Source organism: Sciurus vulgaris (assembly GCF_902686455.1).
Source record: "Sciurus vulgaris genome assembly, chromosome: 1".
Taxonomy (NCBI): Eukaryota; Metazoa; Chordata; class Mammalia; order Rodentia; family Sciuridae; genus Sciurus; species Sciurus vulgaris.
The window spans coordinates 73136208-73712923 of NC_136461.1; the positions used below are offsets into that span (position 1 = coordinate 73136208).

General features: G+C 35.1%; 2 protein-coding genes and 3 pseudogenes across 10 annotated transcripts; 3 read left to right on the top strand and 2 right to left on the bottom strand.

Annotated features, from left to right (window-relative positions):
- The first annotated feature begins 21728 nt into the window (after positions 1-21728).
- On the top strand, positions 21729-23666 carry LOC306664800 (RNA-binding protein FXR1-like; annotated as a pseudogene). Its single transcript has 2 exons — positions 21729-22746; positions 22968-23666. The product of its transcript is annotated as an RNA-binding protein FXR1-like (transcript).
- Positions 23667-35881: 12215 nt separating this feature from the next.
- On the bottom strand, positions 35882-410974 carry COL24A1 (collagen type XXIV alpha 1 chain). 6 transcript variants are annotated; one of them, XM_079139420.1, is made up of 62 exons: positions 410776-410974; positions 410211-410665; positions 403349-403413; positions 391016-391135; positions 389766-390571; positions 370332-370385; positions 367794-367847; positions 364630-364683; positions 361413-361466; positions 319107-319151; positions 314732-314785; positions 313515-313559; positions 307393-307446; positions 305678-305722; positions 287186-287239; positions 285476-285520; positions 279457-279510; positions 279319-279363; positions 278960-279013; positions 278453-278506; positions 273823-273876; positions 233898-233951; positions 224572-224625; positions 223323-223367; positions 218903-218956; positions 213818-213862; positions 172884-172937; positions 171529-171582; positions 170439-170492; positions 168986-169039; positions 154892-154945; positions 154558-154602; positions 154352-154396; positions 147516-147569; positions 134705-134758; positions 123762-123815; positions 123501-123554; positions 122198-122251; positions 121934-122041; positions 114473-114526; positions 112873-112980; positions 107722-107775; positions 107399-107452; positions 106713-106769; positions 104734-104787; positions 101042-101095; positions 100878-100931; positions 94554-94607; positions 93301-93408; positions 81654-81761; positions 80011-80118; positions 79866-79919; positions 79472-79534; positions 76483-76536; positions 70228-70263; positions 60702-60737; positions 60571-60597; positions 48983-49048; positions 48186-48354; positions 43352-43461; positions 40437-40646; positions 35882-37301 (listed from the first exon to the last, which is right to left on the bottom strand). In XM_079139420.1, the coding sequence occupies exons 2-62, from the start codon at positions 410264-410266 to the stop codon at positions 37155-37157; spliced, it is 4695 nt and encodes a 1564-aa protein (XP_078995546.1). In that variant the 5' UTR covers positions 410267-410665; positions 410776-410974; the 3' UTR covers positions 35882-37154. The 6 variants fall into 6 exon arrangements, with proteins under 6 accessions (XP_078995546.1, XP_078995542.1, XP_078995543.1 ...); XM_079139416.1 differs by having other exon boundaries at positions 389766-391135; XM_079139417.1 differs by having other exon boundaries at positions 389766-391135; positions 410211-410341; positions 410772-410974.
- On the top strand, positions 125980-126832 carry LOC306653998 (armadillo repeat-containing protein 1-like; the record flags this gene model as incomplete). The annotated part of the gene is made up of 1 exon (XM_079127202.1): positions 125980-126832. The coding sequence occupies exon 1, from the start codon at positions 126167-126169 to the stop codon at positions 126830-126832; it is 666 nt and encodes a 221-aa protein (XP_078983328.1). The 5' UTR covers positions 125980-126166.
- Positions 126952-128753, top strand: LOC306638314 (AN1-type zinc finger protein 1-like; annotated as a pseudogene). Its single transcript has 2 exons — positions 126952-127425; positions 127497-128753. The product of its transcript is annotated as an AN1-type zinc finger protein 1-like (transcript).
- Positions 410975-418189: 7215 nt separating the features above from the next.
- On the bottom strand, positions 418190-419781 carry LOC306664805 (importin subunit alpha-1-like; annotated as a pseudogene). The gene has a single exon. The product of its transcript is annotated as an importin subunit alpha-1-like (transcript).
- Positions 419782-576716: the final 156935 nt, after the last annotated feature.

Genomic DNA, 576716 nt, shown 5'->3' on the forward strand with positions numbered 1-576716 from the left:
GTAGGAAAGGGGTATTGACTTTCCTTCTTTCAACTCAATAACAGTTTGTATCAGCTTGTTCTCCATTCTCAGCATTCTACAAGACTCTTAGAATATATTCTTAACATATACCTCTATTTAAAGACTGGGGCGGAAGTTCAATGCCCAGGAATAGACCTAAACATACACACACTCTCAAACAAAAAACAAACACTACCCTTGCATCACTTCAAAGACTTTAAAAAATTTAATAATTTGAGCATTAGGCATTTTCACCTAGTTTTCACTTAATGTCTCTCAAGATATATATATATGTACATATATATATATATATACATATACATATATATATATATAAACTGTAAGTAAATTACCAAAAAATCAACAAAGTAGAAGGAGGGGAGCATGAGATGGAAGTGGGGTTTCAAAACTGCTAGGGGCAAATTCCATGCTTCTGTGATTATGTCAAAAAATGTATCCTAATGTTTTATATAACTAAAAAGAATAAAAAATAAATATTTTTCCTCCTCGTGTGAGGAAATTTCAGAGAAATGGCTTCTTATGTGTAGAATGCTTTGTGCTAATCCTTCTGACCCTGTTAATTTGCAGGGCATTCACACATAGGTCAGGGAATGGAATTTTGAATCAATGAGTAGAATGAGGAAGAGAAGTAACTGATGCTGCAGTGTTAGGGAATCAAACCCAGGACCTCACACTTGCTAAGTGTACAACTCTACTACTCTAGCCCTGAAATAATTTTGAAATCTTGAACCGCTACGGATTGAATAGCACTGAAAGAAGCATTAAAGTTTGGTAAATTGAGTAAAATTCCCTTTTGAGTTTTGAAGAGGGAGTTTCCAGAGGAACCATAAGGTCAGTTAGTCTTCTTTTGGGTATACTTAAAGTACCAGTTGCCCTTGGAGTCAAAGAGAACTTGACTGGATTTTTTTTTTTTTTAATACTGAGGATTGAACCCAGGGGCACTTTACCACTGAGCTATGTCCCTGACCTTTGGTGTTTTTATTATTATTATTATTTCAAATTTTCAGATAGGGTCTGTCTAAGCTGCTGAAGCTGACCTCAAACATTCAGTTCTCCTTCTCAAACTCCCAAAGTCTCCGGGATTACAGGCATTCACCATTGTGTAGGTCTTCAAGCTAGACTACTCTTTACTTTAGAAAAAGAGTTTAAATGAAAGAAAGCATTTATGGTGTAGCATATATTAGTAGTTTGTTCCTTTTTATTGATGAATAATATTCCATTATAGGAATATACCACATTTGTTCATTCATGTACTAGTTGATGGGCATTTGGAGTTTCCAGTTTGAGATATCGTGAATAATTAATCCTGTTTCCACACTGATATACAACTTTTTGTCTGGATATTTGTTTTTACTTTCCTTGAATAGATACCTAGGAGTGGTAGTTGGTCATATGATAAGTTTATGTTTAATTTTTAAGAAATGGCCATATTGTTTTTCAAAGCAGCTGTACCATTTTACATTCCACTGGTTGGGAGTTTCAGTTTCTCATATCTTTGTCATTGGTATCTTGGTATCATCATTTTTTTTATTATGGGTATGTAGTGGTATCTCATTGTAAATTCAGTTTGCATTTTCTTAAGCATTGTTGACATCTTTTTGTTTGCTAACTGACCACTTGTGTCTTTCCACTAGTGAAATGTTTATTGAAGTATTTTGCCTATTTTAATTGACTTGTCTCTTTATTATCAAATTATAATAGTCTCCATATATTATGGATACAGATTTGTGGTAGACAGATAACAAGATGTTCCCTAAGATCTCAAGAGGCTAGTCATACCATTGTGTAGAAAGTTTCTACTTTATTCCAGAATTAGTCTGTTACTGATTATTAGATATGGAAAATGAAAAACCCCAAGATAGTGTGGCCTGGGAAAGGGAATGAAAAAGAAAGCCATACATTGATAGCTTTTGTTTCCTTCAAAATAAATCCTTTTCAGATGCTGGCCACAGGTGGGGAGAAAGTGTTTCATCAAACCTAGAATAATAGTCTCTAGGATACACTAATCTCTTCCAAGATAACTCCTTTCCAGGTGCTGGCCACTAACCTGCAACCCAAAAACTCAACTTCTTGAGTGCCCAATGACACACTCACTAAATCACCTCTCAGTATAACCTATATAAGCCTAGTCCCTTTCTTTGTTCAGTGACTTATTTTCCACCAGGAAAATGGGTCCCTCAGAGGCATGTCCCTGCACCCACTCTTTCCTGCATGAAACTTCATACCTGAATAAAAGAGCTGAGCTGATTGATGAAGTTGGTATCCAGCCCCGTCTTTTGTGCTAACACTGATAGTATAGAACAGAACATTATGTCACTTGTGTGTGTTAGCTTTTGGCAACTCTGACCAAAATACCTGACAAAAACAACTTAGAGAAGAAAATTCTTATGGTTTGGACTCATGATTTCAGTGGTCTCAGCACATAGGCAGCTGACTCCATTGCTTTGGGCCAGAGATGAGACAGAACCTCATGAAGGTAAGGTATTGTTAGGTAAGAGTTCAGGGACATCAAGAAGGTGGAGATGGGGTATTAGAAACTGCTTGAGGACAAGACAAGGAGGTGAATTTGTAGTATAAACAAAACAAGGAGATTTGTTTATAATAAATCCCATTACCCTGACACCCCTGAGAACTTATCACCATGACAACTCTTGCCAGAGGTTCAAATTTTAAATGACCAATGGAAGTAAAGTATTCTAATACTGGAATTAATGGAAGTTAGTATTCTAATAACATTTTCTAAAGTAACCAATGGGGGGAAATTAGAAAATATCCTAATCAGGTCTCATAAGATAATCAATGGGAGAAAATGGGATAAGGTCTTCAGTCATATCTGTATAGGGATGAGAACGCAGCACAGTTCAGGATATAAGACCCTAATTTGCAGACATTGGGGCCTCTCTTTCTCGGCCCACTCTGTTTTACCTATTAGAGTGCTATCTTCACCTTCAATAAATCTGTACTCCATCTGTTACTTCTGTGTTTCTCACTCAATTCTTTGTTTGGGACACCAAGGACCTGGACTTCAACTGGATGTCTCAAAGGTAAAAGTATTGCAGAGAAAGCTGCTCAGCTTATGGCAGCTGGGAAGGGGTGAGAGGGAGGTGTGGAGGGAGTAGAGGGGAGGGCAGTGGAGAGGCAGGGACAAGATAAGTTCAAGGACACACCCCAGTGAACTGTTGCCTTCAGCCATGCCCACCTGCCTACAGGTACTACCCAGTAGTCCATTAAAATTATTAATCCATCAAATGGATTAATTCACTGATGTGGTTACAGTTCTCAACATCTAAACATCTCTCTCAGCATTTCTGCGTTGCCTATCACATGAGCTTTTCAGGGGGCATTAAAGATCCAAACCCTAACAGTAAGCTTTCTGTTAATGTAACAAATGCCTGAGATAATCAAGTTAAAAAGAGGAAAGGTTTATTTTGGCTCATTTAAAAATAGAAACTGTTTATTTTAAAGATTTCAGTCCATGGTCAGTTGGCCCATTACTTTTGAGCCTGTGATGAGGCGGCATATCATGGTGAGAGCACATGGCAAAGGAAGTTGCTTAGCTAATGGAGGCTGGGAAGTGAAAGAGAGAGAGAGGAATAGTTCAGTGTCCCACAGTCCCCTTCAAGGACACACCTCTAATGACCTAAAGCCTTCCACTAAACCTCACATCTTAAAGGTTTCCACAACTGTCCAGTAGCACCAAGTTGAGAAAGAAAGGTTTTACCATATGGGCCTTTGGGGGATAATTCAGATTCAAACTATGGCTTTCTGAAATTAGATTTGAGAAAAGGCTATGACTTATGTCTTTCACACTTGCTTATTTATTCTTTCTCTTAGAGCACTCACTCCAGGGGAAGCAAGCTGCCATGTTGTAATCTTCAGAGAGGTCCAAGTGGAGCTGGAGACTGAGTGTTACAGGATCAAAGAATCCCCTAAAATTTATATGTTGAAGCCCTAACCCCCAGTATATGTCAGAATTTGACCCTATTTGGAGATAAGGTCTATAAAGGGATGGCTAAGTTAAAATGAGGCACTTAGAGTGGACCTTAATCCAATCTGACTGATGGCCTTAAAAGAAAAAGAAATTTGGACGTGAAAAAGAGACACCAGTGATGAATGCACATAGAAAAAAAGACTGTGAAGACACAGTGAGAAGGTAGTCATCTACTCGCCAACAATAAAGGCCTCAGGAAGAAACAAATAGGCTGATACCTTGCTCTTGGACTTCTGACTTCTGGAGCTGTGAGACAGTAAATATTTCCTTTGCTTAAGCTATTCAGTCTATGCTATTTTGCTGTAGCAACCCCAGTAACTAATACTACTAGCCAACAATGTGCAGGGAACTGAGGCCTGTCAATAGTCATGAAAGTGACTTTGGAAGAATCTGTAGTCCTAGTCCTGCTTTGACATGATGGCAACTGAGGCTAATGGCTGCACCCAGATTTCAGCTTTAAACTGCTAAGATTCTGGGTCATTGCTACACAGTTATAAATAATTAAGGCCAAGTCATTGTATGGTTTGCAAATATTTTCTCCAAATCAGTGGCATGTGTTTCATTTTCTTGGTTGTGTTTTTCAAAGAACACAAGTATTATATTTCAATCAAATATAACATTGATCTTTTTAGTGAATCGTACTTTTTGTGTCATACTAATAAATTATTTTATGCATAGCATGAGGTTCCAAACATATTACCCTGTATTTCCTACAAGTTTTATCACTTTAGCTTAGTTCATTTTAGCTTATTTAGAACTAGGATTCATTTTGAATTAATTTTTATTAGAGTGTAAAGTAATGTAGTAAGTTCTTTTCTATGTATAGATGTCTTATTGTCCAAGCATCATTTGTTGAAAGGATTATTTTTCCTTTGAATTGCCTTGACATTTTAAAAAATGAGCTGACAACACATACAAGGATTTCTGGAATTTATATTCAGTGTAATTCATCTATATGTCTATGCTTTATACCAGTATACACTCTCTTGATCATTGTAACATTTTTTCTTTTTTTCTTTGCTGTGCTGGGAATTGGACGTAGGGCCCTGTAGATGCCAGACAAACAATCCACCACTGAGCTACACCCTCAGCCCCTACAGTAACTGGGTAATATAAGCCCTTCTTTCCTTTTTTTGTTTTTGTTTTGTTTTGTTTTTTGGCAGAGAGAAGCAAGGGCTATATTCGAAGCATTAAGTGAACCACTGTTACATTTTCCCACTGTCAATTTCTACATTCCATTTCTATGGAAAAATGGGTAATGACCTCTCCAAGCTGTTTCCTGCTGAGAGAGGGTGAAGTTGGGGGAAGTAACCTGAAGTCCTTGGTCACAGGACCTGAGGTCCTGTGTCTGGTGGGTATGGAGTTTAAGGGTATTCAGCACCAGGGCAGTCCAGAGAGCCATGGTGACAGTTGGTGGGTGACTGGGCAAGGCATATGTAGGGAAGGGATCATGCTAAGAAAACAATAAACAAGACAGCAAGGCACTACTTTTTTGTAAACAATTAGCACAAAGGCAATTAGTATTTCAGCCAGTCTCTGAAAACCATGAAGATAGTAACTCATAATCATACCAGTGAAAAACAGATCAAATTTATCTATGTAGGAGGTTAGGACGATTTGTACATCTCTGAGATTAGGTTCAAATTGACTTAGGAAAAACTTGTGACTTTAGAGTCCTTTTTGGTCATTATTATTAGGTAGTCCCACACAAGAACCCTCCCATTATAGCCTCCAGCTTTACTTACTTTTGGTAGGGCTGACACAAATGTACATCTTAGGTTACATTCAAAAACACCATTGTCTTTCCTTTTAAATGGGCTTGTATGACTGTGCTTTAGCCATACTCTCCTGCCAGGTGTTTAAGACCAAGTTGTTCAAAATTGACTTGTTCTTATCGACTTTTAGGGTCATCTGAGACACTTCAGAGATCACGTTTGGGAACACGTGAGAATCTTCTTGACTTCTTTAGCCTTCCTTTACCAGTTGTGCCATCTGCCAGGGTGGGTCAGGGTCTTACTGACCATATGTGGCTTCTCTTGAAAGCATCAGGGATCTATATCTCTTCAGTGACCCTCATGTTTGCAGAATGTGCACTGGTTGGCTCCTGTTCTCTAAGGTCCTTTTGATCCCCCTGATTTGGAGGTTGAGTGACTCAGTGGAGTTGCAGGGCTCAGAGTGGTCCCATCATTTCCTGACTCCTTGTTGACCTTGGAGTACACTCCTTTGCTGTTCTTGGAAACTGTTTTGGCTATTCAAGGCCCTTTACATGTCTACGTAATGTTAAGGTCAGCTTGTCAATTTCTACAAAAGAGCTTGCTGGAATTTTGGTAGGGGTTCTGTGTAGATCAATTTGAGGAGAACTGGAAATTTAACAATATTGTATCAGAATCAATACAAATAGAAGGCAAACTAGTTATTTATATTGTCTTTAATTTCAGTTAAGAATACTTCTCAGTGGTGGGACACATCTGTAATCCCAGCAACTCAGGAGGATGAGGCAGGAGAATTGTAAGTTTGAGGCGAGCCTAAGCAACTTAGTGAAACCCTGTCTCAAAATAGAAAATAAAAAACTCTGGGGATGTAGCTCAGGGGTAAAGTGCACCTGGGTTCAATCTCCAGAACTGGAAAAAAAAAGAGTGAGAGAATATTTTGTAGTTTCAGTGTATAAACTTTCCATGTCTTTTGCTTACGTTCTATTGTATTTTTATTTATTTATTTATGTTGTGGTGTAGGGGATTGAACTGAGGCCTCACACATGCTAGGCAAGTCTCTACCACTGAGCTACATCCCCAGCTCAAGTTTTATTATTTTTGAGGTGATTTTTGAAAGGCTTATTTAATTTCATTTTGAATTTTTCATTGCTTGCATATAGAAGTACAATCGGTTTTTGTATGTTGATTTTTGTGTCCTGCTACCTTACCAAACTCATTTATTTTATAATGTGTACATAATTAGATTCAATGAATTAAAACCTTTTTAGAAGTTTCATCTATATCTATGTTTATTAGAAATATTTGTCTGTATACAAACTGTCTCTGACATGATCATCCAGGTTGGGATTTTTTTACTTGACCATGATGCAAAAGTGATACACATTTAGTGGAAATTGTGTCTTAAATTTTGAATTTTTATCTTTTCCTTGACTATTGATATGTGACGTAACTCTTTTGCCACACTGGGTAGTAGCAGCAAACTATAGCTCCTAGACAACTGTGTGAATGCAAGGGAAAACAACCAGTATTCCACAAAGTGCTATGTTACTAAGCTATGATGCTCTGCAGGCCAAGTGTATTAAATGCATTTCCACTTACAATATTTTCAACTTATGATGGGTTTATCAGTACTTAACCTCATTATAAATTGAGGAACATCTAATTTCTCTTTTCTTTTAAGGTTTTGTTATCAAGGTTCTCGCCATAGCTTTTAAAATTTGTGTTTCCCCTTTCTTTATTGATTCCAGATACTTTCTGGAAGAGTTCCCTAAGTAAGTTTTAACCTCACTATTTTGTATTTCATGGTATACAATCTGTAATCCAGCCACTAATTTCATTTCAATCACAGCATTTTTTTCATAACTAGTATTTCCAGCATATTATTGCTACATATTTCTAATGTATTTTCTTATCTCTCTGGTGATATTTATTCTACTCATTTAAATTCTTCACTTTTTTTGTCCATTAACTCTATTCCCCTGGTATAAATTATCCAGATTTTTAAAAAAGATTCTTATGTAGGATTATACTTCTCAGATGTTGTGATACATCCCCTGTGATCTCATATTCTCTTGGGAAAATCAGTAAGCACAGCTGTAATTCATATTTGTAAGGTAGGATCAGAAGCTTAGGACTCAGACTGTGATTCTTCTGGTGATGGGGAAAATGTGTAACGGGAAAAATGGACAAACCTCAGGGTAGAAACCTGTACTTACAATCAGGGCTCTACTAGGCTCAATTTGCCCTCCAATGAAAAAAACATGCCCTTTAGATCAACTCCCAGGACCCTTGCATTGCTATCCCTTTTCCAAGACCTACTGTCTTCTGTGATAGTCACCTAGACCTTATTTAGAAGGAAGAAATGAGAACAGTTTCAAACCAACCCATATGCATAGCTACCAGCTTGCCAGATGCTATCCAGCCTCCTTGAGCAGATGCTGAGCTGCCCCTGCTGTTTTTATGCCCATCTTGTGGGCCTTGATCCACCCAGAGTAATGTGGGGTATAAAAGGGCACATTCAGAGATTCTATCCTTTCATTCTACTCCCTAACTCTATTAGTGTTCCTCTTTGACTCCAGGCTTTCCTTTTCTCACCACAAGAGATCCAAATTCCTTTCATCTTTTAGTCATTTCTCAGATTTTCTTAATCAGGCTTTATTAGCCACCTCCCCCACTCTCTTAGGTGTCATCCTCGTGATTGGAGGTGGGGACTTTGGGAGGCAATAGTTTTTTGTTAGTTAAAAGCTTCCAGATTGAGTTTTTCAGCTATACTGTATAGTAAGGAATTTCTGAAATTATTTGAGTGGTGTTTCAAATATCTTTCCTTCTAGGCTTTCCATGACATTGCTCAAATTTTTCCAGGATGTCTAAAGGTCTTATATTCACAACTTTGAAGCAATGCTGTAACAGTCAGGTTTGGAAACCACTGGGTGAAGTCATTACAACTATACTGTCCAATATGGTAACCATTAGCCACAATAGCTATTGAGCACTTGAAATACGGTTTTCTGAACTGAGATTTACTCTAACTGTAAAATACACACTGAATCTCAAAGATTTAATACAAAAAAAAAGTAAAGTGACTCAGTAATAGCACTTTTATATTGATTATCTGTTGAAATGATAGAATTTTAGCTATATTAGGTTATGTTTATGTTATTGAAATTCACTTTACCTGTTTTTTTTTTTTTTTTTTTTTTTTTACTTTTTTTAAAAGTAAAGTGCGGCTATTAGAAAATTCGAAAGTACACATATGCCTCATATTAATTTCAACTGGACAGTGCTATGCAAGAATTTGTTATTAAAACTCAAATTTTAATGAAATGGGATTAGTATAAAATGGATTCCCAATAATTAGCTAAGCACAGTAGTTCAATAATTAATTTGTTAATTCAGTCAATAAATATTTGTCTTTCCAGTCCATTCTCCAAACTATGGGATGAGCATCTTTATAGATGAAAGTCTGATAATGTCAGTCACCTCCTTTAAAACCTTCAATGACTGCTGGATGCAGAAGGAGAATCCTTTGTGTCTAGGAGTTTAAGACCAGTCTAGACAACACAGCAAGTCCCTGTCTCAAAAAATAAAAACACCCCAAAACAAAACAAAATATACAAAAAACCTTTAGTGGCTGATCGTTGCTCTTAAGGATAAAGAACTAAGTGCTTATGATAACCCTGCTAAGATCCCTCATATTCTGGCCTTTCTTCCAGCCTCATCTCTCTTTACTTTTCCTTCAGAGGCAAGTCAAGCACTATATTCCTGTAGGGGAACATTCCTTGACCACCTCACCTCCCCTTTGCTCAGCCTGAGTCAAGGATTTTTGGTTTTGTTTTGTTTTTGTTTTCTGTGTGTGTGTGTACAGTGTATGTGTCTGTGTGTCAGTGGAGGTGGTTCATAGCACTTATTTCAAGATATAACTATATATTTATTAAGATTATAACTTGATTAATTTCAGTTTCTCCCCCAAACAGTAAGCATAGGAACCCTACCTTTTTTTTTTTTTTTTAATTTTTTCCTTGATTTGAATTGCCAACTCAGGACATGAAGTACCATCATGCACTGTGCTATGCTATATAATTAATTATAAATGTTAAAATCTACAGTTTGCCTTCAGAGAGTTCACAATTAAATGAAAGGAGACAAATGCATAAACTGCAAAAACACCAAAGGAAGACTATAGACTGTAACCTAAGGTGGAAGTAACTTGTATTCCTTTGTGGGGAAAGCTGGGAAAGGTTTCCTGAGGAACTAACTTGAAGAATGCAAATATGTTGGTCAGAAGGACAAAGCAAGAGAGCTTTCCAGAGAGAGGAATAAAACTACAGAGAATGTTCAGGGAATATCAGATAAGTATAGCTGGAGTATATTAACTTTGATGAGAAAGGAGTTAACACAGGCAATCAAAGGTCAAGTCACCAGGGCCTTGTAGGCCTTTCAGTGGGGCTTGAACTTCTTCATATTGTAGCAGATTAAGAGCCAAGTTCATTTCTTGAACTTGAATTCCACAGTTGGGGCACAAAAGTAAGTGTCAGGGAAGAAACCACAGGTTGGTTCTGGGTATGATTATTCTTAAGCAAAGGATCTTGGCTTATACTGTGATTTGGATGGACATAATTATTACAACACAATAACGGGTTTCAAAGGATTGGCTGGATCTATTACTGGCAAAGAATTACTTGGATCAAACAAATACATCATGATTTAGGCCCAGTCATAATTGATGAGCCTTTAGAAAGGTCCAACAATCAGGGTCACTACTATTAGAGGACTCCAGGACCTGATAAAGAAGGCATGGTATTTGCCATAGAGAAATATGTGAAATAGATTTAAAGAATTTTAGAAAAAACTTTTCTATAAACTTATAAAAGTATTTATTATTATTTAAAAAAAAACTAATCCTTAAAACAGCACATTTTATTAGCCAAAATAGTATTTGGCTATGAAGCCAAGCTAAAGAAATTCCAATTCTTCTAATTTCTCACTTCCAACTATTAAACCAAAAGCTTGCTAGTGTCTACCAGTTACGTTTAGTAGAAAGCTGTGTTTTTTTTTTTTTTACTGTAGGAAGGTTTGAAATAAAGGTATATTGTATTTTCCCATGGAATATGAAATTATGTAGGAAATATTTGGGAGTAATTAAAATTATGTTGCCTGAATGTCTTATACAGTAGCTTGGCATTTATATTAGTAGTTAAATGGCTTAACTTTTATAAATTGAAATTTTTCCAGTGAAAAAAACTTGAATGTAATATCAATAACATTCAAATAAAGTTTTTATTTCCTAATAGCTGAGGGAGATCTTTATTACAGCATGAAGAATGTCCTTTTCATGAAACTGGGTTTCCAGTGTTTGCTTCAAGAAATGAGAAGTTTTCTTGCATTGGCACTGTAATTTTTTCCTGAGCTAGATACTATTAAGTATTTTTTAATGCATGGTTTGATTATTTTTTGAACTTGTGTGTAGTCCTAAAATTCCACTGCTAGGTTCAGCCAAGATGATATCTCAGATTCCCCTTTAGTTGCTCTTCTCTACAGAGGTGCCATTTTTCTAACTTGGCTTTGAACTGTACCAGGGCTCTGAATCCAAAACACACAGATTGCATAATTGTGTACCCAGGCTGAGGTGAAAACGACTTCATCATTGACCATAGCCAATTACTATACAGATCATAAGGAAAAAGTTACACTTTACTAGGCGGAGCACTATACGATGAAGGCTTAGTTTATACTTATTTTTGAAACTATAAAACTGCGAGTCTTGTACAGGAGGGCACAGTCATACACTTTAGTCAGAACACAAGGTCTGCCAAAGTCCCCCTGGTAAACACCATGTTCCTACTGTTCAAGTTTTTTCTGCCACTAGTGGCGGTTGTTCTCTTTATTACAAGCTTATCAAACAAGCAAAGCCGTTTTTCTTCCTATAGAAAGAACTACATTTACGTTCCATTAGAGGTAAAAAAGCAGGGGCAGATCTAGGTTTTGTGAAGCCTGAAGCTCATACAATTTAGGGTCTTCTATATGAAAAAGACCTAAATATTATCATACTTTTGCAAACCTTCCAAACATAGATCCCAATGTGAACACTTTTTTCTCTTTTTTTGGTAGTCCTGAGAATTGAACTCAGGGCCTTCTGTATGTGAGACAAGCACTCTACCAACTAAGCTATATCCTCAGCCCCCATGTAAACATATCAAAAGTCAATTCAGGATGCTAAAGATTAGCTTAAATTTATTAACTCTGCCTCTATAGCCTGAATATTTAACAGGACTTTTAAAAATTGATTTTTCTGTCTGTAGAATTTTGATGATATTGAAAATTGATGATTCTGTCTGTAGAATATTTAATAGAACTTTTAAAAATTAACTTTCTGTACTATTTAGGCTTTAATGTGCTTAAACTACTTTGTCAATGAGGAAATGTGTTTATGGCATACTTTGTGAATTTACAGATTTTACTTTTGACTGATAGTTACCTATCTATGTGTATAAATGTTTTGGTTTGGGTATTTGTGCTACTACTGTTATATTCATAAAACTCAAGAAATTACAGGTGAAAAATGTTATACTGTGATAATCTCAAGCTCAACAAACCCCAAATAGGATAAAATTAACATGTCATAGATAAATTGTGGAAAGTCAGAGAAAGATAAAAAGAAAGCTTGAAAGAAGTAAGAGAAAAATGATGTCTCACGAATGTGGAACAATATGAAACAATGGCCCTTCTCTTCACCAACATTGGGGGCCAGAAGATATCACACTAACATATTGAAACTTCAGGGAAAAAAAAAAAAAAAACACCAAGAATCCTATGTCTAGAGAAAACAATTGTTTTAATCAGCATCACTGTGACCAAAAGACGTGACAAGAACAACATAGAGGAGGAAAAGTTCATTTGGGGATCAGGGTGACTAATTCTTGGCCCAATATGAAACTGCCCATCATGGTGGAAGGGTTTGGTGGTGGAAAGCAGCTCAGGACACAGCTGTGCTCACCAGGGATAAAATATATATTCCAAAGGTATGGCCCTAGTGACCTCCCTCTTCCAGCCACACCTTATGTATCTACAGTTACCACCCGTTAATCCATTCAAATAGATTAATGCACTGATTAGGTTAAGCTCTTGTAACCCAATATTTTCTCTCTAAGCTTTCTTGCATTATCTTACACATAAGATTTTGGGGACACCTTATAGCTAAACCACAACAAATATCCTTCAAAAATAAAAATGAAATAGACAAATAGAATATTCATCACAAGTTCACTAACACCATAAAAAAAGGTAAGGGACATTTTTCACACAAAGGGTAATGACATCAGGTGGTAACTTGGACTTACAGGAAAAAAAGTTATGTATCTTTCATTTTTGTATTATTTAAAGATTAGTGTTTAAAACAAAAATTATATCCCCATGTTGTTGGATTTATAGTATATATAGATATACTATATATGACAACAGTACAAAAGATGAAGGGATCAAGTGGAAGAACTCTATTGCATATACGCAAAATTCAAGTGTACTAGGTTACTTGAAGTTATTTAGTAGTAGCTCTAAGTAAGCTGTGAATAAATTAGAATTTAATACAGTAATCCCTACAGCAACCACTAAAAAATGAAATCAGGAGCAAGAATTTTCCTCCTTTATTATAGACAAGGAAACTTACACTTCTAACAATGATGGAATTGCTTATATCAGACCAAACCTGATACTAAGACCAACTATACAATCTGGATAAATATAATAAATAGACATTAGATACCATATGCAGTGGCACATGCCTGTAATCTCAGCGACTCAGGAGGCTGAGGCAGGAGGATTGCAAGTTCAAAACTAGCCTCAGCAATTTAGTGAGGCTCTAAGCAACTCAGCAAGACCCTGTTTCTAAATAAAATATTAAAAAGGGCTGCGGGGCTCGGGTTGTGGTTTAGTGGTAGAGCGCTTTCCTGGCATGTGTGAGGTACTAGGTTTGATTCTCAGTACCACATATAAATAAGTAAAAAATAAAGGTCCATTGACAACTAAAAATTATTTTGGAAAAAAAAAAGGGGGGGTGCTGGGGATGTGGCCCAGTGGTTAAGCGCCCGTGTGTTCAATCCTCAGTACCAAAAAAAAAAAAAAAAAAAAAAAAAAAAAATAGATGTTTGACAGATTCAAGGATTATTCAAAGCAGCCAGAGGGAGAGGATTAGTAAAGAAGAAGGAAAATGCACTGGAATGAACTGTACCTTCTCCAGTACTTTTTTCCCCCTGAGGGAAATTGCTGATCAGTAAAAAGTGTCCTAGAGCTTTTGGCAGTTTTCAAGACTGGTGAGATGGAGCAGCAATGGCCAGGGAAAAGAAATTTAAAGTTCATGTCTGACAAAGGAAGACAGGGTCTCTGTAACCAATCAAGCCTTTTAGTTGAGACACCTGAAAGACTATCCCTTGAGAGTTAGGAAAACTAGAAAAAGGCCAGCTCGAGGAAGGCCTAAAACCCAGTCTTGAACTACCACTATCACTGACTAGATGCAACTGCCTGCCAAAAGGAAATTAAATCATCTTGGGAGGGAGATATTATTCACAGCTTCTGTAGATTTTTACATATAATGTCTGACATTTAACAAAAAATACTCAAGTGGCCTGGACGCAAGACCAAGTCACTGGAAATTCAAAGAAAAAATAGACAAGGAAAACTTTGTGACATGCGGATATTGGAATAATCAGATATGGACTTTCAGTCAATTATGATTAATATCCTCAATAAATGATAAATGATAACATGGAAGATTTTTCTGCAGGAGTTGGAATCTATAAAAAGTAATGTATATTGGAATTGACAAATTACAACTTATGAAATTAACTCAGAGGTGGGTTTAGCATCACATTAGACACAGCAAATATAGGGCAAATGAACCCTCAGTTTAAAAGAAAACAAAAAGATACATAAGCGTAAAGACAAAAAAGAGGAAAAGGGAGGAACGTAAGAGAGAAATGTAACACAGTATATGTGGCTAAAACATGTCTAACTGAGGTCTCGGAAAGAAAGAACAATAGAATTGACCATAATAGCATTTGACGAAACCATGGACAAACATTTTCCAAAGCTTGTCAGATAGATTAAGTCACAGGTTCCAAAAGCACTTTGAATCCGGAGCAAATAATTACACAGAAATCTATCCTAAGCCATAGTAATAACATTGTGAAGAACCAAAGACAAAAACAATCTTAAAGCAAAGAAAAAAGTCACAATACTCAAATTGAAACAGCTCCTCATACTGAGAAAGTGGAAAAGTACTAGTTTATATAACCTCTATAAAGCCAAGAACACTTACGGTGGTCTCTAGGGTAGCTATTGAAAGAAAATGAAAATAGTTTATAAATAATAGCTAAAAAGTAAAAAAATAGAATAATAAAAGTGTTTCACCAACCCAAAGGAGGACAAGAAAGGGAGAAAAAACAGAGTAACACAAATATAAAGTAGCAGGTTAAAATGAAAACATAACAGTAATTACATTAAGTTGTTGGCTAGTCTAAGTGTAAAAGTATCAAAGTGAAGCAAAAATAAAAGTACAACTACATGCTGCTCACAAGAGATATAACTAAATAAAACTTTGCAGAAGATTAAAAATTATAAACAGAACAGAGGCATATCATGTAGAAAGTAGCCAAAAGGAAGATCGTATAATTTTATTAATAGACAAAATAGACATTAAGACAAGTAGCATTATTAGAGATACAAGAGACATTTCGTACTGATAAACTATCAATATTTGAATGATATTACCAACAGTGTGCTGGAGCTGACTTGGACTAGCTTGTCAGAGCCATAGTGTGCCTTTCTTCCTGTCTTCATGTTCAGTAATATTATATTTATAGTTCAAAATCAACCTTGGTAGGAGTATTTACACCATAAAAATGGGCAAATGCTACAAATTAGGATTGTCTCTTTCTTCCCTCTTCCAGTTGACTTACCAGTGTACCACCAGATTAGTTGACTGCAACTAATTATATGTATAAAGCAAAAAAGAGGGAACCAAAAGGAGAACAGGTAAGTTAGCAATTACAATTTGAGATTTTAACACATCTCTCATGTAATTGATAGACAAACAGATTTTTTTAAAAAACCTTCATAATATAGATAAAGAAATACAGAATTAGTGACTTATGCATGTACCCAAAACAATGAGTGGGAGGGTTGGAACCAAATCTGACTTTTCATATATTTATGGTATGGATTAGTAGGTTTCACTCTGACATTCCCATGTGTATATTATATGTCGTAATTTTGGGGGGTGCTAACCGGAGATTGTACCAAAGGGCACTTAAGCACTGGGGAGGTACATGCCCAATCCTTTTTTACTTTTTAAAATTTTCAAACAGATCTTGCTAAGTTGCTGAGGCTGGTCTAAAAATTGCTCTTGCCTCAGTCTCTAAGTTGCTGAAATTATAGGCAAGTGCCATCATGCCCAGTTTTATTTCATGCTTTGATTATATCCACCCTTCTATTACTCCCCTTTCTTTCCCTCCTTTCTCTCTTTCCCTCCCCACAGTCTCCTTCTCCTTCCCTAATAATTCCTCTCTTACTTCCAAGTAATTTTTATTTTTGTTTTCTCATATAAGAAGATGCAATTCTTGTCTTTCTGTGTCTGACTTATCTCATTTAACATAATGTTTTCTATTTTCATCCATTTTCCTTGATGTCATTCTTACTTATGGCTAAAATTCCATTGTGTGTATATATCAAATTTTACATTTTCCTTCCATTCATGTGTTGATGGGCACCTAGGCTGATTCCATATCTTGGCTATTGTGAATAGTGTCACAATAAACATGGGTATGCAGTTATCTCTTTTTGTATGCTGACTTCATTTCCTTCAGGTAAATACCTAGGTATGGAATAACTGGATCATATGGTAGTTCTCTTTTTAGTTTTGAGGACCCTCCATACTGTTTTCCATAGTGGTATTAATTTTTATTCCTGCCAATAGTGTATAAGGTTTTTATGTTCTCCACATCCTTGGCAGTATTTATTTTATTTATTTGTTGATAATAGACATTTTGACTGGGGTGAGATAGTCTTAATATGGTTTTAATTTGCATATCCTTGAACATTTTTCATATATATAATATACATATATATGTATATATATATATGGGCTATTTGTGCTTATTTGAAGTGTCTGTTAAGATCATATGCCTATTTTTTGATTGGATTACTTGTTCTTTTGTTAAGATTATTTTTGTCTTTATTTAATCTGGATCTTAACAATATTACAGATGAATAGCTGGCAAAGATTTTCTCCCCTTCTGTAGGTTGTTTCTTCACTTGTTTCCTTTGCTGGGCAGAAGTTTTTTAATTTGATGTACTCCTATTTGTCAATTCGTGCTTTTGTACATGAGCTACTAGAATCCTACTCAGGAATTGTTGCCTATGCCAATAGCTTCAAGTATTTCCCCTGTGTTTTCTTCTAGTAGTTTCAAGTTTCAGGTCTTATATTAAGCTTTTTGATCCATTTGAGTTTATTTTTGTACAGGGTGAGAGATAGGGGCCTATCTATGTGTGGATATCCAGTTTTCCTAGCACCATTTATCGAATGCTTCAATCTCATTGCTTTTTTTTTTTTTCAAATCTATTTAGATTTTTTAAAATATCCTCTTGGTTTTATTTCAGTTGGTCATATATCCAGAAATTTGTCCATTTCTTCTAGGTTTTCCAGTTTATTTGCATATAAATATTATCAAAATATTCCTTAATGAGCCAAAGAATTTCACTGGTATCTGCTATAATATATCTCATTTCATCTCTAATTTTGTCTATTTGGGTCTTCTCTCTTTGGTTAGTTAAGCTAAGTACTTTGTCAATTTTATTTATCTTTGAAAGAACTAATTTTTTTTTTGTTTCATTGATCTTTTATGTTGTTCATTTAGTCTCTATTTCATTTACTTCTGCCTTAATCTTTATTGTTTTTTTCTTGTACTGATTTGGGGTTTAGTTTTTTTTCTTATTTTTCTAAGACCCTGAGATGCACCATTAGGTTATTTGAGATCTCTGTTTTTTTTTTTTTTAATTCAATGTAGGTGCTCATAGCTATAAACTTCCATCCTAGTAGTGATTTTGCTATACAGAAAAGTCTTGGTGTGTTGTAATTCCACTTTCATTTGATTCCCCTGATTTCTTCAATGATCCACTGTTTACTCAAAAGTACTGTTCAAACACCATGTGTGTTTATAATATCTAGTTTCTCTTGCTGTTGATTTCTAGTTTCTTGATTATATTGTTGAAAATTGGATATACGAGGGAAAATTGGTATACTAAGAAATTGATTTTTTTGGGGGGTGGGGTTTGTAAGTGGTGTGTCTCCCCAGCTAGTTGGGAGGCTGAAGTAGGAGGATCACAAGTTCAAGACCAGACTTGGAAACTTAGTGAGACCCTGTCTCAAAGTTTAAAATAAAAAGACTGGGAATATAGTTAAATAGTAGAGTATCCCAGGGATTGATGCCCAGAACCCTCCCCACACACACAAAAAGAAATTATTTCAGTTTTTTTTTTTTCACTGTAAGACTTGCTTTATGGCCTGATACATGATCTATGTTGGAAAAACTTCCATGTGCTGGTGAAATGAATATTCTGCAGTTGTTGGAGTGAATATTCTATAGATGTCTGTTAAGCCCATTTGACCTAGAGTGTCATTTAACTCTGATGTTTCTTCATTTAATTTCTGTCTAGATAACCTACCTTTTGATGAGAATGGGATAGCGAAGTCACTCACAATTACTGTATTGGGGCCTATGTTCCCTTTATGTCCAGTAGTCCTGGTCCAATCAAGGTGTAATTCCTCTCAGCTGGAGTGAGTGTGTAGCTTGGCAGCAGAGCATCCTCCCAACATTCTCCATGTGCTGAGCTTGATCCTCAGTACCACAAAGAAAAGAGAAAAGAAAATAATAGTAATTAACAAAAAAGAAATGAATTAAAAACCAAATAAAAACTACCACAGCAATACCATCAACTGAAAAGGTAAAAAATAGTATTAAAAAAGTTAAAAATAATAAAAATAAAATTAATAAAATGTACTTGGAGCAAAGTAAAAAAAATGAGAAAAGGGATTTAAAAAGGGAGAAAAAAGGAAAGGGAAAATTAAATATTAAAAATAGCAAAACAGCAATAACAAAAAAAATTAATAAAAAATAAAAATTTCCCTCTGCCAAGGTGCTCTCAAATGAGTGGGCAAGAGTGGGAACTTGCAGCCGATGCAGATAATAATGTCTAATTTTTCTTAGATTATGCATCCCTTGGACAGAGCAAAGCTGAATTACTCACTCATCCTCTTCTTTCCTTTGCAGTACTAGTCAGGTGACAAGTGGGAGTAATTTGTGGCTAGTCACTTGGAATACCTCTAAGTTAGTATGCATGTTGGAATGAGGGCGGAACTCAGAGATCCCTAGGAACAAACTCTATCTGGAGGTATTTGGGTTATGTACTTTGAGAGCAGGGTAGACACTGACACTGATTTGTGTTAGAATATGCACTCTCCAAACTTCTCTATGGAGCTGTGCATGAGGAGGTTGGGGTAACACCAGTTCTGAGGCATGCTCCTGTATGTTCCTGAGAGTGAAGAGAGGACACAGAGGCACTAGGCTGCATGTCAGTGGGTTCTGTGTGACCCACTGCCCACTGGTTCTGGTGCTCCTAGTCCTTGCTCCCACTTGTGGTATCACATGCAATTGTTTGCTATCCAGAATCTATTAGCTGGCCTAGAAAACTGTTGATTCCAAAGCAAATAGCTTCTATTCCTCCAAGTGCCAATTCCCATAGCAGTGAACTCAGACAATAGGCCCATTCTCAAGATGGCTTCCAGTTATAGTACTGAGTATATGCTGGGAAGTGCAGAGAACTTTTCCAGAGCCTGTTCACTATGCAAATCTTAGGACTGTTGTTTGCTTAGCCTATGTTTCATAGGGTGCTGAATTCAGTGCCTGTGGTGTTTACCAGGGCTCTCCCTTCTTTCTTTTCTATCTTCTCCCCAAAGGAAACTCCCCTCCATTTGTCATTCTTCTGGGTGATTGATGCTAGGTTGTTCTGTTTCACTCTCCATTCTAGTCATTAGCACTTCTGTGTTTTTTCCAAGTCTCTATCCATCCACAGCATTTTCTCACAGTCACCTACCTCAATGAACAACTATATCCCAATTGTTCTAATTCTATCTCATGGAGACACAGACAAGTGTTGGATGCCTCTATCCCTCATCTTGGGAAGCTGTTTTTATATCACAGTAAACTTCTGATGTTACCTAAGTTTCTATATTAATATATAAAATGGGTGAATATCAAAGCACACTTCTTAATTATATACAGATAGAGGGGCACTTTATTTTTAAAAAATCTTTAATATATAAGAACATAAAATCTGTATTTACAAAACAAATTATGGGGTGTGTTCGTCAGGGTTCTCTAGAGATACAGGATCAACAGGAAGTATGGTTATAAAAAAGGGATTTATTAGATTGGCTTACATGACCAGAAGCTGGACAGTTCACAATGGCCGTATGCAGGCTGGAGAGCTGGAAGAACCAGCAGTTGCATAGTCCAAGAGGTGGAAGCCCCAGAACAATAAAGATCAACAGTGCTACCCCAGTCTGAGACCAAGGCTTCTGGAAATTACATGGAGAATCACTGGAAGAGTTTGCTTTGGAAGAGGGAAGAAGTGAGAGTTCGATATCCTCAGACAATCAAAGAGAATCAAGAACCCATTCAAGAAGAGTTGAACTTGCATCTGCATCTGCTTCCATGTTCTTCTGACTTTTGTTCCAGCCAAGTCACCATCCTATTTGTTGGTGCTGCCTACAAAGTGGGAGGGCCTCCACTTTAGTTCACTATCCCACATTCCAATCAGTGCTAGACACATCCTCACTGACACACCCAGAAGCCTCTTAATCATCAGTATCTCTTAATCCACTCAAGCAGACAATTTAAATTAACCATTACATGGGGATAGCATGACTTCAAAACAGATGAACAATTTTGTTAGGAGACTCAGTAGAGCTTTCTTTGGCAATAACTATGAAGAATGATTCAAATCTTTAATGAGGATGGTGAAGAAGGCAGTAGTACCAGCTAATATTTGTAGTGATTACATTGTGCCTGGCATTGTTTTAAGCATTTTCCTATGTAAATTTGTTGAGTTCACTCATCAACCAAGTGACTTGTTATTTTATTTGTTCTTTTTAGATATACGTGAATGTAGAATGTATTTTGGCATATTACACACATGTGGAGTAAAACTTATTTTAATTACAATCCTATTCTTGTGGTTGTACATGGTGCAGAATTACCCTCTCATGTGTTCAAATACAAGAATATGAAAGTTATATCTGATTAATTCTACTGTCCTATTCTCCTCCTCCCTTCCCTTCTTTCCCCTTTGCCTATTCCAATGGACTTCTATTCTTCCCCTCCCCAACTCCCTTGTCATGGGTTAGCATCCACATATTAGAACATTTGACCTTTGATTTTGGGGATTGACTTATTTCACTTAGAATGATATTCTCCAGTTCCATCCATTTATTGACAAATGCCATTTTATTCTTCTTTACAGTTGAGTAATATTCCATTGTGTATCCACACCACATTTTCTTTATCCATTCATCTGTTGAAGGACATCTAGGTTGGGTCCATAGCTTGGCCATTGTGAGTTTAGCTGCTATAAACATTGATGTGGCTGCATCATAGTCTGCTGATTTCAAGACCTTAGGGTATAGATGAGGAGTGGGATAACTGGATCAAATGGTGGTTCCATTCCAAGTTTTCTAAGGTATCTCTATGCTGCTTTCCAGAGGGGTTGCACCCATTTGCAGTCCCACCATCAATGTATGAGAGTACCTTTCTCCCCACATCCTTGCCATAAGTTCTTTTATTATTTCCACTTGTGAATAAACTAATCATCGGAGCACTCAATCACCGTACTCTATTGCCTATGTTTAGTTTGATTTGCCTCAAATTTAATATTTCAAGAACGCCCTTATGGGTTCCAACTTGGTAGAGCTGACAGTGGAGATTTGTGACTCTAATGGGGCTTTCTACAAGGGATTTATCAAAGATGTTCATAAAGACTCCCTCACAGTTGTTTTTGAAAATAATTGGCAACCAGAACACCAGATTCCATTTAATGAAGTTAGATTACCATCTGATATAAAAAAAAGAAATTAGTGAAGGAGATGAAGTAGAGGTATATTCAAGAGAAAATGACCAAGTACCATGTGGATGGTGGTTGGCTACAGTTTGGATGATGAAAGGAGAATTTTATGTCATTGAATATGTTGCTTGTGATGCCACTTATAATGAAATAGTGACATTTGATGACTTCAGCCTGTCAATCAGAATAAAACTGCCAAAAATACATTCTTCAAGTGCACAATTGATGTTCCTGAGGATTTAAGAGAGGCATGTGCTAATGAAAATGCACATAAAGATTTTTAAAAAACAGTAGGAGCATGCAGAATTTTTTTTTTACCGTGCAGCTAATGATTCTGTCTGCCAGTGAAGCAACTGTGAAGAGAATAAATAATTTAAGTGACATTCATTTGGGAAGTAGTCATACAAAATTGATGCTAATGTCTAGAAATGAAGAGACCACTAAGCATTGAAAATGCACGAAACAACTTGCAGCAGAGTTTCATGAGGAATTTGTTGTGAGAGAAGATCTAATGGGACTGGCAATAGGAACACATGGTAGTAATAGACAGCAAGCTAGGAAGACTCCTGAAGTTACTGCCATTGAACTAGATGAAGATATTGGAACATTTAGAATCTATGGAGAAAGTGCTGATACTGTAAAAAAGGTCAGAGGTTTCTTGGAATTTGTGGAGGATTTTATGCAGGAATCTTGTTGGAAAAGTAATTGGAAAAATGGGCAAAGTTATTCAAGAAACAGTGGATAAATCTGGTGTGGTTTGAGTGAGAATCGAAGGAGACAGTGAAAATAAACTACCTCCAGAAGATGGGATGGTTCCATTTGTATTTATTGGCACTAAAGAAAGCATTGGAAATTTTCAAATTCTTTTTTTTTTCCTTTTTCTTTTTTTCTTTTTTTTTTTTTGGTACCAGGTATTGAATTCAGGGGCACTCAACCACTGAGCCACATCTCCAGTCCTATGTTGTATTTTATTTAGAGACAGGGTCTCACTGAGTTGCTTAGTGCCTTGTTTTTGCCAAGGTTGGGTTTGAACTCGCCATCTTCCATCTCAGCCTCCTGAGCTGCTGGGGTTACAGGCATGCGCCACCACACCCAACTTCAAGTTCTTTTAGAGTATCTTATTGTTCATCTCAAGGAAGTGGAACAACTAAGAATGGAATGCCTACCAATTGATGAACAGTTTCTGACGATTGGTTCTAGATCTTATAGTGGAAGAGGCAGAGGTCATTGGGGCCCTAATTATACCTCCAGTTATGGTATAAATTCTGAGCTTTCTAAGCCCTCTGAAACAGAATCTGAACATGAAGATGAGCTGAGCGATTGGTCATCACCCAGAGAAGATGATCTAGAGAGCAGACATCAGGGTGACAACAAGAGATGCCTAGGAGGAAGAGGCAGACATGTTTCAGGGGATTGGGATTGTGGTGGACCACGAAGTGGCAAATCCTCCATCAGTTCTGTGCTCAAAGATCCAGACAGCAATCCATACATCTTACTTGATAATACAGAATCAGATCAGACTACAGACACTGATGCCAGCAAATCTCATCAGTCTCATAAAGGAAGGACTGATGAAGATGCTCCTCTGATGGATGGAATGACTGAATCTGATACAACTTCAGTTAATGAAAATGGGCTAGGCAAAAGATATTATTGAAGAGTATGGTACTTCAAAAAAGGCAATAAATGGTCCAACTAGTGCTTCTGGTGATGAAATTACTAAGCTACATCATACTCCAGGAGAAGAAAAGATTCATATCTTAAAATAAGAGAATACTCGAGAATCAGCAGTCCTGGGCTGGGGTTGTGGCTCAGTGGTAGAGTGCTTCCCTTGCATGCATGGAGCACTGGTTTGATCCTCAGTGCCATATAAATAAATAAAATAGAGGGCAGCCAGGGACTTTCCCAAGTAGCCCGGCTCCTTCTGGTGGGAAGTACCTTTCCAGGCTAGCTTCTCGGAGCAGACCACCCAGTGAGAGCCTTTCTACACAGATCCAGCCACAAGTCCCCAAGCCAGCAGAGACCTCCGACCCGCAAGCAGCCTCTGGGACCAGGGCAGGGCAGCCAGAGACCTCTCCAGATGGCCCTGCCCCCCTCTGGCCGCAGGCTTTTTCAACGGGATGATCCAAGATGGCGGACTAGAGGGTGACTGCATCTCCAGTCACTCCAGAACCCAGGATTCAAGAAGCAGAGGCATTGAGAGACTCGGACTAAAATAGAACCATGGGGTGAGTCTCCCCCACCCGGTGAAGTTCGGCCCGGGCGGCAGGCCCGGATTTGGGTGGCTTATTAGAGTAGGGCAGGGCAGCTAGAGTCTTCTCCAGGCAGCCCTGGGCACTCCAGCGGTGGGCTCCTTCCACACGGCCAGCTTCTTGGAGCAGGGCCCCCAGTGAGAGCCTTTCCACACAGAGCCAGCTCCAAGCCCTGGAACCAGTAGCGGGCTAGGGAAAGCTTTCTTCGGAAGTACTGCATTATCAAGTTACTCCAAGACTTCAGGCTACTGAAGGCTGGGAGGTGATACACTGGAAATCTACAGGGACACTATAAGCAAATAGAGGAAATCTGCAATATCTCAAGTCCCACTGACATCTGACCAATATGAGAAAACAAGGGAAGAAAATGTCCCAAACAAACCTAGATACTATATCAATAAAACACAATGACAGCATAGCAGAAGAAATGTCAGAAAGGGAGTTCAGAATGTACATAATTAAAACAATCAGGGAAGCAAACGAGGAGATGAAAGAGCAAATGCAGGCATTGAAGGAGGAGATGAAAGAGCAAATGCAGGCATTAAATGATGGCATCAATCAACAGTTAAAAGAGCAAATATGGGAAGCAAGAGATCATTTCAATAAAGAGTTAGAGATACTGAAAAAAAACCAAACAGATATCCTTGAAATGAAGGAAACAATAAACCAAGTTAAAAACTCCATAGAAAGCATAACCAATAGGATAGAACACCTGGAAGACAGAACCTCAGATATTGAAGACAAAATATTTAATCTTGAAAACAAAGTTGACCAAACAGAAAAGATGGTAAGAAATCATGAACAGAATCTACAAGAATTATGGGATATCATGAAAAGGCCAAATTTAAGAATTATTGGGATTGAGGAAGGCTTAGAGAAACAAACCAAAGGAATGAACAATCTATTCAATGAAATAATATCAGAAAATTTCCCAAACCTGAAGAATGAAATGGAAAACCAAGTACAAGAGGCTTATAGGACTCCAAATATACAAAATTACAACAGACCCACACCAAGGCACATTGTTATGAAAATACCTAACATACAAAATAAAGACAGAATTTTAAAGGCCGTGAGAGAAAAGAATCAAATTACATTCAGGGGGAAATCAATAAGAATAACAGCAGATTTTTCAATCCAGACCCTAAAAGCTAGAAGGGCCTAGAACAACATTTACCAAGCCCTGAAAGAAAATGGATGCCAACCAAGAATCTTATACCCAGCAAGATTTACTTTCAGACTTGACATGAAATAAGATCCTTCCATGATAAACAAAAGCTAAAGGAATTTACAAAAAGAAAGCTGGCATTACAGAACATTCTCAGCAAAATATTCCATGAGGAAGAGATGAAAAACAATGATGCAAATCAGCAACAGGAGGAACTAGCCTAAAGGAATAGCCAAATAAAGGAGAAACCAAATCATGTCAAAAAACAAAAATGAGTCAAATGACTGAGAATACAAATCATATCACAATAATAACCCTGAATGTTAATGGCCTGAACTTATCAATCAAAAGACATAGACTGGCAGGTTGGATTAAAAAGAAAAATCCAACAATATGCTGCCTGCAAGAGACTCATCTCATAGAAAGAGATACCCATAGACTAAAGGTGAAAGGATCAGAAAAAACATAGCATGCATACGGACACAGCAAAAAAGCTGGAGTATCCATCCTCATTTCAGATAATGTGGACATCAAGCCAAAACTAGTCAGAAGGGATAAGGAAGGACATTACATACTGCTTAAGGGAAGCAAAAATCAGCAAGACATAACAATCATAAATATCTATGCCCCAAACATTGGCTCATCCATGTACGTCAAACAAATCCTTCTCAATTCCAGAAATCAAATAGACCACAACACAATAATACTAGGCGATGTTAACACACCTCTCTCACCACTGGATAGATCATCCAAACAAAAATTGAATAAAGAAACCATAGATCTCAATAACACAATCAACAATTTAGACTTAACCGACTTATATAGAATATACCATCCAACAAAGAATGAATACACTTTCTTCTCAGCAGCACATGGATCCTTCTCTAAAATAGACCATGTTTTTATGCCACAAAGCTACTGTTAGCAAATACAAGAAGATAGAGACACTACCTTGTACTCTATCAGATCATAATGGATTGAAATTAGAAATAAATGACAGAATAAAAAACAGAAACTTCTCCAATACTTGGAGATTAAATAATACACGATTATATGATGAATGGATAACAGAAGACATCAGGAGGGAAATTTAAAAATTCTTAGAAGTAAACGAGAACAAAGACACATCATATCAAAATCTCTGGGACACTATGAAAGCAGTACTTAGAGGAAGATTTATTTCATGGGGCGCATTCAACAAAAAGGCAGAAATGAACAAACAAATGACTTAACACTACAGCTCAAAGCCCTTGAAAAAGAAAAGCAGACCAACACCGAAAGTAGTAGAAGACAGGAAATAGTTAAAATCAGAGCTGAAATCAACGAAATTGAAACAAAAGAAACAATTGAAAAAATTAACAAAATAAATAGCTGGTTCTTTGAAAAAATAAACAAAGTTGATAAACCCTTAGCCACACTAACAAAGAGAAAGAGGGAGAAAACTCAAATTACTAAAATTTGGAATGAACAAGGAAACATCACAACAGACACGAATGAAATACAAAACATAATTAGAAGCTATTTTGAAAATCAATACTCCAACAAAACAGAAAACCTCGAAGACATCAACAAGTTTCTAGAGACATATGAATTACCTAAACTTAATGAGGAGGACATTCACAACTTAAATAAATCAATTTCAAGCAATGAAATAGAAGAGGTCATCAAAAGTCTACCAAAAAAGAAAAGTCCGGACCAGATGGGTTCTCAGCTGAGTTCTACAAAACCTTTAAATAAGAGCTCATTCCAATACTTCTCAAAGTATTCCATGAAATAGAAGAGGAGGGAACCCTCCCAAACTCATTCTATGAAACCAATATCACCCTGATACCTAAACCAGACAGAGATACATCGAGGAAAGAAAATTTCAGACCAATATCCTTAATAAACATTGACTCAAAAATTCTCAACAAAATTTTAGCAAATCGCATACAAAAATATATTAAAAAGATAGGGCACCATCATCAAGTGGGTTTTATCCCAGGGATGCAAGGTTGGTTCAACATCCAGAAATCAATAAATGTCATTCACCTTATCAACAGACTAAAAGTTAAGAATCACATGATTATTTCAATAGATGCAGAAAAAGCATTCGATAAAATACAGCATCCCTTCATGCTCAAAACACTAGAAAAAATTGGGGTAGTGGGAACATTGCTTAACATTGTAAAGGCCATCTATGCTAAGCCCATGGCCAATATCATTCTAAATGGTGAAAAACTGAAAGCATTCCCCCTAAAAACTGGAACAAGGCAGGGATGCCCTCTTTTACCACTTCTATTCAACATCGTTCTTGAGACTCTAGCCAGAGCAATTAGACAAACCAAAGAAATTAAGGGGATACAAATTGGAAAAGAAGAACTCAAACTATCCTTGTTCGCTGATGACATGATTATATATTTAGAGGAACCTGGAAATTCCACCAGAAAACTCTTAGAACTCATAAATGAATTCAGTAAAGTAGCAGGTTACAAGATCAATGCTCATAAATCCAACGCATTTTTATACATAAATGATGAATCTTCAGAAAGAGAAATTAGGAAAACTACCCCATTCACAATAGCCTCGAAAAAAATAAAATACTTGGGAATCAATCTCACAAAAGAGGTGAAAGACTTCTACAATGAGAACTACAGAACACTAAAGAAAGAAATTAAAGAACACCTTAGAAGATGGAAAGATCCCCCATGTTCTTGGATAGGCAGAATTAATATTGTCAAAATGGCCATACTACCAAAAGTGCTATACAGATTCAATGCAATTCCAATTAAAATCCCAATGATGTACCTTACAGAAATAGAGCAAGCAATTATGAAATTCATCTGGAAGAATAAAAAACCCAGAATAGCTAAAGCAATCCTCAGCAGAAAGAGCGAAGCAGGGGGTATTGCGATACCAGATCTTCAACTCTATTACAAAGCAATAGTAACAAAAACGGCACGGTATTGGTACCAAAATAGACAGGTAGATCAATGGTACAGAATAGAGGACATGGACACAAACCCAAATAAATACAATTTTCTCATACTAGACAAAGGGGCCAAAAATATGCAATGGAGAAAAGAGCCTCTTCAACAAATGGTGCTGGGAAAACTGGAAAACCATATGCAACAAAATGAAATTAAACCCCTATCTCTCACCCTGTACAAAACTCAATTCCAAATGGATCAAGGACCTCAGAATCAGACCAGAGACCCTGCATTTTATAGAAGAAAAAGTAGGTCCAAACCTTCAATTTGTTGGCTTAGGATCAGACTTCCTTAACAGGACTCCCATAGCACAAGAAATAAAAGCTAGAATCAACAACTGGGATAGATTCAAACTAAAAAGCTTTCTCTCAGCAAAGGAAACTATCAGTAATGTGAAGAGAGCCTACAGAATGGGAGAATATCTTTGCCACTCATACTTCAGATAGAGCGCTAATTTCCATAATCTATAAAGAACTCAAAAAACTCTACACCAAGAAGACAAATAATCCAATCAACAGATGGGCTAAGGAAATGAACAGACACTTCACAGAAGAAGATGTACAAGCAATCAACAGATATATGAAAAAATGTTAAACATCTCTAGTAATAAGAGAAATGCAAATCAAAACCACTCTAAGATTCCATCTCACCCCAATTAGAATGGCGATTATCAAGAACACAAGCAACAATAAATGTTGGCGAGGATGTGGGGAGAAAGGTACACTCATACATTGCTGGTGGGGTTGCAAATTAGTGCAGCCACTCTGGAAAGCAGTATGGAGATTCCTCAGAAAGCTTGGAATGGAACCACCATTTGACCCAGCTATTCCACTCCGTGGTCTATATCCAAAGGACTTAAAATCAGCATACTACAGAGATACAGCCACATCAATGTTCATAGCTGCTCAATTCCCTATAGCCAGATTGTGGAACCAACCTAGATGCCCTTCAGTTGATGAATGGATAAAGAAACTGTGGCATATATATACAATGGAATATTACTCTGCCATGAAGAATGATAAAATTATGGCATTTGCAGGGAAATGGATGAAATTGGAGGATATCATGCTAAGTGAGATAAGCCAATCTCAAAAAACTAAAGGACGAATGATCTCGCTGATAAGCGGATCAGGACATATAATGGGTGGTAGGATGGGTTAGTGTTAGGTTTAGGGTTAGGGATAAGGAGGGTGGTAAGAATGGAGGAAGGAAGGACTGTATAGAGGGAAAGAGTGGTGGGAGGGGTGTGGGGGAAAGGGAAAAAAAATAACAGAACGAATCAAACAACATTGTTCTATGTAAATTTATGACTTTTAATAAAAAAATAATAAAATAAAATAAAAGACACTGTGTTCATCTAGAACTAAAAAGGAAATCAGCGGTCCTGAATTGTGCTTCATAATTTGAAGAATTTTCCAGTTTATAGTTCTTTTTCATTACTTTTACAATCGTGCTTGTACAAGCTTGGCAAAGATAGAATATGGACCACCAGTCTTTACATTGCACTTTCGGTTCCTCCATTTGGAATTCAGAAAGGGGAAGTATCCTGAAGAAATCATATGTTAAGCATACTTCATTCTGTATTATAATACATCTCATCAGATGCACCGTGAGTATATGTAACATTAAAAAAAAAAACGTTGCTGGCTGTAGGAAATGTTTTGTTTTCAAAATATGGCAGAGATGAATGAAGTAGGCAGGGTTGGAGCCCTAACATAATATTCTTTATGAAAGCATTAACTGCTTTTGTTACGTTTTTAATAATATGCAACTACTACTTCACATGAGGAAACCTAGCATGAAATGCAGTCTAAAATATTTTGTACTGAATTGTAATTTCTTCATTAGTTTAGTCTAGAAACTAGTCTGCTTAATTGTTTTTAAGGATGCTTTATGTAGAGGAAAATCTGCAGGCCACTGGAAGACTTGTTAATGCTCATCTGCAGGGACACTGGGTGATATTGGCAGTGACTATTTCTACATTGACAGTTTCTTTGGTTTATTAAAGTGTATAGTATTTAAAAATCAAACAGCTTTAGTTAAAACACTAAGCTGAATTAGTCATAACTATTCAGACTAATCTGAACTATTGAAAAGTTCAATTTCCAGAAGGTTTATCCTGTACAAATTACATGTTAGTGTTTAGTAGAGTATCTTCTCCCTTTTCCTTTTTCTCTTTTTTAATATTCTTTTTAAAAATTTTGGTTGTTTGATGTGCAATATGTTTTTGTATGCAGGTAGTAAACAAACTTTGATCTTCTAAAAAAAGGAACACACTTAAAACATATAGTAAGATACCTGTTCTATGTTTCTTAAATGGCTTCTAGAGAAATCATTTATGCCTCAGAACAAAGTTGTTGTTATTATTACTTTTGGAATAGAAAGTATAGTACATAGACTGAAACTGTCACCAGAGGAAGGTCCAAGGAGTTACCTTAAATCAGGAAGGGTGGGATTCTTAAAAAATGTTGCAGAAAGAAATTGAGGGAGGGTCATATAGATGCACAATTCCTAAGAGATTTACTTAGGAAAGTAATATTTACAGATGTGAAAGGAAAGAGACAGCATGTAGGCTTTCTTGAGTGAGAAGCTTCCCTTGGTCTGGGGTTTTAATATTTATAGGGACTACTAGAGGTGGAGTCAGAGTGGAGTTATGCAATTTCAAGTCAGTTTTCCTTGTGCTTGCACATTTCCCCCCATTCAGGTTACTTTTTGCAAGCAAGGACATGTGCTGGCTGGATTGCTCATTAGTTGCTTGCTTTATGTTCCAGTGTTTCATGGGCATTTTCTGCATTTCAATTGTTCATGGGCATTTCTCTTTTGATATTCAGTATATCTTTTCTTTTTTCCCATATCCCCAAATTGATTAACATTTGGGTTGCTTCCCTGTTTGGGCTCTTTTGAATAATAATTCTATGAACACTGATGTACTAATATGTTGGAGACCGCTGCCCTGTAGGGCCCGCAGTGGTAGCTGGCTTCGCCCTAAGATGGTGCCGAGAAGCCCAACCGCAAAGAAAAACAACTTTAAGGAAGTGCTTTCTATTGGCTGACTGATCTCCTCCACGTCCATGCTTAGCTCGTGATCAGTACATGTCCTCATTACCCACCATTAAGTCTCCACGAGCCAAACGCCTGACCCATTAGGTGATTGGTTGTTACATCCCATAAAGCCGCCTACTTTTCAAGGTGGAGGCGGGCAGCAGAAGGGGCAGCAGCTGCGGGACGAGAGAAGAAGAAGGGGCAGCAGCTGCGGGACCAGAGAAGAAGAAGAGAGAGTGCTGTGTGGCGAGAAGAAGAAGACGGCGGCCGTGGAGGAGGAGGAAGAACCAGGCACTCGGCTCAGAAACTCTCCCATAAAAATAAAGACCTTAAAACTCCATCTGAGAGCTGAGTCTTCATTGTACTCGCTGGACGAGACAAGTGGTGCTGAAACCCAGGACCCCTCGCACCGCCACAAAAAGAGGTAAGTAATATCCAGGTAAAACAGCTGTTAAAACTAAACAAGTCTAGTAAAATAAGTCAAGAAAGGTCAAAGCAGTATACAGGAAGCTGGGTAAAGTAACCCCCAGGTACAGGGAGCTGGGTAAAGTAACCCACAGCAGACTGGCCAGGTATTAAAATAATAAGATTTTGTGTGTTTGTTGTTTGTCAAGAGCTCATATCTTTGGTTGCATTGTATTGTTGTAGAGCATTATTGTTTTTAGTTATTTTAGTGTGGCTTAGCATTGTAGTGTGGTTAGCATTTAAAGCTTTAGAAAATAGGTGGCGAAACTCACCGATCAGAATGGAGGGTCCGCTTAGAGACTTATTAAAAGCAAATGGAACACCTCTAAAAAAAAAAAAAAAGACTGCGAGGCTTTTCCTCAGAACAGTAGAGGAAGCTGCGCCATGTTTTTTGGATGAGGGACTCTTAAATATACCACAGTGGGATCACTTAGGAGAGGATCTAAGAAAGAGGGAGAAAGTAGAACCATTGCCGGTGGGCACGAGTGCAATTTGGACGTTGATTCGTGGGTGTTTAACCCGAGGCCAACGTTTAAAGATACGCTAGAAAAAGGAGAAGACATTTTAGAGGAGATAAAAGAGGAACACCTGAGAACACCATGGGACTATTATTAGGCAGAAGCTCTAGTGCACTCAAAGGACTCATGATAGTTCCAGGAGTCATAGATCAAGATTATACAGGAGAAATTAAAGTGCTTGCTTCATCACCTCAGGGCATTATTTCCATTTCTCCGGGAGACTGAATAGCTCAGCTTTGTGTACTACCTAGTCTTCATGGCTCATTCCCATCACGACAACGTTTTAGGAGAGATAAGGGTATGGGATCTACAGGTATTGATTTGGCCTGCCTTACTATGGAACTAAAAAACAGACCTATGTTAGAATTAATTGTAAAAGGAAAAATTATAAATGGATTGTTAGACATGGGAGCAGACACAAGTATCATAGCAGAAAAAGACTGGCCAAAGGATTGGCCCACACAAAAGGCAAATCAAACATTGAAAGGATTAGGTACTGCCACAGAACCAAAAAAGAGCTCCATGTGGCTACAATGGAAAAGCCCAGAAGGTCAGTGGAAGGATGTACTCAATGGACAATGGAGAGGCCCGGATCCAGTGTTATTCTGGAGTCGAGGCTCGATATGTGTTTTCCCGCAGGGTAAAAAAACAGCAGTCTGGATCCCAGAGAGATTAACAAGATCCGCATCTAAGATGTCATCATCCTTTACCATTAACTAATACCTCTTCTATTCTTCCACCTATTTTTAGTACCAATGCCTCGACAGGATTGCCTGCAGTTTCCTTTGATTCACAGACCGTTTCTTTTTAATGTTACGTCTTTTTCTTTACCAGGACGATGTTCAGTTAGGAATGAAACGTGTCAATCCCTATGATAACTGGCTTCTGCTTTCTAACACAAAAGGATATACTAATATACAGTCATTTTTCAGCCTTCTGGGAGCGGAACATAAATTGTGCCAGTGGAACTCCTCTAATTGGGACAATTCTTCTTTCCTATCTGCTAGCATAACCTTTCCTCCCACTCCAGTTTGTGTGTCACCCCCTTTCATGTTTCTATTAACTAACCATAGGACTACCATTCTAAATTGTTCTGATGCTAACGTAACTTGTTTCCTTTCACAATGTTGGAATGCCTCCCAGTTTTCTGTTGCAGTGATTATGCGTGAACTCCACTAGAGTTCACATTGAACCTATTTCAGCAATCTTCAAATCACTCAAAAACGTCTTCAGTTTTACTAAAACATGGGCAGGCATCATGGCTCTTGGAATACTTATGGTACTGGGTTTGGACTAATGATCTGATGCCTTATGCACGTAAGACGCCAACAACAGGGAGAACGTCAGACCATCAAAATGGCACTTATGGCGCTTGAAACTGGCACATCTCCCCAGGTGTGGCTAAATATGCTGGGTCGGTAGCCAATGACGGGTAAGCAAACAGAGACATATATCAACCTAAGACAGGTCCTCATCCCAAGAGGGGTGAGATACCAATGACGGGTAAGAATATGTTCTGCTGTTATGCAACTTAAGACAGGCACGATCCCGGGGATCCAGAGTCACAGATAGGCTCATGGGGGCCCATACCAACCTAAGACAGCGTTCTGACGCCTGGAGGTCAGAATTCCGATGACGGGTAAGGATGGTGCTCGCCCACATGAGCTATCATGATGACCTGATCCTAAGCCATTAATAAAACAGAAAGGGGAAGATGTTGGGGGTTGCTGCCCTGTAGGGCCCGCAGTGGTAGCTGGCTTCGCCCTAAGATGGTGCCGAGAAGCCCAACCACAAAGAAAAACAACTTTAAGGAAGTGCTTTCTATTGGCTGACTGATCTCCTCCACGTCCATGCTTAGCTCGTGATCAGTACAGGTCCTCATTACCCACCATTAAGTCTCCATGAGCCAAACGCCTGACCTGTTAGGTGATTGGTTGTTACAGCCCATAAAGCTGCATACTTTTCGCATGGAGGGGGGCAGCAGCTGCGGGACGAGAGAAGAAGAAGAGGGGGCAGCAGCTGCGCGACAAGAGAAGAAGAAGAGAGCTGCGCAGCGAGGAGAATAAGACGGCGGCGGTGGGGGAAGAAGAACCAGGCACTCGGCTCAGAAGCTCTCCCATAAAAATAAAGACCTTAAAACTCCATCTGAGAGCCGAGCCTTCATTGTACTCGCTGGACGAGACACTAATATCTGTTGGAGTTCCTGCTTTCAATATTTTGAGTATATCCCTATAAGTAGAATTACTGGATGACATGGTAATTCAATAATTAACTTTTTGAGGAACCACCAAACTATTTTCCACTGTGACTGCAGCATTTTGCATTCCCACCAGTTATGCATAAAGCTTTCAGTTTCTTCCATCTTTGTGAACACTTATTATTTTCTATTTAGTTAGCAGTGCTGGGGATTGAACCCAGGGATGTTCTGGTGAGACACGTCCCCAGTCCTTTATATTTTTTATTTTGAGCCAGGGTCTTGTTAAGTTGCTGAGACTTCTCAAACTTGTGATCTCCGTCTGCCTCAGCATCCTGAGTCACTGGGATTGTAGATGTGTACCACCATACCTGGATTCCAGCCCTTTAAATTTTGTTTTTGAGATAGGGTCACACTAAGTTGCATAGGTTCTCGCTAAGTGGTTGAGGCTTTTGTAATTCTCCTGCCTCAGCTTCCTGAGTTTCTGGGATTACAGGTGTTGACATCCTGTTGAAAATCATTTGATCATTTTTTTTTTTTTTTTTTCAGTACCAGGGATCCAACCCAGGGCCTCACACTTGCTAAATAAGCACCACCACTGAGCTGCATCCCTGGCCCTTTTTATTTATTTATTTATTTTTGGGACAAGGTCTTGCTATGTTGCTGAGGCTGGCCTCAAACTTGTGTCCTCCTGCCTCAGCCTGAATAGCTGGAATTACAGGTGTGGACTACTGTTCTTAGCTAAAAACATTGTTTATTGAAGAAGAAGGAGGAGGCAGAGAGGAAGAGGAGGAGAAAAGGAGGGACAGTTCTTGTGAACTGTCTGGATGGTGTTTCTATGATTTAGGTCCCAGAGGGAAATATCTGCTAGAAAAGTCCATGAGTGAGATTGCATGATGGGAATCCTGAGAAGAGAGTTAACGGGAAAGAAAAAAAAATTTTTTTTAACAAGATGAGGTTAAAAAAAAAGTCAATAATTTTAAAATTAGATGAAATCCACAAAACACAAAATCAACCATTTTTGAGTGAACAGCTGGATGAGTAGCATTAGGATGCTCACACTGCTAAGTGACCACAACTATCTAGTTCCAAATCAGTTCCATCACCCCAGAGAGAACCTTGAGCCCATTAAGCCGTTACTCCTGCTTCCCCGCAAATTCCAGTCATTTGATCATTTTTGTCAGGGTTTATTTCTGTGCCATGGCCTCATGTAAAAGTAGGAAACAAGCCCAATATTCCTTTTGTAAGTATGTAACATATTTTCTAATAATGTAACTATATAAGGTAAAGAATGGCTATGCCAGAGGGTTATTTTTCTAAATAAAATCATAAGGTAATATAAAAGGAAGACAAATCACCAGATGATTTAAAGCACATTTTTTTTTATTATAGACAAGTAAGTGTGGGTTTGCTATGGCTAAAGACATGTTTATAATAGATGAACAGCTTTTCTATATAGCAAGAGGTATAATATTTTTCTTTTAATACTGAACTAACATCTCTCTGATAACAAGGAAAGACTGAACTGGCTGAACCTACTTTAAGTAGAAAAGACTTTTTTTTTCCTGGATATTGTTTTCAAGATTGGTACAATAAATTCTTTTAAATCCTAACACATTATATTTAAAAACAGTGAAAGAAAATTAATGAACACTACAAAAACATGTAATTTCTACAAAGCAGAAATATAGTTTTATAATTTAAAACAGCAGCAATTTCAAAAGTTTTGCTGAATTAAAACTTTACAAAAAATATATACACAAAGTATCATTCCAGATGATCATGGATTTTTAAAACAGTATATCACAACTCCCAATGTCTAACCCAAATCTACTACTGGATGTAGATGGCCTAAAATATTTTTTACAACAATTTATAAAATAACACAAAAACAAAAGAGACCTCCCAATTCTCTTGTGTGTGAGCTCAGGTTACAATGTGTTGGCTTTGATTCCTTATGCACAAAGAGAATTTTAAAATAAAACAAGGACTTCACATAAATAATTGTTATTAAGTATGTGACCAAACAAATTAAAATACTAACAATTGAAACATATCTTGATGTAACCAGTACATACACTCTCAAAGACAAAGATGAAAAAAGAAATAAAACAGTGTGCATGAAAGCCACAAGCACCATGTTTAGAAAGAGCACCAAGCAACACAAAAAGGCAACACGTAAGAGGTAGTGTACCACTGGCTAAGATGTATACGTCCATTGGGACCTGAATACAGCTTAGTATTTGGAAAAACAAGACATATTAGACTGTGGCTTGTAATTTTTAGACAGAAGCATAGCACATTTGGGAGCATTAGCCAGTATTGCTCCACAGTACTCTGCATCTCCAGCTGTCTAATGGGTACTTTGCTCTCAGTCAAAAAATATAGGATACCCTGAAGAATTCCGTGTTTATAAATTTTCAGTTCTAGGAAATTCTCTAAGAAAGCTCAGATCAATAAAAAGAATTAAATACTTTATCAATCATAGTCCTTTAAAAATGCCTTTTCTCCTTCTTAGGAGGAAGTCTTTTCTTCCTGAGATTCTTTAAGATTTAGCCAATGCCTTTATTCCATGCACTTCGTAATGACAGTATGTTTCTATTTTTCCCTCTGCAGCAATTATGACCAATGGCATGAATTCTGCATTAATCCACTTTAGAGAAAGCACACAAAACTGCTTTCAATGTAATATTTCCGTTCAGTTTTGAGATGAGGAAGTTTGTGAACTTCAATCACTGGAAGTTGATTAGGGTCCTGGGTGTGAAAAAGGAATTTTGCCTTATGCCAACTGCCATCTTGAATCTGTAAAATAAGAACACAAAGCTTTCATGTGTAACTGTTTCATCAGCAGCCATTCTCAGCAGACAATGCCCCCTCAAACAATGAAGATTTGTTTTAAGGATTAGAGATAATGAATAGAAAATATTTAGAACAATGCTTGATAATATAGTAATAATTATTATTAATAATTGGAAATCTAGGCTTACTTCTTTCTTTATAATGGAATTGTGTTCTAATTTTTCATTTCTAGAGGTTAATGCCAGGCTTCTGCTTCTGTTGTCTGAGGATCACTGGACCAGATATGAATTAAAAGGCTGCACAATTCTTAATCTGAGTAATACTCATCTGTTCTGTGTTCCTGTCTTAAGGGTGAGCATTTTTCTTGGGTAAAAGAGAATGAGAGAGCTCAACTCCTGTACTTTTGGCTGGAAATAACAAAACTAAGTCACACTTTAATTAAGTCAGAAGTAGTTAAATTATAATTATGTTGCATCATTGTCTGGGTTTCTTTATTTTTTCATTTTTTGGCTTTCCATTTACATAGTCTCCCCCTTTCCTTTCTTCTTCCAGGCCTATCTGTTGCTCTAATTACTGTATGCTCTTCTGTTTCTGATAAATTCGGTGGAACAAAAACATAACATAAAATGTTCTATGATGAAGAAGATTCAACAAGACAAAATGGAAAACAATTGACTGTTTTTGTGGAGATTTTTATTAAGAAGTTTATTCATTTACTCTTTTTTTTTTCTTTTTTTTTATTGTAAACAAATGGGATACATGTTGTTTCTCTGTTTGCATTTACTCTTTGTGATATTGTCATTTTCGAATTTGAAGAAATTTTGGAGATTAAATTAGAAATTTCATTTTGAAGTTAAGGCCACTGAAGCTTATTGAAGATAAGTTACTTGTCTGTGTCATAACCATAGTGTAATAACTAGATCTAGAATTCTCTGAGTAAGACATCATTGAATTTATTCATTAACTCTTTTGAGAAAAATTTTTTGAACTCTAAGATATTTGGCACTGTTAAATAATACATAATCCTCAATTTTAAACATAAAGATGAATAAATTAATTTAAAAAAATTTTTATTTTATTTTACTTTATTTTAGACAGTGGAGGGTTTACTTTAAGTTAAAATAAGATGAATAAATTAATTCTGGCTTCTGAATTCTAGAACCTTATAAATATAGTTGAAGAGAGAAGAAATATAAACAAGTAACTATAATACAAGATCATAGTACAATATAAATAATGTGAAAAATGAGTGACAAATTCCTCATTTCTAACTGGACTACTCAGGAAATGCTTCAGGAAAAATTTAAAATTTAGATTTGAATGGGTCTTAAATTATTCCTAAAATTTTCACTTGATTAGAGATACAGAGAAAGGTATTTCAGAGAAAAGGAAAGGCATGAGTTAAACAACAATAACCAAGACCCCCAAATAAAAAGAGATGGGAAGTACAGGGTGGTTGTGAAAATCAGCCTAGTGTGTGAGGGTTAAAAACATAGGCTTTGGCTTGGACAGATTTTAATAGAAATCCAGACACTATCACTTTCCTCAAATATAAAACATCCATTGCTAATTTTAATAGGAAAAGTGAGCTACAATTCAAATACTGACTAGTAGAGCCAATCTACAAATATATTTGTATTTAACTATATAATTATATAGACTAGCAAAATAAAATAATACTGACTTGCTTCTATAATTTATATCATGCAGTTTTGAGATACAGAATCATAGCAATGAAATCTCAATGTAGTTTCATTTCTAGAGATGTTAAACATGTTTTCATATATTTGTTGACTGTTAGTATTCCTTCTTTTGAGAAGTATCTGTTTAGTTCCTTTGCCCATATATTGAGGGTTATTGGTTTTTTTGGTGTTAAGTTTTTTGAGTTCTTTGTGTAACCTGAATATTACTCTAGTCAGACTGGCAATTATCAAGAATACAAGTAACAATAAATATTGGTGAGGATGTGGGGAAAAAGGTACATAGCCAGTGGGACTGCAAATAGGTGCAACTACTCTGGAAAGCAGTATGGAGAGTTCTCAAAAAACTAGAAATGGAATTACCATTTGAACCAGTTATCTCACTTCTTGGTATATATTCAAAGGATTTAAAATCAGCTTACAAAGGTGATGCAGCCACATCCATGTTTATAGCAGCACAATTCACAATAGTTAAGCTATGAAGTCAACTTAGGTGCCCTTCAACAGATGAATGGATAAAGAAAATGTAGTATATATACACAATGAAGTATTACTCAGCCATAAAAAAGAATGACTTTATGATATTTGCTGGTAAATGGATGAATCTGGAGACTATTGTGCAAAATAAAATAAGTCAATCCCCACAAAAACAAAGGTTGAATGTTTTCTTTGATATGAGGAAGCTAACCCACAAGAAGGGGTGTGGGGAGGGGTGGAATAAAAGTTCAGTGGAGTAGACAAAGGGAAATGAAGCGAAGGGAGCAGGGATGGGAAAAGACAAGACAATGGAATAAATCTGACAACTTTCCTATGTACATATATGAATGTACCATAGTGAATCTCACCATTGAAATGACAAATTCATCCCCAAGAAATTAACAACAACAACAACAACAACAACAACAACAACAACAACAACATAACTATGGGTAAATGGCAGAAAGATCAATAGAGGGAAGGAGCAAGGGGTGGGGAGAGGAAAGGGGAAGGAGAGGTACTAGGGACTGAATTAGAACGAGATATAGTCCATGCTTTTATAATTATGTCAAAATGGATTCTACTATCATGTATCACTAAAAAGAACTAATAGAAAAAAGAAAGCAGTGAAAACACATGAAAGAAATCTGTTTATGTGCTCCATCTTTCTATTATCTATCTGTATATTTATCCATCCTTTTAAATATATGTATTTCCTATAGGGAATAAAACTTAAGTATTAATACCTGTTTTGCATGTAAAAACCCATGAATAACCAATTTGGTATAACACAAGATTTAAGCAAATGATTGAATTTGAAAAATGTGGGGTTGTAAGACAGGCACTTTGAAAGTTACTGGCTTTCTGTATATTCAGTTTGTAGTTAAAGTCATCTTCCTAACTTTATAGTTTTACCAAGTTTTAGTCATATTGAACAACTTAAAAAGTGTCATTCTCTTACCTTGCAGTCATCTGAAAGCACTTTAGGTTCCAGTAGAGTGTTTTCTTCAAAAATCTGACCATTCCATCCCTTAAAACTAATAGGCAGTCCTGGGCCACTTGTCTGTGCTCCTGTCCATGTGTTTAGACAGTGAATGGTGATGACATGGGTGGCTTCTGAGCTCAGTAAATGAAGGAAGTTCATCTGGACTTTCCCAACTCCGAACTCCAACTAATACCATAGAAACAATATGTAGGTTATGAGATATAGCAGTTTAGAAACTTCTAGTTTGGGGAAACGTGAGGAAAGTCCTTGAAAGGCAGCCTGAGAAAACTTCTTTTCTTGGAATATAAGTGCTAGTTGGTGGTATGCTGATAAATGTTTAACCACAGGTTCTTGGGGGGTTGGGGAAGTGTGTTGTTTTAAAGCATTTTCTCATTTCCTTGTTGAAAATATTGCCAGCATAGTTGATTTCAGACTACCAAGGTTATGTCACTGAACATGGAATTGGGATGAGAAGTTAATAAAGCCTTTCTTGAGCCTATGTGAACTGGATCTAGCATACCATTGAGCTACTATCTATAACATAAAAATGAAGATAATTTTTATATTATTACCTACAATGTAATATAATTCATTTTAGATTAATGCTTTAGTAATTTTTTTCATAGGAACCTGAAATTATTATTATTATTATTATTTTTTTTTTGGTACTAGGGATTAAACCCACAGGTACTTTACCACTGAGCCACATCCCCTCCCCTTTTTGTTTTTATTATGAGACAGGGTTTCATTAAGTTGCTTAGGGCCTCACTAAGTTGTTGGGACTGTTCTTGATCCTCCTGCCTCAGCTTTTGGAGTTGCTGGAATTATAGGAGTGTGCCATTGAACCCAGCTAAGAATCTGAAATTCTGTGGATGCCTTGATTTAAGATTTTTTGTGAGTTCCCAAAGATAAGTTATAAACTCTAATAACTTGGTTGAATGATTTTAACCAAAATAACTTTCATGGACAAGGATAAAATCGTATTCTTTGTGTTGTCAGCTCCTAAAGCAATTCTAGTCACAAGTTATCATTAATGTTTATTGAATGAATGAATGCATGAACAATTATTAACAAATCAAATGAACAACAAAGGGCAAAACTGGCCAGGTGCAGTGGCACACACTTGTAATCCTAGTGGCAGGAGGTTGAGGCAGAGAATCGAAAGTTCAAAGCCTGCCTCAGCAACTTAGCAAGACTCTAAGCAACTTAGTAAGACCCTGTTTTATAATAAAAAATAAAAAGGGTTTGGGCCTATGGTTTAGTGGTTAAGCATCCCTGGGTTCAATCCCTGGTACAAAAAAAAAAAAAAAGCTAAACTGGAGCTTTGAGGTCTGATGGCACATTTTCTAGACCTAGACAGGGAAGCAAATTTTTCTATAGCTCTAGGCATTATTATTATCCTTTTATCATCATTCAAGCAAGGGGGTAGCCATATTGTAAGTGAATGGAAATATCCTTCATGAGGAATTAGTATGAATTTTCAAACCTAAAATTATAAAATATCAATTATGAGGTAATAGGGGGGAAAAAAAAAAAAAACCAGCAGCAACAACAAACCCCTGACAAAGAGAGGAAAGGCAGAAGAAGGGCAGAGGAATCAAAACATAGAAGAATGATCATAAGGAACATTAGGGTTTAAAAAGATAAATTCATTAATTTTACAGATCAGAATCAGAAATGTGTAAAATATTTAACCTGTCTGAGCCTTAGTTTCCTTGCTGGTAAAGTGGGATTAACACCAACCTGATAAGGGTTGTTATGAGGATTAGAAGTGACAAATGCAATTTACCTAGCCTAGTGCTTGCTTGCAGTATGCCCTCTTTGCTGGCTTGCAGTTTCATTGCCTAGGTAGCACTAGAACACAGGTCCCCAATTCCTAGTCTTTCTGTGGTTGAGTTTATGGACAGAAAAAAATGGGAGAACTGATGCAGCTGTGTGAAGAACTGGTACCTCCTTTGCACAAATACAAATCCTGGGTCAACTTCCAAGGGGTTTAGGATGATCATGTAGATATTTTGGATGTAGCACTATCAGGTTGTTCTTTATTAGAGGTACATGATTTTCCTAGGAATGGAAGAATCCTTCCCTCTGTTTCAGGAAGACACTAGTTCCTATTACAAGGAAATGCCCAGTTGTGAAGAAGGTAGTTCAACAATAAGCTGCTGGCGACTATACATTTTAGCTGCTGCCTTTATATGATAATGAAACACACAATAGGTACATTTGTCAGGTCTTTGCCAACGAGAATTAAATCTTGGTAATTTAACAAGCTGGTTTAATCAGAAAAAGAAGTGTAGTTTTGATTGCAACATGTAAGTTAAACGAAGTTTTAGGTTTTATATAGATAGTTGTTATATAACATCTAGTGTTATACTGAATTCATTTGCATTTATTCTAAATAGTTTATAGAATTCTACTTGAAAGAAGGTTTAAATAGTATTCAGTGGATATTTAGGAAGATATTTTGTGTCCAGTCACCAAAAATAGCACACTGTTGGGGCAAAATTTTTCTTTTATTTATGATGATGTAATTTTCAGCAAAACTTTAGGTAACACATTAATAATTACAAACACTGAAGTTCTTTAGGGTTTTTCTAATGCATATCATGTATAAAAACAACCTATGTTGCACAAGTTTTTAAGGAATTTAAAAAACATGATCAATAGATAAGTCAAACTGAGCCAATCATAAAAACGCATGATCAAAATGTCAAATGTCACTGATTCAATATTTAAAAAAAATAACTTATTTTTTGACATGATAGATAATGAAGACTACCTTGACTTCATGCTTAAAATTTATAATTAAGTGAAGTGACAAAATTTTAAAAAATCATTGTTTATAGATACCATGCAGCATACTGACATATGTTCTAAAATTCAGTACATACCTTTGTCACAGAAACAGGAGATAAACATGTCTGGCCACCAGCACTAAAATTACAGAAAACCTCAATGGCATCTGAAGGGCATCCAAGATTTGGATCAATCCAGTATTTTCCTATTAATTTATAGTAAAACACAAAGTTATTTAGGTGTCATGCTAAACTATGATACATATAATAATGTATACTTTATATATTATCATAGTCTTACATGTTAAAATACTTCAAAGATTATAAAGATTTATATTTAGTGAATGAATGAAAACTGCAAGTACTGTGTAAAACTGACACTGAAAACTATTTTTCACACACCTATTTAAGGGTATTTCATAATTAAAATCACAATGACAGAATGACTGAATTTATTATTTCATTCTATAAACAAAAGCTCAACTAAAAGTGAATGTCTAAAGTTACATAATTGAGAAAGTTAATGAGGTATCTGTATATTTCTGTTCTATATTGTTTTAGAGTTTAACAAATATTTTTTTAATATGTGTATATAAACAACTTTAATTTCTCTAAGGAAAGCATGTAATGCTGATAATTAAAATAAAAATAGAATAAAATATTTTTTTGGTTTGTTTCAGAAGGAAAAATATGCAGTTAAATGGCCATCACTTTCTGTACTTTCTTGAGATTTGTAAGTGGGAAAAACAGAAGTAACTATAGTTAGTGTAAGCCTGCCAATCTTTGTGTCCACTGAGTGCCCAGGAGTAAAATGAGGCTTAAAGTCAGACTACAGGATTCACTTAGATTGAAAAGCATTGTGGTAGCATCTTAATTACAGAATAGTAGACTATGAATATTTTTTTTTTGAGGTGCTAGGGATTGAACCCAGGGCCTTGTGCTTCCAAGGCAAGCACTCTTTATCAATAGGCTATATATCCAGCCCATAGACTCTGAATATTGAAATAGCATTGTATTCCAAATATGAAGAATAGGAGTTTTTTTTTTTTTTTTTTTTTTTTTTAAAAGGCAGTCCTGGCGTCTTTCATTCAAAAGGCAAAACAACCAGTTTTTGTGAAATACCACTTTCTATAATAGGTAAGATGCTTTTCCATTCCACCTTTACCACATAGTAAAGATTCCTCTAGTTCATCATGGGCTTCCTCTAACTTTGAAAAACATGCTTTAGGTATATTCCTCTTTCTTATTCTGCTAATCCTCCAAAATGCATACTTGCTGAATAGGTAGCCCAAAGAGTAAGAACTGTCCTCTGATGTAGTGATTTTTAAATTTTAGTGCACATCGGACCATCTGTCAAAGCACGTATAACTGGGCTCCACCACCGGAGTGGCTGATTCATTAAGTCTGGGGTGAGGCTTGAGAATCTGCATTTTGAAAAAAATCTAATTCTGGTCCAGGGAACATATCTGGAGAAACACTAAACTGTTGAAATATGGAAAAATGGGGTAAAGGAGAGCTACCCTTCTTAGTCCCTTTTCCTCAGAATTTTGAATATTTTAAAGTTTGTAGAAATTATTGCTGGATTCTTCACCAGAATCTAATGCAGCCTTCCAGTCTTATCTAAGGGAGTAAACATGGATCTTCACTCACCATCTTTCCTCTTCCTAGACATGCTTTCCTCCTACTATGAGCTAATATAAATTTTATAAAAGATTTTCTATCAAACAAACTCTCATTGTTATATGAGGTGGAATACTTCGAATTTAGGCATTACATTATAAAATTATGAAGTGACAGGGGATCCATAACTTCTTTCAGGTTATGTGGAGCTCTAGATAAGGTCTTATAACAATATATTTTGTGAGCCTAAATGTTCTAACTTAAAACTGGCTTTCCCCTGAGGACACTGCTTCCCTTAGAACCCTTTCAACTTCTGCAGCAGCCCCTACAACACTGTGCCTGGAGGTTGGAAGTTGTCTTTTTTGCTATCTGCAGATCATTCTCCCCATTTTCTCCTTAAACACTCATCATGTTTTATCACCCACTGACCCATCCTGGTGAAACTAATGAATGTTTTTCTTTGATGATTTTAGTTTCTGGCTTGTGGTGGCATTCAGAAAATCTATTTATGACATAATTCCTGAATTGTTGATAACTATAGCTTCTTAAACTATCACTTGCTAATTCTCCTTAATTCCCTGATCTCTAAATATCAGATAGCTGTAGGACACAGTTTTTAGATCTCTTTTTCTTTCTTTCTTTTTCTTTTTTTTTTTTTTTTTTTTTTGTGGTGCTGGGGATTGAACCCAGGGCCTTGTGCTTGCAAGGCAAGCACTCTGCCAATTGAGCTATATCCCCAGCTCTCTTTTCTTTCTTTACCTATAATTTAGTTTATCTTAAATAGTCAAGGTATAAAAATGCCATTTATATTATGAATGTCATTCATAATTTTTACTCCTGGCCAGAATCTCTCTCTTGACTTTTTTATTGGAATAGCCAATTACCCAGTTGACAGTCTTACTTGAAAATCTAATGTCAAACTAAATATCTCAAACTAAATATATCCAAAATTGAACTATTTATCTTTTGTTCACATTTGTTTCTTCTGAAGTCTGATGTCTTCTCCATCTCTGTTAACAACTCCACCCTTCTATAATCCAAAGCCTTGGAGTCATTTTTTACCATTCTGTTTCTCTCATAGCCCACATCTAATCTGTCAACAAAATCTGCTGGTTTCACCTTTAAAGAGATACAAAATTCTGACCATTGCTTACTATAGTTGATCCTATGTGATCAACTCTAGTCCAACTGATCATTATCTCTTCTCGGTTTGTTGGTTCTTTTTTCTTTTCCCCTCCTGAGTTATTTCAATAGCCTCCTCAGTGATTTCCCTGCTTCTACCCTTGTCCTCATTACATGTGCAACACATCAAGTAGAGTAATCTTTTAAAAATCCAAGTCAAATTAGTTCATTCCTTTGCTCAAAAATTTTCAATGATTTCTCAAAAGCTGGATACTTTTGAGTAGTTTAGCAGGTTCTACATAAGCTGGTTTCTTGATATCTTTCTGACTTAGTTTCCTATAAGTCTTCAATTTAGTTCTTCCAGACACACTGGCTGCCTGCTAACCCTAGAACATGCTAACTATACTCCTGGGCTCAGGGCTTTTGTATTTGTGCTTTAAGTCTGGAAAGCTCTTTCCTTAGATTCCTGGAGTTTGCTCTTTTCTCCTTCTGATAGCTCTCAAATGTCACTTACTCAGTGTGGGGAGCCATCCTTATCTAGCAGAATCAGATGAGGCTGAGTCATGGGATGCAGAGGTCTGATTTGTAGGAATTGGCAGCCAGGGAGGTCTGTTCCAGATTGCTGGGGAGTATGTAGCACTGTGTGGGAGTGGTTCTCTGTCTGGTTACATGATAGTTTCTCTGAGCAAATCCGCTCCTCTAACCCCACCTCATCCTGTTCATCACAGAAGCCCCTCCTGGTCAGGGCCCCTTTACCTGTGACTATAAATAAGAGAGTTGGGCTACTCTGTGTTAGAGGCCAGATCTGGTACGGCCCCATTCCGTCACGCCCCCTCTCATTTAAAAAGAGTGTTGACTTTGTGTGTTTATTGATTATATAAGTTTATGGGTAATTGATTGATTTATAGCCAATACCATCCTCTGGCAGTTAACCCTTTTCTCATCCATGTGGAACGTGGCAGAAATGCCCACATCTCAGAGATGCCTTCACTCCACTTTTAATCATATTCCCTTTCCTCTATAACTCTTGTCATCTCTAGTGATGTGAGTATTTGGGGACATAAAGACCTTTCTGATACTACACATTCCACACCACGTAGCTATTTCTACTATAAGAAAGACACAATGTGAATTTTGATTTCATACTGATTTTATCTTTATACTGTTAGAAAGCATAGCAATGTCTTTCTTCCTATCAATTTTATAGAATTTTATGCCCTCAAATATGGGAAAGAATCAAGCTTAGAACTGTTACAGGCAGTTATAATTATAGATATTATTTTAGTTTTTATATTAATATAGGGTAGGAAGTATCTATAAAAGCTAAATATTTTATTAAGATAAATAAAGGGAACATTTCACAGCACTTCTAGAATGAAAGCATGTTTTTTGATATGAATATATAGATGTATGTATGTGATATGTGTATTTGTATATAAACATTAAAATTAAAGACTACTAACTTATGAAATAATCTAGTTTTTTTTCAAATCAGCATACAGTCAATGTATTGAGACTAAAATTTTTAGCAAAAAGTGAAATAATATTCATTATATAGTTAACCTGAGACCAAACAGAAATTAAAATAAAATAACATATTATAGCAGAGTTTCCCCAATGTAAGTGGCATATGCTATACTTGGTTTAAAACCTTTCCTTGATGGCTTTACTCTAAATTCAGTTTTGCATTACTGGTTAATGAACTTGAGGTTATCTATATACAGAATAAGAAACTTTTAACAATGACAAACTATGCTATCTTCATGGTCACTGATTCTAGGTTGGGGAATTTAAATTCTGTTTTGTAAAAAACATACTGTTAGAAAGCATAGTGGAAGTGGCTTTATGATTTCCTTCTTAGTATTGTCAACTTTGGTGGTCCTGAATTACCAAGTTTTACAGGTGCTCCTGTTGGCCAACCCCAAAGGCCAGCTTTATCTATTTTTAACTTTTAATATGAATGTGATACATTCCAAATACAAAGTATATGCAAATGATATAGCGAGGGGTGCAGTGACATCAGAAATATCTCTTCTTCTGAGTATTTGTTTTTGATGTAATTAAAATGGCTTCTGCCAGTGTTTTATCAAAATGACTAAGATTTGGAACGAATGCTTTGTAAATTTCAAATGTACTAAAATGACAGAATTAAGTTAGACATCAGATTCTGAGGAAACCAAGAACTTACCATCTGATACTTTGTGTTCACAGTTGAGCAAATCTTTGCAGATTCGTGCTGGGTTATCTCTTGTGCCAAGCGGATTCTTGATGCTGTGTAGTAAATTGCTAAGGTAGTTCAGGGTTTTGAATATCTCGGCACTGTGGTCGACTAACGTCACTTCAGTATTCTGGTAGCTCTGCCAAGTCATCATAAGAATCATATAAGCAGTAAAACCCTAATGAACAACATGTATCAAGGCAGAAAATAACTGTGTTCCTAGTTGTGTATAAAGATTTGGGGGTAGGATGCAAAGAGTGGTTTACATTTAAGCATAGACATATGCATATGTTTTATTGACCTTGATCCTACAAAAGAGAATAAATTTGCACTTGAAAATTTAGTTTTCAAGCTAACACAGACTTAAAGAATTACTATGTTTACTATATAATGCTTTATATATATATTTATATAATGTTTTTAAAACTACACTTTGAATAAAACAAGTTTAAATAAATGAGAGGTGATGACACATATGTCCCATTTTAAGAAATATGGCTAATTTCATTTAATTGTTTTATTCAATGGCACCAAATTCCTTACATGTAAGTCCTTAACAACATTACATTTTTGTTTTAAATATTTTCCTTACAAAATATCCTATGCATATATTTCTGTTTAATTATAGTTTGTCCTTGAAAATTGTTTCTTGTTTTCAATCTGTTTTAAATACAGTCTTTGAGATAATGCCACATTTTGGCCTCAAAAATTCTTCTGTTTAATTTGTGTATTGAGATTGCCAGTATAAATAAAGCCAGATATATTACCTCCATCTGTAGAGCAGTATTTGATTCAATCAAGGCTTGAATAGCAGCATTGATATCCATTTGTTTCTGTGTAAAACAAAACCATTTGAGATCAGCAATAAGATCAACACTGAATGTTCTCAAGTAAAGGCTGTAAATTTTGAAAGCACTGCTCTTAAAGTATACCAGACTTATGTGAAATGGATTTGTAACTCTTATGGTTAGACAGATTTTGCAAATATTGCCTGATTATCACAAGGACAATATGCTGCCTTCATCCAGATCTCAAAAGTCTCCTAATTAAAATAGGACCAAAATCTAGGGCCCTCAAATGAAAAACTATTTGTCCCTGCTGCAGGAAAACACACATACACTATTACTCAACTGGAAGAAGAATGAAATATGATCTCCTCACTTAATAAATTGTAAAGTGAACAATAAATAACTGTAATAATTTTTAACAGCTACATTCTTGGAAGGAAAGCAGAATAAAATACTACTGTCCTGAGGTAGTCACCACATTAGTTTAATCTGATACTTCTGTGGTCTTAAAAACAATTTCTAAGTTGGAAAATGTACCATTAGTCCCAAAAGAAATAATTCAGCATGAATCCAATCTGCTTCTTCATTTAATAAGAGATATTTTTAGAGAAAAATTCAGCATAACCATAAGTAAAAGTATTTTTGTAATTAAAGAAAATAAGCTCGGAAGCTAAGAAGCACGAGTTGGGAGAAGGTTTTGGGAAATGGCATCTTTGTAGGGGAACCAAGCAAACTAATTTCTTTCTGGATGACTGTACTGCTGAGATACCTTTTTACTAGGAAGTTCACACAACAGAAACTGTTTTGAACAGATAATCTGAAAAACTAGTTAAAATGATGTAACAATCAATAAAATATACTCTTTGCTTCAACATGTGATTTTCATATTGGAAAATAATTGGCTCATTCTGCATATATACTGCCAAACACTGTGACATTGACAGTAAAATGGTAAGCAAAAAAAAAAAAAAAAAAAAGAAAAGAAAAGAAAGTTGTCCTATGGAGCTTAAGTTTAGAGGGGAGACAGGCATTAATCAAACCATCTGAAGATACATCATTATACATTGTGATATATGCTCTGAAGAAAGGTGCATGAACCTATAAGAGAAATTAAGGAGCTGATCAAATATGGAGGATATAAGAGGTTAGAAGGGATAAGTCAGGGAAGGCTTCCCTGAGACAGTGACAGTTGAGTCAAAATCTGAACAACAAATAGGAATTTTTAGGGAAAGTGTAGGAGAGCTTTTTGAACAAAAGCAACAAACATGCACAAAGGCCATGAGACATGACCTACTCAAGAAGCAGCCAAAAAGGTTACCCTAAAATGTTCTCCACAGATAAATAACTATCACCATCGTGCTTGTGCAAATGGGCAGAATTTTTTATATGGGCCACACAAAAATATTGGCACTAAAATGAATGGAAAACTGAGTTGAGTGCTTAGTGAGCCACCTTTATACATCCACTTGATATCCTGTTGGTGATTAAAAGAGCACTCACTAGAAAAACTAGCATAGGGGTTCTCAAACTCCTCAGAATCAGAATTCTTTTGTACTTTTAAAATATTATTAAGCACCTTGAAGAACTTTTGCTTATGTGAGTTTTAACTTGATAATTACCAAGTGCTAATTTACTCATGTGCTAATTGCTTAAAGTAAGTCCATTGTATATTAGTATACATAAAATAGTTTTATGAAAAATAAGTTTTTCAAAACAAAAAAGTAGTGAAAAAGTATTACTGTTTTATGTTTTTATACAGGTCTTTAATGACTAAATGATAGCTAGATTCTTATATTTTCTCCTGTACTAAATCAGTTGTGACGCATTATTTTTTATTTTGTTATTTATTTATTTTTTGGCAGTGCTGGGGATTGAACCCAGGGCCATGTGCATGCTAGGCAAGCACTCTAATATTTATTTTAGTTAAAATATATGAAGAAAGTTTGGCCTCAGAGATATGTAGCTGAAAAAAGAGAAGTCTTGTAGTAGCTTTTTCAGGTATCTTTGATATTATACCAACACTCAACAAGTGGTAGTGTGTGGGGTCCTCCCCTCTCTCTACCAGTCTACCATTCTAACACTGAGCTACTTCTCCAGCCCCCCATGTTTTGAGGAGCAGGCAAAGATTTATTTAGGAATACAAGGAGATTTATTCAAAAAAGCAAACAACAAAGCAGGATACACACACGAAGGAGAGGGAGTATGGGTGCTTGAGTAAAGTGTGCTTTCGGGGTGCTGGGCTCTTCTTTTTTTTTTCTCCCCACATTTTCTTATTGATGCATTATAGTTGTACATAATGATGGGATTTATTCATACACACACACACACACACACACACACACACACACACACACACAATATAACAATATAATTTGGTCAATATCACTCCCTGACACCCCCACCCCCATCTCCTACCCCTTGATCCCTTGTCTTTTACTGATCTCCTTTTGAATTTCAAGAGATTCACTCCACTTTCTTTTCCTTTTTCCTCTCTAGCTTCCACACATGAAAGAAAACATACAACCCTTGACCTTCTCAGTTTGGCTTATTTTGCTTAACATAATGGTCTCTAGTTATCCATTTTCCTGCATATTCCATAATCTCATTTTTCTTTATGCCTAGCCCTTTTATTCTTTATTTTGAGTCAGGGTCTCATAAAGTTGCTGAGGCTGACTTTGAACTGGCAATCTTTCTGCTTTAGCTTCCTGAGTGGCTAGGATTACCATGCCCTGCAGGTGGTAGTTTCTTGAAGGTGGCAATGTGAAAACTGGAACAGTTCAGGAACATCCTGAAATGTTTTACATTAAAATTCATTGGTCTATCTTGAACTTTGACAACAGTTCTCACCTATGCATGGTTTTATTAACACCATGCACTGATCATTCAGAAAACATTGGTTCATGGAATTATGCAGATCTTCCAAACGCTAACACGTTTCAGTATTTAAAAAAAAATTACATTTGTTAATATCATTACCAATCTCACCAGAAAAGCATGCACACTGAAGTTTTCAAATTCTTCATAATAAATAAATATAAGTTTCTCCCAATTCTTTTTTTCTTTTTTCCTTTGGCAATACCAGGGATTGGACCCAGGGTACTCTACCATTAAATTGTATCCCCAACCCTTTTTATTTTTTTAATTTTGAAACAGAGTCTGTCTAAATTTCTGAAGCTGTCCTCAAACTTGTGACCCTCCTGTGTCATCCTCCCAAATCATAGGCTTGACATCACAGGCTCCTTTCATTCTCTCTCTCTCTCTCTCTCTCTCTCAGTGGGGATATTAGAGATTTAACTCAGGCATGTTTTACCACTGAACAATATCCCCAGTCCTTTTTAATTTTTGTGACAGGGTCTCACTAAGTTACTGAGCCTGGCTTTCTTGACCTTGTGATCCTCCTGTCTAAGCCTTCTGAGTTGCTGGGATTACAGGTGTGTACCAATTGTACCTGGTTCTTGTTTCATTCTTTTTCAAGAAAATATCTGCCAAATACTCATGTCTTAATAAAACCGGTCTGTTATGTAAAAATGATCTTTCATGATAAAAGAGGTAAGTTTAGTTTGCTACTCAGACAGTTGTACATTGCTTTTTTTTAAGTCCACAACTCTACTTCCAGTGTACTGTACAAGTGCTTTACATGTTCTTCCATTTCATCACACACAATATTAAAAAGACATGTACTCAAGATTAGAGTTCAGGAACAATCAGAAAAAAATGGCAATGACCTCTTGAGTCTGTCTTCTATAAAAGCAACAAGGAAAATTGCCACCAAGTTTTTCCAGAATTATAGACATTAATGGAATGCGTGAAACAATTTGGGAAATATTTATATAAGAAAAAGTTAAATCTTGATAAAAGCAGTAAGCTTTGTAGAGTTTTAACTTGCCCTATTCCCATGCCCATCTTTCCAGCTCAGCAGTAGCCCCGAAAACCATTAAAGTTTATGGGAGGCCAGTGTTTTGGACTAGCCTTCTGGACTAGGCCCCAGAGGACAGGAACAAACCAGAACAGAATCTGTGATAAGTGCCATGTATAATCAAATTAAATTTTGAAACGGGCCAGTTTTGCACAAAACAGATTCAGTCAACCTGAGTTAGTGTAATAAGGAATTCCCTTATTAACCCTATAAAGAAAGTAACTTTAAAATGATGAATTCATTATTTGTTCTGTTTCTGTTTTTTTCAGCCCGTTCTGCCTAGAAATCCCACCTCTTCTGCTTGGTTCATCAGAATAATAAATCTACTTTATAGAATGAGGTATTATTCAATTCTAGAATCACAAGTGCCAATCAGAACTTTAAACTGTGTTGTAATTATGAATTTTTAAAAAATTAACAGTCTTCATTCACAGTGAAAAACCTACTAGAGAATGGAACTGGATTTGTTTCAAAGCTTCATTTCCAGAAAATTGTTACCATTTGAACTTTCTGGTAGTTCCCTGGAAGACACTACTTGCAACGCTGTCTTTATTTTACCTGTCTTAGAAGTCATACAAGATGAAAAAAATTATTCTACTTATTCAAGAACACCATGAACTTCCCTAGACATATCATAATCTGAGTGTTAAATGCTATGGATAATTTTGAAAGCAGAAAGAGAGGAGTCTCATCATACCCAAGAGACACTTAATCAGATTAATAGCTAATTTCTCAGAAAACCACAGAAGTGAGCAGGCAGTAGGGTACAATATTGACTGCTGAAATAAAAGGATGCCAACCAAGAATTCTATATCCAGTAGAACTATCCTTCAAAAGTGAAAAAAAAAAAAAAATTAAGACATTCTCAGAGAAACAAAAAACAGAATTCATTCATAGCATACTTACTCTACAAAAATACTAATGGGAGTCCTTTAGGCTGATATTAAATAACAGTAGGTGAACACTTAAATTCACATGAAGAAAGGAAGATCCCTGGTAAAAGTAACTATAAATATAAAAGGTAGTGTAGGCTCCAAAAAACCAAAATAGTCTTTAAAAAGAACAAAATTGGAGGCATTATGCTTCCTGATTCCAAAACTTTCTACAAAGGGACTGTAATCAAAAGTTTCCAAATGGCATAAAGAGAGACACATAGACCAAAGAAATAGAATAGTCTGAAACTAAACCCTCACATTTATATTCAAATGATTTTCAATACGATGACAATGAGGAAAGGACAGTCTTTTCAACAAGCATGCTGCAAAAACAGGATATCCATGTGCAAAAGAATGAAATTGGATCATCTATCAGATTCAAAATTAACAAAAATTAACTTGAAGTGGATTGAAAACCTAAACATAAGGGCTTAAACTGTAAAACCCTTAGAAGAAAACAAGGGAAAGGCTTCATGACAGCAAATTTGACAATCATTTCTTGGAATGACAGCAAAATCATAGTTAATGGGAGAAAAAAATAGATAAATTAGACTATTCAAAATATTTTAAAAAGCTTCTGTTTATCAAAGGACAATATCAAGTGTGAAAAAGACAACAAATGGCATGAGAGAAAATATTTGCAAATCATGTATCTGGTAAGAGATTAATATTTAGGAGATATAAAGAATTCTTATGACTCAAACAACAAAATATCATGCACTTAATTTAAAAAACAGGCAGTGTTGAGGGCCGTCTTGGACAAAATGGTGCCTGGCAGTGAGCCAAAGGGCACTGGCTACCAAAATAAGGAAGTACCCAAAAAGGCTGCTTGCTTACTAGTTCCTTGAAGACTTATGACGTGTTAATGCCAAGCTCAAGGATTGGCTATCTAATATCATGCCGCGCGTGGACAGCTTGTGATTTATATAGTGTTATGCTGGCATTCCTCTGCATGCTCTCCTGCGTGAGAGAAAGCTTTGGTATAATTGGCTGATAAGCTAGGAGCCTGGGGGAGGAGAGAGAGAGAGAGAGAAGAAGGAAGATAGGGAAGAACAAAGGAGGCAGAAAAACAGGGAGGATGCAATAAATCTCGTCAAACTAAAGATTAGTGGTGTCTCCTTTTTCCACGCCAGTTCCGCTGGACGGAACAAGGCAGCCTGGTAATGTAGGTTAGTGGTAGAGCACTTGCCTGGTATGAACAAGGCCCTGGGTTTGATCTCCAGCACAACAAAAACTAGAAACCTTCAATAGACATTTCTTCAAAGAAGATATATAAACAGCCAACAAACACATGAAAATAGGCTCAATATCATGAATTGTTAGGGATATGAAATAAAAAAACCACAATGGGATATCACTTCACCACCATTAGGATGATGGATATTAAAATAACAGAAAATAAAAAATGTTGGTGATGATGTAGAAAAATTGGGACCCATGTGCGCTGCTGGTTTGACTGTGAAGTAGTAAGGTGCTACTGAAAAAAGTATGTCAGTTTTTCAAATATTTAAACATAGAATTACTATATGATCCAACAATTTCATTTGTAGGTATATTCCCAAATGAGTTGAAAATGGGGACTCAGATATTTGAATATCCATATTCATAGTAGCAATATGCACAATAGCCAAAAGATGGAAGCAATATTGTGTCCATCTGGATAAAATATATTATATAAATTCAATGGAATATTATTCAGCCTTAAAAAGGAATGAAATTCTAACATATGTGTACAATATGGATGAACTCGAAGACATTATGCTAAGTGAAATCAGTCAGTCACAAAAGAACAAATACTATATGACTTGACTTATATGCAGTACCTGGAGCAGTCAAAGTCATAGAGACAGAAAGTAGAATGATGGTTGCTGGTAGTCTGGGAAGGGGAGAGATTGGGAGTTATTGTTTAATGGGTACAGAGTTTCAATTTTGGAAGATGAAAAAAGTTCTAGAGATGGATGGTGGTGATCACTGCACAATTATGTACATAATGCCACTGAGCTACACTTACAAAAGGTTAAAAAGGTAAATTTTATATTATGTATGCTTTACCACAATTAAAAATAATACATAAATATGCTACCTTATCCCTTGGTCCCAACCATCTCACTTCTGGGAAATGTGCTATAGATATTCTACATATAGAAAATGATATATACATACATAAAGTGATATGAATAAGGACAGGACATTAGTATTTACAAAAGATTAGACACAACTTAAATGCTTATCAATAGGAAAGGATTGAACAGATCACAGGTATTCTTTTTTTTTAAAATGTTTTAGTTGGACACAAAACCTTTATTTTATTTTTATGTGGTGCTGAGTATTGAACCCAGGGCCTCAGGCATGCTAGCAAGCGCTCTACCACTGAGCCACAACCCCAGCCCCACAGGTATTCTTAAGTGACATGACTTGATTTATTTTTTTTGAGTGTGTGGCAGTGAAGAATGTAATGACTATTACTAGATTAGTAGTCTGGTAGTTAATTCAAGGAATTTTAACCACCATTTGTGCAAATTACAAGTTACTAAAAGTAATTTGTTTTCGATAGGCATTAGAAAGAAAAGAAATTTCATAGCACTAGGCCACTTGTGAATTTTCTTAGTGAGTTCCCTATTTCCATAATTCCCACTCTATTCCCAAAGCCTACTTTATGCCTAGCATACAACAGTCACTCTATTGTTGAATAAATTGTTGAATTTATTGATTTTTTTTCTTCAGGGGTATCCTTTAGGGAGGGCAGGTCTGGACATACTGTATTAAGAGGACTTGTCTAGGAAGTCATTCATTAACACCTAAGTGATTAGGTACAGTGAAGGGGTCCATGAAAATAGCTTTCTCCATGTACTCCAGTTAAAGAGAACATATTACTACATGAAAACGTCTTAATGTTTTTTAAAAATACAAGCATGTAAAGTGAAAAATACAGAATAAAGAGTGACCAGATTGTCACTTCACAGTCAGGAATAAGGAGGAGAATTAGATAGGGGGAATCCATTATATTTTGGGGGAAGGTAATCTTCATAATTTTCTCCCAGGTTATTTGAGTAAAACATAGATCTAGTCTTGGCACCTTAGTATTTTGAGTAGTGTTATTTTTCAAACTTCTGAAGTCTCAAGATCACAGGATGGTGAAATGAAAAACTGAAGGGATAGGAACTAATTTCACCTTCTCCATGTGGAGGTGTTGTTGGCTCTAGGGAACCAGGACCATAGCAGCAATTGCCCTCTCTTAAGTCCCAACTGAAGTTCCATATTTGACATTTTAATTGGGATAAAGTTCAGAATTCCTTATCTCATTTACTAATTTTCAATAATTATTATTTCTACCTCATGCACCAAACACAGACATATATACCCACTCTGTTTTTCCCTTTACTCTGCCAATCACTTTTGTTTAACTTTAACATCCTAAAATAGATTTCTTTATTAGTTTAAGTACTTAACCTATATACGCTTAGGTCTGGTCATTACCCTATCCTACATCCAAAATCACCATCAATATATGTTTCCTTTCCTGAAACAGGTCCTTTTAGATCTTCTTCTGCTTTAGGAACTTTAGCAAATCAAGTTAGTTCCAGAAGGGGTTGGACTACACCAGAGGTTTCCAAACTTACCTTGACACACATCTGTTTTGTAAGAAACAGTTTTTTATATTATGACAAGGTTCACACATATATTTAACTGAAACATAGTTTTATACAATATTCTTACTATTGATGATAGACTGATTTTTTTGTTTCTTAATGTCTGCTTTTCTTATTGAGGTAAAATTAACAACATAAAATTTACCACATGGACCATTTAAAAAGTAAAATTCAATCGTTTCTTATAGATACTAATAATAACATGCAACTATTACCAATCTCTACTTTCAGAACATTTTGATCATCCCCAAAAGAAAACCCATACCCATTAAGCAGCTACTACCTATATTTTTTGTATTTTATTCTATCTCATTTCAAAAGAAATGGAACTCACTAAGTTGTTCTCACAGTCCATTGACCAATTAATCACAACTCACAGTCTGAAATATCTGCTAAATAATTGCTGAGGAGGCTCGTAGTTCTAATTATATGATCTTATTCCATTCTAGACACTAGTTCTCTCTAAGTGAAACTTTCAGTTTGGAGGATTCACACTAAAATTTCTACATGTGATGTAGTGTGTGTGTGTGTTTTGAATGCATGCATGCATTCATTCTATAAATACTTATTAAGGCCTTCAATGGAAAAGAAACTTAAAAAATAGTCTCTACCTTGAGAAAGCTCACAATCTAGAGGGGAGACTAACATGAAAACAAACATGTATGAAAGAAATAGTATCAGTTCTACCTTTCAGTGCAATGAGAGGATGGAATTAAAAAGAGTTTCACAGAAGATAGGATCACAAGCATCTTTGGAAACAATATTTTGGTGTTTTGCCATTGTCATGTAGATTTCTGCTCTACAAGTTTTATCCTCAGCAGGGGTACATTGCTACTTTCTCACACAGGGTTCTGCAAGTTCCAGAAAGGTTGTATATAGGAAAGAAGAAGGTAGACAGAAAGAGGAAGACAAAAAGAAGAAGGAGAGAAAGGGAGAAAAGAAGGAAACAAAAAACTAACATTTATGGAATACCTACCATGTGTCAAGCATATGCATTTTCTAATTTAATTCTACTTATAATTCCTCAAAGTATATATTCCTACTCATATTTTTTCTCAGAGAAGAAACTTCCCACATAACTTATTTCATTTTAGGAACACATACATTTTCCAAATAAGACAGAGATATGAGCCCAAGTTTTCCAATATACATCTTTTATTTGCCAATGAAATGTAATTCTTTAAAACTTGGACCTGAAGAAAACTGAAATGAAGAGTGATTATCACATGAGGCAAGTTAATACTGACTGTCTCCTAGATGGCTCCTGCCAGAGTGGGTTAGTGTCATGGATCACAGAACATAGGCATCTGGATTTTAACACTCATTGTAGTACTACTTGGAGATCAGATGAAAAATATGACTTTCCACCTTGCTGCAGCATTATCTTCTTTAGTTCCTCCCTGAACCTACTCAAGGCAGTTCCACCAGGGTCAGCTGCAGAATGAGCTCAACATACTAGTGTGGACAGCTTGGCCAAGTGTAAAGAATATTGACCTGGAAGTTCAAGTCCTTAGTCTTGCTCTGGGTCTTCTCAGCATTCAGTCATGGGGAGTCACTTACCTTCTTTGAATTTGTTTTTCATCAGTATAGTAAGGATAGAATTCCAGGATCTCCTTACTATAGGAGTTTTGATACTTCACATAAAAATGCTGTATAAACTGGAAAAATCTACATTAATGCCAGATGTTATGTTCATGAGAAAAGCTCTTGTAATAAATATCTAATATGACCTAAAAAAAGAACTTGCTACATCCTGAGAAGACAGCTATGATATATCAAAGTCATTTTAAGGTGAGAAGGCCACTGATGAGCATACTCATAACTGATTCAAGGACCAGGGGGCAAGAAAAAAAATCCAAGATAAGTAGAGAATGGACTGAAGATTTGAAGAAAGACATCCTATTAAGGTTCATGCAGGGAATACCTATCAGTCAAATGGTCAGAAAAGGAAAGTGATTTTTAAAAATCATGGAGAAACAGGTCTCCTGTTTCCAAGTAGATAATCATGTTTGTGGCTCCTTGCTTGGAAATTATTTCTTGTCCCAGTGAAAAATTCAGGGAAATGAAGAGTTCCTGACCTGCTGAGAGTAGACCACAGTGAACAACCATCTATAACTCTCAGAGATCTAAATGATCCTATAACAACATGAGAAATTATTATTACTTGGAAGGCATAGAAATGATCATGTTTGGGATAATGTAGTCTACAGTTGATATCCTTTGGACAATAAATGTGACCATGCACTAGTGCATTTGACCAGCAGGCTGGGAAAATGAGGTAAGGATGAGTTTGGGGTTACAAGGAAACCTCTGGAAGGGAGCAGGAAGAGAAAGAAATTGCTGATTATGAGAGAAGATACAAAGCCTAAGAGAAACCAAACTTAGAACACCAGAGGCCGAGGGTATAAAGCTAAAGCAACGGAAGTGTTGCCTGAAAGATAAGGGCTGGGAGCTGAAGAAATAGCTCCTTTTGAGAGTGCTCGCCTAGCATGCGCAAGGGCCGCTGTTCGAATCCCAGGTGTCTCAGAGGAAAAAAAAGGTAAGGGTTGGTTAGATAACGAGAAAATACATGAGAAGTGTGAGATGTTCTACGTTCACCATCAATTAAGAAGAATTCATATACAACCTAAGAAATGGTAATTCTGGCTGGGAAGGGAAACAAAACAAAACAAAACTGAAAAACACAACCAAAAAAACCCTTCCAACAACAGCAATAACAACAACAACAAATCTAAAAAGGAGAGCTATGTTCCAGAAGTAGGAAGAAATGGAGGGTGTTAGCATTTTTTGAAGACTTATTAAATGTCATATACTGTGCTGAATGCTTTACTTTCTATTAAATATTCAAAACCACCCCAAAAGTGGGAGATACTGTTTTCATTTTACAGATAAGACGTCTGAGGCTTGAATTTCAAGTCAGCATACAGTTGGGCCAGCTTTATATCAACTAAGCAAAAAGACCAGAGGGATTCAAGGACAACTAACGGGGTGCTAAAAGAAGGAGCTTAACAAAGTTAATATGACATTCTAAGAGAAACAAAGCAAAACCAAACCAAGAAAACTTACTTTTGGACCTGGTGCTCCAGGTGGTCCCTACAACATAACAAATTTAAAAAATCATTTATTTAGTAGACATCCCAAACAAGGCAAATTTATCTTCATTAATGGTTAACAGATATAAATGTAAATGTACTCACTGGAGGCCCTGGTTGACCTTTTGGGCCTTGGGGACCCTGAAAGAAATAGAGATAAAGCATGATATGTATAAGCTTGGTTTTCGGTTTGGTGTAAGAAGGAGAACTAAGATTGAGCCTCTATACATTGTTTTTACACATGAGGCAAGCCGTATGATTCAAAATTGCTTTAGTATTTCAAAATTCTTCCACTTAACCATCATTCATATTCATGAGCAAACTGGATATGTACTTTCCTGTTTTACTGATATTACCAGAAAATAAATTTACTCATTTTAATAAATTATTACAAATGTTTATATTAAAAATATTAATACGGTCTAAGCATGTTTCTCCTGTTATTTCTACCTATCCCCCACTTAGTCATCAAAGGCAGAAACTTCAGTGTCCTCAGACATCTACTTTTCCTTCATATACCATAAGCTGGATACCATCATTCTTTCAAAATACTTCTCCATCTTCACAGCAACTGTTTTGGATCAGAGCTGATCATGTACTGTGTACTAAATGTTTTTGTCCCCCTTAATTCAAAGGCTGAAGTCCTAAGCCCTGATGTGCTCAAGGTAATTAGGTCATCATTAGGGTGCAGCTATCATAAATGAAATCAGTAGCCTTATAAAAAGAGATGTGAAAGAGGTGATCTGTCTCTCCTCTGTGAGGATACAACAAGGTGGCCTTCCGCAAACCGGGACAAAAGCCCTCACCAGATACGGACTCAGTGGGTATCTTGAGTTTAGACTTCCCAGCCTGTGAGAAGTAAATGCTTTTTATTTAAGCCCCTCTAGCTTATGGTAATATGATATAACTTCTGAACTTACATAAACATAATATTTTGCCTGTACTCCTACTTTTACTTTTTGACTTTATTTTCTCCACTATGCTAACTGCATTCTACTTATAAAATGGAAATCTAATAATGCCCATTATTTAGTTCAGTCATTCAGTGGCTCTGTATTGTTTAGAGAATAAAGTATAAATTTCTTAATAGTTTGAATAGCTACCATTTACTGAGATCTTATTATGTACTAAGTTATATTTCCATTTTACAAAATAATATGGAATGGTTAAGTTATAAGCAAATAAGGGGAAGAGATAGGATTAAAATCCAAGTTAATTAATTATAAAAGTATAGACCAGGTGCAGTGGTGCATGTCTATAATCCCAGCTACTTGGGAGGCTGAGGAAGGAGGTAGGCTAGTCTGGGTAAGTTAATGAGAGCCTATCTCAAAATAAAGGACTTGGGGTGTAATTCAGTGATAAAGCACCCCTGGGTTCAACCACTAGTACCAAAATAAACAAATAACAAACAAACAAACGAATAAGTAAATGTTCTGAGTCACCATGCACCACTACCTCTTCTTAAGGTCTGGTCCTTATTTTCATTTACCATCCCCCTGTACAACATTCATACTCAATTACTTATGCAATCTTTCAAGTTCTTTCATACATGTATGTGCTATTTCCTTGACCTGGAAATACTCTACCTTTTTCATATGTTGAAGACCCATTTCTGTTCTAGTACTACTTAAACATGACATGTCCATTTGCCTATCCACCATGTCACCTCCTTTCTTTTCATCTACTTTGGCATTTTGTGGAACAGATATCCTGGAAAGTCCCTAAGAACACTTAAAGTATCTTAGATAACTTTTCATTTTCTGGAAAAAGAATATCACCTAATAGTAGGTATTTGATAATTGTTATTTAATAATTGAATGAGTGAAATGATGATAAAATTAATTTGTATTGATTCAGAAATTAGAAAAGTTTAAACGTATATAGTAAAATGTCAAACGTTATGCAGGCATTTTAAAAAGTGAAAAAGCAATCATTGTTAAGGTCTTGTACATTTGCTTAAAGTCAACTTGTTAACACTAAATATTGAGACAAACTCAGATTATAGTTATCAGATGGCAAATAAAAATTAATCTCCATCTGAGTTTTGTGTGATCTTGACATTATGGTTGACTTAGTATTCTCTTTTATTGCCAAAGCTGTTGATCCTGAGCACACTGTAACAGCTAGAACAAAAAACACAGAGTAACTAAAAAAGGGTAGAGTAATCCAACATGATGCTTGCTGGATATTTCTTAGTTTGCATGGTTTGTGATTACAATCTTAAGCAAAGAATGTATAAAACTTGTGCCTCAGAAGCTGCGTGTTACTGAAATGTCATAATAGAGAAAGCCTTTTAAATATACAGAGGTTTAGAGTAAACTTTGCTAAATTTCTCCTTTCTGGATCAACATTGTAAAAATGATAAGCAGCTGTAATATTTTACTCTATGTAATATGTTTCTGACATTTGCAATCTCTCTCTGAGGGTTCAATACAAAAATATATATCCATATGTGACTGTGAAAGAGGAAATTATCATAGAAGAATGAAGAAAAGGTTTCTACTACTGATTTTATTGAGTTCATTTTGGTTTAGTACTCAGAAAAGTCAGTTTACCACAAATGTGATCGAACAAAATACTTCAAAACCAACAAGGCAGGGCAGGGCAACCCCAATATAACAACTTCACAAAATAGGTCAAGTAGTAAAATAAAACAAAATATGATTCTAACAAGAAAATTTTTGTTAGTATTTTTTACTCCTCTAGTTAATACACCACTAAGAAGTGATTCAATTTTTATATGTACTACATAAAGCAACCTATAATAGAACTAAGATGATTTCCTAAAGGGGAACCAAATTAACATGAATGCTTATGTTGGTTATTTGGCTGTAATGAAAACACTGCTTTTGAATCACAATAGATTCTCTCCTCTTAATTCCAGAATTTACATATGATCTTCTTCAATTGACAGTTTATCATCAGACTTTAAAAATACCAATAAATGCATATCCTTAAACCTGCATAGATTAGTCTTTTCCTTTATGTAAATCCTTTATGTCATTTCATTATTTAATTTCCTTTATGTAATGCCATCTTGATTTAACTTCATGATCTCTACTTTACCTGGCTCAGTTGCAGAGTTTCCCTTTTCTCATTTATAAACTGGGGAGCTATCCTTGCGGGATGTTTAAGCATCCCCAGTCTCCACCTACTGCATGCTACTGGCAACTCTTTTTTTTCCCAGTCTCAACAACCAAAAATGTTTTGAGACATTGTCAAAGTCTCTTGTAGGTGGCAGGGCAAATGGTTCCTGTTGAGAACCATTGGTTTAGACTTAATTGAGAGCTTAGTAATATTAAATAAGATTCAGTAGGTAGTAATGTAACTAGGATGGAACCAGAGAGCTACAAAGCCTAAGACATGACTAAATCAGGAATCTACTCTTCAGGCTGTCATATGAAGGGCTAGGCTACTCCTGATATTGGTTTTTCACTTAAGTTGTTCTTAATCCTTATTTTTCTGAGAGGCACAATGATTTCTAGAAAAACATAATTGCATGGGAACTGGGAGACCTGGACTCTAGTCTTTTCTTTGTAACTATTTTGTTATATGTCCTAGGATAAGTTGCTATAACACATGGATCTCAGAAATCTTGACAGTAACATAACAAGTTTCGTGAAAATAATTTCCAAAATTCACTTTAGGATTGTGATTTTCAAGTGCTTTCTCAATTTTATTCCTCACACTTTATATCTGGAGAAAGGAGGCATACCTGGGTAAACAGGTTGGAAATTTTAAATTTGAAATTTATATGGATATAGGGAATGTGTACTTGAATTAAAAGAGTAATAGTTTTTCATTTGAATGAATTATACTATGAATTTTAAAAAGAAACATGTACATATTTGCTTTCAAATTCTTCATTTGTTAAGAATTGAAACTAAATTGTTAATTTGTTAATATTTAGGAAATATTTTTTCGTATCTTAGTTTTTCCTCATTTGCTTAAAACATCCTTCTCACATGCAAGTTGGAGGCAAATAAGATTCTTTTGCTAATCAAGGATTATGAAGACATTAATTTACAAGTAATATTTGAGAAATATTGAGAATATTTCAGTGGCCTTCTTCAGCATTTTACTAATTTTCATTAAATAATATGCTTTGAAAATGAAGCAGCTAATCTAAAAATCCATGTAGAGATTATTCTTTTTTCCTACTTCTATGGTGTAAGTTATATGTTTTAAGTTGGGAAATTCTGTCATGGTCCTTTTCAGACAATTGGCAGTGGAATTTTATTTCTGCTGTAGTTAAAAATTTTATTTTTTTTACTAACTGTATTCTACTATTTCTTAAAGTACTCCTTGTATTACTTACCCTCAACATTAATTATGTACTAAAAGTGTTTTGGGATCTCATGGAAGTAGGACATTTTTTAACTTTTCAAGATTAATTTGCCAGCAACACAATAATTTTGGAGTAGCAGGAGAGGAGAGAATTCTACATTCTATCCATTAGGAGGTCTTTGTAAGATGCCACAAAACTCTGGGTCTGTTTAAAGAACATATATGAGTTGAGGGACTTATTTCTAAAATAGCCATGGATAGGCAGAATAAAGTAAACACAGAATAGAAAGAAATTCTATATACAGCAATACAGAAACAGCTCTTTTAGTGTGGAAAGGAACGTTTTGGGAGAAACTAGAATTTATAATGTTAAGTTACAGGAGATATGAAGCTTTCAAACCAAGAAACCCAAATTCATGCTGAAGGATGAACTTTTAATGTGTTATGCAATGAGCTGTGGTCTTTGTATTTTTTAAAGTCACAGAATCATGCTTTGTTCTAGATATAAAACTATAAGAAGAGCATAGCTTTAGCAATTCTTATACTAGCTTCATGGAAAGTTTGAGAAATAGATTAATAAAGCTAATCTCAAGTGACTGTTGTGATTCTGATCTTTGTATGAAGAGTGAAATATCTTATTTGCCTCAATGCAATATTTGCTAATAATTTATTTCCCAAATGCCCCTTTTACTGATTTTTTCTGAGACTAACCTTCATGAGGACATTATATTCTGAAATACAGTAACCAATTTTAGGAATCTTTAGCCATTTATTTAAACTTTCCCCTTAAAGAAAACAAGCCCGTAGAAAGTACTGAAAAATTCAAACAAGAGTGTGAGAACTACCACTAAGCTTTTCCATAGAACCAAAGAAGAAATGGTTTAAGTGTACATCTTATGGAGTAAGATAATTGAAGAATGATCTCTAGATTACTTCTATAAAGCTCCTTAAACTTCAATGGAATCAAAGAAAAAGAGGTGATACAAAGATATTTGGTACCAGTTATTCAACAATAAAGCTAGAATAAACTCATAATTCTAATGTACCAGTTACTCTTTTTTTTTCAGCAGCTAATTTAGTTACCTACATTAAATGTCACTGTGTCTGATACCCTTCTCCCTTGATTGCTGGGAATTTGCACCTTATTAATAAAGACAGGTATGGTAATCTGCATAGCAAAAGATTCATAAGTTATATTAATTTAGAAAATGCTACTTTACCAGGGTAGAATTGGAAATAGCTGTTAAATTTTTAAGTTTAGGGAATAGTATTTTTTCCTTTAGCCATTCATTTATCATGTGTTACCTACTAAATGGCAGGTTCTGTTCTGGACACTGATAACCAGTATACTGTACTATGGTTTGAGTGTGTCCCCAAAGTTTCAATTCTGTAAGCTTGCTCCCCAGTGTGGCAGTGTGAAGAGATGGTGGAACCTGTAAGAGGTGAGGTCTAGCACAAGGTGGTTAGGTCAATGGGGATGCCGTCTTTGGAAGGGGTTACTGTAGTTCATATGGCACCTGGTTGGTTCCTGCAAGAGTAGGGATTATAAAAGAGCAAGCTGTCACTTTTTACTTTTTTAAAGTGAGTAGCAGAAAGATCAGTAGAGTAAAGGGAAGGGGACAGGGGGAGGGAGGAGAAGAGGAAAGGGCTTGGAAGCACGGGGGACTGAATTAGAGGAAATTATATTTATGCTTTTATAATTATGTCAAAATGAGTCCTAATGTTAGGTATAACTAACAAGAACTAATAAAAAGAAAGAAAGAAAAAAGCAAGACTGGCCCCCACAAGATCTCTCCCTCTTACATGTGTTTCTGCCATGATGACATCCTCTATGTTGTAATATAGCCAAAAGGCCCTTACCACAGTCAAGCAGATGTTGGGACCATGTTTTTGAGTTTCTAGAATTGTGATGTAAATAAGCATTTTTTTTAGAAAGTATCTAATACTAGGAATTTTGTTATAGCACACAAAAAATGGACTAACATAACCAAAGTTCCCTGCTATCATGAAGTTTATATTCTAGTGGAGGAAACGGAAAACAATTTTAAACAGTGCTAAGTGTTATGAAGAAAACAAAACAGGGTATTGGTAAAGAGAATGGCCAGAAATAATGAGACAGAAGGCTTCTCTAAGATGATATTTGAGCAGATACCTGAATATTGAGATAAAGTCAGTTATTTAAAGAGCAGGTGAAAGAATTTTCTTGGTAAAAGAAAGCCATATTCCAAAGAACAGAAAGAAGGTCAGTGTAGTTGGCAGGGGCGAAGTTGAACATCATGGGACTGGAGAGGCAAAGAAGGGTTAGTTCATGTAGGACCTTACAAATCAAGGTAAGGAGTTTAGATTTCATTTGAAATACAAGTCATAGGGAGGTTTTAGGAAGAGGAGAGTGAAATAATCTGATTTATGCTTTAATAATTTCACTCTAGTTACTATGTAGAGAATGGATCATGGTGGGGAAAAGTGAAAGCAATGGAAAGAAGTTGAGAGCCTATAGGAGATATTATAGGAATATAGACAATGTAACAATGATGAAAAATGAGAGAAGTCAATGGAGCAATAGTAATAATTCACCTTTACTTCAAAGAACTCTTCTTTATGTTCTACTCTCTTTCTTTTTATAGTTCTTTCGTAGGGGGCTTATTCCTTTCTCTTTCATGTAGAATCATGGACATTAATATCTGGAAGGAACCTTAAAAGGGTCTATTCTACTTCTGAATTTAGTGCAGGAATATTTAATTGTTTCTATAATTCCAAGACAATGTCATTGGCTTTTAGTGATAGGAGCTCACTATCTTGCAAAACTATCCTGTCATGTGGCGCTTTGTTATTATATCAGACTGCTTATTATTCGACTAGCTGAATTCAGCCCAGTACTCTGTTCATTCATTCATTCAATATTTATTGTATACTCATTATGTGCCAGGTGCTATGACAAGTTGGGGAATAGATGGCATCAAAGATAGTAGGTAGGGACTAGGTGGTATCAAACATATTTCATGCCTTCATGGAGTTCATTATCTCCCAGGGGGCTAAGCACAGAAACTGAAAATACTATTTAATAATAAGTTGTTTTAATTTTATCACTCATATTTTATCTATGATCCCTTTCATAAGGCGACATGTTAAATATTTGAATACAACTATTATGTTTCAATACCCCAAAACTTCTCTAATTCTTTTACCAATAATTCATGAAATATTTATTGGATGCCAACTATATTACAACTATATTTAATATCAGCATTAAAATAAATAAGAACACATAAAACATCTGTTGGGAGACTACATTCTAGTTAGGGGAGACAGAACAAAAAAAATACATATGTAATATGCAAGGTTGCAAGGAAATGGATTAAGGAAAGATACGGAGTCTCAGGAAGGTGGGGGCATTGTTATTAGATATAGACTAGTTAGAAAAAGTCTCTCTGATAATAGGACATTTAAGTAAAGGGCTGAGGCACAGGTGCCAGGCATTGGACTAAGTCCAGGGGTGGGAGCAGGGTAGAGCCAAGATATCAGCAATTCCACCCTGAGCAAATAATCTTTAAGTCAAAACTTCAAGGTCAGTAGAAATAAAGAATATAGTAAAGAAATAGAAGGTGCATAAGCCAGGAACTGAGAGAACAGACCAAATAAGAAGGATGTAATTAGGTTGTAGAGTCTGACAGAGGCTAAATACCCCAGACAATTCAACTGGTTTTCCCAGGACATGGCTTCCAGATCCTTTGCCATCCAGGAGAGGCCTTCTCTGAAAGGGTTTTAACTGTCTGTTTTTCTTTGGTAGGGATGGCCTAACTGGTGCCATTACTTGCTTTATTCTGGATGCCTTATTTCTACAATGTAAGATTGCAGTTGTAATATATTGAGTTTGTAAGCCATCATAGCCACTCATTTTTTTTCTTTTTTTTTACATGAAATGCCACAAGTACTTGAGGTATGCTAATCCTCATGGAAGTTATGTTCTAGCCACAGTACTTGCAGAGGTTAAGTCAGGGATGCACGCAGAGGCAGAGAGGTGTGAGAACCGAGCTAATTGTAAGACTTCTGATTTTTCTTTCTCATTTCCAACTGCTCCTAGGGGATATGGCTTCTGTATGTGTGTATGTTCTTGCTTCCTGTTATATTAAGTCTGCTGTGAAAAGGTGGGGGTTCATTTCTACAAATTTAACACATCTACTTTAATGCTCCATTTATAACTTTTAGGTGATCTAAAATCTCATAATTTCCTTTTTCAATTGATTAATATAACTGCGACATAATTATTCTGAGTTCCAAGCATACTCCATGATGAGGAAAGAAAAATCTCTGCAGTCATGATGTAATCTCATCAGCTTTTAATCATGGCTTTCTTGCTATCTTAAAGTTTATTCTTATGGATCTCATGCATTGCAAATGTCCCTATAAGGTCAGTGTGGATCCCATGCCACATGAGTACATTTTAGCTGCTCTGCCACCACCACCACCACCACCAACCCAACAATAACAACAATAAAGAGCAGTTATGTGAGATAGAAAAAAAAAAAAGCAATGGAGTATTCATCAAAATGAAATACACAAATAAATATACTTGTTTATTAACAAAAAATAGATAAGTTAATTTACTTCATTATGATAACCTTCAAACTATATCTATTGCTTATATAATGTTTTATACTCTAAATATATACAATAGATTTTTTATTTAAAAAATAAGCTCAAGATGATCTCTTCTAGGGAAGTAGTCCCTTTACAAATTATCTTCTTTAATTGGAAAATAGGGAAACAGTGAAAGCATAAGCCATTTAGGTCCTGAAAGTACCTTTTGCCCAACCTCATACCATGGTTTCTAGTTGGCTGAAATATACGACTAATGATCTGCTTTGCTATGCAGCCCTGGTCAGTGCTGCCGGGATAAAGTGTGGATGTACCTAAAGCAATTTTGCAGTGCTCCTGAAATGTGTAACTAATGATCTGCTTCTGCTATGCAGCCCTGGTCAGTGCTGTCTGCATATAGTGGGTATGTACCTAAAGCAATTTTGCAGTGCTTCTGTGCTGGCATGGCTGAAGATTGAAGATGACCTACCTCTTCTGATGCCTGACAAAGCAGATAATCACTCCATTTCACACTGTTAATCTGGGGAGAATGTGATTGGTAGGTTCTTGAACACATTTAGGGTTTATCAGATTTCACTGCAATATCCACAAAGGTTAATTCCACTTCTTGACAACTATAATTTTATTTTTATTCCACAAGAATCAGAGATATAATAATGAAGAACCCTAACAAGGTCCTTGCTTTCATAGAGCTGATAGCCTTGTGACAAGGGATATTATAAATAATCACACAGTTGGTTAAACTTACAGTTTCACCTCTAAGGCCCTTTTCACCTCTGGGTCCCTAAGAGAAGGAAAAAAACATACTAGTTCAGTGTTATTGATATCATTAATATCAGTGTTATATCATTAAATATAGCTCAGATTGTACACAAAAACATGACATTCTGTAAACTTGTTTTGTTAGTTTATATACATTCTAGATTTATCTGACTAAAGCAATGCAAAGTAAAAACAAAACAAAATACAAAATAAACAAACAAAAATCCCCCAAACCTCCTGATTCATTATGCCTGTAAATTATCCCTAGTTCTACCTTAAAGTGAGATCGGAATAACAAGTTATTCTCAAGTCACAACAGTGAATCTGACAATCATACAAAACAATTCAGAAGGGAAAATCTTTATAAATTCAGGTTAAGTTCTATTATTTGTTTCTCTCAGCCATTGAAAACCCTATATTTAGGATAGATTACTTCTTCTCTTTCAGTTCCCTCTTTTGAATTTTATCCCACATATTTCGTTGTTGCATATATTTTCATTCAGTTCAAAATATTTTCTAACTTTGAGACTTCATCTTTGATCCATGAATTATTCAGAAATGTGTGGTTTAATTCTCAAGTGTTGCTTCCTATTATCTTTTTCTTTTTGATTTTTACTTTATTTCCATTATGGCCAGAGAACATAACTTGTATGACTTTAGTTCTTTTTAGTAAACTTGTTTTATAATCCAAAAAATCATATATTTTGATGAATGTTCCACATGTACTTTGAAAAGAATGGGTAATCTGGTGGTGTTGAGTGGACTTTCTGCTTTTTCAACTCTTGTTAATATTTTTGTGTTCATTCATGTGGAAATTACATATTTTATGGCAAAATATGAGATAATACTATTTAATATTTTCTGAAACCTGAATTTACACCTTCATAATATAACGTGGATGCTCTTCCATGTCAATCCACATTCTTCTAGATAATTATAATTCTTCGTATTTACCAATTACAGTATGTTATTTAATTTTTATTTATGGGATTTTTCTAATTGTTTTCATTATTAACAGCACTGGGATAAATATCTTTGTGTTCTACAATTTTTGTTAAAAACTATCTTCCTGAAAGTCTGTGTGAAATTGCAAGCAAACCTGCAAAATGTGGGCCAGTGAATCATGTTTCTTCCCATTTGGTCACATTCTTTGCAAGCTAAAAATACTTTTATTATTTATTGGCCATTTATATTACTTCTTTACTTCTTTTGTGTTTCCTGTCTTGTCCTAAATCTGTTTTAAATTAAGGTATTAACTTTTAAAATATCTTTATGGTACTTTTCCCCCCATCCTCTTCCACTCCCAATCCAGTGTTAACAACATGGTACATATCTCTTTAGACTTTTTTCTAATCAAATATTGACAAATATAGTCACATATTCATGGGAGATATTGGTCATATTTTATAACACTGGGATAATATTATATACTCTTTGATACATCATGCTTTCCCACTTAATATGTTGCAAAATAACTGAAAGTCAGCCAAACTAAATAAAACTAATTTTTGAAAAATAATTGCATAATATTCCATGAAATGACTAGATCTCAGTTTCCTCAACCATTGCTTTATAAATGAGCATTCACATGATTTCATTTTTGTTCTTGGTCAATACAATGTTTTAAAAATAGAAGAATCCCACTGGTTGTAATGCATGCCTATAATCCTACAGACTAGGGAGGCTGAGGCAGCAGAATTGCAAGTTCAATGCCAACCTCAGCAACTTAGCAAGGCCCTAAAGAACTTAGTGAGACCCTGTGTCACAAAACTACACCCTCCCCACCCACCCAAAAAAAAAAAAAAAACCAGCTGGGGATATAGCTCAGTGGTTAAGTACCCCTGACACCAAAACAAAACAAAACAAACAAACAAAAAACTGTGTAAAAATTCCCTAGTGTATTGGGTGCTTTTGTAACTTTGGGTCAAATTCCTCAAACAGAACTGCTTGATGAAAGGACAAATGTATCTATATTTAAACAAATATCTGCTGTAATTTACTTTTTCTACCACTGTTCTCCCTATATCTGCTTTTGAGAGGCTAGATAAAATATGTGTCAGATGTAATTAATTTGCATTTTTGACTTAAAATTAGGTGGTTCTCTTTTAAAATAACTACTGACTTTTTCAATTTATTTTTCATTTTTCTATTGAGCTTTCTAACTTTTTTATACCAAATTTAAAAAGCTCTTTATATACTGAAACTGTTTTATGTTGCATGCTTTACAAATATTTTTTCCCACCCTATAATAACTTTTAACTTTATTTAGGAGATATTTTCCCCACACAAAATTTAATATATATTTTTTTAATATTCAAGTAGGCTTTCTGCTTTTTTTAAACTCTTCAGATTTCTTTTCTTGTAAATAAGGTCTCCCAAACACTTAAGTTATATATACTTCAATTTTCTGGATAATTTTTATAAGATTTTTACTCTTTCATTTTTTACATAAAAGTCTTTACGAGTTCATGAAGGATTAAATTTTTTTGTGTGTGAATGTGGTTTTATTTTTTTATTTTTAAATATCTTTACAGACTGCATTTTGATTCATTGCACACAAATGGGGTACAACTTTTCATTTCTATGGTTGCGCATGATGTAGATTCACACCATTCATGTAATCATACATGTACATAGGGTAATGATATTTGTCTCAGTCCACTATCTTTCGGGTTCGATTTCTTTCATCAATTATGACACTCAAAGTAATTCCATCTTCTCTCTTGATCACTGTTTTAATTGTAGGCATGTGCCTGAAGGTTGGTCAACTAGATATGAAGAATTTGCAATGTCTGAATGTGATTCCTAAGAAATTCTAAATTTTCTTGGTATGAGTTTCAAAATGAAAGTAACATTCAGGTTAGAAGAGTAGAGATATGACAACCAGCCCACACACACAGGTTGCTGACCCAGGGGCCTGTGGGCTTATTTACAGTGGTAAATGGGACTGTTAGACAGCCTGGATGTTCTGATCTGAGCCAGCACTTTCTGTCCCCGGAGGAAGGTCTCGCAGAAGTTGACGTTGTGTTCTTCAGGTTGATTGTGGAGTCCAGGGAAAAGGTGGGACTGAGACCATGGTCAGAGTCCCTGAGTGCTGAGTCTCTCAAGGACAGGCCTGCCGAGTGACAATGTCTGCTGGCTCACACAGCCTGGCTTGTCTGAGATTTTTGCCGTGAAACCTAATGGAGACTACTCTGTTTGCTTCCCACTATGAGGACACACCCTTCTATTTCTAGTTTGCTAAGAGTTTTGTTTTCTACATCTACTTGAACTCTCGTCTTTAGCCTGTAAATGTGCTGATTTACATGGATTTAATTTTTAATGTAAAACCAGCCTTGCATTCCAGGAATCAAACCCACTTAGCTAAGCTGTATTATCCTTCCTATTCATTGCTAGAGACAATTTGCTAATATTTCATTAAAGATTTTTACATATATGTTTATGAAGATTGGTCTGTAATTTTCTTGTAATTTCTTTGTCAGGTTTTGGTATGAGTTATAGTGATTCCCAAAAAGTAGATTAGAAAGAATTTCTTCCTCTTCCATTATATTAGTTTGTTTAATATTGGCATTATTTCTTCCTTAAATGTTTGATGAAATATATCAATGAATGGTGAGCACGTGGACAATATAAAAAGGCTTATGAATATGTTTGTTATGAAATATATTAGCGAACGCATTCAGAGATTTGAATAGTGGTTTAATGAGCCATGTTTAAACAATAAATAAACATGAGTCCTCTGTAGTACTTTTTAATGAGATGATTATCAAAATGAAGTTTGAAAAATAGCTAGACTAAGTAGAAATGTTCTGACAAATGTGAAACAGTTGAAAATAAAGGAAATTGGTGGGGGAGGAGAGGGGCAGGTTGATGAGTACCTGTTAAGAAACTAGAATTTTAAAGTCAATTGAAGTTTTGTTGCCAAAATGAGATGAACTCATACCAACAAGGCAGCTGCCATTCAAAGTTCCATATTCAAAAAAATGGATCTCAGACTGTTGAAAGAGGCCCGGTTTTTCAAACCTCCTTCTTTATGACCATCTATCATTTTTATAATTAATCTTTATCAATGTAGTATATTTATAGTTCTCTGTGTGTATGTGTGGTTCAAGGTGTTCCAAACTGTTAAGAGTAAATATTATAATGTATTTACAACTGTATTTTTGTTGCTTAAAGTGTTTACAATAACACATACTACTTTTATAATCAGAATAAAAGATATTCCTGTATTTAAAAAAAAAAGAATTTATCAATGAAGGCCTCTGACTCAGAATCTTCTTTCTTGGAAGATTTTTTTAATTAAGAATTCAATTTATAGTTACTGGACTATTCTGATCTATTACTTCTTTGTCTATTTTGATAAACTGTTTTTTAAAGGAAAAAAAAAAGTAGAGATGTGGAAAGAGCATGGTCTTGGGTAACATAATTGAGTTATTAACTTAACCAAATCTGAAGCCCTTCCTACCACTGGACTTCTTATTATGTGACATAAACTTCCATATTAAACCCAGTTTGATTTAGGGTTTCTATTTCTTCTAGCCAAACCATCCTAATGGATATACTATTTTTGTTATAATACATTCCTGTATATTCGTAGATCTAATTCCTATATATTTTCTAGTCTGTTATACTGATCCAGTTATTTATTTTTACTACAATATAATTTCATTTCGTAGTACTATTATTGTTTTATTTGGAAAAGGAAGCCCCTTACCTCCACCACTATTTTTTCACAATCTTTTTCCATTCTCAAATGCTTATTTTTTCATAATAAACTTTTCTTGTTATAATGGAAAAAATAGAAAATAGAAAAAATTTGATATGCATGCTGGATTTTATAAGGGCCTTTAAAAATTGTCTATAAACAAAGCATACTGAAATATTTTGAGACATTTCTTGATCACATTTTCCTTGACCAATTAATATTACACATTGTTGAGAGAGGAGAACAATCATTCCATAATCAGAACAGTATGTGCTCCTTAGCTAACTAAAGACCCACCCACTGAAATAGAATTTTCCCACTTAAAATCTTATATGGCTCTGAGGGGCAAGTGTTGGAAATCTAGAGATGTTGAGTTACACATTTTCTTTCTTTTGATTAAAAAGCAAATAACTTTGGTGGTGGGTTCTTCAAATTTATCAGAGTAATTGTACTTAAACCTTGAAGAATTCTATTTTTATTTATTTGCATATCTATAAATGATAATTTAAAATGACTCAAAATACTGACTTCCCTGAAGGAATGAATCTTTTCTCTCTAAGTCTTAAGCTGGCCCTTTCTTATGTGCTCCTTCTCTTGTTTGCACTGTTATGTTCATGCAGAACTTTCCCATGACCATCTCTCCAGTCACTATCTTATTTCTTTATTTTACTTCATAGCCATATTTCTTAAAGCCCTGCAATATGTGGTCTGTTCCCTCTCCAGATATAGCTTGAAAAGAGTTTTAAAAAGCACTGGGTCTTGAAGTAAGACACATCAGATATATAATTCACTAGCTCTATTACTTTGAATGACTAAGTGAGCCTCTATATATCTTGTTTCCTCATCAATTAAATAGAAATAGAAATATCTAATCCAAAATTTGCTATAAGCATTTGAGAAAAGTTGTGTGTGGGGGGCAGGGTAGGGGACAAAACAAAACAAAACAAAACAAAAGAAAAAAATCCTGAGTTAAAGACTTTTGAGAAAAGTTACTAAATATTTTATTTAGTAAAAATAAAATCATTTACTACAACTTGGTCTCTCAAAGATCACTGTTGCCCACTCCTTCCTTGAAATTTTCATCTGCCTAACCTGGCCCTATCCTGGTTTTCCTGTTGGTTCCATCATTCTTTATTTCTTTCCTTGATAGTGGGTACTTCCTGAGATCCAAATATTGGCAGTCTGCACTTCTTTGCTATCTTTGTTCTTTCTTTCAGAAAATGAACCCATTTTTATAGCTTCTTTTCTATGCTTATGACACCCCATTTCTAGGCTCTGTTCTATCTTTTTACCCAGCTGCAGTGTTAAGGGTCAGCTTTACTGCTCACACTTTCTTCATTAGAGATAGAATCCCTAGGTTCTCAGAAATGACATTCAGAAAAAGACTGTACATGCATTTTTGTCCCTTGTTTCTCAAATATCCAGGATGATACTCTGTGGACTATTCTAGAAATAGGAATAAAGACAAACAATAACAACAACAACAACAAAAAGAGTATAAAAAGAAAGAAAAGACCTGTATTGTGACAAACTTACAGTTCTACCAGTTGGGCCTATTATACCTTCTCTGCCAAGAGGGCCTGTGTTTCCCTGTTTGGATTAAAGAAAAACAGTCAGTCTCATACTCAGTATAATTCGGAAAAATCCCAAAGAAATTTTTTGTGCAATGGTAAGATAGTCATGTGTGAATAATTATGATTCTTATTATAAAATCTTATAGTATTAGTATAAATCCTAGTGATCTTGATTAACAGTATATGACACAATTGTGCATACTACTATAGTTTCCTTTCAGAACAGCTATATATGTATAATTTCCAATAAATACAAATCGGAATAAAAATCTTTGTGTGGTGATAAGTCAAATGATACATTTTATACATGTGTCATTACCTAACAAATGAAACTATTTTAAAAAGTATAGAATGATGAACAAAATTTTGACAAATTTTGTACAGATGCTGAAGGAATAAATGTTTGAATGACTTGAAGCATTTAATATAGAATACAGGAAAGAACTAGGGGGTATCATATGTGACCAACCAAATTTTAGTTTCTTTATCTGTAAAATAGGGCCACTGGGAAATTAAATATGAAAAGAGCCTTTTAAACTGTAAGATGGTATTTGCTTTTGAAGATAACCTTGAATGAGCTCAAACTCTGGCAAATTCCTTCCATACTAGGTATGAAGCCTCTTGTTTCCCAATGAAAACCATTTCCACTCCAATTTCTACTGCCTAATAAAATTGTCTTTCTTGCTAACACTTAACCTGGAATACATACATGTAGATGTCTAACAGGCTTTATCTTTCCCTGACTCTTGCAGAGGTACGGAGAACAGAATACTATCAATTGAAATAATTATATTATCATTTGGTCTATCGATTGATAGTTTTAATATTAATTAGCTGGGAGTGAAATTACTTGTTGGTCTAAATCTAATGGAATCATTTTTAAACACAAAAATCGACTTTAAGTGATAATTTGTAAATATGGCACTCAAATTTCAAAGATCCAAAATTGAATCAAAAGACTTGATTCCTTAATCCAGTCCAATATGTCTTCTAGACTGGTTTTCACACACAAACAAGAAATGTCAAGAACGTTTTGATAAACACAACTGTTATGTGACTCTTTGAATAAAGGTTTATTAAAAGAATGAGAGGTATACTTGGACTCTAGAAAAAGTGAACCAAAAAAGAATTCTCTATATTTATCTAAATGTATTTAAAAGATGCAGTGCTATGATTTGAATGGTGGGTACTAGTTATCTACAAAAGCACATGTTTAAAATGGAGGACAATTAATTAATCCAGATTTCCTAGTTCAATTTTATTTAATTGTCAAATATTTGTTGATTTGAGGGCAGGAACTAGGTATTAGTCCACTTTACATCTATTCTATATTTCAATTCTGCAGTTAGAAAGCAATCCAATAACATATGATTTCATCTATCCAGTATGAATTCAAATTCTGGCTCCTCTATTACACTAGCCGAATATGGTCTCAAACAAATTATCTTTCAGAGACTTGGTTTCCCCATTTGCAAAGTGGGGATGACAGCATCCCTGCCAGGATTTTTATGAGAATTAAATGATAAAAGGGATACAAACTGAACACCAATTCCTGGTATATAATAGTGTTTTGCTAAAATTAACATATCAAGATGCTTTACTTGTCAATGAATAACTGTGCTTATAAATTAATAGTTGTGAGCTAGTCACCAGAACTTTACTCTTACTTCTAGCCCTGCAAAGCAATATTGGGTCAGATTCTGGCCCACAGAGACTCAGCGCCTCATGAGACCCTGTGTAGGTCAGGTGGGAGGCAGGCAACCACTTTCTTTTTGACAAGACCAAGAAAGGATTTAATTAATTGAGAACTTAGTGAAATGAGAATGAATGGATTTAATCAGTGGAGACACATAATATACATAAGAACTTAAAAGTGGTATTTATTCATACATATAACTGATCTTTTGGATAATCAAGAATTGGATTCTACATAAAAATATTGATTTTTCCCTGTTTTCTCAGAAATCATGAAAATAACCAATAAATCTATACCTGAAGAAATATTGAGCAAGGTCTTTAAATAAACATTCCCACAATAATACTGATGTTTGTATTATTGAAAAGAACTTGGGGAATAGTTAGGGAAGGGGTATAGAATTTAAAAAATCTGACTTTTGGTTTATATTTTATATAAGACAGTGGTTTTCAGTTGTAAAGCTTTTTAAGACTCCTCTCTACTGCATCTGAGCTGCTTCCCATCTTCCTCTCTGTTCTCTCCACACTTGGCCTTGGCAGTTGTAGTTAGCCATATAGATGTTACTACTCCAGTCAAACCCTGGTTTTGAGTTTTTAAGCCTTTTTTAAAATTTCAGTTTTATAAAGTATCTCATCAATTATCAGACTATGATTAATAAAAACAAAATGAAAATAATAACCATTATCTGCTGTTAGTTTACTTATATTCTCTAGAGGTTGAAACTACAGGTGCTAAAATGCTAATCAGAGTTCTTCAGACCCTGAGTCTGAAATTCCTTAAGCAACTCCCATAACTCTCTTGGGATACTTGCCCCTGAGCTGGGAAAACATAGTTATTGGGAAATATTTTTCACAGTGCAGTGTGAAGAGATCTGGTCACAGGCAAGCTTTCTCCACGTGGTTCGTTGGGGGTGGTCTCTGGTCTCCGGTTACGTTAATGCTTATAACATGAAACTGCTTTATGTTTTTGCTACCAGTGTGAGTTAATAAATACATTCTCCAGTCTTCACAGTAATTCTGATGATCCTTTTTTTAAAGTAAGAATTGGGAAATATGGGTGGTCTATGGGGGTATTTTGCTCAAGTGAATTTATGAACTGCAAAAGGTTGAACTCTGTATGTACTCTTATGAGTTTCTATCTGAAAAATCATTTCACTAAACTATTAATTTGGGGTATACTAATTTTTTGAGTTCATAAGTCCTATAGCAAACAAAAAAGCACAATTTCTAGGTAGGTAATATGACTCTACACTTACTCTTTGCCCAACAGGACCTTTAGGACCTGATATTCCAACAATGCCAGCATCCCCCTCAGGACCCTAGACATATAATAAAAAGAAAAGGTCAAAATTTTAGCTCTATGTTAATATTTTACAAATGAAATAATCTTACATCCATCTATCAAGAACCTATTCTTCAAAAATACTCTTAAAAATGGGAACAAAAGGAAATCATACAATAAAATTTCCAGGAAAATGCATAATTACATATGTTTAACAATTAAAATGATGAAAATTTAAATATATGACTGTCACAGTTGAAATTATGCAGATTAAAAAAAGAAAAGTTCAAGTCAGAGACTAAATATTGGTATTTCAACAACTCTTTTTCTAGATAGCTAGAAGATGAAAAGAAAATATGTAAACATACCTTGGGGCCTGGGAATCCTTGGAAACCTGTTAAACCTTGATCACCATGTTCACCCTGCAAGTGAATAGACATGATAATCATTACTGTGCACTGGTGGCTTGGTCTGTAGGATGGGTGCTTGGTGAATTTCTGAGTTGGCACATACAGGCTGCCCTTTCAGACCAGGCTCTCCATGTGGTCCTTGATCACCTTGTGTTCCTCTGCGACCTCTTTTACCTTGAATTCCAGATTGACCAGGTAGCCCTTGTTCACCCTGTGGACAAAACAAAGAAAGGTGATTTTGACCTCAGAACTTGTAAACATATTGACTTTTAAGTGAAACTCAAAGACATATCCATCTTTAAGCATAGTAAAAGCACTGGGAAAATCAAATTCTAAATGATTGCCCTCTCTACCAATATTTTCCAGCAAGTAATATTTGATTTTAATGAACAAGAGGAATAACAGCAGAGAAAGAAAATTCCAGAGATTGTGGTGGTGTGTAAAGTGGAGAGTAGGAGGTACCTGTAAAACTAGAAGGGGATGGATGAAGGTGCAGTGTGTGTGTGTGTGTGTGTGGGGGGGGTTACATGAGATGGAACTTGCGTATTATTTGAATTAACATCATTTTACTGTATTTTTCCTACCGAGATGATTCAGTCATCTGATAGCAGAAACAGAGCAGTCCTCTGAAGTGCAGACCCATGTTTTTGCCATGATTATCATCTCAGTTCCATCATTAAGAAATTTCCATTATCTATTTCCTTAGGTCCCTTTATTCCCTAAAAGCCCACTTTAATGATATACATAATTTCCATTATCATATTTTTGAGTCACTGTTTTCATTTATTTTGATTTTTTTGTTGTTATTGAAATGAGAGTTGGAAAACTTTTTATACCATTTCTAAAGGTAAACTTAGGAATCAGATGAATTTCAGAGATAGATAGGATAACAACAAATGATGCTTGGTAGACTTGCCAAAAATGCTATAAGATTAGCAAATTATCCTTCATTTTCTTGTCACTGTTTTTTTTTTTTTTTTTGCAGTGCTGGGAATTGAACCCAGGGCCTTGTGCTTGTGAGGTAAGCACTCTACCAACTGAGCTATACCCCCAGCCCCATTTTTTTGATAGAACTTATAAGTTTGAGACTTGACAAGTATAGGTCCTTTTTATTGCAGATTTGCACATGAGAGGTAGGAATCTTTCTTATTTCTTTTCCTACTTTTATTATTTGTTCAGCTACTTGGGTTTTAGTGGAAAGGGATAATTATGGTATAAACATTAGCAGAAAGCTAAAACTGTAAGCAGTATGTAACTGGGTCATCATTTTCAATTGACTCATATGGGTCAGGAATCTAAAAATTTTCTAGAAGTAGAACTGAGAAAATCAAATTAAGATGCAATAATGTTTTGGAAAAGATAGATAATAAAGAAGAACCAAAATGAGTCCAAAATAGCTTTTTTTTTTTTTTTTTTTTTTTTTTTTTTTTATTGCTGGGGATTGAACCCAGGGCCTACTAGTCAAGTACTCTCTATCACTGAGCCACACTCAAAAGCTTAGCATTTCTTAAAGCATAACTAGCTCTGGATAATGAGTTGTTTTGCCAAATCACATGCATGATGGCCATCACAGGAAATGGATATATAAATACCATTCATTTTCCCTTTTCCCTAATGTGCTTTTACTATTAACCCATTTTTATTAAAAGCTATTAATCTTACCATCTTGTGATCTAGCCAATGAATCCAGAGCAAGTGTAAGGATGGCCAATACTGCTCAACCATCAGAAAAAAACATTAAAGTACCTTTGGGCCTGGAACTCCGGGGCTTCCTGGAAGGCCTGATGAGCCCTTTATTCCTCGAGGACCTGGAGACCCTGCCAGTCCTATTCTTCCTGGATTGCCTTTGATGCCCTAGAGAACATAGATAGAAAATGAAAACTGGGAAGTTCCTACAAAATTGATGTAGAGCCTCAATAAGTTTAGAAAGGGTTGTGCTCCACAAGACTGCTGTTGTACTGCCCAGGTTTGGCAGTTATACAGGATTTCTTTCCCAAATAAATGAAACAATGAAAAAAATATGTAATTTAATAAAGAATATTAAAGAATATTTGGGAACACCTACCACTTACTTGCAATCTCTAATTACAGTTAATATGATAATCTTGTTTTCCAAATGAAAACACCAAGGTAGTACAAAGTCTGTCAGTACTTTCTGAATTACGTAGCCTAAGTGTGAAGTATGTTATGTGACAGTCTTTTTAAAAAGTCATACAACTCTAATAACTGAATAATGTTTCCATATGAAAAATATTCTTCTCAACTGCATATGATTTGAGAAAATTTACTAAAAATAGTTGGGAATAAAGTTAAGCAAGCAAAGAGTATATCCTTAAAACCAAATCCTAATTGACTTGCAAACCAAATCTTATAATTCATCTGTTTTTGTATAGCTTATGACCTAAGAATAGTAGTTTTTACATTTTTAAATGATGGGAAAGGCCAATAGAAGAACAATACTTAAAGATGTGAAAATGATATGAAATTATAATTTAAATAACTATGAATAAAGTTTTATTGGAACACAGCCATACTCACTCATTTATGTGTTATTTCTGGTTGCTTTTGCACTGCAATAGCAGAGCTGAGTAGTTACAGTGGAGAACTCATGGCATTCTCATTGCTTTGCACTGTTGCTCAGTGCACAAGGAATTGTAGCGAGGCAGTTAAAACTAGTCAGTGTTTCAAGCAGTACATACATTGTCTAAGTGTGTCATTTTATTTTATTTGTTTTATTATCCGTAATACTAACAAGAAATTTGAGCACAGTAGCAGAATGTTCTGTACAACGTTCCAAACAATGTTTCACACAAGTAAAGAACACATACTTCTTATTATGAATACACAGATGGATGATTAATTTTGCTTGCAAGAGAAACAGACACTAATCCCTAGACATTCTTTCCAGTGACTTTTAAATGATTTGTCTAAAACTATCCAGTAAAAGGTAAAGTCATTCTGGGAAATTTTTTAAAAGTAAGAAAAGCCATAATAGTTATTAATTATAGTTAAGAGATGCTGAAATCAATGAACAGTTCATCTGAATCTTATAAAATATGATGAGTACATGATGTTTCATGGCCAAAGAGTTCCATTATTCTCAGACAGAAGCCAGTTTTTCTGTAGAAATCAGGTTGATTTTTTTTGGGGGGGTGGGTATCAGGGATTGAGGGGCACTCAACCACTGAGTCACATCTCCAGCCTTTTTTTGTATTTTATTTAGACAGGGTCTCACTAAGTTGCTTAGTGCCTCACTGTTGCTGAGGTTGGCTTTGAATTCTTGATCCTCTTGCCTCAGTCACCGGAGCTGCTGGGGTTACATGCATATGCCACCATACCTGGCAAGGTTATTTTTCATTGAATGCCTCCTATGTGTCAGAAACTAGCAGCGTTATGGTTATATTACTGTATTTCATTTAATTTCAGTTAAGGAAAGAATAGGGCATTGCCTTTCCATTTGACTTCCCTCTGGGGAACTGAACGGAAAGATTTGGAAAAGAAAATGGGGCCATCTATACACATTTAGAAGAAAGACACAGAGACAGACTCTGCAATGATGATGCTTGGTGTATATATAATATTGAAACATGTTAAAGAGAATGTCTCTTAGTTACTCCCTTGGTTTAGCTGTTATACTCTTATTAGGATTGAAAAAAATATATTAAGAAATAAGTAATACATAAAATTTATGGCAACAATAGAAATCCACATTTTAAGGAGGACTAGCTTGGGAATACTATCTTTAAAATTACACTGAGTGAAATTTTAAATATTTATGATGTTAATTTCATTGATTTCTCAACACTAGAATGATAAAAATTTAAAATGACATCAAAGTTCAAATTAGTTGAAGTTTTTCTTTAAAGAAAACTTTTCTTTAAGGAAAACTTTTTTTTCTTCCTTTGCTTTACCAACAGACCAGGCACCTCTATCCACATAGCATTGTGTTTATACAGTTATTAAATGTGTTAGGAAGATGGTAATTAAAATTAATTTACTTTCTATAGTACCAGAAAATAAGTATGCTGTCCTGAGATTTCTTTGCAATATTAGGCAATGTAAGAACATAAATACTATGATTTCTTTCTTTTTTATTTTTGGTTAAACCAGCAAACCCATGAGTTATAAAAGTAATACTTTGCTTCCTTTACTCTAGCAACTAAAAACACTTCTATTTAAATAGACATTTCTCATTTCATTTGATTTACTAAATATATCCCTTCTAGGAAAGAATTGGCTGTTTAAAAATATGTGGGATAGTAATTATTAGGTGATTATATGTAAGGCTACATTATACATAAATAATGTAGCATTCATAACATTTTCCTACAATGCCAGTCATAAGTAATGTAGCCAACTGCTAGAAATAAGATTTATGAATGAGCTGTATGCTGAAGTTAGGAGGTAATTTTAGTTTTGAACCTCTAACCATATGAAAGCTTAAGGAAAAGAGAGCAGAATTGAGGCAAATCTTAAGGTGGTAAAGATAGATCCGCTTGACTTATGTCCACTCCCAAGAGCAAACTAAGTAACCACTTGTTCAAATGTAGTAAAAACAGGCATTTTGATACTGTTTTGCCTCACATAAAACTAATTATTGCTAATTAATTATTATTAGTAAAAATATTAATTATTTTCATTAGAACAACTGATGGCTTATCAGTCCTGAAAAATGGACAGGGCCAGTGCCACTATAATACTGGACAAAAGAAGTATATTCTATGAAATCTCATTTATCCAGGTGTCAACACACAATCACAGATTACCAGGGTGTGAAAGGGGACTTTTCAGCTATACTGTGGCTCTTAGACATGTTTAGGCTCACACTGCTATGAAGAAATAAATTTACATCCTTTTATTTAAAAAATAACAAAGACTATATACCTCCTTGCTTCCTTATTTGATCCTCCAATAATTCTGTGAACATGCAAAACTTTTCCCTGATTGGGTTGTCATTTTGCAAGTTCTCATAACTAGTTTTGTCTTACCCTCAGTCCTCAGCTCAAGTACAACCTTCTCAGTGAGGCTTCCCTTGGCTATTCCACATAGAACCTGCCTCTCTCATTATTTCGTAGCTCTATTTCTTTCATAACACAATACCATTAACCAGTCATATTCATTACTATGGACAGATATTAACTCAATTAGTGCATGCAGTGTGTATTAAGCACTTTACATACAATATCTCATTTGATTCTTATAAAAATAATTTGAATTAGGTACTGTATTCATTTAATAGATGATACTTAAGATGTTAAGTAGCTAATCCATCTAAATTTTAAACCCAGGTCTCTAAGGTTGTAGTTATTATGCAAAGAACATTTACGCCTCAATGATTCATAGAGCTTTGCCTATGAGCCTCGCACCATACAAGGTGCCAGGGGCACAAACATGAGAAAAACACAATTGTTCTACAAGAGTTTACAACTTCTTGGAAGAGAAAGACATGGAGACATGTAATTAGCACCTATATTATACATTCTCTGATAGAGGAAGTACCGTGATTGTACAGAAGTTCAAAGCAGACATGCTTAATTCTGATTTAGAAGAGTGCATGAAGACAGTACACTTCGAATTAAATACTGAAAGATTAAGAGATTGTTTACCAAAAATTTGAGGGAAAGATGGTAGAGTTTTCTAAACAGAGGGAATAAATTATGTGTACACAGACAAGTCAGTAAAGGAAATACAAAGAATTTGGAGGAAATGTCTAAGTAACTAAGTATACTTTAAAGAGTATGTTAAGAACTGAGGCAAAACTAGACTGCCTGGTTTGAAATTCTGGCTCCATTATTCATTGCCTGTGTGCCTGTGGGCAAGTTAGTCTCTCCGAATCTCAGTTTCCTTTTCTGTAAACTGGAGAAAATCACTCTATCTACTTCATGGAGGGTTTGTGAAGGGTTAAATAATTTAATACATATTCAGCACCTGGAATAGTGCCTGGCACATAGAAAGTATTTAATAATTTTTAGCTGTTATTATGACTGAAATGCATAGCACATGTGAGGAACAAGGTAGCATGTGAGACTGGAAATGTAAACAGAGGCCAGAGCATGAAGGAACATCATTCCAAAAAGAGCATAAACTTCATCTAATTGGGAGCCACTGAAGATTGAACTAGGAAAGTTACATCCTCTCGCAAATCTTTCACTTTGTTGCTAATAAGCAAACAGACTGAGTTTTGTGTGCTCTGGAAGAGGTCCTAATGAGCAGAAAAGGGGCCAAAACAAGCAACAAGGTTTGGAAAAGAGGGAGAAAGTAGTAGTCAGGATGAACCACAACTAGGTTAATCAATGTCTTAGTAATGCAGAGTCAACAGGATTGGCCAAATGGAGATCTGGCCAATATAGGTATGTTTCTTTCTCCAAAATACTGTGAAGAAAGAAATATATCTTTTTGGGAACAGGAGTTTCCTTGGTGTAACCAGCTTATAGACTACAGAACACCGAGAGCAGATGGGCGGTTGGGCCGATGGTGCTCCTGCTTCCATGGTGGTCCTGCTGCTGCATGCTTGGAGTAGGAGGGGGCTGATGAAGTGTGTTTTTCCTTCTTACACAGTACTGGATATGATCCACAAATGGAAAACTCAAGATTTTCAATGTTCTTTTAATACAAGATTCTCATTTTAGACAACATTTAAGCCTGGGTTCACCTGACAGACTACAAATTCAAGAATGAAAGGCCTTGATTTGTCCTGTCAAGTTGTTAGTTTTGTTTCATTCCTTCCTTTCCAACAACCAGTTTTATTAGTTGCAGCAATAAAAAAAGAAAAAGACCAGTAAGTTTTGGTTTTGGTGACAAATGGATTTATGATTTTTGTAAGGAAAAGTTGTTTTCCTTTTTCCTAAATGATTGAGGTACTGTGTTTGTACAGAAGTCCAGCTCAATGAAAGCAGCATGGTAGACTCATTTACTACAGATGTGCTAAGTCGACTGGGCTCTGAACACACATTTGTACAGAGGGAAAGTCACAAAGGCAACTCAAGCCTCCCCAGTACTGTCCTTCAGTTACAGTCACATGACCTTGAAAAAACACTAAAACTGCAGAGTAAATGTGCCAGAGATTCTTTAATTTCTTGGCCACATTGAAAAAAGAAAAAAGAGAAGAAAGAACATTGTTTAGGAAAATCAGGTAGTTGCATAATGCTAAAAATCCCAAAATCCCAGAATAAATATTTTTCTCAGTGGATAAATCCAGAGTCTTTAGAGGTAAGCCAAGAAACACCATGGTGCAATGAAAAAAAAAAAAAAAAAAAAAAAGATGTCCTTATTCTTGGTTGAATATATTCCAGGAAACTTGCTAGTATTTAGAGATGATATTATTTTCTGTTCAGTAGTTTTTCTCTTACCATGATAGTTTTAGAAATAATTCTCTTAGAAATTACTTTTCCTCATGATTAGTCACTGACCAACTAATTTCACTGGACATATTCCTTATAAAGCATTATAATCCTAATTTCACATCAAACATTTGACAGAGCAGGGACATTTATAGGAAACACTTCTATATTCATAAATACTAACAGCACGTGCAATCCTTTGGGTTACAAAGGGGATTCCTCAAGGGAATGTTATTTTGATGGATAAAAAAATACTTCAACATTTTCAACATCCTGATATATTAAGTATGCATGTAAATTTTTTCTACTTATTTTATGAAAATGTTAAAAAGTAGCAGATGACACTTATGATCTGATAGCTAATTGCTTACTGATGGCAATACCAGATGCCATATCAACTTCATAGCCCTGAGAGGTATATTGGAGCAATATTTGTATCACTTAAGTCATGTCAGTTTTTTTTTAAATCATGAAATTCAATAAACATTCTGTTAAGTAGTCATATTTAAAGGGATATATGGCTCAGAATTTTTTAAAAAAGACAGTCCTTGACTAGAAGTAGAGTAACTGAGCAAGTAGAGCTAAAATATGTTCCTTTTGTTGTTTGATTAATTCACCCTCAGACACTTCCTTCCCTTGAAGAGATATGTTCAATCTCTCCATATTCTAGGTCCTTCTAATGAGCATTTAAATATAGTCAGTCTTCTCTCATTTAAAAATAATTGCCAAGGCTGACTATACTAAGCCCATAGCCAACATCATTCTAAACAGAGAAAAACTGAAAGCATTCCCTCTAAAAACTGGAACAAGACAAAGATGACTTCTTTCACCACTTCTATTCAAGATTGTCCTTGAAACACTAGTCAGAGCAATTAGACAGACCAAAGAAATTAAAGGGATGTGAATAGGAAAAGAACTCAAGCTGTCACTATTTGCTGATGACGTGATTCTATATTTAGAGGATTCAAAAAACCCCACTAGAAAACTTCTAGAACTAAGAAATGAATTCAGCAAAGTAGCAAGATATAAAATCAATACCCATAAACCTAAAGCATTTCTAAGCGATGAATCCTCTGAAAGACAAATTAGGAAAACCACTCTATTCACAGTAGCCTCAAAAAAAAAAAAAATTAAATACTTGGGAATCAATCTAAAAAAAGAGGTGAAAGACCTCTACAATGAAAATTACAGAACACTAAAGAAAGAAATTGAAGAAAACCTTAGAAGATGGAAAGATCTCCCATGTTCTTGGATAGGCAGAATTAATATTGTCAAAATGGCCATACTACCAAAAGTGCTATACAGATTCAATGCAATTCCAATTAAGATTCCAATGACATTCCTCAAAGAAATAGAAAAAGCAATCATGAACTTCATTGGGAAGAATAAGAGACCTTGAATAGTCAAAACAATCCTGAGCAGAAAAAAATGAAGCAGGAGGTATCACAATACCAGACGTTAAACTGTACTACAGAGCAATAGTCACAAAAATGACATGGTATTGGCACCAAAATAGAGAGGTTGACCAGTGGTACAGAATAGAAGACACAGAGACAAACTCACATAAATACAGTTACCTGATACTAGACAAAGGAGTCAAAAACATACAATGGAGAAAAGATAGCCTGTTCAACAAATGGTGCTGGGAAAACTGGAAATCCATATGCAGTAAAACAAAATTAAACCTCTCTCTATCACCCTGCACAAAACTCAACTCAAAATGGATCAAGGACTTAGGAATTAGACCAGGGACCCTGCACCAAATAGCAGACAAAATAGGCCTGAATCTTCATCATGTTGGCTTAGGATCAGACTTCTTTAATACAACTCCCAAAGCACAAGAAATCAAAGAAAGAATCAATAAATGGGACAAATTCAAACTAAAAAGCTTTTTCTCAGCAAAGGATACAATCAATAATGTGAAAAAGAGCCCACTGAATGGGATAAAATCTTTTCCACATGCACCACATATAGAGCACTAATCTCCAAAATTTATATAGAACTTACCAAACTTTACACCAAAAATACAAAGAACCCAATCAATAAATGGGTCAAGGAACTGAACACTTTACAGAAGAAGATATACAGGCGATTAATAAATATATGAAAAAGTGTTCAATATCTCTAGTAATTAGAGAAATGCAAATTAAAACAACTCATAAGATTTCATCTTACTCTAATTAGAATGGCTATTATTAAGAACACAAACAATAATAGATGTTGGAGTGGATGTGGGGAGAAAGGCACACTTTTACATTGCTGGTGGAGTTGCAAATTGGTGCAGCCACTCTGGAAGGCAGTGTGGAGAATCCTCAGAAAACTTGGAATGGACTCACCTTTTGACCCACTCCTCAGTTTATACCCAAAGGACTTAAAATTAGCATACTACAGTAATGCAGCCACATCAATGTTTATAGTAGCTCAATTCACAATAGCTAGATTGTGGAACCAACCTAGATGCTCTTCAACAGATGAACAGATAAAGAAAATGGGTATATATACACAATGGAATATTATTCAGCCATAAAGAAGAATAATATTATGGCACTTTCAGATAAATGGATGGAATTGGAGAATATGATACTAAGTGAAATAGGCCAATCCCAAAATACCAAAGGCCGAATGTTTTCCCTGATAGGTGGATGATGATATATAATGGGGGTAGGGGGTTGGGAGTGAGAGAAGAATGGAGGAGCTTTAGATTACATAGAGGGAAATGAGAGGGAGGGTATGAAAAATGGTGGAATGAGACAGACATCATTACCTTAAGCACATGTATGATTACACTAGTGTATGAATCTACATCGTGCACAACCATAGAAATGAAAAGATGTACCCCATTTGTGTACAATGAATCAAATGCAGTCTGTAAAATTTAAAAAAAATAAAAAAAAAATAAGAATAATTGCCCACCTTGAGTTTATTCTTTAATCATTGCCCTGCTTTCTCCCCCAGAACTAAACTTCTCTATTGAGTGGCATGAATATCTTGACTTTCTTATCATCCATTCTCTCTTTAAATGGTTTGATCCTATTAATGTCCCTCATTAATCAAATTTAAATGGCTCTTTTTTAAAGTCACTGGTGATGTCCATATACAAAAATACAGTAGTCATAACTTAACTTTTTCTTTGTTTCGGTATTGGGGGTCGAACCCTGGGTTGTTCTATCATTGAGATACATTCCCTATCCTTTATATTTTGAGACTAACTTGGTCTCAAATTTGTAATCTTCTTGACTTAGCCTCTGAGTAGGTGGAATTATAGGTATACCATTGTACCAACTCTTAACTTCATTTTATTAGATTTTTGTATTATATTGTTTACTTGCAAACACCAGATATCAACCCTGGATAACTGAAGCAAGAAAAAAAAAATGTTAGAATAAAAATAGCCTTTTTAACAAATGGTACTGGGAAAACTGGAAATCTATATGTGGTAGAATGAAATTTAACTCCTCTCTCTCACCCTGCACAAATTCAACTCAAAGTGGATCAAAGACTTAATAGGAATTAGACCAGAAACCCTGTAACTGCTAGAAGAGAAATTAGGCCCCAAAGGCCATCATGTCAGCTTAGGAACTGAATTCCTCAACAAGATTTCCAAAGTGCAAGGAGTAAGATAAAAACTCAGCAAGTGGGATAGAATCAAATTGAAAAGTTTTTTCATACCAAAGGAAACAATTAAGAGTATGAAGAGAGAGCCTACTGAATGGGAAAACATCTTTGCTACCTGCTCCTCAGATAGGACATTAATATCTAGAAAATATAAAGAACTAAAAAATCTTAACACCAGAAAACCAAATAACCTAATTAATAAATGGGAAAATAAACAGACACTTCTCAAAGACTAAAGAGGAATGGTCAACAAATATATGAAAAAATGTTCACTATCTAGCAATTAGAAAAATGTAAATTAAAATCACATTGAAATTTCATCTCATTCTAGTCGGAATGGCAGTTATCGAGAATACAAGTAACAGTAAATGATGGTGCAAACGTGGGGAAAAAGGTATGCTCATACATTGCTGGTGGGACTGTAAATTAGTGCAACCACTCTGGAAAGCAGTATGAAAATTCCTCAAAGATTTAGGAATGGAGCCACTATTTGACCCAGCTATTTCACTCCTTGGTATATATCCAAAAGATTTAAAACATACTATAGTGACCACATCTACATCAATGTTTATAGCAGCATAATTCACAATAGCCAACTATTGAACAAACCTAGATGCCCTTCACCAGATGAATGGACAAAGAAAATGGTGTATATACACAATGGAGTATTAGTCATAAAGAAGAATGACATTATGGTATTTGTTGATAAATAGATGGGACTAGAGACAATCATGCTCAGTGAAATAACCTAGTCCTCAAAGTCAAAGGTCAAATATTTTCTTTCATATGAGGAAGCTAATCTAAAATAAGCACGGTGTGATAAAAAAGAAGAAACATCAATTGGGTAGATGAAGGGTGACTGAAGGAAAGTTAGGAATGATGGGATATGGAAAGAGTGGAATGAATCTGACATAATTTTCCTATGTATATATATGAATATATCATGGTGAATTCCATCATGTATGTCCACAATACGGTAATTAAAAAAACTAAGTAAAAAGCAGAAAAGTCAGTGAAAGACGGAAGTGAACAGGGGGAAAGAAGTGTGGAAGGAAAAGGAAGTTCTGGGGACTGAATTAGAGCAAACTGCATTCCATGCTTTTATAATTATGTCAAAGTGAATCCTAATGTTATGTATAACTTAAAAGAACCAATAAAATAAAAAGTCAAACAAACAAACAAACCCCTAAAAAGCTGGGTTCTTCACATCCACTCACTACTCACTCACCTATTCACCCAGAGCAGCTTCCAGTACTGTAAGCTGTGTTCATGATAAATGCCCTATACTTGTGTACTTTTTTTTTTAAAACAAACTCTTTTATACTACAATTTTACCATACATTTTCTATGTTTAGATTTGTTGCTACATAAATACATTTAACTATTACTGTGTTACAACTGCCTATAGTACTCAGTATAGTAACATACTGTAGAAGTAAGTTTGCAACCTAGGAGCAAGGGCTATAGCATATAACCTAGGTGTGTAGCAGGCTATACCATCCAGGTTTATATAAGTACTCTTTATGATGTTTGCACGATGATGGTGAAGTAACTAAAATCGGTTATATCACAGTTTCATAGTTTTTTATTTGTTGTTGTTTTTAAACAAATGGGTTGATTTACCATAGTGAAAGAAGAATATTACTTTGGGCTTGAGTTTAGGTACAGTACCATGCAAGAGTTGAATACACAACTAGGATTTATTATTTAAGAACAGAAATCAATGGGTAACTATATCCAAACAGTGAGAATGTAAAAGGGTAAATTTTACTGAGTTCTTGAATGTATGTAGTTAACATTCTTCTAAATGTTTCAAGTGAAAACAAAACAAAACAAAACCTGGGATGAAAAACAAAATCTGGATTAGGTTGCCAGTAGGGAAGGACGGAGGGAAAATGGCTAAGTGAAGATGGTTTTAAAACTTCTGATCCAATAAATAAGGCAGAAATTTACATAAAAACAAGGTGAATCTATATCATTATTTTACCCTAGATGAACACAGAGAAAATACTCCCGACAGTTCTTGAAAATACCAGGGTGGTAAAAGTAAAGGGAAAATGATTTTTGGCAGAACCTACCTGGAGTTACTGCCAAGACCTAAATGTTCCAAAGGTGGCTTAAGACATTTGGTGAACTGAAAGCATAGCCAGGTTGTGTAGCCCCCAATTTTATTTTCTTTACAGTTCTTTATTTAAAAAAAAGCTTTCATATACATAAAATGTATACATTATTATTATGAGTAATTATATCTAAAATAACCAAGATAATATATCCATTGACATCCCTGGGAATCATAAATATAATTGCAAAGTAACTATTAAAGAAATGATTGGCTTAATCTAAGCCAATGCCAAAGCCAAGAGAGGGCCCAAATATCTATGGTCTAGTAAGGAGATACACATAAAAGTAAAGAACAAAGAGATATTCATACTACTTACAGGAAGTCCCTGTTTTCCTGGTAGCCCAGCTTTTCCAGGGTTTCCTGAAATGCCATCTGCTCCATGGTATCCTTGCATTCCTTTTGGCCCAGGAAGGCCTGGAAGTCCCTTGATAATGAAAAAATTACTTGTATTATAGAGAGATGCAGGACAGATGTTTAAATGACAAATACTTTTGTACTTATTAGGTTTGGAGTATAAGTTTACACTTCTATACCCTGTGCCAGAACAATTTTTCTTCTGTTTACTGGATTCCTTACTGATTTACAATTTGGACTCAACAGATAGTTGTCTTTAAAAGTCCCCTAAACAAAAATACCAAGATAATCAGCAATTTATTGTGTGACCTTTTGAGCTTTAGTGTAATTCTCTGGAATTTCTCATTCTGCCAGACCATGCTTTATCTAGCTGTCAAGAAAAGGTCAGCTATATGCACCTGTCAGCTTAGGATGCAGGCTGTCATTCACCATCTGCAAAACCTTGTACTGTGTTATTTTCCCAAGAAACAAATTATGGTTCACTCTGTTGTCCTTTAAATCAGATAATTACATGACTGAAGAAAGGTCTGAATGTTTTGTTTCTACTCTTGGGTAACTGGGCTTTCTGAGGGATCTCTAATTTGAATGAGCTTATAATTTATCCTCTTTTTTCCTACTTTTTTTGAACCAACTCAAGCAACCCAAAGCAAGCAGCTGGAAGATAACAGCAAAAAGTCTTTGCTAATAATCCAGTCATCTCATAGCTGCCTGGCCAGAGGAGGAAACTGATGCTAAGGTAAAACTGATTTTTGTTCTGTAATAAAAAAAAAAATTCAGAAAAAAAAAATCCAAAGACTTTCTGTTATATTTGCCAGGAGAATGAGAGGCCAAGTTCTCCAGTTAAAACCTAGCTCATGTCTTTTTAATTATGCTTGAAGATCTCTGACTTTCATTATAATTCATTTATTCATGACTCTAAGTTCTCTGTTTTCTAGTGGCTCAACATGATGCAGGAGCATGAATCCATAGAGAAGGCTCCATAACACAGGAAAAGAACATCCTTCATTTGCAGAGATTTATATTTGAACAGCAAGTTTGGTTTTGAGTTAGTGGTCATATTTTGTTCCCTGTGTGTTCCAGCATGGGTTTAAATTTTTTTTTCCAAGACAATCTGATTTATCCAACATGACATAAATGGCCCCAAACTTTTCTGCTTGCTAAAGTTGTCAATTCTATTTTTAAAAACAGGAGAGATAAAAGAGGCCTATTACTTACAGGAATGCCACGTTTCCCAGAAGGACCAGGAGCTCCTTTTTTCCCCTTAGGACCCTAAAAATGGGAAGCATGATTGTCAATTGCCAGTAATAAACTTACTTAAACTGAAGCTACAGAAAAGAATGCTGAGACCTGGACGCTACAGCAAGTACTGCTACTAACTTGTATGTTACTCATATTGCCACTTAACTTCCTGGGGAGCAACCTTCTTCATTTGAAAATGAGTGAATTTGATCAGATCACCTATGAATTTTCTTCTAACCCCACATTCTATGAACTTAAGAACTAAAATTATAGTTACCGAGGAACTCAAAGTGTAGTTCAAAAAGGGAACTATTATTTAGTAAAAATCCCCACTTCCAGGCAGAGCCTTTATTCTCTTTTCAAAGTAGCTAAATTCAGTAATCATTTCATAAGTATCATGTATCATGGACTCTTTTATGTGTTAGGTATGCAAAGGCAAAGCTCCTGCTAACAAGGCACTTATGGTGTAGTGAGGGGCATGAACCAATAGCCTAAAATGTACTTCTCTGGAAGCCCAAAGAACATACTTGCAAATCAAGGAACAGATATCTGTTTCCCATGGAACTGTTTGTTTTTCCATGTGTGAGCTGTTTTAAATCATAATTGATTCAGCAGTAACTGGTCTGCCAGGATAGTTAGGAACTTTGCCCTTGCAAATCATTCCATTGTTCTGATGATATCCTAGAATAATTTTAAGAAGAAAAATATGGAAAAGAGTGATCCGGTACACAAAAAAGAAAAACAATCATTGTCATTACTAGATACACGTCTCAGAAATCATCAAAAGTTCTCACAAACAGGATAATTCTATCTGGGATGTTAAGTTCTTAAAAGTTAAAGAAAAATTGTGCCAAAGATTCAACTTAACAATTATATGCACATGTAAAAAGAAACAATTTAAGATGTTATAGCTTCTGAAAATGAGCTCAGACATTTTAGAAGAAATAGTACATAACATCACAAAGAAAAAGAGCATTTTCTGTATGAGATTAAAAACCCAAATTTTTAAGAATTTGATATGGGGAGATACATTAATCATGTCTTCTACTTTCAGCCTTGAACAATTTTATTTGCCTTAAAAAAACAGTAATGCAGTCTTTCTAAGAGTAAGAAAACCAGAAAATGGGTTAGTTGGTGACCTGGTTTAGTTGAGTACATAGAGTTTTGGTAAATATGGTACTTAAGAGTAAAATATGTCTCAGAAAACAGTAAAGAAATAATAATAAGCAAATACTTTTAAATATTGAAAAAAGTTCTTATTTCAGTCACATCAAATGGTACTAATGATGATAACCTTTAGATATGTTAACCAGTGTGTTTTTCTTTCACATGAAGCATATCTTTTTATGCAAACAAATGTGTTCTAGACTTTTGATTTTCAAAATAGAATTGTGCTTGGCTGATAAATATTCAAAATAGTCTAGTGAAATCCATGGTTTGGGTAATTAGTTTGATAAAAATATAATTTCAGTTTCAAATTGTGCTTTTAAAATACAAAAGCCTAATTCTTAAATATTAAGTCTAACTTTGTCAAAAAAAAAAGGGCTATATAGGACTCAGGTCATAAAAGTCATGCCATAAGCAACAGACTATGAATAATTATAAAAATATAAGAAAATTTTTCATCTGTAAGAGAATATAAAAATATTCAAGTTTGAAAAAGGGAAGAAGAAAAGTAGAAGAGAACCAAGACTGTTAGACACTGACAGGAGAAGAGCCCTTTGCTCCTGAGAAGAGCCCTCAAGCCTTGGGGTAGGTAGAAACAATAATACTTCCAGATTAGTTTGGGGGTCTAGGCACAAAGATGATACCTTTGGACTACTAAAGTCCTTATTGAGAATTATACATATAGTGCACTAAGTGTTAGCAACACAGAAGACATTTCTGCATGAGATGAGTAAAATAGAGGAATCTCTCTCTGAGAGCCCCAAATACCTAACATCGTGCAGGGAGTAACAGAATGTTATTTCCATGTGGCCAAGAATAGAACAGTATGGCCTGACAACCATATCTGAGGAGGCCTTGCTTTAAACTAAGATGAAAAATAGGTGTGCATGCAGGTGTGAGTCAAGAACTTCTGCCAGGAGGGAGGGTCAAGGTAGCTGCCAACACAGTGGGATGAGGGCAACTGGAGCCCAAAGGGATGATGTACATTTCAGTGGATGCTGGTGTGAATGGATGATGATAGAGGATTAAAATTATTTCTCATTTTTCCCCTACCATTTCAACTCTGAATGTTACTACAGACTTAAGAAGAAAATGAACAAATGCTACATATTTGAGTAGATGGAGTTATCGGCAGTTGATTGATTTGATCTCCACCCAGTCAGATTTCTAATATCAGGTAGGAGAAACGCCCAGAACAGATATTAAGTTCCATTATAAAGAATACAAAATAAATTATCCTTTTAGTATATCATAGGTATATGCATCTTATTGCAAAATTTCAAATAAAAATATAAAAATGTAAATTCACATATTATTATAAATCAATTACATTTTGGCAGGATCCCTATGTTGGAAATTATTTCAGAAGTTGAATATTGTGCTCTGAAATCTACATCTGTGGGTCAGTCATCATAAAAACTAGAATGTTATTCACACCTGGATAGGCACTAGGAAGCAGCTCATAATAGCTAAAGGAACACTGTAAAAAGAAAAAATTTAAAAAGTGCATTTTACTAATGATAGTAGGGCAATTATGGCAACATCTATCCATAAACACTAGGCGTATTTAACCAATAACAAGACTGTGGTCTCAGTTGTTTTTAGCTGTTCCATTCAGGAAGCCTGCCTTGTTACAATTGTCACTATAACAACAAGAAAGTAGGATGGTTGGAAAAACCAGCTTTACAATGGCGGTTTAAATAAAAAATAAAGTCTACAACATTGTTATTGTGATGGGCTAAATGTCTGGCGCCCTGCAAATTCAGGTGTCGAAATCCTAACCCTAATAGCACAGTCTAACGGTGTTAGAAGGTTAGGCCTTTGGGAGGTGATGAGGTCTTGAAGGTGGACCTCTCATAAATGGGATTCGCATCCTTATAAAAGAGACTCCAGAGAGCTCTTTAGACTTCTTTCCACCATGTAATGATATGATGAAAAGTTGGCAGTCTGCAATATGGAGGAGTACTCTCATTGGAACCTGGCACCCTGATCTTGAATTTGTAGTCTCTAATACTGTGAGGATAAATTCCTGTTGTAAATGAGCCACCTAGTCTATGTTACTTTGTTCTAGCAGCTGCACTAACTAAAATGGTGTCTTTTTGAATTTATGCATTTTAAAAAAATGACAAAGCTGGACGTACTAGATAGTTTCATAACTAAATAAGAACTAGACATTACTAGCCACTGATCTCATACTGTGGTTGTCTGTTCAGTAGGAAATTACAGATTGGGCCAAAGGTAAAGAAAATGTGTTGTCACATAAGGTTAGTAGATAATTGAGCTGGTGCCATATGAAGGAAAAATTTACTCTTCAACCAATCCTCTATGTTCAATTACAATAAAAGTAGTAGTATTCTACGCTACCTTCAAACTTATTTAAGTATAAGTACCTCATAAATCAATGAATAGACTTTTTGTTCTCATAACAGGAAAGACAAATGAACTTTATAGGTAATCTCAGAGTGTCATAAAATTGTGATTTCTTTTTTTCCTTTGAGAGGAAAGCTTTATAAAGCAAACATAGATCTAGAGAGTTAGGCAAGAAATATTGTTTTTCTGTTTTTAACCAAGAAATTACAATTCACTAAAATCTGGAATATTTTTTGGAGGGAGGAAAATAAGATTCTGGTTTGAGTCTTAGTTTTGAAGGCCATTATAGGACAGTTTACTTATATTTGCATTACAGAAGTCTTTTTAAAAATGTAGTGGTTTTGACTTGCTCTCACTTTTCTTTATAGTTGTCACATGCCCAGGGAATAAATTAGTTGGTTAAGTAAATGTAATCACGTTTTACTTAAGTTATAGAAGTTTTACAAGTAATAGCTTCTCTATAATAAAAGGAATCAGGAAATAAAGTCTCCAGTGTTGGTTCCGTTGATAATTAGTTTTGTGATCTTAGGTAATTCAAGTTCTCTCTGGGATTTAAATTTCTTCATCTGAAAAATGAAAGAGTTGCCCAGATGATCTTAAGCAGTCATTTCCAAATATAAAATATAAATTTAAAGTTTCCCAAAAAACAAGATGACAGCTATTGGACAGGACCCATCTGGTCATTGCAGGTGTCCTTAATGAATAATACATGGTCAATGGTTATTCTTATATCAATTAATTCGATTTTAAAATTGTAGAGCATTTTTAATGTGCCCTTGGGCTATAAGGCAGTATTGCCTAAAGTAGGAAAGAATTAGTTTCCCTGAGTTACACAGAACTTAAAGTATGGCACCTCAAAACCTTTCAGTTCTAGCAACCAGGGAGAGTTGATCATGCAGACTGGAGAGGCAGTTGTTTAGGAAGGGTATTAGATTTTCATTGGCATAATTCATACTAATAAGAATCAGAGAATTTCTTCATGACATGTAAAAAAGGAAAGGAAAACATTACATACATGAAAGTATTAATTATAAAAGATTAGACATTTTACGATCAAACTATAGAGAACACCTGCATTCTTAAGCACCTATTGCAAATATAAGGAAGTGGCATGACAGAAGGAGCAGTGTTCTAGGTTTAGGTTTTTTTTTTTTTTTTTGTCATGATTTTTTCCATTTTGGAATTTGAAAACTCCAAATAACCTTCTTTGGAGTCTTCTTTTTCTGATTTTTTTTTTTCTTGTTCAGGCTTGCCTTTAATGGAATGTTTTTATTAATTATTTATTCTCATTTTTTAAGGAACTAGACCCAGAGGTACTGGTTAGATGTCAAGTCTATTCAGAAAGGTTTCTAGGTCAGTGAACACCTAATCGATCCATCTAATTCAATCCCATTTTATTACTTTCCCCTACAAGTGAGAAACACAAGTCTAGGTGAAGACTGCTTAACAAATCTGAAGAAAAATAACAAAGAAAAAAAAGAAAATTCCTTATTTTAAATCTGTTCTCAATTTATTATTAAATGACAGTACATTTTTTAAAGAATTTAATTTTAAAACAATTGCATGTGAAGTCAGAATGCCATGAAAATCAGGGAGCAATGAGTTTATGGTGCCAATGAAAAATGCAGTTGCTACAAAATGTTTAGGCAATGTCTATCAGGGCGTAGTGAAAGGGAAGGCTAAATTCAGTTAAACCAACAGATTTTTAATTTGCTTTATTACAAATAATTGATTTGTACCAATTTTATGTTTGTGTTATTTAAACAAACTACTATTTCACCCCTACCCTATGATAAAGATTATTTGACCAATCTTTATTCAGCTCCTAATCCTTCTCCTAGGCCCACCTATTTACTTCCTTAAAAAATCCAGTTTTATCAAAGAAACCTGCTGGTCAGTTTGGCAAGTTCCCCCTCCTACCCTCAACATCTGATCACCCTCTATACATAATCAGGTTCCTCATTCTCCACCGTCCTATAGATGTTGTCTGATCACCGCAGCCTGTCCCCAGCAAGAATGCTATTAGGTTGGTTTAGCCAGAATCCCCCTTCTTTTTTTTTTTTTTTTTTTAATACTTTTTTAGTTGTAGGTGGACACAATACCTTTATTTTATTTTTATGTGGTGCTGAGGATCGAACCCAGGGCCTCACACATGCTAGGCAAGCGCTCTACCACTGAGCCACAACCCCAGCCCAGAAGCCCCTTCTTATGATGCTTCCTCTGACCTTTCACCATGTTCCTTAGCTATAAATTCCTACTTGTCAGTGTTGTATTCAGAGTGGAGCCCAGTCTGTCTATCCCACTGCAAGATCCCATTGCCGTGGCCCTAATACCAAAAGTGACAGTTCTGAATAAAGTCTTCATTAAGATGCTTTCACAAGTATTACTGAATAATTTTTTTTTCCTTAAAACCTTTACAACAACTAAATAGGTTTGACTGATAGTTTTTCACTCCATAATGCAGGTATTTCTGTTTGAAATGTCAAAAAGTCTAGTAATTTCAGACAATCTTAGGCAATTTTCACAGAGCTGGATGAGGCTGCTAGTAAGACAAAATTTGGCTAACAGTCAAAACATAAATCAATCAATAATCATGTTTAGTATAATTATTAACAGACACCCTATTAAAGGCTTACAGTGATCCCAGATCTGGGAAGATGAATGATTATTTGAATTATAATTAAAAGGACCTCCTTGTACCTCTGCTTTCTAAAGCTAACAAATAATAAATGTTACAAATTGTCTTAAGCAATTTCAACTTACTTCAGATCCTCTCTCTCCTTTTGGTCCTTGTTCACCTTGGTCACCTGGCTCGCCCTTTAATGGGAACCAAAACAGAAATTACATATAAAGCAGAGAGTTAATAAGTTATTTTGATATTAATTTTTTAAAATGCCAGAATTACAAAGAATGCCTTCAAAACATACTGGGGGCCCTTGTTGTCCTGTGGCACCTCTTAGTCCTGGTATACCCACATGACCCTAGGAATAGAGAATAATATATTATTAGAGCAATTTTGAGACATGTAACTTAGATAAGAGGGTACAATTAATTTAAAATGGCAGTGAAGTGTTGCAAACTCAATTTAAATATTATAGAGATTATAATTGTTTTTTTTTTGTTTTGTTTTGTTTTGTTTTTTTTTTTTTTTGGTACTGGGGATTGAACTCAAGGACACTGAACCACATCCCCAGCCTTATTTTGTATTTTTATTTAGAGACAGGGTCTCAATGAGTTGCTGAGTGCAAGGCTTTTGCTGAGGCTGGCTTTGAACTCACGATCCTCAGGCCGCTGGGATTACAGGGATGCATCACTGCTCCTGGGAGATTATAATTCTTGAAAATGGGGAAGAATGTAATAGCTGCTAGATATTATGATGAAAATGATATATTATAATGAACAAGTATAGAGTTCTGTTTTTGTTTTTGATTTGAGTTAACGTTCTAGGTTGAATGATAGCCTCCCAAAAGATGTCTATGTCCCATATGTGGGATTACATACGTGGGCCCTACATTCACTAATGAGTAGCCTTGTGACAGACACAGAAGAAGACAGACGACAGGGGAAAAGGTCCAGAGAAGACAAAGGAAGAGACTGCAATGATGCAGCTATAGGAATGCTGACAGCTACCCACAGCTGGAAGAGGCAGAGAGGACTCTCCTAGAGCTTCTGGAAGGCAGGGAGTGTACACTGCCCACACTTCAATTTTGGATTTCTGCTCTCTAGAATTGAGAGAAAAGATTTCTGTTGTTTGAAACCATCCATTTGGTGGTAATTTAGGAAACTAACATGACCATTCCTGGATATTCTATGGGGACTGGTTCCAGGATCCAAAATCTAAGAATGCTCAAATTCCTTATATAAGATGTAGTTTTTACATATAACTTGTGAACATCCTCCCATTAACTTTAAATCATATCTAGATTATTTGTAACTTGTAATGTAATGTAAATACCATGTAAATAGTTGTCAAACTATTAGAATTTTAAGGGAATAATCGCAAGGAAAAAAGTCTATCTGCATCCAGTACAGATGCGAATTTTTTGAAAAAGAATGTTTTCAATCTGTGGTTGGTTGAAACTGTGGAAGTAGAGGCCAATTGTATAGCCAATACCTAAAGAAATAAAAAGCGTAAGAACAAGTTGTTCTTTTCAACCTGTTCTCCCTGTGGAAGTTCATATTGGTCCCCATTTTTATAAACTAGGTTCATAGCCATTTGGACAAGAGACAATGGGCTGAAGACTGGAAGTAGTTACCGTATGTAATACCAAGAAATATCAAATGACTCTGACATTCAGTAATCTGTCATCATTCTATGTTTTCTAAGAAGGAATGCTGACCTATCACATTTTCCTTTTCAACTGTGTAAATATAAACTAGCAACAACCTAGGGACATGTCAAATGAAAGTTATGATTGAAGAATTTGCAGGAAATTTCTTTTATCCCCTTCTTTACCGTCCTCTTCACTGATTCCTTTCTTCCTACTCCCTGTATGTTATAGAAAGAATGCCTTACACAATTAGGAGGCTCATCTCCTCTTTTTGGGCTAGAAGAAGAAAAGGTTGCATACAAAGGATAACAATATTCTCACAGGAAGGTCAATGGAAGCCTTTTTTGTTTGCATTCAGTAAGGCAATTAAATTTTAAGTTTCAACTTCCTGATAAAGAACATGAATCCCATTTAAGAAAGTAACAGTGGCAAGAAACAAATGCTAGTTTAGAAGGTTTACTATCTATTACATGGCCACACTAAAGAGAAAACCATTATTGTACATGACCCTTAGAAGTAAAACATGAGTAGTGTCGGCAAGTAACAGCATCAGGACAGTCAAGTGGGGGACAAGGTACAAATGAATATGAGTCCTTGTGGTGACATCAACAGGATCTGGGTGAGAAGTGGTGTGAAAAGCTGGAGTTTTAATAGGAAGTGAGAATACACATATGAGTAAACCACAAAAACCAGAACTATCATAACTAATTATGACTTTTCTACCACTCTTGTCTGTAGTAGAACAGAGACCTTTTCAGAATGATCCCAGCATAGCCACTTGGTTCTCTTGGCTTTGTGAAGTCTGAACAAATCTCACCAAAACAATCTGTCTGTCTAAGAGCATCACTGTAATCATTCCCATTCATCCCAATAAAAACTGACAATGACCATTTTTATGTTATGGTCAAAATTAACTGTGCTATAGTAAATGTTATAAAATCATGCAAAAGAGCTTATGGGAAATGGTGACTTTTGTCTGGTCATATTAGTGGGAGGATGAGTTACACTGTCAAGGGAAACTTGGAGAGAATTTTATAATGGAACTGATGATAAGCTCAAGCTTGAAGAATGAGTGTTTTGGGTAGTCAAGTGAGAATATTCTGTCAGGGAAAGCATGGAAAATACATAGAGACTCATGTGACAGAACAAATTAAGTGGGGAATGGATTTGAGAAGGCTCAGACTGGGGTCAGAGAATATAGTTAGAAAGTTACTGAAATAATTCAATCAAAAGATGGATTGAGAAAATGAGTTTAATAATGATAGAGTTACAGTTTGTCCATTCAGTCTGGCTAATCTAATTCTGCATTTCAAAAATGATCACAGAAATTTTATATTGAGAAAGGGATGAGCTAGATAATTAACTTATCAATTTATTATTAAGACTACTATGTATGGGGTTCATAACCAAATATTTTACAGGAAAGGAGTCATATCCAAACTAGGGAGCAAATTAAAAAGCAATTAGCAACAATAACAACACAAAAGCAACAGTAAATGGTAAAATACTTGTATTGAATGACACATAAACAATATTGGAGAACTATACAAGAGGGAAAGATTACAGAGTGGGTCAGGGAAAGGAGAGTATCAGGGGAAAGGGGAGTCTCAGGGGAAAGGGGAGTTTGAGCTAAACTACAAAAGTCAGATATGCTTGATAGAGGCAAATACCAATGTGATTCTAAAAAAACATGTTGAATAAGTTCTACACACAGCTAATTTTAGTTGATGAAGTTGGTTTTACAAAATCTTTCTAAGAAGTCGAAGAGGTTAAGAATTGATGTAAGTCTTTAGAGTACAAAGATATTTATCCACCCTTTTGATAATTCTTAACTGAATTCCTAATATATGCCAGGAACTTTGTGTTCTAGAAATTGGGAGTATAATAATGAGAAAAAGACAAGATTCTTACTGTCATAAATCTTATATTTGGGTGGATGAAAATAGATAATAAACAGAGAAACAAATGCACAAGAAAGTGTTAAAATAACAGTACTGCAAGTCAGGGAAGTTACCAGGTAATATGATCAAAAGTGAGCTACAAATCAGTTTTAGGTAGGGATACAAAATGATCATTATGTATCTATTTAAAATAGGGCAGTTAGAGAAGGCCTCTCAGCCAGGGACATTTCAGCTGAGATCTGAATGATGAAAAAAAAAAGCAGCAGAGGGAAGAAACAAGATGATTCTAAGAAAAAGTAACAAAGTTGAAAGAGTTAGATTTCTAGGATTACAAATTTAAGATGCTGATAATCATCTCAAAAGTGCTTATTTTTATTTGAAACTAAGTAGAACTACAGAGAAGCCTATTTAAATTTAGAAACACAGTGTATAACCAAGAATAATTACCTTATATCCCTCTGCTCCAGGCTCTCCTCTCTCTCCTTGTTCCCCCATTGGACCCTACAGTGACCCCACACAAAAATGGTCAATTTCATAGCTGCATCCACGAATGCAGACAATACAATTAGTGTAGTTAATTCCTTTGCCCAAAATATAAACTCCAATGTATAATAATTTGTTTTGTTCCACTAACTAATCAAAAGATTGAATTTCAATGACACCAATAATATTAAAATGTGCTAAGCACCGAATTAGATAAAAAAAATCTTATAAGATTCTGTAAGGAAAAAATATTGAGAAAACAATTCCAATTAAAAATATGATTTTTTAGATAAGTATAGTATTCTATAAATGATGCCAAAATAATTAGCATTTTTGCTTAAGGTTAAACTGATTGAAAAAGATTTAACAGGGCTGTTCAGCCATTTAACTTAATTCCATAGATTACATAAGATTATATTTAAATGATCTTTTAAAAATAGTAAATAATTAATCCCATTTTACCTTCTTCATCAGAAACTCTAGGTTTTATTCTTTAATCTGTGAAGTTTTTAATTCTCAAGGCATCATTTGGCCTAATAATAATTACACTCATAAACTTTAATACTCAAGGCAGAAACTAATGTAATAGACTTAGATTTCTTAACTTTTTCTAAATATTTTTAATGTAAAAATTTTATATAATAAACTATCAAATTATGTCTTCTAAAATACATTAGTTATCACACAGTAGCATTAAATTGAACATATGAACAGAAACTTAAATTGAAATTAGTTGGAAAAGTCATATAATTTATTATGAAGCATTGAGAATTTTAATCTTATTCCTATGTAGATAAAGTTGATAGGCATAATGTAAAGACAGTAATCTCTGATTCTGCTTTAGTTATTTGGTATATTCTTAGTTTAGGTTTATGTCTGTCTCATTTCTGTTAGATAAAACCAACATAGTTGTGTTAGTCTTTTAATACATAAGTTTCTATTATAGAGTGGCTGACATTCTTTGATCCTGGCAAACCTAAATCTGTGTAAAAGAAAGGGTTATGATATTCCATTTGTCATTTTTTCTATTTGCTTTTAAATTTTTGCATCATTTATCTCTTAGTGGTTTAGAGAGACTAAATTATATTTGATAAAGAAAGTTATATATTTGTACAGAGACATTCACCTCTATGTGAGATGGCTTGATTTAATAAAAAATTCTAGAGTATTTCCTTTTTCTAAAACAAAGTGTAACTTTTGTGGTCAAAGAACCAAATTGAAATATCAGGAGTAACCACATATTCTGATATTATGCCTTGGGACTCTTTTATTTTAAGTGACACTATGTGTAAATGAAAATAAAACCAATTATACTTATTTCTAAGCATTTTTATTGTCCCCATTTCTTTTTCATATGTCTATTAGACATTGTTTTAGTCAAACATGAATATAGAGATTTATTCAGGTAATCAAAGCTATAGTAGCTACTTTTCAAAAACTGGTTACAATTAGTTCTTACAATGCTTAATTAGAAGACTATTTATAGATCCATGGTCTTTAAAGATTATTGGCTCTAATAACTGGTTATAAGAATTTGGAACCCACTTAACTATTATCAAAAGTATAGTTTAGATTTTTTAATACTTTAGAAGTCAACATGAATTTGATAATTAAGGAAATATTTACTTTAAAAGTACAGAGAGTATGTAAGTTTTGGACAATTTCTGTATAAAGTTGCCATGCATTCAATGTTGAAAGTTAGGTTTTGGAAGTTACCATCTTAAACCTATATATTGGGAAAAGGTTCTTGACCTGCTTTTTTTTTTTTCATATCTAAGACTTCCACAATATTTAGATTTCATGATAGTTAAGACTGCTCTTCTATTTAAAGCACCTTGCAAAGTTAGCAAAAATAAAACTCTTTGAAAAGATGAGATTGCTATTGTGAATCTACTACTGTATTTCATCTTGAGGTGTCAAGATAATTTTAGAAAAAGACCTACTGGTTCACCTCGAGGCCCAGGTGGTCCTCGAACTGTGCTATCTTCTCCTGGGTAACCCTAAAATGAAAATAATGATTTATTAACCAAGCAAATTAATAAAATTACCTTTATAAATACACAGTCCATAATTTTTTAGTAAGTTAGAAAATATGCAGTTTGATTTTATCTTTTTAAGGTGGAAAATGTAATGTAATCATATAATGTTTCATACACAGTTTTAACTTTTACATGGTTCCTCTTGAAAGTATTAATCTGTTTTAATTACATAAGAAGCATGTTAGGAATTTCCTCAATGTGCCAAATTTTAATGATATCATAAATTAAGAGTACTAATTATTCCCAACTCCTCTAAATTATTTTAATATAAATGTACTATAATAATTCATGTAATCTAGAGTCTCACAATCTCTTTCAATAAGTAATTAATCTTACTTTTATAAGATTATAGCTCACAAAGCATTTCATGTATATTATTTCACTCTAATATTGAAATAACACACAGAAGATATCTTAATAATTTATTTAAATTTTAGCTCCTTGATATTTATGATCTTCTGGAGTTTGCAGAATTTCTAACTTGAAAAGTGGTTCTCCTATCCCTTGAAAATATTTCCATGCATTCTTTCCGAAAATTTAATAAATTCAACATCTTACTTAAGAGTTAAAATATCGGTACGTGAACACACCTTTTCTCCTTTAGGTCCCGGCAGCCCAGAGAGTCCTGGTGGACCTTGCTGGCCCTATAAAAAGACGAGTAAGCAGATATTTTCTATGTCATTTGTATATGCTCTATCTAATGCCACAAGCCCATGCTGTTAGACATTGTGCTATTATAAATATGAAAATAGGATTCACTCCATAGGAGGATTAGAACTAAATCTTAGAAAGGTTTATCAGGAATATTTAATCTTACTTTCCATATTTGGAATGTCATCTTTCATATAAGTGCGTGTGTGTGTGTGTGTGTGTGTGTGTGTGTACATGTATCTTCTTAATGAGAAATGCTTACCCTGTATCCTGGAATTCCTGGCTCTCCATCAGGTCCCATCAGTCCTAAAAGGCCCTAAAAATAAAAGAAAATATTAGTGAGAGAGAAAATAGATGTTTGTTTAAATCATTAAACTTATATTCCTATTATTTCAATTTTTACCTTTAGATTTTCATGATGACAGCCTACCTAGTTTGAAATGGGAAAACACACACACACACACACACACACACCCCAACTTTTGTCTTTTATTTTCATCTGAATCACAGAAGTTCCATAAAAAAATGTTTGCTTCTGGTATGAATGTTCTTAATCATATTAAAAGAAATGCTTCCAGTTATCAGAATACCGATGGTCCCCAGAAAATTCTTGGAAATGTTTGTATCTCTTGAAGTTTGTGGTGATTGTGCATCACTAAATATTGGAAAGTGAAGTCTGAGAGTTTTTACATAATGTTTATGTGTAAGAGAACTCTACATACTTATTGATGGTTTCATATACTTTGATGAATAGGTGTTAGTTTTGATCAAAGTTGTTAAAACAGATAATGATGACTTGGGTGTGATAGTAATCCTATGATTTCTTATTATCAGTATTTTGTAGATGAGAAAACCATACAAATTAAAGACTAATCAATCATTGCCCTTAATGTAGTGAAAAGATAGACATTGAAAAAAGCAAAAATAATGATTCTGAAAATGAGAGAGGTCTATTTATTTATTTTTATTTGTAATAACAATGCCAGAAGATAAGTAAACATCATCTGTGGACCAAAATTTGAGACATGAAAACAGGACTGAAAATAAACAAAGAAAAAAAATTGTTGGAGATGTGCAAATGGTCTCAAGGAAGTTTCAAACTCTGAAATCAAGAGATTAAAGAAGCAGTTTAGGGTCAGGTTTACTAATTGGGGAAAGAAGTCCGAAGGTCTTTTTACTTCCTTGTTTGTGTTGAGTATCTGATGGTAGCCAAATTTTCTAGAGATTAAATGTAAGTGTGAGAACTGTAGCAAGAAAAGCAAGTATTACTAAAGGTTGTTGTAGACTCTAAGTATGGGCAGATAGGAGCCACTACAATGAAAAATAAAATGTGTGACTCAAAGAAAATATGAGGCATATGGTATTTAAGAATATATCTTCGAAATATGCAACCTCTAAAAAAAGTAAGTGGGTGGGAAGACCTCAATAACCTCTTTCAGAAATCAATGAATCAAAAAGTGAGAAAAAAAGTAAGAGAGCTATAAGGAGTTGAGTGATTCAGTAAACAAGCTTCATCTAATGGAAATACAAAGAACACTGTACTTACAAAAAAAAAATGTAGTCCTTACAATAGTATATAAAAGTTATAGTATGTAACAGGCCTCAAAGAAATTAAATAGAATTAAACATTTAATTCCACAAGATACATAAAAGTTCAGAAAAAAGAAAAGATAAAGGACTAGGGTTGTGGCTCAGAGGTAGAGCATTTGCCTACCATGTGTGAGGCACTGGATTCAATTCTCAGCACCACATATAAATAAATGAATGAAATAAAGGCCTATCTACATCTAAAAAGATTTTTAAAAAAAGAGAAGAAAGAAGGTAAAATTAAAGCACAAATTATTATTAAAATAGAAAACTAAACCCTGCAACTGAGGAGGCTGAGACAGGAAGATCACAAGTTCGAGGCCAGTCTTAGCAACTTAGAAAGACCCTGTCTCAAGATAAATATTTTTTAAAAGGGTAGGGAGGGAGCTCAGTGGTAGAGTGCCCCCCTGGAATCAAGTCCCAATACTGCAAAAAAACAAAAACAAAAACAAACAAACCAAAAAAAATAGAAAAAAAGTAGAGTGACAAAGTAGACTCTTTGAACTGACTAATAATTTTAGCAAGTATGATCAAGAAATAAGAGTAGACACAATAAAATGATATCAGGAAAGAAAATAAGGAAATAACCTCAAGAAAAGAAATTTTTTGTATTCTAATTTTTTGCAGTGTTGGGAATCAATCCCAGGGCTCTGCACCTGCTGAGCAAGCACTCTATCACTAAGCTATACCCCCATTTCTAAAATTTTAGATATAAGAAGAAAGCAAACACAAATTTCACCTAAACTTGAAAATATATATAGAAAGAATTTCAAAAAATTTATTCAAGAAGAAAATTTGAAAAGATGGTCAAAGATCTACTAGTAATAAAATAATATCCAGTCCAGATTGTTTTAATGGGAAGTTGGAAGAACAGATGATAGGAAGATGGAAGATAATGAGAAATTGAAAGAGAAGATGGTTTTAAACCATTACAGAACACAGAAAAATGTAGAAAACCATTTTATAAAACTTATTCAACTCTTTAAAGTCAATTAAAGATACTTTTCTTTAAGAAAAAGAAAAAAACCTAAAGGCCTAAATAGCTTACAAATATAGATGCATTTTTTTTTTTTTTTTTTAAAGGTAGTGTTTTGCTATGTTGTCCAAGTTGGTCTGAAACTCCTGGCTCAAGTGATCCTCCTACCTTTGAATCCCTATTAACTGGGAATGCAGGCATATGCCATTTTGCCTGGCTCCTGCAAAATTCTTAAGATAATGAAGTAAATGAAACTAAAACTCTTAAATAAAAATAGAAAATTGGATCCAGTAACAGTAAAAGAATAATACAAACATACCTAAGTAAGATTTATTCTAGGAATCTATGGTTGACTCAACTTTTGGAAATTCACTAATAAATCTCCTTATATTAACAAAGGAAAGAAAGCCTGGATTATCTAAATAAATGTTATAAAAGCATTTAAGAAAACATTTCCTGTGATCAAATCTCTGATTAAGAATAAAAAGGAATTTCTTTAAAGTAATGAGTGTGTTCCAAAAAAAAATTGCAAAGAACACTTGAAAATGAGGCAGTAGAAGTATTTTTACTAAAAACAGGCACTGAGCAAGGTTTTCCTTACAGTGATTTCTATTCACTGCTATTCTAGGAGTTTTTTGCAATGTAATAAGAAAATAAATAAAGGAATGTGATATTATTATTTACCTAAAGAATCCATAAGAATTACCTAAGTTCCTTAAAATGGATATGAGATCAAAATATGAAAATCATTTTTTACCAAATGATAGAAAAAATATATTAACAATGAGAATAAAATTCATTGAAAAACTAAGGAAAAACCTAAAAGAGAGTTGTAAGAACAGAGTAAAGGAAATACAAAATTTTCTCAAAGGATGTATAAGAAGGTATGAGTAAACGAAAAGACGTAGTTTCTTTACAAAAAATTTCAATATCAGAGGAAATTGATTTACTGATTCTAAAGTTCATGTGAAAGAGAAAACCAGTTATGGAGTGTTTACTCTAACAGATCACAAAAGATACTATAATAATATAGTAAATCAAACAATACAGTATAGACCCCAAAACAGACTATCAGTTTGAGAGATGAAAACAAACCAATGACTATTTGAGAGTTGAGTTTATGATAAAGGTAGTATTTCAGAAGTGAGAAATAAGTCAACTGTTCAATTGATAAAATTGTGACTGCTATGTATCAACTTGAAAAGAAGAAAATTTATCATCTACAATTCACATACCAAAAATAAACAAATTCTATGCCTCAAAGACTTAAAATAAAAGATATAAAAGCATTAGGATAACAACATGGAAGAATATTTTTATACACTTCCGGTAGGGAAGAAATAAAACCCCAAAACTGTAGAGGAAGAAGCTTGACAATGTAAAAATTAAAAAGTTTTATTTAAAGATGTCATAAACAAAATTAAAAGATAAATAGCAGAAGTAGATACACTGTAATACATTTTACAGCATACTCAACAAAACTATATTAATATTTAAGGTACATAAGATATATAAAATCAAGGCAACAACCTAATAGAAAACATGTAGAGTATCTATAAACAGACAACTTCCAGGGGGAAAAAGTACAAGTTACTTATTGTAATCAGGAAAATGTAGTTTCTTTTTTTGTTTTGTGGTGCTAGGGTTTGAACCCAGGACCTTATGCATGTGAGGCAGGCACTCTATCAACTGAGCTATATCCCCAACCCAGGGAAATGTAAATAAGAAATAAAAATGAGATATAATTTTTTCATTTATCCAGCTGGCAAAAACCAGATGGGTTAAAGTGAAACACTGTCGTAGAAATGTAAATTTGGTAAAACCTCTTTGGAGGGTAGTTTGGGAATATGTGTCAAAATTATAAAAGTAAATACTTTTACAGAATAATATTAAAAGTAGGAACCTACTTTGAAGGCAATATTCTTTGGATGTATCAGTTTTTATGCTTCTTAAAAATTAATCACATTATATAATGCTTTTAACATATAGGTCAAAGACAGAGAAATATTAAACTAAATAAAAGGAAGAAAGGCCTAGGGTTGTAAGATGTCAGTAAGTAATGGAACACTTAGGATGAGCCAGAGGCTTCCTCAACAACAAATGGATTACATAATGGTCTCCAAAAGGCCTGGGCAGAGTCCAGCACTGATTACATTTAAATGGAGACAAGGAAATACACTCAAATTTTGTAAGTTTATGAAACATCAGGAGACTGAATTTGAACATTTAAAAAGATATTTTGCATCTCTTTCATGCTGTGACTTTGTGAAATAGGTCCAAAATATATCAGCAATATAATTTTGCTATTTTAGGTTCAGAAGTATTGTGCTACACTCATTCCCAACATTGGGCAAAAGATTAAGATAGAGATGTTACAGAGATTTATCACAGCTAGTTAGAAAAATAAGCTGCAGATAAAGCATGAGGAATCCAAGCATAGAAAAAAAAAAGAAACTATTTCAAGTAAACCTAATTTTCAAAGCAATTTGTCAACCACGACAGCATAATTTTATACAGATATTAAATTCTGATTTTAAGTGCTAGTCATATAAACTTTCCTACTTGGGTTAGGAGTTATAATCTAATTTTTTTTTAAAAAAAAACCTCATTTCTTATTTTATTTCCATTTTCAGTTTTTTCCCCTTTCCTTTTTCATGTCCAGAAACCACTAAGCCATTTAAGTACTGTGGAATGCTTACAATTCTCCACATCCCATGGAGATAGATTATTTTCAATGGAACTATTGCCTTCTCTGTAAAGTTAATCAAGGGATGAAGCTTTAAGAGCATGGATACATTTCTTTTCCACCCACAGTTTTGTTTCAGTTCTGGAAACAAATCAAATACTGACCACAGCACCTCTAGTTCCTCTGGCACCCTTAGGACCACTTTCCCCAATTTGTCCAGGAGCACCTCTGCCTCCAACTTCTCCTGTGGGTCCTACTTGTCCTTTATCGCCCTGTGGAAAACATTAGTATGAGAGAATGTAAGAAAAAACAAATTTATACTTAGATTAATTAACTATATCATATAGTTGAAAATCCAGAGGATACTCAATAAAATTCTGTTGCTACTTTGTTTTAACAGTATTCAGACCCTAACAATAATAACATACTACCACCATACAAGTTATTTGAAAAATAAAAGTAATTTTAGAAAAAGAAGATTAAGAGGATAAATCTGACCAACTAATCAGGCAAAATCTGGTGTTCATGTTGAATTCCAAACAACCAACTTTTTTATTTTAAGTTTTGTTGCATATGTCTGTCTGAACACATATGTTCAAAATCTGTATTTTTTTTTAATATCCTTTTTAAATTATTCTGAAAACTGGTTTCCTTCTGTTTCCCATTACACTGACTGGCCCTTTTTTAGCACCAAAATACAACAGCTTTTAAACAATATTAATTATATTTATTCATTTTCTGAACATGGGAACCAACTTGTCCTGTTATTGATATCAGAAAGACACAAAAGAAAAGGTAAAGGTGTGTGTGTGTGTGTGTGTGTGTGTGTGTGTGTGTGTGTGTGTGTGTGTGTGGTGTGCTGGGGCTCAAACCCAGGGCTTTATGCATGCTAGGCAAATGCCCTACTGCTAAGCTACACCATGAGCCTCAATGCTGATTTTAGATATAATATGATGAGAGAGACTTTAATATTGGTATTATTTTCACGGGCATGAATGCAACTAAAACTTCATTCATTTATTTATTTTTTAAAATTATCTCTTCTACTCTTCCAAAATTCTGAGAATAATGGAGTAGGTATATTTCTGCAAGAAAGCAAGAGCTGGACTTTGGGAACTAGAATATGGTGCGATTTGGTTAATTATGAGAAATATATTCTGAGTTGTCACAATCCAATGCAAAAACTCTTGCCATGCTTTGTCAACTTTTGAACAAATTATTGATTTCATACAAAGATGAATTTTTTCATTATAACATACTAAAATTTTACAAATATGTCAACTTTAAAAAAATAAAATACAAAGTAAGCCACTGAAACATATTCTGAATTTGTGGTTCTTATTGCATAAGAAATATAAAATCAATTATTAACTTCAATTTAGAAAAACACGTTAAGAAAAATCACAAAACAATTATGATCGTTTCCCTCAAATATTTTACTAAAGTTGTCATCAAATAGGACAAATGGTATACTAGTTTCATTTTATCTTTTATCTTTCCCACTTATGATCTCTTAGGACTCTTTGGAAAACAGGAGACCAAGGAAAAAGAATTTTTTTTTTACAAATTCCAAACAGGAAAATTGCTTTGAAATAATCAAAGTGACATATACTTCTAAGTGGAATTAAATACTAATTTTTACAAATATGCCTTTAAAAGTCGAATTTATAAATTTTATATGTAGTGCAAATCAAAATACTACAGCATGCTATGGAGCTCTGGGCACTTAAAAAGAAAGAAACATTAAAAATATTTAAACATTACCTTTTTTCCTGGACGACCTCTTTGTCCTGGAGTTCCTATCATTCCTTCTGGTCCCTGAATATTCAATACAGAAAAAGAAATAAATGATTAAAGAAAAGAGTGGAGTGTTTGAATACTCACATCAGATAACCACTGAATTGCACACTAAATAAAAATGAGGGCTACTTTTCGCAGTGATTTAGAGGCACAACTGTGATCAACTCTAAAGTTTATACACAAACTTGCCAAGATAGGAAAAATTAAATTGTTTAGGAAAAAAATTACTTTATTTCTGTACACTCATTTTAATGAGTGGGAACAGAATGAAAAACAAATGAATCCATTTCAACACTTCTATGAGCTACCTTTAGCTCAGAACCTTGAAAGAATAGGATTATAAAATATATTTAATACATGGTTAAGAAAAATCTCAAAAATCTTACAAGAACATGGAAGTTTAAGGAGATATTCTTTGATCTTAGCGAAAAAAGGAAGAGAAAATACAGGGAGAATACTGTTTAAATAATATTTTCATTTTACTTGGTATTTTGTTTAGCCAAAAGTAGATGAAAAATTTCAATATACACTTTTTTTTTAGTAAAAAGTGTTATACCATATGAATTTTCAGATCAACAATGGATAGGCTTAAGTGTGATCCATATTAAGCCAGGTTGGAAGTTCTAAAATGGCAAATAATTAATCACAACATTCCTTTCATTAGTTGGAAATGAAAATGGAAATTTCAAATTTGTGTCCCCAAAGCTTGGCAATCTGCAGAAATGATGTAGAAAGAAATAAATTGTGGTTTACCACTGTGCTATGTAGGCTCTTGATAAATATTTGTTGAACGAATAAACAGATACCTAAGGAAATGACTCATGCCTTGTGCTCCCAAGCAAATGTTCTTCTAGCCTCAGAAAGTCACTGAGTTTAGAGGCCAAAGGAGTTTTGTTCTATTGCTGTAGTTATAGCTGCATCCAGAGGTAGAAAAGATAGTTGCACTATTCTGAGGAGTTCTTTGTAGCTAATAAGGAGTTTTTTAAAAAAAGGTATATTCATCTTCTATAGAGGATAATGGTGGGAGCTTTTAAAAAGTCAGACTACTTAGCAGCTTCATATTCTGACTTGGACACTTAATACCTATAATAGTGATAGGTCATTGGGCAGATTATTTAATGTGAAAGATCTTTGTTTCCTTCCCAAATAAAAGGGTACAATAAAAGCTCTTTGAAGGGTTACTAAGTTTAAATCAGATAATGCATGTGAAACTTGGAAAGGATTAGACTTTTAATGAAGAGCTCAATAAATATTAGTTTTCAAAAACTTCTGTTGTTTTTTAAAGTATATCATGGCAATAGTTAAAATATATCTATAAAGACATTAGAAGATACAATGAAAACTCATGTACTTACCACCCACTTTAAGAAACAGGACCAATATATGTGTATGTAACTGAAGCCAATATGCACATATTACCTTTCCAAACACATTACCTTATTCCCCACTCAGGTACAATCAACATCCTGAATTTGTTTATTAATCCTATGCATTTGTTAACTCCATTTACAGGTATCCCCAAGCAAAATATCATTTTCCACCTTTTAAAATAAGGAATATCATACTTTATGCATTCTTCTAAATCTTTTTTAATACAACATTTTGTTTTTTCAGTTATTCAGGGTGTCTTTAACATCCCCTGCCCTTTTTTACTGCTATAGGATTCCATGTTATCAAACCATAATATAACCACTTTTCTAATGGTTAACTTTTTGGTTATAGATAATATGTTATAGATTATAAGCACCCTAAATATACTCCATGTTCCTATGCTAAGAGTTTTTTGTAGGTATACACCCCAGAGTTGACTTGCTGGGTTGAAGTATATGTACATCTTCAAGTATACTATGCTAAATATTGCCAAATTATTCTCTGAAGTGGTTTTGCCAATTTACTTTCCCACAGCAAATGCATAGGAGTTCCTATTACTCTATATCTTTTGTACTGAACTTATGTCTACCTTATGAGAGTAAAATGATGTTATCCGTGATTTCAATTTGCATTAAGGAGGAATGAGTATTTACTCATAAAGTTACTGCATGTATTTGCATGATTTTCTGGTTCCTAACTTCTGCCCATTATTGTACTGAACTATCCTTTCCTTGAGTTATATGAAAGTTTTTGTACATATTTGTACATATTCTATATATAACAAATCTCTTCTAGCCTTAGCTGACTTTTTCACTATATTTGTAACAGAAGTCTACAATTATAATGTAATCAAATTTATCAATATTTTCTTGTTCATTTTCCTGGTTTCTTATAATTCTTTCTGCTTCCCCTCCCCTCATGAGGTCATAAAATTCTCTTAAATGTTCTCCTAAGAGTTTTAAATTTTTGATTTCCATAATTAGAACTTTAATCAGAACTTAATTCACAGTGTGTGTGCATGCCTGCATGCGTGTGTAAGCATGTGTGGCTTTTGTGTACTGGTCTATCTATTGAATAGTTCATCTTTTCCTTATAGATACACAATGCATTATCAAATTATGAAATATTTCACAATATACTTAGATCTGATTCTAGGTTATCTTCTATTTGCATTAGTTTGTTTGTGAGCAATATGAAATTAAGTTAATTACTCTATTAGGTAGGCCAAATTTTCCCTTTCACCTCTGCCCCTGCTCCCCAACTTGCTCTTTAAAATTGTATTGGTATTTGCTCTTTGGTCTTCAACATTAATTTTAAAAGCACTTTTCATCAATCAAGTTCTATAAACAAAAATTTCCTATAGGGATTTTGATGGAAATCATACTAGATGTACAAACTAATTTTATTACATTAAGTCTTCCAGTCTATAAATCCATTTTTAGATCTTCTTTAATAAACTGATTATTTTTCAAACTATAAGAGTCTTCCATAAAATTTTTGCAAATATTTTGATAGATTTATTATAAGGCACTTAATTTTTTTGCTAATTGTATTTAAAATTGTATGTAAAATAGCTTTTAAAGTACTTGTTGCTGGTAAAAAAGAACAGAATCTATTTTTAAATATTAATTTTATATTGTACATATTCCTGAACTCTCATTAATTCTTCTTTCTTTTTTACTGGAAATCAAACCCAGGTCCTCATATGTTAGGCAAGTGCTCTACCACTGAGCTATATCCCTGTTAGTCTTCATTAATTCTTATAATTTAGAGATTATTTCTTTTGCTTTGCTACACCAGCTGGGACTCTAAGTAAATATTACATAGAAATGGTGAGTAGTGAGTGGTGCTTAGTTAATTTCTTTGATGTTTCCACATTAAGCATGATAGTTGGTATATGGATATTAAATTTTATTAAATTGTTTTGTTTTTATCTCTTGGAATGATTATATTTTTTCCTCAATTTGTAAAATATGTGGCTTACATATATAATATTTTAAAATATTGAACTTTTGTTGTAATATCAACAAAACTCTTGATTATGTCAGTATTCCACATCTGTACTGTGTCAGCTGACATGTGGTGATGCTACCAGCCAACAAACAATTCAGGTTAGGCAACACTGTGTTTACATAAGTATTTAAATATTAACAACTTGTGAATCTGGTGTGTGTAATCAAAATAAAAGTGCTGAACTGACGGAAAACATTTGTCTTATAAATGTGTATAACTGAGGCATTTGTTAGTACTCTCTAAGATCACTTGCACATTCATTTTGTTTTCAAACCTCTATTCCCACTTCATTTTTAAGTTAATAACCTTACTTTCAACTTGTTAAGATATGGTAGCAAGCAGATTAGGAGTTGGAAGCTCCTCTTCCCAAACCTAATACCCCTCTTTATGTACCCACATATTCTGCCTCCCTTCTCTGATAGAGAAAGCAGTGTCCATTCCCTGTGTAAGGCCAACTCCTCACTTGTACTCAGAAGCCCATGGCTGCTCACTTATCAAGGACTTCTCTTCTGAAAACATCCCTTCTCTTACTTGCACTATTGATTTTTCCTCTTTATTGGATCATTTCCAACAACATTCAAATAGGCTTAACATTAATCATTAAATAAAAAACTTTAATCTAATACATCTCCTTTTCTCTACTTCTTTTCATTTATTCATTTCTCCTGTACTTTTCTAGAATAATTTTTTTATTTTTTTCACACAGTAAAACTTTCTTTTCTTTTTTTTAGTTAGAGTTTTGTAGTTATACATAGTAGTTGATTAATACTGACAAACTCTTACATGCATGGAATTCAATTTTGGTTCATATTCCAACTCCATTTCTCCCTTCCCTATTTCCCTCCTGTCCTCCCTTTTCTCCCCAGTTCTTCTCCCTTTACTCTACTAGACTTCCTTTTATTGCCTATTTATATTTGATTGGTTCTTTTTATTTGTACATAAAGGTGAAATTCCCTGAAGTCTATATGCACATAACATGATTTTTAAAGAATTCATTCTACATTGCCTCCCCTTACCCATTCCTCCACTCTGCCTCTACATTACTGATCTTCACTTTATCTTTATGTTGCCCTCTATATCTATCTAAAAAAATTAATTTCTTATTCTTTTCTTACTACTAATGTTCCTCTCACCTTTATGACTTAATTTTTAAGATCTTAGTATAAAAGCTTCTTAGAAAAGAATACTTTATATCTTCTTAAGATATTCAGTTCAATTTAGTATCATACCACCTTAAATAGATCAGAAAAAAGACCTTTCAATATATTCAAGTGAGTTTTGTCCTAAAGGAATAAAATGAGATAATTTCATTTTAATATGTTCTACTTTGGAGTTCATAGCTCCACAGGTGTTTAGATCTTAGGTACCACAGAAGTAGAATTTTTAGAAATGGATGACAGATTAAGTTCAGCAGGTATTTCTTTTCAGATGCTCTTTTCTCATATAGAGTTATGAGTTTGGGAAACTGAACATTTTAGCAGAGAATTCAAGGATAAGATAAATAATTTTTTTTCCTGTTCAAAGAATTCTATAGCTTAAATTTGGAATTTTCTAACTAATGCTTTGTTTTAAAATGATTTTCAATCTTCTAGGAAGTAAGAAGAATGTAAGAAAGATTCTCCTTCCTTGAAAAAACTTTAAAAAGTTTTTTTTTCTTTCTCTCTTCTTTTTCTTTTTTTGTTTATTTTGTAAGAACCTGAGGTAGTATCTTTGTGACATTTCTTAAAGAAGAATTTTAAAAGTGCAAAATAAATCCAACATCAGGCTGTCTGATTAAGCAATAGTTCCTTGGATCAAAAACTTCTTTTGAAAAAATATGCCATGGTATTTTTATTGAGTTTATAAGCTGAAAGGCATTTAAAATTCCAAGGAGAACAACAAAAAGAATAAAAAAGAAACACACATGTGCTGTTACTAAAAAAAGGCACCAAAGATGTGTACTAGGAAGGATTGTTCCTGGGAAAAATTATGAAGCAGATGAAATCTGTGTTTATCATTTTTCCATTCCTTGTTTTGAGCCCCTTCATCTCTGCTCTTCCCATCACCAGCTGTCATGCTGCATCATCTTGAGGGTCCCTGCTTTGTTTGTCTTTCCTTTTTCTTAGTATGTTTGCCTTCCCCACCAACTCTTAGGATTCTGCTAGGGAACTAAGTTAGTTGGCTTAAAAATCCATACTAGAGTATGAATAATTATTATCAGCTTTTTAAATATAAAAATATAAATGTGACAAGAATTATTAGAAAGGTAATCACAATTTCTTGCATTTGTACCTGGCTCTCTGTGGGTCTAGCCTGATACTAATGGAAAAGAAATAAATTCTCTAAAAAGGATTTTAAAAACTATCAAGAAGGGCTGGGGATATAGCTCAGTTGGTAGAGTACTTGCCTCACAAGCACAAGACCCTGGGTTCAAATCCCCAGCACTGCAAAAACATAACAAAAAAAAAAAAAAAAAAAAAAAAAGCTAACAAGAACCCTAGAAAGACAAAAGATAGGACCCAAACTATTATTTAGGTAAGGCTTGGAGATTCAGAAGTCAGAAAATAAAGGAATTAGTGCCAGCTCTGCCATCTGCTGTATTATCTTGTATGAACCAGTGGACGTTCTGTTACAAAGTGGGAAATAGTATCTATATGTTATTAGAATGGTATGAGAGTTTATAAATGAGTGTGCATTGCTCAGTGTCTGGGCCAAACATTTAAGAAAGTTCAGGGGAGGATTCTCTGGGACTTTGTTTATGCTGTTGTGGAATACTCATCCCAGTTGTCCAGGAATGAGTGGAGAAATAGGCACTGCACCATTATGGTAAAAATGGATTCAATTTGCCAATGCTCAAAACCACTTCTGGTTTATCTTCATTCTTCAAATGTCACTTTGAAATATGCTGGTGCAATTATCCATTATTTGGGGAAAGATGTATATATAGCAATTTTTAATTGCTACTATAAAGGAATTATAGCCATGAGTTAGTGTGAATGACGAGATGGCCAGTCTGTGTATCATCTATGGCATCGGTTGAAACACTTTCTTCTTTTGTTTGTAAATCTGATTGAGCTGAATGGGTAGGGACTATCATACATAAGGCACTAATATCTGGAGGTTAGAAGCCAAAGGAAGAGAAGTAGAGGAAAAACACATAAAGATTACCAACTTTGTAAATCACTACTTTGTCTCCCACTCCATCTGCATGATCAGTTCCTCAGTCTTTACTGAGCTCCCATGTAGAAATACTGCAATGAAGATGCACTGAGGTTTATGGGAAGAGTATCTGCTTTAGCAGAGGTATGATCTCCCTGAGAAAACAGACCCATGTGCTTAAAAGTCAACTTTTAATCTTTCAAAGACTGAAGAAGATTGCTAGAGTTCAGAGGAAGGAGAGAATTTTCTGGTAGGGTCACAAGGGATATCTTCCAAAAAAAAAAAAAAAAAAAAAATGATATTTCCAAAAGCAAGAAACCTTTGAGAAATAAAGACAGAATAATCTCTTATGTTTAAAGACAGGAGACAAGAAAGAGGAAACAGGTGAGTAAAGTTATCATACAGCTGTATATGGAAGAATATAACAAATACCATAAGTTGAGTTTTGAAGCTAGAGAGAAGCTGTTTTTGTTATTAATTCACATCTTCCATTTGCCTCAAGGTGAGGGAATTGATTTCACATGACATTTAGAATTTTCTTTAAAATAATACAATGTAGGATCAAAATATTGACAGCTAATATTGTTCTTGCAAAGAATTCCATCCTGGATCTAGGCTATTAATTTATAATAAGAATGTCTGTTCTCTGAATAAAGTTTCAAAATATTCAATCAAACTAAGACAACAAAAAATACTCCCCTAAAAATGCATTATAACAGAAATTCCAGGCCTTTTTGTGTCTTAGGGGTCTGGATAATTAGTCCCTACGTTGTCCCTTTCTCAAAACACAGTTCAACACCTCATATACCCAAGTGTATGTGTGTGGGGGCAGGGGGTGAGTATATGCACACATAGAGGCACTGAGTTTACAGAGCATTTAAAAATGAACCCAGCAGTACTCACCGGAAGGCCCATTTGACCTTGTCTACCAAAGGGCCCTATAGTTCCTAGTAAGCCCATCTCTCCTTTTTCTCCATCTTCTCCAGGAAGTCCCCTTTCTCCTGGGGTCCCCTGGAACCCAATGAAAAAAAATTTCAGAAGTAATGCAATGAAATAATTATGCCATACGATATACTGGTTTGTATTTGGCATATAAAAACAATTGCTTAATATTTTAAAGATTTCACAAAACCCTATTTTATATGTAAAGTTAAAAGTACAATTTACCTTTAATCCATCTTTTCCTTGGAGTCCTTCTTCTCCAGGAGCCCCTGGTTCACCCTATTATGTAGCAGAAATAGTAAGATTAAGTTTTTACCAGGACCATTCATCTTATTCTTTGCCCAGCATGTATAGAAAGTAGCAGGTTTTTTTCATTTACTTCTACTTCTACTTCTACTTTATCTATAAAGAGGATTTGACAGAATACTAAGCATGATTTAATTTGCCTTAAATAGCTCAGGAGAAGATTTAAATAAGTGTTGTAAATTTAAATATTAGATGGTTCCAGAATGTTAATAAATTTTAGGCAATTAAATGTAACATATTCATGTGGTAGCTCTGGAAATTTATATAACTAAACGTGTGCTTTTGAGTTCAAGGAATGTAAATACTGCATCTCATTAAATACAGTAACTTGCTATATTCAATTTACTTGAGTATGATTGTTCTACCAGATTTTTAGGGTTTCTCCTTAAAAGAGAGCAGAGAGGTCATGATACCTTGAGAAGAAGCCCTCTACATATGGAACTTGCAGAAATATAGAGTCAAAGTTTAAGAAGCTGTTAGAGTAGAATTGGCTCTCTTGATGCCTAAAGTATTTTAAAATAAGATAATTAGTTCTTATTAAGAGTTGTTTATCTTTCCCATCATTGGTTCTTCCTTCACCCTCACCTCTCACTTATTCCACCACCCTAGAAAAGAGAAAGTGAAAAGAAACAAACCAGATACAAAAGTATATTTCCCTAGTTTGTCTTTTAATGAATAAGTGCCTCTTAAAATTATCTTGGGTACTATGTTCTTGGGGACAATTCCTTATCACAGCTCCAAACAAAGCTATCCATCTTAGTATAACTTCTCTATGGTACCAAATTACAACTATTTATAATAGTTCTTTGCATACTATTAACTTTGCATGATTCTAGGGTGCTTTTTCAAATATAAATTAGATGTCAATCTTTCATCTTTTTTAGGTCAGGAGATATTCTGAGAACTGATCACTGGTATTCATGAATTCCTGCTTAATGCTACCATAAGTGACAATCACAGTGATGCCACATTTTTGGCAATGTCTCTTCAGAGTACAACTGATTTTGAGCACAGGGTATATGGGATTAGGACTTTAAATGATACTAAATGAGAATGTAAACAGGGTTTAGTTTTCAGTTTTTGAAATTATGAAATAAAGACAAACATTTTCTGAGGGCATCAGAAAGGTTTATTATGCTATATTTGAGATGTTTAAAATGGTAAGTTTGATTTCCTGAAATTAATGAATCAATGCATTAAAAGGTTTCCTGTAAGTACTTACTCGTAATCCTGGTTCACCAGTTCCTCCAACACTGCCCACAGGTCCAACATCTCCCTGAAGAAACAAAGAGAAAAGACTAAACTAAAACTGCATATCTATGACACTCATATCATAAGGGTAAGGATTTCCAAAACACTTCATGTTTTTATCTGCTGACCTTCACCTGCTTTCACGATAGGTGTTTGCAACAAGGAGGCAAATGTAAAGAATTCAGTGGTGATAGTTTAGAGACCCTCTCTTTAACTTTTATAGGAAGTTTACCTTAGTACCCGGTTCTCCTTGTAGACCAGATTCTCCCTCAATGCCTGGAGGGCCCTAAAAGAGAATGATTTGACACATTATAAAGGCAGTAACACCTCATAAGAAAATGATAGTAATTTTTAGCTCAAGGGTAACCAACATCTAGGTTCAGGAGAGGGTTTTTGATGTCTTCTTATAAACCTTATGGGATAAGACCTTAAATACTTACTGGGACACTTTAATAGTACAGATGAAAAACAACTTTACCTGAAATCAGAACCAGTTTCTTAACAACTTTTCTTCTCATCCTTTAAACCTTAGTCAAAGAACGAAAGACAAACTACCTCCTTCTTCAAATTTTCTACCCTCAGAGACAAATGTGTTTTCTCGCCTTTTGCTTTTCTTATTCTTTTCTGTTGTGTCCTCTGGAACCAACTTCTTTAAGAAAAATTTATTTTTACTAAATGGTTTTATAGGAATATCACACAAGTAAGAGATAAATTTATTCACTGTTATGGTTCTGATGTGAAGTGTCCCCCAAAAGCTCATGTGTGAGACAATGCAAGAAGGTTCAGAGGAGAAATGATTGAGTTGTCAGAGTCTTAACCCAGTCAGTAAATTAATCCCTCAATGGGGATTAACTGAGTGGAAACTGAAGGTAGGTAGGGTGTAGCTGGAGGAGGTAGGTCATAGGGGGGTGTATCTTTGGGGTATATATTTTCTATCTGGTGAGTGAAGTCACTCTCTGCTTTCTGATCATCCTGTGAGCTGCTTCCTTCCACCACACTCTTTCACCATGATGTTCTGCCTCACTTCGAGTACCAAGGAATCAAGCCAGCTGTCTATGGACTGAGACCTCTGACACTGTGAGCCCTTAAATACACTTTTCCTTCTATAAAATTGTTCTTGTCAGGTCTTTTGGCCACAGCAGTAAAAAAAAACTGACTAAAACATTCACATTATAAAAGAGACCTACTTTCCCCTCCCTCCTCCTTTTTCTCTTTCTTATATCTTTCAGAGATTCTATGGTATTTCTGACCCAAGGATAGAATTCTTCATTACATTTACAATTATTAGAGATTGAAATATCTTTTATATCAATTCTTAATATTTTAGATGGAGAAAGTTCAGTTTTTCATTTTGACTCAGTTTCTGCACTACAAATTCATTTTTTCTCCAAAATAAGTTACATATGTACATGGGCTTATAATGAAAAGCTTCAGTCCCATTCCTCAGAGGTGATTGCTTTTCAAAATAATTATATATCTATATATATATTAGTTGTATATATACAACTAATAATATAATAATTATATATATATATATTAGTTGTAGGTGAACACAATACCTTTATTTTTTTTTAATGTGGTGCTGAGGATTGAAATTAGTGCCTCATACATGCTAGGTGAGTACCTTAGCCACAACCCCCACCCTCAAAATAATTTTTATTTTTATTTTTCTTAGTAATTACTTCTATAACCTGGCACTTCTCAATGGGTCACCTTCCTAAAAGTTAGGGTCCCATATACTATATTCCTTTTACCATAATATTCCTAATTCTTAATAGTTGTTATTTTAATTCTTCTGCTGGTTATCTTTGTAATTTCTTCACTGTTATGAAAGGTAGTATAGTACAGCACTTAAGAGAAAGAACCCAACAAAGCAAGACAGCCTGTGTTTCCGCTTTGCATCAGAAATTATAGAACTTAATTTATCTCTCTAAGGTTAAAACTTCCTCTTGAGAGAAAATGACAACCCTATTGGGACCCCTTCCATATCAAAACTGCCATTCACCTGAAGATTAAAAAATAAACTTTTGAATGATGACTGGATATCAGAAAGAATGGATAGTAGGGTAGAAAAAAATTATATAAAAATGAGAATAGTGATACAACATATCAAAATCTCTGGGCCAGTGTGAAGGCAGTTCTAGAAGGAAAGTTCATACCACTGCGTTCATACATTGAAAGAATAGAAAGGTACCAAATAAGTAATCTCACATTACACATTACATCCTAAGGCCCTAGAAAAAGAAAACAAATCAACACCAAAATCAGTAGAGAGGAAATAATTAAAATCAGAGCTGAAATCAATAAAATCAAGAATTAAAAAAATACGAAGGATCAACAAAATGAAGAGTTGGGCTTTTTTTGAAATGATAAACAAGATAGTTAAACCCTTAGTCAAATGAACCAAAAGAAAGAGGGACAAAACTCAAATTAAGAAAAAGGAGTCTTTGACTCCTTGAGTTAGTCCGGTTGGTTGCGAGTGCTGAAGCCGAGACTGCGAACCGAGGGGTTCGCTCCGCTCTACCTGGGTATTTCTACCTCATCTGTAGCTGTGACCCTGATGGTGCGGCAGACTCTGGACTCCTAAAGCTCTAGAGCGAATTTAAGGAGATTTTATTCATGTACATGGCATAGAAGATGAATTCTTCCTCCTCCACCATGAATGAAGAACCTGATGCTCTATCAGTAGTTAACCAGCTACGAGATTTGGCAGCAGATCCATTAAATAGAAGAGCCATTGTTCAAGATCAGGGATGTTTGCCTGGCCTTATTTTATTTATGGACCACCCAAACCCCCCTGTTGTTCATTCAGCTTTACTTGCTCTTCGATACTTGGCGGAATGTCGTGCCAACAGAGAAAAGATGAAAGGAGAACTGGGTATGATGTTAAGCTTGCAAAATGTTATACAGAAGACTACAACTCCAGGAGAAACAAAACTTCTGGCCTCTGAAATCTATGACATTCTTCAGTCCTCCAATATGGCAGATGGTGATAGTTTTAATGAAGTGAATTCACGTCGAAGGAAAGCTCAGTTTTTCCTGGGTACTACAAACAAACGTGCCAAAACAGTGGTTTTGCACATAGATGGTCTTGATGATACGTCTCGGAGAAATCTATGTGAAGAGGCTTTGTTAAAAATTAAGGGTGTTATTAGCTTCACTTTCCAAATGGCTGTTCAAAGATGTGTGGTACGAATCCGTTCAGATTTGAAAGCAGAGGCTTTGGCATCAGCAATAGCATCAACCAAGGTTATGAAAGCTCAGCAAGTTGTGAAAAGTGAAAGCGGGGAAGAGGTCTTATAGAGCAGTTAAGGCAACTGTAATGGCATTTTTGAAGTATATTGTAAAATAATAAAAGGTCGCGCGCGAGACCTTGCCCCGCCCCCCTTAGTTTCGCTCATTCCTTTGCGGGCGCTGCAAAGATGGCCGAGTTGGATATTGGTCAGCATTGCCAGGTGGAGCACTGCCCCAGCGAGGTGACCCGGAGTCCCCGTTCCCTGGCCGCGATAGATCCAGGCCTTGAACACAGAAGCAGAGAGTCACATGGTTGTCCAGAGGTAATAATCAATGAGAGACTGAAGACTGATAAACCGAAATCTTACCCATGCTCATTCAAGAACTGTGTTGAAAAAGAACTTGTGGCAGTTATATGTCCTTACTGTGAGAAGAACTTTTGCTTAAGACATCGCCATCAGTCAGATCATGAGTGTGAAAAACTGGAAATTCAGAAGCCCCGAATGGCTAACACTCAGAAACTTGTAAAAGACATTATTGATTCCAAGAAAGGAGAGACAGCAAATAAACGACGGAAAGGTGCCAAAAACAGTGAAACAGCTGCAAAGGTTGCATTGACGAAGTTAAAGATGCATGCTGATGGGGACAAGTCATTGCCACAGGGTGTGTCTTGTAAGCAGCATATAGCTGGAGTTTGTTTTTTTAATCCAGTTTGATAGTATGTCTTTTATAGACTGAAAGAATTTACTTTCAGGTGTTCTTGCCTAAGGGGAGCAAAGAAAAAAGCAAACCCATGTTCTTTTGCCACAGATGGAGCATTGGAAAGGTCATAGACTTTGCAGCTTCTCTAGCCAGTCTTAAAAATGACAATAACAAATTAACAGCTAAGAAATTAAGGCTATGTCACATTACTTCAGGAGAAGCCTTACCCTTGGATCAAACTTTGGAAACCTGGATTACTAAAGAGGATTACCCTTTATATAATGGTGGAAATATTATTTTGGAATATCTTAGTGATGAAGAACAGTCTTTAAAGAATGTTGATTCATATTTGGAATAGTCACTCAAGAATTCAAACTAGAAATCACAAGGAAATTTTTTATGTACTTGGTTATGTCAATTTATTTTACTGTAGATACTTTAATTTTTAAAAGTTGCTTTTTAATGTATTTTCATTTTTTCATAATTTATATTGTCTACTAAATTTGGGTTTTTATGTTTTAAAGTTTATGTGCTAAAACTCAATTGTTAGCAATTTTTTAAAATTAGATTTTATTAGTTGATACTGTAGAAATATCAGCAAAGGTATGTTTCCCATTTGGTTAATGTCACCTGTTGATTGTGCACTGCTCCATCTCATTTTCACTCCAGTATCCAAGCTGAAGGAACAACCCGCTTTTGGGGGACTTTGCCTTTCTTATGGCAGAAGAAGGAGATGGTAGATATTCGTTCAGCTCTTAAAAGATACCTATGTCGCTTTGGCTTTAAACAAATCACATGTAAAGCCTAGTATTATGGAACCAGAAAGTACAGCTTTATTTTCTGCCTACATGATGTACACATTGATGTGTGTACATAAATTATGTAGATTTAGAGATCACCTCCTTCAGTCTTCTAAATTTTTGGATGAGGAATCTCAGGCCTAACAAGAGAAACTTATTGCCTTGGTTATCATCTACCTGCATTGGGGTATGTTTCTGATAAAGAACGTCCTCCAGTAGGATTCATCTTTATTGTTTGTATGAAATATACTACAAATGAGAGGGATGATGGGATAGCCCAGCCTTATTACAGTCTTTGTATATGTATCAAAGCAAAACACCTGCTAACAAATACTACATTTTACCAACAAACTGAATTCAATGTTTCTGATGTTTTCTATTATGCTTAACAAAGTACTACTTTGCAGAAGGAATACAAATTATTTCTATATGTTCTTTGTTTTCTATGCTAATCATGGACATGTACAGTGGATTTAAGTTTAAAGGAATAAACTGTTCATTTGGAAAAAAAAAAAAAAAAAAAAAAAAAAAAAAAGAAAAAGGAAATATCACTAGACCCTACTGAAATCCAGAGGATCATCAGAAATTATTTCAAACACTTAAACTCCAATACGTTAGAAAATCTTGAAGATATTCAAAAATTCCTAGAGAAATCAGACCTAACCAAATTGAACCATGAGAATATACAAAACACAAACAATCAATGGCAAGTTATCAATGAAATTGAAGTAGTTATCAAAAGACTTCCGAACAAAGAAAATCCAGGACCAGGTGGATTCTCAGCTAAGTTCTACCAGAACTTTTAAGCATGAATACCAATCCTCCTCAAAATATTCCATGACACAGAAAAGGAGGGAGCATTGCCAAATTCATTCTATGAGGTCAGTATCACCCTGATACCAAAACCAGATGAAGTATATCAACATAAGAAAACTTCAGACCAATATATTTTATGAACATAGATGCAAAAATTTTTAATAAAATATTGTCAGTCTGCATGCAAAAACACATTTAAAAAATAGCACACAATGATTAAGGGGTTTCATCCCAGGAATGCAAAGTTGGTGTAACACATGGAAATCAATACATGTAATTCAACACATAAACAGACTTAAGAACAAGAATAACATAATTATCTCAACAGATGCAAAGCATTTGACAGAGTATAGCACCCATTCATGTTTAAAACACTAGAAAAATAGGGATAGAAAGAACTTATCTCAACCTTGTAAAGGCTATATATCACAAACCAAAGGCCAACATTACACTGAGTAGTGAAAAACTAAAAGCATTTTCTCCAAAAACAAGAATAAGACAAGGATGGCCTCTTTCACCACTCCTACTTGATATAATCCTTTAACTCTAGCCAGATGAATCAGTTAAGAGAAAAAAATTGAAGGAATACAAACAGAAAAAAAAGAGCTCAAATTATCTCTGTTTGCTGATGACATGATTCTATATTTAGAAGATCCAAAAAACTCTACCAGAAGACTTTAAGAGTTTGTAAATGAATTCAGCAAAGTTTTAGGATACAAGATCAACACTCATTAAAAAATCATTTTTCTATACTCTAACGATGACTCTACTGAAAAAGAAACGAGGAAAACTATTCCATTCACAATAGCCCCCCAAAACAAAATCAAAACAAAAAACAATTTAGGAATCAACCTAACAAAAGAGGAGAAGGACCTCTACAATGAAAACTACAGAACACTAAAGAAAGAAACTGAAGAAGATCTTAGAAGATGGAAAGATCTTGACTTGAACTTTGAGCAATCTGGGAATTGTTTAGACCACGGGAACTCTTGGAAATGGGAAAAATGTATTTTGTATTGTGAGATGGTTGTGCGCTTTTGGGGGTCAGGGGTAGAATGTTATGGTTTGGATGTGAGGTATCTCCCAAGAGTTCACATGTGAAACAATGCAAGAAGGTTCAGAGGAGATACCATTGGGTTATGAGAGTCTTAACCCAATTAATTGATTTAATCCCCTGATAGGGATTAACTGAGTCGTAAATGAAGTGATAGGGTGTGGCTGAAGGAGGTAGGAATTGGGGCATGACTTTGGGTATATATTTCTATCTGGCAAGTGGAGTATTTCTCTGCTTCCTGATCACCACATAAGCTGCTTCCCTCTGTGACACTCTTCCACCATGTTGTTCCCATCTCACTTGGAACCCTGAGGAATGGAGCTGGCTGTCTGTGGATTGAGACCTCTGAAACCGTGAGCCCTCAAATAACTCTTCCTCCTCCATAATTGTGCTAGTCAGATCCTTTTAGTCGCAGCAGTAAAAAAGCTGAATAAAACACTAGATAAAGATGCCAAAAACATACATTGGAGAAAGATAGCCTCTATAACAAGTGGTGCTGGGAAAACTGGAGATACATATGTAGCAAAATGAAATTAAACCCCTATGTCTCACCCTGCACAAACTCAAAGTGGATCAAGGACCTAAGCATTAGACCAGAGACTCTGCAACTGCTAGAAGAAAATGAAGGTCCAACACTCTATCATGTCTGCTTAGGAACTGAATTCCTCAACAAGATTCTGAAAGTGCAAGAAGTAAAATCAAGAATAAATAAACGGGGAGGCTTAAAACTCAAAAAGCTTCTTCACAGCAAAGGAAACAAACAAGAACATGAATAGAAAGCCTACAGAACGGGAGAATCTTTGCCACCTGCACCTCAGAGCATTGATATCCAGGATATATAAAGAACTCAAAAAACTTAACACCAAAAAACCTTAGTAACCCAATTAATAAATGGGCAAAGGAACTGAACAGACACTTCACAGAAGAAATACAATCGATCAACAAATATATGGAAAAATGTTCAACATCTCTGGCAATTAGAGAAATGCAAATCAAAACAGCACTGAGATTCCATCTCACTCCAGTCAGAACGGCCACTATCAAGAATACAAGTAACAATAAATGTTGGTGAGGATGTGGAGGAAAAATTACCCTCATACAGTGCTGGTGGGACTGCAAATTAGTACAACCACTATGGAAAGCAGTATGGAGATTCTCCAGAAAACTGGGAATGGAACCACCATATGACCCACTCCTTGATATAGATCCTTGGTATAGATCCAAAAGATTTAAGACACACTACAGTGACATAGCCATACCAATATTTATAGCAGCACAATTTACAATAGCCAAGCTATCAAACAAACCTAGGTGCCTTTCACCAGTTGAATGGATAAAATAAATGTGATATGTGATATGTATATTTACACACACACACACACACACACACACACACACACACACACAAAATGGAGCACTTAGTCATAAGGAAGAATGACATTATGGCCTTTGTCAGTAAATGGATGGAACTGGAGACTATCATGCTAAGTGAAATAAGCTAGTCCCCAAAAGTCAAAGCTCAAATTTTTTTCTCTGATATGTGGAAACTAATTCAAAATAAGGGGTTTGGGGGAAATAAAAAAATAAGATGGAAGAAAGATCAGTGGAGTAGATGGAAGGAATTGAATGGGAGGGAGGAGGGATGAGACAAACATGTTCTTTGTCTCATAGACCTCTGGCAGGTCCTATATTTTCCCCATTTTTCAGTCCCTCTTGATTTCTTTTATTCCTTTCTTGGGCTAGATCAATAGTTGATCTTCTGATCTCTGTGGTACCCTTTTATTTTACCAATTCTGGCTCAGTCTTTTAAAGCAGCTTTACCTTTTTTATTCCCAGAAAAATATGACTGGGAAAAACTGTACCCTTACACAAAATGGTATCATTCCATCTTGAGAGGCAGAAGGGTAGGAACATAGATTGTGGAAGGAGATGGCCTAAGTTTAAATATAACAACTATGTTGCTATTAGTTATTGTTCTTAGAGAAATTATTTAACCATTTCATGCCTTAATTTTTTCATCTATGAAATGGGGATAATAACTGTACCTATTTCATGGAACTGTGAGAATTCATTCATAAAGAGCATAAATATGGCTAGGACATAGAATGTGCTCTGCAATTGTTAGGTATTATTATCATTATTATGAATATAATACAAATCCAGTATTTCCTACCTCAGTTTGACAGTTAGTAAGGTATATCTCATCTTTTAATATTGTCTTTGGGCATTTTCCTCTCCCATTATCTTCAACTACCATTCTAAATTACCATATTTTCATCAAGTCACCTGCTTAAACCCTAATCCTTATCACGACAGAATTGTCATCCTACTCTCTTAAACACTTTCAAGCTGTCAGGTATGATTGTTTTCTTTCTTCAGGCTCAGAGGATGTGAACTAGTATAGGAGCAATAACTCTGACTTGAGCTACTTGTGAGCCATTTACCTTGGGCAGATTCGCAGATGATGACCTTACCCTTCTAGCAATCTTCTTTTCTGAACTCAGGAAAAGGTATTGCCATCCATCCTGTCACATGATCTAGAAAATTTTTGACTTCTCTTTCTGCTTTACTCTACAAATTCTACAAATATGAAAATTCTGTAGAATTTATCTCACAAATATTTCTATGCCTCCTGCTTTAGTTCATCTCTCTGTCATTTTTTTTGGCCTGGTCTAGTGCAACGTCCTTTTAATAGGTTATCTTTCTTCACTCTTGTCTCCTCAAATTTACTTTTAATCCAGATGCTAGAATTATCTTCCTAAAATACATTTCTGATGTTCTTGCTCTTTGGCTTTCTAATGCCTTACCACAGCCTATAAAATAAAAAGTTCAAGCTTCTTAACAGAATACACAGACTTTTCATAATTTTCTCGTTACTCTATTTATTACTACTCTGCTTTGATGTTGACTGTCAAAGAATCCATACAACTTCATGTTTGAAGGTTATTGCTCATACTATGCCTTTTTGGAATTCCCTTTTTCTTTAAAAAAAAAACAAACAATTTCTTCTAGTTGTCAATGGACCACTATTTAATTAATTTATTTATATGTGGTGCTGAGAATCAAACTCACACATGCTAGGCAAGAGCTCTACCACTGAGCCACAACCCAGCCTTCCCTTATCCTTATTCCCTCTTTTCATACAGCTAACTCCTTCTCTTCCTTAAAACTCATGTTGTTACCCACTGCCACACACACATAGATTAAGTCTTATTTTTTTCCCTTCCCCAGGTAGGAATAAGGGCGCACTGCTGTGTTCCTATGTTGCCTTTCAGTATCTTCATCATTGGGTTTAACATTGAAGTATAATGATTGTTTGTATAACTGCCCTCTGAAATAGATTATAAACTCCCAAAGGAGTCAGCAACTTTATCTTAGACATCCTTATATCTCCAACAGATACACAGTGCACAATCAGAAGGCCCACCATAATCATGGAATGAGAACTAGATCAACAAACACTGAACCCACAGAAGAGAAGAAAAATTTTCCTGGGAATGTGGCTGAACACATTTGCAGAAGTTATATCATGCAGAACATTATTTATTGTGTTAAGAAATTGGCATTTTAAGATAGATGTTATGAGAACTCTTAAAAATTTTCAAGGAGATTAATATTATAAGAGAGATAAACTGATAGAAGGAATGATATACTTTGGAGGAGATATGGCTTCAGAGTGAATGAGAGTACTGTCAATAGAGACTAAAAGGAAGGACAGCCATAAGAGACAATGGGGGGTGCTTACTCGAAAAGAATAGATGGCTAGCCAAAGAGGATGTATTAGGAGTGGTCTAGGACGACTCTCAGTTTGGGATTACTGGGCACTGAGATGGAAGTAAAAAGAAAAGCAGGAAAGTGATGGGTTTAAATATTTTAAATTGAGATGTTTATGAGATATACAGATGGATATTTAAAGAGATAACAGGAAATCAATAACTGGTGCTAAGGAGAGAGGTATGAATTAGAGCTACCAAAATAATATTGGTGATTAAAGTCATTATGATAATATTATTTCTAAGCCAAGGAAATGGAAGGGCAACTTCCTGCCAAGACTGAGAAAGGCTAATGAGAAGGTAAGGTGAGAAACCCAGAGAGAGGGGTTTCATAGAAGCCAGGGAAGGAGAGGGAAGAAGGGATGGAAAATGGTTTAATTTATTTAGTACTGAAGTTAATAACAGAAATAAAATAATTGGATTTTATAATTATAATAAATGTGGTTTATTTTAAAATATACTAAATAGAGTCACCTCAAACTGCTTCTTTCTGTAAAGGAGATAAAACAGTTAGAATGAAGGGCTACCAAGTCAACTCTGAATCAGGAAAGGGAAAGTTTTATTTTTTATTGTCATTTTAATGAGCTCTTTGTTAGAGGACAACTTTATATATATGAAATTAGGTTCATACCATGATTCCTGATTTTAATGGCATTTTAGGTTTTATTTTCTGAATATTAAAGAAAATAGTAAAGAATCATTTTTCATAATATATAGTAAATATATTAACTTTACCTTAGAGTCTTACAAAAAGTATTTGGTATAAAAGAAAAAGAAAGAATCACAAAATAATTACCTCAACACCCATTTCTCCAGGAGGTCCAGCCTCACCTTGAAGTCCTCGAGGTCCCTATATTAAAATAAAATTTAAGATATGAAAATCAAAGTTCACCCTTCAATAATCAGATGCATCTAAATATGGAATTAATAATATGTGATTATAATATAATCATCAACAATGCATTACCTTACTCTCTCTATACACAAAATTATATCTTTAGTTGAGTAATCTGTGCCATTTTTAGAATGATATTAAATTATGCTTGGATTCAAAAGAAAAGAAAGGAGTCCCATTCATTTGTTTATATCTTAATTCACTGATTCATTCAACAAACATTGATCAAGTACTTGGTAAGTATCAAATTGTGTTAAAGGTTTTACAAGTTATCTTATTGAAAGGATATGATAATCATATATCTACTTAATATTTCTGGAAAATATGTGACAAAACAATTTTTAAAGAAGCAAATATATGATACTTTTTTACAACGTAGTTTTGCTTTTTCTAGAATGTTATGAAGTTAGAATTAGATGGTATGCAGACTTTCGTATTGTTTTCTTTCCATGCATTTAAGGTTCCACTGTGAATTTTTGTGGCTTGATAGCTCATTTCCTTTTATTGCTAAATAATATTCCATTTTATGGGTGTTTGTTATTTTCCATTTGCTCTTTTTTTTGATACTGGGGATTGAATCCAGGGGTGCTTAGCCACTGAACCACATCCCCAGTCCCTTTTTTAAAATCTTTTACTTTAAGACAGGGTCTTGCTTAGTTGCTGAGGAGCTCACTCAGTTGTAAGTCTGGCACTGAATTTGTGATCCTCCTGTCTCAGCCTCCCATGTTGCTAGGACTAGAGGTGTGCACTACAATGCCTGTTTCCATTTGCTTTTTGAAGGATGTTGTCTCAGTTCTTTTGGGCTGCTATTACAAAGTACATAAACTGAGAGCTTATAAACAGCAGACATTTATTTCTCACAGTTCTAGAGGCTGGAAAATCCACTATCAAAGTGCTAACAGCAGATTCAGTGCTTGGTGAGATTCCACTTTCTGGTTCATAGATGGTATATTCTTGTTGTGCACGACATAGCTACAAATAGACTTTTATCTCTCTAAAGTCTCTTTTTTAAAGAGCACCATTCCCAGTCATGAAGGACCTAATGCCCTCATAATCTAATCACCTCCAAAGTCCCCATCTCCTAATCCTATTGCCAGAAAATGGCAACCAATAACCAAAAGTTATTGCCTACTTTTGGGCAACTATGAAATTAAAGCTGCTATAAATTCCATGTGCATGTTTTTGAGTGGACATACATTTATCACTCATTTGAGTAACATCAAGGAGCATGATTACTGAACCATATGATAAGAGTATGTTTAGGTCTGCCAATCTGTCATAAAAAGTGGTGGCACCATTTTGTATTCCCAGCAGTAATTTATGAGTCCCTGTTGTTGTACATCCCTGTCAGCACTTGATATTGCTGGGAATTTGAATTTTAATCATTCTAACAGGGGTGCAGTGCTATGTAATTTTTTTTAAAATTGCAATTCCCTAATGAGATTATTTGAGTATCTTTCACTTTTATGCCACTTTTGTATATTTTCAGGTATGGTATGTGTTCAGATCTCTTGTTCACTTTTTAATTTAAATTTTTTTTTTTTTTTACTTTTAAGAGATCTTTTTATACTTTGGATACAAGTCTTTTTATCAGACAAGTATTTTATGACCATTTTCTCCTAGTCTATGACTTGTATTTTCATTCTGTTAGCAGTGTTTTTCAGGGGAGATGCTTTTAATGGTATGAAGTACAACTTATCCTTTTTTTCCCATGGTTTATGCTTTTGGTGTTGTATCTAAAAACTCATTGCCAAACTAAGGTCACACAGATTTTCTCCTATGTTTATCTTCTAAGGAGTTTTATAATTTTGCATTTCTCATTTGAGATTTGCTGTGTGTGTGGGGGTGGGGGGACAGAGCATGCATAAGTGTGAGAGCTGTTATGATCTGCACCTATATTCTTTTTCCCCCCATAGGCATATGGCTATACATTTTTCCCTCCCTGCATCATTTGTTGGAAATACTGTCCACTGAATTGCCCTTGCTCCTCTGTCAAAGACCACTTGCCACTTTAGAAAGAGCCATCCTTGTGAGATTCAAGGAAAGCACATCCTAGGCAGAGTGAATAGCTTGCACAAGCCTCTGGTGTGTCTGAGGAACAAAGGAGGAACACTGTGACTCGAGTGTTAAGAGGGGCGTTGAATAGGTTCACATGTATGAAGACATGGTATGAAATTGGGTCTTATTTTAAGTACAAAGGGAAGCTATGAGAACATTCTAAATAAAGCAATGACAGATCAGATTTGGTTTTAGAAACATTACTCTGGCCATTATTGTGTAATGTCTCAGTTTGAGGTAGGGAAGCTAGTTAATTTAGGAGCTCTACTCAGTGAACTGAACAAACAGTAATAGGGTCTCAAACTAGGGTTGAGGCAGGGTGAGGTGGGGTTGGAGGATGGAGCTAGGTGGAGAGATATGAGAGGTAATACTTATGTAGTCTTAGACCATAAATTGATATTTTCCTGGTATCTAGTCATTTAGTTCTACTTTTTCTAGTAATTTTTCCTGGGTTTTCCAAGAAATAGTATCCTCTATGGATAATGGTAATATTTCTTAAATATGTTCATTTCATTTTATTGCATGTTTTGTTGACTGTTATGTTTAGAACAATGTTTAATGATGATGATGGTGGATACTTTTTTGTTTCTGGTTTTAATGGGAATATCCATAGTGTTTTAAGTTGGCTATTTGACTTACATGTTCTTTATAAAGATAGTATCTCTATTTTTAACTTTTAAAGATTTTGAATTAGAAATGGCTCTTGAATCTTGTCACGTAGACTTTGGGGGCATCTGTTAAGATGATCATATAGTTTTTCTCATTTTGGTATGTTGATGACTTACATTAATGGACTTTGCAACATTAAACCATCTGTACTCCTGGAACCAGGTGGATTCATTTTTAAATATTGTTTTTAAACAATTCATTGTTTATTTACATTTACATAGACTTGAATTATAAGGGTTTGAAATAGTTGATCTAATAATAAAGACTCATTTTGTTGTCAAAAAAAAAAAAAACAAACCACTTGCCTACATTTGTGACTATATTTTGTACATACTGTGTAGAACACAGACTATATCTATATCCTTTTTCTGGGTTTATTATCATGTTTCCATGATCTATTTATTTCTTTGCCACTACCACACTGTCTTGATTACTGCAGCTTTATAGTGAATCCTGAAGTTCCATAGTGTCAGACCTCCAACTTGGTTCTTCAACACTGTGCTGGTTATTTTGGGTCTTGTCTTTCTACGTGACCTTTAGAATATGTTTGTTAATATCTAAAGTAATTTTACTTCTTTTACTTTAGGAGACTTGTTAGGTCCTAAGCCAGCAGAATGAAGATTTGGGCCTACTTTTTCTTCTATTAGGCACAGAGTCTGTGTTCTAGAGTTTAAGTGTTTGATCCACTTTGAGTTGATTTTTGTGCATGTTGAGAGATAGAGGTTTAAATTTAATTTTGTTAAATATGGATTTCCAGTGTTCCCAGACCATTTGTTGAATAGGTCATCTTTTCTCCAATGTATGTTTTTGGTGCCTTTGTCTAGTATGAGATAACCATATTTATGTGGTTTATCTCTGTGTCTTCTCTTCTGTAACACTGGTCTACATATCTATTTTGGTGCCAATACCATGCTAGCTTTTTTTAAAAAAATCTTTATTTGTGGTGCAGAGGATCAAACCCAGTACCTTGCACACGTGAGACAAGACTGTACCACTGAGCTATAGTCCCACCATGCTGATTTTGTTACTATTGCTCTGCAGTATAGTTTAAGGTCTGGTATTGTGATGCCTCCTGTTTCACTCTTCTTACTAAGGATTGCTTTGGCTATTCTGGGTCCCTTATTTTTCCAAATGAATAAATGTTGGCGAGGATGTAGGGAAAAAGGTACACTCATGCATTGCTGGTGGGACTGCAAATTGGTGCAACCACTATGGAATGCAGCATGGAGATTTTTCAGAAAACTTGGAATGGAATCACCATTTGACCCAGCTATCCCACTCCTCAGTTTATACCCAGAGGACTTAAAATCAGCATAGTACAGTGATGCAGCCACATTAATGTTTATAGCAGTTCAATTCATAATAGCTAAACTATGGAACCAACCTCGATGCCCTTCAACAGATGAATGGATAAAGAAAATGTCGTACATATACACAATGGAATATTACTTAGCCTTAAAGAAGAATGAAATTATGGCATTTGTAGGTAAATGGATGGAACTGGAGAATATCATGCTAAGTGAAATAAGCCAATCCCCAGAAACCAAAGGCAGAATATTTTCTCTGATAAGTGGATGCTGATCTACAGTGGGTGGGGGGTAGGGAAGAATGAAAAAACTTGGATTGTGCAAAGGAGAGTGAGGGGAGGGGAGAGGCAGTGGGGAAGGGAAGGACAGAAAGAGAAAGACACTACTACCCTATATACATGTATGATTACACAACTGGTATGACTCTGCACCATGTACAGTCAGAGGAATGAAAATTATGCTCCATTTGTGTACAATGTGTCAAAATGCATTCTACTGTCATGTACAACTAATTAGAGTGTATTAAAAAATAAAAAAAATCTAAAGTAAGCTATTAAGATTTTGATTGAAATGTCACTGAATTAATAGATCAACTTGTGAAAAGCTGACATCCTAACAATATTGAGTTTTCCAATTCATGTACATGAAATATCTCCATACTTATTTAGATCTTTGGTTTCTTTGATTGGGTATGTAGCTTTCCTCTTAGAGATCTTGTACATACTTTGTTAGATTTATACCTATTTCTTTCTTTTTTGGAGCTAGCATAAATGGTACCATTTCTTATGTTAAATTCCAATTATAGTAGTTCCCCTTATTCACAGACAATATGTTCCAAGATCCCCTATGACTTTGTGAGAGTAAAAAACCCTGCACATGTTTTTTCCTATACCTACATACATACTTATAATAAAAATTTAATTTAGAAATTGGGTGCAATAAGATTAACAACAATAAGAACAATTACAACAATATACTGTAATAAAAGTTACACGAATGTATATTCTCTGTCTCAATTGCCATGGGCATATGTGGATAAAAAGATTATTTACATCCTGGGCAGAATGGAGTGACAGTGCAAGATTTCACCATACTACTCAGAATGGTAATTTAAAACTTATGAATTAGTTATTTCTGGAATTTTCCATCAGCATTTTCAATCACTATTGACCATAGGTAACTGAAATTATGGAAAGTAAAACTGCAGATAAGGGGGGCGGGTTACTGTACTCTTGATGGTATATAGGAAAACAACTCACTATTGTATATTTGTATGATTTGTATAATTCTGTATACTTGTATAATTGGTATTTTGGTTTGCTATAACCTTAGTTCTAGTATTAGTTCTAGTAAGGTTTTCTTTAAAGTAAATCAATTCTTTAGGATTTTTATATATAAAAGCATATTATTTGAGCAAAGTTTTATTTCTTCCTTTTCAATACATAATTTAAAAAATTTTCTTTTCTTATATTATTGCTGTAGCTAGGAATTCCAATATAATGTTGAGTAGGGCTAAAACAAGAGAATTATCTTTTTCTCATTTCCTTGTTCTAAGGAGGAAAATATCTAGCTTCTCTCCATAAAGTATGATATTGCTTATAAGGCTTTTTTTTTTTTTTTTTGAATATATGTTCTTCATAAAGCTGAGGAATTTTCCCTCCATTTTGTTTCCTGAGAGTGTTTTATCATGAATGGGAATTAAATTTTGTCAAATGATTTTTCTGGATCTTTTTGTAACAATATATTTTCTTTTTTAGCCTGTTAAGGTAATTAAACTGTTTTTCTTTGTATACCTGGAATAAATCCCACCTGGTCAGGATGTATACTTTATTTTGTCATATCTGATTTGCTAGTATTTTGATGGGGATTTTTATATGTATGTTAATGGATATTGATCTCTAGTTTTCTTGTAACGTATTTGAATGGCTTTGGTATATAAGGGTAAATCTGTCTTCAGAATGAGTTAGAGAGTGTTCTGTTGTTTCTATTTTCTGGGAGAGATTGTAAAGAACTGGTATTATTTGTTCATTAAGTTTTTGGCAGAATTCACTAATAGTAGTTGACTTAGAGTTTGCAATATGTATTTATAATTAATTTAAGACAATTTTCAAATAACATTATGCTATTTCACGGACAGTGATAGTACCTTTTTGTGATATCTTCATCTCACTTTGTGTGGTTACAATTCTAGTGAGGACTGGGGTTTGATTAGAATTATCAATCAAACTTGACAGTAGAGCGCTTGCCTAGCATGTGTGAGGGTTCAATCCTGAACACCACATAAAAATAAATAAATAAATAAACAAAATAAAATAAAATAAAGGTATCATGTCCATCTACAACTAAAAATATTTTAAAAAATTCTACTGAGATGCTGATGCAGGGTCCTCTTTATCTTTTGTTTCCAAGACTGTTGCCATTTTTGTATTTTTGTAAGTAATTTAATGGGGGATTAAGTGAGATTTTATCACATATATCCAGTTAATCTGAGAATTATATTAATTATCTTTTGAGGTAAGAAGAAGTGACTTATGGAACTTAACTAAGAGAGTACCTAGAAAATATAAGTATTTTTAATTATAGGGGATGTTATAAAGCAAGGTTAGGAAGAAATAATTTTAAAAAACAAAGCATTCTACTTTTTCTTTTAAGGAAAATTTTCAGTGCTAAATATATTAACAATATTATTTAGGTCAGGAAGTGCTTTTTCACTCAACTGTTCTGAGGTGGGGGAGAGAGAGAGAGAGAGAGAGAGAGAGAGAGAGAGAGAGAGAGAGAGAGAGAGAGAGAGAGAGAGAGAAGGAAAAAAGAAGGAAGGAAAGAAACTCGCTATTTTCCTCTTATAGAAGGTCACTGTGTACAGTTGTGAAGGCTGTACATTGTACCAACCTAGGAACATTATTTTTATCAATTTTGCAATGATTAGGGCATTTTCTTTATATATATATATATATATATACATGTAAATGTATATATAATGAAAATCTAGATCAGGGATCAGCAAACTTTTCTTGATGGGTCAGGTAGTAAATATTATAAGCTTGTGGGTCTTGTGGTCTCTGAACTACTTAACTTTGGTGTCAGCATGACAGCAGGCATACATAAATGAGAGAATGCTAAGGCTGTGTTTCAGTAAAACTTGGTTTACAAAAGCAGGCAGTAGTTTGTCTATTCCTCTTTATGCCTACATACTTCTAAAGGTATCTGAGGTTGTCAACAAAATTTAAAGATAGATTATGATTAGGGATGAGAATCCTAATTTATATATCTGACTTTCTTCTTATCTTTCAGACTATGCATTTTCAACCTCTTCTGTCAACATTTAAAAAATATTAAAATTCTTTGAACTCAGCCTTACATCTGTTAAATAAAAAGTATAGGAGGCCATTTTTTTTTTTTTTGGTTCAAAACTGCTCTTTTAATATAGAATTGTATAAAGTCAGTAAGGATATAGTCAAAATATTGATCAATGTGACATAGTTGATATCTACAGAACACTCCAATCCAGCAATAGGAGAATATGCATTCTTCTCCAGTACATGAAACATTCTCCAACACAGACTTAATCTAAATCATAGAAAACTTAAATGCAAAAGAATAAAGAACATATAAAGCATTTTCGAGTCATAATGGAATTAAACTGTAAATCAATAACCAAGATAGCTAGAAAATTCCAAAATGTCTGGAAATTATATAACACAATTCTAAAAAATCCATAGGTCCAAAAGGAAGTTAAAAGGGAAACTGTAAAGTATTTTAAATTAAGAAGAAATATTTAACAATGAATAGACACTTCACAGAAGAAGATCTACAAGCAATCAACAAACATATGGAAAAATGTTCAACATCTCTAGTAATAAGAGAAATGCAAATCAAAACCACCCTAAGATTCCATCTCACCCCAATCAGAATGGCGATTATCAAGAATACGAGCAACAACAGGTGTTGGCGAGGATGTGGGGAGAAAGGTACACTCATACATTGCTGGTGGGGCTGCAAATTAGTGCAGCCACTCTGGAAAGCAGTGTGGAGATTCCTTAGAAAACTTGGAATGGACCCTCCATTTGACCCAGCTATCCCACTCCTTGGCCTATACCCAAAGGACTTAAAATCAGCATACTACAGAGATACAGCCACATCAATGTTCATAGCTGCTCAATTCACAATAGCCAGACTGTGGAACCAACCTAGATGCCCTTCAATTGATGAGTGGATAAAGAAACTGTGGTATATATATACAATGGAATATTACTCAGCCATAAAGAATGATAAAATTATGGCATTTGCAGGCAAATGGATGAAATTGGAGAATATCATGCTAAGTGAGATAAGCCAATCTCAAAAAGCCAAAGGACGAATGATATCGCTAATAAGTGGATGATGACACATAATGGGGGGGAGGGAAGGGTTAGTGTTAGGGTTAGAGTTAGGGTTAGGGAGGGGGGCAAGTATGGTGGAAGGAAGTACTGTATAGAGGGTAAAGAGGGGTGGGAGGGGTGGGGGGAAGGGAAAAAATAACAGAATGAATCAAACAACATTACTCTATGTAAATTTATGATTACACAAATGGAATGCCTCTACGCCATGTACAAACAGAGAAACAACATGTATCCCATTTGTTTACAATAAAAAAAAAAAGAAATATTCAACATATAAAAATTTGTGGTATGCAGCTAAAGGAGTTCTTTGAGGGATATTCGTGTCATTAATACTTATATGAAAATAATTACATGACTCAGAAGTAAAAATTATTTGAAATGACACTTTCAAAGAAGTCTTTCTTCCACTCCTACCTCTCCATCTACTTTTCCCATGTCACCACTACCATCACCACAAAGCTCATAAAATAATGGTCTTTTATTAATTTCTGACTTATTTTTACAATTGCTTTTGAAAAGCAATCAAGTACATAAACATATTCTTTCTTGCATAAAAGGAAGCATACTCTATATCCTTTCAATATGTGAAAATATTTTAAAATTTAATTCCCTCTAGGAAAACATTTATTAAAAAGAAAAAGTATACTCCAAAAAATTTGTGAGCTTGTATATTGAACACCTATGTTCCCTTGGAATTAATTATGTTTAATTTAAATATGAGAAAAGTACATAGTTTTTTTTTTCAGCAGTAGAAATTTAGACAACTCAAATTTTAATGTGCTTATTCTTAAATGAACAATGGTGATTGATTTAATGTTTTAAGTAATATTTATAAATATAGATTGAAAATTTTAAAGATATTGGAAATATTTTAAGAAAAGTATTAATATTAAGCGAGATAAAATTTTCAGTAAAATATGGTTTATGCTATATAAAACCATTCATTTAAAATATGAAACTGAAATGCATATGGATAAGAACAGGAGGCCATTGTTTTGAATTAAGATCTTACATTAGGCCCCAAAAGGCCAGACTAAAAATAAAAATGGAGTCACTTATACTAAAGGTACACAACACCAAACCAAAACTAAGGTGGAATCTGACCTTCTGAGAAATCAAGGTTGATTGGCCCTCTCTCATTCCCCCTTTAAGGCTGAAATTACCAAGGTAACTAAGATATTTTTAAGATTCCAGGTGCAGCCAGTCTTGCAGGTATATCATCCCATAATAGGAAGTGAGGTCGTTCCCCCAAGTGGGAGCCATCATCTCGTGACTGGAATTGAGTTGCCCCTCAAGCAATAACCATTTTCCCCTGAGCCAGCAGGACTTTGTAGTACCTCACTTGGGGTAATGATCAAACAGATCACAGTTTGACTAAGACTGCTTGACAGCTTAGTTCTTTCCCCCTTTGTCCTTGCTCAGTATAAACTCAAAGTTCCTATCCAAACCCCAAAGACAGGGTTTAGGACACCTGTCTCCCTGCTTTTTCCAGTGTGGCCACTTTCTTGGTTTACCAGTACTTGTATTTCTGATTCAACTTTCAGGGGGCAGGTGACCAAATCTGCTCTGTTGGGATTCCTTGGTCAGGTCTCTGGTCAAGGACTTTGGTAAAAGATCTCTTTCTTTTCCTTCTTTCTTTCAAAATTGTTTATTCATTCACTTCAAGTCAAATAATGGTTGTACACATGAGGTATTATGGCCTTGATTTGGGGACAAGTGGCTCTAACAATGTCATCACGATATCATGTTGCTCATATACACTCTTGAATTCCACTGGACATGCAACTCTGGGGAAGTGGTATTGTTCTTGTCTGGATTATTACAAAAGTGAGCTTTTCTTGGCTCCTATCTTGTGTTTTGAGTGCTGTGGAACAATAACCTGATCACTGCTCTACCTCTCCAGTGACATCCACAAGATAATAACACAAGTCCTTAGGAATAGGGCTCATAAAGCTGTGTGCATTTTGTCACCTGCCTCCTTTCCATCCTCATCTTGCACTTACTTTCCACCTGATTCCATGCCACAGACATGCTGTCTTTCAGTTCTTCCCAGCTCATAATTTCTCTCTGGAATGACCTTTCCTTATCTTTGTCCATGTAACTACTATTCATTCTTCTGATGACATCTCAAATGTTTCTGCTCATAGAAGTTTTCCCTAACCCAGAGATCATGACAATTTTTCTATCATAGATCCTCTTAGATACGAATTATTATATAATTGGTCCTTTGTGTCTTTTGCAACCATAGATTCAACCTACTACAAATAGAAATTATAAAATAATTAGGTTATACTGAACATGTACAGACTTTCCCCCTTGACATTATTCCCTAAACAATGCAGTATAACAACTATCTGCATAGCATTTACATTGTATTACATTGTATAAGTACTCTAGAGAGGATTTAAAGTATAAAAGAGGAGGTGGTGGGTAGGTTACATGAAAACACTATACTATTTATACAAGAGTTTTGATTATCTACAGATTAGAGTATCTGAGGGAGGTTATGGAACCAAACCCCTCTGGATATTGAGGGATGATTATACTTTATGGTATTTATCTCAGTTTGTAATTATCCATTTATGACTGTGATTATTTAAAATGTCACTAGACTGAAAACTCCAAGCTTACCACTACATACCAAGTGTAGACTCCTAACAAATATTTGTATATTGAATGAATGAGTGAATAAATGGTCACCAATTCAAATCAAAATACTTGCAAAAATCAGTTTTGAATCTTGGCTCTAACAAAGCTATAATTCTCTTTTATTTCATTGTTAAAGTAAAAGTATGTTTCAACATTTCTTTTGTATTTATTTTATCAATTTTCTTCTTTTCTTTTCTATGAGTAGACCAAGCAGATTCAAATATCTAACACAAAGCCCATTATATTCATTATAAGTTAGATTTACCAATTTTTTTTTTATCATTGCTTTGATCCTGTGACCTGCATGTTAGTTTTTAGGTGCTGTTAGGCATTAACTAGTTAACAAGTCTTTTCCTGTGAAAATCCTAAGAAACATTGTCTCTGATGTTGCCATAGCTCAACTGACATACTTTTCTGTACTTAAATGTCTTCTTTATTAAGACTCATTAGTTTTCATTCCATTTTATCTCATGTATGTAACATTATATACTTATTGAATAATTACACCTCTCAGTACAAGACCTTTTTAAATTCACAAATTTAACATGCCAGATATTATACCAGAAAAGGAGATTAGAAAGGTAAAAGAAATGGTCTCTTACTTTAGAGAGCTTATGAAATTTTAGGGAAAACAGGTACTTTAGAATACTATGCTAGCGAGAGCTGCATTATTTTAGGTCAAATAAATATTAGAATTGGGAAGGCATGTTCAGACAACAAAATAGGAAGAAGATCAAGAAGGGTTTAGTTGTATAAAATCGACATCATATATTATTTTATTTGGAAATAATCATATATATTGTCAACTCATTTTTGGAGAGTTTATATCATACATTTAGCACATGATGAAGAGTTTCTTATGAATACTCTGTTAAACTTTCTACCCACTACAATCTAAATGAATTATGCAATGGCCATCTTGTAAACCTTTGTGTCAACTGATGATAAAATCAACTCAGTGGTTTGAAAGGTTATATTGTTATTGTAAACCTCATAAATACATTACAGCATCTTACATCTGACACAATTAACTAGAAGAATGACTTCATTGGCAAGAAAGAATAATTTGTGAGAAAGCAGGTTATGACTACTTCTTTCCTTTTCATAAATTCATTTTCCATGTAAACTCCATAATTGAATCATATTTATGAAATTGTGATGTAAGTTTTTGTATTGTTGATATAACAGCATTTCTGTCGTTTCTGCATTTTGGCCCATCGGATGTAGAGTTTGGCTTCTCTATGTGGTCTTCTATTATAGAGTCGCCCTCATAAATGTGTATGTGTGTGTGGGGGCAATGTAATAATTGTAAGAACAGCAAGTCATTCAGAAGAATTTCTGAGATTCAGTAAAACAGAGTTTTCTTTGTTGAAAATAGAAATATGCTCACAGTTTTAACAGTTCTAGAGAAACAGTACCAAACTGGACGAGATGAAACTTGAAAGGCATTAAAAACTATATGACAACATATTCATTCTATATAGTCTATGGTGTTAATATAGCAAAATATCCATTCTACTAGTCTATAGTACCTCTGATAAATGCTGCTTTCTAAATATAGTCACAACACGAAAGAGCAATAATGAAAAGGTGAATGTACATTTTGAGAAAAAAAATAAAACTATTAGAAAAGTATAAAGATAGACTTACTGGTTCTCCTGCAAGTCCCCTGTCTCCTGTACTGCCAGGGGGTCCCGGTAAACCCTAGACAAATAAATGTAAAACTTGTAGAAAAAGCAGTGTTTGAAAATGTTTTAATTTCCTTACCTTAGCTTTCATTATGGATCCTTTTCTACGTCTTCCTTTATTCTTTTGTGGTAAAATATATATACTCTAAAATTTACCATTTTAGCCATTTTTATGTATATGGTTTCATGGTATTAAGTACATTCACATTGTAGAGCAATCATCACCACTGGTCATCTCCGGAATTTTTCCATCTTGCCCGACTGAAACTGGATACCCATAAGACATTAATTCCCCACTGCCATTTCCCCTTACTCCCTGGTAATCACCATTCTATTTTCTGAAGTAGAATAAATTTGATTACTCTAGGCACTTTATATAAATGAGATCATATGATATCTGTCCTTTTGTATCTGGTTTATTTCACTTAGTATAACATTGTCAAGGTTCATCCTTGTAGCATGTGTCTAAACTAACTTCCTTTAAAAGGTTGAACAGTATTTTGCTGTATGTACACACCACACTGTGTTTATTCATCAGTCAGTGGACACTTGGATAGCTTCTACCATTTGGTTACTGCATATAATGCTGCTGTGAACATGTGTGCACAAGTATCTGAGTCTCTGTTTCAATTCTTTTAAGTGTTATAACAGAAACATAATTGATAAATCACATGGTAATTCTATGTTTAACTTCTTGAGTGACACCAAATTGTTTTCTACAGCAGCCTTACCATCTTATATTCAGACCTTACCAGTACTGCAAAAGGGTTCAAATTTCTCCATATCCTTGCTAATACATATTTTCTAAGTTTTTTTCCTTTTCTTTTCCCTTCCCTTCTCTTCCCTTTCCTTTTCGGCAAGAGTATCCTAATGTGTGTGGAATAGTGTCTCATTGTGGTTTTGATCTATATTTACCTAGTGACTAGTGATGTTCAATCTCTTTGCATGTGCTTACTGGCCATTTGTATATCTTCTTTGGCAAAATGTTTACTCAAGTCTTTTGCTCATATTTTCACTAGGTTGGTGTTTGGTTTGGATCGTAAATGATCCTCAAAGACCATGTGTTTAAGGCATGATTGCCAGCCTGTGGTGCTATGGGGAGGTGGTGGAACCTTAAGGAGGTGGGGCTTAGTGGAAGAAAATCAGGTCAAGGGATGTGGTCCTGAGAGGAAAATTGTGACCCCTGATCTCTTCCTCCTTCTCTTTTGGCTTTCCTTTTTCTCTTACTTTCTGGCCACAGTGAAATTAGCAGTTTTTCTCCAGCATGTGATCCTTACCATCATATTCTGCCTTGTCACAGAACCGAAAAAAAAAAAAAAAAAAAAAAAAATGAAGCCAACTGACCATGGACTGAAACTTCTGAAACCATGAGCCAAAATTAGTCTTTACTTCTAAGTTGATTATCTCTGGTATTTTATCACAGAGATGAAAATATGACTAACAGGTTTGTTGTTGTTTTGTACTTTTGGTTATTGAATTGTAGGAGCTTTTTTATTTACTTCTAGTCTTATAATTAATTCTTATTTTACATTATGACAAATGATTACCCAGAATTATTTTAAATTTGGATTTCGTTATACCTTTAATATTGATATAAAAAGTTGTTTTTTTCCAAATATAATATCCTTGTGATATATTAATAAGTATGATTTATGCTCTTAAAAATCTGGCAAGGCACAGGATTATCAGGAGCTCCAGATGACTATAAATAACCATACTAGACTTCTAAGTTCTTTTTTCAGTTTCATTTTTATATCATGCCACTTATAGTACCAGAAAAGTGAGTCTCAGATATGAAATACATTTAAAAATGATAGATAAAATCCTCCCTGTCTTTTCACTCAAAGATTTACTCAGCACATACTGTGTGCTAGACATAGATAAGTACTGACAGTATTTAAAATCATGCTCCAATTTGCAAGTTCCACCTTCTACACTGTTGACCCTGGAAATGCTAATAACTATATATCTAGTAATAACTACCATTTTATCTTAAAAGCTAAAAGTTAAGAAAAACATGATATTAAACTGGAAGTAAGGTTATTTATAATTCCAAATGCTGATAAGCATGTGAAGAAAGTTAAACTGTCATATTCTGTGAGTGGGAATGTAAATTAGCACAGCCATTATGGAAAACAGTATGGAGGTTCCTCAAAAAACCAGAAATAGAACTACCATGTGACCTAGCAATTCCACCAGTGGGTATATATCCAAAGGAAAGAAAATCAGTATGTTGAAGAGATATCCATCCCCATATTTATTACAGCATTATTCCTTAAGGACCAAGATATGGAACCAATCTACTTATATATCAACAGATGAATGGTTAAAGAAAATGTGGTATAAATACCCAAGGGAATGTTATTCAATCATGAAAAGAATGAAATTCTATCATTTGCAGCAAGATGGACAGAACTGGAGAACTATATGTTAAGTGAAGTAAGTTAGGCACAGAAAATAAATACCATATGTGCTCACTTATAGGTAGAAGCTAAACAAGTTAATCTCATGGAAGTGGAGAGTAGAAAGGTACTTACCAGAGACTGGAAAGGGTGGGGATAAGTGAGGGGATGGAGAAAAGATGGTTAACACGTACAGGGGTACAGTAGGATAGGAAGAATAACTTTAATGTTCTATAGTATAGTAGGGTAACTATGGCTGAATTACATCTGATTTTTCACATCGTATTGAAAAATTATACTGCATCCTCAAAATGTGTGTCAATTAAAAGTCTTAAAAATTCAAAAAGGCATTCAAAATTATTAGAATCACAATCTATATTATAATCATCAACGTTCTGTTCAGTTTCTATGGTTAGAGATAGGGAAATATGTCAAATTATGGACTCTTAGTTAAAATCTTGTTTCAGTCTTGAAAAATCATATGCTCTTCATTCACTTCAGGTTGCTAAATGAAGAAACAGAATCAGTTTAAGGGATCCCTCTGTGCCTGATATACAAACTGAAACGGACAGTAGAAGTTCAGAACTTCAAATAATGTCTGCCCAATTTTCCTTGTAAAATGTGTTTGGCTATAATATCAAGCCGATTATATATCCTTAATAGTGTTGATGATGCGAAAGGTCGTTTCACTAAGATAAGAAGCAATTTAAATATTCTCTATTTTTATTAGGGACAAATGGCAAAAGCACAGGTGTCACCAAATAAAAATTCTCTTTAAGAATTATCAGATGCTACCAATAATATATCATTTATAGTACAGGTCCCAGCTTCATGACTTCAACTCAGTAACTATAAAATTGACCATGAGCATAATACTGAGAGTCTTTCCCAAGCACATTAGAATAAAAATCATTTATTAGAAATATGGAAGATATTCCATTTTAAAGATGAGGAAATGGAGGCTCAGAGAGACTTACAAATTTATAAAAAAAATAGCTAGTAAGAGGCAGAAAGTATTTGAACTCCAACATATCTGACTCCAGCACTATATAATGATACATAAACATGCAGGGGAATAATGATAGAGATAAACATGGACATCGCATCTGAAATACTAGGGGCCAAAAGAAAGTGACCTCTTTCTAATGCTGAATAAAAACAAAACAAAAACAAAACCAAGCATCTCATATCCAGTGAAAATGTCCTTCAAGAACAAATGTGAAATAAAGACATTTCATAAATAAAAACTAAGTGACTAAATTACTAGCACTCTTTATTAAAAGAAATCTAAAGGAAGTTCTATAGACTATAGGAAAATGACACCATTTAGAAATATAGATCTTCAGAGAGGAACAGTGAGTACCAGAGATGATAAATAGGTAGGTAATTACAAAATGCTATTTTCTCCCTAAATATTTCTACAGTGCATATTTCATTTATATTAGCATAAAGCAATTATAGTATAAATGTAATTCATAAAATAATAATAGTATAAAAGACAGAAGGTTGGTAAATTGGCCTATATGATTTCAAGTTTCTTACACTTATGTTAAATATTTAACATAAAATATTTACTTTGTGGCACTTTGCAGAAAGTCTACTGACCTTGACTAAGCTACTTAAAATAATAAGTATAGCTAAAAATTCAATAGATAACTAAAAATAAGATTTTCAAAATTATTCAGTGATAACAGAAGGCACTGACCAACAACAAAAAGGACACAAAGAAAAGCAAAACTTACAATGGAGGACCTATATTAATCACATTAATAGTTACATTAAATGGAAATGGATCAAACACTGGCATTAAAAGCCTCAGATTCCTGGGTTCAATGCCCAGTATGCCCCCCACAACAAAGATGGATTGTCAGAATAAAAACACAAAATTCAACCATAATACATTCAATTTGAAATATCAAAGCACACATTGGTTGAAAGTAAATTAATGAAAAAATAGCCATGTAAACAGTAATCATAGGAAAATTGGAGAGACTATATAATTAATATTGATAAAGTAGATGTCAAAACAAACAGTGTGCTCAGGAGGAAATAATATTACCAGAAATAAACACGATATCTTTAACGAAGAAAGGGTCAGTTGTGTCAGGAAGACACAATGATTCTAAAGGTGAATGTACTTACAATAGAATTTCAAAATACATAAAGCAAAATCTGACAGAATTAAAGAAATAGAGAAATACAAAATCAAAAATTTTTATACCCTTAACACATCAATTGATAGAGTATTTAGATAACAAGTCAGTAGTATATGAACTGTTATAGTTTTTATGATTTAAAAAACCAAAAACAGTTGTTCAGGCTTTATCACCCTAATTTCACAATGGATTGCGACCTTCCTTCCTAATTTCCCTTTGAGTCAGATCTATATGTGGAAGGTAAATATAGGAAATGGTGGTTGTTCACAGATAAATATACTTTCACATGTTATCTACCAAGAGTACTATATATATATATTGTTGGTTTTCACTGGGTGTAGCTCAGTGATATAGCATATGTCTAGCACATACAAGGTCTTGGGTTCAATACTCAGTATCAGTTTAAAAAAAAAAGAATTCTGACAATTTAGAGATGAAAGAGGTTTTAAAACTCTTATGTCTATTTTCCAGGTAAGGAAAACAGGATACAGAGAGCTAAACAATTTAAGCAAGGTTATGTAGTTTTTAGGAGCATACAAGAACAAAGGTCAATCTGACCTCTAAAATATTCTCCTATTGTTGCTTACTGCTGACAGTGCATGAAGGACTGAATATGCTAAGATTACTCTGAAAGATAAAACAAATCTTTCAGGCTTATCTGATTTTTTTTGATTGACTGTTTCTCACTCCCCCTACGTCTCAGTTTATTAAGGAGTAAGAGATGCAGGCATCAAATCCAGCAAACCTCAACGACTATACTAAACTCATGATTTAATGTCTAACTCATGTTATTCACAAAGGTATGTTTATTCTTCCAGTAGTCTGGGAGAATTTTTGCTGTAAGCTAAGGTTACAAAATAATTCTAGTATTTTTTGTTTGATTGAAGGAGTCAAATATCAAACACTTAATTTTCTAAGCTAAAAATGCAGGTTAAAGTCTAAGGAAGGGTCAACAATGTACAAAATGAGTAATTTTATTTCTCTATTCCTCATTTCTTTAAAATGAGAGTAATTAACATGAGCTCCAAATTCCTCCACTCTGCAACACGCTAGCCTTATGTATAATAAAGCAAAGTGGTCACAATTTACATGAACATGGTTTTACCCTGACAGAATAAAAACCCAGATAGTGAGTATCAATAAACAAGGAATGTTTTTTTGGAAATGACTTTAATTAATAGTACAAAGTCAAACTCAAGTTCTTTCCCTAGAAAGTCATTTTTTTCTCTTTTAGGTCTCTGTTATTTCAGGTTTGACCAGTCAAATATAATGCTATTGTGAGAAACAACAGGCAGGGGGCAGCAGATTTCAAAAAGGAACAAGAAAATGTAGTGATAATCATTGACAATACAGCAAACATTTTTATTCTACCCTATTATGACTTTTTAGTTACAATCTGTTATTATCAAATTTCATAATGTTAAAGTATACATGTACATGTATATGGCAAATAACATATTAAAAACTCACTCTGAATAAAAGTAATTAAAATATCTATATATTTCAGTTTATATGTTCATATATATCTAATATCTTATTTGTATGTTTATGTATACATGTATAAATCTTTTTTAGATATTTTCTACTTACTTAAGGATGATAATCATAGAACTTGTAGCTTCTCAGGGAAAGCATATGTAATCTGGTAAAATGGCTGATCGTAGGAAAGTATTATCCAGTATTATAAATTATTAAAAGCTCTTAGAACAAGCCATGGGAAAGCATGATCACATACATAGCTCCACACTTCAAAGGTGAAAAAGACATTCACGTTTAATTACGAGGAAACTAGGTAAGAGGCCTCAGAAAAATTTCTAGTTTTAGCTTTATTATATCTCATGTGTATATATATCACACCACTTTATTTTGAAATGGGTTCTACAGAAAACTAATTTATCATATCTATAGTGAAATCAAAATAAGTTACCACCACCAATTTATAAATAGGTACAACCAATACTAAAAAATGGGTAAGCAACTTGCTCAAATAAAATGAAGATCTAATGATGAAAGGGAGGAAAAGAACTTGTATTCTTTTAGTCTAAAATAATTGAATACTAATCAATAATTCTGTCAGATAATAAAGCAGATAATTTCATAATGTATTCATATATTAAAGCATACTTTGTGCACTATAAACATATATAATTTTATTTGTCCAAATCTCCCAAAATATTATTTTAACACAACCTCCTAAAAGCAGATTAAAAATTGTTCATAGCTTATTTTTTATGACTTACTGGTTTCCCTTGAACTCCTCTCTCTCCAGAATTTCCAGTCTTACCCTGCACAAGGGAAAAACAAAACAAAACAAAAACAAACAAACAACAACAACAAAAAAACAGGTCAAGAAGGCAACTCCTCCCAAAATAACAGGGGAAAGAACCAAGATAAATCGGGAAGGTTTAAAATGTTCATAGTTACTGTGAAATGTTTCATTACTTACAATAAGACCATGAGGCCCTCTTTTTCCTTGATTTCCTTTTTCACCCTAACAAAGTATCAATACCAAATAAACTAGTTAGAATTTGAATTACAGTCTTACACATAACTAGCATACATTCACAAACAAAAAATAATACATTATAGTTCAATATTGAAAAGAAAACATTTGTGTGTGTGTGTGTGTGTGTATGTAGTAAAAACTATGTATGTTTCATGTGTAAACCAAGAAAATTTAGAACTAAGCATTTGTAAGGAAGCACATGGTTTTTTAGAGAAGTAGGATATGGAGTTCAATAAAATTTATCTGCATATGAAAAGAGGAGATCAATGATTACCTTGACACCTTGTATACCTTGTTCTCCTGGGAGACCATCTGGTCCTCTTGGTCCCTAAGATGGGAAAAATATTTTGTTGCTAATTTGAAGTGTTCCTTTTTCTACTCTTATGTGTCCTTGCAGATAAGACATCATGCTTTTTAATTGATAAACTCCTTCTGCTTATTTTTACACTCTGACTACAGAAAAGCTGGGCATATGACTAAATTTCTTTGTACAAGTGAATCAAGCCCATGTTTTTAAGATTTTATGCCAAAAAAGAAAATTATATGACCACAGAAATTGCTGATAAGTTTGTTATTTGGATATTTTGTTCACTTTCTTGTTTCCTCAGCAGTGAACTAGGACTTATTCTTAAAAACTTTAACTTTTAAAAGTGGCCACCTTGTTTGTCTAAACAATCTCCTTAAGTTTCATGTTTTTTGGAACAGTGCTTTTCTCTTCACCTTAAAAAATGAGTACTGACGGCATTGTATCTGCTCTGCCCCTGCTGGACAGTAATTACTGGAAGGTGGCAGGGGCACAGAAAGGAGACAGAAATGTTGTTGGAGATATTCCTGTAACTTTAAAACTTCCTAATATTCATTCAATAATTAGTTGCAAAGCAACACTGGAAGCAAAAGTTCTTCCCTGTTTAAATTATAACTTTCCTTTGAAGATCTTAGAGTCCTTTGTAAGGTACTTAATTCAGTTCTATAAGCCTCTAACTGAAGATCTGCTGCAGAAAAGGAATTATAGGAAGTGTTATGAAGATATATACTTGTGAGATTTGAAAAAATATTTGTAATGAAATGAAGAAATCTTTGTAATGAAATGAAGAAATCTCACAATTATGCAGAATTAAAAGGCGAATTACACAAGTGACCATAATAAAGGAAGAGATAGGCATGTCAGGAACCTAACAGAGAATTCAGAGATAGAGAACTGTGATATGGTAATGGGAAAGCAAATATCATTTTGGCAGTTGTAAGTCAAGTTCTCTTGGAATTACTCAAAATAGAGGGAATTCTAGTTCGAAGGATGGTATGAGAAAAGGGTTCAGAGGCATGAAAGAAGATACTCAAAGAATGAAAATGATTTTGTTCGGCCATGCAATAGATATAATGTAGAGAATTATTTAACAAATAATTGTGGTAAGGAAGACAGATTGAAAAGGAGAAGGACTGGAGTTTATATTTAAATAAGTTGGAAGAAACCATAGATGTCAATAACACAATCAATGAGTCAGTCTTAACGGACATATATAGAACATACCGTTCAAAAAAGAGCGAATACACTTTCTTCTCAACAACACATGGATCCTTCTCTAAAATAGACTATATATTATGCCACAAAGCTACTGTTAGCAAATACAAGATGATAAAGATACTACCTTGTATTCTATCAGATCATAATGGATTGAAATTAGAAATAAATGACAGAATAAAAAGCAGAAACTACTCCAACACCTGGAGATTAAATAATATGCTATTGAATGATGAATGGATAACAGAAGACATCAGGGGGGAAATAAAAATAAATTCCTAGAGGTAAACGAGAACAAAGATACAACATATCAAAATCTCTGGGACACTAGGAAAGCAGTACTTAGAGGAAAATTTATTTCATGGAGCACATTCAATAAAAGAAGAAAAAATCAACAAATAAACGACCTAACACTACAGTTCAGAGCCCTCGAAAAAGAACGAACAGATCAACACCAAAAGTAGTAGAAGACAGGAGATAGTTAAAATCAGAGCTGAAATCAATGAAACCGAAACAAAAGAAACAATTGAAAAAATTGGCAAAATAAAAAGTTGGGGGCTGGGGATACAGCTCAGTTGGTAGAGTGCTTGCCTAGCATGCAAAAGGCCCAGGGTTCAATCCCCAGCACCAACAAAACAAAAAACAAAAAACAAAAACAAAAACAAAAAGTTGGTTTTTGAAAAAATAAACAAAATTGATAAACCCTTAGCTGCACTAACAAAGAGGAGAGAGAAAACTCAAATTACTAAAATTCAAGATGAAAAATGAAATGTCATGACAGACACTATTGAAATACAAAACATAATTAGAAGCTATTTTGAAAATCTCTACTCCAACAAAATAGAAAATCTCGAAGATATCAACAGGTTTCTAGAGACATATGAATTACCTAAACTGAACCAGGAGGACATACACAATTTAAACACTCAATTTCAAGTAATTAAATAGAAGTCATCAAAAGTCTACCAAGAAAAGTCCAGGACCAGATGGATTCTCAGCTGAGTTCTACAAAACCTTTAAAGAAGAGCTCATTCCAATACATCTCAAAGTATTCCATGAAATAGAAGAGGAGGGAACCCTCCAAAACTCATTCTATGAAGCCAATATCACCCTGATATCTAAACCAGACAGAGACACATCAAGGAAAAAAAATTTCAGACCAATATCCTTAGAATATTGATGTAAAAATTCTCAACAAAATTTTAGCAAATCACATACAAAAACATATTAAAAATATAGTGCATCACAATCAAGTGGGTTTTATCCCAGGGATGCAAGGTTGGTTCAACATCTGGAAATCAATAAATGTAATTCACCCTATCAACAGACTTAAAGAATCACATGGTTATTTCGATAGATGCAGAAAAAGTACTTGATAAAATACAGCACCACTTCATGCTCAAAACACTAAAATATAAGGATAATGGGAACATTCTTCAACATTGTAAAGGCTATCTATGCTAAGCCCATGGCCAATATCATTCTAAATGGTGAAAAACTGAAAGCATTCTCCCTAAAAACTGGAACAAGGCAGGGATGCCCTCTTTCACCACTTCTATTCAACATTGTTCTTGAGACTCTGGCCAGAGCAATTAGACAAACCAAAGAAATTAAAGGGATACGAATTGGAAAAGAAGAACTCAAACTATCCCTGTTCGCTGATGACATGATTATATATTTAGAGGAACCTGGAAATTCCACCAGAAAACTCTTAGAACTCATAAGTGAATTCAGTAAAGTAGCAGGTTACAAGATCAATGCCCATAAATCCAACGCATTTTTATACATAAGTGATGAACCTTCAGAAAGAGAAATTAGGAAAACTACCCCATTCACAATAGCCTCAAAAAAAATAAAATACTTGGGAATCAATCTCACAAAAGAGGTGAAAGACCTCTACAATGAGAACTACACAACACTAAAGAAAGAAATTAAAGAACACCTTAGAAGATGGAAAGATCTTCCATGTTCTTGGATAGGAAGAATTAATATTGTCAAAATGGCCATACTACCTAAAGTGCTATACAAATTCAATGCAATTCCAATTAAAATCCCAATTGTGTACATTACAGAAATAGAGCAAGCAATTATGAAATTCATCTGGAAGAATAAGAAACCCAGAATAGCTAAAGCAATCCTTAGCAGGAAGAGTGAAACAGGGGGTATTGCAATACCAGATCTTCAACTCTACTACAAAGCAATAGTAACAAAAACGGCATGGTATTGGTACCAAAATAGAAAGGTAGATCAATGGTACAGAATAGAGGACACGGACACAAACCCAAATAAATACAATTTTCTCACACTAGACAAAGGGGCCAAAAATATGCAATGGAGAAAAGATAGTCTCTTCAACAAATGGTGCTGGGAGAATTGGAAATCCATATGCAACAGAATGAAACTAAACTCATATCTCTCACCATGCACGAAACTAAACTCAAAATGGATTAAGGACCTCGGAATCAGACCAGAAACCCTGCAGATTATAGAAGAAAAAGTAGGTCCAGATCTTCAACATGTTGGCTTAGGACCAGACTTCCTCAATAGGACTCCCATAGCACAAGAAATAAAAGCAAGAATCAATAACTGGGATAGATTCAAACTAAAAAGCTTTCTCTCAGCAAAGGAAACTATCAGCAATGTGAAGAAAGAGCCTACAGAGTGGGAGAATATCTTTGCCAATCATACTTCAGATACAGCACTAATCTCCAGAATCTATAAAGAACTCAAAAAACTCTACTCCAAGAATGCAAATAATCCAGTCGACAAATGGGCTAAGGAAATGAACAGACACTTCACAGAAGAAGATCTACAAGCAATCAACAAACATATGGAAAAATGTTCAACATCTCTAGTAATTAGAGAAATGCAAATCAAAACCACCCTAAGATTCCATCTCACCCCAATCAGAATGGCGATTATCAAGAATACGAGCAACAACAGGTGTTGGCGAGGATGTGGGGAGAAAGGTACACTCATACATTGCTGGTGGGGCTGCAAATTAGTGCAGCCACTCTGGAAAGCAGTGTGGAGATTCCTTAGAAAACTTGGAATGGACCCTCCATTTGACCCAGCTATCCCACTCCTTGGCCTATACCCAAAGGACTTAAAATCAGCATACTACAGAGATACAGCCACATCAATGTTCATAGCTGCTCAATTCACAATAGCCAGACTGTGGAACCAACCTAGATGTCCTTCAATTGATGAGTGGATAAAGAAACTGTGGTATATATATACAATGGAATATTACTCAGCCATAAAGAATGATAAAATTATGGCATTTGCAGGCAAATGGATGAAATTGGAGAATATCATGCTAAGTGAGATAAGCCAATCTCAAAAAGCCAAAGGACGAATGATATCGCTAATAAGTGGAGGATGACACATAATGGGGGGGAAGGAAGGGTTAGTATTAGGGTTAGAGTTAGTGTTAGGGAGGGGGGCAAGTATGGAGGAAGGAAGTACTGTATAGAGGGAAAAGAGGGGTGGAAGGGGTGGGGGGAAGGGAAAAAATAACAGAATGAATCAAACAACATTGTTCTAGGTAAATTTATGATTACACAAATGGTATGCCTTTACTCCATGTACAAACAGAGAAACAACATGTATCCCATTTGTTTACAATAAAAAACAAACAAACAAAAACAATCAACACATATATGGAAAAATGTTCAACATCTCTAGTAATCAGAGAAATTCAAATAAAAACTACCCTAAGATTCTATCTCACCCCAAGTAGAATGGCAATTATCAAGAATACGAGCAACAACAGGTGTTGGCGAGGATGTGGGGAAAAAGGTACACTCATACATTGCTGGTGGGGTTGCAAATTAGTGCAGCCACTCTGGAAAGCAGTGTGGAGATTCCTCAAAAAGCTTGGAATGGAACCACTATTTGATCCAGCTATCCCACTCCTTGGCCTATACCCAAAGGACTTAAAATCAGCATACTACAGTGATGCAGCCACATCAATGTTCATAGCTGCTCAATTCACAATAGCCAGATTTTGGAACCAACCTAGATGCCCTTCAATAGATGAATGGATAAAGAAACTGTGGTATATATATATATATATATATATATACACAATGGAATATTACTTAGCCATAAAGAAGAATAAAATTATGACATTTGCAGGCAAATGGATGAAGTTGGAGAATATCATGCTAAGTGAGATAAGCTAATCCCAAAAAACCAAAGAATGAATGATCTCTCTGATAAGTGGATGATGATACATAATGGGGGGTGGAAGAGAGGCAAGAATGGGGAAAGGATGGACTATATAGCAGAAAAAGAGGGGTGGGAGGGGGAGAGGGGTGGGAGGAAGGAAAATAACAGAATGAATCAAACACCATTACCCTATGTAAATGTATGATTACACAAATGGTACGTCTCTACTTCATGTACAATCAGAGAAACAAGTTATACCCCACTTGTTTACAAAAAAAAAAATAAATTAGTTGGGATTGGGGAACAACAGATTTGTATACAAACAATAAAACAAATATCCCAGTACAATCTGCTCATTGGAAGGATCCTCCTACACTTCCGTACCTTCTCTTATATTCCATCTGAGATAAGCCTTAGTTTAGCTTTTATTATTAAAAGTTGTTTGCTATAATAGGACTCTTTTCCTGCCTACTCTTAGGGTACCTGCATTCCTCCCTCCCCTTGCGCATGTTCATGGATTTGGAGAAAATACTCATGCTCCATGAGGACCTACAGCTCCGCTGGTCCTATTAAAATGAAAGCCAAATCTCTGGTCTTAGAACTCCTCAGTCTGTATTCAAGGTGCTCCCTAATGCTATCTTCCTTTTCTGCCTTATTTTCCAATAGGACTGGGAAGCTGAATTATTGTTTTATTGCACAAGACCTTGAAGGTCACGTTGAGGAGTACAGATTTAATTAAATAGATCAGTTATTTTCAAAATGTGTTGTTTACTCAACCAACGTTTTCTGAGTGCTTACTACAAACTGGGCATCGTTTTAGGGCCAAAGGACACAGTAGAGAAGAGACAAATTCCTGAATTTATAAACAAGCAAATAAGAATTTAAAATTGAATTATAATTGCTTGCTCTATTTCTGTAAGGTATGTCATTGGGATTATAATTGGAATTGCATTGAATCTGTATAGCACTTTTGGTAGTATGGCCATTTTGACAATATTAATTCTTCCTATCTAAGAACATGGGAGATCTTTCCATCTTCTAAGGTTTTCTTTAATTTCTTTCTTTAGTGTTCTGTAGTTCTCATTGTAGAGGTCTTTCACCTCTTTTGTGAGATTGATTCCCGAGTATTTTATTTTTTTTCTAGGCTATTGTGAATGGGGTAGTTTTCCTAACTTCTCTTTCTAAAGATTCATCACTTATGCATAAAAATGCATTAGATTTATGTGCATTGATCTTATCTCCTGCTACTTTACTGAATTCACTTATGAGTTCTAAAAGTTTTCTGGTGGAATTTCCTGGTTCCTCTAAGTATATAATCATATAATCAGCAAATAGGGATAGTTTGAGTTCTTTTTCAATTCGTATCCCTTTAATTTCTTTGGTCTGTCTAATTGCTCTGGCTAGAGTTTCAAGGACGATATTGAACAGAAGTGGTGAGAGAGGGCATCCCTGCCTTGTTCCAGTTTTTAGGGGGAATGCTTAAATAGCTAAAGCAATCCTTAGCAGAAAGAGCGAAGCAGGGGGTATCGCAATACCAGATCTTCAAGTCTACTACAAAGCAATAGTAACAAAAACGGCATGGTATTGGTACCAAAATAGAAAGGTAGATCAAAGGTACAGAATAGAGGACACGGACACAAACCCAAATAAATACAATTTTCTCACACTAGACAAAGGGGCCAAAAATATGCAATGGAGAAAAGATAGCTTCTTCAACAAATGGTGCTGGGAGAATTGGAAATCCATATGCAACAGAATGAAACTAAACTCATATCTCTCACTGTGCACGAAACTAAACTCAAAATGGATTAAGGACCTCGGAATCAGACCAGAAACCCTGCAGATTATAGAAGAAAATGTAGTCCAGATCTTCAACATGTCGGTTTAGGACCAGACTTCCTCAATAGGACTCCCATAGCACAAGAAATAAAAGCAAGAATTAATAACTGGGATAGATTCAAACTAAAAAGCTTTCTCTCAGCAAAGGAAACTATCAGCAATGTGAAGAAAGAGCCTACAGAGTGGGAGAAAATCTTTGCCAATCGTACTTCAGATAAAGCACTAATCTCCAGAATCTATAAAGAACTCAAAAAACTCTACTCCAAGAATGCAAATAACCCAATTGACAAATGGGCTAAGGAAATGAACAGACACTTCACAGAAGAAGATCTACAAGCAATCAACAAACATATGGAAAAATGTTCAACATCTCTAGTAATAAGAGAAATGCAAATCAAAACCACCCTAAGATTCCATCTCACCCCAATTAGAATGGCGATTATCAAGAATACGAGCAAAAACAGGTGTTGGCGAGGATGTGGGGAGAAAGGTACACTCATACATTGCTGGTGGGGCTGCAAATTAGTGCAGCCACTCTGGAAAGCAGTGTGGAGATTCCTTAGAAAACTTGGAATGGAACCACCATTTGACCCAGCTATCCCACTCCTTGGCCTATACCCAAAGAACTTAAAATCAGCATACTACAGAGATACAGCCACATCAATGTTCATAGCTGCTCAATTCACAATAGCCAGACTGTGGAACCAACCTAGATGTCCTTCAAATGATGAATGGATAAAGAAACTGTGGCATATATATACAATGGAATATTACTCTGCCATGAAGAATGATAAAATTATGGCATTTGCAGGCAAATGGGTGAAATTGGAGGATATCATGCTAAGTGAGATAAGCCAATCTCAAAAAACTAAAGGATGAATGATCTTGCTGATAAGCGGATGAGGACATATAATGGGGGGTAGGAGGGGTTAGGGTTAGGTTTAGGGTTAGGGATAAGGAGGGTGGTAAGAATGGAGGAAGGAAGGACTGTGTAGAGGGAAAAGAGGGGTGGGAGGGGTGGGGGGAGAGGGAAAAAAATAACAATGAATCAAACAACATTGCCCTATGTAAATTTATGATTTTTAATAAAAATAAAAAAATAAAAAAAGAACATTGAATATAAGGGAATAAGAGGACTTGTATTTATAGATTGTCTATGAAGTAAAAGACACATTACTGAATTCTTTTAGGTTATTTTATTTGATAATCATGACTTCTTTATGAGCCAGGAATAGTGGTGCACTGCTGTAATCCAAGGGACTTGAAAGGCTGAGGCAAGAGGATCACAAGTTCAAGGCCAGTCTGGGCAATCTAGCAAGGTCTTGTCTCAAAATCAAAAAAAGAAAGGACTGGGAAATGTAGCTTGTGAAAACAGTCCTGGGTTCTATTCCCTGCCCCCTGCCCCCATAACGCATGTGCACATACACACACGCACAAAACAGTTGTTTTTTTGGCTAAGGCATGGTCTGGAAGATTTCCTGTAGAATGTTGGACATCATAGGAGGCAGGTAAGATGGGTTAGGCGGAAAGATGGTGAAGGTATTCGCAGAAGAGATTTAAAGAATCATTATGGCTTTTATTTGAGGCTATATACACTAAGTATAAGAAATGGAAAGAACCATGGCATGTATATACTCTGAGCTACCTGTATCTGTTTACATGGTCAGATTATTTATAAAGAATTTGTCATTGAATTATCGCTCAAACCAGAGACTATTTTAGAATTTGTAAGATTAATTCATTAAGATCGTACATAAGAAAAAAAGAGTACTTCCATTTACTTTCTGCTTTCATGTATACATGATGCCTTACCAGATAAATTTTAGTTAAATAAAATAAGTTATTATTCTTAATTCTATAAGGTAAAGAGGTGTATTACAGACATACATCAAAATAATGTAAGTATAAAATATCATTTAAATCTTCTGGACTTTATAGTTGACTTGAGGTCCACTATGCCTGGCAGGATTTAAGGGTTCACCAACACTACCACAGCTGCCTTGAGTCTGGAGCAGGGAATAGAGCTCCAGATCTCTTCTTGTTGCTAATGAGTCCTGCATGATGCATATCTATATTAAAACATCAGATTGTTCCCCATAATATGTACAGCATTTATGCATGAATTAAAAGTAAATAAATACAAATATATGCTAAGGAAAAAAGACTAAACCAAAAGGTACTTTCTCCAAATTGGGGTAGTAGGTCCTAGAAGCAATAAAAAGTGACCAAGATTTTCAAAGCATGATCCCTGTCTCTTTGAACACATAGATCTTAGGCATTTTCCTCCATTTCAGAATTTTAAATTTAAGTGAAGGCAAAGAATTCTAAACTCATAGTCTGTGCTTTAGAGACAAACAGAAATGTTCTTCATAGCTATTTGAATTTGGTGCCTTAAGTAAATAAAGGTTGGCCTCAGAAAAAAGTGTAATGGTGAAGGAGATTGGGTGTTTCTCTCCATTCACTTTCAGACTTCTTCTCATTCCCCTTTACAGGTGAAGATGATAGCTGCAGGTAAGTATTAGAAATAGCAACAATATGGTCTATGCCATCTGTTAACAGAAATAACTGATGATTTGGATATTATATTACTATCTCCAGAATTATTTCTATGTGAATATATTGAAAGCAACAGCTTAAGTGTTACATACCTCTGGATTTAAAACCTGTCTGTGCCATTGATTATCTGTAGTTGTGGACAAAATACCAAATTAATTTAGTACTCTCTATTCTAATCTATGAAATCTGCATAGGGATATTATGTAGAGTTAAGGAGATTAAGGGACTCAATGTATATAATATCTAGTTTAGGGTCTGGAAAGAGTAACATTTAAGAATTATCAATTGATATTATAATTATTCTCAGTTGAAAAATACACAAATTTTATAAACAACTATAATTCACAAATTAAAAAGTAAATGCATAAATAGAAGGAAGATCAATAGAACAGAAGAAGGAGATCAGGTGGAGGGAGGAAATAAGGGTAAGAGGATGTATTGGGGAATGAAATAGAGCAAACTCTGTTACATGCATTTATAAATATGTCAAAATGAACCCCACAATTATATGCAACCATAATGCCCTAATAAAAAATACATTGAGAAAAAAAATGATAAAATTATGGCATTTGCAGGCAAATGGATGAAATTGGAGAATATCATGCTAAGTGAGATAAGTCAATCTCAAAAAACCAAAGGACGAATGATCTCGCTGATAAGTGGATGATGACACATAATGGGGGGGGTGGGAGGGGTTAGTGTTAGGGTTAGAGTTAGTGTTAGGGAGGGGGCAAGAATGGAGGAAGGACTGTATAGAGGGAAAAGAGGGGTGGGAGGGGTGGGGGGAAGGGAAAAAATAACAGAATGAATCAAACAACATTACCCTATGTAAACTTATGATTACACAAATGGTACACCTTTACTCCATGTACAAACAGAGAAACAACATGTATCCCATTTGTTTACAATAAAAAAAAAGAAAAATAATATCCATAACTAACTTCTCAAGCAAATAGAATAGCTGCCCTGTGGCTATGAATAGTAATGTAATATCTGTATTACAGCATCTTCAACTAATAAAATGGATACCTTGGACCTTTGATATTAATGTACTATCCATGCTATAGAATCAAAACCTAACATAAAATGTGATATGTAGCCTTTATTTAATGTAATATCTCTATTTAAACAGTTTAAACTAATGTAATATATGTCCTGAAACCTTATATCCTAATATGATATCCCTATTATTGCATACAAGGCTAACATAATAGCTGACATTTGAACTTTAATATTAATGTAACATGTTTACTATACACTGTAAAAGTAACATAATATCTGTCCTCTGGCTTTCATTATTAGTTTAAATCCATACCTCAGCATCTAAAACTAATAGCTTCCCTGTGGCCTTTAATGCTAATGTAATATTCATATTATAGTATGTAAAACTAATGTAATAGTGAATCTGTGCCTTTTAATATTAATATAATCTTCATAGAATAGCATCTGAAACTTATATAACTGCTGCTAGACTTCAATGTTAGTCAAATATCTATTCTCTGGCCTCTAAATCTAATATAGCAACTGCCCTCTGGCCCTTATTCTTGATATGATATCCATATTACATCATGGAAAATTGATATCTGCTCTGTGGCTTTAACATTAATACATGCATATTGTCACATCTAACAGTAATAAAATAGCTGTGTTGTGATCTTCAAAAAAAATTGAATTATAAAATGAAAATAGGTAGTCAAGTATAATGAAGAAAAATAAAGGATGTTACAGGACTAGAGAGCATCCAAGGTGGGGAGCACGACTTTAGCTAGAGCATCTAAATCTCTAAAAAGTGACCAGTGGTTAGACACCAGCAGGAAAGCAGACTTCAAGGCATGCAAGTAACTGGGGAAAGGTCACTGTGGCAAGTGTGGAGGTGCTAAGGGGCAGGGGGTGTTGGTGGTGCTTGGAATATTCAACGGTTAAGCAAGTGAAAATTAGAAAACAGTGATTAAAGAATGAATTTTTAAGTGTGAGGGTCCCTCAAGATTTTGCTCTAATAATTTCCCTCATCTTAAAATTTCTCTGGTACTTTCAGTGCCTTGTTTTCTTCTTTCTGCCTGCAAGAAATTCTGCTTAACTTTTTTTGGAGTTAAAAAAGAAGATGGCAGAGAGATTTTGAAAAGGAATGACTGATCAAATTCTAAAATGCTACAAAAAACAAAATCTGAAGCAAAAATGTGTCTACTGAAATCAAGCACTTAAAAACTCCTCTGCCACCCAAAAGTTCTATGTGTTTCTTGGATATTTTGTTACTAATTAACTGTTCAAAAGATGACACCATTAATAGAAAAACAAATTAGAAATATAAGTTTGTTTGGGGTAGGGAGGGAGGAGCGTTGGAACACGAGAGTTCAGTTATGGAGCATGACGAAGCAGATATCTCCAAAGCTAGTAACAAAAGTCAAAGTTTAGAGAGTTGGCAGTTGACATAGGATAAAGCTTCAAAAGTGGTCCCAGACACAGAGCTACAAATTTAGAATAATACAAAATAGCTTGGTTCAAAAATGGCAAACAATTTTGGATAAAATAAGATTTATTGGGTGCATAGATCTATATGTAGAAAAGACTGCATTTAGCTGAAAGAAAGTCTACTAGTTTCTTATCCTGGCATAGCTGAAATAGTTCAAACTATACTTTTTAAGATGAAGGAACTAAAATCTGCGCATATTAAGTGAGTTGCCTGACTTTAAATGTCCAAGAACTTTCAATAATTGTGCTTGATTAACTTTATATTTTTTCACATGTCAAAAAGAAACAAGAGTTAAATTTTGTTAGCAAGTGAATTCAGATTGGAATAGAGGACCTTAAACTTAGCAAACCTTATAGAATAAATATTAAACATTCACGAGTACAATGATAGTAATTGAAATGAACTTTGTCCAAAATTCACCACTCATTATTAATGTTTTACATTAAAATGATATTATTGAAAAAACATTCCCATATTTATAATTTTGCTTACTAAGCCAGGATTATACAGGGAACAAAGAAAGAAATTTCTGTGCCTACAGTGAAAAAGATAACCAGATTGAATTCAAGAAAAGACCTAAGTATTGCAATTATATTAATTAAAGGTCATAAAGGCTAAAGTAGCTAGTTATGGGTTTAAGTCTGGCAGAATCCTTGGAAAAGCTGATACTTTTCTATGCTTTAGGCAAAAGCGAATTAATTAACTAAAGGCTTAGCTTTATCAGCATCTGCAAGTTCCACTCTGGACTGCTTAGTATATGCCTGCTTTGACTCATAAGCTTTAGGAAATTAGGCAAGTCTCATTACAATAGGTACCTAATTTGGCATGAATTAAAAAAAAAAACTGCATTAAAATATCTCCTGGATATTTCATGGATATTCTCTTGGCTAGGATAAAAAAAAATCTAATCTTTTGTTTATTTTCTTAGGAAAGTCAAAATAGGCTACGCTGAGCTATTAGTGGGTTTTCAAAAGGAGAGTAAAATTCTGATAGCTCAACTATGTAAACAAGAATGTTTTGTAAAGTAACAAACTACTTGAAAGGTAGGTAATAATCCTATAGTTAGTCAATTAAGTGAATGAACAATTTGGTCCCAAACACATTAGATGAGGAGACAGGACCATTACTTCGTATAAATGCTAAAATTAAAAGGAAAAAATAATTAACTAAAGCATTAACATATACTGCATACTCATTTAAGAAGACTTTTATGAGAACTCCAAACCCATTTCTATGACTCCTATAATAAATTATAATAGGCTAAGTATCTATGAATGAAGGAAACAGCCCTTAATCACAGAAAAACTATAATTTGGACCCATATATTTATATTTCCTTTAAACCATATCTGTCTATCTTTGCCTGATCCCTCTATTAATTTTAAGTCACTCAACATGCCTCACTAACGAGCCAGCAGACTTTTCTGGCTCTTGATTTACACGGCTGGAACCAAATGTTCCATTAAACAAAACTGACACTATCAGTAATTTTGGTAGAAGAGATTCGTGCTATAGAGTACTTCAGGAGAGGAAACCACAGAGGAAGCTGCGTATGTCACTTGGAGTGCTCCAGGCATTACCTAGCACTGAATCTAAATGTACATACACAAGGTATACATTTCCTCACAGGGGTCCATATTCAGAATTTTTGTCGTCAGTCCATATTGGATGAAGATAGCTCAAAATGAAAACGAGGCAAAAGTCAACAATATCTAAGCAACATTCTCCAAGGTGAGGAGCTATTTTTATTGAACACATCATTATGAGGAGATTTTTCTGAGGTTAGTGTACTTCTTTAATTGTATTACTTACTCTTAGACCTTTAGGACCTTGACTCCCAGGTGGTCCTCTTGCTCCCACATGACCCTACATGTTGCAAATTAAAAAATCAGTTATAGAATTCCCAGGAATGCTATCAAAATAGTAGTCATAGTCTTTCTTATCATATAACACGAATTCTCCTTAGAAATTTAATAAAATGGATTGGTTTCCTTAAAATATGCATTAATTATCAAATACCACATTTTGTGGTAATATTCAGCTAATGTTCAGTTTTTGAAATATTCTACTATTTAGAGAAATGTCATTTTTAGATATTTATGCCCTAAACAAAGAATGGCAAACTTATTTAATACTGATTGATCAAATAGTTTATAGCAGAAACACACCTGGAGTGAAGGAAGGAGATATTCAGCCCACTAGACCAGTCTAATATAGCCTGGTCCATTCAAGAGACAATGACCATCATTATATATTCCTTTACTATTATTTTAGACAGTTATGATATTCTTATCACCTAAAAATAGATTTTTTTTCCTGAAGCCATGAAGAATGTTATAAATGTTTCAGATTAGCATATCCTAAGAAATAGCCTGTAATGGAAATTAAGTTTATTAAGTCAATTTATTAAGGCAATTATAATGAATTAGTTTTATTCTTTATAGTCTTTAATAAAGGCTTATTTGGATAATAAAATTTATCAATGAACATTCAGTAGATAAAAATGTACTAAACTTTAGAATTTATTATTCATTTATTTATTTTTTATCTGACTAAAAGAGGCTAGCAACTGTGCACCAGACCAGCCGTCCTGATTTTAGAAACCAACCACATGTCTATGAATATACTAGAAAATTAGATCTGCTTTAAAAAACAGGAGCATCACAAAACAGTATAAACCATTTCTGAAAAGAAAAGTTCTGCTCAGGGAATCACAAGACTGATATTTTTCTTATTCAAGTTTGCAATAACTATCAAATTCTGATAAGCAAAAATTTTCTCTTTAGGGAAAAGATTTCATTATCTTCCTGTAAACAACAGATGGAATATTTTCAAACCTCAAGGTTTTTTTTAATAAAGGTATATTTCCTATTTAAACTGGTTGAGAATATTTGCTATTTTCTAAGAAAATATGTTGAAATTTATGGTTATGAATTTTTTGACCATTTGGTCTTACTTCTGGTCTTGATTAGTCAACAGTTTCTTATATATGTAATTATTCTGAAGAAAGTTTAAGTGTTTTTTTACTTTAGGTTACAGAACTGAAGTTGGTTAACATGCCAAGTAGGGGAAAGGAAATTCAAGATGCTGTCACATATTCCAGACTGTTTTGTATAATTAGGGAGAGCAGCAGTCTCCACTAGTTTATAGGATTTTTTTACATGAATTTTACATGAAGTTTAAAAAAAAGCAGCATAACAGAAGAGATGGATTTAAATTAAAGCAGACATTCTAGAAGGGATCATATAGTATATTCTGTACTTACAGGTAATCCCAAAGGGCCCATGGATCCTGGAATCCCAGGAGGACCTGGATATCCCTATGATTTAAGTACAGTACGAAAAACACAAAACATTTATTGCATTTAGTTGTTTTCACTGAGGATAAACCAGCTATTATGAATAGAACAAAAAAGAGATAACTTAATAAGCTCTTCTTCTCCTAGCCAAGATATAAGAGGCCACAGAAAAGATTTCTGCAGAAAGACCACATAACTCAAAAACATGTTCGCATATATTTGTATTCATTTATCAGAGGGTCTTTGCCTGGAAAAGAAAATTGCTAAGTAGGTCACATATTATAGTCTATTGAGAAGAGAAAAATCATTTTATCTTCTGTAGATTATAGTATCTTGTGCGGGGTGTTCGTTATGTTATATACATTAAGAAATTATATCTTTTTCAGGGAGGGCAAGGAATTCTATAAGGAATGTAAATGTGTACAAATATGTTTGTCTTTCAAATTTTAGAAGAAGCACACATTGTATGGTATTAACACTGATTCTGAGAATGGTTTTAAGAACTAATGATTCCTGAAGTTGATTAGTTTTATGATATGTTTTCTAGCCAAAAGCAAATGGAGATAGCTAAAAAACAAAAACAAAAACAAAAAAAAACTCACAGAGCTTTTCTGAAAAAAATAAGAATAAATTAAAAAAAAATGCAACACATGTAAGTTTTTTCAGCTGTTACATAAAGTAGAGTAAGACGAATTCTGAATTCTGAGCTTTCAGGTGTCAAAAAATTACCTCAGGATCACAAACTCATGGAAAAGTGGTAGTGATTACATGTACCACATAAATTTTAAGCTGTAGGAGAATTAGTAGAATTCTAATTGAATTTTTTTCTTAGCCAATTTATGATGGCTTAACTCTTCTCCCAAATTATGCATGCTTTTAGTGCCTACTTGTCACCTGTCATTGTGTAAGATAAACCAGTTTAAAAGAAAATTCTAATAGAAATTTATTATACAATAGCATTTTTCACTTAAATTTCAGTCAAGGCAATTATACCTCTGAAATGTTTATCTTCATTATTTTCTTCAGAATCATGTTTTTAAAATCACTGATCTCTTACCATAACACCCTTTTCCCCCTGGGGACCTAGTGGGCCTGGACTTCCACGATCTCCCTTTTAAAACAAGAAAGAAAAGACAATAACATTGAGTCATATTAATTAATCATAATTGAGCTAAGGATAGAAAGTCCTCAGAATAATACTGTAAATGCACATCTCATCCTAATATTCAGTAATTTTAAAATTCAAAAATTTTGTATTTTTATCCTAAATTGCAAGACTTTGAGTACAATAAAAATCCTCTGAAGATATTTTTAAGGGGAAAAATACTAAAAGTCTTATTAAAATGAAGAAAATAGAAATTATGGTTGAACAGGATTTAATATTAAGCATGTATATGCTAAAGCTTTTAAGTAGATGTGCTTACAATTTTATGAGACAAAGCATGAGAACAGTGAAACTATCAAAACATATTGAAAAATTAACTAACTTGTATAACCATTGAAAGAAATTTTACTTTTTAGTTTGTCTACCACAATTAAGTGCCACAGAAGTAATTCTGGAGACTCAGGACAATCAAACCTACTTTAACAGATTAAAAAGATAAATTTGATTCACAATAAAATTTCAAGAATTGTCAAAACCCAAATATAGAAGATTTAACCCAATGTAGAAGTAACTAAATCAGAATAAAAGATTATGAAATTATCTAATTATCTCACTGTTGATTGAAAAATCAATAAGTATATATTTTGAGCATTTTGTACAAAATGAGAGTTAGAAGAAATATATAAACACAAATTCTACTCTCAAGTAACCACAGATGGGATATTAACAAAGATGAAAAATTATAGAACAACAGTTTTTTTTTAAATTTTTTTTTTACAACTGCTTTTTAAACTGTGTAGTACTTATTTTAACTCCAGGAATGAAGAAAGAAAGGTTAGAGGAGTCTGGAGAGAGTTTGTAGAGAAGATGGCAATTCAACTGAGTCCAACAGTTTGGTTTTGAATAAATAGGGAGGATATGCTAGACAAAGAAAACAGAATGGAAATAGGAACAAGAATATATGAGAGAGGGGGAAAAAGAAAGATAAATTGATAACTTATTCTCTTTCAAAATTGCTTCCAATTGGGGCTTACTATCATAAAGTAGATTTAAAGAATATTTAACCATACATCAAAACTGTTTCATACTTCTTTCAAGACCATATCCTTACAACTAAAAAGATACTGTTTTAAAAATTAGAAGTAAATATGTTATTAGCTATATCTCAATATATTTAAGAGTTTCAGTAGAGGTAATATGTCAGACTTATGAATGATTTATAATTAATATAAAATAGCACGTGAAACTCTCTCCTTGGAATTTAGCTTAGAATTCTTACTATAAAACAAAACAAGGTAAGAGGTTACCTTTTCACCAATGCTTCCAGTTATCCCAACTTCTCCAGGTAAACCAACAGGTCCCTTTTAGGAGAAAAAAATGTAACATATTACATTGCTGTTGTAGCATCCTGGTCTTAAATCATCCATAATTAATTTGTTTCTTTCTAGTCATTATGGATTTTATTTTTTAGTAAAATTTCTCCTCATATAGGTACACAGCCTATGACTTTACATTAGAATTAATTTAAGTCCATCAAATACATGTATGTGTATGTGTGTGTGTGTGTGTGTGTGTGTGTGTGTGTGTGTGTGTGTGTGCGTGCGCGCCAGGCACTGTGTGACAGGCACTACACTGGGAGGCAATGAGACTGTGTGACAAGCACTATGTGACAGGCACTATACTGGGAGGTCATGAGTTTTGCATTCAATTATAAGCTCTGCCCTTGTGAATTGATAATTTATTGGACGTTACAAATTTCCTATAGTTTTTATATCTGCTTGATGTGGAGACATTAGTTTAAGAAATCATTTCTATGATTTTTTTTTCAAAGCTCCTCAATACATGACAGAACAATATGTGCTTTTTCATTCATTCATTTACTCAAGAAATATTTGGCACTTACTCTGTGCCAGTCACTGTGCTAGTTGCTGAGATTTCATTAGTCAGCAAGTCAGAACTTAACCCTTGCCCTGATGAGTCAAAAAGCAACTAAACTGAAATTAAATAATTATATATTAAATTAAATAATTATAAATTATGACATAAACTCAAAGAGAAAACTATGATGCTTATGTGGAGAATAAAAGAGAAGGCTATTTTGCAAAAATGGTCAGAGAAGGCCAGAGGCCAGGCATTTAATCTGTAATTTGAAGAACAAGAGCTGGGTGTGGTGGTGCATGCCTATAATTCCAGTGATTGGGAGGCTGAGGCAGGAGGATCACAAGTTCAAAACCAGCCTCAGCAATTTAGTGAGACCCTGACTCAAAGTAACAAATTAAAAAAAAAAAAAAGGGCTGGGGATGTAGTTTAATGGCTAAGTGACCCTGGCTTCAACTTCCAGTACCAAAAACAAACAAATATGAGGAAGAAGGAAAGGCCAGCTAGCCAAGTAAAGAAAGGAGGAAGAGTATACTAGGTAGTACAAATAGCTTAAGAAACGAATTGATGTGTCAGAAAAAGTGAAAGGAAACAATCAGTAACACTGTTTGAGAGTGAATAAGACTCAGGGTTTATCTACCTTTGTCTTTGTGTATTTTCTATTATTTCTCCTTTAAGCAGTAGAGAAAACAAAAAGAATAACAAACAAACTTTAGAACATCTCTTTCCTATCTAAAGTTATAAGAAAATTACTTTCTACTTTTATTTAAAGGCATGAAACATTTTCTTTTTCCATAGCAATCAAGTAAAGACTCAGATTCTCATATAATATTTATTTGCATAGAAAAGCACAGAGTCATGAAAAATTAGCTTTCTGGGTAGAATCTAACCAAAATTAATACATGGGGCATGATTTTATTTATATAGATTCATGTCCTAGTTCATATCAATATCTAGCTAACTAGGTATCAAATGATCCTGGGTATATAACATAAATTAAGCATGTTCTATATGTTTGATTAAATTCTCAGAATGGCATATTTATTAGAATTATCAGAATACCCTTTGGCAGATGAAGAAGATGAGTTAAGTGACTTGCTGATGCAGAGAAGTTTAAACAGTATGGATGAGTTTAAGTGGCTATTGAGCACTTTAATTGTGGCAAGCCAAATTGATATGTACTATAAAAGAGACCAGAATTTGAAGACTTATTCCAGAAAAAAATGCAAAATATCTAATTAATGATTATACTGATTATTTATAAAAGTAGCACTTTAGATATACTGGTTTAAATGAAATTTCACTCAAATCAATTTCACTTCCTTCTTTATTTTTAAGTGGCCATTAGAAAACTTAGACTTATATATGTGGTTTTCATTTGGGACTTGTGTTATATTTCTCTTGGACAGTGCTAATCTATACTCTTAAACACTATGCTAATATTATTGCTTATATCCAGTTGGAAGTGATCTAATAATTTCCCTTTGTGCTTTTTAAATTTATGTGAGTAGATACTTTCATTCAGATGCAATTAAAGATCCTTGCCTGGATCCTTGTTTTAACAATAAATATCATTTTTTATATTTCCGGAGGCTTGGAAGTTCAAGATCAAGACACTGGAAGATTCAGGGTCTGGTGAGGGACTGCATAGTGGGTTCATAAATTGTGGAGTCCTCATGACCTCATTACCTCCAAAAGTCCCTACCTCCTCAAACCAAAATGATGATTAGGATTTCAACATATGATTTTTGGGGGAGAAAAGAACATTCAGTCCATAACAACTCACCAGGTAAACAATTCAACCAATTCAATTGACGCAGAAAAAGTGTTTGACAAAATACAACACCCTTTCATGCTCAAAACACTAGAAAAAACAGGAATAGTAGAAACATACCTCAACATTGTAAAGTCTATTTATGCTAAGCCCATGGCCAACATCATTCTTAATGGAGAAAAAACTGAAACCATTCCCTTTAAAAACAGGAACAAGACAGGGATGTCCTCTTTCACCACTTCTATTCAACATTGTCCTCCAAACTCTAGCCAGAGCAATTAGACAGACTAAAGAAATTAAAGGGATATGAATAGGAAAAGAGGAACTCAAGCTGTCACTATTTGCTGATGACATGATTCTCTATTTAGAGGATCCAAAAAAACTCCACCAGAAAACTTCTAGACCTCATAAATGAATTCAGCAAAATAGCAGGATATAAAATCAACACACACAAATCTAAAGCATTTTTATACATAAGAGATGAAACACCTGAAAGGGAAATAAGGAAAACAACTCCATTTGCAATAGCCTCAACAAAACAAAACAAAACAAAAACTTGGGAATCAATCTAACCAAAGAGATAAAAGATCTCTACAATGAAAACTACAAAACATTAAAGAAAGAAATTGAAGAAGACCTTAGAAGATGGAAAGCTCTCCCATGTTCTTGGATAGGCAGAATTAATATTATCAAAATGGCCATACTTCCAAAGGTGCTATACAGATTTAACGCAATTCCAATTAAAATCCCTATGATATTTCTCATAGAAACAGAAAAGGCAATCATGAAATTCATCTGGAAGAACAAAAGACCCAGAATAGCCAATGCAATCCTGGGCAGGAAGAGTGATGCAGGAGGTAGCACAATACTAGAACTTAAACTCTACTATGGAGCAATAGTAACAAAAATGGCATGGTATTGGCACCAAAATAGACAGGTAGACCAATGGTACAGGATAGAAGACATGGAGACATACCAACATAAGTACGGTTATCTCATACTAGACAAAGGTGCCAAAAACTTACAATGGAGAAAAGATAGCCTCTTCAATAAATGTGCTGGCAAAACTGGAAATCCATATGCAGTAAAATGAAATTAAACCCCTATCTCTCACCCTGTACAAACTCAACTCAAAATGGATCAAGGATCTAGAAATTAGACCTGAGACCCTTCACCAAATAGAAGAAAAAGAAGGCCTGAATCTCCATCACATTGGCTTAGGATCTGACTTCCTTAACAAGACCCCAATAGCGCAAGAAATAAAAACAAGAATCAATAAATGGGATAGATTCAAACGAAAAAGTTTTTTCTCAGCACAGGAAACAATCAATAACGTGAAAAGAGAGCCTACAGAGTGGGAGAAAATCTTTTCCACACACACTTCAGACAGAGCACTCATCTCCAAAGTTTATAAAGAACTTTAAAAACTTTATACCCAAAATACAAAGAACCCAATCAATAAATGGGCTAAGGAAATGGGCAGACACTTTACAGAAGAAGATATACAGGTGATCAACAAAGATACGAAAAAGTGCTCATCATCCCTAGTAATTAGAGAAATGCAAATTAAAACCACCCTAAGATTTCATCTAACTCCAATTAGAATGGCTATTTTCAAGAACACAAGCAATAATAAGTTGTTGGTGTGGATGTGGGGAAAAAGGCACACTCATACATTGCTGGTGGAGTTGCAAATTGGCACAGCCACTCTGTGAATTAAGTGTAATGACTCTTAAGAGGGCAATGGTATCATCAAAAGGAACAGTAAGCTCAGGAGAAAAGCCAGTGTTAGAAGAAAGACAGATAAGGCAAGAGAGAGCTGTGGCTATTTGAGTAGAGTTTCTCCTAAAATATTAATATGTGAGTCTCCATGTAAAAGTCAATTGTTAAAATCCTAAGAATGATGTATTATACCCAGTTATTATAAAATAGGAAGAAGGAGAGAATCTTAATGAAGATTCTCTGAAGGCACAAGGTGAAAGAGAAAGTAAAAAGAAGTCAGGTAGGAGGAGAACAAGGAATGTTCAAGGAAAGTTAAGGAATAAGGCTTCAAAGAGAGAGAAATCGGTGTTACATGGTGAGCGCTGAGGATGAGCCAGTCAGAGGATCTGGCGATCTAGAAGGTTGATGGTGACCTCTAAGAATAAGTTCAGTAGCTTTTGTGATTTGATGTTTGCCAAGGGATTAAGAATGCATGGGCAGGGAGAAAGTAGAAAAATCTTGTACAGACTATGCTCTTAAATAGTTTGGCAGCAAAAAGCAGACACAATAATCGAGAACACAGTTTGCAAAATTATAATATTCAGGTCATAATTTTTGATCTGTCAGCCAAATAAAAAATTTATCTACAATAGAAAAGTACCCTTCTGAACAAAAGGGAATTGCATTCAAAACCTATTTTTTGCTGTTTCTTTGAACAAATTTTTAAACGAATGGATATTGATATCTAATCCATCATGATTGGTTGGGAACCAACACATTTATAATAGAAAATTTTGGGGGTTTAATCTTCCCCCAAGAGTTATTTCCTAGTCAGTTCCCCATCTCAAGATAGCTTCCCTGGGAATGCTCTGTAAGTCACTGAACTCACAACTGGGAAGTAAATCCTATAACATCCTCTTCCTTTTTATTAGAAGCAATCTTTAAAAGGAAAAACCATGTAGCCATGACTTGTTCTCATACTTTATCTATGAAAAAGGTACCATGTATACAAGTAAGAACCAAGGACAAAATGCAAAAATGCAAGGACAAAATGAGGACTAAGAACAAAAATTATATTCTCAATTTTAAAGTGCTCAAAGACTAATTATGTGCAAGTGGAAATGGTCAGAATTTATTTACATTTATTACCTATGTATCCTTAGACTAGAAATATGGATGACTTCTGTTTTTGTTCCTTTCTATTCACTTTTCTTCATTTCAAAACAAATATTGAAATATTTTATATAATTGTTTTAGTTCTCTATTGTTTCAAAACAAATTACACCACAAAGTTAGTGCTTTAAAATAATATACACTTATTATCTCAGTTTCTGTGGGTAAGGAACTCAAGAGCTGGTGGTTCTTACTCAGGGTCTTTAATGCAGTTGCAGTCAAGCTTTGGCACTGGCTGCAGTGATCTGAAACCTTGACTAAAGCTGGAGAACCCATTTCCAAGAAGGCTGTTGGCAGGAGGCCTACTTTCTCACTGTGCAGGCTTCTCCATGGGGCCTGATGACATGGCAGTTGGCTTCCCTCAGAGTCAGTAATCCAAGACAAAGTGTGAGCAGGAAAAGCTACCGTGCCTAAGGAAGAAGCTTATGACCTAGCCACAAACTCCATTCATCAGAAGTGAGTCCATTCCACATTCAAAAAGAGTGAAATTATAACGTGTCTTTCTAAGGGAGGAATAGCAAAAAATTTGTAGATATAGTCTAAAACAATCACAGTAACTAAATTTTATTCTTTTTTTAAAAGACTTTCATTCAATAGTTTTTTTTTGGTTTCTTCTGTTTTTAAATTACACACTTCTATAGGAAGACTCCAAATTAATGTTAGAATAATGTACATTTTTTATTTGTACAGACTGCATTTTAAATTATTGTACACAAATGGGGTAAAACTTTTTGTTTCTATGGTTGTGCATAATGCAGATTCATCCCATTTGTGAAATCATACATGTACATAGGGTAATGATGTCTGCCTCATTCCACCATCTATCATATCCCCACCCCTCCCCCTCTCATTTTCCTCTATAATGAACATTTTTTAAAAGATTAAAAAATCCTTCTTATTAGTTATTTAGTATCTATTATGTATAAGACACTATCCTAGCCAATTTAGAAATAAATAACTAAAACTAAAATATAAAGTAGATAGTTTGCCAGAAGATAAAGTGCCACAGGATATCAGAAAAAGCAGGAGTCAGCAAATTATGTTCCTGAATACTGTTTGTCTGTTTTTGACATAGTTCATTGGAACACAGCCATACCTGTTGTTTATCTGCTGTTTATGTCTGCTTTTACATGATGCAGGTAAAATTTAGTACTTTAGACAGAGACCATATGGCTCACAAAATTCAAATAATTGACATTGGGTATTTAAAGAAAATACAAACCAAACAACAAAGCCATAACTTTCACGTTTAAGAAATACCAGGACTATACACTTTTATGACCAAGAATTTTCATTAAAAATGTTTTAAAACACCAATTTCACATCTAACACACAATAAAGAACATGACCAAGCTTTCTGCCAGAACATGCCATGTTTTAAGAGTTAGAAACCATATAATAATTGGAAACTTTCACTTTTTGTAAAATAGGATATGCAATCATCTATTTAAAGGTCATATTAACTAAAGCCAAAAATTCGGAAGGCCAAAAAGCCTTATGTATAATAAATTACTTGTTAGAATTGAAATACTGTTTTTTCCAAAAGTCAGTAAAATATTCAACTTCTATTTTTTAAAGTAACCACATCCTATTTATTCAGTAGATAAAATTAGACTATTTCCTAGTAGAAAATAAAATATTTTAAAACACTTTAAGTTTTTAGACTTGAAAATTGTCTTTAAAAATTGTGCCTTAACTATTGGTCTAGATATTATTTTGAATTTTCTTATCAATGTGTAAATTATGGCATTTACAGGATTAAAAAAAATCTTAGATCTCAAAACTCTTTAGATTCATTTCAAAATGTAATATACAAGGCCAATTCCCTAGAATTTAGTTGTTTCATCTTAGAACATATTAACTTCAATATTTATATTAATATTTTCATTTATTCTCTCTTTAAAAAATACACAAAAGAATTTTAGAGAGAACCAGCTCCAATCCCGGAGCCAGCAGTGAGCTCCGGCCCACAGGCAGGTTCAGGGACCAGGACAGGGCAGCCAGGGACTTCCCCAAGCAGCCATGCTCCTTCTGATGGCAGGCGCCTTTCAAAGCTAGCTTCTCGGAGCAGACCACCCAGTGAGAGCCTTTCTACACAGAGCCAGCCACAAGTCCCGGAGCCAGTGGAGAGCTCCGGCCCGCAGGCAGCCTCTGGGACCAGGGTAGGGCAGCCAGAGACTTCTCCAGGCAGCCCTGCTCCCTCTGGATGCTGGCTCTTTCCACAGGGCGATCCAAGATGGCAGACTAGAGGGTGACTGCATCTCCTGTTGCTCCAGAACCCAGGACTCAAGAAGGGGAGGCATTGAGAGACTCGGACTAAAGTAGAGCCATGGGGTAAGTCTCCCCCACCGGGTGAAGCTCGACTCGGGTGGCAGGGTGGCTTCTCAGAGCAGGGCAGGGCAGCTAGAGTCTTCCCCAGGCAGCCCTGCTCCCTCCAGCAGTGAGCTCCTCCCACACAGACAGCTTCTTGGAGCAGGCCCCCCAGTGAGAGCCTTTCTGCACAGAACCAGCTCCGAGTCCTGGAGCCAGCAGCAAGCTCCAGCCCGCAGATAGCTTCAGGGACCAGGACAGGGCAGCCAGGGATTTCCCCAAGCAGCCCTGCTCCCTCCGATGGCAGGCGCCTTTCAAGGCCAGCTTCTCGGAGCAGACTGCCCAGTGAGAGCCTTTCCGCACAGAACCAGCTCCAAACCCTGGAACCAGCAGCAGGCTAAGGGCATCTTTCTTTGGAAGCACTGTATTATTAAGTTCCTCCAAGACTTCAGGCTACTGAAGGCTGGGAGGTGATATACTGGAAATCTACAGGGACACTATAAGCCAATAGAGGAAATCTGCAATATCTCAGAGTCCCACTGACATCTGATCAATATGAGAAAACAAGGGAAGAAAATGTCCCAAACAAACCTAGATACTATATCAATAAAACCCAATGACAGCACAGTAGAAGAAATGTCAAACAGGGAGTTCAGAATGTACATGATTAAAACAATCAGGGAAGCAAACGAGGAGATGAAAGAGCAAATGCAGGCATTAAATGATCACACCAATCAACAGTTAAAAGAGCAAATACGGGAAGCAAGAGATCATTTCAATAAAGAGTTATTGAAAAAAACAAACAAACAGAAATCCTTGAAATGAAGGAAACAATAAACCAAGTTAAAAACTCCATAGAAAGCATAACCAATAGGATAGAATACCTGGAAGACAGAACCTCAGACATTGAAGACAAAATTTTTAATCTTGAAAAGAAAGTTGAACAAACAGAGAAGATGGTAAGAAATTATGAACAGAATCTACAAGAATTATGGGATATCATGAAAAGACCAAATTTAAGAATTATTGGGATTGAGGAAGGCTTAAAGAAACAAACCAAAGGAATGAACAATCTATTCAATGAAATAATATCAGAAAATTTCCCAAACCTGAAGAATGAAATGGAAAACCAAGTACAAGAGGCTTATAGGACTCCAAATATACAAAATTACAACAGATCCACACCAAGGCACATTATTATGAAAATACCTAACATACAAAATAAAGACAGAATTTTAAAGGCCACGAGAGAAAAGAACCAAATTACATTCAGGGGGAAATCAATAAGAATAACAGCAGATTTTTCAATCCAGACCCTAAAAGCTAGAAGGGCCTGGAACAACATTTTTCAAGCCCTGAAAGAAAACGGATGCCAACCAAGAATCTTATACCCAACAAAACTTACTTTCAGATTTGACGACGAAATAAGATCCTTCCATGATAAACAAAAGCTAAAGGAATTTACAAAAAGAAAGCCGGCATTACAGAACATTCTCAGAAAAATATTCCATGAGGAAGAGATGAAAAACAACGATGCAAATCAGCAACAGGAGGAACTAGCCTAAAGGAATAGCCAAATAAAGGAGAAACCAAATCATGTCAAAAAACAAAAATGAGTCAAATGACTGAGAATACAAATCATATCACAATAATAACCCTGAATGTTAATGGCCTGAACTCATCAATCAAAAGACATAGACTGGCAGATTGGATTAAAAAGAAAAATCCAACAATATGCTGCCTGCAAGAGATTCATCTCATAGAAAGAGATACCCATAGACTAAAGGTGAAAGGATGGGAAAAAACATACCATGCACACGGACACAGCAAAAAAGCTGGAGTATCCATCCTCATTTCAGATAATGTGGACTTCAAGCCCAAACTAGTCAGAAGGGATAAAGAAGGACATTACATACTGCTTAAGGGAAGCATAAATCAGCAAGACATAACAATCATAAATATCTATGCCCCAAACATTGGCTCATCCATGTACGTCAAACAAATCCTTCTCAATTCCAGAAATCAAATAGACCACAACACAATAATACTAGGTGATGTTAACACACCTCTCTCACCACTGGATAGATCTTCCAAACAAAAATTCAATAAAGAAACCATAGATCTCAGTAACACAATCAACAATTTAGACTTAACAGACATATATAGAATATACCATCCAACAAAGGACGAATACACTTTCTTCTCAGCAGCACATGGATCCTTCTCTAAAATAGACCATATTTTATGCCACAAAGCTACTGTTAGCAAATACAAGAAGATAGAGATACTACCTTGTATTCCATCAGATCATAATGGATTGAAATTAGAAATAAATGACAGAATAAAAAACAGAAACTTCTTCAATACCTGGAGATTAAATAATATGCTCTTATATGATGAATGGATAACAGAAGACATCAGGAGGGAAATAAAAAAATTCTTAGAGGTAAATGAGAACAAAGACACATCATATCAAAATCTCTGGGACACTATGAAAGCAGTACTTAGAGGAAGATTTATTTCATGGGACGCATTCAACAAAAGAAGTAGAAATCGACAAATAAACGACTTAACGCTACAGCTCAAAGCCCTAGAAAAAGAAGAGCAGGCCAACACCAAAAGTAGTAGAAGACAGGAAATAGTTAAACTCAGAGCTGAAATCGACGAAATTGAAACAAAAGAAACAATTGGAAAAATTAACAAAATAAATAGCTGGTTCTTTGAAAAATTAAACAAAATTGATAAACCCTTAGCCACACTAACAAAGAGAAAGAGGGAGAAAACTCAAATTACTAAAATTCAGAATGAACAAGGAAATATCACAACAGACATGAGTGAAATACAAAACATAATTAGAAGCTATTTTGAAAATCTATACTCCAACAAAACAGAAAACCTCGAAGACATCAACAAGTTTCTAGAGACATATGAATTACCTAAACTGAACAAGGAGGATATACACAACTTAAATAAATCAATTTAAAGCAATGAAATAGAAGAGGTCATCAAAAGCCTACCAAAAAAGAAAAATCTGGGACCAGATGGGTTCTCAGCCAAGTTCTACAAAACCTTTAAGAAGAGCTCATTCCAATACTCCTCAAAGTATTCCACGAAATAAAAGAGGAGGGAACCCTCCCAGACTCATTCTATGAAGCCAATATCACCCTGATACCTAAACCAGAAAGAGACACATCGAGGAAACAAAATTTCAGACCAATATCCTTAATGAACATTGATGCAATAATTCTCAACAAAATTTTAGCAAATCGCATACAAAAATATATTAAAAAGATAGTTCACCACAATCAAGTGGGTTTTATCCCCGGGATGCAAGGTTGGTTCAACATCCAGAAATCAATAAATGTCATTCACCATATCAACAGACTTAAAAGTTAAGTACCACATGATTATTTCAATAGATGCAGAAAAAGCATTCGTTAAAATACAGTATCCCTTCATGCGCAAAACACTAGAAAAAATTGGGGTAGTGGGAACATTCCTTAACATTGTAAAGGCCATCTACACTAAGCCCATGGCCAATATCATTCTAAATGGTGAAAAACTGAAAGCATTCCCCCTAGAAACTGGAACAAGGCAGGGATGCCCTCTTTTACCACTTCTATTCAACATCGTCCTTGAAACTCTAGCCAGAGCAATTTGACAAACCAAAAAAATTAAAGGGATACGGATTGGAAAAGAAGAACTCAAACTATCCCTGTTCGCTGATGACATGATTATATATTTAGAGGAACCTGGAAATTCCACCAGAAAACTTTAAGAACTCATAAGTGAATTCAGTGAAGTAGCAGGTTACAAGATCAATGCTTATAAATCCAATGCATTTTTATACATAAGTGATGAATCTTCAGAAAGAGAAATTAGGAAAATTACCCCATTCATAATAGCATCGAAAACAATAAAATACTTGGGAATCAATCTCACAAAAGAGGTGAAAGACCTCTACAATGAGAACTGCAGAACACTAAAGAAACGAATTAAAGAAAACCTTAGAAGATGGAAAGATCTCCCATGTTCTTGGAAAGGCAGAATTAATATTGTCAAAATGGCCATACTACCAAAAGTGCTATACAGATTCAATGCAATTCCAATTAAAATCCCAATGGTGTACCTTACAGAAATAGAACAAGCAATTATGAAATTCATCTGGAAGAATAAAAAACCCAGAATAGCTAAAGCAATCCTTAGTAGAAAGAGCGAAGCAGGAGGTACCGCAATACCAGATCTTCAACTCTATTACAAAGCAATAGTAACAAAAACGGCATAGTATTGGTACCAAAATAGACAGGTAGATCAATGGTACAGAATAGAGGACATGGACACAAACACAAATAAATACAATTTTCTCATACTAGACAAAGGGGCCAAAAATATACAATGGAGAAAAGATAGCCTGTTCAACAAATGGTGCTGGGAAAACTGGAAATCCATTTGCAACAGAATGAAATTAAACCCCTATCTCTCACCCTGCACAAAACTCAACTCAAAATGGATCAAGGACCTCGGAATCAGACCAGAGACCCTGCAGATTATAGAAGAAAAAGTAGGTCCAAATCTTCAACTTGTTGGCTTAGGATCAGACTTCCTTAACAGGACTCCCATAGCACAAGAAATAAAAGCAAGAATCAACAACTGGGATAGATTCAAACTAAAAAGCTTTCTCTCAGCAAAGGAAACTATCAGCAATGCGAAGAGAGAGCCTACAGAGTGGGAGAATATCTTTGCCACTCATACTTCAGATAGAGCGCTAATTTCCATAATCTATAAAGAACTCAAAAAACTCTACACCAAGAAGACAAATAATCCAATCAACAAATGGGCTAAGGAAATGAATAGACACTTCACAGAAGAAGATCTACAAGCAATCAACAGATATATGAAAAAATGTTCAACATCTCTAGTAATAAGAGAAATGCAAATCAAATCTACTCTAAGATTCCTTCTCACCCCAATTAGAATGGCAATTATCAAGAACACAAGCAACAATAGGTGTTGGCGAGGATGTGGGGAAAAATGTACACTCATACATTGCTGGTGGTGTTGAAAATTAGTGCAGCCACTCTGGAAAGCAGTGTGGAGATTCCTCAGAAAACTTGGAATGGAACCACCATTTGACCCAGGTATCCCACTCCATGGCTTATACCCAAAGGACTTAAAATCAGCATACTACAGAGATACAGCCACATCAATGTTCATTGCTGCTCAATTCACCATAGCTAGATTGTGGAACCAACCTAGATGCCCTTCAATTGATGAATGAATAAAGAAACTGTGGCATATATATATATATATATATATATATATATATATATATATATATATATATATACAATGGAATATTACTCCACCATAAAGAATGATAAAATTATGGCATTTTTAGGGAAATGGATGAAATTGGAGAGTATCATGCTAAGTGAGATAAGCCAATCTCAAAAAACCAAAGGACAAATGATCTTGCTGATAAGGGATGAGGACATATCATGGGGGGGTGGGAGGGGTTAGTGTAGGGTTAGGGTTAGGTTTAGGATTAGGGTTAAGGAGGGTGGTAAGAATGGAGGAAGGAAGGACTGTATAGAGGGAAAAGAAGGGTTGGAGGGGTGGGGGGAAGGAAAAAAATAATAACAGAATGAATCAAACAACATTTTCCTATGTAAATTTATGATTACACAAATGGTATGCCTTGACTCTATGTACAAATGGAGAAACAACATGTATCCCATTTGTTTACAATAAAAAAAAAGAATTTTAGAATTACAATTACCACAGCAATTGTAATAATAGTATCAACTATGAAATTCTGATATTTGACCATGTTTTCTACCTTAAAAAAATGATAATTTTACATAGTTCAATTTAATACAAATTTGTGATGATAGAAGAAACCAAAGATCAGCCACACATGAGAAATGCCAATTTCAAGTACTAAACTGAACTGCATGTTCCCATATTTAATATTTATTTCTCCACTTCAAGTTCTCATACTTTCATACTTTTGTCCAAGAATATGATGATATAAAACTAAGGCAAGGAAGCAGAAAAATGAAAAATTATGTGTAATCTGTCTGGGTAAGAAAGAAAAATTCCTTTTTTAGATACAAGGATTATGAGATACCTATGGGACATTCTGGTGGAATATTCAGTACACAACTGAATATGTGGGTCTAGAGATAAGACATCTGTGGATCATCAGCAAATAAATGATATTTAAGAGGTAGAGAGTAGAAATGTTACCAAAAAAATAAAAAAAAGTAAACAAAAGGAAAAGAATGAGACCAATGACACTTAAAGCATAGAGTTGGAATAAAAAATTTAAGGAGTTGACTATATGTAGAAAGAAAGTGATCTATCAAAACCAGGATACTGTCTATTTTTCTATTTATCCATAATATTTCTTTAGACTTTTTCATTTGGTGGTAATTTTAAGAGTTGACAAGAATGTATGAAGCCTTTCTATTTGTAAGCACATTACACTTTTCAAATAGTTAACTTTTGGATCACTCCACTTCTATTTTCATATGAAATCTGTAAGCTAACAATTTATTTCTTGGACAGCATGACTTGGGGTAAGCTACTTTAGCTCATCTTGCACCATCCTTCACTATTTAGGAAGACCTGAGTGCATTGGTCTGTATACCCTGCAGAGCAGGAATGATACTTTATCCCTTATGCATAGAATACTGTATGGAATACAGAAGACAGTAAGTACATGTGGAATGAATGGGCTAGCAAATTAAACAGAGCCGAAGTGGTAGAAACAGAGATTAAACAGACCACATCCCCTTGCAAAAAATATCTTATTGCTCCCACAGTCAGGTTCTTCAAGGTTTAGGTGTCAGAAAGAGGCCTGTATCCAAATGTGATTCAGGCAAAGGTATAAAAGTCTGCCATTTTGGCCCAGTGTATGACGACTCTGGTGAGTCATATGTATGCGGAGTTCTCCTTAACAATCAGTGACCAAATCCCAGAGAAGGTAAAACTCCTAAGACATAGCCCAGTTAGGAAAAAAAAAAAAATAGCATCTAATGTTTGTGAAGAGAACATCTGTACAGAGGCCCCTAAAAATTTTGAATTGCTAGACCCTGAACTCTACAAGTTTATAGAAATAGCCTACCCCTCCACATTATAAATTAGCTCTATCCTCTAGCATGTCCTCTACCTTGTACATGTATTCCATTTAGGATTTAATTTAAATCCTCTTCATTAGTTAGGATTAAGTCAGAGCAGATGCTATCTGGGAATTGGTGTCCCCATTTTAAGTAGAAGAGACTATAGCATAAAGGAATAAGAGATCTAGCTAGTATATGCTGGTAGGAGTGAGGGGAGAATACATGGGACCTGATTTTATAGGTGTTTAATCAAAGCAACTAGAACATTACAAAAATAATTTAAAAATGACATAAAATTAGATATGAAGAGTTTTGTTAATCAGGGAGCATTTACCCAAGATATAGTAATTAACACTCTGGAAAGAGCCCCAGGAGATTGTATAAACTCCCTTAGTGGTTCCAAGCTCTGAGATGAGCAGTACTATCACTTGGGCCAGATAGCCTGGAAGATCCCATGGTATTTGAGACATAAATGGTAGGAAAAGAAGTTGTGTGGTATTTATGGTAAACTGCGATGAAAAGATCACAATGCAGGCTCCTAGGATTCTGAAGCAAGGCCATGCCATGTATGGTAAAGAATTAAATATGTCTTGAAAAGCAAATTCTGGTGTATCACTAGGCTCTAGTAGAGAATGAGCCTCTCACCATGACACACCAAATGACCACACATGTGAGTCTGTCCATAAATTGAATTTTGTCAGACTCATCAGGTCAAAAGGTGATGTGGTGCCAGACAATTTGGGATGGAACAGGAGCAAGACAGGACAGAGGCCTGCATGAACAAGTAGTGCAGATTCCCAGCCAGTAACTCTTCTTCAGCTGACATGTTTGCTATCGGTGGGGGGTGGGGAGTCTTTTATGATCTTTTATGATCAGCTGATGGAAAAGGAAAAAGTTTGAACAGAGTTTTTGAATGGCTCAGCTTAGTGTGTAGGTGCAAACTGAAAATGAATTGCAACTATACTGTAGCTTCATTCAGGATTCTTAAGAGGCAGTGGCAAGGGAAGAGCATTCTAATGGGTAGAGTTTCAAGCAATGTAGCAGATCATCCTACTCTGTAACAGAGGGGGCTTAGGGTTAGAATATGAACAAGTAATGGGTATTTATGAGTGAACTGGCTGGTTAGTTATATACCTGAAAGGAATGAAATTATAAGACTGGAGCCATGAAGATTTGAGGAAGAGTCATATGGGTGGGCATACCAGTGTGGACACAGAGTGAAGAATTTTCTATCACATGTCAATGCCTACCAGGAAGAGTAAAACGTGGAAGAGGATCTAGAAACAGAATGAATACAAAAAACATCAGCAAGCTTCGTCATTAGTCACCTCAGTGCTGGATGATGACATGTGAATGGAATGGGCATGTAGGAGAGATAAAGGTGTGCATGAACCAGTCACCATAATTTCCCATTTAGCAAGGCTAATGTAACTGCTGCTGCCACTGAATATCCAAACTGCTGACAACAGAAGAAAACACTGAGACTCCAAATAAGCTGCCATTCTTCAGGGAGCCCATCAGTCACTTGTAAGGAAGTTTATTCTGGAAAACTCCAAGTTTTAATGTTACAGAAAGGATATATACTTTAAGAACTGGTTGCCTCCCTCTGCTCGAGCTTCAATTAGAAGCAGTATCTAAGAACTTGCAAAATGCCTAATCATTTCCTCAAACGTTGTGTCAAAATACCAGACATATTTCGCAGCAAAAATGGTACAGAAGTGGGCCCCTTATTATGAGGTTTGATTGTCATATTCCATGACACTAAGATACTTCCAAAGTAATGCAACACTGGAATAACTTGCTGAAGGTACAATTAAAGTGCCACCTAGCAGGTGATAATTTGTAGATGAGGCACTATTTTAGGATGAAGTATGTATATTCATTCAGACATTTATATCATACTGTGCCTCCAACAGGAAATACTGATGGATTTTGGAATACAGGGGTAAAAGCAGAATTAATTCTACTTGCTGGCACTACCAATGTCACAGTGGAGGAATCTGAGTTTTCTATATCACAGAAATGTGAGCTCTGCAGGGAGATCTGGTCCATAAAAGGCATGGACATGTTCTCACAGGCAACACAATAAGAGTTCCATTGAACTATAAGTTATGGCTGACTCTTGAATGCTTCAAGTTCCTGTGTCCACGTAACAGTAGGCAAGAAAGAGCCACCAGTATGGCACACTTTACTCTGATCTTCAGAAACAAGGAGAATATGATGTCATTTGCAGTCCTAACATCAGCTACAATGCTAGGGACTGTAATTTGTACCACCAACACCCCTTCTAAGTATCCTGCAGGAAAAGAAATTACTAAAATCCTTAAAAAGTATCTCCCTGAAATGATAAGAAGTGTATCCAAGCAGTACAAGGAGTATAATGTGGCAAACCAAGATTGGCCACCCAGAGTCTCCTTTGAGAAATAGTTTCTTTAGCTTCTGAGAGCTTTCTTGACCAATGGCATTCCCCTCCCAGGGCAGCCCATATACAATGGCTGCATGAAGTAGAATAACTCAGGTCATTAAGATTCATAGCTTCTTACAGGGCTGATTGATACTCAATAGGATCTGTATCTCAATTTGACTTCTTTCTCTATCCATTCTTGCTTCTTCTTTCCTTAATTGTTGCTTCCTTATAAAAATCCTGTAGCAAAATCCCATCTCAGCCATTTCCTTCTGGAAAATCTAACAGGTTCTCACAGTTTTCCCCTAACTGTGGTTCTCAATTTATAGAGGGTCATGTGATTACCGTAAAGTGTCAGTAATCCTATACATAGATATTGAGAATAGAGTAAATACATAAAAACACAACTACTACTTGTTCATCTATAAACATAATCCTCATTCTTTTAAAAAATGGTTTTAGATGTTGATAGACCTTTATTTAAATGTGGTGCTGAGAATTGAATCTACTGCCTCACACATGCTCGGCAAGTGCTCTACTATTGATCCACAATCCCAGTCCTAATCCTTGTTCTTGAAAAGATTAGAAACCACTATGATAAATATGTCTGAATTAGTGAACAAAAGTAAATTATCTTTAACCTAAAGTCTGAGGTCCTTGAAAAACATGAGAAATTTCTATCTTTATTTATTGTTCTTCTATGGTTGATGAACAAAACATCTGACATATCTGGCAATGTGATTCATAAAGTATGAAATCTAAATCTAGTTTGAATATTTGGGTAAAGTCTATTACCATGCTTAGGAAAAACAGAATACCCTGTCTTTTTTAAAGCAAGGAAACTATTCATTGCACATATATGGCTTCTGGGGACTGGCTTTCAGGTCCAAAGTATAAAAAAATAGTGTTTGGGCTATATCCCAAATCATATCTAAGGGAGACTCTCTGAGATAGTATCTAGAGTGAGATACTCATCCTTTCTTTTTCATACTAAATGACAATTTTTTTTTTTTTTCTGATGATTGGCTGGGAAAGGTTTCTAGAACTCACCAAGGACTGAGGACACTTTGGCAACACAAATTATAGCTTATAATTTGCTCCCTGGAGTATTTGGCTTGCTTTAAGTCTACCTTCTTTTTCATTATGTATAATGCGCTTATAGTATATATTTACTTTTATTAAACCAATATCTAATGTCCAAGGAATTTAAAAAGAGCCAAATGAAGGAACAATGGAACATAGAACATAGGTGAAAGCATATCTGTTACTGAACGTGGGTGATACAAAGCCTTCAAATTTTTTAGTTGTGAAGTAATCATGTTTGTGAATAAAAATGACTACTCACCTGTGCTATCAGTGAGTTACTATTTGAAACTAAGAATGTGTCTGATTTGTCTAACTAATTTAAGACTTCCCCAAATTTAAAATCAACTCTCACAAACAATGGGTAACAAATGAAGATAAAACAATTTTATAGAAATCTTGCATTCGTAACACTTTAAAAAGTGTTAATAAAACAAATTCATTCATTTGTTTAGTCAACAGATACATTTGAGAGCACAATACATATCTTGCTTACTAAATAACATGTTTTATGTTGCCAGTTAAATTTAGAATACAGACAAGAACTTCATTATTTTAGAGATTACGAATTAACAGTAGTCTATTATGGGGTCATGGTTCCTCCACTCAGGCCCTTGACATTTAGATACATAAGGTTTCCTACAAGCAATAACTGAATGGTCTGCTTGGTAATCAAGTAGAAATTTCAACCTCTGACATTTCCCTAACAACCATTTGACTGAAATAAAAGTTCAGAATGAAGCTATGCCCTAGGAAGGTCTGGCAATGATCAAGAGACTATGCCTGGAATGTCTACTCAACAGATGCTTTCACTCAAATTTATGTTATGGGAAACTCTAGAATGGAAAGTTAACTTCTGCTGTACTCCCTCACTAAATTTGCCTGGCAGTGTTGCTCACATATTCTGCCCTTTTGAATGTGCCTCTTGGTAATAAATCAAAGGTGATAATGTGAATATCAACATAAGGCTACCACCTATCTTGGTTGAACTTGGGCTTTTAAAAAATATAAGCTGAATGAGAAATGGGAGAAATTCTCCTGCAATGACATTTTTGTTGCAAAACATTTGAATTTCAAGTTCTTTATAAGCCTCTATAGCCAGCAGGCTCATTTACACAGAAAAATATGTGCTTATAAGAACAGCACATTTTTCACATAAAAAGCATTAAGTTAGTTCTGAATTTCTTTAATGTGGACCTCATAGTAATTGTGCATTTTTGTAGATACAATCTCAAGATAAAATTAGAATGAGAAAATCTACTCTCTAATGCCCACTAAATCTCTCTACATAAATTACCCAAATGATGAGGAAAATAATAGCATGGTGTTTTGGATTTCTGGTCTAAAGATTTGAATTTCAACTTAGAACTTTAATTCTGAGGGAAGTCATCAAACCAGTTTTGGTCTCATCTTCGTATTTCTAAAAAATAGAGGATGAACTTGATCACTTTTATTCCTCCCAGCTCTAAAATTCTATGATTTTAACCATAAGAGAGAGGAAAATCACTCAGGCATTCAAAATATATTAAAAGTATTTGAACAGATAAGAAAGAGATATGCAAATTTTTTAAATGGAATATTTTTATTTTATAGTGAGAAGGGAATATCCAGAATTTTGGATATTCAGTATCACTATGAAATTGTTTTACAAAAATATTTACCTCTTTTGTGACCTCTTAGAGTTTATTTATCATTTTCTTTAAACTCCATAAATTGCCTTCTAAATTTATGTGAGCTCTTTTGAGAGTTGGGGTGGTGTACTCTCCATTTTGATATTCATCTCATTGCTTAGTACCACACTTAGCAGACCACTGGTGCTCAGTAAATATTTGTAGAAGAAATGCATAGTATAAATTTGGTACTGGTTTCTTAATGAAAATGCTGAAATTGTGGAAGTTCCCACAGTTTACTCACACAAAGAAATTTTGTGACCTTTACTTTTGGTTTACATTTCAGAAAACATAAGGAAGGAAAAGTGGAAATTGTAGAGGGAGAAAGATGTCCTCAAGTGACTCTTCTCTCTTTCTGCAATAACAAATCCTTCTGAGGTTCTCTATCAGTTGGTTATACTATGGTTCTTTACCATACCACTTGATCAACACACATGATATTTTGGGAGCTCAAATGTAGAATAGCATCTTCCAAGATATGCTGCAGAAAAACTTAGAAAGCTCCCATGAAAAATGAAGACATCGTTTGACAGAATGAAATTGGGCCGGGCCACATTCTTCATTCTTGTACTGTGATTTCCTCTTGTATCAGTGATTCTTGCTGGTTTTGAGCATCCATCCAGTATAGTTCAGGATTAAGAGACTAGTTTACTTTTGGCTTTATTCTAGGCCTTCCAGATTGCATATGTTATTCACTAATTATCTAGAGTACTGGCTTTAGAGGTCTTGGGTTTGGGTTTTGCTATACTGCAAAATGCTCTGGGTAAATAAGCAATATCATTAGTACCTTACATGTAGAAAACTTCTGTGTAGAGACTGGGTCCTTGAACATAACAACACATAGTAATGCTGGGCTAAAATTCTGAAACTTAATGACAACCTATTAGAGAAGTTGGAACAATGTCACAAAAATTCTATATGATTTCTTAGGCTCTTTAGCAAAGTGGATCTGTATACCATCATGCTGGTCATATCATCTCCCCCACTAATTGTATAAGGACATGTGGAAATGTGACAGACCTTTACAAATATGCATAAATATCCTTTATAGAGCAATAAGAAGCTTTTATGCCAGAACTCCAGAAGGCCTTTGGAATCACTATCTATGTGAAAATTCCAATTATGCTATATACAAACATGGTCAGGGGTCCTACTCACCTTTTAAATATTAAGGACACTCACTACCAAATTTATAAATATATAAGTTTTCTTATTCCTCATGTAGGAACTGAACTGTGAAGAGGTAGTTCTTCTGAAGTACGCTAAATTCTAGAAGGCATTGATTTACCCAGAAAGAGGCCAGGTCTGCAACATTCAAGCATTTGTGTATCAAATATAGTCATATAGGTCCATTTCTTATTCAAGAGCATGCCTACGGGGAGTTCCTCTGCAAAAACCTAGAGTGTGTATTTGTATGGCCCTTCTCCTGGTAGGGGATTCCTGCAAGACATAGAGAGGAAAAGTGCAAGCGATGTTCTCATCCTTGAAAATGCTGAGCACTACGGCCTCACCAACTGATCTTCTAACTACTGTCACAAATGCCACATGGCTTTGTTCAACTATGGAGCAAATAGATATGAACTATGCTAGATCTTGGAGAGGAGGAGGGCAGAGGGCAGTTCCAATTTTGGGTTGTTGTAGAATTTAGAATGAGATGAATGGATCTACTTTCATACTTCTGATAGGATGAGTGACAGTCTACACCTTTCAGTCTCTGAAATGTTCTCAAGAAGAACACTAATATAGTTCTCGATGCCTTGTTTTGTATATCATTGGTTACCTGGAAGATATTATATATGTATCAAATATTATCTCTCACGTTTATCAAATATTACTTCTTATCTTTCATCTGCACATTTGGGCAAAAACCAATTTACAAAGTAGTCTTTACAATGACCTGCTTACAAAATTAGCTCTTGGCTAGTGTTTGGGAATTCTGATTTTGGGAGGGTGTTACTATTTTCAGAACTGATAAGAGTAGCTCACTGTACCTAAACTTGTAAATAATATGGTTTATGCTAAATTTCTCTTTTCCTCCTAGGAGTCTGAAATTTTGCTACATTGTTAGCAAGAGGGTGCCTATATCCCTAGCCCCCAATGAAAACCATGAATACTGAGTTTCTGATGAGCCTTCCCAGTAATAAACAGTTTCTTCCACACATGTTGTCACAACTCATTGGTGTGGGTATTAAGTTCATTCTCCATGACTCCACTGGTAGAGGATTCTGGTTTTCTCTGGACTTCATATGTTCTCTCCTCTTGGCTGACTTTTACTCTGTATTCTTTTACTGTAATAAATCTCAGTTATACTATACACTGAGTATTGTGAGTCCTGCAAGGGAATCATCAAGCCCACCTGAGTGGTCTTGGGGACCTCATATATGTCCTAGATGATCTGTGTTAATACTATCTCCATGAGAAACTTGAAAGTACAAATATAACTGCTTTGCTACATATTTTTACAATCCCTTTCTTTATGCAGCAGCAGCAGCAGCAACAGCAACAACAACAACCAGTACAACTCTGCCATTTATTAAGCACCCCTTGTGTGTCAGCTTCATCCTAAGCAGTTCTTATTTTCTACCCCTGGTAACAAACATGTAAAAGAATATTTTTACCCACAGTTTTACAAATGAGGAAGAGGACATTCAATATTAGAATTCAAATCTCTCTTATCATAAATAAAACCCATGCACTTTCTAAAATATCACATCCATTCCCCTCCTTCTTATGTAACAATGGTTTTACAAAAAGCACCACGTTTTTATATAGCAGTTTGTTTACTTTCAATACTCAAACTGAAACAAAATTAACCTTCTGTTGAAATCCCTAATTTTCTGTTTTATGTATGCTGACTAGCCAATATAGTAAATTAGTGACTACAGAAATTAAGAGAGTTAGTATTGTTTCATGCTTTTCCCACATGACAAAAGGCAGAGCCTGGGTTCTAAAACATTAGAATTAAATATCACACGTATTATAATTTGCACGTGGCATAAACAGATTTCAGTTAAGTATTATTCACCATGTCTTTGTAGGCAAGGAATGATCTTGGCAGTTGGATCAATTCTTTAACATCCTTCTCCCCTTTCCTCTATGATACTGTTTTAGATTTGTCTAACAAAATTACATGAGCACAAATGCATGTACAACTAAACTGGCTCTGGTTGCCACCAGATTAGCAGGTATTTCAATTGAACATTCATTTACTAAATTTCTACCAGGTGCCAGACCTGTGGGAGATACTAGGAAACTAAGATGAAATCCCCAGTTGATAATCTAGCGTTCTTGATACAATGGAAGAAATGTGGTTTAGTACAGGTGGTATAGAGAAGGACAATTCAAATAAACCAAATTGTGTTATTTGCAACATGTATATTCTGAGTTTCATATGAGCTATTTTAAGTAGAAACTTCGTGAAAACAAAATAAATGACTATTGGACAAATTTTTAGTTCTGGGTATCTCCTCTTAGTAGGTCTATTATGATGAGAAAAAATAACTGATATTTTTTTTATTGTAAACAAATGGGATACATGTTGTTTCGCTGTTTGTACATGGCGTAAAGGCGTACCATTTGTGTAATCATAAATTTACATAGAGTAATGTTGTTTGATTCATTCTGTTATTTTTTCCCTTCCCCCCACCCCTCCCACCCCTCTTTACCCTCTATACAGTACTTCCTTCCACCATACTTGCCCCCCTCCCTAACCCTAACTCTAACCCTAACACTAACCCTTCCCTCCCCCCCCATTATGTGTCATCCTCCACTTATTAGCGATATCATTCGTCCTTTGGCTTTTTGAGATTGGCTTATCTCACTTAGCATGATATCCTCCAATTTCATCCATTTGCCTGCAAATGCCATAATTTTATCATTCTTTATGGCTGAGTAATATTCCATTGTATATATATACCACAGCTTCTTTATCCACTCATCAATTGAAGGGCATCTAGGTTGGTTCCACAGTCTGGCTATTGTGAATTGAGCAGCTATGAACATTGATGTGGCTGTATCTCTGTAGTATGCTGATTTTAAGTCCTTTGGGTATAGGCCAAGGAGTGGGATAGCTGGGTCAAATGGAGGGTCCATTCCAAGTTTTCTAAGGAATCTCCACACTGCTTTCCAGAGTGGCTGCACTAATTTGCAGCCCCACCAGCAATGTATGAGTGTACCTTTCTCCCCACATCCTTGCCAACACCTGTTGTTGCTCGTAGTCTTGATAATTGCCATTCTAATTGGGGTGAGATGGAATCTTAGGGTGGTTTTGATTTGCATTTCTCTTATTGCTAGAGATGTTGAACATTTTTCCATATGTTTGTTGATTGCTTGTAGATCTACTTCTGTGAAGTGTCCATTCATTGTTAAATATTTCTTCTTAATTTAAAATACTTTACAGTTTCCCTTTTAACTTCCTTTTGGACCTATGGATTTTTTAGAATTGTGTTATATAATTTCCAGACATTTTGGAATTTTCTAGCTATCTTGGTTATTGATTTACAGTTTAATTCCATTATGACTCAAAAATGCTTTATATGTTCTTTATTCTTTTGCATTTAAGTTTTCTATGATTTAGATTAAGTCTGTGTTGGAGAATATTTCATGTACTGGAGAAGAATGCATATTCTCCTATTGCTGGATTGGAGTGTTCTGTAGATATCAACTATGTCACATTGATCAATATTTTGACTATATCCTTACTGTTTATTTTTTCGAAGAACCAACTATTTATTTTGTCAATTTTTTGTATTGTTTCTTTTGTTTCAATTTCATTGATTTCAGCTCTGAGTTTAACTATTTCCTGTCTTCTACTACTTCTGGTGCTGTTCTGTTCTTCTTTTTCTAGGGCTTTGAGCTGTAGTGTTAGGTCGTTTATTTGTTGAGTTTTACTTCTTTTATTAAATGCGCTCCATGAAATAAATTTCCCTCTAAGTACTGCTTTCATAGTGTCCCAGAGATTTTGATATGACGTTTCTTTGTTCTCATTTATCTCTAAGAATTTTTTAATTTCCTTCCTAATATCTTCTGTTATCCATTCATCATATAATAGCATATTGTTTAATCTCCAGATGTTGGAATAGTTTCTGTGTTTTACTCTTTCATTTATTTCTAACTTCAATCCATTATGATCTGATAGAATACATGCTAGTGTCTCTATCTTCTTGTATTTGCTAACATTAGCTTTGTGGCATAATATATGGTCTATTTTAGAGAAGGATCCATGTGCTGCTGAGAAGAAAGTGTATTCGCTCTTGGTTGGATGGTATATTCTATAAATGTCCGTTAAGTCTAGATTATTGATTGTGTTATTGAGATCTATGGTTTCTTTGTTCAATTTTTGTCTGGAAGATCTGTCCAGTGGTGAGAGAGGCGTGTTAAAATCACCTAGTATTATTGTGTTATGGTCTATTTGGTTTCTGAAATTGAGAAGGATTTGTTTGACATACAAGGATGAGCCACTGTTTGGGGCATAGATGTTTCTGATTGTTATATCTTGCTGATTTCTGCTTCCCTTAAGCAGTATGAAATGACCTTCTTTATCCCCTCTGACTAACTTTGGCTTGAAGTCCACATTATCGGAAATGAGGATGGATACTCCAGCTTTTTTGCTGAGTCCATGTGCATGGTATGTTTTTCCCCATCCTTTCACCTTTAGTCTATGGGTATCTTTTTCTATGAGGTGAGTCTCTTGCAGGCAACATATTGTTGGATCTTTCTTTTTAATCCAGTCTGCCAGTCTATGTCTTTTGATTGATGAATTCAGGCCATTAACATTCAGGGTTATTATAGAGAAATGATTTGGTTTCCCGGTCATTTGGTTCATTTTTTAAATTTTGTTTATTTATTTGTTTGACACAACTTGTTTCCTCCTTTATTTGACAATTCCTTTAGGATAATTCCTCCCTTTGCTGATTTGCTTCTTTGTTTTTCATCTCTTCCTCATGGAATATTATGCTGAGAATGTTCTGTAATGCTGACTTTCTTTTTGTAAATTCTTTTAGCTTTTGTTTATCATGGAAGGATTTTATTTCATCGTCAAATTTGAAGGTAAGTTTTGCTGGGTATAAGATTCTTGGTTGGCATCCATTTTCTTTCAGGGCTTGAAAAATGTTGTTCCAGGCCCTTCTAGCTTTTAGGGTCTGGATTGAAAAATCTGCTGATATCCGTATTGGTTTCCCCCTGAATGTAATTTGGTTCTTTTCTCTCACAGCCTTTAAAATTCTCTCTTTATTTTGTATGTTAGGTATTTTCATTATAATGTGCCTTGGTGTGGGTCTATTGTAATTTTGTGTATTTGGAGTCCTATAAGCCCCTTGAACTTGATTTTCCATTTCATTCTTCAGATTTGGGAAATTTTCTGATATTATTTCATTGAATAAATTTTTCATTCCTTTGGCTTGTTTCTCTAGGCCTTCCTCAATCCCAATAATTCTTAAATTTGGCCTTTTCACGATATCCCATAGTTCTTGTCGATTCTGTTCATGATTTCTTACCATCTTCTCTGTTTGTTCAACTTTGTTTTCAAGGTTAAATATTTTGTCTTCAATGTCTGAGGTTCTGTCTTCCAGGTGTTCTATCCTATTGGATATGCTTTCTATGGAGTTCTTAATTTGGTTTATTGTTTCCTTCACGTCAAGGATTTCTGTTTGTTTTTTTTTCAATATCTCTAACTCTTTATTGAAATGATCTTTTGCTTCCTGTATTTGCTCTTTTAACTGTCGATTGGTGCGATCATTCAATGCTTGCATTTGCTCTTTCATCTCATCGTTTGCTTCTCTGATCATTTTAATTATGTACATTCTGAACTCCTTTTCTGTCATTTCTTCTGCCATGCTGTCATTGGGTTTTATTGATGTAACATCTAGATTTGTTTGCAGCATTTTCTTTCCTTGTTTTCTCATATTGTTCAGGTATCAGAGGACCGCTGAGATATTGCAGATTTCCTCTATTGACTTACAATGTCCCTGAAGATTTCTATATATATCCCCCCTTAGCCTTCAGTAGGCTGAAGTCTTGGAGGAAGTTGATAATGCGGTGCTCCACAAGGACGCTGCCTCTCTAGGAGTGGTGGCCTTCAGGTGGGGAATAATCCCTGCTAGTGGGCAGAGGTGCCTCCACTTGTTGACCAATGGTCATCCAAAGGGGACCTAGGCTGCGGGCTGAGGCAAGGCCTGTTTGGGCCTGAGTCTCTGGTTTTACCGTCCTTGTGGGGAAACCTCACCCGGCAGGGAAGACTCACCCGGTGGGGAGGTCTCACTGGTCAGTTCCCTCCTAGAGGTTCCCCTCAATTTACAGCTACCGCCTGGGCTGGGCTGTCTTCCTCTGCAAAGTTCCCAGGGGCCCGGCCCTACCTCCTGGGCCTGGGAGCCTCACCCTTCGCAGATGAATCTCCTTAGGCTGCCCCTCCTCAGAGAATCTGCCCGCAGGCCTGGAACCTTCGCTCCGCCCTAAGCCTGTCTCTGTGCGGCTCTTCCACCAAGAAGCCTCCTAGATCCTGGGACCCTGCTCTGCACCTAATCGCCTGGCTATGCGGCCCCTCCTCTGAGCAGCCACCTGGGGCCCTGTACAATCGCTCTGAGTCCCAGAGACCCGCCACACGCCTCTTCCTCCAGACAGCCGCCCAGTGTTCCGGTGCGGTCACTAGGAGTCCAAGAAACTCACTGCGTGCCTCCACCTCCCACCAACCACCTGTAGCCCTGGGCAATCAATCACTCCGAGTCGAAGTGACCCTCCCCATTCCTCCTCCTTCTCCAGATAACCCCCCGGGTGTTCAGGAGCGGTCGCTTTGAGTGGCTCTGAATCCACGTTACCCATTGCATGGGTCCTCTGGGCAACCGCCCAGAGCTCTGTTGCGGCCACTCAAGACCAAGCGTCCCACCACGCTTCTCCTCCAGGCAGCCCCCCTGTGTTCAGGAGCTGTCACTTTAAGTCCAAACAACTCACCACTCGCCTTCTCCTCTGAGCAGCCGCCTGGAGCGCTAATGCAGTCACTGCGAGTCCAAAGGACCCGCCGCGCTCCTCCTCCTCCTCCTCCTACTCCTCCGGGCAGGCCCCAGTGTTCAGAAGTGGTCTGAGTCCAAACAGTTCGCCACTCAGCCCCTCCTCTGGCAACCGCCTGTAGCTCTGGTGTAGTCACTCTGAATCCAAGCGGCCACGCTCCTCCTCCTCCTCGTCCTCAGGGCAGGCCCCGGGGTTCAGAAGCGTCGTTCTGAGTCCAAACAGCTCGCCGCGGAGCTTCTCCTCTGGCAACCGCCTGTAGCTCTGGTGCAGTCACTCCAAATCCAAGCGGCCACGCTCCTCCTCCTCCTCCTCAGGGCAGGCCCCAGTGTCCTGAGTCCACACAGCTCTCCTCGCCACTCCTCCCCTAGGCAGCCGCCCGAGCCCCAGTGGTTGCTCCGAGTCCCAGCGCTGTGCCGCGCGGCCTCCTTTACGGGGCTCCCAGTTGTCCGAGTTCACTGCTCCAGCGGGAGGAGGGGCGTCTCGCCGGCAGCTCTACTTCACAAAGTTTCCTGCGTTCCGGGACCACCGTCCCATCCCGGACGCCTTCCCAACGGGTGAGAGTCACCCGGCTGCTTTGAGTTGGTCCCAAGTGTCTCAATATCTCCTCTTTTGAATCCTGAGTCCTGGAGCAACATGAAATGCAGCCACCCTCTTGGCCGCCATCTTGAAACTCAATAATTGATATTTTAACAATAAAGAATCTCTGGTAATTCAACTATGGGGAACAAAATATTTTGTCTTAGCTTGATTTTTTTTTAAATCAGCGTAACCAATTAAACTTCAGTTGGCATGTATCAAGAAAACTATGTTATGTACATTTATAAATGTCAAAATGTGCCTTATTATTATGTATAACTATGATTATGTATCATAGTTATATACTATGACTAGGTATACTATGATTATGGATCATAATTATATATAATAAAGAAGAAATTTCTTATAAATAAATAAAGATAATGAGTTGTACTATTTCCTAAAGTATAAAGTTTTAATCCAGGCTAATTATTTGTAATTTTTTCTCATACTTTTTAAAAGAGAATAGTTTTGAGAATTTCTTTTCTATCAGCTATACATGAACACTTTTCTCCATCACAGAAGTTTTATGGAACTTGTTAGGACATGCACATTCATGTAATTTTAAAAGTATACTGTAGGAATTTGTTCCATTTTGCCCCCCCAAGGCCATTGTGTTTCCTTGTAAATTGATATTTTAAAAATAGTTTATCACTTTTCAATTCCTGCCCATCACTTTTTGTAGTGTTAGGATGTCAATTATTCCATATACTCTCCTGATGAAAATAATCATTCCTTTCTTACTCTTTAAGTGCTGAATCAAGTCTTAATGTGTTCAAGAATTCTTCTTGACTATTTTGAGCCATTCTTAGCTCTCACTATTCAAATCCTCTTTAGTAAATAAGTTATTTACTAGAATTTTTGGTAATTAATCATAAGTCATTTACTCTTATTCTTTCTTCTATTATGAATCTATCATCTTTTGAGAATCTGTGATCCTTAAGGAAGGTAGTATAGATGTCTTTCTGTATTCTCACACTATGCAGCAATACCAAGGAGTAAAAAAACTATCTTTTGAATGAGACATAGAACATCAGTTAAGAAATACAAAGAATTTCTCATTAATTAATCTTCATGAAGTTTTTGAAACTTCTCTTTGATATTCTTTCCTGGTACTTCATTAATCTTTGGATAAATTTATTCAATAAATATTATGTGGCTGGCACTGTATATAATAATTATATAAGACAATATTTATATAAAATATTATACTTATAATATTTATATGACTTATAAGATATAGTCATATATGTCTTTTATGCAGTGCCAATCACATAATATTTATTGAATAAATTTATCCAAAGATTAATGGTTTAAAAAGATTTCATCTCAGTTCCCATTTTATACAGGCACATAATATTTATTGTTTATGGAATGTATCTGACAAATAATTGGTGACCAATATCTGTGGAATACTGAAAGTCTCAAAAAGTCAGTGAATTAAGGTTGTAAAGAATGGATATGAAGCAAATGAGATTCTATGAAATTCATTAATTCATTAAAAGTAAGATGCAAATGAAGAGCGTAATACAAGAAAATATTGAGCTTTCAACACTTGGTAACTGGGGGGTATGGGCCAATTACAGAATATGCTGAGAAGAAGTGTTGGAATGGATTTTAAAGGAAACTCAAGAGTACATATTTAAACCCAGTGAATGTGAGGCATAATTTTTTAACTTAATGGAAAACTGGAGATAAGACAGAGGAAGCTTCTGGATTTATCTTCATCTGTTATTGATTTCTTAAATAAAAGTTATACTTCATGATCTAGTTTTTGCTTTACAAACCTCCATCCTTAGAAAACTTCAAGTCTAGTAGAAGCAAGACATACACAAGTAAGGACACTAAATAGAGATAGAAGCAGGTATAAGATATACAAGACACTTGAAATGAAATATAGAATAGATACTCGAGAAGAACATCTATTTGTGATCCAGGAAAGATGGCAATGACATTACAGGCAAGTAGCAGGATCCAGGAGAGCTGTGGCTCACTATACCTCAGCTCTCTCCAGCTGATCTGAACTGCCTACAACAAAGTTCTGCAAACACTGTAGACATTTCATATCTTCATGCTCTGTTCTCATGCTGTTTTTTCCCATTGAAATGTCCTTCTACATTCTGACTGCCTCACAAGAATCTCTCATATTTTAAGATTTAGCCTAAGCGTATTAAAATCCTTGAGGGTTACACCCAAGAGCAAATATATTAGAAAAATTTATTAGAAAATTTTCAGCTCTTGAATTATCACAGGGACTTCTACATATACTTGCTGTCAAGGTATAATATATAAAGCCTATATGTACTTGTTGCCATGGAAGAGTTTTCTATAGGGATAGTTCAAATGAAAAGTAACTGTGATATAAAGCAAAATATGCTAAGGACCACAATAATGTTGTTAAAGTGTTGAAGGGCTTCACAAAGAAAAACTGAATTAAGTGGGGCAGGGAGAGTTGAGATGGGTCTCAAAAGTTGATGCTTAGTAGACAATGGGGGTGGGAAAGTAAACAGCTTTAGAGGTGACAGAATGGCCTGAAACAAAAGCATAAATAAATAAGTGGGTTGTGCTTAATGAGTACTGAGTGGCCTGGTTGGTAAGTACATAAAGGAGAACCTGGGAGGTGTGAAAAGTAAAGATAGGTGAAGAATATATTGTGGGAGATCTTAAAAGTTAGGGTAAAAATTTCTCAACATCTATATTCTTAAAGCCTCAACTGACTCATTTCCTTCAGATAATCTGTGTTCCATTCCCCTTGCATTTCTGAAGAAGTCTTTCATCTGAGTCTTTTCTGATTTTAATGGTGGCAAACTGATTCTCATTTCTCATTGTATTACTAACACACCAGAGAAAGATTTTTTTCATAGAGTTTTTCCAAATTTCATTATTCAGGAAAAAATCAAGCATATAAACTTTGTATGTCAGTTACTACTGTCTTTCCATCTGTACTGAAAATGAAAAGGTTATATATGTATAAAAAGTTTTCCATAAAACACAGAGTTGGCTTTATTTATGGTAAAAAATAAAGTCCATATTTCACTTAATTATTTTTCCTATAGTCAAAAGATGAAAGTATTTTCTGGACAAAAATTCTGTGGGTACATCAGATTGTTTAGTAAAATAGAGAAAAAATAGTTATTTAATAAGCAAAGAACAGAGTGCAAATGTAAAATGTCTCAACCTAGTAGGAAATACAAGTCTAATCTAGTCCCTGAAAACTTTTTTCAAAATAAATAAAAAGAAAAACTCAATAAAACTTAATATGTGGAAATGCTATGACTCTTAAAATGAGACTTGAAAAATATGTATAATGTTAGGAAAAAAGTTTCAGACGAACAGATGTACATAAAGAGCAGATCTCATTGTTTTTGAAAATATTTCGTGGTAAGATTCTTAAGTGTTTTTTTTGGGGGGGGGAAGATACATTCTAATAGAGTACTTTGGATATACATGTGATCTACATATAAATGCAAATAAATTCATTATGTTCACAATCAGAACATAAAACCAATGAGTGGTAATAACAGAATTTCTGCTAATTTGAATCTGTTTCATGATTTGTAAAATTTGAAGAAATCCCATTTCTGTTTAGTGTGTTTTGCTGATCATCGTTGTTAACAATAAAATAATGAAATGTTGCACATATGGCAGACTCAATAAAAACTGATGCATCGTGAATAAAGTACAACTTTCTCAAACAGAAAAAGACAAACTACAGCATGCAGGCCCAATTCTGCCAGACGTCTGTTTTTGTAAATAAAGTTTCCCTGGGAACTGAGCCAGGCTCATTCATTTATGTATTGTCTGTGGTGGCTTTCATACTGCAGCAGCAGTTGAGCAGTTGTGACAAAGACCATATGTCCTGAAAGCCTAAAATATATATACTATCTGGTCCTTCACAGAAAAGTTTGCCAACTCCTGTTCTATTGCGTTTGTAATTCTTAAAGTTTTAAAATTTAGTACATTGGTTTCATAGGTCTTAGATATCTTTTTTAAACAAATCAGAACCACAAAGATTCTTTAGTAGCCTTACTCTTAGATGGTGTAATTCTGCCACCACCTTCTATAATAGTGGAATGTCAACAGGGAGTCCAAAGCAATCCCATTACCCTGTCCTTTGCCATTCCTTTAGTCTATGCCATTTTTTAAATAGGAAGAAGTAATGTATTCTCCTTATGTATCCTGAGTACAAAAATGTTGTTAGAATTTTATCTTTTCCATTTTTATTGATGTGTGAATATCTAAATAGAATAATACACTAGCAATAAATGCAAACTGTGGTTGCTACACAAACACTCCTTCAAGAGAAGTTTCTTAGCACCCCTTTCTACTTGCAAAATGACAGCTCTAGACTCCTTTTATATGGAAAAAAGAACTTCCATTTCCTCAAAAGCTGTGGTTACATTTTGTAATATCCCTACTTAACAGATAGAAACATGTTTTTAGCCAAAGAGAAGAGTTTCTCCATCAACACATATGTCCTTAAGATAGCTGCCAAAACAATTTTAGTTATTTTTCTTAAAGTGTCTTATAACAGGATGAATGTTTTGGCAAAATTATGCATATAATTATTTTCTACATCACAAACCACTTAAGGATCAAATCTTACTTAACTATCTTGTCTAGCACTCAGTAAGTATTCATTAAGTGTCTTTTTGAATGACAGAATTAAAGACAATATTCTTCTGAAACATAAAATATAAGTAAATGATAAAAAAGCATGAAAAACACACATTTTCAAGCAATAAACTTATTTTAAATCATACAACAATAATCTTTAAATGTATGTGGATTCTAAACTTTAATGTCCCAGACCCAAAAACAGAATTATATTAATGTGATTTCAAAAATAACTTTAGGAGTAAATTTTAAAAAGCAAAAGAAATTCTAAAGTAGATAAATTGGTCAAGATTATGTTCTTTTAGAAAGCTAATAGGCAAACTGTTGCTAGATCGTAAGCACACTAAATGTTCATGTCTAAAAAACACTGATGCTACTGGAAGGACAAAATTCCATTTTAATATTTCTTTTAAGTTGATTCATTTGAAAGACTAGTTTATTGCTATTCCAACTTGTGCAATCTAAGATGCTTACTATTTTGTTTTAATTAATATATAAAATTGTATTTATTTATCATATATAGCATGTTTAATTAACATATACATTACCTCACATAGTCATTGTTTTTTTTGTGGTGAGAAGACTTATCATCTACTCTTACTAGTTTTCAAACATGTAGTACTTGTTTTTCTTTACCTCTAGGTATTTTCACTCAACATAAAGTTCCATCCATACTGATACAAATGATACCCATTTTAGGGTAGAATAGCATTCTATTATGTGTGATGTGTGTGTGTGTGTGTGTGTGTGTGTGTGTGTGTGTGTGTATCACATTTTCTTCATCCATTCATCCATTGATGACACCTAGGTTGATTTTGTATCTTGGCCTTTGTGAAAAGTATTGCAAGAAACATGAGAATGCAAATATTTCTTTGACATACTGATTTTACTTTCTTCGGATATATACCCAGTAGGGCATTGTTAGACCTCAGAGTTGTATGTTATCTAATAACAGGTGTGGAGGGCAGGTGTGGAGGCTTGGCCTGCATGTATCAGCTGAGTCAGGAGCCATACAGGCCTGCCCATTGCTGGGTTTTACAGTGATGGGTGTGGGATTCATAAGGCAAAGTCTTATGCTTTCTTGTCTCTTCCCTTTGTGGATTGTATCTCTCTCTACACTGCTGCTTGGAGTTCAGGGAGGGATGATGTTTGTAATGTAAAATTGTTCTTCCTACCGTGTTGAATGGTCTTTTCTCATTACTATGCTATAACCAGGTTCTATATTCTCTCACCTGGTTTCCTTAAATCTTATGAAGGTATTTACAAATTGATGTTTCTGCATGGGAATGATTGTTGGAGAATCCCATTCTCCCATCTTGCTCTGTCCTCTCCTGAGAAACTATTAGAGTTTAATATGGCATATATGATAAATACCTTGTTTCTGTGTCATTACAGAAATGATACAGAATCAGTATCATTATAGAATGTTAGATCTTATTCCTTTTCCTGAAATATTTTAATAGTTGCTAAGTATACATTAGGATAAAAAGAAAACAGTATGTTGAATATAAAATGAAGCATACAAGCTCTCATATGCTTGTTTCCCATAACTTCTGTTTCTAGCTTGTAGCACAGCGGCATGTATATCTTTCTTTTTCCTATGGATAGAAATTTTGCCTTTGTGCTTTTATGTTACAATCATGTGAACTTCTTTTATTTTTATTACTTCCTGCTTAGTAACAACTTACATATGATTTAATACTGATTATATCTTACTACTAGTTTAAAATGTTTCTCTTTTTGTAACATAAATAATTTTCTGTCCTCTTCATTTATCTATGCCCTTTAGCTTTCATAGGTATAGAAGAAAGTACTGTAGGTCTGTAGCTAATATAGTATTTGTGATTTTTCTAGTAATTTTCTCTGTTTTTACGAAGAGATGCCACAACTATCAGGTCAAGAAAATGGTGTATTTAATAATCCAAAGGACCCAAAGATTCTTACAAAATTTTAAGTACTTCAAATGTACCTGGAAATTTGGTGACTTTCTTACATAAATTTTACATAAATCTAAGAAAATCATTGACAACTCACTTGTAAAGTAGTAGTTCACCTTGGAGGTTCCTGTAACTAGTTTTCAGAGAATGGTGAAATTCACATCACTTCAATGTACCTGGAATTGTAATGTCATATATCTTCTCCATTCATATCCACTGATATGTCCACACACTTTCTGTATCTTCACTTTGGCTGCCACTTATTTATACTCCCTTCTAATTCTCTGGGCCTTCACAGACATGATAATCTAGAGAAAATAATTCACTGTGGCTTCTTAATCAGATAAGTGATGCTATTCATACATTTTGAAGATAATAAATGTCAAATACAAGATCCTAAGACTTAATAATTTTAGCATGCTGTGATTTTTGCAGAATTGTTTTGCTAATCATAATGTGGTACTCATGTCCCCATGACCTCTGACTTCATGCAGGAATAACAAGACCTCAGGCATTAATTTAAAATAAAATCAGAAGTATTCAGCTAACTGTTAAGAGGAAGCAGAATGATGGAGAAGTTAGAGATAGTTCCTTTGTAGTCACATCTCTGCTACCATGCTACCTGACCCAGGACAAGATTTTTAACTTCTCAGAAACGTAAGTTCCCTTTTTACAAAATAGAAATAATTATTTATTTCCCAGAGTGTTTATGAGGATTAAATGATATAATATATTCAAAATAGCTGGCATATAACTGGGTTTCAATAAATGGTAACTATTTTCACCATATTTATATAAAGATCCTTTTGATGATGCAATGTGTCATGGATATACATTTTTTGCAACTTCCCATTCCTTGAGGAAAATTACCACTCCCAGTCATATAGGAGGGATGCAATAGGTTTGCAGCTGTGCTGTAGATAGGTGTAGCTTAAAAAAAGGAAAAAGTAGATGATTCTTTTAAAGACAATGACAATGAGACTAAAGTCCTACTTTGGGGCAGCTGGTAGAGTTTTGGCTATTATTGTTTGACTAAATGATGTCACCATCTTTGGGGAATTCCCTCAAGGAAATATGACTTGTTATGATTTAAGGAGATCTCTTTAAAGCTGGAATTGTCCTCATAAAGAATAAATAATACTCATAAAATAAAATAAACAGTATCAAACTAAACTCATGGCAATTCTATTAGTATGAAAACTATGATATTAAATGGGGTTTTATGCTGAGCACTTTAAAATATTTTTCTGTCTTCTTCAAAATCTTTCCTATTTCCATTATAAATACATTGTTTCCATATTCCTCAGAAACCAATAATACTTGAAAATATTTTAAAAATAGAATTGCTAACTTGGCTTAGTATATTACATAATCAAATTTTACTTTGCGTGTTTTCAAATCTTCCTAGTCATTAATTCAAATATTTCTAATTCCCAAGGATGTACTTCAAGGATATATTTAAAAGCAGGAAAAATTGATCATTACTTGATGCAGAGAAGAGAGCCTTGAAACTATAGGAGAAATCTTGGATTTGAAATCCAGATCTGTTTCTTACCAGCTATATAATTTGAATGTTAATTACATAACTTCAATAACTTTCAGTTTCCTTATTTATAGAATGGCAATAAGAAGACTTACTTTACAAGGGTCATCTCAAGATAATGTGAGATAATAATAGGCCTTCAATAAGTACATTTTTTTTCTTATTATTACCCTGTTGACTTCACCTTTTTGATTTTGAATGAACTCTAGTGTGGAATCAGCCAACAGAGAGTCTATGATTCTAAAGGTCTTGTGATGAAAAGTGAAGAACCTGATTTTGAATATTACCTATGGTCTTTCTTCCTCATCTTCTTGTTCAGCAGTCACTTACTGTGTCAGCATGCCAGAGGGAAGGTAGTAAAGGAGAGGACACAGGAGAGTGCTTATGAAATCTTGCTAAGATGATGAATGAATGAATGAAGTAAAACCAATCAAAATGGTTGGTTTATATTTTAAGAGGTAAATCAATATGGCCAGACTATAGAATAATCATATGACTCTCTTCAAGTGGGCAGAAATGTAGTAACTGAAAATAAATGTAATCAAGGATGCTTTATGGATAATATTCATTTTTTATATTTAAAATAACAGACGATTATAAGTTTCTAGGTGACACTGTTGGTTATTTTCTAAAGGCATCTCCAGTTCCCTGTTAGAGGAAAATGCCTTCATGGTTTGAAGTATACTCAACAATAAAGAAACAGAAGTAATTTTCTACTCATAGACAAAGCTGTGATTTCATTGTCTCTAAAACACGTACTAGTTCTGTTTGCTCCAGCTTCAGCAAGATATAATGAAACTAGAAAAGGGCCAGGAAAAAAAAAATTCAAATTGGCAGATGAGAGGAAGACTAAAAGCAATACAATTCTTATGAAAGAGTCACAGATCGTTAGAATTGGAATTATACTTAGACATCATATGTACCAGAATATTCCTGATAAATAACAAATAGTTTATCCAAGAACTATTGTATGCTAAGGACTACCTAGAATTCATCCCCCCCCCCCTGTTTTTTGTAGCCTACATCTGTCTTATCTAAAACCTCAAACCAATTTATCTCAAATTCATCCACTTCTTTTTACGAACACTGCCATCATCCTGTTCCAGGCTACTGAAGCAAGCATCCTAACTGATTTGTCTTTTCCTAGTTATCTTCTGAACCAACTTCCTAATAGAATCAGACTAATCCTAAGACAAAACCATGGCAGTGGCTTACTTAGGATACTCTGGGATTCCTCACTGACTCTAGTATCAAGTAATAACAATGACCCTGAATGACTGGTTCCTGTCTCCTTGAGAGTAACATTTTAGATGACTTTTCCCTTTGTTCACCAAGGTCTATCCGAACTGACTTTCTTTCACATCCACAAAATAGCTAACTGCTTTCTCACTTATGACTGTCAACATGTATAACCATAAATACCACCACAACAGCAGCTAATCTTTATCAAGTTTTCCTGTGTGACTCCCACTGGGCCAAAAGCTTTATGTGTGTTATGTTTAATAAGAAACTCTATGAGGTGGTTATTTTCACCCTTTTTCTTCTGAGAAAGCAAATATTTAGAGATCTTAATTAATTTTCCTGAAATTAATAAGTGGCAAAGGTAGGAAATATGTTTTATTGTACATAAAGTAATGATCTTTCTCCTCTTCCCCTGCTCATACCATAAGATACCATTCATATGATTATGGTTACAACTCATGTTGTTGTCTCAAAATGGCTTTATCTCATCTTCTGATCTAAATTTGGCATCCTTGCCATAGTTCCCTTAAACTTTTACTTCATAGAATGTATCACAGTTTATAATTACATATTTCTTTAGGTGATTATTTAATGTCAGTCACATTTTCAATGAACCCTAAGTTTCACAAAGACAGTCATCGTATGTTCAAGATATGCCCAATTCAATTAGTCAGTATTTGCTGAATTAATGATTGAGACAGTCACTAAATTTTCTAATAATGAGATATTGAATCACTGTATGGAATAGCTTATTTGAGCATTAGAATTTCTATTAAAATATTCTTTCTATGTTAAACCTGAAAGAGTTCCCTTATACAGGCAATCTATTCATCCTAATTCTGGTTTCTTGACCAATACTGAAAAAGTACATTCCTTCTTTTCCTTAAAAGTTCTTCATATACATTTATCCTAGACAATTTAAGCAGAAAGAATTATTCATTATGGTGGGAAAATATTAGATTTACTTGTAAAAAATGGAATGCTAGAAAGAGGGCACATTCTAGCATATGTTAGAATTAGAATTAGAGACACATTTAGGGAACATTACAATTCTTCACAGAAAATTACTAAAACATGTATACAGACATAAATATAGATGACATTGCTGTGGTTGGCATGCTCTATCATAAGTTTGGTTCTAATTCATGTAAATCTAGAAAGAAACAAATAAAACTGGAGGGTGTCTAGTAAAGGCAATTTAAATGACTGTAAAAAAAATTGAACAAAGTAAAAATTAGTTGATCCAGTTAAGCTAGGATATCCCAAAATTACAAGACTGATGCCATGAAGTACAACTGTTTCTTCTCATATCTCTCAAGTTTTCTTGGCAAGAAAACTCTGGACTAGATGAAGTATATTTACAAGACATGAAAATTAACATGACCAAATAATGTTGGAAATTACTGAGACCCAAACATTTTTTAGGCATTTTATATTTCTGAATTAACTCAATGTAGGCAGTAATTAAAAAAAAAAATTATGTCACAACCCTAAAGAGAAAAAATCTCAAAGCTGGGAATGTCCTTTGCTTAATGATTTATTTGACATGTAAAGTATATCTCTTCATCTATGCCAAATCATTGTCAACTAATATTAAAATATCTCAGCATAATATAATGTGGAAATTTGGATTTTGAGTTTGGCTGAGTTTAAATCTCATTTCAGCAATTTATTAGCTATGTAACTTTGAACTGGTTTCTACCTGTGCTACAGTTTCCTCATTTTAAAAACTGGAATAACAAAATGTACGTTTTAAAACTTGAGAATTAAACAAAAATACTATAATATGAAACATCACTTAGCATTAGCTGATGGGTGGCACATAGCAAATCACCAATAAATGTTATTTTCCTTCCAGTGACAAAAATCTGTTACCTGCCAAGACAGCCCATTTTCTCTTTGGACAGCACAGGGAATGATTTCTTATACTGTGTGGAACTAGTCCAGCATGTAAAAGTAAGTAATCCTTAAAGATCCAATATATAGATGCTATTTTAAGAAAAGGTGTTCTTTATTGGTATTTTAACTTTGGTACACTAGTTTGCATATATTTTCTTATCAATTTAACATTCAGAAATGCCAGAATTTAAGTTCTTTGAATGACCTCAGAGAAATATAAGGTACAATCTTATCTGACGAGAAATTCTGAATAATCTAACTGATATGACTACTCCATTGGAATGTCTTTGGGTTTTTTTGTTTGTTTTGTTTTGTTGTAGTACTGGGGATTGAACCCAGAACCTTGTATATGCTAAGCAGCGCTCTACTACTGAGCCTTTAACACATCTTTTCACAGCAAAAAGAAGAAAAAATTACTCTTCTAATCTCTCAGGTAACTGAGAGTAGCAAAGATCTTCTTAGACAATCCTCTATTTATTTTTATTAATAATTAATGGCCAGAAAAATTTTGTTTTTTGTTATAAAACCAGAGTTTATAATTGTTTAATTACTAACTTACAAAAAAATTTTCCAGAACATTTTACTTCTGATTTAAGTTGTAAGATAGGCTATTGGGAATTTGATTACTAAGTTACTAAATTAGATAACTTTCTCTGTAACAACATAGCACACTGTAAATAAATGCACTTTACTTAAGTTAATTTATCATTTCATATATATTGTGTGGGTTCATTTGTTAAGATAATATTTTAGCTCGCTTACCTCATTATAGGAAACAAAATTAGTTCTAACAGACCTGAATCAAATATAATTTGAAGCCTTATACTCACATAACAATGTGAAGTTAATAACAGGAACTATTTGAGGAAAGTAATTGTACTTTTTAGTTCACTGCCTCTTGGTTTACCCCAATCATTCAAATTTTAAGAAAAATTGTCTTCAAACTAAAACTTATTATTTAACAAATGTTTTAATAATGAAAAAGGACAAAGTAAAATTTAGAATGAAGTTATCAGAAATAAAATTGAATATCAAATATAAGAAATGAGTTTTTTAAGATTATAATTTTAGGTAAAAATATTACTGATTATTTCCCCTCATTTCTCTTTTGTATAATATGCTTTATTTATCAATAGGAGCATCAGAAATGAATTAAAAATTTTAGTGGATTTTCCTCTTGATACTTGCTAACATGATTATGGTTAACTGATTATGCTAACCTGATTATGGCTAAAATGCTTACTGATTATGGCTTAAAAATACTTACAGATGATAAAAATAATGAAAGTAAACACATAAAAAAACTTACCATTTCACCAATTTTTCCAATATCTCCTTGATCTCCTACTTCTCCCTGATAATAAAGAATATAAAATTATAAAAAGTATTATTTTTCAACCAAAGTATTCATGACTGTTCTTCTGTCTTCACTTTTATGTAATTATCACACTATACCCTCAAAAAAAGGCAATGGAAATTCTAGTTATTCAAAACTCTGTTATAGTATTTCTATGAATGTGGCTTTTCCTCCATTTCCAAACAGTAATAAACTATTAGTAAATTTTCGTTTAAAGATTAATAAACTATTATCTTAAATTACTTTCTCCTATTCATTACTTTTATTCACTTTAAAAACATTTTTATAATTAAAATTTTGAAAAGTAAAATGTTTATTTGTACTCTATCAAAGGCAGCGTGGTAAGCACTGTGAACAATGATATAGATATAGAAGAATAACATAAAATATAGAAGAATAAAATTAAAGTCCTTGCCTATAAGGTTGCTCTATTTGCTCAAGTATAAGAGGAAAAATACCACAGATAAATATGAAAGGAGTATGGAGAGGTAAACACCCTGTGACCTTAAGTAGCAAAAGTTGGCACCATTGGAGAAGTAACATTATGTTCCACAATTTTGCAGTCCATAGAGTTCTTTTTTTCTTTTTTTATTTTTACAGGCTGCATTTTGATTCATTGTACACAAGTGGGGTAAAACCCAAAGGTTTTGACAACTCACTTGGTGGCACTCTTGACATATTTGAATAATCTAGAGACCATTTATAGTCTTGATTTATTCCAATGAATCTGAATTCCCTTACACTTCATTGCAGAAGTATTAATCTGATTATGTTGTACTATCTTACTGCCTGCAGGTAGTGTTTGGTAAAACAATATATGCACCATATTACTTTTCAAAAATAACAACCACCGACTTCAAGAATGAATTATGAAACTGTATCTAAGTTGGGCCCTATCAAATAGGGAATACTTAAGTGCTGATGAGAAGTGTTCATTTTTAGTGGTGCAAAATGGCATGAGCAAAGGTATAAGTAAATGAAAGGTAGAAGATTAAGTTTAGGGTAACACAAATAGTGAATCTGACCAAAATGTAGCTTAGTTCAGATATGGGAGATTAAGCCATCAATTTCTAGCTAAAAATTAAAAGTTATAGAGTAGAACAGTAGATGCTAAGATACTGAACTCTATAACCACGAAAGATGTATAGCTTCTGAGTATTTATTTGAAATGGGTTGGTCTGATTGAAATGTAATGTAAGTATAAAATACACATTAGATTTTAAAACCTTTACACCAACAAAGAATACAAAATATCTTATTGTTAATTTTAATACAAATTACATATTGAAAGGATGATATTTTTGTATCTTGGGTTAAATAAAATATATTATTAAAATTAATTTTACCTGCTTGTTTTACTCTATAATATGGTTCACATCTTTGATTCACATAATATTTCTATTGAGTAGTATTAGATTTTAAACACTGAAATACAATTCATCACAAGTAAATTACTTTGAAATAAACTTTCAAAGTCTATACAAATTTTCTCTTCAATTTTTGTGTGCATTTAGGTGAACAGTAAAGAATGAAGCAGTTTAGTAAGTTGTAGTGCCTAGCTCTTGACAGAGAGATCAATACACACTCTTTGTCAAATCTATGGCAGGATAACATACAGATTAATTTTTTAGTATTCTTTTCTTCCTTATCTAGAAGTTGTTCCTCTCAAAAAGGAACCCTTTTTGTTAGTTTTAGAGGAGTTTTGCTAACAGGCAGAAAGGAGAAGTTATGTGTGGATCAGATTACTTTGAATATTGCTTTAGTTTTCAGAAAGTAAAGAGAGGGAGAGGGAGAGAGGGGGAGAGGGTAAGAGATAAGAAGGGAGAAAGGAATATTTCCCCAGGACTAGGGAGAAAACAGAGATCCTAGGTTCCTGTGAAAACTGGTGACCCTTAAACAACTCCCAAATGCTTCCTCAGGGAATGCCAGGCCTGGATAAACAGCTATATGATACACTGACTTTCAGTGACAACTTTCAGTGACAGCTGGAGAATAATGAACATTACAGAATTTCTTCCATTTCCTGCATAATACAAAAGTAACCTAGATTCTGATGTCATTCTAGGGAGAAAGTGAGACATCAATAGAATAAGAGTCACTCTCTTCCCAGTTTGATTGAATGTGAGCTCACAGTTGGATTCCTTGGCACTATGAGGCAGTACGGGGATTAATCCTAGTAAAGGAGAATTGATTAAATCTTCTGTTTACAAATATTGTACTTCTATTTTCTGCAGGGTTTTGTATATTAAGTTAAGAAAGAGTTAATTATACATATTCTGCCAGTATGATTTCAGCTCCAGACAGACAAGCTGATAGTTAAAAACCAATTAAACTTAGCATTTCTTCACTGACCTTAGAAAGTGTTCTATGCTTTCCTTAGATTCTAGCATCATAACAATAATAAATTTAATATAGAAATTTGATCTTTGGAAAATATAGCAATAATTCTGTCACTCTTTTTTAGTTAAATTTCAAATTTGCAACAATTAGCAATTCTTTTTTTATTTTATTTTTACAGACTGCATTTTTTTTCGAAGAAATAACATTAATCTATTTATTTAACAACTACATATTGAACTTGATTAGTGCATAGCATTTTTTTTTTTTTTTTAATGTTTTTCAAATACTAAACTCTCTCATCTGCTCTAGTCTGACTTCTTGGGTCCTGACTTGTGCTTTGTTGATCTTTGCAGCTCAATCTACTGTGTGCCAGACCCTGTGCTGACTACAGGAAGAAAAAAGGTGAGCAAAAGTAGATGTGGAGTATCTGTTCAGTTCCTTAGCCCATTTATTGATTGAGGGTTTTTTTTTTTTTTTTGGTATTAAGTTTTTTTTTTAATTTTTAATTTTAATTAAAAATCATAAATTTACATAGGGCAATGTTGTTTGATTCATTTTGTTATTTTTTCCCCTTCCCCCCTCCCCTCCCATCCCTCTTTTCCCTCTATACATTCCTTTCTTCCTCATTCTTACCACCCTCCTTATCCCTAACCCTAACCCTAACACTAACCCCTCCTACCCCCCACCCCCGTATGTCCTCATCCGCTTATCAGCGAGATCATTCGTCCTTTAGTTTTTTGAGATTGGCTTATCTCACTTAGCATGATACCCTCCAATTTCATCCATTTGCCTGTGAATGCCATAATTTTGTCATTCCTCATGGCGGAGTAATATTCCATTGTATATATATGCCACAGTTTCTTTATCCATTCATCAACTGAAGGGCATCTGGGTTGGTTCCACAATCTGGCTATAGTGAATTGAGCAGCTATGAACATTGATGTGGCTGTATCTCTGTAGTATGCTGATTTTAAGTCCTTTGGGTATAGGCCAAGGAGTGGGATAGCTGGGTCAAATGGTGGGTCCATTCCAAGCTTTCTGAGGAATCTCCATACTGTTTTCCAGAGTGGCTGCACTAGTTTGCAACCCCACCAGCAATGTATGAGTGTACCTTTTTCCCCACATCCTCGCCAACACCTATTGTTGCTTATGTTCTTGATAATCGCCATTCTAATTGGGGTGAGATGAAATCTTAGGGTAGTTTTGATTTGCATTTCTCTTATTACTAGAGATGTTGAACATTTTTTCATATATCTGTTGATTGCTTGTACATCTTCTTCTGTGAAGTGTCTGTTCATTTCCTTAGCCCATTTGTTGATTGGATTATTTGTATTCTTGGTGTAGAGTTTTTTGAGTTCTTTATAGATTCGGGATATTAGCGCTCTATCTGAAGTATGATTGGCAAAGATATTCTCCCACTCTGTAGGCTCTCTCTTCACATTACTGATAGTTTCCTTTGCTGAGAGAAAGCTTTTTAGTTTGAATCTATCCCAGTTGTTGATTCTTGCTTTTATTTCTTGTGCTATGGGAGTCCTGTTAAGGAAGTCTGCTCCTAAGCCAACAAGTTGAAGGTTTGGGCCTACTTTTTCTTCTATAAGATGCAGCAGGGTCTCTGGTCTGATTCCGAGTTCCTTGATCCATTGTGAGTTGAGTTTTGTGCAGGGTGAGAGATAAGGGTTTAATTTCATTCTGTTGCATATGGTTTTCCAGTTTTCCCAGCACCATTTGTTGAAGAGGCTATCTTTTCTCCATTGCATATTTTTAGCCCCTTTGTCTAGACTGCATTTTGATTCACTGTACGCAAATGGGGTACATCATTTCGTTTCTATAGGAGTACATGATGTAGATTCATACCATTCGTGTAATCATACATGTACATAGGGTAATGATGTCTGTCTCATTCCACTATCTTTCATACTCCCGCCCCTCTCCCCTCTCATTTCTCTCTATGTAATCTAAAGTTCCTCCATTCTTCTCTTACCCCCCCACTTCCCTACCCCCATTATGTATCATCATCCACAGAATATTATTCAGTCATAAAGAATAATATTATGGCATTTGCAGATAAATTAATGGAATTGGAGACTATCATGCTAAGTGAAATAATCCAAGCCCAAAAAACCAAAGACAGAATGTTTTCCCTGATAAGTGGCTGAAAATTAGCAATTCTTATAGGCTATTTTCTTTCAAACCTTCATGATATACACATTAAACTGCTGCATTACTTTATATTTGTAGGTGTTACAGAAGATCATCCAAAACTTGGAAATAGGCAACCCCCCACCCAAAACAAAAAAGGGTGACATATTCTTTCAACATGATAAAATGGTGAATGCTACTCAATGATTATCTAAGGAATGTACTTAATTTGACTCACTGTTTATTATAAAGAACTCAGACTTCATGAAATGGTATTAACTTGTAAATTTCTGATCAGTGGAATATATAATCTCTAAAACTATGGTTTATTGCCTTGTAGATAACCACAAATTCTATTCTAACATTCTTAATTAAATTTCATATCTATACAAATATGAATATAAGTAGATATATTCTCAATTGCCCTTTGAACCATTCTTAACATCTTACTGGTTCCCTGTAAGTTGACTTGTGCTCATTTCATATATATATGACAGTCAGAATTTTATCCTTTTGAAAATTATATTTTAAAACTGATAATAAAATCAGGTGCTTTACCTTTAGGCCTTCTGGTCCTGGTTCACCCATATATCCCTTTCGACCTGGTTTTCCCTATAAGAGAACAGAAAGAAAGAAAAAAAGCAAGAGATGAGATATGTTTAGTTTTTCTCATTTCTGAACATTTCCTAAGGTTTATGAAATGTAAACTACTCAAAAAAATGAAACACTTCAAAGTTATGATAAATACGTTTTATCATACTAGTTAGCCACTCATGCTTTGAATACTTCTTGACTGTCTCCTACATGCCATGCACAGATCTAGATTCTGGGAAATGAGGGAGCACTAAACACGCCTGTTCTCTAGAGTTTACATTTCAGTATAGATGACATAATGTTTTATAAAAGTCAGTTTTTAAAAATTACATGTCACATATTGCATATTATATTATATATACTTAAAAATTATATATAATTTAAAATAATATACCATATATTTCATATATATGTATAGCTATATAGCATGTTAGGATGATAGATACTGGTATATAAAATAAAGGACAACAAATCAAGCATGGAGGTAGATACAGACTGTTGTGGAAGTTTTGTTGAAATTTTTGATAATATTTCCAGGGAGGAAAAAATCTCACTGAAAATGTGGCACCTGAGTGAAGTTTTAAAGCAATCGACAAGTTATATGAATATCTGAAGGAAGAACATTGCAGGCAGAGGAAGAGCATGTGCAAAAGTATGTTGGCAGGAACACACATGGAGTACTGGAGCACCTGTGAGGAGACAATGCAGCTAGAGCGAATTAAGAAAGGAGAAGATGAATAAGAGGATAAGTCAGGAAGGAATGGGGAATGGAAAGCCAAGTCATGTAGGACACTGTCAGTTACAGAAAGGACTTTGGATTTTATTCAGACTCAGACAGGAAGCCTTAGAGGAGAAAAGAAAAGTGATATGATCTATGTTTTAAAGGATCACTTTGATGCGAGAGGAGAAGGAAGTCCAAACAAAACACAAGTCTACAGCAAAGATCCAAGTGACAGATGATGGTGGTTTAGATCACGATGGTAGCAGAGGAGGCCTAAAGTTATGGTAAGATTCTGGATATGATTTGAATGTAGAGTTTCCCGGAACTACTGTCAGGTCATGTGTAGAATAAAAACTGGGAACATCTTGAAATATAACTTAATAGAAGATAGAGATAGATAGATAGATAGATAGATAGATAGATAGATAGACAGACAGACAGACAGATGAACAGTATGCCTACATGAGGTTAATTTGTTAACAAAAATGGGACCACACTTCTTAAGGTACCTTGTAACCTTGTAGATATTTTTTCATGCCAGTAAATATTTTGCTATCAAAAAAAAAAAAAAAAAAAAAAAAAAAACCAAACTCAGGGTTTTTAATCTGTGTAAATGAACAAAAAAAAAAAAAAAATGAAGAAGACATGTAAGAATAGGTTTGGGATTAAATTAAAAGGTGAATTTTGGACATTTTAGTTAGATATTCTTGTTAGACATCTAACTGGAAAGACCTTAAGGTAGTTATACAAGTGCAGTAGATAGTTCTCATATAAAGATATAATTTTGGAAAGTATCAGTGTCCAGATGGTATTTAAAGACTTAAGCCTGGATAATTTAGTCTAGGCAGTGAGTATAGATAGAAAATAGAAGTTCATTACCAGTCCTGGAGGCATTCCAAAAGTCAGAATTTGAAGAAGTGAGGAAACTATGAAATTTGATGCCAGAGAATTAGGAAGAAAATTATGCAAGTGAAGAAAGTGTTTCCAGAAGGACAGAGTGATCTTGTTATGTTCCAAGGGACATGAGCATTGAGTAATATGAGGATTATGAAGCTTAAGAAATTATCATTGGATTCAGCAAATGGGGGCTACCAATGACTTTAGGACATCATTTGCATTTTGGAACAGAGGGTACAAAAATGGTTTACTCAGACATCAGGAGAACAAAATTGAAAAGAACATATATAAATAATATTTCTGAGGAGATTTATTGAAAAGGAAAGGAGATAAATGAAGTTAACACTTGGATGGAAATTGGAATCAATGTGTTTTGTTTTTAAGGTGGAAGAAATAATAGTAGGTCTATTTGTTGACAGGAATGATCTAGTAGAAGGAAAAGAATTAGAATACAAGAGGTAAAGGTACAAATTGCTGGATCATGTTATTGTATAAGATGAAAAAGTGTGTCACAGTGAACAAGATAGAAAAATGACCTGTTTAGTCACAAAAGATGATACAAGGCAGAGTAAATGGCCATAGGCAGAGGGAGGCAAATAGATGCAATGGCAAAACATTAGGCATATTCTCTTCCAGTTGCTTTAATCTACTCAGAGAGGAGAAAGCAAAATAAAGGCTAAGAATGAAGATGATATATGAATAGGATTTGAGAAGGAAAAGCATGAAATAACAATTTGGAAAGGTAAAAGAATAAATGAGCAGGGAAACAGAACTCAAACTGCAATTAGGGATAATTACAGCGCTTTAAGCAGGATAAGAAGAGATGTGGGGTCATGAGCAAGATAAGAAATAATGGAAAAGCAATAGGATCAATGGATTGAAATTCCTATTGGGTCTGTTAGATTGGATAAAAGAGAATATATTAGAAAGTAGGTAGTTGTTAGAGAATGAGAAGTTTGTCATAGAAAATAAGGAGAGGCTCTTGTTACTGGTAATGAAGGTGAAGGGAGTAGAGGACACTATCACTGGAGGAGAGGAAGTCAATATTCTAGATATTGGATGGATTAACCTGCAGTGAATAGTTTCTAATATTAAATAACTGATACCTGATCATATAATATTTCATTAGGAAAATCACTATGCTGCAATCAATGTGTATGACAAATTCAAATCTACAAGGAGAAAAAATATGAGGGGAGAGTACTAAGTAGAACACTGATTTATAGTATTGACTAGGCATTCTATATCTTATTTTTATTACTGCTATTCCTTTAAAAAGTCACACTTTTCCTTCTAAAATGAAATAAAATGAAATAATTCTCTGGCCCATTCTGTTTTGACTACAAAATTTAGCAATTTAAAATTATATTCAGAATTTCTAGCTAAGAAGTTGTTCTAATTTTTACTTTTGCTTTGCTTGAAATGATCTAATGGTTTCCTACCAAGTACAAAGCAGAACAAAGAACTGAAAATCATTCTATTATTATTAAATATCAATTTCTCTCTAATTAACTTAAGATATAGAGGATAAGAAATCTAATGGAGTTCAAATTATTAAATGTCTTCTGTGATATTTACAATAACATTTTAGTAATTCATTTGATTTACATTGGTTATAAAGAATATAAGTGAAAATATTCCTTTAATCTTTAATAATGAAATACTCATTTGTGCATGAAGCATATTAAGAAACAGTTATATACTAAATCTACATTTTTTTTTCTAAATCTACATTATTGAAAGAATCTCCTAGAATCTGGTATTAGTGCATTTTTATAAGCTCTTTGAGATCAAGCCATTCAGGGCATCAGTGATAGAATCATAATTTATGTTCCTATTTAAATTTTGTCACACTAGATTTATTTTGAGAGTGTTATACTTGAGTATGCAATTCTGAAACCTTATTTTCACATTTAAAAATATGTGATACATATCTTGCAAAGTTGTTTTCAAGATTAGGGTTGATTCATGTGACATATTTAGAGAAATAATGGACCTCAAACTACTTAATTATAATGTAAAATTTGGTCAGGCGTGTGAAAAGTGTTCAAATTCATCTTCAGAACTTGAAAACAGTAGTTCATATATCACAACATGACATTACCCAATGAAAAAGGAGGCAAGATAGATTTCTCATTGCTTTCCATAATTTTACTGACACACTTAGAAAACAGAAATTTCCAGAATATTACTAAAATTGCTGAAGTATTTTGTTTCCTATTACTTTTCCTATTACTTTTTGAGAAACTTATAAATTATTTGTACAAATTACTAAAACCACTGGAAAATCAAGCAAATACATAATTAGGAATAATATAATCCCAAATATCCCTGGAGAATTTCAGTTATTGGTTTACTTTATGGGGGATATTTTATGACTATAATTTGTTTTGAATTTTTGTTCTTTGCTACTAATAAAAATGTTAGGTTATGAAAAATATTTACAAGCTGGGTATGGTGGCACATGCCTATAAACCCACATGCTTGGGAGGCCGAGGCATGAAGATCTCAAGTCCAAAACTAGCCTCAGCAACTTAGTGAGGCTCTGAGAAATTTAGAGATCCTGTTTCAAAAAAAAAAAAAAAAAAAAAATATATATATATATATATATATAAAATATATATATATATAAATGAAGGGCTGGGAATGCAGCTTAGTGGTTAAGCACCTCTGAATTTAATCTCCAGTACACCCAACCCCCCAAAATTTATAGAACAGCTGTTTTCAAGATAAGAGCTTATATAAGATTATTTATATGATACCTACTCTAGGCCCCAGTTCTCCAAAGGGTCCAACTGGTCCTTCTTCTCCCTTAAAAAAAGATCAGAACATATTATGGCCTAAAATAAGCATTTAAAAATATAATCACTTAGTCTCTATATTTTTTCTGGGATCTGAATTTAATTCTGAGGTATGATAAAAATAATGCTGTGATTTTGTTTTATTTTAGAATTATATCACCCTGTAACATTTGATTTTCTTCTATGATAACATCTACCTTAAGAGGGACATGTGCTATTGGATTATTTTTAAATTAGTAGGTGGGATAAGACATACACAGAAAATTGGGAGTAGAGAACAATGAAAGTGATTAGGATATCACAAAACCAGCATTAGGAACACTGAGAACATCATTAAGAATAATCTTTACTTTGCTGGGTTCATAGAGAAGAACTCAACTAAATTCTTAACAGATAGAAATCAACACACATTGATATATTTTCAAATTACTTTTACAGTATATGTTTGCTCTAGGAACATTCACTCAACAAGTATGTTTTTGAGTCTTAAGCTCTAGTGATTCAGAGGTATAATCAGATCTTACCCAAATGGAGTTTACTGTTTACAGAATTTATTCTTGACGAATTTGTAGGTTCAATATTCTTAGAGTAAAATAATGTCATAAAATATAAAAATCTGGTGCATTCTTATAAGGATCAAAAACTACAGGTAGATAGACACTAATGCTGAACATAAAAATAAAGAACTTCTAAGAGAAGTTTTCTAAGAGAATAAAAAGTTCTGTATTCATACAACCATTAGCAGACATATTTACTAAATATACTGATTTATTCACCTCTTAATAAATAGCTGATGTTTCTAGTTGATATTATATTTTAGCAACATATACAGACCTCTCAGGAATCACTTATCTTATTCGTTTAATAAACATTTTTATCAATTCACAATTCAATTAAAATATAAGTTATTAGGTCACAAATGTAAAATAGTCACAAATAATATAATTTCTAACAAATATGAGTGAGATTCTGGGTTCAGATTCTTCAAATTTCCACTGTAGACCAGTGACACGAATCACTGATAGAACACTGTAAAATAATTCTAAATTCCATTCCATAACTTCCAGTACAAAATGGTAACTTGAAATCCTTCATGTCAAAAATTGTTCACACTAAGGCAATGATTTCTTTAAGCAAAAACCAAAGTTTCATGAAAAATAAAAAGGAAAATATGAAGTTAAAAGCTAATGCCTGGATATTCATTTCCTCCATACCTGAGTTCCTTTGAGACCAGGAGGTCCAGGAGGCCCTCTATTTCCAAGGAGTCCCTATAAAAGAATACAGCAATGTAAGCACACAAAATAAACAATAAACCAACTGATGTTTTGATCAATCAGTTCTAATATGGAGTTGGACAGTAGTATTTGGTACCATTCATTTTTCATTGAGGTTATTAAAACAAAATAGGAAAAAACTACAAGGCATTTAGACAAAGTTTTTCTAAATTTAAAGTAATGAGTTAATCTGTTAATCTGACAATAAATAAATATATAATGGAGTATCCACCAAGTCTTAAAAACAGATGGAAGGGAAATGTATCTGTTAAGAGACTAGCAGAGTCTGGAACTCATTATTCATATTAAATGTTCTTTAACTGATTTCCCTTTGTTATATAACCTGGTAAAAGGAGAAAGGCAATTTGCAAAGAAAGTTACTCTCTAAATTTGATGAGGAATTTTAAGACTATTCTTTTGTTAAACATAATGAATATAACATTCAATTGTTCCCAATTGCATAAAACCTTGTTCAAAGTGACTATAAAAAAGAACTTCCCAATTCAGGAAACACCATATAACATCCATTCACATGGTAACATTTTCTTATTTAGTTCTATTCTCTTAACTATGTTTCCTTAAGGAAACACTTTATTCCCCATGTTTAGGTTTGAAGGGTATGACTATCCCTTCCGTAAATAATGGCTATGTGACAGGGACCTAAGTCAATCAGCGTATTCTACACTCACAGAAACAGTAAATTGGTTCAGGAGCAATAAAGTCAGTGTAGTAAAAGCAAATTTCAAACTTTAGTGAAACTGCTGGGAAGACAGAATAACATTAAGGATGAGGTAAGCCTGAACAGTGGGAAACTATCAAAGGGAGAGAGCCTGAAGACAAAATAAATGAATTTAACAATGGAGAAAGGAGTGATTGAACTCTCATATTGTTTGGGGTCTTGAGTACAATTGTGACTGAGTTCTTAAATTTTTCATTTTATTTACTTAAGCCTGCTTGAATTTCATTTCTATTAGTTACAAGTGAAAGAATTCTTATTGGTATAATGATTTCAAACTCTTTAATATTCAAAATACTATTTTTCTAGAATTCAAAGTAAAAGATTTAAAGATTCTCAAAGACTGGAGGTACAGAATGTAAATGCTGTTATATTTGAATCTTGTCACATGATAGCTAATATTCAAACATTTAGTTCACTTTGTTCATCTTTTCATCTGACATTTTATTAATATTCTACTATGCATAAGATCTAACAAACAGAACAACATTAGGCCTTGAGTATAAATAAGACACAGTCTCTGTTCTCTCTGTTCTTAATGAATTCCTAATTTATGTAGGAGACAGTCCTTTAAAATAAAAATTGTTAAATAGGAATTGTAATAGAAGTAGAAGTATATGAAAGTATAGAAAAATTAGAAGAAGCCGCAAAATTCTTTCTGGGAGGATCAGAAAAATATTAATATGTGTAAATAATTTTGTATTATGATATGCTGATAAAAACAAATAAAAATAATTGTATACTAAAAAGTTATAAATATCATCCTGGGGAGCAAAAACACTGATGAATATACAATATTAGATTAGAGAATGTGTTTAAGAAACTGGATCAATTCCATATCCATGTTATAACCAGCTGAGGGCTGAGTAGTTAAAGAGAAATAGGTCCTTTTATTCTGTGAGAATAGCTATTTACCTGGGTGGCACCATTGACTGAGAGCCCTAAATAAACCTTCCAGGGAAAAAGGCAAACTTAGGCTACCTATCTTTCCTTTCCCAATACCAAATTATAATCTTAAATGAATAATAAAAACTGGATTAAGAAAAAAATGTTACATGCTATTTATAAGAAACACACTTAAAAGAGAAATATAGGAAGATTGAAAATCCACACACACACACACCCACAAATGATATGCAAGGGATTTACTGACTCAAAATAGCTAATTATATTCATATTAGATTTAGTAGATGTTAAGGTAAAATAGATTATTAGAGTTAAGTGAGTAATTAAAATTATAAAAGATTATATTCACCATGAAGATTAAAAACTCTCAATTCTATTCATGTAATAACAAAGTCTGAATATTAAATAACAGATATACAAAGATAAATTCACTTCTGGGAAAATTGTAACACGTCTTCTCAATAATTAATAGACAAAGCAGACAAAATCTTAAGACTAAAGAATACTTAAATAGCTAAATTAACAAACTTGATCTGATGGTCATGTATACAACACAGAATCTCCAAATGGAAGTTTGCATAGTCTTTCCACACACAAGCAACATTTGTGGAACTAACCAAAACAAAGGCCACAAAAGTCAATCAACAGTAGTATCAATTAAATTATAAATATATGTAGTGAACTTATCATGTTAAAAACCTGGTTTTGCCGGGAGTGGTAGACCATGCCTGTAATCCCAGCGGCTTGGGAGGTTGAGACAGGAGGATTGGGAGTTCAAAGTCAGCCTCAGCAACTTAGCAAGATCCTAAGCAATTCAAAGAGATACTGTTTCTAAATAAGATATAAAAAAGGGCTGGGGATGTGGCTCCATGGTTAAGCACCCCGGGGTTCAATCCCCATGCTAAAAAACAAAAATAAAACCAAACCTGATTTTTTAAAAAAATTCAAAATGCGTAGAACCATAAATTGAATTTTACTAGGTACTATGACTTCAGTTTTCTTATCTATAGAATCATGTTACCACCAGCATCATAAAGTTGCTGTAGAAATAAATAAGACAGTACATGAAATACAACAAGGATTCAATAAATATGAGTTTCCTTTCTACTTATACATCTCTGTCTCTACTTCCTGGCTGACATGAGGTGTGAGGCTTTCCTCTGCCTCACCCTCCCACCATGATGCTTCACTTTGGGCCCAGAGCAGTGAAGTCAGCCAACCGTGGACCATAAGCCAAAATTAAACGTTTCCTCCTCTAATTTATTCTTGTTAGTTATTTTGTTGTGATGAAAAGCTGGCTAAAACAGACCCCTAATATCAAAAACAATCTTGCAAGAGAAACAAAAAGCTGTTAGTTTCATGCTTCCTGATTTCAAAATATATTACAAAGCTTCAATGTCAAAATAGAATGGCATAAAAATACACAGACATTCAGGTCAATGGAATAAAATGGAGAAATCAGAAATAAATCCAAGAATATGCAGTCAAATGATCTGCCACAGGGTGACAAGACTACACAAGAAGGAAAGGACAGTCTCTTCAACGTTGGTGAGAAAACTATATCCACATGGAAAAGAATAAAAATTGAATTCTTATTGTTACATCATACACAAAAATCAACTCAAAATTAATTAGACTTAAAACATGAGAATGAAAACTGTAAAACAAAGAGGAAGGAGAACATTTTCATGACATTGGTCTTAAAAAGATTTCTTGGATATGAGACCAAAAGCACTGACAACAAAAACAAAAAAAAGACAAATGGAACTACATCAAATGAAAGAGCTTCTGGACAGCAAAGGAAATAGGCAGCAAAATGAAAAGCCAACCTACAGAATGGGAGAACAGATCTGTAAGCCATATATCAGATATGAGGTTAAGATTCAAAGTATGGTTTTTTACAATTCAATAGCAAAAAAGCAAACAACCCAATTAAAAAGTGAGCAAAGGACTTAGAGGTCTTTATTCATGTTCAAAAGAACTGAAAACAGGATCTTGAAGAGACTTGCACTTGCACTCCTACATTCACTGGATAATTCACTATTATCTACAATAGCCAAGAGTGTAATAACCTAAATGTCCACTGACAGATGAATGAATAAATAAAATGTGATATATACAAAAATGGAATATTCTCCAGTCATAGAAGAAGGAACGCCTATCACATGGGGCAAGATAAATGAACCTTGAAGACACTACATTAAGTGAAATAAGTCAGTCACAGAGAACAAATACCACATGATTCTATTTATAAGAAGTAAGAAAAGTAGTCAAAAATCATAGAAATAAGTAGAATGATGGTTGCCAGGGGCTGGGGCTGCGGGCAATGAGGAGTTACTTTTCAATGAGTATAGAGTTGTAGTCACGACATGCAAGAAGAAAAAAGAGATCTACTGTACAATAACAGGCTTACATATGAAGTATCATAATACTATAATGTTGAAAAAGGCTATATTACATGTTGTGTAGTTTTTAAAACAACACACACACACACACACACAATCTTCCATGGGCTTGTTGGTATTCAAGTTCCTCAAATTTATAATTAATATGTGTCATAAACAGTCTTCTTACTGTCAGATTTACTCCTGCCTTCTATGTCTGTGATCATTTTATACCTGTTGTATAGAATCTCTCACCTCTTGGCTCCACTTGTCCAAATTCAATTCCCTCCAACTTGAATCTCAACTTCTCCATAAAGTCTTTCAGAAAAATGGCTACAGAGATTATTCTCTTCTTTTGAAGTCCTCTCTACTCTCTTATCATGTTGTTTAGTTATTATACTTTTTAACTTTTCACATGTGGAAGATTTGTGTTTCCAGATGATTATAAATTCCTAGTACAGAGAAGACCATGTCTTAATCTTGTTTTCAAGTCACTACTTAACATAGTACAAACAGTAACACAGTACAATGTTTGCCTGTTATACAAACTCAATAAATACTTCTCATCTGAGTAAATGCTGCCTGGAGAATAAAGTGGTTACTATAAGAAATCTGTGATTAAAATCTTGACTTAGGGGATGGAATGTGAATATCCAGGGCTGGGTTGATGTGATCTTGTTATGCATCTTCCTATTATCAAGTTAGCTTTCCTCCACACAGATAAATACATGGCATGTTGTAAGGATATAGTGCAAAAGCTATTTTCATATCTTAAGACTTTCTTTGGAAATTTGGAAATTTATCAGGGCTATTATATGAGAGACAAAGAGTCAATTCTAACATGCCTAACACCATAACCAAAGAAAAACACAAACCATCAAAGCAACAAATATATTATTCCTTTTTTACTAGAGAATAGAGAATATTTATTAGGTTCTCATACTTTCTGCAGTAAGCAGTAAAGGATGTGGTTTTGCTAGTGCTTTGTGATCTTGAAAGCAGATTGCCAAACTGACTCTCAAGAAGGTTTACAGAAGTATGTTTAATATCCACATACAAATATATATGCACATACAACTCTACAATCAGTAGAACCATATTTAATACAAGTTCCCAATGCTAGTTTGAAGTTTTTAGTCAACTGGCAGAAAAAACGAAGAAAAATTAAAGGCTTCTTGAACTGTGTCATATGGTTCTGGAAAAAACCCAATTTGTTTGCAAAGAAGGCAATTTTTTAAAAAATATAAAGCACATGATTTTCCTGCTGTCCATGTTGTAGAGCCTTGACAGACCTTTATATGATCCCCTTTCCAAACAAGACATGTATATCAAAATAAAGAAAGTTTTGAGATGCTTCTGTGACACACTATATGCAGCTAAAGAAACACATCATGTCAACAGGGTCCGTATGTTTGCCTCTGTTTTCCCTGTTTCCAGGGGAAAAAACCAAGGCAAATGGGAAGGGCCAAGGAGATAGAGCAATACAGATCTTTCTCAACCTATAAAACATAAGATTATATTCTTCCCTTAACACTTTTTGGATCTTTTGATAAAATCATACCTTCTAAAATATTGTTTTAAGATTCAGTGATGTGTATAAATTAATTCATCTCACATTGTTGTTGCTAGTGAGTCTGTAAGTTCATGTCTATTGAATAAATTTAGATATTGTAACAGAAAACTAATCATCACCCACAGGAAATTCAACTATTGATGTTCAATAAAATATCCAGCTTTCAGGTCTTTTAACCCACTTTAAACATTTCAATTTTAAGAATAAGAGAAGTAGTAAGAAGGAAGTTATAAAGATCACTATTGTAATCATATTAAATAAACAATTCAGTTGGCTTTCTTTAGTTCTCTGACATTTTTTGGACAAAACTTCAAAACAAAATCTCCAAATTTAAAGAATTTTGCAAGCTATCTGGTTTTTCAACTAGTAAAATATGCATACTTAGATATTAAATTGAAGCATTATTCCTCCTTAAGTATTTCCCAATTTCCTGAGACAGAATCTGTTGCTCATATTGAGATTCTCACAGCATGTCATCAACTATTTTTTATAGCACTTGTAACAAAATGAGTTTTTGCCTCATCCAGGGGATTATAGTTTAGAAATTTTTTATAATCTCACATTTAGTACTTGACCTAACAACAGGAGAAACTAAATGCAGGTTGAATGAGTTAATTATTGAACAAGTGAATAAATAAATGGATCTATATTTGTATTATGTATCAAGTTTCAAATTCCTAAATTTGTAGCAGGTGAAGAGCTAAGGTAAACATGAAAAACATCAGCTCTATTATCTGTACTCTCTGTCTTCCTTAGCTTCTCTTCATGCTACTATTTGTACTTTCTTCTTGGTTTACTGCTAGCTGTTAATTATTTCTGTCTAGATGTCATGTAGATATCTCAGACTAAGATCCCCAAAATAAAATGTCTTGTCTTTCTCATTCTCCAAACCAACAAGTCCTTCTGCATTCCCTTTTTAGATTTTTAAAAAATTTGTTCTTCTTTTTAGTTATACATGACAGTAGAGTATAATTTGACATATTTATACAAACATGGAGTATATCTTATTCTAATTAGGATCCCAGTCTTGTGGTTGTACATGATGTAGAGAGTCGCTGTGGTGTATTCACATATGTACACAGGAAAGTTATGTCAGAATCATTCTACTGTCTTTCCTATTTTAGATCAATGACATCAGTAGCCTAAATCAGCCTCAGTTTTACTACTGTCACTTTTATTTAGTCAGTTACCAAGTTGTCTTGTTTCTATTTCCAAAATAGCTTTTATCCACAGTAATTCAAGCAATTGCCCATTCAATCCACAGTAATTGAGTTCCCATTCTGTGTTATGCATATTTTTCTCATTACTGTGATGTAATAAAATTCATTAGACTCTTCTAATATAGTCTAATATAGTTAAGCACAACAACAGGTATAATACATGAAGATAAGTACTTGATTTCTTTTTTCAGTAATATAAGGAAAGATCTTAATTAGATTTGGGGGGAATAAGGAAAGCTGCCTGGAATATATGGTATGTGATGCATAAGTATTAGAAGAAGAAGAGCACAGGAAGGTAGAGAGATATTCAGATAAAAGAACAATATAAGAGAAGCTGTGATATTTGAACAAGAATGGCATGTTTTGGTCATCTAAATAGTTTGGCTGAAGTGATGCTTTTAAAATAATGATGACAAATATGACTATGTGAATATAGATTTAGAGAGAAAAGGTTAGATCATGAAGAACCTTGTATTAAAAATAACGAAGTATAAGATTTAACCTAGAAGCTGTAGAGATTACTGAAGGATTTAAGCACAAGAGCAACAAAATCAGATCTATACAAAGATTATTTCCATCAGTGTTTGGCCAAAGATTTAAAGAAATACCAGTCTGCAGGCAGGGAGAATAACTGAAGGCCCATTACAATAATTCTGGGGGAAATGTAGAGGTCCTAAACTACAACATTGGCAGTGGGAATGGTTTTACAAAGAGGGGAAATTTTGATTCAGAGGAGAATTTAGGATAGAGGTTGTAATCGATGGCATGAGGTTGTTCAAGAGTCAGGACAGAATTTGATGCAAAACATATGTTGAACTTGAACAGGCAGAGGGCACTTAAATGAAAACAGGGAGGAAGAAAAACTGCTGCCTATAGGGATAAGCTTGTACGTGGCACAAAGTGTTTTCAGACAAAATGCCCAGTTAAATTTAAATTTTATATAAAAAATGCATAACTTTTAGTTCAAATATTTTCTAAACATTATACCTCCATTGCTTCACAAGTTTCCTATTCCTGAATGCTATAGATCCCATTTTTCTGCTTTGGAAATTCTTACCTATTCATTATGTTAGCTCAAGGGCTACCTTTTTGCAAAGCCTGTTCTCTCTGACATGTGCTCTCACAGCATTATGTATTATATACTATTCATTATTCATTATAATATTATAAAGGTTTTTCTGCAAATCTCGATTTCATTTCTTGAAAGTAGGGATCAGGACTATTCATCTTTGTAGCCTTAGGTATAGCACAATGGCTGTCTTATACAGAAGAGATACCAAATATTCAGCAAAATTTGCTGAATGAATAAATGAATGAATGTTGTTTCAGATCTTTATTAGTTAATAGCCAACTTTTTATAGTTTATGTTTCTGCCTTTAGTTTCTCCCTTCTTTAAAAGACTCTCCCTATTGACATAAGAGGTGTATTTTCAAAACATAAACTGCTTAGGATACTTTACTACTTAAATATATTTGATTACTTCTTGATGCCCAAAAGATAAAGTAGAAACTATTAACATGTTATGAATGTTCTCCACAATTTAATCCCCAAGCTAAGCTGTTAAAAGCTCAGACTTTGCAATCATATCTGTGTTAAAATTCTGGGTATACCACTTGATAGTTATTTAATTGTGAGTGAATAACTAACTTATCCATTTGTAAAATGGGGGTAATATCTATTTCATAATGTTTCTGTAAAATTAAATGAAATAACTTCTATAAAACATTTACTACAGTATGCATTATATAGTCTAGTACACTAATATAAGCAGTGTATAGTACAGCACATTATCAAACATAGCTATTAAATTTCTTTTCCATTTTCTCCTATCCTTTTCTCTCTCTCTCTGCTCACATTGACACTTTCCACAGCAACCATATTTCATAACTTGTAAATCCTCCAGGATTCATTGTTTCATTCTTAATTCACAATCCATATTTCCTTATAATGCCCAGGCTTTATGGTAGCCTGTGGTGCAAAGCTTAGTATTTAAATTTGCTATGGGTAATTCCTAGTATATGTACACAATAACAGTAAAGGAAGTTATGAATTATTAGGTTTCTTTAGCTATTTTGTGCTACGTAAAGGCTCCAGGACACCATAGGTTTTCTTTTATTTTAATTAGTGGATATCTTATTGGCCCTAAAGATTTTTAATGGTCAGAAAATCTCATTCATTATTTGTATGCTATGCCTTCTCAGAATTCTTCTGTGCTTTTCCATCTCTTCAATAAAATCCTTTCTGAGTGAGTTTTATGATTCCAAATATTATCCTAATAATCTGATTCTATATCAAATCAGGAAAATCATTTTCAGTTACCTGAATCTTGACCTCAAAAAAATGTTTTAAGTGTTATGATACTCATAGCTCCTTTTTCTTTTTCCCATTCATTGAGAATTGAGATTAGATATCCATATGAACCTTTTTTATTCTTTTTTTTTTTTTACCTTTGGTCCTTCAGGGCCATTTTGTCCAGGAATCCCAATATCTCCTGGAAAACCCTAGGGGATATAAAAATGGACAGAGTTTATTCCATATCAAATTACTTTAAATTTATTAAGAATATAAAAACATCCTTTTCCTTTCATGCCCACTTAAAGCAGCTATATTATTTAAAAGATCATTATTTTAAAGATCACATTAGGTAGTTGTTTAGCATTGGAATATAAAACAAAGTGTTCTAAAACAGAACTTACTTTATCAGTTATACAAGCAATTCTCAGACCTAAAGAAAATCTTCTAGTCCAGTCTAAGAGAATGAAAATCTTACTAAAAATATCAAGAACTTGGAAATAAGGCAAAAAGGGAGTGTGGCATATCCTTTTAACGTTCCATAGGACACTGAGGATTAGATGAATTCATTATGTTAGAATCACTACATACTAACTACATGTGAATGTGCAGAGTTTTTGTTAGTTTGAGATACAAATTGCTTCTGTCTGGTTCAAAACAACAAAACCCAAACCAAAGGACATGGCTTAATATACAGGGTATTAATCAATTTTGTATCTAACTATCTTATTGTAACATCCCATATTTAATTGTCTGTAAATACTCAGCTCCTAAAATGCACTTTTAATTCTATATCTTACTGGGCAGAGTCTAATAAAATCTTTGACTTATGCTCATATTTGCATAAGAATAACATTTTTACATTTTAGAAATAATATTAGCAGTCTAAAATTATTTCCAGAAATAGAAGTGAATCATAATGTTAAATAAATTCCATACTGGGCAAAGTCCTAAGATGTTGCTCTAAAATGGGTAGATTAAAATTCATGCTGACATAATGACTCAAAATTAGATTCACTATGATCAATTTCAATAATAAGCTAATAATTTTGGTTTCACTCGTATTGATTTTATCACACAGTTATTTCAGTGTTTTCCATTGACATGGACAAAAAAGTAAGGAAAATACAAGAATCAGCATCTTTAAAAGCAAAGAAGACTGAAGATAAAATATTAATGTCAGCCAGAATAGGTAGCTTAGTTGAGGGATAAATGTGATGGGGTTAAAAAATGCAACATATAAGATGGGGCAGCAAAGCCAATTTGAAAAGAAAAACAAGTTAAAAAGTGACATTTATTCCTCAAGACTATATTAAAACAGCTATGCTATGACAGATTAAAAGTGATTTAAAACTTGGATTCTGTGGAGAAAAACTTAAGTTAGGGACATTTCTGACAAAAGAAAAGGCAGTGGTACCTCATATACTAAGCATCCAGATTGGATTTCTAGAAGTTTTGGAATGGTTACTATAAATATGCTTAATACAGACTTGTTGATTGCTTCACTAATCAAAGAGAATCAGGTTCACCTATGTTAATATATGTATGTATGTATGTATATTTAAAAGATCAGATTCTTCTCTTGATAATTTTATACTGTTTCTCTTGAACACACCTTTTGTTGGTTTATTTAGGGGGGAAATTCCTGGGAACTTATATCAAGACAGCTCTGCTCTAGTTCCTACTATAGTGAGTTTTCAAAAATTGAACAGAGTATCTTCTCCAGTATATTCCTCTCTCATTCTGCATTTACTGTTTACCTTTATCCACCAATTTTCAAGTCAAAAAGCTATACTTCATCTTTAAATACTTCTTTTCCCCCTAAGAACTCAAAAACTATTCTCAAGTCTTTCATGATCACTTAATGTGTTGTTTTGGCCTATTTTATTTTCCTCATCAGGTTGTAAACTGCTTGAGTACAATGTGTCATTTGCAACCCTATTCCCAGGAACTAGTACAAAATCTGGCAAAAAAATTTGCTGCTTTTAACTGATTGACCTCTTTTGAAATACAAGACAAGTGTCTGGTTGCCACTTTTGATTGCTTAGTACTAGTTTACAACCAGTTCAGACATTGGTTCAGAGCACCACCATGGATAAATTCATAGCTTGAACGTCTTTCACATGAGTCGAGAATCCCTTGTCACATCAGAATACAAGGAAGTAAGGAAGCCTGTTGTCATAATACAACAACAAAAACTATCCATGTTTAGAGGATGAAAGGGAGCCAACTCTATCTGGAAAAGTGATTTTAAAAAAGATAAAGCATCAAGCATTTATTCTTCCTTTCCTATATATATTGTACCTTTATTACCCAAAGAGTAGATAAGGATATATTCCAGCCAAAAAATTAAAAAAAAAAAAAAATGATGGAGTAAGAAAAACTCCATTTTGCAATCCTAAAAATGATGTAATGGATTTGGCACTGAGTTTAAACTGTTACTAACATCACACACAGAAAAGAGAGATACTAGACATTATGTGCTTCCTGAGGAAAGAACACACTATCAACCATTTTCTTGCCAAAAACGAAGAAACAAACATGAATATGGTCAAGACTCTGTAAAAGGACCACCAATTTTCAAGAAATACACAGGTCAAGGGAATATCAGAATTATATCATGAATCTGTAACAAAATTAAGACTAAGCAAAACTCCATAGGTCAAATGACTGGGAAGCTTCAACAACTAAGTTTTAAGGGGAAAATCTGGAATGGGGAATAATTTGTAGATTTAAAGATGTTATGTTTTAGATGTGTGGTGTCCCCAAAAAGCTCATGTGTGAGACAACGAAAGAAGATTCAGAGAAGAAATGACTGGGTTACAAAAGTCTTAATTCAGGTGAATTAATCACCTGATGGGATTGAGTGCTAACTGAAAGCTGGGGTGTGGCTGGAGGAGGTGGGGTATTGAGGGTGTGGCTTTGGGGTATATATTTGTATCTGGCTAGTGGGTTCTCTCTCTCTGCTTTCTGATCATCACGTGAGCTGCTTCCCTCTACCTCTACTCTTCCACTATGATGTTCAGCCTCACCTTGAATCCTGAGGAATGGAGCCTGCTGGCTGTGAAACTGTGAGCCCCAAATAAACTTTTCCTCCTCTACAGTTGTTTGGGTCAGGTCTTTCAGTCACAGTGGCAAAATAGCTGGCTAAAACAAATTGGCATGGAGCAGTGAGTTTGTTGCTATACCTAACCTGACCATGTGGCTCAGAAGCTTTTTTGAGTTTTTTTTTTTTTTTTTAATTTGGTGGGAGGAATTTTGAGATGCTTAGCAGGGCCAGCTGGAAACACTTTAAACGGTTGTAGGCAGAGCTTAATGGCCAATTCTGGTGGGAACTCAGAAGACCAGAATGCCACTAGGACTGTCAACAGTGAAGAAAGGGCTCAAGAGGGTTCAGAGGAGGACTCTATTGGAATTTGGACTAGAGACCATTCCTGTTATGGTCTGGCTGAGAAGTTGTGTGCATTATGCCCGTGTCTTGAGACTTTCTGTGAGGCTGATTTTAAAAACAATGGACTTTTTAATCAGGCAGAAGAAATGTCTAGGCAGCATAGCATTCAGGAAGTAGCATAGGTATTGCTGGCAGCTTTTAGCCAAGTTTATTGTGATAATCCAGAGCAGAAAGCAGAGCAGAAAGATTTGCAAAACTTGGATTTGAAAGGAAGGAGTAAAACCAGGGCTAGGGAAGTTGCAGTTGTTAAAGACACTACTGCCACTAAATAAATCCTGAAGAGTTTGCTCTTCAAACCACGGGGGGTGGGGGGTGGGGGTGGGGGGTGGGGGGGTGGGGGGGGTGGTGCTGGCTCTGCAGGAATGCAGGATGCTGGAGTTAGGGGGCATGGAGGCTTCCATCAAGATTTCAAAGGAAGGCCGGGGAGGCCAGGCAAGGTGCAGCAGGCTCAGAGTCCCTGTGGGCAGCCCTGTGAGGGCAAAGTGTGGAGATGTGAAGAAGAAGCAAAAGCTGCAGTGGAGACCCCCGAGATTAAGAAATGCCAGTAATGTGGGACATCGTCCTAGGAAAGCTGTTAGAATTGAGCAGAGACAAATCAACAGAAAGGTCACTTGTGCTGCAACCATCAAGGCCACAGGGGTGAAGCTACACAAGCTCTTTAAAGAGAACAACCCTATGCCTTGTACTCCTGACCTGATGTGGAGCTACAGGACATGTTTGCCCAGCTGGATTTCAGTTGGGCTTTGGTCCTGTCCCTCCTTTCTATGCCCCTGTTTTTCTGAATGGAAATGTTTACTCTGTACCTTTATATACTGAATACTTTTAAATTGCTTTTAATTTCACAGAAGTTCACAGTGTGAGATTGCCTTTAGTCTCAGAGAAAACTTTGGACCTGAACTTTGAGCAATCTCAGAACTGTTGGGATTATGGGGACTCTTTGGAATGGACTAAATGTATTTTGCATTGTGAGATGGTTGTGAGATTTTGGGGTCCAGGGGTGGAATGTTATGGTTTTAATGAGAGATGTCCTCCAAATCTTATGTGTGAGACAATGCAAGAAGATTCAGAGAAGAAATGATTGGGTTTATAAGATCCTTAACCCAATCAGTGAATTAGTCGCCTGATGGGATTAATTGAGTGGTAACTAAAAGCTGGGGTGTGGTTGGAAGAGGTGGGGCACTGGGGGTGTGGCTTGGGGGTATATATTTGTATCTGGCAAGTGGAATTTCTGTCTCTGCTCCTGGCCATCACACTCTTCTTCCATAATATTCAGCCTCACCTTGAGTCCTGAGGAATGAAGCCTGCTGTCTGTGGACTAAGACCTCTGAAACTGAGCCCTCAAACTTTTTTCTCCTTTACAGTTGTTCTGGTGGGGTCTTTTAGTCACATCGGCAAAATAGCTGACTAAAAGAAAAGTTATAGTAAATAAAACAAACATGCCTAAACAGTTATTTTTAAGGACTCATACTTAAGCAATAGAACATAAAAGAAAAACAGTGAGGAACTGCTTAATTTGAGCAAGAGATCGATGGACTTGCGGTTGGCCGGAACACAAAGGTTTCTAGGGTAACTAGCAGTTCTACCTTTGTGGTAATTACAAGGGTATTTGTCTTATAATTATGTGTGATATACACCTGTTTTATATAGTTCTCTATGTTTTATTTTATTTATTTATTTTGGTACCAGGGATTGAATCAGTGCCTAACCACTAAGCCACATTCTCCAGGCCTTTTTATTTTTATTTTGAGACAGGGTCTCATTAAGTTGCTTAGGGCCTTGCTAAGTTTCTGAATCCTTTGAACTTGCCATCCTCCTGTCTCAGCTTCCCAAGTTCCTGGGATCATAGGCATGTGCCACCACACCCAAATCAATAAAACGATAAGAAAAAATTACTGAGGTAATTTAATGTGTATGTGAATCTTTCCTCCTTCTTTTATTTTGCAGTGTTGGGGACTAAACCCATGGCTTTGTGCATGCTAGGCAAAACTCTACCGCTGAGTCACATCCCCAGAACTTTGTTCCTACTTTAGTGAGTTAAAATATCAGTAAAGGAATATTGAAAAGAAATAAAATGTCAAAGAAAAAGAGAACAGTGTAAAAGATATCAAATTTGATGTCATAGTCAAGTAAATTAAATATTTTAAAATTAAAAGTATATCGAAATGCTCAGTAACATTACCTTTGTACATAGGATACCTTAGAAACTTGGCCAAAGATCTTTTTCATTATTTAAAAAATTCATACCTGAGTAACTTCCAAGTACAGAGTGTGACTTTTAAGATATTTCAAAGTATAAAAACTAGAGTTAATTGGATCAACTTTGATGATAACATATATCTACGAAGGAAACTTTTTTTAATGCTCAAATTTACTTCTCAGACTGTAAATCAAACTACAGGACATGGGCATCTTTGCCAAGCAACAAAAGTTCAGAGAGTTTACAGATTAAAAGATAAAAGTATAATATTAGAGCCTCCACTTTCCATTTTAAAAATTATGATGGCATAAAAATATACAAGAAGAAAAGTAAAAATAAAAATCTAATTAAGATGCTTTAATTCATTTTTAAAATTTAAAATAACATTGATGTTGACAAGTCAAAACATTTTCTCCCACACTGCTTCAATATCTTAGCTAAGTCATCATATCACAATTGAAAATATAATACCTTAGTGAGGAAAAGGAAGAGCAGCCTGACTTCTGGTGCCTTCTTAATAGAAATAGTCTAACCACAAATTTTTACTAAGAAGCAGAAAAATGAAGTAGATTTAAAAATAATAAATACAAATGTTTCTTCTATTTTCAGACCCTCACATCTGTTTGCTGCACTAGGAGTGATTCAACATTCTCTCCAGTAAAAACAAAGTTTTATTATTCTCTAATCACTAAAGGCTGGAGACTAATTCACATGTTTTTTTTTTTTTATAGCTAAACCTGGGAACCAAAGCACTAGCAAATTTCATTGGTTTCCTAGGAAATCATAAAAGTAAAATACTGCCTTTCTTATTTGGCAATAGCCAGAAGCTCAAAAGTTAGCATCCTAACAGAGTTAATATATGAAATTCTATGGCATACATTGAACAATTTAGTAATTTTCCTATAGGAGCAATAGTTTTCTGTTTTCTATTGAAATATAAGTCCTTGCAGTTAAACTGGTAAGTGGATAAACAATAAAAAAATAAGTAAATACAATGAGTAAACCAATAAAGTTGTATGCATAAAAGGGAACAATTGCATGAATCTTAAAAATGTTTATGAAAGAAGTCAGAAACCAGCCCCCGCAAAAGCACATATAATATGAATACTTTTATAGAAAGATTTCCTTAGAAAAGGCAAATTAATCTACAGTGACAAAAAACATATCAGAGGTAGCCTGGAAAGGGAAGGAGCAGGAGGAACACAAAGAAGGGATTATAAAAGGTGAACAATGAAATTGTTGGGTTTGACAGAAAAGCTCATTATCTTGATTTGATAATGGTTCACAAGTTAGACATGTGAAAAATTATCCAACTATACAATTTAAATACATGCAGCTTATTATATGTTAACTGTACCTCAAAAAACTGTAAAAAAAAAAAAAGGTAATTGATACTGCTGATCAAGATAACCATTTGCTTGTGGTAGGCAATAGTTTGTAATGATATGAAGAATTTTAGAGAGAAAAAAGATTTATAGATTGAACTAGTCCCAGATAAAATCAACGAAGCTCAGATTTTAGATTGTTTTGGAGGTAATAGCATGTTAACTTATAATAACAGCTTAAAAATGAAGTACATTTTGGATAATTCAAACTTCTCTGATATTTTGTAAGGTAGCTTTAAAATATTCTATTATTATAAATAACACTTAGGCCATTTAAAACTTATGGAAATTTCCAATTCTCATTAGTTTTTATGTCTTTTGTGCTTTAAACACACAAAACACAGTGTGGCTTGGCTTAAATGTATTTCTTGAATAGTTTGCAAGTCTGAACAAAGTAAAGATAAATATAGACCTTGGAAAAAATAGCCATAAAAGATAAAATTTACATATTTACCAATATGTAAATTATGAATTCCTAAAGGGCAAAGTTAAATAGAGCCTAGTCTGGTATTGAGTACATAGTAAATTAAATAAATATCTGATGCCCTGAATTAATGAGCAAACTAAAAAATGCATTATATTTGACTAATTATATTTTTACTTAAGCATTTTCAAAAGTTACCCTTTGTCTGAAAAGTCTCCCACATAAATTCTATAGGATTGAAATTTTACATATTCAAACAAGAAAGAATGCATCCAAAGAAAGAGAGGTTCTGTAAGGGGAGAATTGGTTTTGAGATAGGAATCCAGAATACAGTCATAAGATTTTGTCCCCTAGTATTTGTAGAAATACATGTCAAATCAGTAATTTGGTAGGTCCAAGTAGGAATGTTAAAAAAAATGATTAAAATTAACTTTTCTAAGTGAGGATAAGTCATCCAATAAATGCAAACAAAAATACTTAAAAGGGCAAAAGTAAAAAATTCACCTTCCAAGTAAACTATAGAATCCAAACTTTAGCATAGGTAAACATGCAATGAAGGAGATGTTCTATCTATTGAGGAAAACCACAGAGAGAAAATATTAGCTTTTGGAAAAATAAATGCGAAAAACAAAAAGAATCCACCTAGGTATCTGACTCTCTTTCATTCTATTTTGCCGTTTCAGATCTAAAAATTCATCAAAAACAGATCGTTTTTTATTATGATAGTGTTGAAAAATTTTGCAGTTATTCCTATTTATATATTTTCCCTTTACTAATTCCATGTATTTGAGCAGAAAATATAGAACAGCTGACTTCCATATGTGTAAGCATCCTAAAAACTCATCAAAGAAACTCCTCAGAATAACAGACAATAAAATTCCTATGATAACATATATTCTCTGTTCCAAATACTCTAATATAGTATTCATAGTATTTTTGAAATCACTCTTAAAAGAACCTACAAATCAATTGGAAAGTCCACACTAATTCTTCTAAAAGTCACACAAAACTATACTAAGTAAATAATTTTAAAATTAACTTCTCTGACAATTATTTGATATTTAGGTTTGGACAATCGATAGTAATAAAAAGCAGACCTCTCATTTAGTCTGGGGAGAAAGTAAGAAGAAAGGACAGAAATGAAGGATTATAAGGGTGAACAAGGAAATTTGGAAGTTTGATGGATGGGTTCACTATGTTGATTTTGGTAATGGTTTCACAATTTATACATGTCAAATTTATTAAATTATTATTAATTTGAATAACTTAAACATAGGCAATTTGTTAGATGTCAATCACAGTTCACTAAAACTTTTAGAAGGGGTTATTGGAATTTTAGATAATCATTCTGTTTTAGATAACAGTTTTATAATGATTTGAAGATCTTTAGAGAAAAAATAGAATTTATTCGCTGAACTTGTCCCCAGCCCAGGTAAAAATCAATGAAACTCAGATTTAGAATTGTTTTGGAGGTAACAGGATGATCATCATTTGATACATGTGTTTGGATAAATATAATTTTAGTTTTATTAAGAATTCTTCTAAATGTCTGAATTAAAGAATATCAATCAGTTAGCTGATTCAACAGAGTACTATGTGTCAGGTCCAATTCTTGGTACTGAATATACTTTAGGGAACAACAATGACAAATTCCTAGCATTATGGAATGTATATTTTAAAGAATCTTTATATCAAAAATTCTATCCTTTTCTGTGTATGTTTGTGGCAGAGAGTAGGAAGTTAGGTGACTAACAAAGCAAATTTTTATTGTTATGAGGAGATGGCATGTAATCATTGCCTACATTAAAAAACTTAATGGTTCTCCTTACTTAAAGATAGTAGAATCCATTTTGATAAAATTATACATACATGGGATATATCTTATTCAAATTAGAACCCCATACTTTTGGGTGGGCACAAGTGGTGGAATTCTCACTTAGGTATTTTCATATGTTTACATAGGAAAATTAGGTTAGAGATATTTTACTGTCCTTCTATTCCTATCTCCCCTTCCTTCCTTTCATTGCCCTTTTTCTAATCTACTGAACTTCTCTTCTTACCTCCTGCCTTTATTGTGTTTTAGCTTCCACATATCAGCGAAAATATTTGACCTTTAGTTTTGGGGATTGGCTTATTTCACTTAGCATGATATTCTCCAGATACGTCCATTTACTGGCAAAAGTCAGAAAGTCATTCTTTATGGCTGAGTAACATTCCATTGTTTAAATATAACACAATTTCTTTATCCATTCATTTGTTGAAGGGCCCCTAGATTGGTTCCATACCTTAGCTATCATGAATTGTGCTGCTATAAACATTAATGTAGCTGTGTCAATGTAGTATGCTGATTTTAAACCACTGAATATATGCTGAGGAGTGGGATAACTGGGTCAAATGGTGGTTCAATCCCTAGTTTTTTGAAGGCTCTCCATACTGTTTCCAGAGGGGCTGCACCAATTTGCAGTCTCACCAAAAACGTATGAGTGTTCCCTTTTCCTGACATTCTTGCCAACATTTGTTACATATATTCTTGATAATTGCCATTCTGACTCAAGTGAGATGAAATCTTAGTGTAGTTTTAATTTGCATTTCTCTAATTTCTAGAGATATTGAACATTTTTTCATATATTTGTTGAATGACTGCATTTCTTCTTTTGAGAAGGGTCTGTTCAGTTCCTCTGTCCATTTATTGATTGGGTAGTATGTTAGTTTGTTTTTGTTGTTGTGTTTTTTGGTGTTAAGCTTTCTGAGTCCTTTGTACATCCTGGAAATTAATGCCATATCTGAGGTGCAGGTGCAAAGATTTTCTTCTATTAGATTGGTTCTCTTCATGTTCTTGATTGTTTCTTTTGCTGTGAAGAAGCTTTTTAGTTTAATGCCATTTCATTTATTGATATTTTATTTTATTTCTGTGCTTTAGGAGTCTTGGTCTTTGATCCACTTAGAGTTGATTTTTGTGCAAAGTGAGATGCAGGGGTTTAATTTCATTTTGCTATACATGAATTTCCACTTTTCCCAGCATCATTTTATTTAAGAGGTTACCTTTTCTCCAGTGTGTGTTTTTGGCGCCTTTGTCTAGTATGAGGTAACCATATTTATGTGGATTTGTCTCTGCATCTTCTCTTCTGTTACACTGTTCTTCTTGCTTATTTTAGTGCCTATATTATACTGTTTTTGTTACTATAGCTCTGTAGTATAATTTAATATCTAGTGTGGTGAAGAACATCATTGGGATTTTGATAGGAATTGCACTTTTGGTAATATGGCCATTTTGACAATATTGATTCTGCCTATCCAAGAACATGGGAGGTTTTTCCATCTTCTGAGGTCTTCCTCAGTTTCTGTCTTTAGTGTTCTGTAGTTTTCATTGTAGAGATCCTTCACCTCTTAAGTTAGATTGATTCTTAACTAATTTTTTTAGGCAATTGTGAACGGGATTGTTTTCCTAATTTGTCTTTCAGCTAATTCATCACTGGAGTATAGGAATGCAATTTACTTATTGGTATTAATTTTGTATCCTGTGACTTTGCTGAATTCATTTATGAGTTCTAGAAATTTACTGGTGGAGTTTTTTGGGTCTTCTATAGAATCATGTCATAGGACAACAGAGATAGTTTGAGGTCTTCTTTTCCAATTCATATCCCTTTAATTTCTTTCTTTTGCCTACTAGATCTGGCTAGAGTTTCAAAGACTATGTTGAATAGAAATTATGAAAGTGCACATCCTTGTTTTGTTCCTGTTTTTAGAGGGAATGCTTTCAGTTTTTCTCCATTTAGGATAATGTTGGCCTTGGGTTTGTCATATGTAGCTTTTACAATGTCGAGGTATGTTCCTTCTGTACTAGTTTTTCCAGTGTTCTAAACCTGAATGAATGCTGTATTTTGTCAAATGCTTTCTCTGCATCTATTGAGATAATCATGTGCTTCTCTGATGCTTTGCTCATGTGATTTACACTGCTTGGAATTCTTCTTTTCTAGCCATTTGTTCACAAACAATATAACTCAGGGTCCATTTTTTTTCCTGGGAATTCTTTTGCACTCCTTTCATTTTTTTGTTAATCTCTCTCCTATCACTGAACTATATAACAACTACTTATTTCTCATATGATGTGTTCACATTAACATGTATATGCTGTTATATTGATCTCTCTATATATTCCTGTTTTTCTCAACTATTCATTTCCTTAAATTATGAATAACATTTTATTTTTAAATCTATTCTACAATGTTTACTGGGCACAGCTATGCACACAGTAGGAACACAAAAAATAATTTTTTTACCAGTTGATTTAATCACATACTCTTTCAGCACCACTTTCTGATTGAAAACTGAAAACACAAAATTACTCAACTAAACCCAAATCATATAAGATAACAAAGAAGTAGTTTGCTTAGATAAAATGAATCCATTAACACTAAGTTCTAATAAGCTAACAGCTAGCCACAGGTTGCCTTATTCCCCGTAAGTCCTCTGAAGTGTTAACATGGACATTGAGAATCATGCTTTTATTTGATAAGAACAGACTCTCCAAATCAGCTTCAGTCTGTCTCTAATGAAGACCACCCTGATTGTCAAAGAGGACCCACTGCTTGGCCACCTCTGGCATTTCTGTGATTAGTGGTGCTGAATCACTTTTTTGATAAACAACTGGCCTCACTTACAAGGAACATCATCCAAAATTCAAGTACTTGGCAATCTCAGTAGCCCAGGGGAGTTAACAGCTGAATCAACAAACATTCTAACTCTCCTGCTACCACATTAGAAGGCAGTCTGTGGCAAGAACTGGGAGTTCATATGGGATTAGTGCTTAAAACTGATAGTACTATGCTTAAAAAAATAGAAAAGATTCCTTTTTAGTATTTTCCATATGCTTGTATTAAAAACAAAAAAAGTAAGGAAAAACTAAACTATATCTTAAAGCAAGCGATGTTTTATATTTGGAAACCTCTAATACTTAGAATTCTATGAAGACCTAGATGCACAGATGTATTTACTTCATTATATCACTAATTTAATAATTTGCTTAGAATAACTAAAACATTAAGAACAGGGAAAAAACTTTGAAGTGGCTTAAAGGAATATTTATTCAGATGATCTTTAATGATGAACAGTTCTTTTCAATGCCAATGGCAAATACTTCACATTTATGACAACACTTCAAAATATTTTTCTTTAACCAAGTATTATAAATATATGAGTTTTCAGACTAGAAGACACTAACAGAAATGTTGGCTAGTCCTGTCCTGCCTTGTTGGTTGAGTAGATGACCATTGGGTATGATTAATTTTAAAAGCACTGGATATTCCACTCATCCACAAATATCTCCCTGCTCAATAAATAACACCACAAATAAGCACCACAGAGTTACTACAGTAGTTTCAGGTTTCTCTTCAGTGTTGAAATGTAAATATCCTCAGTAGGAAAATATACTGCAGTTAAATCTTAATCATTTACTACTCAGAATGGAATATATTTACAATGCCTTTCCCTGAAAAGAGACTTAAATTAGAAGGGCAAATTATAAGATGAAAAACAGCATGGACAAGAATTCATGCCTAAGAGAAATAGTATAGGAAGGAAGAGGAGAAGCCTCGGGCAAGAAATTCTTTTGACTATTTTATAATTGTCTCTAAGGACTGCATTGATTCTAGACTTCAAAGGAATTATTTAATTTTGACTTCTTATTTTATCACACCTAATCAAAACTGATGTCTGGGAAAAACAGAGATAGTGGAGACTTTGATACAGTTTGAATTGAATACTAACTGCTTGACTATAAGCTCCTTGAGGAGAGGTTCTCATCTAATTCACTTCAGTAATATTATTATTATTATTATTACTATTAATTATTGCTAATTAGTAATTGACCTATAACCAGTATCCCTAAAAGATATATTGAAAATAGTTAGAATTGGATTATCTAAAGAGATGCCTATTAAACAGGGAGTTCTGAGAATCAGCCAATCACTCCATCTTCATAATTCCCAGTCATAGTATATATGTATGTGTGGAATGATGACAGATTAGTGCTACCATTAAAGACCTAAAAGATGTAGGGGTGTAATTCCTATCAGAGCATATAATGCCCACACAGTATATTATAAGGTGGAAATGCTATAAACAAAACTGAACCCAAAAAGGACCAGAAGGCACAAGTTTTATGACTAGGTAGCCCAGACAACCATGTCAACCCTCAGAGTTACACCAGGTCCTCTGTCCTGACTTTACCTATGAGTATGAGACACAGTGGGAAGACAGCCAGAGGGGAGGAAAAACCTAAGCCAAGTTTATGGTTGAGTCAGATTGATAAGTGGATGCTAGCTGAAATGGACAGCAACTGCATAATAAGCATGATCATGGATATCCTGAATGATAATGGAAATTAAAAAGAAATAATTTAATAGGTAGATCTGTGAGAAGTGTACTAGATTATCCATTTGTGTGGGGGAGAATGACCTGAAGTGAAATTATATAGATTTGGAGACGGCAGTATGGCATGGCCATCTGGTCAGGGGATCTGGGAGGAAAAGACACAGAAAAGAGCTAGAGAGATCAGGGAGTCATAGAAAAGAAAGCTAAATGAGGCACAATGTGAAGAATTTTGTACCACACATTAATGCCCACCAGGAAGCATGTACCACATCAGAGGTATTAAAAATCAAGTACACAAAATGTCTTGGCCAATAGACATTAGCGAATCTTCATTGGCCAACCCCAGACTAGAATGAGTGGCACATGAATGAATAGACATGGTAGCAGAGACAGAAGCTGTGCATAAAACCAATAGATAGATACACCATTTATCAAGGCTGATACAGTTACTTCTGCCTCTGAAAGTTTAAATCATCAGTAACAAGAGATTAACAGATTCACCAATATGGCAGCATTCCTCAAGGAGATCAATGGCTACTTTATGGCAAGTTTATTATACTAGGCCCCTTCCAATCTAAAAATGTCAGTAGATTATCCTCACAGAGATAGATGCTTATTTTGAGTAAGAGTTTTAGTTTTCTGCCTTTAGAGTTTCCACCAACACCACTACATAGAGACTTACAGAACATGTTATATTCCACAGAGTATAACATCTGACTAGGAGAGCTCCTTTATGTTGAAGTAAATCAGTTAATGTGATCTAATCTATTAGCTTTCACCCATACTGCAGCACCTAGAAGCAGCCACTCTCACTGAAAACTGAAACTGCCTTCTAAAGTAATAAGTGAAGCACTAGTTTAGAGAAAATATTATGAAAGGATGGACTATCACCTTTCAGACAGCATATTTATTAAATCACAGATCTATATATGATGCTTTGTCCCAAATAAAAAGACTACATGAGTCTAAAAAACCAAGGAGTAGAAGCTGGTATGGTCCTATTTATACACCATTCCCAATGATATACTATATTTGTGCTTTCTGTTACCATAACACTGGACTCTACAGGGTTAGAGATCTCATGGAAGGAAGCATGCCTAAACAAAAAGTAGTGGGTGTCCCCAGGGCACTCTGAATTTATGACCAGGTTTGAACAAATAAACAAACAAAAAAAGTCAACCATACTGGCATGTCCAGTTGACCCTGATAAACACAAAGAGGTAAGACTGATTTTACACAATTAAAGAATGAAGGAATACATGTGGAACTCAGGTGAAGTATTAAATACTTCCTGGGGTATGCTTTTCAGTTAAACAGGTTTAGATTATACAATTGGATAAGCACCAAGACCTGCTAAGATGATAGCTGAGGGTGAGAGAATTTAAAATGGATAATGGAGAGAGAAAAAAATGAGGACCAGTTGTACTTTTTATCAAGTACACACTGAACATTCAGAAATGGTGACCATACAGTGATATTTTCAAAAAGAAAATATCAGTAAGTTCCATAAAACAAAACAATAGTTTTGATCACAATAAAACAAGAAAATATCAACAAATCAAAACCAAAAAGGCTTTACCACTTGGAAATTTTAAAACTACTTCAAGAATTCCTGGGAGAAAAGGGAAATACAAATATCTTGAAATTACAATATCTTTTGAAATTACAAAATATCTAAAAAATATGGTAATAAAATACTCTATATGAATACCCATGTAATATATTTAAATCAGTGATCAGAGAAAAAGACCATAGCCCTTTAAAGTTTTATGAATAAAGAGATCTTTGCCACCTGCTCCTCTGAGTAGGCATTAATATCCAGAATACATAAAGAAGTAAAACTTAACACCAAAAAGCAAATAACCCAACAAAAAATGGGCAAAATAACCAGACACCTCTTAAAAGAAGAAATACAAATGGTCAACAAATGTATGAAAAATGTTGAACATCTCTAGCAATTAGGGAAAGGCAAATCAAACCACACTGAGATTTCACCTTACTCTAGTCAGAATGGCAATTATCAAGCATACAAATAATAATGTACATTTTGGTGAAGATGTGGGGGAAAATGTACACTCATACATTAATGGTGGGACTGCAAATTAGTGCAACCACTCTGAAAGGAACAGTAAGGGAAAATACTGGTGAATTAATTAGAGTAAACTATACCCCATGCATTTATAATTATGTCAAAAGAAATCCTAATGCTAAGTATAACTATTATGAACCAATAAAAAAAAGCAAAAAAAATTTTATAAACAAAAGTAAAAGAATGAAAATAATCAAATTAGATTAAGAACAAAGCAAGGATATATCTTTTCACTATTCTTTTTCAACATCATATTGGAACTCATAGTTATTACACTATGGCAAGAAAAAAATATAAGAATTAGAAGGAAAAATAAAACTCTTTGCTCAGAGATAACACAATTGCTTATGAAGAAAATCAGGAAAAAAATGGCAAACATTCCCTGGAATGGATATACAATCATAGCATGGTTGCAGAGTACAAGATAAATTGCATTCCTATCTACTAGTCAAGAGCAAGACGAATTTGAAATAAAAATCACAATACCATTCATATTAGCACAAAAAAAGAAGTTTAAAAAAAGTAAAAAAAGAAGGAAGACGGACAGATGGACTAGGTCTATACCTAAAAAAATAAGCACAAGATCTATATGAGGAAAACTACAAAAGTGTAATGATAAAAAACAAAGAATTAGATAATCCATGTTCATAAATGGGAAGACTTAACACCAAACCGTCAAGATCTTCCCAATTTGACCAATAAATTCAATGCAATTCTAAATAAAATCACAGCAAGCTATTTGTGGATATCAACAAACTGATGCTAAACTTCATATAAAGAAAGTCAAGATAATGAAGAGCCAACACAATATTGGAGAACAAAATTGGAGAACTAACACTACCAGACTTCCAGAGTTACTATAAAGCTACAATATTAAGACAATGTGGTATTGGCAAAAGAATAGACAAATAGATCAATGGAACAATAGAAAGCACGAAAGTAAAACTATATAGGAGAGATCCAAGTTGTTGGAATACAGGAGGTCATATTCCTGGCTGCTCCATGCTGTGAAACCAAGACAACGGACAGCTTCTCCACAAGGTGGACAAAACAAAACAAAAAAAGGGGTGGGGGTACTTTACTGGAATCTAAAACTGGACACTTAAAGCAGACCAGGGACACCAAGGTTGGATATAATAAAATAAGGAAAAAATCCCCAGCAGCACAGCTGCTGCCGCAGCCAGGCTGGAAGCTCCAGCTAGAAAGTTCCCTCCATAAGCACAGTAGAGGGATAAGAGAATTAAAGAAACCCATGTTTTTAAGAGGCCCAAAGTGTGTCTTGGTATGAAGTGTTCAGAAACCAGGGACATTGCCCAACAAGCCTGAGGGATGTGCTGCAAGATATCCACGTATGGGGAAAGAAGACACCATCTCTCCACAAGGTATGCAGAGGACAAAGAAAGAAATCATTTTGCAACTATGGTGTGGGGGCCAGCAACACAGGGAGCTGATTCCTGGAAAACCTGAGTTTGGTCTGAAATACAGGCCCAGTAAACACACACTGCATGATATAGAGTGTGCTTAAGAGACCAGGAGAATATCAAATGTGGAGAGAAGTTTACACAGGGGAAAAATGGTCATGGAAACCCACCTGGTTCTACCCCTCCCCCTCCAATCCGACTGCTTGCATCTAGGAGAGATGAATTTGGCAAGGATCTCAGAAGGGTGGGGACAGGAGAAATTGGAGGCTGAACTCAAGAGTAGAAAATGTGGGGTCCAAAGGGATATAGGGTACTAAGAATTGGTTCCCCCACCACACAAGTGGAACCCAGGGGAGATCCCTGTGACAAAGTCTTCCAGAGTAGACCAGTGAATACTGGATGCTGGAGGTGCACTGATTTAAAATCTCCAGAGCAAATGGCATTCAGTGAAGAGCATGGAGCCCACCTAACCCCTGTCTCCAGGAACTCTGCCTACAGGAATACCATTCTCACTCCAGAAATCCAGAGGGTGGAGCACCACACTCCAGAAGATCTAACCTAAAACTGCTGAGAAGAGATGCTGAGAATATTCTGAACCACAAAGGAAAGCATTCATTGACTTTTCATCAAGATATTTCTTTTCTTTTAAATTTATTTTCACTGTTTAATTTAGTCTCCTATTTTTTTCTTTTCATCTCTAGAATTTTGAAGCCAGTTACTGTACATGGATTAGATTTTATGAACTGGGATGTTTGACGGGTATATTATAGTTTTGTGTTGTATTATATTATTTTTAAATTTTTAAAAAAATTTTATTTATATATATTTTTCTCCTACTTGTTTCCCTTGATTCTCTCTTTACTTCTGTTAACAGAAAATCTCCATTGTTCTCTTCTTCACTCTTCCTTTAATGTTTTACTTCTGTCTTCTCTCCTCCTCCCTAATAATCATCGCATCCTATATAACTTCAGTTCTCTCCCTCTCCACTATTTGAAAATGTAAACCTGTTTGCAAACTTGCTCTTTTTATTATAGGTAGTATCTGATCATATCATTTCTGTTTATTGTGATAATTAGTATTGTAGATGTCATAGTAAGAACTATTTGCTTTAATGCTGTAAATTGTTTACATTGGTTGTTATTACTTGTATCCTCCTAAACAGTGAAGTACTGGAAACCTTCAGGGAAACTATAAATCCACAGTGTGAAAACTCTACTGTCTCAGATCAGTAGAAAAGAAGATCAATAGAAAAAGATCAATAGAAAAGAAGTTTGAAATATACATATTTAAACCAATCTGCAAAGTAAAGGATGATGTAAGAGAGTAAATACAGGTAGCAAGAATTACTTCAATAAAGAAATAAATATTCTGAGGAAAAAAACACCAGAAATCCTTGAAATGAAGGAAACAATAACCAAATTTAAAAAGCATCACCAACGGACTAAATCACTCGGAAGACAGAACATCAGGCAATGAAGATAAAATATATAGTCTTTAAAATAGAGTTGGCCATGCAGAGAAGATGGTAAGAAACCATGAACAGAAATCCCAAGAAATATGTGACAATATGAGAAGACAAAATTAAAGATTTATCAGTTTAGATGAAGTCATGAAGATGAAAACCAAAGAAATGCAAAATACGTTCAATGAAATAATATCACGAAATTTCCCAAATCTAAAAATGAAATGGAAAATCAACTACAAGAGGCTTATAGGACCCCAAATGTACAAAATTACAACAGACTGACATGAAGTCATATTATAATGAAAATGCCTAGTATACAGAATAAGGAAAGAATTTTAAAGGCTGTGTGAGAAAAGCATCAAGTTAGGTATGGGGGAAATCAATATGGATCTCAGCTGATTTCTCAATCCAGATTCTCAAAGCTAGGAGATCTTGGAATAATACACCCCAAGCTCTGAAAGAAAATGCATGCCAATCAAGAATTCTATATCCAGCAAAATTAAGCTTCAGATTTGAAGATGAAATAAAAACCTCCCATGATTAACAAAAATTAAAGGAATTCACAACAGAAAGCTTGCACTTCAGAATATTCTCAACAAAATATACAATAAAGATGAAATGGGAAAAAAAAGTGAAAACCAGTGAATAGAGGAACTACACTTAAGGAGTAGTCAATCAAAGGATAAATTAATTCAAATTGAAAACTAGAAACAAACCAGAATGAGAACACAAATAATATCTCAATACTAACCTTGAACATTAATGGCCTAAACTCATCAATCGAAAGATACAGACTGGCAGATTGGATTAAAAAACAAGATGCAACAATATGCTATCTCCAACAGACTCACCTCATAGGAAAAGATATCCACAGAATGAAAATAAAAAGATGGGGAAAAAAAAGCATCACTCACATGATCAAGTAAACAAGCAGGGGTCTGTATCCTCTTATCAGATAAAGTGGACTTCAAGCCAAAGTTAATTAGAAAAGACAAAGAAGGCCAAGGGAATTATACATCAAGAAGACATAATGATTGTAAATATTTATGCTCCAAACAATGTAGCATCTACATATATCAAACAAACTGTTCTCAATTTCAAAAATCAAATGGATCACAACACAATATTACTGGATGAATTTAACACACCTTTCTCACCACTAGATAAGTCGCAAAACAAAAACTAAACAAGGAAACTATAGAACTAAGCCTGGCCCACTTGAAACTCCAGGCATACTGCAAGGCACCCAGGTGTGCTGCAAGGACTAGGCACCATGTGCTGCAGCTCCCCATTAACGAACACAGGAGATACATCTGCAGTCATCATGGATTGTCTCTGATGCTGAGGCCACCATCTTTAGTTGGGGAAGCTCCCATCTGGGGACACCAGCTGGAGACTAGAAGCTCATTATCATATACCTTTCATGTATCAGGCTACTGAAGACTGGGAGGTTTGAATAGTATATTACAGTTTTGTTGTAGTTTTTTTTAACTTTTAATTTTAATTAATTAATTAATTTTTTTCACTCTATTTTCTTCTTCTTAATCTGTTTCCGTTGAGTCTCTTTCTCCCTTTTCTCATACTAACAACCAACTTCTTTTGATTCTGCTTTCACTCTTGCTATGATCTAGTACTTCAATATACTCACTTCTTATCTCATTAACATTACATCCTACACCCCTCCCCATCTTCTTTGGGCACCAATAGAAATTGTAGAGCTTATAGCAAACCCAAATATTTATTCTGTACATAAAAATCAATCTCATCATCTCTCTTTATTATAACACCATTATTAAGGTCTTAATAGGGGCATTTGATTTAAGGTGGCATGTTGTTTGTATTGTGTGTTCTTAATATTGATCTCCCCTTAAAGGTAAGGTATTGGAAACCTGCAGGGACACTATAAACCTATAGGGGGGAAACTGTAATTCCTCAGATCTGCACTGCTAGAGGGGAAGATACATGAACCACATGAAAAAACAAGGGAATAAATCACCCAAAGAAACCAAGATGCTATATTAATAGAATCCATTGACAGCATACAGAAGAAATGGAGGGAGAGGAGTTCAGAATGTACATAGTTAAAATGATCATAAAAGTAAAGGATGATATAAGAGAGCTAATGTGGGTGATGAATGATCTCTTCAGTAGTTAAAAGAGCAAATGCAGGAAGCAAAAGATCATTTCAATAATGAGATAGAGATTCTGAAAAAAAAACAGAAATCTTTGAAATGAAAACAACAATAAACCAAATTAAAAACACAACAGAAAGCATCACCAACAGACTAGATAACTTGAAAGACAGAACCACACACAATGAAGACAACATATTTAATCTTGAAAATACTGTTGGTCACACAAAAAAGATGGTAAGAAATCATGAACAGAGCCCCCAGGAATTAAGGGGTAACATAAAAGGATCAAATTTAAGAATTATTGAGATTGAGGAAGGCACAGAGATACAAACCAAAGGAATGAATATTCAATGAAATAACATCAGAAAAAGTACCAAACTTGAAGAATGAAATGGATAATAAAATACAAGAGGCTTACAGAACACCAAATGTACAAAATTACAACAGTTTCGCACCAAGGCCTATTATAATGAAAATGCCCAAAATACGAAATAAAGATAGAATTTTAAGGGCTGCTAGAGAAAAGTATCAGATTACAAATAGGGAGAAACCAATACAGATATCAGCAGATTTCTCAGCCCAGACCCTAAAAGTGAGCAGGGCCTGGAACAACGTATTTTAAGCTCTGAAAGAACATGAATGCCAACCAAGAATCCTATACCCAGCAAAACTAACCTTCAGATCTGATGGTAAAAAAAAAAAAACTCTTCCATAATAAACAAAAGTTAAAAGAATATACAAATAGAAAGCCTATACTACAGAACATTCTTAGCAAAATATTCCATGAGGAGGAAATGAAAAACAACAATAAAAGTCAGCAAGGGGAGGAACTACTTTAAAGGAAAAACCAATCACAGGAGAAACCAAGTCAAGTTAAAAACAAAAAATAAGCCCAAATGACTGGGAATACAAATAATATCTCAATAATAACCCTGAATGTTAATGGCCTAAATGCATCAATCAAAAGACACAGACTGGCAGATTGGATTAAAAAGAAAGACACAACAATATGCTTCCTTCAAGAGATTCGTCTCATAGGAAAAGACATCCACTGATTGAAAGTGAAAGGATGGAAAAAAACATAGCACACACAGACTCAGTAAAAAAGTAGGGATTTCCATCCTCACATCAAATAAAGTGGACTTCAAGCCAAAGTTAGAAGGGATAAAGAAGGACATTTAATATTGCTTAAGGGAACCATAAATCAACAGACATAACAATTGTAAATATTTATGCCCCAAATAATGTAGCATCTATGTACATCAAACAAATCCTTCTAAATTTCAGGAATCAAACAGACCACAACACAATGATACTGGGTGATATTACACATCTCTATCACCACTGAATAGATCTTCAAAACAAAAGTTTAACAAGGAAACCACAGAACTCAATAATACAATCAATAATTTAGACTTAATAGACATATATAGAATATTCCATCAACAAGGAAGTATACTTTTTTCTAAGCAGCATATGGATCCTTCTGTAATATAGACTGTATGAAAAGCAACTCTTAGCAAGTACAAAAAAATAATGATAACTACTTGCATTCTATCAAATCATAATGGAATAAAATTAGAAATCAAGGATAAAATTTAACAAAGAAACTATTCCAACACCTGGAGACTAAATAATATGCTATTGAATGATGCATGGATAGCAAAAGACATTGGGGAGGAGATACAAAAATTCTTAGGGGTAAACAAGAACACTGGTACAACATATCAAAATCTCTGGGACACTATGAAAGCAGTACCAGGAGGAAAATTCATTGCATGGAGCGTGTTCAAGAAAAGAATAAAAAGTCAAGAACTAAATGACCTAACATTACATCTCAAAGCCCTAGAAAAAGAACAGATCAACACCAAAAGTAATAGAGGGCAGAAAATAATTGAAATCAATGAAATTGAAACAAAAGAAACAATTCAAAAATTGACAAAACAAAAAGTTGGTTCTTTAAATAAAGTAAACAAAATTGATAAACACGTAGCCACACTAATAAAGAGAAGGAGAGAGAAAAATCAAATTATTAAAATTTATGATGAAGAAGGAAATATCACAACAGACACAATCAAAATACAAAACAATGAGAAGCTATTTTGAAAATCTATACTCCAACAAAGTAGAAAATCTTTAAGACATCAACAAATTTCTAGAGACATATGATCCACCCAAACTGACCCAGGAGGACATACACAATTTAAACAGATCAATTTCAAGCAATGAAATAGGAAGCCATCAAAAGCCTACCAACCAAGAAAAGCCCAGGACCAGATGGATTCTCAGTGTAATTCTATAAGATCTTCAAAGAAGAACTAATACCAATACTTCTCAAAGTATTCCATGAAATAGAAAAGGAGGGAGCCCTTACAAGCTCATTCTATGAAGCTAGTATCACTCTGATACCAAAATCAGACAAGACACATTAAGGAAAGAAAACTTCCCTGTTGACTATAGATACTAAAATTCTTAACAAAATTCTGGCAAATTCCTTACAAAAACATATTAAAAAGATAGTGTACCATGATCAAGTGGGGTTCATCCCAGGAATGCAAGGTTGGTTCAATATCCAGACATCAATAAATGTAATTCATCACATCAATAGACTTACCTTAAGAATCATATGATTATTTCAATAGATGCAGAAAAAGCATTTGATAAAGTACCTCTTCATGCTCAAAACACTAGAAAAAATAGGGATAGTAGGAACAAACTTCAACATTTTAAAGGCTCTCTATGCTAAACCCAAGGCTAACATTATTCTAAAAGAAGAAAAACTGAAAACATTCCCTCTAAAAACTAGAACAAGGCAGGAATTACCTCTTTCACCAATTCTATTCAACATCATCCTTGAAACTCTAGCCAGAGCAATTAGACAAACCAATGAAATTAAAGGGATATGAATAGGAAAAGAAAACTATCATTATTTGTTGATGACATGATTCTATATTTAGAGGAGCTGGGAAATTCTACCAGAAAACTTCTAGAACTAATAAATGAATTCAGCAAAGTAGCAGGATATAAAACTATAAATCTAGTGCATAAGTGATGAATCCTTGGAAAAAGAAATTAGGAAAACTACCCCATTCACAACAGCCTCAAAAAAAAAAAAACAAAAACAAAAACAAAAACAAAAAAAACTTGGGAATCAATCTAAGAAAAGAGGTGAAAGACTTCTACAATGAAAACTACAGAAAACTAAAGAAAGAAATTAAAGAAAACCTTAGAAGATTGGAAGATCTCCCATGTTCTTGGATAGGCAAAATTAATATTGGGGCCAGGGGGAAGAAAAGAGAGTTGAATTAAACAAACATCATTACCCTATATAAGTGTATGACTACACGAATGGTGTGACTCTACATTGTGTACAACCAGTGAAATGAAAAGTTGTACCCCATTTTTGTTCAATGAATCAAAATGCATTCTGCTGTCATATATAAGTAAATAGTGCAAACAATTTAAAAAAATGAAAATAAAACAAAACAGCAAAAAAAACACATGGGTGATCCGACCCACTGAGAAATGGGACCAATGAACAAGTGAGTGTCAGTCATCGTACATTCATAAAAACAATAAAAGCTAAGCCAAGGTTAACAGTGGTGGGGGGCGGGGGAGAACCAGCTACAGAACTAAATAATACAATCAATAATTTAGACTTAACAGACTAAAATATAGAGTATATTGAATAACTGAATACACTTTCTTCTCAGCAGTACATGGATCCTTCTGTAAAATAGAACATATCTTAGTCCACAAAGCAAAGTTAGCAAATTCAAAAATACAGAGATAATACCCTACAGCCTATCAGACCATAATGGAGTGAAATTAGAAATCAACAATAGAATAAAAAATAGAAGCTTCTCTAATACCTGGAAACTAAAAAGTACTCTACTGAATAACAGATGGATGACAGAAGAAATCAGAGATGAAATAAACAAATGCTTAGAGGTACATCAGAATAGCGATATAACTTATCAAAATCTCTGGGACAATGAAGTCAGTGCTAAGAGGAAAGTTCACTGCATAGAGCTCATTCATTAAAAGAATAGAAAGTCAACAAATAAATCACCTAACATTACATCTCAAAGACCTAGAAAAAGCAAAACAAATTAACACTGAAAGCAGTAGAAGACAGGAAATAACTAAAATCAGAGTTGAAATCAATGAAACTGAAATGAAAGAAACAATTCCAAAAACTGACAAAACAAAAAGCTTGTTCTTTGCAAAACTAATAAACCCTTAGCTATGCTAACAAAGAGAAAAAGAGTGAAAACACAAATTACTAAAATTTGTGATGAAAAAGAAAATATCATGACAGATACTACTGAAATAGATGATAATCAGAAAGTATTTTGAAAATTTTACTGTAATAAAATAGAAAATCTTGAAGACATTGACATATTCCTAGAGATATATGACCTACTCAAACTGAATCAGGAGGACATACACAATTTAAACAGAGGACATACACAATTTAAACAGATCAATTTCAAGCAATAAAATAGATGTTGCCATAAAAAGCCTACCAACTAAGAAAAGTCCAGGACCAGATGGATTCTCAGTTGAGTTCTATGAAACCTTCAAAGAATAATTAATATTAATACTTCTCAAATTATACCATAAAATAGAAAAGCTATGAAGTTAGTATCACTCTGATGCCCTACATCCTATCAGATTATAATAGAATGAAATTAGAACTCAACACTTTGATACCAAAACCAGAAAAGACACATCAAGGAAAGAAAACTTCAGACCAATATCCCTGATGAACATAGATGCAAAAATTCTCAATAAGGAAGAAATATGTTTTTCTGTGAGGCAGTCTTTCTTGCTTGTTGATCCCCTGTAGTTTACCCCTTTTGTCCACCTTGATTACCTACAGTCTGCCAGCATATCAACTACTTTTTGAGTGTAGATTACTTACTGACTGCTGCCTATATCTGCCATTTCCCGTTTGCCTGCCTCTTGCCTGCTCATTGCCTGCCTTTTACCTACCCATCACCCACTGCCTGAGGTTCACCTGCTGATCATCTGCCAGTAACCTGAAGACTGACTGAAGACTGCCAGTAGATTGCTAGCTGCCTGCTATTGCCTGGAAGTCCACTGTCACAGTACCCACAGGTTTGGTTACACATGGCTGCCACCATTTTGAGACAACAGCCAGGACCTGCAGGACACCCAGCCCAAGTGACTGGGCCCCACCTCCAGTACCCCTCAACCAGATCAACCACACTCCACCTCCAGGATCCCTGCCTGACCAACCACACCTTGCCTCTAGGACCCCCAGCCTGAACACAACCACGCCCCAAGCTGCAGCTTCCCATTTGCCAACACATTTGGAAGCCAGTGTGACCATCTTGGATTATCCTGGAAGCAGAAGCTCCCATTTTTAGGTGGGGCAAATCCCATTCTGAGACACCTGCTGGAGGCTGGAAGCTCATTGTCAGGTACTTTTCATGCATCAGGCTACTGAAGACTGGGAGGTTTGAATACTATATGACTGTTATAGTGTAGATTTTTTCTTTTCCTCCTTTTTGAAATTTTTAAGTTTTATTTCTTTACTTTTCTCGCTCTATTTTCCTTTTGTTTACCTGTTTCCTCAGTCTCTTTCTCCTTTTTCTCATGCTAACAACCAACTTCTTTTGATTACACTTTCTATCTTTCTACCACCTAGAACTTCTATATACTCTTTTCTTCTTCTATTACATCCTACACCCCCTGCATCCTCTTTGTCCTCCATGAGAAACTGCAGACCTTATCGCAAATCTGTTTGTTATACTGTAGATAATAATTGAGCTCATCCTCTCTGTTTATTATGACAATATTGTTAATGTCTTCAGAGAGGCTATTTGGTTTAGGGCTGCATATTGTCTGAACTGGGTAATGCTAATATTGATCTCCCCCTTAAAGAAGAGGTTTTGGAAACCTGTAGGGTCACTATAAGTCTATATGGGGGGAAACTGCAATACTCCAGATCTGCATTGATAGAGGGGAAGATACATAAACAACATGAAGAAACAAGGGAAGAAAATGTTCCCAACCAACTTAAGATTCTGTATTAATAGAATCCAGTGGCAGCATGGTAGAAGAAATGTCAAAAAAGGAGCTCAGAATATACATAATTAAAATGACTCGTGAATCAAAGGATGAGATAAGAGAGCAAAGCAGACAATGAATGATCACTCCAAAAAGCAGATGAAAGAGCAACTGCAGGAAGCAAAAGATCATTTAAACAAAAAGGTAGAGATTCTCAAATAAAACCAAACCAAAATCTTTGAAATGAAGGAAACAATAAACCAAATAAAAAACTCAATGGAAAGTATCACCAACAGACTAGATCATTTGGAAGACAGAATCTCAGACAATAGAGACAAAATATTTAATCTTGAAAATAAAGTTGACCAAACAGAGAATATGGTAAGAAATCATGAATTAAACCTCCAAGAGCTATGGGGACATCATGAAAAGACCAAATTTAAGAATTATTGGGATTGAGGAAGGCACAGAGATATAAACCAAAGGAATAAACAACCTATTCAATGAAATAATATCAGAAAATTTCCCAAATCTGAAGAATGAAATGGAAAATCAAATACAAGAGGCTTACAGAACATTAAATGCACAAAATTACAACAGATCCACACCAAGGCACATTATAATGAAAATATACAACATACAAAATAAAGATAGGATTTTGAAGGCTGAGAGAAGAAAGTGTCAGATTACATATAGGGAGGGACCAATATAGATATCAGCAAATTTCTCAGCCCAGACCCTAAAAGCTTGGAGGGCCTGGAATAACATATTTCAAACTCTGAAAGAACATGGTTGCCAACCAAGAATCCTATACCCAGCAAAACTAACTTTCAGATTAAAGACAAAAAAAAAAAAAAAAAAAAAAATCCTTCCACAATAAATGAAAGTTAAAAGAACTTACAAATAGAAAGCCTGGGCTACAGAACATTCTCAGCAAAATATTTCATGAGGAGGAAATGAAAAACAACAAGGTATGTCAGCAAAGGGAGGAACTACCTTAAAGGAAAAACCAATCACAGGAGAAACCAAGTCAAGTTAAAAACAAAAAATAAGCCCAAAGGACTGGGAATACAAATCATATCTCAATAATAACCCTGAATATTAATGGCCTAAATTCATCAATCAAAAGACATAGACTGGCATATTGGATTAAAAAGAAAGACTCAACAATATGCTGCCTTCAAGAGACTCATCTCATAGAAAAGGACATCCACAGATGAAAGGTGAAAGATGGGAAATATTCTACCACGCACACGGACTCAGTAAAAAATCAGAGGTCTCCATCCTTATATCAGATAAAGTAGACTTTAAGCCAAAGTTAGTCAAAATGGATAAAGAAGGACGTTTCATACTGCTTAAGGGAAGCATAAATCAGCAAAACATAACAATCATAAATATTTATTCCCCAAACAATGGTGCAACCATGTACATTTGAAAAATCCTTTTCAGTTCCAGGAATCAAATAGACCACAACACAATAATACTATGTGACTTTAATGTACCACTGTCACCACTGGATAGAGCTTCCAAACAAAAACTAAACAAAGAAATCATAGAACTCAATAACACAATCAATAACCTAGACTTAACAGACATATATAGACTATTGCATCCATCAATGAGCGAATACACTTTCTTCTCAGCAGCGCATGGCTCTTTCTCCAAAATAGACCATATGCTATGCCACAAAGAAGCCATTAGTAAATAAAAAAAATAGAGATACTGCCTTGTGTTCTATCAGATTATAATGGAATGAAATTATAAATCAATGACATAATAAAAAACAAGAAACTACTTGAACACCTGAAGACTAAATAATATGCTATTGAATGACACATGGCTAATAGGTGACATCAGGGAGGAGATTTAAAAAAAAAAAAAAAACTTCTTAGCGGTAAATGAGAATGACAATACAATATACCCAAATCTCTGGGAAACTATGAAAGCAGTACTAAGAGGAAAATTCATTGCATGGAGAGCATTCAAGAAAAGAATAAAAAATCAAGAACTAAATGACCTAACATTACATCTCAAAACCCTAGAAATAGAACAAAACAACACCAAAAGTAGTAGAAGACAGGAAATAATTAAAATCAGAATTGAAATCAATGAAATTGAAACAAAAGAAACAATTCAAAAAATTGACAAAACAAAAAGTTGGTTCTTTGAAAAAGTAAACAAAATAGATAAATCCTTAGCCACAGTAACAAAGAGAAGGAGAGAGAAGACTGAAATTACTAAAATTCGTGATGGAAAAGGAAATATCACAACAGACACCACTGAAATACATAACAAAATTAGAAGGTACTTTGAAAATCTATACTCCAACAAAATAGAAAATCTCAAAGACATCAACAAGTTTCTAGAGACATGATCCTCCCAAACTGACCCAGAAGGACATACACAATTTAAACAGATCAATTTCAAGCAATGAAATAGAAGAAGCCATCAAAAGCCTAGCAACCAAGAAAAGTCTGGAACCAGCCATATTCTCAGCTGAGTTCTACAAGACTTTCAAAGAAGAATTTATACCAATACCTCTCAATGTATTTCATGAAATAGAAAAGGAGGAAACTTTCAAATTCATTCTATGAAGCTAGTATCACTTGGATACCAAAACCAGACAAAGACACATCAAGGAAATAAAACTTTAGACTGATATCTCTGATGGATACAGATGCAAAAATTCTTAACAAACTTTTAGCAAATCATATACAAAAACATATTTAAAAGATAGTGCACCACGATTAAGTGAGGTTCATCCCCGGGATGCAAGGTTGGTTCACTATCCAGAAATTAATAAACGTAATTCATCACATCAATAGACTTAAGTTTAAGAATCATATGATTATTTCAATAGATGCAAAGAAAGCATTTGACAAAATGCAACACCCCTTCATGCTCAAAACACTAGAAAAAATAGGGATAGTAGGAACATATCTCGACATTGTAAAAGGTATCTATGCTAAGCGCATGGTCAACATCATTCTAAATGGAGAAAAACTGAAAGCATTCCCTCTAAAGACTAGAACAAGACAAGAATTCCCTCTTTCACCACTTACATTTAAGATTGTCCTTGAAACACTAGCCAGTGCAATTAGATAGACCAAAGAAATTGAAGAGATACAAATAGGAAAGGAAGAACTCAAGCTGTCACTATTTGCCCATGACATGATTCTATATTTAGAGGATCCCAAAAACTCCACCAGAAAACTTCTAGAACAAATAAATGAATTTAGCAAAGTAGCAGGATAAGAAATCATAAATTTAGTGCATTTCTATTCATAAGTGATGAATCCTCAAAAAGAGAAATTAGGAAAACTACCCATTCACAATAGCCTCAAAAAACAAACAAACAAAAAAAAAAAACAAAACAAAACAAAAAAAAAAAACAACTTGGGACTCAATCTAACAAAAGAGGTGAAAGACCTCTACAATGAGAACTACCAAACACTAAAGAAAGAAACTGAAGAAAACCTTAGAAGATAGAAAGCTGTCCCATGATCTTGGCTAGGCAGAATTAATATTGTCAAAATGGCCATTCTACCAAAGGTGCTATATAGATTCAATGCAATTCCAATTAAAATACCAATGACATTCCTCACAGAAATAGAGAAAGTAATCATGACCTTTATCTGGAAGAAAAAGAGACCATGGATAGCCAAAACAATTCAGAGCAGGAAAAGTGAAGCTACACTACAGAGCAATAGTAACAAAAACAGCATGGTATTGGCACCAAAATAGGCAGACCAATGTTAAGAATAGAAGACTCAGAGAAAAACCCACATAAATACAGTTACCTCATACTAGACAAAGGCACCATAAACATACAATGGAGAAAAGACAGCCTGTTCAACAAATGGTGGGGGGAAAACTAGAAATCCATATATAGTAAAATGAAATTAAACCTCTCTCTCTCACCCTGCACAAAACTCAACTCAAAATGGATCAAGGACTTAGGATTTAGTCCAGAGACCCTGCACCAAATAGAAGACAAAGTAGTCCCAAATCTTCATCAAGATTTTAAGGAAATGAGTAGATACTTCACAGAAGAAGATCTACAAGCAATCAATAAATATATGAAAAAATATTAAACATCTCTAGTAATAAGAGAAATGCAAATCAAAACTACCCTAAGATTTCATCTAACTCCAATTAGAAAGGTTATTATCAAGAACACAAGCAACAGTAGGTGCTGGTGAGGATGTTGGGAAAAAGGTACACTTGTACATTGCTGGTGGGGTTGCAAATTGGTGCAGCCACTCTGGAAAGCAATGTGGAGATTCCTTAGAAAACTTGGAATGGAACCATCATTTGACCCAGCTATCCCACTCCTTGGCCTATACCCAAAGGACTTAAAATCAGCATAGTATAGTGACACAGCTGCATCAATATTTATAGCAGCTCAATTCACAATAGCTAGATTGTGGAACCAACCAAGATGCCCTTCAATGGATGAATGGATAAAGAAACTGTGGTATATATACACAATGGAATATTACTCAATCATAAAGAAGAAAAAAAATTGTGACATTTGCAGATAAATGGATGGAGTTGGAGAATATCATGCTAAGTGAGATAAGCCAATTCCCCAAACCCAAAGACTGAATGATTTCTCTAATAAGTGGATGATGATACATAACAGTGGGATATGGGATAAGGGAAGAATGGAGGAGGGATGGATTGTGTAGAGGGAAATGAGGGATAGGAAGGGGGGCGGGGGGGAAGGAAAGAAGGTGGAATGAGACAAATATCATTACCCTATGTACATGTATAATTACACAAAAGTTGTGACTCTACTTTGTGTAGAACCAGAGAAATGAAAGTTGTACCCCATTTGTGTACAATGATTCAAAAAATCATTCAAAAAATAAAAGAATCAACAAATGGAATGGAATGGAACTAAGAAGCTTAAGTCCTTTGGGTAAAAACTTAAAGGAAATAATCAAAAAGCATGTAGAGAGAGCTCACAGAATGGAAGAAAATCTTTGCCACCTGTAGCTCAGATAGAGCATTAATCTCTAGGATATATAATGAACTCAAAAAACTTAACACCAGAAACCAAAGAACTCAATCAATAAATGGACAAAGGAGCTGAGCAGAAACTTCAGAGAAGAAGAAATAAAATTGGTCAACAAATATATGAAAAAATGTTTGATATCTCTAGCAGACAGAGAAATGCAAAGTAAAACTACACTGAGATTCCATCTCACTCCAGTCAGAATGGCAATTATCAAGAATACAAGCAACAGTAAATGTTGGAGAGGATGTGGGGGAAAGATACACTCATACATTGCTGGTAGGATTGTAAATTGGTGCAGCCACTCTGGAAAGCAGTGTGGAGATTCCTCAGAATCTTTGGAATGGAACCACCATTTGACCCAGCTATCCCACTCCTCAGTTTTTACCCAAAGGGCTTAATATCAGCATACTACAGTGATGTAGCCACATCAATGTTTATAGCAGCTCAATTCACAATAGCTTAATTATGAAATCAGCCTGGTTGCCCTTCAACAGATGAATAGATTTTTTAAAAATGTGGTACATTTACAAAATGGACCACTACTAAACCATAAAGAGAAATGAAATTATGGCATTTGCTGGTAACTGGATGGAACTGGAGATTCTATGCTAATTGAAATGAGTCAATCCCAAAGAACCGAAGGCTGAATGTTTTCTCTGATATGCAGATGCTAAATCACAATAAGGAGTTGGGGATATGGATGATTAAAAGTACTTTGGATTAGACTAAGGGGAATGAAGGGAAGGAAGGGGGTATGGGAATAGAAAAGATAGTAGAAATAATCAGACATTACTTTCCTATGTGCGTATATAAATACATGACCAGTGTAATTTCACATCAGGTACAACCAGAAGAATGGGAAGTTATATTTCTTACATATATAATATGACAAAATATATTCTGCTGTCATATATAACTAATAAGAACAAATAAAAAAATAAATCTACATGAGGAAAAAAAAGAATGAACCCTAATGTAATCTCTGGACTTTGGGTTATTATGATATATCAATATAGGTTTGTCAATGTTAATAAATGTGCCACTTTGGTGGGGGATCATGAGACCACCAAGGTCAAATACAATTTATTTCAAGATCTTTGAGGTTGGGTCAGATGAAAACTTATTAATATAACATATCATATAAATAGATCTAAAAAGAAAATAACATGTAATTATAGATGTTGGAACTATATAATAGATCTAAAAAAGAAATAATATATAATTATAGGTATTGGAACTGCATAAATATACATAATACTTTTTTAAGAATTAAAAATTGGTTGATAAATTTTTTAAAATATTTATTAAGATGTATAAGTACTTCTTAATAGATACTTATTTGTTTAACAAAATTTATCAATCATTCCTGATTTCTAAAAAAAATTAAGAAAATAGGAATTGATAGAGTGTTCTTTACTACAGTAAGATATATGCATATTTAACCTTCATTCCAGCATTTACTTCATGAAGAATCTCTGTATTTCACTAAGATCAGGAAAAGATCCAAATGCTCAATATTTCCAATTCTCCAACACTCTACTACAGAACAATGCAATTAGTCAGGAGAATTAAATTAGAGTTTAAGAAGTGGGAAAGAAGATATAAAATCTGTATTTGAAAACTGATAGCAGACTTAGTATACTCTAGAAAATTAATGGTAAAATTAATTCAAAGAGAAAAAGGTAGCAGTATACAAAATTTGCATTGAGAAGTCAATAGTATATGATGGGTTGACATATTTGACTTCAAGGAAATGTTACAGGCCAGGCCATATGGGCAATAACTACACAGACTTCATTTTACCCTGAGACTCCATGTCATGTAGGAAATGCTTCTTCCATGGAAACACCCCTCCTCTGTACCCATCATCAGTTGCTTAGCATGACATGTTTGGAAACACAAAATGGCAATTCTTGTATAATGAAAAATTGTTCTCTTTTTTGTTCCTGTTTTCCAAAACAATGTACCATGTCAACAGTGATGTCAAAGGTGATTGTCTAGATGTCAGTAACCATTCTTTAATTTTACCTAAGTAAGGCCATTTTGACCCACTTCCCCCTTCTGCTAATGATTTTAGATCTCATGATGTTAGTCTGTAATTTTAAATCATAGCAACAGACACTTATGATTGATGTACTGACTTATGGTATAAAAACCCCTACAACCCTATGGTTAGGGCTGTTCTCCAAATAGCCATTTTGGGGGCATTGTGTGAGACACTCAACCAGTGGCTAATAAAGACTCTCAAATTTGGAATTCTCAGTGGTGATCAGTCTGTTCTTAAGTTGTACCCCACAACAGTATTCATACACATAAGCAAAAATCTGTTAGAAAATTATAATGGCAGAAAAATTGCACTTATAATAGCCACAAAAAGATAAAACAGGAACAAATTTAACAAGAAATATGCAAAACATCTATGAGGAAAAATTTTAAGTATTCCTAAAAAACACAAATGCAGATTTGGACAAATTATGACATTTGTTATTCTTGGAGAAGATGATGCAACATCATAAAAATATCAATGTTCTCTTAATTTACAAGAGTGAGTTTAAGCCAAGAAAGTATTATTTACTAGTAATATTTTATTTAATATATTGAATAATATTTTAAGTGAAGCTAAATAGATCGATGCTAAAATTTATACTAAAAAAAAAGAGAATTCAAGCATGGCTAGGAAAACATTGAAAATGAGGATTTATAGTCTTTCTAGACATTAAACATATCATAAAGTTTTTAGCATTGAAATAATGTGATGCTTGTGCATGAACAACCATTCAAATGGAAGAGAAATATTTTATGACTACAAAATCTTAGCAAAATGTATAAATATTTCACTGGGGCAACTCAGATTAACTACCCCCTCTTCTGTTAGACTATTTGTCTTGGTTGATTGATCTTCTTACCTTCTTACCTCAGGTTTCTTCCCATGCTATTGGTACTATGAAACTTCTGATAAGGGGTCAAATTCATCCTGTACACCAAGGGTTATGCAACTTCCTTCTAGCTGCTGTGAAAATTAAATGTAAACTCCAAAATCCCTAACAAATCTTATTAGTGGCTTTCTTTTGTTATTTTCTATTAAAAACAATTACAGAATTCTGTCTCTGCCATGTTATACTGTAATAATAATTTTCCAAGGTTACTAAGTCACAAAATTAGACAATTTAAGGCACAGCATGAGACTGTTCTGACTTTTTCTTCAGACTTACATCTTGTTATGGTTTGGATGTGAGGTGTCCCCCAAAAGCTCATGTGTGAGACAATGCAAGAAAGTTCAGAGGAGAAATGATTGGGTTGTGAGAGCCTTAACCCAATCAGTGAATTAATCCCTGATGGGATTAACTGAGTGGTGACAGAACGCATAGGGTGTGGCTGCAGGAGGTGGCTCATTGGAGGCATACCTTTGGGGTATATATTTTGTATCTGGTGAGTGGAGTCTCTCTCCGCTTTCTGATCATCATGTGAGCTACTTCCCTCCACCACACTCTTTCACCATGATGTTCTGCCTCACCTCCAGGCCTAAGGAAAGGAGCCTGCTATCTATGGACTGAAACCTCTGAAACTACAGGCCTCCAAAAAAAATTTTCCTCCTCTAAGATTGTTCTTGTCAGTTCTCTTAGTCACAGCTGTGAGTGAAAAAGCTGCCTAAAACACATCTTAATTGAAAAAACTTTCATTCTGTTGGGAAAAGGTTCTTCTGTTACTAAGAAGAGAAAGATAAAACGTGGTTCTTTATTGTTGCTATTAACCACCATGGAGTACCTCCAAGTAATTCTGAACCAGCACTTCTGGGATTGGCCATGGGCAGCTTATTTTTTTTTTTAAGTTCCTCAGGTGATAATAATGAATAGTAAAGATAGAAAAAACATAATTCTAAAGTTACATGGTTTTATTGTCAAAAACTGAAATTACCATATGTTTAAAACAAGTTCATTCTCTATTTCTACAATAGAGAAAGGTATTATCTTGTTATTCCTAGAAAACTAAAATAATATTCTTAAATCATCTCCTTGCTTTCAGCACTCATTCTCTCATGTCCACACAACAGTCAAAATAAACTTCTAAAAGCAAAATCAGATAAAATCATACCACTGCCATGTTAAAGCTTCCAATGGTTTCCTGTTGCACTTAAAACAAAATCCAATTTCTCCTTATCTTTGGCAAAGGACTACATGATATAACTCATCTACATTTCCAATTTCATGGTATATAACTTTTTATTTCACTCGCTCCAGTTACATTGGCATTATTTTCATCTTGAACTAACCAGGCTTTCTTTTGCCTTAGGTATAGACAGTTCTTTTGGCCTATATTGATGGCAGTGGTGGTGGAAGCTAATATTTATTGAGTGCTTCCTATTAACCAGATACTGAAATGTTCTACATGTATTAATGTGCATAACACCTCAATTTTATGAGGTTGGTACTATTAATAGTTTCATTTTAAAGATAAGGAAAGATCTTAAAAGTTCATGATACTCAAGTTAACTCCTCAACTTTCATTCAAAATATACTAAATCTAAAATACTGGTTTTTTTTTTTTAGATTTTAACTTAAACATTTTATTGCTAACTAATTAACAAAAGCTATCACAGGAGTATCATAATTTTGGCTCCTAATAAAATTACTTTTATTGAATTTAATGTGGCAGTATGATGTCAATCTGTACTGACAAACAGAAATCACAAAGCCTTAATAACATATATTGCTATCCTCCTTCTGAACAATGAATATGCTTTTATTCAAGGGAGAGGAGAATCATATAGCTGATTGTATTTCATTGCTTTGGACATTGGGAATTTAGAATTTGAGTCTGAAATCCACTTTTAATAAAATGTTCAAGAATTTTTAGCTCTATTTTGGGAAAAAGTATTTTAAATTTCAACCTTAACACAATTCAGAAAATATTTTATAAGCCCTCAGTCATTCCTGTACTTACTTTTCACAAAACTCCTCAAGATTCCCCTCCATCATCTTACACTATAGTCTTGGGACTTAGGGTCCTACTTGCAAAAACACAGAGCCTATCTTATTTACTGTCTTTCAACATCATTCTCTCTTTGAAGCAAATCCCCACACTTATTGTCAGCATAACTCATTTTTTTTAATCCTCCTTGCTTTTCAGAGAAATTAATTTGTCTATGAATTTCCCTCTAAGTGTCGCTTTAGGTGCAGCACTCAAGCTTTTACAGTGATTTGTACTCATTCAATTCTACATATTTTAAATTTTCCATTGCGATCTTTTTCTCTCTCTCCAGCCCATGAATTACTTAGGAGTGTTTTTCAGTTGCCAAAATTTATTTTATGGACCTTTTATTACCAACTTAAAACTAAATTGAACTGTAGACAAAGAAAGTAGCCATCTGGGTGTGAGTGTCTAGATATAGTATTCTCATACCTAGTATCATGAACTCTCCATAAACAATTTCATCCATTACAATTACTTCATCTCATCCTCTATGCATCTAATGTATCTCTTGTCTACTCGCCTCTTCTTAGCTTCAGGCCTACGGTTTCTATACACTTATTAATTTTCTGTATTATAAGTATTTCAGCCCTAACAGAAAAAAACCAAGGCATTATTTCCAACCACACAGACTTTCTTCCTTCTGCTCCCTTATTCCATTTTTATAATGGTGATTCACATTTTACCTAACTATTCAATTAACAAATATTAAAATTATCTTTATTCCAATCTCATACAAATGGAATGAGAAGAACTGAATAGTTCTTTCTTGAGGACTTCCTTTCTTATCTATTGTCACAGAAACTTATCATTAATCCTTTGCTCTACTGCATTATCCTTCTAAATAATTAATAGAACTAATAGTTACCTGGTTCATCCTCCCTCCTTTCTTATCTTTCTGGGTACCATGCATATGTCTCATAAACTACAAGCCTCATACTTCCATTCAATTGCTTAGAAATCTTTGGTCAACGCCTACAAGATAAAGTCTAAATTTAGTACAATACATAAGATCCTTTACCTGAGAAAATTCACCCACTATTCAAGTAGAACTTTTAGCTTTGATTTGCTATTAAACATATTACTTTAAATTCTTATACCTGCAAGTCTATTAAAAGCCTAAGGTTGAGAAAATTGGGATAAACGTATTCCTCATATATGGTTGCCTATGTTCATTTTTATGAGCTAGACAGTCATGTTCCTTGTTAGTCAAGACCTAACAAGATTAGGTCTTGTTTCCCAAAATGACTTTGTACCAATTCATGAGAGAGAACAGATTATATCTTTATGCCTATGAAAAAATTTAACACAGGTAAAGCAGAAGAATAGTATAGAGTCTGACAAGGTGGGGCTTGGGACCTTTTATTATTAGTGCAGAAACTAAGTCAAGGAGACAATGTTTTAAATGTTGATGGCAGATCATAACATTTCAAAGGATACAGAGAAGAAAGAAACATCTTTACAATACCAAGTAGCAAGTGAAAACATAGCTCAAACACCTTCAATCAAGCTTTATGTGAAAGAAGAAGATGATCCAAAACCATAGTGAAAACCAGGAGTCAACACAGTCCTTCCTACGGAATACACCACATACACCTACCACCTGTAACTGTAGTTAAACTACAGAAACTCATGGTCATAATAACCTTTTAAAAGAAAGTTAAATTTGATTCTGTATCTTCAATATGAGAAGACAGGCAAATAATATTATTTCAGAAAAGTTTTTATTAAAAGTGATTAAAAATAAAAGCATATAGGTTCTCATAAAGAGATAAACTTTTATTAATTAAGATTTGAATACTCAAAACAATTCCCTTCATCTCAAAATGATGATATCAACATGCTGCTGTGTTTTACTTCTTATTACCTCTTTATCAATAATGTAGTTTTTTTATATTTTAAACTATCAGTATGGAATGTGTTTTTAAATTAGGAATAAGAATATTAATTTGTTAAAGAAATCAGTAAACCCCAAAAGACAGGTTGGGGAATAGGGGATCTCATGTTTTACAAAGAGAGGGAGAAAGCACCAGTTTGTAATGATCCTAAGAAACTCTGTCTACTACTTTGCCACTATTGAACACTACAGCTCTAATTTGTTTATTCTGAAGCCAATTCATGTCCTCAGTTTAACTACTGCATCTACTCTGAATTAGATATGTATATATGTGTACATTTTGGTATGCATATCCAAATATAGGGTAAGCTTCAGAAGTTTTATCTCATGTAACAGATGTTTAACTCACAATTTTAAAAAATCCAAATGTTTTATCTCAAAAGCTCATGATCTATGTAGACTTTCAGAAAAGAAAGCTGCTCTATATCAAGCATTAAACCAAAGTCCAAATTTTAAAGAATATACAAACGAATTTGATATATGTAGTGCATGCTTAATTATATTTATGCTAGAATGAGATACAAATGACATGCACATATAACAAGAATGAGAAACATTTTGCACTAATATTCAATTGAGTTTATGTTCCAAAATTTGATTTTAAGCCACAAGTATGTGTTATTAATAGATGGCTATGTGGAACAAATACATTAGTTATGATCTGATCAGGATGAAAATGTGGCTAATACAGGTTGAACATTCCTAATCTGAAAATCTGAAATCTGATTTTTGAGAGCCAATAATAGTACAACAATTGGAAAATTCATACCTGACCCCCTATGATGAATCATAGTCAAAACACAGGTGCACCTAAGGTATTGTATAATGTTACCTTTGGGCTATGTGTATAAAGTATAAAGTATATAAGAAACAAAACTGAATTCTGTGTTCAGATTTGGTTCCCATTCCCAAGATATCTCATTATCAATATGTAAGTATTCCAAAATTTGAAAAAAAAAAAAAACCCAAATTGTGAAATTCTTCTAATCCCAAGCATTTAAAATAAGGGCTAGTTAATAGTCTATTTTCTTAGGAGTACTCATCATTATTGTATATCTCCTGAATTAACAGAACATAATTTACTCTAAACTTTTTTACAGAGTTGAACTTTAGAAAAAATTTTCTTCTGCTTACTATATAAGAACATGTTCTACCAATTATTTAATTCCCACCATTATTGTCTCAATTTTATTATCTTTCCATCAATATTTTACCTCTGGTCCTGGGGGGCCAGTGGGTCCCTCGGGTCCTGGGTCACCTGGTTGACCCTAAAAAAGGAAGGGGAGAATTTATATATATATATATATATGTATGTATGTATGTAAGCTTAATAAATGGTATTCGAAGAGGAAACAAGTATGTTACAAACAGCATTCAATATATTATGCCAAACAAAGTTTTAATGACTTTTTGGAGTCTTAATCTATAACCATCATCATTGTGAAATTTATTTAAATAAAATATATATGGATAATACATATTAACTCTTAACTATTAAATGTACAAATTAATGAGTTAAGTGCTCATATAAAGAGAAAAAAAAGTTTGTGTGTGTGTGTTTTCCAGAGCCAGGACAGTAAAGTTTGACTCAAAAGAGGTGGGGAATTCTAGATGAAGAACTGCTTTTTTTTTTTTTTTTATAAATAACTAGAGCCTTTGGACTCTTTCTGAAAATTCTTTTCTCCCCTTTAAGTGTCCTGATTTAATATTTAAGACTCAACTGGATTGAAATCTTTGTTGCTTAATCTCTCTAAACCTGACATTTTCATAGAGTCATTTTGAGGATTAAATGAGACAATATATGTAAAGTTATAAGGACAGTACCTGGCACAGAGAAAGTACAGGTACTTGTTAAATGTTAACCAAATTTACAATCATTCATCTTCCTTCTCATACCCTTGCCCCTCTTCTGGCTGATACTTGAAAGTCCTAGATGCTTGTGATCCTCTAATTAAAGTTTGAGGATTTGATTTCAGTATTTCAGAAGACATTCATATGTGAAATCAGGGATGGAAAGGAAGAAGAAGTGGGTACAAAAGCCTGAAACCAGAGAAGGCTGGCAATGCTCTCCAGAGATGAAAGTACTGAATAGAGAAGGTCAGTAGTCTAATGACACCCTTAGTCATGAAAGAAAAACTATTGAATTCATTACTTTTATCATATTAAATTTATATGTGAGCTTCAAATTTGATTTAAGTAGACCTCAGATCACATAAAACTTCAAGTTGCAATATAAGATTACAAATTTTTCAAGAACCAAAGCACAATTTCCTATATGTACTGAATTCATTCTTAGTGCTGAGTACCTGGATGTAAAAGAGGACACAACTGCGGCAGTCACATCCAGAGGCAGGTAATGAAATGTTATTCACAGGCTTATTTAAGTTTCCATTTCCAATTAAACAAAAACTGTGATCCATCAGAATCAGTACATAAGGGTGTCTTAAATTCTAAAAATGACAAATATCCCTCTCAGAGATGGGGTTCTCACTGGGGACCTCTAGTGGCAAAATTCAGCCACGACCCTAACTTCACAAGCATTCAGGAAAAATAGCCTAGCCTAGCCTAGCCTAGCCTAGCCATTGTTTCCAGAAAAGTTAAGTAACAACCAAATATTTAAAAACATAAATTTGGAATGATTTTATCCATTCTTCATAATAATTTTTCATTTTATAAAAATTCAGTTGCAAGTTTCTCATGAATGTCAATTTTCCTTCATAAAAACTGAGTTTTCAAGTAACTTAGAGAATGGAGCAACATTAAGTACATCTCTATAAATGACAAAGACTTCTGGTTTAAAAATGGAAAGGAAGTAATAATTGTCTTTTTTTCCCCTATATCTCAAGGAAAGAATATTTTCTAACATTTTCAGAGGGGTAGTTTTCTCTATTTTTTTTTTTTTTTTTTTTTTTTGAACACTTGAAGAACAAAGACTTTCCTACTCCAGAATGTACAAACCTCCCAGATCAGGAAATTCTTATATCTGGAAAATATTCTTTCATGTTATAACTTAGATCCATCTGAAAATAATATGTCACATCAAAATCTTTGATGAGAGAAAACCAAAAGTAGGACATATAAAATGTGAAAGACATCATATGACTTTAGAATTTTTCCATGATAATAAAAATGGTTTTAGTAGGTACTAACTTGTATAATTGGGTGTGGGAGTTTTTTCTTAATAACTGATTCTGTATAGGCAACTCTTCATCAAGTAGGAATCCCCTTCCTTAAGGAGGGAAGGTCTTCAGTTAAACATCTTTTGTATTAATACAAATGATAATGTGAGAGACCAAAGACAGGTTCATTTCACTAATATCAATCATGAGTCTCTACCCTATCTTGAGCTCAAAGTATATATTTTTCAAAGGTTCAACAAAACTAACAAAAATAGTCAATTATCTCCCCTACCAAAGTAATTCCGGCTACTAATTTTTTTCTTAGACTAGTACAGAAAGGTATAAAGTGAATAAGAAGTAAGTAAAACCCTTATTATCACCATCTCTTGCTCCTTGCCCTAAAAGAACTTCATTAGCGTTTTCTGTGATTTCTTTTTGGGAAAAAAATACTGAGGCAATGATGAAGGTTCTTATGGTTTGGATATGAGGTGTCCCCCAAAGCTCCTGTGTAATTGCAGGACTATTCAGGGGCGAGATAATTAGATAGTGAGAGCTATGACCTAATCAGTTCATCCAGTTTGAATGGACTGACTGGATGGTAACTGTAGGCAGGTGGGGTACGACTGGAGGAGGTGGGCCAAGCCCTGGAAGGATTCATTCAGGAAAACACCCTGGAAGAGTTCATCTTCCCTGTGGCCTTTTCTTCCTCTCTCTGCTTCCCGGTTGCCTTGGATGGAGTGGTGCTCCCCTACCATGTCCTTCCATCAAGATGTTCTGTCTCACCTAGGGCCAAGAGTGATGGACTTGACCAACCAAATCTCTGGGACTGAGCCAAAATAAAGTTCTCCTTCTTTAAGTTATTCTTTTTGGGTATTTTGGTCAGAGTGATGAAAAGCTGACTAACACAAAAGTAAAATAAGGTATTTTGCCTTTTTTCTTCAGTTTAGACTACAGGAATAGTAGTAGGCACTATTACAAAGAAACAGAAGTATTATAGAGTCACAGAGCTACAGGAATCTGAAACATGATGTATTCTAACATGAGAAATTGGATCTGTGCTGAATTAATGCTAAGATCATGGCAGGTCAAGTGTCAGAGTTGGAACTAGAATCCAAATCTCCATCTCTCAGCCTAGTGATTTTTTTTCCCTCCAACAAACATGTTATTAATACAAATTGAATCAAAAAGTAAGCACATTAAAATGATTTGCCTAATGTATGCATGATATTTAATTATCTGAAGAAATTAACTGCGAAGCACAAGAGAATATTGATATCAATTGTTGGCATCAGACTTAGATAATGTCTTACATAATTTTCTCTTATTATTATCAAGGGATTAGAAAGCCCTCATATTATGAAAATATGAAGATATAATATTTAGGGTCTTATTTTGCCAATCACTGTAGATATCAGAAGACTATTGTATGGTTTAGAATCATCCTTCAAAAACATAAGCTATTTGTTACCTAGCTTCATGACCTATTCTCATCCCCTATTTATGTACTTTGGAATTACTACAATTTGACTCTGGGACACAATTCTGGGATACATGAACAATTGGGTTGACTGCCATAAACCTGGGGTAAAAAACAAGTAAAAGCAAAGGTTTCCCACCAACATGCTGTCTGAAAAAGAGATCCATATATATATATACATGCTGTCACAAAGAATGGAGTGCTAAATTTCTGAATAGTGCTTCCTGCGGTGATAAATGAATAATCCTGAGATGACAGTGTGGAGTTAGAGGCAACACAATAAATTGCTCAGGAAAATTATATTTTTAAATGTATATTTTAATTCTATAGCTAATTCTTCTACTTAATATCACCTTCACCTTCATAGAGTTGTAATCATTATTTAAATCTGAAAACAATATTGAAATATTAAGCCCTAAAGTAGTATGGCACAGTGGTTTTTAAAAGCATGGGCTCTAACATTCTCCATAACCTAGGTCTTCCAGGTGGTCAGTGACTATCTACAGGACCCTGGGAAAGTTACTTAATACTCTGTGTCTCAATATCCTTAAGCTGTAAAATGGAAATAATGAGAGTAGCAACTTCACAAGATTGTTTATTAAATGAGATATATAATCCTTAGAATACTGCCTGAAACTTTGTAAACACTCAATAAATGTTAACTATAACAATTATCATTTTTAATATTCAGAGATATTTTTGCTTTATGCTTTAATTAGTTTAATTATTAAATAATTATAATCTTATAAATTTGGGCTTCATATTAACTACAACATGAGGTGTCTTTTCCTTTCAATTAGTTAATGTATGAAGGTTAGAAAAATGACAGGGAATTAAAATATTTGGGCCTACCACAATGTGATGTGTTGTTTTTTTTTTTTTTTTCAGAAAAATTTCCTTAATGCAACTGATTTAGAAAAATTATTTAAGGTGCTTTAAAATTTCTGGTTTAAAAGCCCATTGTTTTGTTTAAGTAGTCTATAATCTATCATTGGGAGCAATAACATAACCAAGATCTTTTGGGATCAAAGAAACTTAGCTTTGACATAGGATAGGGGAAGGCTGAAGAGTCTATGGAATATGAGCTGAAAACTTGAGGAATTAGTTATTTTATAAAACTGAACAAAGAAAATGTGAGACTGCTGAGCTTGTATCCTACTTCTTATGTTCTACCGACATGGTAAGTATTAACACTCATGTCATGGTGTACACTCTGCTAATCAGAACAAAGTAAAAGTTGAAACTTACTGAAGGTCCTGGCTTTCCTCTAATCCCTGGTGGTCCTGGCAGACCAACAGTCCCCTAAAAAAAGAGAACAGTAGAGGGAAAGGAAAGTTATTATATCACAAAATGCAAATATCTCTATTCATAGACTACAGAAACATTCGTGGGAAGATTCTAAACAAAATTGAGAAAAACAATTCCAAACAAGAATTTAAAACCATATTGATACCATATCCTAACAAAATAGACAATTAAAATAACCAGTACTCCTTTATTTTGAATTGTTTTTTATATTTACATAAAATTGGTGGTTTAAACCAGAAACAGTGGCACATGCCTGTAATCCCAGTGAATTGTGAGGCTGAGGCAGAAGGATCGTAAGTTTGAGCTTAGATTCAGCAACTAGTGAGACCCTGTCTCAAAATAAAAAATAAAAAGGGTTGGGGATGTAGTTCAGAGATAAAGCATCCCTGAGTTCAATCCCCAGTACCAAAACACAAAACAAATAAATAATTTAATGGTATAAGTTACCTTGTCTCCAGGATATCCTGGTTCTCCTGGTTCCCCTGCAATGCCTTGTTCACCCTAGATAGTACAATTTCATACAAAGTCATATAAAAATTATAAACATGGTAAAACTATAAGAAAGTGAGTACTAATTATAGAAGAATAATTTCTATACTTTTCCTACTTCTAAGAAAAATTAATATAATTAATGGTATAGATACTATGGATAAAAAATTTTGAGATATTTCACAAGATGACATGCATCTTGCAATATTTCTCCAAATATGTAACATCTTGTAGAAATATAAGTTCTGTTGACTTTGACTTAGTAAAAAAAGACAAATGTAGAAATATCACTATGGTAATGTTAATATTTAAATCACCTTATCACCTTTGATTCCAGGCAGCCCCTTATTCCCTGAAAGACCCTAAAAAAAGAAAAAGAAAAAAGAAAAAGGTGATATTTTTAGACATCATGAAGAGATTAAAGGGAAATATCCATTATGCAAATAGAACCATACCATTGGGCCAGGAATTCCAGAAGGTCCAATTGGTCCTACAGGACCAACACTGCCCTGAAAAGCAGTTAAAAAAAAAAAAAAAAAGTATCAGTAAGCATTCACTAGGATTAGAAAGAATGAGGTAAAACTGAATAATAAACTAATGAACCCGGAGCGGATCATCTCGCTAAGCTCCCACAGTGCTCTGCTCTTCTACAACCTCATAAACTCTCTATATTTCTAAATAATACCACTCTTTTAAACTTTTGTGCAATCCATCCTATTTCCTGAATTCTTTTCATACTTGGTCTGGCCCACAAAGATCCTTTTCTCCTTTGAACACCCTACTTCTTGTTCATGATGTTCATCTCGTAATATTTCTCCAAATAGGTAGCATCTAAGTAGAAATATTTAGTGTCATGCTCCCAGGAAGTAGTCAATAAATACTTCACTTACTTATTTTAGATTTTTAATTTACTCATTTCAGTAAACATTCATTGGGCTGTGCCAAACCCTGTGATGATTTGATTCGTGATTTGAAATTTGTAGAATGAGAAAATTTACCATACTTTTAGGGATAAATCAAGCAACAGAAAAAAAGTTCTGTTTTTCTGGGTTTATAGCATTTATTCATCATTTAATACTTATTGAGCATAATGTATGCCAAACATTGTAGTTAAAAAAAAAAAAAAGGATATAAAAGGTAGACTGTCTTTCACCAAGGTTCTCAATTTAAATGTTTCCTCAAAAATAGAACTACTACTATTGTCTCCACAAGATGGAGATCTAGAAAAACTCCTTCAACATGTCCTCTTAGAAAACAAAGGACAAATAGCAACAATAGGAGTATCTGAAGGAAAAATTTGAAAAAACTATGGGCATCCCTTGATGGTTTGAGATCAGACATAGTTTGTGTCACTGAGGTGTTTTTTTCCTTCTTTCTCTCATTACATCTCTGTCCTGTCTTACATATCATTCTTCACCCTGAAAGATCAAGCAGTTTTAAACCTTTCTTCCATGGTTTCCAAACGTTAAGAAATTTGTAAAGTTGTATTTGTAGCCAGGCATGATGGTATGTGCCTGTAGACTCAGCTACTCTGGAGGTTGAGACAAGAGGATTGCTTTTGCCTGAGTTTAAGACCCACCTGGGGAGCACATTGAATCCCCAATTTCAAAAAAACAAACCAAACAGTTTCATCTGTGAAATGCTTATAGTTTTGCCCTTTTAGTTAGAACTCACATTTCTCAGACAGCTGCCCAGGCCCTCTCTAACAGGCTTCTAACAACCCTTCCAGTCTCCCTTCTTTGCATTTGTCCTTCCTCCTCCCTGTACATCTCCCTCTCCTAGATCCTACTTTCTTGCCATCATGGACTGCTTTCCATTCTCTGAACATGCTTCCCTTATTATATGCATTGAGCCTTTGAAGATTTCAGAACTGGAAGGCCCTTGTGGCATCTTACTTAGAACACTGCACTATACATTTCTCCCCTATCTTCCTAATCTGTGCATTCTGTGAGAATATTTCATCCATTTTTTATTTCCCAGACTCAACATAATAACTGGTACATAGTAGTTTTGAAAGAAAATGTGGAATGAATACTGAATAATAAACTTAAAATGTAAAATTTAAAACAGCAATTTCTAGAGTTAGATCTCCAAACACAACAGAGCATTTATAATATTCTGCATTTATATAACACAAATTTCAGAATGGAAAATATGACATTTTTACTTTGGATGAGTCTTGATGTCTGAGAAATGTAACTAAGACAAATTACTTCTAACATGTCTAATCCTGAAATGTATGGGACTGTTAGAGGCAAAGGATAATTCTTTCCAACTTAATAAATATGCAATATTAATACATCATTGCTTGTAATTCCAAATTCTGTCAACAGGAAACAGTTATTCAAAGTTCATAGCTTTAAAACTTATGATAGTTCCAAAACACCTAATAAATATCTCTGTTTGGAAATTATACAGAAATAATCCATGTAGGTATGGAAAGAAATATCTTACAAAACAAGGAAAAAAGTCTTTACTATGTACTATTGTTTTTTCAAAGACAACATAAGGGGCTGGGGTTGTAGCTCAGTGGCAGACTGCTGGCCAAGCACATGTGAGACACTGGATTTCATCCTCAGCACCACGTAAAATTAAGTGAATAAAATAAAGGCTTTGTGTCATCTACAACTAAAAATATTTTTAAAAAGACAATAAGATATTTTAAATTTTATTTTAGTAAATGTATTACTCTTAACCTTGCATTTTCAAATGAATATACTTTGTATATACAACATTCTATTTTACTTTTCAGTGACTCTAACAGAAAAATCATAAAATAGTAAACACTGGGAGATATTAAAAAGTATAAAACACTCAGGAAAATAGAAGGTATATAAAAATTGAAGGGTAAGGTATAGAGGTGTCCAAGAAACAGCAAGCATTTTGTGGCATATTACAAGTTGTGTGGAAAATCTTTGTTGCAAAAATTTGTGGCCTTCAGAAAGGAATCCATTAAACCCTAAGAACAGTTTTCAGCTCATAAAGTGACCTGAAGGTTCCTCAGCATTCCCTACCTATCACACTCCTCTTCCATGGGAAGATGGAACAGATAGAGAAATACTTCCCAGCATTGGAGCAACCACTGGTTGATAAGCATTGATAAGCATTCACAGGAGTATGCTGAGGAAAGAACTGTGAGTTCCACACTGGGCTTTTCAGCTGTACCCACCATACTAACAGGCAATGATCACTGTCACTCCCGACTCCCCTATTTTCTAGGCTATCATCCCAATGCTCCTCTTTCCATTTCCCAAACATTCATATTTCCCCCATCTTCTGTGTGTTTGAACATAGCATTCTTCTGCCTGAAGAGTCCTTTTCCCTTTTCCACTTACTCCATTGATACACAGTCTTTAAGATACAGATAAAAAAATGTTTCCTACAAAGATGAAGCAGATTACTATCTTCTCAGTAGTTTTGCATTTAGTCAACTGTAGCAATAATCAGAATGTATGGATGCCGATGGGTTTTCTTTCTATGTTATTAGATTGTAATGTTGACAAAAAAAGTAAAAAGAATAATACTTTTAGACATAGTTCAGAATTTGATACATAAGTAGGTACTCACATTGTTTTGATCTAAAAAATTAATGAATATGAATGAAAGTAATATTATTTGCCTTATTTACATTAAAATTCTTTGAGAGGCAAATGAGCTATGTAAGTGAAACTACTTTGAAAAGTATGAAATTCTGCCTTTATCAGTGTAGATGAGATGAGGGTTACAAATATGATAGCTAGTATTTTTGGCTATTCCATTTTCTTTAGAATCTCCTTTTTCCATCTACTAAAGGGTGAGTGGAAAAGGAGAAAGGATAGAAAAGCCAGTTATTTTTCTGAGCACCTGTGCCAGGCATTGCACTAAAACTTGGAGCTGAAAGATGAGTAAGAGTTCATTTTTTTAAAAAAGGTATCTATATGAGATGAATGGATATGTTAATCTGTTCGCTGAGGTTACTGTTTTATAGTCCATATGTACCACGTTGTAAATCTCAAATATAGAAAATAAAATTTAAAAAACCCAAATAAAATAACAATAAAAAGGAGTTAAACAGAAAATTAGAATGTTTCAGGTAGACAAACATGTGCAAAGGCTTTGTAGTAGGAATGCTAATGAAAAGTGAACAAACTTTTCTTGTGCACAAAGAATATGTCCTCAAGATGCAGATAAGAGCCAATAAAACCCGGCCACATTAATTTTGGTCTTAATTCCTAAGAGTAATTACAGAAGATTTTAGCTAATCAACTTAATATTGATATATTAGTTGAGAATTATGAACCGCGTTTTTTAGACTAACTCCCTTCACCTACTTACTTTTTCTACCCACTGATATGGTCTGACTGCTGCCTACAGGCTTATTTCTATTCTGAGGAAACAAATAAGCAAACTGATCCATTCCACCTTTACTTAGAGCTTCTCATAAAAAGCTTTAAACACTTCCTAAGTTAGAGAATATACATTTTAAGGTAGAATAAATTTTAAGGAAGTGGTAAAGCACACCAGAATTTTGGACTATGGTCTTTGAGCGCCTGGCTTCAAATCTAGCCTAAATACTTATAAACTAACTGATTCTGGGTTGTTTGGAGAATTACATGACAACAATGTATGTGTGGTACTATTGCTAATTTTATAATTACTAGTACTATTAATGTTACCAACATGCAAGAGAAAGTTAAAATGTCAGACTCACGTAGGCTCCTTGATTCTAAATCCTACATGTATGTAATCCAAGTGGCAGGTTAAAAGTTGTTAGGCTGACTTTAATTTTACCCTGGTACCAATAACGAATCAAGCTATCACCTTGTGCTTTGGGGCAATTCAAGTCTGAGGAAAGAATATTAAACAAGTCAGAAGACCTGTGTCCAAATATGATCTAAAAATATTATGGCTATAATTTGTGGTATAAATTCTGGGGACTTAATTACCCACTTCGTAATCTAAAGCAAGCTCTAAATTTTTGAGAAAAATTTTACCTCTGCTACTGGTCACATCCCAGTTATAGATATAGATATAGATATATAGAGTTTGTTTTTAAGAAAATATGGTATATATACATAATGGAGTATTACTCAGCCATAAAAGAATGACTTTATGAAATTTGCTAGTAAATGGATGGATCTAGAAGCTATCATGCTAAGTGAAATAAGCCAATCCCTCAAAAAAACCAAAGATTGAATGTTTTCTCTGATATGTGGAAGCTAAACCACAATAATGGGGGGGGTGGGGATAGAAGTCCAGTGGAGTAGACAAAGGGGAATGAAGGGAAGGGAGAGAGGGATGGGAAAAGATAAGTCAGTGGAATGAATCTGACATAACTTTCCTATGTACATATATGAGTAGATCACAGTGAATTTCACCATCATGTACACCCTTGAGAAATTAATTAAAAAAAAAAAAAAAACCTGTGGGTAAATGGGCAGATCAGTAGAGGGAAGAGACCAGGAGGTGGAGGGAGGAAAGGGGAAAGAGAGGTACTGGGGATTGAATTAGAACAATATATATTCCCTGCTTTTACAATTATATCAAAATGGATTCTACTATCACGTATAACTAAAAAGAACCAATAAAATTTAGAAAAACAAACCTCACTATTATGAATAATACACTGATAAAAACATCAAAAAATTTTTACAAAGATTCTCTTTTCATTGGGCTACTTAAATTTCATAAACATGTATCAATCTGCCTTTATCTCGATTGAATGCTAAAACTTAGGCTATAAATTTATATAAAATAGCTGCATTTTATGTCCCTATCATGAATAATAAGCTTGCTGACAGAAATATATTTATGAAGCTGTACTGTAAGTAGCAGTTTGCTCACTCCAATGAATAAATCTAAAATTTATTTGGAAGCTACATATCTGGACTACAATGTTTTAACCTTCATGGAATTATTTCTGCTTAACTGTATTTGAAGAAAAACACTGTATAAAAACTGGCTAAGTGGAAAAATAGTTTCTTGTACTTTTTTGCACAGTAAATCAATTAGGTATTATAATGTTTAACAGCACTGGCGGAGTCTAGTTTCTATCTTTGTTCAGTGTGACTTTCCTAACCATTTCTTCAGTTTTATGCCACAAACTAAATCTATAATTATCAAGCATTTTTGATCATGTCAATCTCCAAATTGGATGGTATGGAAGATTATCTCAAAGGAAAAAAGTGGTTATTCTGTCTTACGTTTTTTAAGAGACTGAGTCCTGACTAAGATCTTTAATCTGACAGGTATAAATACATGAACATACACATCTATGGAAAAATGATTATTACTTTAGCATATCATAAAATATGATGAATGTTTTTATTTATACTACTGCTATAATTTTCAGATCTGGTTGAAAAATACATTTGGGTAAGGTTGATATCAATAGTGACATTAAAACTTATTTTCCTAAGTTTTTAAAAAGGATCTAACAACTATAAATTATTCAATAAATATTTCATAACAATGATAGTATTTAATAATACTCACTCTAAGCCCAGGAAACCCCGGAGGACCAATCCCACCTACAAGTCCCTATTGTAAAAGAAATATGTAAAATTAATTAAAAATGATTCCAAACAACTAACGGTATTTTCTGATGATGAAGGCAACACTTTCTAAGAAAGAATATATAAAATTTTATCTTCTATGTTTGCTTCTGAAATTCCTCTACTTGTGCATCTTCCTGAGAAGTATAAATCTGTGGTGGCAATGTATGTTCTTCAGAAGTGTCCTTGGCTACATGCTCTTGGATACTAGGTCTACCACCAAGCTTAGGCCACAGAACTATCTATGCCTTCTATGTACTTAATAAGAGAAGGAATATTGCCAAGAAGCCATGCTAAGGCATAACTAGCCTACATATTATATGAAAAGGAATGTGGTCAGCATATAGGGTTACAAGGAGATGGTTTAAAACTCTGTCACCTCTTTTGAAGACCTTATTTAAATTATCTAACTTCATTTTTATTATTTATAAAGCAGAAATGATAATTTGTTTTCATTGTTTGAAAGAACACAATATGTCAGTGTCATATCATTTTTATGTGCCCCAAGGTACAAGAATAATCATCCCCCTTGCATTTCAAATCATTTTGAAACAAAGGCATAATATGTAGAGGATTATGAAACAATAAACTAAAAATATACAATTTTATTCTTACATTTAAAGATTCATTTACATTTAAAATGAAGAAAAGATTTCAAAAAGAAAGCTTTAAATATTATGAATCCAACCTTAACCCTAATAGACTTCATGTATATGTAGTTGGCAAAAATTAAATAAGATGGTTTCATACTAGGTATGCAAACACACAAATGATATATTTTTAAAAACCTAGATAATACTTACTTTATTATTCTTGAGAAGCTACCCAGAATCACAAGTTAAAAAAAAATGGCAAATATTCCACTTAAAACATCATCCAAGGTTTTAACACCTTATTTGAAAATCAGTTCTATTCTTCTCTTATCTTGCATGATTTGTAACAAATGAAACCTCATCTAAGTTCACTAGATTAGCTAACATAGTTATAATTTGGAAGAGTTTAAAAAGAAATTACTTTCAAACTATATAGGAACTAACTATAGGAACTATTCCTAATATATGCTATAAGGATTTTGTGGGTGATTTTTTTCACTCAAAAATCTTATGAAAAGAATTTGGCATAGATTGGAGGACAGCTATCAGATACTCTTTCAAGGCAAAAAGTGAAGTTATTTCTACCCAGTATAAAAAACAACAATCCATCATTATTCCTTGATACTAGAATTAAACTAATTTTAGAATGGTAATTCTTTCCCAATCTGAGCATTGACACCTGAACAATTCTTAAGTAGATTTCTACAAAATACTGAGAAGTAAGGTAGATCAGTGACAGGTCGAGTACGCATGTTTACATGAGGCTTGTTTTAGTACTTTCATATACAAAAGTGTTATGATCATATATTTTTAATATTTTACTTAAGCAATGACACTTAACATGGTCAAAATAATTCATTTTAATGACTATCATGATGAAGTTTATAAGAATATTTTTGGTTTAATTCTTATGTTGAAAATCACAACTTAGGAATGCAGAGTGGCATGAAAATTGATTAACAGTGCTTATTCAGAAATATGATACTGAAGATGGCAAGTGCAGTTGCTGTGGAGTATGAATGATGACATGCAAGCCTGGACCATCACAATGTACTCACAGGACTGCCATCAAGACCAGCAGGGCCCCTGTCTCCAAAGTCACCTGGAAAACCCTGGCATAGGGAAAGAGAGAGAATGCTATTAAAACCAAAAAATATAAACTCATTTTTACTGTGTTTTCTAATAAAGACTTCAGTAATAGAAAATATTTATTTCCTAATCACTACATTGCAATGCAACAATTTTTGTTATGTTTTATTGATTTTAAATGCAATATTTCTATATTTTATAAAAATTATTCTAAATGCTACTTAATATATACAGAAAACTAAGTTGGAGAAGATAGAAATCTGTTTATCATTATATAAATAACCACTGAATGAGAGGGAAAATAAACAAAATTTGTAGTTGGCCAATTCATTAATTACCTCTGCTATTTTCCATTGTTCCTAAACCTATACCTAAATAACTATTATGAAGCATGTGGCCTTGTGCTAAGGACTTTATATATAGTGTTATATATATATACATGTCATTTCATTTTCCCAAAAGGTCTCTTCAATGGATGCTCATATCCTCACATTGCAGTTGAGAAAATTAAAGCACAGGAAGTTAAGTCACTTGCACAAGATAAGACCACTAGAAATGGGTTGGAATTGAGATTTGAATGGAAGCAGTCTGATTCCATACTACTACATTTTACTGAGTACTTTAACTCATCATCTGAGACACAAATATGCAAGACCTGAAGGCCTCTAAGTACAATTTTAGTGGGGAAAGGCATAACACACACAAACCCTGAAAACATAAAATGTGTTGTCACTGAAAATTAAAGCTTCCCAAATGCCTACTGGGAATTCTACATTCTAAAGTCATGAAGAATAGTAAAGTAACAAACTTTCTCATTATGAATTCTCTTGCAAGATAACTCAGTACTCAGCTACTTTTACTTTACATACTAGTGTTTTATTCCCCTAAAGATTTGCTATTGGATTTTTCAACTTTAAAGCTCACTTTTTAGAAAGTTGCTTTATACCACAATTTATAAGACTTACTATGTAAACATTTCAATAATATTCATATAAAAACTCATTAGAATAACAATTAAAGTACATCATTCAATTCTTATAGTTTCTTTATTTACGCAAGCCAGCATTAAATATTGCATGTTTAACCAATCACCCAAAATCACTGGTTCCTCAATACAAATATGAATGGGTTAAGTTGAAGATAGTGTAACAACAGAAAGGAAATAGATGTTTCTAAAATCACATATTAAAAGCACAGTTTTGCTTATCCTTCGTTCAAAAGATAATGCAAAACCCATCTGTGTAGCTAAACATATTGTAGCCATACCCCTTCCAAAGTCAGCTGAAGTTCAAGCAGGCATTTTGCTTTCATTGTCCTTGGAAGTCAAATTCTGTTGTCAACAAGCTTACAAATCTGCAATACATCATTCTATTCAGTATGAGCTAATATGGATATTTAAAAGTATTTATGATGCATAGGTAATGAAAAAGAAGAGGAAAAATACTGTAATAAATTTGAAACATTAGAGGTGATTGATTTTTTAAGATAGACAATAAGTAGGTTTTCCAGAACCTTATTAAGAATGGGGGATAGATTACATGATTCCATTAATGTGAAATGTGCAAATCAATAGCAATACAACATAGATCAGTGGTTGCTTAGGGCCAGTGAAACGGGAAAAACAGTGACTGTTGACAAGTCTTGGGTTTCTTTTTGGGGTGATGAAAATGTTCTAAAATTAGTGAGATGGCTGCAAAATTCTGTGAATATACTAAAAATTACCAAATCATGTGCTTTTAAAGGGTGCATTTTAAAGCATATTAATTAAATCTCAATAAAGTTGTTCTTAAAAAACAAAGAATCAGTTTAACAAAGGAGCAGGATTACCAAAAACATTTTTGGAAATTCTCTTAAGACTGCCCCAGGGATGTGCTATTAGGATTAAATGCCCTTCTCACCTCATCCATCTGGAGAAGCTTCTCTTTGGTTTAGCTTTCCCCAAATTAGTGATTTCTCCCTAACTTAGAGAGGAAAGGAAGAGAACTGTGCTCAGCTCTTTACTTATTATAAAACCTGTACTTTCTATAACCAGCATAAAAACAATAAAACTTGTTAATTTCAACTTCCCATTTTTCTTCTGATAATTCAACAACATGTATAATAAGCATTAGCCATTCAACTTGACTTTGCCCTTGAAACAATTTAGCTGAACTGAATAAAATCTACTTTCAATTTTTATGTATTATTGTCTCTTCTCAGTTAATTATACATTAAACATTTTGTTTCCTTTTTCATTCTCTATTCTAGACAAAATTTTATTATCTTTTAATTCTATTTACATATTGATCATTATATCAATTTTAAAGTAATTTCTAATTCTCTAGAATACAACTAAATAAATCTAGAATAAAACTCCTTGTTTTATTGAATATTATACAGTTAATATCACAAAAGCACCATTATGTTTGTCTATATATTAGACAATTTTCTTTAAAAAATATCATTCCAATGTTTATATCATTGAATATTTTATTGTTACATATTTATTCAGTTGTATTTCAATAGTAACTACATACATTTAAATTTTTTTTTTTAATTTTTACAGACCACATTTTGATTCATTGTATACAAATGGGGTACATCTTTTCTATGGTGTGCAAGATGTAGATTCATACCATTCATGTAATCATACATGTATATAGGGTAATGATGTCTGTCTCATTCCACTATTTTAATGAGATGAAGCTCCATATTCTTTTAATCATGAATCTAAATGTTTACAACCATATATCTTAATTACCAGAAAATGATCTTTAGAATTTGTTGGAAACAGGAGATAGTAGTAACAAAATACTTGGCTTTTGATCTTAGTAAGTAAAAGACAGATTCTATATTTTCTGTACTTGAAAGAATTTATAACAATGAAATATTATATTTTCTGTCATGTTCACCTGTAGAATATCATAATAATTAATTTAAGTCAAATTGTGCTTTCCTAGAAATATCCTCACATTGCCAAATGATGTAATGGTCATTTTTCAGGATTAACATCAACTAAAGATAGGAAATCTCCAGAATTTTCACTTTTGCCCATTTGCCAGTTTAATCTTCCAATGGGAATGACAAAGTTGTATCATTGTTTCTGTATTGTAATTAGTTCTTTTTTTGCATTTTGTTTTGATCAGTTATAAAGTTTTGTTACAAAAATATGAAATTTCAGGGATTTCTTCTGATTTCAAGTTGTGAATAATTTTATTGTTCATTTCCACTGTTTAGGGACAGAATTTAGGTGATTTCTAATGATTCCTATGCTGTTATATGACATCCTCTCCCCCTGAGTATGAACAGCACCTATGATTTGTTTCATCTAACAAAGAGAATACAGCAAAGGTGATAGCATGTCACTGCTGTGTTTATATTACAGTGTGTAACACACTATCTAAGTTCCTTTGCCAGCTTGATGAAGTAAGCAGCTGTTCTGGGGAAGCCCATTGGCAAGACCTCTAGGAATTGACAGTCTATGGCACCTACTAGTGGCCTATTAGCCAAAATGAAGAAAAAAATCCAAGGCCCTCATTTCTCCAACCTCAAGGAAATATCTTCTTTCCACAGTGTGAGTGCACTTGGAAGTCAAACCTTCAGATGATAATGCAACTCAAATGAAACTGCTGTCTTACGATCTGAATAGAAGACCTAGTTGGTAGTACCTAAACTTGTTACCCATGAAAACTGTGAGCAGTTTTAAGCTGTTGAGTTTATAGTATTTGTTAAATAGCATCAGAAATAGAAAACTGATAAAATTGGTAACTAAATCTTCTTTAAGTAGAGAATGTGTGAAGTCTAATTTGTAAATTTTACTGTAGGTAATGATCAATATGTGTTTCTAGCTTCGAAAAATTTGAGCAGGGCACCTCTGTGTAGATTTTCTACTGCTATTTTCTAATGCAAGTCCTAACTGATGAATATCAAAATCCAATATATTAAAATGTTTATATTTACATTTTTTACTCTTATTAACTACTTATACTTTTAAAACTTTATTATTCTAGTTGTTTGACAATGTAAAGAATTTTTATCATGTTTCATATATTTTCTGTCTATACTTATATAAATACAAATTTTATGAATTGTTTAATGCAAAATATTTCTCAGTCTCCAAGTGTAACTCTTACAAATATCACACTAACATATTTGCCCCTGAATCATAAATCTGAATAAAGAGAGAATCAGGAAAATAGAAGCTTTGAATCACTAGGAAATACTATTTCATCATGCAAAATTCTACTACGTTCATACTGAGAGAAACATTAGATAATGGATTTAGTTTCCTTTTACCTAAGTGTTTCTACTACCTGATCAAATCCTCATCACTATCTCAACATTTTTCTTTTCAATGTCAGCAAAGGTCCCACCTACAAATCTTCATGGCATCCAGACTTGAAGATACAGGCAAGAGACATGCAAAATTTCTCTAATAAACATTATTAAACTGTAGTAGCCAGTCTCAACAACAGACTCCAGTGATCTCTGCTCCCTGGTATTCATGCTTTCGTGTAGTCCCCTCACATCTTGAATCATGGATAACATATGTGACCAACACACTGCAGATACAACTGTGTATGACTTCTAAGGCATAACCCTAAAAAACACTATTGTTTCCACCTTGTACTTATGAGCCATTAACTCTGGGGGAAGACAATGCCACATTTTGAAAACATTCAAGCAGTCCGTGGAACAAGTCAGGCTTTCCACCAACTACTAGCACCAATTTTCCCAGTCAATAAGTAAGTCACCTTTAAAAGCAGATTTTCTAGCCCCAGTAAAGCCTTCAGATGACTGTAGCCTCAGCCAAAATCTTGACTATAAAATCAAGAGGCAGAATCACCCAAATGATCTACTAATTTTTGACCCATGGAAACTATAAGAAATAATGTGTATATTTATTGTTGTTTTGTACCACTAACTTAGAGTAACTTGTTATACAGCAATAGATAATTAATACGTAGTAACAAGAATGATGTCTAGTGTTATAGGGATGCTATGCCAACGTGAAGTGCTAGATCCTGTGTGATGTTGGCACTCAAGTACTTTTTAAATACATTTATTTTGTGTATGTGCAATATGTGGGGCCCTCTGAAGTTCACAGCCCAAAGCAACTTTCTCTCTTGCTTAGGATTAACAATGGTACTATTATCAAACACTGAGTCCAAAATAAGTATAGTCACCCGGTACACCTGAATAAATATGTGGTATTAATATTTTAGACTTTCATAGGTACTGTATTTGGTAGAATATTTAAATATCTTTTAGCAGTAGAAAACTTCTTGTTCCGGGTATGTAGGAAAAAAGTATTTTCTTAGCTCTACAAAGAAATTATGAAAAATAATGCATATAAAATAATTAGAAAAATATGCGGATAAAAATTACTATCAAATGGTTATAATGACTACATTTACAGAATTTTAAAAAATAAAAGCAGTGAAAATTCTTCTGGAAAACATATTTTTTTCTTCCTGGGGTGAGGTTTAAAACTAATATATTCACTCTAAGTAGAGATCAAAGAAAATTATCACTAAACAGTGATAATGAAAATAAAAATATATTCAAAACAAAATTTTATAAATAAAAATATACTAAACAGACATTACTAATATTAACAGAAATACGTCTTTTTCCAAGACTAAGCAATGAAAAGAGATCAGGTAACTTGTCTACAGTTAGACATTATTTCTATAATTTCTACATACAAAACACATACTACCCAGAAATACTGGTATTTTGCCAGGTGTAGTAGCCCACACCTGTAATCCCAGTGGCTGGGAGCCAGAGGCAAAAGAAGCAAAAGTTCAAAGTCAGCCTCAGCGACTTAGTAATGCCCTGAACAATTTAGTGATACCTGACTCAAAAACCAAAAGCAAACAAACAAACAAAAAACCTGCCCTAAAGATGTAGCTTAGTGATTAAGCACCTCTGGGTTCCATCCTTGGTACCAAAAAAACAAAACAAAACAAAAACTGATATTTTTAAATCCCTCAAAAATGAGACAAGATCACCACAAAAAAGGGTGGAATGTGAAAGGCTCTGTGATATCCAGTCTGCATTCTTTTCCACACAAAGCTCGGACAATTTGATCCAAACTTCAAAAGTCAAGCCTGTCCTCATGGCTGAGACTAAAACTAAACTGCAGTAGAAATTTGAGTGATTGTAGCTAATTGAGCCTCCATGCTCAGAATAAAGTTCCTGCCCTGTTCTTCAAGACTGGTTATCGGCACCTTGTACTCCAGATCTAAGAAATGGAATCTGCCTTTTTTCATATCTCTATAAACGAGACTGCCATTTTCCCTCAAAGAGAATACAACCCTAAACCCAAGGTAGGACTAACTGCCATAAAGTCATTCACACTTCTGATTTTGATAATCTACCAGGCTCTCTGAGTTTCCCCTTATGTTATGTACACTGAAAATAACTACCTGGTTAAATTTCCAACTGTTTTATGTCAAAATTTCTATGGAATCAAGCTCTGATTGGACTTCTTCCACATTATCAGCTGTAGTTCACTGGGTGTCCCACTTCTCAGTGTCTATTCCAACCTCGTGGAGGGGTTAACTCGATGTCCTGGAATCTTCCATACATCTTGTCATACTATAGTCAGTCAGATATAGTTACTACAGACTACATCTAGTAAGATAGAATCCAGAAAGTATATTTTTCCCTGAAAGAGGCAGAATCACTTAAAAATCGGTGACAATTTTCCATAATACTCTAATAGATAATAGTACTCTCTATATGATCTAATTAACTGCAACTCTTTCCTGAAAATAAAGAAAGCTGTCTCTAAATTTTCTATAAAAATATATATATATATTTGAAACACTTCTGAGCAATAGGTATTTAAAATAGTCTAGGGCTAAGTATAGACACTAATAACAGATGTCAAACAGAAGGATCTTATATCCTGAAATTGTAACACTGGAGTAAGAAGCCAAAACACAGTTTTCTTCAAATAGACTCTTCCAACAAAGATAAATGAGAAAAGAGGAGAGGCTCCTTTCTATAGTTAGAAAAGTAAACACTGCTGAAGTTCGGGTGCCTTAAGGGTATTATTTTGCCAACCATTCTAAGGCTGTGATATTTTTGTCTTCATAAAAAGAAAACTCAGTCTTGTTTTGCTGTGTCAAACTTAAAATGTAGTAAGATTTGATTACTTGTAATTTATTCCTATCATGTCTGAAAATTTTTGAAAAGTCTATATTTTCATAACAGTTTTCTAGATAGTGTTGAGAGTAAATCCCATTTCCAATTCATGTTTATCTTCAATCCTGTCAAGCCATTTCTCACATAATTTTTTAAAATCTTTGAAGCCACAGAAATTTGCATGGCCAACAAAGTACAAGAAAGAGACTACCAATTAAATAAAACATAAATGATTTTTTAAAGCAACTACGGAATTTCCTGTCTGTGGCACTACAGAATGAAGTTCAGAATCTTTGCACTAAAAAGGAAGCTACTTGCAATTAGAAATACTATATGAAATTTGAAGTTACCAAATACATGTAAATACTCTCTCCTGATCTCTACATTTTTCTTAAACACCATTCTTCTTTTCTATTATGAACTAATGGTAGCTTTATGCTTTTTAAGAATCTGGCTCATATCAGATATGTTCCAAGAGGTTTTGCAAATAATGACGGTAAAGATATACAATAGAACAAGTAGCATTATGATGTTTAAAGAGATGTGACCAATATTGTCTGCTACCTTGTTTTATCTGAGATCTCTGGAGAATGAACTTTAGTTGAACTTAAATATCCACAGATAGAAGAGGATGAATTAATAGATTATGGTTAACTGCAGGTAACTGAAATCACAATATCAAAACCACACTTAGTGCTCAGTATTGTAGTGAGGCTGTCTGTGCTACCGTAGCACAGCTTAGCCTTCCTGGCTGAGAAGGGTATGTCTCTTCTGGTAATGGATACTATTCTGGGGAAATCAGTAATGTAATGAGACCAAAAAAAAAAAAAAAAAAAATACAAATATTGGGAAAGGAGATAGAAGCTTTCTCATTATTTGTCAGATTATCTACTTAAATTTTTTAAGTTAAGCTATTCAGTTACTATAGCAAAAATATCATAGCCCAGGTGGTTTATAAATAGATACTGATTTCTCAGAATTCTGGAGCTGGAAGCCCAAGATCAGGTGCCACCATAGCTTAGTACTTATTACAGTTGTCAACTTCTCATTGTATCCTCAAATGGCAGAGAGCAGAGAGCAGAGAGTAGAAGCAAGCTCTCTTGTGATCTTTTTAAAAAAAAATTTGTTCTATTTAGTTATACATGACAGCAGAATGAATTTCAACTCATTGTACACAAATGGAGCACAACTTTTCATTTCTCTGGTTGTAGAGTCACATTATTCCTGTAATCATACAATTACATAGGATAGTGATGTCTATCTCATTATCTCATCCTTCCCACCCCCCTATTACCTCCACTCCCTTCACCCACCTCTGCCCAATTCAAAGTTTCTCCATTCTTCCCTTGCTCCTCCCCCCCCATTATGGATCAGCATCCACTTATCAGAGAAACATTTGGACTTTGTCTTTTTTGGGGGGGTTGGCTTATTTCACTTAGCATGATATTCTCCAATTCCATCCATCTACCTGAAAATGCAATAATTTCATTCTTCTTTAAGGCTGAGTAATATTCCATTGTGTATATATACATTTTCTTTATCTCCATTCATCTAGAAAAACATCTAGGTTGGTTCCATAGTTTACCTATTGTGAATTGAGCTTCTATAAACATTGATGTGGCTGCATCACTCTAGTATGCTGATTTTAAGTTCTTTGGGTATAAACCGAGGAGTGGGATAACTGGGTCAAGTGGTGGTTCCAATCCAAGTTTTCTAAGGAATCTCCAAACCGCTTTCCATAGTAGTTGCACCAATTTGCAGTCCCACCAACAATGTATGAGAGTACCTTTCTCCACGTTTCCTTGCCAACATCTATTATTACTTGTATTCTTGATAATGGCCATTCTGACTGGAGTAAGATGGAGTCTCAGTGTAGTTTTAATTTTCATTTCTCTAATTGCTAGAGATGTTGAATATTTTTTCATGTATTTTTGGACCACTCCTATTTCTTATTCTGTGAGATGTTTGTTCAGTGCCTTTGCCCTTTATTGATTTGGGTTATTTATTTTTCTGGTGTTGAGTTTTTTGAGTTCTTTGTGTATCCTAGAAATTAACATCTTATAATGAGGTACAGGTGGCAAAGATTTTCTCCTATAAGATCTATGTTCACATTCTTGATTGTTTCCTTTGCTGTGAGGAAACTTTTCAATTTGATACCACCCCACTTATTGATTCTTGATTTTACTTCTTGTACTGTATTTAGATTTTGTTTTGTATTGTCTTCTTCACTATTCTGTTCCTCTTATTTCTTTATCTCCCTTTTCTCTTGCTAACAGCCAAATTCTATTGTGCTTTAGCTCTTATTATAATTTTTTACTTCTGTTTTTTCTCCTCATTCCTCATAAATGTTACATACTACATCACTTTTGCATTTCCCACATTCACCTATTAAAATTCCAAACCCTTTTCTACCCTCCTTTCTCTTCATCTTTCCTCTTAATTAACTCTATTCTTAACATCTCTCAGCTTAACTGATTTATATAATGCCAGACCCCACCACTAATGCTGTAGTAATAATTAATACTATGGAAGTCAAAAATAACAACTATCATTTGATTTTCTGCCAGACAAAATAAATACGTGGTCATATACTATCTTACTGATGGAAATTGCTGATCCCACCAATTCTATTTGTTGTGCCAATTAACATTGTAGATGTCATAATAGGAATGAAGTACTCAGTTTATTGCTATGTATCATTTACATAGGTCATTGCTATTATTTGGCTCCCTCTAATCTGTGAGCATTATGGTCTGGATGTGAGGTGTCTTCCAAAAGCTTATGTGTGAGACAATGCAAGGTTTAGAGAAGAAATTATTGGATTATGAGAGACTTAACTCAATCAGTGAATTAATCTCCTGATGGGATTAGTTGAATGGTAACTGAAGGCAGATGGGGGTATGGCTGGAGGAGGTTGAACACTGGGGGAGTGACTTTGGGGTATATATTTGTATATATTTCATATCTGACAAGTGAGTCTCTATCTCTACTTTCTGATCATCTGTGAGTTAGTTCCCTCTGCCACATTTTCTGCCATGATGTCCTGCCTTACCTTGAGCCCCAGGTAATAGAGCCTACTGTCTATGAATTGAGACCTCTCAAACCATGAGCCATTAAATAAACCTTTCCTCCTCTATAGTTGTTCTGGTTGGGTCCTTTTAGTCACAGCAGCAAAAAAGCTGACTAAAACAGTAAGGTACTAAAAACCAACAAGGGCACTACAAATTCATAGGGCAGACTGTGCTACTTCAGATCCATTTGGATAGATGGGTAGACACACAAACAATATGAAAACACAAAGGAACAAACCACACCCAAACAACCCAAAATGCCTCAACAACAGACTCCATTGACACCAGAGTGGAGGAAATGTTAGAGAAGAAATTTAGAAAGTTCACAGTTAAGCTGATCTATGAGGTAAAATATGACGCAAGGAGTGAAGTCAAAGAGAAAATACAAGAAATGAAAGATCACTTCAATATGGAGATGGAGATCCTGAAGAGTAATCAATTGTAAATTGATTCAAAATGAAGGAATCAATGATCCAAATTAAAAATTCAATGGAAAGTATCACCAATAGACTAGACCACTTGGAAGACAGACTTTCAGGCAATGAAGACAAAATGTATAATCCTGAAAATAATGTTGATCATAAAGAAAAGGTGTTAAGAAACCATGAACAAATTTTTCAAGAAATATGGGATAACCTGAAAATACCAAATATAAGATTCATAGGGAAATAAATACTAAATGAATGCACAATCTTTTCAAAGAAATAATAACAGAATATTTCTGAAACCTTAAGAATGAAGTAGAAAATCAAATACAGGAGGCATACAGGGCTCCAAATATACAAAATTACGAGAGGCCCATAACAAGGTACATTATTATGAAAATGCCTAACATAGAGAATAAGGATAGAATTTTAAAAGTTGCTAGAGAAATATGACAGGTCACATTTGGAGGTACACCAATCCAGACTGCAGCTGATTTCTAAACCCAGACCCTAAAATCTAAGAGGTTGTGGAATAAAACATACCAAGCTCTGAAAAAAAAATGCCAACCAAGAATGCTGTATCCAGCTAAATTAAGTTTCAGAATTAAAGATTTAAAAAAACCTTCATGATAAACAAAAGTTAGAAGAATTCACAACTAAAAAGCCCATTCTACAAAACATACTCAGTATTTCATGAAGAAGAAATGGAGATTAAAAATGAAAACCAGAAGAGGGATAAAGTACACTAAAATAATAGTCAAGTAAAGGGAAATCTAATTAAACTTAAACACAGGAAATAAATCAAAATGATAGGAAATAAATACCATCTCTTAATAATAACACTGAATGTTAATAGACTAAATTCATCAATCAAAAGACAGAGGCTGGCAGGCTAGATTAAAAAACAAGACCCAACCATACACTGTCTCCATGAGCTTCACCTCATATGTAAAGAAATCTACAGCCTGAAGGTGAAAGGATAGGAAAAAGCATATCACTCATGGATCTTATAAACAAACAGCGGTTTCTATTTTCATATCAGATAAAGTTGAACAAGCCAAAGTTAATCAGAAGAGACAAAGGCCACTTCATACTGCTTAATGGAATCCTACAATAACAGGAAATATCAATCATAAATGTCAATATCAAAATAATGAAACATACATCAAACAAACCTTTCTCAATATCAAGAATCAAATCAACCACAACACAATAATACTAGGTTACTTTAATATGCCTCTCTCATCACGAGGTAGATTTTACAAACAAAAACAATATAAAAGCTACTGAACTAAAAAATACAATTAATAATTTAGATTTAACAAACATACAGCATTTCTTCTATCAATGACTGAATATATTTCTTCTCAGCAGCACATAGAATATTTTCTAAAACAGAGTACATCTTAGACCACAAAACAACTCCTAGGAAATACAAAAAAATAAATAAATACAGATAATACCATGCATTATATCAGATCATAAAGGAATAAAATTAGAAACCAATAAGAAGAAAAAAATAGAAACAATGCTAACTCTTGGAGACTAAATGATTCACTATTGAATGATGAATATGTAGCAGAAGTGTAGAAGTTATCTGGGGTGAAATAAAAAATACTTAGAAGCAAATGAGAAGAGATATACAACATATCAAAATCTCTGGGACACTATGAAGGTGGTTCAAAGAGGAAAGTTCATAGCATTCAGCTCATTCATTAAAAGAATAGAAAGACACCAAATAAATAATCTAACATTACATTTAAGGCCCTAGAAAAAGAAGAAAAACCAAAACCTAAATCAGTAGAAGATAGTAAATAATTAATATCAGAGCCAAAATAGGTAAAATTGAAATTTTAAAAAATCAGCAAAACAAAAAGTTAGTTCTTTAAAAGATTTAACAAAATTGATAAACCCTTAACCATGCTAACCAAAAGAAAGGAAGAAAAAACTTGAATTTTTAAAATCTGTAATTATAAAGGAAATATCACCACAGACACTGCTGAAATAGAGGATAATCAAATTATTTTAAAAATTTATACTCCGATATGCTAGAAAATCTTGAAAATAATACCAGATCCTAGAGAGATATACCCCATCCAAATTGAAACAGGAGGATATAGAAAATTTGAAGAGACCAATTCCATGTAAGGAAATTGAAGATGCCACCAAAAGCCTATGAATAAAAAAAAAAAAACCCAGAACCAGAGAGATTCTCAGCTGAGTTCCACTGGACCTTTAAAGAACTAACACCAATTCTCCTCAAATTATTCCATGAAATAGAAAAGGAGGGAAACCTTCCAAGCTCATTCTATGAATCTAGTATCACCCTTATACAAAACTCAGAAAAAGACACATCAAAGAAGGAAAACTTCAGACCAATATCCTTGATGAAGATGCAAAAATTCTTAATAAAATACTGGCAAATCACATTCAAATACATATTAAAAAGACAGTGCACCATGATCAAGTAGATTTCATCCCAGAGATGTGAGGTTGGTTCAATATATGGAAATCAATAAACATAATTCATCACATAAATAGACTTAAAGACAAGAATCACATGATCATCTCAATAGATGCAGAAAAATAATTTTGAAAATACAGTCATCATTCATGTCTTAAACACTAGAAAAAAATAGAGATTGAAGGGATGCACCTCAACCTTATAAAAAGTTACATACAACAAACCCAAGGTTAACATCATTCTAAATGGAAAAAAACTGAAAACATTCCCTCTAAAAACAGGACAAAGACAGGGATGCCCTCTTTAACCACTTCTATTCAACACAGTCCTTGAAACTCTAGTCAGAGCAATTAGGCAAAAGAGAGAAATTAAAGGGATGAATAGGAAAAGAAGAGTTCAAACTATTTCTGCTTGCTGACAACATGATCCTATGTTTAGATGACACAAAAACTCTACCAGAAACTTCTAGAACATGTTAATTAATTCAGTAAAGTAGCAGGATATAAATCAATTGCCTTCCTATATACCAATGATGAATCAGTTGAAAGAGAAATTAGGAAAACCATCCCATTCACTATAGGCTCAAAACAAAAAATATTTGGGAATCAATCTAACAAAAGAGGTGAAGGCCCTTATAATGAAAATTACAGAATACTAAAGAAAGAAATTGAGGAAGACCTTAGAAGATGGAAAGACCCCCCCAAGTTCTTAGATAGGAAGAATTAATATTGTCAAAATGACCATACTACCAAAAGTGCTATACAGAGTCAATGTAATTCCCATCAAAATTCCAATGGCATTCTTCATAGAAATAGAAAAAGCAGTCATGAAATTCATCTGGCAAAATAAGTGGCCCAGAATAGCCAAAGCAATCCTTAGCAAGAAAAGCAAAGTAGGAGGCACCACAATACCATATCTTAAATTATACTACTGAATGATAGTAATGAAACAGTATGGTATTGGCTCTGAAACAGGAAAGAAGACCAATATAACAGAATAGAAGCCATAGAGATAAATCCACAAAAATACTGTTACCCCATACTAGACAAAGGCACCAAAAGCATACATTGGAGTAAAGATAGCCTCTTCAACAAATGGTGCTAGGAAAACTGGAAATCCATAAGTAGTAGAATGAAATTGAACCCATATCTCTCACCTTACACAAAACTCAGCTGTGGATCAAAGTGAATCAAAGACCTAGAAAATAGACCAGAAACCCTGCACATACTATAAAGAAATATTAGCCCAAAATCCCAACATGCTCAGGAACTGACTTTCTTAATAAGACTCCTAAAGCACAAGAAATAAAATCAAGAATAAACAAATGGGGCGGAATAAAACTAAAAAGCTTCTTCACAGCAAAGGAAACAATCAAGAGCATGAAGAAAGAACCTACAGATGATTGGGAGAAAATCTTTGCCACCTGCACCTCAGATACAGTGTTAATCTCCAGGATGTATAAAGAACTCAAAAAACTTAATGCCAAAAAACAACAACAACAACAACAACAAATAACACGATGAATAAATGGGCAAAGGAAGTGAACAGGCACTTTACTGAAGAATAAATACAAATCATCAACAAATACATGAGCAAATGTTCAACATCTCTAGCGATTACAGAAATGCAAGTTAAAAGTACACTGAGATTTCATCTCACTCCAGTCAGAATAGCAATTATCAAGAATACAAATGAAAATAAATATTGGCAAGGATGCAGGAAAAAGGTACACTCATACATTTTAGGTGGAACTGGAAATTGATGCAACTGCTATGGAAAGCAATATGGAGATTCCTCAAAAAACTAGGAATGGAACCACCATTTGACCCAGCTATCCCACCCCTTTGTATATATCCAAAGGATTTGTAATCAGCATACTACAGTGACACAGCTGCATCAATGTTTATAGCAGCACAATTCACAATAGCTAAGTTATGGAACAAACCTAGATGCCCATCAACAGATGAACAGATAATGTTATATATATATACAAAATGGAGTATTATCCAGCCATAAATAAGAATGACTTCATAACTTTTGCAACTAAGTGTTTGGATCTGGAGACTATCATGCCATGTGAAATAAGTCAGACCCCAAAAGCCAAAGGTAGAATGTTTTCATTGATACCATGGATGCTAACCTACAATAAGTGGGGAGAGGGGAAGAACAGATATTAGACAAAGGGAAATGAGAGGAAGGGAGGGAGAATAGGAAAAGAAAAGATAGTAGAATGAATTTGAAATAATTTTACAATGTACTTTTATGAATATAGTAGAGTGAATCTCACTATTGTGTACATCTATAATTATGATAAGATACATTCCATGATTTATAATTATATCAAAATGAATTTTAGTGTTATGTGTAACTAAAAAGAACTACTAAAATAAAAAATAAGTAAAATAAAAAGGGTTGAGAATGTAGCTCAGTGGGTAAAGCATCCCTGGGTTCAATTCTCAGTATCAAAAAAAAAAAAAAAGAAAGAAATAAGGGGGACTATTCATATCATAGGATAGCATTCTGCAATATTCTCTGAGGTAAATTTTTGTCATAATTAACTTGGGGCCTTGTGGCTGCAACTTTATCTTACTCTAAGTACTTAAATTTTCCTTATAAATATGACCAAATCATTTTGTGGTAAAAATAAGAAAAAGCACATACATATACCATATATGATATATTATAGCACCGGAGATTTTGTAACATAAGATACTATTAAAGAATAAGACCAGCAATCATTTTCATTCACTATTTTATGATAGTTTTCTGGAACTATTTTTTTGAATTCAGTAGAGTCCTAATGGATAATTTTATAATTCCCTATGAAGTAAGAAACCCAAAGTTATCTATAAATTTCCTTGGATGATTTTATAATTCATTATGTAATAGGAAACTAAAAATCACTTACATACTGCTGATGCCAAGATAAAGTTATTATCTACATAAGACCTATCTATTAATAAATCAAACTGGTGATTACCTAAGTGATATGTAATTGGAGTTTTGACAAAATATTCAATTTCCTCAAATGTCTACAACTCCCTTATAGCAGATTAGTTCATCTTAAGATTCTATAGACTTTAATAACCAATGAGCAAGATAGCATTTAAGCACTGGAAATAATTTATATGTTATTATAAATTATTTTCTTAGTTTTTTACTAATGGCATGATTTGATAAGAAGACGGAAAAAATTAGAAGATACCAAATGGATAGAAAAAGAATAAAAATGGTAGGATTGATCTAATGTCAATTTGAAAAGGCCCAGATCTTCTTATTTAGATCAGTAATTTGATATGTAATAAAAAGAGAGGTAATACTGTTAAGGGAGATTTATATATAATATAAATTTAGATATCATATATACTGAATTGTAAAGAACATACCAACATATTTGAGTGTAATTAAATAAGATAGCATATAAAGTATTTAGTACAGTGTTTGTGAATAAAAAAGTGATGATGGTAGTGGTGACAATAGTTTCTGTTGTCATAATTGTTATAAGACTAACTTTTAAGTTGATTATAAAAGCAGGAAAAATGTTTGACTTATTTTGTATAGTTTATCTTTTAACACATTAAAATCCGCAAAGTGAAACTTTAAAATAGTTTTATCACAATCTGTCCAAATACCATGAAAAAATAATTCATGTCTCTTCTAAGTACTATGAGTAGAGAACAGAGAGCAAAAATATCTAAGCAGTTAAGAAAAGAATTCTGGATTAACAGAGGACCTTTGATCAATTCTTTATTTTATCATTTTTAACTATGTGATTCTGAAAAAGTCTTTTAACATCTCTAAACCTCATTTTCCCACGTAATCTATCTTCAAGGAATAGTGCAAAGCTCAAAGGATAACATGTAAGATGATTTTAATATTATAGATAATTATACATAGATAATATATAGCTGCCATTTTTTCACATCTGTTTCTTACTGTGGCAAAATAACCGAGAAAAACAACAAAAGGGAAAAAAGATTTTATTTTGGCTCATGGTTTCAATCCATGATAAACTACTCTCCATTGCTATGGGCCTGTGGTGAGGCAGAGCATTTTAGTAGAGAGGACATGGTAGAGCAGATCTGCTCACCTCATGACAGCCAGAAAGAGGAAAGAGAATGACAGAGAGAAAGGAAGAGGCCAGAAATAAGATATACCTTCAAGGGCATACCCCCTAACCTACTTCCTCTAATTAAGTCCCCCCTCTTTCAATTTCCACGAACACCCAAAACTCTATTCAATTATGAATCCACAAATGAATTAACCCATTGATGAGATCATAGCCTTTATGATGTAATCACTTCCAAAAGCCCCACCTCTGAACATTGCTGAAGACCACGTCTTCAAAACATGAGCCTTTGGAAGACATTCCAGATCCAAATTATAATAGGGAATTATAAAATTATCCAACAGGATTCTATTGAATTAATAAACAATTTAAGAAAACTGGAAAAATAGTGAATGAAATTATTACTGGGCCCTTTATTTGTACATTTCTTTACATGGTAAAATCTGCAATGTTTCATTGCTTTAAAATGTACATTTGTAATAGATTAGGATCCTTAAAAATATATTTGAAAAACACTTGTATTCATTTTTTTATAATCAAGATTTTATTCAGGTGTATTCTAGAAACATGGTTATGAAAACTTGATTTTTATCCTCATAACTATAAAACACAGTGCAGCCTTTGACACCTCACCCTAGGAAATGCTTTCAAGTAGCAATAAAAACAGGACAAGTGGAAAGCAGGTGGATAATTATCTATAGTAACTTAGCCAGAACAACCTGAGGATACTTGTCTGGACCAGTCTTTTCATCTGTTAAATAGCAAGGTATTCCATGATGTCAAAATTTCCTCCCATCTCTTAAAGTATTATATTATCCAGTAAATTCACTTTCTTTTAATTTAAAAAAAAATCTGGAAATATAAGAAGCTGTAGTAAACCAGCCTCTAAATTAACAGCAAAGGCAGGCATTTTAGAAACCTCTAGAACTGAGCTTAAGCTTCTAAGACATCTCTTAGTGTAGGAGTAGGGTGAATAGTGCTACCATTGGTGTTCCAAGCTGCTCACATATTTTCTGTGACATTTTAGCTCCCTCAAAGGCAACAAGGGGTTCCTCCACTAATATAGTAAATGGGTTAGAAGTATTAAATTTAGAGTTATTTTTAACTGTAAATTTTCCTTTACATTCTTAAGTATCCTGTGATACACAAAGTAGCAAAAAATTAAACTTTGTTGAGTGAGATGGACTATGCATGACAACAACAAAAGCAAAAATATATCCATATTTTAATGAGAACATAAACACAAAATCAGATTATATTGCTCTATAATGAACCTCAAGAAAGAAGAATCAAGTTACCTGTCTTCCTTTAACACCCTTCTTTCCACGGATCCCAGGAATGCCCTAGAATATAGAAAAGTCAAAATTTATGTTGGGACTAATGACACGTTAACTAACTCAGGCTGATTCCTTACTCCCTGGCGAGTGAGCAAGGCCTCAAAGGCAGTTTCAATAGTTAATGACGATAAATTGGACCACCATCAGGGATTGGTTAACAACAGTTCCCACAACGTGATCAGCTGGTGCTTGCCATGTAGTCCTATGGGACTCTCACCTGCGTGAACCCCGGTGCCTAGCTGACCTTTAAGCTGATTGGTTCCCGCCTAGCCCCCACCCTACATAAAAGCTGGGTGATTTCCTCAATAAATGAGATTCCTGCTGTGCCTCATGTGCTGGCAGACCTCCTGGCTCTGGTGTGTTTCCTTTGCCACCGACACTCATCATCCTGCTCGGCCCCATATTCTCCTCAGGCGGGCCCTGAGGAGGTACATCGGACCTTGTTGCCCAACAGGGAGCAACAAATTTATATTTTCTGAATGAATTAAATACTACAAGTTTTTTTTTTTTTTTTATCAAATATCAATTAACGAAGTATGTCAAAGATAGAAACAAATTGTCAAGTAAACTAGTGTGAAAAGCTTCAATATATTCACTTAACTGAAGCAGCCCCTGTCCTTCAAAATAGACACCTGATTGGATTTAGGAATCACACCATCTGTATCTCCAAATGAGATCCTGACGTACCCTGATGATAGTTATTTATTCAGAAGTACGCACACCACCAATAATGGTACAACCAAACAGGAAGATCTTATTTTCCTATCCAAACAAGATGTCCTCCTCTGTTTCCTTCTCCTCAGTTAGATATAAACAAAGGTAATTTAACCCTTACAATGACAATCCTGCAATTATTTGGGAAACTGGTCTTAGGATAATGCCAACACCGAGAAAGGCAGGACAGAGAAGGGTGGCATCACTGTGTTCAAGATCATCTTGTACCTCGATCCCACCTAACCTCTGGATTTCTTGTCATGTGAGAGGCAGTAGAGTATACCCCTTAAGCAGTCAGGTTTTGGAACCAGAATATGAGTTAAAGGCTAAATTCTGAATATGATTCTGTAATTTAAAATTTGTAACAATATGCTAGTATCATTTAATTTTATTTTTTCAATCCTTGCTGAGTAAAAATGAAAGAATGCAAATAGAAATAATTGGACTAAATAGAACCCTGAAAATTAGATATGGTGAAGTTGCAGTGTCAGAACTCAGTATCTTGATTGTTTTAAATATAACAAATGAGTTTATAAAGATTCTATCTTTACTCATGAGTACCTACATTTATAAGCAACAATGTTCAATGATTAAATTTAACACAAATATATCTCCTAATGCTTAATTCTGTACTACACATTATACTACAAAATATGCCTGTTAAGAATTTATATTCAAATTAAAGACTAACAAATTATAAAATTTTCATATTTATATATTTTAACATGTATTTTTAAAAAATTAGATTTAAAATATCTATATATGTTCATATCTTGTGACTTCCTTATAAAACTCAGTAAGATTTAAGAAAATGTAATTATATTTCTTGCAGCTGATGTTGATTTTTCTTAAATCTGAATGCTCTCTCAGTAAGATTACCTCCCTGATATCTGAGTTTATAATCTCCATTGTACATTATCATTAGTAGATAACATTAGAAGTAAAATTTACAGGAAACTTACCCTTTCTCCTTCAGGTCCCACTAGTCCTACTTCTCCAGGAGAGCCAATGAAACCCTTAAAACATGAAAATAATCTTTGTATTATTTCATTTCTATATTTACTCCATAAATATATCTAAACAGAAGTACTTTCAACTTTATTTATAGTAGTATAAAAGTGTAAGATTTAAAAATATGAAAGTATGAATATTTTTCCCTCACTTAATTGCTTGTCTTCCAGAAGTTACAGGTCAATCTTTTCATTAAAAAAAATGTAGGAAACTGAAGATATAGAAGTTAATAAAAATAAAAAGACCAAAGTCTGTCCTCCATTGAATTTTATGGTAGGCAGAAAATACATGTACATAGTTAACTAAAATGTAAGGCAGAAGGTAGGGATCAAAAGACTGTAAGTAAAGAGGAAGAGGAGATCTATGACAATAAGATAGGAGGTAAGGCAATCAAGGAAGGATTCAAAGGAGGCAGGTACTTCAGATAGGTCTAGAAAGTACGTAAAATCTTAATAAATACAGGATGGTGACAGCAGAAGATTGCTCCAAGAAACAGCAATTAGAGTGAGCAGAGACATAGCAGAGGGTCTTTGCTAATGGTAACAAACACAGAGTGTTTGTAAATGGTAATTGATTGCAATTTTTGTGTATAATGCTTCAAAGAAGACCAAAGATCCATCCTGACCTCATGAAGTTTTTAATATGGTTTAAGGAATACAAGATACATATAAATAACAACACAAGGTACTATATCTTAACATACCTTAGTTATATTATTCCTGTAGCAGATAATCTATTTCATCAATTTTATAATGTATGCTATAGGTAGTTTGGGGACAGAAGAGTCTTAAATTTCAAGCTAAAAATTTCAGACCTTATATTTTAGACAAATGAAAGCTAGTGACTTTCTGAGATTAGTGCTCTAATGTCAAAAAGTATTTCTAAAATTTTAATCTGTTCATTAACACAGAATGTATCCAGGACAGGAAACACTGAATGTAGGAAAGATTGTTAGAATGCTCTTGCTCTTTCAATGAGCTATGTTTGAAGAATAAAGTGTCTAGATTCAATGAGCATCACTGCCTTCAAAAAGTACAACTCAATAGAAAAGGGGATCATACAAATAAATAATTATATTGTCATGATAATTGTTACATGATTATGTAACAGGTGATATGATAAGTACAAGACACAATGAAAACTATGGAAGCAGAATGACCAACTATGTCCAAAGAGAAAATTAAGGTTGCTTTACTAAGGAGGCAACATATACGCAGAGTCTTGAAGAAATGGAAAGGAATGGCTAACATAATATGCTAACAATCAATAGACCGGAATGAAATGACACAGCATGTATACAACTTGCAACTAGTTAGTTCTATGTGGCTGGTGGGCAAAAGGTTAGATCGGAAAAGGTAATCATGGTCCCATCAGGAAAGGTCTTTTGTACATGACAGAGTGTTTGAAATTTATAATGTGAGTAAATTAAAAAAAGGTATAGTTTTTATATAACCAAATTGCAATTTTTAAAAGTCACTTGGATTTCAGTGGTCAACAGGTGTTATCTGACGTTAAGGATCAAGGCAAAGATGACTTTAAGGTTTATGGCTAGATTAACCCACAAATGGTAAGCACTAAAGAAATACAAAAAGCAAATAGGAAAGCTGGTTTGGTAAAAAAAAGATGAGCTTTGTTACTCATTTTGGGTTTGTGGTTATACTGGAACATTCAAGTGTAATTATCTTAACAAAAAATTAGAGACATACAACTCATAGAAAGAGTTAGAAAGAGTCCATAGAGATAGAAAAGATTTGAAGAACACATATATCTGAAGCCTAGAAAGGTAGATTAGAACTCTGAGGAGAAAACAAAGAGAATAATTATTGCTGATTAGAGAGAGGATGAAATGCAGACGGGAGAAGAATGGTTATAGGATACAGAGGAAAGACAAGGTACAAAAGAACTTGAAGTAGACACAGGAGGCCATTTTGGCTAGGTTCTAAATAAAGCCTACTTATTCTGAACTAGAGAATGGGTGACTTCAGAGTAAATATTCCACAATGATAAACACTAAAGAATTCAAGCATTAAATAAGTAAATGTCATTTGTACACTCATACATTATTCACAACAGTTACAATACTCACAGTATTATTCACAACAGTTATAATATTCACAGCATTATTCACACAGTCAGCATTATTCACAATAGTCAAAAGGTGGAAGCTACCCAAATGTTCATCAACAAATGAACAGATAAACAAAATGTGATACACACATACAATGGAACACTGTGTTTCAGTCTCAAAAAGGAAGCAATTCTGACACATGCCACAAGGTAGATGAACCTTAATGACCATTATGCTAAATGAAACAAGCCAGTCAAAAGGACAGCTATTATATGATTCTGCTTATATCAGGGACCTGAAGTAGTCAAATTTATAGGGACAACAAACAATGCCAGGGGTTTGAGTTGGGGTGGGGGTAGGTTTTTTTTTTTTATTGTAAACAAATGGGATACATGTTGTTTCTCTGTTTGTACATGGCGTGAAGGTAGGTATTTTTAATGGGTTCAGAATTTCAATTTGAGAAGTACAACGGTTCTGAGATGGATGGTGGTGATGGCTAACCAACAATGTGAGTGTATTTCATGTCATTGTCCACTTAAAAATGGTTAAAATGGTAAACTTTATGTTGTGTTTATTTTACCATAATTTAAAAAACTAAAAAAAGGTAAATATCTTAGGAATCATTTCTAAGTAGCCTGGAATAAGAATTTTACCAGGGATTCAGTTCCTGAGAGAGAAAGTTAATGTGTGTTGTCAAAGCAAGAGGAACATTTTTTTTTTAAATAAGGGAAAACACACATAAGATTCTCTTATGTGCCAGAGATTGTATGAAGGAGAGAAAAATAGTAGGAAAAATTAGTTCTTTCTATTTAACTTTAACAAAATAAAACATCTATAATTTGCTTACTTGACAGTCAAGCAGCTGGAGAATGGGGAATGTTTCTTTTAAAATGAACAGGAAAGCACTTGGGATTATCATGACGAAATCTGTTCACTTTCAGAATTATCAGTTACAGTTGACTTCGAGTGTAAACAGATAACTTTAATTTTAATGTACGTTTGTTTTGGTTATAAATAAAAGAAACAGACACCCTAATGGATGTATACTTATCAGTGAACTTTTAAATAATGAACTGAGAACACAGAGTTGAAAAGTCAGACTTCTGTTCAACATACCCTATGCAGGGTATAAATATAAAATTTAATAATTAAACATTTTAAAGGGGACAATGCTATGAGTAATTTCTTAGGTGTTTCATAAAGGTTTCTTGATAATCATTATGCTTATCTGATTCTAACAAGTAAAATGTTGGCTGTACCCACCAAAGAAATCACTCAAAGTTGTGGTTATTATCAAAATACCACCACTAAACTAGAGGTGTAAAGCAACAAGTAACATATTTTTTTTTCACTTATGTTTTTTAAAAATCTTTTTTTTTTAATTAAAAAAAAACTGCTACAGTTTGAATCTTAAATGTCCTCAAAAGTTCATGTGTTAAGACTTGGTCCTTGGATGGTGTTATGAGGAGGTGGTGGAACTTTTCAAAGGTAGAGCCTAGTGAGAGAACCTCAAGTCACTGGGAGGCATGGGGATTGTAGGACCCTGTCCCATTACATAATGCCATGACATACAGACTCACCTCACCACAGGCCAAAGTGATGGGGCCAACTGATCATGGACTAAAACATCCACGACTGTGAGCCAAAATAAACCTTTTTTCTCTTTGTAAGTTGATTATCTCAGGTGTTTTATTATAATAACAGAAAGCTAAAAGAATAACAATACATATTTTTTTATTTGGGGTTAAAGCCTGTAGATCGAGTGACAATTTTGTGTCACTAGCAGAATCACTGTCTTACATACGTCTACTTTTTGAGGTACTTTTCATATTATTACCCCAAGAAATGCCAAGGGAGGATTTAAAATGTTATGGTCGGGCTTGGGATACAGATCAGTTGGTAGAGTGCTTGCCTCACAAGCATAAGACCCTGGATTCAATCCCCAGCACCAAAACAATAAAATAAAAAACAAAAAACTAAAAATAAAATGTTATGGTCTGTTTTAAATGTTTACATTTAATGTAGTAATTCTCTTCATAACAACAATACAGTCATATAACTGTGCCAGTCAAAAGATAGTATATTACATAATTAACAAAAATGTTCATTCACAATGAATAACATGTAGTACTGCCCAGCAACAGGAAACAAATTAAAAGAAAAAAGTTATAATCCTGTGAGTATGTTACTATGATTTTTGACTTTTTAACCAGATTTGAAGTTTACATCAAAAGTCTACACTTGAGACCCTTAATAAATGTGAAATGCCCTCCAGATTTCGTCTACATTCTTGAAGAAAAAATTTTCAAGATAAAATAAAATATAAATTGTGGAAATTTCTTCATAATGTATGAATTTCTATATAAATTATATTTAGCCATTATTTTGCTATAGTTTCCTAAAATGACTGATTACATACTTAAATCAATAAGAAAAAAGATTAGATATGTGGTTTTAAAAGAATATTTCTATGAAGCTGACTGTCAAAACCTAAAAGTGTGATTTAAATTATTACGGCCTAAACAAGAATATTCAATACAAATTGGAAAAAAGTAATAACAAAAGAATGTACAATGCAGTATAAAAATGGTATAAAGAAGAACTTATACAGTTATATGAATCACTGAAGCAAGATGAGAAAATGCAGTAAGATTAAGGTGTACAGTGTTAAATATATCTTGTTCACTTTGGGGGTTATTAGCTCACACACAAAAGAAACTTTCAACTACAAATAAAAGAATCCAGTTATAGAATTTACATAGGAAGTACATGCCATGTGCTAGGCATTGGGCATTATTTAAGAATGCTAATCTTATTTAATTCTTAACAACTACTTGAAAGGTAAGTTCCATTATCACCAATTCCTAAGAAAAATGAAGCACAGAAGGGTTGAATGACATCTAAAGACACAAAAGTAGTAGAAGAAGGATTATCAATAAAACCATGTGACCTAACTCCAGAATGCACGTTCCCGACCACTCATTTCTTCTTGCTTCCAAATCCTAGTAGACGTGTGATTTCAGTATAATTTTTACTAAAAAATACATGACTTCCCCATTATATTTTTATATACTGCAAGAATAAAAGAAATGGTATAGTGGAAACAGCAGAGATAAAGGTAGAGATAAAGTTGTTGCTTACTAGCTCTAGTTCTAGTAAGCAATAACTGCCAAAGTCAAGCTCCTTAGCATGCTATTTTTCTCTTTATGAGATAGGGATGATAGTTTTGTTCTACTTCACAGGGCTAATGGCAAAATAAAGACAAAAATATATATAAAAGTATTTGAAGAAGTTTAATATTTTTAAAGATGCAAAGCATCATTATTTAAAAGCTTCATGCTTATTTCTAAAAGGAAGTATTGATAATAAAAGGAAAATATCTGGCTATTAAAATAATTTTTAAAAACAAAAATTTTACTTATTTTTAAATTTTTCATAGATCTAAAATCTTTGATTTTAAAGATCTTTGATTTTAAATTGCAGCACACTGCATATATCATAGCAACATATTTTTTTACTCCCTTAATGATTAAAAGTGGCTAGTCTTTGATTTAATGGTTTGGAAGTGGAATGGGATGTTCAGGATATAATAAGCTTATTTCCTTCTATATAGATATTTCCTTACTCCTGACAGTTTTTGCATTATAAACTTACTTTAGCCTTGAACTACTAAGAATCTCTTCACCTTTCACTTTTGTTAATGATGATTTTTTTAGTTTTGTGTATGTTCATATATAAACAATAGTATAAATGATTATAAAGCACATTCTAACATGTGAGACATTAGGCTAAGAACTGGAAATTAATGGAAAATAACAATGTGAAACCTATTACTATGAGATTTTTCTGTGGCATAAAAGTGAAAGCAGTAAACATATTCTTTTCAGACTAAGTTTGCATTAAATTCAAAGCTCCTAAAAATGTGTAAAAATGATAAATACTTGGTGTATTTCATTCTACTTTTTCTCAAACACACTTAACAAAATGATGAAAATGCTTACTTACTCGTACTCCTTTAGGACCTGGATTACCTTCTGGTCCAGCTAAACCCTAGCATAAACAAAAGACAGTGTCATCATACTACAATACTTTTAAAGAGTTAACAAAAAGATTAATAAAAATATAAAGAGCTATCATTTAAAAATTATAAAATTCAGACTCTCTATTCAGAAAACTCTAATGAAGATCATAATTGGGCAAGGAATTTTAGAATGGCAGTACCAGAAGTCTTTGAATATAATCTATACACAAGTATATTTTAGTTTTCTAAATATAATACACTAGTACATATTGTCAGGTAAAAATTTTTGCACTTTAGTATTTCTCATTTCTGTATTGTTTTAAAACACTCCTAGTTAACTTATTCTAAAAGATATCCCCAAACATTTTTAAAAGATAAATACACTTAAACTTTAAATCAATGTCCATATGCTGAAGTATTCATATTAATATTTTTCAGACAACAGATATCATCACTTGATCATAACATCATATATAATGTCTCCAGTTATTTTTGAAGGCATAAAAATGGAACTTATTCAAATAGATTGGTTTTTGAATTTATTATGTCCTTCATTCCTGAGGATAAAAAAAGATATAAATGTAATTTTCTACATTTAATTAGTTTATTTTAGAAATAACCAGTTCTTGAAAACCTAGGAAGGAAAACTTGCTCTTTTATTAGACTACAATAAGAAGTTAGGGAAAGTTATGAAATTAGAGGAAAATACATATGAAATGACTAAATGAGTTTTCAAAGCAGTACACAAAGAACTGAATTCAATTTAGATAAAAGTATTTGATAGTGGCATATGTAGTACTGCTATTTCCCATGTTTTCATAACCGTGTTATTAAAAAATGCTTATAATGGAGAGCCTTAATTCTTGATTTTACTTCATTTTGGTCACTGGTAGTGTTATAAAATCAGCATGTGGCTGTTTTAAGATCTTATTAGACTCATGGGCATTTTAATTTTGAAGGTTCCACTGCACAATCATATCAAAACATGCTTAAAAAGTCCACTCCCATTTCAAACAAAACTTTCTATGTAAAACCTTTATAAAATTTTTACAACTTTGATTTTGAAATTATTTCTCTGAGTAGTTAATTATTTAATAAAAGTAAACCGATTGTCATTTGAACATTAACTCTCAAAATCAGAACATACAATGTATTCACAAAGAGGAACATAAAAGGAGAAATGTAAATACAGTTACTGCACCTGCCTGCCAGGGTAACCAGGTGAACCAATATTACCAGCGGCTCCTGGAATTCCCTGAAATGAGAAATAAAATAAATAAAACAATATAACCAAATCAATGGAACCCAAAGGAAACAAATTTGGTGCATTTATAAAAACTAAGTTTGGAAAGAATTTTTCCACATTAAACTCTTGAGTCTTGAACATTACTTATCTGACTGAAATCACTGTTTGAAAGAAAATGAACCAAAATTGCTAAATAAAAATAAGCAACTATTAGTTTAGGGTCCTGAATGAGACACTATTGTTATTAATCATTATTAATAACGATAACCCTAGAATGGAAGAAATCTAGTGTTACATAAAGATGACATTTATTTGAGAGAAGGAGCTGGTGTGTTTCTCAATAATCAGTATCTTTTTGGATTGGATTCCTTCTTGTTTCCATCATACTGCAACACTCCTTAATAGTCTGAACATGAGCCCCAGAAGACTAAGGGGCAGTGAACTTCAAAGCCAATCCCTTCTTCTTTCCTAAGATAAACATGATCTTAACAGCAAGTCTGACTAAGTAAATAGATGTTAAGTAATAAATACATTTATTGTGACCTGGGTCTATCTGAAATACACAGAGTAAACTTGAATGGTGCCATGGATTGAATGTTTGGGTGGCCCCCAAATTCACATGTTAAAATCCTAATCCTAATGATCCTGACTACTGGTATTAGGAGGTGGGACTTTGGGGAGGTAATTAGGTCATGTGGGTAGAGCCTTCATGAATAGGATTCATGCTCTTATAAAAGACCAGTCAGTTAGTTATCTTTTCTAACATGTAAGGATACAGAAAGTTCGTAGTCAGTAACCTAGAAGAGGGCCCTTTCCTAAACCTGACCGTGCAGACATGCTGATGTCAGACATTCAGACTTCAGAACTGTGACCAAATCTCTGTTGTTTTTAAGGCACCCAGTATATGGCATTTTATTTTAGCAACCCCAAATTATTTAGATACATAGCAAATTCATTTGGCATTCACAACTTTGTATTCTTAATTTAAAATAAGATTTGCTCAAGGAAAGCTGATAGAGACTCCAAAGCATAAGAAAGGAAATCTGGTGCAGAACTGGGTGGAAAAGTGAGGCAAAATTCCTCTTTTGTTCTTTGCATTTTCTTTTATTGATAGATCATTCGTTCATTCATCAGTCTATTCACAGTTTAGGTCTATCAAATAATTCTTGAAGTAAGGAAATGCCAGAAGAACGTGTGTTCAGTTGCCTTTGTTTAACTTTAAATGATGACAACAATGGTTAAGTTTTCTAGATTCTTTATTTATGTTGTAAAATTCATTGTTTATGAAAGATACTAGCACTTTGTCCTCCAGTTCTGAGGTAGACAGAAGGGCTACCTTCAGTTTATGCACTGAAACACTAAAACTCCTAAAAATTTAGAAAATCTAGAGAAAGAATAAAACAAGGAAAAGCAAGAAGGGGATCATAGTTTCAAGTATTTTTTTCTCTATTTTTCTCAGAATACTTCTTTCAATTTTGTTTTCTCATTTCTCTTCCTCATGTCCCCATCCTTCCCTTGACCAAACAATTACAATTTACTAGGTACTTTTTATGTGCCAAACACTTTGCACCTGCTTTACATCTATGAGATAGATACTATTTTCTCTATTCCACATCTAATGAAACTAAGATACTGAGAATTTATGACAATAGCCACTTTCATGGACTATTAATAAACACTTTCTGGGGATTACAGAATAAATAAATTTGTATTTTATAACATATGATCATTTGTTCAAAAACCCTGCAAGTTTGATATTATAATTCATATAATAAAGATGAGAAAACATGAGACATGAAGTGTCAAAGTCATCAGTGGAAAGACACTCAGCTAGTCAGTGGGAAGTGAGAATCTAAATCAGTAATTCTGATTCCAGAGACTACTGTGCAAGGCTGCCTCCCTTCTTTGAGTGTGAAATGCAAATAATTTCTAATAACACTCTAAGTAAAACCTCTTAATTATGAGAGATTTGTTCCACCATCTTTATAACTGACTTCCTTTATGTTCCATCCAATTACAAAATATACAGGCCTATATCTAGACAGTCACAAAACCTTATATTGGGGTATGCAAATAGAAAGTAGTGGAACAAATTTAAAAGGCTGCCTTTATTCTGTAGATTGCTATTGATCTGGCTAAGGCCAATCACCAGCCCTTTTCCATTCCTTTCCTAGCCAAATTAGGTTAACTAACTTCAATAAAAGGCAAACTGGTAATGAGACATAAATGAAAACTGATTTGGAATGGATTTTCACATGTAGGCTCTAACACATTCCAGCTGCACAGAGGAAAAAACACAAAAGAATTCCACTTCATGCCTATGTTCTGCTATACTAGAACAGCATTAAAGAGAAAACAAGGAAGCTTTCAGCAGTCTTTATAGGGCATAAACATATTCCAAGCTAACCACACCCTAAAATCACTACAACAACCATAGAAACTCAAAAATTTACTGTGACTCAGTTCACTCTGCACTTAAAAAGAGATTTTTTACAAATAGTATTTTTCATATCTGTAGATTGGATGGAAGAACAGAAATACAGTAGTATTACTAGTCCCTTGAGAAACAGGATTAGGAAATTAGGAAACCTACTATTAGAATACCTATGTTCAGTTGGTCAGCTTTCATTCAGAATTCCAGCACTGCTTTGTATCTCGATTTTCTCATTAATAAAATAGAATAACAACTATATCATAAAATTATTATGTAGAAAAAATGGAACAATTATAGGAATACCTTTAAAAGTGGAGGTAACTGCAATAACTCTTCAGTGTTGCTGCATATTAAATTAGTTAACATGTAAAATATTGAATAAATAATTATACTACTATAAGTTGTCATTTGTGGTAGTACCATCTAGCAAATAACAGGGGCTCAACAGCTCTTATTACTAGAACTCACAAAAATGATATACCAAATGTTTGCTGACCAATTTATTTACAAATTTTCCAGAAATGAATATCTTCTAGCAAATCAGTTATGCTTCTTTTATAGTCCATGGTATTTTCATGGTTAAAATACAAAATTATTTCAGTTGTTCCTCAAAGTTACTTGAATTTTGACTCTTCTTTTTCAGAAAAAATAGAAAGCAAGAACTGATTCCAAAATATATTTTATAACGTTTAAAATGTATTTCAGACTCTTCTAAAAAGTATCCTACTATGAGAGTAATGACATATATATGAACAGAATTAGGTCCTGGAGCAATTGTGAGAGAACAGGTCAATATTGATACATGGTCAATTTTTCACTGATTTATGAAATATCAGGTTTCCTTCATTGGAATTCACACATTTCTGCCAAAACAGTATTCTAGGGATTTTCTTTTTCTCCCCAGGGACTAATTCGTACCACCCTTCTCATATTTTTTCTGCATTAATGTTTAAATGCTTTTCAGCACTTGTTTGATCTTTAGGAAATTGAGATGGCACCTGTAGCAGATACATATATTGGTTTGCTTGCCACGTCTAGTAATTGCCATGTCAAGTAATCTTGAAAAATTGTGTTTCAAGGACTGGACAGTGTACTGTTCCACTTAACATGAATGAATGAGAAACTTGGCTTTGTTTCTTAATTTGGATCTTTCCCTCAAGGAATAACCATCACTTTTCTTCCTGAACTTCCCTTTAGGGGTTCCTGAGGCTCTTTGCTGAATCTTTAAATTCTATCCATCACCTTAATTAGTTTCTACATTCTACCTTTCTCATTCTTTTAATCATACAGCTTAGTATACTCTATACTGAAAACAAGAGATAGAACTCTGTTTTATTCTATGACATGATGGTATATTATTTTCTGGTGGGAGAGAGAAGGAAAAACACAATCAAAAATTGTACAGTTACAAAATTATTTTGGCTTTTAAACAGTGTGCATGTATATTATGGACAAAATAGGTACCATTCTAATTTGAATGGTTATTAAAATTTATTTGCATTTTCTTATGCAGGGTTCAGGGAATTAACAGTTATGAATTAGGCTTTAGTGAACAGATAAGGCCCTGAAATTGTACAAAAAATCAGGGATATGTATATATCCTGGAAAGGGTTTGGGCCATTTATAAGATTCTCAAAGAGATCTGTGAACCACATAAATTTAAGAACTATTGTTCTGAAACATAATAGGTAAATAGTGAAAATGAGTAATAGTGAAATATTAAATGTTTTTGGAAAAAAATCTACAACTAATCAGTTAAAAGGTTGTCTTATACTAAATAGAGCCAAATCACTGAGAATAAAAATGAAAAGGTAGAGAGAAATTATCTCTCAGTAGAGTCCCTTAAAATGTATCTTTTACTGGAGAAGATATAAGCCTTATAAAGGAGAAACTTACTTGTTCACCACGGAGTCCTGGGAGTCCTGGGTATCCTTTAAGACCCTACAAGAAAAAAGGTGAAGACATACTATGAACAAAGTAAATGTATATATGCCAGATGACTACACATAAGTTCTATGCTTCTCTTTACTGCAACTTTTCAATTCCCTCATTGATACAAATTTAATTCTATTTCTTATTAAATTTAACTTTTTATTTAATAAGAACTTATTTTATTAGATAGTAAATTAATGCTTATTTCAATTGTTAATTAATTCTGAGTGTTACTTGAATGATTTTTTATTACCAACTAAAATGGCAGCTTAGAATTTAATAGAGAATAAAGCATGGTATCTTTTAGAAAAGACTTATACCTGGCAATGGAATTGCTAAGTTTTCTGAGGCTTTTTGTTCAATAATGCTGAGATAGAAAGGCCTCAGATGTAATTTGTTTGTAATTATTGAAAAACTGGATCATATCCAGGCAGTTTCTTTAATCCATTAAATCATTATCATAGCACTTCATGAATGAGCTAACACAAATGAAAGTGGCTACTTACAGGTTTATCAAAAACCTATAAAGCCATCTAAAAATATCAGCAACAAAAATGTTTTCCAAGTAATAGAAGCAAAATCAAACAGATAATATCCTTCTTCCTCAGAAAGAGGAAGAAAATGGAAAAGATGGCAAGAAGGAAAAAAAAGACAAATTCAGTACTTATTTATATGGTTTTATGGTTTTAATCAATAATCAGAGAATTTACCTACTGTCTCTCAGATTTTGACTCACATAAAAGAGAAAGAAGCTCCTTTTCTAAAGAGTCTCATAGATGCACCAATAAAAAATGAACAAACTAAACTTATATACACCAAAAGACTACACATGAGTACAATAAAAAAATTTTTTTTAAGAATTTCATAGAATTTTTAAAAAGATGTACCTCAAAAGTCTGAAATAAATCATGGTTTACAAATGTCAAAAATGTCCATTAGCATTCTATACACAAGAAAAGTTTTGGGGGTTGCAGAATATATAGTTAAATGAAGTGAAAGAATTATTTAGAATTAATCACTGATGTTTTGTCAGAAAAGATGAGTTTGGATTAATGGGTTAGAGAAAGAAAAGAGGCTTTGATTAGCCCATGGGTAAATGAATAAACAAGCTTATTTGAAAAATAAGGGAATGATTTCAGAAGATTACAGTAAAATATTTAAGTAGGGAGGTCTCTTGGGAACTACTAGGGTTTCGATGTGGTTTGTCCTTGTCAAAACTGATGTTGAAAATTGATTCCCAATGTAACAATGCTGAGAGTTGATGGGGACTTTAAGACATGATTTGATTCTTAACAGGGGTAAATGCCTTTCTCCCAGGAGTGAGTTCTAACTCTCAAGGGACTGGAATAGCCATTGCAAGAAGATACTTTTTTTTTCTAACAATGTGTTTTGCCTCTTTCACCTGCCCATTTGCTCATCCACTTTCTACCATGAGTTGAATCAGCATGTGGCCCTCACCAAACATCAGCAGACATTAGCACCATGTTCTTGAACTTTCCAGCATCCAAAATCATAAGCCAAAATAAACCTCTCTTCCTTATAAATTACTCAGTCTCAGATATTGTTTTGGCTAACAAAGTGGACTATGACAGAAACCCAAGAAAAAGAGTAAGAAAAATAAAGAGAGTTGGGAGGGGAAAAAAGCTTTAATACTTGTTGTATGTAAGTAAAAAGGAAGTAGAAGAAGAAAAAACTAGAGGGAATAGGAAAAACTATATTCTTTGGGAGTCAGTTCCTTTGTGATTAGGCTATTAGAAAGAGATCAACAAATCAGTAGCCATGAGAAAGAAGAGGAAAAAGGAAAGGAACTAATAAATGAACTTCACTGAGCTACTAAGTGCCAGACATTTTGTCATTTCCAAATACCTCAGTTAATCGTTACAACAATCTTATAAAATGAGTATTGTTCCCATTTTTACAGACAAAGAAGCTGAGCTTGGACCAAACTCTCATAGAATCATATCATTTTGATAGATTTATCACAAATTGAGTAACCTGCCTTTCTAGATAGTTGCTTTATATGTTTCTAATAGTCTCATATTAAGTTGGAACCTGTTCTTATTCTCATCAAACTCATTCACCTAAAGAAGTATACTCCACGAAATTGAAAGAAAAGGAACATTCCCTAAAACATTCTATAAAGCCAGTATAACCCTGATACCAAAACCAGGAAAGGATTCATCTAGGAAAGAAAACATTAGACAAATATCCCTGATGAACACAGAAGTAAAAATTCCTAACAGAATATTAGCAAACCACATTCAAAAACATAAATTAAGGACTCCAGTGCTGTGCCACCCAGGCCCAGCCCACCCACATGGAACTCCAGCACCACCATGCCATGCTGCAGCTCCCCATCTACCAACACGTGGGGACACTTCTTCCTGCCATCATGGATTGTCTCCTACCAAGATGCTGCCATATTTAGTTGGGGAAGTGCCCATCCTGGGACACCGAATTATCAAAGACCTTTCATGAATCAGGCTACTGAAGACTGGGAGGTTTGAATAGTATATTAGAGTTTTATAGTAGATTTGTAAATTATTATTATTCCTATTTTTATTTTTTATTATTTTTCTCACTCTGTTTTCCTTTTATTTGTTTCCTTAGAGTCTCATTCTCCCTTTTCCATGCTAACAACCAACTTATTTTGATTTAACTTTCACTCTTCCGATGATCTATTACCACTATATACTCACTTCTTATCTCATTAACATTACATCCTACACACCTCCCCATCCTCTTTGTTCACAATTAGAAATTGTAGAACTTATCACAAACCTATTATTTAGGCAATAGATAACTGACCTCATCATCTCTGTTTATTACAACAATACTATTAATGTCTTAATAGAGGCAATTTGGTTTAAGGCTACATATTGTTTGTATTGTGTGCTAATATTGATCTCCCCTTAAAGGTGCAGCATTGGAAAACTGCAGGGACACTATAAACTTAAAGGGGGCAAACTGAACTACTTCAGATCTACACTGCTAGCGAGGAAGATGCATGAACAACATGAAAAAACAAGGGAAGAAAGTACCCCAAACAAACCAAGATGCTACATTAATAGAATTGATTGACAGCACTTAGAAGAAATGTCAGAAAGGGAGTTCAGCACATATATAATTGAAATGATCCATGAAATAAAGGATGATATATGAGAGCAAATGCAGGCAATGTATGAACACTCCAATAAACAGTTAAAAGAGAAAGTGAAGGAAGGAAAAGTTCATTTCAATAATGAGATAGAGATGAAAAACAAATAGAAATCCTTGAAATGAAGGAAACAATAAACCAAATGAAAAACTCAGTAGAAAGCATCACCAACAGACTAGATTACTTGGGAGACAGATGCTCAGACAATGAAGACAAAATATTTAATCTTGAAAATAAAGTTGGTCACATAAAAAAGATGGTAAGAAATCATGAACAAAACCTCCAAGAATTATGGGGTAACATGAAAAGAACAAATTTAAGAATTATTGGTATTGAGAAAGGCACAAAGATACAAACCAAACAAATGAACAATCTACTCAATGAAACATCAGAAAATGTTCCAAACCTGAAGAATGAAATGGAAAATCAAACACAAGAGGCTTACAGAACACCAAATACACAAAATTACAACAGAGCCACACCAAGGGACATTATAATGAAAATGCCCAACATACAAAATAAAGATAGACTCTTAAAGGCCATGAGACAAAAGTATCAGATCACAAGTAGGGGGAGACTAATACAGATATCACCAGATTTCTCAGTCCAGACTCTAAAAGCTAGGAGGGCCCGGAAAAACATATTTCAAACTCTGAAGGAACATGGATGCCAAACAAGAATACTATACCATACTATACTCAGCAAAACTAACCTTCAGATTTGATGACAAAATAAAGTCCTTCCATGATAAATGAAAGTTAAAAGAATTTACACATAGAAAGTCTGCACTATAGTACATTCTCAGTCAAATAGACCATGAGGAGGAAATGAAAAACAACAATGAAAATCAGTAAAGGGAGGAATTACCTTAAAGGAAAGACCAAAGGAGAAACCAAGTCAAGTTAAAACCCAAAAATAAGCCCAAATGACTGGGAATACAAATTATATCGCAATAATAACCCTGACTGTTAATGGCCTAAACTCATTAATCCAAAGACATAGAGTGGCAGATTGGATTTTATAAAAAAGACCCAACAGAGTGAACTCGGACAACTGGGAGCGCCGTAAAGGAGGCCGCTCGGCACAGCGCTGGGACTCGGAGCCACTGGGGCTCCGGCGGCTGCCCAGGGGAGGAGAGGGGAGGAGAGGCGAGGAGAGCTGTGTGGACTCAGGACACCGGGGCCTGCCCTGAGGAGGAGGAGGAGGAGCGTGGCCGTGTGGATTCGGAGTGACTGCACCAGAGCTACAGGTGGTTGCCAGAGGAGAAGCTCCGCGGCGAGCTGTTTGGACTCAGAACGACGCTTCTGAACACCGGGGCCTGCTCTGAGGACGAGGAGGAGAAGGAGCGGGGCCGCTTGGATTCGGATTGACTACACCAGAGCTACAGGCGGTTGCCAGAGGAGAAGCCGCACAGCGAGCTGTTTGGACTCGGACCACTTCTGAGCACCGGGGCCTGCCCGGAGGAGGAGGAGGAGGAGGAGGAATGCGGCGGGTCGTTTGGACTCGCAGTGACTGCATTAGGGCTCCAGGCGGCTGCTCAGAGGAGAAGGCGAGTGGTGAGTTGTTTGGACTTAAAGTGACAGCGCCTGAACACAGGGGGGCTGCCTAGAGGAGAAGCGTGGTGGGTCGCTTGGTCTTGGGTGGCCGCACCAGAGCTCCGGGCGGTTGCCCAGAGGACCCCTGCTGCGGGTCACGTGGATTCAGAGCCACTCAGAGCGACCGCTCCTGAACACTTGGGGGGTTATCTGGAGAAAGAGGAGGAACGGGGAGGGTCACTTCGACTCGGAGTGATTGATTGCCCAGGGCTACGGGTGGTTGGTGGGAGGTGGAGGCACGCAGTGAGTTTCTTGGACTCCTAGTGACCTCACCGGAATACTGGGCGGCTGTCTGGAGGAAGAGGCATGTGGCGGGTCTCTGGGTCTCAGAGCGATTGTACGGGGCCCCAGGTGGCTGCTCAGAGGAGGGGCTGCATAGCCAGGCAATTAGGTGCAGAGCAGGGTTCCAGGATCTAGGAGGCTTCTTGGTGGAAGAGCTGCACAGAGACAAGCTTAGGGTGGAGCGAAGGTTCCAGGCCTGCGGGCAGATTCTCTGAGGAGGGGCAGCCTAAGGAGATTCATCTGCGAAGGGTGAGGCTCCCAGGCCCAGGAGGTAGGGCCGGGCCCCTGGGAACGTTGCAGAGGAAGGCAGCCCAGCCCAGGCAGTAGCTGTAAATTGAGGGGAACCTCTAGGAGGGAACTGACCAGTGAGACCTCCCCACCGGGTGAGTCTTCCCTGCCGGGTGAGGTTTCCCCACAAGGACGGTAAAACCAGAGACTCAGGCCCAAACAGGCCTTGCCTCAGCCCGCAGCCTAGGTCCCCTTTGGATGACCATTGGTCAACAAGTGGAGGCACCTCTGCCCACTAGCAGGGAATATACCCCACCTGAAGGCCACCACTCCTAGAGAGGCAGCTTCCTTGTGGAGCACCGCATTATCAACTTCCTCCAAGACTTCAGCCTACTGAAGCCTAAGGGGGAATATATATAGAAATCTTCAGGGACATTGTAAGTCAATAGAGGAAATCTGTAATATCTCAGCGGTCCACTAATACCTCAACAATATCAGAAAACAAGGAAAGAAAATGCTGCAAACAAATGTAGATGTTACATCAATAAAACCCAATGACAGCATGGCAGAAGAAATGACAGAAAAGGAGTTCAGAATGTACATAATTAAAATGATCAGAGAAGCAAACGATGAGATGAAAGAGCAAATGCAAGCATTGAATGATCGCACCAATCAACAGTTAAAAGAGCAAATACAGGAAGCAAAAGATCATTTCAATAAAGAGTTAGAGATATTGAAAAAAAAACCAAACAGAAATCCTTGACATGAAGGAAACAATAAACCAAATTAAGAACTCCATAGAAAGCATATCCAATAGGATAGAACACCTGGAAGACAGAACCTCAGACATTGAAGACAAAATATTTAACCTTGAAAACAAAGTTGAACAAACAGAGAAGATGGTAAGAAATCATGAACAGAATCGACAAGAACTATGGGATATCATGAAAAGGCCAAATTTAAGAATTATTGGGATTGAGGAAAGCCTAGAGAAATAAGCCAAAGGAATGAACAATTTATTCAATGAAATAATATCAGAAAATTTCCCAAATCTGAAGAATGAAATGGAAAATCAAGTTCAAGAGGCTTATAGGACTCCAAATATACAGAATTACAACAGACCCACACCAAGGCACATTATAATGAAAATACCTCACATACAAAATAAAGACAGAATTTTAAAGGCTGTGAGAGAAAAGAACCAAATTACATTCAGGGGGAAACCAATACGGATATCAGCGGACTTTTCAATCCAGACCCTAAAAGCTAGAAGGGCCTGGACAACATTTTTCAAGCCCTGAAAGAAAATGGATGCCAACCAAGAATCTTATACCCAGCAAAACTTACCTTGAAATTTGACGATGAAATAAAATCCTTCCATGATAAACAAAAGCTAAAAGAATTTACAAAAAGAAAGCCAGCATTACAGAACACTCTCAGCAAAATATTCCATGAGGAAGAGATGAAAAACAAAGAAGCAAATCAGCAAAGGGAGGAATTATCGTAAAGGAATCGTCAAATAAAGGAGGAAACAAGTTGTGTCAAACAAATAAATAAATAAAATTTAAAAAATGAACTAAATGACTGGGAAACCAAATCATATCTCTATAATAACCCTGAATGTTAATGGCCTGAATTCATCAATCAAAAGACATAGACTGGCAGACTGGATTAAAAAGAAAGATCCAACAATATGTTGCCTGCAAGAGACTCACCTCATAGAAAAAGATACCCATAGACTAAAGGTGAAAGGATGGGGAAAAACATACCATGCGCATGGACTCAGCAAAAAAGCTGGAGTATCCATCCTCATTTCCGATAATGTGGACTTCAAGCCAAAGTTAGTCAGAAGGGATAAAGAAGGTCATTTCATACTGCTTAAGGGAAGCATAAATCAGCAAGATATAACAATCATAAACATCTAATCCCCAAATAGTGGCTCATCCATGTATGTCAAACAAATCCTTCTCAATTTCAGAAACCAAATAGACCATAACACAATAATACTAGGTGATTTTAACACGCCTCTCTCACCACTGGACAGATCTTCCAGACAAAAATTGAACAAAGAAACCATAGATCTCAATAACACAATCAATAATTTAGACTTAACGGACATTTATAGAATATACCATCCAACCAAGAGCGAATACACTTTCTTCTCAGCAGTACATGGATCCTTCTCTAAAATAGACCATATATTATGCCACAAAGCTAATGTTAGCAAATACAAGAAGATAGAGACACTACCATGTATTCTATCAGATCATAATGGATTGAAGTTAGAAATAAATGAAAGAATAAAAAACAGAAACTATTCCAACATCTGGAGATTAAACAATATGCTATTATATGATGAATGGATAACAGAAGATATTAGGAAGGAAATTAAAAAATTCTTAGAGGTAAATGAGAACAAAGAAACATCATATCAAAATCTCTGGGACACTATGAAAGCAGTACTTAGAGGAAAATTTATTTCATGGAGCGCATTTAATAAAAGAAGTAAAACTCAAAAAATAAATGACCTAACACTACAGCTCAAAGCCCTAGAAAAAGAAGAACAGAACAGCACCAAAAGTAGTAGAAGACAGGAAATACTTAAACTCAGAGCTGAAATCAATGAAATTGAAACAAAAGAAACAATACAAAAAATTGACAAAATAAATAGTTGGTTCTTCGAAAAAATAAACAAAATTGATAAACCTTTAGCCACACTAACAAAGAGAAGACGAGAGAAAATCCAAATCACTAAAATTCGGAATGAACAAGGAAATATCAAAACAGATACGAGTGAAATACAAAACATAATTAGAAGCTATTTTGAAAATCTATACTCCAAAAAAATAGAAAATTTCGAAGACATTAACAGATTTCTAGAGACATATGAATTGCCTAAACTGAACGAGGAGGACATACACAATTTAAATAGACCAATTTCAAGTACTGAAATAGAAGAAGTCATCAAAAGCCTACCAACAAAGAAAAGTCCGGGGACCAGATGGGTTCTCACCCGAGTTCTACAAAACCTTTAAAGAAGAGCTCATTCCAATACTTCTCAAAGTATTCCATAAAATAGAAGAGGAGGGAACCCTCCCAAACTCATTCTATGAAGCCAATATCACACTGATACCTAAACCAGACAGAGACTCATCAAGGAAAGAAAATTTCAGACCAATATCCTTAATGAGCATCGACACAAAAATTCTCAACAAAATTTTAGCAAATCGCATACAAAAACATATTAAAAAGATAGTGCACCATGATCAAGTGGGCTTCATCCCAGGGATGCAAGTTTGGTTCAACATCAGGAAATCAATAAACGTAATTCACCATATTAATAGACTTAAAGTCAAGAATCACATGATTATTTCAATAGATGCAGAAAAAGCATTTGATAAAATACAACACCCCTTCATGCTCAAAACACTAGAAAAAATAGGGATAGTGGGAACATTCCTTAACATTGTAAAGGCCATTTATGCTAAGCCCATGGCTAATATCATTCTAAATGGTGAAAAACTGAAAGCATTCCCCCTAAAAACTGGAACAAGGCAGGGATGCCCTCTTTCACCACTTCTATTCAACATCGTTCTTGAGACTCTGGCCAGAGCAATTAGACAAACCAAAGAAATTAAAGGGATACGAATTGGAAAAGAAGAACTCAAACTATCCCTGTTCGCTGATGACATGATTATATATTTAGAGGAACCTGGAAATTCCACCAGAAAACTCTTAGAACTCATAAGTGAATTCAGTAAAGTAGCAGGTTACAAGATCAATGCCCATAAATCCAACGCATTTTTATACATAAGTGATGAATCTTCAGAAAGAGAAATTAGGAAAACTACCCCATTCACAATAGCCTCGAAAAAAATAAAATACTTGGGAATCAATCTCACAAAAGAGGTGAAAGACCTCTACAATGAGAACTATACAACACTAAAGAAAGAAATTAAAGAACACCTTAGAAGATGGAAAGATCTTCCATGTTCTTGGATAGGAAGAATTAATATTGTCAAAATGGCCATACTACCTAAAGTGCTATACAATCTCAATGCAATTCCAATTAAAATCCCAATGACGTACCTTACAGAAATAGAGCAGGCAATTATGAAATTCATCTGGAAGAATAAGAAACCCAGAATAGCTAAAGCAATCCTTAGCAGGAAGAGTGAAACAGGGGGTATTGCAATACCAGATCTTCAACTGTACTACAAAGCAATAGTAACAAAAATGGCATGGTATTGGTACCAAAATAGAAAGGTAGGTCAATGGTACAGAATAGAGGACATGGACACAAACCCAAATAAATACAATTTTCTCATACTAGACAAAGGGGCCAAAAATATGCAATGGAGAAAAGATAGCCTCTTCAACAAATGGTGCTGGGAGAATTGGAAATCCATATGCAACAGAATGAAACTAAACCCATATCTCTCACCATGCACGAAACTAAACTCAAAATGGATTAAGGACCTCGGAATCAGACCAGAGACCCTGCAGATTATAGAAGAAAAAGTAGGTCCAAATCTTCACCTTGTTGGTCTAGGATCAGACTTCCTTAACAGGACTCCCATAGCACAAGAAATAAAAGCAAGAATCAACCACTGGGATAGATTCAACCTAAAAAGCTTTCTCTCAGCAAAGGAAACTATCAGCAATGCGAAGAAAGAGCCTACAGAGTGGGAGAATATCTTTGCCAATCATACTTCAGATAGAGCACTAATCTCCAGAATCTATAAAGAACTCAAAAAACTCTACTCCAAGAATTCAAACAGTCCAGTCAACAAATGGGCTAAGGAAATGAATAGACATTTCACAGAAGAAGATCTACAAGCAATCAACAAACATATGGAAAAATGTTCAACATCTCTAGTAATAAGAGAAATGCAAATCAAAACCACCCTAAGGTTCCATCTCACCCCAATTAGAATGGCGATTATCAAGAATACGAGCAACAACAGGTGTTGGCGAGGATGTGGGGAGAAAGGTACACTCATACACTGCTGGTGGGGCTGAAAATTAGTGCAGCCACTATGGAAAGCAGTGTGGAGATTCCTTAGAAAACTTGGAATGGAACCACCATTTGACCCAGCTATCCCACTCCTTGGCCTATACCCAAAGGACTTAAAATCTGCATACTACAGAAATACAGCCACATCAATGTTCATAGCTGCTCAATTCACAATAGGCAGACTGTGGAACCAACCTAGATGCCCTTCAATTGATGAGTGGATAAAGAAACTGTGGTATATATATACTATGGAATATTACTCAGCCATAAAGAATGATAAAATTATGACATTTGCAGGCAAATGGATGAAATTGGAGAATATCATGCTAAGTGAGATAAGCCAATCTCAAAAAGCCAAAGGACGAATGATATCGCTAATAAGTAGAGGTTGACACATAATGGGGGGGAGGGAAGGGTTAGAGTTAGGGTTAGGGAGGGGGGCAAGTATGGAGGAAGGAACTACTGTATAGAGGGTAAAGAGGGGTGGGAGGGGTGGGGGGAAGGGAAAAAAATAACAGAATGAATCAAACAACATTGCTCTATGTAAATTTATGATTACACAAATGGTATGCCTTTACGCCATGTACAATCAGAGAAACAACATGTATCCCATTTGTTTACAATAAAAAAAAAAAAAAAAAGCACCATAAAAAAAAAAAAAAAAAAAAAAAAGAATATGAGCAACAACAGGTGTTGGCGAGGATGTGGGGAGAAAGGTACACTCATACATTGCTGGTGGGGCTGCAAATTAGTGCAGCCACTCTGGAAAGCAGTGTGGAGATTCCTTAGAAAACTCGGAATGGACCCTCCATTTGACCCAGCTATCCCACTCCTTGGCCTATACCCAAAGGACTTAAAATCAGCATACTACAGAGATACAGCCACATCAATGTTCATAGCTGCTCAATTCACAATAGCCAGACTGTGGAACCAACCTAGATGCCCTTCAATTGATGAGTGGATAAAGAAGCTGTGGTATATATATACAATGGAATATTACTCAGCCATAAAGAATGATAAAATTATGGCATTTGCAGGCAAATGGATGAAATTGGAGAATATCATGCTAAGTGAGATAAGCCAATCTCAAAAAGCCAAAGGACGAATGATATCGCTAATAAGTGGAGGATGACACATAATGGGGGGGAGGGAAGGGTTAGTGTTAGGGTTAGAGTTAGGGTTAGGGAGGGGGGCAAGTATGGAGGAAGGAAGCACTGTATAGAGGATAAAGAGGGGTGGGAGTGGTGGGGGGAAGGGAAAAAATAACAGAATGAATCAAACAACATTACTCTATGTAAATTTATGATTACACAAATGGTATGCCTTTGCGCCATGTAGAAGCGGAGAAACAGCATGTGTCCCATTTGTTTACAATAAAAAAAAAAGAAAAAAAAAAAAAAAAAGACCCAACAATATGCTGCTGTAAAGAGACTCAACTAATGAGAAAAGACATCCATAGACTTAAGGTGAAAGGATAGAAAAAAAACAAACCACGCTTATGGACTCAGTAAAAAAGCAGGGGTTTCCATCCTCACATCAGATAAATGGAACTTCAAGCCAAAATTAGTCAGAAGGGAGAAGGATGGACATATCCTACTGCTTAAGGGAACCATAAATCAAGACATAACATTTGTAAATACTTATGTCCCACACAATGGAGCATCTATGTATGTCAAACATATCTTTCTCAATTTGAGGAATCAAATAGACCACAATACAATAATACTGGGTGTCTTTAACACATCTCTCTCACCACTGAATAGATCTTTCAAACAAATACTGAACAAAGAAACCACAGAACTCAATAACACAATATATAACTTAGACTTAATGGACATATATAGAGTACTTCATCTCTCATCAAGTGAATATACTTTCTTCTCAGCAGCACATGAATCCTTCTTTAAAACAGACCATATGTTATGCCACAAATACAAAAAAAAAAAAAAATAGAGATACTACATTGTATTCTATCAGATCATAGTGGAATGAAATTACAAATCAAGGATAAAATAAAAATGGAAACTACTCCAACACCTGGACACTAAATAATACACTACTGAATGATGCATGGATAGCAGAAGACATCAGGGAAGAGATAAAAATAATTCTTAGAGGTAAATGGGAAAAATTATATGACATATCAAAATCTCTGGAACACTATGAAAGCAGTACTAACAGGAAAAATCATTGCATGGAGTTCATTCAATAAAAGAATAAAAAGTCAACAAATAAATGACCTAACATTACATGCAAAGTCCCAGAAAAAGAAGAACAGATTAACACCAAAAGTAGTAGAAGACAGGAAATAATTAAAATCAGAACTAAAATCAATAAAATTGAAATAAAAGAAACAATTCAAAAAATTGACAAAAGTTGTTTCTTTGAAAAAAATAACTAAATTGATCAACCATTAGCCACACTAATTTGATAAAAAACTCAAATTACTAAAATTCATGATGAAAAAGGAAATATCACAATAGACACTGTCAAAATACAAAACATAACTAGAAGCTATTTTGAAAATCTATACTCAAACATAATAGAAAATCTTGTAGATATTGACAGATTTCTAAAGAAATATGATCCACCCAAACTGAAACAGGAGGACATACACAATTTAAACACATCAATTTTAACCAATGAAATAAAAGAAGCCATCAAAAGCCTACCAACCAAGAAAAGCCCAGGACCAGACAGATTCTCAGCCAAGTTCTACAAGACCTTCAAAGAAGAACTAATTACCAATAGTTTTCAAAGTATTTTGTGAAATAGAAAAGGAGGGAACCCTTCCAAACTCATTCTATGAAGCTAGTATCACCATGATACCAAAACCAGATAAAGACACATCAAGGAAAGAAAACTTCAGATCAATATCCCTGATGAGCACAGATGCAAAAATTCTTAATAAAATTCTGGCGAATTGCATACAAAAATATATTAAAAATGTAGTGTGCCATGATGAAGTGGGGTTCATCCCAGGGATGCAAGGTTAGTTCAATATCTAAAAATCAATAAATGTAATTCACCACATCAACAGACTTAACGTTAAGAATCATGTGATTATTTCAATAGGTGCAGAAAAAGCATTTGATAAAATACAGCACCCCTTCATGCTCAAAGCACTAGAAAAAATAGGGATAGTCGGAACATACCTCAAAGTTAATTCTAAATGGAGAAAAACTGAAATCATACCCCCTAAAAACTGGAACAAGACAGGGATGCCCAATTCCACACCTTCTATTCAACAGCATTATTGAAACTCTAGCCAGAGCAATTAGGCAAACCAAAGAAATTAAAGGGATACAAATAGGAAAAGAAAACTATCACTATTTGTCAATGGCATGATTCTATAGTTAGAGGAGCCAAAAATTCCACCAGAAAACTTCTAGAACTAATAAATGAATTCAGCAAAGTAGCAGAATATAAAGTCTACACTCATAAATCCAATGCCTTTCTATTCATCAGTGATGAATCCTCTGAAATAGAAATTAGGAAAACTACCCAATTCACAATAGTCTCAAAAAAATTAAAATACTTGGGAATCAATCTAAGAAAAGACATGAAAGACCTGTACAATGAAAACTACAGAACACTATAGAAAGAAATTAAAGAAAAGCTTAGAAGGTGGAAAGATCTCCCATGTTCTTGGATAGGCAGAATTAATATTGTGAAAATGGCCATACTACCAAAAGCACTATATAGATTCAATGCAATTCCAATTCAAATCCCAATATGTACCACATAAAACTAGAAAAAGCAATCATGAAACTCATCTGGAAGAATAAGAGACCCCGAAGAGCCAAAGCAATCCTTAGCAGGAAGAGCAAAGCAGGATGCATCACAATACCAGACCTTAAACTATACTCTAGAGCTATAGTAACAAAAATGGCATAATATTGGCACCAAAGTAGACAGGAAAAGCAATAGCACAGAATAGAGGACACAGAGACAAACCCACATAAATACAGTCACCTCATACTAGACAAAGGTGCCAAAAACATACAATGGGGAAAAGATAGCCTCTTCAACAAATGGTACTAGGAAAACTGTAAATTCATATGCAGTGAAATGAAATTAAACCATTATCTCTCACCCTGCACAAAAATCAACTCAACATGAATCAAGGATAGGAATTAGGCCAGAGAACCTGCATCAAATAGAAGAAAAAGTAGGTTCAAATCTTCATCATGTTGGCTTAGGACCAGACTTCTTTAACGAGACTCCGAAAGCATAAGAAATAACAGCAGGAATCCATAAATGGAATGGACTGAAACTAAAAAGCTTTTTCTCAGCTAAAAAAAGAAAATACAATGACAATGTGAAGAGAGAGTCTACAGAGTGGGAGAAAATCTTTACCACATGCACTTCAGATAGAGCACCATCTCCAGAATTTATAAAGAACTCAAAAAACTTTACACCAAATATACAAATAACACAATCAATAGGTGGACTAAGGAATTGAGTAGACACTTCACAGAAGAAGATATACAATGAACAGATATATGAAAAAATGTTCAACATCTCTAGTAATAAGAGAAATGCAAATCAAAACTATGCTAAGATTTCATCTCACCCCAATTAGAATGTCTATTATCAAGAACACAAGCAACAATAGTGTTGGCAAGGATGTGGGGGAAAAGGTACACTCATACATTGCTGGGGGGGTTGCAAATTGGTGCAGTCACTCTGGAAAGCAGTATGGAGATTCCTTAGAAAACTTGGAATGGAACCATCATTTGACCCAGCTACCCACTCCCTGGCCTATACCCAAAGGACTTAAAATTAACATACTACAGTGACACAGCTACATCAATGTTTATAGCAGCTCAACTCACAATAGCTAGATTGTGGATCCAACCTAGATGTCCTTCAATAGATGAATGGATAAACTGTGATGTATATACACAATGGAATATTACTCAGCCACAAAGAAGTATAATATTATGGCATTTGCAGGTAAACGTATGGAATTGGAGAATATCATGCTAAGTGAGGTAAGCCAATCCCAAAAAACCAAATGATGAACGATTTCACTGATAAGTGGATACTGATACATAACAGGGGATGGGGGGTATGCAAAGAATGGAGGAATGCTAGATTGTGTAGAGGGAAATGAGGGGATGGGAGGAGGCAGGGGGAATGAAAGATGATTTGATTAAACAAACATCATTACCATATGTACATATATGACTACATGAATGGTGTGACTCTACTTCATGTACAACCAGAGAAATGAAAAGTTGTACCCCATTTATGTACAATGAATAAAAAATAATAATTAAAAAAAAATCTCAGATATTTGCTTATGTATTTACAATTTTGGATCCTCTTCATTCCCTCATGTGGATCTAGGTTTCCATGTGGGCTCCATTCCTTCTGCCTCAAGAATGCCCTTAAAATTTTTTATAGTGCAGGTCTGTTCATCTGTTTATTTCTGAAAAGTCTTTATTTGATTTTTATTTATAAAACATGTTTTTATTGGATATAGAACTCTGTGATATATAAGTCTTGTAGTGTTGCATGTTTCCAAGTGTGGAATTTGTTCAGCAGCTGCAATGTATGGGTTTATAATTTTGATCAAATTGGAAAATTTCAGAAATTATTTCTCAGAATAGTTTTTCTATCTCTCCACTTTTATTCATTTTATTAAATTTTTTTTATCCATCACTGTTATATTTTGGAAAGTTTCTATGTCATTAAGATTACTAATATTTTCAACTGTATTGTCTAATCTGCTGTTCACCCAGTATACTTTAGATTTTATCATCTCACACATGGCAGTTTTCATGTTTAGAAGTTCAACTTGTCTCTATTTTGTATCTTCCATGCAACTAATTTTTGAAAACACATATTACAGTTATAAAAAAAAAAAATTTATTAAGAAGATAATATACCATAATCAAGTGGGCTTCATCCCAGGGATGCAAAGCTGGTTCGACATATGCAAATCAATAAATGGAGTTCATAGGTAGAATTAAGGACAAGAATCATATGAGCATCTCAATAGATGCAGAAAAGGCCTTGATAAAATACAGCAAATATTCAGGCTACATATGACCAACCCACAACCAACATCATACTGAGTGGAGAAAAACTGAAAACTTTTCCTCTAAAATCAGAAAAAAACACAAGGAATCTCACTCTAATCACTTCTATTCAACACAGTTATCAAAACTCTAGCCAGAGCAATCAAGGCAAGAGAAGGAAATTAAAGGGATAGAAATGAGAAAAGAAGTCAAACTATCACTGTTGATGACATGATTCTATATCTAGAACACCCAAAAATTCTACCACAAGACTTCTAGAGTTGATAAATTAAGTTACCAAAGTAGCAGGTACAAGATCAATGCTCAAAAATTGATAGGTTTTCTATACTCCAAAAGTGATTCAACTGAAAAACAAATCAGAAAAACCATCCCCTTCCCAATAACCTCAAAAAGAAAAAGCAACTGGGACTTAATCTAACCATGAGGTGAAATATCTCTACTATGAAAACTATAGAACTCTGAAGAAAGAAGTTGAAGAGGGCCTCAGAAGGTGGAATTATCTCCTAGGGTCTTGAATAGGTAGAATAAATATAGTCATAATGGTCATAAAAAAATGGCCATAATACCAAAAGGAACATACACATTCAATGCAATTCCCATCAAAATACAAATGGCATTCTTCAAAGAACTAGGAAAAAAGGTCCTAAAAATCATTTGGAAAACTGTGAGACCCAGAATAGCAAAAGTAACTCTGAACAAGAAAAGTGATGCAGGAGGCAATAAAAAAAACAAACAAAAAACAGTATGGTGTTGGCATCAAATAGACATGAAGACCAATCGAACAGACAAACCCAAATTTTACATCCTCTGATATCACACAATGGTGCCAAAATATATATGTTGGAGAAAAAACAACCTTTTCAATAAATGGTGCAGGGAAAACTGCATATCCATATATAGAAGAATGAATTCAGATCCCTATCTTTCACGCTGCACAAATGTCAAATCAAAATGGATCAAAGATTAGATAACATAAACATCAAGATACAGAAATCTACAGCCACATCAATTGTTCATAGCTGCTCAATTCACAATGGCCAGATTGTGGAACCAACCTAGATGCCCTTCAATTGATGAATGGATAAAGAAACTGTGGTATATATATGCAGTAGAATATTACTCCACCATAAAGAATGATAAAATTATGGCATTTGCAGGCAAATGGATAAAATTGGAGAATACCATGCTAAGTGAGATAAGCCTATCTCAAAATACCAAAGGACAAATGATCTCGCTGATAAGCAGGTGATGACACATAATGGGGGGAGGGAGGAGTTAGTGTTAGGGTTAGGGTTACGTTTAGGGTTAGAGTTAGGGAGGGGGGCAAGAATGGAGGAAGGAAGGACTGTATAGAGGGAAAAGAGGGGTGGGAGGTGTGGGGGAGAAGGGAAAAAATAACAGAATGAATCAAACAACATTGCCCTATGTAAATTTATGATTACACAAATGGTATGCCTTTACTCCATATACAAACAGAGAAACAACATGTATTCCATTTGTTTACAATAATAAAAAAAAAGATACAGAAATCTTGCAACTGCTAGAAGAAAACAGAGTCAACACTTCATCCCATAGGTGCAGGCACTCACTTCCTCAACAAGATCCCTAAATCTCAGAAATAAAACCCAGAATCAATAAGGGATTGATATTCTATATATATATATATATATATATATATATATATATATATATATATATATAAACTCAATGCCAAAATATAAATAGTCCAATAATAACTAGGCAAAAGAAATAATCAGGAACTTCTCAAAAGAAGAAATACAAATGGCCAACAAATATATGAAGAAATGATCAGTATCTTTAGCAATTAGGGAAATGCAAATGAAAACTACACTAATTTTATCTCACTCCAGTTAGAATGGGAGTTATTAGTAACACAAATAATAATAAACACTAGTGAAGATATGAGGGGAAAGATATACTCTTACATTGTTGGTGGGAGTGCAAATTAGTACAACTACTCTGGAAATCAGTGTGGAAATTCCTCAAAAAACTAGGTATGGAACTACCATATGACCCAGCTATTCAACTCTTTGGTATGAATCCAAATGATCTAAAATCATCACATTACAGTGATACAGTCATTCAATGTTTATAGCAGCACAATTCACAACAGACAAATCATGGAATCAACCCAGATGCCTGTGGATAGATGAATGAATAAAGAAACATGGTATATAAACAAAATGGAGTTTTACTTGGCCATAGATAAGAATGAAATAATGAAATTGTCATGTGTATGTAGAAGAAAGGAAGAATAGTAGGATAGAGGAGGGAGAAAAAGAGAGGAGGGAAAGAAAACTAGAAGTAGTGAGGATTGAAATTAAATTCCTTGCATGTATGATTTTGTCAAAACAAACCTAAGTACTGTGTATAATTATAATGTTTTAATATAAAACAAAGAATGAAAGGAAAATGGTGGAGTAGAGGAGGTTGCTATTCAAGCTTCCTCATGACATGAGACCAAGAAAGCAGATAAATAGCTTCTCAGTGAGGTGGGTAAAAGAAGGATTTTACCGGCATTTAATACTCTACTCTCAAAATAGCTTGGGGACTCAGAAGGTTGGACACAAAATAAAAAAGAAAGCTCACCATCAGTGCCAGTGGCCACTAGAGCTGATCCACCATGGGCAAAGCAGCAAGAGGGACTAAGGAACCTACATTTCAGGTGGCAACATGACATGTCTGGGTATGGAGATATCACAGATCAAGAACACTGCTGGACTCATCCATAGGGTATGCTACACTATATCCTCATGCCAGAAAGACACCACACATCTCCCAGTTGTCATGGAGAGCCTAGGCATGAATGATCCTGCTGCTGGGGAATGGTAGCTGATGGATGTGGGAGTAAGTCCAACAGCCTAGACCTGGGAAATTCAAACTGTGTTCAAAATATAGACCTGGCAGACAACTGCCACATGACTCAGAGTGTGCTTGGGAAACCAAAAGAAAATCAGACACAGAGTGTTTTACCTAAGAGAGTATGGGTCATAGAGACCCAAAGAATTCTGATTCTCTTCTCTATTTTGACTGTGGCAACTCACAGGACCACATGGGGCAAGCCAGAAATTTGACTGAGTTGGCAGATGTGACTTTGCACTTGGGGACTGAGCCCAGGATGCCAGGAAGGGCAGGTTCTGCTGGCGGTGGAGGGGTCAAAGGATTGGCTCTTTCACTGCACAGGTGGAACTCAAGAAAGAATCCTGGGGTGCAGTTTTCCAGTATGGACTGGCAGCTACCAAGCTCTGGAGGTGTGCTGATTTAAAATTGTCAGACCAATCACTTTGGGCCTACCTAGACCTAAATACTACCTTCAGGAGCTCCAACCCTCTCACAGAACTCTACAGCAACCTCATAATTAGAATGGAGAAGAAAACACTCTCCAACTGTACCTATCACTCTACCTCAAACTGTAAAGAAGAGAAGTTAATAATTTTTGAACACCAATAGGCAACTTGACAACCACACAAAAATAGGAAGGACTTGACAACCACTACTCTTGTTTGCAGTACATACAAGAAGAAATGGAAAGACAATTGAGAGCAAACATATATTCTTGTTGACAATTTTTGACCAATGCAATGAAAACATATCCTAAATTTTCATCAAGAAAGGTTTTTCCTTTTCTTTTTCTTTACCATTTGTTGATTTCTTGTGTGCTGAATGGTTCATGGACAAGTATACATATATGTATTTTTTTTATCTCTTTTCTATCATTTTTTGAAGGTAGTTATTTTTCCTTACTATCAGTTGAGGATTAGGGTTTTTGATTAGTATAGTTAGATTTTGTTTTGTATTGTCTTTCACTATTCTGTTCCCCTTGTTTCTCTTTCTCCATTTTCTCTTTCCAATAGCCAAATTCTATTGTACTTTTACTTGCTGATAGCACCAATTCTGTTTATTGTGCCAATTACCATTATAGATGTCATAGGAATTAAGTAGTTTAATGCTCTATATTGTTTGAATTGGTTTTTATTATTCATCTCCCTCCAAACTTTGAGGTATTGGAAACCTTCAAGGACATTAATAGTTTATAGGGTAGAAAGTCTGCTGACTCAGATCCATTTGGATAGATGGATGGACACACAAACAACATGAAAAAGCAAGGGAACAAACCACACCAAACAACCAAAAATACCTTAATAAGATAATCCATTGACACTACAGTGGAGGAAATGTCAGAGAAGTAATTTTGAAAGTTCATAGTTCAACTAATCTATGAAGTAAAAGGTGATGTAAGGAGTAAAGTCAGAGAAAAAAAAATCTAAGAAGTAAAGATCACTTCAATAAGGAAATAGAGATTCTGAAAAAGAAGCAATCAGAAATCCTCAAAATGAAGGAATCAATAATCTAGAAAAAAAATTCAATGGAAAGCATCACCAAAAGACTAGACCACTTGGAAGATGGAGTTTCAGGCAATGAAGACAAAATATATAATCTTGAATATAAAGGTGATCATGAAAAAAAGATGTTAAGAGACCAGGAACATAATTTTTAAGAAATATGGGATAACACGAAAAAGTCAAATACAAGATTCATATGGATAGATGAAGACTCTGAAAGAAAAAGGAATGCACATTTGTTCAATGAAATAATATCAGAAAATTTCCCAAACCTGAAGAGTGAAATGGAAAATCAAATACAGGAGGCATACAGGGCTCCAAATATCCAAAAAAAACAACAGACCCACATAAAGGCTTATTGTTTTGAAAATGCCTAACATAGAGAATAAGGATAGAATTTTAAAAGTTGCTAGAGAAAAATGATAGGTCACATTTACAGATAAACCAATCCAGATTTCAGTCAATTTTTTAAACCCAGACCCTAAAAGTTAGGAGGTCTTTGGAAAATATACAAAGCTTTGAAAGAAATTGGATGATAATCAAGAATACTACACCTGGAAAAATAAGCTACAGAAATGAAGATGAAATAAAAACCTTCCACAATAATTAAAAGTTAAAAGAATTCACAACTAGAAAGCCTGCTCTAATAAAAAACTCATAACCAACAGGCATAGCATAACCAACAGGCTAGATCACTTGGAAGACAGAACCTCAGACAATGAAGACAAAATATTTAATCTTGAAAACAAAGTTGACCATAGAAGATGGTAAGAAGACATGAAATAACCCCCAAGAATTATGGGTTATCATGAAAAGACCAAATGTAAGAATTATTGGAATTGAGGAAGGCACAGAGATACAAACTAAAGGAATGAATAACCTATTCAATGAAATAATACCAGAAAATGTTCCAAATCTGAATGAAATGGAAAACAACAATGTAAGTCAGCAAAGGGAGGAAATACCCTAAAGGTATAGCCAATTGAAGGAGAAATCAATTCAAGTTAAAAATCAAAAATAAGTGAAAATAACCAGGAATGCAAGTCATATCTCAATAATAATCCTGAATGTTAATGACCAGAACTTATCAATCAAAAGACACAAACTGGCCGACTGGATTCAAAAGAAAGACCCAACAATAAGCTGCCTTCAAGAGACTCATCTCATACAAAGGACATCCACAGACTAAAGGTGAAAGGATGGGAAAAACCTACCACACACATGGACTCAGTAAAAAAAGTGGGGGTTTCCATTGTTATATCAGATAAAGTGGACTTCAAGCCAAAGTTAGGCAGAAGGGATAAAGAAGGACATTTCATACTGCTTAAGGGAAGCATAAATCAGCAAAACATAACAATCATAAATATTTATGCCCCAAACAATGGCACATCCATGCACATTAAACAAATCCTTCTCAATTCCAGGAATCAAATAGGCCACAACACAATAATACTAGATGACTTTAATTCACCTTTCTCACCATTGGACAGATCTTCCAAACAAAAATAGAACAAAGAAACCATTGAACTCAATAACACAATAAATAATTTAGCCTTAACAGACATATATAGAATATTCCACTCATCAACAAGCAAATACACTTTCTTCTCAGCAGCACATGGATCATTCTCTAAAATAGACCATATGTTATGCGACAAAGCTACTCTTAGCAAATACAAAAAAATACAGACACTACCTTGTATTCTATTAGATCATAATGGAATGAAATTAGAAATCAATGATAAAATATAAAACAGAAACTACTCCAACACCTGGAGACTAAATAATATGCTTCTGAATGATTCATAGATAACAAAAGATATCAGGGGAAAGATAAAAAAAAAATCTTAGAGGTAAATGAGAACAGTGATACAACATATCAAAATCTCTGGGATGCTATGAAAGCAGTACTTAGAGGAAAATTTATCTCATGGAGCACATTCAATAAAAGAAGAAAAAGCCAATAAATAAATGACCTAACATTATATCTCAAAGCCCTAGAAAAAGAAGAACAGATCAACACCAAAACTCTTAGAAGACAGGAAACAATTAAAATCAGAACTGAAATCAATAAAATTGAAACAAAAGAAACAATCCCAAAAATTGACAAAACAAAAAGTTGGTTGTTTGTAAAAATAAACAAAATTGATAAACCCTTAGCTATACTAATGAAGAAGAGAGAAAACTAAAATTACTAAAATTTGTAATGATAAAGGAAATATCACGATGGACACTATGAAATACAAAACATGATTAGAAGCTATTTTGAAAATCTATTCTCCAACAAAATAGAAAATCTTAAAGACATTGACAGGTTTCTAGAGACATATGATCCACCCAAACTGAATCTGGAGGACATACACAATTTAAATAGACCAATTTCAAGCAATGAATTAGAAGAAGTCACCAAAAGATTACCAACCAAGAAAAGTCTGGGACCAGATGGATTCTCAGCCAAGTTCTACAAGACCTTCAAAGAAGAGCTCATTCCAATACTGCTCAAAGTATTCCATGAAATAGAAAAGGAGGGAACCCTTCCAAATTCACTCTCTGAAGCTAATATGACCCTGATACCAAAACCAGACAAAGGCACATCAAGGAAAAAAAACTTCAGACCAATATCCCTGATGAACATAGATGCAAAAATTCTTAACAAAAGTTTAGCAAATCATGTACAAAAACATATTAAAAAGAGAGTGCCCCATGATCAAGTGGGTTTCATCCCAGGGATGCAAGGTTGTTTCAACATCAATAAATGTAATTCACCATATCAATAGACTTAAAGTTAAGAATCATATGATTATTTCAATAGATGCAGAAAAAGCATTTGATAAAATGCAGCTCATGCTCAAAATACTAGAAAAAAAAGGGGGCTGGTAGGAACATACGTCAACATTGTAAAGGCTATCTATGCTAAGCCCATGGTTAACATCATTCTAAATGGAGAAAAACTGAAAGCATTCCCACTAAAAACTGGAACAAGACAGGGATGTCCTCTTTCACCACTTCTATTCAACATCATCCTTGAAACTCTAGCCAGAGCAATTAGACAGTCTAAAGATATTAAAAGGATACGAATACAAAAGGAACTCAAACTATCACTATTTGCTGATGACATAATAAGGAGCCAAAAATTTCCACCAGAAAACTTCTACAACTCATAAATGAATTCAGTAAAATAGCAGGATATAATATCAACACTCATAAATCTAATGCATTTTTATTCATAAGTGATGAATCCTCTAAAAGAGAAATTATTAAAACTACCCCATTCATGATAGCCTCAAAAAAAATACTTGGAAATCAATCTAACAAAAGAGGTGAATGATCTCTACAATGAAAACTATAAAACACTAAAGAAAGAAATTAAATAAAACTTTAGATGATGGAAAGATATCCCATGTTCTTGTATAGGCAGAATTAATATTGTCAAAATGGCCATACTACAAAAGCACTATACAAAATTTAATGCAATTCCAATTAAAATCCCAATGATGTACCTCACAGAAATAGAGAAAGTAATCATGAAATTCATTTGGAAGAATAAGAGATCCCAAATAGCAAAAGCAATCCTTAACAGGAGGAGTGAAGCAGGTGATATCGCAATACCAGACCTTTCAGTATACTACAGAGCAATAGTAACAAAAACAGCACAGTATTGACACCAAAATAGACAAGTAGGCCAAAGGTACAGAATAGAGGACACAGAGACAAACCCACATAAATACTGTTTGTAGACAAAGGTGCCAAAAACGTGCAATGGAGAAAAGACAGCCTCTTCAACAAATGTGCTGAGAAAACTGGAAATCCATATACAGCAAAATGAAACTGAACCCTTATCTCTTACCCTACACAAAACTCAACTCAAAATGGATCAAGGACCTCAGAATTAGACCAGAGACCCTGCCATAATAGAAGAAAAAGTAGGTCCAAAAGTAGGTCATCCTTTCAGCTTAGGATCAGACATCCTTAACATTACTCCCAAAGCACAAGAAATAAAAGCAGGAATCAATAATTGGAATAGATTCAAACTAAAAAGCTTTTTCTCAGCAAAGGAACCAATAAACAATATTAAGAGAGAGCCTACGGAGTTGGAGAAAATCTTCGCCACACCCCCTTCAGATAGAGCGCTAATCTCGAGAATCTATAAAGAACTCAAAAAACTTTATACCACATATACAAATAACCCAATCAATAAACAGACTAAGGAATTGAGCAGACACTTCACAGAAGAAGATCTATGAGCACTCAACAGATGTATGAAAATATGTTCAATATCTCTAATAATAAGAGAAATGCAAATCAAAACTACCCTAAGATTTCATCTAACCCCAATTAGAATGGCTATTATCAAGAATACAGACAACAACAGTTGTTGGTGAGGATGTGGGGGAAAAGGTACACTCATACATTGCTGGTGGGGTTGCAAATTGGTGCAGCCACTCTGGAAAGCAGTATAGAGATTCCTTAGAAAACTTGGAATAGAACCATCATTTGACCCAGCTATCCCACTCCTTGGACTATACCCAAAGGACTTAAAATCTGCATACTACAGTGACACAGCTACATGAATGTTTATAGTAGCTCAATTCACAATAGCTAGATTGTGGAACCAACCTAGATGCACTTCAGTAGGTAAATGGATAAAGAAACTGTGGTATATATATACAATGAAATATTATTCAGTCATAAAGAAGAATAAAATTATGGCATTTGCAGGTAAGTGGATGGAGTTGGAGAATATCATGCTAAGTGAGATAAACCAATCCCGGAAAACCAAAGGCCGAATGATTTCTCTGATAAGTGGATGATGATACATAACAGGGAATGGGAGGGAGGCAAGAATGGAGGAAGGATGGATAGTATAGAAGAAAATGAGGGGTGGGGAGGGGGTTGGAGGAAGGAAAAATAAGAGAGTGAGACAAACATCATTACCCTATGTACATGTATGATTATGCAAATGGTGTGACTCTACTTCATGTACAACCAGAGAAACAAATATTGTAACCCATTTGTGCATAATTAATCAAAATTTTAAAAATAAATAAGTAAATTAAGAAAATAAATTTTAGAAGTTTTTTATTAAAAAAAAGATTCCACACATAAAAATATTCACAAAGCTAACTGTTTTCCTTTTATTATTAATAGGAGATAAGGAACATTCTTAGGACTATGACAGTGGTGGTGGCTCCCTGAAACCAGACAGCCTTTCTTGGAGGGTGGGAACTAATCACTTCCTACAGAAGTGTCAGGAAGATGAAGAATAAGGATCCCATACAGGAGGTGCATAGGCTAGAGAGCCATGAGCCTACCTCCTTTTCTTCTTCTTTTTTTTTTTTTTTGTATGTGTTTATTTATTTACTTATTTTTATTTCTGTTAACCCTGAGTCATCATTTTGGCTACCACCTATCTTTCTGATCAGTGTTTCTTTCCTCCCTAGCTTACAGTGAACAAACCACATGGTTTTATAAGTCCTTTACTTTCCTATAAACACTTCATAATACTGAAAAATATATGCTAATCGTTGTATCTTTTGCAGGTATAATTAGCTTTAATAGGATTTTTCTTCCTTTAGAGCATTGAATAAAGTGGCAGCACCATGCAGTCATGATCTGTTGTTCATGAGCTCATTCCTATCTGCCCCAGGCACAGGAGCTGGCATGTTTATGAGATGACAATATGAAGTCTAGCCAGTGGCTTTTGAGGCTAATTTGAATGAAGCTTTTGCATAAATAAAGATAAGCTAGGCCAATCAAATTCTCTCTCTTTTTTAAAATGAAGTTTAACAATCAAGGAGGTTTTCAAGATGGCAAAACAGAGAAGGTTGTTTTCCTGGCTGACCCATGGACTGAAATCAAGAAAGTAAACAGGCAGTTTCTCCACAAGGTGGGTGAACAAAAAACATCAGGGGGACTTTACTGGAATTTAAAACTGGACATTCAAGGCAGATCGAGCACTCGGGAGATTGGATATAATAAAATAAGGAAGAAATCCCCAGCAGCACAGCCTCTGTCATAGCCAGGCCAAAAGTACCAGTCAGAGTACAGTCCTCTGGGAGTATAGTGGAGGGATAAGGGACACACATTTTGGGGAGGCCTGAGCTGGGTCTGGGTAGAGAGCATTTAGAGATTAAGGTCATTGCCTGTCAAACCTGAAAGACATGCTGCACAATATCTGGGTCCAGGGAAAGAAGCTGCCATCTCTCCAGGCAATGTTTGAAGGACTACAGAAGGAAGATTCTGTATTCCTGGAGCAGGGCTGGCAGCTGAGGGAGTCGATTCCTGGCAAATCCAAGTTTGGCCAGAAATATAGGCCCAGTAAAGACCTATATGACCAGGAGGAAATCAAATGTGGAGAGAGGTTTACAAGGGGATAACTGGTTGTGGAAACTCACCCAGCTTTACCCCTCCCCCTCCAATCTGACTTGCAGTACCTGCTTGGAGAGATGAATATGGCCTGGAACTTGGAAGGACAGGGGCAGGATGGATTGTTTGAAGACCGAACATGAGACTAGGAAACATGGGGTCCAAAGGTGACATAGGGGACTAAGAATTGGCTTCCCCACCACACAAGTGGAACCCAGGGGAGTTCCCTGGGATAGTCTTCCAGGGTGAACCAGCAAGTACTGGGCACTGTAGGTGTGCTGATTTAAAATATCCAGACAAATTGGCATTTGGTGAAGTGCCTGGAGCTCACCTAAGCCTAAACCCTGCCTCCAGGAATTTCACCTACAGGATTACCTCTCTCACTCCAGCAATCCAGAGGGTGGAGCATCAGGCTCCAGGCCACTCTCCTAAAACTGCTGAGAATATTTTGGACACCAACATAAAGAATTCTTTAACTTGGCATCAAAATAGTTCTTTCTTTCTTTTCTTAAATTCTTTTTCTCTGTTTAATTGCAACCTTGATGGCACATGGACATTTATACATTTTTCTATTTGTTTTTTTTCTCATTTCTAGCATTTTTGAAGTCAGATATTTTTCAGGGATTAGTTTTTTGTGAACTAGGATGTTTGATTAATATATTTTAGTTTGTATTCTTTTATTTTTATTTTTAATTTTTAAAAAACTTTTACTATACATATATATTTTTTCTCCTATTTCCCTTGATTCTATCTTTTCTTCTGCTAACAGCTGATCTCCATTGTTCTCCTTCACTATTCCTTTAATCCTTTACTTCTATCTTCCCTCCTCTTCCCTCATAATCATCACATTCTACATTACTTCTTTTTTCTTCCTGTCCACCATTTGACATTGTAAACCCATTTGCAAACTTGCTGTTTTCATTGTAGGCAATAACTGATCATGTCACTTCTGTTTATTGTGATAATTATCATTGTAGATGTCATACTAGAACTATTTGGCTTAATGCTGTAAATCGTTTTTATTGGTTGTTATTATTACTTGTCTCCCCCTAAACAGTGAGTTACTAGAAACCTTCAGGGACACTATAAATCTACAGGGTAGAAACTCTACTGCCTCAGATTCATACTGTTACATGGGTAGACATACAAACATGAAAAAGCAAGGGAACAAATCACCCCAAACAAACCAAGATACTTCAATAACCGAATCTATTGGCACCACAGTAGAAGAAATGTCAGAGGAGTTTGGAATGTACATAGCTAAACTGATTTGTGAAGTATCAGATGGTATAAGGAATGAAATCAGAGAGAAAAAATACAGAAGTAAAATATCACATCAATAAGAAGGCAGATATTCTGAAGGGAAAAAAAAGCAGAAACTCTTGAAATGAAAAAAAAAATAAACCAAATTAAAAATTTAATAGAAAGCATCACCAACAGACTAGATCACTTAGAAGACAGAACCTCAGGCAATGAAGACAAAATACATAATCTTGGAAACAGAGTTTATTTTTACCACAGAGAGAAGATGTTAAAAAAGCATGAACACAACTTCCAAGAATCATGAGACAACATGAGAAGACCAAATTTAAGATTTATTGGGATAGATGAAGGCATGGAGAGACAAATGAAAGGAATGCATAATCTTTTCAATGAAATTATATCAGAAAAATTTTCAAACCTAAAGAATGAAATGGAAAATCAAATACAATAGGCTTACAGGACCCCAAAAGTACAAAATTACAAGGCACATTATAATGAAAATGACTAATGTATAGAATAAGGATAGAATTTTAAAGGCTGTGAGAGTAAAATATCAGATTAGGTATAAGGGGAAACCAATCTGGATCTCAGCTGATTTCTCAACTCAGACCCTCAAAGTCAGGAGGTCCTAGAATAACATATATCAAGCTCTGAAAGAAAGTGGATGCCAAACAAGAATCCTATATTCAGAAAACTTAAGCTTCATATTTGAAGATGAAATAAAAACCTTCCATGATAAACATGTTAAAAGAATTTGCAACTAGAAAGTCTGAACTACAGAACAGTCTCAACAAAATATTCCATGAAGATGAAATGAAAAAAAAAAAAGTAAAAACCAGCAAAGGGAGGAACTACACTAAAGAAATAGTCAATTAAAGGAGAAACTAATACAAATTAAAAACTAAAAATAAGTCCAAATGACCGGGAATACAAATCATATCTCAATAATAACCTTGAATATTAATGGTCTAAAATCATCAATCAAAAGGCACAGACTGGCAGATTGGATTACAAAAACAAAACCGAACAATATGCTGTCTTCACGAGACTCACCTCATAGGCAAAGACGTCCACAGACTGAAGGTGAATGGATAGGAAAAAACATATCACTCACTTGCACAAACAAGCAGGAGTTTCTATCATCATATCAGATAAAGTTAACTTTAAACCAAAGTTAATCCGAAGGGACAAATAAGACCTTCTCATACTGCTTAAGGGAATCATATAACAAGAAAAAGCAATAGTAAATATTTATATATTTATAAACCATTTAACCATTCTCAATATCAAGAATCAAATAGACCACAACACAATAATATTGTGTGACTTTAACATGCCTCTCTCATCACTAGATAGATTCTCCAAACAAAAACTAAATAAAGAAGCTATAGAAGTAAAACAATATAATTGATAATTCAGACTTAATAGACATATATAGAATATTTCATCCATCAATAACTGAATACACTTTCTTCCTAGCAGCACACAGATCCTTCTCTAATATAGACCATTTTATGTAGGCTATCACATATGTTGGCATACAAGCGTAATATTACCTTAATATATTTTTAGCATCTTAGGGTTTTTTTGGTAGCTCCCTTTCTATTGATATTAATTTTTGTGTTCTTGCTTTTTTTCTGAATTAGATTTGTTTATTTTTAATCAAATTTTAGCTGTATTATTTATTCTCTATTTCATATATTTTGCTCCTACTTTTTTCTTCCTACTACATAATTTGAAACTAATGTGTTATTCTTGCTTTTTTCTGATACAAGTACTTTAAGTTATAAATGTTCATTTAAGTACTGTTTCATCTCAGAAATTCTAAAATTTTAAGTTTTTATTAAAACTTAGTTAAAAGCACTTTTTATTTACTTTTCTTGTGCTTTTTTCCTTGACCTCTGAGATATTTATAAGAGTTCCATTTAATTTTGAAATAGTTGACATGTGGGGGTGGGGTTCTATATATCTTAAAGTGATTGATTTCTAATGTAATAAATCATGCAAGAAACACTGCATGATTTCAAACTTTAAAAAAAGTAATGGAAATGCTTTTTGTATTGATTGTATTGGTTATATACATGTCAGAACTGATCAGATTGCACACTTCAAATATGTGCCTTTTATTGTACTCCAATTTTATCTCAATAAAGCTATGGGGAAAAAGTTTAACAATTAAAAAACAACAACAGAAGAATTCATTACTTAGCAATAAGGGACAGGAAGTTGTAAAGATTTACCAAGGGTATGAGGAAGAGTACGATATTGAGATGCTATGAGAAAGTAAAAGTATAAATAAGAGAATATGCAGAAATTATTTTAAGAAAGAAGTATCAGAGGAGAAGGAAGATAATATGAAAATGCAGATTCAGAGAGAGCAAATGAGTACTACCAGAAACATACATAAAGCATTCACAAACTAAAACTGCTAAGATAGCCAGAGTTGCTTTGAAACAGGGCCTATCTCTATTAGACCAAGCTATATTATAGTATCTATTCTTAGGTTCCACATGATCCCTATTTCCCTTAATGCTGCACAGAGGATTAAAATAACTTATTTTCTTCCTCAAGATGGGTTGTCTCTCATTCTTCAATTCTTTCCAATCAAAACAGTCTAAGTAAAACAATAAGTTTTGTTTTTTTCCAGTTAATAATAATGAACAGACCGAACACACTGATTTCTAGATCTCAGTTTGCACTGACTACCCACACCATGAGCCTCAACTTTTCCTTCTGTAAAATGATGGCACTGAATTAAACTATTGCTAAATTTCTTTCTATTGGTAGGATTCTGTGTTTATTTGTATCTGCAAGAAACTTCTACTTCTTGTTTTTATTAATCTACCTGTAACTGAATGTAAAACAAAGGAGATGTAAAAGTCAATTTGGGCCTGGAGACATAGGAAAATTTCAAGATGAATGTACATAACAAAGAAAACTAAGATTCACCCCCCTGTGTGAATCTCCTTTGTTGTTTCATTCAATGTGGTATCCCCAGAGCCTAGAACAATGTCTGATAAAACACAGGGGTTCAGAAGTGTGATGCTGGAGGCATCACAATACCTGATCTCGAATTATACTACAGAGAAAGAGTAACAAAAACAGCATGGTATTAGCATCAAAGTAGATATGATGGTCAATGGAATCAAACAGAAGACAAATCCACATAGTTACAGTCATCTGATATTTGACAAAGTTACCAAAAACCTACACTGGAGAAAAGATAATCCTTTTAACAAATGGTGCTAGAAAAGCTGGATATCCATATGTAGAAGAATAAAACTCAACCTCTGTCTTTCACTCTGCATAAAAGTCAAATCAAGGTAGATTAAAGACTTAGGAATTTAGGCCAGAAAGTTTGGAACTGATAGAAGAAAACAGGGTCAACACTCCAACATATTGGTGTAGGCACTGACCTCCTTAATAAGACCCCTAAAACTCAAGAAATGAAACTCAGAATCAGTAAGTGGGAAGGCATCAGATGAAAAGGCTTCTGCACAGCAAAGCAAATAATAAGAGCATACAGAATGGGAGAAAATCTTTGCCAACTACTCCTCTAACAGGGGATTAATATCCAGACAATATAAAGAACTCAAAAAGTGTAACACCAAAATAACAAGTCAATCAATAAATTGGTAAAAGAAATAAAGATAAACTTCTCAATAAAAGAAATACAAATGGCCAAGAATATATGAAAAAATGTTCAGCATCTCTAGCAATTAGGGAAATGAACATCAGAACTATATTGGGATTTCTTCTCACTCCAGTTAGAATGGCAATAATCAAGAACACAAATAATAATAAAAGCTGGTGAGGATGTGGGGGGAAAATGTACACTCCTACATTGTTGGTAGGACTGCAAATTAGAACAACCACTCTGGAAAACAGTATGGAGATCCTCAAAAAAACTAAAAATGGTACTACCATATGACCCAGCTATTTCACTTGTTGGCATTTATCCAAAAGAACTAAAATCAGCATACTATAGTAATATAGTCACATTAATGTTTATAGTAGCATAACTCACAATAGTTAAGGTATGGAACCAGCCCCAGTGCTCATCAATAGAAAACTGGATTAAGGAAATGTAATATAAATACACACAGAGTTTTACTCAGATATAAAGAATAATAAATAAGTGGATGGAACTGGAGGAGGACATCATGCTAAGTGAAATAAAGAAAACACAGAAAGGACCAAATGTTTTCTCTCATATGTGGAAGCCAGAGAAAAGTTAGGGGGGAAAGGGAGGGGGGCTCAGATATCATAAGGATAGTGGGAGGATCAATGGAGTAGAAAAAGGAGATTGAGACTGAAGGAAGAGGAAAGGGAAAGGGGAGGAAATGTCGAGTGAATGTGACAAAACTATGTATGTAAATACATAAATATACCACCGTGAATTCTACTTTCATGTAATTGGTGCTATAAAGCACCAATTAAAAATAAATAGATAGATAAGAGACTAGTAGAGGTGAGAAAGGGGTACAGGGGGATGCAGGGGGTAGGAAAAGAGGAGGCACTAGGGACTGAAAAGAAGTAAATTAAATTCCATGCAAGTATGATTATGTCAAAATGAGTTTTATTCAGACAAAATGAACCCAACTATTATGTGTACCTATGATGCACTAACAAAAGCATAAAAATAAGAACCATAGTTGCAGTATTCCCTGGAGAAAGCATAACAATCATTAATTTGGTTTAACTGGAGGTTCTCAAGGGTTAGAAGACACCATACAGGCATTGTATTCCACTAGCCTTATGTCTGAAAACACTTATAATACTTATATTATTTTTTTCTCCTCATAAAATGAAATTCCAGATATAAAAAATGAAGGCAACATGTGTGCAAATATTAGAGATAATAAAATCAGCATAGCTTTAAATAGGAAAAAATACAGTTGGAGCTTATTAACTAACTATAGAAACTTTTTGAATGAATGAACTGATGAAAAGGTTTAGATGGAGAATTAATTGGATAAAAAACATATTCTGATTGTAAATATTTCATAGGTATCTCAATTCTCTTAATGTTGAAAGAATAAATAGAATAAAGACTTTCTTTTTTTAAAAAATGTGATATTCCTTTATCTGTAACACACTGGAATTATCAGTACTATTATATAAAGACCATTTATTCTCTAAATTTGTGATTATAGGCCCCCTTTAATTTCTACTTAAATACCAGTCCATGAAGTTTTAAAGAGCACCAGTTCCTGGGAAAACTGCCTACGTTCAAGGCTTGCCACAGTTCCAATCTAAGGAGAGGGCATTTTATTTTCAAAAGTAGTTTATATTGTAGTCTTTTAAAAACATTATGGAATTATTGTTTTCTACACTCAAAGGAAGAAAACTAAAAAGGTCATTAGCTAACAATATATAATTTTCCCTAAAGATTTTTAATATAGAGACTTTAATTTTAGTATTTTTGCACAATAATTTGAGCCCTAGCAAATACCAACAATAGGTGATCAAATGGGAGGGTAAGATAATACTGAATCAAAATCAGAAATATTAGGGGATAAAAAAGAATCAAATTTCTTTTTTTAATTCATTTTTATTGTAAACAAATGGGATACATCTTATTTCTCTGTTTGTACATGAAGTAGAGGCATACTGTTTTTGTAATCATACATTTACCTAGGGTAATAGTTTTTGATTCATTGGTTTTTTTTTTTTCTTCCCCCATCCCCCCACCCCTCTTATCCCTCTATACAGTCCCTCCTTCCTCCATTCTTGCCCCCTTCCCATCCCCCATTATGTGTCATCATCGGCTTATCAGAGAGATCATTTGTCCTTTAGTTTTTTGAGATTGGCTTATCTCACTTAGCATGATATTCTCCAATTTCATCCATTTGCCTGCAAATGCCGTAATTTTATTATTTTTTATGGCTGAGTAATAAAGAAACAAATTTCTAACCTCCCCAACTAATTAAAATGCTTATTCATAAGGAAAACTGGAAATTATTCATATGCAGGCCTTCCTTGCTTTGCAGAATAGTATAAGATCATAAAAACGACCATACAAGCTGAAACCATACAAAGCAATCTTATCAATGGAAAAAACAGAATTATCCATAATCTTTAAAAACTTTTGTTAAAATGTCAAAAACTCTCTAACAGTTATAATTATACAGGGAAATGTAAAAATATTAAACTAATATTTAGGATAGTATAATTAAAATATTAGAAACATTGAGAATTAGGATGTCACTTCTTTGAAAAAAATGTTTATCAAAAGTTGTTTACTCACTGCTTGTCTTTTTGTTCTTGTCTAAATTCTCATGCTTAGCAAGTATATTTTCTGTGCATTGGCAAATTGTCACATTTCTTTCTAAGTCTGGATCATCTCCCACCATTTTACCCTTTGTACTTTCAGTGTCATGAAATAACTTCAAGATTTTTTTGCCAGTGTCACGTCCTCTGGAACATCTTTATCCTATTCATCAAACTACTTTCTTCATTGATGTCAGAAACTTAACCTTCACTAAGTTCTGGCTGCATATATTAGGTTTCTTGAATGTCAGTTATAGCCAGCTATTTCTTGTATAACTCCACTTGCATTTGATTCTAATTTTAATTCCTATAGTATAACTCTTCCTTTACTTTGCTGTACTTTTGACCTTTGTTGGCTAATTGCTTCTTCTTATGATCTACGTGTAAAATGTCACCTATGTTTATCACTGTGAGAAAAGGAGGCTACACAACTGCATACTTTGTTGTCTGTGCATGAACTGAATAACTACTGGTCTGGTGAGCACTCACCAACATTCTTGAACAAAATGACCTGACTTGCCTCTGGTCCTTATGTACAACTGTTACTTATGTAGTAATTTTTGTACTTAATAGCCAGCAACAAAGTTTATACTTCATGTAATTAATCACATTTAAAATATTACAATAATGGTAATGATCCAGGGAGCTGGTACTATTTAAACTGTGGTAACTGAAATCTGAATGTACTGGAGTAAGGCAAAGTGAGAATTATTTGTATATACATACATATTGGGAAAGAGTCTCAATGTCTTTTAATTTCCATGTTGTGAATTTTATACACTGATGGTTTTTACTTTCTAACAATTTTCTTTTCCCCCTACTAAATGGAAATTATTTATATTCATAAAGACATTTCCTATGTATATGAAAACATTCTAAACAACACAAGATAACTTCTGCATTATCACCCTGCCTTTTTGTCATGGGCTCCCTTTAACTTTCAAATTTCAAAGTTTTAGAAAGGTAAAAGCATGGTAAAAGAGTAAAAAATTAAAAAAAAAAAAAAAAAAAAAACAGGAAGAGAAAGGTAATGGCATTCCTCCCCAGAATCCACAAAAATGCCCAAGAAATTCTGGAGAGTAGAGAATTTGCCCCTAGCACTCCCTTCTTAAAACTCTTACTATCTCTCTACTACTTGACAATTTTTTTGTTTTTTTTTTGGGTGGTGGGGATCGAACCCAGGGCCTTGTGCTTACAAGGCAAGCACTCTACTGACTGAACTATCTCCCCAGCCCCCGACGAATGTTTTAATACAGCATAAAATTTCCTTTATAATTTGGTCCTTGAATATTCTTCAAGTCTTACCTTGTGACACCTTCTGCATCACAATGTGTCATTAGGAACAAGGAACTGCTTTTTGCCTCTAGCCCTTTACTTATGAACCATCTGTGTGCAGATTTTGTTCTTATCACCTACACACAGTATCATCAGGATGATTTCTGCATATTCTCAAACTTAATTTTAAATATCTCATCTTTCCCTGCTCCCTCCACTTACCCATCCCATTCCCAAGAAATTTCTATAGCTCTCAGCTATATCCTCCACTTACCCACCCCATTCCCAAGAAATTTCTATAGCTCTCAGCTAATATCCTTTTCATATCTTCATCATTGCACTTGCTGAAGCATAATATAATTTTGTGATTTATTTTTGTGTCTGTTTTATTTTTAAGACAGTAAGCTAATTAAAGGCAGGAAGTATATCTTATTAACATAATATTGGTTTGCTGTGTGAACTACGAGACAAAAGGATATCATAAGACACCTGCAGCATTCTAGGGTTAGTGACAAAATTTAACTGAGGAAGACTGCTCTTTTGTTTGAAGTAGCTTCCCTGGATCTTTTGCTTCTTTCTATGAAGGAAAGGCAAAGGTAGGCTAATCACTATGCATAATCAGATGAAAGGAAATATCACTGAGTGATTAATAACAGGTTAAACAGTTCTACTCAGCTAACCAGAAATGAAATGATGGGTGATTAGAGATAGAGGACTCTGGGAAAAGGAAACAAAGAGAGGAAATATTCCTTTGGGTAAAAGACCATAAGGTGAAGATACGCAGTAGAACTGAGGGAGGGAAACAGTCAATCAAATTTAATAATATCAAAGTCCATGCACTAATAATATGTACTTGCCATGTACCATACACTGGACTGAGATACCACAATGAATGCACTACAGTCCTTGAGTTTAACAACTTAGAGTGTGTCTCCTAAATTCAATAGATTTCTCTTTAGCCACTGCATTGGTTTCTGAAAGTCAACATTATATTTTCTTTCTATGTAATATAATAACTCAGTTTGCAGGTTAGGTAATTACAAGTCTTTAGCAAAGTTTGTCAAATATTAGTGGACTCATGTCAGCATGCTTCAAGGAACAAAACAAAGGCCTGTGAAGTTTGATCAAAATAATCAGACAACCCTATGGTAAATTTGAGAAACAGTAATAAGATAGGATGATCCCAGTTGGTCAAAAAAGAATTCTTAAGCAAGAATCAGAATGAGATGAAAATCAATAAACATAAGAATGCAAGTACTTCTTGGGTTAAGTATATTTGCTAAAGTCCTAGGATAAGGATTTTAATTATTTTTAAAACAATAAATAGAATAATGATCCTAGATAGGTAGAAAATCTCAAGAGACTTAAATTAAAAAGAAAGAAAGAAAGAGGCCCTGCATTCAATCCCCAACACCACGGGGAAAAAAAAAAAAAAAGAGAGAGAGACTTAAATTACAGGAAGAATACAAAATATATGTCTTTCTGCCAATCTCTCTTAGAATATATTTCCTTCATGCACACAACAGATTGTTCCAACCTTTGTCCCCAAATCCTCACAACATTGACCCATTAACCTCTTTTAAGTAGTGTTCAACTTTTGCTTTGGTCCCATTAACCCTAATTGTTGTCCCTCTCAACTAGCTATTGTATAGAAAAATAGTATGCTAGATAAATTCTCAGAATGATGCTAAATGACAGGTGACAGCTTATTCTGAAGTTTTTAAAAGACTTCTGGAAACCAAAGTACTTTTAGTCAAATAAATTTATTGCTAATGTTGGAATTTCAATCACATGAGCCAGACTGAGGGAAATATCTTTGGGCACGGGGACATTTTCAAAGACCCACAAATTATACCAAGTTGGCAATCACTGGCTTGCCTGATGGGGAAGTCAGTACTGCGTTGTCTTGTTCTCAGCTTCCCCTACCATTAGTGGGAATGGCAGATTGCAGAGGAGATGGGAACAGTAGAAACAAAGCCCCTAAGCAGCAGCTTTTATATTACTTGTTCAGTACTACACTTGGACTGGGAACCAAGCCAAAATAAAACATAGTTCTGCAGATTTTTACAAGAATAATGGGCCAGTGAGAAATGATCTATAGAGTTAGTTATGGAACAGCAGAAATTTCCATACTTTTCTCTTCATGCACTGATTTTATGCCAACCCTGATTTTTTTCTGGTATTGTTCTCATTGACATTCAGTATTGTTACAGTTTGTTAGTACTTGTCTTGTTTTAAATAATTTATAAAAAGCTGCATACTTTTTGAGTAACTGATAAATCACAATGCATTCTACTTCATGCGTTCAGGATTTTTCTTTTCCAACTTTATACAGACATTTTCTGTGTACTTTCTATGTAATGGAAAGACTTTTTAAAATAACTGAATTAATTCTGTCAAAATAAAATAGGAATTCACATTGATTTATAATTATCATTAAATGATAATGCTTTGATACTCAGAAAAATAAAATAATGTTATACATTATAGAAATATATTTTTATCATATTTCACAATTGCTCTGAGTTATAACTTCATGCTAAGATGTGCTTAACTGCTTCTGCTTACACTTGGCTCATCATCTTGAACCTAAAAGATTGTTTCAGTTGATTACATTGCTAATGTTCTTAAAGTCTGAAATAGCAGGCTTCCAATTTTAGCAATTGATCGGATATAGTAAAAAAGAATTTAAAAATCATCTTGAATCCAAGTTCAAAATTATAATTCTTGTCTTCTATCCAACTCAGCATGTGCTCTGGATCCAATTTATCTGCCTTTTGGCAAAAACTTAGACACTTCGAGGGAAGTGAAAATATACTTTAGTTCCTAGGAAAATAAGTGTTACATGAATATGGCTAAGTTGAGGCAATGTAACCAGAGGCAAACATATTGGTTGTTAAAGATGTTAATACTGGTTTAAAAAAAAATGGGATTGGGAGGGTAGGGTTAAAAGAAGGAAAAGAAAAAGCAAGTCAAAAACATCTACTGAAGAGTGAAGAAAATATTGCTGCTGAAATCAACATTATCTGTATTTTTCAAATTTTTTTTACATTAATCTTCTGTTCATCTCAACAGGTTTCATAACTTGTTGGTATATTTCACACAACATTCTCACACTTTAGCTTTAAAGATTACTTGAGTTTGGTCTACATTAGAAGAATTTTAATATTTCCAGATATTTCCAGAGGGAAAAAAATAGTGAGGTCATTACTATCTGTCATCCAAAACTATATTTATTCCCTTGGCTTTCAAGAAAAACAATATTTTGCTTCCTCTTGCATACATTCTAGAAAGAGAAATACTGAAAAACCAATATTTAACAAACATTGACTTTAATGAATTAATTAATAGAAAACAGTATCCAACAGCACAGTCCTATGAGACCAACAGACCTGGATTTGCATCCTAGAACTGCCAATGAGTAGTTGTGTGGCCTCTGGTGAGCAATTTAACCCATATTCTCAAGTATCTGATTTATGACATATTGAACACAGTATCTGTTTCAATGGGTTATTTTAAAGATTAAAACAGTACTCAGCAAACAAGAACATTGAATATAATTAAACAGTCACTTTTTTAGTAGCAGTAGTAATATGTATCATAATTTCATAGAATAGTTTAACAGATAAAAAGATATAATTAGCTCATATTAAGCAAAACCCAAATACCTATGTATTTTTCTTATTATACCCCAAATACATAATACAAAACACAGCAGATTCAGTATCAATATATTTTCTTTCATGGTTCTGCTATAACTCTCTAAATGACCCTGAGCAATTCTCTTAATCTTTCTGGGTTTATCATAATTTTTTCAGCTACAAAACAAAGAACTTAAGATCTTGTCTTGATCTCAAGAACATCTAGCACTTTGGGGGAGAACTACAAGGATTAAGAAATAGGAGTGTCTAGAGTAAAGGTAAAATGAGCCATTATTCTGTAGTTTGCTAGCATGGATCCCATTTGTAGGAAATAACTCTATAAATTGTTATAAAAATGAACCAAATTAGTTTGTTAAATAGAAAACCGTTTATAGCTTACCTAAACATTCTATCCAATAATGTCTGGCCCTTTATCCTTTCACAGAAACCACAAGAACAGTATAAAAGATCATTTTGAATGTATTTCTTCTGTATACTCAAAGTAACATACATAGGCCTGCTAGGTGAAGAACTAGTTTAAATTTAGTTTTGAGTCCTATGTGCTTTTCCTAACAATATTTGTTTTCTAAAAATATATATTTACTTTCCATTAATTAATACAACTCAAAAAGAAGGAAAGCATTCTCAAAACATAAAATCATTTCAAATATTTCAACACCATTCTAAACAACTTTTAAACCACAGTAAACCATGGGATATTTCATTTACCAGTAGGTAATTTAGTTTCTAATACTTTGTACAATGCTTTCTTTAAAGAAAATTCAATAACAGCTGCTAACTTATAATTTATCAAGATCTTTGACTTCTACAAGGCCTTTTTCTATTAACAATAAAAAGTCAAATTTGAAAGTTTTAAAAAAATCATACAAAAGAAAAAGAAATCTATAAAGGATACTAAATTCATGGCCTTTTATTTAAAATAATGCAGTTAATTTGCTTTATTAGACTTGACTAGAACAAAAAGAATAGATTCTTTTTAACATTTTAAAATACTGATGGGCCATGTTAACATACACATAGGTCTTTGGAAGGTAACCTTTTGCTTTAAGTAAGTATATTATCAAAGTTAAAATGATTATCTGTTCTAATGGTTAAAATCAGTCTTTTTTTTCCTTGTGCCTATAAAAAATATTTCTTCCCAGAAGTAATATGTTGTTTATTCCTCTACTCAAAAACTACTTAACATTATCCTTTCTGGATTGCTAATTTCATGAGCCACAGACATCATTAAATTGCAGAATTTAAAGATTAGTATATTCTTGTTTCATATGTAATATCACTATGTAGGATGCAATAACTATATATTTAATATTAAGTAAAACAATTAAGATCATTGTATATTATGAGATTTTCTTGATGCAATATGTCAGTACAGTTTCCTGGTAGATATATTAGTAGTCAGAGGTACACTGAGGAACATTGAAGAAACAGATTAATGATGGAATATTAAGACAAATTATGTTATAAATGATCACTCTGCAGTTTCATGTCTCCTTGGGGGCAACTAATAACCTCAAGGGAGTTAGCATATTCTAACTACTGTCTGAGATAAAGACTAGGATAAAGGCCATAAAAATAACAGTGTGGTCACTGGAAAGAAAATATAGACATCAAACCTCTCCATCATTTTACAATTTAGTCCTTTAACAGATGTTATAGAAAAAAAAAAAAATGAGAGGTCATAATTCTTTACAAAACTAGATAAACTGCTGATGGTTAACATTTACATTTATTAAGGGTTGACCCTTTACAATCTGGGTTATTATCTCATTCCCTCTTCCCCAAAACTCACAATAAAGTGGATAATATTATATCCACATTTTATGGATGAGGTAAATAACATGTAGGGAGGCTAAGCAATCTGCCCACAGTTAATGGGACCTAGAAAATGGCAGATGGGATTTGAATAGAGCAATTATAACCTGAATACTATCTACAACCTAAATCTCCCAAGTGGAATATATAATACATTAATACACCAACACAGCTTACTATTATACCTATTTAGATATCCATATCAAGTCAAATACTGCTCTAGAAAATTTTTGGACGATTAATACCTTAGGAAGAAATTTCATGTCTTCTTCATTCCTTGCAGAAAACTAACAATTCAGTGTTTGGGGAAATAATGCAACACAGATAGAGGAAAATTTACATTTTGTGTTACTCTAGTAAACTACACAACACATTTGATAAAATACAGCAATTGTGTTACTATTCCTTTCTTCCTGAGAAAGCCAAGTCATATGCATATGACTACTTTTTTTTCACTAGCTATTTCCAATATTCACTTCCTTTTTACCCTTCAAGCTTCAAATTTGCATATTTATCATGGCAGAGATTATGATTTCTCACTAAAATGAGAACTCTTAAAAATCCATATGTAATATAGATAAGCAAGTAAACTTCACGTTGGCTATATAAAAGTTTAAAGTGACTTCAAAGTTTCAAAAATATGTCATTGCCCTAATATATTTAAAGGGGGGGGGACTTTAATATTCTATCAGAGATTTTTGACTTTCCCTTGCATGTGAATTTTATGTTCATCATTAGTTAAAGGATCTTTTATATCCTAAGATCTTGTTTTTTGTGGGTACCATTTTCCTAAATAAGGAAAGCAATCAATGTTTCTTTGCTAACATTGGTTTTGAGCTCAACTTCAAAATGAGATAGTAGTAGCTGAAGAGCTCCTGGATCCATCTGACATCCAATTATGTCAAAGTAAAACTACCTCTTACCTTTTCACCTTGCAAACCAGGGGGTCCTATTAATCCAGAAAGGCCTTGATCACCCTATAAACAAAACATGGGGGTTTACTGTCATGAAAGAAAATAGGAAATTAAAGCTTTCTTTAATCTTGTACATTCATTTTTTATCTTCTCAATTGTGCTTAAGTTTAATTTCTCAATCCTTTTCCAAGGTTCCCTTACCTCTTCAGCACTGAACAACTGGACTGTACCTTCCCACCTCCATACCTTTGCTCTTTTTCTCAGCTGTTCCTCAGCTATTCCTCTAGGAATGCCCTCACTGCCAAAATTCCCATCAGTTAAAAAAAAAAAAAAAAATCTGAAGGCATTTCCTTAAAACTTCTACAAGACTTTGTAAGGCACTTTCCTTTTTTTTTTTCTTTTTCTTTTTTACAAAAACATGAAACCTAACGAGACCCCTCAAACACACCCCTAGGTGTGTGGAAAGCCGGACTGGAATCACAGGAGGCACGCAAGAAAGGTCACTTCCGCTTCCAGGGCTGCTGTAGTGTGGGCTGTTCAGATCTGCGCCCTAGGAGTTGCTATGGAGAATGCCTGCTGGGAGCTCGCTGTGTTTGGCTGTAACAGACGTAACTTGACCAGTATAAACTCCACCTACGAGGCCCACCTTCCTTACACCTTGAGGACCTGTTGGCCTGGCCTGAAGGAGAAAGGAGACAGAGTGCCTGTGAGGAGGGGAAGTGCCTGGGAGACAGAGGAAGCTGTGTGAGTGGACAAAAAAAGAGATTGGGAGAGGCAGCGGCTCGGGAGGCTGAGGCAGGAGGATCGCGAGTTCAAAGCCAGCCTTAGCAAGGACGAGGTGCTAAAAAACTCAGTGAAACTTGGTCTCTAAATAAAATAAGATACAAAAAAGCGTTGGGCATGTGGCTCATTAGTCGAGTGCCCCTGAGATCAATCACTAGTACCTCCCCCCTCCCCAATTAAAAAAAAAAAAAAAAAAGAAAGAAAAAAGAAAGAAAGAATTTGGGAGGATGCAGAGATGGAAACATGGATCATCTTGAGCTCGTTTATAGGTATGCTTTATAAAAAAAACAAAAAACCCTCCTTTTTAACACTGCAACAGATTTATTGCAGGTAGAAAGAAAAGGGGGTAAAACAAGGCGGTTGGCAGGTGCTGAGGGTGTAACACAGTGGCGGAGCCCCACGTGTTTAGCATGTGTGAGGCCCTGAGTTCAAACCCCACCACCAAATAGATAAATGAGTACTTAGATAATAAACCTAAGGAAACCCCATAATAACTGTGTGTTCTGTTTAGTCTGTTTACTGTCATCAAATTAAACAATCAAAAGACAAAAGAATGTTTCTTCTTATTAACAGGGTGCTTTCCCATTCATTTTCCCATGTTAATGCTGCTTCTTAAGAGGTGACAAAAATGATGAGGTTGATCTCTCACTTGTATTATGGGAAAGAAACAACTACACCATCTAAAAACTATGTATGTCCTTGAGGTCTCAAAGAGCTAAAAACGTGAATGTAGTTTATTATAGATGTTACTTACTGTATGTTACACGGTAAAGGAAAAGCTCAGCCTTACTTCTACTGTTTCATTGTTCACAATATATTTATTGTAAAAATGGGCAAATAATTCAAATATAATTGTCCAATCTCCCTTTACTTCCACCAATTTAATGTTTGATTTTATTTGTATTCAGGTTGTATGAGTGTGACTAATCTTTTGTTTGTGCAATAAATATGAACCCAATTTAATATAAATACAATTCCTAAGAGATTGTATTATTTTAGAAATACATTATATTATCTTAGAAATACATTTTTCAGTTTTAAAGGTTGGATTCTACTTAAAGCTTAGTGGCAACCTGCTATTAAATTCTATATCTAATTACATTTCTTTTATGTAGAATTAACTACACTTTTGTATAACTCAAAAGGTAAAAAAAGATTAACATAGTTCCCAGTCTTAGTTTCCATATTGAAACCACCCTATATTTTGTACAGAGAAACCACAAGGAAAGATAAAATGAAGTGTTTGATATAAATGTTTATGTTTAATCTGGAAGTTTTATTTAAAGCAGTTACCAAAACAGAGTGGGCCTTTAATTTCCAAATTTTAAGTAAGAAAGTAAATGTACCACATTCAGATATTTTAAAAGTAGACATTTATATTTTTTTTCTCAGATTGTAAGGTATTTTTCCTTGTAGTAATGAAGAGATTAATGAAAATACTGTTTCTAATAATAAACTTTCAGTTCCTGTTACTTAGATTCAATGTACTCAGTTCCATCATAATAATACAATTCCTAAATTTTAGATTAAAAAGTTTTTGAGGATTTACTTGTAGAGGATTTTTGAGCATTTATATTTAGAGCCCATTATTAAGATGTGATTTTTTAAGTTTACAAAAATTTCTGAAGGCCAATTAAAGATCATATTTCAACCCAGAATTATTCAGGTTTTTAAAATTTGTGAATATATGCCACATAAACAAAAACATCCAACAATTATATCACATGTACCAAGTGTTTGCCTAAACAAAGCTTCCCAAATGTTCTTCTGAAGACCCCACTTGTATTTATTCTCACTGCAAAACAGCATCCTTTTCCCAATAGACTTCATTGCTATTTACTTTAAAACATTACCATTTGTATTTCATGAGTATTATGGTAATAATGAAAAGCAGTCTGGATTAGAAATCAGAAAATTTGGACATATTATTAATATGTTAATCTGTTGCTTGCTATCCATTGATGAGCCACTTAAAATCTATTAATTCTGTTTTCTTAACTAGAAAATAAGATAATGATGATTGTTTCTTACACAGGGAATTACTACGGTACTTAAACAGAATAAAGTGTGGAACTAACCTAAAAAGGTATAAAATGGCATTGGAATTCATGTATCATAGTGTTCATGTGTAATAACAGCAAAATCTTTGATGTTAAGATCACATCCTGCTCTAATTTTTCATCCCAAGCATCCCTAATTGATAGATAGCACAATGGCAACCCCAGAAGGCACTCAGTAAAATTAATGGTAAGATTTAAATCAGTAAGTTAAACTGATGGGACATAACTTACTTCATTCTTCAAATATTTCTTCCTTCATTAAAATCTAATAGTTTAATGCTGTCTTCTCTGACACAATAAAATCTACATCTTAAAAAGATAAATATGATTTTGAAATAACCAAAACATTTTACTCTGATTTTATTTCACAGACAAATGATTACCTTTTCTCCAGAAACAGCTTGACCTGGGGAAAATCCAGGATCTCCTTTGGGGCCCTAGATAAAACAGTTACAAAACACTTGATGAAATTTGAATAATATATAGTATACCACATAGCTACAGACTATCATCAGATTCTATATACATTATATGCTGTTAAATAATTTTTTTTTCAAATTGAGAGAGTCATGTGTTATTTACTTTTCTTTTTTTTTTTTTTTGGCAGTACTAGGGATTGGAACCCAGGACCTTGCACATGCTAGGCAAGTGCTCTACTGCTAAGCTACACCTCCAGTTCTTTAAAAATGTATTTATTTTGAGATAGGTTCTCACTAAGTTGACCACACTGGCCTTAAGCTTGCAATCCTCCTGCCTCAGTCTGCTGAATAACTGTAATTAAAGGTGTGTGCTACTATGTCTGCCTACCTTTTTAATGTATAATTTTATTAGCCTTATTTTTACATGTTGAGAAGATTCCTAAAAATCCTCTAGAGAGAGTTGATTTTTTTAAAATCTAATAAATATAAAGTAATACATAGGAACATTTTCTTCACAGAATCTAGGTAAAGGCTCTATTATCTCTTTCGTTTTTGTGACTCATTGAGTTATTATTCCTATTTAGCATCGGAAGGTTGGTTACTTTAGTGAAAGAAAATCACTAATAATACTCTTAAAAATTGTAAGATATCATTATAAGTTTGAGTATTTGCCAAAATTTTGTAATGTACATGTACCTTCACATTAAAGAAAATACAAACAAATTATTTCATTCTGTTGCAAAAATATATACTTTTCATAATCTGAAAATCTTCATCTTTTACATTTCAAGGAAAATATGACATTAAGTTTCAGCCAAAGTTTTTTGACACAATATTAAAATAATCTTTCTTATGATGCTGCTATGGGTTGAATATGGTTTGTCCCCACCAAAATTCATGTTGAGGCTTAATTCATAAATGCAGCAGGGTTTGAAAGTGGGATCTAGTGGGAGGTATTTAGGACATGGGGGTAAATAGAACAATGCCATCACTCTGGAGTGAGCTCTACTGTTCTCAGCAGAACTACATTAGCTATTATAAGAGCAAGATGTTATAAAGTGGCTCCCTTTGTCTGTAATCCCTTCCACATGTACTTACTTGCCCTTTTGCCAAAATGCCCTCACCAGAAGTCAAACAGATGCTGATGCCTGAGTTTGGACTTCCAAGCCTCTAGAACCATGAACCGAAATAAACTTGGTTCTTCATAAATTATCCAGTCTTTAGATATTCTGATATAGTGACCCAAAACAAACCAAGACAGATGCACAGTAGCAAAGAAAGACTTTTTAAACTATTTTCACACTTCACAAAATAAAGGGGTAGTAGGGATTCTTTAAAATTCAAATTCTGATATCCTTATGATTATCAACTGAAAATAAATAATTCTGCATTCCTAGATAGTTCTAAAAATTATTTTTACTTTAAGGGAAAAAGGAAAAGTGTCTTCTTTCACATATTCAAAGATGCTTTTAAAGAGCACTTAAGCTGACCAATGATAGAAGGAAGATCAAAAGAAAAGTCCTGAACATTTTACAGTGTTTTCTCATTTTATAGATTATAAATTTAAAAACGAAGTAGAAATTTGGCCAAGAGTTCTGCATTCTATAATCAAAGAAAAATTTTAAAGCAAATGTTGTTTTTGAGGTTGACCTCTTTCCTTCCATAGTTACTACCACTTCTATCATTAAAGGCTACTATTTTAGATCACTGGTTTCAAGGTTATTGACCTAAGAAATTATTTTGGTTATATTTTGATATTTACAAATTCAAATCTTCTTCAAAAAGAAAAAAAAGATAGTAAGCTAGGCAGTGTGGTGAGCACCTGTAGTCCTAGCACTCAGGAGGCTGAAGCAGGAGTTCAAGACCAGCCTGGGCAACATGATGAGAATCCATCTCATATTTGTGTATATATATATATATATATATATATATATATATATATATATATATGTGTGTGTGTGTGTGTGTGTGTGTGTATATAACAAATTTACGATTTATAATATATGAGTTTACTTAATAAATTCCATTTTGCAGATAAACAAGAAAGAAGTCTAAGAAGGTTAAATCCTGTTTATTGGTTTTAATATAATTTTTATTACAAAATCAAGTGAGTTGATTTGAGGCAATAATTTCCAAATACTTTTTAAAGAATTTAAGAAATGATAATTCTTGAGAAGTTTAACAAAGTACTTTGTGACCAATGTTTTTACTTATAAAAAGCATGTTAAATTTGTATAATTGCTTCTTTTTACATAGTTTTCATTTGTCTTCTGATTTATATCTGCTCACTCATTTTGATCATCTTTTCCTTTAAGTTCTTGAACATATTTATAATAGTTAATATAAAATCTTCCACTGCTAATTTTAACATTTGGGTCCTCTTGAGCTGTTTTTGTATAGGTCATTTTTTAAAACTCAAATCAAATTTCCCTTTTCTTTTTATATCTAGAAATTTTTTTATTATATGCTGTATATGCAGATGTGATATGTTGAAGAAATTTTAGATTTTCTTATCTCCCTTAAATTATTTTTGTTTTTAGACAGTTAAATCGCTGAAATATCACCTTTAAAAAGTATACAGTCTTGGTAATTCTTTTTAGGAGAGGTTTCTTTCAGTTTTGCTCTTAGTGTGAGTCCATTAGTCCAAGGATAAAGAATTTAGATAACATATGGCCCTTCCTGAATGTCAGTGAGAAGGTTTACCAAGGTATTTGCCATGTCTCTAAAATGATGTTTCCCTTGTGGTTATCAGTAGTTAAAGTTTATGTTTAATTCTTTCAACCTTTCAGTCACTTGTTGCTTTCTGTGGAGCTTCTTGGGGTATCCTCATGCCAGTACATGTCAGAATCATCCAAGAATTAAAGGAAGTCTAAATCTAGGCTTTGGGGGAGCTCTTTTATTTTTCTCCTTAGATTATAAGATTTCATTTCCCAGTTTACAGTTATCCTGGTAGCCCATAACTCTGACCTATTACACCATTTACAAAATATACATATGTGTATTTATATGTATGTGTGTGTATTTGTATGTATGTATGTATATATGTATCTATATATATATATATTTTTTTCCTGTCTGAAAAATCATGTGGATAAATAAAATAATGATCACCATTAGTAATCACTCACCTTTGGACCTGGTAATCCAGGCAACCCGGGATTTCCATGTGGTCCTGGCATGCCCTGCAAATGTGAAAAAGGCAGTTTATTCTTAGAAACAAATACAGATTCAAACATCAGTGCTTATTTTTACATCCAGATAAATATTATAAAATGATTAAATAATCTTTTTTCAAAGTTCTTTATTCTGAAATTAGATGAGTGTATTTTTAAATGTTTTACCTCCCTTATTCGCTACTCCTAACTCCATCCACAGCATTTTGCTTGGTGCTTTTAAAAGTTATGGGGAGTAAGAAGTCTAACAAAGTGCAATTGTTTAGTTGCTCCTCTCAATACATGTTATCCCTTTCTGCATTTGAGTTTTTGCTTATGTCATAATGTATGCCTTAAACACTTATTCATTTAGCTTGCCCCCTACACCTACCCAAATCATTCTTCATGTCTCAATTGATATCCTACCTCATTTCAAATTCTAGCCACAATAGAATATTTATCCTACTAACTTCTATAGAAATTATTGAATGTATGATTCATTTGCCAAATTAATTGTATATTGCCCTGGTATATCTCTCTTACTATTCTAATCTGTTATTTAAATATTGTATTGCTATTTTGATTGTTCCATGACATGTCATTTTGTTACAGGATTATAAATTTTTTAAAAAGAGACTCATTTTTATATTACTAGTATAGTGTCCAAATATATTATGCACTAGATGAATATTTGTCAACTTGATTATACTTCAGTGATATATTGTATGATCTGAACTTAGTATTTACTGAATACCTACATGTGCCAGGATTTATGTTCATGATTTATATTTCTTATTACTAATCCTTTTGACAATCCTGCAAGGTAGTCATTTTTATTCCCACTCACAAATGAGGACACTTAAGTCCACATAACCAGTAAGTAGAGGCACTGAGAGTTACCTCCTGAAAGCCTCCCAAGTCTCCAGGTTCCCTACACTTATTTGGGTTTTGTTCTTCACCTCTGTTCTCTGTTCTCTTTAGCCAAACTTATAATTAATAGTGTGTTTAGTAGACTCTTCAATTCTATATTAATAAAACTAGTTCAGAAAAAGGTGTCAGCAGTGTAAATATTAACAATACATCTAACAAGATGAATACTGAAGAAAATGATTTGACTTCATGATGTGTCACTGATAACCTTTGAAACTTAAATTTTAATAAAGTAGATGGAAAAAAAAGTATGGGGAGTAATGAATGAATTAATGTAGAAGTAAGGGTAATAGCTATAAATTGTTATTTCACAAAGCTCAGTAGTGCAACTGTTGCAAAGGACAATATTTTAGTAAAAATTAATTTCAATGAAAGTCCAAGATTTTCAAAAGAAAGATAATGTGTTGGTTGTTGTCAAATAGGAAAAAAACTTAGAGGAAAAAATATGAAGTTTTAACTTTCAAGTTAGGTAATTGATTGAAGGGGATAAAATTAGGACACAATTGAAATTACTAGCCTTTTGAAAAACCATACTTTTTTTTCCTTAAGTGAATAAGGACTGGACAAAAAGGAGATAAAAGGAATTTGGGGAAGCAAAGTGGTGTGTCATGAGAATAGGTGGAGATTCAGAACCTGAAGTTTCATCTTGTTGGAAGAAAACAGAGAGAGGGAATAGAATTAGTACAAAGAAGGTCCCAGTTCCTCAGAAAAGTAGAATCCAAGGTATCCTCACAGAGAGGTAGAAGGATGGGAATTGTTCCAGTTCTAAAGAGAATGTGCAAGGTTTAGAGGGACATAGTGGAATGTGATAGGTCATTAACTATGGAGGAATTTGAAAATGCTGTACAACAGCTAGAGTCCAGTGAGAATTTATCTTAGGCACAAGAGTTTGGTATGAATATGGGAAAATTAAAGTAATACTTTAAGGTTATTTTGCTTTATATTGTTATGTAATAAATAATCAGAATAAAAATGAAAATGGATTATATAAAAGACATTTGCATTTGTCTTTATAACACATTTTTCTAGATCATTGAAAAAAGACTTCCTTTAGTAAAAATCCATATTTATTTTGTTAGGCTTGAAAGAAACTAATTCTAACATAGCAATAAATCTTTTGTTGGACCTGTGTAATGTGAGAAACTACTGCTGATCTGTAAGGCAGCTTTTTTCCTGAAGGCAATTTTTTTTTCTATTCAATAGCCCCAGTATTTTCCACTGTGTAATCCAGGAATGCACTATTTTAAGGCAGCCCAGATCTCTTCATTTTCTAAATGAACTTCACCTTAGACTATTGAGATCACTATATAACTGAGAATAAATGTTAGCAACATTACCAGTTACCAGTCTACAAATTTGAGGATCTTTATTGGAAATATTCAGAGAATTCTTTGGCTGGCTGTTTACACTCAAATAAACAAGGCTGCATGTGTTCTTAAACTTCTTTTGAATTGGCAAAGGTAGAGCTAAGTTGGAAGATCCAGGCAGGTTTCCAGAGAAAGTACATATTGTACAATACTAGAAAAAACATATGGGAAAGTTACTAATCCTAACAGCAGTGGGAAATGGAGCTCATCTACTCACCCGTGGACCTCTCTTTCCTGAGGGACCTGGGATACCTGCTGGACCAGGTGGACCCTTGGAAAACAAATATTAAGGCATTAGGTATGATTAGTAGACACATCTGTTTTCACTCCAGAATAACTCTTTTATTCTGTACCTAGTTCCCTGATGCTGATGATTTTAAAGTGACATTAATGCCCTTACCCAAATCAGCAGGGGAGAATTGAAATGCAAGTGTCCTCTTTAATCTGGCCAGAAATGGCAGCAGGAAGTCTATGACTTACAGTTATAGCTACTGTATCTGGTTTTTACTGAGACCATAAGTAGTAGTTTTGTGGGTAATTTGTACCTAAATTTACTTTTATTACGGAAGGAGAAATTCAATTTAGGATTTGAAGACCAATAACTACAGGTTTTTTTCAAACACATTTCAAAAGAGGATTTGCATTGAAAAATGAAAGCACTGACCATTTTATGTTCTTTTAAAGAATTACATCAAAGACCTATGTAATGTGTTAACCTGTTATAATGAGATCCTTCCTGCATATGCAGTTATAAATCTGCCTTATACTGAATGTAGCACACCAGGAGATCTTTAATAAAGTTAAATGATTTATAAAACAAAGAATGGAAGCAAAAACTGATAAACTATTGAAGTGTCTTGAGTTCTTTAAATGTTACTTTTTAAAGAAGAATAGGAAACTAACTTTCTCATGTGGTACACTGTGTTGTTTTTTATATTTACTTTAACAATCAGCTGTAGAAGAATAAATGTTCATCTATTCATTCATCTGTTCATTCAGTTGTTACCAAGCACTTGCTGATGTGGCATTGTTTTGGGTGTTAGAGCATATACATATTCTATTTAACAGAATACATTCATTATTGCTGTAAAAAATGGTATAAGTTTTAAATTAGATACATCAAAGTTAAAATACTAACCTCACCACTAACAAACTGTGTAACCTAATGCACCTCATTTCAAATATCTATGTATGTATGCTAATTCTCATAAAATAAAGGGATGACTCCAGTTTGAGTCATATGTAATTACTAATATATGACATTTTTAGCCTACAAATGTAATTTCATATAGTTTATGTCTGTATGAAAGGCAGGTACACCCAAAATTACACTGTTTGAAAAGAGGAGAGGGGAAACCGATTGATGGGAGTCATTTCAATTAAAAAACACAAGGGGGGAATGAGTGAGTTATGTTGAAAAAGAATAGTTACATAGCATTTTTCAGTTCTCTCTCTTTTTTTTTTTTTTTGGTATCATGAATTGAACTCAGGAACATTCGACCACTGAGCCACATCACCAACCTATTTTGTATTTTATTTAGAGATGGGGTCTCACTGAGTTGTTTAGCATCCTTACTTTTGTTGAGGCTGGCTTTGAACTCAAGATCCTCCTGTCTCAGCCTCCCACACCGCTGGATTACAGGTGTGCGCCACTGCACCCAGCCTCTCATTCTTCTTTTTTTTTTTTTTTTTTTTTTTTTATTTTATTGTAAACAAATGAGATACATGTTGCCTCTCTGTTTGTACATGGCGCAAAGGCATACCATTTGTGTAATCATAAATCCACGTACAGTAATGTTGTTTGATTCATTCTGTTATTTTTTCCCCTTCCCCCCACCCCTCCCACCCCTCTTTACCCTCTATACAGTACTTTCTTCCTCCATACTTGCCCCCCTCCCTAACCCTAACTCTAACCCTAACTCATTCTTCTTGATATTAACTACTCCTTGAAACTTTGTTTTGTTGATATCACAGTCATTTGTTAGTTATTCATTATATATTTCAAATTGCCCATTTTTCTTTACTTTTATTTTTTCTTCTCCTACCATCTAACTTAATAAAATGTTTCATATATTTCCTGATTTTGAGAGAGAAGTACTATTTCTATTCAAACCTAACCTGGGGCATTCTTCCTAAGCTAGTCAACTGTTTTCATAGCCATTACTGTATCATATACTATCAAGGAAAAAATGCCTTCTTTTTTTCAAATTAGTTCTGATTCTGATGTTATAATCAAAAGTTAATAGCTGTTCATTTGGATTTTTGGCCCCCAAAATAAGACTAAGGAGGAGAAATTGGAAAATTGAAAATGAAAAGTGGAGAATGTATTTTTAAAAATCTCTAGTTTGGTTTAGTACTCTGTCATACTACTTTGTGACAAAAGAAAATACTATTCCATTCATAGTACATTACAATATACTATGGCTGGAGTGTTTGGGTCTACTCAAAATTCATAGGTTAAAATCCGAACCAAAAACACAGTATGAGGAGGGGCCTGGGAAGGTGATTAGGTAATTAGGTGGGGCCTTCATGGATTAGTATCCTTATAAAAATGGCCCAACAGGGTTCATTTGTTCCTTCCACCATTTGAGGACACAAAAAGATGCTATCTGTGGACCAGAAAGCAGGCCCCCACCAGATATGAAGTCTGCCAGCACCTTCATCTTGGACTTCATAGCCATAGAACTATAAGGGATAAATTTCTGTTGTTTATAAGTCCCATAGTTTATAGTATTTTTTTTTTTTTTGCAGAGGCCAAATGAACTAAGATTATTTAATTTAAATACTGAGGGGAAAATAAGGTATGTTTTATAGCATGAGTGAAATATTTGAGTTGTTTAATAAGCACTAAATAAAAATCAATTTCACATCTTTATAATTTCATACTTCCAAATCTTTGATAATAGATTATTAATAGGCATTTGGTAGAAACAAGAGAAGCAACATAATTTTACAGAATGATTTTTTAAATTTTCTATAAAATCTTTCATAGTATTTGTTATTGAGAGAAAGCACATTTTGAAAAGGAAAAGGAATGGCTTTTCATTTTTCAATCTACATTTAAATCATGTCTCAAATATTTACTAGCTGAATGGCCTTGAACAGGTCAGTTACCCTTTACAATCCTTAGTTTCTCATTTTTAACATAGTGATTATAAAAATCTCCTTTTTAGAATTATTATGAATTTTGAAGCTATTGATTACAAAATAACTGTCACTGTGCCTGAGTATATAGGAGGTAACCAATAAACTGTAGTGCACTTAACTTTTTAAAAGGTGTGTATGGAGCATAGCAAGCACTCAATAAATGTTAATTATACATTAACACATGTGGTAGGGCAAATGTATTCAATAGGCCAGTACTTTTAAGAACGAGTAATGTCTTGTCAGGGGCACTTGACCACTGAGCCACATCTCCAGCCCTATTTTGTATTTTATTTAGAGATAGGGCCTTGCCATGGCTGAGACTGGCTTTGAACTCACAATTTTCCTGCCTCAGACTCCCAAATTGCTGGGATTATAGGCATGCACCACTGCGTCCAGCTGTGAACTGTGTTTTTAAAATATCACCTAGAGAATTTGGTTAAACAATGGAAGAGTGTGAACATTTTTCAAACTATTCTCCCTCCCTGGAAATCAACTGAAAATAAAAAGCACCAAAGGAAAGAAACAGCATCTCAAATGAAACAGAAGGGACTACAACCATGATCCACAAAATACAAGGATTATTTGTCAAATACTAAGACTTTATAGTATGAAAGATGTGGAGAGATGAGCAAAATTAGAAATTCTCTTCAGACTCCACACCTTGTACAGACTACAGATATTTCTAAAAGTTTATCAGACTTAAAAATCCATTGCAACAATCCCTTGATTATAATGATGACATTTAAGGGAATGGGCAAGCCACAGGAGAAATAATTCATTACCCAGTAAGGACTTAGCTCCAAAGAATCAAGACTAGGGAAGGTATAGCTAAATAGGAAGAACCCATCAATTTTATGATCTACAACTAAATCTAACCTAGGGTATTTCTGGTCTTGAAAGGTGGTAAAAGACAAGAAAAGCATAAATCATATCACTTCTCAGAAAGCCAGATAGAGTACACAACAAATGGTACATAGAAAACGAGAGGAGACACACCCTGAGTAGAAGACATAACAAATATAGTACAATGGTGTTTAAGGCAGTAAAATTTGTGTTTGATTCTGCCTTGGTCTCTCCCTGTACTATTCTGAAACAACCCAGATACAGTTGCCTTTATTTGAAAAATGTAGTAACCAGAAATTAATCACTATGGGACCTATACATATTATGAGAAAGGGAGAAGTGGAAGGATAGGAACATAAATTTTAAATAGAAGAAAAGCATTTACCAGCAGAGGAATTACTTCACGTAGCAGAAAGAATTCAGTCATATAGTTCATTATATTTTAAAGGAATTTCAATATGATATTCCTCTACAAAAAGATAACTCAAAGATGATCTAAAATATTTTAAAAATTCACCTTCAAAAAAAGATAAAAAGAACAAATAATTATGAAACGTGAGCTAGACAAGTTTAAGAAAGCTATGAAAAAGCAAAAGACAAACCATTAAAGATGAAAATTACATCAAAAACTGGTTAAATAAAACTGAAAATCAGTAAAGAAATATGGATGTAGCCTAAATGAATTCACACAGAATGAAATGAAAAAGAGCAGACACAATGACATGATTATACAGAAGATAATAAATGTACTCACAAGTATGCAAATTGCATGACAAATACAGAAAAATGTTTGAGGATATAAGAGAAGATCAAAAGAGTCCCAGAAAAAATGGATACAGAACCTCATAGGTTTAATCAACCTCAAAGATAATGAAAGAATAGGAAAAATTATAACTGAGACCACAGAAACACAAAGGATCATTAGAAACTATTATGAACAACTACACATCAACAAATTGGAAAATCTAGAAGAAAATGATGTATTTGTGGACACACATAATCTACCAAAATTGGACCATGAAGACAAAAAACATGAATGCATCAGTAATGAGTGACAAGATTGAATGAGTAATAAAAAGCCTCCCAACAAAGTGACCTGATGGCTTCATGCTGAATTTTACTAAACCTTTACAGAACTATTACCAATGTTTTTCATGCTCTTTCAAGGGGAAAAAAGAACTCTTCTAAACTCATTATATGAACCCAGCATTATCCTGATATCAAAATCACGGAACAGAAAGTAAAACCACAGACCAAAATCCTAATGAACACATGCAAAAATAGTCAACAAAACACTAGCAAACGGAATTCAACCACATATCAAAAAGATCATACATCATAATTAATGATATTTATCCCAAGGATACAAGGATGATTCAACATATAATATAATACATCACACCAACAGAATGAAGGATAAAAACCATACAATCATCTTAATAGATTCAGAAAAAGCATGCAATAAAATTCAGCATCCCTTCATGATAAAAACTCATATAACATATTAGGTATAGAAAGAACACATCTCCACATAATAAAGACTATGGAAGGCAAACTGATGACCAACATTATACTGAATGGGGGAAAGATAAAAGCATTTTTTCTAAGATCAGAAATAACAATTCATTTTCATCACTCTTATTCAACATAGTATGAATATATGGTATGTAACCACAGCAATTTGGCAAGAGAGAAATAAAAGGCATCCAAAAAGGAAAGGAGGAAGTCAAATTGTCCCATTTTCAGATGACATGATTCTTTACAGAGAAAAACCTAAAGAGTTTACCAACAGACTATTGGAAGTGATAAATGAATTCAGTGAAGTTACAGTGTACAGAATCAACATACAAAAATTAGGAGCATTTTTATAGATCAGTAATGAACTTGCTGAAAATGAAAGAAAGCAATACTATTCATAATAGCTATTAAAAAATACCTAGGAATAGGAGGGATTCAAGATGGTGGACTAGAGGGTGGCTGCATTTCATGTTGCTCCAGGACTCAGGACTCAAGAAGAGGAGATATAGAGAGACTTGGACCAACTAAAAGCAGCCGGGTGAGTCTCTCCCGTTGGGGAGGCGTCCTGGAAGGGGTGGTAGCCCCGAACGCAGGGATCTTTGTGAAGTAGAGCTGCCCGGCGAGACACTCCTCCCCCCGCTGGAGCAGTGAACACGGACAACTGGGAGTATCGGAGAGGCGGCCGCTCAGCACAGCGCTTGGACTTGGCGCAACCCACCCGGGCTCTGGGAGGCTGCCCAAAGGAGGGTGTGCGCGGTGAGCTGTTTGGACTGAAAGCGACCACTCCTGAAAACTGGGGGCTGCCCAGAGGAGAAGGAGAAGCACGGGCTCGGCACGACGCTTGGACTTGGAGCAACTGCACCAGGTCTCCAGGCGGCTATCCGGAGGAGCAGCGTGGACTCAGGACTCAAGAAGAGGAGATATAAAGAGACTTGGGACCAACTCAAAGCAGCCGGGTGAGTCTCTTCCATTGGGGAGGCATCCCGGATGGGGCAGTAGTCCCCGAACGCAGGGAACTTTGTGAAGTAGATTTGCCCGACGAAGACACCCCTCCCCCCGCTGGAGCAGTGAACGCGGACAACTGGGAGCATCGGAGAGGAGGCCGCACAACACAGCGCTTGGACTTGGCGCAACCCACCCGGGCTCTGGGAGGCTGCCCAAAGGAGGGTGTGCGCGGTGAGCTGTTTGGACTGAAAGCGACCACTCCTGAAAACTGGGGGCTGCCCAGAGGAGAAGGAGAAGCAAGGGCTCGGCACATCACTTGGACTTGGAGCAGCTGCACCAGGGCTCCGGGGGGCTATCTGGAGGAGCAGCGTGGTGAGTGGTTTGGACTCAGAGCAACCGCTCCTAAACACAGGGGGGTTGTCTGGAGGAGGAGGAGGAGCGCAGTGGGGTGCTTGGGCTCGGAGGGACTGCACCAGGGCTATGAGTGGCAGTCGGAATGAGGAGGTGCACAGTGAGTTCCTGGGACTCGTGACGAACGCATCAGATCTATGGGTGACTGCCTGGTGGAGAAGGAGGTGCGCGGTGGGTCACTTGGACTTAGAGCGACCACAAGGAACACCAGGCGGCTGCCGGAGGAAGAGGCGTGTGGCGGGTCACTGGGACTCGGAGCAACTGTAAGGGGCTCCAGGTGGCTGCTCAGAGGAGGGGCCGCATAGCCAGGTGATTAGGTGCAGAGCAGGGTCCCAGGACCTAGGCGGCTTCTTGGTGGAAGAGCCGCACAGACAAACTGAGGGGCAGAGCGAAGGCTCCAGGACTGCAGGCAGCTTCTCTGAGGAGAGGCAGCCTAAGGAGATTCGTCTGCGAAGGGCGAGGTTTCCAGGACCAGGAGGTAGGTCCGGGTCCCTGGGAACATTGCAGAAGAAGGCTGCCCAGCCCAGGCAGTAGTTGTGAATTGAACGGAACCTCTAGGAGGGGAACTGACCAGCGAGACCTCCCCACCGGGTGAGTCCTCCCTGCTGGGTGGGGTTCTCCCACAAGGACTGTAAAACCAGAGACACAGGCCCAAACTGGCATTGCCTCAGCCCACATCCTAATTCCCCTTTGGATGACCATTCGTCAGCAAGTGAAGGTACCTCTGCCCACTAGCAGGGAATATACCCCACCGGAAGGCCACCACTCCTAGAGAGGCAGCTTCCTTGTGGAGCACCGCATTATCAACTTCCTCAAAGACTTCAGGCTACTGAAGGCTAAGAGGGGATATACTAGAAATCTTCAGGGACATTATAAGTCAATAGAGGAAATCTGCAATATCACAGCGGTCAACTGATACCTGAACAATATGAGAAAACAAGGAAAGAAAATGCTGCAAACAAATCTAGATATTACATCAATGAAACCCAATGACAGCATGGCAGAAGAAATGACATAAAGGGAGTTCAGAATGTACATAATTAAAATGATCAGGGAAGCAAATGACGAGATGCAAGAGCAAATGCAGGCACTGAATGATCGCACCAATCTACAGTTAAAAGAGCAAATACAGGAAGCAAAAGATCATTTCAATAAAGAGTTAGAGATATTGAAAAAAAACCAAACAGAAATCCTTGAAATGAAGGAAACAATAAACCAAATTAAGAACTCCATAGAAAGCATAGCCAATAGGATAGAACACCTGGAAGACAGAACCTCAGATATTGAAGACAAAATATTTAACCTTGAAAACAAAGTGGACCAAACAGAGAAGATGGTAAGAAATCATGAACAGAATCTACAAGAACTATGGGATATCATGAAAAGGCCAAATTTAAGAATTATTGGGATTGAGGAAGGCCTAGAGAAACAAACCAAAGGAATGACCAATCTATTCAATGAAATACTATCAGAAAATTTCCCAAATCTGAAGAATGAAATGGAAAACCAATTACAAGAGGCTTATAGGACTCCAAATATACAAAATTACAACAGACCGACACGAAGGCACATTATAATGAAAATACCTAACATACAAAATAAAGACAGGATTTAAAAGGCTGCAAGAGAGAGGAATCAAATTACATTCAGGGGGAAACCAATACGGATATCAGCAGATTTTTCAATCCAGACCCTAAAAGCTAGAAGGGCCTGGAACAACATTTTTCAAGCCCTGAAAGAAAATGGATGCCAAGAATCTTATACCCAGCAAAACTTACCTTCACATTTGATGATGAAATAAAATCCTTCCATGATAAACAAAAACTAAAAGAATTTACAAAAAGAAAGCCAGCATCACATAACATTCTCAGCAAAATATTCCATGAAGAAGGGATGAAAAACAAAAAGCAAATCAGCAATGGGAGGAACTATCCAAAAGGAATCGTCAAATAAAGGAAGAACCAAGTCATGTCAAAATAAATAAATAAATAAATAAAATGAGCCAAATGACCAGGAATACAAATCATATCTCAATAATAACCCTGAATATTAATGGCCTGAACTCATCAATCAAAAGACATAGACTGGCAGATTGGATTAAAAAGAAAGATCCAACAATATGTGGCCTGCAAGAGACTCACCTCATAGAAAGAGATACCCATAGACTAAAGGTGAAAGGATGGGGAAAAACATACCATGCACATGGACTCAGCAAAAAACCTGGGGTATCCATCCTCCTTTCAGATAATGTGGACTTCAAGTCAAAGTCAGTCAGAAGGACAAGGAAGGACATTACATATTGCTTAAGGGAACCATAAATCAGCAAGACATAACAATCATAAACATCTATGCCCCAAACAGTGACTCATCCATGTATGTCAAACAAATCCTTCTCAATTTCAGAAACCAAATAGACCATAACACAATAATACTAGGTGATTTTAACACACCTCTCTCACCACTGGACAGATCTTCCAAACAAAAATTGAACAAAGAAACCATAGACCTCAATAACACAATCAATAATTTAGACTTAACGGACATTTATAGAATATACCATCCAACCAGGAGTGAATACACTTTCTTCTCAGCAGCACATGGATCCTTCTCTAAAATAGACCATATATTATGCCACAAAGGTAATGTAAGCAAATACAAGAAGATAGAGACACTACCTTGAATTCTATCACATCATAATGGATTGAAGTTAGAAATAAATGAAAGAGTAAAAAACAGAAGCTACTCCAACACCTGGAGATTAAACAATATGCTATTACATGATGAATGGATAACAGAAGATATTAGGAATGAAATTAAAAAATTCTTAGAGGTAAATGAGAACAAAGAAACATCATATCAAAATCTGGGACACTATGAAAGCAGTACTTAGAGGAAAATTTATTTCATGGAGCGCATTCAATAAAAGAAGTAAAAATCAACAAATAAACGACCTAACACTACAGCTCAAAGCCCTAGAAAAAGAACAGAACAACACCAAAAGTAGTAGAAGACAGGAAATAGTTAAACTCAGAGCTGAAATCAATGAAATTGAAACAAAAGAAATACAAAAAATTGACAAAATAAATAGTTGGATCTTCGAAAAAATAAACAAAATTGATAAACCCTTAGCCACTATAACAAAGAGAAGACGAGAGAAAACCCAAATCACTAAAATTCAGAATGAACAAGGAAATATCACAACAGACACGATTGAAATACAAAACATAATTATAAGCTATTTTGAAAATCTATATTCCAACAAAATAGAAAATTTCGAAGACATCAACAGGTTTCTAGAGACATATGAATTGCCTAAACTGAACGAGGAGGACATACACAATTTAAATAGACCAATTTCAAGTAATGAAGTAGAAGAGGTCATCAAAAGACTACCAACAAAGAAAAGTCCAGGACCAGATGGGTTCTCAGCCGAGTTCTCCAAAACCTTTAAAGAAGAGCTCATTCCAATACTGCTCAAAGTATTCCATGAAATAGAAGAGGAGGGAACCCTCCCAAACTCATTCTATGAAGCCAGTATTACCCTGATACCCAAACCAGACAGAGACACATCAAGGAAAGAAAATTTCAGACCAATATCCTTAATGAACATCGACGCAAAAATTCTCAACAAAATTTTAGCAAATCGCATACAAAAATATATTAAAAAGATAGTGCACCAAGATCAAGTGAGTTTTATCCCAGGGATGCAAGGTTGGTTCAACATCCGGAAATCAATAAATGTCATTCACCATATCAATAGACTTAAAGTCAAGAATCACATGATTATTTCAATAGATGCAGAAAAAGCATTTGATAAAATACAACACCCCTTCATGCTCAAAACACTAGAAAAAATAGGGATAGTGGGAACATTCCTTAACATTATAAAGGCCATCTATGCTAAGCCCATGCCTAATATCATTCTAAATGGTGAAAAACTGAAAGCATTCCCCCTAAAAACTGGAACAAGGCAGGGATGCCCTCTTTCACCACTTCTATTCAATATCGTACTTGAAATGCTAGCCAGAGCAATTAGACAGACCAAAGAAATTAAAGGAATACGAATAGGAAAAGAAGAACTCAAACTATCCCTGTTCGCTGACGACATGATTATATACTTAGAGGAACCAGGAAATTCCACCAGAAAACTTTTAGAACTCATAAGTGAATTCAGTAAAGTAGCAGGTTACAAGATCAATGCTCATAAATCCAATGCATTTTTATACATAAGTGATGAATCCTCAGAAAGAGAAATTATGAAAACTACCCCATTCACGATAGCATCGAAAAAAATAAAATACTTGGGAATCAATCTCATAAAAGAGGTGAAAGACCTCTACAATGAGAACTACAGAACACTAAATAAAGAAATTAAAGAAAACCTTAGAAGATGGAAAGATCTCCCTTATTCTTCGATAGGCCAAATTAATATTGTCAAAATGGCCATACTACCAAAAGTGCTATACAGATTCAATGCAATTCCAATTGAAATCCCAATGATGTACCTTACAGAAATAGAGCAAGCAATCATGAAATTCATCTGGAAGAATAAGAAACCCAGAATAGCTAAAGCAATCCTTCGCAGGAAAAATGAAGCAGGGGGTATCGCGATACCCGAACTTCAACTTTATTACAAAGCAATAGTAACAAAGACGGCATGGTATTGGTACCAAAACAGACAGGTAGATCAATGGTACAGAATACAGGACATGGACACAAACCCAAATAAATACAACTTTCTAATACTAGACAAAAGTGCCAAAAATATACAATGGAGAAAAGATAGCCTCTTCAACAAATGGTGCTGGGAGAATTGGAAATCCATATGCAAACGAATGAAATTAAACCCCTATCTCTCACCCTGCACAAAGCTCAACTCAAAATGGATTAAGGACCTTGGAATCAGACCAGAGACTCTACAGATTATAGAAGAAAAAGTAGGTCCAGATCTTCAACATGTCGGCCTAGGACCAGATTTCCTCAACAGGACTCCCATAGCACAAGAAATAAAAGCAAGAATCAATAACTGGGATAGATTCAAACTAAAAAGCTTCCTCTCAGCAAAGAAACTATCAGCAATGTGAAGAAAGAGCCTACAGAGTGGGAGAATATCTTTGCCAATCATACTTCAGATAGAGCACTAATCTCCAGAATCTATAAAGAACTCAAAAAACTCTACACCAAGAATACAAATAATCCAATCGACAAATGGGCTAAGGAAATGAACAGACACTTCACAGAAGAAGATGTACAAGCAATCAACAAACATATGAAAAAATGTTCAACATCTCTAGTAATAAGAGAAATGCAAATCAAAACCACCCTAAGATTCCGTCTCACCCCAATTAGAATGGTGATTATCAAAAATACAAGCAACAGGTGTTGGCAAGGATGTGGGGAGAAAGGTACACTCATACATTGCTGGTGGGGCTGCAAATTAGTGCAGCCACTCTGGAAAGCAGTGTGGAGATTCCTTAGAAAACTTAGAATGGAACCACCATTTGACCCAGCTATTCCACTCCTTGGCCTATACCCAAAGGACTTAAAATCAGCATACTACAGAGATACAGCTACATCAATGTTCATAGCTGCTCAATTCACAATAGCCAGATTGTGGAACCAACCTAGATGCCCTTCAATTGATGAGTGGATAAAGAAGCTGTGGTATATATATACAATGGAATATTACTCTGCCATAAAGAACGATAAAATTATGGCATTTCCAGGCAAATGGATGAAATTGGAGACCATCATGCTAAGTGAGATAAGTCAATCTCAAAAAACTAAAGGACGAATGATCTCGCTGATTAGTAGATGATGACACATAAGGGGGAGGGTGGGAGGAGTTAGTGTTAGGGTTAGGGTTAGGGTTAGGGTTAGGGAGGGGGGCAAGAATGGAGGAAGAAAGGACTGTTTAGAGGGAAAAGAAGGATGGGAGGGGTGGGGGAAGGGAAAAAATAATAGAATGAATCAAACAACATTACCATATGTAAATTTATGATTATACAAATTGTATGCCTTTAACCCATGTACAAACAGACAAACAACATGTATCCCATTTGTTTACAATAAAAAATAAAAAAAAATAAAAAATACCTAGGAATAAATTTAACCTAGAAAGCAAATTAACTCTGTGATGAAAATATAAAAACATTGATGAAAGAAGTCAAAAAAGACACTAAAATTTGTAAAGACCAAACAAGAAGAGGAATGCTGGAGGCATCACAATACATGATCTGAAATTATACTATAAAATTAGAGTAAGAAAAACAGCATGCTACTGGCATCAAAATAAATATGCAGACCAATGGAACGGAATAGAAGGCACAGAGACAACCCACATATATACAGTCATCTGATGCTTGACAAAGGTGCTAAAAACATACACTGGAGAAAAGATGCCCTTTAAAAATGGTGCTGGGCCTCAGAGCAGCATTAATCTCCAGGATATATAAAGAACTCAAAAGACTTAATACCAAAAAAAAAAAAAAAAAAAAAAAAAAAAAAAAAAAAACCAAATAACCCAATCAATCAATGGGCAAAAAACTGAATGGGCACTTCACAGAAGAAGAGATATGATTGGTCAACAAATATATGAAAAAATTGTTCAACATCTCTAAGAATTAGAGAATACAAATCAAAACAACACTGAGATTTCATCTCCAGTCAGAAGGGAAATTATCAGGAATACAAGTAACAAAAAATGTTGGTGAGGATATGAAGAAAAAGGTACACTCATACATTGCTAGTGGGACCGCAAATTGGTGCAACTACTACAGAAAGCCATATGGAGATTCCTCAGAAAACTTGGAATGGAATTACCATTTGACCCAGTTATCCCACTCCTTGGTTTATACCCAAAGGACTTCAAATCAGCATACTACAGGGATGCAGCCACATCAATGTTTATAGCTGCTCAATTCACAGTAGCCAAACTATGGAACCAACCTAAATGCCCTTCAACAGATGAATGGGGATAAAGAAAATGTGGCATATATACACAATGGAATACTACTCAGTCACAAAGAGAAATGAACTTATGGCATTGCCAGTAAATGGATGAAACTGGAGACTATCATGCTAAATGAAATAAGCCAATCCCAAAAAACCAAAGGCCAAATCCCAATGTGTGGGGTTAGGTAGAGAAGAATAGAAGCACTTTGGATTAGACAAAAAGGAATGAAAGTAAGGAAAGGGGCATGGGAATAGAAAAGATGGTAGAATGAATCGGACATTACTTGCCTATGTATATATATGAATTCCACATCACAACCAAAAGAGTGGCAAGTTATACTCCATATATGTATAATATGTCAACATACATTCTACTGTCATGTATAACTAATAAAACCAATAAAAAACTGGTGCTGGGAAAACTGGATATCCATATATAGAAGAACAAAATTTGATCCCTATATCCCACCCAGCACAGAAGCCAACTCTTTCAGTGGATTAAAGACCTAGGAATTAAACTATAAAGTCTGCAACTGAAAGAAGAAAACATAGGGTCAATAGTCCCAACATATTGGTGCAGGCACTGACTTCCTTAACAAGATCTTTAAAGTTCAAGAAATAAAACCAAGAATAAATAAGAGGGACAGCATCAAATAACAAAGCTTCTGCACAGCAAATGTAACAAGTGCATGAAGAGAAAGACTAAGAATGGGAGAAAATCTTCACCAGTTATTCTCCAACAGGGGATTAATCCAGAACATAAAAAGAATTAAAAACAAAACAAAAAAACAAAAACAAAAGGACACTAAATAATCAAACGACCCAATCAATAAATGGGCAAAAGAATTGAAGAGATACTTCTCAAAAGAAGAAATACAGATGGCCAACAAATATATGGAAAAATGTTCAACATTTCTAGCAATCAGGGAAATGCACATCAAAACTACACTAAGATTTCCATTTAGAATGGCAAGCATCAAGAATACAAATAATAACTGGGTGCAATGGTGAACACCTCTAATTCCAGTGACTCTCAGGAGGCTAAGGCAGGAGAACAGAAAGTTCTAAGCCAGCTACAGCAAATTAGCAAAGCCCTAAACAACTTAGGGAGACCCTATCTCAAAATAAAATATAAAAAGGGCTGGGGATATAGCTCAGGGGTTGAACATCCCTTGGTTCAATTCCTGGTACTAAAACAAACTAACAAAATAATAATAAAAAGAAGAAAATGCCATCAAGGACATGGGGGGAAAGTACATTCATATGCTGTTGGTAGGACTGTAAATTTGTATAAACACTTTAGAAAGCAGTATGGATACTCCTCAATAGATTAGGAATGGAACCACCATATGACCCAGCTATCCCACTTCTTGATATTTATTCAAAAGAATTAAATTCAGCATACTATAGTGACACAGACACATTGATGTTTATAGCAATACAGTACACAAAAGCCAAGCTATGAAATCAACTTAGGCACCCTTCAACAGATTAATGGATAGAGAAAATGTGGTATACATACAACAATAGAGTTTTACTTAACCACAAAGAAGAAGGAAATTATGGCATTTGCTAATAAATGGATGGAACTGGATAACATTACACCAAGCAAAATATACCAGATTCCAAATGTCAAAGGTCGATTTTTTTTTTCTCACGTATGTGGACACTGGAGTGAAATAAGGTTGTGTGGGGGAGAAAGGCAGGGATACCCATGAAAACAGAAGGGAGATCATTAGAGTAGAAGAAAGGGATTGAGAAGGAGAAAAGAGGGACAGAAAAAGGGAGGCACAGTGGAATTAAATTGACCAATTTATGCTGTGTACACATATGAATATATCACAGTGACTTCTACCTATAAAACATCAATTTAAAAAACAATAAATTAATAGAATAAAGAAAGGGGAACAGTGTGAGGGAGAAGGGGAGGGAAAGTGGAAGTACTGGGGACTAAACTGGAGCAAATTATTTTCCATGCCTGAAGGCATATGTCAAAATGGCATTATGAATAACTATAATGCACTAATAAAAACACTTTTTTAAATGTGGATAAACCTCCCACAGTTGTGAAAGCAAGAATTAATATTATTACAATTTTCATACTACCCAAAGCAAATTGCATATTTAATACAGTCATCACTGAAATACCAATGGCATTTTTCACATAAATAAAAATATAATATCCCAATTTATATGAAACTGTAAAAGACCCCGAATAACCAAAGCAGTCTGGAAGAAAAAACAAAGCTAGAGGCATCATAATACCTGATCTCAAGGCATACTACTGGGCTGTAGTATCAAGACAGTATGGTACTGACAAAAAATTCAACACATAGATCAATGGGACAGATAGAGAATCCAGAAATAAATCCATTCATCTTCAGTCAACTCGTTTTTTACAAAGGCACCACAAATACACATTGGAGAAAGGACAGCCTCCCCGTTAAATGGTGCTAGGAAAAGTGGGTATACATATGTAGAACAAAACTAAACCCCTACCTCGCATCATATACAAATATCAAGTAAAAATGGATCAAGCACCTAAAGGTAGGACCAGAGCTGGGAAACTCCTAGAAGAAAACGTAGGAAAAGACTTCAAGACACTAGTATAAGCAATGATTGTATAATTAACTATAATTATAAAGAGATAATGAAAAAACTGCATGGGAATATGGGCAGAAAAAGACACCTAGAAGTGGGAGAAATCATTCTGGCTCCAGGTTTTCAAGGTAACATCCACCTCAAAAAGCAGTAGAACAAGTTCACAATTAAATCACAATTCAATCTCTCATTCATTCTCTAAAATTTATCTTTATTCCTCTACACTACACTGGAGATGGGTTCTCAAAGTTCAGCAATGACTCTTCCATCAGAAGAGCCAAGGGATTTTCTAATTTTGTTTTTATTACAGAGAAGTCAAAGTTATGCTCTTTGACTTTTTTGTAGCTTTTGGCAACACTAATCAATTTCTTCTCAAAGCTTTTCTTTAGCTTCTGTGTTAAGTACACTATTCTTCTCTCCCATGTTTCTGACTATTCTACCACATTTCTGCTCTTTTCTTCTATAACCAAAAAGAAAACTTTCCCCATAATTTGGTCTTTGACCCTATGCCAAGCTCCTTTCTTTGAAAATATCCAGTCTATAGTTTCAGCTATAATATTATTGATGGGAAGACCCCAAATTCATATTCCCAGCCTTGACCTCTCTTCACTTCAACTGATGGTACTACTGCAGTTTATGTTTTATTTTAACCTATTTTCTTTTGCTAAAATTGACTTTCTCTCTTAATTACTGTTTTTAGGAATGGCGTCATGATTCTCTCAACCTATAGATTAAAATAAGATAGTCATCTTTGATTCTTTTCCTTTTTGTTTGCTCCCTTGTATCAAGTAATCTAGTTCTATCAAATTACCCTTCAAAATATCTCCTGAATCCCACCTTTTCCGTGCATTTCACTTCAGCCAGCCTAAATAATATCCTAGTCATATAACACCAAGAGAATAATAAAAGTATCTTGTCTGCTCTGGGCACTGCTACCAAACTGATTTTAAGAACAATACTACTGCTTAGAAACCTACAAAATGCCCTACTGAGAACAAAACTTAGACCGATCAATTTGACAATTAAGATTCTCTCCAACCTGACACTATATCGCTTAGGTCTCTGTTTGTCTAATATTATTCAGCCTAAATTAAAAGAGTTGAGTGATAGAGGTAGAAAATTTGGTTCAAATCCTGGGTCTATCATTTACCAACAATGTTGTTGTGGGCAAGAAAATTAACTCCTCTGGACTTCTTCACCTGATAAATGAGGATAATAATAATGATAATAACCTTACAAAGCTCTTGAAACATAAGGTATATAAATGGCACTGTAGAGCATCTTCCACAAGAAGATCAACAAATGACAGCTACTATGCTGTTTTCCTATGTAAACAAACATGCCTTACTCCTATCACATGTCAAAACCTTATCTGTTCTTTGAACCTAGGTCATAATTAACATTGTTCATAAGAAACTGAACAGTTTAGCTTTGAGTGATTGTTCATAGAAAGCCCCTCAAAAATATTGTTTATCTTACCTTTGAACATCCCTACCTCATACATTTAGTTTGTATCTCTCTTTAACATTTATCTTACTTTTCCACACCAGACAGTTATAAATTCACTTCTTTTATCCCCCTTATTGAAAGATAATAGCTTCTGAGAAATAACTGTTTTATATACTCTTTGTGTTCCTGTCTTGCAAAGAGCAGAACTAAGAATATATCTTCTGAATATATTATTGTTTCCAAAGCTGAATGCCTCTTTTAGAATTTATGTAAGAGATTAATGTCCATTTCATCATACTGACTTTTTCTGAAGACAGTAAATTGCTTTTGTAACTGTTTAATATGATCTTCCCAGTGATCTGATTTTATTGTTAATATGTTGAAAATTAACTAATAGTTGAAAGGAGTTTATTTATCTACAATAGTATATTCACCAGGTTTTATTTTAATCTCTAACCATTCACTCAAAGAGTTTCTCAGTCTAAAAATTGTTTCAGGTAATAACCACAAAGGAAACACAAGCTAAAAGAGTAGTGTCTTATTATCCCATTTTGTGATTTCTGGAACTAAACCAATGACTCAATTCTATTTGCATTAAATAAAGAAAAACTTTAAGATATATTTTAGTATACTTGTAATTTGAAAACATAATCTCTAAAGACTAGGTAAATTACTTAAGGTATACTAATACAAAACACAAAATAATGTTTGCAACATTGATTTTAAATGGTTTTAAATAACTTTAGATATTTTCAAATGTTGATCTCTAATTACACCTACACAACAAAAGAAATTCAGAGTTGAAAATTCAGTCTATTATCTCAGTTTTGCATATAAATTGTTATATAAACAGCTTAGTTGAATTTTTCCACCATTAAATAGACTGATTCTTTTTCTCAAAAGTAGGCTGTTTTTGTGTTAGGTATTTGAAAAAAAGTTTTAATCCCTAAATGTAAATTGACTATATCATTAAAGACATAATGAAATATGTTACTGTTCAGGCAAATGAAAATATTTCATTTAGAATGATAATGTCAGGGTTTGTTTTTCCCCAATGATTGACTATGAAATACTCTCTAAAATAAATTTTATTTATTTTTTATTGGTACTTTATAAATATACATAATAGTGGGGTTGTGTCATATTGGTAAATGTGCATCACATGATTTTGTCAATCTCATTCCCCAGTACCTTCTCTTTCCCTTCCCTCCTTGCTCCCCCTGATCTGCTTATTTTACTTCACTGATCTCCCAGCTGTTATTATTTCAACTAGTGCCTCATAGTTATATATATATAAGAAGGATTCATGTGGTATGTTCATACGTGGATGGGGAGTGAAATACACAAAATTAAATTTTATACTCTGTAATCCATTTGATGCTATTTTGCTTAAAAAATATTTAATTGGCTTATTTAGTATATTTTTGTTTCTCACAAATTGTATATATCCTTCTTTTAACATGACTGTGCATTAAATTTATGCTTTTTAATATAAAGAATTCTGATCTATATTTAGTAGTTAATTCCTGGTTGGATTTCAACTGAACAAGAAAAACATAGGTTGCTCACTACTTTACCCAGAATTAGGTGACCTTTTCAATTTGACAATTTTTTAAAAAATGCTACAATATTTGAGCTAGGGTTGTATTCACACAAATAACAACCATTATGCCAGGACACATTTCTGTGACAGATTTGATCTGTTCTACCTTGTATGATCCAGAGAACTCTCTTGAAATGTATAAGTTAGTGCATTAAGACATATTAAAAAACAACAACTTACGGGAGGTCCAGTGTCCCCTTTTGGCCCTCTCAGATACTCCATTTCGAGCATTGTATTAAGATCCTCATAATAATAATAATCATATAGCTCAGTTTCATAGCTATTTTCGATGGGATAAGTAGCATCAGGATAAAATTCACCTTCCTTCCTTAGATCAAGGTGATTATCCACAGATGGTTTTTCTGTCACTCTATATAAGGTTGTGTTTAAAATCTGTTCCATTTCCATGAGTTCATTAGTGTGTAGATTTGCTGTGATAGCCTTCTTGAGATTAGCAATTATATCTTGTTTTTTATGTGGAAGAATAGATGACATCTTCTTAAACAGTGACAGACCAGTTACTGTATCATCATGTTGTGTGATATTGTCAGATATGTTCGACAAAGAACTAAATTTCTCCTTGGTATTCATTCTTGTCTCACTGAGGCCAGGATGGGTCACTGACAGGCTTAAATTTGTTTGAATATGTTCCTCGGAGATGATTTCTTTGGCTTGAATCCCATAGTTTGTGAGATCCACAGCAGAGACATTTGCTGAATGAAGAGAAGTTAACTGAGCTCTTGATACCTGGTGTTCTTGTCTTTTATGCATTGTTCCAGAGTCATTATTTTTGGTATTTGAAATGCTTCTGCCTTCATTGAATATATTCTCTGATGGGACTTTTTCATTAGATCCTTTGGGCAATGGAGTGTGTTCTGTTCTCTTAGTTGGTGTGATAGTAGCATGAGGAAGGCTTGTTTCAGTTTGGTATTTGTCAGCATGGTGACACTGCTGTTTCACATATCTGCAGTAGTCTGCAGACACTTCTACAGAAGGAATAATATCCAACTGACATACTATTCCTTCAAAATGTACAGAATTATTATTCATACTCCCTAAGGTAAACACACTATTAGAATCAAAGGTCTGAACTTCTGAAATAGTCTCTCTGCTAAAATATTTCTTTCCACACTCAACAAACATTGAGACAACTCGGCTTCTGACAGTAATGGCAAATGAGTGCCATAGCTCATCATGAACACTGTAGTTGAAAAATACAGACTGCTTTCCTCCAATGTATACTATTAATTTTTTAGGCAGAAATTGTACTCCTAATTGCAGTCTATTTTTATTTCTAATACTGAAGAGAAATGCATTATTCACTCTATGTGACTGTAACCCAATTAATATTGTAAATGGCCATCCTAAGTTGACTGGTAAAATTTTCATGAGAGGTGACTCAATATAAGCATCATTTTTTAAAATTACACCTGATTCTGTTAAATGGACCCCCTGAGGTAATGGTGTAGATGATGATGGTACAGCAGTCATTGATGATGAATGTCTTACATCTTTGCCTCCAAGGCCTAGTTGATGAAGAATATCTATGCCTGGAAATTAAAGGAAGAGAGAGAGGGAGAAAGAGAGAAAGAATCTTACTCTTATGCATTCATGTGTTCATATAAATGTTTGAGTATAAGGAAATCTTCCTTGTATCAACAGTAATTTCTAAAATAGGCATGCCTATCAATAACTAGTTTCTAGGTAACAAGAGAAAGGGAGAGGGAAAGTAAGGTGTTATATTCATTAATTTGAATAAATTTTGTGTGTATGTACACACACATCCATACACCAACATTTCTTTTTTTTTCTTTTTTTTTTTTTTTTAGTTATAGATGGACACAATACATTCATTTTATTTATTTGTTTTTATGTGGTGCTGGGGATCAAACCCAGTGCCTCACATGTGGTAGACAAACACTCTACCATTGAGTTATAACCCCAGCACCCATACACCAATATTTCTTAACCCAAAATTTAATTTAAAAACAGGTTTGTCTCTCATTTTTTCCAATTGACTAGATTTCTTATCTGTTACTCCAATGGATACACATGTTCAAAGATTCCCAGATATTATTCACTTCAGTTCATAGCTTAAAATTTAATGACGTCTACGTTAGGGAGCAACTGGGGTCATATTATAAAACAAGTTTGTGATTTGGAAGATATTTTATAAATTAAGTTCACATAATCCCTTACACTCTTACAGCTTAGTCAAACTGTATGATACTTATTATTATTTGGGTTATAAATCTCCCATCTGTATCTTTGTGTGTATTCTCCAATGAACATATATATGCATGTACATATATACATGTGTGTGTATGTAGGTATATGTAAATGTGTGTGTATATATATATATATCCTATATATGTGTGTGTGAATATATGTGTGTATTAATGTGTATGTATATATGTGTATATATACTATATATATTATATGTATGTATGTATATATATATATACTTTATTATATGTATGTATGTATATATATATATATACTATATATACTCTCTAACCAGAAATGTTAAACAAGTGTGATAAGTGAAAAAAAATTTCTTGAAGATTAGCCAGTAATATCTGGTACCACCTTAATTTTCCTTTTGCAGGAAATTAGCAGATATCTGACAATTTATTTTAATTACAAAGAACAAACATAATGGAGAATTTAGTCCTAAGTTTGACAATTGTGTATAATAATGAAATAATTCCTGAATATCATTTATGCATAATCTAGCAACACAATTAAAATGTTTTTTCATTAGAGATATTCATAAAACTCAAATGTTCTGTTTTAGATTTAGAGCAACCATCATTTTATTCATAAAATAGTTGAAATTTTATAATAATAGTAAGGATATGTTCAATCTAAAATATTGCATAGCAGTTTGTCTCAAACTTTTCCATCAGGCTATTCCTAACAGCAGTTTAGAATTATATTCCCCTCCAGAGATATGGAGACATGAAAATATCTTTGATTTCTCATATCTTATTATTATAATTCATGCAAAGTTTTAATCGTAATTCATTTTATGGTTGTCTCATATACAATCTAAATTACTTACCAACTAAATCAGTTAACCTAAAGAGTTGTTCTTTATCTTTGAAAATCAGTGATTTCATTAGAATATGGCTTCTTATTGATCATTCTGGAAAACTATTTCCAGGTGCATAAAAAGCCCATTCTTTGTATAGCTTCAAGACATTTTTTAAACTTCAGCAAATTTTTCATGAATTTGAAAATTTCATGGTTTTGGTTATCTTCTTCAAAAAAAAATCTTATTATGAGTATGTTGAGTCATACTGTCTTCTATATGAATAATTTCTCTATAATTCTTTTAAATATATTCTTTATTTTCAAATCTATTTGTTTTTCTTATTTCTATCTTTATTGCTTCTCCTGTAATGTATAATTTCTCTTTGGGCTCTTTCCAATTTTACCTCAATATATAAGGCTTTTTCCTATTACTTCTGAATTCCCTAAGTTCACAGTTTATATCCTTTGAAATGTCTTGTCATCTCTTACTTTTTCCCTGAGTTCTCACATTTCTGCTTTATCATCTTCCTTCATATAGGTGATTTAGAGTTTCTTTGTTTGAAAAATATTTGGTCAGAATTTTTATCCGTTTAATAGCAATGTATTTTGTGTATACTTTTGGTTTTGCTGCCTTCCCTACATTTTTGCTTGTCATATCTTTCCACTTCGGCTGTGTCAACTCCTTTTCATTACTCATTATTTCCTAGTCCAGCAATTTTTAGAAGGATGCTGTGAGAAGTCCAGGCCTTCCAAATTCAAAACTGCTACTGTATTACCAGTTTCCTTCTAAAATTGAAACAGTTCCTTTACAAAGCCCCACCTTTTCTCTGAACTGTAGGCAATTCAGGAGGACTTCTATAGCCAGTTCTGCCTATGAACTCTTATTCTCTTCCCTCTGTATCCAATCCCCTTGGATGCATGCTTCAAAACGAATCCTTTACCTCAGGACATGATTTAGTATTTTCTGAATTCTGTTCCCACTTAGGCACTTAGTTTTCATTTGTGCTTTCTAGAGCTTTCCCCCAGGGGAAAGTACTTCTGCCCCCCTCAGATCCTATAGCACTTCTTGTTATTAAGGGTTAAGCATTAAGTATGTTAAGCTTCACTCCTCACTCTCAGGAAGTTTGATTTTTTACTATTGATTGTATGTGGCATCTGGTTTTCCTGGCATAATTTTGGGAGTTTGCAGATTACATTAATCCCCTAGTTTTGCTGAAAATAGAAATTTTAGGTTTGTTAATTTTTTTCATTTACCTTTGTTTCTATGTATAATTTATGGGAGGGGGGAGTGGGAAGAGAAATTCTCACAGTTTATACTTAAAGTCTATGCCCATTTCACAGATGGAGAATCTGAGTCACAGAGTGATTAAATAACTTGATCAACATGGCACTGCTGTTAAATTGTAGAGCTATATTTGAGCCCAATCGTTCTGACTTCTAGGCTATGCTCTATTGTACCACACTGTCTTACAGTCATTGTATTCCCCATACAATTTCACATCTCCTTTGGCAAACCTCACTAATTAAGCATGGTAGCATTGTCCCCACAGAAATATCACAGTGGCGATTGTTCTCTAAGGTAGCTGCTAGACTTCGTACCTGAGGTGAAAGTGAATCATCATCTGACTCTTAAGTGTTCACACTCATGTGAATACATCTAGCAAATGTTTTGAGCAGATGTTAAAAGAAGAAAGAATAAAGAACTCAGGAGTAGAAGGTACATGTGAGAAGGGTTGAGGAAAAAAAAGGAGGATAGAAGGAAAGAAAGAAGGAAGAAGAAGAAAAAAAGAAAGAAAAATAAAAGGAAACTTCCACCCAGAGGACACACACTGGAGTTAAATTTAGTTATTTGGTATCAATATATACATTAGCAAACAAATAGTCTGCAATAAATTATTTATGGTGACCCTACCCATAAAATCAACCCGCTTCATGTTACTTAGAAAATCAGTAGTCATTTAAATATTAATTCTAAACCAGGCACTATATTATGTGCTTTACATTTTTTAAAGAATAAGAATAAGAACAATGGCATCCAGGCATGGCGGGGCACACCTGTAACCCCAGTAGTTTGGGAGGCTGAGGCAGGAGGATTGCAAGTTGAAAGCCAGCTTCAGCCGCAGCAACATGCTAAGTAACTCAGTGAGACCCTGACTCTAAATAAAATACAAAATAGGGCTGGGGATGTTGCTCAGTGGTCAGGTGCCCCTGAGTTCAATCCCCAGTACCAAAAAAAAAAAAAAAAAAAAAAAAAAAAAAAAAAAAAAAACAATGGGAGTGTTTATTAGATTCTTTTCATGTCCAAGACTGTTTTAAGAACTTTAGTGTATGAAAAGTGAGTCACAGAGCTACATTATTTTCCCAAAGTCACTCAAATAGGAAACACTGCAACAGAATTTGAATGCAGGCAGTTTCTAAGAGCTAATCTCAACCTGGTGACTTTTAGCAGTGCATGTGTCACCCAACAGCAGAACTATCTCCTTCCTCTACTTGTTTCTTAAATGTAGAATAAGTTCTGGTGTCACCAAGACAACGCATTGCTCTTTTTACTGTAAACACCAGACCTTATGACTTCATCCAAACCATAGTTTCAACAACCGCATATGCTGACTCACAAACCTCTCTCCTGGGGTTGCAAATCCAATTGCCTATTGAATTTATCCCATAGGGATCAGATGTCTCCAAAGCACTTCTAACTCAATATATTTTTCCCAACCTCATTTTTCTTACTTCAGACTTCTCTCAGTGAAGAGCTACACAACCACACAAGCAGCCAGAATAATCTTTTTGTAATAAAAATTAGATCTTGCCACTCCCCTGGTCGAAATCCTTTACATGGTATATTAAATTGATGTCATCTATCCCTTTCATATCTCTCGGATCTGATCTCCTATCATTTAATTTCATCTTACTTTGCTCCAAACTAATATTTTCTCATTCTTTTTTTTTAAACCTGCTAAACTCCTTTTTAACTCATGATATTTGCACTTACTGTTCTTTATATTTGGGATCCTCTAAACACTTAAGTTCATTCCTAGATCATTTTAATCTATCCCCTTTTGTTACAATAACCCATAAGGAATTTCAGTGAATTTTCTGAGTCATTATAAAGTTAATGAAATTGAGGGTTATACTGGGGACTCCAGAATTTGAAGTTGGTGTGAGAACTAAGGACGGTCTTGGGAACTGCCTCTATCTTCACACTACCACTTACTTATTTTTCTCTTCAGTGATATGTCTACTCATTTTAAGCATTCTACATTCTGTATATTTTTTATTCTTTCTGGAATTTTTTGCCATATCAAAGTGTATCAAAATTTTTACCACATTTCTTCAAGAGTCCTGCTAAAAGTATACCTCCAAGTAAAGATTCACTTACCCTACAATACTGACTAAGTAGAGTTTTTGTTTGTTTGTTTGTTTACTTTATTTACTTTTTTAGAGACAGGGTCTTGCGCTGTTGCCCAGGCTGGCTTCAGCAAACCTCTTGCCTCAGCCTTCCAAGGAGCTTAGACTACGGGTGTATGCCACCACCCCCTGCTAAGTGTTACTTCTTCTTGAAGCCTTAAGTATAATTTTTGTTTGCTGTTGTTTTGTTATACACTAATGAGAATTGGATCCTTTCTTGGCATGCTAATAAAATCAGTCTTCTAAAGCTGACACTCAGACTTAGAAGTGACACAGATTACCAAACTTAGTTGTCTTTCATTTGAAACATATAATAAGCAGCACCGAGGAAAAGGAAATGAGAGGGCGATAGGATAAAGTGGAGGAAGGGGACAAAGATGGAAAAAGGGAGTTTAGTTTCAATAGATGATAAAACTATGTCTGACACTCAAGGCTTTGACTGTACAGTTGACTGTCAGGAGTATAGTCTATAGTGTATACCTAAAGAAATATATATGGGAGAGCAAGTAGGTACATTTGTTTTACAAGTATACAAAACAAGCCATTTCACCTGTCAATAAGCTAACACAAATTGGAAGACAAAGATAGAATTACCCCTTCAAATGTAGGGATTGCTATAGTTCTTAGTAATTAGTAACTTAAAGAATTTAAAAGAAAGTTATCAATTTGTAGATAAAAAGTAATATCACTTTATAGAATATAACATGTTACAGCACTAACCCTTACTACCAAAGAACTAAATTAATATAACAAAGTACTTCTGATGCTTTTCTAGAATATTCCCCAAAGGCTCATGTGTCAAAAACTTGGTCCCAAATGCAGCAGGGTTCAGAAGTGAGAATTTGAGGAAATGATTGGATCATGAGGGCTCTAACCTCATCAATGGATCAATCCATTGAGGAATTCACAACTGAAAGGATCACTGTGAGGTGATGGAAATGTTTGAGAGGTGGAACCTAGTTGGAGGGAGTGGATATTCAGTAGTGTGTCCTTGGAGACTATATATTGTCCTCAGTCCCTTTCTCTCCCTCCCCTGCCTCTCTCCCTCCCTTCCCCGCTTCCTTCTTCCCTGTCTCTGCTTTCTAGCAACAAGGAGATGATCAACTTTCTTCTGCCATGCCTTTCTGCCAGGATGTTCTGCCTCACCTCAGGCCCCAATGGGGCTGCCACTATCGGTTGATACCTCTGAAATCACAAGCCAAAATAAATCTTTTTTTCCTTTCAGCTGTTATTCTCAGGTATTTGTCACAGCAACAAAAAGCTAACTAACACAGTATTTAATTTCTGTGAATTCTTACTCTTTTAAATTTTCATGTTTTCATTAGTCAAGTTCCCAAAGTTAGATTCTTTCTAGTTTGTAGGAAACAAAATCACCAGTTATAAAAAGAAACATTATGTAGACCTCAACTTAGTTTCCTTTTCTATATATTGTCCTCAGCCACTTTCTCTTCCTCTCTCTTGACAATTTACCCAAACTGACCAGATGAACTAGATAATTGCCTCTTGTTCATTTTGTATGGTCTTATATAATCTCAGCCAAATGGTCTTTGCCAAAATCAAGACTCAAATGCAGGCTTTCTGGCTGCAGTTCACTGAGTTAAGGAACTGAAGGAAATTGTTGAAAATCAACTGTTTTGTTTCATTTTACTTTTTCAATATCATGAGGATATAGGAAAAGAAAAGGATTTAGAATATTCTCTTTTCTTTTACTAAACTGTATTACACCCTCTTTATGTAATAGGCACTGTGTTAACACTTTACATGTGTTATCTCATTTAGTCCACCCAACAGACATGAGCAGTAAGCATTAGTATTATCTTCATTTTCAAGTTGTTGAAAATGAGGCTTAGGCTATTTCAGCAATTTGCTAAAGGTCACACAGGTACTAAGTAGTGGAACCTGGACATTACCCCACGTTTCTGGCTCCAGAACACCTGTGCTTAAGTGCAACTTGCACACTGGGTGTTAAAAGTGGCAATTGTTTCTTTAAAGTTCTCCTAATGTAAATAGCACATTTATTCGGTATAAAGAGATAAATGCAAACTTATTTGTAAAGTGAGACATGAAGCTTTAAGCTATGTGTAAAATTTTTGGTTAAGTGCCCAGTAGGAATTTTTGGCAGAAAGTACTTGGAGTTACTGCAGCTAGCATGAGTTATTTTGTTAACAGTAAACACATTTTGTATTAATTTGTATAGGAAATAGTCTTCTTGGAGATGAGTATTCTACACATAGATCCCTACACATGTGGTTTGACACCTCAGGATCATGAACCTGGGAATACTGTGAATGGTGAGAATTAGTTATGCGTTTTGCATGGTATAATTCATCATGGAGTGGTGTTGCCACAGCTATGCCAATCTCACTGGCAGCCAGCCCACCAATGCAATCAGAGTAATAAGGAAGGTATATGCATCAGGTAAGGAAAGGTGTCTGCATCTGTCAAATCCTCAGAAAACTCAGCCTTATATAATTAATTTTTTTCTTGAAATAGAATCATTTATTCATTAGACTATGCCTAAATCTTTGTTATATGACAAATATAAAATTCACAGCTATTAATAAGATACTTAAAATGTTTTTAGCTATATTAAAATTTTAAGGAAAAACAAACATCATAGCAAACCACATAACTGTTTTATTTCTTTTCAGTTGGAGTGAGGCATGGGATTGCCTATTGGAGAATAGGGATAGGTGGAAGTAGGGGCTAACGTTTGTGTAAGAAACTTTGAGCTGGGCAGGTGGTACACACCTGTAATCCCATGGACTCCAGAGCTGAGGCAGGGAGATTGCAAATTCAAAGAGAGCCTTAGCAACTTACAAGTTACTGAGGCCCTAGCAACTTAGCAAGACTCTGTCTCAAAAATGAAAAAAAGGGTTGGGGATGTAGCTCAATGGTTAAGTGCACCTGGGTTGGATACCTAGTACCAAAAAGAAAAAAATAAGGAAAGAAAGAAACTTTGAGACCAAAATAGGAGAGTGAAAGTTAATTATGTAGAAATATTGAAATATTTAACCAATTATAGCAGGAGATGGAAGAGAAGTGTCACAGTGAGAATTAAGGATTCAGATAAAAGGTACATACTAAATTGAGAGATGAGCCCCCAAACTGGAATCTTTGTTATATCACTTACTTCCAATAAAAGTGGCAATTTGGATTTTATTCTACAAGTAGGATATTGGAAGATTCGTCTCTAAAGCAATTCTATAGCCTCAGACATTTGTGGTCCAACAAGATGGTCAGCCAGGTTCCTATTCAGTCACCCTTTATGTAAAACATCTCTGGTGACAAGCATACCCATGCAAATAGTTTCCAAGCCTATTTTTAGTATCTTGCTTTTAAATGGTATCAGAGGTACTTCATACATACTTATAAAGAATTTCTGCAACATTAAAAAAATCAAAACAAATAAAAGTTTGAAAGAAACAAAGAGAGTGTAGGGAGTGGAAGAAAAGTTCAAAAATATGATTGCTGTCCTAGAGTGGTAAGAATAGATATTGCATCAAAGAAACAAAAACAGGGTGCTACTTTTAAAAAGAAGAGGAGGAGGATTCTGAGTGAAAAGCCTATTAAAACATTTTAAATAGCAAAAATAAAAAATGAAAATGGTTGGAATAGTAACTCATAAAAATCTCATCTAAAATAGAACCATAAAGAAAGATGAGAAATGAGATCTTAAGGTAAAAAAAAAATAAGAAGTTCAATTCCAAAGATGCAAAATATAACAGAAATTGTAGAAAGAAAAAATAAATACATAAGAAAGAAAGAAATAACACAAAAAAATTCCCAGAAAAATGAAGGACAGGTTTCCACATTAAAAGGCCTATGAGTACCAATACAATGAATTGAAAAAGAAATTGTAACAAAGCACATTATTGTGAAATTTCAAAACATCAGAGATAAATAGATGATCTTAAAGGGCTTAAAGAATAAAAAAAGTCATGTACAGAGGGTCAAAAATTAACACAGCATCAGATTTCTTAACAATAGATCTGCAAGCTAAAAGATGAAAGTCTTTCAAATTCTGAGCAGTGTTTACAGTCTAAAATTCTGTACTCACCTAAACTACCCTTAAGTACAAGGATGAAATAAACACATTCTCAGAAATGCATCATTGCAAATCTGAACAACCTTAGTATATATTTTCAGGATGCAACTGGAGGACATAATCCAACCAAATGAGGAAATAGGTTATGAAAAAGGAAGATATGAGTTGCAAGAAACTGGTTCTCACGTGAGCGAGAAACATCAACTCTACAGAAAGTGTACATAATTAATATTTCACAATAGAACTGGAGAATTTTAGCTCCAGAAGGAAAATCTCCAAGGAAAACCTCAAATGTTGGAATAGTACATTTTGGGGGAAAATATTTTTCAAAGAAATTTTAGAAAATTTTGGTAGAATCTGAGAAAATTATTAATAATGACCTGGAACACAACATGAACAAAAAATGAGCCATCTTGCAATATTGTACAGGAAAGGAAATATAAACATACAGGGCTAAGTGACAAAAAATATGCACATGGTCATAATAAGGTAAATTATAAATAGTAATTTAACCAAAAACTTTGATACAATTATATTGAGATGATTGGAGGAGGGGAAGAAGGAGCATAGGATAGAATGAAAATGCCAAATGCTCATCATCAATCATAGGAGTTCAATAAAAATGTAAATACTATTAAAAAATATGAAGGTCAGAACCAAAAGAGTTTGGGCAGAGTCTCAGAAGTAGATAAAGAAGAGGGATTCCTGTTTTTGTTATATGTTTTATAGTGCAATATGACCTTTAAATTATGTACTTAAATTACTTTGATACTTTTTAAGAATCTGAGAAACATCTTAAGCATATAAATGTTTCTGAGAAGTCTAAGTTGAGACAAACACTAGCTGAAATACATATTTAGCAATAGTAAGGCCTCAAATGATATTTGTAATCACCATAAAAACACAATTTTTCTGATAAAGTTTTTTCTAATCTCCTGATTAAATATATATATTGTATCATGCTAATTTAATAAACAATATTTTAGGAAAAAAGTACTTCTAAGTTTCTGATAACATACTATTTCCATTTTTTTTGTACCTAAAAATATTAAGTTTTCTATAGTCTGAGAGGTTTTTTTAAAAAAGGATTTTTTTTGTTAAGAACTAGAAAAAAATATTTGTCATTGTGACTGAAAATTATTATGTCTGTCCTAAAATAAAATAATATACACTTTGTATTATGTAGATAAAATACACTATTCAGAAACACTCCATTTTCTTATGTCCTTCTTTACCTGAGTTTATAATATTTTGGTAAGGATATATTTTATAAATTACTAAATTCATAATGCCAGTGACTGGCAATTGTGAAGCAAGGGGATGTTTATGAGAGGCGTTCTCCTCAGAGATGATGAGGCGTAGAGTCAAGTCTACTCTATGAGCCTGGGTAATATGATCCCCACTTTGGGGATCCTCAGTTTCTACATCAATAATACCCACTCTGCAGGTTCATTATGAAAATAAGAATAATATATGTAAAATACTGGAAAAGGACATGACACAAAATGTATATGGAATTAATAATGGCTATTCTCCTCTTCCTACTCTGTGGTTCTAAGATGTGTAGTATTAAGGAATTTAAGATTTTGCAGTCAAAATGCCTGAGTTCAAATCTTGGTTCTTCCATTTATGAGGCTTGCAGTAGTGACGTAAGTCTCCTTCATCTTGATTTCAACAATTCTATCATAGGCATAATTATAAAAATCCTGTGATAAAGCAAGTGGTGAAGAAAATGTATCTTCTCCTAGTAAAGCAGTACAAAATAAGAAATAGTAATACCAATGATGATAGTAAATCAAAGGATACAGTTTCTTTTTTCTTCTTCTCCAAGTAAAGCAAAATAAAGTAACAAAAATACATTGGTCAAGAATAGCACTTCATGAGGTTACATATGACATGTAGTCTAATTTAACCATTTCCCCATAAAAGTGAATTATAAAATGCTTTCCAAGAAATAATTTTATTTCATCTACATGATATTTGACAGGATACAGTTGCTCTCAGTATCTGTGAGGTTAATTTTTCCAGATCCCTGTGGATACCAAAATCTGCAGGGACTCAAGTTCCTATGTAAAATGTAGTATTTGTATATAATCTATACTTCTGTCCACTTTAAATAACCTCTAGATTACTTACAATACATAATATAATGTAAATGCTATGTAAGTAGTTATATGTATTGTTTAGATAATAATGACAAAGAAAAATATCTGTACATGTTCAGTACAGGTGAAATTATTTTTTTCAGAATATTTTTAATTTTTGTTGGACTCTACAGATATAGAGGGCTGACTGTACTTACCTATATCTGTTAACTTGTCAATTTGGTAAATCAGATAAAATTCCATTCCTCCCTTTGCACCTCTTTTTACCTTTCACATAGTTCATTTATAATTTATCTTTTCAGACAATTTGATCAAACTGACAAATGGTTCATTGAGTTATCATTAAATTATAAAGTTGCTTCTCTCAGAATGAATAATTTGTCAATCACATATAACCCTGCTACATATAAGGCAAACAAGAAAAAATATTAGGACCACAATGATAATATTTAAGTCCAGCACAGTGTCAGGAATTTTCTTTGACTTTTCTATTTTTTTAACCTTTAACAAAGCCACTTTTTCACTTTGAGGCCAGAGATGTTATTGTATTATATTTCAATTATTAGCAATTAAGTTATTAATCAGGAAATAGATTTTTTAAATGTTGTTTGATAAAGTGAATGAATTAGGACATGCATAAACTCCTGAAACCCTGTCATCATTTTACCAGAGCAACAAGCTAGCAGGCAAAAACAACACAAAACACAAAATAATTTTGTAAATCTCCATTTGAATTAAATAAAACCCCAAGCCCACTAATATGCAAATTTCATTGTTTCTTAATGATGCAAAATCAGACGGAACATTTATTATATGCTTGTGTTGTTTCAAGAAGTGCAAAGGTAATTCAGCCACAGTTTGCCACCCCCAAGAACTCCCACTTAAAATGAAGTCACAAGCAAAGCCTTTTTACTGTACAAAACTTCCCTTTTATAGAGTTTGCTTAAAAATGTAAGCAATTTCACAGATGGAAGATCTGAGTAATTTCTTAAAGGTCATATTTCTCCCCAAAATTGATTTCTTTACCCTTACATTCTCATTACACTGGGCAGAGACATTTTTATTGTTCAATATTGACCTTAAGGTTATGATAACTTAAGTCATGTGCTTTTGCTGTCTGGAAGCAGAATTTTTGCAAACAAATAACTAATAGGTAATTTTCTTACCTTGTTCGTGAGCATGAACAGTAATCCAAGCTACACATAGTCCAATAAAATGAAGAAGTAATTTCCTATGAAAATGGAAAAAGCAATTGTTGGACATTTACAACATGTAAACCATATAAAATCCAAAATGAACTCTAATGAAAGATTAATAATTAAAATGTTATTTTAATCAGTATGGTTAAGAATAAGTTCTCTGAATTAAAATTCCAGTTTTACCCTTTATTATGTAACCTGGGCACATTTTCTTATCACTTTATACCTCAGATTTTTCATATGTTAGACCTACTATTGAAAAAGTTCATGTAAACCACGTAAACCACATAAAACCTGAAAAAGTACTGAATAAATATGACATGGTTATTGTTAACATGTCAAATTACCATACATGTAATGTCATATAAAGAAACTGAAATTCATACTAAATAATACAAATTATAGTCACTTCACCATAGTGATTATAAGTTGATGGTAAAAGCTATTTATTTGTATAAATGAATGTTCAGATGTGAAAGTCATTCGAATATCATTTAATTCTTGATCCTTTGGTTCTGAAAATAGCAACGGCCTGTAGATGTCAATGTTGAGCATTTTGATGAGTAATTGTGAGTGGAATACCCATTTACTACAACTAAAAATATCTATTCATATCGATTAGTTAAGCAAAAAATGTGAGTTCTTAGTATAACTAAACTTTGGATAAATTTTGTTGACTATACTTCACAATTGTCCACATATACCTCCCAAATAAAAATCACAGAGATAATTTTGAAAAATGATGATAAGCATGCTGAAAACAATACTTCATTAACTAAGTCTTGCTAATACAGATCTTGATTATTTCTTATATTCTAACTCAAGGACTCCTCAAATGACATTTCTGTAATGTCAGTCTTAAAGAATCAATTGCACAGTCCCATGGAAATTGTGTGTCTTCCCCCTGGGGTACTTTTCTGTTTATTATCAATAAAGTTTTTACCTTTATTAGTTAGTATAAGAAAGATAATGTTCTACTGTTTTACAAAGTTTAGCCAACAATATAAAATTATACTATTCTTTAGATAATGGAACACAATTTCATTTGTATTAAAATTGTATTTTCCATTTTTGTAAGTGAAAATGAACATATAAGACAAGATTTTGAAAAAACATTTACCAACTATCACTAACTCTATAAACGAATCAATTGAATCATTATAGAAATTTCAACTGATATGGGCAAATAGTTGGACTCTATATCTTAATGAAGTCTATTAAACATTCCCACATATGGTAGCATCCATTTAAATCAATAGTTCTCAAATGTTAGTTCACCAAAAAAAACCCACCTGAGATATGTGCATGAGAGAAATGTGGATTCTGGGTCCTGATGAAAATAGTTGACTAAAAATTGGGGGTGAATTTTAAGGATGCATATATTTTAACTACATGATTCTACAGATTCTAATAATCTTTTGTTACACATTATGTAACAAAAATAATTTAGAACATTAACTGTTTATGTTTTAATTAAAATACATTTAAATATAAGTTAGTTTGCTTAGATCTCATGTATCTGATTTTATGACATGACACAAATATTATTTGATCCTTTCAAAATCCATTTCTACTGCACTAGGATAGCAGTTTGCAAATTGGTACTTCAGAATCACCTCGAGAAGTTGTTAAAAATTGTTGAGCCTGGTGGAATGAGACAGACATCGTTACCCTACATACATGTATGATTACACGAATGGTAGAATCTACACGGTGTACAACCATAGAAACGAAATAATGTAACACATTTATGTACAATGAATCAAAATGCAGTCAGTAAAAAAATAAATAAATAATTTTTAAAAAAGAGAAAAGAAAAAAGAAAAAAAAAATGTTGGGCCTCGCCCCCAGAGTTTCGGACTCGGTAGTCTTGGTGAGTGAGGCTCAAGAGTTTGCATTTAAAACAAGTTCCCAGGTGATGCTGCTGTTGTTGTTTGGAGAGCCACATTCTGAAGATGATGCTTAAGAGATGATGGAAGGCTCCCATTTTGGATCTTTTTTTGACCTTGGCTGCACACTGGAATCCTGTGGAATTGTAAAAACTACTTACACTTGAGACCTTTCCTCCCCTTCGCAGAAATTCTAGTTTCAATATGTCCATGGTACAGGCATTTTAAACACCAGGTTATTCTAATGTACAGACAAGGTTGAGGACAATTGTACAAAATTGAAATGATTTCTGTATATAACAGAAGTAAATATATTTGGACACTGAACAAGATGGGACAAGTCTAAAGTCAACAATATGGTAACAAATCTTTAAGGTTCAAAAAATATAATCAATGGCATTGATATCTGAGCACACCTAACAAAATTTGAACCACTTTGCATGCATCTGGTCTGCTCACCACATTTTCATTTTGACATCAGCCACAGTCCAAACATAATCAGACAAATAATGGTGAAGGCCTAAAGGAGATCAGGCAGGGAAAAAAAGGATATCTAGATATCACACTTAAAACATTTAAGGGACACTATCAATTCCAAGCATCATCCTTAGGTGACTTTCAAAGAGCTACTCAATTTTCTTTTTATCTAAAGGGTCCCAGTTACTTTAGAGGAATGCCAAGCATCTTTTGGTTTAGGGTACCCATGAGATTCTTAGGAATCATGCTATCAGGCTACTGATACTCATTCCTACATAGATTCAATTTATAACAATAGGAAGGACTTGTAAAATTTTGTGTATAGAGAATTTTTTAATGAGTTGATTGCTTTAAATCAATTGAAAAGGGTGAATTGATCTAAGAAACACACATATGTGACATACATTGGTAATTTCAACAATTTCTATCACTCTAGGCTTTACAAGCCAAAAACTTTTCAAAGTCATGACAACTTTACAGACTCTGCTCTTTACTCACAGCTAAGATCCAGAAATAGTAAAATTTCAGGTCTCAGTTCCAAATGCAACTGGGAAAAAAGTTCTCCTCATAGCAATAAGAATAAACTTGAATGATTCAAGCACTGTCACTAATTTACATACAAAGAATTACTCAGACTATCAATTCAACTCAATAGATGGTAGTACTTACATAACTAATCCAGTGTGAAGCACAGTAGAGCTTTTGGTTAAATTCCAAATGTTCAAGCAATTCATGAAGTATAAGGAAGATAAATGATTAAGGGCTTTAAGTAATCATAGAGCCTAGAGTTCTCTGAATAGGAGGGAAGAAAAATATACCTAGTCTGTCCTAGTAAGACCATAGAGACTATTAATCTGATTCTTGCCTAGCCTAGCAAAGTTCCTAACAGATGTTAGTGTTGCATTTTTTAAAATTAGATAAATGAAAGAAACAGTCAACCTTCAGTCAATAAGACTACCAAGTGGTCTTTAGTTTCAACAAATATATAGCTTCTCTAACATTTGCATACTGATCCTAAGATCAAGAAAATCCAGTTCTCCTGCCATCTATTTGTTTAGCTAAGAAAATTACATAGTTAAAAGATCTTTTGCTCTAGTCTCTTTCTGTCATTCCAGGTCAAGCCACTTCTTCCCTAGAATGTGTGCTCTAACTAAATTCATTTCTTTCAGGCCCTCAAGTGCACTGTACTATATCACCAACGAGCCTTTTAATGTTCTAGAACCTGTTTGGGAAACTTACATGTCCTTTCTAATGAGGTTTCAGTATAGACTTTTGTTTCCTTTGGTTCACTTTTCTTCCATTATTATCCTTCTGGCCCTTCACACCTACCAGAACTGTTAGATAACAACAACTCCCCATGTATACCCTTATCTCATTTTCCCATACTTGGTTGTTTCATTTACTATGACCTCTATTATATGGGGCACATTGGGAGGGCAGCAATTGTGCCATTGTCTTACTTAACCATTTTATCTCTACTGCTTAGAATCCTACTGGGAACATTGTTGGCGCTCAGTAAATATTTGTTGAATGAATAAATGAGAATTACTTTAGGCTTTTAAGAGAATGAAAATGAAATGGTCCTTATTTCAGCTCTTAATCGGAGTTACAATTTCTGAAATAAGTCACAGTTGCAAGCCATGCAAGGAAACTAGCATAGCTTTTCTAATTCCTGTAATCAAATTTATTTTTCTCCTGCATCTTCACAGATCTCCAAAGAGAATGTCTAAACAACACTCAAACTTACTTTCCATAAATTATATTGTCTCTCCTTGAGACATCAGTTTATTTAAAACATTTATTTGAACACACAGATAACTAAGTGACTAAAAATAATAGAATTTCATGACAAATAGCAAGATATTTACATCCAAAAAGTTTTTGTCATTTTTTTTTTTCTTTTTGGTTGTAAAAACCCTTTATTATCCTAATAGTCTGCCTGGAAGATTCTCTGATAATATGTTAAACCAGTATATCAAACGCTTTGGGGTTTTAGTTTTTTTTTTTTTTTTTTTTTTTTTTTTTTTTTATTAATTCCACAAAGTCACATCTAAAAGCAGCTCTGTGCAAGAAAATGTCTGTTAGGATCCAGTTTTAAAACTATAAATGTTTTTGGGTGACTAATCAGAACTATGATTTAAAAAAGCTGCTCCTGCTCTTCCAAAATGTCACCACAAAAAGATGGTGGAAAATGAAAACCTCAGGGGTTTCATTAAGGACTCTAAGGTTTAATTCAGTGGCCTAACATTATCATCAGCTAATCAGCTGCTTCTACCAAGTCCCTCCTCCTTTCCCAAGGGTTGGTAGCCTTTTTTCAAATTCAAGAACTCCGAATTCTGTATGAAAATGGGATCTTTTTTTCCTTAGAAACAATTTCTTGGTCCAACCATTAACTACCCTCTCTATGCTTTGCATGTGTGTGGTTGGATCTGTGAGGTTCTGCAATCTGATGTCATTTTGAATTGCCCTTAATTCTCTGCAGCCCATCCCCACTGGCTCCTGTAATGGAACAAGCTGGATATCAGCAGATATCCAAGGGTTGCAAGACCCCTGGTCAGAAGGCTTTCAAAGACATCAGTGAAATCAGCACCTTTTACTCAGGAGCTGCTACCTATGCTGACACCTCTCCACAAGTTCTTTCCCCATCCACGTGGAATAATTTTTCCTCAGAAGTTCCTCCGGTATTATCCATTCTTTGGTTTCTCTTCTCCCCCCGCCCCCAATCATCTGGACCCAATTTAAAACCCCAAACTGCCCAAGAATTTATGCAGGGCCTTTTCTGGGAGCGTCTGGAAGGGAAGTGTAAACCAGACAAGACAGAGGCCAGGAGCAGAAGATCTGCTTTAATCCGTGAAGTCTGTCACAGCTACCAAAGGGAGTATTAGTCAGCAAGTGGGCCTGGAGCAGAGGAAGGGAAAGCCCTCGCCGCTGGAAAGGCCAGCGAGAGAAGCACGTGGAGGTTGCTGCTGGACGGGAGGTGAAGGGCCACACCAATCTTTCTTGATGGCTGGGTCTTCCAGCCTCTTTGTACCCGACCGGGATCAGTGGAAAGATGTACCCAGAACCTCAGGATCAGCTGAGCATTCTTCGCATCCCTACCCCTGCCTCACTCTCTGGAACTGTCCACCCTGAGGGACGTTTATCAAGTAAAGTAGTTCTTCTGCCTGGGAACTCCATGCAGCCTGCGTGAGACCCTCTGGAAAAGCGACCCACTGAGCTTCTGGCACTCTGGTGTCCCTGGCCCCCAGCACCGCGCCGCATGCACGGTGTTTCAAAGGTTGCCAGCTTTCCTCTGTTTCCTCCAGATAGGGGTGGGCAGGAAGGTGCATCTTAGTCTGCAGCAGCGAAGCTTCCAGGGGTCTTAGCAGAGAGCGCGCCCGAGCCGCGGCCAGGCTCGGCTGCACGCGGCTGGGAAGCACATGTGCATACAAACACTGCCACAAGGCGGTCTTTCTCCACACCCCGCCTCCGCCTGCCCTCAGCTGACTCGGGCAGTTCTGCCCCCTGTTCTCCCACCTACTCTCCGGAGGGGCAATCACTCCATAGAAAATCATCACAGCTGCGTTGGTGCCTCTTGCTCCTGGAGGCCAGAAGCAATTTGTGTAACCCATTGCCCTCTTCCAGGGACTAGGGCAGTCAGAAGGCCACATAAGCTCATCCTCGCTCTTTTCCCAGCGAGGGGGTGTGAACAGGTACTGTGCCCAAAGGGGAGGTGGGGTGCAGGTCAGAACCCGCCCAAACCCTCCCTGGGAGGATCAGCTCCGCCCCTGCATCCTGTCCACCCCCCTTGTCGGGGTGACAAGCGCCACTTCCCCACTGACAGGCCAATGATCAGGGCACAGCCTCAGCTCCAAATGGGCAGCATGTATGTTGCCTTCTAACAAGAGGCGATTGCCTCTGAACCCATGGGAAGAGCAGCATCTTGATGCCCAAGGTTCTGCAGGAACCCCCTCTCCACCTGGTAACCCTGCCCACGCCAGTGCCCAGTAGTCCAGGCTGCGCTCACCGAGCTCAGGGGACTGCTAGCGTCCTAGCAATGCCAAGTTGGACACCCTGAGAAGCACCGCGGGAAAGGAGGACTTCAGCCAGGGCCCTGCGGGAGGAGAAGCGAGGAGGGAGAGAGGGCGGTGGGAGCTGGAGCCCGGGCGGGCGGTGGAACCCAGTTCTGGAACAGCGGGAGAAGTGGCCGAAGACGTGGGGACTTGTGCCAGTAAGCTTTTCCTCCAGAGCCGCAGGATAACTTTAAGCATAAACTGCCTGAGACCCGCTGGCACGAGGCTTCCTTTCAAACACGGTTATTTTACAATTGAGAAGACAAGGGGAGGATGCCACGGCTGCTCGCCGGCTCCCAGTGCCAGAAAGTGCCAAGGATTGGGACCACAGATCTCCAACCCGCATGGTGGATCCAGGGGGGTGGAGTGAAGGGTTGGTCTAACCCCTACCCGGGCGGGTGGGCTACTTACGTTTTTGCGGTGGGGGAGACTTTTCCACGCCTTGTCCTGTGGGCTCCTAAATGCATTTGTATGCATTTGTCCGTGCAGCAAAACGCTAACGGAAAACAGAAGCCAACTCCGAACTGCTAAGGGTGCAGGTACTGTCCATGAAAAAGGGGGGGAAATCACGTGAAAACCATGCTCCTAACTCGCAACAAGGGGGAAAAAAGAGGGAGAGGAGATGAGGCGGTGTGGGGGTAGGAAATAGCACCCGAAGGGGGAGGACAGATAGGCTTCCTGCTGTCTAGCTCAGCATGGGACGAGCCAGGGTTGTGTTCCCCTGGGAGGGCGGGCGAGGAGGGAGACTTCACAGGGAGGCAGCGGGGCGCCGGCGGCAGCGGGAGTTCAGCTGCGAGTGCAGCCCTCGAGTTCACTTGCGGTTCAAAGGCGACTCTGTGACTCCAGTGGAGTCCTCTGCTTTGGGCCTGGGAGGAGAAAGGGGAGGGGGAGGAAAGGAGATGAGGGGTGGGGGTGGGGGGAAAGTCCTTGGAAACAGCCCGCGCCGAACATTTGTCAAACAAGCACACACACCCACTTCGGAAATCAAGTCGGTGCGAGGGGGCCGGTGGCAACTGCAGGCGCTCGGCGTTGACTGCCGCCGGCTGCTTCGCCTGGAAGAAGAGGAGCCAAGCAAATCCGGCCGGTGTTAAATTTCAACGCTCACTGACTTGCAATGACATCACCAAACACAGCGCACACCTCCCCCTCGGTCCCGCAACCTTCCCCCACCCAGCGCCGGGCCCCAGCGCCCGGGTCCGCCAGTCCTGCGGGGTCTGGCTGGGCCTGCCGCACCCGGGGCGCGCACGCCGCCGCCAGGGCACCGCCCGCACGTTCTCCCTTCCCACTTCCAAATGACTAGTATCCTTCCTTCCTCGCAGTGTCCATGTACCATTCCCCTTCATTGCAACGCCCAATTTCATATTTTCCTCTTGGAACTCTACCACTTCTAGTCTGTTCACTATCTTCGATCACACCTGAAATCCTGCTTAGTTCAGTGGAGTCCTCACTGACCTTGCTTTCTTTGCAGTCGTCTATTACCTACTTGTAGAGGTTCTCGTTGCTACCTTCCTTCCCTTTCCCGCTTTCCTTTAAGTCTGTTCCACTTACTACTTCTACTCACTTTTCTCTCCTGCAAGCCACCTTTCCGCCTTCTCCCTACCCTTTACACCCTTCTACAAGTGTGGACTAAGCTTCGCAGTTATGCAAGAGCCTGCTAACACACCAGCCTTACCCATTTGAATATCTTTTCCAATTTTTGTCACAAAAATTTTTTTAAACACAAGTCTCTATCCACCTTCTTATTTTTCCAAAAACAAACACAAAACCCTGAAAGTTCTAATTTTATCTTCCTTATTAACAAGACCAAACTGCAGGAGATCTGGTATCTATTCTTTTACTCATTGTTGTATTTTTAGCACCTAAAATATGACATGTCGGGGCTGTTGAATGAATTACTACTGTATATTACTCAGTATCATTCCTCTGTTTTTCTTGTTACTCTGTGTTCACAATAGCCCTTTCACATGCAAAAAGAGTTCCCACATTACACACATACTATGAATATAAGTAGCCATATTGATGAATGAAAATGATTGATGTGATTCTAAAGCTTGTTAATGTTTTCTCTAAAACTATAGAATTTATCTTCCCCTCCCTCAATTTTTCAACAATTTGTTCTGAAATAAGTTTAATTTTATAAAGTCATGAAAGTAGTACAGAGTTCCTGTATGCCCTTTCCCCAGCCTATGCTAATGTTAACATCCTATATAACCAAACTATAATGATCATACTCAAGGCAGTACAATACTAGTAACTAATCTATAGATCTTATTCCAATGTCATTTTTTACAGTAATGTCTTTGGCTCAGAATTCTACACTCTAGTTAATTAATTAGAACAATGATTAATTAAATTGTATGTCTCCTCAGTCTCCTTCCATCTGGGATAGTCCTGTTTTCTTTTCTTTTCATGACCTTGACTTTTGAAGAGCACAGGGCAGTCATTTTGTTGATGGTCTCTCAATTTGGATTTATATGATGTAATCTCATGTTACATTCAGTTTATGTATTTGGGGCATACACATCACTGAAATGATGATGTGCCCTTCTTAGGGCATTATCTTGGGTGTATGTATATATGATGCTGATATTTTGTTACTAGTGCTGTTAACTTGGATCATTTTATTAAGGCAGCCACCTCCTAGATCTTGCCACTATAAAACTTCCCCTCAATTTTTTAAAATTTTCATACACTAATACCCTAAAGGAAGACAACTAACTTAGCTTGATGGAAAAAAACAACAGATGAAAATTTAGCAGGTATAATCACCTAATCTGTGTCTCTACCGCCCATCAGTTACTTAAGGTTCAAAACTATTTTTCTGTAATCACAATATTGATTCTGAGAAATGGGATGCTGTATGAAATAGGTGCTTATTAAAATGTGTCTCGGGTTCTTCAAGTATAAGAGAATATTTGCTAGTTAGATTTAATGAAACCCCTATGACACAGAGATTCCAAAAGGAACACATACCATCAAGACAGAGGACATTTATTTTGGGAGAAGAGGTATTTGCCCAGAAAAAGATAAGCAATGTAAGGAGCAGGTTGTATTCCATGCTTTTGTGATAATGTCAAGGTATATCCTGGTGCTGTGTATGACTAAAAAATTTTTTTAATTATGTTATGTGCATGTATGAATATGGCATAATGATCCTGCTACTATGCATAATTATAATGCACCAATAAAATGCATTTACTAAAAAAGTTGTAGATGATCATGGAGACTAACATAGATCAAATTGATCAAAACAGATGAACAAGAGACTTTAGATTTCAGTGTGGGGTGAAAAGTAAAGAGGATTTACAGAGATGGACAGGAGAAAGATAGCATGCTCAGAAAAACAGGAGATATGGTTCAAGAGGAAGATGTGAGTTATATTTAAGGGCAAAAGAACAGATTCATCAAGCTGGTTTAGAAGTTTGTAAACTGGAAGAAAGGTTGAGAGCAAACTATAGAAGTCCCTGAATGCCAAGATAAAGGTGCATTCAGTCATTCGACAAACATTTTTCATGTTTTCTACTATGTGTCAAGAACTCTTTAGGGCACTGTGTTACATCAATAGATGAACTACATTGAAAATTCCTCCTTCCATGTGTATGCTACTGTTTAAGATTTATAGGCAATAGGAAATAAAGACTTTAAAACTGATAAATGATATGTTCCAAAATTCCATTTTAAGAAGACTTCTCAGCATCAAATATCAAGATTTATGTTTTTAAATATAAGTTTGGTGTAGGTGTGAAGATATATTTTGAACTGTGGTAAGAACAGTAGAAAAGCAGAATAAAAGAATAGTTATTAAAATGCCAAAGATTTGATAGCTAGTTAGATTGGGAAGGGAGGAGACATAGATGAAAATAACAGGCTTGAATGACCATGAAATTATGGCATTCGCCAATGTCAAAGGGGAAGACAACTAAATCATATTGAGACTTATTATGTTCCAGATCTTGACAGGAAATTCTTTTGGAACTGTCCAAACAGCTGTTGAAGTAGGAAGCTAGAGTTCAGGACAGAGGCTCTGGTTAGCATTTTGTATTTCTTCATCATCCTCAACTGGTATTCAAAACCTTGGTAGTGGACTCTATTTTCAAAGAAGCTATCAAAACAGAGAACTAGGTCAAGGATGTAAATTTAGGCTACAGAAAGAGAGCAGAATAGTGCTGAACTAAAGGGGGATAAAACAAGAAATATGTTGTACTAATAAGTAATTGTACAGCAGCTCAAAAATAATGTAGGAAAAACTTCATAATGCTTTCTATGCATCAGCATTTTTCTGCATACTCATTTTATCCTCTTAATAAATCCTATTAAGAAGGTGTTATTTGTTACTTTCATTATACAACAAAGGAAATCAATGCAGAAAAAGTTAATTAAATTGCCCAAGATTACAAAACTAGTAATTAAGTTTTAAATCACTTTAGACTGGCTCTGGATGAAGTCAATGCTCTCAATAATTCCCTTCCTTCCTTCCTTCCTTCCTTCCTTCCTTCCTTCCTTCCTTCCTTCCTTCCTTCCTTCCTTCCTTCCTTCCTTCTTCCCCTGTCCCTACTCTTCTCAGAAGAAAAAAGTTACAACACAAAAAGTTACTAAAATAGAGTACAATATTATGCTATATATATATCATTATGAGGGTATCAAGATTCAGTTTCTAGTAAAAGTGGCATTTCAAAATTCTGGAAAACAGAAGACCTGCTTTATAAATAATGCTGAAACTATTAGTCCTAAAGGGAAAATAAAGCAGTCATTAACCTCGTGCCGAATGCTAAATCACAAGTACGTTAATGAGGTATTAAAAATATTAAATTCTCTGAAGGTTTAGAGACAATGTAAAAACGTATCTGTAGAGTTAAAGAAGGCCCCTTTTAAGAATCAAAACAAAGGACAAAACAAAAAGATTGTATTTATTTATTTATTTATCAAATATTTATGGGACAGTAATAGGTTTCAGATACTGTGCTAGGAACCAAAAATAAAATAATCTAACTATGCCTGCTGTTGAAGACATTCATCTCTGAGAGAGATAAACCTTAAAGAAGTATGATTTAAAATTTTCAAGCAGTAAAATAAAGAAACAAACAAAAATCTCACACAATATAAACAAATGAAAACACAAATGATAAACTGGGGGAAATATTTGTAGTGCATAGTAATTAATATCCTTTAATAAAGTTTTTATATTGAGTGCTGGTAGTGTAGGTCAGTGGTAAAGCACTTGGGGCCATGTTTGAGGCCCAGGATTCAATCCCCATCATCAAATACCAGCCCCCCAGAACACACACAATCAAAAAATGGCATTAAAATAGTTTCAAACTTTTAAAAGTTGCAAAACATGGTGAAAATAATTTTAAGTGCCTTTCCTCCATATTTATCAAATGTTAACATTTTATCATGTCAATATTATTGTATTTTCCCTCCCCCAATAGTTTGAGAGTAACTTGCAGACATCATTCAACTTACCCCGTCATTACACCCCTTCTGTATATATATTCTAAAAACAAGGATATTCTCTTGCACAGCCACAGTTCAAATTATCAAAATCACAAAATTAATTTTGGTATAATACTACACATTCTTTATAGACCTATTAGTTTCACTAATTATCTGTGTACATTATAGTAAACACCCTTTGTATCCTGCTTCAGTTAGGATACAAACTGGAACAGTTCAGTTCCTCAGTTCAGGTAATGAACCTATCATTTGTTGCCTTACTTTCCTGTTTTAGAATTGAAAAATCTCATCCACTTCATGACCCCGACCATTTTCATTTTTTAAAAAATATCGGTTGTCACAATCTTTTATATGTGAAGATTTCTTATAAATCAATAAGAAAATTGATGAATAGAAATGGAGGAAAATAGGCAAAAGGAAAATTCAGTTTACATAGAAAGAAATGAAAATTGGCCCAAAACATTAAATATATTAAACCAACTCAATTTAAGAAATACGAATTAACACAATAAAATAACCATATTTAAAAAATAAGTAAATGACAAAGTTTTTTTTTTTTTCAGTTATAATACCCAGTGTTGGTGAGAGCAAAGCAGGTACTATTATAAATAGATGCAACTAGAAGGAAATTTGCCCATATGAATTGAGTCTTAAAAAGGTTATATTTTTGTTCAGTGACTTTGGCTCTGGAAATGTATCTTAAGGAAATAATCAGATTTTCACATGAAAACATATGTATAAGGATGATCACCACAGTATTATATTTCCAAATAAATAAATTATAGCACATTCATATTATGCAACTATAAAAAAATATTTTGAAGGCTATGTTCTACCACAGGAAAATTCTCAAAATATTTTAAGTGGAAACTATGACCTGAGAATTTATATAATAATATATGTATGTGTGTGTATATTATATATATATATAACCTGAGAATAAAGAATTTCTGGGTAGTGACATTAGTGATGATAATTTAAATTTTATCCATTATTTTATTTTACTTTGCTATTAATTTTCCTCAATGAACAGGAATTATTTACATAAATCTGAAAAGGAAATAATTTGAGTTTCATGATTGAGAGAAAGAGTTGGATTGGGCTCCTGAGGAGTATATGGATTGTTTAGAGTAACTAACATGGAGAATATTGTACAGAAGAAGAAAAAAGGTATTAATAAACTGATTTTAAAAATGTGTCTGTATAGCTAAAGAAACGCAGATCCATAAATAGTTTGGGCTATAGGACAATCTATATATACACACTTGCATAATCATGCCAAGGGGAAAAACTTTACATTTTAAATGTTATGTTGAAAATTGACCTTCAACAATCTCCCTGTGATTTTTCCTCCCTATTATTGTGCTAAAGCAAGCTGGAGCCCTCTACTGGAATAGTCTTCTAGGAAGGGTAGAATTTATATTTTAAAATTATAAAATGATAGGATTACAGGATTGCATGCCTCCACCTAGAGATGGAGGTTTTTATATTCAGTTCTTCAAAGCCTGATTTGTCATATGAATACTAATTTTCACAATGTTATATGGTATAAAAGGAAAGAATCTTTTATTAACGGATTACCTGGATGAACCTGGCATACAAAAAACTTATAATAATGCAAAATAGTTACAGAGTAGCTGGCAGATGTTTGTTTACACAACTGTGGAATCTTATTTAGAAGGTAACAGAAGTAATTAGGCTGAAGTAAGAATATGGAAGGGAAAAACATCAAGATTTTGAATTTCAAATGTAAGGTATGATAAAATATAATCTTTTTCTTTAGAATGCATTTTAATATGTGTTGCCATTTAATAAAGAGCCAAAAAATTGTCTTGCTTCTCTCATATTTTATTATAGCTTTGGTTCTCTTGTAATAAGTTTATGCTTCCTATCTATAACTAACTATAATTTTTCAACTGTTTATGGCAAGTATTTTAGTATATTTTATATGACTACTCATAAAATGCTATCAATTTTAATGCAGAAGCTAATTTATAGAAATCAGTGATATAATTACACCAGCAAACATCAGATGAGAAATGATTGTGGATAGTTATCTGCCTGTGGTGTCACATAAGAGCTCCGGCTTGAACTCACAATTCTATCAGCGCCTTTAGTTAAAATTCTTCTCACCTTACGGAGTCCATTAGAAAATTCATTATGAAATTTCTGTTTTCTCTTTTCAAACAATTTTGAAGTGAACACAAAAGACATACCAAAGGACTTAAAATCAGCATACTACAGAGATACAGCCACATCAATGTTCACAGCTGCTCAATTCACAATAGCCAGATTGTGGAACCAAGCTAGATGCCCTTCAATTGATGAATGGATAAAGAAACTGTGGTATATATATATATACAATGGAATATTACTCAGCCATAAAGGATAATAAAATTATGGCATTTCCAGGCAAATGGATGAAATTGGAAAACATCATGCTAAGTGAGATAAGCCAATCTCAAAAAACCAAAGGACGAATGATCTCACTGATAAGCAGATGATGACACATAATGGAGGGTGGGAGGGGGGCAAGAATAGAGGAAAGAGGGACTGTATAGAGGGAAAAGAAGGGAGGGAAGGGTGGGGGGAAGGAAAAAATAACAGAATGAATCAAAAACTATTACCCTAGGCAAATGTATGATTACACAAATGGCATGCCTCTACTTCATGTACAAACAGAGAAACAAGATGTATCCCATTTGTTTACAATAAAAATAAATTTTAAAAAAAGGAAAAGGGTGGAATTTAATCTTTATTTACAGGACATTAAGTTACGAAATTCCACATAGAAATAAGAAACCCATTTAGAGGACAAGTTTGATACAGTATGTACAGTTTGGAACTGTTCACGTATAGTTTTATTGTGAAAAGTGCTACAATAGTAACAGTAAGACAAACTTATACCAAACATAGTACACAACAAACTTTATGCCTCAGCTGTATGGCCTAGAAGTTAAAGGTCCAGGAGTCCCATCCTGAACTTGGAAGGTATAGCCCTCGGAGGGAGTTTCTGGCACAACATTTTGATCTTCCTCTTCCTCTACTGAAAAATATTTCTCAATCAAATTTAATGAGGCCTTATACACAGACTCACTTTCATGGTTCTGTAGAACTTCAATTTAGTCCAAGCCTCCACATTCGTCAATCATTATACTCAGTTTCTCAGTTTCACCTAGTTTTTCAGCAACCTGAAAAATATTTGAAATGGCATCCAGAATAACCAGAATAATTTTGGTATCTTGCACACAGGTTCATCAATGGTTCTACTGTGCCACAAATGAACAAGGTATACAATCTGTTCAACTGTCCCACCACTAGTATAATTGGTCACAGCCCATACAGCTTCTTTTTGTGTCTTAAATCTACCTTAGAGAGAATACCAACAAGGAATGGAACCAATACATGATTGACAACTAGCTGTATCTGGTCCTGTCAGCCAGCTGTGATGTCTGGCATTGTCCATGTAGCTTCCTTCTGAATATTAGTTTGGGGTTAGTTAACAGGCTGGGAAAGACAGAAAATTAACCTGCATCTATCACAACCTGAGTCTGTTTCATCTGTTCCACTCACAATATTCCCTATGGCTCTGAGAACAGGAGTCACAGTTGGCAATTCAGAAGCTCCTAGAAGCTTCACAAGTTGGGGCACAACTCCTGTTTTCACAACTATTTCAGTGCATTTATTTGGACCATCAGTAAGGTAGGAAATAGCCCAGCAGGTTTCCGCTAATACTTCCAGATCATCACGATGCAGGAGACAAACTAAAGTGGGGAGAATTTGCTCAACAGCATCTAATGCAGGATTCTTGTTGCGACAAAGGTTTGGAAAGTGTCCAGGTAAGATTATGTAAGTAACCACATGCTAAAGTTGACATATCAGGAACTGCAAGAAGAGCCAGCAGTGAGTTCACTGCGCCATATTTTAAAACCAAGTCTCAGAAAACTGAACCATCACCTGCAATGTTTCCTAGAGGTCATACAGCTTGCTCATGTATGAGTAAGCATGGGGAGATCACTGATGTGAGCATGGGGAGATGCCAAGAGAGAAATGAATGCTGGGATAGCACCTCCATCCACCACAACCTTGGTCTGTTGTGATGTCCCAGAAGCAATGTGAGGGAGTGCCCACACAGACTCAAACTGAATGGGACTACAATCAGTTCTGTCCAAGAAGGACACAAATTTTGGAATCAAACCAACCCAGATTATGTTGTCTATGGGGGATTCTTTTTCCCAACAGAGCAATTTTCTAGCAGCTTGAATAACTTGGAGTTGGCTTTCCAAATTGTTGCTGTTTTATGCCTTTGACAGTGTCATCAGCAGACCAATTCATAGCACCCTGGTTGTTGCGGTTTTCCTGTAGTGGTGAAGTAGCATCATCAGGAAAAGAGCTTGCATTTCTCCTCTTTCCTCAGCTTCACATTAACTTCTATTCGGTGCCACCTCATTTCTGTACTGTCTTTTCCCTTGTTCTTGAATCTGTTAAGCCGGGCAGCTGGTGAATTAGCATTCTCATTGGTGGACATGGTTATAGACAAATGGAGAAAGCTGCACAGTAGGTTCAGGCTTCCACAGGAGGCAGTATGGGGCTCACAGTTTGCAGATGGGCCACCCTCAAAACCCTCTGGGGCTCATCAGCTCAGAGACTATGTGCCTGACACACATTTACAAAAAAATAAAACAGACTAATAGTTAAGACAGTTTTTTTTTTTTTTTTTTGGTTTGTTTTTTGTTTTTTTTTTTTTGTTTTTTGTTTTTTTTTTTTGGTATAGAAGTAGAAGAAACTTCCCACAATTTGGAATAAGGTTCTTGCAACAATAGTGACAATATTATGAAAAATCATAAAAATATCTGGTTTTCTCTGGAAAAAGGGAAAAAGTTAACTTACACTAAGCCAGGATCTGAAATTAATAGGGAGGAAATGAATGCCCACAGATCCTGTCACATGATTGCAAGTCTTTGTGTAAATGAGAAAGACAATTCCTATTTTTGCCAAAGTAAAATATCAGTATAACCTATAGAAAAACCTGATTTGTCCCCATAAAAAGACTCTAAAAATGTAAGTATTTTAACACAGGTAAATGTCAAACAACCATGCAAATTTATTATTATGAGCCAAGATTGCTGAATTCTGTACATGGGAGATCTAAGGGACAAATGAAGTGCTTGTTTTGAAATAATCTGATAGTTTAAAATAATTCAAGGAACAAACTGTAGCAAGAGTAGGAAAATGAGAGAATTAATGTTATCAAACACTTCTGTGTAATAGTGGCAGTTCTAGGTACTTTACCTTATTCTATGTAAACCTCTCAAACACTCAGGGAAGAGAGATTATTGCATTTTTGTTATAGGATTTAAGAGGTTAATCTACCTTTCCAAGGTCACATAGCAAATGAGTTGGAACTCTAGCTCAGTTCCATCAAAGTCTGAAATCCATATTCTTTAGAATCCAAAGATTCATGTGCATATGTCATAAGCTGCATTTTGCAATTAAAGATTTCTAAGTCTTATGCCTAAAAATTGCAGTTGGGTATATCTGAGGTAAGGCTCAAGAATCTGAATTTTTAACAAATACTGTATTTGTTGTGATGCCAATAGACCAGTGATTACATATTAACATATTAAGTCATTTCTGACTTAGTTAGTAACATAATACTTCTTGACTGCCTGTGAAATCTCTTAATGAATAAGTAATCTTATTTATATATATCTGGGAAGAATAAATATGGCTTAATTGAAATTTTATGCTTAAATATTTATATAATGAGCCAATGAAAGAATAATTAAATAGAGTTACATGTCTACTATTGGCACCAGGCCAGTGTTCAAAAACCAGGGTTTATGAAGATATAGGTATACTTTTTACTCTTCTGGAGTTTGCAACCTGCGAAGAACAAACTCTAAGAAGAAAAACCAACAGGTATGGATAATGGGAAAAAGAATAATACCTATCGAGGGCATAGGGTAGTTGGAACATAAAGGAACAATACCCAATTCTATTGTGGTTGAGTGGAAGCATTTAAGCTCAGGGCTTTAAGAATGGTTCATATTTTCCAAGTAAAGAAGAATGATCAAAAGCTCAAAGCCAGCCTCAGCAACTTGGCAAGGCCCTAAGCAACTTATTAAGACCCTGTCTGAAAATAAGAAAATAAATAAATAAAAAGGGCTGGGGATGTGGCTCAGTGATTGAGCTTCCCTGAGTTCAATCCCCAGTACCAAAATAAGACAAAAGAAAACAACAGTAAGAAAGAAAAGAGGAGTGGTCAAACCGGTCTGGGCAGAGGCAGGGTGTGGGCTGTGGCCTGGAGGTAAGATGGAGGTGTGAAAGGCCCAGCAGCTCTGTTGGAATGGCTAAAATAGAGAAGCTGCTGGAAAGATCAACAGAGAGTCTTTTTGGACTCTGGACTTAACCTAATTTTCCTCTCAATCAAACTAGAACAACTTGAAGGATTCTTTTATGTTAGTATAAATGACCTTGACACCTCAGAAAGTCATGATGGAATATTTAAGAGAAATATGCTTACTCAGTCTAAAATATGGGTTCTTGAAGTTGATTTTTTTTTTTTTTTTTTCTGGTTTAGAACATACATGCCTTAGCTAGAAACACAGACTTCATTGAAGTAAAAGGGAATTCTTAATTTGACTATAAAAGATTGGTGGGGGCCTAGGCTAATGGTTGAAAGGATGTTTCAGTTGGGGATTTTGAGAAGGTAACAAAAAGGTTCATAAAAAATGACTTGATATTCACTTTGAGAAGGGAACTATATATATTTTGTTACATAAGGAAGCAATGCAACTGTATACATTTTGTTACATTGTAAGTCACATTTATATACAGCAGATTACAAATGATAAAATCTCTCCTCACCAGGAAAACTGATGAAAACCCTTTGCCTGAGTCATGAGGAATTTTTCAGTTCTAATTCAGCCTAGATGTCCTGTCTTTTATTAATCGAATTGTGTAGATGTTCCTTGCTTCCACTGATATTGCTTCCTTTTTATGGACCTTTATTCTCAGTCTTTCACGAACGTACTTACATGTGTATCTAAAATAGCTGACAGAATGGCCTTCCTTGCTTGGTTTGCCTGGTCAGGGACCTAGTAAGCTTCACATAATGTGTGTTTCTGTTTTTCCTTTGTGGATGCCCAAGGTCTTTGTGGCACTTTGGACCATCTGGTGCTGGCAGAGTGTTTGATTCTGAGTTTTGGTGGGAAGTAAAACATATGGACTGGAATTAGACCTGAAAAGTCATTCCCCTTAGACAGAAACAGTCCTGACATGTTCTGCATAATACCGAGTTCACCATGCCATTCCCACCCGACCACGTTTGAGCAGAACCCCAAGGTTATCCAGCTCAGTCATTTCACACCTACTGGAGCCAAGCTTGTCTGGTAAAAACAAAAGCCCAAATAACCAGGAAATGAGATGAGCCCACTGTCTATCAATGCCTGGCCTCTTGCCATCCCAGTTTCCTGATCCCTGTTCTTCCTGTACAGTGTCTCCCAGTTCTAGCCGTCTAGCACAGATTTCACATAGCGCATTTGTGAAGTGAACTAAATGGAGGCTACTAATCAATTTAAAGGCAACTCACTCATCTCTGACTGGGAGCCTTAATCAGTTTTAAGGTCAGATCCGGGGAACTAGAATAATCTGAACCCAAACTCCAAACAAGATAAAAGGGAAGCATAAGTATAATAGATTGTCCCACTAGCTACTCTGACATTTTGTTTTGATCTGCCCTTCAAATAGTGTTCGTGCGTGCGTGCGTGCGTGTGTGTGTGTGTGTGTGTGTGTGTGTGTGTGAAGTTTTAAAAACATTAAAATGTGGCCACAAGGATGTTGGTTACAATGGACCTGACGCCCGTGTAGTTAAGTGTTACCAAGGTACCATCTGTGCCACTGAAGTCCATAGTCTGTCAGCATTTCCATTTTAAACCCCTTCTGAATGAATTCCAAAAGAGCTACAGCACTACCAGAGAGCCCATTAATTTTCAAATATACACACACATATGTGTGGTGTGTGTGTGTGTGTGTGTGTGTGTATGTGAAATGAATACTGGGACTTTGGAGTTTCCCTTTGAAATGTTAGGGATTTCTCCCTTGATTCACTCTTTCCATTAAAAAGCAACTGCTACAATGTGCTCCTGACAGCAGATGTTGTAGCATGCCAGAAACAGGAGAGGGATTGAGTGGGGTGAACTCTCTAGAGAGAGATATTTTTAAAAACACCTTTTAGAGCATTTCCACACCAATTCCTTTTTAGAACTATTATAAAGGACTACTATAGAGCCATTTTATGGGAACAATAGATGTTTCAGGAGTGAAAAGAAAGTTTATACTCAAATTTACTTTTCCTGAGTCTCACTTGGTAATTTCCCTCATTTTTCATAGGACAAAATTCTATTCCAAAAGTTGCTTTAAAAAATCTAATGTTACGTCTTATAATTAGAGTGCAATAATTTTTCTATATGTACCTAAATTGAATAATTTTAAAATACCAGTTGGAAGGTATGCCAACAAATAGTTGAGGTACTCAGAATCATATTAGCACACAAAATGTTATCTTAATGTTAAAATGTTGGATTAATCTCCGGGTGTATAAATAACTAAAAAACTGACCCCCCCCCCCAAAAAAAAACAAATAACCCAATCAATAAATAGGCAAAGGACCTAAACAGGCACCTCACAGAAGATATACCAATCATCAACAACTACATGAAAAATGTTCAACATCTCTAGCAATTAGGAAAATGCAAGTTAAAACTACACTGAGATTTCATCTTACTCCAGTTAGAACGGCAATTATCAAGAATATAAGCCACAACAAATGTTGGCAAGGATGTGGAGAAAAGGGTATGCTCCCACATTGCTGCTGTGACCACAATTGGTGCAACCACTCTGAAAAACAGTATGGAGATTCCTCAAGAAATCTGGAATGAAACAACCATTTGACCCAATTATTCCACTCTTCAGTTTATACCCAAAGGACTTCAAATCAGCATACAACAGTGATGCAGCCACATCAATGTTTATAGCAACTCAATTCACAATAGCCAAACTCTGGAACCAGTCTAGGTACCCTTTAACAGATGAAGGGATAAAGAAAATGTGGTATATATACACAATGGAATATTACTCAGCCTTAAAGAAGAATGAAATTATGGCATTTGCAGGTAAATGGATGGAGCTGGAGAATATTATGCTAAGCAAAATAAACCAATCCCAAAAACCAAAAGACCAAATATTTTCTCTGATATGCAGATGCTAATTCACAATGGGGGGCCCAGGGGAAAATAGAGGTGCTTTGGATTAGACAGAGGCGAGTAAAGGGAGGGGAGGGGTATGGAGATAGGAAGGATAGTAGAATGAATTGGACATTATTATCCTATCTGCTTATATGAGTATGTAACTAGTGTTATATAACTACATCATGTGTAACTAGAAGAATGAGTAGTTATACTCCATTTGTGTATGATGTATCAAAATGCATTCTACTGTCATGTATAACTAATTAAAACAAATTTAAAAAAATTTTTAAATGTTCTATCAAGAAATGTATCATTGAAAGAAGAAATGTGTGTATATAAAATTTAAAGGATTTTTAAAGTATCATATAAGAAACATGACATTATTAGTACCTTTGAAGCCTCTGTGTGCCTCACTACCTCCCAATTCTCACACTAAGAACCAATTTCAACATCCAGAAAGAATTTTAAAACAAGGTTTAAGGTAAAACAAGTTTGCTTTTCAACATACGAAGAATTTGTATTTACATGAAGGCTCTTGTGAAAGAATATAGTAAAGATTATGATGTTTCATTTTTCCCTGAAAATGAATTATGTATTTTTTACTTCAAACTTTTTGCATTTCTCTGGTCAAGCTATCCATGACTCCTTCTCTAAGACTCACCTAGGTATTTGCTTGGAAAGAGTTCCCATTTCTGATTGCTCTGTGCCAGCCTGATCTGTCGCTACAGTTGTTTCCTGGCGACCTGAAAAATAAGAAGGGTGTGTAATTAATAGCAGGACTGAGCATAATTGCTGGATTCCATTGGCTTTCATCCAATAAGGAAAAGGAATCCAAATGATTATATTTGACCCTTTTATGCTCTAAAATAAGATTTTCAATACAGGAAATACATTTTTTTTTATTCAAAGATCTCAAAGATTTCAGATTGGCAAGAATCCCATGATGCAATTTTCTAAATTTGCCCTTTGAATTACACCTTCTAACATTATTTTTCCTGACAAGCAGTTCTTAAGTGTTCAATATTTACTATAAAATAATACCTCTTCTTTCTTTGTTCAAGCAAAACCCGAAGCTTATAACTTACACATGACCTGATCACATTGAGGTATTTGCCTGCCTTTTGTTTGGTGTTCATACATAGCTTATTAAATCAAGATTTTTTTCCTGCCGACTCATTGTGCATGTACCTGTGTGAAGAGGAAGACACATGATGTTCAAGAACCAATTTCTTTCTCTATCCTTGCTGCTCTTTATTCCAAGTCCATCTATTCAGCTCATGTTTCCATATTTTAATTTAGGAAGTAAATTGATGGGCATTGGTTGGATAACATATCACTTCTTTCCTGAGAATATTTAGTCCTGCTTAAAGTCTCCATAGCACTTTCTTAAGTTAATGAAGTTAAATTACTATATTAATGGAATAATTTGTGTCAATATTCACTAAAATTAAAAGAAATGCAAACACCCTGTTGTTTAAATTGACCCCAACTTAGGAACTTACGGTGGTTGGTTTTGCCCACTCTAATCATTGATCAATTTCTTTTGAGGGTGTTTTGGTTTTTAAAATTTTTCCCATCCTCATAACCACTAAACAGTGTTTATGTTGTAGTCCTGTAGCCTAGGACTACAACAATATATTATGGGATACATATTCAAGGGGAAAGTATTTAGAATTTCATTAGTGCCAGCCCAGAAGTATGGAGCATTACTTTGCTTAAAGAAACACTAAATGTGGATACAAAATATTTAGGAAACACAAGAAATGGAAAGAATTAGAGTGTTCTCTCAAGAGTAACCAGACTAATTCTAAGAGAGATGGATGTTCTTCCTAAAAATCTTTGGTTTAGACTTTGGTTTGAATGAAATGCAAGAGAAACATTGTTCAACAATAGTAGCTAAGATGAATTTTCCCTCCGTCAGCATTATATAAAAGAAGGCATGTGAAAAAAAGGATTTTTAAGCTCACAAACCATACTGCATAAAGAATTGTTTCCATTTTATGAATATAAAATGGTAGCACTTGAATATCATGAATAAATATCTGCTCTATGGAATGCTTCCTCTAAATGCATTGTGATATTAACCCTTAATAATTCAATATTATGTAAATGTCACCTCTGTTATGTGATACTCCTGAAAGATTCTTTTACTACCCCTTACCTTTTGTCTTAAGAAATCCGTGAGATCATATAAGCGTTTTAGGAACTCCATAGGCATGAATAACACCCTCCCCCCACACACATACTCTGATGATCTTTTCTTGTACCTACATTTCTATCAGTATGAGAAAGGTCTATGCACATTTATATTATAAAGATAACCCTCCCACTTTCATAGGGGTGTTGTGAAAATTAAATGAAATACTCCAAGTAAGATGCCATGCAGTCCTTGGCACATCGCACCTGCTCAAGAAATGTTACTGTCCCCAATCATCCTTTGAGTTCTGCAGTCTAGGTGATGAAATAGTAAAGACAAAATTATCATCACAAAGCTAATGAACACGAGAGTCACATTAGGAATACATGTCTTTCTGATGATAATGATAATGGTAATAACAATAATACCAACATTATAAATACCTTTACTATTATTCGGTACTGAATTTCATGCTGGTTGGTTGATGACACTTTTCTCTTTAATACTTAACATACTTTGGGAATAGTCTCAAAATTAGGAAGATTGGATCCATTCGTTGGGTCACAATAAAGAAATTGTCATAATCTTTTGCATTAAATAACAAAAACCTTTTCTTCTAAGTTTAGTTCTTATTTGCAACTCTCATGGAGTTTTCATTGCAGCCCACAGAACAAACTATACTCAGAAAGGGAAAAGACACTCTTCCCTAGCTGCATTCTTAAAACCTAGGACAACCCCAAACAGTTCTGTTTTCATTTGGAAAAAATACAAAACAAATGCTGCAATTACTTAAGCTATCAGTTTAAAACCAGATGCATCTGCCTCCAAACCCCTCCAAATGGTAACAATTATTGGTTTTAATGTTGCTGACTTGCCACTAATCAAGACCTGTATTTATATCCTTATAAATGAATGTGTATTCACATAGCTAGTTTACATAAACATGTCCATGAATCCTGGAGTTTGTTTGCCTCAGGCTCAGGTATTATCAAGGGGAGGCTTTGTGTGATGGGAGACTATTGCAGTAACATCCATAGTACTAAATACTGGTGACTGAATAATATGGTCAGAAGAAAATCCTTTATTCCCTTTATTGACTTCAATATTTTCGGAAACCTCGGAAATTTCTGGCAATGTCAGTATCAGGTAGAGTATAATATTTCTTTATGAATGAATCAATGTTGGTCCATTGCAGAGTTCTGGAGGGTTAATTAAATTAATTGCTTACACATGCTCTCTCTCCTCCCCTCCCCCACCCCCAAGCTCTGGAGCTAGTTTTTGAGTTCACAAAAAACAAGCTCTGAGAAACTAATCTAATTTCCTTTTTGGACAGGTTGACAAAACGGATCAAGTGAAGTTCTGCATTTCAATACAGTGTATCTGGATTTTTGCAAGATACTTGACTAGATTTTATGATACTCTTATGGAGAAAAGAGAAATGTTTTAAATGATAACACAAGTCAAAGAATATATAATTACTCCAGTGATGTTAACTAATGAGTAGATATGAACCTGTGAATGTCCTTCAGAACATCAAAGAGTTCTGATGTTTGCTCTTTCCAAGACATTTTTTAAAAATTCTTAGATGAGGACATTGAGGACTTCTGAGAATACTGACCAAATTTAGAAATGATACAATGTTAAGATTGGAGAGACAAAACTGTTCCAATTTGCCAGAGATATTCCCAGTTCCAGCACTGAAAGTCCTGAGCCTTGGGAAACCCATCAGTCCCAGATAAACTGGGACAGAAGTCACCGTAGGTTTGAGCAGCAACTAAAAGAAATAGTAAGAAATCACCAGGCAACACACTGGAAAGCACTGATTTATGAGAGAGCCTACAAGTTGATCAAGTTGTAGGAGCTACAGGTCGATCAGGATGCTGGAGCATGTGTTGGTAGGCAAAAGCAAATAGTTAAGAATCAGCTTCCATAGACTTTTTTTAAAAATTATGATTAAATATTCATAACACAAAATGGACCAGTTTCACAATTTTAAGTGTATAGCTCGGTGGCTTTAAGTGCATTCACATATCATGCAGTCATCACCACTATCCAATCCAGAAACTTTTTCATTTTCCCAAAATAAAACATTGGACTGATTAAACATATCTTCCCCGAATTCCTGGCATCCATCATTTCACTTTCTCCCTATGACTTCTATAGATTTGCCTCCTGCAGGTAAGTCATATGAGTAGATTAATTTGGTATTTGTTCCTTTGAAAGTGACTAATTTCACTTAGTGTCTTCAAGGTTCATCCATGTTGCAGCATATGTCAGATTTTCCTTCCTTTTTAAGGTGTATATTTTAGGCATATACCACATTTTCTTTATCCATTTTTTCCATTCATCTCATTTTTCTGCCAGTGGTACACCTGCATTCCTTCTACTTTATGGCAATTATGAATAATGCTGCTATAAATATAGGTGTACAAATATATTTGAACCCTACTTTCAGTTCTTTGGGATAAGTACCTGAAATAAAATTGCTGAATCATATGGTAATTCTGTTTATAATTTTTTTGAGAAACTATCATATTACCAGAGCAGCTGTACCATTTTATATTTCTACCATCAGTGTACAATGGTTCCAATTTTACCACATTCTCAATGATAGTTATTTTCTTTTTTGGGGAGATATTCATTTATATATTTTTGGATAATACCCCTCCTAATGGGTGTGAAGTGGTACTTTATTGTGGCTTGATTTTGTTTTTCCTGATGATGAGTGATATTGAACACCTTTTCAAGTGCTTAGTAGCCATTTGTATGTTTTCTTTGAGGAAATGTTTATTCAAAAACTTTGCCCATTTTTATATTGAGTTGCTTGAGGATTTTGTGGTTGATATAAAACCACAGTTTTTAAATATACTATTACCATTAGAATAAATGTGTCTATAGGATCCTAAGTGCCATCAGATGCATTAACGTAATCCTTTTAAAAATGAAATCGAGGTTTCAAGATGGCGGAGGTTTCAAGATGGCGGCCTAGAGGGTGGCTGCATTTCATGTTGCTCCAGGACTCAGGATTCAAAAGAGGAGATATTGAGACGCTTGGGACCAACTCAAAGCAGCCGGGTGACTCTCCCCCCTTGGGAAGGCATCCCGGATGGGACGGTGGTCCCGGAACGCAGGAAACTTTGTGAAGTAGAACTGCCAGCGAGACGCCCCTCCCCCCGCTGGAGCAGTGAACTCGGACAACTGGGAGCATCGTAAAGGAGGCCGCTCGGCACAGCGCTGGGACTTGGAGCAACCACTGGGGCTCCGGTGGCTGCCCAGGGGAAGAGTGGCGAGGAGAGCTGTGTGGACTCAGGACACCGGGGCCTGCCCTGAGGAGGAGGAGGAGGAGCGTGGCCGCTTGGATTTGGAGTGACTGCACCAGAGCTAACAGGCAGTTGCCAGAGGAGAAGCCGAGTGGCGAGCTGTTTGGACTCAGAACGACGCTTCTGAACCCCGGGGCCTGCCCTGAGGACGAGGAGGAGGAAGAGGAGCGCGGCCGCTTGGATTCGGGGTGACTACACCAGAGCTACAGGCGGTTGCCAGAGAAGGGGCTGTGTGGCAAGCTGTTTGGACTCAGACCCCTTCTGAACCCCGGGGCCTGCCCGGAGGAGTAGGAGGAGGAGGAGGAGGAGCGCGGCGGGACGTTTGGACTCGCAGTGACTGCATTAGTGCTCCACGCGGCTGCTCAGAGGAGAAGGCGAGTGGTGAGTTGTTTGGACTTAAAGTGACAGCTCCTGAACACAGGGGGGCTGCCTGGAGGAGAAGCGTGGTGGGACGCTTGGTCTTGAGTGGCCGCACCAGAGCTCCGGGCGGGTGCCCACAGGACACGTGCAGCAGGTCACGTGGATTCAGAGCCACTCAGAGCGACCGCTCCTGAACACCCGGGGGGTTATCTGGAGAAGGAGGAGGAACGGGGAGGGTCACTTCGACTCGGAGTGATTTGATTGCCCAGGGCTACGGGTGGTTGGTGGGAGGTGGAGGCACGCAGTGAGTTTCTTGGACTCCTAGTGACCGCACCGGAATACTGGGCGGCTGTCTGGAGGAAGAGGCGTGTGGCGGGTCTCTGGGACTCTGAGCGATTGTACGGGGCCCCAGGTGGCTGCTCAGAGGAGGGGCCGCATAGCCAGGCGATTAGGTGCAGAGCAGGGTCCCAGGATCTAGGAGGCTTCTTGGTGGAAGAGCCGCACAGAGACAGGCTTAGGACGGAGCGAAGGTTCCAGGCCTGCGGGCAGATTCTCTGAGGAGGGACAGCCTAAGGAGATTCATCTGTGAAGGGTGAGGCTCCCAGGCCCACGAGGTAGGGCTGGGCCCCTGGGAACTATGCAGAGGAAGGCAGCCCAGCCCAGGCGGTAGCTGTAAATTGAGGGAACCTCTAGGAGGGAACTGACCAGCGAGACCTCCCCACCGGGTGAGTCTTCCCTGCCAGGTGAGGTTTCCCCTCAAGGACGGTAAAACCAGAGACTCAGGCCCAAACAGGCCTTACCTCAGCCCGCAGCCTAGGTCCCCTTTGGATGACCATTGGTCAACAAGTGGAGGCACCTCTGCCCACTAGCAGGGATTATACCCCACCTGAAGGACACCATTCCTAGAGAGGCAGCTTCCTTGTGGAGCACCGCATTATCAACTTCCTCCAAGACTTCAGCCTACTGAAGGCTAAGGGGGGATATATATAGAAATCTTCAGGGACAGTGTAAGTCAATAGAGGAAATCTGCAATATCTCAGCCGTCCTCTGATACCTGAACAATATGAGAAAACAAGGAAAGAAAATGCCCCAAACAAATCTAGATGTTACATCAATAAAACCCAATGACAGCATGGCAGAAGAAATGACAGAAAAGGAGTTCAAAATGTACATAATTAAAATGATCAGAGAAGCAAACGATGAGATGAAAGAGCAAATGCAAGCATTGAATGATCGCACCAATCGACAGTTAAAAGAGCAAATACAGGAAGCAAAAGATCATTTCAATAAAGAGTTAGAGATATTGAAAAAAAACCAAACAGAAATCCTTGACATGAAGGAAACAATAAACCAAATTAAGAACTCCATAGAAAGCATATCCAATAGGATAGAACACCTGGAAGACAGAACCTCAGACATTGAAGACAAAATATTTAACCTTGAAAACAAAGTTGAACAAACAGAGAAGATGGTAAGAAATCATGAACAGAATCTACAAGAACTATGGGATATCATGAAAAGGCCAAATTTAAGAATTATTGGGATTGAGGAAGGCCTAGAGAAACAAGCCAAAGGAATGAACAATTTATTCAATGAAATAATATCAGAAAATTTCCCAAATCTGAAGAATGAAATGGAAAATCAAGTTCAAGAGGCTTATAGGACTCCAAATACACAAAATTACAACAGACCCACACCAAGGCACATTATTATGAAAATACCTAACATACAAAATAAAGACAGAATTTTAAAGGCTGTAGGAGAAAAGAACCAAATTACATTCAGGGGGAAACCAATACGCATATCAGCAGATTTTTCAATCCAGACCCTAAAAGCTAGAAGGGCCTGGAACAACATTTTTCAAGCCCTGAAAGAAAATGGATGCCAACCAAGAATCTTATACCCAGCAAAACTTACCTTCAAATTTGATGATGAAATAAAATCCTTCCATGATAAACAAAAGCTAAAAGAATTTACAAAAAGAAAGCCAGCACTACAGAACATTCTCAGCAAAATATTCCATGAGGAAGAGATGAAAAACAAAGAAGCAAATCAGCAAAGGGAGGAATTATCCTAAAGGAATTGTCAAATAAAGGAGGAAACAAGTTGTGTCAAACAAATAAATAAATAAAATTTAAAAAATGAACCAAATGACCGGGAAACCAAATCATTTCTCTATAATAACCCTGAATGTTAATGGCCTGAATTCATCAATCAAAAGACATAGACTGGCAGACTGGATTAAAAAGAAAGATCCAACAATATGTTGCCTGCGAGAGACTCACCTCATAGAAAAAGATACCCATAGACTAAAGGTGAAAGGATGGGGAAAAACATACCATGCACATGGACTCAGCAAAAAAGCTGGAGTATCCATCCTCATTTCTGATAATGTGGACTTCAAGCCAAAGTTAGTCAGAAGGGATAAAGAAGGTCATTTCATACTGCTTAAGGGAAGCATAAATCAGCAAGATATAACAATCATAAACATCTATGCCCCAAACAGTGGCTCATGCATGTATGTCAAACAAATCCCTCTCAATTTCAGAAACCAAATAGACCATAACACAATAATACTAGGTGATTTTAACACGCCTCTCTCACCACTGGACAGATCTTCCAGACAAAAATTGAACAAAGGAACCATAGATCTCAATAACACAATCAATAATTTAGACTTAACCGACATTTATAGAATATACCATCCAACCAAGAGCGAATACACTTTCTTCTCAGCAGCACATGGATCCTTCTCTAAAATAGACCATATATTATGCCACAAGCTAATGTTAGCAAATATAAGAAGATAGAGACACTAGCATATATTCTATCAGATCATAATGGATTGAAGTTAGAAATAAATGAAAGAGTAAAACACAGAAATTATTCCAACATCTGGAGATTAAACAATATGCTATTATATGATGAATGGATAACAGAAGATATTAGGAAGGAAATTAAAAAATTCTTAGAGGTAAATGAGAACAAAGAAACATCATATCAAAATCTCTGGGACACTATGAAAGCAGTACTTAGAGGGAAATTTATTTCATGGAGCGCATTTAATAAAAGAAGTAAAACTCAACAAATAAACGACCTAACACTACAGCTCAAAGCCCTAGAAAAAGAAGAACAGAACAGCACCAAAAGTAGTAGAAGACAGGAAATAGTTAAACTCAGAGCTGAAATCAATGAAATTGAAACAAAAGAAACAATACAAAAAATTGACAAAATAAATAGTTGGTTCTTCGAGAAAATAAACAAAATTGATAAACCTTTAGCCACACTAACAAAGAGAAGACGAGAGAAAACCCAAATCACTAAAATTCGGAATGAACAAGGAAATATCACAACAGACACGATTGAAATACAAAACATAATTAGAAGCTATTTTGAAAATCTATACTCCAACAATATAGAAAAATTTGAAGACATCAACAGGTTTCTAGAGACATATGAATTGCCTAAACTGAACGAGGAGGACATACACAATTTAAATAGACCAATTTCAAGTACTGAAATAGAAGAAGTCATCAAAAGCCTACCAACAAAGAAAAGTCCGGGACCAGATGGGTTCTCAGCCGAGTTCTACAAAACCTTTAAAGAAGAGCTCATTCCAATACTTCTCAAAGTATTCCATAAAATACAAGAGGAGGGAACCCTCCCAAACTCATTCTATGAAGCCAATATCACCCTGATACCTAAACCAGACAGAGACTCATCAAGGAAAGAAAATTTCAGACCAATATCCTTAATGAACATCAATGCAAAAATTCTCAACAAAATTTTAGCAAATCGCATACAAAAACATATTAAAAAGATAGTGCACCATGATCAAGTTGGTTGCATCCCAGGGATGCAAGGTTGGTTCAACATCAGGAAATCAATAAACGTAATTCATCATATTAATAGACTTAAAGTCAAGAATCACATGATTATTTCAATAGATGCAGAAAAAGCATTTGATAAAATACAGCACCCCTTCATGCTCAAAACACTAGAAAAAATAGGGATAGTGGGAACATTCCTTAACATTGTAAAGGCCATTTATGCTGAGCCCATGCCTAATATCATTCTAAATGGTGAAAAACTGAAAGCATTCCCCCTAAAAACGGGAACAAGGCAAGGATGCCCTCTTTCACCACTTCTATTCAACATCGTTCTTGAGACTCTGGCCAGAGCAATTAGACAAACCAAAGAAATTAAAGGGATACGAATTGGAAAAGAAGAACTCAAACTATCCCTGTTCGCTGATGACATGATTATATATTTAGAGGAACCTGGAAATTCCACCAGAAAACTCTTAGAACTCATAAGTGAATTCAGTAAAGTAGCAGGTTACAAGATCAATGCCCATAAATCCAACGCATTTTTATACATAAGTGATGAATCTTCAGAAAGAGAAATTAGGAAAACTACCCCATTCAAAATAGCCTCGAAAAAAATAAAATACTTGGGAATCAATCTCACAAAAGAGGTGAAAGACCTCTACAATGAGAACTATACAATACTAAAGAAAGAAATTAAAGAACACCTTAGAAGATGGAAAGATCTTCCATGTTCTTGGATAGGAAGAATTAATATTGTCAAAATGGCCATACTACCTAAAGTGTTATACAAATTCAATGCAATTCCAATTAAAATCCCAATGACGTACCTTACAGAAATAGAGCAAGCAATTATGAAATTCATCTGGAAGAATAAGAAACCCAGAATAGCTAAAGCAATCCTTAGCAGGAAGAGTGAAACAGGGGGTATTGCAATACCAGATCTTCAACTGTACTACAAAGCAATAGTAACAAAAACGGCATGGTATTGGTACCAAAATAGAAAGGTAGATCAATGGTCCAGAATAGAGGACACAGACACAAACCCAAATAAATACAATTTTCTCATACTAGACAAAGGTGTCAAAAATATGCAATGGAGAAAAGATAGCCTCTTCAACAAATGGTGCTGGGAGAATTGGAAATCCATATGCAACAGAATGAAACTAAACCCATATCTCTCACCATGCACGAAACTAAACTCAAAATGGATTAAGGACCTCGGAATCAGACCAGAGACCCTGCAGATTATAGAAGAAAAAGTAGGTCCAAATCTTCACCTTGTTGGTCTAGGACCAGACTTCCTTAACAGGACTCCCATAGCACAAGAAATAAAAGCTAGAATCAACCACTGGGATAGATTCAAACTAAAAAGCTTTCTCTCAGCAAAGGAAACTATCAGCAATGCGAAGAAAGAGCTTACAGAATGGGAGAATATCTTTGCCAATCATACTTCAGATAGAGCACTAATCTCTAGAAAGAACTCAAAAAACTTTACTCCAAGAATTCAAGTAATCCAGTCGACCAATGGGCTAAGGAAATGAATAGACACTTCACAGAAGAAGATCTACAAGCAATCAACAAACATATGGAAAAATGTTCACCATCTCTAGTAATAAGAGAAATGCAAATCAAAACCACCCTAAGATTCCATCTCACCCCAATTAGAATGGCGATTATCAAGAATACGAGCAACAACAGGTGTTGGCGAGGATGTGGGGAGAAAGGTACACTCATACATTGCTGGTGGGGCTGCAAATTAGTGCAGCCACTCTGGAAAGCAGTGTGGAGATTCCTTAGAAAACTTGGAATGAACCCTCCATTTGACCCAGCTATCCCACTCCTTGGCCTATACCCAAAGGACTTAAAATCAGCATACTACAGAGATACAGCCACATCAATGTTCATAGCTGCTCAATTCACAATAGCCAGACTGTGGAACCAACCTAGATGCCCTTCAATTGATGAGTGGATAAAGAAACTGTGGTGTATATATACAATGGAATACTACTCAGCCATAAGGAATGATAAAATTATGGCATTTGCAGGCAAATGGATGAAATTGGAGAATATCATGCTAAGTGAGATAAGCCAATCTCAAAAAGCCAAAGGACAAATGATATTGCTAATAAGTGGAGGATGACACATAATGGGGGGGAGGGAAGGGTTAGTGTTAGGGTTAGAGTTAGGGTTAGGGAGGGGGGCAAGTATGGAGGAAGGAAGTACTGTATAGAGGGTAAAGAGGGGTGGGAGGGGTGGGGGGAAGGGAAAAAATAACAGAATGAATCAAACAATATTACTCTATGTAAATTTATGATTACACAAATAGTATGCCTTTACGCCATGTACAAACAGAGAAACAACATGTATCCCATTTGTTTACAATAAAAAAAAATAAAATAAAATAAAAATGAAATCATTTAAGAATTTTGAACATATGGTGTCAAAAGATGGAATCAAGGGATTTAAATTTGGGGTAATTCATGGTAGAGAATTTAAGGATAAGAATTAAAGGGCCATGAGGTAAAAAGCAAGCCACACCGACTGCCCTTCTTGACCTTTTATAATTGTTAGTCAAGAAACAATGAACATGTACAACCAGAGAAACAACAGTTGTACCCCATTTGTGTAAAATGAATCAAATAAATAAATTAAAAAAAAAAAAAAAGAAAGAAAGAAACAATGAAGACTCCTGATAGGGGAGTTACAAAGAAAGAGATCCATGTGAAATTTTTAACAGGGCAGCATGAAATCTTCCACTAGATAACTAGTGGAAGAAATTCAGGACGACTTCCTGTTTTCTGATTTAAAATACTGGATGGATGGTCACATCATTGACCAAATTCAGAAGTCAAAGAAAAGGTAAAACCAATATCAGATAAGATGAATATGAGGTGCCCGTGAGGCAGCCAGATGTATATGTATCTGGTGGTGAAACACTGACCTGGAGCACAGCATTATAGGCTGGACTTGAAATACACTTAATACACTTTTCATTGTGGAAGGGAACCCTGAACCACAGATTGTCCAGGAATAGTGTGTAAAATTAGAAAAAGTATATTGTTTCCTAGGAACACCTAAATCTTTAGGCCTTGCAGAGTAAGAGGAGCTCACAAAGAAGAGTAAGGAAAAAATATGCCCAGAGATGAAATCTGCAGTAATATAATTTCTGCTTACTATAAGAACTTTATAAAAATTAGAGTTTTCCAAAAGCAGGGGGAAAATTCTTTTCTTGAGAGTTCCCAGGCCCTGGAGCTATTGTTGGCAATGGGATAATAACTTGCCTGGATGTCTCAGGAGGGGTACCTTCCCCTGGTGAGGATTTGTTTTCCATGCAGAGTACACTTTTTAATGGCTAAGAAAACTTACTGTCTCAACAGAAAACAAGGTGAATTACTAAGACTCTGGGAGTTTTCACTAATACTTGAGGTTTCCAGGACTGATTGAATTCATTAAGGAGAAATATATGAGCCTTTTTTAGTTTTCCAAGTCAAGGGCCAGGCATATCTCACTCAGAAATTGCTGCAAATATTTTGGAAGTATAAGCCAAAACAATAACTGCGATTCTCTTATAAATAATGCTTGCTGAAAGACTCAGACTTAATGGCCAAAACACTTTGGTTCCAGTAAGATGAGTAGAAGAACTTGCCAGCACTTTGGAAAGCAACTCCCCCTGTGTCCAAGGAAGGCTCTGTGTGTGTTACAGTTTAATTCACAATTATTAAATATGAATATGTGAACATAATGAATAAAGGAAAGATGAGTAAGGACACAAACCAGAATTGCTCTTGTTCTCAGTCCCAAATCACAAGGTTTACAGAATTCCAGGGAAATGAAAAGCATCACAGTAAAATCTCTCCGAAGAGTCAGTTGATAAATACCCTGTTCTCTGGCTGGAAGGAGAGAGCAACCTTTGCCTTTGAGTTCTTTATTTGAATCTGTAACTCATAAGAAGGCCACCTGCCTCCATATGCTGACTGACAGCACAGCTGCATTCCCTCAGACGAGGTCCACTCCCGAGACCCACCAGTCCTGGATGAAGTTCAGATCACCAGTTAACGTAATCTTATTGCTGGTCTCCAAGGAATGGTAACTGACTTTCCAAACAAAAGTGAACGGTCTGGGAATCATCTCTATAGTCTACACATAGGCGAGTTGTTTGAGAAGGAAGGCAGTAAGTCCTTGTTGTCCAAAAGTATAAATTATTCATTTTTATACCTGCCACCAACCCAGTGGGAGAGAAGAAAGTGAAGTTTCTTCTGTACCATTCTAATATCCTTCTTTCAGTGGGGCAATGAGGATTTAAATCCTGCTTCTATCATTTATTAGCTGTGTAAGCTTGGATATCTTTGCTTCAGTATTTTTTTTAATCTGTCCAGTGACGTTATTGTGAGGATTAAATGAATTAATAATTCATAAAGAGCTTAGAACAGTGTAGGTACATAGGGCTGGAAGGCATCAATCCAACTCTTTTGTTTTATACACGTTTGAGGAAACCGAGACAGAGATGTTAAGTCATTTGTTCTATAGTTCTGTACAAAGTAATCATAGAGGACTAAAATTCCCTCCTGGTCCAGTTCTCTCATCCATACTTTCATCCAACAAATATTTCTTAGACTCTTATGTTGTGAAAGACATTGAAAGTTAAGTGGGACTACAGTATACTCTGAGCTCTCAAAAATCATAGAGTCCAGAGGAGAATGCTACCAGGACACTGACAATTATCATACAGTGTGATAAATACTAAGTGCTACAAAATTGGGTGGAAAAATGTCAGAAGGGCTGACTGTATTCTGATATTCTGGCTGATTCTACTGTTCTCATTGCTGGGAAAAACTTACTGCATGTTGATACTGCTCCATGCTCTTAGAAATATGAATGTGGAAAGGTAGAACCCATACCCTCCAAATGTTGTAAAACTCATCACAAGTAAACTACCACACTCCTTGTTATCTGAGTGTTGCAGACTGTATACTGTGAAGTTTAGAAAACAGAGCACTCAGTAAGAGAGGGGACAGTCGGGGGAAATGAAGATAGCTTTGGACTCTGAAGGAAACAGCAATCGAAACAGGGCATTTTGTGCTCAGAATTTATTCCATGAAGGCAGAAATACAATTCTTCCTTAGGCCTTTTCTAAACATGAGTCCTTCCTTGAGTGTGACAGCGGTTCTCCTGACAGTCTTTTTCAGAATTTATAAGGAAGAACTTAGGTGTGATAGATTTAGAGCCTGTGTTTGTCTTCTTTTCACTGTACTTCCTAGTTTATCCTTTCTCAAGGATTCTTTTTATATTTAAGTGAATTTTCAAGATAATTCACCTATTTCATTTTCACCCCTCATTCTTGCTGTCCCGTGACAAGTTCTTTTCCTAATCCAGCCTCTTAAGAAATAGTTCAAAATAGGTCTTTTTTTCCTATTTAATTATTTCCCGAAATAATCTGTGACTTTAAAGTAAAAAGATTTTCAAGCAAACAAATTGTTACAATATGTTATTTTAAAAAATATTTTCCAATTCTGCATGTATGACTGTGTGTGTGTGAATTTTAAAATAAATATACTGAGTAAGTGAATAAGAAAACAGATTAATACTAGATGCCTAGACACTATTATCTAAACTTGGATAAACTAGATTTTTTTCCAAATTAAATATGCAATCATCGACTCAAAATGATTAAAGATGATGTAATAAAATCAACTTTTAAATAGATATAGCATGTTGAATATCCTAAGAGACTTCAAATGTTTGTTTAAGAATGGCCAAAACAATTGAAATAGATGATAAAAAAGTCCCCAAACAATTCTTGGAAATCATATTTCTAAATGTTTATCAATTCCCCCATTCTTTACTTTCGGGGGGAAAAAGTTATTTTCCCAGGAAGGAAACTTCACTATAGCAAACCACTCCGGTATTTCCCTTGCTAGGAAATAAGCCAGATGATTCCAACACAGAAAATTTTATTTGGTAAAAATTCAGAAATATAGGAAAACTTTATTAACTCTTTTGGTACTATCTACCATTGTTAATTCCCAGAAGTTTCCTTTAAACTTTAAAGAATACAATAAGCAATGCCTATTATACCTCAGATAGAGCATTAATCCTGGTATATATAAAGAACTCAAAAAACTTAACATCAAAAAATCAAATAACCCACACTATAAATGGGTTAAGGAACTGAACAGACATTTCACAGAATACAATTGATCATCAAGTATATGAAAAAATGTTCAACATCTCCAGCAATTAGAGAAATGCAAATCAAAACTAAGATTTCATCTCACTCCAGTCAGAATGGCAATTATCAAGAATACAAGCAATAATAAATGTTGACAAGGATGTGAGGAAAAAGCTATACTCATACATTGCTAGTGGGACCACAAATCAGTGCAACCACTCTGGAAAGCAGTATGGAAATTCCTCAGAAAACTTGGAATGGAACCACCATTTGACCCAGTTATCCCACTCTTTGGTTTACACACAAAGGACTTAAAATCAGCATACTACAGTGACTCAGCCACATCAATGTTTATAGCAGGTCAATTCACAATAGCTAAACTATGGAACCAACCTAGATGCTCTTCTAGATGAATGGGGATAAAGAAAATGCAGTATATATACACAATGGAATATTACTCAACCTTAAAGATGAATAAAATTATGGCATTTGCAGGTAAATGGATGATGTTGGAGAATATTATGCTAAGAGAAATAAGTCAATCCCCAAAAACCAAAGATGGAATGTTTTCTCTGATATGTGAATGCTAATTCACAATAGCTGGGTGCTAGGGAAGAACAGAGGTACTTTGGATTAGACAGAAAGGAGTGAAGGAAGGGGAGGGGTATGGGGATAGGAAGAGTAGTAGAATAAATAAGACATTATTACCTTATGTACATATACGATTATAGGAGGTGTAACTCTACATCATATACAATCAGAAGAATGAGAAGTTAGTTATACTCCATTTATGTATGATGTATCAAAATGCATTCTACTAATTAGTCATGTATGACTAATTAGAAGAAATTAAAAAATAATGTCTATTACAAAACAAAATAAACAAAAAATCTAGTAACCAGCAGCAAGTAGTTGTGCAGGATCAGTATGACATTGAACTCCTGGACTGCGATCAAGAGGCAGGGATTTACTACTGACTAAGAGGAAGAGAATGGATTCCATAGATATTATTTTTAAATGTTTCACTTTTTAAAATGTTTTCATGAGCATTGATCTTGTAACCTGCTACTTTACTAAATTCACTTATGAGTTCTAAGAGTTTTCTGGTGGAATTTCCAGGTTCCTCTAAATACATAATCATGTCATCAGCGAACAGGGATAGTTTGAGTTCTTCTTTTCCAATTCGTATCCCTTTAATTTCTTTGGTTTGTCTAATTGCTCTGGCTAGAGTCTCAAGAACGATGTTAAATAGAAGTGGTGAAAGAGGGCATCCCTGCCTTGTTCCAGTTTTTAGGGGGAATGCTTTCAGTTTTTCACCATTTAGAATGATATTAGGCATGGGCTCAGCATAAATGGCCTTTACAATGTTAAGGAATGTTCCCACTATCCCTATTTTTTCTAGTGTTTTGAGCATGAAGGGGTGCTGTATTTTATCAAATGCTTTTTCTGCATCTATTGAAATAATCATGTGATTCTTGACTTTAAGTCTATTGATATGGTGAATGACATTTATTGATTTCCGGATGTTGAACCAACCTTGCATCCCTGGGATGAAAACCACTTGATCATGGTGCACTATCTTTTTAATATGTTTTTGTATGCGATTTGCTAAAATTTTGTTGAGAATTTTTGCGTCGATGTTCATTAAGGATATTGGTCTGAAATTTTCTTTCCTTGATGAGTCTCTGTCTGGTTTAGGTATCAGGGTGATATTGGCTTCATAGAATGAGTTTGGGAGGGTTCCCTCCTCTTCTATTTTATGGAATACTTTGAGAAGTATTGGAATGAGCTCTTCTTTAAAGGTTTTGGAGAACTCGGCTGAGAACCCATCTGGTCCCGGACTTTTCTTTGTTGGTAGGCTTTTGATGACTTCTTCAATTTCAGTACTTGAAATTGGTCTATTTAAATTGTGTATGTCCTCCTCGTTCAGTTTAGGCAATTCATATGTCTCTAGAAACCTGTTGATGTCTTCAAAATTTTCTATTTTGTTGGAGTATAGATTTTCAAAATAGCTTCTAATTATGTTTTGTATTTCAATCGTGTCTGTTGTGATATTTCCTTGTTCATTCCGAATTTTAGTGATTTGGGTTTTCTCTCGTCTTCTCTTTGTTAGTGTGGCTAAAGGTTTATCAATTTTGTTTATTTTCTCGAAGAACCAACTATTTATTTTGTCAATTTTTTGTATTGTTTCTTTTGTTTCAATTTCATTGATTTCAGCTCTGAGTTTAACTATTTCCTGTCTTCTACTACTTTTGGTGCTGTTCTGTTCTTCTTTTTCTAGGGCTTTGAGCTGTAGTGTTAGGTCGTTTATTTGTTGAGTTTTACTTCTTTTATTAAATGCGCTCCATGAAATAAATTTCCCTCTAAGTACTGCTTTCATAGTGTCCCAGAGATTTTGATATGATGTTTCTTTGTTCTCATTTACCTCTAAGAATTTTTTAATTTCCTTCCTAATATCTTCTGTTATCCATTCATCATATAATAGCATATTGTTTAATCTCCAGATGTTGGAATAGTTTCTGTGTTTTACTCTTTCATTTACTTCTAACTTCAATCCATTATGATCTGATAGAATACATGGTAGTGTCTCTATCTTCTTGTATTTGCTAAGATCAATGCTCATAAATCCAATGCATTTTTATACATAAGTGATGAATCTTCAGAAAGAGAAATTAGGAAAACTACCCCATTCAAAATAGCCTCGAAAAAAATAAAATACTTGGGAATCAATCTCACAAAAGAGGTGAAAGACCTCTACAATGAGAACTATACAACACTAAAGAAAGAAATTAAAGAACACCTTATAAGATGGAAAGATCTTCCATGTTCTTGGATAGGAAGAATTAATATTGTCAAAATGGCCATACTACCTAAAGTGCTATACAAATTCAATGCAATTCCAATTAAAATCCCAATGATGTACCTTACAGAAATAGAGCAAGCAATTATGAAATTCATCTGGAAGAATAAGAAACCCAGAATAGCTAAAGCAATCCTTAGCAGGAAGAGTGAAACAGGGGGTATTGCAATACCAGATCTTCAACTGTACTACAAAGCAATAGTAACAAAAACGGCATGGTATTGGTACCAAAATAGAAAGGTAGATCAATGGTCCAGAATAGAGGACACGGACACAAACCCAAATAAATACAATTTTCTCATACTAGACAAAGGGGCCAAAAATATGCAATGGAGAAAAGATAGCCTCTTCAACAAATGGTGCTGGGAGAATTGGAAATCCACATGCAACAGAATGAAACTAAACCCATATCTCTCACCATGCACGAAACTAAACTCAAAATGGATTAAGGACCTCGGAATCAGACCAGAGACCCTGCAGATTATAGAAGAAAAAGTAGGTCCAAATCTTCACCTTGTTGGTCTAGGATCAGACTTCCTTAACAGGACTCCCATAGCACAAGAAATAAAAGCTAGAATCAACCACTGGGATAGATTCAAACTAAAAAGCTTTCTCTCAGCAAAGGAAACTATCAGCAATGCGAAGAAAGAGCCTACAGAATGGGAGAATATCTTTGCCAATCATACTTCAGATAGAGCACTAATCTCCAGAAAGAACTCAAAAAACTTTACTCCAAGAATTCAAGTAATCCAGTCGACCAATGGGCTAAGGAAATGAATAGACACTTCACAGAAGAAGATCTACAAGCAATCAACAAACATATGGAAAAATGTTCACCATCTCTAGTAATAAGAGAAATGCAAATCAAAACCACCCTAAGATTCCATCTCACCCCAATTAGAATGGCGATTATCAAGAATACGAGCAACAACAGGTGTTGGCGAGGATGTGGGGAGAAAGGTACACTCATACATTGCTGGTGGGACTGCAAATTAGTGCAGCCACTCTGGAAAGCAGTGTGGAGATTCCTTAGAAAACTTGGAATGAACCCTCCATTTGACCCAGCTATTCCACTCCTTGGCCTATACCCAAAGGACTTAAAATCAGCATACTACAGAGATACAGCCACATCAATGTTCATAGCTGCTCAATTCACAATAGCCAGACTGTGGAACCAACCTAGATGCCCTTCAATTGATGAGTGGATAAAGAAACTGTGGTATATATATACAATGGAATACTACTCAGCCATAAAGAATGATAAAATTATGGCATTTGCAGGCAAATGGATGAAATTGGAGAATATTATGCTAAGTGAGATAAGCCAATCTCAAAAAGCCAAAGGACGAATGATATTGCTAATAAGTGGATGATGACACATAATGGGGGGAGGGAAGGGTTAGGTTTAGGGTTAGAGTTAGGGTTAGGGAGGGGGGCAAGTATGGAGGAAGGAAGTACTGTATAGAGGGAAAAGAGGGGTGGGAGGGGTGGGGGGAAGGGAAAAAATAACAGAATGAATCATACAACATTGCTATATGTAAATTTATGATTACACAAATGGTATGCCTTTACGCCATGTACAAACAGAGAAGCAACATGTATCCCATTTGTTTACAATAAAAGAAAATAAAGAAAAAAAATAAAATAAAATGTTTTCACTAAAAGCATAGCATTTGATGATTTCAACAAATGTATATACCATGAAACCATCACCCCAAACAAAACATGGAACACTTCAATCACCCCAGAAAGTTTCCTTATGCCTATTTGCTGTCAATCCCCAATGCCCTCGCAGACACATACCATTGCTAGTCCATGAAGCTACTGATTTTATTTCTTGTGCTACAGATTAGTTTTATCTTCTCTAGAACTTCACATAAATGGAACCATATAGTAGGTACTCTCTTTTGTCTGACTTATTTTGGCTCAGTTGTTTTTAAGATTCATCTATGTTGTGTGCATTAATAGTTTTTTTTTTTTTTTTTTTTTTGGTTGAAGAAACACACCACAATTCATTTCATCCAGCTGTTTGTTGTTTCTACAGTTTCTGTGGATGATCTATCATCTTGTTCTTTGTTTTCCATCTGTCCCTTCTAGTTATTTATTCTTATTTTCCTCCTTTCCTGCCTTTACTTTGGGTTAATAAAACATGCTTTAGTGCTCCTTTTATTCCCTTTATTCATTTTCTTTGGTTTTGCCTGTTGTGGGAATCAAATCCAGCATGCTAGGCAAGTGCTAACCACCGAGTTACACCTGACCCCAGCCTGGCTTCTTAAATGTATTTCTTCATTATTATTTTTAAGTGGTGGGGTTAGCTCTAACCATATGTATGTTTAATTTATTAAAGACTTTTTAGAATTCAATATTTGACCACCTCAACTTATACCTGCCACTTCTTATTTCCATTCACTACTTTTCATGTGATGAATAATCTCACAAAAGTAAAACTACACTGCCTTACCTTTTTATTATCATACCACTTTTATATATCTTACATTACAATGTTGTTATTTTTCTTTTAAATGGTGACTTTTATATTTACTCATTCATTACTATAGATTGAAATTCCTTATGGTATCATTTCTCTTTAGCCTCAAGGATATCTCCAAGCATTTCTTATCATGCAGACCTTCACATTAAAGAACTATATTTTTGATAGTTCCAATGGTCTTAGAAAATTGACTTGATAACTTACTTTCAGCACTTTAAAAATTCCGTTTCATTATCTCCTGGACTCCATTGATTCTGATAAGAAGTTAGCCATTATCTGTATCATTGTTCTTCTGTATTTAATGTGTCTTTCTGCCTCTACTTTCCAAGTTTTCTATTTGGCTTTCAATATTTCATTATGATGTGCTTTTACTAATTTTTTCCTTTATGTTAATTGTGCTTGTATCTTAGAATACTTGTATGCTTGTATAAGTGAATGTTTTTGATCCAGCTTAGGATAATTTTAGCCATGATGTCTTCAAATACATGTGTATGTTGTTTTATATACATACATATATCTATATTAATTATACATATTGAATATATATAATTTTTTGCTCTCTTTATTTTAGGTCCTTTATTACATGTTACACTAGACCATTGATTTTGTCCCTCAAACTCTGGTCATTTTCATCTTTTTCTCTCTTCTTCAAATTGGAAGTTTCTCTTCAATTCTTTTCCTGTTTTTTAGACTGGAGGATGTTTTTCTTTGGGATCACTGATATTCTTCAAGATTACTGACTCTCCTCTACCACCTAAAACTTGGTGTTAATCCCATACAGTTAATTTTTTATTTTAATTATAATTTTCCATTCTAGAATTTCTACTTTTTTGTTTTCTGCAAAGATATCTCTACCTGTTCCCTCTTTAAGATCCTATTTTCTGTCACTTATTTGAATACATATACCTTTGAGTCTTTCAACTTATTGATAATGGTGCTGTCAAGTCTTTATTTGCTAAAACTAATGTGGGTACTCTTGGGGCTAATTCTTACCAACTTCTTTTATTGAGTATGAAATTTCTTTGCATGTCTAGTAATTTTTGTTTACATATAAAACTTTATTAACAACTCATTGTAGAGACACTAGATTCTGTTATCTTCTTTAGAAGATTGTTGAATTTTGTTTTAGAAGTAGTTTAGTTGCTGAGTGATCAACTAGAACTTAGGTGGGCTTCTTGGTCTTATGTTTATTTTTAGCATGATCCATGGAAAGTTCAAACATCTTTCCAAATCCCTGTTACTTGGCCATATTTCCCTCACCAGGAAACAGAGTATGTAGAGGTTGAAGCTTTGTTACAGTGGATCTCAAGTAGGTCTTATTCTAGAGTGTGGTCCTTATTCATAAAGTATGGCCTTACTACTAGTATTTCAGTTGAATAGCTCAGATGTCAGAGAGATATTAAATACTAGTATTTCAGATGAATGGCTCAGTCTCTCTGTTTCAATTGGGTTAGCATGCCAAAGTTCCACAGCAGTGTTTGGGCTTTAACGCAACATGCTGGGGTCAAGAAATTGACCTAAATAGAAGGCAAAGGTAAGGCTCACCTTAAAGTCTTTCCTTCTTTTGGAAATTATGGTTTTGTGCTGCCTTTTATCCAGTGTCTGAAAACAGTTTTCTTACATGTTTTGTTCAGTGTACAGTTTTTTATAGCAGATGGCAATACTGTTCCAATTGTCTATCCAGAAGCATAAGTCATTTACAGATACAAAATGACTTGATTTCTGGCTTGCGTGAACTGGTGGTAATGGCTCCATTAACTGACAAAGAAAATCAAGGATCAAGAGCAAGTTTGAGAGGAAGGATGAATTGGGTTTTTTTCATGTTGCATAGGAGGTATTAAAGAGGCTGATAATGAATGATAGGGTTTGTTTAATTCATTAATGTATTTAATATTGATCACTATTTGTACATGCTGACTATTCCTCCTTATTATTTCTCTAAATATCCTGTTTGACTTGTAAAAAGTAAATACAGATAGCACAGATTTTGACTCTTCCTTGAGTTATTTTGTAATAAAACCCAAAGATTTAGGGAAAAAAAATGTTTGTTTTCAAAGTGACTTTTCAAAAACTTGAGTATTTTCTTTTCTTTTTTTGAATGAGTGAATGAGAATGTTTAATCTGGTGGAGAGACTATTTCCCTCCTTTTCTTCCACCCTCCACAAGTATTACATATTGGCTACAGTAAACCAGATATAAATGTGCCACACACAGTGTTCTTAGTGAAATGTAACTCCTTCAATGTACCAACCACAAATATGACAGAATTGGAAGAACATGAGCAATAATGATGAATATATTTGGGTATTCCTGTGGTTTAAGGAATCAAAGCAAAAAACTATCATTTTATAACTGAGCCATCACTTTTCCACTAGAATTTTCAATTTTACCAGTTGCAGAATTAAGGGCAATTGAGAATTAGATTGTGAAGCTCTTTTAGCAGTAGTTCAGGAATAGCCACTGTCAAATGGAAATTTTACTAAGTCTATTTTTGCATAACTGCAGAGTAGTTTCTTGCTTGTACCCAGTACGTGATTTCTCAAAGGTAGTTGTTTGCTCAGGGGACTGCAACCTTGAGCCAACAGTGCACAGTGAGTCCTATGGCTTGCTTTGAAGGTTAGAAAAGGTGAAATAATTCATAATTGTCATTAGGTGACAGGTTGCTGTAAATTTTATATTTTACTTATTTAAATTCCTGGTGCCTAACTCAGTGTATAACCCATGAAAAGTGTGTTTGACAAGTCTTTGTTATTGAATGAACACTAGGAAAACACACCTGTTCTGGTTATTTTGGCACAGAGGACTCTAAGTAAAGGTAACATAATGGTACTCTAATACCTTCAGTCCAAACTGCCCATAAATTGGTTTCATGCCTCAGTGGAATGAAATAGGCATTCTTTACCACAAAAATGGATATTTATCATCTTTCAATATAAATCTTGGCCTCATAATTTACTTCTCAGCTGTGTGATGATGAATAACCTATGTAATAGCTCTTGGTTTTCTCATTTGTAAAATGGGGGTAATAATACTGACTTCATAGAATTATTTTAAGTATTCAAAGATAAATAGCATTAACATGTGCTGGACATAGTAAAATCTTATTATATAGTCATTACTGTTCTGTAGTGGCTATTAAGTAATTTTAAGAGAATACATTAATAAGAACAACTGGATTTACAAATGCCAATCAGAAGTAAATAGACATACTTTGATTGTTAACCAAAAAATGACTATAACCAAGTTTTTCTTCCAAAAAATAATAAATGAGTCCTTATATAAGCAAAGATTTTTAAATACTTTTGACCTAGTGTCATGACTAAATAAATATATATCTAGATATACATTTGTTTGATAACTATAAAACTATTGTTTCTTGACTTGTATCCCCCAAAGAGCTATGTTGAAGTCCTAATACCCCGTTATCTGTGAATATGACCTTATTGGGAATATAGGGTGTTTGCAAATGTAATCAAATTAGGATGAAGTCAGATTTGATTAGGGTAGGCCCTAAACCCAGTGCTGTCTTCACATAGGAATGGAGAGAGAGATGCAGAAGCCCAGACACACAGAGAAGGCTGCCATGTGAAGATGCAGGCAGGGATTGGAATGATGGAGCTGCAAGCCAAGGAATGAATACTAAAAACCACTAGAAGCTCAGTAGGGACAAGGAGGGAGTCCTCTCTGGACACTTTACACAGAGGATGGCCCTGCCAACACCACAAGTCCAGACTCCAAGTTTCCAGAACTGTGAGAGGATAAAAATTCTGTTGCTTGAAGCCACAGTGCCTGTAGTACTTTGTAATGGCATTCTGAGGAAACTAATACAATAACTTAAGAAGAAGTTAGTTTTGATTTGTTTAAAATACTTTAGTTTCGATTTGTTTAAAATACATAGTTTGTAGGCAGGAACTTCACACTTCATTTTCCATTTAAACTTTTCTGGAGGAGAATGATATTTATAAACTATGGAACAACAACTTCAGGAAGAGGTGTTTTAAACATGGGGCTATGTTTAAGTAATGTTACTGATCTTGAAAGGGTGTGAGTTGCATTCTAGTACAGTGGAAGTTCTTTATAATGTTTTCCAGGAGACTAGGTTTCCGAATTCTATGTGCAGGAAACCATTACATGGGGGAAAATATTGCTTTATGGGTTTCTGGCTGGGACTTACACGTGTCATGTATGAGAAAACATTGAAATTGGGGGAAGGGAGAAACATTACAACAAAGTGATCATGCATTATGTTCCAAAATTACGAGAACTGTTAATTTGAATTCATTCTTGTTCAATTGCTTTTGTTCACATTTCTGGAGTTGATTTTACTCACATTAAAAAAAAAAACAAAAAAAAAAACAGATCATCTTTGGAAGCAAAAATCAAAATTTAAATAGAAAGTCTTTTGACCAAAAGCACACAAAGCTTCTTGAAGTATTCTATCTAGAAGATAGAGGGCACAGGACTAGCTTCCTAAATTGTGGACACACACTAAAGACATTAAGTGGTAAAGGGAATCTTGGATTTAGGCAGCAGGTAGTATGGGAAAGAAGAGAGAACTTTGAATTTAGAATCCAGATAGTTTTAGGACACTTAAAAAATCATTACTTGTATTTTACTTTTTTTTACCTATTTTATAGGACAATCCTTACCTCGTTGGTTCTTTTATATTTTTATTTATTTTTTATTTATTCACTTATTTTTTGAGACATGTTCTCACTATGTTTTCCAGGCTGGTCTCAAAATCATGGGGCTCAAACAATTGTCTGGTCTCAGCTTCCTGAATGACTGGGATTATGTTTGTGTGCCACCACACTCAGCTCCTGTTGTTTCCTTTTTTGGGGTGCGGGAGGGTACCAGGGATTGAACTCAGGGGCACTTGACCACTGAACTACATCTCAAGCCCTATTTTGTATTTTATTTATAGAGAGCATCTCACTGAGTTGCTTAGTGCCTCACTGTTCCTGATGCTGAGTTTGAACTTGTGATACTCCTGCCTCAGCCTCCAGAGCCACCGGGATCACAGGCCTGTGCCACCAGGCCCAGTCTCACTGGTTCCTGAAAGGATTATTTGAATTAACACACACAGAGTTGAGAGAGCAATTTCTGGCATTAAAAGAAGTTCACTAAATATCTTTTCTTATTTCCTGTTGGATCTTTGACACACACTTGTGATCACCTCTCTCCCTTTAGATCCTGGAACTGAGAGGAGGTTGGATGAAGTGCCCAAGTTGTGGTTCAATGACAAGGAAATTCCAGTATCTGCCTGAGCAGTGTAGAACCTGTTCCATTTCCCTTGGATGAGTAGAGGTTTTCCATCATGCCAGGCAGTGCCTGGAATTGCCTGTTCAGGTATGACCACATTTCCTTCCAGCACTTGAGGGAGGTTTCTGCTCACTTTGCAGTGCTAGTAGAGTATAAAGGGAAGATTACCGAACTGTGAGTAGTGAGAAATAGACTAAGGCAAATCTCTCTAATCTCTCTGGTCCCTAATTACTGTAATTAGAAAATCAGGAGAGGGAGAAGATTGATCTTCAACATTATTTTTAATGTGTGTTAGTTAACCTAGTTTGGAGTCAAACAGCCATTGGTTTCAATTCAGCTCCACTACTTAGAGTTATTCAATCTTAGATAAATCATTTAGTCTAAGTTTTAGCAACATTAATTATAAAATAGGGAGAGTACCTAATAGAAGGAGTTGTAAAGATTTAATGAGAAAAAATGCTGGAAGCACCTGATTCAAACCAAATACTCCCATTCATTAGATCTGTGGTTTTCTGGCATGACCCAGAATTATCAAGCTGGCTTGCTAAAACTCAGAAGTGGGGTGGAGTGATCAGAAGTTCTGACTCAGTGGACCCAGAGTGGAGGCCCAAAGTTTTACATCTCTAACGAATGCTCTAATGATGCCGTTGGGCCAAAGATCATTATTTGAAAACCACTGCACCAGACCAGGAGTTAGCAAAGAACAGCACTTGAGCCAAACTTGGCCCATTGCCTATTTTTGTAAAAAAAAAAAAAAAAAAAAAAAATATATATATATATATATATATACACACATATATATACATGCATATATATGTGTATATATGTATGTATATATGTGTGTATATATATATATATGAACATGACCATATCCATTGTCTATTGCTGTTTTTACTGTATAATGGCAGAACTGAGTAGCTATGACAGAAACTATATGGCTTAAAAAGCCTAAAATATTGACAATTTTGTCCCTTACAGAAAAGTGAGCAGTTCTGCTCTAGACTCTCATCTTCTCAAGGGGTGTGGGGACTCTGATCATTTACTTAAAATTTCTTTCCTGTCAAGAGACCTAGATATTTTCCCAAATATTAGAAAACATGGCCCTTTCTGAGCCCGAAGACTAAGTCCAGAGAGACCTAACGGTGCTCTCACAGGGCATAGTTGTTAAGAGATCTTTTGCATTTGAACCCCAGCTGTACCACTTTCTGCCCTGTAGCTGTGGATAAATTATTTCATGTATATGTTAAATCGGGATTAAAGGAGTTATTATATTTGAGACAGTTAAAAAAGTTCTCAGCACGTAGGAAGCCCTTAGGAGTGTTGGTTGGCACCATTGTTATTATTACTAGAAATAAAAATGTTTAGAGTACTCTGTTCTCAGAACCATATTTTCCCTTTCCGGGCTTTTTAAGCTTTTTAATTAATACATGACATCATTAAATGTATTCATTTTGTGTTTATGATAGCAATGCAGCCACTTATTCTAGTTTAAAATATTTGATTGCAAATTTGGCTATCTTTAATGATTATCAAAAGCAAAGAGAATTTCATTTTTATGGGGGTGATTCATTAGAATTAATGACAAAAATTAATAAGACCTAATCTAAATCCTTTCTTTTTCAGCAGTCCTCTGTGGAGCCTTAAAGGCTTTTCAGAAGTGGGAAGGAGATCAAAGTTTCTTTAAATCAGAAAATCCAGCGTATCATACTGAGGAATCTCTGTGGTCAAGCTTAAATTTCTACACTGAGTTGTTTGTTTGGAGTCTGAGGCTCTCCAGAAGAGTCTTGGGGAATGATAGGTCCTTTTTGGGTTCTGTCTTAGTGCACTGTTTGGCTTGTAGAAATTTGTCTTCTAATAATATTTGAACTTGAGGCAACAAGTATGCAAATGATGAAAGGGTTCCCCGGGTGACACTCAGCTTCATTCTTTCTCATCTTGTCCAGAATGCAGTCTTGCTCTCTCTCAACATTCTATCACTACTCTTTTCTTTCACCTCCTAGAAGCCTGATGGTCGTAGTGTCAGGCAGATCTAGATTCAAGTCTTAGTTTTTCCCTCGTAAAAGTTATGAGCCTGGACCTCCATTTTCTCTTTTGTAAAATGGGCAATAAAGAACAGGTACTGTGAATGTTTAATAAATATTTAAGCATATGAAAAATGTCTTGCAGAATTTCTTCTGCATGTAAAAACTCCATAAAGGCTAGAGCTTTGTTTTCTACCCTGTTCTACTCACCATTTTTTGATGTAATGAGACCTTATATTTCTGTCTTTAACCCTTTTAAAATGGTTCCCTACATAATAAGAATCTGAGTCCTTTAAGTTGAATTCTAACCCTCACTCAGAGGGGACAGCCACCCTGAGAGAATTAAAAGCAGCTGGGGGCAGTCACAGTCTTTCCTTTAAGACGGCAGTTCTGGGAGAGCTGGAGAATGCGGGCTAGCCAGAGGAATCACTTTGGGCAGGATAAATGAATTGTCCAGGAGAAGTCTTCTGGTGTTAATGAGGCAATTAACACTTAGGTTAAAAATAGTAACTCTAGTAACTGGATTCCAGCTGGCATTGGATGACAATGGCCTGGGGTGGTTATAGGTGAAAACAAGGCAGAATGCACAAGTATTTAAAGAAACTGGACTGCTAAATTAGTGAGGGTACCTACAGGAATTGGAAAAAAAAAAAAAAAAGTTCTCTAACTCTTCTGGTATTGCATAGGTAAGTGAATATAATGTACAAGCTAATATTAAAAATTTGACTTCTATTTAAAAACATGAGTGCATGGAGAGCTTATTTCTACATCTGTACAACTCCACTCTAGAAGGCAAGCTATCTTTATTGATATTTCCCCAATTCTGTATTTTCTAATGACAGCCTCTAATTACAGTTTTCATTGCTGATGAAACTGCCTTAGACTTGTGCATTATCACAATGGATAAAAAATTGCAGAACAAAACCTTGATTTGCTCTTTGACAGAGAACTGACACTTAAACCTAACACTTAAAAACCCTAACTCTTAAAAATTGAAGGCAAACTTCTATAATTCAACCTTCATGTCCCTCTTCATTTCTAATCTCAATCATATAAAACCTTTTTTCCCATCCCCTAGGGGTTAACTCTGTTTCTTGGTCCCTGGTTATAGAAATTGGATTCATCACTGGGCTCGATGATATACACCTGTAATCCCAGTGACTCAGGAAGCTGAGGCAGGAGGATAGCAAATTCCAGACCAGCCTTGGCAATTTAGAGAGGCCCTAAGCAACTTAGCAAAACCCTGTGTCAAAATAAAAACTAAAAAGGGCTGGAGATGTGGCTCGGTGATAAAGCGCCCTGGGTTCAAACCCCAGTACCCCCTCCCAAAAGAAAGAAATTGGATTAATCTGTCCATTACAAACACTGCCTCCCACTCCAAATACTCTCATTGAGCAGCAGGGATTAAACTTGCCTTTCAGTATATCTATTCGTCTCGGTAGATGATTGACAGGTAACCCACAGAAGACCTAGTACAAAGATGTTCTGCACACTGATATAGTCCCAGTAATACCTCAATAATGCCTGCTAGAAACTTCATAAATACTTATTGATTTTTAAAAAAACTAAATGATTAAGACCAGAAATAACTAATTTTTCTTCCAAACAAATGAGTTTTAAAATCCGAGGGCAGAAATACTTGAATCCAATACTAACTTTATAGCATATTTTTTCATGTGGTTTTAAAGATGATGGCTTTCAAAGTTTTCTATAATCTTCAAGTATACAACCAGGACTTTTTAAAGGCACTAGAGAGCTGGATGAAGGATAAAGGGTTCAACTATGCTTTGTCTGGTAGAGAATGTGGTATTTATACAAATTCATCTGGTTTGTAGTTCAAATTTCCACCATAGCTTTAATTAATCAAGAATTTAAACTTCAGAAGGCAAGGAAAATATGACTAGGTTGGTTTGACCAAGGTTGGTCTGACCAAGGTTTTTAAAAACTCAATTATTCCTAATTTATTCCAGAATCTTTCTTCCTGAAAGAGTTCACGTTCAATTGGCCATGAACAGTAATCAATGAAGTTCACTATAAGTAAGTTGACTTGTTTAGAGTGTGTTTAGGTAGTTGCAGAAATATCATAGAAACGTTTGTGAACCTCAACAGTAACAACAACAATTCAGAATATAACACTCTCAGGAATTGAACTATGGTGTCATGGTATAATTGATATGATACAGGGACACCATTGCCTGAACGAAGAACTGGGGGAAAAAAAAATAAACATGAAGAGGGGGAAATTGTATATCCAGGTAGAAATACTTGATAAATGAAGCAAACAAATTTTTCAAAAAGAAATAGAAGTAACTAAACAGGACTGATGGAGAAGTACTCCTTTCACCACCAGTGACTTGCATGGCCATTAATTTGCAATAGTCATCTTTTGAGATTAAATCATGCTTGTTTAATTTCTCAAAAGAACTGGCTCATTGGTGGAGAAGAATGTATCAAGAGAGTCAGACAATTACACAATGATCTCAGGACAATGTGTAAAAGGCATCCTGATGATTACAATGATGTCTTTGTTTTGCGCCAAAACATCTTAATTTTATTTGGCCTCCTTGATGCTAGAATTGAAAATCACAAACAGCTGCTTTACATCAATGCTAATTTGGTACATTGTGCACAGTCCATCAGTTATAAAGTGCCATCAATCAATTCTCCATTTTTTTTTTTTTTTTTTTTTTTTTTTTGCAATTACAAGGCCAGATAAGATAGGCTTTAAGACAAACCAGCTTCAACTCTAGACAGCAGTATTTTACCCTGGCCTCGTACCTTCCTCTTCCCACTCAAATATATTTTTTCCTCATTTCCCTGAGCACCCATGACTAATAATAATACCATGTGCTTAATTTCAGGCTGTGCCCTTGTCCTCATCTCAACTTTATTAGTTCACCCAAATCCTGTTTCCTTGAGTGAACATCACAGATGGCATGTTTTATAATTAGCATGTTGGTCATACAGATTTAGTACTGTTTAGTACATGGGAGGGCAAACATTTTTCTAGTAGCCCAAATCCACTCCCTCCTCTCCCATCCACTCTGGTACTCTTTCTTTCCCAAATTTTATGTTTCTATTGTGGAAGAAGCTGGAGAATATTTTCTATTATCCATGTATGGGAGAATCTATCCTTAGGGGAAAACGGACTACATAAATCTATAATATCAATATTTTCACACTGCATTATAAGCTAAAAAAAACTGTAAGAGACTATCACTGGCATTCTAAAAGAAACTACTGTAGTTGATTATGTTAGGCAATAAAATGCCTTAAAAATTGTTTTCAAATACTATTTAAGTTACAGTGAATAATATCTCCTTTAATATAACTAAGTTCAAAGAAAAAATAAAAATTATAAAATATTTTGGATATTCTTCCAAATACTGGTCAATTTGACATGAAATAAATAATTTAATCCTACAGGAATTAATGAGATTCTAAATAAATTTATGATCTATGAGCTTGGCATTAGGGGGGGAACAAACCTAAGACTGAGAAAAATAGCATAAATTAAAGTACATGGTGAATCAACTGAGATGAAGGGATCTTCCAACATTGCAGAAATTACAAGCAAGTATATATCAAATAAATTTAAGTGTGTCTCCTAGTGTCAGATTTGTAAGGTGGAGAATGCTGACATTGCTACTGGAGAACATTGAATGTCTCAACCACAGCTAAGGATCTCCATCTCATGGGAGAATAAAACTCAGTAGCTATTAATAGTGATATTGTAGACATGACATATTTCTTCCATCACTTGTTACCAGCAAAATGAGACTATTCTAAACAAGTTCTTCAATAAAGATGTAGTGCCTGACATTTCCCTAAATTCAGCCACCTCAAGATTCACTTTCACCCTGTGTTCCTGGAGCAATACTACCTCTGGTCAGGGTGATTTTAGAAGTCTTCCTCTGATTGAAAGTTTCCTTTCTCACTAATTGGGCTCTAATTTGGGTCCTAAGTCCCAAAGTTCTAGTCAAGTTCATAACTGTCTGGTACCTTTTCCTCATCCCAGTCATCTGCTCATGGTGCCTAAAAGAGGTCTATCCTCTTGCCTACATACCTGATCTTACATTGTAGGGAACATTCCTTAAGCTTGTCTGACAGCAGTCGCTGACACCATGGTCTAAGTTAGCCAAACAGTCTGGACAGAGAAACTGAGGTAATGGTAAAGACTCGCCATGGAATGAAGGTCTTTGCAGTTGCTGAGGCTGAGTTACAAGCTGAGGGGAGGCCTCACTTATCAAGCATCCCACAAGCTGTGATGTGAGCTCACCCGCACTGCCTTGCCTCATGCTGTGTGCTGGAGCTTACCATCTCCCCAGTCCTTTGTCTCAGACTTGTTGCTGGGCAGAATTGCTTAGGCATGCTTGGTTTGTTTACATTTCTTGAGGTATGGCTCACCTATAGGGTGATTCTGTTATGCTTTAACAAGCGTGTTAACCTGATTGGATAATGTGCCTATATATGTCTTGTACAATCCTAAGTAAAATTAGATCTGTGCCTTCGGAGCCTGGTCTCCGGTGTCTGAACTGGGGTAGACACCGAATGTCCTCACCCTCAGCCAGGACCCCTAGTCTCTGAATGTCTACATTACATGACAGTGATTTTTATTCATTTATTTTAGATGGGGTCTATGTTGCTCAGGCTGGTCTTAAATTTCTGGGTTCAAGTAATTATCCTACCTCAACCTCCCATTTTGCTGGGACTAGAGCTGTGCCCAGAGTAAGAATTTATTATCTTAATTGCTAAATCCAAAGATGATTTAAATTGCTTCTCTGATTGCTAGTGAGTAAAGAAAGGATAATGAACTTACTCAGAGTCTGAATTTCAGGCAGCAAGCCAATTCTGAAAGAGATCTGTATAATCAAATCAACTGCTTTAATTTCAATAAATAAAATGCCTAGAAATAGAGGTCAACATATAATGAAAGGAATAGAAGAGTCTAGAAGAAGTACAATTCCCCACCTTTTTTCCTAAGATGTCTTTTTAAGGATATTTTTGAACTTGGAATCCAGACTATTTCCCTGCTTTCAAAGACTCCATCATTGAGGTAAAGAGCACAGTGGATTTTCCATTCTAAGAGATTATATTAGCAAATGCCAAGCTTTGGTCTTGTGTATGCAGTACACAAGTGTACTAATGTACTAGGCAATTTGAGATTAGCTATGGAGTCTCCAATGTTGTCAGTGACTAAACTTCTCTTTCCTGAACTTCAGCATCAACTTTTGAAAACTCATTTTTTTTTCCCCTGAAGTCTATTGACTGATTTCTAGACTTTTCCACATGATTGTCCCACCTGTTTGGATGAAAATTGTGATTTTGGCTTTTGTTAGGACCTTATCTTTTCCCACTTCAAACCATCAGCTGCCATTCTAACCCATCAAATCACAAGAACCTACCTAGTGCTTCCTGGAATGACTGACTGACCCTCCTCTGACCAAGTTGACTTTTTGCAGCTCCCAGTCCAGGATTCCCTCCTAGCCTTGGATTTCCCATTGCTGCCTTGTCCATCACCATGAGTTATGAAAACATGCCAAAATCTGTAACAGCTTCACCTGCAAAGAATCCTTCTTCAGGACAGACTGGCCCATGCTGATTGTCCTACCAAATGATAGATGTTTCCCTGGTTTCTGTCTCTAAAGGAAAAACAAATACCATCTTCTATTAGAACTAATAGCATAAGTGAAATGAAAAGGTTGGACCAGATAATTTCTAAGTTCTCTTTCCATCCTAAATGCTGAGGTTCACATTTTTGTAGACAAAAAAACTGAGGCTCAGAGAGGCTAATTCTCCAACATAAAGAGAAAAGGTGAAGTTGCCTATTGATAAATGTGTGCCTGCCAACACAGGTTGTGCTAATAAATGCTTAACAACTAGATCTCTTGGGGAATAAGTCTTGATTCGAAGCATTTCTGCAGTGCTAACTGCTTTAGTATAAATACTCCCATGATAGCTAATTTTGAACTACCATCCAGGGGCAAAATTCCTTAAAAGTTAACAATCTCCTTTGGGAACCAGTACCAGTCATTTTGTTTCCAGCACATCCCCAACATAGTTCTGCTTTTATAGTGATAATGCACTTACTTGGTCCCACTGTCCAGAATTTCTCTAAACTTTTACAGGTACAGTCATTAGTCTCCAACCTGTGGGCATGGTACCATTCCAAATTTTGAGACTAATCTTATCCCAAGCCCTGGGAAACCTAAGGTACCAATGCCAGTGATTTACTAAGTCAGCTTTGAGTTCTTCAGGCGTCCACATACTCCTGTTTCCTGTCTTGTTCCTTAGTTCATTGTGAGAATATCCAGTCTCCTCAGGGAGTGTCTTACTGCCAAAGAACCCTGCGTACCTTTGAATGTGAACTTTCATAGATGGTAACTAAAATCTATCCCAAGACACATTTATGAGTTTTTTTTTTTTTTTTAACTCTACTTTAATGTGTTATCCAGTTGCACAGGTGAGAAATCAAACAGTGAGGAAGTGACTGCTGATGATTGGTGGAAGTTCTGTGTTTTGAACAGAGACAGCACTTTCCCTTGTTGCTGTCTTGCAAGCCTGGCACAGACCTCATGATGTCTGTGAGAAATATTTATGATGAATAAGTCTTCTAGATCTGTAGCCTCTGTGGAAATGTGTCATTTCTAAAGACATTGAGCTTCTTTATCTTCTTTCACTTCTGACTTATAAAAGACCAAAAACGCATAAAAGCACTTTCTTTGATGCTGAGTCAAAGAAATTTCACATAGAGTTGGGTGCCTCCCTCTTGAACAAAAGACATTCCACTATGAGGTCACCAAAGATATATTGAATTCCAAATGTAGCCTAGGAAACTTTTCATGAATAGCCATGATTTTGATACTAGAATTTAAAAAATACTGACTCTGGCACAAGCATGAATGAATAGTCATACATAGTCATGGCTACAAATCATAGTTCACTGAACAACTTATTAACAACTGAGAAAAATCAGTCCAACAATAGAGAAATAAATTATAATGCATCCAATAAATAAATTATTATGCAAACCTTCAGATTATAGTTATGAAGACCACATAGTCACATGAAGAATGATTCTGATTTGTTGGGCAAAAGGATATAAAATTGTGTATCACTATGAGAATAGCAATATTTTAAAATGTGCATGGAAAAAGGAAAACCCTAGCAGGAGAAACTTCCAAATTGTCACATTAGGGAAGATGGAACTATTATTTTTTTTTCTCTTTTCTCATTTTCCAAATGTTTAACAACATGATACATTGTTCTTATGGTCAAATAATATCCCAGTTAAAAACAAATAAAGTAAAAAATTGCAAGCATCATGATCCTTGTTCTGAACACTGAAAAAGTCCTTCCCTGAACAGGACCTTCATTCCCCTCTTGCAAGTCTATCACAGAGCCATTAATATCTCTGAGGCTAGAAATACCAAATACCAAAGAGACTTGTGACAAAGTTAGAACATTTGAGGTGAGTGGCTGCCATTCTTGATTTTTTTCTCAGGCCCCTAATGAAAGGCCAGTTGCCCTCTTTGTTATGCTCTCCATCCCCACAATGCCTCACTTTAGGAACCATCTTTCCTGACTACTCCTTCCTTTTATTCTGGTCTCTGGATGTTTTATTCCATTGCTAACTTCCTTACACTTCCAACCTCTTCAGACCCTTGAGCCAAGAGAAGGCCTTAGTCTTCTCCTGGCTTCCCTCAGTTGCTTTCAAATCACTGATCATCCCCACTCTAGTAAAAGCTTATGTTATTCCACTCTTGCACTCCTATCCTGCCTTATTAATGTCTTTCACTGTCTTCTGGAGAATCCCTCTTTTTCACTGAAGCTTTGGGCATACAATTATTTCCTTCTTCAACCTGTCCAGCAAAATCCAACTTGGGTTCAAATTAAGAATCCAAGATGCTTACAATTTTTTTTATTTGTTTTTTATTAGAATATTATTTTAGCATAAGAACAATATAACCATGCAGTGAAAAAAATTAAAAATGAGAAAAGAGGAAAAAATAATAATTCTATATAGCATCAGTGTCAATACTATATCTGCATTCTCTATTCTTATGCCTGAGTGGATAAAAATTGCTGAAAAAGTCAACAGCTCTGAAAAGTGGAGCTTCTACATGGTCATGAGCTCTCAACTCAATCACTTCCTTAATTCTATCTCATTAATCTTTACCAGTGATGTAAAGAAAAATCTCTAGTAAATAAAATAGCAAGTTGCATACAGTCTATGACAGTTTCAATTGATTGTCTCGGCTCCAAATTCACCCTTTAATATATGCTCTGTGATAATGAATGGAATTCCTTTAAGCCTTTCTCAATTAAAATGAACAGAATCCTATGCTTTCTCAGCAGTAAGCACAGGGGAGAAGGAGAAAAGAGCTCTCCTGAGGTTTCTGACTGTGGTGGGTCAATAATGGGTATGACAACATCTGGTGGTGCTTGGCCTCAGTCACTCACCCAGAAATCAAATCCTTCAGGTGCTCTGGAGCCCCACATGGCCTGGTGATCATCTTCCTGCTGCCTGTTCATCAGACATACTGTGCTCCAGCGACCTGTGAGCACTGGCTCACTGGTTGCTTGTACTTACTCTCTCCTCAGGTATGTCTCCCACAGTCCCCTTGATATTATGCTCTCCTTAACCCCACATTCCCCCACAGGTCACTATATCTCTTGGAATACTGGAATCCCACTTCTATTGCATGCCCATGTACTGGCCACCACCTATGTCTTGCCAGCCCTGCCTGAACTCCAAAGTGTTCTTTCCTGCTCATCCTGTGACTGCACACCAGCTTGGGCTGGTAAATCTACAAACTTCTCTACCATTCATTGGGGTTCAATTACACACTCTTCAGTGAGATTTTAATTGCAGCCTTGGAAAGGGGGTGTCCTTTTTCCAAGTTTATTCCTCTTCCTCTGCCTTAAGTACCACAAAGAGTTTAGTTACTCTACTATGGTAGTTTAATAATTCTAATTATTTATGTTTAAATCACTGTGTACTTTCAATCTCCATATTATATCCAGACTGATAGAGTCCAAGAACTAGTCTGTTCATTTACACAGTGAGAATGTTGGTTGATGGAAGATTTGTCTATATTTGCTGCTTCCACTTCTTGATGTCCTGCCCATTATTCATTCTACTATATTATAGCTTCTGCCCCAACCTTTTCACTGAAATATTCTCCCCACAGTCACCAGTAAACTGGTTGCCAACTCTAATGGACACTTTGGACTTCATCTTATTTGACTTATGTGCTCCACCTGACATTGTTTGCCTTCATTTTGTGATTGTATGTTCTTGATTTTGCCTTTAACTTCTTTGACAATTCTCAGTCTCCTTCAAAGAATTGAGAAACATCCTTCTTTAATGTGGATGTTTTTCCAGGATTCTGTCCACGGACTCACTTCATATAATTTCCTGGTTATCTTCTTCCATTCCCATGGTTTCAATTCTCATTTACACATGAACATGTCTCAGATCTGTATGTTCAGAGGTCTATGGTTTTGTTTTTATCCTGAGACCCCTCTTTCCTCTAGTCATCTTCACCTTGATGACTCAGGCTACTCAATGAGTTCAAATGACATTCTTCTCTGCCAAATCCATTTCTAACTCCCTTTTCTGCATCAGTGAATGACACCACCCACCACTTCATGCAAGGAAGAGACATGGGAATTATCCCCTATTTTCTTTTCCTCTCCCACGGTGTTAGGTTTTTGTCACTGTGACAAACACTTCAGAAAAACAACATAAGGAAGAAAGCTGTATTTTGGATCTTCATTTCAGAGGTTCAGTCCATGGTTAGCTGGCTTCATTTCTCTGGGCCTGAGGTAAGTTAGAGGGTCACGGCAGAAGGGTGTGGCAGAAGGAAGTTGTTTAGCTCGTGACAGTTGGTAAGCAGAAAGAGAGCACAGAAGGAACCAGAACAAGAAATATCCTTCCAGGGCACACTCCCAGTGACCTACTGCTTCCAAGTAAGCCCCACCTCCTAGAATTCCACCATTTCTTCATAATGTCATCCAATTATTAATCCATTGGTGAATTAATCTACAGATGAGGTCAGAACTCTCATGATCCACTGACTTCCTACAAGCCCCACCTCTGAACTTTGCTGGATCGGGGACTAAGCCTTCAACACGTGAACCTTTAGGGGACTTTCCAGAGCCAAACTATAACACCCATTTTCCAAATACATCAGTCACCAAATCCTATTGAGTCTCCTCCTAAATGGCTCTTGAATTTTCCAATTTCTTACTCCACAGTTCATGCTTTAATAAAGGGGTGAAATCTGAAAAAGTGGGAAACTTGTTCAGGGCATAAGGGACAACATAAAAGAGGGCATTCCAGAGGGTGATCACACCTTACACAAAGGCACACAGTCATAAAACAGTAACATGCCATGATAGCTAATTTTATGTGTCAACTTGACTAGCATACCCGGTTTTTAACTGAACACTAATGGAGGTTTTGCTAGGAATTTATTTTGTAGATGTGATTAATAACTATAATCAGTTGACTTGGAGTAAAACAATCTACCCTCAATAATGTGGATGAGGCTTATCTAATAAATGGAAGCCTTCAAGAAGAAAAACACATTTCTGAGAGAAAAAGATTTTGCTTCAAAACCGCAATATGAATTTCTGACTGAGTTTCCAGTCTGCTTTCAAATTTCCAGTTTTCCAGTCTTTCTCTGTCTCTGCCTCAACATATGAGCATTTGTGTGTGTGTTGTGTTTTGTGTGTGTGTGTGTGTGTGTGAGAGAGAGAGAGAGAGAGAGAGAGAGAGAGAGTCAGTCCTTCATATTTATGAGAGTCAGGCTTTCATATTTATGAGTTGCACTTTCACAGATTCAACCATAATCAAAAATATTGTTTTAAATTGCATCTGTACTGAGCAAAAAAAAAGTAATAACTTTTTCCTTGTTATTATTTGCTAAACAATATAGTACAACTATTTCCATGGCATTTATATTGTACGAATTAAAAGTAATCTACATATGATTTAAAGTGTATGTAAGAATGTGCATAGGTTATGTGCAAATGCCATTGCATTTTATATAAGAAGACTCAATGTCTGTGATTTTTAGAATCTATAGGGCATCCTGGGATGAATTCCCTATGGATACCAAGGGATAACTACACACACACACACACATACACACACATTTCCCTGACTGATAACCCTCACAAAATTTCTGCGGTTGGCTACTTGACCAAATATCCGTTGACCGATCGCCAACCCCATAAGTGGGTTTAACTTAGAATCTGGTGATACTCTGCACTTAATTTTTTCTGTAATGCTCAGCTATATCATAAGATTTGGAAAATGGGGTGGGAGGGGTGGGAGATGGAAAGACAGTAGAATGAAACAGACAGTATTACCCTATGTATATGTATGATTACATGAATGGTGTGAATCTACATTGTGTACAGCCATAGAAATGAAAAGTTGCACCCCATTTGTGTACAATGAATCAAAATGTGTCTGTAAAAATAAAAATGATCTTAATAAAAAAATTTTAAAAAGAAAGATTTGAAAGGCAAATATGTTTTTTATATTCCATGTGTAAGAATCATGTTGTTTGCAGTAAGAACTGTACTTTGTAACAGCTGGTACTAGACTTTGTTGAAATGTTTATGAGAAAAGAGAAAATAATATTAAGAGAAAACCAGTCTGGTTATCAGGCAATTGACTGACTTGATAGTTTTACCAAAGATTAGTAATTAGTTCCTCCTCTGACTACAAAAGAAATAATTAAATTAGTTCAACACATGATGGGAAGAAATCAAGAACTTAATCCATTGTTCGGTTGCGCTCTCAATACTTGGCTAAACAAAGAGAAGCTGTGAGACTGAGGAGACAGTGAGAAGCATGGACTCGCTTATACATTTATTTCCCTTAATTTCTTGTGTTGAAAACTAGTAAAAAGTAAAAAAATCTTGTCACGTTAGCATCGTTGTGGTCAGGAGAGCCCATTTATACTGTCTGAATATCTAATCATTTGAAGGGGTTTAAACATTCTTGAATCAAATTTGCTTTGAGAGATTATCTTGATTGATTCTTAAATATTAAATATTTCTGTACCCCCCCCCATCCTGAGACATGGCATCCTATCTCTGCTTAGGGAGCACCCCCAAGCATATGCTCTTACTCAAGAGAAGTCCAGCAGAGCCAGTGGTCCCAGATATGGTGCTGTGACTCATGCTAACCCCACAGTTGCTGCATAAAATAAGAGGATTCATTCCTTTGCTCATTAGTCACACAAATATTTTAAAGACTTGGGTTTTTTCTTTTTTTTTTTTCACCCTCTACTTTCAGGAAAGAAATGAGTGTGTGGGGGGGAAGGCACAGAATTGTTTTAAAGATTTTAAATTTTTAGTAGAGAGGAGCTAGTTTTTAAACAAGATGACTAAAAACTTCAAGCTGGAAGTCTAATATCATATGGCAGATTTTTAGTTTACCAGATACTTGCACCTTAGAGAGTACATTCAAATAATTATGAAATGCATTGCCTGAAATGTAATCTAATTATCAATTCAGTTGCATTGAGAAAACACTAAGCTCAAGAAACCTTAATAATAGTATAACAATAAAGAAGTGAAAATTGGGATAAAATTTAAAAGAATTAGAAGTAACTGTCTCAAAAAAGTATCTTCCAAATTTAGTTTTCTTGTCTGAAGTTCTCAAGAAAAACTTGATTTGACCTTTCTCTTGAAGATCAAAATTTGCCAAGCAACCAAGTTTGTAGGTCCCCTGCTGGTCTTTATGACAAATTTTAGTGGTATATGATTATAAGAGTCAGAAACTAAACAAAAGCCAGGAATTTCTCTTGTTTCTATTGTGGAAAGTTCCATTTCTCAGTCTCATCTTAACCTTCCCAGCATCATACCACCATTTGAATGCTATAAACATTCTGGAAGGCACAAGGGACCAACAAAACAAGGTGTCAAGCACTTTCCTAGAACTCAAACGTTTTGTTAAGCAGAAAGAGTATGCAAGGAAATTTGGGTGATGAGAAAAAATGTGGGACGTTTTTTGAAAGAGCACTTGATCTTTACCCTAACCTGAAATGCAGTTACCATGAAGGCTGCAGTATCACACGGAAATAACAGGCCGATCCCAAGTCTCCATTGACAGAATCTAACTCCACTTTAGACAAAGGCACAAGTGCTTTCTGCCTCAGTTTTGACCTTTGTGGAAATTCAATAATATCGTGAGAAACAACAACAACAAAACAATGACATAGACTTAGTTGCCTTGTAAATATCACAGATATTCTTGCTTAATGGAATAAGACATATTAAGTCCCTAAAAATAGAATCTGGCATACAATAGACATTTGAATGCTTGCTAAAAAATATTAAACAAGTAAGTGATTGTTTTTATGTAATAGGGACACTTTCTGGGATTCTTTCATTATTTAGAAACTGTTGCTCACATTAGACAAACAAAAACAAAAACAAAATCCTGCTATTTCAATTCAATTCCACTTGAAGTAGCTGTCTGGTATTGGAGGTCCAGCCATGCACTGGTTTTGAATTAGTTACAGATTAACTGTTTGGCAACGGGTGTTAATTCTGAACCCTTTACGAATTCATATAGAGTCACTCTATCCACTGCTGAATTAAAAATTTGCAATAGACATCATCACTCTGTTCTTAGGATTCCCTCACTTCCAGAACCTAGGGAAACTCAGGCACAAGGTTTGCTTCTTGGTACAGCTGACACCTTGCCAAGAGCTGGTCTCAGGAGTGGCTGCTGTGAGGACTAGTCATCGCCACCATTTGGGAAGGGGTGGAGTGGTGGCTAAGCATCTCTCAGCTTGGCTTGTGTCCCAGGAGGAGGGAGGATACTGGAAGTGCAAAGAGTGAGATGGTTGAGAATGAGGCAGATTAGCAAGTGACCGTGCCGGTCAGCTCCCAAAACAGTAGGTTTAGCTCAGATGTCAGCCAAGGGAGAACCAAAGGCAAGGTCTGTGAACAACCACAGAGAGAGTGAGAGGCTGGGAAACAAGCCTCAGTCAAAAGGTTTAAGGAGCTGGAAAGATATGTTCTAAAGACGGGAAGGCCTAACAATTGATATTAGGAGCTACTTTCCCATCAGTAGGAAAAAATAATTCTGCAGCCATCTGACTTCTTATGCAATGAATCAGGCACTTTGACACACTTCATTATAATTTCATCCTAATAGTAATCCTATGAAGGATCACTTCACAGATGAGGAAACAGGCTCTCAAAAGTCAGCAACTTACCCCAATCACCTGGGGAAGAAGGGATGGAGCTGGGATTCTCTTCCAGATCAGCCTTTATACCAGGAAACCACATGTCAGTGGTCTTTATTATATTCAAAATGGATTTGCTCATAATGCCAGAGCTGAGCATCTAGAAGAGTAAGATGCTCTATCTAAACATTTCAGGTCTCTGGTTGCCTTGTATCTGCTAACAAACAAGAATTTCAGTTTTCTTCATCTCCCTACCCAACAGATGCCACACTTGCTGCCAAGCCAAGGAAAGACTCTGTGCAAATCTCTGAGTGACTCCAAGGCATAATGACAGTTTCTACACCCACTCCCTCAAAGTTTTTGGAATGAGCTCATATATTGTAATAAAACAGCTTACCCTTAAAGGAAAGAAGTGTAGGAATCTGATTTGGTCAATGTTTCCTGGAGAGTCAGACAAGAACATAAAATAAAATGGTCCCTACTATAAAGATGCTTCAGACAGAGACCAATGCTGGTAACTCAGTAACAGTGCTCCTTATTCTAGGGCCATGGGTGACCCCTTTTGCAGAATGATGTTAGCTTATTTCTAACATTGCTAAAACCAGAGAAAGGCAGAGAAGGACCTGGGATCACCTGGTCCAGTTTCTTCATCACTCCCCAAAATCTGCCCCCAAATGATCTTGGTTTAGACGATATCTGAACTAGAGTCTCTATTTCCCAATTATTCCAAAATTCCCCTACCTGGCTCTGATGCAGGTCCCCCAAATGTTAAAACCCATTCCCACTTACTATTCAACTTCTTTGGGCTAAGTACACAGGCTCCACTTTTAATCCCCCTCCCTTTCCACTTCATTTCCAAGTTCTGGGTCCATGTGTCTGATGCTTCAAACCCATTCTACTTCATGTTGTTTCCTGAACACTCCATGCATTCTTGCAAATTTTGAATTTTGTTCATGTACTTTCGTGGATATGGAATTTCCCTACTGCTTAAACTGGTAAACTCTTATTCATCTTTTGAGGCCCAACTCTAAGTAGTCCTATATGTGAAAGCTTCCAAACTTTATGCTCAATGGTAATTAAAATATAGCTATAGTATGGTGTTTATCCTAGTGTATTACATTTTTCTACTTCCAAAGAAATACATATCTTTATTTCGTACACTGACATAAACATCTGTGCCCTTCTCCCCTCCTTCCTCTGTTGTTTGGCCTCCAGGGAATTTTTCCCTCAGGAAGTAAGTACCTGTGATTCTGGAGATATAAGAGGGGTCAGATGAAGTCTAGTGGATGGGAAGCATGAGGCCGATCTCTTGGGATTTGGTCTGGGTTTTAAGACCTTGGGCTCGTACTCCTTGGAAAAGAGATAGAAATTGAATAGAGAAACCCTTTCCAGAAATCAATCTTACATTTGTTTGAACTGTTCTTAGAGTTCAACTGGAGCTTGCACTAGAGTGAAACTTCAACATTTGCCACATATTCCCACGTAACAAATATTTGCTCCATTGGCTTGAACAGAAGAGAACTTTCCAGCAGATGTAAGTTAAGTTCTTCATGCAGACCTGATCTTAAATATAGCCTATGCAAACCTCCAAACTTCCTCTAACCTTGCTCCATTCAATTCTTAGTGCTAAGTCTCTGAAGGCTCCCTGTGATATGAGAAGGGTCAGGCTATACCCCACCCTTGCCTCTATGGCCCTGATTAGTTTCTCCTGTTGATCAGTTAGGTAGCCAGCAGCTGGGGAATGGGGGTAGTGAAGTTCAGATGCTTAGAGAATATATTTTAAAAGTTCCATCATTGTCTAGAACAAGCAGACAGCATGGAAAAATGTGCTAGGAAGCCCTAATGGGGAAATTCTGCAGTGGCCATTAGAATTAGGCATCTGGAGATGACCAGGAAGGAAGTAGGACAAGAAAAGATAATTGAAAACTGAGCAAGTACCTAGATCGATTTTCCTTGGCTTCTCACATGTTTTCTGGGTGCACCTCTGAGTGTCGCAGTCTATGTCTCTAAACTGCAGGTCACAAGTCAGAGAAGAGTGCACATGGTGTAAAATCCTGAATGCACCTACTCTCCTGAGACCATTATGTTCTTCTTCCCAGAGCTGATCAGGGATCAGTCCCACTGTGAATCAGAGCTACCTGGGCTGGGGTCGTCAGCTGGTCTACTTCTTTCAGGGAAAGGAATACAGCCAAGTCTCAAAGAACACAAATAATTTACTCAACATCAATAATTTACTCAACATCACACTGAAGTCCTAAATCTTGTTCTGGGCTTTTTATGCATTTTGCTGTTTCTCAATTAAAAAAAAAAAAAAACTAAGAGATTTAATTATTTTAATTTAAGTATTTTTTTCTCTATATTGCCATCTTTTCAAAGGTAATATTTTCTCTTAACTCATGAACATCTCTATGTAGGTTATAATCACTCTTTTGCCCCAACCAAACCACCACATCCTAAAATGTCACTAAGGAAGGTATTTTGCTGATTGACTCTATGGGTTTTATAAAGGGTTTGGGAATATGTGTTAGTATATTCACATGTAGTATAATTTGGTGGTCTGAGTTCAACTCTTGGTTAAGGTCTGTGGTAGCCACAACCTCTCTGAATCTCACTCTTCTTTAAAGTGAGAGTAATTAAATTTACTTCATGGAGCTTAAATATGAAGATTCAATGGGAAATGTATAGAAAATATTTAGTACAGGAGCAGGCATTAATTAAAGCAAATATTATAATTTTGTGCCCTTTCTTTTGCTTAGATTGCTTAAAATTTTCATGTTTTGTTTCTATTATATAAAATACTTAATGTCCACTCACTTTTTAGCATGTCTAGCCTGACTCACTCTAGATATGTCATTCATTTAGTCAACAAGAAGTCATGAGGGTCTATTGTGTGATTAGCATAATGATAAGGTGATAAGGATGCACTGAAAAAAATCTATGCTCTGGAATCATCTTCCAGATGACTGTGTCCACTGAAGAAGGCTGTCTGATTACCCTACTATCTATAATAATTCCACTCTCAACACATCTCTTGTAGACATGAAGTAGACATCATATTTACATCTCACTACACAAAAGTACTCTGAACATTGTGTGATATGGAGTATCAAAGAGGGTTTCTTTAATAAAACCAAGAATGACAGTAGCTTCAGCACAGTTTATTTCTCTCGTGTAGAAATCCAAGCTGTTAGGAGTTTGGAGGTGTGTCTGTGGGGGGGGGGCAGTCATATTCTGCTACTTGGGTGGTCAGTTTTATTGCTTCTCCATCCCTTAGGATACAGCCTTCATTTACTGGTTAAAATAGGCTCTTGTAACTACATCTACCCCAGAAGCTCTGGAAGTCAAGAAGTTTCTTTTTAAGGGCATGCCTTGGAAACTATACACATACCTTTCACTTGCATTACATAGATAGAAATTTAGTCATATTGCCATATTTTGCTGCAGGGAAAGTTGGGAAATACAGTCTCTAAATGGGAAACCACACACTTAGCTAAAATTCAAAGAAAAAAGTAGATACTGGAGTGCCACTCTTGGTACCTACGACAAACAGAAAGGCGATAGTGTCATTAAGAAAACTAGCTAGCCAGCTAGGACCTCATGAGCCCAGGAGTGTCACTAGATCATGGGTGAGGATGGTACCACTATTACATGTAACACACTTTCAGATCATTCATATGAATGCTCTTCTCATAAAGCCTGTAATAGGGCATGTGTAGGGTATTTTCAGCTTTTATTAAGGAAAAGTTATTTATGATTTGAGGTTATTTCATCAGCAAAATATATTGAACAGACTATTGCCAAATATTTGTTTAGAACAAATAACAAGATAGCCTCATCAAATCTTAAATGCACATTACTTCATTGCAAGGAGAAATTGCAACTCATTGGTTCCTAGATCCATTGGACCACAAGTGATTTCCAGATCTTTGTCACAGAGTTATTAGTTTACTCTGTCTCTTAGAACAAAACCAAAGCAAATAGATCATATAGCATTTTATGTCACACAAACACACACACAAACCACATTCATTGATAAAACAAATTAACCAATTGTTAAGATATGACAAATGCACTTCTCAGTGAAGAAGAGACAAGATCAAAATATTTGACTGTATATAAAAACACAAATTCATGTGACTTTGAACAAATACAGTACTTTTTTATCTGCAAGAGCTATGTTCCAAGATTCACAATCAATGCCTATCATGACAGATAGTATGCAGCCCTGTAAATACTATGTTTTTGTCCTAACATAGGCACCTATGATAGTTTAATTTATAAATAAGGCAAAGTAACAGATTAACAACAATATTATTATAAGCTTTTCAACATCACTACTCTTGCACTTTGGGGACATTATTAAATAAAAATAAAGGATACTTGAACACAAGCACCATAATACCAAAACAGCTAATCTGATACTCAACATAGCTACTCAGTGATTAATGGGTAGGTAGTATATACAACATGAATGTGCTGGATAAAGGGATGATTCACATCTGGGCAGATGGAGTGGGACATTGAGAGACATGCTGTTCAGAATGGCACACAATTTAAAACTTATGAATTATTCTTGGAATTTTCCATTTAATATTTTTGGACTATGAGTGGCTTTAGGTAACTGAAACTGCAGAAAATGTAACCATGGGTAAGGGGGATACTATTTAATGTAGTTACATGTATAGCATGCTCCTGGGGCTGTGCTAGCCCCAGAATTGCCTATTTGGATAGTACTATTTAGATAGACTTGAATTTGAAACTGTAGAGATGCTACAGGAGCATTAAGTTGCTTATGATGACATACTAAGACTGTATGACATAATCGTTGGTCAACATTTTTTTGAGCTCAGCTATGGTCTCAATGTCCCTCCAAGTTCCTGTGTTGAAACTTCAGTCATCAATGTGATAGCATTAAGTCACAGGACCTTGAAAAGGTGATTAGCAATGAGGGTGGAGCCCTCATGAATGGATTGGTGCCCTTATAAGAGGACCTGAGGGAATGAGCTAGCTCCTTTTGCCTTCTTGTCTCTTTTACCATGTGAGCACACAGTGTTCATCCTCATCCCTTCCAGCTGTCATGGTCCTAAGGCACCATTTTGGAAGCACAGAATAGCCCTCATTGGATACTGAATCTGCTATCACCTAGATCTTGGGACTCCTGATTTCCAGAAGCTTGAGAAATAAATTTATTTTTATAAATTACCCAGTCTCAGGTATTTTATTATAACAACAAGTATCTTAAAAAGTTCTTATTCTTTCTTCAAAGAAAGAGTTTTTATGTAGATCATTTCATTGAATTCTTGCAATAGCTCCATAAGTTATATACTGTTTTACAATTTTGCAGGTGAGGAACCTAACCCACAGAACAGTTAGATAACTATTCCTGAGTCACCTAATCGGTGTCATAGTCTGGACTAACAGACCAAACTCAACTACTCTGTGACATTGCCTCTTAAACAAGAGATAGCATCTTCTTGCCACCTTTACCTCACTGCTTGTCACTTCTAGCTCTGCAACTCAGTTCTAACTATTCTTAGCTATTTGAATTCCCCAACATATGTCCCAGTTTTCTTTGTTTCCTCTTTTTGAAATGCCCTTCTTCTAGACTCATCCCCTGGATAGTTCCTATTTATCTTTCAGCTCTTAGCTCAGATAGTGTCTCCAACTAGCAACAAGTCTTCCATGCTATTGCCCACGACAACACAAAACTGGAATAGGTCTGCATTTTATGACTCTCATTACCTCTGTGCTTATTCCTGCTGTGTGAAATTGCCCTTTACTTATTTCAGTGCTCCCTGGGATAGGGAAACACTCAAATGCAAGAATCTGTCATACTGTGCTTGAATTCCATGTGTCCCACATCATGACTGGCACATCAAAATGTGACAGAAATGCAGCAGGAGACCTGGTACTTAAAGGTGCTATCTCCCATTACAGTTTCCATTTTTTGAATACAGATTGTCACTGAAGGAATATAAGTTTCCAAGTGCAGGAACATTTGTCAGTTCCACTTGCTTATGTACACGAGAGCCTAGCATTGTGCCTGATACACAAAGCACTCAATAGTATTTGTTGAGATGTAACAAGAAAAATTCATTGATATTTTTAACAATGCCATTTAATTAGAAAAATGTTATACCAAAAAAAAATTTTACATTATTGTTTTTCAAAAGTTTTCCTAAACCCATTCTCCTATTAGAAATATATTTGAATGTTAATTATTGATTTTATTTTTTATGATTATTTACAAAGGTGCATGTATGCAGACTTTGTGAAATATGCATTAATTTACATGTATGAAGAATTTCCTAGAGTATATTATAGGTTATTATGATAAATAATTATAAATATATAATTTTTATTCAAAATAATACACATATATAGGGAAAAGTAGGGCAATAAAAGCTATCCATAATCACCTGGTCAGAGTGATAACTACTTTGAGCATTTTGAATTCTCTCACTATTTTCATTTTCTCTCTCAATGTGTACTTGTACTCTTTCTCTCTCTCTCTCTCTCTCTCTCTCTCTCTCTCTTTCTATATATATATATATATATGTATATATATATACACACACACACATATGGTATACGTGTACATGGTATATTTGTGATATATACCTAATCTACATGTATATATTGAAAGAGAAAATATGTACATATATGTGTGTATATATATGCATATAAATACAGATCTATACATGTATGGTTTTATAAGTCTATTATACACACACTGTTTTATAAATGCTTTCATTCACTTAACGATTTATTTTAAACACATTTCCATATTATTAAATATATTCCACATGGTCATTTACCCTATTTTATGGATTGATCCTTTATCAGACAATAAGCAACTTGCTCTACCACACTTAATGGTCTATGGCAAGTGGAGTCTAACATGGTAGCCATTAACAAGTACCTGCTGAATGGATGAGTGTTTTATCTAAATCTCTAAGCTAATCTTTGGTGATTCCACTGGATAGGTTTTTAGGTATTTTTGTTTTGAGCTAATGTCTCAGAAAGGCTGCACTTCCCTTTGAGGGGTAGATAGTTACCTGAGCCACCTTAGCCATAGAAGAATAATGACAAGCCACAGGAGAAAGGAAACAAGTAGACCATGTGAAGCACTGAAATCAGAGAGCCCCATCTCTGGAACTTCACTAGTATTCTCTGCTTGCTGTTCTCTGTGTGCCTGCTTTGTTCTGACTTCCCACAGCAGAACAATTTGCCCTGATCCATGTTGACAAGCAGAGCTATTATAAAACAGAACTCTCAATTCCTATATTTTTGTTCAAACAATAAACAGAATGTGACCAGCATCTCTGATTTCCATTTCCATATCCATAGATCTACCCGACGTGGGTCAGAAGTCCACCCTGATTTCAGTCTGCTCATAGTCGGGAGGCAGAACAGATAGTTACAGCTCTGTCAGAGGGAAGGGATAGTATTGGAAAAAGGGGATCATGAGCCAGTTGTGTTAGAGGTACTTCAGCATAATTACTCCCAGGTGTATGTGTTGGAGAAAAGTAGAAATGAATGAGTGTCAATGCTACCAGAATTGAGACATACAATTTTCCACAAGCATTTCCAACAATAACTTATCTGATATTTCTGCATCTTCAAGGGTCACCCTCTACAGAACCATGAAATAGGTCAAGTTTGTCATCTGTCTGTGCCAGCATTAATCTCAAATCCCTCTCCATGTAACTGGCTCTCTAGCTCCCTGTCGTCTCCATCTGGGGAGAAGGGAAGCCTCTCTCATGAAATAATGTTCCAGTCCCTCAGCACACTGTTGTCTCTTTGCAAAACTAACGAATAAGGCCTTTACAAAGTTAGGAACTGTGGTGACTTATTTTTATATACTCTTCTCATTCCAGAAAGGATTAAGGGCAGCTTATGAGGATACTGAAAATAAAGCAAGATAGCTTCAGTAGGAAAGAAAAACAAGGGTAGAACATAAAAGGAACTCAGGGATAAGGTTAATTTTAAAAAATGTTTCTTTCTATCCAGACAGACCTATGAGTTTTCTATGGGTAGATTATTAACTTGGCTCAATGTTTTAGAAACAAGCACTAAAATAAGAAGCCTAGTCAATTGTCTGATTTACAGTATTTGAAAGATAAAAACAGATTGTCCAGAAATAATTCCTAGAATCTAAGACTAATATGGAACTGCTTCCATGTCCCTATAAAGATGATACAGCTTAATATCTTTTAAAAATGTCCTCATTAAGATAAGTTTATTAAGGTCTCAGTATAGTAGATAATACCTCAACTAGAGGTGAAGTAAGAAACCACATATTTTCAAAAGGTGTTAGTTTATAAGTCAAGGAAAAAATTAAAACGGACTAGTGGGATTTGGGCATTTAAAATGGAGTCAGAGGGTATCACTATATCTGGTCTCAGACATGTTCATAGCTGAACCTGAAACATTGTTAAATTTCCAGAAAATGGGCTCCTAGCCCAAACTACCAGAGACTAATGCTGCAACCAATCCCCTTTCTTACAAGACAGTTTAACTTTTGTCAGCACCAATCATAATTCTTAACTAATAATACAATTTTCTAACCCCTCAACCCTGCTTTAAAGTTATAAATACAGTCACCACTTTGCAAAACCTCAGGGCACATTTTCAAGATTTCTTAAATGTGTTTCCCTGAATTGCAGTTCTGATTACCCTCAAATAAATGTAATTTTGTTTGCTCTCAACTAGTTTGGTTTTATTCTCAGTCAACATAAGGAACATTGAAACATCATCTTCAACAAATTAGAAATCCAGTATCAATTGACTCATGTTTTTATATATAAAATATGTATCTGGTAAAACAAAATGATCTAACCAAATAGGAATCTGCTAATGGAAACTGTTCTCTTAGGTCAAAATGCCGGGTAGGGTGGGAATCACACCTCATCTCTAAGTCAGTTTAACTTTTTGTGATACAAAACAGTAAGTTTCATGACACAATATGGCTGTGCTATTGGCTCTGAGACCAACCATCTCTCAGGAACTTGGAGATAAAATTCTGTATCTCAATAATTCGTGAGCTTGATGGATTTACTGGAAAGGAGAAACTTATTTTTATTCATATTCATGCCTCCTAAGAAGTTGTCTAATTCCAATAATTTGCATGTTATTAATGTGTCTTATATTTTCCTTATTTTAAATATGAAGTCAGCTGTATTTCATTTCCATTATTAGGAACATTTTTTCCCACTATTTCCAATAAGGATTTCCTGAAAAACTACTTTGAAAATATTGACAGGGTGCTCCATTATTATTGAAGATTCCCAACTGTCTCGGTCTAGACTTGATTATACCAATGCTCAGTTCAACAAAAGCAGCTCCATAGTACTACTGATGACTTAATGTACTGCTTTTCCCCAAAGACTCTAAAGAGAAACAAAAACAATTCCTATTGTGTGTGCCCTTACATTTATTTATTTACTAGTGTTGAAGTCCAGGTAAATGTAACGTGACCATGATCAAATATGACCAAATAAATGGGGCTTTACTTTTGACAATTGTTAACAGCTACTTGAAACCCAAAATGAAACAGACCAAATAGATAAAAGAGCAATGCAAAGAGAGCCTGGAATACTGAGAGACTGTTCTAGTTACCATGTATTTCACTGTGTAATTAGGATAATCAACTAGTGAGTGAGTGTATATGGAGGAATTGATCAATAGCCCTTTATTCTTTACAAACTACACAAACACCACATAAGGAAGTGTGGTTATCATCTTGGAACAAGTTTTGACTTCTCTGAAGAAAGACCAGATGTTATATTTAAAAATTCAAAGTGATATAATAAAAGTAATGGACTACAGAAAACCTAGAAGTCCAGAAATTGAGCTTCACAGCCTCACTAGTAAAATTATGCTGATAGGAAACTATGAACTATTTCTGGATTAGAAGTAACTTCCCAAAATTTAGCCAACTTGTTCTACTTTTTACATAAAAGAGTAGAAATCATTGTATTTTAGAAAATTATTTGGTATCAAAACACCAGAATCTTCATTCCTGAAAGAGTTTTAGGGCCCCTAAAAGTGTTACAACTCTCTGAGAATTGCTACCTGCAATAACATGCCCTATGTTTTCACACACCAAATGCTGAGAAGAAAAACAAAAACATATGTGGCAGGGATTTCTTTTTTTACAAAAAGAAAACCATATTTAAGGTTTCCTGTCCAGATGTATCAGTGAGACGTGTCTTGCTTGTCTGCCTGTATCACATCCGCTCAGGGTGCACAATTTTATGTCAACTGACAGATTCCTACCACAGGAAGAGGCCAAAAGCTCCTGAACTATGAGTTAACTCCTGCCACAAAGTCTATTAAGGTATATTTAGGGTGGTGATTTTTCCCCCACTTATGTCTTATAATTTAATTTAATTTAAAATCTATCAGTATTTTTGATAATAGATAGAAACAAATGGGAACTTTGGGTCTCCAAACTTGAGTGCTATTTTTGGCCCCATCTCAATGTCATTGAAGTAAATTTATTAAAAAAAATAATAATAAAAAATAAAAAGGTCATGCTCTCCCCTTTCAAAATTGTCTGAAAAGACTGATAACCAAGACTGTCCCTACAGGGCACTTAATTTCTAGACTGTGAAAGTTAATGGTGGGAAACAGCACAGCTCAGAGTTTTAATATGAGGCTGTGGAGTCACATAGGCCTGAGCTGGCCTCTGCTTACTATCGCGTGACCTTGGGGTAGCTACTGAATCTCATTAAACTTTGGATTCTCATCCTTGAAATGGGTAAATAATAGTACCAATCTCCTAAGGCAGTTGTTAAAATTAAACCAGATAAAGCATATAAAGTGCATAAATGGCACTAAGAACATATAACTATATGTTAGTTTTGAAATTAGAATGTAAAATAAATAAATAAAATTGAGGAAACTACCCATAGGAGACTTTTCTTCCAATAATACAAGACTTGGTAACTTAGGTCAACATGCCTAGTAAGAATTACGAGGGCTGGACAAAATACTCTAAAAATTTGCTTGAATTCATCAGAAAGCTAATAAGGTGGTGAAGAACTATGAGGCTAATATCTGGGAGAAGAGGCAAATTCAGAGAGCTGAGCCTGGCTTTGGGGCCTTGTTTCTCTCAGCAGTTTCTTCCAATTCTAGAAGTACCTGGAAAGCTGAGAAAAAACATTTTTTTTTTTTTTTTCAGACTTATGGGGTTAGGGAGACAAAAATTGGAGTCCAAGTGCTTTCAGAGACTTTTGTACTTTCAGGGTTTTTTTTTTTTTTAAATGTGGTGCTGGGGTTAGAACCTAGGGCCTTGTCTATGCTGAGGATGTGCTCTTATCACTGAGATAACCTCTGGCCCCTTGTTCTATACTTTTAATATTGGTTTATTTATACCAGCATCACCACAGACATGAGTAATACTTTGTGCTATAATGTTATGATGACTGCAATATAGATAGGTGATAGGATTTTTTTGGCTCCATTATAATATTAGGAGATCACCAGCATATATAAGGTCTATCATTAATCAAAATGTTGTTATGAAGCATATGACTGTAGGCCCTTGTGGTAATGGAAACCCAATTTCAAACCATGTCAACAATTAAGGTGAACTGGCATTGTTAGGCACCCTAGACTTCTACAACAATGTAAATGCTCTCTGAGGGGACAGAATATCATTCTGGGCCTATCTTTATTGCTACATTTCTTTTTATATACAATGTGTTTGGTGTCCAACCAGAAATACTAGATCTTCCTTCCTTCTTTTTTTTTTTTTTTTTTTTTGTTCTTTTTGTTCCCCTGTACCAGGGATTGAACCCAGGGGTGCTTAACCACTGAAAAACATCCCCAGCTCTTTTTATGTTTTGTTCTGAGACAGGATCTCACTAAGCTGCTTAGGGCCTGGCCACATTGCTGAGGCTGGCTTTGAACTTGTGATCCTCCTGCCTCAGCCTCCCAAGCTGATGGAATTATAGGTGTGCACAGTGTGCCCAGTTCCTCCTTCCTTCTTGATATTCAGTCCATCATCCATTAAACAGGGACTAGCAAGGTAGATTCTTTGGAGGCTGTTAGTATTGGTGAAACATGAGCACCGAGAGGAGAGCATTTATGAAGCAGTGAAAGATGACAATGATGAGAGATTGGTATACACAGAAAGAATTTATTCAACAAGAAAATATGTTGATAATAGGAACTCGTCTTCCATCAGAGGAGTGAGCTGTAAAAACTAGAATAAATCCTGTGTTATTGGATTAGAATGGGGGTTTTCAGTGTGAATCTGTTTTTCAGGGTGTGTGTGTGTGTGTGTGTGTGTGTGTTCAAATAAATATAATATGTAGGTAATTGATACAAAAGTACAGACATAAATGTGAGTGCACATATATTCCTCAGTTCTGTCCAATAAGAAGTCCTTAGAACAAGACAATCCAATAGTTATTGACACATCCATTACCCAGTTCTTATTTTCTAGGTTTCATTTTCCTCTAAAAGGCACCAGAGTTTCTTGGAAAAATTATTCATTTTAAGTTTATTTAGAAAAAGCACTCATATAATATTGGGACATGTTTAAAAATACAAAAATGTATTTTCTATTGCCACCTAATAAATTACCAAAAATGTAGATCTTAAAATAATACATGCTTATGACTTCATCATTTCTGAGACAGTAGTAGTCCAGGGACAACTTATCTGGGTCCTCTGCTCAGGGCTTACAGTGCTGTAACAACACCTCATAATGACAGTGTTCTCATCTGAAAGCTCAACTGGGGAAAGATCCAACTCCGAGGTCCTGCAGAGTACTGCAAAACTAATATTTCTGCAGCTGCTAGAAGAGGCTTCAGCTTCTCACTGGTGGCCACCCTTGGTTCCTGAGGCCACCTGTGGTTCCTTTCTGTGTGAACACTTCTTGGTAGCCTACTTTTTCAAGGCCAGAAAGAGTCATATAAACTTGTTACTGAAACCTAGTAGTGACATTGCACAAAAGAAAATTCACATGTCAGTCCAACTCTTGTCTCAGAGACCAAAATCCTAAACAAATTAATGGCAAAAAGAATCCAAAAGTTTATGGAAAGAATGATACATTGTATCACCTTAGGTTTATAAAATTATGAGGTTGATATGATGCTCAAAAATCTATGTATCAAAAATCTAGCATCATATTTAATAGAATAAAAGGCAAAAGTCCCCTATGATTATGTTCTCACTGTGTATAAACACTTTTGATGAAATTTGACATCTATTCTTGACAAATACTCCTAGAACCTAGGAACTAGAAATAGAAAGGAACTTCCTTAATTTGAGAAAGACTAATTTACAAGAAATCCTATTGCAAACATCACACTTCATGGTGAGACGTTGAACATTTCCTCTAAGATGAGGAGACAGGTATATTCTTCACTACCTCTACCAACCATTATTTGTGAATTGTCATATAGATCAACTGTTATGTTAATGAAAATCATGAATAAAACTTTCGTTGTCAGATGGAAAACTGAAACAATTGCCTTTCACCTCCAATCACCTTTCTCCTTTCTTCCAAATGAACTGCTTGTGATAACATGCATATCAAATTATGAAAATGTTCTGTCACTGGCTTACATTGTTCAGTGCTTGCAAGTGTCCTCGAGCTATAATATTCCCTGTGTCTTTCTTAGAAACTTAACTCTTTCCACACCTGCTCTCTCTGTTGTACTCAGATGTCTCAGCTGACACCAACAGTTGAGTTCAACAAACACACATTGACCATCTACTGAATTCCAGGAATCTGCTTTATCCACTCTTAGAAGGCTATGTCTTATTCACAGGCACAGATATTAGACTTTGTTCCATAGAAATTTCCTGGTAACTACACTGCCAGTTTATTTTGGGATTTTGCCTCACTTTAAGTAACTGTTTTCACTTAAGGACTCATATAAATGGAACAGAGTTGTATTCTACATGTTTGTATTTTGACTTGCATCTCTCAAGTAAGTGTTGGAGAGTACGATCAGTGGAAAATGCGAGAAACAAAAGAAAAGAGCATGACTATTACATTCAGTCAGAAAAGTATAATTGAAACAAAAATAATGAATGCATCAGGTTATACAAAAGAGGCATCTGTCATTACACCATGGTATATGCATAAAAAGGAATAGAAGAAGTTACCATATAATTTAACAGGATTAGAGTTAATCAAACTTGGATGTCTCTTCACATAACCTCCTTGCATGACATAAAAATATTTCTGGAAATTTTTGTAAATAATGCATGTAGAAAGGAGACAGGCAAATATTTTTGATCCTTTCAGTAAAATATTTTAGCATGATTAAATTGTATAACTCTGTAAGCACTGAATAATGTGAGCCAGTGACAGCACATTTTCATAACTTGATATGTTATGAATTTCTACAAATGATTATGAGATAACCTCACAAATATCCTGATATGACAGATACAAGTGGTCAGATTAGAGTTTTTGAACATAAGAGCCCCATGAGGCTATCAGTCCACAACAACACACACTGCACAATAAAATGCCATTACAGACTACTACAAGTCTGATGGCAAAAATGACTTTTCCATTTCATTTCCTGATCTAACAATCTTGAGTTATATAACATGTTTAAAATGAATGAATTTGTCTACTTGATGAGTTTCCCAGTCTTCAGTTTTAGAGAGGAAATGGAAAAGACTGTGGTTCCTGCATTAAAAAAAAAAAAAAAAAAAAAAAAAAGATTGTGTATGTAAGCTTCTCACATGCCTCATTTTAATTCCATCCAAAATAAACTTTGACCCTCTGATACTGTAGGTGGCTCCTTAGGGAAGGACTGTTGGACCAAACCAGTGTATAATCGTGGCATGTAAATGAAGGCTCTCGGTCAGGCCCTTTCAAAACCACAGTATCCCACCCCTCCTGCACAGTCCAGGTCAAAATCCCTTTCTGAAGACTCAACATTCTTCCAATTTGTTTGGATCTCTTAATTAGGAAAAACTATGCAAAATAACTTATCCAATCCTTATTCATAAGTAATTGCTTTTTAAAGGCTTGCAGCATTTCAATGCTTGTGTTACACAATTCAAAAATAATTTCAGAGGAAAATTCATTGGGATCTCTTTCCATCTAGCTTTGTCTCACTGTAGCTTCCTTCAGGATGCGTGCACGAGGCTTATTAGGCTGTAGATTCCATGGAAGTCTACGAGTTGTGTTCGATTTCAGTCACTGGAACTGTGGCTTCAACTTGTATCCTTAAGGCAGTGAGTGAGTGGCACAGGATGTTCTGGGAGATCAGGAACTGCAGTGAGGTTGAACTCCTGGCCCAGCTCCTGACAGCCCCGTCGAATCACACCTCCCAACCTTGTAGCCCCTACTTCAGCATGCACATGTTTAGGAAGGTACCCATTTTCTTTTCCAGAGAGAACATCCAAACTTGTCTTTGAGCTGAGACACTGTCCATAACAGATAAAAGTGCCCTTAAAAGCAACTTAACCTGGTGCTAATTTTCTTTCTCTTTGCTTACTTCCACCCTCCTCTTCTTCCCCAAATTCCTCAAAAACAACACCTTCTGGAAAAATGTCTTTCCAAAGCACAAGGACCCCAGACAGACCCTGGGTCAGAAATCCAGGGAGGATTTCTCAGGGAGGCTATCAAAGTAGCTAGAGTTGCTTAAGATGAATTTTGTTTGTTCTAGTGTAATTGCAATTATAATGATAATAGCAATAGTTATAGCTAATATTTGTTGGATTTTTACTATGTGTGAAATAGGTACCAATATTATTCCTATTTGATGGGTTAAAAAATTGAAGTTTGGTAGATTTAGCCACTTGCCCAAAGTGCATTCTTGGCTATCAAGTTACCCTATCTCACATTGTTTTCTTCTTTTAAGTTTATCTCTTGCCTTGGAGGTAGAGATGTTATTTTTAGTATATCAGCAGCAAGTTGATTAAAGTAGTGTCCTCCCCTAAATATTTATAATCAGCAAATATGAGAATATAAATGGTTTAGATTACCACTACTAGATTATTGGGTTTGAATGGATGGCAGAGAAAAACAGAGCAGGAATTGTCAGAACCTTAGCTCTGACTCCGACTTTGTCTCTTCTTTCCTTGCTGTCTGACTTTGGTTACCTGAGCCATACAATCTACCTGAAAAGGTGTTTTAGTCCCTTGAAGAGTAGAAAGTCTAAATCATCCTTCTGTTGATATTTGTATATTGTCTAAATGAATTTATTGAAATGACCTGAAACTAAGGGACAGCTATGGTTATAAGTATGAATATACTTTACATTCCTGCAGGTAGCATGCATGAATGTTTTGCTAATTCAGAGTTAACAGTAAACTAAAAGTGCCATAGAATAAATATGTTCCAGAAAGAGATAGGTGTTTGCTTTTTCTGTTTCTCTGTTCTGTTTGAATTTTCCTATTTCCCAGAGATGTGAATGTGGGGCATGTACTTGGCAGAGAGAACTTAATGACATTTGGAGTCTATTAAACTCCCTATCCTGGATAGGATTTTCTGAATTCTAACCAAATATCAAACATGAGATAAGTGCTTTATCAGACACTGAGGGTCCTTTCATCTCTTCCCCTCCCTTACCCCCACCTCATCCGACCACAATGACTGACCCAAGCTGAAGAGGGAAACTTGAGATGACTGGAGATGGATCTGGTCCTGGGAGGTCCAGAGGCCTGTTCTAAGATCATCTTTCTGAAATACTTCCTGGTACAGCAAGCATTGAAGGTGTTAGGTGAAATGTTCAAACCCCTTGGTGGGGTGAAGATGAACCCCTTCAAGAAACTGAACTAAGCCAATTCCACCCTGAATCATTCTATATTAAGCTATACTGCAAGCCCTCTTGCCAATGGACTCTGCCTCCACAAGGGCCTTCCAAGACTTTCCAACCTACCTTCTCTTGCACTGTCTGGCCTGTGATTTCAGCCCTGGTGCTCAGAGCACAAGTGCCTTTTGTATAGAAAGTTGTAAAAAGGCAGCTGGGGTGTCAACTGACATTATTTTCACAAGGAGAGCTCTGGCTCTCACAGAAGCTGTGGGTTTGACACGTTCCCAAGATTTCTCACAATCACTTTTTCTTCCACATCTTAACACTCCTCGGCTCTCTTTTCTGCCTCTCTGTTACTTTCATTAGGAACCATGTTGCCACAGTTGCTTTTTCTATTTTTGATATTTTCTTAAGCTAAAACATCATACTTGTTCTGGCTGGGTCAAATTAGAGAAAGGCAACAGAGTGGTCAAGCATAAAATCCCAAATCTTCCAAACTCTGTAACTCTGCCAAGTTTAACATTTCTGTGGGAGTGAATGAGCAGACTCGCCATTAGTGAATTTGGGGAGAAAGTTAATTTCCTCTTCTGGATACATGATTTCATTTTTCTAGTATTTTTGACTTAACTAACCACTACCTACTGCCTACTATATGCCAAGTACCAGGCCAGATGCTGTGGGCACCAGATGAACAAAGCCTTATGCCTGTCCCCAAAGGCCAACTCAGACATCCATTGATAGCACACCAATTTCAATCAGGGGAAATCAAAATCAACACCCTGCGTTCATGCTATTTGATAGGCTAATCTGAGCATATGTAATGTGGAATATGCCTCCGTCCTCCAGAGTGAACTGCTAGCCCTTAAGTAGAAGCAAGACCTCTTTTGATTTCTCAGTGTCTAGGACCCTCCATGTAGTTGTCATTCCATCAGATCCCTGAGTTGCACCAAAGAGTCTGAAAAAATATTTCTAAAATCACTAACTCCTGCAATATAGTCAGGATGGATGCTTTTTACTGAGAACAAAATTGAAGCTCAGGTAGATTGTGTGGCTCAGGTAACCAAAGTCAGACAGCAAGGAAAGAAGAGACAAAGTCGGAGTCAGAGCTAAGGTTCTGACAATTCCTGCTCTGTTTTTCTCTGCCATCCATTCAAACCCAATAATCTAGTAGTGGTAATCTAAACCATTTATAATATTCTCATATTTGATGATTATAAATATTTAGGGGAGGACACTACTTTAATCAACTTGCTGCTGATATACTAAAAATAACATCTCTACCTCCAAGGCAAGAGATAAACTTAAAAGAAGAAAACAATGTGAGATAGGGTAACTTGATAGCCAAGAATGCACTTTGGGCAAGTGGCTAAATCTACCAAACTTCAATTTTTTAACCCATCAAATAGGAATAATATTGGTACCTATTTCACACATAGTAAAAATCCTACAAATATTAGCTATAACTATTGCTATTATCATTATAATTGCAATTACACTAGAACAAACAAAATTCATCTTAAGCAACTCTAGCTACTTTGATAGCCTCCCTGAGAAATCCTCCCTGGATTTCTGACCCAGGGTCTGTCTGGGGTCCTTGTGCTTTGGAAAGACATTTTTCCAGAAGGTGTTGTTTTTGAGGAATTTGGGGAAGAAGAGGAGGGTGGAAGTAAGCAAAGAGAAAGAAAATTAGCACCAGGTTAAGTTGCTTTTAAGGGCACTTTTATCTGTTGTGGACAGTGTCTCAGCTCAAAGACAAGTTTGGATGTTCTCTCTGGAAAAGAAAATGGGTACCTTCCTAAACATGTGCATGCTGAAGTAGGGGCTACAAGGTTGGGAGGTGTGATTCGACGGGGCTGTCAGGAGCTGGGCCAGGAGTTCAACCTCACTGCAGTTCCTGATCTCCCAGGACATCCTGTGCCACTCACTCACTGCCTTAAGGATACAAGTTGAAGCCACAGTTCCAGTGACTGAAATCGAACACAACTCGTAGACTTCCATGGAATCTACAGCCTAATAAGCCTCGTGCACGCATCCTGAAGGAAGCTACAGTGAGACAAAGCTAGATGGAAAGAGATCCCAATGAATTTTCCTCTGAAATTATTTTTGAATTGTGTAACGCAAGCATTGAAATGCTGCAAGCCTTTAAAAAGCAATTACTTATGAATAAGGATTGGATAAGTTATTTTGCATAGTTTTTCCTAATTAAGAGATCCAAACAAATTGGAAGAATGTTGAATCTTCAGAAAGGGATTTTGACCTGGACTGTGCAGGAGGGGTGGGATACTGTGGTTTTGAAAGGGCCTGACGGAGAGCTTTCATTTACATGCCACGATTATACACTGGCTCAGTCTTCAATCCTGAGATAGATCCTATTATCTCTCATTTTAAAGATGAAGTAACAGGCTTAGTGACTAAGGGATTTGAATTCAGAACTGTGAACTTCAAGGGTACACTCTTCCAATAACTGACTGTGGCACAATTTTTAAATCCAAGAAACTTGCTTTACTCATTTTACAAATGTGGTAACTGAGACTTAGGAGTTGCCCAAAGCTGAAGACCGACAGTTCAAGGGATTCAAATCCAATCTTTTTGACTCTCAAACCTGTCCTTTTCCCACTGCATCCTGCTGAACTGCCAAGCTTCAGAGTGAAAATGATAGTTTTAACTTCTAAAACTGTCTTGGAACAGTAAACATAATTTAGGTGGATCTATGCAAAATAAGCACAACTGTTAAGTAAATTTTCTCCTTTGGTGCTCCTAGCAATTTTACACACAGGTATTACCCATGAGGAAATCCTAGTTAAGAACAGTACTGTAAATTGGATGTTTTTTCCTCATCTTAAACTTCAAGCATTCGCCATGCTGAGTGAGCTTCGAGGTTGTACAATTTTCTAAAACCTAGTGGTCTCTTTTGCAGACAGCCAGGAAAAAAATGTCTAGCAGTTTCTTTCTCTCCCATCTCTCTTTCTAATAACCTCAGAGCCCTAGTCAACTGGCTGGTATGTGAAGTGTAAATGGCTTCTATCACTGGGAGACATGACCTTGGCAAATGAATTGGAAAGGCAGATTAAAAAATTACAGACAGTTTTTCATTTCCACTGTTGGTTTCATTCAGAAAAATAGTAGATTTTCATCCAGAAACCTGAATGCCTAGATGTGGTAGCAAACATTAAACCCAGGTGAATGGTCAATAAATCCTCATAAATATTAATAAGAATTTTCAGTCATGAAAAACTGTGCTGTCACCATCGGGTGGTATAGGGTTCTTTTGCACACAATTAAATGGAAAGTCTCAGTTGTGGGGAAAGGAGAAGCAGGGAGAGAATAAGATGTGTTTCACGCAGCCACACAGGCTACTCCAGTATCTGTAACACAGCACCAGGTTCTGTCACTGAGGAACAGTTTTCTCCTTCTTATCTCTGGAGTGGGTATGTAGTTACCCACATGGGCACTCTTATGGGTTGAAGTGTGTCCCCCGCCACCAAAGAAGATACTTGAAGTCCTTCCCCAGTCCTTCAGAATGTGACTTCATTGGGAAATGGAGTTGTTCTGGATGTTATTATGTTAAAATGAGATCATACTGGAGTCAGGTGGCCCTCTATTTAAATATGACGAATGTTCTTACAAGAAGATGACCATGTGAAGTCAGAGACACACAGGGAGAATGCCAGCTGATGATTGAGGCAGCGATAAGCTCTGCAGCTACAAGACAAGGAAGACTAAAGACACTGACGAATTTCCAGAAGCTGGAGGTAGCAAGGAAGGATTCCTCTACCTGTTTCACAGGGAGCACAGCCCTCCCTACAATATGATTTCAAAATTCTTGGCCTCCAGAACTGTGAAACTTTAAATTTCTATTGCTTTAAGTCAACTAAGGGTACTTTGTGCCATAACCCTAAGAAATTAATCCATGTGTCTTTAGGTTTGGATTCAGCTCATCTTTATTGTGGTTTTCTGAGGCTAAATCTCTTCTTCTAAAGACAAATGTTCAATATATAGCTATGATAGAAGCCCCAAAATGTCAGCATCAAAAAATGAAGGGGGTCATCCAGAACTGGGTTATCCCTGGGCTTCAACCAGGAACCCCTCCCATATCTCCTTTCCTTACTCTTCCCTACTCTCCAAGGACCCCAGAAAAACACAGCTTCACAAGATTAGTCCAACTATTAATTCTACTAAATTCCTATCTAACACAGTTGAAATTCAACATCTGTCAATTCTAGGCTACCCACAGATAGCTGTCTCCCTCTTTATAATAGTTAACCTTGAGCTGTAAGTAACGAGTTCTATAAAGAGTTAGAAAGCTCCACCCTGGATTTTAAAATAATTTTGCACGTGTATGTTAGTAATCATACTTTACTAAAAATGTCAATGAGACAGACAGAGGAGGTATATACACTGCAGAAACAGACTTCCTTTACCCGGGAGTAATGGGTTCCATCAAGGCATTTCACTGATCTTACCTGTATCAGTAATTCTGACCTTCTGCAGTAACCTGGAAAATCCAAGAATTGATAAGTAACAAGCCCTAAAAAAGGGATATAAAATATCTGGGACTAATACAAGGCTCAGATTCCTGGAGAAAAATATATTATCTTTTTTTTTCCTTAGGTCAATTGATGTTCAAGTCACAAACCTATATTAAGAAAGCAGAATGTTGTCCTGTCTCCCCTTAATCTCTTTAAACTCCAAGATCCTGACAGCAAGTTGTTTTGTTTTGCTTTGTTTTGTTTTGAACATTTCATCTGGCTTTGATTTGACTCCACACTTTAGCAAATGCAAATGCTAGACCAGATGGTTCCTCTAATCTACAATTTTTCCTAGTCTAAACTGCCAATCATGTTTTTTGGCATTTTCTGGCTCTTCTTAGCTAAAGCCATTTTCTTGCAAGGTCTCCCTGAGATCAATGATCCCAGGATTGAAGTGTTTAACACTGACACATACATTTTATGACATTACCAAAATCCATCCTTCATACTCCATTGACTTCACTTTCCATTTAAAGCCAATTCAATTAGATAAATACCTCAAAGCTTAGACTCATATAAGCAGATGCTGCACTAGTCATTTGTTTTTAAATCTGAAAAACTTATTCTTAATAAGCTACTGTCATCTTTTCATTTCTCTACATTATCACTGATGGCATTCTTTATACCCATTTGTCCTTAAAATGGGATATTTCTTTGTGATAGTTTTATGTTAATGTTTATACTATGGATTATTGAATTCAACTGACTATGTTCCAGATATTGTTCTGTGAAGTGTCTGTTCAGTTCTTTAGCCCATTTATTGATTCTTTTTTTTTTTTTGTGGTGCTGGGGATCGAACCCAGGGCCTTGTGTTTGCAAGGCGAGCACTCTACCAACTGAGCTATCTCCCCAGTCCCCAGATATTGTTCTATATTTCCTGGTGAAAGCAGGAAAAAGGTGGAGAAGACGCTAGGGTTTGTAGCTCCAAGCATACTTTTGTAAGTTGTCAAATCTAAACGCAATGGTAAACCACCAGCCCTAGTTCTCAATCTTGGCTAACTTTAGAATCACCTAGGGAGTTTTAAAACATTCCAGTGCCAGGGCTTCTCGTACCATGCATGATGACTTTGAATCTGAGTGATCCTTCCATTGGATCACTTTTTAGCTTTAAAAGCTAAACAAAGGACACAAAACGACTATTTGAAGATATTGGAGAGCAACCAACTCTGATAGGACTTGAGGGGTTATGACTCCTGAGAGAAGTGAAAGACAGCTTCATATTCATCTTGGATTTTTTTTCTTGAGCAAAATTCCAGAAAGATGGGAACTGCAGGAAAATGAACCCACAAGTTTTGTGTAATTCCCCCTCAAATTATTAGATGACTTCTAAGTTGTATATGTACAGGGAAAGGCTCCAAGAAATTCTGAAGGAAACAACAGCCAAAGTCTAAATTGCTGAGCCGACTTCAGTAACCACATTGTACTGGGGAGATGGAGATTGGAGTTCAAACTCCACCAAGGTGCCGCCCAAATATAGAACATCTGCACAAGAGAGTTTAAATAGAGAAGAGATATACTTTAGATTTATGTTTTTAAAAAAATCTCTGACTCCTGAAAGGTGAATGAATTGAAGAAGATAGGAGGGTGACTTAGCAGTCTATTGATGTGATCCAGACAAGAGATGGCATTGGCTTACTTGTGGTAGAGAATATACCTCATGGCACAAAATAAAACCTAAGGTAAACAAAGGCCAGATAATATAGGACCTGCCTTGATGGATCACTGGGAGGTGGGACTGAAAGAAGAGGATTTCTTCTTTAACCGAGGGATTCTCATGCAGGAGCAACTTTGCCTCCCAGGAGACATATGGTGATATCTGGAGACATGTTGGCAAACATTCTACAATGCATTATCAACAAGGAATTATCAGTTTCAAAATAAGACTATTGCTATTGAGAAGCCTTGGTTTAACCACCACAAACTAGCTTTTCTTTTATATATATCTGTTTTCAATTAAACTGTAAAATTTTAGAGAGTAGAGACCATGTTTTCATTTATCTTCACCTGTACTGCCCTGTACATTTAAAAAAAAAATAATCAATTTATTTTTTAGAGGAGTTTTAGGTTTACAGAAAACTGAGTACAGAGTGTTCCCATTTACTACCCCCGACCCCAGAGTCTCTCTTGTTATCGTCTTACATTAGTTGTACGTTTATTACAACTGGCAAACTAAAATTAATACATTATTATTAACTGAAGACCATAGTTACTTATATTGTTACATAAATAATACCTGTCAATAAATAATCTGATACTTGTCAAAATAAATAATATAATCATTTGCTGAGGAATATGATGAGAAAAGAGAGGAAGAAGAGAAATAGCCACATCTGAGCATCTGTTATGTACAAAGTACTTAACCGGCCAATTCATGTTTAAGTACATTTAGATGTCCATGTTACTGTATGTAATCGTGCCCATCATATTAATAAATGTGAGATCAGTATTATAATCTCAATCTTAGAAGGAAATTTAGTGTCAGAAATTTTAAGTGATTTCCTCTATCACACACTAGTGAACAAAAAAGTTTGAACACAATGCCAAGGCTTATGTTCACAGAGTTACATCTAATACTCCTCTCTTTCTTTTTTTCTCACATTAGGAATGGTATTGCCTAAGTTTTCCTGCTTTAGATTGTTTTCACCTGCTGCTGGAGCACAGTCCCAATGAGCGAGCAGTCCCGTGTCCTCTCCAGGCTGGTCTCTCAGCTCCACCACTGGAGGTCCATGTGGTTCCCGTCTGTGCCAAGTGGCTGCCCCACCCCTGATACTTTTAAGCCAGGCTAACACACCCACACAAACCCATAAAATCAAGCTGCAAATGCTAGCAGATGTTCAAGTCTCTCAGCGCCCACTCTCACCTCCCTTTTGATCCTCATCTAATTGCTCTCTCTTACCAAACTAGTTCTGAACTTGGCTTTTTCTGTACCTGCCCTGCACCCCTGAATTGTACCCCTACATTTCCATAGCTTCTTTCTCCTCTGAGTTCCCCTGCGTGTTTTCTGTCTTAGTTTAAATCTTCAACTTTTCATATTTGCCCTTGTCTCAGATGTATCAAGGAAAGACATCTTTATTTCCCTTCAGCCTTAGGTCAGGCCTGGAATCTCAACCAAGGGTGAGCTTTGACTCTCAAAATGTTATGTATGTTGAGATTGGATGCGGTGGACTTATTAGGTGAAATGTGGAAGGAGGATGGAAGGCCTGCTCTAGACCAGAAATAGTTCATGAACATTCTCTCTACCCTCAGCAGGAATCAGGAGGGTAGACTATCAGCAATCCCATGCTACAACTTAGAAACAGCCCACACCAGAACACCAATGCTCAAACTTGAACATACTGCCTAGGTATCAGCATAGTCCCCCCTACCTCCTATACTTCTTTGCTTTATGTATTTATCTTCTCCCTTTAAATTATAAATTCACTGGGAAGCAAGAATCATTCATTCTTAACTATTTTTTTTTTTTTAAGATTTTTAAATCTGTCCAAATATTTTGAACTTACATAAAGGACATTGGTCTCTTCTTTAAGCCAGTCTTATGCACCCCTTTATTTAAACCATTCTTTAATTCTTTGTCTCTCTCTACATTTCCCCATAAATGGGCTCACCACCACCATCAAGAGTGCTATCCATGACCCTACAGAAACTTTGAACATGGGGTCCCAGGAATGGATCTTTTTTGTCTTCCTTTTCCTTTTTACTTGTCCTTTTAGTAAAGGTGGGAGAAATATAATTTTCTAGCAGAAAATTTCTTCTCATTATAAATATTGTTTTGATGTCATCTTAACTCAGCCAGCAGTCCTTTAAGTCTTCTGTTTTCCTTTTTCTTTCCTTCTCTCCCTGTTTCTGTCTCTACCCCTGTTCTTAACTGATGGTTTCCTTCCCCACCTTTCCTAGTGCCAGCTGGTGTCCCCTCAAGGAGTAGGGGAAACTAGTTTCAAGGAATGGTAATTGAAGGAATGACAATTTTCCTAAGACACATCTCTTCTTTAATCTTAAGTTACCATTTATTCTAGACATTTTGCTTCTTCTCCCAAATCAGTGTGGTCATTTTCTACCATTTCTGAAAGCTCATATTCTTGGGGAAGAAAATGCAAGGGGAGGAAGGGGAAACAGAATTTTATATTTAATAAAATGGGGAAAGGAGGTTAAATTTGGTTAGGCTGCTAAAAAACAAGAACAACAAACAAACAAAATTCAGACCTAGCATAGAACAAGTTCTGTCTTTTAAAAAAATATTGTAAGTACACTAGACACAGAGTATTTAAAATAATGTGTAATCACAAATGATGCTCAGGCTCCAAGATTTACAGTCATCCTTTATTTCTTTTCTTCCCACATCTACTTCCAATTTATCAACAAACCCAGTCACCTCTACTTCCAAAAACAGAGAAGTTACTATCCATTTGAATTCCTCTGATCACATCCCTACCAACCTTCCTCCTACATAAATACTATTTGGGTATTTTATTAGTAATTCCTCTGCTTATGTTTATGGTTGGACCAAAGTTTATATATCCCTACAAAATAAATGTTTAGTACAGATAGCTTTTTAACTTGGTATAAATTGAATAATGCTCGTGTGTATCCTTCTGGGATGTCCTTTCTTTCTTCAACGTTATTTATTGGTGCATCTTGTTGTAATATACTAATTTTCAGTGCTGGATGATAGGATTACCAAGTCTGCATGTGCCTTTATTCATCTATCTCTTCTGTTGTACCTATATATGTAGGTTGTTTTCCTTTGCCATAAGCTACACTGTCAGGAGTATTTTTATAGACATCTTTAACCTATGGATAAGGTTTACTCCAGAGTTCACACCTAAAAGTGTTGTTGGGTTATAAAGACAAGCATATTCATCTTTACGGGGTAATGCCAAACTGTTTTCCATAGGTTTACACAGATATATACTTACACTGGTGTCTACCACTCCAAACTCAGAAACTGCAAAAGTTAAAAAAAAAAAAAAAAAAAAAAAAGTTTAGTGGGGGCCTTAGGACTTGTAATTTGAGAGACACGGTTTGGGATAACTCTGAATCAGTGTTCCAAGGAAGGAGGAGAAGTGGGGCCCTATGGGTTATTGACCTAGGAATACTTGCCTGATAGAAGATAAAGAAGAGAATGTACAAACAGATGTAAATGTCCATAAAACAAGAGTTCAAATGACCTCTTGATATGCATCTTGAGCCTCTGGGCATAATGTAATTGTCAGGTCAGCCGGTCTTTCTAGTGATTCCAGATGCCTGTGGTCAAAGTGTACATAGAGGTGACCAAATTCACCTTCCAGGCAGCAGTTAGAATAGTGCAAAGTCCTGTCTCCAATTGGCTCCTGACTTCATTTTGAAATGCTCTTCCAAGGTTGCTTTCATTGTAATTTTCCTTTTATTTTCACACTAGCTGTGTAAAAGAGGTCTATGGTTCCATATCTCCCTAATACTTGGCTTGGCTAGGACTCCTTACAGTGATGGTATATCATGGTAACTTGTTATGATTTTATTTGATTTTCTCTCCTCACCAAGAGATTGAGAATCTTTTCATATGTATGAGTCACCTATTATTCCTTTTCTGTAAATGTGTGTTCATTTTTTCCCTATTAAGTTGTTTTGCTTTTCCTTACTGATAGGAGCTTCTCAAAAAGTGTAATAATGTTCTTAGCGCATCAATGAGAACCAACTGCACTGCACAACTTCATGAGCCCCAAAGGCACAAGTGCCTTTAAGTTTAACATAAACATTAATATAGAATGAGGATCCTGACTCATAAGAAAACTTTACAAAATATGTACCGACTAAGATAATGAAGGAATAAATACATTTGCAGCAGAATCTTTCAAAAGTATGATCCTGGTTTAAATTTGCCAAATCAATATCTTAGAGAAAATTTTTAATTAAAAAATAGGCAAAATAAAAAGAAGATGATGTGCATAAATCTCCTTGTGGCACTGATACTTTACTGAAAATGTCTGGTGAGGTTGAGATTTCATAGAACAATTGACTTTATGAGCATAACTAGAATATATGCTAGGTCTACTAATCTTAAAATTCAATCTTTTCCATTTATTTAGAAAGACTTTTATTTCTTAACAACTCCAGTTAGAAACAATGATGAAACACTGACCTTAATAAATAATTTGTAAATATCAACATTTTCCCAAGATTTCATAAATGCACACTCTAGCCAAATTGAATTCCCAATACAAACCTGATCATTCCTCTATTTTAGAGTGAAAGATGCCTACTCATTACTAATATGATAGAATGTATCAAGAAACTGAGAAACCTATAACTAGACATATGTCTTTCTCACTTGGGAAACATTTAAATTACTCATGAATGTCCTCCATTTTGTTCAATTTAGAAAGAATTTCTGCCTGAGTATGTATATTAGAAAATAGAATGGGCCTTGCTGGTCACACAACCTACAAACAAGGACAGCCCTTCCTTGCTTTATCACAGTTAAGGAAGCTTAACCTGGAAGTGACTTTTTGACTTGGGACTTTAGAATGTATTAGAAATATTTCTAGAGAAAACTATTTTAATAATAGAACCCTTCCAGTTACAAAGGGTCCATTGAGAATTTGGCACAGCAAATGAAAAGTAGATCTACATTAACCAAAACATGTGTTAGCTGTGAACTTTCAAAACGCTGAACATTTGAAGTTTACATTCATTAAAACTAAACTAAACACAGTTCACTTAAGAAATATGTCAGAACAACACTTGGCTTTTTAATAGCAACAGTGGAAGCTGAAAAACAATGAGGTAATGCTTTAAAATATGGGGGCACATATTTCTTGGCTGTAATTCTATATCAAGTTAAACTATTAATCGAATGTCAAGGTAGACTAAAGACATTTTTTGATATACGAATTCTCAAAAACCAAAACCATTATTCTTTTTTTTTTTTTTTTTTTAGAAAACACTACTGGAGAATGTGCTTTTCCAAAATGAGGGGATAAAACAAGTAAAATGAAGACATGGAATCTAGGAAACAAAGGATTCATTACAAGGGGGAAGAACATCACAGGAAGATAGAGAAAAGAGATGAGCTCTCAGGAATTCAGTTACAGGGTAGAGTTAGAGGGCAGCAAGTCCAGGGTAGAGGACCCCAAGGGAAACACACTCTACAAACTGATAGATGACCAGACAGGTTCAAATGTAGTGAGAGAGGACTGTGATGCAGCTCAGTGGTACAGCACTCGCCTGGCGTGTATGAGGCCCTGGGTTCAATCCCCAGCACCCCTCCACACATGTAGTGAGAGAATACTTACACTTCGGTAAAGTTTTTTGAACATATTAGTGATACTGTGAAGACAACTCAGCAATCAGGAAAGCAATGAAAGTGTAACCTTCAAATAAGCAAAACATTTGTGCAAGGAAAGAAATGCAATTGTTTGTAATCATATTCATTATCTGATTTAACTATGTAGATTTTGAAATAATGTAAATTTTGAAATCTAACCAAAATTTATGACATAGCATATGGGACTGATGGAAGAGGAGGAATATATGTATGAGATAGTACTTTTGTGTTTGTGTGTATATATGTGTGTGTATGTTTTGTTTATGAAAAGAGTGGGAAACACTTTTCCATAGTGCGAAGTTAACAAATAATAACAAAATATGTCAAAAACAATTAAGAATTATAGGGAAAGGATATTATTCAGATATGTAGAGGTTAGTAACGATGTTCCAAAGAAATAGCTGGAAGTGTTAAAAATGGTTGACTAAAATGGTGAATTGAGAATGGAAAAGGGGGCCAACATTCTACCAGAAGACTCATAGCATTAAAGGTCTTTCAAACTTTTGTGTTCAACTTAGATAAAAATAAAAATTGTTTTAAACTGGGATCAACTAAAATAAAAGGAATATTACATTATGACAAGTATGTGGTATCTCTTTTTCAACAGGAGAGTTGCTGAGCCTAGATAGATATAAGTCCAGGGTAGGACATAAATAATAGACTTCAAGAGGCTTTGCTCAAGGTTAAGTTACTCACTGGAGGCAGAGATGCAACTGGGACCCAATGTTTTTATGGTGTGATCAAATGTTTATTCATACAATTTGATTACTTCTGGACAATGTTATATACACATTAATGAGACATGGGAATATAACCCCAGAACTAACATTTCTTACATGCCTACTACATGACATCCACTTAACATATCATAATCAGTTTTATTTTCACAATATGATGACATAGTACTCATCCCCATTTTATAGATGAGGAAACTGAGGCTTTGATAGATTACCTTGCTGAGGGTCACACAGGTAGCAAGTATGGATCTGATAGCAAGTAGTTCACTTCAAAATTTATGTCCTTTCATCTTCTATAGAAGGGCATGAAAGTGGCAATGATCAAAGATCAGACTCCCGCCTCCATTTTTTTTTCAGTAGTGAGGATTGAACTCAGGAGTGCTCTACCACTGAGCTACATTCCTAGTCCTTTTCATTTTTTATCTTGAGACAGGGTCTCACTAAATTTCTGAGACTGGCTTCTACCTTAATAGAACAGGTCTTTTATAAATAAGTCCAGTGGCATGTGTGGCAGTATCTGACCTAGTGGTACTGGATGGTAAGGATCGCTTGTCCCCATCTAGTCTCTATCATGGGATTTCTCTCATTTTATCACAATTTTTGCCTCTGTCCCTGCAGCCTGAAGAACTTCACCAAGGACAGGCAGTGTATCTCATTCTTTTATGCAGGTTTGACACAATTGCCACAGAGTAAGTGCTCAAGAAATATGTAGTGAATGCACCTGTGTTGTTCACAGGCTGAGGCATTAAGGGTATTCCACCATCTTTCTCGACAAACTTGGAGATACCTATTCTCCCTCCTAAATTAATCCAGTCAGCTGATGGTTTAATTAGAAGGCATTGGAAGAGTCTTATTAATCAAACATCAGTACTCATAACTCCTTTCTCTGAAGTTGATATTTTTATAATTTTAGTGCACAAAAATCAGCTTCTTTTATTGTTACCTGAAGTCAGAGCTTTGTAGCTTCCCCATTCTGCTGTAACTCCTCAATTTCAAATCACTCTACCTCATACTTAATAACACCCTCTCCTTTCCCTCCACAATCCACTCAGATGTGAAATCTCGCCAACCCTTTCTCCTTAAGATCTCCATTCCCATGGTCTTAGCTCATATGAACATATTTCACCTAGAGTGATGTTCTAGTGACTTCCTCCCTTCATATATCCCTTTCTCCAGGTTTTCCCTACTTCACACATTGCACCAAAGTGGGTGGTGGGTAATGGAAGAATGGTAGAGCACAGATTGGGGGTGATTTCAATGAAAGAACTCAGAATTATATCTGGCATACAGTAAGTTCCAAAACTTGTTTGAAATTTTTTATTTATTTAGTGTGGGGATCAGGAAGTTAAATTGGATCCTATGATGGTTAAGTGGGTCTTAAAAGAGATTTATTTTCTAATTTATAATAAAATAGGTGCTATTTACCAAATGTTGAACTTTGCTTTTTTGCAAAATGAAATAAGTAATGCCTCACAAAATTGAACTGCCAGGGCCAATGCATTATGTCACTTATAAAAAACTTGTGCTTTTATGCAGAACAAACCCTTCTCATGCATAATACTCATAAATTGTGGAGCAAGGATATATTTCAAAGCAAAGTGACAGCTTACAATTCAAAGGAAATGGCAACCAGTTGAATGGAGTGAGTGCAGCAAAAGGGAAAGTTTCCATGTGGGAGATTGTTGGTTGTCCACACTTCTTTCCTGCTAGACAACAATGTTTTGTCTGGTCATTCACAACCTCTTCCTGAGTACATGTGTTCTATCGGTCCTTTAAATAGTCCTCATAATGCCAGAGTAATGCTTGGAGCAAGAGATGACACTGAAACCAACATTTCTTTCTGGTTGTGACAAAGGAACTGAAAATGAGTTCTTTCTCCTTCATTCTTATTGACCTTCCCTGACACAAAAATGATCACATAAAGGGTTCTGTACTAGGAAAGCTAAAATAAGTATGTCAAGCTCTATCTTATTTCAAACCATAAAAGAGGATGGAGAAACTTGAAGAGTAAAGTTGAAGTTCTTAGCCGGAACTAGGTAAAATGATTGGGTTATGAGAGTCTTAACCTAATCTATATATTAATCCCGATAGGGTTTAACTGGGTGGTAACTATAGGCAGGTAGGGTGTGGTTGGAGAAGGTAAGTCTTGGTCTGCAGTATGTCACTCTTTCTGCTTCCTGGTTCTGTGTCCCCAGCTGCTTTCCTTCACTACATACTTCAGCCATGATGTTCCATCTCATCTTGGAGCCAGAGCAATAGAGCCAGCCATCTAAGGACTGAGACCTCTGAAATTATGAGCCCCCAAACAAACTTTTCCTCCTCTAATTGTTCTTTTCACATCTTTTTTTCACACAGTGAAAAAGATGACTAAAAAATGTGGGCATTCCCAGGCCTTGGGGTACCCTTGGGTTGATGAGCTGTTGGCCAACCTTGAACCCTGCCTGGATTATCTGTCCCCTTCCTTCTGAATGTCTTGACTGAGGCACATGTAGTTATTATCTAGTCAGTAATAAATACTAGTGACAGTTGTAGTAAAGATATTGAGTGTCCACTATGTGCCCGGCATTTGATTATATCTTTACATACCCTCTTTAATTCTTACAGCAATCTTATGAAGTATGTACAACTATTATCTATCCATTACATGGAAGAAACAGGATAGAAATGATAAACTAGTTGCTCAGGTTGATGAAAACCAGTATATGGAGCCAGAAGTTGAATCTTTAGGATATTTATTCCCCAATCCACATATTACTTGAGTGAAGTGAATGAAGTTGCTGAATATTAATCTTGGAAGGAAATTGCCACTGTTCCTGAGGACCAGACTCTGACTTCTGGGAAAATATGAATTTAGACTGCAAAAATCCACAGCAGCTGACACTCTATAGTCTTAAATAAAACCAGGTATGACTGAGTGGAATGACACTCAAGCTGGTGGGGTGGTTCTAAGTAGCAGTGGGCTCTAGAAACAAGGTTAAGCTGGAATTCAGAGGTACTTAAGTAAATACTGTGCTGGGGAGGGGTGGCATTGGGGCAGGTTCTAGGATGGTTTTAAGGATGAAATTGGCTGATAGGATTAGGAGAGTAGAAAGCAGATCAAAAGTCAGGGCACCAAGGCTGAGTGAAGAAATAGAAGCATTAATTTTCTATAAATAATAGAGATATTTTTACTTTAAAACAGCAATTCTCCACTTTGGTCTTACTTTATAATCACATTTATAACTCACCTGTTTAGAGAGCTATAAAACAAAACAACAAAAACAACAACAACAAAAAAAAAAACCCAAAACCAGAGGCCTGGGTCCAGTGCTAAGGCTAGCTTTCACACACTCATTGGTGATGAAATGATAGAGTATTTATACCATGGATATTGACCAATGCTACAGATTGGGATTTTTATTTTTCTGGAGGAGTTGGATGCTAAATATTTATTAGCATACCACTACCTGAATCCTGCCCTCAAAGATTTTTATTTAATTGGTCTGGAGTATGGTCTTGGATTTTAAAAATTCCCCCAAGTTATTAAAATGTACAAGTAAGTACAGATGATCAAACGTAAAGCGTTGGACCAAGTTGCAGAGTCCTGGCATCATCCTGGATCTTGAATGAAATTGATGAAGTTTTCTCAGTTTAAGTTGTCCTTTCCTCTGTTTTTTAAACATAAATTTTCTGATCTTTACAAGTAAGCAAGCAGTGTCTCATCCCCCTCCCCTCTCATCCCTGGGCTACTGAATCAGAATCTGAACTTCAACAATGTACACAACACACATACATTAAAGTTTGAGAAGCACTGGTTTAAAGCATTTGTAGCAGACCAGTTCTTACCATTCACTGCCTAATGATACAAAGATGAAAAGAAAGAAAGAGCAGCATGAAAGAGGGAAAGGGCCCTGGTGAAATGAAGAAGCAAAGCCAGTCCACAGAACTGGAATTATCTGTGAGATTGGACTGGGATTCCCATGTATTATTTCTCTGCTCTCCTCTCTACAAATACCTTGTTCAGGGGACTTTTACCATATTCTGTGTCAACCATCATTTTTGTTTCTTCTTTAAAGAACTTTGTGAAGGTGCAGAAGAAAAATCCATAGCTTAATTACTCCTCTATATTTTACAGTACTTATTTTTTAAAGGATTTCCTGCCAAGCTTAAGAAATGGGACAAGACTGAAATCCTAGTGAATAAAATTTAGGGATAAGGCCAGACAGGATGGTGGTGATGAACAGAGACTTCATAGGACACAGTGTATACTGCCTTTATATAAGTGACAGAGTTCAGATTTTTAGCAGGAATCATATCCCATTCAATCAAGGCTTATTTGGCTTTTGCTAAAGCTAAGCTAATAAAAGCCAAACATGAGAGAAGCCTCTCTGTAACTGTCTGGGTTTTTCTCAAAAGTGGTTTAGTATTGAAATCAAGAAGTCTTTTCCAATTAAAAGGCTTACATTTGTTCTAACCTAGACCCAAGAAATATTGAAGACTCAATTTTGAGACTCAATGTTGAAAATAATTATAAAATCTTAGAAATACAACTTGACTCGTCATTGAATCTCAATAAACTCTGTTTCTTTCATGGATTTTCTTCTTTTTCATTTTCACCATCTTCCATTTACACAAAACAAACCTTTTTAGAGAACTTTTATGCCAGGTACTGGTCTGGGAATCAGAGATTAAAAAATAATGAACTATTTCTCAGTTTTATTAATTCATGGGTGATCCAAAGATCATACTGTTACAACCATCTACTCCCTAAAGTGAAATGTTCACAGAAACTTCCAAACCAGAAATCAAGCATCTGAAACTCCCTGGGAAAAGAATGTGTGATTAGACCAGAATGTGTAGGGGCTACTTAATTAAAGATGTGTCCCTTCAGTAGAAGAGAAAAATTATTTTCAAAATACTAGAATAAAGGAATGAAGAGAAAATGACTCTAGGTTATTTCAACAGAAATATTTAGTTGGTTGGTCCAGTGTGTGGCAGTACTGACCTCTGTATCTGCATGTTGGCACTTTCTAATTGGAAAAAGTAATTAAGCTTGCCTGACGTTTTTGTCTTGAGACAAATTATACTTAATTTAAGACAGTTTGTAGAACCAGAGGTAAGTAAGTGGCAGGAATCCATTTTATGGGTGGGCTTTTCTTTCAGACGGGATTAGAAACTAAAGAGAAAATCAAACAACAAACAAGAGGTTTTCATTTCCAAAATGGAAAAACAAATAACATTCTAGTTTGTCATTCCAGGCCTTCCAGAGGACTGGAATTCAGAATTTCAGCAACTTTCTACAGGAACATATTGAAAACACTACATAGATTTGTGCCATCAGCTGTGCTATTTGATTTGAGAACATGCCTTTAAAATTTAAAAAGCAATCAGTCCTCTAAGACTGCTTTATTTGTTTACTTTTTATAAAGTCCCTAATTATTTTCTCCCTCTAGTGACTCCAACCTCGTGTCTTGGGCCATTTAGAAGGAAAAGCCTGAGATCCCTTTGTTGAAAATTGGAAAGTCAGCATTCCTGCATAGAGGGAAAGGAGTGGGCCAATTAATTCCCTCCTCCTATTTGCACAGTTCATTCCACAACAACAATAAAGGAACAACACACACACATTTTTCCATATGTAACCTCAGACGTGACTGCAGATTCCCAAACTGTTTACAATAAAAATGTGAAAGGGTCTGTGAGCCAACCCAAATGCACATTGCCTGGATCATGTCAAATCATATTCTTTCCCCTGTGGAGCAGAGGCCTTAACGTGGCCTGAAATTTGGCTTGGCAGGCACAGTAGACTTGTTGCTCCAGCTACGTCTGATAAGCAGATGACAAGATTAAAAAAAAAAAAAAAAAAAAGTCACTTCATGTGACTTCTTCAATAACTAGCAAAAATTAAAGTCTCATTGAAGTGGGTCCTGTATCTGAAATCTTGATTTAGGCAATAAAAAGAAGTATTCTTCATTTGTTTTAATTGGGCTTTTCATTGCTGTGACCAAAAGACCTTAACAAGAACAATTTTTTAGAGAGGGGAAGAGTTTATTTGCCGCTCACAGTTTCAGAGGTCTCAGTCTGTAGATGGCTGACTCGCTTGCTCTGGGCCCAAGATGAGGCACAATATCATGGCAGAAGAGTGTGGAGAAGGAAAGCACCTCAGGATATGGCAATCAGGAAGCAGAGAGAGGTCTTTTCACCAGGGACAAAATGTATACCCCAAAGACACACCCCCAGGGACTTAACTCTTCTAACCATGTCCTACCTGCCTATGTTATCATCCAGTTAATCCATTCAAGTGGATTAGTGCAATGATTAGGTTAAGGCTCTCGTATCTTAATCGTTTTGATCTCTAAACTTTCTTGCATCATCTCACATGTGAGTTTTTGGGGACACCTCATCTAAGCCACAACACCACTCTTAGCAAATTTTTGAAGTAAACTTCTAATTCTTGTTTATAACCCATGATGAGGTATATTAAATAACAAAGTGTATCAAAGTTCTTGAAGCTTTCTCCTAGAAATTGTGAACAATGATTTTTCTTTTGCTTTGGCTGTCTGTATAAAGAAATAGTCAGAAATGTGATTAATTTTCTGATAATAAATTACTATTTACCAAACGCTACAGACTTTCTCTAAATTTGACATTTGGCAAGGCATTTTCTTTTGCATCAATTGTATATTAGTCAAGACTTCAGAGAAACAGAACCAAGAGGATATGTATAGATATACAAAAAGATATTTTATAAGGGACTGATTCACACAATTATGGAGGCTGAGAAGCCCATGATCCACTGTTTGCTGGCTAGAGGTTAAGCAAGCTGGTGGTATAATTCCAGTCCAAGCCCTATTGCCCAAGAACTGGGGTGGCAATGCGTGACTGCAGGAGAATACCAATGTTCCAGCTCGAAGCAGGGGGAGAATTTACCCTTCCTCTATCTTTTTGTTCCATTTGGGCCCTCAAATGATTGAGTTATGCTCACACACATCAGTGAGGGTTATATTCTTTTTCCAGTCTACTAATTCAAAGTCTAATCTCTTCTGAAACACCCTTGTAGAAACCCAGAAATAATTTTTCCAGCTCTTATGATTTGGATCTGAAATTTCTCCCAAAAGTTCACAGGTTAAAGTTTTGTTCTATGGTGCTGCAGTGCTCAGAGGTGGGACCTTTCAGAAGTGATTGAATCACGAGGGCTCTGACCTCATCAGTGGATTAAACCATTTATGGATTCTAGCTTAAAGGGCTATTGGGAAGTGATAGAAATTTAAGAAGGTGGGTCTTGGTTAGAAAACGTAGGTCATAGGGGACATGACCTTGAAGTGTGTACTTAGTCACTAGCCCCTTCCTCTCACACTCTCTTTCTGCTTCCTAGCCACCATGAGCTGAGTGAGCAGCTTTCCTTTGCCATGTGCTTCTGCCAAATGTACTACTGCAGGCCACATGACCATGGACAGAAACCTCTGGAACCATAAGCCAAAATACATCTTTCCTCCTTTAAATCTTTTCATTCAGATATTTTGTCACCATGATACAAAGCTGATTAATACACCATTTATCTTGGAATCCCTAGTCAAGTTGACATAAGAAGAACCATTATACATTTCTTAATTTTCACAAACCTATGAAGTGTGGGACAATATAGGTTGGAGATATGTTTGAACTCTGAATATAGTGACCTAAGGCAAGATAGTTAACTTGATCAAAGCCTCAATTTCCCCATCATGAAATGTGGGTTCATAAAATTTACTTCATAGGAAGTCCATGAAGATTAAATGTCTCTTGAGTATTAAATGAAAGAAATATGTAAAGTTCTTAACTCAGTACCTTTCATATGGTATACCCCATTAAATAGTGGTTCTTAGTATTATTAGATTGGGCAGGATAAAATACTATATTAAAATGGATTAAATGGTTTTTCACAGGAACCTAATTAGTTGTTCGAGCACAGGAGATTTAAACCTAGGCCTTCCTCTGCCTCCTATTCTATATACTTCATCTGTACCCATGGAACTTTTACATGCAAATGGAACTACACTAGATACAACAAGAGATGAAAACAAATGTTTAAAACTTCCTCTTCAAAGCAAGATGAAATCACAGGAAATGGACTTACTCTCTTGCCTGAAACAACCAAAAAATAAACAAAGTATTAAAAATTAGTTTTCAAGACATTAGACAGGAGGCAACAAAGGACAGAGGTCTCTGAAAGATGGAAAGCAAAGTGAGCTCTACAAGTACAAGTATCCCAATTTTCTGCAGGAGTTTCCAGAATGTAGTACAGGGAGAGGAAACACAAGAGGCATCAGACACCCTGAGCTGAAAGGAGAGGGAGAGATAGCAGTGAGAATTCATAGGAAAGAATGCCAGAGACAAGAGAGCTACTCAAAGAACCCTTGAATTCTGCAGACGGCTCACTGATTACTGATCAGTGCATGTATATAAGGAAACCAATAGCAGAAAGATAGCAGGGAAATCCCCAAATATTCATAACTAAAAAATACATTGACAAATAACCTGTATTTTGAGCTGAATGACAATGGAAATACAACATATAAAAATTTGTAGGATTCTGTTAAAGCAGTACTAAAGTATAACTTTATAACATTAAATATTTCCATTAGAAAAGAAGGAAAGTCTCAAATCAATGACCTCAGCTTCTAACTATGTAAACAAGAAAAAAGAAAGGGAAATTAAATCCAAGACAAGTAGATGAAAGAAAATAATAAAGATCAGTGCATAAATCAATAAAATAGAAAACAAAAATAAAACTAATTTTTAGTTTAAAACCTTTCTCAAAATAACAAACTCTAAACTTAGATCGTTTCACTGGTGAGTTCTACTAAATATTTAAGCATAAAATAATGCCAGTTCTACACAAATCATTTCAGAAAATCCAAATGGAGGGAATAATATATCAACAATTCTATGAGGTCAGCATTATTCTGATACAAAAATGAGACAAAGATATTAAAAGGAAAGAAGATTATATAGGCCAATAGCTCTCATGAATAATAAAAATTTTTAGCAAATTGGATCCAACAATACATACAAAGGATGATACATATGTCCCAGGAATACAAGGTTGGTTTAACATTAAAAAAATCATTATAATTTATTATATTTAAAAACTTTTAAAATGTATATAATAATCTCAATATTTGGGGGAAAGCATTCCAGAAAATCCAACATCAATTATTGGTCAAAACATTAAAGATTTAGGAATAGAGAGAATGTCTTGACTAGATAAAGGACATCTGCAAAAAACAAAGCTTTAAGTAAATATCTACACATAAAACAGATAAAACCAACACTGCTCTCACTAAAGAAAACTCAGTCTCTCCTCCAGGCCCAATGTTCTCGTGGAGATTAAGATGCTGCCTCTAAGGTTCCAGGAATCATAATCTGAAAATCATCCTTTGTGCAGTGGGGAACCAGAAACCAAGTAAACAGTTTAGTGAGTTTATTGAATCCTCACTGAATAATACCATAAATATGGTCAGTGATCAACCTCAGGATGGTGGTAGCATATAGCACCCTGATCTAAGAGTCTGGCCGTATACTTGCACACAGTATTTATTCTGCCAATGTTGGCTGGATTATAATGAATGGTTATAGAAAGACTCATGGAATTCAACCTAAGCAATATTATTTCCCACCAGGGGTGCATAAAGTCATTGAATAAACAAACGAGTATAACTTACTTGAATTTTAATTTGAATATTGGAATGATGGTTCTTTTGCTGTACAATTTGTGGATATGTAGCAGAACATGTTGGAAATTTACCTGTAGTTTTAAGAAAAAAATTAAATTTAAAATAAAATTCAGGATTGTAACAAGCAGATTCAAACTCAGAAAATAAATACTCAGTTTCTTCTTTTATCAAGAGTTCCTGCATGAAGAGGGTTTGAGAAATACTGACTGAGACCTTGAGAAGTACTGAATGAGACATATGTCCACTTTGCAGATGAGGAAACAGGCCCAGATAGTCGATAAGATTTATTTTAAGATAAGAGCCAGCTAGTGTAGCTCTTCATGAAGTATCCTAGAGCCTATCTTTTCAGAAGAGTCTGGAAAAAGTTATAATCTCTACAAAGAATAAACATTTAGAAAACTTTCCATATACAAAGTGATGAAATTGGAGAGGAGAAACCAATGCAGCCAGAGTCTACACACTTATATTTCCAAGTTAATTAGGAGGATCATGTATGTAGCACATAAGAGAAATGCCAGATAAGTAATTAATACACCAAGTATAAGAAACATATAGCAGAAAGAAAAAGAAAGAGCACTTTTGGCAGAGATGGAAACTTATAGTTCGGTAACTTCCAAGGAAAAGAAGAGCAGAAATTTACATTTTTCTTAAAACATGCATAGTTGATTTGAAACACCTCAAATCCCAAGAAACCCATTTTCACTATTTAAGCTGGAGGTGTTCTGCCCAGGAAGAATGGGGTTGCTATGGTGATTACATGATCTATCAGAGCCCTTTCAGTTCCTGATAGGAATTTCACAATAATAGAAACTTCATCTGTTTGCTATGTGGCAAATCTGTAAAGTTCATTTTGCCTAGTGCTTACCTTGTGAGCATTTGCTATTCACTCAGTTTCAAATGAGACTTTCAGCAAGTAAAATTTGAAGAGATAAAGTCTGAGGAGCAATATACCTACCTGTCTCACATACCTGCATGGGAATGAAAATGACAAAAGGCACACTAGCTCACAGAGGAAGGAACATAGGGACAGCCTCTGTGACAGATACAACACAGAACAACCTGGAATAACACAACAGGAACTGGAAGGAAATGTCTTTTGGAATTCCCACACCAAGGCAGTTCTTAAGTTATCTTTAATGAAGAGAGTTATTGGCATATAGCTGAGTCTCTTATTCCTACCCAGATGAACTCCTTGTTAATCCAGATTTGTTTTTCAGAGGAACAAAAACACTTTCAATTAACAGTATTCCCCTGAAGGCTTCCACTGAACATCTTGTTCAGTCTTCATGCAGATGTTCACTTGGTTAACACTCAAGAAAGAAGCAGACAGATTCATTAGGAGACACACAGACACACAAATTCCTCTTTGGAAAATTCACCACAAAATTTTTCTTAAGTGCTTGCCTTTTATGATAGCTGTCATGGACATTTCCTTTCAGATTGCAGCCATGCCTCTTTCATTTTGAAAGCTACTGAAGGACTCCATCACATGCCAGGCTTTCACAAATAAAGCACTGGACAGGGCAGGGCTGAAGAGCAGCAGGGAGGGTAGGCATTCTGGCGCCTGATGCCCTGTTCCTACACTGTGTTCCATTCTTCCTGGCATTACCCCCTTTACTCATAAGTTGTCATTAATTCCTTCCAGCTTCTACTCCAAGCAAATCCTACCTCCCTGATTACATTCTGGGATTAGTTTGCTGGGATAGTGCCGAGCTTGGTTACACATGTGTAGCTACTATTGAAACCTAATCTTGCACAGTAGAATGATGTATTCTAAACTGACTTTCTCATCTGTGGGCTGATTAGGTGGAGTAGAAATGACTATCTGTCAAGTAAAAGTGAGTGCTGTCTATTATAGCTTGAAGGACTTCTCTGACTTGCTTTTAAAGCCTGAAGGAGAAAACAGCCCATTCACTTTCCTAAACATCAGCATATTCTCCCCACAGAGTCGGCAGACCTCTGTTTTACAGCTCCTTAAAACTCTTTCTGGCTATAGTCATAACCTATGTGGCCTTAGTGAATAGTTTCATACTAAATTGTGGGATAATAGGGAGATAAGAGTAAAAATTGATATGGGAGAGTATGTGTATTGTTATCCACATCACAAAAAGGTCCAGTGTCTGTTTCAGGGCAGAGGTGGGACTCCTCTTCAGATGTATGACAGGATCTTGGTTCTAAGCAGTATGTCCCTGTTGAAGCAAAGAGCTTAAGTCAATTCCTGTAGGACAAGATCTAGAAAGAGTAAAGCAAGTAAAATTTGGGGGGAAAAATCAAGAAGTTGATTGGAAACCCAAGACTATCTATACTGTGGAGACAGATCAGTAGTCTCTCAGGTACCTATAGACTCAAGGCAGGTTTCTAATTCTAGAATCCTCTCCCAGGTTCAGAATTTGGTCTTTGTAACCACGGGGTTTGTTTCATAGCATGCAGATCTTCTATTCATTATGAAATAGGATTGGGGTAGGCAGGTCTTGAGAGTTATTTCTGCATCATTGGTTAAATTGCAAATACAGCAAGATCATTAAGAAATTCTCCCCGGGGCAAACAAAGAGAGGAGAAATTAGCCAGAGTGGTCATAAAGCATTTAACTGGCTGAACTAAATTTTTTTTAAATTTATTTATAAGGAGTCATTTTTCCAGTGAGAAGTTTAAGTCTGTGATTTTGAAACTTTACTGAGTATTCTTGGTTGGGTTCCTTTCTTTGATGTTTTCATTAGGAAAACATTGGCCATTTGGAGGACTTTCTAAAAAAAAATATGTGTTCACAACTTGCATCTCAGACATGTTATCACTCTATCTTGCCATATTTCTGGTGCCAGTTGTCAAGTTATTATGCTTTTACAAGCACCAGTTCCTAAAAAGCTAAATAAAAATAAAAAATGGAAGTACCCATTTCTTTATATCTTCTTCAACCTCAAACAGAAACTCTTGATAGAAATTGACCTCATTAGCAGCTCTCAGACCCTCAGAGCAACAGACAAGAATATAACAAAATATGGGTTTCCTCTAGGAGTTTGCATACTGAGTAAGTAGGTGTTCTTCTTTTATTGTTTTTCAGTTTTGATGGTTTCATGGGGAACAAAAGGGATCTGAAGATAAAAATGTTTGTTTTGTAGATTATATATACTGTTTACTTTGCCAGATAGTTCCTCACCCCCACCCCAAAAAAAATTGCTAAGGAAAGGACTTCTCCAAAATAGAATTGTAAGAGGATGCATGTATGGGCTATTTACCTAAAATAGTTTGGGGAAGGCTGTCTGAATAATTATATTGGGTGTAAAGATTCTTTGAAAACAGATTCTTTGAAAAAGATTCTTATACATGTCAGGAAAGTAATATGAATGATCATGAGTTTTAAAAGTCCTGTTTGGAGAATGTTTAAAGATACTTTTAGATCCTCAAAGACAACACCATATTTCCAGATTCCCTTCATTCAATTTCAGTAATTATTTGTCAGTTTAAAAATCATCTGAGCTACTCAGATTAGCAGATGGTAAGAGAAAGGGAAAGGTGAGATTTCTGTATTACTGGGTTAGATTCAGATTCAGAGGAACTTGAGAAGAAATTAATGAAAACGAAAAACAACAGAGGCGATCAGTGAAACCAGGAATTGGTTCCTTGAAAAGGTCAACAAAATTTATACATCTTTAGCTGAGTGACTAAGGAGAGAAAGAGAGAGAGAGATTGAAATTAACAAAATCAAGGATGAAAGCGGAGACATCACTACTGACCCTACAGAAATAAATAAAAAGGAGTGACTTTATGCCAACAAATCAGACAATCTAGAAGAAGTGGGAAAATTGTTAGAAAGACACAAACTACCAAACTGACTCAATGAAAATAGGAACTGTGAGTAGGTTGAAGGTTGAAGATATAGCTTACTGGAAGAAAGTTTCCACAAGGCCCTAGGTTCAATCTCCACCACCCCCCCCACACACACACATACATACAAAAGTAATAAAAATTTTTTTAAAAAAGAAAATATTGGCCTCCGCCTCCACCCCTCCGGGGGTCCAATCCCCCTGCTCCCAGGCCATCGCGCCCGGGTGGCCCCTGAGCTTTTCGCACCTGCACGGCACAGGCGTGGGGGAGGGGAGAGCTTGAAGGGCCTGGGGAGACTGTGAGGGTTCGGGGGACTCGCAGCCGGGTAACCTCCTAGGCCGCTCTTGTCCTCGTGATGAATGAGCAGCGATTCTAAAAGGTCTTCGAGGGCATTCCGCCCCTTCCAGGGGAATCTGCATTTAAACATGACGGATGATCTGAGGATGGGTTTTAGGAAGTACAAGAACCTTATAACATTACGGGCAAAATTGTGGAGAGGTGTGTTTGTGGATGAATTTTGGGGATAGATGACCTGTACCTTAACTCATCAAATGGGTTTATGACACACACAAAAAGTCAAAAACAAACAGAAAACAACTCACTGACTTAAACTATCTAAGCATGGTACCTGAGCTTTAGGAACTTGGCCTGATAGCTGATTTACCAGTCTCCCCATCTGACCTGGCCTCTCAGGCAGGTTCTTCCTCGGGTTTATCTGAATTCTCTACGGTGGTGCCTGCCGAAAATGCTTTTGATATTCTGGAAAAATGAATAGAACACAGGAAGGTTCTGCTTTTAGGAACCGTACTTGTATTTTCCTGGGGAGCTCTAGTGCTTTCAGCGAGTCATTAGAGGGATCTGTGATCTCAAAAAACTTAAAGCCTTTCTGTAACTCTACATATATAAATATATACTATATATAATATATCTCTATATATTAAATAATGATCATGCCTCCTGGGCTCCAACATCTCTCTTTTTCTAGTAGTTCATATGCCAGATCAGTGTGCCCCAACATTTGAGTTAGAGATAATGTGGGCATATAGCATACATCTAGTTCCTTTTTTTTTCCTCTGTGAGTCCTCCAGTTTCTCCAGATTCTTTAACTATCATAAGTCATGTATTTTTGCATTTATTCTTGCAAACTAGGAGAAATAGTTCTAAAGTGACTGAGCATGTTAAGGTTTTTTCTTTTTTCTTTTTTTTGTTTTTTTGTTTGTTTGTTTGTTTTTTGTTTTTAGTTCTGGATATCAAACCCAGGGTCTTGCTAATGCTAGGCACACATTCTGTCAGTGAGATGCTACATCCTCAGTTCACATTAAGTTTATTTTAGTCCATCTGTCCTCCATAAGAATACAAAGAAGGTTTACAATTGGGGCTGGGACTGTAGGGTGGTAGGGGGCTTACCTAGCACGTGTGAGGCACTGAGTTTGATCCTCAGCACCACATAAAAATGAATAAATAGAACAAAGGTATTGTGTCCATATACAACTAAAAAAAAAAATTTTAAAAAAGAAGATTTACAAATGGCAAGAAAATGAGAAATAGAATATTAGAACCAAAGATTAAAAAGATTACAATTATCCTGGAGTTAAACATGACCAATTACATTTGAAATTTAGTTCTGTGCTTCCTGGATGCCAGGGCAAAAATAAACAGATTTGTCATCTGAAAAGAATAATTTTGGGCTGGGGAGATAGCTCAGTTGGTAAAGTGCTTGCCTTGCAAGCACAAGGCCGTGGGTTTGATTCCCAGAACCACAAAAAAAATAAAAAAAGAATAATTTCATCAGAGGAGACAAACCATAGTTACGTTTTGTCTTGTTTCTGTATCACTAAATTCTAAAGATAATTTCTTATCTGACTTTAGAAAACAGTGATGTAATAAAACAATTGAGACTATTTGAACAACAAATGCAAAAGCAACATTTACATGATATTTCTTTTTTTCCCATGTGGATGTTTCTTATGGCCAATAAAAACCAAGAACATAAAAAAAAGAAAGAAAATATTAAAAGATTGCTAGTAAGTAAATAAATTGAACTAGCAATTAAAAATCTCCATAAAGAATAACCCTTGTATGTGTGCCTTTATTAGTGAATTCTGCCAAATAGCTAAGAAGACAGAATACTTATCCTTCATGAACTCTCAAAATATAGAGAAAAGACTACTTCACAGTTCCATGCAACCAGTAATTTTTTATTTCAAAGTTAGAAAAGATCCAATCTAAAAGAAAACTACAGACCAATGTCTTACATGAATGCAGGTATGAAACTTGTTGAACTCAGTCCAGCAATATATTAAAAGGATTATAGACTATGACCAAATGGGACTCATCCCATAAACACAAAGTTGGTTTAACAAATGAAAAATCAATTAATGTAATGTTCCACATTGACAGATTAAAAGACAAAAACCACATGACAGTTGTAGAAAATACAGGAAAAGTATTTGAAAAAAAATCTCAGAGGCTCTGGTGACCAAAAAAAAAAAAAAAAACTCTACAAATTCAGAATACAAGAACATATCCTGAGCCTAATAAAAGGCAACTACAAAAAACTCCAGAGCTATATCACGCTTATATGGAAAAACAAAATATTTTCATCCTAAGAATAGAAACAAGGCAAAGATGTCTGCTATTACCACACAAAGGTACTGTATCACCAGTAAATTACATTGTACTGGAAGTTATAGTGGTTGAAATAAGGGGCTAAAAATTAAGCATCCAAGCTGGGCATGGTGGGGCATGCCTGTAATCCAGGGATTTAGGAAGATGAGGTAATTGGATTGCAAGTTTGAGGCCACCATCAGCATTTTAATAAGGCCCTAAGAACTTGGAGAGACCCTATCTCAAAATAAAACATTAAATAAGAGCTAGAGATGTTATGGTTATGGTCAATGGTTAATTGACCCTAGGTTTAAACCCCAGTACCAAAAAACAAAAAAAGGCATCCATATTAGAAAGGAAGAAGTAGAATTGTCAATATTTGCAGGAAACATGATCCTATGAGTATGAAATTTAAAAACCTAGGGGCACATTTAAAAACCTAATCAAATTAATTAATAAGTTTGTAATTTCATAAAATTCATATTAATACAAATAAATTTATTATATTTCTATAGTAGCACCACACAGTCTAAAAATAAAATTGGGAGAAGAATTTTATTTACAATAGCATTAAAAAACATAAAATACTGTTGTCCTTTGGTATCCAGAAGAGATTAGCTCCAGAACCTGTGGATACCAAAATCTATGAAAGTATAGTACTTGCGTATAACTTATACACATGCTCTATATACTTTAATCATCTCTAGATTACTTATAATATCTAATACAATGTAAATGATGTGTAAGTAGTTACTATGCTGCACTTGGGGAAGAATGATTAGCAACTGGATAAATCTGAGGATGTGCAACTCACAGATATAGAGGACCGACAGTACTGTGAACAAGATTTAATAAAGTAAATACAACATTTGTACCCTGGAAATTATAAAATGTCACTGGGGAAATTTTAAGAGATCCAAATAAACAGATATCACCTGTCCACCAATTATAAGTCTCAGTATTGTCAAGAGAATTATTTCTTTCCAAATTAATCAATGGATTCAAAGTAATGCCTATCAAAATCTAACTTGACATTTTAATATAAATTAACTAATTGATAACAAAATATATATGGAGCTGCAAAGGACCAACAAGGACCAAAACGATTTTGAGAAAAAAAAAAAAAAAAAAAGAAAATGGAATACATATATTTCCTCACCACTTAATCTAAAAATCTAACTTTAACGGTATGTGCCTATAATCCCAGTTACCTGAGAGGCTAAGACAGGGGGATTTCTTGAGCCCAGGAATCAGAAGCCAGCCTGAGAAACATAGACAGTTCCTGTCTCAGAAAAAGAATAAAAGAAAAAAGAAAATATAATTTAATTTTATTCTCTGATGACAGGAGAGAAACCTATGAAACTGTTGCAGACTATACTATATAGTCAAAATGAGAGTGGAATAAAGTGGAGAGCATTCAAAAAAGCTTACTTTAAATTCATAGCAATTAAGATAACTGTGATATTGATGAAAAAGGAGACTCTGCACATTAATGAAGACCCTTGCAAGGATACACATGTGCATCAATGGGTCAGAATTAAAAGTCTAGAAGTAAACCTAACATTTTATGCCATTTAATTTTCATCAAAGTTACCATGGTATTTCAATGGGTAAAAGGATAATTTTTCAATAAATAAAGCAGGGACAATTTGGTATTTACATGTGAAACTATGGTCTTAGGTTCTTACCTCAAACCATTCACAAAAATTCACTCAAAATATACCATAATTCTAAATTTAAGAACTAGAATGATATAAGCAGAAGAAATAATAGGAGAAAGTTTTTGTGGCCTTGGATTAGGCAAAAGTTCTTACATGTGACAGAAAAAGTACAAACCATTAGGTTCATTACAAATTGATATGAAATAAATTTTTCATTTCAAAATGCAAAACTATTCATTATCTTAATGGTGTCTTTTAAATGCAAAAGTAAGCTACATAGAGGGAGAAAACATCAGCAAATCACATCTTTGACAAATGATATATATCTGTAATATATACAGAACTCTTACCTCAGAGGTAGAGTGCTTACATAGCATATCTAAGTTCAATCCCAGCACTGCAGAAACAAACCACCCAACCAGAACACTTACAACTTGACAATACAAACGACCCAATTAAGGCAAAAGATTTTAAAAGATATTTCACCAGTAAAGGTGTACAGGCTACTAATAAGCACATGAGAATATAGTCTACATGATTCTCATTAGGGAAATATAAATTAAAATTAAAAACAGAATGTGAAACCACATATCCATGAATATAATCAGAAAATCAGACAATACAAAGCATTGATGATGATATAGAGAAACTGTGATATTCATGCAGCTGGTGGAAATATAAAATGGTATGGAAACATAAAAAATAACTAGGCAGCTTGTTAAAATGTTAAGTATAAACTTATCATATAACCCAGTAATTCCATTATTAAGAGATAAAAGAAAATATGCCCATAAATGACATGTAAATGAATGTATTTGTGAGCATTTTTCATAATAGCCACAGATGGTAAATAATCCAAATACTAATTGATTTGATATTCAAAATATGATATTTTCAAATAGTGGGATGCTATTCAGCAAGATAAAGAAATTAGTAACTGATGCATGGCATGACATGGATGAATCTCAAAAACATGCTGAGTAAAAAAATCCAGATGGAAATAATGATATATTGCATGTTTGCACTCATATAGAATGTTTAGCAGAATTAAAATATAACACAGGGGGTATCACACTGAAGCTTGTTGCTCTTGGAATCTGGAAGATCATAGCAAACATTGCCACACACAGAAGGCCCCTGACTGGCAGCTACCATGTGGTCTAGGGTACACTTGGCATAAGAGAATTGAAACAGATACAGATAAGATTGTAACCAAGGAATTTCAGGTAAGAGATATGGCAGGGAGTACAACTCACTTTCCCATTAAGTCTGGTAGCTCATTAGACTATCTGAACAGAGTTGGGAAACCTAATAGGTGAGCATAATTACATGCAGGTACTGAGCCTTGAAAGGTCATATTCATGGGCTGTAGAGTGTGGGAGACTTGCCCTTCTCCCTCCACCCAGGGTAGTTCATTACCCATCCCATGAGTAGAATTCTCAGAGGCCCCTGAGATCCAGACACCAAACAGAAGTTGGCATATGTCTGGCCCTACTGATATAATCTCTCTCAGCAGATCTGAGCAGATACCACCTGAAAGGGTTCCAAAGTTCCAACTAGAGCTAGACCTAAGTCACCAGAAATTCCCATTTAGAACTCTGCATCAGGATCCAAGATGGCGGACTAGAGGGTGACTGCATCTCCTGTCACTCCAGAACCAAGGATTCAAGAAGGGGAGGCATTGAGAGACTTGGACTAAAATAGAGCCACGGGGTGAGTCTCCCCCACCGGGTGAAGCTCAGTCTGGGTGGCAGGCCTGGATAGGGGCGGCTTCTCAGAGCAGGGCAGGGCAGCTAGAGTCTTCCCCAGGTAGCCCACTCCCTCCGGCGGTGGGCTCCTCCCACACGGCCAGCTTCTTGGAGCAGGCCCCCCAGTAAGAGCCTTTCTGCACAAAACCAGCTCCAAATCCCTGAGCCAGCAGCGAGCTCCGGCCCAAAGGCAGCTTCAAGGACCAGAAGAGGGTAGCCAGGGACTTCCCTAAGCATCCCCGCTCCCTGCGGCAGCAGGCTCCTTTCATGGCCAGCTTCTCAGAGCAGACCACCCAGTAAGAGCCTTTCCACACAGAGCCAGCTCCAAGTCCTGGAGCCAGTAGTGGGCTAGGAGCAGCTTATTTCTGAAGCACTGCATTATCAAGTTCCTCCAAGACTTCAGGCTACTGAAGGCTAGGAGGTGATATACTGGAAATCTACAGGGACACTATAAGCCAATAGAGGAAATCTGCAGTACATCAGAGTCCCACTGACATCTGACCAATATGAGAAAATGAGGGAAGAAAATGTCCCAAACAAACCTAGATACTATATCAATAAAACCCAATGACCACACAGCAGAAGAAATGTCAGAAAGGGAGTTCAGAATGCACATAATTAAAACAATCAGAGAAGCAAACGAGGAGATGAAAGAGCAAATGCAGGCATTGAAGGAGGAGATGAAGAGCAGACATTAAATGATCACACCAATCAACAGTTAAAGGAGCAAATACAGGAAGCAAGAGACCATTTCAATAAAGAGTTAGGGATACTGAAAAAAAACAAACAAACAGAAATCCTTGAAATGAAGGAAACAATAAACCAAGTTAAAAACTCCATAGAAAGCATAACCAATAGGATAGAACACCTGGAAGACAGAACCTCAGATATTGAAGACAAAATATTTAATCTTGAAAACAAAGTTGACCAGAGAAGATGGTAAGAAATCATGAACAGAATCTACAAGAATTATGGGATATCATGAAAAGACCAAATTTAAGAATTATTGGGATTGAGGAAGGCTTAGAGAAACAAACCAAAGGAATGAACAATCTATTCAATGAAATACTATCAGAAAATTTCCCAAAACAGAAGAATGAAATGGAAAACCAAGTAAAAGAGGCTTTTAGGACTCCAAATATACAGAATTACAACAGACCCACACCAAGGCACATTATTATGAAAATACCTAACATACAAAATAAAGACAGAATTTTAAAGGCCACGAGAGAAAAGAATCAAATTACATTCGGGGAAAACCAATAAGAATATCAGCAGATTTTTCAATCCAGACCCTAAAAGCTAGAAGGGCCTGGAACAACATTTACCAAGCCCTGAAAGAAAACGGATGCCAACCAAAAATCTTATACCCAGAAAATCTTACTTTCAGATTTGATGATGAAATAAGATCCTTCCATGATAAACAAAAGCTAAAGGAATTTACAAAAAGAAAGCCGGCATTACAGAACATTCTCAGCAAAATATTCTATGAGGAAGAGATGAAAAACAATGATGCAAATCAGCAACAGGAGGAACTAGCCTAAAGGAATAGCCAAATAAAGGAGAAACCAAATCATGTCAAAAAACAAAAATGAGTCAAATGACTGGGAATACAAATCATATCACAATAATAACCCTGAATGTTAATGGCCTGAACTCATCAATCAAAAGACATAGACTGGCAGATTGGATTAAAAAGAAAAATCCAATAATATGTTGCCTGCAAGAGTCTCATCTCATAGAAAGAGATACCCATAGACTAAAGATGAAAGGATGGGAAAAAACATACCATGCACATGGACACATCAAAAAAGCTGGAGTACCCATCCTCATTTCAGATATGTGGACTTCAAGCCAAAACTAGTCAGAAGGGATAAGGAAGGACATTACATACTGCTTAAGGGAAGCATAAATCAGCAGGACATAACAATCATAAATATCTATGCCCCAAACAGTGGCTCATCCCTTTACGTCAAACAAATCCTTCTCTATTCCAGAAATCAAATAGACCACAACACAATAATACTAGGCGATGTTAACACACCTCTCTCACCACGGGATACATCCTCCAAACAAAATTGAATAAAGAAACCATAGATCTCAATAACACAATCAACAATTTAGACTTAACTAACTTATATAGAATATACCATCCAACAAAGAACGAATACAATTTCTTCTCAGCAGCACATGGATCCTTCTCTAAAATAGACCATGTTTTATGCCACAAAGCTACTGTTAGCAAACACAAGAAGATAGAGATACTACCTTGTACTCTATCAGATCATAATGGATTGAAATTAGAAATAAATGACAGAATAAAAAACAGAAATTTCTCCAATACCTGGAGATTAAATAATACGCTCTTATACGATGAATGGATAACAGAAGACATCAGGAGGGAAATTTAAAAATTCTTAGAAGTAAACGAGAACAAAGACACATCATATCAAAATCTCTGGGACACTAGGAAAGCAGTACTTAGAGGAAGATTTATTTCATGGGACGCATTCAACAAAAGAAGTAGAAATCAACAAATAAACGATTTAACACTACAGCTCAAAGCCCTAGAAAAAGAAGAGCAGACCAACACCAAAAGTTGTAGAAGACAAGAAATAGTTAAAATCAGAGCTGAAATTAACGAAATTGAAACAAAAGAAACAATCGGAAAAATTAGCAAAATAAATAGTTGGTTCTTTGAAAAAATAAACAAAATTGATAAACCCTTAGCCACACTAACAAAGAGAAAGAGGGAGAAAAGTCAAATTACTAAAATTCGGAATGAACAAGGAAATATCACAACAGACATGAGTGAAATACAAAACATAATCAGAAGCCACCATCTCTCCAGACAGCATGTGGGAGGAAAAAGGAAGGAACCATTTTGCTGCTTCAGCATGGGGATCAGCAAGTGAGGAAGAGGATCCCTGGCAAACCCAAATTTTCCCCCAAAGAAAAGCCTAGTAAGATGCACCACAGAGTGTGCTTAAGTGACCACAAGAAAATCAGATGTGGAGAGAGGTTCACATTAAGGGACAACTGGTTGCAAAATCCCACCCAGCTCCATGCCTCCCTTCCCCAATCCAACTGCTTGCAGGATGGACGGGGAGAGACACATCTGGTCAGGAACACAGAAGGCTGGGCAGGGCGTGGGGGCAGGAGAAATATTTTGGAGACTGAACCTGAGACTAGAAAATGTGGGATCCAAAGGTGACATAGGGGACTAAGAATTGGCTCCCCCACCACAAGAGTGGAACCCAGGGGAAATTCTTGGGGTAAAGTCTTGCCGTGTGGACCAGCAATTCTGAATGCTGGAGGTGCACTGATTTAAAATCTCCAGACCGATTAGTATTCAGTTAAGAGCCTGGAGCTTACCTAAGCCTAAACCCTGCCTCCAGGAATCCTACCTACAGGATTACCTCTCTCACTCCAGCAATCCAGAGGGTTGAGTTTCACACTCCAGAAGACCCCACGTAAAACTGCTGAGAAGAGATGCTAAGAATATTTTGAACTCCAACAGAAAGAATTCCTTAACTTTTTGTTAAGATTTTTAAAAATTCTTTTTCACTGTGTAATTGTGACCTTAACGGTACATGGACATTTAAAAAGTTTCCTATTTTTTTTTTTTTCTTATTCCTATTACTTTTGAAGCCAGTTATTTTACATGGATTAGTTTTTTGTGAACTAGGATGTTTGATTAGTATATTTTTGTTTTGTTTTGTATTCTTTTATTTTTGATTTTTAAAAAAAGTTTGCTTTATATATTTTTCTCCTATTTCTCTTGATTCTCTCTTCTGCTAATAGCCAATCTCTATTGTTCTCTCTAGCAGAATGGAGGAACTTAAGATTATGTAGAGGGAAATGAGGGGGAGGGAGGTATAAAAAATGGTGGGCTGAGACAGACATCATTACCCTATATACATGTATGATTACACGAATGGTATGAATCTACATCATGCACAACCATAGAAACGAAATGATATATCCCATTGTGTACAATGAATCAAAATGCAGTCTGTATAAAATAAAAATTAAAAAAGAAAGTAAAAGACAGGGGAAAAAAAAGAGACTTACAGAACCCCTAATGTGCAAAATTATAACAGATTTACACCAAGGCACATTATAATGAAAATGCCTAGCATGAAGAATAAGGATAGAATTTTAAAGGCTGTGAGAGAAAAATATCAGATTACACATAGGGGGAAACCCATATGGATCTCAGCTGATTTCTCAACCCAGACCCTCAAAGCCAGGAGGTTGTGGAATAACATATACTAAGCTCTGAAAGAAAATGGTTGCTAACCAAGAATCCTATATCCAGCAAAATTAAGCATTGAATCCTTCCATGATAAACAAAAATTAAAAGAATTGGCAACCAGAAAGCCTGTACTTCACAATATTCTCAAGAAAATATTCCATGAAGATGAAATTTTTTAAAAAAGGTGAAAAACATTAAAGAAGGGAACTACACTGAAGGAGTAGTCAATCAAAGAGAAACTAATTCAAATTAAAAACTAGACATAAACCAAAATGCATGGGAACACATTTCATATCTCAATAATAACCTTGAACATTAATGGCCTAAACTTATCAATCAAAAGGCATAGATTTACAGATTGGATTAAAAAAACAAGACCCAACTGTACGCTGTCTCCAAGAGACTCACCTCATAGGCAAAGACATCCAGAGACTGAAGGTGAAAGGATGGGAAAAAACATATTTCACACATGGATTGCATAAACAAGTAGAGGTTTCTATCTTCTAAAAGAGACCAAAGTTTACAAGCTATATAATTGCAATTAAACAATTGTAATATTACCTTAATACATTTTTGGTATCTACAGGGTTGTTCTGATAACTCCCTTTCCATTGATATTTTTTCTTGCTTTTTTTCTTGATTAGACTTGTTAGCTTTTTATCAAATTTTAGCTGTATTATTTTTCTATTTCACATATATCTGCTCTTACTCTTATTTTTTCCTTCCTACTATCTAATTTGATGATAATTTGATTGTTAATCTAACTTCTTTCTGGTACAAATACTTTAAGTTATAAGTATGTATTTGAGTACTATTTTGACCCAGAGATTCAGATATATTAAGCTTTAATTATCACTTAGTTCAAAGAGCACTTTTTACTTTTCTTGTTTTCTTTGACCTGTGAGATATTTGTAAGTGTACCATTTTATTTTGAAGTAGCTGGGATGTGGGAATGGGGTTCTATATATCTTATGGTTATTGATTTCAAAATTAATAACTTATACATGAAACATTCTGCATGATTTCAAATTCTTAATATTTCTCAAAGCTTATTTTATGACAAAATATATTAATTATATTCATATATTAGTATAATTATTAATATTAATTATTTATGACAAAATATATATTAATTTTCTACTTGTCTTTTTTGTGTATAGTTCTCTATAAATAACAAATGGGTCAAGGTGACTGATACTGTTGTTAAGCCTTTTATATCATTACTCCTTCCAGAAAAGTGAGGGAGCTTAAAACTCTAAATATGATTGTGGATTTGTCTTTCTAGTTTTATTAATTTTAACTTCTTGTATTTGAAATTTTATTATTAGGTACATACACATTCTGGATTGTTATACTTTCTTGAAGAAATTGCCCTTTGATGGTCTGAAATGTTCCCTTTTTCTCTAAAAATACTTTTTCTTGAAATTTATTTTATATGAATAGCTCTACCCCAGATTTCTCATGCTTATTTTCCCCTTCTTTTGCTTTTGACCTATTGGTGTATTGATATTTAAAGCGTGACATATGTATAGAGCATACAGCTATTGTTTGTTTTTACACATGTTGAACGTTTATACCTTTTAATTACTATATCTAGATCATCAAAAAAAAGGTTAAAAAAATAAAATGTACATAGCTAAAGAAGAAATGGAAAGAGTAGTCTGGCATAAGGAATAGATATCCATCCTGTCCACACTTTCAATTACCCCTGTAGAGACAAGTCTTTCAGTTTTCATTGATTATTTTTAGTTTTCTTGTTGTATTTGCTGATTGGTTTGTGTATAAACATTTTTTCCTTTTCTTAAATAATTTTTTCTTTATCCTTTGTTATTTCATTTTGTTCTATTTTGAGCAATATTTTAATATGAAGAACAGGGGAGACCAAAAACCAAATTGATATTCAGGCCCCAAGTAGAAATGACTAAGGAGGAGCCTCAGGCCCCACTCACGGACATTTACTTGCACAGCAACAGCAGAGAGAAATAACATGAAGGCCATGGATGCTGCACCTATAAGGGACCTCAACCTATATCACTTTCATACCCTTTTAGAAGACACATAGTTGTATAAGTATAGAAGAGCAATCACAAAGAGTATACCCTATATACCCTCCTGAATACAATACAATTGCATGACCTAAAAGTACAACCTCATGCTTATGAGACCTACAGAGAAAGTGGTATCCTCAAGCTCCAACACAATATACATTGTATCAAAGTACACTAATCATCACCAAAAAATTGCCTTGGAGACTATACTATGAAACACATTTGGAAATAATATGAACAATTCACAATGACCTGATATCCTAGGACAATAAAAGAGAAATACAACTCAATATAAAAATAAAAATAAAAGAGAAATACAACTCAATAGATACACAAATCTAAATATAAGAATATAATATATATGAGACAACAAGGTCACATGACATCTTTTTAATTTTTTTTTTACTTTTACAGACTGCATTTTGATTCTTTATACACAAATGGGATACAACTTTTCATTTCTATGGTTGTGCACAATGTAGATTCATACCATTCATGTAATCATACATGTACATAGGGTAATGATATCTTTCTCATTCCACCATCTTTCATACCCCTGCCCCCTCCTCCTCCCTCTCATTTCCCTCTAAGAAATCTAAAGTTCCTCCCTTCTTCTCTCATCCCCCCCACCCCCTAAACCCATTATGTATCATCATCCACTTATCAGGGAAAACATTCGGCCTTTGGTTTTTTGGGATTGGCTTATTTCACTTAGGATAATATTCTCCAATTCCAACCATTTATCTGCAAATACCATATTATTCTTCTTCTTCATGGCTGAAAAATAGTTCATTGTATATATATATACCACACTTTTTTTTATCCATTCATCTGCTGAAGGACAACTAGGTTGGTTCCACAATCTAGATATTGTGAATTGAGCTGCTATAAACATTGATGTGGCTGCATCACTGTAGTATGCTGATTTTAAGTTCTTTGGGTATAGACCAAGGAGTGGGATAACTGGGTCAAAAGGTGGATCCATTCCAAGATTTCTGAGGAATCTAGATACTGCATTCCAGAGTGGTTGCACCAATTTGCAACTCTATCAGCAATGTAAAAGTGTGCCTTTTTGCCCATATCCACACCACATCTATAATTGTTTGTGTTCTTGATAATAGCCATTCTATTTGGAGTAAGATGAAATCTTAGAGTTGTTTTAATTTGCATTTCTCTAATTACTAGAGATGTTGAACACTTTTTCATATGTTTATTAATTACCTGATATCAAAGCACAAGAAATCAAAGCAAGAATCAATAAATGGGATGGATTCAAACTAAAAACTTTTTCTTAGCAAAGGACACAATCAATAATGTGTAAAGAGAGCCTTCAGAGTGGGAGAAAATCTTTTCCACATACCCTTCAGATAGAGCTCTAATCTCCAAAATTTATAAAGAACTTACAAAAGTTTACACCAAAAATACAAAGAACCCAATCAATAAATGGGCCAAGGAACTGGACAGACACTTTACAGAAGAAGACATGACATCTTCTAAGGTTTAGAATTTACCAGCAACTGACTCTAAAGATATTGAAGTAGATGAAATACCAGATAAAAATTCAAAATAATGAGTATGAAAAAAGATCAATGAATCCAAGAGAACACAGAAGAATAACTGAATAAACTCTGAAAGTCAGTACAGGATATGAAAGACAGAGATGTTGAAAAAGAAGCAAATGGAAATCTTAGAAATAAGAGGCACAATAAAGTCAATAAAAAATGCAGTTGAAAATCTCTCCAATGGAGTAGACCAAATAGAAGACAGACTCTCAGACCTGGAAGATAAGGTGACCCACCTTAAAACTTTGGAAAGTATTAAAGAAAAGAGAATAAAGAACCATTATCAGAATATACAATAACTCTGGGACAACACTGAGACCAAATTTAAGTATCATTGGATTTGAAGAGAGATCTGAGATACAGGTTAAAAGCCTAGATAACCTTTTTAGGGAAATAACAGAAAAATTTCCATACCTTGGGAATAAGATGGACATCCATACATAAGAGGCATTCAGAACACCAAATAGACAAGATAAAAAATATCCTCCCTATGATACAAATGCAATTAAAATGCCTAATGTGAAGATTAAGGATAGAATTTTAAAACCTCAAGAGAAAAAAAAAAGACAGCACTTATATTTAGAGATAAGTTAATCAGAATTACTTCAGATTCCTCAGCACCAACTATAATAACCAGGAAAATATGGCCTGGATATTACTGCTTATGACCTGGATAAGATTGCTCAGCTAATAAAGTTATCTATTGGTATTGAAGAAGAAATTAGAAACCTTCCAAGATAAGCAGAAACTAAAAGAATGCCAGCATTACAGAAAATACTCAATGAACTACTGCACACAAAAGCAATTAAAAACAAAAACAAAAACTAAAATACTCCAGACCTTGTGAATAAACAAATCTCACTACAAGATAGCTAAGCAAATGATATACAGTACTTAATTAAACATTAGAAGTAAACAAAATGGCAGAAATTAAGAGATATCCCTCTATAATAATACACAAGAAATTGAAGAAGACACTGGGAGATGGAAGGACCTCCCATGTTCATGGATAAGCATAATTTACCATATTTGGTAAATCTACAGATTCAGTGTAATCCCTATCAAAATACTAATAACATTCTTTATAGAACTAGGAAAAAAAGACTCCTGAAATTCATATGAAAAAATAAAAGACCCATAACAATCCAAGTAATTCTAAACAAAAAGAGCAAAGCTGGAATCATCATATAACTTTAAATTATGTTATGGAGCTATAATAATAAAACCAGTATGTTACTGGTGAAGAAATAGACATGAAAACCCATGGAAATAGAATAAGAGACACAAAGACAAACTCACAGTCATCTAATGCTTAACAAGGGTGCCAAAAGCATTTTGGAGAAAAGACAGCCTTTTGAACAAATGGTGTTGGTATTTATCCAAAATAATTAAAATTAGTATATTATAGTGATACATACCTACTCATGTTTATAGCAGCAGAATTCACCATGGCCAAGTTATAAAACCATCCTAGTAGTCCACAAACAGATAAATAGACAAAATGTGATGTATGTATATATCATACATATGTATGTATATAATATATACATACATACATACAATGGAATTTTATTCAGTCATAAAAATTAAATTATGTCATATGCAGGAAAACGGGTGTATCATTTTCCTGAAAGCATCATGCCAAGTGAAATAAGCCAGACTCAGAAAATCAAGGGTCATGTTTTCTCTCATACGTAGAAACTTGAAAGAAAAAAAAGGGGGCGGGGCCAAAAAGGTGATTGTGGGGGTCTCATGAAATTAGAAAGTAGACCTCTAGAGTAGAGGAAGTGGTTGAGGGGAGGGGGAAGGAAAAAAGGGGAGGTACTGGGGAATGAAGTTGGTCAAATTATGTTATGTGCACATGTGAATATATTACAGTGACTCCCACTATTATGCATAATTATACTGCAACAATAAAAATTAATTAAGATGTTTAGCAAAGGCAATATACAGGGACAAAGATCAATTTCTTACAGACATGAGAAATTTTTTTGTGGTGATAGAAATGTTTTAACATCAGATCTGGATTGCAGAGACGATTGTACAATACTGTAAGTTTACCAAAAAATTCATTGATTATTACATACTAACTGTTGGTAGATTTTACATTGGTTAAACTTTATGACATGTAAATTATATCTCATTGACATGTTTTTTTTTAAAGTAAAGAGTAAGTCATTCTATAGTTCTTAGTAATTAGAAAGCTGAAATTTCCTGGACTTTTGTCTATTTATTATGCACTAAATAGTGTTAGGTGTTGGTAAAAGCTTTATGATAATTTCTTTTTTATTTAATTATCCCAATAATTCTTTGAGGTAGGAATTACTTTACCACTTTGCATATGAAGAAACAGCCACAGAGAAAATAAGCCAAAAATCTAGGACTAGTAATCCAAAAGAGAAGGAATCTGAACCCCTTTTTGACTGGTGGTGAGACTCGGGCTCTTAATGATTGCATCTCAGCATCTCTTTCTGGACTTGTAAACAATTAATTCTGACTTTGTCTTATATGTAAAATAGACTATCTAACTCCCCACCATTCCTTCCCTTAAGATCTTTGTAGACATCTTGAGTTTATTTCTGCTTGCTGCCTGGGTAATTCACTTTCCCTTCATTTTCTGTGCTCAGCGCTTATTAGTCTTTAGCTGTTTCAGGTGTGTTTTAACCTTCACTTTCATCAGGTAACTGCACCAGTTCTTAACATCTTGGATCCACAAAGCAGAGGACTCAGCCTATAAGGGAAACTTTATATTTGGAAAAGTTTCTTTTTTTTTTTTTTTTTTTTTTTTTTTTTTTTTTTGTGGGCAGAGATCATTTTTTTTTATTTTTTTTATTTTTATTTTTTATTGTAAACAAATGGGATACATGTTGTTTCTCTGTTTGTACATGGCGTAAAGGCATACCATTTGTGTAATCATAAATTTACATAGAGTAATGTTGTTTGATTCATTCTGTTATTTTTTCCCTTCCCCCCACCCCTCCCACCCCTCTTTACCCTCTATACAGTACTCCTTCCTCCATACTTGCCCCCCTCCCTAACCCTAACTCTAACCCTAACACTAACCCTTCCCTCCCCCCCATTATGTGTCATCCTCCACTTAGTAGCGATATCATTCGTCCTTTGGCTTTTTGAGATTGGCTTATCTCACTTAGCATGATATTCTCCAATTTCATCCATTTGCCTGCAAATGCCATAATTTTATCATTCTTTATGGCTGAGTAATATTCCATTGTATATATATACCACAGTTTCTTTATCCACTCATCAACTGAAGGGCATCTAGGTTGGTTCCACAGTCTGGCTATTGTGAATTGAGCAGCTATGAACATTGATGTGGCTGTATCTCTGTAGTATGCTGATTTTAAGTCCTTTGGATATAGGCCAAGGAGTGGGATAGCTGGGTCAAATGGAGGGTCCATGGAAAAGCTTTTTCTGTAGCTTAAAATTTGCATTCACAGTTGGCCTTACTGAGTCTATTGAATATGACAACTTCTTGGAGAAACATAAATTGATTATATAGTGCATATTAGAGAAACCTATTTGTCTCTAAATGGGTTCACATGAGACATAGCTTATTCCACAGGTTGACTTTCTAAATTAAATCCCCCTCGAAAGTCAAAACACTAAGAAGAACCAGACTTCATAAATGAATAATGATTTTTTTCATTAATAACAAAAACAGCTTAAAGTTGAAAGGTCCTCTGGGCAGATCTGAAATGTGGGAACAATTCATAATTGAGGGTCTAATGTTCCATTTAAGAAAAAAAATCTCTTTGAGGTATCATCAGACAAACTTAAAAATTCTCCACTACTGGCCATTTCCAAGTAAAGTTGCCAGTTTGACCACACATTTTAAACATGTGTCTGGAGAATTTTATGTAGCTCTTTTTACAAACTTAAAGAGAAATATATTTTCTGTTACCAAAGAAAATTGGTCTTTGGGGAAAATGTAGAAATGGAAAAAATGTAGAAAATGATCCACAAGTAAATACTGAAGCAGTTTCTATTTGTACCTATACTTGCACTGGTTATAAGTTAGACTCTTTTAAAGACTACACACACATGTTATGCATAAATGCATTCTAGAAAAAAAACCTGACCAGCGGGTGGTGTAACATGGAATCTAAGTTGTTTTCCTGAGCAGTTGTTGCCAAAGCCTGTCTTCATCTAACCCATCGGTGTGGTAAACCAGGCGCTATGAAAGACCACATTGACAGACACTTCATGGACAATAAACAACAATGGTGGTATTGTAGCAACTGTAACCAGAGATTTACATCTCTATTCAGATAGAGGAAGAGCTTGATAATTTTTACTTTAATTATCAGATAATTCCTTTGTTTCCATTTACCTCTCTACTCTTACTTAAAACTTATCACAACTGACATTTTTTATTAGTGCATTATAGTTATGCATAAGAGTTGGGTATATTTTGACAACACCATGCATGCAAGGAATATGATTTCAATCTCCATTCCTCCTATTCCTCCTCCCTCTCCCTATTTCCTTCCTCTACTCTAGTTTCCTTTCACTTGTTTACTTTTGATTGGTACTTTCTACTTTCCCTTTGATACATTTATATGTGCATATAACATGATTTCGTTAAATTCATCCCATATTTCCTTTCCCATTCTTCCTCCCTCCCTCTTGTTCTTTCTATGCCACTGATCTTCCCTATATCTTTATGATAGCCAACCATCCAACCCACCCTCCAACACCTTCTTTCCCTTATTTCTCTAACTTCCACATGCCTGGCTACTTTTTTCTTTTTTTCTTTTTTTTTGCATGCAAAATTTTTAAGTTTTTTAAATTTTTATTTGTTCTAATTGGTTATGCATGACAGTAGAATGCATTTTGACACATTGTACACAAATGGAGCATAACTTCTCATTCCTGTGGTGGTACATGGTGCTGAGTCACACCAGTAGTGTAATCATACATGTGTGTAGGGTAATAATGTCTGTCTCATTTTACTTCCTTCCTATCCCCACCACCCCACCCTTTCCCTCACTCCCCTCTACACAATCCAAAGTTCCTTCATTCTTCCCTCCCACTCCCCCCACCATAGATCAGCATCTGCTTCTCAGAGAAAACATTTGGCCTTTGGTCTTTTGGGATTGATTTATTTAACTTAGCATGTTATTCTTCAGCTCCATCCATTTACCTCAAATGCCATGATTTCATTATTCTTTAAGACTGAGTAATATTCCACTGTGTACATGTACCACATTTTCTTTATCCATTCATCTGTTGAAGGGCATCTAGGTTGGTTCCATAGCTTAGCTATTGTGAATTGAGCTGCTATAAACATTGATGTCACTGTGACACTATAGTATGCTGATTTAAGTCCTTTGGATATAAATCTAGGAGTGGGATAGCTGGGTCAAATGGTGGTTCTATTCCAAGTTTTCTGAGGAATCTCCATACCATTTCCATAATTGTTGCACCAATCTGCAGTCCCGCCAGCAATGTATGAGTGTAACTTTTCCCCCACATCCTTGCCAACACATTGTTGCTTGTATTATTGATAATTGCCATTCTGATTGGAGTGAGATGAAATCTTAGAATAGTTTTGATTTGCATTTCCCTCATTGCTACAGATGGTGAACATTTTTTCATGTGTTTATTGATTGATTGTATTTCTTCTTCTGTGAAGTGTCTGTTCAATTCCTTAGCTCATTTATTGATAGGGTTTTTTTTTGTGTTAAGTTTTTTGAGTTTGTTATATATCCTGGAGATTACTGCTCTGAGATGCATATGTCAATGATTTTCTCCCACTAGCTCTACTTTTGAATTCACATATTTGTCGAAGGATTTGTACCAATTTCTTCCTTTCAAAGAATGGGGAATTCAGAAAGCACAATCTCAGCAGTTGTTGAAAAAGTGACCACTGGGATCATGAACCAGAATTACAGGACCTGGTTCAAGGCCACAACCACAGGTTGGCAATTGTCAAAAGGCCTTCACCCTTCACTCGAAGGTCCAGCTCTAGCACCACTGCTCCTGGAAAAGAGGGACGGGAATGGGGGCAGTGAGAGATTTTTTTTCTGTTACCAAGGTAGGAACTGTTCTCCATGTTATCTAGACCATCTGAAGGCAGGAGTGCGGGGCACAGACCACCAGAGAAAAATTAAGTTGACATCCACAGTATGAGATAGTTTTCTCTCCTACTCTGGACTAGTGAAAACCATCAGTCCTGACTCATGAGAAAGAGGAATAGAGGATGGATCATAATGTTGGCCTTAGGTCAATTGTGTTTCCTCTTTACCAGAACTCAAGTCTGAGGATCTGGAGGGGTTATCCCAGGTCTTTCCTTTGTGTGAAATATTGAAGTAATATTGTGTACATCTCAGTGTGGTGGTGTTTTTTTTTTTGTTTTTTGTTTTTTGTTTTTTTAACCATGACCTATGAAGGGGGTGTAGCTGTAAATATCCAAATGAACAGTTGTTGCTTCTGAGTTTCAGAGAGGGCAAGGGACCTACTGCAAAGTGTTTAGGGCATTTATGATGGAGCCAGGATAGAACCCTGTCTCCTGATGCCCCACTCCGAGGTACCCTATGTTAAAGCACACTAACTCTCTGAATCAATATTGTAAGTGAGGTTCAGTATTGATCCCTTTAAATCTAATTATGGGGCAGAGATTGCATTCTCATTAAGATAACAAGAAGGACCCTGTTGTATCAGCAGTATAGAAAACCCAACTCTGTACAGATGGTTTCAGCATTTCCCCTTCTCTTCCTTCCCTGTTCTTTTTCTTGGTTGGTGTCCCACTGTGTGTGTCCTTGGAGACCAAGGTAGAACTGCCAATTGCCACTCTGGCTAAGGGGCTCCATGGTTTCCATTTAGAGGTAGGGGTTATAATTTCACATTTGAAATTTGGTTTGGACTGAATGTTGAGCCACAATTTTCACATCCAAAAGGAAAAAAAAAAATTCTCCACAAAGACTTTTTACAGTCTTCAAGTTTCAAGGAGAGAGAAGAAAAAAAATCTAAATTATCAATTACTATTATTTTTATTTTTTATAAGCCTAGCTTTTCAAAGATCATTATTTTAAATAGCACCGGTCAGGACTGTGCAACATAATTAGGAACTGCTATTCTGAAAACTGCGGAAAATGTGATACAGTCAGAGAGGAGCTCACATTTCAAGAGCATCTGCATTGTAAAAACTTTACCCAAATATTTTCTAAAGACAAATGCATCCTCTATCATCTCCTTAGTGGGATTTTGTGTAAAAGAGGCTCTTTAGAAAGCAAATAGTGATTACTAGCCAAAAAAGGATTCTAAATATAAATTATCATTTACATAAAATTTTAAAGTTTGAAAAATGCTGTATACACATTTAAATGGCTTTTATTATCCTGGTTACACGGGGGAATACTGAGCCTCAGTAAAATAAAGCAACTTATTCAGCTTCTCACACAGCTCCTAAGGGATGGATAACTCAGAAGCACAAGCTATATTCATAATGCCTCAAGGCTTCTTATAAAGAATTATTTAGAAAATAAAAAGCCTCTTACTAGTTAGGTGTCTCTGTGTGAATATGCAGTGCCATGTGGAACCAAAACTTCTGAACTTGCCCAGTGCCAGATGTGGTAACTCCTGTAAGGTAGAATGCAGATTCTTCTCATGATGCTGTGATACCTGGGTTGGGCTTTGCAACTCCCAACCTGCCATTCACTAAAACTCAAATGGGTAAAAACACCTGCTCTGATACTGAGAACAAGAAAGTGGGGAGCAAATTTTGTTTAACTCCTACTTCCCTGGAACCTGCTGTTGGATGAACCTGTTTTCTTCCTCTAACCTCTTTTCCTGGAGTTAGAGACAATTATAGGCCCTTTCTAGCATCACCTTAGAACTTCATTCACATTTTTCTCACAGCATATTTAATATTCTATTGTGATTTTTTTGTTTATATATAACTCCTCATATTATTATGACTCCTTCTAGAACAGGGACTGTATATCAGCTAAACAGAGAATACACTTCAAGAACATTCATTGAATGTATGCAGTGTAGGAAGATGTGCCACATGAATGAACTCAGAGACCCACATGAATGTCTGTGCTAAGGGACCCCCGTGTGGCAGGGATCTGACTGAGAGGTGTGCTGCCTTGATCAAATGCCTCATCTGTTTTTGATCAGGAGAAAATTCTGTTCTGGGTTTAGATAAATGATATTCCTCTTCATTTAAATTTTCCTTTCAATGACACAGAGAGTTTTTTTATAGATCTGATGCTACATTACCATTAACTGAAGCAGAGTAACATATTGCTGTTTTTCCAATACCAAGAATGTGCTGGATCAAATAATTTATGCTTTCTTACCCTTATTCTACCCAAACAATATTATTGACAGGCTGGGAAACCAGGGGTGGGAATGTAATCTAGAGTCAGCATGCCAAAAAAAAAAAAAAATGCACATAAGACTCAGGAAAGTGGAACACTTGTTATAGAGAGCTTTGAAAGAAGAGACTGTCACCGTGATGACCAGATATTGGTTGGTTTTTGGTCTCCATTGTGGACCTCCAATATTGTGAGTAAAAGACTGGGGTAATATCTTACTGGAAAATCTAAAATTCAGTCATTAAGAAGTGGAATGTGTCTGCTTTTCTGACTTCAGAGCTCTTCATTAGCACTTCTATAGCCTCTGCTGTTTCCAGACACTTTTACACACATTTTTCTCATTAATCTCACGGATGGGGCATAACATAGCTGTTAAGGGTTTGCTGCATAGGCTTTGAGTCAGACTGAACTGGGTTAGAATCCTGGCTTCCGTGTACTTGCTATGCAACCTGGGGCAAAGTCTGACTTCTTTGAGCCCTAGTTCTCACCTGTAATGAAGACATGACAACAATACTTACTCCACAAGATTAAATAAGATAAAATTCATAAAATATTTGACCAAGTGCCTGGCAAAGAATACATAGTTCATAAAAGTCAATTGTGAATGAGGTAAACACTATTCTTATCACTGAAGAAAATGCCACTCTACTCCCAGAGAACTATACCAATAGACAAATACAGAAGGCCTTTTGAATAGAATCCCAGCTCTGCACTAGGTCTCCGGCACGTTGGCTCAGATCCCTGACAGTCCATTTAGTCATAGTTCCCCCTGACTTGAGTCAGCCTCCTGCCTATGTCAGAACCACGTCCGCAGCTTCTCCCCATCACGTGACTCTTTCTCCTCTCTACCCTTCTCATCTATCTCCTGCTGCCTGGCCACAGCCCCAGGCAAAATGTGACATAGGCCACTGGAGCAAGATGCTTCATGAAGTCAGCCAGGAAGGCAGCTTTTCTTAGAGAGACTTTTTTTGGAAAAGAAATTCCTCCTTTCAAGTAAAATAATACTGACTGAAATCACGGGGCTATGCCAGCGACATCAGGGCATCATTAAAAGAAAAGCTTTGACTAAGCAATGTTTATAATTTCAGAGTTGTTTAGAGTTTACGGTATAATTTATGCCATGTGTTCTATCATTAACAGTTTTAAGACCAACCTATTTTTTTTTTTTATTTGACCGAGTACAAAATACCCACTTACGACATGGCATCTCCCACAGTAAAGAAGACACACTCTTTCATTGGACTGGGAGGTTTCCTTTGGGCACCATTATTTGTTGGTTAGCATTTCCCTTCAACCTTCTAACTGGCTAGAGACAAAAAAACAACTTAAAGAGAAGAGTTCAATTTTCAGGCTCTTCTTGACCAGAATTTGTATTGTGAGTTGTCTGCTGGAGGGTCGTCTGGTTGACTGGTAGAAGCCTGTCTTGATTTATATTTAAGAACTGAGAACATGATCCAAGTAGACACTTCTCAAAAGCAGACAAACAAATGCCCAAAAGCATTTTAAAAGCGGTTAATATCAGTATTCATCAGGGAAGTGCAAATCAAAACCATGATGAGATATCATTCTCATTTCAGTTAGAATGGCTATTATCAAAAAGACAAAAAAATAACAAATGCTGGCAAAGATTCAGAGAAAGGAAAACTCTTATGTACTGATGGTAGAAATGAAATTGGTACAACCGCTATAAAAAACAGCATGAAGATTCCTTAAAAAACTAGAACTACCATATGACATAGCAATCTCACTACTGAGTATATGTCCAGAGGAAATGAAATCCTTGTATTACAGTTACCTGCACTACTATGTTTATTGCAGCACTATTCACAGTAGCCAAGACATGGTATAAACCAAGTCATCCATCAATGGGTAAATAAAGAAAATGTGCTCTATATATTCACAATGGAATAGTATTGGCAATAAAAAGAATGAAATCCTATAATTTGTATCAAAGTGGATAACCCCGGAAGATATCATGTTAAGTGAAATAAGCAAGTCATAGAGAAACAAATATTGCATGTTCTCACTCATTTGTGGAACCTAAACTTTGATCTCCTAGCAGAGAGTGAAACAGTGATCACTGGAGACCAAGAAGGACAGGGGAGGGGGACTGAAGGAGGTTAGATAAAAAACACCCAAACAGTTACATAGGAGGAAGTTGTTCTGTGTTCCACATAGCACACAAGGGTAACTCGAATCTACAATAGTCCATGATGTATTAAAAATTACTATAAGATCCCAGAGTTTCCCAACAGAAATGATTAGTTTTTGAGATGAAAATGCTTATTACTTAGATTTGATCCTTACACACTGTGTACATGCATCATTATTGTACCGTACTTCATAAGTATGTACAAATATTATGTGCCAATAAAAAAGGAAAACAAAAATAGAGCTGAAACATCTCTGGGACTGAGCAAAATCTCAGCAGTATCTTCTAAGAAAGTCTCAGGGACAACAGGCAGTGTTCATTTATGAGGTAAATCCGGGAGGCTCAGTGGTGAGGAACTGAGCCCTGACTCCTGCCCACAGACTCTCCACAGCACATTGTTGGGCCACCACAACACAGACTGAAAAGGTTCACTTTCTTTCCAGAGGTCTGACTGAAATATGAGCTGTGTAGAATAAGTACCTCAGGAACAATAAACTAGTTGAACATGTAATGCAGTGTTCTAAGAATTCTACCAACAAAGCACTTTGAATATAAACAACACATACACACACCAAAACTCTAACCTCTGCCTTGGTCTCAATGAAGAGGAATAAAACTTGAAGTGTTACTTCTGCAGTGATAACATGACAAATGTGATTGGTAACACAACTGCATCCATGGGGTGAAACTGTGATGGAAGGAAGCTCTTGGTCCATGATTTATTTCCATTCTTATTTCACCTACATGATACAGCATGACCCTGATCATTATCCTCAACCTGAATGCCTCTGTGCTGTCTCCCAGGCCTTCCTGGGTCTCATAGGAACTGAACAGATGCAGAACTTGGCTTTGGGAATCCTGTGACAAATACCAGGATTGGGAGAATGGGATGGGTAGAAGATAACAGAAAGCTAAACCCTGAGTCATCCTCAGTGTCTCCCTTCCCTTTACGCCCACAACTGGTCTTTCACCAAGTTCTATGTGCCTCTTAGGAAACCCTTTACATTCCACCACTCTTGGCCCTCATTTGGTGCTGTCACCATGATTTCTTGCTGGGAGTGTATTAAAGGCCTCATTACTGAGCTCCTGACTTCTCTTTTTTCCATTTCTGCTCTACTCTACCAACCCCATAATGATTTCCCTAAAACACAAATCAATACAAATCTGCTCTTATTACTTCCTTGTTTAACAATCTCCAAACTCCTGACATTGCCCACAGGATAGTGTTCAAACTCCTTCCAAGAGGCTTTCCAGGAGCCTGGAGTCTACGTGTCTGGGTTGTTTTTGACCAGAGTTTGCCCTTAGCCTTTCTGGACTTCAGCCTCCACATCAACAAAGTGGGGATAATAATGGTACTGATGTCATGAGGTCACCATGGGGGTTCAATGAGATGAATGAATAAAAATCAGCGTAACCAGATGCAGACATGCTAAGTGAATGCTGTTATTGCTTTAGCACATAAACTACTTGCAGTTCCTGGAATATACCATGATGCTTCTTTCTTATCTCAGAGACTTTGTACCTACTATTATTACTTTACTGGTTGATCATCACTCATCAGATATTTATTGAATACCTCTACATATCTGAGGCCAGTACCAAAGCAAGTGCCCAAGATACAGCCATAAACAAGATAGGATATACATATGTATAAACTCTTGTGAAGTTGGTATTTAGAAGTGATGATCCAGACAAAAAAGTAAGTTTTGTAAATTATTTGTTATAATGCATTTAATATTTAATACCAAGTAAATGAACATAAAAAATCAATTCTACTTTTATGCTTATAGATAATTAATCAGGGTAAAGGAACCTGGTGAAGATATAAAGGTCAAGATATTCTACATATTCCTCAGAGGTCAGAACAGCTCTCTTTGAGACAGTGACAAGAGGTGTCTGTTGTGAGATGTCTGGAGTCCCTATGATCCAAGAGACAATGTTTAGTCAGAGTGAGTGCCAAATGTATATATAATTCTTGCATTATATTTTTTCACAAATAGTTTTATAATTGATTTGAGATTCTCTGTGGTCCTTATATATAATGCTTGTTTATATAAAATACTCTGTGGTATTTATACAAAATGCTTTGATTCACTCCCAGATGAATTGTGAAAATAATTTCTAGTAGTATACTTCCAGAAACCAACTGCATTTGGTATTTTTCTTTGGATTGGCATAGGTTTTTTACTCAGATGTTATAATTTGCCAGTTCACATCTTTAATTGTAGGTAGGAGTACCAGTAAAATAATTATAATAGTTGCTGTCTTTTATTGAGCTTCTCCTATCAGGCACTGTGCTAGGGGCTTTGTGATTACTATTTTTATATCATAAAACAGTCCCGGGGTGTAGGTGATATTAGCCACTGGTTCCCTAAAGTCAGCTTATAGAGGGAAAGAGATGGAAAATATTTGTAGTGATGAACATATTCTGTATCTTGATTGAGGTGATAAGCATGTTCATTTTTGCACTTATAACCAGTACTTTCTATTGGATGCAAATTATACATAAGTTGATCTTTTTTTAAAAAAAATTCAAAATGTTTAATATCTAACAAAAACTAAATGCAATACTTATATGAAGAGCTGTTAACAGCCAATTCCTTCATAAAAGTAGAGGATGATTGTACACATTGAGAATTTTAGTGTTTGGATTTAAATCAAATATAACCAAGGTAGTTTGGGACATTATTTAGCATTCCTGCATGTCAACATCCTTTAATGACATCTTCTGTGACAGGCAATGTGCTAGGCCTTTGAGCAACATGGTAAGTTTTCATGAGTAAGATAAGAGATAATAAGAGACAATTAGAGTCGGGGGTGACAAGTACTTGAGTAGAGTTAGTCACAAAGGGGAACAAAGGAAAACCTAGACAATTTTGGCTTAAGTGAATGGGTGGCAAAGGAGCAGGTTAGAAGACTATAATCCCATTTTATATATGTAAATTTGATGTGCTTCTGATCCACCCAGACACATTATAAAAAACAAAGTTGACTAAGAGTTTGGATGTAAAATTTCAAGTTCTCTTAAGGAAACAGACTTGTAAATTATAAATAGGTAGTTGAAATCATAAAATGAAGGAGACTGCTGAGACCAAGATTACCAAGTGAGGAGAGAACTGAGGACAGAACCTTTACTGGTCCAGAGGGGCAGGGGGGACTTTGAGAGGACTCTGAGAGGACTTTGAGAGGAAAGAGTAACCGATGCTGTCATGGAAACCAAGATAGAGTTTCAAGTTGGAGGGAGCATTCCCAGTGGCGACTGCTGCAAAGAGATCCCAGAAGATAAGGATTTGGCAACTAATTAGATATAGACAAGGGCAGTGAAAGAGGGAGGAGCAGAGTCCAGATGGAGGGGTGAGGAAGTGGAAAGAGTGAGCTGTGGAACACAGAGGAGCAAGAATCAGGGAGGACCTTAGGGCAGAGAGTTTTAGTAAATACTGAAGAGACTGAAGCACAAGCAGGTGAGTGGCTGACCTTTCTGATAGATTTGACTGTAAAATCCAGGCAAGTATGCAGATTTCATCTCTGCCCTTGAGAATTCAGTTAGCAAAATTAATTCTAGCATGAAATGGAAAATCTTAGTTTGGCACCCGGTCTGAGAGAACCGCCTCTGCAGCTGCCCCTTTCTCCCATGATATAATTGCTACCATCATTGAGCACATCCATGTCCCTGGCACTGGGCTCAGGCCTTCTCTAGAGTGGACTTTGCGGCTTGTCTGCCTCTGGATACTGTGTTAAATATGAATTCCAGACATATTTTTTTAAAATGAGTTCTTTGAAGTGAAAGAAATCAGAGACCAGACACCCATTAGAATAATGATGTTCTTGAAAGGCATTTTAATATAAATTATTTTCATGCAGAAACTCAGTTTTTTTTTTTGGTGTAGACCATGCATTCTAGATATCATAGCAGGCCTGTGGTTTCCAATGCCAGACCAATAGCTGCATCAAATTGATCCTGGCCAGCACTAAATTACCATTGTGTTGGCTTCCTCCTGAAGGTGGCCACTATAGCTGCACTGCCTCTTTTTTGGTGATAAAACATGTAATAGCAAGAATGAGCATTAATCTGGAGAGTGAAGCATAGCTTGATTTTATTGAATTTGAAATCCTAAATAGAAGATCAAGTGTTCTACATGCTTGCTATCAAGACCCTTATTCCAATATTTCTCACTTCTATAAGGTCTCCATCTTCAACTGCCAAATGAAAAGGCATTGTGTATTATATTATGTTTGTGAGTATTTGAGAGTACACACCATCAAAATTCTATTTATACTTTGTAATCACATACCTTGCTCAGTGTAATTCATACACAGAGGTTGTTTACTTTGGAAAAAGGGAGCTAATGATTTTGTCTAACTAAATCATGCAGTTGAGGAAAATTTAATTTAGACTAATGTTACCTTAATTTGCATTTGTTCTTTCAATGTTAGTAGTAAAAAATAAAACAGAACTTTTATCTAAGATAACTTCAATTTAAAGTCTCAATAATTCCAAGAAAGCAAAATAAGACAAAATGAACAGCAACAGCAACAACAAAAACATCCCTCAACAACAACCATTTAATATTTAAAACAAAAAATTATAGATTAGAAAAAGTCCACTAAAAGAATAAAAAATATAAAAAATAAAAATAAAAAAGTCCCTATTAGACTGAAGGGATATAGGGTGCATTAGCAGATAATCCTATTTTATCTAAATGCAGAATAATTCCAAAGCCAAGTGTCTGTTGTTTTAGGTACTATTTCTATCATTAAATAATGCTGCTTGATAGAATAATTCCTGGGGAATGATTTTTATGAATTGAAGTTCTGAGAGAACAAAGGAAAAATCATTCTCATTTTAACAAATGGCACAGATATACTCTTTATTTCTTTATTTTCAAAGAATCTATAGTAGGACCTATGTACCAATTGGATAGAAAATGAAGGGAATAAATTGGAAGCCAATTTACAAGGAAATCCAGGAAGAGTTGACACTCTGCCTCTTCAAATGAGTTTATAAAATAATTCAAGCACGTCTGAGGTCTGAAGGAGTTGTCAGATGTGCCAGAATCAGGAGCCAGTGAAAGTGAATCCAACTCAAAGGAAAAAAGGAGAGTTACATGGAGGCTCACTTATGAACTCTCAAATGCTGAGTGAATATTAATCTTTATAAAATAAGAAACTCATGCAAGATAGTCTGACATTAATAGCAGTATCCCCTTGGCTGACAGGGTGTAGGCTTCTGAAATACATGGTCATTGCCATATTTTCTTCCTTTAAAGCCACTTTATACCTTGGATGAGTATTAGGGTAACTGCACCTTAGTGAACTTACACCACTGTTCTGTGATATACCTGCTGACCACTGAGACTTCTGAACACCCACTGTGCCTAGAAACAGAGTTTCTATCGTTCAACCAAATTTTCCTGAGGACTGGAGATGAAAAAGTGAATGCATACTACTCTCTAGGTACTGTTTGATGTACAGTCTCACCTAATCCCCAAATTGACCTTCTGAAGAAGTATCTCCATTTTTCAGATGAGAGACCTAAGTTTCAGAGACATTAATTAGCTTGACCAGGATCACATAGCTAGTTAAATTAGTGGAAAGATCTCAATAAGAATAGTCTGACATCATACAAAACACCATGGGAACTTTCAAGATGAAACTTTTATGTGATTTAGTATACATTTTTTATCATATACATAAGCTACCTCTAAAAAAAAAAGGCAGACCTGAAATGCAAGTCATTTTTAAACACTCTGGAAGACACTGATCTTGGCACATAGCTCCTGACCCGCTAGAATCTCCAGAACATGCTGGCAATTTCTGGAGAGTGAATCTGAGATTTTTTCATTCTCTGGGTATCTCCAGGGGACAAGCTGGTTAGGTAGTCATTCCCTGTGACTTCAGGTGAGAGAACAAGGACTAGGCACAGGGAAGAATTGCTCTTACTTGGAGCCTGGGACAGAGACCACAGCTGCTACAGCCTAGTGCAAAATATTAGGCCAGTGGTTCCCACCGGAGTGGCACATCTGTTCACTAAGTGCTCAGTGTTTTTAATAAGAATCACTCCTAAAATGATAGGCAAAGAAAGGGCAAAGGTAACAGACTATTGAATACATACCGGAAATATACATCAATATTATTGATGTTTATTTGATGATAGACTAAGTATTGATGTTAGACTAAGTAAGAATCCAAGGAAAAAGAAGTATATTATAGACTGACAAAAGGTTCAGTTCACAAAAAAGATACAGATTTGTGTGTGTGTGTGTCAAGCCACCTGAGCACCAAAGAAACTCTTAGAAAATAAGGACAACTTTAGAAACACAGTATCTACTTAATCTAGGCCATGGAAATATTACACATAGAAATATGCATCTTATAAAAAGAGAACACTTAGTGTTCCCCTAATTATATTTGTTTGCATACTTGGCTACAAAAAAACCCTAAACATATTCCAGAAAGCAGGAATTTCTCCAGGTGTTGTTTTCTAATTATAACCTAACAAAACTAGAAATCAACAATTCAGAAGGAATGAAAACTCAACTACTATAATTAAGAAATACTTAAAATAATCTTAGACTTTTGTAAGACAAACTACTTAGAAAATAATCAAAAGATCACTTTATATTAAAACATATGAGAGGGTTTCAAGATGGCGGCCTAGAGGGTGGCTGCATTTCATGTTCCTCCAGGACTCAGGATTCAAAAGAGGAGAAATTGAGAGTCTTGGGACCAACTCAAAGCAGCCAGGTGAGTCTCTCCTGTTGGGGAGGCATCCTGGATGGGGCGGTAGTCCCGGAACACAGGGAACTTTGTGAAGTAGAGCTGCTCGGCGAGACACCCCTCCCCTGCTGGAGCAGTGAACTCAGACAACTGGGAGCATCGGAGAGGAGGCTGCTCAGCACAGCGCTGGGACTTGGAGCAACCACTGGGGCTCCGGGCGGCAGCCCAGAGGAGGGGCTGCGAGGAGAGCTGTTTGGACTCAGAGCGACCACTTCTGAACACCAGGGCCTGAGCGGAGGAGGAGGAGGAGAAGCGTGGCTGCTTGGATTCGGAGTGACTATACCAGAGCTACGAGTGGTTGCTGGAGGAGGAGCTGCATGGCGAGCTGTTTGGACTCAAAGCGACCTTTCCTGAACACCGGGGCCTGCCCAGAGGAGGAGGAGGAGGAGAAGGAGCGCGGTGGGTCGCTTGGACTCGCAGTGACTGCGTTGGAGCTCCAGGCGGGTGCTCAGAGGAAGAGGCGAGTGGTGAGTTGTTTGGACTTAAAGCGACCACTCCTGAACACTGGGGGGCTGCATGGAGGAGGAGCGCGGTGGGTTGCTTTGTCTCCAGTGGCCGCACCAGAGCTTCAGGCGGCTGCCTGGAGGAGGCGTGCAGTGGATCACGTGGACTCAGAGCGACTCACAGTGACTCACAGTGACCACTCCTGAATACCCGGGGGGCTACCTGGAGGAGGAGGAACGGGGAGGGTCACTTGGACTTGGAGTGACTGCCCAGGGCTACAGGTGGTTGGCAGGAGGAGGAGGCTCGCAGTGAGTTGCTTGGACTCCTAGTGACCGCACCGGAACCCAGGCGGCTGTCTGGAGGAAGAGGCATGTGGTGGGTCTCTGGGACTCGGAGCGATTGTACGGGACTCCAGGTGGCTGCTCAGAGGAGGGGCCGCATAGCCAGGCGATTAGGTGCAGAGCAGGGTCCCAGGACCTAGGAGTCTTCTTGGTGGAAGAGCCACACAGAGATACGCTTAGGGCGGAGCAAAGGTTCCAGGACTGCGGGCAGACTATCTGAGGAGAGGCAGCCTAAGGAGACTCATCTGCGAAGGGTGAGGCTCCCAGGCCCTGGAGGTAGGGCTGGGCCCCTGGAAACGTTGCAGAGGAAGGCAGCCCAGCCCAGGCAGTAGTTGTAGATTGAGGGGAACCTCTAGGAGGGTAACCGACCAGCGAGACCTCCACATCAGGTGAGTCTTCCCAGCCGGGTGAGGTTTTCCCACAAGGACGGTAAAACCAGAGACACAGGCCCAAACAGGCCTTGCCTCAGCCTGCAGCTTAGTTACCCTTTGGATGACCATTGGTCAACAAGTGGAGACACCTCTGCCCACTAGTAGGGAATATACCCCACCTGAAGGCCACCACCCCTAGAGAGGCAGCTTCCTTGTGGAGCACTGCACTATCAACTTCCTCCAAGACTTCAGCCTACTGAAGGCTAAGAGGGGATATACTAGAAATCTTCAGGGACATTATAAGTCAATAGAGGAAATCTGCAATATCTCAGCGGTCTACTGATACCTGAACAACATGAGAAAACAAGGGAAGAATATGCCCCAATCAAATCTAAATGTTACATCAATAAAACCCAATGACAGCACGGCAGAAGAAATGACAGAAAAGGGTTCAGAATGTACATAATTAAAATGATCAGAGAAGCAAATGACGAGATGCAAGAGCAAATGCAGGCATTGAATGATCACACCAATCGACAGTTAAAAGAGCAAATACAGGAAGCAAAAGATCATTTCAATAAAGAGTTAGAGATATTGAAAAAAAAACAAACAGAAATCCTTGAAATGAAGGAAACAATAAACCAAATTAAGAACTCCATAAAAAGCATATCCAATAGGATAGAACACCTGGAAGACAGAACCTCAGACATTGAAGACAAAATATTTAACCTTGAAAACAAAGTTGAACAAACAGAGAAGATGGTAAGAAATCATGAACAGAATCTACAAGAACTATGGGATATCATGAAAAGGCCAAATTTAAGAATTATTGGGATTGAGGAAGGCTTAGAGAAACAAACTAAAGGAATGAACAATCTATTCAATGAAATAATATCAGAAAATTTCCCAAATCTGAAGAATGAAATGGAAAACCAAGTACAAGAGGCTTATAGGATTCCAAATATACAAAATTACAACAGACCCACACCAAGGCACATTATAATGAAAATACCTAACATACAAAATAAAGACAGAATTTTAAAGGCTGTGAGAGAAAAGAACCAAATTACATTCAGGGGGAAACCAATACAGATATCAGCACATTTTTCAATCCAGACCCTAAAAGCTAGAAGGGCCTGGAACAACATTTTTCAAGCCCTGAAAGAAAATGGATGCCAACCAAGAATCTTATACCCAGCAAAACTTACCTTCAAATTTGATGATGAAATAAAATCCTTCCATGATAAACAAAAGCTAAAAGAATTTACAAAAAGAAAGCCAGCACTACAAAACATTCTCAGCAAAATAGTCCATGAGGAAGAGATGAAAAACAAAGAAGCAAATCAGCAAAGGGAGGAATTACCCTAAAGGAATTGTCAAATAAAGGAGGAACCAAGTCGTGTCAAATAAATAAATAAATAAATAAATAAAATTTTAAAAATGAACCAAACGACCGGGAAACCAAATCATATCTCTATAATAACCCTGAATGTTAATGGCCTGAACTCATCAAACAAAAGACATAGACTGGCAGATTGGATTAAAAAGAAAGATCCAACAATATGTTGCTGCAAGAGACTCACCTCATAGAAAAAGATACTCATAGACTAAAGGTGAAAGGATGGGGAAAAACATACCATGCACATGGACTCAGCAAAAAAGCTGGAGTATCCATCCTCATTTCAGATAGTGTGGACTTCAAGCCAAAGTTAGAAGGGATAAAGAAGGACATTTCATACTGCTTAAGGGAAGCATAAATCAGCAAGATATAACAATCATAAACATCTATGCCCCAAACAGTGACTCATCCATGTATGTCAAACAAATCCTTCTCAATTTCAGAAACCAAATAGACCATATCACAATAATACTAGGTGATTTTAACACACCTCTCTCACCACTGGACAGAACTTCCAAACAAAAATTGAACAAAGAAACCATAGATCTCAATAACACAATCAATAATTTAGACTTAAAGGACATTCATAGAATATACCATCCAACCAAGAGCGAATACACTTTCTTCTCAGCAGCACATGGATCCTTCTCTAAAATAGACCATATATTATACCACAAAGCTAATGTTAGCAAATACAAGAGGATAGAGACACTACCTTGTATTCTTTCAGATCATAATGGATTGAAGTTAGAAATAAATGAAAGAGTAAAAAACAGAAACTATTCCAACACCTGGAGATTAAACAATATGCTATTATATGATAAATGGATAACAGAAGATATTATGAAGGAAATTAAAAAATTCTTAGAGGTAAATGAGAACAAAGAAACATCATATCAAAATCTTTGGGACACTATGAAAGCAGTACTTAGAGGGAAATTTATTTCATGGGGCGCATTCAACAAAAGAAGTAGAAATCAACAAATAAACAACCTAACACTACAGCTCAAAGCCCTAGAAAAAGAAGAACAGACCAACACCAAAAGTAGTAGAGGACAGGAAATAGTTAAACTCAGAGCTGAAATCAACGAAATTGAAACAAAAGAAACAATACAAAAATAAAATAAACAAAAAATAAACAAAACTGATAAACCTTTAGCCACACTAACAAAGAGAAGATGAGAGAAAACCCAAATCACTAAAATTCGGAATGAACAAGGAAATATCACAACAGACACGACTGACATACAAAACATAATTAGAAGCTATTTTGAAAATCTATACTCCAACAATATAGAAAATTTCGAAGACATCGACAGGTTTCTAGAGACATATGAATTGCCTAAACTGAATGAGGAGGACATAAACAATTTAAATAGACCAATTTCAAGTACTGAAATAGAAGAAGTCATCAAAAGCCTACCAACAAAGAAAAGTCCGGGACCAGATGGGTTCTCAGCCGAGTTCTACAAAACCTTTAAAGAAGAGCTCATTCCAATACTTCTCAAAGTATTCCATAAAATAGAAGAGGAGGGAACCCTCCCAAACTCATTCTATGAAGCCAATATCACCCTGATACCTAAACCAGACAGAGACTCATCAAGGAAAGAAAATTTCAGACCAATATCCTTAATGAACATCGACGCAAAAATTCTCAACAAAATTTTAGCAAATCGCATACAAAAACATATTAAAAAGATAGTGCACCATGACCAAGTGGGTTTCATCCCAGGGATGCAAGGTTGGTTCAACATCTGGAAATCAATAAATGTAATTCACCATATCAATAGACTTAACGTCAAGAATCACATGATTATTTCAATTGATGCAGAAAAAGCATTTGATAAAATACATCATCCCTTCATGCTCAAAACACTAGAGAAAATTGGGGTAGTGGGAACATTCCTTAACATTGTAAAGGCCATCTATGCTAAGCCCATGGCTAATATCATTTTAAATGGTGAAAAACTGAAAGCATTCCTTCTAAAAACTGGAACAAGGCAGGGATGCCCTCTCTCAACACTTCTATTCAACATCGTACTTGAAACGCTAGCCAGAGCAATTAGACAGACCAAAGAAATTAAAGGGATACGAACAGGAAAAGAAGAACTCAAACTATCCCTATTTGCTGATGATATGATTATATACTTAGAGGAACCAGGAAATTCCACCAGAAAACTTTTGGAATTCATAAGTGAATTCAGTAAAGTAGCGGGATATAAGATCAATGCACATAAATCTAATGCATTTTTATATATGTGATGAATCTTTGGAAAGAATAATCAGGAAAACTACCCCATTCACAATAGCCTCGAAAAAAATAAAATACTTGGGAATCAATCTCACAAAAGAGGTGAAAGACCTCTATAATGAGAACAACACTACACTAAAGAAAGAAATTAAAGAAAACCTTAGAAGATGGAAAGATCTCCCATGTTCTTGGATAGAAAGAATTAATATTGTCAAAATGGCCATACTACCTAAAGTGCTATACAGATTCAATGCAATTCCAATTAAAATCTCAATGATGTACCTTACAGAAATAGAGCAAGCAATTATGAAATTTATCTGGAAGAATAAGAAACCCAGAATAGCTAAAGCAATCCTTCGCAGGAAGAGTGAAACAGGGGTATCGCAATACCAGAACTTCAACTCTATTACAAAGCAATAGTAACAAAAACGGCATGTTATTGGTACCAAAATAGAAAGGTAGATCAATGGTACAGAATAGAGGACACGGACACAAACCCAAATAAATACAATTTTCTCATACTAGACAAAGGGGCCAAAAATATGCAATGGAGAAGAGATAGCCTCTTCAACAAATGGTGCTGGGAGAATTGGAAATCCACATGCAATAGAATGAAACTAAACCCATATCTCTCACCATGCATGAAACTAAACTCAAAATGGATTAAGGACCTCGGAATCAGACCAGAGACCCTGCAAATTATAGAAGAAAAAGTAGGTCCAGATCTTCAACACGTCGGCTTAGGACCAGACTTCCTCAACAGGACTCCCATAGCACAAGAAATAAAAGCTAGAATCAACAACTGGGATAGATTCAAACTAAAAAGCTTTCTCTCAGCAAAGGAAACTATCAGCAATGTGAAGAAAGAGCCTACAGAGTGGGAGAAAATCTTTGCCAATCATACTTCAGATAGAGCACTAATCTCCAGAATCTATAAAGAACTCAAAAAACTCTACACCAAGAATACAAATAATCCAATCAACAAATGGGCTAAGGAAATGAATAGACACTTCACAGAAGAAGATCTACAAGCAATCAACAAACATATGGAAAAATGTTCAATATCTCTAGTAATAAGAGAAATGCAAATCAAAACTACCCTAAGATTTCATCTCACCCCAATTAGAATGACGATTATCAAGAATACAAGCAACTACAGGTATTGGTGAGGATGTGGGGAAAAAGGTACACTCACACATTGCTGGTGGGGCTGCAAATTAGTGCAGCCACTCTGGAAAGCAGTGTGGAGATTCCTTAGAAAACTTGGAATGGACACACCATTTGACCCAGCTATCCCACTCCTTGGCCTATACCCAAAGGACTTAAAAGCGGCATACTACAGGGATACAGCCACATCAATGTTCATAGCTGCTCAATTCACAATAGCCAGACTGTGGAACCAACCTAGATGTCCTTCAATTGATGAATGGATAAAGAAACTGTGGTATATATATACAATGGAATATTACTCAGCCATGAAGAATGATAAAATTATGGCATTTGCAGGCAAATGGATGAAATTGGAGAATATCATGCTAAGTGAGATAAGCCAATCTCAAAAAACCAAAGGTCGAATGATATCGCTAATAAGTGGATGAGGACTCATAAAGGGGGGAGGGAAGGGTTAGTGTTAGGGTTAGAGTTAGGGTTAGGGATGGGGGCAAGAATGGAGGAAGGAAGAACTGTATAGAAGGAAAAGAGGGGTGGGAGGGGTGGGGGGAAGGGAAAAATAACAGAATGAATCAAACAACATTACTCTATGTAAATTTATGATTACACAAATGGTATGCCTTTATGCCATGTATAAACAGAGAAACAACATGTATCCCAATTCTTTACAATAAAAAAAAGAAAAAAAAACATCAAGAAAAACATGTGAATGTAAAAAAAAACATATGAGATGTGAAATATAACAGGCTAAATTCAGAAAAAATTATTTCTTCAATACTTATATTATCAAACACAAAAGTTACAATTATTTAATTTAAAAAATGGTAAAAAGTAATACCAAAATAAATCAAAAGAACATGGGACATATGCATTGATGAAGTTAAAAGATTAAAGTAGCAAAAGAAACGAATAAAAATATTAAAAGCTGAAAATTCCAATAAATTTTTTAAAAAGAAAACAAAAATGTGAGATTACAAGGAGGAGTATCTGCTACAGATACTTAATATATTAAAAGGAATATAAGAGAATACTGTTTCTATGTGATAATCAATTTGAAAATCTGGAAGGACTATATGATTCCCCATAAACTATTACGTACCCAAATTAATCCAAGAAGAGGTTAAAAAAAGTAAAAACCAGATAGACTCATAACCATAGTCTAGTTTGGAAGATAATTATAGATATATCATTTTAAAAGGAAAGAGGTGCCACATAAACACATACCAAGATAAGATAGTTTTGCAATTGGGTTCTATTTCACCCTTAAGACAGGTAGTATCTATATCATTTGTATTATTCCAACCCATAGGAAAAGACCACAAACTCCCTGTTTCATTTTAGAAAGTTATAGTTAACTACAATATTGAAACCTGAAATAAACAGTACAAATCTTAGGCACAGTTATTGAAAAAATGAGCTTAAAACCATAAAAAGATCAATGGGAATTATATTTGTAACAAATGATAAGAATAACATCAAGAATAACATTTTTTCTAGTGTTTTGAACATAAAAGGGTGCTATATTTTGTCAAATGTTTTTTCTGCATCTATTGAGATGGTCATATGATTCTTGTTTTTAAGTCTACTGATGTGATGAATTACATTTATTGATTTATGTATGTTGAACCAACCTTGCATCACTGGAATGAACCCTACTTGATTCTGGCGTACTAACTTATTAATATGATTTTGTATGCAATTTGCCAGAATTTTATTGGGAATTTTTGCATCAATGTTCATCAGGGATATTGATCTGAAGTTTTCTTTCCTTGTTGTGTTTTTGTCTGGTTTTTGTATCAGGGTGATATTAGCTTCATAGAATAGTTTGCAAGCATTCCCTCATTTTCTATCTCATGGAATACTTTGAGAAGTATTGGTGTTAATTCTTTTTTTAATAAAAAGATAATTTTTATTTTCCTGCTTTTTTAAAATTTTATTTATTATTTTTTAGTTTGAGTATCCATATATATTTTCACATATATATTCCTATATATGCTTATATACATTCATATATATATATGAATATACCCTAATGACAACCATCTTCCTTTTCATATATATTCAATTGCATAATCATAAACTATAAATAAAACAAATTGTAAACATCCATCTCAAAATAAAAACATATACAAATTTATATTGTTAAATATTTTCACATACATTTTACATATATTCATATTTATATTCCTATATATGGATAAAAATGTTCCACCCCTAAACTAACCCTATTTTTAAACATTAGTCCTATATCTACCAATATACCTCAGAGAAGCTTCTATACATATAAACCAAAACATTTTACATGAAGGTACCCATGTATTTGGGAATACAAGTTAAAAAATTCACATAAAAACCCATAGATATTTTATATATATATACTCATTTCCATCAGATTTTACACATAATATAATAATATTGCTTACCTTAAAAATATGCATAGATAACAGTAAACATATAAATTTTGATATATATATCTATATTCATATTTACATTCATATATATTGATATATATATTCCAAAAATAATCCATCCCCTAAACCAAAGCCATAACTCAGAATTAAACTTAACACTATCCATAATCATGAACCTTTTAAACAAAAATTATAAATATTACTGAATATCCATATATATTTTCACATATATATTTTAGATGTTTAAATACATTCACATATGTATGTATGTACCCTAATGGCAACCCAAACCTTACCCATAAATTTTCCTAAATATTCAGTTACATAATCATACCCTATATCTTACTAAAACTATAAACATCTATCTCAAAAGAAAAATAACTATAAATAAACCCATATCCCTTTAAATATTTTCATGTATATTTTTACATATATATTTTCACATTTGTATTCATATATATGGATGAAAATGTTCAAGCCCAGTATTAGTGTTGTGGTTTATTTGATTCTTGAAGTTGAGAAGAGTTTAATGTGTGTAGATGCTCCATTGGTTGGGGCATAAATATTTATGATTGTTATGTTTTGTATAATTTCCTTAAGCAGTAAGAAATGTCCTTTGTCCTTTCTGATTAACTTTGGCTTGAAGTCCACTTTATCTGATATGTGGATAGAAAAACCTGCTTGTTTATGAGATCCATGTGAATGTGACCATTTTTCCCATCCTTTTACCTTCAGTCTGAATGTTTTTGTCTATGAGGTGAGTCTCCTGGAGACGGTATATTGTTGCATGTTGTTTTTTAATCCAATCTGCCAGTCTATGTCTTTTGATTGATCAGTTTAGATCATTAGTGTTCATGGATATGAAATGTGTTCCCAGTCCTTTGGTTTATTTCCAGTTTTTAATTTGAATTAGATTTCCTTTGATTGACTATTCCTTTAGTGTAGTTCCTCTCTTCACTGGATTTCTTTTTTTTTTTTTTTTTTTTTCATTTCATCTTCATGGAATATTTTGTTGAGAATATTCCAAAGTACAGGCTTTCTGGTTGTAAACTCTTTTAATTTTTTTTTTTTATCATGGAAGGTTTTTATTTCATCTTCAAATCTGAAGCTTAATTTTTCTGGATATATGATTCTTGATTAGCATCCATTTTCTTTCAGAGCTTAGTATATATTATTCTATGACCTCCTGGCTTTGAGGGTCTGGGTTGTGAAGTCAGTTGAGATCTATATGTAATCTGATGTTTTTCTCTTGCAGTCTTTAAAATTCTATCCTTATTCTGTATGCTAGGCATTTTCATTAAAATGTGGCTTTGTATAAGTCTGTCATAATTTTGCACATTTGGGATTCTGTAAGCCTCTTGTAGTTGATTTTCTATTTCATTCTTCAGGTTTGGGGAAATTTTCTGATATTATTTCATTGAATAGATTGTTCATTCCTTTGGTTTGTATCTCTGCACCTTCATCTATCCCAATAAATCTTAAATTTGGTGTTTTCATGTTATCCCATAATTCTTGGAAGTTCTGTTCATGGTTTCATAATATCTCCTCTCTGTGGTCAACTCTATTTTAAAGATATTTCAAGATATATTTTGTCTTCATTGCCTGAAGTTCTGTCTTCTAATTGGTGTAGTCTCTTAGTGATGCTTTCTATTGAATTTTTAATTTGGTTTATTACTTCCTTCATTACAAGGATTTGTCTGGGGTTTTTTCCCCAAAAATCTCAAACTCTTTATTGAAGTGATTTTTGCTACCTGTATTTGCTCGCTTACATCATCCTTTACTTTACAGATCAATTTAACTATGTATATTCAAAACTTCTTCTCTGATATTTCTTCCACTATGGTGTTGACGGATTGTTATTGGAGAATCTTAGTTTCCTTGGGGCAGTTTATGCCCTTGCTTTTTCATGTTGTTTGTGGGTCTACCCATTTAACAGTATGAATCTGAGGCAGTACAGTTACTACTCTGTGGACTTACAGTTTCCCTGAAGATTTCCAGTACCTCACTGTTTAGGGAGAGACAATTAATAAAAATAACCAATGCAAACAATTTATAGCATTAAAACAAAATAGTTCCCACTATGATGGCTACAATGTTAATTATCAAAATAAACATAAATGATATGATCAGTTATGCCCATAATTAAAACAGCAAGTTTGCAAAAGGGTTTACTTTTTCAAATGGTGGACCGGGAGAGAGCAGAAGTGATATAGAATGTGATGATTATGAGGGAGGAAGAGAGGAGACAGAAGTAAAGATTAAAGGAAGAGTGTTAGAGAGAACAATAGAGATTGGCTGTTAGCAGAAGAAAAGAGAATCAAGGGAAAAGGAGAAAAATATATAAAGCAAAAATTTTTTTAGAAAAATCAAAAATAAAAATAAAAGAATACAAAACAAAACAAAAATATACTAATCAAACATCCTAGTTCACAAAAAACTAATCCATGTAAAATAACTAGCTTCAAAAATGCTGGAGAAAAAAAGTATGAAACTGCATAAAAAGTGTGATGTGCAGACCAGCAGCTTCAACATCTTGTGAAACCTTGTTATGACTCTTAGGTCATAGCCTAGACCCACTGAATCATAAGCTACCTTTTAACAATTTAAGCACAATGTATACAAGGATCTAAAAGGGAGGTGTGGAATCCCATCCTATGATGATGTTTTACATCCTTACCCTACAGTTAGCATGTGGTAAAATACAGCTTTGTTCCCAACGAACTCAGTCTTGAACTTCCAGATGACCTATTCTTGCAACTAGATGTTGTACCCGTACAGGACAAGGATCTTTCCTAGTTTTATAGTTTCTCCTAGTAATTACAGCATCTTTCATACTTCCTCATAGCTGGTGAGTGTACAATAAATGTTTCCTGATTGTGCCAGTTGAAATAAGAGAACTTTGAAATTAGGAACCACACTATATCAAAAGACTAAAGGTCTCATATACTAAATATAGGTACTAAATATAATGCACCTGACCTTCATTGGAAGTTTAGGGAATATCAGGAAACAGAATAATTCTTTTGGCTTCTTGATAAACTCTTGGCAATATACAGATTTTAGCAGACTTAATAGTCAGAAACATACTTTGTTTCCCCAAATCATCATTATCACCTTGGCTACCAAATTATTTATTTTACATAAATATATTAAGTAAACCTGCTGATTTTTACTGCTTCTTTCCTCTTTCTATTTAATTTTAAAGTGTAAATTGAAATTGAACTTTAAAGAGAAAAGGCAATAAAAGGTGAGATAAATTGTGACAAATTTATTGATGATAAACAAGTGCATTTTCCCCCTCAGTGTAGATGATCCATTTATTCAAATATGTTGAAAGATATGCCACATGAGTAAAAACTTTGCAAAGATGGTTGTGGATAAGATGAAATTTGTGCATTTTGCTTCTTTGGGTTTATGTTGTTCTTAAGGCATCAATAGACTAATATCTTAGTCTGTTTTCTGTAGCTATAACAAAATACCTGATACTGGGTAATTTATAGTAAATAGAAATTTATTTGGTTGATGGCTCGGGAGTCTGGGAAATATAGGAGCATAGCATCAACAACTTTTGGTATCTCGTGAGTAACAATGCATCATAACATGGCAAAGGGCATCACATGGCAAGAAAGAGCTATTGTACTAGTGGGGTCTCTTCCTCTTCTTATAAAGCCAGTAATGCCTTTTGGGGACACCCATCCTCATGACCTCACCTAATCCTAATTAACCCCCAAAGGTTCCACTTCTAATTATCATTAACATATGAATTTGGGGATTAAGTTCCCATTATATGAACTTTTGGCAGGGGTAGAAGGGGGCACATTCAAGTCATTAAAAATTTTCTCAACAGAGAAAATTTGACACATGTCCAACCAAGCAAATTATAATTCCCAGCTTGACTGTCCATATCAAAAACAAGAATTTCACATTCTGAGTCGTAGGATATCTTCTTGCAAAATGTGAAGAATAGTTACCATTTAGAGAAGGCTTGAAATATGTCCGGCACTGCTTTAAGTATTTTCATGCTTCCTTTTACTCAATTCTCAAACAGTCCTGTGGTAGATACTGTATCATGAACCCCATTTTCAGAAGAGGAAACTGAGGCTTATAAAGCTTAATCTAGTTGCTCTAAATCAGCCAGCAGAAACCAAATTCTTCTCTAATAGTTCTCACAGTTATTTTAAGGGTCAGAAAGTTTATTCCAATGACATTCCTTGACCCGAAATTCTGTGGCACATAGCGGGTGGTACAGGCCTAGTCTATGGGTTTTCTGTACCTTTAGCTCATCTTCATCTTGACTGGGAGGAAAACTGTTGGAAGATCATCTTAGCAGAAATCGGTACCATTTGTCACAGGGACTCTATATAACACCAAAGATTTCTAGGAAGGAGTTGACTTCCTACTTAGTGTTTCTACCTCATAATTATCCACACTTCTTGGTCCACTGAGAAGAGAATGGTGGACAGGAAAAACTGAAGAAATTATTTATCAGGAAGAGTTTTTAGCCCACCCCTTTTTAACAACAAAAATCCTGATTTCATATGTTGCTTTCAGTGTATACTTGTTGTCTATTGCCAGAAATACAATGTTTGCCTAAGACTTAATGATACCATAACTTTAAAAAATGCATGGGAATTCAGATATTCCTTTCTAATTTTTTTTTTTATACTGGGAATTGAATCTAAGGGTGCTTAGCCACAAAGCCACATAACCAGCCCTTTTTATTTTTTATTTTGAGTCTCACTAAGTTTCTTAGGGCCTCACTAAATTACCAAGACTGGTTTTGAACTTGCGATCCTTCTGCCTCAGTCTCTTTATTTATTTTTTTTAAAGTGTAGATGGACACAATCTGAGGATCAAACCCAGTGCCTCACATGTGCTAGGCAAGTGCTTCTACCACTGAGCCACAACACCAGCCCCTGCCTTGGCCTCTTGATCTACTGGGATTATAGGTCTGCGCCACTCACTGAACCAGGCCCTTTCTAATTTTTTAAAATTCCAGAATCCCTTACCTTTCCAAATTTAGTTATAAAGATAAGAAGACCTATCTTTCAGTGGAAACCAAAACTATTATTTATCACAAATACCATAGAAAAAGGACTGTTTCAGTCAGCTTTTGCATCTCTGTGACCAATATGCCTGATGAGAACAGGTATATTGGAGGTATGGCGGAGGAAAAGTTTATTTTGGCTTATAATTTCAGAAGTTCAGTCCACAGTCTGCAGACTTCTTAGCTCTGGGTCCAAGAAGAAGCACCACTTCACAGTGGAAAGGTGTGGTGGAGGAAAGCCAATGACATAGCAAATAGGAAGCAGAGAGGGATCTCCATTCACTAAGAACAAACTATAAACCTCAAAGGCACACATCCAATGATCTACTTCCTCCAGCCACATCCTACCTGTCCATAGCTACCACCTAGTTAAACCATATTGGTGCATTAATCCACCAATTAAGTTACCATTATCATCATCTTATCATTTCACTTCTGAAAATTATTACATTGCTTCACACATGCGGGACACCGTGTATCTAAACCATAACAAGGATCCATTGAAATACAATCATTTTCTAATCATTAGAGAAAACTGTGATCCCCATGTCTGGACAGGTCATATGAGCCTCACATTTAATATGCATGTTAATAAAACACAGAAATGCCTCTTATATCCTCTTCTAGAAAGAAATCATTTGAGCTAATACTGGAAATTTGTTAAGCTCTGTCTCCTATGCTCAGGTTGAGGCAACAATATATCTGCATATACCCATGAGACTAGTGAACTTTAAAAGATGTCTATGTTGAACTCAGAATACATCTAAATCAAATAAAATTAAATGCCTAAGGGAAATTGTATTTAAAGTCAATAAGATTACATGTAGGAATATAAAAACTCTATATGATTAAAAATTCATGAAATGATTATTACTAATTTATGCTTCGTTCAAATAAAAAAAAAAAAATCAGTAAAACCAACAATGGTTTTTTAAACTCAAGTTATACCGTAATCGGAAATGGCTAACTTCATCCAGAGCCTGGAAAAACCACCACTGCATAAGATGTGATCCCCTGACTGCTAATGTTCAAATACAGGCTTTTCAAATTCTCTTCACCTAAAGGATTAATTGCATTTCAATCAGAATGAGTCTGATTGTAGGGATGACAATAAACAACTGTCTTGAATGAGAACAAACTCTGGGTCCTTCTTCTTCCACACTTTTCCTGTTAGATACTATCCTGAGTTCAGCCTGTCAGTGTGTGAAATAGATGTTTGTGAAATATCATCATCCACTGGACATTAGAAGAGTTTAGCTTTGGCCTAATGCCAGTGGCAGTGGAGAAATATGTGTGTGTACACATGTGTATGTGGACATACATATATATCAGAAGAATTCTTCAAGTAAAATACCAACAGAATGTCTGAAAATCAACATTTGTTCTCCAAATGTCCACATTGTCCATATGTATTTACTTAAATCTTTATTGTTCTTAAATTTTTGAAAGAAACATGATGAAGTTCTGCCATGCTACAATATTACAAAGCCAAAATTAATAAAATAGATAGCATGCACAGATGAAAGAATTAGAGAGAATCATGATTAAGAACATAAGATTTTTTTGGATAGACCTCAACAGTTCCTTGAGCTTTCTACACATGGGGTTACCTGATCAGTGAAATGGAATAATTATACTTACTTCATAGAATTTTTATAAGATTACACAAGATAATGTATGCCAAGTATGTAGTACATGGATACTAAAATAGTAAATTCAATGTTATGAAGGTGTTCTTAGCAATAGTTTAATATCATAGAGTATGAATGATTGAATACCCAGTCTAAGTTGTCTTTGGCACCATTATTGGTTCAAAAGAATTTCTGGGTACTGTAGTTTGCAAACCTTAAGATCCTGGGAGACTAGAGGACTTCTTGTCCTGTCCCGTTACACCACATGAATGATCTAAATAGAAATGTGTAAGTCCAGGATTCTGAAAGATTAGCCGCTTCTCTTTGCAATCTCTAGTTCAAAACTTGTGACCTACTTTGTGTACATTAAGCCCATTTCTAAAACGTAGGTTCAGAGTAATTTTAAAGGGGACAAGAGGGTCATCCACTAGAGGGCATTGTCTCAGAAACTTGGTGGGTGTTCAAAGCCCAAACATTATCCACTAAATCCAATGCAACAGAAAAATTTCATGTCACTGTTAAACCTTTTTTGAATAATAATCTACTTGGTTTAGAAAACCAGAGTCAAGATTTCAAACATATTAATTAGCCTTACACTATCAAAATTCACATTTAAAAAACTATTTCTAGCTTACTAAGATATATTAAGTGAATAAAGCAAGGCACATGCTAACATTATATTATTAAGAGGGAAAACATTACATTTGTATTGTTATTCATATTTATTTTACATTTATTTTCAAAATAAATCTCTAGGAAGGAAAAAAAAAAAAAAAAACTATTTCTAAGCTTTTGAACACCACTGTATTTGGAGATTTGTTCCAAAAATTCCCCCTGCTAATCAAATGTCACATTTGGTAATAGTTTTGTTTGTCTCAGTAAAATCCCTATTCGCTTAGTTTTAAAGCATTTAAATATGGTTGCTTTGAATGATTTTGCAGACACAGCTGGAGTCACTGTGTTGATAAAGTCATTCAGGAAAGCAAGTCCAAGAACATGGTTGATGTTGATATTCTGTCCAGGCCAGGTGTATAGACCAAATGTCAAATTACACTTGCCAGCTCTGATGCATAATTAATGGGAACTTGGACATTTGCTCTTCACGTATGAAGCTAAATGAAGAAAATTAAATATCATTTTCCAATCTTCCCATGTGCTCTCTTCCTCTGGTTTCTATTGTTGAAACTACAGAAATAGGTGGTATTGTAATATTTCCTGTCTTCTACCTATCATCAAACAAAATTAAATAATGCCACTCCCCTGGTTATTTAATATTGCAAAACTTACAAAATAATTTCACTTGGATTTCTCATTTAGCCCTCACATCCAAATGAAGTGGAGTTTGTGAAACTAACAAGGAAGGGATGATTATTCATATTTTGAGAGCTAAGAAAGGCTAAGTGACTTAAACAAAAATAGGTAAACAATAAACCCATAACTTCTTTTGGAATGTCCCAATTATCAGAGCATCAAAAGAATTAAGACTACCATCCTAGAACTCACCTAATAAATATCTAGAGAACTTCTACTCACAACCCTGAAAGTCAAACTAACTTCAGAGGTACCAAGAAACAAGATATGTGTTGGAATGGGCTCCTCTTAATGTCCTTTCAAGATCAGTGGACTGTGGGCTGTCTCTTGAACTCTTGATATTTGAAAAGAGGGAAGGATCTCAACTCGAGTGTTGTGTTCAGTTATTTTGGTAAATGCTGGTGAGTGGAACTGAGAATACTTCTAATATCATCCAGCAGATTTAATAATCCTGATACTGTCAACTTAAAAAAAATAATAAGTTAAGCATCTGCCTTTGCTTATATATGGCTAGATATCAAATATTTCCAAACCATATGTGGATTTAACATGGATTTGACGACTCTGTAGTTGCTTTTTGATTTCTTGGTTGATTTTTTTTTTCATGTTGGAAAGAGAACAGGAAAGGCCAAATGAAAAGGATTATTGCCAGAAAAATGCTTTAGTCCATCTTTCTTTTCAAATTGTTGGATTTAAGAGTTCAATCTTGTTTTATTACTTAAATTTCCTGATTTTTTGCTTAATTTTACTTAAATTAGATATATAACTCTCTACAAGTTATTCTCACAAATTTATCCATAAATGACTTTGCATATGATACAAATGCATGTTTGCTTGCAAAATGTAGAACTAAGACAAAAATGTAGAAATTAGAGTGACATAAAAGCATATAAATATTTTATGCCCCAACAAGGTAGAAATTATGCCATGAAAAATTTTGAAAAAGAGAGGGGGAAAAAAGTGGAAGAAATATACACTGATTCCCTCACATGTAGTTTCTAGAATAAAAGGATATTATTTAAAATGATAAATTTAATAATATTGTATTAATAGTTTTTAATACAAAGGTAAATTTAAAGATATATGACAGAGATGAGGTAGAGAAAGGAGGAAAAATCCTAATTTTATCATTTCTCATATAAGGAATATTAAATAAGGGCATAATTATAAAGTCACAGTAAATTTACAAATCTTTTTTAATATCAGTAAAATCATATAGAAAGCAAAATGAAGAAAACAGGATGGGCTTATACGACACTGCCTTCTTTTTTCTAGCCTGCACCTGTGGTCTCTTGGGGAGTTCTCTATGATCAGCTGACAGAGGAAGCAGAGATTCAGGCCAGGTTTATAGATGTTTTCTACAATATTAAGCACCCCCTCCATCAAAGTAGGCAGCTGCAACACTACAGCCCCTTTCTTGGACACCCTTAAAGAACAATGATGAAGAGAAATCCTCCTGGTGGGAAGAACTTTGAGTAGTGCATCTGGTTGTAAACTTTGCTTTGAAAGAGAAATGGTCAGATGCCTGATTATATGCTGATTCATGGCCTGAGGCCATGATTTAGCCAGATGGTCAGAGCCTTGGAAGGAAGATGATTGGAAAATTGGTGACAAGGAAATGTGGGACAGAGGTATGTGCATAGACCTCTCTGGATGGACAAAACAAGCAGATAAACAAAAACAAAGAAATAAAAAACAGCCATGAAGACATTTGATTCCCATACGAATGCTCACTGAAAGGTGACCTCATCAGAGAAGAATTTTAATAAAGGAGATTGGATGACCCATTCTGTGGATGCCAGTTAGTGCCTTTCTTTCTTTAATTTGTATTTGTTCTTTTTAGTGCTTTTCTCCAGTCACCCCACCATTGCCTGATGGAATCTTGAACAAATTGGCCATAATGGTCATGATGGAGGTTATGAACGGGCACAGCAATAATGACTCACTCATGAAGATCGTCCTGGCTGCCACCACTGCTGAGCAGCTTGATCTACAAGCAGCAGAGCTTCCTAGTGGCAGGTTGATTTTGTTAAATTTCTTCCATCATGGGAGGAGAATTTTTATTCTTACTGGAATGGATACTTACTTCAGATACGTATCAGTCTTCCACGCCTACAATGCTTCTGCCAAAACTCCCATTGATGGACTCACAGGATGCCTTATCTACCATCCGTGGTATTCCACACAGCACTGCTTCTAATCAAGGAACTCACTGCATGGCCAAAGAAGGGCAGCAATAGTCCTATACTCTTAGAAGTCAGGCTCTTACCATGTCCCCCACCATTCTAAAGCAGCTGGTTGATAGAACAGTGGATGGCCTTCTAAGACTCAGTAACAGCACCATGGTGACAATATCTTGGTAGAGCTCAGTAGTGTTCTCCAGAAGGTTGTGTATGCTCTAATCATGAGCCTAGGAGTTAAGGGGTAGAAATGGGAGTGGAACAATACTCTGTTGCCCCTAGTAACCCACTTGCAAAATTCTTGTTTCCTGTTCCAGCAACCTTATGCCATGATGGTCTAGTGGTCATAGTACGAGAAAGAGAAAAATTTCTACCAGGAGACACAACAATGATTAAATTGAACTGGAATTTAAGTCTGCTGCCTGGCAACTTGAGCTTTTCAAGCCTCTGAATCAACAGGCAGAGAAGGGGTTTGCCATGTAGGCTGGGGTTATTGGTCCTGACAACCAATGAGAAGTTTTACTGCATTTCCCTCCTGGAGATAAGGGAAATTACCTATAAACAGGAAACCCCTTAGGACATCTCTTAGTATTATTGTGCCCTGTAATTAAGGTCAAAAGAAAACTGCATTAACACAATCCAGGCAGGACTAATAATGTCTGAAACCCTTTAAGAATGAATACAAACCTGAATCACTTCACCAGGTCAAAAACCCTAACCAAGGAACTGTCTGCTGAAAACAAAGGGCATTCCAAATAGGTATTGGGAAAGGGTAGTTATAAATACCTGCTAGATTATGTGACCAGTAATAAAAATACACACTCTACTTGTCATAATATTTTCATCTTCTTTTGTTAAAGATGAAATCCCAACGTTTTCCAAAACATACTGTTTGTGTGAAATACAAACATATTCATAACTAAAAAGAGGTACACATACATAAACACAAGTGCACACACACACAATCAACTACCTTTGTTTTCTCCCCCCTTATTTGGTTATCATGTAAAAATAAGCACTGGATTTATATCGTATTATTTAAGTATGGTTAATTTTACACCACAGTATTAAATTATGGTCTATAAAGGAGAGGTGCAAACATTACTCAAGGACTTCTTCTTTTGGTGTTTTTTGGTTCTACATGTTCTACACAGTATAGTTGTATCATGTTGGAAAGAATTATAACTTTGTTATTATTTTTCTTTGAAGATTGAATAGGGTTTAAGGAGATGTGCCCAATTGACAACAGACTTATAATGGTTAATTTTATGTGTCAACCTCACTGGGCCATGGAGTGTCTGGATAGTTGATTAGACATTATGCTAGGTATATCTATGGGGTGTTCCTGGATGAGATTAACCTTTGATTCAGTGTAGGGAGTAAAGGAGATTGCTTCCTGATGTGGATGGGCCTCATTCAATCTTTTGAAGGCCTGAATGGAACCAAAAGGAAGAATAAGGAAGACTTTACTATCTGCCTGATTGCATTCAGGATAGAACACTGGTCTTCCTCTGCCTTCAGATTGGACTCAAAGAGGACCTTTTACCATTGGGTCTACTGACTCTGAAGTCTTTATATTCAAACTGAAACTAACACAAATTGGCTCTCCTGGATCTCAGGCCTTTGTACTTGGATTAGTACTGTCTTTGGCTCTCCACCTTGCCGAATGAAGATCTCAGGACATCTTAGCATCTAAAATCATGCAAGAAAGTTACTTAAAATGAATCCATCTCCCTACCTATCTACTTACCTGTCTATCCATCCATTTATCCTATTGGTACTATTTATCTGGAGAATCCTTATTAACATAGATTTATGAGGAACAAAGGATATTAAAGAAACATATAATTATAAAAATAATGTGAACAAAACCACAAACATTTCTTAGTATCAGTAGACTTACACACAGAAGGGAAAACAGAAAACAAGGTGTATTGTCAAAGGCTTAAAAACAATCTATAATTTTAGAAAATATACACTAAGTAATAAAACTAAAACATTTCTGTCATACTGACAAGTATAAATGGGTTTAAGTAAATATAAAGGGATTTCAGATTAGTTAAACCTACTCTACTACATTGCCTTCAAGAGATGTAACCTAAAACTATTTTGGAGTGGTCAAAATAGAGAATGACATACCAGGCAAATGAAAAACAAAAAAGAAGAAAAGATAAGAAATCAAAGGCTACAATCGAATATCAGAGAAAGTAGAACTTAGGTTAAATGAGGCAAAGAAAGGAACTGTAATATGAAGGGTAATTCACAGTTTAGATGTAACGACCATGATCATTTGTGCTCCAAATAAGCAAAGGAACTACAAGTTGAAATAAAAACCTACTAATGGAAAAAAACATTATTCATTTCTCTCAGGTCATGAGAGATCAAGAAAAAAGCAAGTAAGGATAACTTTCCATTAAATGCCTATGAAATAGTCACAGAAACTGATGATATACTAAGTCCCAAAGAAGACCTCAATACATTACAGAAAGTAGAAATGATTTGGACAGCAATCGCTGATCACTATGAATATGAGAAATTAATAAAATCATAAAACAAAAAAGCTAATATTTCTCAGTATTAACAATTTTCTAATCAAAGAAAAAATACAAAACTAAAATCACAAAATATTTAAAAATCACAAAACATTTAAAAAGGAGTGAGATGAAAACTACAGACCATTAAAACAATACTAAGAGCAAATCATAGCCTTACATGCTTCTATTATAAACATGAAAGACTGAAATAAATGAGTTTGACATTTAGCTTAAGAAGTTTGAAAATAAAACAAAAATGAACAAGAACCAAAGATAAAAGTAGAAGTCAAGATAAAAAGAAATTGGAAAATAAAAACTGAAAGTTGATATTTTGAAAAAACATCAATAAAGCAGATAAAATGCTAACTAGCTTGCTCAAGGAAAAAAATTAAAAATGTGCTAATAAAATGAGAAATGATAAGGGAGAATTAACCACAAAAATGAAAAAGGAAAAAAAATCTCAATAAAATGGATGATTTTCTAGGGAATAATTATAACAAAACTACCCTAGAAAAGACATAAAATCAAAAGTATAATTTCTATAGAAGAAACAAAGAAATTTATAGAGTGATTGCTACATCTTGCCCTTTTCCCCAAACAAGACAATGGGACAGGGAAAATAATTTCTCAGGAGAATTCTGTAAGATTTTCAAAAAAGAGCTGTTTTTCATGCCATTTAAGCTATTCTAGAGTATAGAAAACTAATTCTAGGTTCTTTTAATGAAGCAAGCAGGACAATGATAGTAAAATTCAACAAAATATATAAATATTATCTCCAATTTCATGTACAAATATTGAAGAAAACTAAACAAACTTAATAGCATGCTAAAAGGATAATGCATCATTTTCAAGTAGAATTTATTACAAATATGCAAGGGAGTTTCAATATTATAAAATTATTAAAATGTTGATATAATCTACCAATTAATAGTCTAAGGACATTTTCGTATGTGCTAAATAGGCTTTCAACAAAATTCAGTATTCATTCTTAATTAAATTATCCAGAAACTATTTATGAGTACATCTATGAACATTAAAATAGTTAATATTTTATGTTTCAAGGGGAAGCATTAGAGCAACCCCACTCAGGAACAGAACCCTATCACCAATACTATTTAGCATTGTACCAGAAGCACTAGCATATATAATTACATATGAGAAAAAAATTAGAGATATGAAAATGAACTAGGCAGCAAAACTATTACTATATGCAGATCATATGATAATATCTAGAAAACCTAGAAAACTCAACTAAAAAACTACCATAGACAAAAATGCAATAAGTTAGCAAGATGCAAAATTAATATACAAGATTTTGCATGTATACAATTAATATTTGCTAAATATAGAAAATGGAAGAAGAGGCTCTAGGTAAAGAACCCTGGGAGAGTTCTTGACAAAGTCCAGTACTCTAAAGGAAAAAGAAATCATTACTTTAAAAACAAAAGTAGGTCTTAAATGGCAAGGTATTTTGGATAAAAGACTCAAAGTAATAAGGTCTTGATCCTTTTTAGTTTGAGAATTTAGTGTGATTTCAATAATAATAGATTTTGTTGTTTTCCCAATACTAGACTAAGTGAGTTTAAAGCTAATATAGAAATCAAAAGAAAAAATCAAGAAATCTCTGCAAAAGGAAAGCACATAAGGGAGATTCTGTCAGATAAACATCAGTACCTAATATAGTACTGGTGATTAAAAAGTCAAACAGGGGGTCGATCCAAGATGGCGGACTAGAGGGTGACTGCATCTCCAGTCGCTCCAGAACCCAGGATTCAAGAAGGGGAGGCATCGAGAGACTCGGACTAAAATAGAGCCTGGGGTGAGTCTCCCCCACCCAGTGAAGCGGTGAAGCACTGCCCGGGTGGCAGGCCCGGATTCGGGTGGCTTATTAGAGTAAGGCAGAGCAGCTAGAGTCCTCCCCAGGCGGCCCTGCACACTCCAGCGGTGGGCTCCTCCCACAGGGCCAAATTCTCCAGCATCTTGGAGCAGGCCCCCCAATGAGAGCCTTTCTGTACAGAACCAAACTTTAGTTCCCTGAACCAGGGCAGCGAGTTCCTGCCTACAGGTTGCTTCAGGGACCAGGACAGGGCAGCCAGGGATTTCCCCAAGCAGCCCACAGCCTGGCCCCCTCTGGCGGGAAGGGCCTTTCCAGGCTAGCTTCTCAGAGAGGCCCCCCAGTGAGAGCCTTCCACACAGAGCCAGCTCCAAGTCCTGGAACCAGTAGAGGACTAGGGGCAGCTTTCCTTAGAAGCACTGCATTATCAAGTTACTCCAAGATTTCAGGCTACTGAAGACAGGAAGGTGATATAATGGAAATCTACAGGGACAATATAAGCCAAGAGAAGAATTCTGAAATATCACAAAGTCCCACTGACATCTGACCAATATGAGAAAACAAGGGAAGAAAATGTCCCAAACAAACCTAGATACTATATCAATAAAACCCAATGACAGCACAGCAGAAGAAATGTCAGAAAGGGAGTTCAGAATGTACATAATTAAAACAATCAGGGAAGCAAACAAGGAGATAAAAGAGCAAATGCAGGCATTGAAGGAGGAGATGAAAGAGCAAATGCAGGCATTAAATGATCACACCAATCAACAGTTAAAGGAGCAAATATGGGAAGCAAGAGATCATTTCAATAAAGAGTTAGAGATTTGAAAAAAAACCAAACAGAAATCCTTGAAATGAAGGAAACAATAAACCAAGTTAAAAACTCCATAGAAAGCATAACCAATAGGACAGAACACCTGGAAGACAGAACCTCAGATATTGAAGACAAAATATTTAATCTTGAAAACAAAGTTGACCAAACAGAAAAGATGGTAAGAAATCATGAACAGAATCTACAAGAATTATGGGATATCATGAAAAGGCCAAATTTAAGAATTATTGGGATTGAGGAAGGCCTAGAGAAACAAGCCAAAGGAATGAACAATCTATTCAATGAAATAATATCAGAAAATTTCCCAAATCTGAAGAATGAAATGGAAAACCAAGTACAACAGGCTTATAGGACTCCAAATATACAAAATTAAAACAGACCCACACCAAGGCACATTATTATGAAAATACCTAACATACAAAATAAAGACAGAATTTTAAAGGCCGCAAGAGAAAAGAATCAAATTACATTCAGGGGGAAACCAGTAAGAATATCAGCAGATTTTTTAATCCAGACCCTAAAAGCTAGAAGGGCCTGGAACAACATTTACCAAGCCCTGAAAGAAAATGGATGCCAACCATCAATCTGATACCTAGCAAAACTTACTTTCAGATTTGACGATGAAATAAGATCCTTCTATGATAAACAAAAGCTAAAGGAATTTACAAAAAGAAAGCCAGATTTGCAGAACATTCTCAGCAAAATATTCCATGAGGAAGAGATGAAAAACAATGATGCAAATCAGCAACGGGAATAGCCAAATAAAGGGGAAATCAAATCATGTCAAAAAACAAAAATGAGTCAAATGACTGGGAATACAAATCATATCAAAATAATAACCCAGAATGTTAATGGCCTGAACTCATCAATCAAAAGACATAGACTGGCAGAATGGATTAAAAAGAAAAATCCAACAATTTGCTGCCTGCAAGAGACTCATCTCATAGAAAGAGATACCCATAGACTAAAGGTGAAAGGATGGGAAAAAAAATACCATGCACACGGACATAGCAAAAAAGCTGGAGTATCCATCCTCATTTCAGATAATGTGGACTTCAAGCCAAAACTAGTCAGAAGGGATAAAGAAGAACATTACATACTGCTTAAGGAAAGCATAAATCAGCAAGACATAACAATCATAAATATCTATGCCCCGAACATTGGCTCATCCATGTACATCAAACAAATCCTTCTCAATTCCAGAAATCAAATAGACCACAACACAATAATACTAGGTGATGTTAACACACCTCTCTCACCGCTGGATAGATCGTCCAAACAAAAATTGAATAAAGAAACCATAGATCTCAATAACACAATCAACAATTTAGATTTAACTGACTTATATAGAATATACCATCCAACAAAGAACGAATACACCTTCTTCTCAGCAGCACATGTATCCTTCTCAAAAACAGACCATGTCTTATGCCACAAAGCTACTGTTAGCAAATACAAGAAGATATACTACCTTGTACTCTATCAGATCATAATGGATTGAAGTTAGAAATACTGACAGAATAAAAAACAGAAACTTCCCCAATACCTGGAGATTAAATAATACACTATTATATGATGAATGGATAACAGAAGACATCAGGAGGGAAATAAAAACATTCTTAGAAGTAAACAAGAACAAAGACACATCATATCAAAATCTCTGGGACACTAGGAAAGCAGTACTTAGAGGAAGATTTATTTCATGGGGCACATTCAATAAAAGAAGTAGAAATCAACAAATAAACGACTTAACACTACAGCTCAAATCCTTAGAAAAAGAAGAACAGACCAACACCAAAAGTTGTAGAAGACAGGAAATAGTCAAAATCAGAGCTGAAATCAACGAAATTGAAACAAAAGAAACAATCAGAAAAATTAACAAAATAAATAGTTTGTTCTTTGAAAAAATGAACAAAATTGATAAACCCTTAGCCACACTAACAAAGAGAAAGAGGGAGAAAACTCAAATTACTAAAATTTGGAATGAACAAGGAAATATCACAACAGACACGAGTGAAATACAAAACATAATTAGAAGCTATTTTGAAAATCTATACTCCAACAAAACAGAAAACCTCGAAGACATCAACAAGTTTCTAGAGACATATGAATTACCTAAACTGAACGCGGAGGATATATACAACTTAAATAAATCAATTTCAAGCAATGAAATAGAAGAGGTCATCAAAAGCCTACCAACAAAGAAAAGTCCGGGACCAGATGGGTTCTCAGCCAAGTTCTACAAAACCTTTACGGAGAGCTCATTCCAATACTCCTCAAAGTATTCCATGAAATAGAAGAAGAGGGAACCCTCCCAAACTCATTCTATGAAGCCAATATCACCCTGATACCTAAACCAGAAAGAGACACATCAAGGAAAAAAAATTTCAGACCAATATCCTTAATGAACATCGATGCAAAAATTCTCCACAAAATTTTAACAAATCGCATACAAAAATATATTAAAAAGGTAGTGCACCAAGATCAAGTGAGTTTTATCCCAGGGATGCAAGGTTGGTTCAACATCCGGAAATCAATAAATGTCATTCACCATATCAATAGACTTAAAGTCAAGAATCACATGATTATTTCAATAGATGCAGAAAAAGCATTTGATAAAATACAGCACCCCTTCATGCTCAAAACACTAGAAAAAATAGGGATAGTGGGAACATTCCTTAACATTGTTAAGGCCATCTACGCTAAGCCCATGGCCAATATCATTCTAAATGGTGAAAAACTGAAAGCATTCCCGCTAAAAACTGGAACAAGGCAGGGATGCCCTCTTTCACCACTTCTATTCAACATCGTTCTTGAGACTCTAGCCAGAGCAATTAGACAAACCAAAGAAATTAAAGGGATACGAATTGGAAAAGAAGAACTCAAACTATCCCTGTTCGCTGATGACATGATTATATATTTAGAGGAACCTGGAAATTCCACCAGAAAACTCTTAGAACTCATAAGTGAATTCAGTAAAGTAGCAGGTTACAAGATCATGCTCATAAATCCAATGCATTTTTATACATAAGTGATGAATCTTCAGAAAGAGAAATTAGGAAAACTACCCCATTCACAATAGCATCAAAAAAAATAAAATACTTGGGAATCAATCTCTCAAAAGAGGTGAAAGACCTCTACAGTGAGAACTACAGAACACTAAAGAAAGAAATTAAAGAAAACCTTAGAAGATGGAAAGATCTCCCATGTTTTTGGATAGGCAGAATTAATATTGTCAAAATGGCCATACTACCAAAAGTGCTATACAGATTCAATGCAATTCCAATTAAAATCCCAATGGTGTACCTTACAGAAATAGAGTAAGCAATTATGAAATTCATTTGGAAGAATAAGAAACCCAGAATAGCTAAAGCAATCCTCAGTAGAAAGAGCGAAGCAGGGGGTATCGCAATACCAGATCTTCAACTCTATTACAAAGCAATAGTAACAAAAACGGCATGGTATTGGTACCAAAATAGACAGGTAGATCAATGGACAGAATAGAGGACATGGACACAAACCCAAATAAATACAATTTTCTCATACTAGACAAAGGGGCCAAAAATATGCAATGGAGAAAAGATAGCCTCTTCAACAAATGGTGCTGCCAAAACTGGAAATCCATATGCAACAGAATGAAACTAAATCCCTATCTCTCACCCTGCACAAAACTCAACTCAAAATGGATCAAAGACCTTGGAATCAGACCAGAGACTCTGCATCTTATAGAAGAAAAAGTAGGTCCAAACCTTCAACTTGTTGGCTTAGGATCAGACTTCCTTACAGGACTCCCATAGCACAAGAAATAAAAGCAAGAATCAATAACTGGGATAGATTCAAACTAAAAAGCTTTCTCTCAGCAAAGGAAACTATCAGCAATGTGAAGAGAGAGCCTACAGAGTGGGAGAATATCTTTGCCAATCATACTTCAGATAGAGTACTAATTTCCAGAATCTATAAAGAACTCAAAAAACTCTACACCAAGAATACAAATAATCCAATCAACAAATGGGCTAAAGAAATGAACAGACACTTCAGAGAAGAAGATGTACAAGCAATCAACAGATATATGAAAAAATGTTCAACATCTCTAGTAATAAGAGAAATGCAAATCAAAACTACCCTAAGATTTCATTTCACCCCAATTAGAATGGCAATTATCAAGAACACAATCAACAATAGGTGTTGGCAAGGATGTGGGGAAAAAGGTACACTCATACATTGCTGGTGGGGCTGCAAATTAGTGCAGCCACTCTGGAAAGCAGTATGGAGATTCCTCAGAAAGCTTGGAATGGACCCACCATTTGACCCAGCTATCCCACTCCTCGGCCTATACCCAAAGGACTTAAAATCAGCATACTACAGAGATACAGCCACATCAATGTTCATAGCTGCTCAATTCACCATAGCCAGATTGTGGAACCAACCTAGATGCCCTTCAGTTGATGAATGGATAAAGAAACTGTGGCATATATATACAATGGAATATTACTCTGCCATGAAGAATGATAAAATTATGGCATTTGCAGGCAAATGGATGAAATTGGAGGATATCATGCTAAGTGAGATAAGCCAGTCTCAAAAAACTAAAGGACGAATGATCTCGCTGATAAGCGAATGAGAACATATAAGGGGGTGTAGGAGGGGTTAGTGTTAAGGTTAGTGTTAGGCTTAGGGTTAGGGATAAGGAGGGTGGTAAGAATGGAGGAAGGAAGGACTGTATAGAGGGAAAAGAGGGGTGGGAGGGGTGGCAGGGAAGGGGAAAAAATAACAGAATGAATCAAACAACATTGCCCTATGTAAATTTATGATTTTTAATTAAAAAAAAAAAGTCAAACAGACCAATACAATAGAACATATAGTCAGAAATAGACCTAAAAACGTATGGAACATTAGTATAACATTAGTATATGATAAATGTGATATGTCAGATCTGTGAGACAAAGAGGTACTATTAATGAATCATCTGGAAATAACCAGGAAGGCCTGTGGAGAAAAAATATGGCTTGATCTATACCTCAAGCTTAGATAAATCCCAAATGGGATAAGAATTCACTCTGTGGATCCAAGCACATAGGAATGAAATGACATTTGTATATTATTTATTAAGCACTGTTTATCATAGCAACATATTGGAAACAACTTAAATGCTCATCTCAAATAAGGGATTGGTTAATTATATATCTATAAAATGGAATAACTATGGTTTTATAAAATAAGGCATTTTTATCAATATGTTATATCAGAATATCTCCAAGTTATATTAAGTGAATAAAGCAAAGGGTATTAAAATGTGTACAGTATATTATTATCTATCATTTAAAAGGAAAAGAAACATAATGATATTTTTATTAACTTTTCTATAAATACAAATTCTTTTTTTAAATTTTTTTTAGGTGTAGATGGATACAATATCTTTATTTTATTCACTTGTTTTTATGTGGTGCTGAGGATAGAACCTAGGGCCTCACATGTGCCAGGCAAGCTCTCTATCACTGAGCCACAACCCCAGCCCTAAATACAAATTCTTAGTAAAGATATACAAGAAACCAACCACAGTGGTAACAGTGAGGCCCCATGGATGTTAAGAATGTGAGGGAGAATTTTGGCCTTATGAACTTTCATACTTTGTGATGTTTAAACCAAGTCAATGAATACCTATTCAAAGTTACTATATATTTTTAAATGGCAAAATTCCTAATCTAATCATAGTTAAGAGTAAAACAGGAAAATCCATAAACAATCTGTCAATCAGCAGAGGTAAATTTACTTCATTAAGTATGTCCGTAATCTTTTTAATACTTAAATATTACATTAAAAAGAAAGATGCATTCCTAATCTCTGCAGCCTAGGTCAAATTTTCTGTTGTACACTTGCTTATATCCATTGGAATGCTTGCCAGATTAAATAATCGACTCCAAATAAAGTGTTCACTGTCCATCCTCTACGCTGAATGCAAGTGTCACAAGGGCGGTGGCCAGGACTACCTTGTTTACCTCCGTGTCTCATAGTGTCCACACATTGAATGAAGGACTTGATATATTTTAAAATTTAGATGTTTCATTTCTATTAAGAAGTCCAAATAACTCAGATCACTTTCCCACTGCATTGCTAATGGGTCAGAGGGACTAAAAACTTTGCTGTCTGAATCTCCCTCTGCTGTGCTGCTCCCTGCATGTATCTACTTTGGGAGATGTGTATGGAGGGAAAGCATATTTGCAGGATCCTTCTGAAGTCTCAAAAGCTGATGTTGTTCTCATGAATAAAGTTTTGGAATTTCCCCCATGTCGGATCTCCCCTTTTATGAAGAGAACTTCCTATAACCATTAAGTTTTGGGGAGGGTAATGACTTCATCAGTTAGACTGGGTTTTCCATCTTCTCTTGAATTTCAGTGAGGACTTGAGTCTTGTTTTTAACTTCTAGATTTTAGCAACAACTTCTACTCCATGTCCTTTAAAAAGAACTTGTTTGTCCTCCTGTTTTCTTTTTTCCTCAGTAGCCAAGATTGTGGATACCCTGTCGTTGAAGACAGCTGGAGCAACTTCTTAGAAAAGTCAAATGTGGAAGATGGTGAAGTCACTCCACCAGCCTGGGCACCTAGGTGACTTTGTGGAACATAGCTTAGATACCCATCTGTGAACTGTTATATGAGAGAGAAATAAGCTTGTAAAGCATTTCAACCCCTGAACTTAAAGTTGTTATTTTTTAAACAACAGCTTAACTTATTTCTCAGCAATGGCAACAAATATTAATGGGGTTCTTAGTTGCAGAATCTGTTTGTAGGGAACAAAATCTACTCTAGCTAGTTTAAGAAAAGGATTTATTGCAGTCCATTAGGTAGCTTATGGAACTCTTTGGAAGGCTAAGGAAACAATTTTAGATTTTACACTGTCAAAAGAATGTAGCCAGAAGAAACATCCAGCTCACTACAGATTTATTCCAGAGGAAATCCCAGTTGGCAGTACCCTATATAGAGCACCCCATCAGTATCATTATCTCCTTGGCTTGTGTGCTACTTTCCAGGCTATGAGGGGAATATGGGAGTTGTCCATAGAGCTCACCTGGCCCCTGCCTCTCTGGGTCAAGCCAGCATGGTTGTGGGCCTTGTCAGGACTGGCTGCAGATGTGCCGGGTGGGCTTGGGTTATGCCAGGGTGGGCCCTGACTGTCATGCATGATCACAGTTCTCTTTCCTTCCTGGCATTAATGTCTCCTATAGAGATGCTTTTGTTTCAGACTTTTGGAGCATTCAGTGCTTTTCATTTGCTTTCTGCAGTATTACTGAATGGCCTATTTCTTTTATGAGTTCCTAGAAATGTGATCTTTCAAAAAATTTCCTACAGCTTTAGCATAATAAAATGCTTTTAACAGTGGATGTCACTTTTAGTAGCAGAAAAGTCTTCCTATCACAATCCTGTGCGTGATTTCAGAAGTGTCACTGAAAGGATGAGATTTATAGTCAAAGAATGCATTTAAGTAATAAAATGGGCAAGGAGTCAAAATAGATCAATTTTTCATTATTAACATTCTGAGCCACATGTGAAATGACTGGAAACTAGATTTTGAAGCCATAAGGCATTAAGACTTGTTCTTCGCTTCCTGGCAATTTAAGCACCAAAAGCACTTTAGGAAACCAAAGGAGCATGCACATTTATAAAGGAAAAAAGATTGAGCTGAAATTTGTCTATTTTGCTTCTAATGCTGGAATATTCTTTTACATTCTTTCCAGTATTTTACTTAGTTTGAATCCAATTGTTTTCTGTAATTTTCTTTGATATTGAAAACTGTTTTCACTTTATTTTTGTCAGAAATATTTATCGTCTGTCATATTTTTACCTGCCCTATTAACAGAAGATATGGTCTTCATTTACCTCAATGCATACTTATCACTAGGTGATGCTTTACGAGGTGAAATTCTAACTACTTTTCAAAGTTCTTTTCTCTTCCCATGGAATTTATAATCACTTTTCACTGGGACTCTATCAAATATGTTTATGTCACTTCTCTTCAAATGTATGGTTTATAGTTCATCAAGCTTAATTGAAGTCTTAGGTTAAGTAAAACCAAGCAGGTTTTGAATGAGGGTCTGCAGTATGGCCTAGGAAGTAAAGAGTGTAGCTAGAGGGCTGCGGTCTTATCAATCATTCACCATGCTTTTAAAAAACTTTTAGGATGCATGCATCTATGAATCAGAAGATTGAGGATTATAGAAATCCGACCTTCAAAAGAGATTGGTTTTACTGTGTTCTTAGATACATTCTTTTATGACAAGCATTTTTATGGAAGTATAATCGACATATAATAAACCACATATATTTAAAGCACACACTGCGTAAGTTTTGACACATGTACACATTCATGGAACCATCATCACAATCAAGGTAATGAACATATCTATCAACCCCAAAAGTTTCCTTTATCCTCTCTATAATCTTAATATCCAGATCCCCAGGAAACTGCTGATCTGCTCTATACCACTCTAGATTAGTTTGCATTTTCTAGAATTTTAAATAAATGAAATGCATTTTTGACCCTTTTTTTCACTTAGTATAATTATATTGAGATTCATTTATACTATAGCATAATTCAATAATTCTGTTTATTACTGAGAATTATATTTTATGGATATACCACAGTTTATCTAGTCACCTGTTTGTAGACATCTGGTCTATTTTCAGATTTTAGCTATAACAAATAAAGCTGCTATGAACTTCTACATGCACGTGTTTGTAAAGTACTAAACACTGAACTGTTTCCCCCAAATTCGAATGTAAAGTCCCAACCTGCAGTATCTGAGAATGTGACTACATTTGGAGATAAGGCATTTACAGAGGTGATTAATTTAAAATGAGGTCATGAGGGTGGATCCTACTCCAATTCCACTCATATCTTTGTAAGAAGAGGAAATTTGGACACACATAGAACCACCAAAGATGTGCATACAAAGAGGAAAAACCATGTAAAAAAATCAGCAAAAAAGAACCATCTATATGCCAGGAAGAAATGCCTCAGGGGAAATTAACCTTTTTAGCACTTTGATCTTGTACCATTCATCCAGAACCCTGAGAAAAGAAATCTGTTGTTTAAGCCATCCCGTCTGTGGTATTTTGTTTTGGCAGCCCTAGGAAATGAGCTTGTATGGACGTACACTTTCATTTTTCTTGGGAAAATACCTAAAAGTGGAATGATAGATCATATGGTAGGTATATACTTAATTTTAAAATGAAAAGTGAAAAGAGGATAAGAAACTGTTTTCCATAGTGGTCATACCATTTTGTATTCTCACCAGCATTGTATGAGAATCCCAGTACCTTTAAGTTGGTATGGTTAGTCTTTTTAATTTTATTGATTCTTATCAGTATTATCTTATTGTGACAGTATTATCTCATTGTGATTTTAATTATCTCATGGTGATTTTAATTTACTTAATGACTAAAGATGTTGACTATCTTTTTATGTGCTTATTTTCTATTCACATTATCTTCTCTGGTAGTCTTTAACAAATTATTGAGTTTTTAGAGTTACTTATAAGTTGTGGATACAGACCTATCCAAATATATCAGATATGTGATAAACCAGATATATGAATTGCAAGTACTTTCACTATAGATTGCATTTTTTGTTTTGAGGAACAGAAATTTCTAACTTAGATGAAGTCCAATATATCTTTTTTTTTCCCTTTACAGATCATGTCTTTGTGTCTAGGAAATTTTTTCTAACCTAAAGAACAAAGCCTTTTCTTCTTGTTTTCTTTTGTAAATTCTGAAGTTTTAAGTTTAACATTTAGGCCTATGATTCATTTTGAGTGAATTTTTCTAAGTGGTGTTGAGATACAAAATGAGGCTTTCTCTTTTTTCACCACTTGCTAAAAAGACTATTGAAAAATCAGTTGTCAGTGCTTTCCTCGAAAGTACAAGGCCCTGGGTTCAGTCCCTGGCACCGCGGGAAAAAAAAAAAAAATCAGTTGTCCACCTATTTGTTGGTGTCCTTCAGACTTGATGTTCTGTTCCATTGGTCCATTTCTCTATTTTTACACACTACACACTGTCTTGATTACTGTAGCCCTATAATGAGCCTTAAAATCAAGTTGTGTTAGTCCTCAAACTTTGCTCCTTTCTCAAAATTTATTTTGGCTATTCTAGGTCCCTTGCATTTCACTACAAATTTTAGTATTATTTTATCACTATCTACAAAAGAGCTTCCTGGGATTATGTCTGCAATCACACTAAATCTATAGGTCAGTAAGGAGGGGTGCTGAATCTTCTGGCCAAAAGCAAGGTATATTTATTTATTTAGGTTTTATTGAATTTTTCTCAACAATGTCCTACGGGTTTCAACATGCAGGTCTGTTACAGCCTTTGCTAGATTCATCCTTAAGTACTTCACATATTGGAGATACTGTATATAATTGTTTAAATTTATGTTAAATTACTATTATATAGATACATAATATCTTGTATATGTTGATCTTGTATCCTGTGAACTTGCTAAATTTATTAGTTCTAATAAGTTTGTTTTTGGATTCCAATTAGGTAGATTTCAATGGATTGTCTATATAGATGATGGTACTGTTTGTAAATACATGTACTTCTGATTTGTTTTCAGTCTGTTTTCCCTTTATTCTTTTTCTTGCCTTATTCAGTGGTCAGACTGTTCAACATTGTGTTAAAGAGGTTAAGAGAAGACACCTTTGTCTTGCTCCTTGGTCAGAAGGATGGAAAGTTTTCCTTGCAGAGACAGGATACTTGGGGCTTCCCTCTAGCTTTTCCAGACCTCAGCTCAGTGTCAGCCTGAGCATCAGCCCTTGACTGATAGACATCCTTCAGTGCTACCACCAGGATGTGTCCTTTGCCATGTAGTCACCACTTTCCTTTTGCCTGGACTTAAAATTCATTGGCGTACAGATGGTCTTCTAGTGATGAATTCTTTTAGCTTTTTGTGCCTATGAAAGTCTAATTCATCTTTGGTTTTGAAAGATACTTTTTGGGAGGTTAATAAAATCATAGGTATAGAATTCTAGTCTTACAGGTTTTTTTCTTCCAGTGATTTAAAGATGGTTCTTGGGCCTAGACTCACCCGCATTGCTGCCAGTGAGAAACCTGTTGCCATCCTGTCTGTTACTCTGCATGGTGTCCTGTCTTCTTTGACTGCTTTCATGATTCTCTTTGTCATTAGTTTTGGTCAATTTGATCATGATGTACTTTGGTGTAGTTCTCTTCATGTTTCTTGTGTTTGGAGTTTGTTGAGATTCTTGAGTGGGTAGGTTTTCAATTTTCATCAAATTTGGAAAAATTCAAGACTTTATTAATAAAACTTTCTCCCTTCTCATCTTATTTAGAGATATCTTCGGGTGTTTAGAGTTTTCTCAAAGCCAATACTCTGTTCCTCTTTTTAATTTTTTCTCATTATTTTATTTGAGATAGATTGTATTGCTGTGTTTCAGAATTTACTACTCTTTACTTCTTCAAAGTCTAATCTGCTGTTAGTCCTATCCAATGTATTTCTTATCTCACACACTATACCCTTAATCTCAAGAGTTCAATTTGGGTCTTGTTTTGTTTTTGATTTTTAAATATCTTCCATGTTTCTCTTTAACTTTATAAGCATATGAAATGAAATTATAATAACCATTTTAATGTCCCCATCTGCAAATTCTAACATCTGTGTCTGTTCTAAGTTGGTTTCCATCAAATTAGTTTCCCAAACATGGTTCATATTTTTCTTTTTTACATGACTTATAACTCTTTATTGATTACCAGTCATTATAAAATTTATCTAATTGAGTGCTGGGTATTTTTATGTTC

Bases quoted from the DNA above. Each gene is read 5' to 3' on its own strand.
- COL24A1 (XM_079139416.1), bottom strand. From the start codon at position 410,266: ATGCATTTAGGAGCCCACAGGACAAGGCGTGGAAAAGTCTCCCCCACC. The intron at 273,877-278,452 runs GTAAGTTTCAAC...TTCCTTTTTTAG, and splicing joins GAGGAAAGCCAGGACCTTCA to GGTCAACCAGGTGACCCAGG. The intron at 223,368-224,571 runs GTATGGAGGAAA...TCTTTTTTTAAG, and splicing joins CTGGTCTCAAAGGAACTCAG to GGAGAAGAAGGACCAGTTGG.